Source organism: Orcinus orca, chromosome 4 (genome assembly GCF_937001465.1).
Source record: "Orcinus orca chromosome 4, mOrcOrc1.1, whole genome shotgun sequence".
NCBI lineage: Eukaryota > Metazoa > Chordata > Mammalia > Artiodactyla > Delphinidae > Orcinus > Orcinus orca.
This window is the reverse complement of record NC_064562.1, coordinates 83,045,354-83,514,256: the sequence shown is the minus strand read 5'-3', so window position 1 is coordinate 83,514,256 and position 468,903 is coordinate 83,045,354. Positions and strand designations below refer to the sequence as shown.

At 38.8% G+C, this 468,903-nt stretch overlaps 6 protein-coding genes and 3 long non-coding RNA genes across 39 annotated transcripts; 6 read left to right on the top strand and 3 right to left on the bottom strand.

Annotated features, from left to right (window-relative positions):
* Positions 1-31,619: 31,619 nt before the first annotated feature.
* Positions 31,620-52,914, top strand: LOC117200831 (uncharacterized). Its single transcript, XR_004482545.2, has 3 exons — positions 31,620-32,621; positions 48,111-48,255; positions 48,507-52,914. It is a non-coding gene; the product is annotated as an uncharacterized LOC117200831 (long non-coding RNA).
* A 4,647-nt stretch (positions 52,915-57,561) lies between these two features.
* Positions 57,562-63,153, top strand: SLC10A4 (solute carrier family 10 member 4). The gene is made up of 3 exons (XM_004268288.3): positions 57,562-58,302; positions 59,079-59,289; positions 62,386-63,153. The coding sequence occupies exons 1-3, from the start codon at positions 57,707-57,709 to the stop codon at positions 62,896-62,898; spliced, it is 1,320 nt and encodes a 439-aa protein (XP_004268336.1). The 5' UTR covers positions 57,562-57,706; the 3' UTR covers positions 62,899-63,153.
* A 1,137-nt stretch (positions 63,154-64,290) lies between these two features.
* On the top strand, positions 64,291-79,561 carry ZAR1 (zygote arrest 1). Of its 9 annotated transcripts, XR_007477208.1 has the most exons (8): positions 64,291-65,169; positions 66,849-66,941; positions 67,026-67,100; positions 68,360-68,561; positions 71,084-71,194; positions 75,571-75,652; positions 78,498-78,550; positions 79,428-79,561. XR_007477208.1 is itself a non-coding variant. In XM_004268287.4 (4 exons), the coding sequence occupies exons 1-4, from the start codon at positions 64,315-64,317 to the stop codon at positions 68,501-68,503; spliced, it is 1,167 nt and encodes a 388-aa protein (XP_004268335.1). In that variant the 5' UTR covers positions 64,291-64,314; the 3' UTR covers positions 68,504-69,259. The 9 variants fall into 9 exon arrangements, 2 of the variants coding, with proteins under 2 accessions (XP_004268335.1, XP_033281368.1); XR_007477207.1 differs by having other exon boundaries at positions 71,084-71,149; positions 78,498-79,512; XR_007477206.1 differs by having other exon boundaries at positions 78,498-79,512.
* On the bottom strand, positions 72,207-316,765 carry FRYL (FRY like transcription coactivator). Of its 9 annotated transcripts, none has more exons than XM_033425473.2 (65): positions 316,531-316,727; positions 279,482-279,658; positions 256,449-256,580; positions 208,563-208,762; positions 199,805-199,858; positions 196,597-196,736; positions 195,675-195,771; positions 188,162-188,241; positions 187,702-187,782; positions 184,759-184,927; positions 184,391-184,483; positions 176,807-176,905; positions 175,669-175,770; positions 172,689-172,733; positions 170,130-170,233; positions 169,822-169,930; positions 167,457-167,543; positions 165,059-165,230; positions 164,424-164,556; positions 162,021-162,128; positions 157,651-157,888; positions 156,032-156,217; positions 155,683-155,769; positions 153,933-154,201; positions 150,875-151,070; positions 150,083-150,207; positions 148,389-148,446; positions 145,964-146,055; positions 143,546-143,718; positions 141,635-141,795; positions 140,979-141,089; positions 140,003-140,157; positions 139,594-139,693; positions 138,283-138,451; positions 134,926-135,185; positions 134,415-134,555; positions 131,247-131,415; positions 129,106-129,190; positions 128,464-128,576; positions 127,352-127,502; positions 126,579-126,682; positions 124,783-124,968; positions 123,064-123,265; positions 121,666-121,787; positions 120,629-120,819; positions 119,028-119,122; positions 117,358-117,965; positions 116,951-117,048; positions 113,255-113,425; positions 111,196-111,336; positions 107,683-107,880; positions 104,734-104,895; positions 104,488-104,562; positions 103,969-104,145; positions 99,781-99,984; positions 97,157-97,324; positions 90,591-90,841; positions 87,682-87,889; positions 86,030-86,179; positions 85,259-85,357; positions 79,506-79,574; positions 76,750-76,767; positions 75,827-75,937; positions 74,620-74,810; positions 72,207-74,299 (listed from the first exon to the last, which is right to left on the bottom strand). In XM_033425473.2, exons 4-65 carry the CDS (start codon positions 208,680-208,682, stop codon positions 74,041-74,043), a joined length of 9,090 nt encoding a protein of 3,029 aa, XP_033281364.1. In that variant the 5' UTR covers positions 208,683-208,762; positions 256,449-256,580; positions 279,482-279,658; positions 316,531-316,727; the 3' UTR covers positions 72,207-74,040. The 9 variants fall into 9 exon arrangements, with proteins under 9 accessions (XP_033281364.1, XP_033281360.1, XP_033281362.1 ...); XM_033425469.2 differs by having other exon boundaries at positions 123,064-123,268; positions 316,531-316,726; XM_033425471.2 differs by having other exon boundaries at positions 123,064-123,268; positions 256,449-256,523; positions 316,531-316,726.
* Positions 312,061-314,585, top strand: LOC125964307 (uncharacterized). The gene is made up of 3 exons (XR_007477212.1): positions 312,061-312,586; positions 313,337-313,446; positions 314,465-314,585. It is a non-coding gene; the product is annotated as an uncharacterized LOC125964307 (long non-coding RNA).
* On the top strand, positions 315,383-317,455 carry LOC117200830 (uncharacterized). The gene is made up of 2 exons (XR_004482544.2): positions 315,383-315,715; positions 316,716-317,455. It is a non-coding gene; the product is annotated as an uncharacterized LOC117200830 (long non-coding RNA).
* Positions 317,456-366,386: 48,931 nt separating this feature from the next.
* Positions 366,387-393,111, top strand: OCIAD1 (OCIA domain containing 1). Of its 9 annotated transcripts, none has more exons than XM_033425468.2 (9): positions 366,387-366,439; positions 367,960-368,022; positions 368,444-368,524; positions 372,915-372,968; positions 379,474-379,521; positions 384,476-384,611; positions 385,507-385,682; positions 389,706-389,858; positions 392,590-393,111. In XM_033425468.2, the coding sequence occupies exons 2-9, from the start codon at positions 367,965-367,967 to the stop codon at positions 392,625-392,627; spliced, it is 744 nt and encodes a 247-aa protein (XP_033281359.1). In that variant the 5' UTR covers positions 366,387-366,439; positions 367,960-367,964; the 3' UTR covers positions 392,628-393,111. The 9 variants fall into 9 exon arrangements, with proteins under 9 accessions (XP_033281359.1, XP_004268329.1, XP_033281358.1 ...); XM_004268281.4 differs by lacking the exon at positions 366,387-366,439 and adding an exon at positions 366,479-366,614; XM_033425467.2 differs by lacking the exon at positions 366,387-366,439 and adding an exon at positions 366,692-366,776.
* Positions 393,112-401,284: 8,173 nt separating this feature from the next.
* Positions 401,285-422,428, bottom strand: OCIAD2 (OCIA domain containing 2). 7 transcript variants are annotated; one of them, XM_004268278.4, is made up of 7 exons: positions 422,288-422,428; positions 413,495-413,623; positions 409,371-409,467; positions 407,739-407,792; positions 404,547-404,594; positions 403,280-403,397; positions 401,285-401,637 (listed from the first exon to the last, which is right to left on the bottom strand). In XM_004268278.4, exons 2-7 carry the CDS (start codon positions 413,558-413,560, stop codon positions 401,556-401,558), a joined length of 465 nt encoding a protein of 154 aa, XP_004268326.1. In that variant the 5' UTR covers positions 413,561-413,623; positions 422,288-422,428; the 3' UTR covers positions 401,285-401,555. The 7 variants fall into 7 exon arrangements, with proteins under 7 accessions (XP_004268326.1, XP_033281351.1, XP_033281350.1 ...); XM_033425460.2 differs by lacking the exon at positions 403,280-403,397; XM_033425459.2 differs by lacking the exon at positions 404,547-404,594.
* Positions 422,429-463,405: 40,977 nt separating this feature from the next.
* LOC101289554 (40S ribosomal protein S23-like) lies at positions 463,406-463,865 on the bottom strand. Its single transcript, XM_033425531.2, has one exon. It carries the CDS (start codon positions 463,843-463,845, stop codon positions 463,417-463,419), a length of 429 nt encoding a protein of 142 aa, XP_033281422.1. The 5' UTR covers positions 463,846-463,865; the 3' UTR covers positions 463,406-463,416.
* Positions 463,866-468,903: the final 5,038 nt, after the last annotated feature.

The window sequence follows — 468,903 nt, the reverse complement described above, 5'->3', positions numbered from 1 at the left end:
ATGTGTCCTCAGATAATTGCTTCTTCACTTTATGCCATTTCAGCTTAGGAAAGGTTTCATAGAAATGCTTCTACTTTCAGTAGCAGGAGAAAACTGTATTAAGTGGAAGGGTAAGAAGTCTTATGTTTAAGATGAGAAAATACTTTTCACTTACAATGCTGACATGAGTTTGCTTTTTGAACAGAGGTGTATATTAACTGCCTACTGAAAGCATGACACATTTCTCAATTCCTGATTGTAGATATTCCTTGATTTAAAAAAATATATTGTTTGTATCTTTATAACATCAGTTGGTTTCTGTTATGAAAAATTATTTTAGGAAAGTAGAGAAACAGTAAATTACAAAGAAGAAAAAGCACTAATTCCATAGGTAATCACTCACTTAAATTTAAGGATATTGTCTTTTTTCCCCCTAATGAAATTGGGATTATATTCATGATTGACATTGTAACTTTTTCTTAATTCTGAGGTCACTGAGGACTGCCATCATTTAGATTGGTTCAGCTCGGGGAGAAATAAGTTCCAGAAAGAGTATACAAATATTCCAAAACTTTCCCAAATTTATATTCTCATATTCTTTATATAGTATCTTTTATTGACACTTGAGCTTCCACCCTACCCCACCCCAGTCTACCAAGCCATGAATTGACAGTATTGGTTGAGTACAGCTCCCGTTTCAAAATAAAATACCTCTGAAGAAATAGGCACAACCAAATAAAGAATCAAGATAGTCTAGATTAGAGTTCTCAGACTTTAGAATCACCTGACAGACTGCTAAAATGCAGATTTCTGCACCCTACCCCAAGCATTCCTGTTTAAAAATAGAACGCTGGTCCCAAGAACAAAACTTCTAGGAACAGGATTCCCCAGCACAGGTCAGGTGCCCATTACTGGGCTAATTGACTATGGCAGGTGATTGGGGTTAAGTAAAAACCACGTAGCAAAAACCAGGTAGCTCTTGTGAAAACCATATGGAGAGAATGAGGGAAGACCGTTTTCCCTGAAAGTGGTGCTATCCCCAGTAAGTAGGCCTAGTCTTGAGCAAACAAAACAGTAGGTACTTACACAAATGTCTCAGTGTATATCGTATAGAATGGTTATTTCATGTCAATGGTCATGTTTTCCTGGAGAAAACATTTGTAGTGAGAGGGAAGGTTCCGATAGTATTTTTGAGCCCTTGGCTCAGATTGTTCATGCAGCCTAGTATCATTCCTGTCTTGAATTCCACAAAGCACCTCAGTATCCTTATTATAAGTTCCCGTTAATACAAAGGTTGATTTAAGCTAAGATTCTGGCATCTGCCACCAGAAGGAAGTTAATTTTTTGAACTTTTTAGTGTTTTTTAAATTGATATATAAAATATGTACAGAAAAATGTACAAAACAAATGTTCAGCTGAATGAATTAGTGAGTAACTATAATACATGTGTAACCACCATGTAGGCAAGAATTAGACTATTAAGAGCACCCCAAAAATACTCCCCTAATGCCATCTGCCAATCACTACTTCCTTCCTCCCCTTCAAAGATAGCAGGTATCCTGACTTCCAACATTATAATTTAGTTTTGCCTATTTTTGAACTTTATCTAAATGTAACCAGATACTTTGTAATTTTTTTCTGCCTATCATTTTGATTAAAGGCTAAAAGTGCTGTTTCCGTCAGACTTGGCAGTAAACAACAAAGATAATGTGAGATTCACCTATGTTTCTGATGTCACTGTAGTGTGTTCATTCTCCTTGCCATATTATATGCCATTTTATAAATATATTACAATTTATCCATTCTAATGTTGAAGGACAATTAGGTTGTTTCCAGTTTAGGTCTCTTGAAAATAATGCAGATTTTGACTTCAGGGATAACCAAGATGGAGTAAGCCCTCAAAAGCCCTTCTCTCCCACTTACAACTAAAAATTTTGGACAAAATGCAAAAGACACCTACCTGAGGACACTGAAAAGTAAACAAAAGCAGGTGGATTGGGAGGAGAGTCAAACCTGGAGAAGAGACCCATACAGGGATGAGTTTTCCATTTTTTTCCTCTTTTATCTTAGCCCTGAGCTCAGAGAGGGCACCCAACAGAGCTGTCATAAGGACTCCTCTGGTAGTTTGAACCAGAGGAAATTCTGAGGGAAAACCTATGAAAGGAAAATCCCAAAAAATGAGAAAAAAAAATAGCTCTTGGAAGCTAGGGCATGTTGGGGGCTTTTATTTTTGCTTTTCTTTCATGATTTGTCACTGGTGAGCACCCCAGTTAAGCCCTGGTAGCAAACAGTGCCAACAGTTAAAATTGATGGGAAGCCTGTTTTTCTGACAGAGGAAATGGGAAAAGAACCTCTGCAGTTTGAAGAATGTGAAGATAATCCCCATTTTTCTCTACTCTCTTTGTCCTGAAGTTGTAAACTGAGTTGTGGCAACTGCACAGTAATAGTGATGGAGCTAAAATTCTGAGAGAACCCTTATATCTGGTCAGAGGACAGGGCAGAGGTGCCCTTTGGGGCAAGGGGGGAACTGATGAGAGAGCTGGAGAAAGCGGTCCTTTATGTTTTGATTAGTGCAAGCACCAGGCTTACGCCTGAGCTACACATACTCAGACCCAAAGCAGCACAGCAAAGCCTTTGAGAACTGAACTAATTTAAACCACTGAACATGACACAGCCTAACTGTGTCTGTCATGCACTGAGCAGTGCATGTGTGAGGTAGATCCAACATAGAATAACAAAGCCTTTGTAAACTAAACTGACATTGGAACCACAGCCCACAGAAGATGGAACAGAAGTTGTATTCTGAACCTATCTAGGTTGACTGTTTAAACAAACAAAAATCAACATTGTCCAGAACATTTTAATGGGACCTAGAGTCTAAAGTATAATATTCAAAATGTCTAGCATATAATCTGAAATTACTCAGCCTGTAAAGAACCAAGGAAATGAGATGATTCCTCAAGAAGTACGACAACAAATGTCGACACCAATATGGTCCAGATGTTAGAATTATCAAACTTTAAGGCAGCCATTATAACTATAACATGAGACAAATGAAAACACTCTTGAGATGAATGGAACTATAGAAGTTCTCAACAAAGTAGAAATTTTTTTTTCAAAAAAAGAATTTTAGAACTGAAAAGGTATCTGAAATTTAAAAAATTTGCTAGATGGATCCAATAGCTAACTGAAGATGACAGAAGAGTCAGTGATATTGAAGGGAGATCAATAGAATTTATTAAACCTAGATAACAGAGTAACAAAAGATTGAAAAAATGAGCAGAGCCTCAGGAACCAGAGGACCAATATCAAAAGGCGTAACATTGGTTTCACTGGGGTCTAGTAGTAAACTAGCTCTCCAAAAAAGTCATTTGTAGGGGCTTCCCTGGTGGCGCAGTGGTTGGGAGTCCGCCTGCCGATGCAGGGGACACGGGTTTGTGCCCCGGTCTGGGAGGATCCCGCATGCCGCGGAGCGGCTGGGCCCGTGAGCCAGGGCCCGTGAGCCATGGCTGCTGAGCCTGCGCGTCCGGAGCCTGTGCTTCACAACGGGAGAGGCCACAAAAGTGAGAGGCCCGCGTACCGCAAAAAAAAAAAAAAAAAAAAAGTCATTTGTAATGCTTTCCAATGTCCAGGTAAATATTCCCACCATGGCCATTTTCAAGCTATCAACATGATGTCATTGAACATAGTATTGGGAAGAGTTGTGCAAAATCAGCTTGTGAGTTGGTACAAGCTGGCTCTAGCACAGCAATGTTGGGATCCCAGAAAAGGAGGAGAAAGAGCTAGGTATGGGACAATTATTTGAAGAAGTAATGGATAAAACTTGCCAAATTTGATGAAAGACATAAATTTACAGATTCAGAAATCTCAGCGAACTGAACCTACTTGGGTTGATAACAGGATAAACTGAAAGAAAACCACACCAAGACACATCATAATTAAACTGCTTAACTCAAAAAGGAAAAACTCAAAAGAAATACACACAGACACACATCATAATTAAAGTGCAGACAACCAGAGATAAAGAAAAAAAAATCTTGAAAGCAGCTAGATTAAAACACTTTATGGGGACTTCCCTGGTGGGGCAGTGGTTAAGAATCTGCCTGCCAATGCAAGGGACACAGGTTCGATCCCTGGTCCGGGAAGATCCCACATGCTGCAGAGCAACTAAGCCCATGCACCGCAACTACTGAGCCTGTGCTCTAGAGCCCGTGTGCCACAACTGCTGAGCCCATGCACCGCAACTACCGAAGCCTGTGTGCTTTAGGGCCTGCATGCTGCAACTGGTGAGCCTGCGTGCTGCAACTACTGAAGCCCCTGTGCCTAGAGCCCGTGCTTCACAACAAGAGAAGCCACCACAATGAGAAACCCGCACACCACAATGAAGAGTAGCCCCCGCTCGCCTCAACTAGAGAAAGCCCGCATACAGCAACAGAGACCCAACACAGCGCAAAGAAAAAACCACTTTATGTATCGTGGAACAACTTTTTTTTTTTTTTTTTTTTTTTTTGCCGTACACAGGCCTCTCACCACCGCGGCCTCTCCCGTTGCGGAGCGCAGGCTCCGGATGCGCAGGCTCAGCGACCATGGCTCACGGGCCCAGCCGCTCTGCGGCATGTGGGATCCTCCCGGACCGGGGCACGAACCCACGTCCCCTGCATTGGCAGGTGGACTCCCAACCACTGCACCACCAGGGAAGCCCGTGGAACAACAATTTAAATGATCACAGATTTCTCGTCAGAAACTCTGAAGGCCAGAAAATACTGAAAAAGATCTTTAAAGTGCTGAAAAAAAGAATAATCCACTCAATTTTCTATCCATTGAAAATTTTCTTCAGTAATCAAAGCAAAGTAAAGACATTTTCAGGTGAGGGAAAACTAAGAATTTATTGTCTGCAGACTTAAAGAAAATGATGGCATATGAGGGAAACCTAGAACTGCAAGAATGAAGGAAAACCAGCATAAATGTTAATTATGTGGTTAAAAATAAAAGAAAAATTTCTGAGTTCTTTAAAATATGTATGACTGTTGAAAGCAAAAACTATAACTTTGTCAAAAGAAGTTTTCAGTGCATTTAGCAATAATGCATATGACAACTATAAGAATAGTAAAGAGACCTGTATAGTTGTAAGGCTTCTATATTATACCTGAAATGACAAAATACTAACTCTAAATAGACTGTGAAAGGTCAGGTGTATATATCGTAATCTCTAGAATATGTATATTGCAATTGCAATTAAGAGAGAGAAAATAGATGTTATAATTTAAGTTTACATAACCTAAAAGAAGGCAGGAAAGGTGGAATAGAAGAACAAAAACAGGACAAACAGAAAACATATTAAAATGGAAGACTTAAATCCATCCATACCAATAATTATGTTAACTGTAAATAATTTAAGCACACCAAATTAGATTGTCAGATTGCATAAAAAGACTCAGCTATATGCTTCATAACGATATGTTTTATATAAATATGAACGTGTAGGTTAAAAATACAAAGATGAAGAATGACGTACCATGCAAACATCAATCAAAAGAAAGCTAGAGTGACTCCATTTGTCGAAGTAGACTTCTGAACAGGGAAGATTAGCCAGGAATAAAAAAGGGAAATTACATAATGATAAAAGGTCAATTCACCAAGAAGCTGTAACAGTCCTAAAAATGTACGCACCTAAAAATCTTCAAATTCATGAGGCAAAAACTGATGGAGCTGAAAGAGGAAATAGACAATATTAGGATTTGGAAGACTTGAACAACACTATCAAGCAACTTGGTTGAATTGACATTTAAAGAATACTCAATCCAATAACAGCATAATACATATTTTTTTAAGTACAAATGGAATAGTAACCAAAATATATGCTGGATTATAGAAAACAAAAAGAACAACTTTTTAACACATTTTATTCTCTGAATAAAACAGAAATAGGGGCTTCCCTGGTGGCGCAGTGGTTAAGAATCCGCCTGCCAATGCAGGGGACATGGGTTCAAGCCCTGGTCCGGGAAGATCCCACATGCCACGGAGCAACTAAGCCCGTGAACACCACAACTACTGAGCCTGCACGCCAGAGCCTGCGAGCCACAACTCCTGAAGCCTGGCGCCTAGAGCCTGTGCTCTGCAACAAGAGAAGCCACTGCAATGAGAAGCCCACACACCACAACGAAGAGTAAGCCCCTGCTCACAACAACTAGAGAAAGCCCGTGTACAGAATCAAAGACCCAATGCAGCCAAAAATAAATAAGTGATAATAAAATAAAATTTACAAATAAAAAACAAATAGATTACAGTAAGATTGATAACTGGAAAATACAACTTTCTGGAAATTTTATATAAAACATATATTTAAATAACCACACATCAAAGACAAAGTCACAAGAGAAATTAGGAAATATTTTGAGTTGAATGAAAATGAAGGTACAAAACATTGATATTTGGGGAAAGCAGCTAAAGTAACTTGAAGGAAATTTACAGTATTAAATGCTTATATTAAGTAAAAATGTGGTTGGCAGAATAATAGCTCGCCAACGATATTCACATCCTAATCCCTAGAACCTATGAGTGTGTTAGATTTCATGGCAAAGGAGCATTGAGTTGTAGATGGAATTCAGGTTAATCTGCTGACTTTGAGATGGGGAGACTGTCCAGGTGTGTTCAGTGCAAGCAGTGTTGTTCCTCAACAATTGAGGAAATCAGTGGAGTCAAAGTACTGCTGCTATGAACTTCCTTGTACATGTGCATGCATTTCTACTAGATATATGTATATAAGTGGAATTTCTGGATAAAATGATGTGCAGCTGTTTTCCACAGTGGTGTGCCAGCTCCCATTCCTACCTGCAGTGCTCCACATCTTTGCCAATGTTTGGTATTGACAGTCTGTAGTCATTCAGAGTGTGTTGTGATATCTTTGTGGGTTAAATTTTCATTTCTTTGGTAATTTATGTGGTTGAGTACTTTTCCATATGATCATTGAACATTTAGATATCCTCTTGTGAAGTTGGTTCAAATAGCTTGCCTGATTTTCTGAGTTTTCTTTCTCTTACTGATTAGTAGGAGTTCTATATCCTGGATAAGTACATTTAGATAGTTTTCAGTAAAGTTTTTCATGATTCTTTTTAATGAATATATAATCAGAAGTGATGTCCCTTTCATTTCCTGTATTGATATTTGGGGATTCTTGCATTCTCCCTGTCCTTCTCCCACCTCTCCTTCCTTATCAGTTTCACCAAGAGTTTCTCAATTTTTTAATTGCAGCAATTAATTTGATGTATCCCAGGACCCAGTCCTTGGTCAACTTCTCTCTCTGTACTCACTCAATGGTTCATAGCTTAGAAATCATCTATTATATGTCTGGAATTCAGACCCATCTCCTGCACTCCAGATTTACACACCCATCTGCTGATTCAGTATCTTCACTTGGATATCCAACAGAAGTCTCAGGGTGTACATATGCAAAACAAGCTTCTGATCTTGCAAACCTTCTGCATCCATCTTGGCTGATGGCAACAGGCTGAAAACTTTGGAGTCATTCTTGATAACTCCTCTGTCTCTCTGTCTCTGTCTGTCTCTCTCACACACACACACACGATATAAGTTTCACAGGAGCAGAGATCGTTGATTTGTTTATCATTGTACCTCAAGTGCCTAGAACAGTGCCTAGCACATTGTAGGCACTTAAATATTGAATGAAAGCATTGTTGGTGAGAATCTCTTGAGAGTGCAATTTGTAACACTTAACAAAATTTACAATGTAGATTAAAATGTAGATCCAGTGATTTCCAAGAATTTATATTACACCTGTATGTGTGCTTGTATAGATGTGAATATAGAACATTTATTATAGTGTTATTTGTGGCAAAGGCTGAACTTAAATGACAATCAGTAGGACACTGGATAAATTATGATACATTATTCACTGAAGTATCATGTAGCCATAAGGAAGATCAAGATACAATAATTCTATATAATGCTGTGGAATGATACCAAAGATACAGTGTTAAAAGTGAAAACAAAGTGCCAAACAGTGCCATTTGTGGAGTAAAAAGATTTGTGTGTGATATTTGCTTAACAGCGACTGTCTCTAGAGGAAAGCAAAAGAAACTGGTGACTGACCTGTGGAGAGGGGAACTGGGGACTAGATTAATAGTAGTAAAAATACTTATTTTACCAGCATACTTTTTTGTACTTTTGAATTCTTTACCATGTGCATATGTACACCTACTGGTTTTTCAAAAAGTAAGAGAAATGTAGCTCTCCTTCTAACTTCCCCACCCCTCCTAAAAAAACTAAAATTTTGACTTTAGTTTAACGAGTAGAATTTGGTTTGTGGGAGATGCTCTTCTTTGTCTTAGCCTTCTTATTTATGTCATCTTAAGTTTATATATTTGGGCCACAAAAGGCATTTTCATAAATTTTACTTTAATGTTATGCTTTGGGCTTTATCCAGAATTTTATGAAGAACAGCCACAAAAGCTGCTTCTCTCTGTCGTAAAATTATCAGGAGCATTGCTCATTATATGGCTTAACATCCCCTATATGAGGGCCCATGTGAGAACTTTAGTCTAGAATGCAGTACCTGGAAAATCATAGTCTCTCTTGAGGAACTGAGTGTGCCCCCCCCCCTTGATTACAAGACCTTTGTGCTTTGTCATGTTTGCAGTTTTCTCCCTGTTGCCAGAAAGAGTAGATGTATAAATGATGCTTAATTGTAGTAACTGAATTTATTTATTTATAGCCTACCTTGGTCCAAAAAAATATAAGGTGGTTTACATAAATACAAGAAGAAGTTTTGTTTTGTTTTGTTTTTTGTTTTTTTGCGGTACGTGGGCCTCTCACTGCCATGGCCTCTCCTGTCGCGGAGCACAGGCTCCGGACGCGCAGGCCCAACGGCCACGGCTCACGGGCCCAGCCGCTCCACGGCACGCGGGATCCTCCCAGACAGGGGCACGAACCCACGTCCCCTGCACCGGCAGGTGGACCCCCAACCACCGCACCACCAGGGAAGCCCAAGAAGAAGTTTTTATTAGAAAGGAAAATATCATGAAGCTGAAGAAAATAGGAGAAACCTCATGTGGCATATTTGCTTCCTTTTCCTTTTCAGAGCACTGATTGTATTTTTATTTTATAATACAACTATTCTCTTAGAAGTAAGGTGAACATAAGTGAAGAATCCGTATTTATATTTTTAACCTAAATGTTAAAATTTTCCACCTATTTTCATTCTTCAGCAAGCCAGGAAGTCTTCTGTAGATTTAACTTATTCTGCACAGCCCTAAGCTGTGGACTGAGAAATTATGAAATTATATTCATATAATTATATAATATAATTACATGAAGTTATACTATTGGTTTATAGTAAATAAAGGAGACTCTGACTACTAAATAAGTGTAAGCAAAATCTGTTAAGTCCCTTACAAAAAGTTTTGCTATAGGAGTTTCTTTGTCTTGATTCCTTTAAAATAACATGAAAGTTTTAGTTAGAAAACTTGATTTTCTATGGTAGACATCCTTCTTTTAATATACACTTTTAGAAAGTTGCAGGGGAGAGGGAAAGTTATATTTGACAATTGGTAACTTGGCCAGCAGCTACTTAGAGTGTTTACACTTCATCTTTTAGATAAAAGGAAATACCTATAGGTTATTCCCATGTAGATGATACCAAACCAGGCAGACTTACAAATAACTAGAAAGAGTTCTTTTTAACACTGTCTCTTTTATTTATCTATTTTTTAAATTTAGATATAATTGGCATATAGCATTATATTCATTTTAGGTGTACAACATAATGATTTGTTATTTGTATATATTGCAAAATGACCACCACAATAACTCTAGTTAATATCCATCACTATACCTAGTTACAAAATTTTTTTTTCTTGTGAAGAAAACTTTTAAGATCTACTCTCTTAGCAACTTTCAAATAGACAATACAGCATTATTAACTGTAGTCCCCATGTTGTACATTATATCCCTATGACTTATTTATTTTATAGCTGGGAGTTTCCACTTTTTAACCCCTTTCAGCCACTTCACCCACTTCCCACACCCCCTCCCAATTCCCCTCCCCATTCCCCTCCCCACCTCTGGTAACCAGCAGTCTGTTCTCTATCCATGAACTCGGTTGTTTGTACTTTGGATTTGTTTTGTTTTGTTTTAAATTCTATATATAAGTGAGATCATACAATATTTGTTTTTCTCTGGCTGACTTATTTCACTTAGCGTAATGCCCTCAAGGTCCATCCATGCTATTTCAAGTGGAAAGATTGCCTCCCTTTTTTATGGCTGAATAATATTCCAGAGTGAGTGTGTGTGTGTGTGTGTGTGTGTGTGTGTGTGTGTGTGTGCCATATTTTCTTTATCCATTTATCTGTTGATGGACACTTAGGTAGCTTTCATAGCTTGGCTATTGTAAATAATGCTGCAGTGAACATGGGGGTGCATATATCTTTTCAAGTTAGTGTTTTTGTTTCCTTCAGATAAATACCCAGAAGTGGAATTGCTGGATCATATGGTAATTCTACTTTTAATTTTTTGAGGAACCTCTATACTGTTTTCCATAGTGGCTGCACCAATTTATATTCCCATTAACAATGCAAAGTTTCCCTCCACATCCTTGCCAACGCTTATTATTTCTAGTCTTTTTGATAATAGCCATTCTAACAGGTGGGAAGTGATAGGTCATTGTGTATCTGATTTGCATTTCCGTATTGATCAGTGATTTTGAGCATCTTTTCATGTGCCTATTGCCTATCTTTAGGAAAATGTCTATTCAGATCCTCTGTCTTTGGAAAAATGTCTTTCAGATCTGCTGCCCATTTTTTAATAGAATTGTTTGGTTTTTTTGCTATTGAGTTTTACGAGTTCTTTATATATTTTGGATATTAACCCCTTATCATATATGATTTGCAAATATTTTCTCCCATTTGGTAGGTTAACTTTTCATTTTGTTGATGGTTTCCTTTGCTGTGCAGAAGCTTTTTGGTTTGATGTAGTCTCACTTGTTTATTTTTGCTTCTGTTGCCTTTGCTTTTGGTGTCAAATCCAAAAAATTCATCACTAAGAGTGATGTCAAGGAACTTGTGGCCTATGTGTTCTTTCTTTCTTTTTTTAAAAATTTTATTTATTTATTTGGCTGCATCGGGTCTTAGTTGTGGCATGTGGGATCTTTTGTTGCAGTGTGCGGGCTTCTCTCTAGTTGTGGCACAGCCTCCAGAGCATGCGGGCTCAGTAGTTGCGGCGCACAGGCTCTCTAGTTGTGGCACACGGGCTCCAGAGTGCGAGGGCTCAGTAGTTGTGATGCATGGGCTTAGTTGCCCTGTGGCATGTGGGATCTTAGTTCCCCAACCGGGGATTGAACCTGTGTCCCCTGCACTGGAAGGCAAATTCTTAACCACTAGACCACCAGGGAAGTCCCCTATGTTTTCTTATTATAGGAGTGTTAATTGTTTCAGGTCATGTTCAAATCTTTGACCCATTTTGAGTTAATTTTTATATATGGTGTAAGATAGTGGTCCAGTTTCATTCTTTTGCATGTGACTGTCCAGTTTTTCCAACACCATTTATTGAAGAGACTGTCCTTTCCCCACTGTATATTTTTGGCTCCTTTGTTATAAATTAATTGACCATATATGTGTGGGTTTTTTTCAGGGCTTTCTATTCTGTTCCATTGATTTATGTGCCTGTTTTTGATGCCCATACTATACTCTTTTGATTACTATGGTTTTGTAATATAGTTTGAAACCAGGGAGTATGATGCCTCCAGTTTTTTTCTTCTTTCTCAAGATTGCTGTGGGTACTTGGGGTCTTTTATGGTTCCATACGAATTTTAGGATTGTTCTATTTATGTGAAAAATGCCATTGGAATTTTGATAGGAATTGCATTGAATCTGCAGATTGCTTTTGGTAGTATGGACATTTTAACAATATCAATTCTTCCAAGCCATGAGCATGGAGTATCTTTCCATTTATTTGTGTCTTCTTCAACTTTTTTCATCAATGTTGATGATGTGATGTGATGCTGATTATGATGTGAATATTGCTTAATGATTTAAGCTCATCAGTAAAATCAATGACTATATTCTGTGTTTGGTAGATTTGTTTCTTCTCTGGCTACCAGTTGTCAGTCCTACTGCCAGAAAGCCAGTGTTGAAGCCACCCTTACAAAGATGCTGTCTTTCTTCCTGTGGACCCAAATCACATCATCCTAATTATTAGAATTACATATAAGAATAGCCAGTAAGTTCTAAGTCCTTGACTATGTCTATTTCTGCATGGATGCCAAGTTTCTGTTTCTCTTTCTTTGGGACAGTTATTTCACAAGTCTCCCTTGACATGCTTTTTGATTTTTCACTATGTTCAAATGTTTGAATAGCCAGAAATCTGATACCCAGTCATTGGGGGTGGGGAAGGGGAAAAGTGCTGCTAACTGTAATGCTCATCAAGACTAGGGAAGTAGACAGCACAGGAGTTGAATGACTTACCTTTTATATTCATTAATCCTGATTCTATTATATTATAATGAATATAAAAAATGTAAGCCCACAGAAAACTGCTCTTTCAGTCCTTGATTACCTATTAGGAGGCGTGATACTGGGCGCCACAGAGGATACCTGCCCGCCAACCCTGCTCGCTTTTACATGAACCCCCGACCAGGTCTGCAGCTCCCTCTCTCTTCAAGGACATTTTGTTGTTGAGGTTGTTTGACATTTTTGTTAGTAGTTGACTGTGCCTTCTCTTTCTGTGGGTGATATTTAAACTATGATGTTTATTATTTCCAAAAAAAACTTTTTTAGGACGATTTGTTCTGTATTAGTACTAAGTTGGAAAGTCAAGGTGCTGTTTTCTATTCTAAACACTAGGGGGAGATCTTGTTTTCTCTTGGAGTGGTGGTTTTTTGTTTTTTGTTTTTTGTTTTCTTTTCCACTCCCTCTCCACCAGCCCTACCCCCACCCCCCCAAAAAAAAACTCTTGGAGCGTTTTAAATACCAACTCGCAGTCAGCTAGCTCTGAATTCAGTTTATTTTCAGTACAAGTGTATGTGTGCGATTTTCATCTGTATAAAAATAAAATGAAGATACATGATGACTAAATGCAATGTGTTATCTTGGGTGAGATCCTGGAAGAGAAAAGGACATAATGCAAAAACTAAGGAAATCTGAATAAAGTATTGACTTTAGTTATTAATAATGTATCAATATTGGTTCATTAATTGTGACAAATATACCGTACTAATGTAAGATGTTAACAATAGAAGAAAATGGGCATAAGGTATGTGGGAACTTAGTATTTTTATAACTGTTCTGTAAGTCTAAACTGTTCCAAAATAAGTTTATTTTTAAAATACATTTTAAAAAGTGAGACAAGAACCTAATTTCCCTTCTTTTTCTTTTTGGAACCATGGAAAATATTTTAAAAACAATATATTTGCAGAACAAGTTGAATATGGGAAAGAGGGACTTTGTTAAATGAGCCATAAATATATGAAGATGTAATTAAATGGGATTAGATACATTTAAAGAAACCTAACGAAAGTCTGCTAAGTTTTCTTGAGGAGCTATCAGAGGGTTCCTCTCTGATATGTGTTGTTACATGGCAATCATCTAACAAGAATTCCTGTCAACCCTAGTCAGAGCTCTCTCATATTCTCTAAGTTTCTACTTCTCATAGGAAATCATACATTTCTCTTCTCTCTCTCAAACTCCAAACCTGTGTCCCTGGACTCACGGCTCCTTGCCCTCCCTCCGGCCTTCTCCTTATTCCCTCCCCAAGGACCCATTTGTTCCTCTGTTGAGATGGTGCACTTCTTATATAAAGTTTCAGATTCCTTTCCTGTGGTGGGAGGGCTTGGGGGTCTGTGGCGGTCAGTAGTGTCTTTCAGCATTCTCGTCCTTCTCTTCCACCTGGACATAAGGTAGAGTTGCCTGTCCCTGCCTGTTCCTTGCTTTAGCCAATGGAACATGAGCAGAAATGACATGTTATTTTTGGACAGAAGTCTTTCAGAGCTGGTATGTAACTCCCACTTTGCTTTCCCCTACCACAGAAAACACTGTCATTCCAGGTGATGGAGACTCCCTCCACTTGCATGCTTAAGTGTGGACCCCCAGCCAACCCGCGGGACATACAGCATGAGAAAGAAAAATATCTTTGTGGTTATAAGTCATTGAGATGTCAGGGTTGTTAAGAAACACAACCTAGCTCATCCTGTCCATCCACCAGCCCTCCCAACAAAACATAGTGTAATCTTCCTAGTTTTGCATGTGAAGAAACAGAAGACTGGGAGATTAATATTACTCAGCTACGAAGGAGTAAAGCCAGGATTTAAACCCCAGAGGTATGGCTCCAGCGTCTGTGCCCTTAGTAACCATCCCACAGAGACTCTCTGAGAAAAAATACAGGAATACATCAGAGAGTCCATCTTCCATTTACTTCCCCTGAACAGCGCCATCCTGCTGCTCCTGTCTGCCCAGGTTGCTTCCTCTGCCTCCTGCATTGCTATTGCCCTGAGACTAGCCTGTGAGAACCTTTTCCTGTATCTGTGGCTTTTCTTTCTTAGTTTACTCTCTTGTTTTCTGAAGCTTTCTAAGGGGCTCATAGGAAAGGATACATGGGAGGTTAACTTTTGGAGGCCTTGAATTTTTAAAAATATTTTTTTCTTCCCTCATTGTGATGGTTAATTTTATATGTCAGCTTGGTTGGGCCACAGTGCCCAGATATGTGTCCAACAGGTTTTTGGATGTTTCTCTGAGAGTGTATTTGGATGAGATTAATGTTTACGTAGGTAGATGTTCTGTCAGTCTCTGCCTGTTGATAGTGATGCTGTCAGCTAGGGATGCCTTGAGGCACTTGCCTGGTCCGTACTACTTGTGGTGAGGCCCCCACTGACATTTCCTTGACTGGAGCCAGTGTTGTGGCTGGACTGGCCCTTGTGATTCTTACTATGATCAGAAGACACACCTAAGCAAACACCATGAGGGAACTTTGAAGAACAAAATGTATTACAGGTCCTGAAGGGTACATGGCACACCCAATGGCCACACACTGAGGTCAAAGGTAGAAAAAGAGGGAGGGGGGCGCAGACCTGGGGTTCTGCCTTAATTGGGGTCTGAGGGTGAGGTGCCTAGGGTTCGCTTTTTATTGGCGAATTTAAAATGTAAGAGTAGCAATTAGGGCCCAGGAAGGGAAAAGTGGAACCATTCAAGTGGTCAGTCATCTAGGTTACCCAAGGGTTTCTGAAAAGGGAACTTCATAGGTAGGGTGGCCTGGGTTCTTATCTAGTTGTTTGACTAGTAGCTGTGTCATAGAGCTGGCAACATGCTTATTCGGCATGGAGGTCTTTGAAATGGATGTCTTGGTAATCAAAGCTTAATGTCAGGCAATACATTACAATAAAAAAAAAAGCTTAATGTCAGACACACTACAGTGGGCTTGGAGTAAAGCAGAATGCACTCCATAACATGGTGAGCCTAATCTAATCAGTTGAAGGGCTGAATGACACCAAAGACTGATCTCCTGAGCAAGAGGGAATTCTGCCAGCAGATGGCTTTCTGACTTGAATTGGCTCTTCCCTGGTCCCCAGCCTTCAGGTGCACCCTAAAGATTTTGGACTTGCCAGAATCCATAATCAGATGGGCCAATTCCTTAAAATAAATCTTTTTATATGTAAATACACAAACTGTTGTCTCTGTTTCTCTGAAGAAGCTGACTAATACACTCATACATAATTGCTAGTTTGAAAGACATATTAATCTCCCTGGAAAATAACAATTCTTCAGAATGTTGACATTCTGTGGTCTTCAAATTTTACAGTTGGTACTAAAAGTCTTATTGTCATTCTAGTCCAGTTTCTTTGAATGTATGTGAAAAAAAATCTCTGAAAAAAAATACTTTCTTTGTTCCAAGTCTTTTGGTATTTTATGATCTTCTTCTTGGTCAGTCTTAAAATTTTATTGTTCTGGGCCCTTGGTGGGTCTTTTTAACCTGGAGATTCATGTTCTTCAGTTCTGAGAAGTTTTCTTCTTTTCTTATGAATATACTTCACTGAACTAGAAGCTTGATGAAGGCAGGGACCATATATATCTTGCTCATTATTCATCTTACGGTGCCTCGTGTAATGTAGTACCTGGAGCCCAATAGCTATTTGAATGAGTGGATGAAGGAATGAATGAATGCAGGAGAAGAACATGTATGCTTTGGGAAGAGCAGATTGTGCTGAGTTTTAGACCTGTAAAGCTTGAGGTGTAAGAGCCTGGAGCCTCAGAAAGATACCAGGGCTATAAATGTTAATTGGAGAGTTAACTGCATATATTTGGTAACTGAAGCCCTGGTCTTGAAATGATCCCCTGGAAAAGTGTATGGAGAAAGCTAAGAAAAGAAGGTGGGTAGTAGAAGACTATAAAGTAAATGATTCCTTTGAATAAAGAAATAATTTTGGGGACTTCCCTGGTGGTCCAGTTGTTAGGACTCCGCTTCCAATGCTGGGGGTGTGGGTTCGATCCCTGGTCGGGGAGCTGGGATTCCACATGCCCCACGGCCAAAGAACCAAAACATGAAACAGAAGCAGTATTGTAATAAATTCAATAAAGACTTTAAAAAAAAAAAGTCAACATCAAAAAATGTCTTTAAAAAAAGAAAAAGAAAGAATTTTGTTCCCCAAATCTTCCAAACAGAAGTAAAACTTGAAGATGTTCCCTTGTCCTATAGTTTTCTGTACCTCCCAGCAGAACTTTGCATATTCTTTGAGAAGCATGATACTAGAGCACACTAATTCGTAGGATCTGCCATCAGAACTCACCTCTATTTATATCCATAGTTGAAGTAAGCAGAGAAAAGGAGACCTACATGGGCAGGAAACAGAAATGGCAGAGAGGAAAAGCTGTTGGTAGACAAGATAAGTTGCCAGAAGAGAGGTACAGGGGAACAGTTCTAGCCCACCAAGCCCTTGGTCTCCTCTAGGCTATTCAGACTCTCATTCCCAAGCCTTCTGCGCCTGAAAACACTGCTGCTAAACACTCCTCCGACCCCCAGATAACTCCCATTGCTCCACCCCTGCCAAAAGCAAATAGCTCCTGCAGACCCAGCTCTGTTCTCTTAACCACACCACACCATGCTTTCCACCAAGTCTTATTCCTTCTCTAAGAAGGTTCAAGCCTCTTTCTTGTTAAGCCTAGCTTCAAGTGAAACCAATCTCCCCAGTTCCAGGTGAAGTTAGCTACCTTCTCTAATCACTGGATATTGAGGGTCCCCTCTAACTGCCTGTATCACCAGCAAGATCACCTGCCAGGAACTGACTCTCAGTCCAGGTTCTATCTCTGTCTCACCCTCCATATGTCTCTGCAAGCTCCACACTCTCAGAAAGAAGCTCTCAGGGAAACCATCCCACCCGACCCTGCATAGTACCTTCCTGCTAGAACGTGCCTGTAGATGAGCTCACAATTGAATTTGTTTATTTTAATGGTTGGGGTTTGGGTACCTGGAAGCCAGTTTTAGAAAAGGTATTACCTGTTGGATGAAATGATGATGAAGTACAGATCTAGCATGCAGTTCTAAGATTCTTCACTCCCAGGCTAGCTGACTGGGGTGTTAAAAGGAAGTCGAAAGTTAGTTTGTGTGTTGTAACGTCCTATACAAACAATAATTCAGTTTCCATCATGATGGACTAGATAATCATTTTCTCTAAAATGAAAAATGTTGGATAAAATATATTTAAAAACAATAAAGAATTGAAAAAAGAGTGGGACCTGCCATGCTAAATTTTGGGGGAAAGCCTGAACCTAAAAGTCAAGGGAAAGTATCTGAGCACCGAAACCTCTTTGTGCTCAGGTGTCTCCTAATGCTGAACACTCAGTCTTCAGTTCCCCGGTCTCATGTGGCAAAGGAGACAGTCAATGTTCAGGGTCCACCCAAGAAGAGGAAACTAAGAGGGGACATTACCTACATCATAGGGACCCAAAAAGGCTACTGTGATATTGTCATTTATAATAAAAACATATATTCTGTCTTTGTCCCCATTTCCAGCAAAGAGATCCTAAAACCCTTGGAATTTCCTAAGCGAAGAGAGCAACATAGGTGTCTTTTGTTATGTTAATGAGGTGACATTTGGATCCACCTAAGTATGAGGACTGGTTGCCAGGAGAACAAACTATAAACAGAGGGTTGGAACTTTCAGTCCCTCCCCCCCACCCCCCGATTTCTGGGGATGAAAGAGGGGTTATAGATGGAATCATTCACCAATACCAATAATTTAATCAATCATGCCTACATAATGAAGCCTCTATAAAAATCCAAAAGGATGTGGTTTGGAGAGCTTCCAAGTTAGTGAACATGTGGAGAATTGGAGAGAGTGGCACATTTAGAGAGGGCATGGAAGCTCTGAGCCCTTTGCCCATACCTTGCCCTATGCATCTCTTCATCTGGCTGTTGATTCATACCCTTTATAATAAACCAATTATCTAGTGAGTAAACTGGTTTCCTGAATTCTGAGAGCCACTCTAGTAAATTAGTCAAACCCAAGGAGGGGGTCATGGGAACCTTTGGTTTACCCCCCATTATTCAGAAGCACAGATAACAACCTTGACTTGTGTTTGACATCTAACATGGGGACAGTCTTGTGGGAATAAACCCTTAACCCATGGGATGTGATGCTATCTCTAGGTAGCTGGTGTCAGTATTGAGTTGAATTGTAGGACACTAAGCTGGTGTCAGAGAGCTGCTTGGTATGGCGGGGTGCAGGGGTGTGTGAAGGGGAGCCCCACACATTGTAATTGGAGGCAGAATATTAGTTACATAATTAAAGAAATGGTAAATCAGAACAAAGCTCCCACCTCCCTGAAGTAACAGAAAGGAAAAAAACAAGCAAGCAAACAAAAACAAAAAGTAACAAGGAAAGAGTCCCTAAGAAGTTATAGTGGACTTCCCTGGTGGTGCAGTGGTTAAGAATCCACCTGCCAATGCAGGGGACATGGGTTCGATCCCTGGTCTGGGAAGATCCCACATGCCGCGGAGCAACTAAGCCCGTGTGCCACAACTACTGACCCTGCACTGTAGAGTCCATAAGCCACAACTACTGAGCCCACGTACCAGAACTACTGAAGCCCATGTGCCTAGAGCCCGTGCTCCGCGACAAGAGAAGCCACCACAATGAGAAGCCCGAGCACTGCAACAAAGAGTAGCCCCCCGCTCACCGCAACTAGAGAAAAGCCCATGCACAGCAATGAAGACCTAATACAGCCAAAAATAAATAAATAAATTTATTTTTAAAAAAAGTTATAGACTGGTCCTTAAAAGAATTGTATCCTGCATAAGCATAGCCTGGGTGAACCAGAGAATCTCAAGGTGAGATGGTCCACGTCTGGGGTGCCTGTGCACTTGGCAGAAAACCTCTATGAAATAAGGTTCATTTAGCCTAGAAACCAGAGAACCCACCAAGTTTTTCTTAAAGGTGATGATCAGCAAGCAAACATACACAAGAAAGCAAGGTAACATGAATGAAAACCAGTAGAAAAACGTGACAGCAGAAACAGACTCAACTAAATCTAAGATGTCAGAATTATCAGGCACAAATTATATAAATGACAAGCTTGAAAATATCTGAAGGAAATCATTAAAAGTGACAGCAGATCTGGGAAATGAAATTCTAGAAATGAATGCTACAGCAATCCAAATGAAAACTCAAAGACATGTTTGGTAACAGAAGAATTCATGAGCTGAAAGATGGATCAAAATAGATTACTCAGGGGACTTCCCTGGTGGCACAGTGGTTAAGAATCCACCTGCCAATGCAGGGGACATGGGTTTGAGCCCTGGTCTGGGAAGATCCCACATGCCGTGGAGCAACTAAGCCCATGTGCCACAACTACTGAGCCTGAGCTCTAGAGCCCGTGAGCCACAACTCCTGAGCCCATGTGCCACAACTCCTGAAGCCCATGTACCTAGAGCCCATGCTCCTCAACAAGAGAAGCCACCACAATGAGAAGCCCACGCACTTCAACAAAGAGTAGCCCCCACTCACCACAACTAGAGAAAGCCCGCACACAGCAACGAAGACCCAACGCAGCCAAAAAAAAAAAAAAAGATTACTCAGAATGTGTAACAAATGAAAGGATGAAAAATACTGTGGAGAAGTAAGAGACATGAAAGACAGGGTGGGAAATTCTTACCTGTTTGTGATTGGAATCCCAGAAGGAGACAGAGACTGGGAAGAGGCAATATCTGAAGAGATAATATATAGCAGAGCATTTTTCAGAAAGATACCAATCCACAGATTCCAGAGACTCAGAATATCTTTTTATTTTTGCCGCTTGGGATTTTCACACTGAAATACATCATAATTGTAAAAGAAGCCAGAGGGTGAAGGAAAGAGAGTATATCTTCAAAGCAATAGCAGTTAAACTGACAACTGAGTTCTTGACAGAAAAAATGAAAGCCAGAAAAAATGCCATAATGTCTCAAAGAAAATTAGCTGAAAGAAAATAACTGCTGCATTAGAGTTCAAGCAGAGAAGCAGAACGAGCAGGAGATACATATGAAGGCACTTGTTGCAAGGGATCTGCTTACACAATTGTGGGGCCTGTCTAGGTAAGTCTGAAATCTGTATGGCAGGCCCTCAGAAGCGTGGACCAGAACTCATTGAAACAGGCTGAAACAGCAGTCCATTGGCAGAATTTCTTCTTCAATCTGGGAAGCCTCAGCTCTGTTTTTAAGGCCTTTCCATTATTGAATCAGGCCCACTCAGATTATCTAGGATAATCTTCCTAACTTAAAGTCAACTGATTCTGGACTTTACACATCTACAAAACACCTTCAGAGCAACCCCCCTTTTTTAAAAAATTAATTTTTATTGGAGTGTAGTTGCTTTACAATGTTGTGTTAGTTTCTACTGTACAGCAAACTGAATCAGCTTTTTATATATATATATAATACCCCTATATCCCCTCTTTTTCGGATTTCCTTCCCATTTAGGTCACCACAGAGCATTGAGTAGAGTTCCCTGAGGTATACAGTAGGTTTTCATTAGTTAGCTATTTTATATATAGTATCAACAGTGTACATATGTCAATCCCAATCTCCCAATTAATCCCACCCTCCCTTCCCCCCTTGGTGTCCATACATTTGTTCTCTACATCTGTGTCCCTATTTCTGCTTTGTAAATAAGAACATATATACCAGTATTTTTTAGGTTCCACATATATGTGTTAATATGCGATATTTGTTTTTCTCTTTCTGTCTGACTTCACTCTGTATGACAGTTTCTATGTCCATCCACGTCTCTACAAATGACCCAGTTTTGTTCCTTTTTATGGCTGAGTAATATTCCATTGTATATATGTACCACATCTTTTTTATCCATTCCTCTGTTGATGGACATTTAGGTTACTTCCATGTCCTGGCTATTGTAAATAGTGCTGCAATGAACACTGGGGGTCACGTGTCTGTTTGAATTATGGTTTTCTCTGGGTATATGCCCTGGAGTGAGATTACTGGGTCATATGGTAGTTATATTGTTAGCCTTAAGGAATTTCCATACTGTTTCCCATAGTGGCTGTATCAATTTACATTCCCACCAACAGTTCAAGAGGGTTCCCTTTTCTCCACACCCTCTCCAGCATTTATTGTTTGTAGATTTTTTGATGATGGCCATTCTGACTGGTGTGAGGTGATACTTCACTGCAGTTTTGATTTTCATTTCTCTAATAATTAATGATGTTGAGCATCTTTTCATGTGTTTGTTGGCCATCTGTATATCTCCTTTGGAGTAATGTCTATTTAGGTCTTCTGTCCATTTTTTGATTGGGTTGTTTTTTTGATATTGAGCTGCATGAGCTGTTTGTATATTTTGGAGATTAATCCTTTGTCAGTTGCTTCGTTTGCAAATATTTTCTCCCATTCTGAGGGTTGTCTTTTCGTCTTGTCTATGGTTTCATTTGCTGTGCAAAAGCTTTTAATTTTAATTAGGTCCTATTTGTTAGTTTTGTTTTTTTTTTTTCATCCTATTTGTTAGTTTTGTTTTTATTTTCATTAGTAGGAGGTGGGTCAACAAATATCTTGCAGTGATTTATATCAAAGAGTGTTCTGCCTATGTTTTCCTCTAAGAGTCTTATAGTGGAATGAGAGCCAAACAAAGATGTTTTTAGATAAACAAAATCAGAATTCATCACCTGCATTCTATCACCAAAGGAAACACTAAAGGATGTATTTCAGGCAAAAGGAAAATGATCCTGGATAGAAGGTGTGAGTTACAATAAGAAAACCAGGGACTTCCCTGGTGGCGCAGTGGTTAAGAATCCACCTGCCAATTTAAGAGACATGGGTTTGAGCCCTGGTCTGGGAAGATCCCATATGCCATGGAGCAACTAAGCCCATGTGCCACAACTACTGAGCCTGTGCTCTAGAGCCCGTAAGCCACGACTACTGAGCCCACATGCTGCAACTACTGAAGCCCACGTGCCTACAGCCCATGCTCCACAACAAGAGAAGCCACCACAATGAAGAGTAGCCCCTGCTCGCTACAACTAGAGAAAGCCCACGCACAGCAACAAGGACCCAACGCAGCAAAAAAATAAATTAATTAATTGATTAATTTTTTAAAAAAAGAGATCCAAAGAGTAAAATAACTAAATAAAGTAACAAAAGAAAAGAAACAGAGTATATTGTTCTAAACTATTGGGGAGTAGGGATTTGAATGATAAAAAAGTTCATTCAAAAGAAGCCAAGAAAAGCATGCTGGCCTCTGCCGCTGCAGGCTCGCCCTGCACTCCGTACCCCTCCCTCCCCCAGGCCTGAGTGAACCAGAGCCCCTGAAGCAGCTGCTCCTTTAACCCCGTCCTGTCTGAGTGAAGAACAGATGCCCTCAGGCAACCTACACGCAGAGGCAGGGCCAAATCAAAAGCTGAATCCCAGGAGCTGTGAGAAAAAAGAAGAGAAAGAGAAATCTCTCCCAGCAGCCTCAGGAGCAGTGGATTAAATCTCCACAGTCAACGTGAATCTGTGGAATACCTGAATAGACAACGAATCATCCCAAATTGAGGAGGCGGACTTTGGGAGCAATGATATATATATATTTTTTCCCCTTTTTCTCTTTTTGTGAGTGGTATGCGTATGCTTCTGTGTGCAATTTTGTCTGTATAGCTTTGCTTTTACCATTTGCCCTAGGGTTCTGTCTGACCTTTTTTTTTTTTTTAATATAGTTTTCAATGCTTGTTATCATTGGTGAATTTGTTTTTGGTTTGGTTGTTCTTTCTTTTTTTAAATTACTTAAAATAAATTTTTTAATACTTATTTTTTGATTTTTATAACTCTTTTTAAAATTTAATTTAATTTAATTTAATTTTATCTTTTTCTTTCTTTTTTTCTCCCTTTTATTCTAAGCCGTGTAGATGACAGGCTCTTGGTGTTCCAGCCAGGTGTCAGGGCTGTGCCTCTGAGGTGGGAGAGCCAAGTTCAGGACATTGGTTCACCAGAGACCTCCCAGCTCCACGTAATATCAAATGGCAAAAATCTCCCAGAGATCTCCATCTCAATGCCATGACCCAGCTCCACTCAACGACCAGCAAGCTACAGTGCTGGACACCCTATGCCAAACAACTAGCAAGACAGGGACACAACCCCACCTATTAGTAGAGAGGCTGCCTAAAATCATAATAAGGTCACAGACACCCCAAAACACACCACCAGACGTGGACCTGCCCACCAGAAGGACAAGATCCAGCCTCATCCACCAGAACACTGGCACCATTCCCCTCCACCAGGAAGCCTACACAACCCACTGAACCAACCTTACTCACTGGGGACAGACACAAGAAACAATGGGAACTACGAACCTACAGCCTGTGAAAAGGAGACCCTGAACACAGTAAGTTAAGCAAAATGAGAAGACAAAGAAACACACAGCAGATGAAGGAGCAAGGTAAAAACCCACCAGACCTCACAAATGAATAGGCAGTCTACCTGAAAAAGAATTCAGAATAATGATAGTAAAGATGATCCAAAATCTTGGAAATAGAATGGAGATAATACAAGAAACGTTTAACAAGGACCTAGAAGAACTAAAGAGCAAACAAACAATCATGAACAACACAATAAATGAAATTAAAAATTCTATAGAAGGGATCAATAGCAGAATAACTGAGGCAGAAGAACGGAGAAGTGACCTGGAAAATAAAATAGTGGAAATAACTACTGCAGAGCAGAATAAAGGAAAAAGAATGAAAAGAATTGAGGACAGTCTCAGAGACCTCTGGGACAATATTAAACGCACCAACATTCAACTTATAGGGGTCCCAGAAGAAGAAGAGAAAAAGAAAGGGACTGAGAGAATATTTGAAGAGATTATAGCTGAAAACTTCCCTAATATGGGAAAGGAAGTAGTTAATCAAGTGCAGGAAGGACAGAGAGTACCATACAGGATAAATCCAAGGAGAAACATGCCACGACACATATTAATCAAACTATCAAAAATTAAATACACAGAAAAAATATTAAAAGCAAGGGAAAAACAACAAATAACACATAAGGGAATCCCCATAAGGTTCACAGCTGATCTTTCAGCAGAAAGTCTGCAAACCAGAAGGGATTGGCAGGACACATTTAAAGTGATGACAGGGAAAAACCTACAACCAAGATTACTCTACCCAGCAAGGATCTCATTCAGATTTGATGGAGAAATTAAAATCTTTACAGACAAGCAAAAGCTAAGAGAATTCAGCACCACCAAACCAGCTTTACAGCAAATCCTAAAGGAACTTCTCTAGGCTGGAAACACAAGAGAAGGAAAAGACCTACAATAACAAACCCAAAACAATTAAGAAAATGGGAATACGAACATACATATCGATAATTACCTTAAATGTAAATGAATTAAATGCTCCAACCAAAAGACATAGACTGGCTGAATGGATACAAAAACAAGACCCATATATATGCTGTCTACAAGAGACCCACTTCATACCTAAGAACATTCAGACTGAAAGTGAGGGGATGGAACAAGATATTCCATGCAAATGGAAATCAAAAGAAAGCTGGAGTAGCAATTCTCATATCAGACAACATAGACTTTAAAACAAAGACTATTACAAGAGACAAAGAAGGACAATACATAATGATCAAGGGATCAATCCAAGAAGAAGATATAACAATTGTAAATATTTATGCAGCCAACATAGGAGCACCTCAATACATAAGGCAGATGCTAACAGCCATAAAAGGGGAAATAGACAGTAACACAATCATAGCAGGGGACTTTAACACCCCACTTTCTCCAATGAACAGATCATCCAAAATGAAACTAAATAAGGAAACACAAGCTTTAAATAATACATTAAACAAGATGGACTTAATTGATATTTATAGGACATTCCAACCATAAAACAACAGAATACACATTCTTCTCAAGTGCTCATGGAACATTCTCCAGGATGGATCATATCTTGGGTCACAAGTCAAGCCTTGGTAAATTTAAGAAAATTGAAATCATATCAAGTATCTTTTCTGACCACAACGCTATGAGGCTAGATATCAATTATTGGAAAAAATCTGTAAAAAATAGAAACACATGCAGGCTAAAGAATACACTACTTAATAACCAAGGGATCACTGAAGAAATCAAAGAGGAAATCAAAAAATACCTAGAAACAAATGACAATGAAAACACGACGACCCAAAACCTATGGGATGCAGCAAAAGCAGTTCTAAGAGGGAATTTTATAGCAATACAATCCTACCTTAAGAAACAAGAAACATCTCAAATAAACAACCTAACCTTACACCTAAAGCAATTAGAAAAAAAGAACAAAAAAACACCAAAGTTAGCAGACGGAAAGAAATCATAAAGATCAGATCAGAAATAAATAAAAAAGAAACGAAGGAAACGGTAGCAAAGATCAATAAAACTACAAGTTTGTTCTTTGAGAAGATAAACAAAATTGATAAACCATTAGCCAGACTCATCAAGAAAAAAAGGGAGAAGACTCAAATCAATAGAATTAGAAATGAAAAAGAGGAAGTAACAGCTGACACTTCAGAAATACAGAGAATCATGAGAGATTACTACAAGCAACTCTATGCCAATAAAATGGACAACCCAGAAGAAATGGACACATTCTTAGAAAAGCACAACCTTCCAAGACTGAGCCAGGAAGAAATAGAAAATATAAACAGACCAATCACAAGCACTGAAATTGAAAATGTGATTAAAATCTTCCAACAAACAAAAGTCCAGGACCAGATGGCTTCACAGATGAATTCTATCAAACATTTAGAGAAGAACTAACACCTATCCTTCTCAAACTCTTCCAAAATATAGCAGAGGGAGGAACACTCCCAAACTCATTCTACGAGGCCACCATCACCCTGATACCAAAACCAGACAAAGATGTCCAAAAAAAGGAAAACTACAGACCAATATCACTGATGAACTTAGATGCAAAAATCCTCAACAAAATACTAGCAAACAGAATCCAACAGCACATTAAAAGGATCATACACCATGATCAAGTGGGGTTTATCCCAGGAATGCAAGGATTCTTCAATATATGCAAATCAATCAATGTGATACACCATATTAACAAATTGAGGAAGAAAAACCATATGATCATCTCAGTAGATGCAGGAAAAGCTTTTGACAAAATTCAACACCAATTTATGATAAAAAAAAAAAAAAGACCCTCCAGAAAGTAGGCATAGAGGGAACTTACCTCAACATAATAAAGGCCATATATGACATACCCACAGCCAACATCATCCTCAATGGTGAAAAACTGAAACCATTTCTACTAAGATCAGGAACAAGACAAGTTTGCCCACTCTCACCAGTCTTATTCAACATAGTTTTGGAAGTTTTAGCCACAGCAGTCAGAGAAGAAAAAGAAATAAAAGGAATCCAAATCGGAAAAGAGTTAAAGCTGTCACTGTTTACAGATGACATGATACTATAGATAGAGAATCCTAAAGATACTACCAGAAAACTACTAGAGCTAATCAATCAATTTTGTAAAGTAGCAGGATACAAAATTAATGCACAAAAATCTCTTGCATTCCTATACACTAATGATGAAAAATCTGAAAGTGAAATTAAGGAAACACTCCCATTTACCATTACAACAAAAAGAATAAAATACCTAGGCATAAACCTACCTACGGAGACAAAAGACCTGTATGCAGAAAATTATAAGACACTGATGAAAGAAATTAAAGATGATACAAATAGATGGAGAGATATACCATGTTCTTGGATTGGAAGAATCAACATTATGAAAATAACTATACTACCCAAATCAATCTACAGATTCAATGCAATCCCTATCAAACTACCACTGGCATTTTTCACAGAACTAGAACAAAAAATTTCACAATTTGTATGGAAACACAAAAGACCCCGAATAGCCAAAGCAATCTTGAGAACGAAAAATGCAGCTGGAGTAATCAGGTTCCCAGACTTCAGACTATACTACAAAGCTACAGTAATCAAGACAGTATAGTACTGGCACAAAAACAGAAATATAGATCAAGGGAACACGATAGAAAGCCCAGAGATAAACCCATGCACATATGGTCCCCTTATCTTTGATAAGGGAGGCAAGAATATACACTAGAGAAAAGACAGCCTCTTCAATAAGTGGTGCTGGGAAAACTGGACTATATGTAAAAGAATGAAATTAGAACACTCCCTAACACCACAGACAAAAATAAACTCAAAATGGATTAAAGACCTAAATGGAAGGCCAGACACTATAAAACGCTTAGAGGAAAACATAGGCAGAACACTCTATGATATAAATCACAGCAAGATCCTTTTTGACGCACTTCCTAGAGAAATGGAAGTAAAAACAAAAATAAACAAATGGGACCTAATGAAACTTCATAGCTTTTGCACAGCAAAGGAAACCATAAAGAAGACAAAAAGATAACCCTCAGAATGGGAGAAAATATTTGCAAATGAAGCAACTGACAAAGGATTAATCTCCAAAATTTATAAGCAGCTCATGCAGCTCAATATCAAAGAAACAAACAACCCAATCCAAAAATGGGCAGAAGACCTAAATAGACATTTCTCCAAAGAAGATATACAGACTGCCAACAAATACAGGAAAGAATGCTCAACATCATTAATCATTAGAGAAATGCAAATCAAAACTATAATGAGATACCATGTCACACCGGTCAGAATGGCCATCATCAAAAACTCTACAAACAATAAAGGCTGGAGAGGGTGTGGAGAAAAGGGAACCCTCATACACTGTTGGTGGGAATGTAAATTGATACAGCCACTGTGGAGAACAGTATGGAGGTTCCTTAAAGAAGTAAAAAAAGAACTACCATACGACTCAGCAATCCCACTACTGGGCATATACCCTGAGAAAACCATAATTCAGAAAGAGTCATGTACCACAATGTTCATTGCAGCTCTATTTACAATAGTCAGGACTTGGAAGCAACCTAGTGTCTATCAACAGATGAATGGATAAAGAAGATGTGGCACATATATACAATGGAATATTACTCAGCCATAAAAAGAAATGAAATTGAGTTATTTATAGTGAGGTGGGTGGACCTAGAGTCTGTCATACAGAGTGAAGTAAGTCAGAAAGAGGAAAACAAATACCGTATGCTAACACATATATATGGAATCTAAAGGAAAAAAATGGTCATGGAGAACCTAGGGGCAAGATGGGAATAAAGACACAGACCTAGTAGAGAATGGACCTGAGGACACGGGGAGGGGAAAGGGTAAGCTGGGACAAAGTATGAGAGTGCTAGTGTATATATGGATATATATACACTACCAAACGTAAAATAGATAGCTAGTGGGAAGCAGTTGCATAGCACAGGGAGATCAGCTCAGCTTTGTGACCAGCTAGAAGGGTGGGATAGAGAGGGTGGGTGGGAGGGAGATGCAAGAGGGAAGAGATATGGGGATATATGTATATGTATGACTGATTCACTTTGTTATAAAGCAGCAAGAAACACACCATTTTAAAGCAATTATACTCCAATAAAAATAAAAAACAAAACCCAGCACAGCCAAAATAAATAAATTTATTTTTTTTAAAAAATGGAAGGCAAGAAAAGGGAAAAGAAAAATAACAGAACAGATTGGACACAAAATAAGATAGATTTAAATACAAATATACTAATAATCATACTTAGAACAGAAACTGAATACTCCAATAAAAAGGCAAAAGAAATATTGTGACTGGGAAAATAAGTATGTTCTTTGCAAGAGACATATCTTACATACCAAAATATTGAATGGTTGAAGGGAAAGGGGTAGGAAAAAAAGCAATATTAATCAAAAGAATGCTGCAGTAGCTATATTGATATCAGACAAAAACAATAGAAGAGAAAGAATCACTTCATTCTGACTGAAAAAAAATGAATATTTTAAAATGTTAATTTTTTATTATGCATTTAAAAACATAGCTTCAGGGCTTCCCTGGTGGCGCAGTGGTTGAGGGTCCGCCTGCCGATGCAGGGGACACGGGTTCGTGCCCCGGTCCGGGAAGATCCCACATGCCGCGGAGCGGCTAGGCCCATGAGCCATGGCCGCTGAGCCTGCGTGTCCGGAGCCTGTGCTCCGCAACGGGAGAGGCCACAACAGTGAGAGGCCCTCATACTGCAAAAAAAAAAAAAAACAAAACACCATAGCTTAAAAATATGTAAAACAAACTTGGACACATTGCAAGGAGAAATAGACAAATGGTCCATCAGGGTGGGAGATTTTGATCACAGATTCAAAGTTTGTCAAAAGTTTCAAAGAAGAAACAAATGAGCCCTCGTGTTTATATGATTAGAAAATGATGATGACATCCTAGTAATTGTTTTGAAGTCAGGGAATAAAGAGTATATTTCATGAGAGAAATAATTCATATGAGGGAAATAAATTTTGATAATATAGAAAGGAAAATCTGAGAATTTTTAACCTAATTCTCACATAGAGAATTTACATTACATTACTAGAAATAAAAAGTGGCAAGGGAAAACAAAGCACCTGGAATACAGAAAAACGGTGACGTGCTTCTCAAATGTGTTTTGCCCAGATGTGTTTTGGATAAAGATAAGGACCTAAATGTAGTATCAAACAGTGGCAAATGAAGAGTACAGTAATGCTGTCTTAGCATTTACACTAGATGAGGCAAAGCCCAGTAAGGGAATGCACCCTATCTTGAAATTAGAAGCCCTTGGACTTGGGTTCAAGTCCTCTCTTCCTTACCCCCAATCACCACTTATCAGCTCTAACTAGATATGGGGCCTTGGGAAAAGCCCAAATTTTCTGACGGCCCATTTCAGCACTTTAAGGGGTTACTACTTACCCTATTTACCTCCCTCACAAAATTATTGTGATATCAAAGAAAATAACTAACAGGACAGTGACCTGTATAAATATCACAATGGACCTCAATCATTTCTCAAGTCCAAACAACAAAGAGGTGCAGAGGACAAAATGTCACATTATTATCACTAGTATTTTGAAGAACAATGATGTGTATAAGGCATATTTAAAAGTTCCCTGGAGACAGACCAATTGGTGTCCTGGGTAAAATTTGAAGTGGGTGTATACATATCTTCCTACCTACCCTACAATCCCATTTTGTATCTGAGAGCTTACGAACTCTAGAATGTCAGATGGGAGAGCTGGCAGAAGGTGAATGAGAAGACTTGAATGATGGAGAAGTGAAAGGCACAGAAAGTGGGGACAGGCAAACAGAAGGAGAAAGGCAGCCCCGGGGTAAGCATGAGTCAAGATCTGTTTGTGTTCATGCTTGGATCACTCCCATACCAGACCAGGTGACAGTCTGAACCCCCTCTGGGGTATCCTGTTCAACTTCTTCCTAGCCCCAGTGCCACCACCCTGAACAAGCAGAGACAACTGTGCATCTTCTCTTGCTATCTCTCTGGGAAGGGGTTGGATAAGGATAAAACTTCCCATCATCTTGGGGGATGGGATGACTGCGTATCATGTAAGTCTAGGGGATGTTGCCTGAAGCCAGCGGGGAGGAGAGAGATGGGGAGAGGCTCAGTCTGGGGGAGACAAACAGCCTATGTTCTTCTGGCTTCCCAGCAGGGTCTGTACCCTTTTGGTTCTTGATACATAACCTACTCCTTGCAACCAACCATGACAGTGAATAATGATTCTTATATATTGCTTTGCAAAAAGTCCCAGTACAGTTCTCAAGAATTCTACAAGTTCCAAAAAGTAGACAAAAGTAGAGAGAGTCATAGAAAAGCAGCCTTGTGGACTCCAGGAGAAAACAGTACTATGTGTGGCCAGACGCCTTTGTGGCAAAAATGGGGTCTCTGTCCCTCAAAAAAGAGCAAGGGCATCCTCATGGGGATTTTACAGAGACTATGAAGCCAGTCCCCTTGGAAGTTTCAAAGAGTTATAGAGGTTTGAATTGTGAAGGAAGGATAACAAATTTTTAACTTCTGGTCATTTATATTGCTAATAAGGAGTCCTGGAAGGTAATCCAATAAACTTTATCAAACAAATCAAAAGATGATAGGAAATTCCGATGGGACTTGAAAACAGAAACTATGCTTAGTATAGGTTGAGCCATACGAAATTGCTGATATTTGATCATTTATTACCTGCAAAAACAGTAATTGTGTATGGGTCACTTTATTTTTTAAAAATCAGAAAAAAATGCTCATAAATATTTTTTTTTTTGCAGTACGCGGGCCTCTCACTGTTGTGGCCTCTTCCGTTGCAGAGCACAGGCTCCGGACGCACAGGCTCAGCGGCCATGGCTCACGGGCCCAGCCGCTCCGCGGCATGTGGGATCTTCCCGGACTGGGGCACGAACCCGTGTCCCCTGCATCGGCAGGCGGACTCGCAACCACTGCACCACCAGGGAAGCCCGCTCATAAATATTTTTAAGGGATTGTATGAGGTATGTAGTATTTTGAGTGGGGAAGAGAAGACCAAAAACATCAAATAAAAGAGAAAGGAACTTGCCCTGAAGAAAATCCCACATACAGGATGGCATCTCACTTACCTAACAGCAATATATTTTCAGTTAGGTAATTCATAAACAATTTCCCTGAGTTTAGGGTATATAAATGACACAGAGACACGATAATAAAAAGCCAAAAACAGAGTAATGTTCCTTTTTAAAGAATAGTTACAAGAGATCATTTCCAAAGTCAAATGAAATTATTTATCCTTTTCTCATTTGTTTCACGTGACAGAGAGAGGCTAGATATTCACCAAACCCGTTCATCCCTCTCAGATGCACAACTAAACACCTCTCCAGGACCCTTTGCCTCTAGCTGGGTGGAACTGTATGCTGTGCTGGTAAATGTTTTAACACCTGGCTTTCCGGATAGGAAAAGGCTTCATCTGCAGTATTTGCCTATTTCCCTTGTGTAAATCTTCCACAAAGGCCTGTTTCAAGCCAGCAACATGATGTCATTGAATGTGGAATTGGGGAAAAAAGGCACATAAGCAACTTTCGGAAGCTGGGACCAGCTGGTTACAGCACACCATTGAGATTGTGACTAGTTCTTACCAAGATGTGTCACTTAACAGGGAAGGAACTGTGTGCAGGTGACCTTCTTTCTCCACTCTCACTCTCTCAGAACTTGGTGGCCTCATGAGGAAGATGGTTAGAGCTGCAAGATGGAAGGATGCTAAATTCTCAAGTCTCTTCCTTGAAAAGGTAACTTCCTTAAGTCCTCAGGAACATCTGCCCTGGACTTTGCATGAGTGAGAAATAAACTTCTGCTATATTAAACCATTGATATTTTGGGGCTGTTAGTTAAAGCAATTAGCCTATCCTGACTAATATATTGCCTTTAGAGAAACTGCAACAATCCAAAATATTTGATTTTTATCATTTGTATGTCTTACTTCAGCTCAAACTCTGACCAAGCATATAATCATTTAAGTTATATGCCTTATGTGATATTGTGATCTGTCATAAGAATATCCCTGTTTCTGGCACCAAGCTTCTAAAACCCTTGGATTTCTTAAGTAATGAGAGCCAGAAAGGTGTCTTTTGTTATATTAATGGGGTGACTTTGGACCCACTTAAAGTTAGGGGCTAGTTACCAGGAGAACCAACCATGTGATTAGAGGGTTGTAACTTTTAGTCCCATCCCCCCTGGGAGGGGAGGGAGAGACGCTAGAGGTTGTCGAATCAATCACCACTGGCCGATGATTTACTCAGTTATGCCCATGTAATAAAGCCTCCAAAAAAACCCAAAAAGAGAGCGTTTGGAGAACTTCCAGGTTGGTGAACACACGGAGATTCAGGGAGAGTGGCACACCCGGAGGGCATGGAAGCTCTGAGCCCTTTCTCCATACCTCGCCCTATGTATCTCTTCCATCTTGCTGTTCCTGAGTTACATCTTTTCATAATAACCAGTGATCAGGTAAGTAAGATGTTTCTGCGAGTTCTGTGAGCTGCTCTTGCAAAGTAATTGAACCGGACCAGGGGGCTCACTGAAACTACTGATCCACCCATGGGTCAGAAGCCCAGGTGACCACCACTACTACTGATTGGCATCTGAAGTGTGGGATATTCTTGTAGGACTGCGCCCATAACCTGTGGAATCTGATGTTGTCTTCAGGTACATAGTGTCAGAATTAAATTAAATTGTATGACACCCAGGTGGTGTCGGAGAATTGCTTGGTGGTGTGGGAGAGCAGCGGTCCCAGACACGCCCATCACCCTCCTCTCCCCCCACGCCCAGCTGCCCACTGACACTCCCCACCGTTGGAATTGGCAGTCAGAATCGTTACCTTACAACTTCTCATCCTGCTTTTTAAAAATAAACCATTAATTTTAAAATAAACCATTTAAAACAAACCATTTAAAATAAACCATTATCATCATCAGGCATTTATTAAACAGCAAAGTGAATGTTTCCTAATTTTAATGAAAGACTTTAAGGAAAACGTCAATGAGACATTTTACTTTCAAATTTAAAAGCCTGAAAAAGTAAAAGAAAAAAAAAAAAAAGTAAAAGTAACCCAATTATTTAAACCATTAAAAATAGCTTGCTTTCAATTAGCAAATCATGATTCAACTCAGTTATGTAATCACTTTAACCCTTGAAATATAGACAGATGCACCCGGGACTTTATTTTCTCGGTAAACTTCCAACCTGAAGCATAACAATTGTTTAAAAATTGTGTCAGGGTCATATTAATTCATTTAAGACTGGGAGAATTTCTTGGCAGAATTTCTTCTAATGGTGTGGGCGCTAAAATAAGTATCTAGTGAAATTTATGCGGTAATTGACCCCACCTGGCTTTGTAATGCCACTAAGTGCAGCCCGTCACAAGGAGGGAACCGAATGGCTGAGACACTTGTCAGCACAAATTGACTTCATGAATCTTATTTCCTGGAACTGCTTGAATCATCAAACTTTAACTCACCAATCAGACAAGAGGAGGAAAACATCTGGATATCTGAATTTCTCAGTGAGCATTCCCCCTCCCCCATTAAGGCAGCCTTTATTTTGGATGGTGGAAACTCCCAGGAACAAAGTTGATAGTAGGCCTTCCCTCCTGCTGAGGCTGGCTTGGCGTTCAGCTCTGGATGATATCACGGAAGGAAGGATTTCCAGGGCACAAGGCAGCTGGCAATGTTTCTCTGGTGATGTTTTCCTGCTGGACAACCCCTTGGCTTTTTTTTTTTTTTTTGATTGATTTTGGCCGTGCCGGGTCTTGGTTGTGGCACGTGGGATCTTTTAGTTGCAGCATGCGGGCTTCTTAGTTGCTGCATGCATGCGGGATCTAGTTCCCCAAACAGGGATCGAACCCCGGGCCCCCTGTGTTGGGAGCATGGAGTCTTATTACCCGCTGGATCACCAAGGAAGTCCCCCAACCCCTTGGCTTTTAATACTCCAACTTCACAGAGTGCAGCCTCTCAACACGTTTTCAGCTGAAGTTTGTGGAGAAAAAAATTTTATTTATGCCCCTAAATCCAATAGCTTAAACAAAATTATACATAGGTAAAGTCTCAGATTACTTCCCCCAAACAATTGGGAGATGGCAGAATGACTTGAGGATGATTTGAAAAGGGCACCAAGTGTGCAGGTTGGATGTCACTGGATCTCACAAGTCAAGGGTTTGCAACAGTCTTACTCATTGTAAGGTCCAAATAAGTGGTGGTTTAATTATCATACATCCTAATATGGGAGTTTACTTTCATGTAGGTATGTTGGTGTTTTACTGTTTGATTTTAGGAAATTGAGTTCTGAGAACTTTTAGATGGCTGACCACAGTTGGAGCACCTGGCAGGGCAGCAGGGCGGTACATACAGATTGTCATAAAAAATAGTATCAAAGGAAGTGGGATGCCCTGTATTTCCTGCTTCTAAGATCAGATGATCTGCCTCCTGCTCTCAGGAGTAGGTCAAATCACCTAGGAATGAATGAGCTCCTTAGTGGATACAAGCAAAAACCATGGAGGGGAGAACAGGAATTTTTATAGCAATGGTCAAAAAAAGTTAAATATATATAAGACTGTGGCCAGACATTCTGTCTTCAGGTTAAACCAAAAAGGAAAAGAAACATAGAATGGTGGCAGAGATTTTGGTGATGATGGTTTTCAATATGTCTGTTTCTTGCATTCCACTGCTCTGGTAGAGACAGGTTTCCTCTGTATCTGGTGAGTGGCTATCATCCTGGTACCTCCTTTCAACATCCTCCTGGAGATTCCCTTTGCCTCTCTGGTGTGTTGGATCTCCTGTTTTCTGTTTCCCATATCTTCTTTGTCTAGGGTTTGACTTTGACGGACCACACCCTATAGTAACCTCACCAGAAAGGGTGCATGAGAGGTAAGTTTTTTGAAATATTGCCTGTTGAAATTCTCATTATCCTAGCCTGGTAATTTATGAATAGTTTAACTGGGTTGAGAATTTTAGATCAGCAATCCTTTTCCTTCTGAATTATGAAGGCATGACTCTACTGCCTTTAAAAAATTTTTTTTCATTTCTGAAAATTCTCTGCTGCTTTTTCAAAACTGCTATGTCATTCTCACAGTGCCTTGTTTTCTGAAGATATTTTAAGTTTAGTTCTTTAAACTTGGTAAGCATAGTTTAAAGTTCATGACTGATCATTCCAACATTGATTCTCATTCAGGTTCATGTTCTGTTTTCCGGTGTGTTTCCACTGCTTACTGGACATCACCCTAGAAAAATGATTTGTTGTGGTTCTCTGAGTCCTTGATTGGATGTGCCTTCTTGCAGGGCTTTGCATATGTTTCTGCCAGGTGCCTATGGGCACTGTCAGGAAGGACCACATCAAGGTTTGAGAGCTCCTGGCCCAACCAGGTTGGATATATTCTAAATACAATTTCACGTGAGGACCAATCCATGGGTACAACCTCCCTAGGACACCTTCTTTTCCTTTTCCCCCCTTTTTCCTCTGCTGTCCTCCCCCCAGGTCCCTGCGGCTCAGGGGAAGCAGGGCGAGTCTAGTTCAGGTTTGCCATTATTGCTCTGATGTTCTGCTTGCCTCTCTGGCTACAAGCTCTAGTCTGAAAAGTGACCTGAGAGTTCCTAACTGCCTTTTTATATCTTTACTGTTTTTAAAGTGTTTTTATTTTCAGAAATAAATTTTGTCCAGTTTTTCAGCAGGACGATGGCTCAGTTTCCTGGTGTGCCGTTAACTGGAAACAGAAATGCTCCACTGATTTCTTGCTTCCAGTATTACTGTTAAGAAGTCCAAAGCCATTCTGATTCTTGATCCTTTATATATGATCAGTTATTTTTTGTTGTTGCTGTTATTTTTACTTCATCCCTGGAAGCTCATGTTAGTATTGTGAAATTTCATAATGTTGTGCTTTGATGTGTGTCTGTTTTATCCATTGTGCTGAGCTGTCAGTGGGCCCTTTCAGTCTGCAGATCACATCCTTAGATTCTAAGAAATGTCCTTGAATTACTTCACTAAATATTTACTTCACTCAGCTTTCTATGTTCTCCTTCTAGGAATGCCTATTAGATATTTTACCTCATATACTGGCCCTCTGTTATGGATTGATGTGTGTGTCCCCCAAAATTCATAGGTTAAAATCTAATGTGATGGTATTAGGAGGTGGGGTCCTTAGAAGGTAGTTAGGTCATGAGGGTGGAGCCCTCACGAATGGAAATAGTGCCCTTATAAGAAGAGACCAAAGAGCTAACTCACTCTCTTTCTGTCATGTGAAGATGTCAAGAAGTCTGCAACCCTAACCTGACCGGGACCAGGACCAGAACCCGACCATGTTGGTACCCTGATCTCGGACTTCCAGCCTCCAGAACTGTGGGAGATAAATTTCTATTGTTCACAGGCCTCTCAGAGTATGCTACTCTATTATAGCAGCCCAAACTGACAAAGACACTAATTTTTGTAATCTTTTTCTCCTATGTTCTGCCTCTGTCATTTTACTTTACTTTTGTAGAAAAATTCAACATTATGTTCCAACTCTGCTATTGAGTGTTTCATTTCTGCTTTCATATTTTAAAATTTTAAGACCTCTTCTTTTTTCCTTCTAAATGTTCCTTTTTATAGCATCCTGTTCTTATTTTGTGATTGCAATACCCATGTCTGTAAGGATCTTTTTCAAATTTAAAAAGTTTTATTTCCTCTGGTTGGTTTCTTTTTTTTTTTTTTTTTTCCGGTACGCGGGCCTCTCACCGTTGTGGTCCCTCCCGTTGCGGAGCAAAGGCTCCAGACGCGCAGGCTCAGCGGCCATGGCTCACGGGCCTAGCCGCTCCGTGGCATACGGGATCCTCCCGGACCGGGGCACGAACCCGTGTCCCCTGCATCGGCAGGCGGACTCTCAACCACTGCGCCGCCAGGGAAGCCCTGGTTTCTGTTTTTGTATGCTGCTTGTTTGTTTGCTTTCTTGCTTGAGTGGACCTCTATCTTCCACAGTGGAGGTTTTCTTTAGATGTCTAGTAATCTTTGGTTGTCTGCTTGTGCTTAAGAGAGAAAGACTAAAAAGCTGATTGGAAGCTCTGAGCACAGGGTGGGATTTGCCTTCCCTTTAGGGTAACCTGGCTGGGCCATTTTATTAGGGAGACTGCAGGGTCCTTATCTTTTGACTGTAGCTGCCAAGTTCTGGGAACCAAGTGGAGGAAAGAAGACTAGGGTAGTACACATGCTCACCTATTGTTTTTGCTCATTGTATTTGTGCCCTCAACTATGCCTGATGTTCCCCTCTACAGACAGTCTTTTGCCCTCTCCAGAGAGGAAAGCTGTAGTCTAGAGGAGGTTGTCTAGAGACCTAAACCAGGGAATAGATCTGGACATTTAACTCTTCCTCTTCCTCTTACTACTTCTCCTCTTTCTCCTCATCCTACTCTTCCTCATTTTCTTCTTTTCTGAAAAAAACTTTATTGAGATATAATGTACATAGAGAGAAATGCACAGATTTTCAGGGTGGACCTAACTAACTGCTTCTCAAACAGTCCCAATTTTAGCCCATCTTTCATGCCATCTTCGTGAAGTATGTGGTACTGCCCATTCTTGAGCCTTTGGGGATTCTGGGGTGTATATTGAGTTAGTAATGTAATCAAACCCCAGTCTGAGTGAGGGGACTGATTCTGGTTACTACTTCTCTCAGGAGACCTATCTTTTCCTTTTTTTTCCTTTCCCAGCACCGGGACTGAGACAAACAAGTTACATTTTTTCATGCTTTGCCTTTGTTAAGGGGCAGAGAGTTTTCTCTCCTACCTTTGTGAGGAGGGTGTGACCCTTCAGGTTCCTGACTTTATGTGGGTGTCTCACTTCCAGTTCCTGTCTCCTGTGTCCTGTTCCCCAGAAGCCCCCACCCAGCCTTACCCAAGGGCTCTGGGTTCCTAGTTTCAGCAAATGCCTTCAATAAAGCAAGGACTTCAGCACTGGTTCACCATTCTATGTTCCTGATTTTCAAAGGATAGTTATTGTATTTAATTCAACAGTTCTGGTATTTTGTAACTAGAGGGCTTTTTAGGATATTTATTCCACAGTATTGCTGGGAACAATTCATCTTTTTAAATCCTATTCATCTTTACAGGTTCAATTCACAGGTCACTTCTTATGTAAGAGCTTCCTACATTCTCCTGGAGGAGTAGACCTTCCTCTGAGCTTCCATGGACCCTTGTGACACTCCCACTCCAGGGCTGTAACTCACTTGGAAGGTTGCTTTATCTGTGTGCTCACGTATCTGTCTTCACCACCAGTTATGAGCTACTCAGGGAAAACACTTCCAAACGCACCTCTTATCATCTGTGTCTAGCATAGAGCCTGCCACCCGAGGGGTAATTAGTACTCATTGAATTAAAAGAAAAGCAATTAATAATGTGTTAATGCCACAGTTCAGATTCTCATGAGGCTCCAGTCACATTTTTCAGGAGATATTAGACATCCACATATTTAATGCAAACACATATCGGGTGCCTTCATTCTGTCCCTGAAACATGCCAAGCTTGTTCTCATCTCAAGGTCTTTGCGTTACTGTCGTTCTGTTGAGAATGCTCTTCCCCTGGATGTTTACATGGCTACAACCTTCCCCTTATAGAGATCTCAACTTGAATGCCACCCCACCCGCATGTCCAGTCATCGTATCCTGTTTTCTCTTCCTAGTAGTATTTACTAGTGTATGATTCTATGATCAACTAAAATCAACTTATTTATGTGTTTAAAAAATAAACACATAAGTGCAATCTATGCAGTAGCATCCCCAGAGCCTAGAACAATGCCCCAGATAACTTGTTGACTACCTAGCCTAATATGGATGGGTGCAAGAGATTTTAGAAAATGAATAATTGGCCCTAACAGGTTCATTGAAAAGTTTATTTGATCAAAAATGGATCTTCTTGAGGACAGAAATGTCAAATAGAGGCATCTTTTACAGTGTATTGACCTAAGAAATACTTGTGGACAAAATGATGTGGTCTTTTTTATATTTGCTTCAAATTATTCCAGGGAAAAAAAGGATTGACAAAAATCCTGATAATTGCTCCTGGGGACATGAAGGTGCACTGTGCTAGGCTCTCTACTTTTAAGTAATTTTGAAAATTTTCCAAACAGCTTTTGTTTTTGTTTTTGTTTTTGTTTTTGCGGTACGCGGGCCTCTCACTGTTGTGGCCTCTCCCGCTGCGGAGCACAGGCTCCGGAAGCGCAGGCTCAGCGGCCATGGCTCACGGGCCCAGCCACTCCGCGGCATGTGGGATCTTCTCGGACCGGGGCACGAACCCGTGTCCCCTGCATCGGCAGGCGGACTCCCAACCACTGCGCCACCAGGGAAGCCCTCCAAACAATTTTTAAATGAAAAAGTAAAATGAATTTAGCAAAGGGGGAAGAAAAGATCTTCTTTTGGACCACTTTTGAGATTTTTCTGTGGCTATGGTGGACAACTAGTAATATCTGCTTCTTTCTAGGCTAAAGTCATCTAAGTTATACTCTGTAATTCTGGGAACCTCACTGGTCATTTAATCATGTGTTAGAGCAGATTTAACCTTGTTTCCTAAGTACAATTCTGACTTTGCCTGTAGCTTGTACCAGCTTTGGTCCCTCTAGTCATGGAGTTAGGTTGGATCCTTCGAGGTGGGACTTTGGTTCAGCCTACCCACTTCTTCTAAAGGATGCACACCTTCCCACCTGCTTATCCCTACACCTCTACCGAAGTAGTGTGTGTGCTAGGTAAGAAGGAGGATGAGACTGTAGATGAGGGAGAACACCTTGAGGGAGAAAAACAAGGTAGCACATGGCACCAGGGGGTGAGAAGAGAGGGTAGGCCTGAGAAAGGGGAAAAAAGGCAAAGTGGAAAGGCCTCAGAAATAACTTGGACCGACTTTGATATTCAGTCCAGGGTCAGCTTTGCCCAGAATTGGTCTGAAAAGATGCAGTTCCTAACTTATCTTCATGAGAAACCTTGCGTGAAAGTGGGGAAGGGGGGGAAGGAGGCTGGAGAGGACACTTTTTGTCCTGGGACATGAGCTTTTTACCAGACAAGGAACACAGGGAAGCAGAGCATAGATTCCTCCTTCAATTCTAAGAACGTTGTAATCTCTGTGGCCCAGTGACCACACCGCCTTTCACCTTTCACCTACTCCAGGAAGCCAGGTCATGGTATAAGCCAAGCTCTACCCTGCGTGCTAAATAAATGTTATTTGGAAGTGGTCTGATCAAGTCTGGCCACACATGCATGTAGCTTCCAGCAGTGATCCTTCAGCTTTGGTGTGCAAAGGGATTTGTTAAAAATGCCGGCCAGTCCTCCCTCAGAGGTTCCGATTCATTAGATTGGATGTGGGGTCCAGGTGTCCACATCTTAACCCAGCACCACCAGTGATTCTGGCAAAGGGGATTCGTGGATCACTCTTTTATAAAATTGGCTTTTAGAAAATAATAGTAATAGTTACCGGTTACTAAATGTTCGCTATGAGCTAGGCATTGTGCTAATAGCTTATGTGTATTGTCTTTCTTAATCCTCGCAACAGCTCACCAGCTAGTCTGGTACCATCATTAGATGAGGATTTAGACTCAGAGGTGAGCTGTAATTTGTAAGTGGTGAATCCTGGACTTAAGTCCAACATCTCTGATTTCAAAGCCCCTGCTCTTTCATTGGACTGGGAATTCTCTGTAGATTCCCTGATACTTTGCTACTCAAATTATGGTCCTTGGAGGACATATCTCCTAGGAACTTGTTGGAAATGGAGGATCTCAGGTCCCGCCCCAGACCCTGGGAATCAGAATCTGTACTTTAACAAGATCTCCAGGTGATGTCTCTACACAAAAGTTTGAGAAGTGCTATTCTCATTTATTTTATTTATTCATTTGTACCCCATCTCATGCCAAAATAAATTAGAGGCATGGTTTCCTATTACATAGATCATGGAAAGACCTTATATCTAGGCAATGTGATTCATATTGGTTTATGAGGTTTAATTCATCCATTCAACTAGATTTGGCTGAACCAGTTTTATTATTCTCACCCAGACTATTACAATTATCTCCTATTAGATTTATCTGCCTCCAGTCTCTCCCATCATTTATCCATTTTTGCAAACAAGTTTTTTTTCATAGCAGTGGAATATCTTATTGAAACAAAATGTTGCTGAAAGACCTACAATAATAAGATAAAGGTGCAGCTGCTTTAGTTGAATTGTGTTTTGTGTGTGTGTTGGGGGGTGGGAGGGGGGGTTCAGGCTCTGTCTTCTAACCTGCCGCCCCCACCCGCAGTTCCCTCAGCGGTTCTTCCTACCTTTGCGCTCTTTGCTGGTCTTTGATAGCCTCCGTTGGGCCCTATCTCATCCTTTTACATTTGTCTGTGAGTTGCAGAGATCTCAGCTAACTCACCTTCGTACTCTCAGGGCCTGGAAAGCAGTGGGACAACAAGTTACATATTTCTTCCTTTCTTTTTTTTTTCTTTACTTGAAGTATAGTTGATTTACAATGTTGTGTTAGTTTCAGGTGCACAGCAAAGTGATTCGGATATATATTCTTTTTCATATTGTTTTCCATTATGGTTTATTACAGGATATTGAATATAGTTCCCTGTGCTATACAGTAGGTCCTTGTTGGATGTCTATTTTATATATAGTAGTGTGTATATTTTAATCCCAAACTCCTAATATATCCCTCCCTCCCCCACTTTCCCCTTTGGTAACCATACATTTGTTTTCTATGTCTGTGAGTCTATTTCCATTTTGTAAATAAGTTCACTTGTATCATTTTTTTTAGATTCCACATATAAGTGATATAATATGACATTTGTCTTTCTCTGTCTGACTTGCTTCACTTAGTATGATAATCTCTATGTCCATTCATGTTGCCGCAAATGGCATTATTTCATTTTTTATAGCTGAGTAATATTCCATTGTATCAACATATATGTCATATCTTCTTTATCCATTCATCTGTCGATGGACACTTAGGTTGCTTCCATGTCTTGGCAATTGTAAATAGTGCTGCTATGAACATTGGGGTATTTCTTCCTTTTTAAATGGAGCAAACCAAAGAAAGCTACCTTGTATTTTAGATCCCATTTTCTTTCCATTGTTCAAGGTGACACTTAGACATACTCCTCTGAGTAAAAATAAAATAGAACATGCTCCTCAGGGCTCTAACTTACCATAAAGATTTTTCAAGTTCTAGTTTTTCTTTATGAACAAGAATTATTTATGTTGATTCCCTAAAGAAGCAGCACCAATTTATCATCCCAAGCATTTTCCATATGCGTGAGCTGCACATCAGAAATTTCTGTCTTTGTGCTAAACCTAGCAGTACACAGAGCCAGGCTTTTTAAACAGTAATTCATCAGTTTGCAAATAGGAAGTGACAAGAGGCAATTGATCTGTTTCAATTTGTTCTGGCAGGGGATAGCTTTTATTTCTTTGCCCCGTGGCCCCTTTTGATTTAGTATATGTATTTTCTAGAAAATTCTTGTCTTTTTTTTTTTTCAATTCAATGGGGAGCAAATTTTAGACTTTTAAATCACAGATGTAGACCTCTCAGTCTCAACCTCTACTTTCCTACTATAACTAAATATAGAAATTAGGCAATACCAATGTCTCCCTCCCCTGCCTGGCTCCATCTCAGCATTCTGCGCAACCTTGTTTATTCTCTGTTTTCCCCTCCCCCCCAGAGATTTTAATTTTGTTAAAACATTTTTACTACAGCTGTGACTCAAGCGCTCAGCTAGCTGCAGAAACACAACGTCATTTAATATTCCAGCCCACAGCCCAGACAGTTTCACATCAGGTCATCTGGAGCAGAGCTGTTGTGACAGCTTTATGACAATGATTGGCAACACCCTGCTGCGGAAATCAGACAGCCTGGAAACCCACTAGTGTGCTCTGCGCGTATTTCCATTTTCACACCAGACTGCAGATCACAGCCAATTTAACCAAAGTGAGTGTGGTCACAAGATGACGGTATTACAGTAAAGCCACACTCTTGATTCCCCCTGTCTTGGTTGGATAAGGCACATCCGTTCATTAACCCACAGCCCATTCATTCAGCTCTATTCAAAGTGGGCCTCTTTCAAGATGGGAACCACACAAAGGCATTGCTCAGGACACAAAACAGCACTAGCTTAGCTCCCGATGCTACAGACCTGTGTCTACTGGAGAAAGTAGACTTCAAAAACACATTACGGGTGGGGGCGGCCATGATGGTAACCTGGGGAACCAAAGAAGATGTTACCCTACTCACAGGCAGACGAAAGTCACGTTACAGGGCCTCACAGAGGAAGTGAGGTTTGAAGTGAATTTTGAGGGATGAACTGGCTATTACCAGATGAAGAAAACGAGTAGATGTATTTCTGGCTACGGAAACGCATGCATAAAGGTGAGAGACTGATGACGGCAGTGCTGCTAACTGAGGTCAAGAAGAGAGGACTGGGCTGGAGAGAATGAATTCTGCTTTATGCCATGTTTGCAGTATCTGTGATGGGTCTGGGGCTCAGAAGAGAGTTGGGGCTAGAAGTAGAGATTTGAGAGTCAGTCTCTACAGTTCAGGGCTAAAGGCAGGTGAATGAATGAAGTCATCTAAGAATGTGAGGAGTGAGAGGAAAAAACAGCCCCTGACTGAATCCTAGGAACAGCAACATTTAAGGAGGTGACAAGGGACACACAAGAGAGGCTGAAGAAGAATATAGACGGAGTACAAAAATAGAAGTGTGTGGTGGAGAGAAGGCACTGTTTTTACAGAAACTGTCTCCCTCACTTTTTTTATTTTATTTTATAAATTTATTTATTTATTTTTGGCTGCATTGGGTCTTCGTTGCTGCGCACGGGCTTTCTCTAGTTGCAGCAAGCGGGGGCTACTCTTCGTTGCAGTGCGTGGGCTTCTCATTGCGGTGGCTTCTCGTTGCAGAGCACGGGCTCTAGGTGCACAGGCTTCAGTAGCTGTGCAACACAGGCTCAGTAGTTGTGGCGCACGGGCTTAGTTGCTCCGCGGCATGTGGGAACTTCCTGTACCCAGGGCTCGAGCTCGTGTCCCCTGCATCGGCAGGCAGATTTTTAACCACTGCACCACTAGAGAAGCCCATCTCTCCCTCACTTTTACATCCCTAGTACCAGATGTTCACCCAGATATCCGCTAAATGAATGATTTTACATATTATCCAGCTTAATCCTATCTAAAAATGAGAAAAGTAAAGCTGAAAGTTATGTAATTAAGATATTCTCTCTCTTGTTTTCATTTTTGCTATGATGTGTCTAGGTATGGATTTATTTCTATTTACCCTTTTCAGGACTCATTATGCTTCTTGAGTCTGGAATCATGTCTTTTTTCAAGTCTAGAAAATCTTTAACTATTACATTTTGAAATATTACTTCTTCTGCCCCCATCTCCAGCCTCCACAAGTCCTTCTGGAATGCCCATTAGATGTACATGGAGGTTTTCCATTACTCTGTTGTGGACTTATCTGTGCCTTTAAAAGGATGTTTGTTATCTTTTATGCAGAGTATCTGGGTGTTTTTTGTAAAAGAAAGATTTTCAGCTAGCCGAATCAATCATATCATCAGAAAGTGGAGGTAGGTGCGACAATTGCTATAAGTCTGACTGCTAATTTACCTCTGTTCCCAGTTCTCTGTCTTAGACTTCAGACCCAAAGTCCATTTGCGTATTAGACTCCAACTGGATGATCCAAACATTCCTATACCCAACGTATTTAAAACCCGAGTCTCAAACTTGCTATTGAATACTTTCCCTGTGTTCTGTAGCTCAGTTAATGTTATTACCATCCACCCAGTCTTCCAAATTAAAACCTAATTTTGCTTTAAGTCATCTCTCTCCTTCACCACAATTGTATCTTTTCTCAATTTCCATGCTTATTTTCCAGGATAAGCTGCCATTATTTTCCATTGGCATTATCATAATAGCCTCCTAGCTTGACTCTCTCACTGTTCTTTATGCCTGTTCCTGTTCATTTACCCTAAGCTTCTGGAATTGTCTTTCTGAGTCTTGAATCTGGATATGTCATTTCCCTGCATAGAAAACTTAGCTGACTTACTGCTGTCCACAGAATAAAGTTCAAGATCTTTACATGGCAATAAAGGACTTAGATACTTTACTACCCACCTTTCCACATCTTGTTTCCTGTCCTTGCCACTTTGTATACAATCTCTGTTCCTCTGAGGAAGTAATGTACCCATGACTTTGTTCAAGCTCTTCTTCTCTGGAATGTCCTTCCCTTCCTTCACAGATTGAAAGTCTAAGCACTCGTTGGTTAATGAGGCTTAGACTCCACAGCCAGAGTTTATCAGCACCATCTCTGTTTGAACTTGAATATATACAGTTCGGAACAATATGCTTTGCATTACAGTTAGCTGTATACATAGATGGAGCAGCAAGGTCCTTGAGAATATGAAATAGATCATATATCCACCTCTATCATCCTACTGTCTCAAAAATTGTTGGGAGGGGCTTCCCTGGTGGTGCAGTGGTTGAGAGTCCGCCTGCCGATGCAGGGGACACAGGTTCGTGCCCCGGTCCGGGAAGATCCCACATGCGGCGGAGCGGCTGGGCCCGTGAGCCACGGCCGCCGAGCCTGTGCGTCCGGAGCCTGTGCTCCGCAACGGGAGAGTCCACAACAGTGAGAGGCCCACATACCACAAAAAAAAAAATTGGTGGGAGATTAATACACAGTTGTTGAATTGAGTTGTTATAATATTACAGGGGCTTCCCTGGTGGCGCAATGGTTAAGAATCCACCTGCCAATGCAGGGGACACGGGTTCAATCCCTGGTCTGGGAAGATCCCACATGCCGCAGAACAACTAAGCCCATACACCACAACTACTGAGCCTGTGCTCTAGAGCCTGTGAGCCACAACTACTGAGCCTGTGAGCCACAACTACTGAGCCCACGTGCCACAACTACTGAGGCCTGCACACATAGAGCCCTGCTCTGCAACAAGAGAAGCCACCACAATGAGAAGCCCATGCACTGCAAGGAAGAGTAGCCCCCACTCACCACAACTAGAGAAAGCCCATGTGCAGCAACAAAGACCCAACACAGCCAAAAATAAATGAATAATTTTTAAAAATACAATATTACAGGGCTTCCCTGGTGGCGCAGTGGTTGAGAGTCCGCCTGCCGATGCAGGGGGCACGGGTTCGTGCCCCGGTCCGGGAGGATCCCACGTGCCGCGGAGCGGCTGGGCCCGTGAGCCATGGCCGCTGAGCCTGCGCGTCCGGAGCCTGTGCTCCACAACGGGAGAGGCCACAGCAGTGAGAGGCCCGCGTACCGCAAAAAAAAAAAAAAATACAATATTACAAATTTGTAATTTGTAAATTTGAAATTTTCAGAATCCATGTCTACTAATTATAGACAATTCTAAAGGGTCTAGAGTAATAGAAGAACGCATATGCATATATATATATATATATATATATATATATATACATACACACACACACATATATACACATATGTGTCATATATATTCCAAAATATCAGATTTTTTGAAAAGTCACTTATATTTGATCAGTTAGGAGAGAGTCAAAACAAGTACAATAAAAATACTAGTACCAATTTTTAATCCCCTCATCTCCAGCCCCATACGTCCCCTCAGCATGAGTTTGCAGAAGCGGTGTGGGGGAAGCAGTGACCTTATCTACTCTCCCCCAATCAGTATTCTAGACAAAGTAGGGCAATGGATAGTAACGGCATACTGGAAAGCAGCATCCAGGGGTACTAATTCTCAGATCTATTGGATGGCAAGACTGATTCAATATTGAGAGTAAGAAAAGAACGTATGAAATATAAAATTATTAACAGACCTCAGTCTTTTCTTAGGAAAGAGAAACCAGCATTCACTGTTATTCCACCAGCACATATCACTACTTACCAAGGTTAAATGAGTAAGAGGTTGTTTTCATGATTTGCTTCTTGTGTAAGGGGCAAGATGCTTTAAATTATTCCAAGAGAAATCCAGCTTTAAAGAATGTTTCAAAATAACACTTTCTAAATTCAAAAATGTTAATTTTTTATGGAGTGCTGGAAAAAATTTTTTTAAACCAAATTCAAACTAATTAGTGGTGTCTGATTTTAATAAAACTTAAATTTCACTTTTGCTATTTATTGTGTTGTCTGGTTAACAAGAGGTAATTTTTCCATTGGGAGCTTTTAAAAATATCACTGGAGTTTTTCATGTTTAGATCAAATAAATTCTCAGTTTAATATCCTGCTAGAGCTCTGTAAGATACTGTTTATTTCTTTTCAGTTTATCAGATGACAAATGCCTCCTGATACAAGCCTTTATGCCATACAAAGACTGCTATGTGAAGTCCCCAGGAAAGTCTTCTATGTATCAAAAACACGTTGAAATATTAGAACTTCAAGAAAGCAACAGACTTCTCACCTTTCAGGTTAGTTGACAGTGATAGGAAAGTTAAAGAATAGGTGAAAACAAGGATGGGACTGGTTAAAGAATGGAAGATTAGCAGAGAAAAGAAAAAGAAAACAGTCTAAACAATCTTCTCCTGTAAAGCAAACCCCTATTATTAAATCACTGAGGAGGTGAGTAGAATACTGAGGGCCCCTCTGGTACAGACTTTGAGATAACATGCAAAGGAGGAGGACCTGGATTAAATCAAATCTCAATTGATGCCTTCTGTAGGGACTAGGAAGTGTGCATTGAATCATGTGATTGGAGAGCAGAGCAGATGAGATAGTATTTTTACAAAGATGACTATTGGATGAGATCTGACGTGTTACCAGAGCCAGCAGGATGGGCTGGAAAAAGTCATGGGAGGCCACAAGGAATCAAAGCCTCAAACAATGTAGCAGAAGGAAGACGGATCAGCTCACATAACCAGGAAGGTGAGGAGTGTTGTTGGGAAGGACCAGAACAGGGACCCGGTGCTGCCTGCGTTTTCTCTCTTCACCTCTCATCTGCTTTATTTAGGATTTTATTTTTGGCTTTATTCTCCCAAGCTGGGTGGTTTACAAAATGGAGCCATGGTTAGTATCAGTTTCTGGGTTCACAACTTCCCAACTTCTTAACATGTGAAGAAAGGGCTTTCCCCTGTGACTTTCATTAAAAAAAAAAAAAAAAATCATAGGGAAGGACCCTAATTGACCTGAGTTGGATCAATTTCCACCTTCTGGACCAGTCACTAAAGTTAAGAGGTTGGTTCCTGGAGTCACATCATATACACACTTTAACATTTACAAATTCAAGTCTGAGAGTTAAATGGGGGGAAAATAAGAGAGAGGGGGTGGTTGTGTGTGGGTGACTCTGCCGGCCACTGAGTACAGTGGATGTGAGCCTGGAGAAGAGAATCTGCTGTGCCCGAGGTCCCAGTGCTTGTCATGGCCTGAGAACCTGGAGCAAAGGCCCAGAGGGTCATTTCATATAACCTGACCCTGAAATGCAAGCCAGCTACTTCATCTGGTAGTCAGCTGAAGAAACAGCCATCTGTTCCAAAACTGGGGGGACATGTCACTGCAGCCTTCATGAAAAAAAAGTATACTGTTATGGGTGTTTAAAGGATTTTCAAGGACAATTTTACCTGTAGTGAATTTCTCCTCACAAGCTGACATTAAAACCTACCCCCTGGGCTTCCCTGGTGGCTCAGTGGTTGAGAGTCCGCCTGCCGATGCGGGGGACAGGGGTTCGTGCCCTGGTCCAGGAAGATCCCACATGCCGTGGAACAGCTGGGCCCGTGAGCCATGGCCACTGAGCCTGCGCGTCCGGAGCCTGTGCTCCGCAATGGGAGAGGCCACAACAGTGAGAGGCCCGCGTACCGCAAACAAACAAACAAAACCTCAAAAAACATAAAACCTACCCCCTGCCTAGGATTGCTCCAAACTCTATTAAGATGCATCTGGGGGCCCATCCCTCAACCAATCCCTGACAACTCAGAGGTGGGGTCCTTTAGGAAGGCAGTGGTTTCCATTTGGACTTTATGACAAGAGCTGTTGGACGTGCAATTCCCCCGCAAAGGAGGGTCTACCTTCCAGGAGAAGAGGGGAGAAGCACTGGGGAGCAAAACAATTGGGATCCACTACACTGGAGTGACTATGTGGCATAAGGGTTGAGTGTCTACAAACACCTTCCTCCACTTTGACATCTTGGAGTCCACCTCCCTCCTCTGGTCCTCACGGGGGCCTCCTCATGGCTTCCTGGCCCTCTTTAGAGCCACTCTGTTAGCGTCTAATTAATATGCACTTCATTCCCAGACTACTGCCTGCTATAGTGTTTGTGTATGTCAATGGCTTCCTCCCGCTCTATGAGGCTGGAATTCAGCTACAGAACATGTTTAATTGGAAACTGCAGTGCTTCTCTCCACCTGGAACCAGGCCAAGTTCCTCAGCGGAGGAGGAGGGGCCTCGCTGTCTCCTCTTCATCAATCCCCACGCAGCACCCCTAGCCTGAGTCTAGCACCTCCCCTTTGTTCCCTGTGATTTGGAGGTTGCTTCCTAACCATGTGGAGCTCTTAGCCCCCAGAGGCCACTGCTCCGTTTCAGTTTTCTAATCATCCTCTTTCTCCAGGTAAGGTTGCCTGATGAAATATTTGGGACATCTTTATACCAAAAACTTTATTGTTTATCTGATATTCAAATGTCACTGGGCAGCCTATATTTTTATTTGCTACATCTGGCAACTCTATCAGTAAGGCTTCCATAAATATGACCTCTGCCTGCCTGGTGCACCAGGCCACCCAGACATTCCTCAGCAGGTTTCAACGTGCCTACACGCACCAGGAGTGACAATCCAGGCTTAAAATATTCAGATTTTCATGCTGGTTACATAAATGTAATACGGGTATCCCCCACTTTTCCAAAGTTCACTTTACACCACTTCACTTTTACGAAAGCCCTACCTATCAGTAGTACTTGTTTTCGCTAACCAAAAGAAATCCAAAGAGGATTTTCACTCTCAGGAGAAGAGAAAAGCGAAAATAGCGTGGGTTTTGCAGCAGCCATTATAGAGGCAGTGCGTGCCCCAAGCAGCGAGAGTGGCCCCGCCAGCTCCTTCCCGGGGAATGACACTCAGCATCTCAGCATCAGGCCGCCAGAGCTTTGAACTGTGTCAGCATCAGTGCTTTCTCTCCATTGACTTCGTACAACCGTTAGCAAGATGTGTCCTAAGGTAAGTGCTTCTTTGCTTTATGCCATTTTGGTTTATCAAAGGTTTCATAGGAAGCTCTGCTTTGGGAGAGTGGGGAAACCTTTAATGCAGGCCAGCATTTTAAGTGTGGAATGCATTTTGGACACAGAAGATAGTCCCTGGTTATATCTGTCATTAGCTAGTTATGAAGTATGATTAACACTGCTAGAAATGGACATTTATCTGTAAAATAGGCTTAATTATATAAATCAGGCGTAATCACCCGGCCATGTTGCTTTTAGGTACAAACAAGCTGAGGGAATATTCCTATCAACTCTCCCATTTGACAGCTTCTATTAAAAGAAAATCTTCCCGCTTCCTTTCAATAAAAGTGGCCAAATGTTATTGCAATTCAAGTTGCTTCAAGGAATTTAGAAAACCTACGTGTTTTATTACTTAAAACACAATAAAAAAAAAAAACACAATAAATTACTATATACTCAATCTACTTGTTTGACAATTTCAGTTTCTTTGAGAGGGTAGTGCTGAGAGTAGAGATAAAGCAAGTATAAGAATGCAAAAATCATCCATCATCCAATATATTTTGAATACATTGGCCCAATCTTTTTGAATGCAAATATATAAATATTTTTAAAGAAATTGGGGCCAAACTGTACGTACATTCTGTTATATAATTTACTTTCTTCCTATCAGATTTTTAAGCTTTTTAATAGTGTATACTCTTCTATTATATGAATAAAGCATAATATACTCAACCAATTGCATATTGCTGAATATTTAGGTTTTTCTAACTTTTTTTCTGTTACCACAGTCTTATTTTAGCTTCCTGCATAGATTGTCTGCAATTCAGATGATTTCTCTAAGTCAGCAGAGTGAGCACCTAATGTTTCTGCCTGCCCAAAATCCATTTTTCCTCTGTCTGTTAACAGCACCCAATATTCTGTTGGGGAATCCCTGGCCCAAATCTGAGTTCATGTGTCTTGAGTGGGAATGAGACTACCCCCAAGTTCAAGGGAGAGCATTCCATCTTGTGGCTATAACAACTTTTTCAAGGATAGGCACAGTTCCCCCGCATGGGTCAAATTTATCCCAGGACTTTTTTTTTTTTTTTTTTTTTTTGCAGTACGCAGGCCTCTCACTGTTGTGGCCTCTCCCGTTGCGGAGCACAGGCTCCGGACATGCAGGCTCAGCGGCCATGGCTCACGGGCCCAGCCACTCCGCGGCATGTGGGATCTTCCCGGACCGGGGCACGAACCCGTGTCCCCTGCATCGGCAGGCGGACTCTCAACCACTGCGCCACCAGGGAAGCCCTATCCCAGGACTTTTATGAAAATTATTGGGAAGTAAGCATTCTCATTCCATGGTTGGTTCTGAGCTGGTGGATATTTCTGGATTTGTCCAGCCCCCTAGGGAGAAAGGGAACATAAAAATGAAGATGACAGTGGAAAGCAGAGCTGAGAAATGGACAGAGACCCAGTCCTCACTATAACCTGGGAGCCAGCCACACCAGGAGATTTTTTCATTCTTGTGAGTCACTAAATTCCCTTTTTGGCTTAAACCAATTTGAGTCAGTGTTTCTGGCACCTTACTTGAAATAATCCTAATTTTAAAAAAAATGTCCATCAGAACTGTATTATCAAATTGCTTTCCCCAGAAGTTGTACTGAACCCCTACCGTCAAAGCTGTGCTTCTATTGCATTTCCACCATTAAATGTTGTTGCTTTGAGACACTATTTGACTTTTTTTGAAGTTTCATAGTTTATGTTTATTTAAATACTAGCAAGGTAAAACTTTTCCTATTTAATAAATAGAATGTAATTTGTCTATTGTAAATTGTATCTTTTGCCTATTTTTCTCTATCAGCCTATGGCCTATGGATTGATTACATGATTTGCCCTTTGATACTTGTGGAATGTATTTTTCCTCTAGATTTAAGCTTTAAAAAATAACGTTTACATTTTTCTGATTATAAAATATATTTACAGAGGAATTTGGAAAACACAGTAAAACACAAAGAAGAAAATAAAAATCACTTTTAATACTACCACTCAGATATAATATACACTGGAGAAATTCCCTCTAAGTTTACATATATTTAATATACTTACTAGAATATAAGTGTATGTTAATATGTGTTTATAGCTTTTTAAATTGCTTTATCACTTAAGATTATGTCAACAAGGAATTCCTCCCTTGTCATTAAATATTCCTCAAAATGGGTCTTGGACCCTCTGAGAAAAGTCATGAACTCACATTTCAGGAAAAAAATGTACGTATATAGAGAAGTTGATACATTATTTCAGGAGGGTCACATATTCATCCTGGACCAGATTAGGAACTCTGGTTGTAAACACGATTCTTAGCATCTGCATAGCAGTCTTTTGTATTAGTACATTTGTATTTATTAATTTTTTTAATCGAAGTATAGTTGATTTACAATGTTTCAGGTGTACAGCAAAGTGATTCAGTTATATCTATATCTATATATCCATATATCTTCTTTTTCACATTCTTTTCCATTATAGTTTATTTCAAGATATTGAATACAGTTCCCTGTGCTATACAGTAGGTCCTTGTTGTTTACCTATTTTATATATAGTAGTGTATGCCTGTTAATCCCAAATTCCTAATTTATCCCTCCTCCACCCATTTCCCTTTGGCAACCATAAGTTTGTTTTCTATGTCTGTGACTCTATTTCTGTTTTGTAAATAAATTCATTTGTATCATTTTTTAAGATTCCACATATAAGTGATACCATATAATATTTGTCTTTTTCCGTCTGACTTACTTCACTTAGTATGATAACCTCTAGGTCTATCCATGTTGCTGCAAATGACATTATTTCATTCTTTTTAATGGCTGAGTAATATTCCATTGTATATATGGACCACATCTTCTTTATCCATTCATCTGTCGATGGACATTTAGGTTGCTTCCATATCTTGGCTACTGTAAATAGTGCTGCAGAGAACACTGGAGTACCTGTATCTTTTTGAATTAGAGTTTTCATGTTTTCCAGATATATGCCCAGGAATGGGATTGCCGGATCATATGGTAACTTTATTTAAGGTTATTTCTATTTAACCACATCATATTCGGTTTAGGAGGACAGACTTTGGGATCCAAAAACTTGGGTTCAAAGCCTAGCTCTATCCCTACTCGGGGTGACTTGGCAAATTTCTTTCTCTCTCTCCTTTTTTTTTTTTTTTGACTTGGCAAATTTCTAACCTCATTAAGCCTGTTATGAAGATTGAGAGATGATCCATGATTAAAAGCTTAGTAGATTGTCTGTATGTAAGCATTCAATGTAGCTCTCTTTTTTTTTTAATTCCCTGATTGTTTTCTTGGATAAACACCTAGAAATAGAATTGCTGGATCAAAGGAGATGCACATTTTTAGGACTACTGTTGTTTTCTTGGATAAACACCTAGAAATAGAATTGCTGGATCAAAGGAGATGCACATTTTTAGGACTACTCTCATCTACACCAAGTTTTCTTCTAGAAAGTATACACCGCTAGCAGGATGAGAGGGTATGCAGTTGATAGTATCCTTGCCACCATAACATGATATAATTTATGTCAGTTTTTTCTGACAGTGGAAAAATGGCATCTATAGGGTTGGCCAAAAAGTTCGTTCGGGGCTTTCCATAACATCTTACAGAAAACCCGAACAAACTTTTTGGCCAATCCAATAGTTGCTTCAATTTAATTTCTTTGGTCTTTCCTTTTTGTGATCTTGTGTGTCTACTCATATCATTTGCCTTTTTCCCTATTGTATTGCTTGTTCTTGTTAATTTGTAAAACTGTTTTATAAATTAATGATACTAGCTCTTGGTTTTACATACGTTGCAAATATTTTTCTCATTTTATAATTTGCTTTTAGTTTTTTAAATGCTCTTCTGACAACACCAAAGGTAAAAATTCTTATATAGCCGTATCTACTGAGCTTCCCATTATGATTTCTTCTGTTACTTTTTTGCTTGGGAAGATTTTCCCTGTCCAAAGATGAGATAAATACTAGCTAATATTTTTCTCCAGCATTTTGTTCCATCATTATTATTTCTTTAATCCATCTGGAATTAATTTTGGTGTACGCTGTGTAAGAAGGCTCTAAATTTATTTTCCCCCAAATGGCATATTTTCCATCTATGTTGTCATCTCTCCCTTCTATGTATTTTCTCCCTTCTGGGTGGGCCAGACTCTCCTTGGTGGCAGCAAGAGTAAAGGTAAGGCAATTGAGAAAGAGAAGTGACCCATGCCAGCTTGCCAAAATCACCTCATCTGGAGAACTAGCTCTGTTTTCTAATCCTGGGCTTTTCTCCTAAGTAGTGAAGGAGATCAGAAGGAAGAGGGGAGGCAAGAACATCTGCTTTATTTACAACAATCACACCAGGTGTGCAGGCCCCAAGAAGTCCTCAAGGCTGCAGGTTGAGCATGATCCTGCTGATTTACAACCCAAGCCCAATACTTTCTGATTTTTGCTCTTCACCCACTGCACAAATCACCTCCCGTATCCCTCCCCAAACCCCAAGAGGAGCTAGTTGGATGAGTTGGCCTGCCTCTAACTATGGCTTACTTAATTTGATTGTGGATTTTAATATCATTAACACAAGGAGGGGGCAAATTGGAGTGGTGTCTGCAGAGTTGGGCTTCAGCTCATGCTCTGCCATTTGTGTTCTTGGCTTATCTCATCCTGTGGTTCAAAGAATGTAAAGGTTCCACAGTCCTCCTCCTTATCTTGTCTGTCCACATGTCTCCCCTGGATATACTCACTTAACCAAAGTATTTGGGTAGCATGTTTCTTTGTTTATCTGCACATAAGCCTAAATGAAAACTTGGAATATTTTTGGTCACATCCCACTTCCTTCAAAGCTCTACAGATATTAATGCATTGTTTTCTTGGGTTTATTGTTTTGGGGAAGTATGAGGGTATATTATTTTCTTAAATGCTTGCAGAAGCACTGCCCTCATGGAATGTATGGTCTGATGGCGAAGAAAGAAATTACTCATTTGTGATTGAGTGCAGTATTCTGTGAATTTAATCATATTTTTCATATTCTCTGTCATTTTCCTGAGATTTGGGGAGGAGAGAAGATAAACACATGAGCTCAGTCCACCATTGGGAAATGGAAGTCACCCAGTCTCCTCTGGTGTCAGAAAAGGGGGTAGGGACAAGTTTCCAGGAGGAAGGATTCACTCTAGGATCTAGGCTCCACACAGACTAACCATGGGCTAAGACTTCACCCTAGAAATTCCCACTGTTGGCTTTCACAGATCAACTGGCTATCACTTTTTTTTTTTTTTTTTTTTTTGCGGTATGCGGGCCTCTCACTGCTGTGGCCTCTCCCGTCGCGGAGCACAGGCTCCGGACGCACAGGCTCAGCGTCCATGGCTCATGGGCCTAGCCGCTCCGCGGCATGTGGGATCTTCCCGGACCGGGGCACGAACCCATGTCCCCTGCATCGGCAGGCGGACTCTCAACCACTGCGCCACCAGGGAAGCCCAATAATTGGCTATCACTTTATGGTCACAGCCTTCTCCAATGGCTCTGCCTCCTTGGTATGAAGAGAAGTCCCTTTCCTTTGTAGATGCATCTAGAGACTCCCATAAAGTTGTTGAGTCAACATTTCCAAGAACTCTGCATTTGATTTGTTTGGGGATAAAGCTGTCTGAAGCAGGGAATCTCACAACTTTATTTCTCTTCAGTCCTTTAATCCTAAGGCCAGGGCTGTACTCAAAACACTTCATAAATCTATGGCCACTGAAGTAGCCTCTCCCCATCTGCCAATAACTTCCCAAATACACATTTTTCACGGAGACTGTACTTAGCAGAGCTCTTCAATGCACGCTTTAATACCATATTCGCGGTGCACACTGAGCCAGCTGCTTCCGGGTTTGGCTGATGAGGCTGAGATTTCCCTGTGCCTTGGATTCCTGGTGTGGAAAAATCGAGCTAACAGTATCTCTCCCACGGCTCTGCTGTCAGAAAATCAAATGAAATAATGCACACACACATGCACAAGACCTGGCTCAAACCCCACCAATATTATTACTTTTTACTTTAAGTTGGAACACAAAAATCTTATTTAAAAATTGTAAGTTAAAACCAGATATTGTGTCTTACTACCAGAGGGCAGCTCCTATTAAGTCAGGCACCCCTCGGGATGCTAGCGGTTGCAAGCTCTTTGAACAGTGTGTATGATGTATGTGCGTCCATAGACAAACTCCTGTCTCTCTCTCTCTCTCTCTCTCTCTCTCTCTCTCTCTCTGTATGTCTGGCTTTCCAGATTTCATTATCAAAGAGGCACAGCCCATCAGAGAACTTGGTCAGCAGCCAGGCACAGTTTTTTCTTCTTCTTGTCCTTTGTCAGGTCTTTGTTCCGCCCCTGGCTACACTCTAACAGAACCACTTACTGGTGATTAAAAGGAGGGGACTCGGCGGCGGGGGCGGCGCCTGCGGGCGCGGGGGCCCAGCGATTGGGTTCACCCTCTGGGGCTGCGCTTTCTTAAGTGCCAGCCAGCGGCCTTCGGCCGACCCCCAGCCGAGCACCGACCCGTTGCCCCGGACGTCAGCCGCGCGTAGCACAGCCTTGCCACCGGCTCCCGTTTGGCGGGTGCGGACGGGCGGACAGACAGACGGACGGCGGTGGCGACCGAAGGCGCAGAGTCGCGCGCGGCGGGAGGGCAGAGAAATCCGCAGGGCGGGCAGGAGCCAGACTCGCAGCCTCCCGCCGAAGCGCCATGGACGGCACCGGCAACGCCACCCTACTCTTCGGCCCGTCCTCGCTGCAGCCGGACAACTACACCTTGTCGCCCAACGCCAGCAGCCTGAGCCCCCGCTCAGACGCCCCCCTGGCGCCCGCCTCCAGCGCCGGCCCCAGCCCCGGGCTCAGTGTCGCGCCGGGGCCCGGCGTCAGTTTCAGCCCCGGCCCCACTCCGACCCTGACGCCGACGGCCGGCTGCTTCGCGGGTGGCGCCGCCGGCCCGAGCCCTACCCTGTTCGCTCAGCCCGAGGCCGCCCACGAGCCCCCGTTCTGGGACACGCCGCTGAACCACGGGCTGAACGTGTTTGTGGGCGCCGCCCTATGCATCACCATGCTGGGCCTGGGCTGCACGGTGGACATGAACCACTTCGGGGCGCACGTCCGTCGGCCGGTGGGCGCGCTGCTGGCCGCGGTCTGCCAGTTCGGCTTCTTGCCGCTGCTGGCCTTCCTGTTGGCGCTCACCTTCTCCTTGGACGGGTCGGCCGCCGTGGCGGTGCTCCTATGTGGCTGCTGTCCCGGCGGGAATCTCTCCAACCTGATGTCCCTGCTGGTTGACGGCGACATGAACCTCAGGTACGGAGCTGCTGTCCGGTAGGCATCTCTCTTCTCCCAGTCAACCGCGTGTACAGCCATGCGTTCAAGACCAAGGAGGGAGGAAGGAGAGGTGGTTAGAATGAGGCGCGGAAGAGGGGAGAAGAAACTGGAGATGATGGGGATGCCTGGGCTTTGGAAGTCCAGGCAAACATGAAGAGGTAGGGTTGGAGGGGAGAAGATCTAGACGGGGACAGAGGTGCTCTGAGGGTCTTGGGGTCTCATCCACAACTGCCTCCCCACCCTCCCTGAGTGTTGGGCTGTCAGTGCAGGTTTGCAGGCCCCGGAAGACAAAGGAAACTGGGAAGTCTGAAACCAGGACTCACGGGAAATGTAAAAGCAAAATAGGACTATTGGCTCCAGTAAAGAAAGTAATCTCATATATAAGACAATATAATTGAGGTTAATCCAACAAGTAGTATTCAGCAGCTTTACCATGCCTCATAGGGTGCTTTGGAGGATTAAAAAGAAAACAAAAATGTTCCTGGCTCTCACAGTCATCCAGACTGTAACCAGCTCAACAGGCTGTATAAAGCAGAGGGCAGCAGCCCTGAGATTTTTCTTCTCCTGCCTGGAGTTCACGTTTCAGTTGGGCTTAGCCATGCTGCTCTCTTGGTGCTCCCCTGGGATGAAGCAGGTTCTTCCCTGACTTCAAGCTGGGGGACTTGCAGTCTCCCCCGTTCTCTTCTACCCAATGTTCAAGCAAGGTTCTTTGGCTCAAAACCCATTCCAACTTCTGTCCATTCCCTTTTCTGCAGCATCATCATGACCATCTCTTCCACGCTCCTGGCCCTGGTCTTGATGCCCCTGTGCCTGTGGATCTACAGCCGGGCTTGGATCAACACTCCTCTGGTGCAGTTACTGCCCATAGGGACAGTGATCCTGACTCTCTGCAGCACTCTCATCCCTATTGGTTTGGGCGTCTTCATTCGCTACAAATACAACCGGGTGGCTGACTACATTGTGAAGGTAAGGTCACTCTTCACTTTGCATACTTTACACACGTAGAGAGTCCTTGGTCTCTGACCCATGGCTGAAACAGTGAGAAGTTTGGGAAAGAGAAGTAAGGAAGAAAAGGACTGGGTAGCCCTTGCATGGATAAACTTAAAAAAAAAAAAAGAAAAGTTTATGCCACAAATATAACTTCTGTTCCATCTTTTGGAACTTCAAAAATAATAGCTTTAATTAAGACACCGGGTTAATTAAAAACAGCATAAGAGAACTATCAGTATTCATAGGAGGAAACAGACCATGGGAGGAAAAGATGACAGTGCAATTAAATGGCAACATGTTTTCCACTAAGAAGTCATGTATTACTAAAAATCAAAGCAGGTAAAATAAAATTAATAGGATTTGTGCAGTACTTTTGAAATGCATTACAGTACTCTACTTTTTAAAAGTGGAACTCTAATTCTGAGAAACTCTGTAGAAGTTTCCTTTAAAATGTTTTATTAATTTTCCAAAAGTAAGTTTACACTAATAAGACAAAAAGTAATTTAAAAGTTACATCGTAAAAAAATTACATCATAGAATATAATAGAATACACAAAACATTGGCTTTAAAGCACAAAATAAAATTAGGTCCTGGGTAAATAATGCAGAATATATTCACATTACTAAATTTGTGTTTCTTTTCCCTTCCCCATTGCAATATTTCATTTTTAAAGGTAGTGGAAGAATGGGATTTCTATTATTTTGTGCAATATTTCCAAAATTGCTTTATTTTAAAAAATTGATGCTTTTTGTAGCAGTAGAGATTTTGTAATAGTTGATTGGAGAAAAAATTTAAATATTTCTAAATTAAACTTTCTTTGAAAACTCAAAAGTAGTAGTAAATAAGAATAAATCATGAACAGGATTCTCATTTTAGGAAGTTAATCAAATAAAATACATAACGAATTAGTCTAATTAGTGTAAAATGTACATGCAAATTCCTTCAGACAATGAAGAGAAAAAGGATCACTCTAATGTTTCAATTATGTAGATTTAAGAAGACAATTTTTTGTGTTTTACTTATACCAAAGTAATCTGATTATACAGAGGGGCTAACTTTTATTAATATGAAAAATAGAGGGCTCTTTTCAGTACATATATCCAGCCTTGAGTAAAAAAATTATGCTCTATTGTAAGCGTATATATACTCTGAATGTAATAAATATATATGTACATGTAAATATACATATTTGTTATATGTTATACATAACATATCTATAGATCATTTTGAGATCACTAAGAACTTACTAAGCTTGATCATTAAGGTAATACTATTAATGTGATGGCATTTACTATAAAACCTTGGGAATTCTAAGAGAAAGTCAAATAACCTATTTCCACGCTAAAAACAGGTAAACATATTTAAATAACAGACAATTCAATAGGATAGTGTAACTTTGAGTTTAAGCTGAACCTATTCCATAGCCAGCACACTCATTAAGATCCACTTCATAATATTTTTATACTTTTGCAAACACTTTAAAATGAGCATTCAGTGTCAGTGTTCACCCAAATGATTTTAAATGGTTCAAAGGAAATGTTAGAGCCAATATTTTCACAACGAAGAATCAGATTTCCTCTCAAAGCTATTGATGTAGACACACTCTGAAACTTAATATAAGTTTTGATTTATAAAAGTTTGGTTTCTGCTAATTGTACATTTGTAACATGAGTATCTTATATAATAATTACTTCAGCACCATTTAGGGTAGACTTTTTGACCAGCCCAGTTAAATTTTGAATAATCTTTTAAAGAATATAAAGTATATGCCAATCCCATAGACTCCAAAGGGGTATCCTCCCAGATGTCTAGGGAACCAGAAGCAACACTTAAACTGTTCTGGATCTGTAGTCCCCCTCACAGACACCCACCCAATCCCCTCCCCCATTAAAAAAGAAAGCTACCGATCTGAAGGAGAACTAGGAGAAGGATTTTTAGGTTTCCACCTTACCATTTACAAGCCTGTCTTATTTGCATGAGTGAAATGTACCAGTCAGACATCAAGATGACACACTGTTTTATACAGTCAATCGTTTTTATCTAAAATCCTTCTATTAGATATAATAATTCCTAAGCGTCATTAGAGACTTACATGTGGGAGTTTTCTCATGAACAGGTGAAAAAGCAGGGAGTTGCAGGATTACAAAGAATTCCTCACATCTTATGTTTACATTTTTTTCTTTTCTCTTACCTAATCTAAGAGTTGTAATTGTTTGGGTACTGCTAACAATTCTCTGAGCTATAAAGTATTTTGAAGGTTAAAAATATCAGACACTCAGTTTCATAAATCAATAGGCTTTTATGTCCTGTGTAAAACCAGAACTAATTTCTTATGGAAAACACTGGGTCCTGTTCAGGGAAAGCAATGTCCATCTGTCCACTCTATTCATCAGACCATACCTGGTGTCTTGGACTCAATTCTAACTGCTCTGTTTTTAAGAGGCACATTCACAAATTAAACAAATGCTCAGAACAGTCAGGACTCCAAAACAGTTATGGAATGGAGGCTGAAAGCCTGGGACAGTCTGCCCCCAGAGAAGAGTAGCCTTCCCCTCATAACTGGTTTTTAAACTTCTGGAGGCTGTTTTGCAGGAGTAGCCGTCTGTCTGTGCTGCTCCTGAGGGCCTATCCAAGACAATGGCTGGCAGTTATAGAAGGCAAATGGTCACTAGACATAAAGACAGGTTGCCAAACAATTAGAGCTGTCTGACACAGCCTGGATGCCTCCTGAAGAGGTGATCTACCCATCTTCAGAAATACTCTGTCAGAGACTTTTTTTTTTTTTTTGCGGTACGCGGGCCTCTCACTGTTGTGGCCTCTCCCGCTCCGCGGCATGTGGGATCTTCCCCGATCGGGGCACGAACCCGTGTTCCCTGCATCGGCAGGCGGACTCTCAACCACTGCGCCACCAGGGAAGCCCTGTCAGAGACTTTTAATGGCGAAGATCTCCATTCTGTGTGGGAGGTCAGACTAGATGACTCTCCTCTTCCAAGAGCCCAGGATCCCCTTGCCTGAATCCCTCTTCAACTATCTTATTTTTGATGGCTTGTTTATCCCTGTTCTTTTACTAGGTTTCCCTGTGGTCTCTGCTAATGACGCTGGTGGTCCTTTTCATAATGACCTGCACTATGTTAGGACCCAAACTGCTGGCAAGTATTCCTGCAGCTGTTTATGTGGTAGCGATTTTTATGCCGTTGGCAGGCTACGCCTCAGGCTATGGCTTAGCTGCTGTCTTCCATCTTCCACCCAACTGCAAGAGGACTGTGTGCCTGGAAACAGGGAGCCAGAACGTGCAGCTCTGTACCGCCATTCTAAAACTGGCCTTTCCACCGCAAAACATAGGAAGTATGTACATGTTTCCCTTACTTTATGCCCTTTTCCAGTCTGCAGAAGCAGGGATTTTTGTTTTAATATATAAAATGTATGGGAGTGGAATATTGTACAAGCAAGATCCTCTAGATGAGGATGAAGATACAGATATTTCTTATAAGAAACTAAAAGAAGAGGAAATGGCAGACACTTCCTATGGCACAGTGAAAGCAGATAATTTAATTATGATGGAAACCACTCAGACTTCGCTCTAAATATGGAGATACACAAGAGAGTTTATCTTGCTGAAATATTACTTCATGTTTATGGTCTGTGGTAGTGTCTATGGTTTACATAAAGAACAACAACTGGTTCACATTATTATACATGTAACAGTTTTGATCTGCCCACCATAAGGTTGCATTGGTATATTAACCAAGCGTTTTTGTAAATTACAAATCAATGTCGTAATATAACTTGCACCTGGGATTGCTAGGGTACCGCCTGAACAAATGTGCTTTTTTGGTTTTTCATTGTTACCGACTTCTATGATCGTTTCAAATATGTTAACTCTTAGAAAACAGGGTCTTGGAAATGTAGAATTTTGACGCACTATCTTATATGAGTAAAAACACGCTATATTTGTAAAGCATAATTGAGTTTAATGTAATTGTTGTTAAAAAAAAGTGTGCTTGCTCAGCTTATAAATACTTGACATTGTTAAAATTTGACCTGTATTCAGAAGAATCCCCAAACAGGTCTATTAAACAATGAAATATAGTATTTTATTGTCCAACCTGTATCAAATCAGAGAAAAATTACATTAACGTATTTGATTACGCGACCTGGTATCTATTTGTAACGAGCGGCCAACATGTTTCTAGTGGACAAGGCATTTGCATTCAGCTGGGGACTGATTTGGTCTTCTGCATTTGTGTAAACACACCCTAAATCAGTTTCTCTTTTGGAAAGTTTATTTGGTTAGGAAAATCCGTAGAGCGACTGTCGACCGCAGAGAAGAGCAACAGTTATCAGACCCTCGTGGTACTCAACAGCACAACCTGGTCACCGTTTGAAGTGGGGGGTTGGGGGCGCGGCGGGGGTGGAGTACGTTCTCCACAGGGAGAAAACGATTAGCCTAGTCGCAGATGCCCTGGAATGCTTTCCCTATGCACTTACTGAAAGGGTTCAAGGCGTAGATTTCTCAGGGCAGCCCTGAGATGATGAAATAACCTACAATCTGAGATCGTAGGTATCAGACCCAAAGCACTTCCCCCAAATCTTCGCATTTTTGCTCACTAGCCAGAGGCAATTAGCCTCGCCTCAGCTTCCCGGGCGGCGCCGACGATCACCCAGGGCTGGGGACCACCTGGCTCAGCGAATCGCCGTGATGGTTCTCCTGCTGGTATCCTCTTCACCTGGAGCTAGTTCACTTACAGACCAGTTCTGCTTCGCAAAGAAAGCCTTCTTTGCAGATCATCTCAGGGTATTTGTGCCAACCTCCGGGTGTGGAAAGTTCCCACACCGAGAAAGTCTGGCAGGGGCCCCTCCGGCGGGGACACCAGCGGGTGGCGGGGAGGGTGCGGGGGGCCGAGCAGCGCGGCCAGCGGGGGTGGGGCCCGCGCCCGGCTGCCCCCGGGAGGTCGCTTATTTAGGACGCAGGGGCGGGCAGGAGCGGCAGGGGTGCGCTGATGGCTGCTCTGGGGGACGAGGTGCTGGACGCATACATGTACCCGGCGTGCGCCCTCTACTCGTACCCGTACCCCTACCCCTACCCGGCCGCCGCCAAGGGCAAGGGAGCGGCGGGCGGGGGAGGCTGGCGGCACCGGGACGGCGGCTACCCTCCAGTTTCCTCCTCCTCTGACGGCGCGGCCTCGTCGTCTTTCCCGGGCTACGGGCAGCTAGCGGCTGCCGAGTACTTCCACAGCTACCAGCGGGCGCAGCTCATGGCCCTCCTGTCGCAGGTGGGCCCCGGCCTCGCCCCGCGGCCCGGCCGCGCCAGCATTCGGGACGTGGCTGTGCAGGTGAACCCGCGCCGCGACGTCTCCGTGCAGTGCTCGCTGGGGCGGCGTACGCTGCTGCGCAGGGCCCGCGAGCCCGGCCCTGAGCCCGAGGGCGCGGCGGGCGCGGGCGGCAGCTGCCCGGCCTCCCCGGAGCTGGCCCGCCGGGGCCCCGAGCAGGGCAGCCCGCCGAGCGGCGCCCCGCGGCCCGTGCGCTTCCCGCGCACCGTGGCGGTGTACTCGCCCGTGGCTTCCCGCCGCCTTTCCACCCTCCTGGAAGGGGCCGAGACTGCGGCGGCCGAGCAGAGGCCCGGGGCGCCGGACGGAGAGCGAGGGCCTCCAGCTGCGAGGCCCCGAGGCCCCGAGGAGGGAGAGGGGTCGGCGAGGAAGGATCCCCAACGGCCGCAGTCCGAGGAGGACGAGGCCCAGGCCGGCGTACCGGCGAGCAGGGAGCAGCCCCCGCCGGTGGCCGGCGCCCCGGACGCCGCGGGCGAGAGGTGGTCGCCGCGGAGCCCCCAGCCGGGCAAGGAGCGCCTGCGCTTCCAGGTGAGTCCCGAGTCGGCCAGGGAACCGGCGGGGGAGCCCCAGGGCTGTGCGCCCTCCTGGCTCGCGTCCCCGTCCCCGCCCCGCGGCTGCTCGCGACAAGTGGAGGCGCGCGCTCCCTTAGGCGCGGGCACTTCTGTGTGCCTTTCGGCAGCTGCTGAAGTCGTCTTTCTCCGGCAGAATTCAATCCAGTGTAGCTTGCGTGTTGCTGCGATGGTAAAACACCGGTTGCACAGGGGTGGCCGAGGAAACGCCCTTTTAACATTCTTTTTCCGAGCGTATTTGCTGTATAAAGCTGTGACCACGGGAGTGTAGTCCTGTGTTGATCCTGCACTGGGTGATCTAGGATGGGTCTCGGAACATCAGAAGGTGAACTTAACTGGCAAAGGGAGTTGATTGTCAAGGATCCCACTCACATTTTCTCATTCAGTGTGTTAGAAACCGTTAACAATTGACTTCTGGGGTCCTAGTCAGGATCTTCTCTTGCCCTTAAGACGCACCCCTCTTCAGAAATCTAACTACTGCTGGAGCATCTGTGCTGTGCTGCATTGCTGCCTGAGAGGAGCAGGCTTGGAAGGCCAGTTGGTACTTGCCTGAAACTGGAAGGGCTGGAGCACACTGAGGGGTTGTAACCCAGGGGAGTGGAAAGGCTGGAGAGGTATTAAGAGGCCCGGAAGAGTCCTTTTGGGGTCTCTTCCAGGCTCCCCAGGGCTGTTTAGTGGGGGAGGGGGAACACAGAGTGAATCAAGTTTGTGCACAAGCTGTGCGTGATCTTAAGTCTTTACCTTCCTGGGCTTCAGTTTGCTCACCTGTGAAATTGCTCAGTGTCCTCCAAAGTTCCTTCCAATTCTAAAGGCCTAACTCCAAAAACTTGTTTATAACTTGTTTCTCACTGAGAAGAAGAACTTAAGAATAAGGTAATACTACTTTTGTTCATATTATGTGTGAATTATGGCTTATCCGTATTTTAGATTCCCAGCACCACTCTGGTGGAAACTTAATTAGCAGCATAGAGAATTTTTTTTTTTTTTTTTTTGCGGTACGCGGGCCTCTCACTGTTGTGGCCTCTCCCGTTGCGGAGCACAGGCTTCGGACGCGCAGGCTCAGCGGCCATGGCTCACGGGCCCAGCGGCTCCGCGGCATGTCTTCCCGGACCGGGGCACGAACCCGTGTCCCCTGCATCGGCAGGCGGACTCTCAACCACTGCGCCAGCAGGGAAGCCCATAGAGAACTTTTTTCAAGGTGTTCACCCAAGATCACTTTGGGATGCAGAGTCTAGTTTCTTTTCTTGAGTTTAACCACTTCATTCACGTGTGTTCTAAGATCAGACCTATTCTACAGAGAGAAGCCCTCCCCAAAGAATCCCAAAGTTCAGGAACTCTATGTGTTTGGCTTTCCCCTTGCCTGCCTGAGGGAAAACACCTGCTTAGTAATCTGTTAATTTGCTTTATGAACCAAGATAATCTGGTACGTAAATTCCGGTGGGCCCTTGCTTTTCTACTTGATTAAGCCATTAGCTTTCGTAATGATTACGTCGTGGAGACGGACTTGAACCTGATTCTACTTTCCTCCAAGATATGGAGTGGAGTTGCCAGTTTTAAGTGTCAGATCCTTTCCAAGCTTCTGAGATGAAGGCTAATTCAGATGTCATGTTGGTTAAACTCTGCTCTCCTTTTGCTCAGTTCTTAGAACAGAAATATGGCTACTATCACTGCAAGGACTGCAACATCCGATGGGAAAGTGCCTACGTGTGGTGTGTACAGGGCACTAACAAGGTAAGAAAGGCCCTGTAACTGGCATCATCCTGACAAAAGGTTCAGGAGGGTTTTGCTCTAAGTTTTTCCTCTTTCCCGTCACAGGTTTACTACAAGCAGTTTTGCAGAACATGTCAGAAGTCTTATAACCCTTACCGAGTGGAGGATATCACCTGTCAAGTAAATTGAATGTTTGTATTTTGTGTTTGAACTGGGTAGTGATTAGAAGATTTGGAGGTAGTTTCTTGAATGTATTTCCTAAAAGAGCCTAGATTCCCAGTGACCTGAGGTTTTGATTTCTTTCTGGAAGGAGTTGTAGAAATAATACTTAACTGGGAAACAAGGCCTTGGTGTTAGGTTTTCTCCTGCTCTTGCAAACCTCGGTCATGTGAACGTCTCTAGAAGCTGTTGCCTCACTTGCAGTGTGGAAGAATGTTTGCTTTGCCTGAGACTCAGCTGAATGTAGGAGAAAGTAAACCTAGAAAACAGATTATCTTTCTACTATTATGAAGTAGTAAAGGTTGACGGCTTTACCCAAATGCGTTTTATGAAGCACATACGCAAGTTAAAGTACTTAGTAAAAGCACGGGTTTTTTACAGTTTCCATTTTGCCTGTGAGTTCAGGAAGGGATTTGTTTTAAAGTCAACCTAAGCTGCTTTAGCTTTAACCCTAAGCTTTATGGGGTTAACTGGTAACACGTTGCTTGTTACTGTTAACTGAGCACTGCACTGTGATAAAGGGCTCTGATCATCGAAGAGGGAGAAGTGACTACACTTGCCTGTTAATCACACAGCTAGTGGAGCTTGACTTGCCAGTAGAGGCACAGCCTAATCAACACACTTGGCTCCAGGTGGATGCCGGAAGCATGAACACCGCAGGTTGGGTGGAGAGAAATTAAGTGTGGAAAACGTAGATCTTGGGAGAGTAGGGTAGATTCTCAAGTAGGAGAGAGGAGTTTGACAATGAAAGCGAACTTTCTAAGCACTCTGCTCTTGGCCCGGCAGTTGCTGCTCTGCCTTCTGCCTCAGCTTGCGGTCCTTCGGAGCAGGGAGAAGGGCTGAGGTCAGCCACTGGTGCCGGGCCTGCTAGTGGTTCCTGGCCTCACACCTTCGATGTTGTTAAACTCCTCTCTCCTGCTCGCTTGTTCTCCACCCTCCAAGGGCAGGGACAGATTTCCTTTTAAGCTGTTTTAAAAGAAACTTCACACAATTCAGCATTGAATCCTGTGCAACCTGGGAGCAGGACTGCATGATAAAATGCTCTACTCCTCCCATCCTTCTCCTTGCTAGGAAGGGATGTAGACAGAACAAGATTAGCACAGGACTTTGCTGAGCGTGCATTCAGTTAGTATTTGAATGGACTAGAAAAATAACTTTGAAGTTCCAGGACATCACCAAGCGTTTATGTTCTGTATGTACTTCTCACTTTTTTTTTTCAGAATTGTAAACAGACTAGATGCTCCTGCCCAGTAAAAGTTCGCCACGTGGACCCCAAAAGGCCCCACCGTCAAGATCTGTGTGGGAGATGCAAAGGCAAACGCTTATCCTGTGACAGCACTTTCAGTTTCAAATATATCATTTAATTGAATGTGAAAAACCAAAACACTGGTCCCGCCGAACGTGTGCTAGTGGAGCAGACAAGTGAGCTTTTTTCCGTGCCCCTCTTCCTCCTCTCTGCCGCTCCCTCAAAGTACTTCGTGAAAGGCTGTATTTGACAAAGCTTGTCAAATAAAAGCATTGCAAAACAATTGATACACTGCGTAAAATCCTTAAGATTTAGGAGAGCCTGTCTTAACAGTCTGGGCCTTTTACTTTAATATCTGTCCATTGCTTACAGAGCAACCGGGCTCTGAACTAGGTTAGTCACTTGAGAGAAAAGTGTAGAGGGACTCACACGTGAGGTTTACTACTTGTAGGTCTGTAGGGCTGATGCCTATAAGAAATTAATTGAATAAAAAGCCATCTATTAAAATGAGCATCCTTCTGGGGCAGGTGGAGGCTAGAGCCAGGCCTTGATGTTTGAGGGGACTCTGATGTTTGGGGATGGGTAACGCAGAGTCAGAACCCAGAATGGATGGCCTACAGCTGATCTCGGTTTAGTCGGTGCTGAGGGAGAAAGGCTGTGAGCGCTGGTGACTTGCTAATCACGATGTCACCGGTACGGATGGGAACAGGGTGGTTAAGGGCAGCTTTAAGATGTTAAGTAACTTCAAGTGGACTTCAGCTGGTAATTTGTTAACTTAAAAAAAAAAAAGCCCTCCTAAATGTATTTAAAGATTCAGTTAGAGGCAGCTTTATTTAACCTTTGTCATTATGCGCTTGCAGTTCTGTAAGTGGAAACGGTGTTTGGCGCCACCTAACACAGGGATTCTCATCCTAACCTGGTTACCAAGCTTTCTACCCGATTACCAAGAAAACACTGAGACCCGGCACCAGCGCTCTCCCGGTGCAGGGATGGGGGTGGGGGATGATGTGAGGGATTTTAATGAAATCAGAGTTGAGAGCTGTTGATTTCTTGGTTACAGAAACCACATAATTGGAACCAGGTGCTAATTAGGCCTCCTTCCAGTTTTCTAAGCATCCCATTTTTAAGTTAACCCTTACTACCTCATAGGCCATATATAGTAAGTCTGTTAAGTTAACCCTTACTACCTCATAGGCCATATATAGTAAGTCTGTTAACATCTTGGATGCTTGAATGTAGACAAATATGGAGAATGAAAGAAACGAAAATGAGTTTGAAGTCTCTAGAACCCTTTATAGCAAGAGGGAAGGCCTCTAACCATATGGCTTGGGAAGGTGTTTGTAAAAAGGCAGATTCTTAGGTCCCTGTCTCTACTGAATCACTACATGGAGGTGAAGCATTGAATAAGCGCCCCAGGTATTGCTTATGGAATTGAAGTGTGAAAACTACAATTGAGTCAGCCTTGCACTTACCGTAGGAAAACATGGCTGTGGGCTCTGCCCTCATAAAACTTCCAGTGTAGCGGGTAGATGGCCATTAATTTCCTGTATAAAACTTCTGCCATGTGCCATGTAAGACCTACTTGGTGCCCGGTAGGAGAAAAAAAAAGGACCTGACTTGGGGAGGTCAGGGAAGCCTTGCCTAAAAAATGACACGACAGCTGAGCTAAAGTTTGGATGAGTTGAATTAGACAAAGAGGGGAAGAAAGAACTTTTCCAGACTAAGCTAATGTGTGCAAAGGCCCAGTGGTAGAGAAAGCCAGGAGGCCACAGGGGCAGGGATGGGGATGATGGCAGGTGCAACTGATAGGCTCAGGCTGGGAGGACTCTTTGGACCTTGCTCAGGAGGACTGTTTTTCATATGTCATCAGTAAGAATCCACTGAAAGGTTTATAAAGCTGTGGTGGGGCATGGTGACAGATTCACCTTTTAAAAAAAATAATCACTCTGGCAGTATGGTGGATGCCTGTAAACCTGTCAGGAGTCTTGCAAAGATCAGATACAATGGTGGTGGGACCAAAGAGAAATGAAGGGTGAGAACTCTAGGTGTGGGGGAAGGTGATGTGTTTTGTGCTGACACTATTAACTCCTGATGTGGTTGAGGGGTATGTACAGGGATAGGAAACCGATCTGACTCACGTGACGTGCAAGGGGTACATAATATTCACTCTAAGCATTTGCTGAATGAATGAGGAACAACAGAAGTATACCTTCAATGAGTCCTAGGACAAATTCAGTGGTTATTAATACAGCTATTAAAATGGCTATTAATCATTCTTTAAGCTTAATATTGTTTGCCATTAATTTTCCTAATAGAGCAGCTAACCCTATTTTACAGCTGAGGAAAGCAAGGATCAAAATATGTGTCACTTAGAGTTAGTGGCCATTCAGACATTGAACAAAGTGGTATAAAAACCCATGATTCATAAGAGTTATGGTGATTACATTCTACCAGTAAGGCACTGTCAAACTGTATGTATAATTGGAAATTTATAAAATTGATTTTTCTTTGAGAGATTGAGAGGCTAGAAGGAAATATCCCAGAATACTGTTCTCTCTGGGTGTCAAGAGAAGTGATTCTAGTTTTGTTCATATTTCTTACGTTTGCTAAAGTGACAGTGGATTACTTTGAAAATTTAAAACTAAGAAAGAATGCCATAAAGTACAATTATTATCACATTGATCCTTATTTCCTCTAGTGTAGGTTATGCTGGTGGATGAGCAGTTCTCATAGACCAAAAGGAGGTACACTCACTCTGGCTTTGGTGAGTCTGTTCCAAGAAAATGTCTGACGATTTCCTAAATTTAAGGTAGATCTTATATCACTAAAAGTAGAAAATATTTTCTAAATTGTGTAAAAATCCTTTGGATTTTTCTTCTTTGGAGAAACTGCCAGATATTTGGTTTTTTGTTTTTAATATTTATTTATTTGGCTGCACCGGGTCTTAGTTGCGGCACTCGGGATCTTTTTAGTTGTGGCATGCGAACTCTTAGTTGCGCGTGTGGGATCTAGTTCCCTGACCAGGGATCAAACCCGGGCCGTCTGCATTGGGAGCGCGAGTCTTAGTCACTGGACCACCAGGGACGTACCCAGATCTCTTATCTTGTGATTTTACAAACTTACTGTTTAAAAATGATAAATTTAGTGGGCAAAGGAAAAAGTTTGTATGAGCAAAGACTGGGCTCTGATTGGAACTAAATAAGGTGTTTAATAAATTAAGCATTTGATATATTTTGTTAATAAGTGCAAACTTTGGACCCAGAGGACAAGGAGCAAAAAATTATAGGTTTTAAGGAAATCTGATTTGCAAAAGGACAATCCTAATGACTTTATATCTGCATCTTGCTTTCTGCATGTGTATTAATCTTTATTACATTATTAATAGGCTTAGTTACATATAAATAGAAGGAAATTTCAACTGTTTGGAAGGTTTGGTTTGGGTAATTAGTCAATTGAACTGAATCTGTTCTCCCCCCGCCCCCTTTTTTTTTTTTTTGCGGTATTTTTTTTTTTTGCGGTACGCGGGCCTCTCACTGTTGTGGCCTCTCCCGTTGCGGAGCACAGACTCCGGACGCGCAGGCCCAGCGGCCATGGCTCACGGGCGCAGCCGCTCCGCGGCATGTGGGATCCTCCCGGGCCGGGGCACGAACCCGTGTCCCCTGCATCGGCAGGTGGACTCCCAACCACTGCGCCACCAGGGAAGCCCTGTTCTCCCCTTTTGAAGGAAAATTATTTTTAAGAATAATGAAGGCAACGTTTGAAAAGTTCCTTAATTATGCACACTCTAATCATTCATCCTTTCTTAAAATACAACACAAACCAACAGCTACAATGCTTTTTTATTTTAACAAAAAGGATATAAGGAGGGTGAGAAAAATAGGGGATGGTAAGATAGGCTGTAAAGTGTGGTGTGTCTCCAGACACCCACCCCTCTCTTCCTGCCCCGCACCCGGAAGTTATTAAATAATTTAAAGGACACCATTTACAGTACCAGAACACCATCAAAATAATTGTTTTTATCAGGGTCAAAAAATACAGTGATTATGAATGTGCTGTGACCAGTTACAGAATTTTACAGGTAACATAACTCTAGTCAGCAGTCCAGCGGCGTGCACAGGGCCCTCAGTTAATGCACTTGAGCATAATTACATTTCTGGCAGGGGTCTGCACCACCAAGAAAAGGCAAAGCCAAGCATTTCATTTCTACATTCTAAACTCTGGAATCCCAGAGCCCAGTTTAAAAGAAAAGTCACAGTGGATAAGAGATGCATATAAAAAATACAAGGTGTTCCTTTCAAATCAGAGGAATTGTGGGACTACATTCATTTCTTTTACAAAATGCTATTTAAAAAAAGGACAGAGAATCCAGTTCATGTTATGCTACAGGCTTGGACAGTGAATAAGTATATTGCATGTTTTGGTAGTCAGTCTTCAGGCTTCCTTTCATCTTCCCCCATAGCCCCAGGTTCCTTTAGGGTGAAACATGTGAGTCCTGAATAAACATATAAAAATGCATTTGCATCTCTCTTCTTGAATTCTGCAGACTTGAGGGCCTGCAAGTCATATATTTTACCATCAATGACCACAATTTTTTCTTTAGCTTTGTACACCTCTTCTTGTATAACAGTGCATTGCACAAATGTACAAGAAAATACTGGTTTTAATCTATACAGTTTCTATAATAATTATGGAGTAAAATAAGTTAACTTTTCTAATGAGAAGAGCTGACGGGCAGCATACATCTTTATTTTACATTTTAAAGTCTCTGCAGGCATCTACTTTGGTTAGTTATCAACAATCGTAACATAAGCACTGATCAGAGAACTGAGCAGCATTCCAATAACGTTAACAGATATATTATTTCTTTTTGAAATACTGGGAAAGCCCAGTTTTAAAATATTATTAAAATGTTCTAACATTTACACACTATGAAGAGTTAGAGCTAATAAAATAAAATTTTTTCAAAAATAATCTTGCAGTGCTCTTTTAGGCATGCTCTGAGACGTTATCACCAAACATCCATACCTTGAAAATATGACTATCAATCACATATTCACACATCTCAGCTCGCACACACACACAATTCCTTATACAGACCAAAAAACAAAACACCCACGCCCTTATCCCGCATGTTGGGGGAAAAAAAAAAATCAATGGTTTTTGCAAAGAAGTCTTTCTGTGTATATCCATCCGACTGGATGTTCTTCATGTAGATGATTAACTATCAGTTGTTGATTATGCTTGTGACTACTAGAAATCCAAGCATCTCTGCAGGTCTTCAGCTAAAATGAACCAGCCTCGATTTCAGCCTCATTTCACCTGCTTTCCAATGTCTCAGTATTAGAGGCCATTATTGCAGACATTCTTAGAATTCTTTTCTTTCTCCAGAAAGTAATATATTTGTATGCATCACTTTTAGCCCTTTTCTTTTCACTTAGGTAAAGTAATTAAAAAAATTCTTTCTTCATACAGTTATTGTGGGAGGTATTGGCAGCTGTTAAACCATTCGTTTTTTTCCCCTTCAGATCTGATTCTGACGTACTTACTTTTTTACCCTGGTAAAGTTTGACAGTGAACTGCAAGGGTCCATAGAAGGTGCTCGTTAATATTCTTAATCGCCTTCAGTTTAGTCTCTTCCTAAATGCCTGAAGTTTCTCAGAATCCAGTGCTCACCAAATTTCCAATTGGTTTGGCCTGTGCTAGGAGTTGGTATGATTGCACCATGCGTAGAGACTCTCTTATTTCTAGATTAAGTTCCATCAGTTTGTAGTTGGCTTCTGACATGTCCAGGTCAGAGCCTATGACTGCAAAGCTTCCCGTCTGGCCCAGGGTCTGGTGATGGAAATAGATGTGTAACAGTGTCTGGACAGGGTCATCTTCACAACTGCCAAAGATATCGTTGGGCCACAGAGATCTGAAAACACACAGTATTTTTAAGTCCTGAGACTCAAAGTAATTATTAAAGATAACGTTTAAGTTAATACCTATAAAAATAATTTCCTTTTGAATCACTGAGGATCTGTTTTAATATTTGAGCAATCATTACTGTGAAAGTATCACAGAATGAACAAAATCTAAAATTGGTGTCATTTCATTGGTAACTGTACAAAATAAGGTCATGTTTTCCTTTCACAAAGACATAATATTGAAACATCAAACTGAAAACCAAACCCAATCTTTATCAACTTCCAGTTAGGTATAAAGGCATCTCCTATAAATTCCTTCACAATTTACCTGAAAGCTTTGACTTGTGCTACAGCTGATATAAATTCCTTATTTTTCAAAGTTTCAATTAAAGTATGAATGGCAGTTTCTATAGTAGTTTGTGCAGCTTTGGAAATGTCAATTTCTTCATTTTCTGAGGCGGACTCGGCTTCTTTGAGGATACTTTCCAACTGGGCAAGTTCCTCTGACATGTTGAAGACCTAAAAGAAATAAATATACCTTAAAAGGATCAATTTGTATGTTCAGTAACAACAAGAGCATTTACTTGGCTGTGAAGATACATCTAATGGTGGCAGTATTTTCTCTTAAAGATTATTTTCAACGGTTAAACTTAGTCCTTATGGGCAGTTAATATTTCGAGTTCTTTATTCAGTTGGAATAAATAATTTCAGCTGCCAAATAGTAGTCTTTACTCTTGATAAAACAGTTTGTCTTAAGTGTAGTAACTGTTACATTGTAATAAGTTAAAATAATTGGTTGCAACCAATGTTTATATTGGTTTTACCATGTGATATATACATCGTCTTGGATAGTAAAAATACATTTATGTTATTTTTTTTTTTGCTAACAGTAGGCCTGGAATTATGGGATGATCATGAAAAAAATTTTGACAGTAATGAGACGTCTTTATATTTTAAAGGGTTACTTACCCAGGGTATTTTATATAAACCAGTACATGTTTATTTTTTAAAATAAATTTAACCACTTTAGATTAGAAAGCGAAGTGATTTCCTCGGTGATAGTTTTGGTACCAGTGGTTGACAAGGGGGAAGAAGACTCAAGTCCCTACTTTTGAATCTATTCATGACACGATTTCTAACATTCGCAGTGCTCGACATGTTTATTCTTGTGTGCATTACTTAAACTATAGAAGTACTATGTGGACAAGACGTTAGAGGCTTTCATAATACAATTTTGTCTTTATTGAATTGACGTGCTTTACTTCATTTTTGATTACAGATGATCTGTTGCTGCTACTGCGATCTTTAAGGTCTGGGATCTTTTAAGATCGCTGGATATCTGCTGTCAGATTTATGAACAGGTCCTGAAATAGTACATCATTTCAAAAACCAATAATGCTTAACTGGGGTGTGGGGGGGGGGAAAGATTCACTATAAGCGACTTTTCACTTCATTGCTCCTGCAAGGAAATATGTATGTATGTATTTTAATTTCCTAGAATCAGTTACTAGTGCCTAGTACAACTGAATATTTACCTCTGCTTCATTTTTAATTGTGTTTACTTGATTGATAAGTTTACAGTAGGCTTGGAACAGAAGCAGCAATTGAAAATGCAATTTGTATAACCTTCGGCAGAGCTCCAGTTCCTAGAAATAAATAACACTGTGTTAAATTTAGGTGTTATTTTCCATATTTGACTAGACAACATATTTCAAATAAAAATTTATAAGTAAATAATTGTTAAAATTTGTTCTGAGCTTAATTTTTCTGCAGTAAGCAAGTTAATATGGTATGAAGTTGATGAAAGACAGATGAAAGATGCTCTGAAGACTGGGATTAAAATAAAAATTTAAAGATTATTGGTTACATAATTCATTTTTAGTGTGAAGCACATTTTCACATTAGACAAACAGAATTTTTCAGCAGGCAATAAATAGAATGCTTTAAAAAGAATTCACTAGAACTTAAAACTTTAACTTCATAACGAGAAGAATTTACAAGTGCATATACTCTTGCCACACTGAGATGTACATCTCACTGCGTTTATCAACAAGTGCTTGATAAAGCAAAAAGTAAAACTCTGGATAACCTCTCACCTAAAAAGTAAGAATAGTTTGTCTTTAAAATGAGTTCCTTTTTTTTTAAGAAAGCAAATTTGTAATCTCACTGAAACAAGACAATGAAATTAACAAATGCACTTGGATTCTTAAAATTAAGAAATATAAAAGGAGACATGTTAGAGATGTGTAAAAAGGCAGCGCTAGTTGTACAGATTAATTATAACACCTCATTGTCTTTGTAGGACTGAAACATTTCATGGATTAGGGCTATGCAAAACTGAAGCACACACTACTCTTAAAGCAGTCCATGACAAAACATTGCTAGGTCACAAATGGCAAATGAAAACCAGTTTGTCTGACATGGATAAGTAGTCTATAAATTAAGACAGGTCACTTACTGCTAGAATTTCCATTTGCTAAGCAAGAAGGTGATCGGGTCACAAAAAATACAAAGGAAGAAAAAGACCAAGAATTAGTGTAACAAATCATTTTAACTAGGGTCACAGATGTCCCAGGCAAACTGAAGAACATTTAAAATTACACCCAAAAGAAAAATTTATGATGCTATTTCCAGAATAAAACTTTTTAGACATTTACTGTAACAATCCAGGGTGTTTTTCACTCTTTGCCAAATAACAGCTAAATTACATTTAGGCTATAGTTTATTTCTTGTGCAAAAGCTACAAGGAATAAAACTAGTGGGATATTGGGAAAGTTGGCTACTGAAAGTGGTCTTCTATCTGGGTTTTTATATAGCCTTTCCAAAAAAAAAAAAAAAGCCAAATAAATTTCCGTTAGTAAAGTGGAAAACTTCGGATTAGAAAATATGAAATGATTTGCTCTTCTCGGAAAAGAACTGGTTTATAATTTTATGTAATATGTATTTGCCCATGAGAAGATTCTCTCTGGCGTGGCTCATTCTGGGTTGCCTACCCTTTGCTGTCTAAGTCCTAAGTTGCCATAATTAGTGCTGAATCGGAAGGTAAAATATTGAGAGCAGTTGTGTGTTTTAAATTGCACTGCAAATGTAATTTAGTAAACCTCAGAAGTTCAACCCAACTAGGTTTGAATCAAACGAGATAACGTAAAATACACCGTGAAACATCCAGGTTCTGGAATATTTAAAAATTATTACATTAAAATATCTACAGCAACTTAGACCTAGTCTCATTAATGGAGAAGAATGACTTCTAATTAAAACAGCAATCGCCAGAATGTAAATACTGCCTCTAAAAGTCCTTCTTGAAATCTGCTTTTCTAAATAGTTTCCTCTGAAGCACTGTTTATATAACATTTATTCCTATCAATTTAGAAGGGATTTGCTAAGCAAAGGTGAACTTCAGCTCCGTACTGCTTACCATAAATTATGTAGATGGTCATCCTGTGAATGTTAGTTGAGCACAATCCAATGTCAAACATATTAGCATATCTAAATTTCTGAGGTTTTACTTCATACAGTTTTATATGGAAACTAACAACAATTTGAGCTTTTAAATATTTTTTTTTCACTTCCATTAGCATAAATAAAAACTGACTCTACACACGTATTATCCAGAGCATCTACTTTGGGGTGTAATGGAAAAGAAAATCACTGATAAAGTTTATGATCACAACTGTAGGAAATAACACAGACGTAATTAATTTCATAGCCCTGAATTACTAGAAATCACGCTAAATATGTTAACACTGTACATTTAAAAATACTGCTTTTTAGTGTACTGAAATTTGCATATACAGTCTTAATTTACTTTTAATATGTATTAATTGCTTATTATGCAAAGGCTATACTGGTATACAGCAAAAGACAATACATAATGTGCAAAAAGGGACCCCTGCTCTCAAGGAGCTGAACGTGAGAGGGGACCTAAGATATCGGTGGAAGTCTTCAATGAACAGAGTTTTCAGTTTTCACTTAGTAGAAAACCTCAAGCTATATTAATTGACACAGACTCCTGGAGATGGAACTCATTTTCTTCAAGGTAGAAGGGGTATAAGACATCACTTAGTCTAACCACCTAATTTATATATGAGAAAAGCAGTTTGTTACTTGCTTAAGCCATAGTGGCAAAGACAGAATTAGAACCAAAGGATCTAATTCTAGTCTGGGGTTAATTTCTTATCTTGCCTCGTTTCTTTCTTTACACAGATTATTTGACAATTTCTTTATGACAGAGCAGGATTTGGAGTCAGCCTTCCAAGGTTTGAATCTTAATCTATTTACTTACTGATTCTAGATAAATTAGCTTCTCTGAGCCTCAATTTTAATTTGCATATACTTTTCCTCATTTATTTTAGAATATTTATTAATTGCTTATTATGTATCCTCATCTGTGTAATGGGGCTAATTACAACATCCACTAGACAGAGCCGTAAGGACTGAGATAATGAATGTGAAATGCTCAGCACAGTGCCTGGCAAATAGTTTACATTTATTGAGAGTATACTGGTATTTTCTCAACATTTCAGTTTTGTAAAGCTTCACATTTTTATTACAATAGTACAATAACTTACAGTGACTAGAAATCTGTAACAATCTGATGTTGTAAAAGGTTAGAATTCTCATGTCAAATGTAAAGGGTGTTAACTGATTAATACATGTTCCCCATATGAAGTTATACTTCTATTAGAATGATTTGTAGGTCTTAATTTTATCCTCCTTTAATGTATGTGTTGTGCACTTTTCTCTAAGCAAATATATTACTATTATTTTCACTGAATTTTATACTAGCAAAACCCATAATTTATCCAATCAGAACTTCAGCTTCGGAAGGGCTAGTATGAATGTATATAACATTACTCAGGTTTGATATCCTGACCAGACTATTTATCTGTAGAGTACTAATGCAGAATGAAAAAATGTTTAGAGAGGCAGATGCAACTAAAAGTCAACTTGGACTGTCCAGATATTCATCGAGCTTATCTATGGAATGTTATTAAGCTTCAGTCATAAGCTGGCCGTTCATTTTTATTAAAGTGAATTTTTCATTACTAAGCCAATATTCCATTGAACCTAACTTTTACGAAGATTGTTCTGATAACAAAAATGAAAAATGTTACAAATATTCTTTATTTCTAGGAATATCAAGGACATTTGAGCATACGTATTATTTTACCTGATACAGAAATATAGCAAAACTAAGAATAAGAAACTTACTTGTGCATCTGTGTTTATCCTATACATGTCTTCTTTGGCACCAAATGTCCTCTTACAATTGTCTAACCACTGAAAAAATAAACAACAGTAAATTTTAATACAGTAATTAATTGCACAAGGCATAATGAAATTGGTACTGTAATGGCCTGCTCATATAAAACAACAATCTTGGACTTCCCTGATGGTGCAATGGTTAAGAATCCGCCTGCCAATGCAGGGGACACCGGTTCGAGCCCTGGTCTGGGAAGATCCCACATGCCGCAAAGCAACTAAGCCTGTGCGCCACAACTACTGAGCCTGCGCTCTAGAGCCCGCGAGCCACAACTACTGAGCCCACGTGCCACAACTACTGTAGCCCGTGCGCCTAGACCCCGTGCTCCGCAACAAGAGAAGCCACCGCAATGAGAAGCCTGCTGGCCGCAACTAGAGAAGAGCCTATGTGCAGCAACAAAGACCCAAAACAGCCAAAAATACTAAATAAATAAATTAATTAATTAAAAAAATAAATAAAACAACAGTCTTAAAAAGTGAACTTGAATTCCTAGGACTGGTTGTAGACATAGACTTTCATCTCCATTTGAGCCGAATCATTTGTATGCAACAAACCCAAGCAGAGGATACTGTGTATGTGGCTACATGCACACGCTGGGGACGGTTTACTAATGGAAACACAATCAGCTGTCTTCTATTCCAGGGCCTTGTGGCGCTCCATTTCAGTAAAGAATATTCATTTTGTAGATTTTATGGGAAATCTTCACAACCTATACCTGACCTTTGTCTAATGTAAGATGGGGAAATGAAAGATGGGCTTCCTGTCCTGTCAATTTAATAAAGGCAACTTAGAAAGAATTAACCAGGTCCGTTTGCTTATCAGAAGTGTAATTCTCAGAAGACTTGTGTCACTTTTAATTAGTGAAACAGAAACTAAAATACATTTTAAATCTTGTTTTTGTTTCTTTTTCTTCCTTTTTGGACAGCAATAAATGACAAACATATTATCTCCAATGAATACTGAATACAGAAGCCAAATGTGGATTTTCCTTTTCCAGGGGCTGGTCCTAAAGATGGATATTTATTTAAGGTACCTTTTCCTCGGTCAGATGAAAAGAAAATAATAGCACTACGGGTTAGTGGGGAAAAAACACTGGAGTCATAGAATTTCCAAGCTAAAGTGAAAGCTTAGAGCCTTCAAGTTGAGCTCCTGGGTTTCGACGGTTTGATATTATTAATATTACCAGTTCTTTTGACTTCCTAGTTCTTTTTGTGTGATAGATTAAATATAATAAAACTAATATATATATATGAAGTCATTAGGACTTTGAGAAAAACTACTAGCTACATTTTTACTCTTTGAAAATATTTCAGTAGTAGACATTTGAAATTCTCAGTTGTAGCTGTTAATGGTCTACATGCAAAGAATGAAAATTAGATGTCTCGGTTGTTTCAAAACAATCTCTTTGACCTTATGTCCCTTTTATCCTGGTTCCTCAGCCTGCATGGGCCCTCAGGCTCTTTACTTGACAGCCTCTGAGAAGAAAAACATGTTAGGCTTTCCTAGTAAGATACAGCTGCTGGTGGTCACTGTCAAAAGCTATCTAGCAGATTTCTTTATATGAGCAAAATTCAGTTGACATCTATCATGGAATCTGTACCTTAATCTTTATTCACTCAAAATGTTAAAATGCCTATACACTTCATCCTCATCACAAGTCCGGCCCAGTTTGTCCAAGTATACTGAAACATTTGAAAAAAATACTTTCAATTGCTTATTTAATGGCTTGTTCTTACTAGATATAATTTTTTATACTGTATGCCTATGATATGGCATTTGGGGGGCACTATTCAAAGTAATTATTTCTGATTTTTATTCCGTTACAAGAAAAGCCCCAACCCTATTGTCCCGTGGCTACACACTGGCCTGCAAAAGTACAGGTCCACACCTTCCCAGTCAGTGTATACAAGATACAGTAGACGGTTTGTGTACAGAATACCCTCCAACCCACATGTAACAGTCTTCCTGTCATGATGGATTTTTTTTTTTTTTTCCCCATGATGGATTTTTTTTACTCAAGGCTCAAATAAAGGTTAAAATTTAACTGGAGAGGTTTGGCTTCTGGGTATGATGGGGTAGCTTGTATAAGGCCAGTCCTCCAAGAACAACTATGGAAGCTGAATACCACCAGCCAGGAGGATTTAGGGAGTCAGAGAAAAGTACTGAAGGGAGCTGTACATTGACTCCAGCATTACCTTAGTGGACTTGCTCATTGATGTCCATGGGCTCAGAAGCGGAACAAAAAGTAGTGGCTTATAGTTCACTGGGCTGGGAAAACAGGGCTATCACAGGTAGTGAGGTACTGAGGGCCAAGATCCTGGAGAAAAGATAACTGCAGAGAAGGGAGTGACCAATCTGTGTGCAGTTTGCTCTTGGGGCACTTGTTCCTATATTTGTCATGTGCAGGAGGAGAGGCTAAGAAAGCAAGTAATAGCATCTGGGAGGATGAAAAGGTAAGCCGAGACTTTCTGGTCTCGTGGTGCTGGGGAGATGAGGTAAAAATTGTTCGATCCCTGCCAAGAGAGCAGGGTCCTGATGAATTCCCCAGGCGTTCACCTGTGATCCTCAGAAGACTCAAGGAATAATAAAAGAATGTATAGCTAAAAAACTATTAGAGGGGGAAAACTGAATAATGAAAAATCGTTGATAGAAAAGAAGTTAAGAAAGGAAGGAAAAAGTAACAGAATAGATGGGATAAGAAATGGTGAGATGGTAGCTTAGGAAGGAATCAAATTCATTTTTCTCTTCCATACAAATATTTTAATGGATTCGGCACAATTTACTGAACATTCTTTTCCTACTGCATTGCCACAGAGCCTTTGCTGTAAATCGTAGGATTATATATGTGTGGGTCTGTTATGTTCTATTGGTCTATTTGTCTGATTTTATGCCAGCACTACACTCTTTGGAGATTTTTAATAGGTCTTACTGGATGTAGGTCTCACTCTGTTGTTTAGCCCTTGTTGTTGCTCCTTTTGGACAAGATTTGGAAGACGTTTTCTGTCGAGGGCAGACAGTAAATATTTTAGGTGTTGCAAACCATAGATTTTCTGTTGCAACTATTCTGTGTCGCAGTGCAAAAGAGCCATAGACAATAGGTAAACAAATGGGATGGCTATGTTCCCAAAAAGTTTATTTACAAAAACAGGCAGGGAGCCAGATATGACCTGAGGGCTATAGTTTCCTGACCTGTGTTCACGACTGTAATCAGCCTGTCAATTTCCATTAATGTACTGTCTGAAATTTGGAATGAGATTGCATTCAATCTATAGATCATTTTGGGGAAAAATGACTTCACACTGAATCATAAACATGGTATAGCCTTCCATTTATTCGGGAGGCCTTTAATTTCTCTCAGTAATAACTGAAATTTTCTGTGTGGAGGTTTAGCACATCTTTAAATAGACTTAATTTGTAGGTATTCGATGTTCTCCTGTTGTAAGTGGTTATCTATTGCTGTATAACCAACCACCCCTAAAACTTAATGGCTTCTTAAAACAACAAAATAAATCTTTGGGTTCGCTGGGAGTTTTTCCTGGTCTTGCCTAGGGTCACTCATGAGTCTACAGTCATCTGATGGCTTGACTGGGGCTGAAAGTTCCAAGCTGGCCTTCCTCAAGTGTCTGGTATGCTGGCAGTCAGCTGGATGCCTCCACTCTCCTCCACATGGCCTCTCATCCTCCTGGAGGCTGGAGGTCAAATAGTTTTCCAGAGTTTGTTCCAATTTACACTCTGACAGGCATGATGGCAAAGGCAGAAGCTGCAAAAGACCTCTTAAGTGCTAGTCTCAGAGGTTGCACAGCATCACTTCTTAATTTGATTGGTCAGAGCAAGTCACAAGGCCATCCAGACTTAAGAGGTGGGAAAACAGATTCCATCCCTTTGATGGGAGGAACAACAGCAAAGTCATATTGCAAAGAAGCGTGGACACAGAGGAGCATGATTTATTGGGACTATTATCACAGCAATCAACCTCCTAGGACAGACAGAGATTCTGAAAACACAGAAGCACTAACCATAATGGAAAAGATGGATTAACTTGGACCTAAGTAAAATGAAAAACTTCTGTCGATCAAAAAATGCTATTGAGATAGTGGAAATGCTAGCCACAGAGGGGGAAAAAATTTGTAATTCATACATCCAGTAAAAGGCTTGTGTTTCGAATGAAGAACTCCTACAAATCAATAAGAAAACCACAAATAACCCATTTACAAAATTGGGCAAGATACTTTAGGCACAATTCACAAAACAGCTAAATGAAGAAGAAAAGGTGCTCAAACAGTCATCCGACAGATGCAAAATAATATCATGAAATACTACCTCACATCCACCAAAAATGACAAAATGTTAAAAGTTGGCAATACCAAGTGGTGGCAAAGGGATTAGGGCATGGTAACTCCTGTACACACTTCTGATAGGATTGTAAATTGATGTAACCTCTCTTAGAAAACTGCTTGGCAGAATCTACTACTAAAGTTGAACAGATGTATACCCTGTGACCCAGCAATTCCACTCCTAGATAGATATCCAACAGGTATGTGAACATATATACATAAAAGACATGTATAAGAAGTTACACAGCAACATTATTTGTAACATGGCCAGATCTTGCCCGATACTTTCCTGCTACTGAAAACTCTCCTCTTCTCCAATCTGTCATTACTATCTCAGTCCAGATATAAGATCACTACCCCCTTAATAAGTATTTTCTTATACCATATTCTTTTCCTGAGATAATCCCCCAATCTAAAATTAACGTCTGTCAAGGACTAAGGTTGCATCTCTATTCCATGAAGTTTTCCAATCAGCCAAAAGGGACCTCTCCTTGGAAATCATACATTTGGTTTGCATCCGTTCTCTGTTAGACCTGTATGATTTGCCAGTACTTTTATTTATAGCTATAATTTAAACATTTGTTCCTAATTATTCATGCACAGTATCTGTGCTTTATGTTCCTATCTAGAGTATTTAGGGAATAAGAAACAGGTTTAACACTTCATTTTTCACAGGCCTTTACATGTGATAGATATTTAGTACTTATTAATGAAAGACTCATCTCCTATTCTAGGGGAAAAAATGCCTACTGTATGCAGTTTTTTTGTTTTTTTTTTTTTTTTTTTTTTACTGTATGCAGTTTGTGTGAAAAGGAGAAACTTTTTTTCCTTTAAGTTTTTCTGCCCCTGCCAATTGAAAATATACTGGATTTACTCTCAGGGAAGAGAACGACTGTGTTTTGCAGTGCCACACTGGAGTTAAACATTTCTTTGCAGGTAACATCTATAATACACTGTGTGCTTCTTTCTCCCTTTGCTTGCCCACGTACACATACACATCACAGGAAAAAGAGGACCACTTTGTCACAGGTTGCAGATTTTTCTGGACCACAACATCACTGTGCCTTTCTCAGGGAAATACTGCCTTTACATCCCAGCTTGCAATGTTGACAGCAGCTATTATAGTCTCAACACAGAAGCATTTTATAAAGCTCATTTTCCATTGTGCTCTTAGGCTCTTAGAGGGCCAATTTCTAAAAGCTAAAGATAGGAATTTACTGGACAGAGAGCTCCAAGGCCCCAACATTCTCAGTATAACCCTGAGGCAAGTGTTAACAGGTTCTGTTTTCCATCTCAGTATTATGCCAGGTTAGCGCTTCCAGTGTCACAAGCGACTACTTTATTTTACATGGTAAAAACAGACTGACCTGCTCAGCTGCTTCTCGTTTGGCATTGTACGTATCCAGGTGCTCTTGCAATTCCAAAACACTGAACTTGAGTGTTTCTAGCAAATCACAGGACATCAGCTGTCAAATCAGAAACACATTGATCCAGGTCACCGTTTCTGATCACAATCCTGAGACCAAAAACGTTGGTTTTCAGGCCAGCTTAAGCCGGCCTCCCTAACTGTACGCTGTCCCATACTAAGGACTGACCTTTCACTGAAACAGAGGAGAAGTGCAGTGCAATGTCAGAAGGATAAGCATGCCTTCAACTGCCTTCAAAAATGGGCTCAGGCAAAAATGGCATGTCAGTCCAGGATACACCTTAAAGGTAACACCCTTGAAGCTTTTTTAAACCTTAATTCTTTAAAAACCTTAATACATAATCTACAGGCGTGCTTGGACACAAGTGGGGAAGACCAGGGAGTTCTGGGTTCTTCATGGGGGAGGTCTAGCCCTCTCCTACCCACTTTTACTCAGGAATCAGGAAAAGTACACATCTCTAGAGCATGATTTTTCAGCTTCCCCATCTAGGACTCTGTGGAGGGTGAGGGCAGGGAGAGGCCAGAATCAGAAATAGTCACAAGCCACTGCATATAATACACGGGAATTATATTCTGCTAGATATTTATCATCAAGTTGAAAAATATGAATCTTCAGACTTCAAAATTCTGAATTACCTTAAAAAAAAGACCATTTACTGAACGATGCCATTTCAATTCAGTTTTTATAATAAGCCCTCATGTTAAAACTTACTGTTTCAGCATCCACAAAGACTGTCGGGCATTCTGAACACATCATCATCACTTCCAGTGAACTTTTAAATTTGGTACCAATGCGTTGCAGACTCTCACCAAGAAAGCTGACTGCCTCATTAGTTATGTCTCCAAACTTTCTTTGAATTGACTATGGAGAAAACATAAGAAAAATGTTAGTATTTCATATGAAAGCCTTTTTTCATGTTTAAGTAAAAAAGCATAATTTATAATTAGAGCAACCTTTTATTTTAAAACTATTATTGTAGTGCTGTATAGAACTCTTAAAACTGATCTGTAAGTTTTTAGGCACTTTAGGAAACATGGTAATTTCTAAAAATGATCAAAACAGTATTTACAGAACAGTATTCCTGAAAAAAGAAACTATTGATACAGGCTATTCATCTCCCCATTCCTGAGGTTTTTTTCATTAGGAAAGACAGAAGGAATACATGCTATATACATTGTTGGAAATAAAGTCCTCACATGTGTGAGGAATTAGCTCTTCTAAAGTTAAGTTCTACCTGAAAGAAACTTTCAGTAAAAGTAGTGTACTATCCTTGGCTATGAGCTGCCTTCTGACTTTAAGTCATCAAAATGCATCAAGGATAATATCTTCTCAAAACTCAAGAATATTCAATCACATAAAACAATCAGTGCCTGACCCATAGTGAGCACTCAATGAATTAGTGTCATCAACAGTGTAATTACTATACAAATACTTAACGTGTACCTACATGTATATGTGTAGCACCATTAGCTGTCATTATGATTAATTAGAAAAAAAAAAGCGTAAGCCACAGTCTTGGGCATCAAGAAATTTATATCTCTGGCATGAAAAGAATATAAATAGAAACCCGAGTAGCAATGCAAAACTACAGAATTAAATAAATAAATGCTCCAGGTAATAAGCACTAAAGAACTTCCAGGAGGGAGAGACCGAAGGTTGGGGTGGTTGGTTGGGAAAACCTCAGAGAGAATGTGTACTGAGCTGGGTTTTCTAAGATGGGCAAAGTTGCTGAGGTAGGGAGGAAAGGTGGCAGGTAGTTTGGAGAATAATGACTTAAATGGTGGCATTTCTCTCTGCCTTGGTTTCCCTAGCTACAGAATGCTAAAAACACATCTACGTTACATAGGTCTATTGTAAGAATTACTTAATGTAGGACATTTAGCCTAGCACCTAGCATGTACTGAATGCTCAATAAATGTCAGCTCATATTATTTTTAGGGCTGGAAACAAGCCTGGCTAAAATTTTTAAGGTCCCCACACTGTGATGAAAGTGCCAATGAATTTAACACTTTATGATAAGTTGTCTTGTGATACTGACGTAAGCTCCTTGAAGGCAGGAACCATGCTTTATATTTCTTTGGTGTCCCTGGAAGTGCCTAGCATACTGCAGAAAACTTATCAGATGTTGTTCTGAAGTTTTACTCTAATTGCCTTAGAGGCGATATCGGTACTAGTCATTGTATAATGTCCCAGCAGTGCTACAGTGTCAAAGTGTAAATTTAAATATCACTATCTTAGGAAAATAAAAATTTTTAAAGGGAATCAGTGGGAATATTAAAATTTGAGATACTGATTTTAGCCAAAACCCCATAACTTTATCAGGTAACTATAATATGAATTCAGAAACCCTAAACCTCACTGACCTGAAACAGCCTAGAAAACACGTGAAAAGTAAACACTGCACAGGACCCATCGGTGTCAGACAGCATCTGATTGACGTGACAGCGCCAGGCTTCTTCTTCATCATCGTACGCTACTGGCTGAAAAGCAGCTATGATGGCAGAAAGAAATGGTGATGGCAGAGGTGATGTCTGTGCTTCTGGAAAACCATCTTGCTCTTCTTCATCTTGACTGTTAACACAGATATCATCATCATAATATTATCGCAAAAGAATACACTCAATTACTTAAGATAGTTTGTCATCTAACATGGATTATTTTTTACTCGTATATACACATTGATTTAGAAAATGTGCAACCACCTAAACTTTGTGAGGAAGCACAAACAAGCAGATTTTCTTATTCATCCTGTTCTTTCTAGCATCTTGTTCTTTCTTAGCATCTTTGGAATCAGAAATCTAATTTCACATGACCAGCTTACAACAGCTCAAGTCCTAGCATAGGCCAGGGCTATGGAATAATTTCTGTAACTTCTATGAATAATACAGATTAGAATGCTTTCATTTTAAATGGTCAATTTTGGAGGCTTTTTATTTGAACAGGCCCAGATTGACAATGATAATATTTTTAAAGTTTTGTCATGTACTTTTATGTCAAGGGCTATATATTAGGTGCTTTATACAGATTGTTTTCATTCAATCTTCACAGCAACTCAAGGACAATTAAGTACTATTATTATCTTGACTTTTTACCCGTGAGGAAACAAAAAGTTCAGCGAAGTTAAATGATGTGCCTAGGCTACTGGGTAGGAAATGACAGAGCCAGAATTTGAAGCCAGGACTTCAAATGGGACCAAACCCAGTGTTAAAGCCATGACATATACTATATGCCTAGCAGTATGGCAGTAACAGCTCTGACTCAAAGAAACATAAGGCCTGGCCATTTTCTTTGAGAAATTTATAATCCCCACAGTCAGATAATACATACAAAAATGAGACAATGGGAAAAGATGGAGATGTATTTGGGTTGGGCATCCTATAAGGAAATGTGTGACTCTGGGTCTTAATATTGCGTATTTCACATTACAGGGTAGCTCCACAAGGCTTTATAGAAATTACGGAGCAATTCCTATGGAAGAGAGGGATCTGAGAAGACTGGGGGGGAAAAGATCAAAATGAAGCAGACATTTGAAGTGAAAAATTATATCTCAAAAAGTTTAATTTTTAAAATGTCACTGTGGTGATTGATTTGAACAAAATGTATCCTCTAAGCTTGAGTACATATACCCCTATATTTAGTAAGGATGTTTAATTCTATTTCAACTTCAGTCCTTGGCCAAAGTCAGCACTTTGGCTGCAGCCTTTTAGAAAGGTAGACAGCTGAGTATCTACCCCTGCTTCATTTCTGGTGTCCCTTAACTTGTGTATGATCAATGAGTGAGTGATTGCATAGGCTACTGTCACATCCAAGTCAGTAATATGAACAAGGTGTGTCACCAAGATTTGTCGTTAACATCTGAATGTACACTTTCAAGTGTAGGTAGGCATTCCAGATACGCTGAGAGTGAAAAATCTCATGTGCTACATAAGTTAAAACTCAATTATCACTTGAAGTACTGATATAAATGAAAAGCTTTTTTTTTTTTTTTTTTTTGCGGTACATGGGCCTCTCAGTTGTGGTCTCTCCCGTTGCGGAGCACAGGCTCCGGACGTGCAGGCCCAGCGGCCATGGCTCACGGGCCCAGCCACTCTGCGGCATGTGGGATCTTCCTGGACCAGGGCATGAACCCGTGTCCCCTGCATCGGCAGGTGGACTCTCAACCACTGCGCCACCAGGGAAGCCCAAATGAAAAGCTTTTATTGTAGGAGTAAAGCTCTGATATACTTGATTACTTATAAAAATAATTATCAGGGAGCTTCAAACTGTTGAATAGGGAAATAAATACACTGATAGAGAGTGCATTAAATTAGATGTGCTTATAAAGAACATTATTTTGAGCCACAAATATTTATAAAATTAATTTAAAAAGCAAAATAGTAGATGTAGATTATATCGTAAGTCTCATCATTATAGAACTGTTTGGTATTTAAGTTACATAACAGCCACCAAACTTTCTTTTAAGAACTTTATGTAATAATTGATTATTCAATTTTGTCAGCTCATGAGTGAAAAAAAGTCCTATTTGAGAATTCAACTATCACTTTGTGATAATTTTGAAGCTATGGTGCATAAACATTTAAAAGGAGCACTCTTAACATCTGACAGTAGTAAGAAATGGTCACTTTTGCCCATTATATAAGTCAAGCTTTAAAAATATGACTGTTGGGGCTTCCCTGGTGGCGCAGTGGTTGAAGGTCTGCCTGCCAATGCAGGGGACACGGGTTCGTGCTCCGGTCCGGGAGGATCCCACGTGCCACGGAGCGGCTGGGCCCATGAGCCGTGGCCGCTGGGCCTGCACGTCCGAAGCCTGTGCTCCGCAGCGGGAGAAGCCACAGCAGTGAGAGGCCCGCGTACCGCCAAAAAAAAAAAAAAAAAAGACTGTTGATAATAAAACTATAAAATAATTTTTGGAACCTATTTCAGATTTGTTCTGGTGTCACAGAGTTCATGCCATGATTTTGATACTTGGTTCTGGCCATGGCCCAATATTGATTTTAACACTCGGCCATTTGGCATTTTGCCAAAATAGGTACTTGGTGTACTGCTAAATGCAGAATGCTATTCACTATGTTCTGAGAATGGCCTACTTGTTTTTCTTTAAGTGAATGTCAATAATAGAAAATAAACCCATCGTAAAAATGAGGTAACTCATTTTACCTTGGAAACACACACAGGAATGAAAGTCCGCTTACTAGAACAGAGGGTCATATTTGGGAGGGGATAGGAGAGAAAATATCACCTCATTATCGTGTCTGTGATACTGTATTCTCACCTAGACAGCCCAGAGAAATCCGCTTCCTCTTCTTCACATCGTTCATCCAGTTCTTTCAGAGCTAAGGTGACATCTTCTTCACAGACTGACCCGGGGTAGCTCTCCGGAGCCGAAGGCTCTGGCATGTCAGTTTCCTCTAAATCAAGAATCCCTTGACACACGAGAGAATCCTGCTGTTCTTGAATAATATACGACCCTTCATCTTCAAAGGCTGTAAGAACTTGTTCCTCCTTTAATACTGAGCTCGTATCCTGTAAAACAATTATGTTTTTTATGGCCTTGAAAAACATTAAAGAGAATTTTACCAACACAGAATAAATGACTATTGCCACCGACCTACATCTATTTTACTAGGCAGTCTTCATTTACACAGTTTAAGTTTTGGAATTTTTGGACTCTGATCATATAAAATTGATTTTTAAAAATATTTCCAGCTTTAAAATATTTTGAAATTAAAATGTATCACCTATTGCCACTTAGAAACATCATGGAGATCTTTTTTCTCCTACTAGGATTTAGGTGTTTACTTAGAAATATATCCTTATATATATAACACCTTCTCTCATACATATTCTAATTCCACATAAGTATAACTTTGTATTATTACTATCAATTCTCTCTTATTTGAAATGTCATTTCTTTCATTATGCTTGAACCTTATATCCAGTGAATCGTGGATATAAGAAGGGGAGGTAATTCAAAATGGTTAACCCACTGGTCCTATGGGGCTACCGTGAATCAAGAACAGGTCCTGACCAATCAGGAGGCTGCTGAACGAAAACAGGGAGGGCCACCTGACTGGTTTAAGTGAGCCGAACACCAGAGATGTAAGATTTGCTTTCAGGTGATAAGACCACAGTAACTCATTTAGGTTTGAGTTCTGAGGCTGCTTCATCAATGAGTTAGAGTTCAGAGAACACTGGGAAATTTCAGACTGTTGTACTTTTGAGAATTAAATGAACTATAAACATTTGTCAGTGGGGGAAATGATAATGGAAATGTGTGTTATAAAGTATACAGTGTGGACTTCCCTGGTGGTACAGTGGTTTAGAATCCACCTGCAGATGCAGGGGACATGGGTTTGAGCCCTGGTCGGGGAACTAAGATCCCACATGCCACGGGGCAACTAAGCCCGTGCGCCACAAGTACTGAGCCTGCGAGCCACAATTACTGAAGCCCACACGCCTGGAGCCCGTGCTCCGCAACAAGAGAAGCCACCGCGATGGGAAGCCCACGCACTGCAACGAAGAGTAGCCCCCGCTTGCCACAACTGGAGAAAGCCTGTGCGCAGCAACAAAGACCCAACGCAGCCAAAAATAAATTAATTAATTAAAAATAAAAAATTTTAAAAATAAAGTATACAGTGGTATTTCCTTCCTATCCATTGTAACATTACTGAAATGATGTTGCCATGTGCCTGGCGTGGAGTAAAAGTTCAACAGGTACTGGCTGAATAAATGAACTACCACTACTGAAAAAGAAAAATACTTCCGGGGTGTATATCATGTCATATCAGCACCATATCAGCACATTAGTTCAATCAGTTTGAAAGTAAGCACTAAAATAGTCTCACAGCTTTAGGAATAAAGATGAACTTCTTTCGGTACTTAGACCTAAGGTTACTACTTAGTTCTACAGTAGTTCCTTATCTCTTTTTCATGGATAAAAATAGAATTTTCCTTCCAAATTATGAAAAGTAAGTGAAATCCAGAGCCCCTGACCTCAGACCTCATCCGTAAAATTCATGTATAAAATGAAGGATTTTGACCAGCTTCTGGGCTGGGTGCTCTGGGATAAATTAATAACTACAATTAGTGTGCAAACTAATAATGGGGTTAGGCTAATGTACAAATGACGATAATATACGGTAGAGTATGGTACATGCAAGGTAAATATAAGTGATATACAGAGGACTACTGGTACTCAAAGGGAAAGATCACATCTGGTTGAGGCAATGAAGACTAGTCTCTTTGGAGGAAACGACATACGGTGGGCTTTGACAAAGATGGGGTAGGAGTAATGCTATGGACCAAAAGTTTCTGTCCCCTCAAAATTCCTATGTTGAAACCCTAACTCCCAATGGGATGGTATTAGAGGTAGGGGCCTTTGGGAGGTGATTAGGTCATGAGGGTAGAACCCTCATGAATGGGATTAGGACCCTTAAAAGAGGACAGAGAGCTGGCTTGTTCTTTTCCCACCATGTGAGAACACAACAAGAAGAGCTCCCAGGAAGAGAGCCCTCACCAGACAACGAATGGCTGGCACCTTGATCCTGGACTTCCTGGCCTCCAGAACTGTGAGAAATACATTTTATTGTTGATGAGCACCCCTGGTGACAGTATTTTGTTATAGCAGCCCAAGCTAAGATAGACGGTGTCTCAGGGGAAAGGACTTAGAAGATATCGAAGGCACAGAAGAAACATGGCAGGAAAACACAAAGTGTACTAAGGGAACACTGGTCTGGAGGTAATTATGCAGGGAAAGCACAAACTCTTTGAGTCTTCACAGGATAGTACTTTATAAATAATATAGTATAATCATTCCTTCATTGCTCCAATAGCTTATATTCAGTACACTCTATTTAAGGTTTCCATCTGAATTTTTTTCTTAAAGATCTGGCCATTAAAGGGGTAAGCATTAGTTATTTGGAAAGATATTTTTCCTTCTACGTATCATGTTGAAATAACCCACCAAACTTCTTAGTTTAATGCCGTCACTTTTCATTAGTGTACACCTGTAATTTGTTGTCATTTGTTCTTGAATAATAATTTGAAAATCGATGTTTTACCTAAAATTATTATTATATAGTATATGCTGAAATTTTCTAATAACACCTAGAATGCATGAAGAGAGTGCTTTTTGGTTAATGGAATGAATTCCACTATTATACACAGATGGTGAGAATCAAATTTTCTTGAACTTTACCTTATTACACAATGTCTGTCTGTCTGTCTGTCTCTCTCTCTCTCTCACACACACACACACACACACATGCACACTTCCATTCCAAGTTTCATTTCCTATAAGGAATAATTTCTGTCACACATGAATTGGTATCTAAACTATTATAGATACTAGAAGAAATCCCTCTGTGGAGGTTTCTCTGATAAACACAAGGACATAATCCCCTCTAGCGTAATTTGTATATATTATAGAGAAGGGAAGGACACACTGGGCTCTAAATTTTCTGTCTTGAGGTGGAATGCTTTAGCCTATTACGTTTCTTCTTCCCGATATTAACATAATTTAAGGGGAAAATTCAAACATTTCTAGGATTTTTTCTTTAGTTCATAAAATGTTTCATCTACTATAATTAACTGTATTCCTCTTCTTGAGAAACTGCTTTATAGCAATATGCATAGCATATGTAACTCATATATAACTCTATATAATAGAGTTCTGGTTTTATTTCAATATATTAGTGCTTTCATACTTTTTTTTTTGTGGTACGTGGGCCTCTCACTGTTGTGGCCTCTCCCGTTGTGGAGCACAGGCTCCGGACGCACAGGCTCAGCGGCCATGGCTCACGGGCCTAGCTGCTCCGCGGCATGTGGGATCTTCCTGGACCGGGGCACAAAACCGCGTCCCCTGCATCGGCAGGCGGACTCTCAACCACTGCGCCACCAGGGAAGCCCTTTCCTACGTTTTTTAAAGGCACAATTTTGGGTCATTTAACACTGTTTGGCACACCAGGGAAAAACAAGTTAGGTCATCATATCCAGCAGATACAAACTTGAATCATTCTCTTGTGGACAGCCATTCTTTTGGGGATTAATTTTAATGTCAATAGAATTATTTCTAAAAGAAATAGTATGATTCAAAAATATCTCCTTCATTCTCATCTGCCAGTGTCACGAAGTTTACAGTGATACTGAACTGTACTACTGTAAAAGGGAAAAAAACCTAGTAAATTAAAGTGTTTTTCCTTCATTTAAAAAAAAGTATCCTCCTCAGGAACTTTATAGTACCTCGGAAGTAGGCCCATTAGATATTGTCGGATGAATGAATGTCTCATCTGAAATAACACAATTTCCAATATGTGTGGAAATATATATGAATTTCTGATTCATTTCCAATAAATATGAATGATTTACAGGAGGTAGTTTACTCACTAACTATGATTACAGCTATTTTAATTACCAAAAATAAAAGACTTCCCTGTTTGTTAACTACACAAAATTAAAGCACATGACCACTTAACCATACTGCTTTTGTTAAAAAGGTATTTCTAGGATCAGCCTGCTGTCTTCCATTGTTTCTAATGAGAATGTCTGTTGACCAGTAACATGCTATGAGGCACACCAGACACAGTAGATTAGATTAACTAGTAGCTAATGCTCATGTAGCAAGCCTTCCAACGCTGAAAGGAACACAGTCTACTTAAAGCGCAGCTCTGCACCCTGTCGGCTCCCCCCGTAGACACTTTCCTGCCCACGCATTCTGTCGCTTCGGGACCCCCGATCTCCTGCTGATAGTCTCGTTTGTCTCCTCATCTCAGCCCCCTCCAATCCTCCCTCCACAGCTCGGTCAGAGACTTTACTAAAACACTGATCGGACTTTAACCTTCCTTGATGACAGACTGCAAGCTCCATGTGGCAGGTAGAGGTACTGGAACCGACTTTCCCTTCGCCCCAGGAAAAGCCAAGATTGAAGAGAATAAACACAATCAGATCATGTCCTCCTGCTGAAAACCCTGCGACGGTTGCCTGCTGCGTGGCCTCTAAGCTTGCCCTCGAGAGCGCCCGGCCCCTCCTCGGGGAGTTCCTCCCCGACTCCACTCCCTCAGGTACACGTGCTCCAGCCCCAAGGGCCGGCTTGTCAGCTCATCAGGGCCTTCTCCACTCCCGTTTCCTGGGCCCTGAACATTCTTTCTCCACACCTTCAAGGGCTGGCTCCTCGTTACTTGTTTCTCCTCAAATGCCGCCCTATCTAACTCTCTCCCTTACCAAGTCCACATTACAGTCAGATTTTCTTAGTATGAAGAGTAAGATGATCACTTTCAGATATATCATTTATGTTTTATCTGTTTTACCTGTTTATTTTGTCTCTCCTACTAGAATTAAGCTCCATAAACCAGGAGCCTTGGCCTGTTTCACATGGTGCTATATGCCCAGGGCCTAGGACAGCGCCCAGCACACGGCAGGGGCTCAATAAATAAATATTGCTGAAATGTCTGACTGCCTGTGTGCCCCGTATTCCCAAGTCGGTATCTGGTACGGGGCTCGTCACATAACAGGCATCTCTGGGAAGAATGAAAATTCATGACTTCCTATCATCTCAAGGTAAAGTGTGTCTTTAGCACGGCCTGTGGGACCCAGCATGTCTTAGACTCGTCCATCTCTCCTCCTGCTGCTGCCTGCACATACCATGTTATTTCACATGGCCGTGTCTTTCTGCATGATGCCCCTCTGCCTGCAAAGTCTCAACTGCCACGAAGCCCATCCTCTGCCACCATCACCCTTAATGCACAGCTGATCGGTTGTCCTTTGAGTTTTCACAAAGCTTTGAGCATGTCTATTACTGAGTTTCTCATATTGGCATGTAGTGCCATTTTTTTAAACCATCTCTGTCTCCCTTAATAGACAGTGGACACTCTGAGGACAGGGTAATGTCTTATTCATCTTTCTAGCACCTAATGGAATGCCCAGCATCTAGTAAATCTCAATAAATATTTGTTGAATTGAATTACCTAAACTTCAGCCGTACTAATGTGAGCATTTAAAAAACTCCCCAAATGCCTTCATTTCAGAATGTATCTGCTTACTGTAAAGATCTACAATACACTGTCAGTGTAATAAGAACATGAGATTTCAACTGACTCAGATAATAAGATCTAACAACTAGATTGGTCTAGATCTAATAACTACATTAATTTGGTTAACACTGAAAAAAATATAGTATTTTCCTAATACCAAGGCATAACAGCATATATGAGAGAGCTATAGCAATTACAGTTTAAAAAATATCTGTAATAATCTTAAAAAAAAAGAAACAAAAAAACTAAGAAAACTAATACTTACTTATTTTTGGTCAGTCATTAGCTTGGAATCTGGCTTACTTCTCACAGACCTTTCCAAAAAACATAATGCTAGTAGTTCCAAAATCTTTCTAAAAGGTTTCATTTTAACCAACTGCTAACACAGCTGGCCTGAGGTTTTCATCCCAATTATAGCACCAATCACAAAAACCCAAATACAAAGCAAAAAGAGAAGAAAAAATAAAAGCGGTCCTTCAAAGAAGGCACAGCGCCACAGAAGATGCTCCCGTCCCCAGAGAAGCGCCTGTACATTAACCTAATCACATTCTGCAGCACAAAATGCTCATTAAAAACACTCAGGGTTATTTTTAACCTGTAGGTCATTTCCTTAATCTATCAATGTTTTTTTGTGTTTTTTTTCAATCATCAGATCTGACTATATCACTTAACCAACAGGTTAGAAATACTGGTAACAAATCAAATTAATTAGCGTATCAGATGAAAACTCTTTCAAAAGAAAAGCAAAGGGCATAACGGATTGCTAAAAAGAGCCCAGATTGGCCATGCACCAGCCCCCGTGTCTCCCCACCTCAGGCAGCTGGCTGTTAGCATTATCTAGAGAAGCTTCCAAACTTGGGGTCTCATCTCTGATTTGCAGCACTTCTTCTGTTGAGATGCTGCCCGTGGAATCTTGAGACTGAAGAAGTAAATCAGGATGGTCTGGCATGGTTTCATCTGCAGCAGAATCATTGTTTAACTAAAAAGAGAGATAGTAAGATAAGGAATTCATTTATGAGTCAGTGACGGTCACAAAGGCCACAAGAAACATTCTATGCTGTAAGACATTCTGGGGCCATAGTTATAAAGAGCTTCTTTGACTTCCTAAAATTACTTTTTCCCCTCATTTCAGTCTATGCCAGAATTGGTGCTGTGAACGCAAGCAACTAACCCGTCAGCAGAAATGACGTATCCGTTAACAAGGGTTAAATTTTGCTAAATAAAAACTACCAAAGTGAAAGAGCTCCTTGTGACTGTGTTAATCTTGACCTAAAATTCTTATTTTTACAGTGACGTCTCGTGCTTGCAGTTGGTCTAAGGACTCGTGAAGGGGGCACTTTCACCTCCCCCGTGGCTTTGGCACCAAACGCTCAGTGGATTCTCAAGCAGCAGCATTAACTGGGAAGCAGGCACGTAAGTCTGAACTGGCCATTCACTTATTTAAGCAAAAATCAATACCACAAAACTTCAGTAAGACATAAAGAATTAGGACAATAAAGTTGTAATGGCAGGCCAGCCTCAGTGGTTTATGTTCTAAGAAAATATTACAATTTTTCCTCTTTTAAGCAGGGTTATACATTTTTTTTAAGGAATTATTTTTTAGGTGTGAAATGGTACTGTGATTATGATTTTATTTTATTTTTTGAATTTTTTTAAAAGTATACATTTTATTTAATATTTAGATACACTTTTTTCTCTTTTAAAAAATTTAATTTTTTTTAATACAGCAGGTTCTTATTGGTTATCCATTTTATACATATTAGTGTATACATGTCAATCCCAATCTCCCAATTCATCACACCACCACCCCCCTCCTGCCACTTTCCCCCCCTTGGTGTCCATATGTTTGTTCTCTACATCTGTGTCTCAATTTCTGCCCATGCAGGGTTATACGTTTTTAACGGCCAATATTTAACATAAGAAAAATCAAGTTCATGATTCAGAATAGATAAAGGCAAAAACTAATTTTTTTTTCCCTGTGAGGAGGAATCAGCTTCAAATTCTTTGTTAATTTCACTACCACTATGACTAGGGTCGGCCTTCTAAGGAGACAGTCAGTTCTGCCCTGAGGCTCTCATGGGAGCTAACCTTTGTTAAGCACTTACTATATGTCCTCCCCATGAAATTCCTACGAGGCAGGTACTGCAGGTACTACTGGGAGAGGGTAGGTAACGACCACAATTACACAGCAGGTTGGTGGCACGATGCCAGCCTCTGAGCCTCTAGTCTGGCTCCAGGGAGAGCCTGGGCCTTCTTCATTGAGTCGCTGCTACCAGCAACTCACTGTTCCTTTAAATGCGCACAGTCCCTGGAGGAGACTGTCCCTTAGGTAGCATGCAGACCACCTGGCTCAAATGCACTTACTAGCTGTGTGTCCTGGGACAAGTCACTTAATCTACAGAACTGCTGTAACCATACGTAGCTTGTGTGGTTGTGGGGAGAGTTATAGTGACTAATCCACATAAAACACCTTGCCCAGGGCCTGATGAATCTCAAACACTCAGCGAGTGGTAACTACTGCTACTGTTATCAGCAACACCTTATCACTTAATACGTGATAGGAAGTTAGTGGAAAGACATATTGGGGTAACGGTGAGATGCCACAACAGGAGGGGTGACAGGAAGCCAACCACAAGCTGACAACTGTACATGCTCACTGTCTAAAGCCAACTCAGCCTGGCCTTTCAACAGCACTGCCAGTGCTTTACCAGCAGACCGAGTGTGATGCAAATAGGCCCAATTAAAGAGAGGCACGGAAAGGGCCCTCATGTAAGAGCGCTGTAACCGTAGCTGCCGCCTGGTCTGCACTAGCTGACTCCTCATCGCGTGGGCCACGGTGGCTAATCCACACCCCTTCTCTCCCCTCGTCCTGCCACCTTCAAGTTCCAAGCCAGCTACCACTTCGTGCTCGTGGCTCCCATTTCTGAACGGACAGACTACTCCTGCAGCCTTCATTTTCTCATCTCTCTCTGTCTCTCTCTGAATATCTGCCATCTGGCCCTTGGAATACAAGTCAGAACCTCCATATAACAGACTTGATCTTGCAAAGAGAGCAAAGCTGTGCTCCATCTTTCCACGCTGACGAGGAAAGAAAAGCAGGTGGAGAATTAAGCGGTGCCGGTGCTCACACCGATACCAAAACATGTATCATTCGAGGCGAGGGCCTCTACAAGTGCCCAGCACGACTCACTGTTACTAGGAGAGAAGCAATAGCACATACGTCTCAGCGGCTAAGCGGCACACAGTATCAAATGTGTGTTAGTTCTGTCATGAATAATGGAACACTGCACTGCAGCTACAATTTTGTATTTTCATTTCAGTGTGTGCATTTCACCCGCACTGAAATGAAAATCACAATATAGAGAAACAGTAACTACTAAGCTGGAAGTTAGGAGAAAGGAGGCCAGCTGTCACTGTACGAAAAGGTCAGCGTACCATCTGCGTGCGTGAGAGTATCTGGCTTGCTGTGAGTGCTGCTTCTTCTTCTGAGGACTCGTCCGTATCCTCCTGGTTTGTCAGGTTCAGGCTGGGGGTGCTGCTGGAACACTGGTACTCCTGGAGCGATGGTGTGTCCCCTTTGTCGATACTGTCCAGTGAGCGCCTGCGGACTCCCCAGTTGAAATTGTCCATGCTTTCACCCTGGAAAAGCAAGACATCGTTTCTAAGACCTCAAATACATGCTTATAAATATAGGAAAGGTAATACAGCGGGAAAACATACACCAAGATGAGAAATACTTAATGCATCATCATAAGCAGAGTTTCAATCAGCCCTTCAATTTCTTGAAACTTTTAAAACATCATTCAATATTTATAATATTTAAAGGGATCAAAATATTTGGTCAATGACCTGTTTTAACTAAAGAATTCTCTTGACTTTCTATCTTATATTACTGGGGACCAACTAAATCTACTACCTAGGCCATTTCTATTCTAATACACAAACACAGATGAGACCACAAGGAAGACAAATACATCACAGATGACAACAAATAAACAATCCACAACACCAGGCTGCAACTTACCTGCAGCTCCTGGTTAGCAAAAAGGAAAACACACAGAATTAGAAAGAACGAAGACAAACATGTAAATATACACTACACTTTTGGGGAAAACTCTTTGTGATTTCTCAAACCCAAAGACTGATTCAAGCTCTGGATTAAGCTTTGTGCAGGAAGCCAACATGTGATTCAAACTACTTTTTTATGCAAAATATATTGTGAAAAAGTCAGAGACAGACACTTAAAACAACATTTCTATGATACACTTTGGCAACACAAACTTTAGGAAAACCTTCAAAATTTACATAGATTTAATGCTGGATACAATGTAAAACTGACTTAAAATACCCACATTCAGTTGACAACATACAGGTTCACGATTATTTTAGACTGTAGCATGGTTCTGGCTACACCCAATGGTCATTTTTTGCTACAAAGTAGTTTAAAATCAAGATCATATTTATCAAAACATAACCTTTGCCAATCTCAACAGGTCGACAGGAAATAAAACAAATTTCAATTTCGCCCCACTTACGGATTTATATAAGTTAACGTTTCTGTTATTCCAAGCTGATCCTCCTTTTGTAAGGATATAACTCTTACGCTCCTCTTTCTTAAGCCCTGATGACAAATTACAGTGTGTTGGCTAGCAAAATATGACTTCTGTGTATTCCTTTACTCAAGAGGGATTGTCCAGAATAGAGGTTTTCAGATTTTTTTTTTTTTTAAATAAAGCAGAGGAATACGCATGTCAAATGAAATTTACGACGGAAATCAACTGTGCAAAACTGATGAACAAAACCAGGGCTGCTCCGGTTGAAAAAGGGTGGCCAGGAGTCCTCGGATCTTTCCCTATTTCTCAGGTATCCCACACGCCCTAAGGCTCTGCAGGTCAGAGTTTGAAAGCCACCTTCCTAGAACATATCATTTCAAATATTGTGATGTAGCAGAACACATAATAATGGCAACAGCCCTTGATATGTATCTGGTGAATGAATGAATACACACTGTGGGCTTTCAAGGTTGGGGGATATTTTAGAAGTTTCATTAGCAGTCAAGTTTGTTTTGTAGCAAAGTACTTCCTTTTACCATGTTCGAAGAAAGACTATCTTTAGGTTTTAGAAAAGCTCTATCATTTGATTTGGCCTAATTATGAGGCATAAATTAGCACCACCCTCCCCAAATTACTGTGACTTGAATGAAAGATAGAACTACAATAAGCATCTTTAATTCCTTCTAAGGTTCTATTCAAAAGTCATATTCATTACTATGGACATTTTAGAGTACTGGATGAACCTGAAAGTATTTGCATTGTTCTTTAAAAAAAAAGGCAAACAAAAAGAAAGAACCTGACCATTACAAAAATGTCAAGAGCCAGCCTTTAGAGATTCTAAATTCTGCGCTGAAAAAAGCAAGTAACTACAGAAGAATTTATAAGTGGCTCATGCCCGTGAGGTAGGGCAGCAGGTCTCTTGAACCCACCACACTTCCTTGCCTGATTGTGCAAGTCTGTCCAATTTCCTACAACATGTTTTTCAAACTGTGGGAGCGACATCAATTTTAGAGGCTGGTGACCTGCTCTTTTTTTTAAAAAAAAAAAAACAAATGAAAGGAATAGAAAATATCACTGTGCATAGCATAGAGTAAGGATGCATATTCTTGAAATTTTTATTTTAAAGGTACGTCCATACAGATACACTTGGATGTGATATAAAATGTACTAGAAATGGCCACAGCTCAAAAAAAAAAAAGTTTAAAAGCCACTGCCCTGTAAGACGTTGAATAATACTTGTTCTTGGGCTCCTGTGAACCTGTCCAGTGGTGTCTTTGGGAATATGGCGAACTAGGACATAGGAGCCTGTGCCGCCCCTCAGCCAGGGTAAGGGCGTCTGCTGATCTCTGAGGCACCATGGTCATACCCTCATATCTGCAGGGGTGGGGGGCCTGGGGGGCCGAAGCACACAGGAGGACCTCCCTAAACTGGCTTCCTATCAACAGCTAATGGTGTGACGTGGCAGAAACCATTACATTTTATTCCTCCACCTCACCTATATGAGCCAAAGGAAACATCCCTTCAAGAGGGTTGATGAATGCATGCAAGTTATATGAGTGATTTTAATGTCTTTGGACAGAGATATATCAGTGACACGGTACGGATACTTGACAGTAAGGCATTTGGGGCTCTTGAAGACAGACATTTATAACAATTTTAGAATGAACATTTTTGTGATCTGTTTGATGTAAACTTTTCAGATTTAGGAGACTGTTGTTTAGGGGACTGACATCAGCTACAGGAATAGGCCCTGAACTGCCTAACATAACCAGGGCAGTGGGCAATCCTGTTCTCTTTGCCACAATGATTGGTTTAGAAATTGGCAAATGTCCCAACTTGGGCCAATGAGATGTGACAAGAAGCGTGCTAAAAGCATTCGGAGAGTAACTTCTTTACTTTCATGAGAGCATTTCTGGAAGTGACCCCTGCTTCCTTAACACTGCTGTGTGTGGACATAACCAAGGTCGTCTGAGGTGAAGCTGACTTGCAGAGAAGGGGAGAGCCTACAGAATTGCAGAGAAACAGCCGGAAACCTCACTGAGCCTTACCTAAAATAAGCTCTAACCCTGGGCTGGCTCAGCTCTGGGAGCGTGAATCTGCTTTCTGAGTTGGAGTTTCCATTTAGGAAGCATCTAAACCGACACAACTATCAACTTTCTCTAAACGGAGTCAATATCAAGGACAAAGTCCTTGGTATTGATTGAAATGAGGCATTTGAGAGAGCTGGCTCCAACCTAAAGAAGAAAGTGATGATCAATGTCATAGGCAGAATCTCAGCCACAGGAAAGTGTTCCAGAAGGGAGCCAAAGGCGCCTTAATCGTCAATTTAGTTTCAGGGCCACCCTCTTTAGAGTTGTCTGATAATTTTTTAAAAAATAACTAATTTTATTTTTATTTTTTGCGGTACGTGGGTCTCTCACCGTTGTGGCCTCTCCCATTGCGGAGCACAGGCTCCGGACGCGCAGGCCCAGAGGCCACGGCTCACGGGCCCAGCCGCTCCGCGGCATGTGGGATCTTCCCGGACCGGGACACGAACCCGTGTCCCCTGCATCGGCAGGCGGACTCTGAACCACTGCGTCACCAGGGAAGCCCTTATTTTATTTTTTAAATTTAATTTTTTTGGTCACGCTGCTCGGCATTCAGGATCTTGGTTCCCCAACCAGAGATCGAACCCGTGCCCTCTGCAGTGGAATCCTAACCGCTGGACTGCCAGGGAATTCCCCATGTCTGATATATTTAAATGTAATTTTTACTATTCTGCTGCACATTAATTTGTATAATTCATGCAAACATTTAAGTCTAAGCGCACCCTCATTAAAAAAAATACTTTCGAAGAAATCCATTTTTACTCTATATTTTTAAATATAAAGATGAAAAATTAGACGTTCCTTTTATTTCAGACTAATTCTGCTACGCTAACTGTACTAATCATGTTTAGTTCCCAGTTTAGATTTTTACCTTTTGACTTTACACTGCCCTTAATCAGGAAAGATCCTGTGGCTAAATCCTTCATTTTCATGCAGTTGTTAACTATTCTATAAATATTATAAAAGAAAGCCCATATCCTTACCTCTGCATCTTCCAACTCAACATCTAAAAAGTCAAAATCCTTAAAAACGCCAAACTGTTGTTCACTGCTGTTATCTTCCACAGCTACTTCTTCCTCTTGAATCATGTCCTCTGTTGCAGAAATGAGGCTAGTCTGTTGGTCCCCGACTTCCAAATCCTCATTAGAAGAAAATACAACCTGACCCCCAGCCAAAAACAAAGCAAAACAAAACAGAACAGAAAAAGGCCATCCATCAGCTTTGTCACTCTGAATATGGGACATCAGTGCCCTAAGAGCCATTGCAGGCCTCATCTGTCAATGAGCTCAGAGCTTCAATTTGGTCTAATGCCTAACTGGGTGTATGCTTAATTAGCATAGCGGCCAAGTGTCAGAGAGGCAAGTAATAGTTTTTTCATTCTAAGTCAACACTGTAAGTAAGGTTAAGTTAGAAAAGGCAAGCAAGGAGACACAATAATTTCCGTTTCTTCATGGACTAACGTGATTGTTAAAACCTTTACACAGGTTTTCATGATTACTCACTGATGGATTCTTCGGAAGACCAGACTCTGGACCACAGAGAGAAAGCACATTCATTAGCTTTTCTCTTGTTCTTCGCTAAGGAGAAAGAAAATGCAAACGTTACGATTCCTGATAAACTAAGACAAATTCTCAAGTTCTCATACATAGAATGAAATGGATTCTTCTATTCTATGAACTTTTTTTAAATCTTTTTTTAAAATTTTATTTTTTATACAGCAGGTTCTTATTCTATGAACTTTTATGTACCTGTGATAACTGTGGCCTCTTCCAACTAACAGGCACCAAGGCATTAGAATTAGAACCAGAAGAAGTTGAGGAAGTGCTTCTCGTCACAGCAATCACTTTCGGCTTCCCGTTTCTTCCAGTTGCGCTATGCTGATCACCATATTTATTTCCAATAATTGGTGTCTACACAGAAATAAAACGCCAGTGTTTGACTCAAATAATTCAACATAAATGGGTTAATAGCGTATCTATAATGACATTTTTTATAAACAGCCAAAAAAAACAGCATAAGGAGAAAGATTACTTAGCGTAAGGCAGAGACTACAAAAATCAAAGGTAATGATGATATCTTTTTTTTTTTTTTAAATCATAAGATTTCACTTTATTGGGAACCAGTCTCTGAGGAGATTATTGGAGAACTTATTCCTACTTTAAATACAGATCTGCTTTCTTTAAAAACGACCATCTTCACCTTTCCCCCCCATGATTATAAAATAGGTCCTCTTTGAAAGCTCAGAAAATATGAAAATGATTAAAAAAAATCACCTGTCAGCTCACCACTCAGACTTAATGTCTATTAATATTTTGGTGTTTTTTTGATCATGTTGTGTGCTTCAATAAGGTGCTTTGGCAAATATTCAAGATAAGTAACAACTTCAAAGAGAAAGCTATCTACATATGTCTTACTGCAAATCTGATATGTAACATTTCCAAAATTTATTTCCGTAAAATTCCATGATGAGTCCAAACGCTGGATGATCCAAAACATGTGTATTTACTTGGCTTTGTGAAGTGTCTCAAATTTGCATTTGAATATAATTTTAAGCTCACTTGCATGTCACCCAAGTCCCCTTATGATCTGGTTCCTGCTTATCTCCCCAACTTCAGCCTCCACCACTCCCTCCTGAACTTCACACTCCAGCAGAGCTGAGCTTGCTCCCCAAGCATATGGTGCCTTTGTGGACCTATGTGTTGGCACATGTCACCTCCTTTGCGTAGAACATGCGCCAAGCAAACCCCTAATCACTTTGAACATTGCCTCCAGACTTCCAAGGAGGCCTATGCTGATACCACCACCACCTCTGCGTAATTGTACTTGGACATTTACCAGGTGATGGTGATTGTTTCTGTGCCTCTCTCCCCCTGCTATACGGGAGTCCCTGGACTGAGTGTGACTCATCACTGCTCCTCTAGTATATCTCCAGTGCCCACACAGAGCAGGTACTTGGGAATTTTTTGAGGAAACAAATTGAAATTAACTATGTGATATAGATAAAATGTTCTGAGGATTCGTACCACCGTTTTCAACAAAATAACTGTGACACCATCAGTTTCTGACTCAGAAGAACAGCAAAGCCCAGTTTCTCTATCATATTCCCATTCTATGTATTCCATGTTAGAAATTCTCAGGTGATAGAAACCAAAACATTGGCAGTAAACATACTTTCTATCTTAAAAAAATAACCAATAAGCTCTGGATAAATTCTAAGACCAAGACTAAACTGCAAAAATATTTTTTAATCTATATAATCCTTATCAATTAAAACATGAGTAGATCTTCAGCTGTTATCTTTCTCAACTCCCCCCACCCCCCAATACTTGATCAATAACTTCTCTCTTGAAAAATTCCTGCCTTGGCTTGTGAAAGACCATTTCGATGGTACCAAAGCCAACAAGAGTGGGCTGAGTTTCTGGAGGAGAAAACCCAAAACTGATGCTCTCCGCAAGGGTCAAAAAATCTTTGCATGCGATTTGTATCGATATTAATATGTAACATAGTCAGGATTCAGGTTCCCTCCGGACTGGGGGGCCCTGCCTCAGTCTAGCCCTAACATGTAGGGCTTCTCAAATCTCAGTTTATTTTAGCCTCATTTTTCCTTCCATGATTTCAACCATCCACCTATATGACACTGAAAACCCTTAAACTTTTTCCTTCCGCCCAAGTTTTCCTCTAAAACTTCAGATCTCTTCAGGTAATCAGCACCTCCGTCAGTATGTTTTTTGGTCTCTTCAGAGCCAGGATACCCGAGACTGAGCTCATCACGCCCTCCTTCCCTGCTAATACCTGTTCTCCCTGCATTTCCATCCCCTTTGAAAGGTACCAACACTCACCAAGTTGTTCCAGCAAATGTCCTTGTCTGTTCCTTACTTAGCACCTCCTCTCCTTCCCATCAAACCCCATCAATTACTTCCTCAGACTTTTGAAAACCATCCCTTCCCTCTTTGTTTCCTCTGCAGTTGCCTAGGGACACAGTCCAACATTATCTTTTACCCAAATTACTGTAAGAGATTCCTTAAAAATTTCCACCCCGCTCCTCCCTGGTCCATTTTCTATCCTGTTGCCAGAGTGATCTTCCTAAAATGCAAATCCTAATATTTCCTATTCCAGCTAAAAATCCTTTAAGAGCGCCTACTGCTTCAAGAGAAAACCATCTCGTCAGACAAGATGCCAGTGACCTCGCGGCTCCCTATGCCTTCAGCTTCCTCTCTCATCCTACTCTATACCTCCATCCTCTGTACTCCGTGCTCAGGGTAGGCCACAGTAACTGGATGGAAGTTTCCAGAGCGCTGCGCTTTCTCACACTTACAAGCCTTCATTCACACATGCTGCTTTTTCTTGGATTACTCCCCCCTCCCCAGACTTCCATATATACCTGTCTAGGGTTACTTATCTCTCAACACGCAGCTCAGATCAGGTTAGATGTACATGCTATATATTCCTATAGAACTTCGAACCTACTTCCAGCCAAAGCACTTATCACAATGTTTATTTGCCTATCTCCCCAAAAGGCTATAGGCCTTCTCCCCTGAGAGCAGTCTTCTCCCCACTCCCACCCCATTTTCATGACACCTGTCACAGCATCTACTGCTGAGTATGAGCTCAATCAATACTTGTTGAATGACAGAATGAATAAATGAAGAAACGAAAATTTCTAATAGAGCACCTTTATCAATCTCTGAGCATCTTACCTCAGATATATCAAAATGAAAATCTAAGGTCTTCCCAGGCAACTCCTTAGAGACGTTATTAAAAATTTTAGTGAAGGATATTTCAGGAGAACCTGTATCTCCTCCGTAGGTCCTGGGGATATCGTTGGGCACGACAAGGCTTGCCGAGCGAGACACCACCAGTTTTAAGATGTTAAGGGCTTCCTTCCAATAAGGACTCTGGTTTCAAAAAACAATAGACAAATACATATTTAACTAAGAACAAAAACTTAGTGTACACTGTAGACAATGAAAATCTTATTTCTACAAAAACTCCTTGTAAATTATTCATTTTTACTTTGAGGTACCTAACAGAGGGTCTGAGTTACAAAAGGAAAGAAAATAAGTTATTATTTGTACCGTTAAATTTATGAGATATTATACATATAATAATGCTACCAGCTCAGAATATTTTGCATTTTTCCCAATAAGTGCTTTATAAATATTACGGGTTGAGAAAGTCTAATACAGTAATCTGGCAGTTGGGGTAAACAAAGGGGTTGTATATATATGTGAACTTTCTAGATGAATGAAGTATATGGCTTTAAGACTCTAAAACTTTAAATGTTTTAAGTCTTGGAGCTAAACAATTTTTGATGCATACTTTTTAGACATAAAAATATTAAAATACTAAATAAATTTTAGATTTTTCTTAATGACCCAAGCCCCGAATAATAAGCATAAGTGCTGTGCTAAAACGATGCTCTCAGTGATTCCTGAGCTGTATAGGGTGAACTTTTCCCCCTGTATATGGTGCCTATGTTTTCGAGTTATTCTTCTGCTTTTAGTCTTGTATATTTCTGCCAATATAATTTAGGAATGATTTATGTGACAGACGTATATGTGGAGAGGAATTAATGTCTAATTTAAAATTTAGAACTTTTCTTTTTACTGCCTACTGAAAATCATATAAAAATGACTTTTTTTCTTTCTTGTGGTACCAAAATCAAACTTCAACCTTGTATTATACATATTGTTTCACAGTTGGCAGTTCTGAGAGAGGGAAAATACTACTTAAAAAAGGAAGTGAAAAATCTTTGGCAGAAATGAATTATCCAATTTAGCTAATAACATCTTGATACGAAGACATCTAAAGCATAAAATATTACTAGTAATTAAAAATGTCCACATGAGGCTTCCTTGGTGGCGCAGTGGTTAAGAATTCGCCTGCCAATGCAGGGGACACAGGTTCATGCCCTGGCCCAGGAAGATCCCACATGCCGCGGAACAACTAAGCCCGTGACTACTGAGCCTGCGCTCTAGAGCCCGTGAGCCACACTACTGAGCCTGTGCACCACAACCACTGAAGCCCGCGAGCCACAACTACTGAGCCCACGTGCCACAACTACTGAAGCCTGCGCACCTAGAGCCTGTGCTCCACAACAAGTAAAGCCACCGCCATGAGAAGCACACGCACTGCAACGAAGAGTAGCTCCCGCTCGCTGCAACTAGAGAAAGCCCACGCACAGTAACGAAGACCCAACGCAGCCAAAAATAAATAAATAAATTAAAAAAAAATGTTCACATGACACTGTGACATTTTAAGCACATCATCGTAGAAAACAGTTTATCTTTAACAAAGTTAGACTATGTAAAAATCATCATCATTTTTTTCTTATGGAAATAATTAGGAGCTCTGGGCATTGCAAAATGCTAAAATCTCTTCAGAGATATTTCCATAAATTATATTGGTACTTGTGTTCTAAATGTAAAAGATTATCATTTACATATATATTTGAATATACATATATACATATATTTGAATATACATATATTTGAATAAAGCAGAAGTCACTAACTGGGATGACCTGTCAGCTAAATATAACCTTGGTTTACCCAACATTTAAAAATAAATTTAAGGACTTCCCTGGTGGCACAGTGGTTAAGAATCCGCCTGCCAGTGCAGGGGACATGGGTTCGAGCCCCGGTCCAGGAAGATTCCACATGCCGCAGAGCAACTAAGCCTGTGTGCCACAACTACTGAGCCTGCGCTCTAGAGCCCGCGAGCCACAACTACCAAAGCCCATGCACCTAGAGCCCGTGCTCCGCAACAAAAGAAGCCACTGCAATGAGAAGCCTGTGCACTGCAACGAAGAGTAGCCCCCTCTTGCTGCAACTAGAGAAAGCCCACGCGCAGCAAAGACCCAACGTAGCCAAAACATAAATAAATTAAAAATAAAATAAAATAAATTAATTAAAAAATAAAAAGAAATTTGAAAAGAAATTTGAGACATTTTAAAATTAGGCAATTTTAAAGAAAAACCCAGATTTTGAGCTTCTCTTTATAAATTAGAAAAGAAAAATTAGAAGTTCTGGCCACAGTGGACCTGGACTCCAACACGGCAACCATTCTTAGTCGTGCTGTTCCTTTTAGATGAGGAATGTGCAGTTCACTTAGTCATAAATCTATGCCCTCTTATGGTTACTTGCTGGCCCAGTGGGCATATAAGCTTGTGGTTCTGAACCAAAGAAATGTATCTATGTTTCATAAATTAGTAATTCAATGTGCTATGTATTTCTGCGGGTGATCCAGCAAATATCTGATGAGTTAACTTCTTTAAGCCTTAAGGAAAAAAAAGAGAAAAGTGCTTTAGGAAAAAAATATATAATTGTTGAATGGTGAAGCCTTGCTCCTTAAGAGATAAAAATAGAGAAGATACACAGGGTTACCAAAGAAACCTATGTTTTTTTTTTTAATATTTGCAATCACTGATTTTCAAGGGAATCTAAAAAATAACCCAGATCACCCAATAAAAATACTGAAAAACATTTTGATACAGTTGTGTTACTTTCAGATATGGACCAGAACACAAACTCATTGCAGCTGAGTATTTCCATTTGTAAATTTTGCTTTAGTGAATACAAGTATCACTGGAGTAGAAACACAAAGTATTAATCTGTTAAGGCTCTCAAAGAGGTTGCTCTGTTTGGTCAGTTGTATCCACAATACTGCTCTGGTTGTCAAGGCCTTTCTTACGGATAGTTCTAAAGTGAAATTCAGTACAGACCAAGTTAACTTGTCGCCATTTACAGTTAAACCAAGTCTGATTTTCTACTTTCTAAGTATCTGGCACTTTTTACCAGACACAGAAAGCAACTCTAAAATACAGACTCTTCAAAGAGTTCTTCTGTTTCTAAAAGTAATATCTGTTCATTATGTAGGACTTGGTTAAAAACAGAAAGGTACAAAGTACACTGTCCAGAGACAGTGACTGCTGCCATTTGTGTACATTCCTTCCAGTGATTCCTGAAATGTACATTCGAGGACATAATCATTAAAAATAAAAATCAGGAATCATGCCAATCCTACCGTTCAGATTCTGCTTGACATCACTCACATTGAGAACATTTTCTCGTGTTGTAACTATTCCTGAAAACATGATTTATGAACTAACCACTTCCCCTATCTTAGACACTTAAGGTGTTTCCAATTTTTTATGATTATAAGTTGTTTCGAGATGAACACTTCTATACATGAGATCTGGGGTCACTCACCTGTACATATTTTCCAATAATCTTTATGATCTCCAGATTAAACTGCTTCACTGGGGCAGCGGAGAGGTCAATATGACTCAAAAGACTATAGATGATCTGTAGTAATGATTGCTGCATACTGGACAGTCCTTTTTCTAACAACTGAAAGTAATATTAAAAAGTACACTTTAATCAGGTTAAAGAAAATTCCACAGGATTTACATGAGTGATGTTGAAAACCATAACAGATTTAACCTAAGAGTTCATGGTTAGAGTTATCAGAAATCCAGAGAATAATGAAGGTAAAAGGTAATGTCTATTATTATTACTTGTCCTTGCTGCAGAAAGGAGAATTAGACAGATTACTTGTCATCTTAATCTCAGTGCTTTCTTTTATATCCTTAACTAATTTAGTTAAGCACCATTTATTTTAGGTTAAGAGAAAAACCGCTACACCACCGTCACCAAATAACTAACTACCCGCAAGCCATTCACACCAGCCACTTACTACCTATGTGATCTTGGATAAGTTTCTTATTTCTCTGAGCCTTGATTTTTAAAAATAAAACTGGTAACACTTGCCTCATAGGGTTTGTAGGACAATTAAATTATATATGTGTAGTTCTAAATATGTGTAATTAATTTCAGTACTGTTGTTAGTAATAATTTGAGAGTTATTAATAATCATAAAACAAGGATAACTTACACTAGTAAGAGTAACATTGGAGACAAAGCATTCTCTCTGTAGACTGGAACTACACGGCCCACATGTGGTACCCAGCAGGCCAGTGCCAGACCTTAGAACCCCATGATGGGTCTTCAGGGAGCGCTAGTGTTGCTTTAGTGTTGAACTTTATGGTGGCGCAAAAGTGAAAGCTAGACGAAGGCACTTAAATTCAAAGCCAGTTAAGGAGGTCTGGCTTTATGTTGGCTCTTGTCCTACAGGTGTAGGTATACGATAACCTAGCGATGCGCATTCATTCAGGTTAGGAAGCTCTCAGGCAGAGGGCTCACGCTGTTGGCTCACCTAAATATAAAGTCGATGGGAGTAAACCCACCCAAACCAACACCTTAAAACTCCACACCAGTCCTGAGCACTTTATGATGCTCACCATCAGTGACTTAGCTAAGTTAAACAGTGCTATGAGCAATACTTAAAATGTTTATTGAGTTACAAGTAATTTAAGTTTGTACAGTGTGTTAGGTTTAGCTGCCAGAGGTCAACTTTCTGAAAAGGTACGTATCACTGACAAACATTTTTAGTGACTAGGAATTTCTTCCTTTTGAGGGTCTCCTCGTGGCTCTCTACTCAATAACTTACTTTTCTAGGCACGAAGTTAGTTCTTCAACAAATAAATACAGTCGACCCTTGAATAACAGGTTTGAACTGCATGGGTCCACTTATATGTAGGTTTTTTCCAGCAGTAAATACTACAGCACTACAGGACTCACAGTTGGTTGAATCATGTATGTGGAGGGCTGACTGTAAGTTACATGTGGATCTGACCGTGTGGAGGCTTGGCACCCTTAACTCCTGAGTTGTTCAAGGTGAACTGTATTGACTTTTCATGCTGTTCTATCACCAGATTTAAAAATTCTATTTACTCCCCCCCAAATCTTATTTTACATTAGGAAGGAAATATAGTTTTAATCAAAATTAAAACTTGCCCAGCAGAAATGACTTTGCATGCTGTATTACTATTCTAGAAAGGATCTCAAAGCCAAGAGCTGGTTTTGTAGAAACAAAAAGATAACCATTCCCTAGGATCAAGACCAGGAAAAAACCCATTTGCCTTTTGAAATAAAGGTGAGGTTTATATCATTATGAGCTTTATGTCACTTAAGGACAGTAAACGAGGAAATAAACACTGAAAATGAAAAAAAAAAACCTTTATAAAAACTTCCTCCTTACCTGAAAGATATTACCTATATTTTTCGTCAAAAAAAGATGTTACCTATATTCACTCTCAAAGAAAATTTGAAGATTAATTAGCATCAGTGCTGCTTCTAGAAATAAAATCTATTTGAAAATTTTGCCACAGAGCAGTTGAAAAATCCTTTTTTGGGGGACTGAATTTACCTCTGCAAGATAAGTCACAAGACTAAATGTAGTATCTGAGAAGGAGTCATGCAGGTATCTACACACTACGTTGATCCAGTTAGAACAGTCTCTGGAATACGTGTGCGTACTGTACAGACTCATCATGTGAGCCAGATTGACAAGCGTTGGGCATTTTTCTTCTGCACAAACCTAAAAAAGCAAGCAAAAATTTCATTCACTTAAAGACAGTTAAGTTTGATTTTATACTAAATGTATTTACTTAATGCATCAATTTAGATATATATGTTGAAGAGTTAATGCATTTTATTTCAATATGGTAGAGAAGTTAAACAGAAGAGGAAAAAGCACAAGGCATTCTTAAGAGAATGCCTTAGATCATACGGAGAGGATTAATATGTCAAGCACTTCCGTGGGTGTTAAGTAGTATGGCTTTTTTTCAGTCTGATGTAAAATGTCTTTGGTAAAAACCCAAATGTTTTTGTAAACCCTGTGTGTCATTTCATAAAAAGAGTTTTGTTTTGTAAAATCTATACACGGTTCAGTGCACAAATAACTAAACAGGCAGGCTCAACGTGGGAATCCTCAGAGAGGTTCGGAGCTGCTAAGCCAAAGAAGAAATGCTTTAGTCTCAAGCTGTCCAGGGTATCTCACTAGGGCAGTCAACTGCAGAAGCCTCAACCTGTGTGATACAGTCAAAGGGCTTCATTGGAGGACTGATAAAACGTTTGAGTCCTGCATCTCCAGTGAATGGCAATCTCCAGTGTGGACGTCAAGCTACTCTTCAGGAAATCACCTAAAGCTCTTAAGGTCCTTGGCCAATCATTTACAGGCTACTACAAAGTGTACTGACTTCCTAGACTTTGCGTGATACGGTACTACAGAATCTGAATCAACAAATGTAGGCCCAAGATATGAAAGCATGCAAGAGTATGCAGAGACTAATACAGTACCTTGGAAGTTATTTTATAAAATCATTAAAAGCAGCTGTTTTCATGCCATTAGCCTTTTACTCATAAAACAGACACCAGGAAGAAAAAAGAAAAGTTGTTTGATATTTCTGATTTGTATTTCAAAATATAATAATTTATCACACTATTTTTTTAAAAACCACATAACTTTATAGTTTCAAAATTTGTTATCCTTCAGCAAAAATTTTTATAGTTTAAATTCTAATCTTATCCTGAAGGATAAGGTATTCCTATAGAATTCTTATATTCTTAAAGAATATTTTTTTAAAGAATGATTTTTTAAGAACCTATTTTTTGAAACAGAAGAAAGTTCTTCAGAATAATAGGCTGTGTAATTTTATAGTAAAGCAAATGGCTTAGATTTAATTTTGGAACTTTGGAATTACCAGGTTAAAATACGAGCCAAAAAAGAGTATGTTTTATAACGAACTTTTTTAGCATACTATTTTTGCCATAATGAATAGCTAAAAAGGACAATATTTGTCCTAAGTGTTGCCTCATTTTGAAATTCTGTGCTCTCCAAGGGCACAAACAGTAGAAAGAGTGATATTTGCATAATGAGGAAGCACATAATGGCAGAAAATTATTCTCAACAGTTTAAGTGAGAGAACAATTAAGGAATCAATTTAGTTCACATCCTGCAGGTTGCTGAAAGGCCACAGAGGGAACCTTTGTGTGCTGCTCAACAGGAAGAAAACAGACTTAATAGCAGTTTATGACTATCAGCAAGCCACATATTTGATTTCTTAAAAACATAAAAGATATTTGGGACTTTCCTGTGCTTTGCCTCGGTCAGGACAGCAGAGGCTTGGAGCTCAAGGGCCTTCTATGGCCTTCCAGTCACGCTGTGCTTCTCACCTGACCTAACACTCAGCAAATTACTCAGCACTTCCGCCGCCAATCTCAAATGCTTCTACTTCCCCTATCAAGGGATTTATGCTTTTTACTTTCTTAAAATCCCCAAATAAGCCAATATACATTCTTTCCTTATATTTTCTTTCTTACCCCTCATGTAGAAAAAAATAAAATCTTTGTTTACATTTTCCTAATGGTGTGTTATTAGAATATTAAAATGAAAGTCATTTTAATAAATTATTTAAAAAATCACTTTTAGACCTCATTAATGCAAATACATGTTGTTGGGTTTTTTAGTACAAACCATCATATTCAAAACTAAGATATGTCTCCATGAACTATAATAATGGCTCTTCTTTTTAAATACATGCTGTTAAAATGGTTAAGAATTTCTCCATATCTATTTAGAAATTTAAATAAGGATGGATTCAACAGCAAATTTTATTAAATATTTTCTTGTCACTTATTAAACATTTTCTATCCAGATAATGAAAATGTTCTTACTCTTATTACTGTGTATGTGATTAATTGGGTTGGTAGTCTTTTTTCACTCCATTGGCACCCAGAGATAAATTTGCACTTAACAGTATTGAAATGGGGGCCATAGAGAGATGGGTGTTTTATTTGGTTTTCTAGAAGCTTGCTCCTTCCACTTACTGCTGTGCTACTTGCTAACTGAATCTCAGGTTTGAAAAAAACTGCTTATATAAAATGCTCTTCCAGAGAAATTTACTTGCTTGTTCCCTTCTGTTGCAGACTTCTCTGATTTTTCTCCCAGTGCTTTAGCCAGGTTATCTTACTTATATTACTATTGAGTCACCCCCTCCAGTTCACCTGATTTCCTGTTGTATGTATATTACTTGTAAATTCCTATAACTCCTTCTTGTAACTGTTTGTATTTTCAGCCTGAAAAGTCTTTTTTCCAAGACTCAATGTGACAAAAAAAAATAAATATATAAAATAAAATTAGTTAAGAATTAAGTTTAAGCCGAAGGTAAGGTATTTGTGATCTCTTTATTGTTCTTAAGAGGACGTTACTAAATAGATAAAATGTCAACATCATATGCTTTTACAATTAAGACTAAGACCTATAAAACTTTTAAACAAATGTTCACAAACGATTTAAAAATAGCTACATATGTGTTTAAGAAATATATGATGGGAGGGAAAGAGTCAAATAAGGAAGAGAAAAGAATGAAGGGAGCAGAGAGAGAAGATAAAGAGAATGTTAGAAGGAAAAAGGCAAACATAAAGGGAGAGAGAACTTTCAGAATCAAAAAATACATTATGCCCTCTTCTTCCGCAGGGCCTTTGCACATGCAATTTCTCCTGCCTGGAAAATTTCTACCTTCAGCCCTGCTCTTGTTTCTCATCCTGGGACCTTATTTGCCCTTCAAGTCCACTTAGATATGACTTCCCCCAGGCAGACTTTTGCTTTATGTGTCCCTAGAATATTTTGTTCTCCCATTGCAAAGTCACCAGACTCTACGGTGATTGTCTACTTACTTGACTGCACTGCCATCCTAAGGCCCATAGGGCTAAGGATTCTATTTACTATGATTATCATTGTATTTCCAGCACCTGATCCAGTGCTCAGTACATATCTGGGGGGCAAATGAATGAATGACTTGGAAACTGACAGAGGATAAAGTAGGGAAACAGAGCAGAAAAAGATTCAGACTCAGAGGAGAGCTACTCTAAACAAATAATTTTATTCACTGTCATTTGAGCAGCTAACATATCATTACTATATTACTCCTTCATATGCATAAAAGAATAAAAATTTAGATAGGAAGTGACAGTAAAAGGATTTTCAAGAGACTTCCCCCCTTAAGATAAACTCCAGAGAAAATTCCCTAAAGTGTTATCTTCCAGCATCACATTTGCTTACCTTTGCTATTCGACTAGCTGTTTCTTTGCAAAACTGAGTTGGGCTGTCAAAATGCTGGATTAAGTGAGGCAATAAGCAAAGGATGTTAAGAGGAAAGCCTATCAAAAAAAAAAAAAAGCAAACAATAACCAATTTTATTGCACATTATTTTAAAAATTAAAGGATGTTTTTTTTCATGGTTCACAAAAACCATTTTCTTTTTATTTCCTGGAGTACTTGATCTTCTAAAAAAAAAAAAATTTTTTTTTTTTTTGCTTTTACCAAAGAATTTAAGCTATCTCACATATTAAGAAAACCATAACTGTTTGTGGAAAAGCAGAAATTAGTAGATTTCAAAACCAACAATTAGTTAACATTTCACTATATTAAAGAAAAGCGAAGAGTTGGTGCAATTCAAGTCACATCACCTGACAACTGGGAAGGATCCACCAACGTGTGTTTGGAGACAGCAATGAGTTTACTCAGGAGGTGCACTGTCATTTCCTGTGTGGATACTGAGGTAAAACCCTTAAGGAAGAGCTGCTGAAGGCCTGGGAAATTATTCCACTTCAGTTTGCTTTGTACGGTTTCAATCTTCTCTCGACTCTCTGATTTTTCCAAAGGCAGGTGGATCAGCAGTTTGTTGAGAAGTCTGAGAGCCAGGAGGTATTCATATTCATAATCTGATTCTAATAAAGATGCTGCTATCCAAAAAATGGTGGCCATCAAGCTGGCAGGCTCAGTAGTGGGCTGCACATCATACACGGCTTTCTCTCTCAGGGAGGAAAGGCTTCGAGTCCTCGCTAAGCTACTGCTGTGGTTGAGCCGTCCATCCATTATATCCAGTGTATTACTCCGCCGCCGGTCACCTCTTCGGTCACCAATTAAACTTAACCTCAAAGAGTTACTTCTTGCATTACTGCTATATCCCAAATAACTGCTACTATTAATGGGACTTGTGCTTAGATTGAGTTGTCCAGTGCTTTTCCTGTTAGCTGCATACTTGTTTCCCATTATAGGATCATGGTATGAGGTTCTTTAAAAAAAAAAGAAAGAAAGAAAAAGAAAAGATGAATCCATGCACAATCGCTTCTTTTGCTACATTAACTGTACTCTTGAAAACACTGCAAAATGGTAACTGTTACCAGGAAAAATCATTTTTAAGTATATCTGACTTTGCTTAACCCAATTTCAGTTCTTTCCTCCCTATTAAAATGTACAACAGTATCTTTTCCACTGTGGCTACTTTGGGTTGGATGAGGTTTGATTTGAAGCGAAAATTCTGCCATAGTTATTGCTGATAACTTTCAGCTCTGGGATTTAGTACATATTACGTCCAAAGCAGGCCTCGTTTGTCTCACCCCCAGACTCAAAGGTCCTGATGTCCCTATTTCTGTCAATTCACATTCTTTCCAAAAGAACCAAGCTCAAAAATTTAGTTTTTATTTCTCCTTCTCCCTCACATCTAATTATCATTGATTAAAAAATAATTACAGAATACTTTCTACGTGTACCAGCAGTATGCAAAATGCTAGGAACATTAAAGTCCATGGAAATGGATAAATTAGAGCCTGTTAGTTGCTGTTATGAAAATATTAAGAAAATACTGTGAGATCCCAAAGGATGGAATGCTTAGCATTCCCCTGGGGCAGTTAGAAATACTTAGCTAGGAGGTGATATTAAGACGGGACTTGAAGGATAAACCAATTTGGGATTTGCAAGGAAGACAAAGTTCGAAGAGAGGCTGGTCCAGGGAGAAGCAACAGTATGTGGAAGGTGTGAGTCCCGAGGAGCCTGGCCTGCTGGGGTGACAAGAGGATGTTGAGTGTGGCAGTAATACAGCCTGTCACTGAGGCTGAAGCAGAGTAGCACAGCAGAAAGGTCTCTGACTAGGGTGTCAGAGGAACGGCACTGCCGCATACTAGCCCCGTGAGCTTTCACACGTCTCACTGTCTGAGGCTCATTTTCCCACCGGCAATCCATCTGAATTTAAGGGTAGTACTCTCACTGCCGATATTAGAACAATATAGTATTACACATATTTAGCATTGAAGGTCTAAATACAAGTCTGCCGGTTGCCTAGTTTTTCAGTTCTTACTGAGAAAGGGCAGAAAGAAGATCGTAATGCTTCATGGTTTCAGCCAAAGTATCAATTGCAGATTCCAACGTGAGAAGAAGCTCAATCACAAATCCCTAGAAAAAAAGGCAGATCTTAATTAACCATACTCTGGAAAGAAGAAACTGCAATGCACTTCCTGATGAGATTTCAAAATAGAACAAACTCCACATTAATATTACAAAATAAACTCTTGAGCAACGTGATCTTGCTGATGGATGAGAATGCATCAAACTAATGGTATAAACTGATTATACTGGCAACAGGATGCACCCAAAATTACCTGGGTCAGAAATCTAGGAGCCATCCTTGTTTCTTTCTCTCACATCTAAATTGAATCCATCAGCACCTTGAAAATATTACTTTAAAAATAAATCCTAAATCTGACTTCCGTTTCTATACCTCCATAGCTCCCCTTAATCCAAACTATCATCATTTTGGCCTGGACTCTTACAAAGAGCCTCTTAACTGACCTCTCTTGCCTTCCTAAGGATTCCACCTAGCCTACAGAGTGAGTGTTTAAAAAAAGCAAGTCATATCCATCACCTTCCTTTTAAAACCAATGGGCGGTTTCCCATCGGTCCAGAGTAAACTCCCACCTCCCACCAGAACCTCCTTGGCCTCGCATGATCTGGACCTGCTTACCTCATCAATCTCCTGCCTCTGGAGGTCCCCAACCAGTACGTTCTAGCCACATTGGTTTGCTTGATGTTCTTTATTTTGTTTTATTTTAATTTTTGGCTGAGCCATGAGGCTTGCGGGATGTTAGTTCCCTGACCAGGGATTGAGCCCTGGGCCCCAGCAGTGAAAGCGCCGAGTCAGTCCTAACCACTGGGCCGCCAGGGAATTCCCCTGATGTTCCTTTAAAAAGCCGATTGCTTCTGCCTCAGGCCCTTTGCACTTGTTAGTCCTGTTTCCCTCTGCCCTCTTCCCCAGATTATCACAGGGCTCACTTCATTTAAACATGTGTTCAAAACTCTTCTTCTCAGATGATCATAAATAAATAAATAAATAAATAAAAAATCCTCTCCCCCATCATTCTTTAACCTGTTACTCTACCTTATTACTTTCACAGCATTCATCACTAAGTAAACTTGTATTATACTTTATTGGTGGATTAAAGGCTTGTTTCCCCAATGAAATGTGAGCTCCAGAATGCCAGGAACTTTGTCTTGTTCATTACTGTATCCTCGGTGTCTAAAACAGTGTTAATAAAGTCATGAGTCTGTACAGACCTATGTAAGCTCTCTATTGCAGTATTTCACTTAATTTATCTTAACAAATGAAATTCAGTGTTCTAGTTTACATCTAACTTTAAATTCCTCTTATACCTTGCGGTCATCTCAGAATAACATCCAGGTGTGTGTGATAAAGCTGTTTCTGATAGGCACTATTTAATTCAATTAGTGTGTTATTAAACATTAATTACACAACTTTGTTTCTTAATTCTTTGCTTGTTAGCATCCGACATCAGTAATTCTGTACAACCATTATCTTGCTCTACCTGCCATGATTTACATTTGGCAATAAGTCCTTGACAATGAGGAGTGCTCGATACTTGCTGAAAGAATTGAATGAACTACCTGTGCATCTTCTCCTGGATCCCCTACAGTTTCTACAAGTCTGGAGAGAACATCAGAAAGTGTAGTTGCCGAAAGAGGCTGCTTAAGGGCCCTGAAAATCTGAAAGGATCTCCCAGCATAGTGTCGAGAAGAACAAGAAAGTGCTGTCTGCAGAGCAACCTCGCTAAGATGATGTTCCAAATGAATTCCTTCTGTGAAAGCAAAGGAAACAAGTAAGTGCTTGTTTTTCAGGATATATATAGGGGTTAGGATCAGAGGCTAATAACCATGTTAAACCCAGTGCCAGCACAATACCTGGCAAACTGGGTGGACACTAATATTTCATAAGTCAATGCTTTTTCTTTTCATTAAATTCCATCTGCACTTTAGATGACTCTTCATTCTAATCTCCAGGGAAGTAATCCCTGAGAACAGGGTTTCTCAGCCCCAGCATTACTGACATTTTGGCTAGATAATTCTTTGTTGTGACGGCTATCCTGTGTAGTGTGTGTCTGTGTAGCAGAATCCCTAGCCTCTACCCAAGTGGACACCAGTACTAACCACTTGCCCAGCGCCCCCTAATTGTGACACAAATGTCTCCAGACATTGCAAAATGTCCTGAGAAGCAAAATCACCCCTAGCTAAGAACCACTGTTTTAGATACATTTTACTATAATTTTCAGAATGTGTTAAATTTTAGATCGAAGCCCAAACCAGTATAAAAAAATAATTTGAGTTTGTCATCTCTACCTATGTTCCTTCAATATAATTGTTTCATAATAAACAATTATATTGTAATTTTATTATGCCGTCTTACACCAAACTAAGAACCCCACAGCGTCAAAGTAGCATTCTTATTTTTAAGTAGTAACAGTTTTTCTTCAACCAGAACAAATCTGTTATCACTAGTAAGTAAAAAAGAAAACCTGTCTGAAACTTTTGAAAATTTAGACATGTCAACTTGTCAACTTTTTGCTAAACATTATCATAAGTTTTGAGATCACACTAAAAGACCACCTTGAAAGTAAATACTATCTGAAATGATTATTAAAAGATACCTGAGCTTGACTGCTTAAAAACAGAAACCACATGTTTCAAAAATGTAGTTAACTGCTCAGCACTCTTTATGCTAGGATTCTTGGCAGAAACATCCTCATGGTTCCAAAGGGGCCCTCTTTTTCTGAAAACAGAGAACAGACATGATTCCCTTGGTTTTTAAACTTAATTAAGGTTTAACTCATACTCACCTAAAATGTGCTTTTGCAGTTAGAAAGGATAGTAGTTGAATAAATCAAGCAGCATGTCACACAGCCTACTGCTACTATTTATGTACTTGGATATGTAATGATCTAGAGCAAGTACAGGAAGATCCAAGTTACGTATAATTTCAAAGTCTTCCATTGTTACAGTCAAATTCTCTCAGAGGTAGCAGGAAAAGATGGCAAATTTTGCCAAGTGAGAAGAGTACTGGTTACTGCTTAGGTATTACAGGTCAAAACAGTCTCGTTTGTAGAGGCTAGACTGTATTTGGATTGTAATGCAAATAAAATAATTTGTAAGTTAAAACTACTTGTCGATTCTTTCTTTAAAATATCTTTGCATTCACCAGCTTGGTTAGTAAGGGTTAGGCCCCTTATTGCCATAGGCCCAAAGTGTCCTGGAAAAAAGATGTGGTCATGCTGCCTCTAGTCCGTAACACCTCTAATTCATCACATACTTTGCTATGAGACTGATTTTCTCAACATTTTTTTTTTTTTGCGCATACGCAGGCCTCTCACTGTTGTGGCCTCTCCCGCCGCGGAGCACAGGCTCCGGATGCGCAGGCTCAGCGGCCATGGCTCACTGGCCCAGCCACTCCACGGCATGTCAACATATTTATTTAATTGGGTCCTTCACCCTCCCCATCCAGCTCAAAGATTTTTGATAATGTCTCCTTTCTTAAAAGATCTATAACCTCTGGCCAGGGCTTCATGGCCCTCCAGCTTGTCTAGAAATTCCTCCACACTACACTCAGGCTGGATTACTCACCAGTTCCAAAAATACTTTGTTTTCTCACACGTCTGTGATTTTGCTCTTGCTGTGGTATACTGGCCCCTTTCTCCCCACCTACGTTTCTTCTTTATTTATAGTGCTTTTGCAAAGAGTAGGCCATAAATAAATATTTGAAGATTGAATGTTAATGTAGCTAATGGAGGCAGAAATATATATTCAGATAATGTATCCTCTTTGGGTACCTGGTATCTACTCATGACTAAGGCCCTCCTTAGGTATAACAGTGTGAGCAAAAGAAGAAAGTCTCTGGTTGCATCAAATTTTCTAAATATTGCACAATACAAACCTGCCTATTCCAAATCAATGACCCTTTGGAAAACAAAATAGGGTTCGCTGAAGCTGACAAATGAAACCATGACTTAACGCAGCTATGCGTCAGGAATGGCAGGAGCTGCAAACGTTACCTTGAGGTAATGAATTCCATGAGGGTTTTGACTTTTCCATCCTGCTCTACTGAGATGTCGACCTCGCTGAGGACGGTGGTGTGCAGATGTGAAATGGCAGCGCTGTTATTTCCTAAGCTGATACTAGAGGAGGTAGAACTTGAGCTGAGCCCTGAGTCGGTCATGGGGGAGGGCTGGTAATCAGGTATAAAATCGCTAACACCTGCTGAAAGAGACGCGGGGCGTGAATGCCCAGATGGAAGCAATCTCCCACAACCCTCAAAGAAGTGAGCCTCACAAGCACCAAATTACACTGAGTGAGTTTTTGAGCAAACGTTGTTTTCGGAGCCTCTCAGTCAAACTTAAGGATTTGGACTTGCTATGCAGTCCTGTGCTGCCATCTGCTGGACAAAGTTGAAACTGGCAGTTTCCTAATATTTTGGCATATTTCCTCAACATAGCTTGCCATTCACACTTCTATATATAATGAGAACTGACTTTTAATTTCTTATGTTAAGGAGTCTATGCTTTCTGCTTCACTTTACTTAAACAAGGACAATTGTAAAGTCTATTTGTTATATTGATATTATGTCAATTATTAAATAATTCTAAAGGTCATTACTAATACCCACATTTACAAAATAGCAAAAGGAGCCTTAAAACCAAACACCAAACTAAGAAATTTTGAATAGAAATGCTTTAACATAAAAAAAGGCAGTAAACTTTATTCCATTCACCTTTTAATCATGGTTTAAAAAGGCGAATAAGTTTACTAATAGATGTTTTCTCACTAACTACAGGTTTTTAAGTAAATAACAGGGCTTTAAGTAAGCAACTTTAAAACGTTATTAACCCTGTATGTGGCATTATATGATTAGGAAAAAAAAGTAATTTTATTTCAATTTTTAAAAACCAATTATTTTCTAGATCATCTATTATAAACCTGATGATACTGATGAATGAAATAAATAAGTTAGGGCTATTAGGGAAAAAGAAAATATAACTTGAAAAGTAAAACAAATTCACATCAACAGTGAAATAAATTTTACATTAAAGTCTCATTAATTTGGACCTCACTACTTCAAAATACATAATTTGGAACTTACTAGACTTCAAGATGTACAACATTTTAAGTGCAATCAGTATAAATGAGTGAATAAAAATTTTAAATGTCTTCCTTTGTCAATTTTTCAGATCTTGAGAGTAGGGGGAATCTAATACAAGTTCACCATCTTTGTCATAACCAGTGCTCAACAAATTAAGCCACTCTTTCATTGTACCTTTAACTTACATGTGGAGAGTTTAACATTTTTATGACAAAGACCCTTAAAGGTAAGAGAGATTCAAATACTCCAAGTTTAATTCCTTCTTCTATGAATTAATAATGTCAATGGTACTTAAAATAATAAAACTACATTAAAAAATATTCTCTAGTATCTCAACTTCAGTTGATGTTCTCTAATGCAGGATCCCAAATTAACGAAGTACGGTTCCAGTTTCAAACTGTACTTTTTTTTTTTTTTGCGGTACGCGGGCCTCTCACTGTTGTGGCCTCTCCTGTTGCGGAACGCAGGCTCTGGACGTGCAGGCTCAGTGGCCACGGCTCACGGGCCCAGCCGCTCCGCGGCATGTGGGATCTTCCCGGACCGGGGCACGAACCCGTGTCCCCTGCATCGGCAGGCAGACTCCCAACCACTGCGCCACCAGGGGAGCCCCAAACTGTACTTTTAAAGCAAATACCTGTGAAAGTATAATCTAAGTGTGCAATTTGTTTGACTGTAAGCACCCTGGGCTCATTAAACTCCTTGTTCCTGAGAAGGACAGAAGCAACAGTTCGGATGTTACTGTTGGATCCCATTACTATTAACAAGTGCAGAAGCAGGCGTTTACAATGTTCATACACCTCAGGGTGGCAGTGGTCAAACCCTAAAGAGAACAGTAGAAAATCATCATCAGTAAAGAGAAATAGTGAGTATTCTTGCTATCAAACTCATATTTTAAAAAGAAAAGCAGAAATTATATACAATATTTTGTGAGAGATGACATAGTACATCAATCAAGTTCTTTATTGGCCTACAGTGTGTATACCCTTTTACAATAGCCTATTGTCCTACTGGACTAGGGAGAATCAAGACAAATTTCCAGTGTGTTTTATGTCTAAAATTTCGCAATCTCTTAGAAACTAATACTCTGTTACATAACACTAGATGTAAAAGAACTTTTAAAGGCAAGCATTTTTTGTGCCTAGAACACAACAGAAAGTCAGGAGATGTTTGCTTACTGAAAGAAGAAAGCAGTGCCTATATAATACGTGTACATATCAGGAAAATTTAGGAGATGGCTATTTTGACTTGCTTCAGGAGAGCAATCCTACAAGCATGAAAAGTGTTGCTGATGTGATGGATCCCACATGTTTGTTACAGAGGGCACAGTGGAGTTTTAGCTGTAATAATCAGACTGTCCACAATCTAATTCTTTTGGGAAACACTTAGTACCCATCTCCATTTTCCATTTACTCTGAAAGTTCCCAGTCCCAGAGGTAAATTAATTTTACTCCTGCTACAGAGTTTTTCCTGCTGGAGGGCATACCTGTATGCCCTGTATGATAGGAATGGGTATAATAGACTTGTTTGTGGTTAAAGGAGAGGCTAGGAATAACTCTGCTCTAGACCACAAGAATCACGGTAAAAAGTGTCATGGAAATAACATACAGAAAATAGAGAAATAGGAAGAAACTTTCTTGAAACTATATCTCCTTTCCCACTGTGGAGAACAATATGGAGGGTCCTCAAAAAACTAAAAATAGAGCAACCATATATGATCTAGCAAGCCCACTCCTGAGCACATACCCAGAGAAAACAAAAACACTAGAAAAGATACATGCACCCCAATGTTCACAGCAGCATTATTTACCATAGCCACGACATGGAAGCAACCTAAGTGTCTATCAACAGATGAATGGATAAAGACAATGTGGTCTATGTACCCAATGGACTACTACTCAGCCATAAAAAAGAATGAAATAATGCCATTTGCAGCAACATGGATAGACCTGGAAGGTATTATGCTCAGTGAAATGTCAGACAGAAAAAGACAAATACTGTATGTTATCACTTATAAGTGAAATCTAAAATATAAAACAAACTAGTGAATACAGCAAGACAGAAGCCAACTAACTGATATAAAGAAGAAACTAGTTGGTTACCAGTGAGGAGAGGGAAGCGGGGGGGGGGGGGCAAGGTAGGGGTGGGGAATTAAGAGATACAAACTACTGTGTATAAAATAAATAAGGTACAAAGGTATATGGCACAGCACAAGGAATGTAGCTGACATTTTATAATAACTATAAATGGAGTAGAATCTATAAAATTTTTTGAATCATTATTTGTACACCTGAAACTAATATTGTAAATCAACTCTACCTCAACTAAAAAATAAATAAAATACAACCTGTAAAAAGCAAACGAACATACTATACTGACTTTCAATTATCACAAAAATATAAAATGAAGGAATTAGTGCCGAATATGTATTACCTATAAAGACTGCATGAAGAAGAAGATGGAGGTAGCTTCCCCATTCCACCTTCACACTATGATCGATAATGAGATCCGTCAAAAGGATGACGGCTATGTTACACCTATGACAAACAAGAGCATTATTCATGTGTCACTAGAGTAAACCTAGAGAAAATCTTATGCAAATTACTTGAAGATTTTAATATTGTCTTTTATGGAAAAAATACAATTTCTCAAGAAAAAAAGAAGAAAAGAAATACAGCTGAAGAAACTGTTACATGATAGTTTTAGAAAAAACCTATCTGGCTAAGGGCTCCTTGAAGTCAAGGCCCATATTTTCTTCATCTTCAACCCTAAGGCCTAGCACACTGCTTGCCACATAGTAGGTGTTCAGTACATGTTTGGTACAATAATACATTTCGAAAGAATGCGGTAACTGTTCTATTGTGATTTTTGCTAAATAGAAATCAGCTTAACTCAATTCAAAATAATACTGCCTACTACCGGAAAATAATATTTTTCAGATGTAGTAACTGGGTCCCAGAAAGGTCAAGTAACTATGCCAGACACCCAGAAAAGCAGCAGCAGCAGAATTAGATTTAGTAATACTAATTGTAAACAGTGAGAAGTGTGAGTTTTTAGATTTCTTAAAATCTAAACGCACGGATCGAATTTGTTGCAGTATCAAAAGAAAGAAGGTTTCTCATGTTTTGTGTTGTCAGCGTAAAGAAAGCTGGAAGTGTTAAACAGTGGTTTGGCTCATATGAAATAGGAATGACACTGTGGTCCACCTGTGAAGAGGTAATCCAGGTGATGACGTTTCAGGCAAGTAATCCACCAGTGGTGACCAGCAGCCTCCAGCTGGTGGGAAGGGTAGTGGCTCTCCTTGATTATGCTCCATCACTTTCAGTCGCCAATTAGAATAAAGTGGCATTGAATCACCTATCAAAATAAAATGATCTCATTGTCTACACCATCTACTTTCCGCCAATATAAGCAAACTCTAGTAAAACACCAACTATTTATAGCACTGGAAAGTGATAAAAAGAATTTCCCACTATTTGGACATATGTTTGCTAGGTAGACATGGGTACAAATCTTATCAGATTAAGCAAATCAGAGAGAGAAAAGAGATATCAATTCAGGTTCCATCCTTTAAATCAAAGCAAAACTACACGAACACTTCATCATGATTCCACAATTGATGTCCAAGCTATGAGACCGCATTATGGGTAAAGCTGCCTTGTAACAAGGGCCTTCTGGTAAGTTACTCAGTTCTAAATTTCCTGAGATAGGGCCAGTACAAACCCATCTTCAAAGGAAATCTGCTCTACCACAGTGGGGCTGCAGGGTGCAGTAAGAAAGGCCATCAGGAAATGTGAGTTCTGTGTGACATGGGTAAGTCACTTAACCTCTCTGGGCCTCAGTTCCATCGTGTGCAAAATGAGGAGATTGGACCAGATCATCTTCAGGGTCCCTTCCAGTCTGAAGGCTTGTGCTTCTATTCTACCCTACCTTAGTGTTATAATGAGACTCGGACACATTATTCATTTTGCAATTGCAAGGGAGAACGTTTTAGTAAAACGTGAATCCCACGCAAGTTCAAATCTGTTCAAAAAAGCAGCCTGTTGGTCAATGTCTGTTCTATGATGCTTCTTGAGAACGAATTCTTATGTTCCTTTTGATTTATCTACAGGGAACCTGTGCTTTTGAAACATATTTCCCCCACTTACGTTGCTTCTTAAAATCAAGACATTTCACATTATGTTGGAACACCATTAGTGGCAGTTAAATACCCTTCTTAAAAACAACTTCTGGGAAGAATATATTTATTAACATTAATATAATGATAGTACACCTTGCCATCGCAGTTATTAAAAAAAAAACATTTGGAATGTATTACTTTTTTCTTCTTCATAAGATCCTCCAGAGCTGCTACTGTATCGAGATTCTAGTCTGTGATGTTGACGATTTAAATGACTGTTTAGTCCACTGTAGATGTCTAGGTGCACATAGCTATGGGAATGATCACTGAGTTAGTCACAGTTCATGGTAAAGTGGTATTTGTACTTTATGTTTCACTTTCTTTGCTTAAAAAAGAACACAGTACACAAAATACTAAAGTTTACTATGACATATATATTAATTTCCACATTACAATTCAAAAGCTTAAGCTTTCAAGTCAATTATTTCTACCTGAAGATTTTTCTTAAATTGTTGTGATAATAATGTGCTGATGAAACCTATTCCATATAAAACAGGCAGAGTAAATATCCATTTAGAAAAGTTTAAAAATGTAGCCACACAAAAAGTGACTGACCATACTCTACCTATTCATCCATTAGTGCATATTAAAAAATCTAGCAGGCCAGCATCTTTAATGTTAAAATAGTCAATGAGGAAAATTTCCAATATGGAAATATATTTCCTCACTAGAATTTTAACACAATGAAATATACATTCCAATGCAGAAATTATCATTTATGCTGATGATAATCTGTATACGTCAAACTGACAGGCTGATGAAGAACAGAGAAGTACTTACCTCTCTTCAATATTCTCTTTTATGGGCTTATTATCGGGATTGCCGTCCATGGGAGCTACCATTGTATTGCTACTAGAAGTAGTTCCTGTAATCATAAACAAAACAGTTATCTATGAATTTAAAACCTAGGATAGCTCAATAAGAACAAAAGATTTCAAATTATAGATGTCAAAACTCCACTAAAATGAGAAGGTGATTTTTAAAAAGGAATGTACTCTTAACAACCAAGAGGGTAAGGAGACAACAGCAACAAAATTATGGATACTGGAAAACAAATGGACAGGAAGTAATCAAGTGTTAAGAAGGCTGAATCCAGAGCTGTTAGTGGAGGAAACAAGAAGCTTCCGTATCTATACTGCTGAACCTCCAAAAGGTCAGGAATTAGTGGCTTCAAGTACCTCTGGAAGTAGGGGTTGAAGGAGGTGCTAAAAATGGCAAGAATGGGGCTCCCCTGGTGGTGCAGTGGTTGAGAGTCCGCCTGCCGATGCAGAGGACATGGGTTCATGCCCCGGTCTGGGAAGATCCCACATGCCGCGGAGCGGCTGGGCCCGTGAGCCATGGCCTCTCAGCCTGCGCGTCCGGAGCCTGTGCTCCGCAACGGGAGAGGCCACAACAGTGAGAGGTCCGCGTACCGCAAAAAAAAAAAAAAAAAAAAGGCAAGAATGGTTGAAAATCTCTTTCATAAGTAGCTGGTTCCCAAGATCTACCCCTCTGCCTCCTGTAACTGGGTAGCTCTCTCTCCTCACTTCCAGAAGTCTCTTCTGATGTGAGTAAATCAGAGGATTTCTGGACTAGGGCACACCATATACAGGTGAAGGAGGAAGTACTTTACTGAGGATACGAAGACTAAGTGAAAACATACATACATACATAAATTTGCCATTGGATCCCCCAGCAACCTTCTTACACCACTGGGCTACCAGAAGGCTTGAAGACTGTGCAAGTGTGTGTATGTATGGACTATATGTATTGGTACACACACACACACACACACACACACACACACACACACACACACACACACACACACACACACACACACACACACCCCTACACCTTCTACTCTAGGCAGTGGACTAGAAGAGTTTTCTCTGGGGAATCTGATTACTGCAAGAGAAAAGACCTATGTATATTTCTATCGACGAAATCGTCATACAACAAAGGACAAAATAAGTTCCATATATACCTACAGAACATCCAATCAACTTTTTAATATGCCTGTTAAGTGAACTGTTTATGAAAAGACAGATCCAGAATTGGTAGGCTTTTGAGGAAAGCTTTTACTAAGACAAACCAAAACAAAAACACAGCAATATAAAGAAAATAGGAACTTTCACTGGTAGAAAATTTTATCAAATATACAGAAGATAGTCCAACCATGAAACATGAATAGGACGCTCCTAAAAAAATTCTAATTAAAAAAAACCTCTCTTTGGAATTAAAAACATTCTAGCAGATATGAAAAATTCAATAGAAGCATTATTAGAAACCTCTTGGAAAGTGTAACAAAAAGATGGAAATAGATGACAAAAATAAATTATATAGTATGAGAGATTTCTAGTTATACAATGTTATTAACATCAAAAAACATTTAATATAAACTGAATGGCAAAGAAATTCATAGAAATTTAACCTACAATAGTCCAGATATTATATTTTCAATGAAAGTTATTCCCACAGCAATGTAGTTTCTTCAACTCGAAATATTACAATAACTATAAGTATATGGGTATACATAAAAGTATATACACTCATGTGATTGGATACTATGTATAATATATGCCCAAATAGTTATAATATGAAATTACAGAGTAATTTTCAATAAGTGAGCATTTTCTATATTTACATACTAATTATAGTCATTTTAAAAAAGCATTTGTTGTATAGAGATATATAAATGTATATTCCAGTTCTAAATAAGTATGTAAGTATGTTTCCCTTTATCACATTACGAATCCTTACACTGTCAAACTTCTTTACTCATATGAGGATTTACAAAGTTTTGTCCGGTTAATTAGATATAGGATTCATGTTTGCTTGTTTTCTTTATGATGATATTTAAAGCAAACACTTGCTAAAATGAACAATTATGGAAAGCTTCTCTTCTTATACAAAGTAGTCAGTTTTAAATGACTTCTCACCTGAGGTGACAGAAGGGATTTTATAGCTGGAAGTGATGCGGTAATATGGGGGATTATCCATGTGAGTGACGCCTGAACTGACAGGGTCGGTCAGCTGTAGTTCACTCACCAGTTCTTCTAGCAACTGCATTGTTTTGTCTCTACCTAAATATACAATAACTTTCTTCACCTGTCACAAAAGAAATTGTTCGGAAAAGAAAAAGCACAATTTTTATCTCACAAACTTGTGTTGAGACAAATTTTATCAGAGTAAGTTCAACTTTAAGTTGTAGATGAATAAGCACAATCTTAATTTGAATAGACACTGATTAGCAATCAGATATTAATCAGCTTTATAAGTACTGTTCTAACTTCCCTCTAACCCTCAACATTATATCTAATTAGGATGACCTAAGTGTATTGTTTAATGGTGTCCATAAAGTTATCTACTTCCTTTACCTTTCTGGGGTTTTCTTAGAAAAGCAAAAGATAACTTGCCTTTCTTTAAATCAGTTTCTCTTTCAATGGAAACTTTCAATTAATATCATCCTAAGATTTTCCTCATATTTTTATTCAGCCAGCCTTCAAACCCAGGATTCATCATTTATTCTGCCTTCCCCGTTCTCTATATTCAACCAGCAGTATAGAGTGTTGACTAAGAGTGAGAATCTAGAACTAAACTAGAACTCCAACGACACAGTCTGGATTGGAGTGTAGATGTAACTTTTACTAGCTAGGCGATCTGGAAAGTTCCCCTCAGTTTTCTCTTCTGCAGTTAGGGACAATGTCACCTACTTCATAGGGTTGTTAGGATTAAGTAAATTAAAATTTATAAAGCACTTTAAAAAGCCCTAGTACACAGTACGAGTTAAATAATTGAAAAAAACTTTTCAGTAGTATGCTTTATAGGTATATTTTAGTAATATGTATTATTGAAATGGGCTGATCAGTTAGTAAGCGATCTCTCTTTTTTGTCTCTACTTTAATCCTTACTACTCAAAATGAGGTCCTCGCAGAAGATGCAGTGTCATCTGAGCTTGCTAGAAATACAGAATCTCAGGCCTCACCCTCACCTCCAGACTCAGAACCAGAACAAGATCCCCAGACGACTCACGTGCATACAGACATGTGAGAAGCTCTGTCTTATTAGATGACCCCCAGACAAATCTTACAACATGCTTTATCACATCATACCAAAAATCTGATAACAGCTCCCTAATGATAACTGACCGTCCTCCACACGGCTCTTGAGCTCTCCGAGCTGTTCTAACTATTTGCTAATTCTCTGTTCCCAAGTCCAGTCTCCTCTGACCCAGGAAACGTCAAGTACGTTTCTTCCTCTGTGCCTTTGCTCTGACCCAGGTCATCTGAGTTGACACTCCTGACTCTAATCCTGTCAGGTCTTCAAGCCCCATCCCCGCTCCAGCTTCACTGCCTGTCCAAGAAGCTTTCACTGACTTTTCACCAACAGCTCGGGGTTGGAATTCCAGCTCCACGAAGACAGAGCTAAATGGCTGTGCGGCTTTGAGGAAATTACTCTTCTTTCTACCTTATTTTATTCATCTGTAAAACTGCAGTAATCTTAGCAAGGCCATAGATTTCTTCCGGAAATTAAGTAATGGAGATGAAGTGCTTATACCGTGCCTGGCCTCTAAGTAGTGCTTAAGAAATGACAATTAAGAAATTATTATTATTGTCATTAAAAGTAGCTCTTTTAAAATTTCTGGCAAATGGCTATGCCCTGAACTTCATCTTGGCTTCTTAGAATTATAGCTTCATGCCTGTTTCTAGTGCCAACCCCGACTCACTCATTCATTCGTCTGATTAAGGGGAAGATTCTGTGTGTCAGGCACTAGTCCAGGCTCTGGCAAGAAGGCAATGAACTAAGCAGACCAAAATTCCTGCTCTTAAGGAGCTGACAATCCACTGGACTGATTGAGGCAAAAGTTACGAGCCAAAGAGGTAAAATATATAACAAGTTTGATGATAAGTGCTAGGAAAATCAATGAAACAGGGAAAGGAAAAGAAGAGCGTATGGGTGGGGGGCAGGGCATTTGCAGTTTTAGACAAGATGACCAGCAAAAGTATCAAGTGAGAACTGACATTTGAGGAAACGCCTGAAGGAGGTGCAGCAGTGAGCAATGTGGCTGTCTGGGAGAGAGAGGAAAGTAAGTACCAAGGTCCCCGGGCGGGATGCCTGGTGTGAAAGCAGGACAGCAAGCGAGCGGAGTCAGCGTGGCTCAAGGGCAGGGGGCCTGAGGGAGAGTATTAGGACGTGAGGTCAAGAGGTAATGTGTGATGGTGTTGTTTGGTACCAAACACCCACCTTTCTCTAAGTGCTTCTCACTGAAGGTTAATCTTGTGACGTGCCTTCAGAACAGTGCTTTCAGGATTCAAGTTAACTGGTTCGTTTAAAGTAGGATCCGTAAGAACTTTCAGAGCAACATTCTGCAGAGCTAGTCTTCTGTGGACATACTTTAAGGAGATGCTACCATGTCACTGATAGCTATATCTACATATACACGTGTGTGTTTGCGTGCATGTGTGTATATTCAGTTTAACCTTCATGTTTGATAGTTTCACGCTGTTCTCTGAACCTGAGCAGATTTAAGTATTGCTTTCCCTCTAGAAGGCAAAGACACATTCTTCACTGTATATCTCTTATCATGCTTTTCCTTGCTTCTAGAAGCCTTACGGCACGATTCCATAGGCACTGAGCTCTCACTTCCCATCCTGCTCCAATATCCCAATGCCAGCTCCTGATAGGAAAAACGACTAACATCTCTCCACTTCCATTTCACTTTCTCTCCAGTATCGTCTCTAATCCTCCCAGACAGTGGTGATTCCAAAGTTATCCACTCTCAGGACTCTGCAATTTTCCTTTGTAGCCCTTACCATGACTGCACTTTATTACTGATTTATTCATTAAATAAATTAGGTATAGGTTCAAAGAATAAAATCTGTAGCATCCATCAGAACCTAGAAGAACACCTAGCCTGTAGTAAAGCCAGATGATACCTGTTAAATGAATCAATGGATAAATCCACGTGCTATTTCCTGATTTTCCTCATCTTGGCCCCTGCTTTGCCTCTGCTGGTCTACTGCTGCCCAGACTCTGACATCACAAGACACTGGGTAAATATATATATTAAAAAAATAAATAAAAAGTAAATGAACTTGAACACATACGTAAGGCAAGAGGCTTGGTTCACTATTCACTCCACAAATGCTGATCAAAAAGTGCAAAATTATTTTCAGGTTTTTTGGCCAGCCATCTGCGAGTGTGGTCCACACATTCTCCACCTCCGACCAGGCCAGCTCATCACCATACTAGAGGCAGAAAACACAGCACACACTTTAGTAACGGCTGTCTTTTCAATATCAAACTTGCCATGTCATGAAATAATAGAAAATAACGCTTTTACAGACAGCTTTAATCTTTTCCACACTTTAGAGGAACCATCATTTCTTTCAACAAATCTGAACCCAAGTATCATTAAGCACATATGATTTTAGCTCCCCCCAACCAAAAAGAAGACATTTTATATCTAATGAGAAGTTTTTTAAAGAAAGGAACTTACTGATAACACATACTTGTTTGGTTACCACAGGATTATCTAATCTCTTTGTCTGTTTCTAACCTGTTTACTCCTAACTTGGTAATTCTGTCCAGCAACTGCAAATACAAAAACCACGTTACCTTTGCTGTCATGTACATCAGATTATTCAAAACCATGGCAGTGGCTTGTGGGGATCCCCAGCCTTCTCCTCGTAACCAGCGCCGGCTGGTCACCATAAGTTCTCGGTCTTTTAAGGAATCATCTTCATCTTCATCATGTCGCCTTGCTGTGGGCAACGGTTTTAAATCCACCAACTCGATGTTGTTCATCCACGGTAACAGGTAGTGCAGCATTACTTGCCTCCCAGAAGGGTGAGCTGTCTGAATTCTCTGGCTTATCTCTGTAATTAAGAACAAGTCAAAGAGGGAACGACTGATGTAATTGTGGTTTCCTTTGACTTATAATGAATTTAAATTTAATTTTTAAATTTAACTTTTTAATTCTTAAAAAACAGCAAGCCAGATTTTATTCATTACATTTAAGAATTATGAGCACTGTTTCTCCTTTTAATGAATTTGCCATTGATGACATCATAAAGAAAAGATAGCCGCTAACATATATCACACACTTAGCTTTTTTTTTTTTTTTTTTTTTTTGCGGTACGCGGGCCTCTCACTGTTGTGGCCTCTCCCGTTGCGGAGCACAGGCTCCAGACACGCAGGCTCAGCGGCCATGGCTCACGGGCCCAGCCGCTCCGCGGCACGTGGGATCCTCCCGGACCAGGGCACGAACCCGTGTCCCCTGCATCGGCAGGCGGACTCTCAACCACTGCGCCACCAGGGAAGCCCGCACACTTAGCTTTTATATAAAATATCTCTGGCGGTTAAGAAAAACAAATGTCTGCACACTATTGGTGAGACTGTAAAATGGTGCAACTGCTATGAAAACAGCATAAGAGCTCCTCAAAAAATTAAAAACAGAACTATCATGTGAGCTAGTAATTCCATTTCTGAGTATGTATCCAAAAGAATTGCAAGCAGGGTCTTGAAGAGATATTTGCACAACCACGTTCATAGCAGCACTATTTACAGTGGCCAAGAAGTGGAAGCACTCCAAATGTCCATTGATAAATGGATAAACAAAATGTGGTATATACATATAATAGAACACTCTGCAGCTTTAAAAAGGAAAGAAATCCTGTTATGTGGTACAATATGGATGAATGCTTGAGGACATTATGCTAAGTAAAATAAGCTAGTCATAAAGCCACAAATGCTGTGTGATTCTACTTATGTGATGCATCTAACATAGTCAAATTCACAGAAATAGAAAGCAGAATGGTGGTTACCAGGAGCTGGGGGAAGTTCAGGAAAAGGGTGGTTACTGTTTACTAGGTATAAAGTTTCAGTTCTGCAGGATGAAAAATTTCTGGAGATCTGTTTCATAACAATGTAAATATATTTAACACTACTGAACTGTACAGTTAAAATGATTAATATGGTAAATTTTACTATGTATGCTTTTTACCAAATAAATAAATAAATGTAATTATAAGATAAAAGACAATCTTTATACATGGATTAATTTAAGGTGACCCATGAAAAATCTCACCTATTTCGGTTTTATCTAGGGGAGACGCCTATGATGTGCTTATTGCTTTAACATTCATCTCAGTTAATGCTCATGACAAACCTGTGTGGTGGACAGTCCAAGTAACTTGCCCAAGGTCAATGATCAAGTGGCAGAGGATTCAAATACAAGGTTGATTCCAAAGCCTGTGAGTTTTTATATGCTATTTAATTTCCATAAATCACTTTAAGTACAAACCTTCTTTCTCCTCAAGTCCCGTTTTGCCCACTAGGTCTTATACCTATTTACTCATCAGAAGGAATAAATATGGAAGCACAGTGATTTGGAACTTGGCTCTGGAATCACACACACCTGGGTTTGAATCCCAGCTCTGCCACATACCTACAGGTTGACCTAGGGCCAACCTGTCAACCTCTGATCCTCAATTGATTATTCTGTAAGAAGGTAACAAAAGCAGCTGCATCATGGAGTTATTGTGCACATTCAACATAGTACCAGTGAACTGCTCAGTCCAGTGCCTTGCACATATTTATGCTCAATTCTAACTTTTTACAAGAAGCCCTTCTGTTATGGTCAATGTTATTGCCATGAGTATGAAATATTAGACCTGGAGCTCTGAAAGTAGCTGAATGAAGAGATCCTGGCCAGGGGGTTGTAAGTGCATAGAGCAGCCGAGGCCATGGCAACACCCACTGCCATCCTGACCAATTTCATGAACTCTGAGACCCAGAGGACTCCTCTGTTTTCTGTGCTGGAGCCTCCAGAAGCAGCCCAGCAGCAGCAAAATTAGTGTTGACAGTGGTTACTACTTTGCGTTGATGACCATCCATGTCGATCTTGAAAGGGCTATCAGGACTGTGGGAGCCGGGAAAAAGGAAGGGGCTAGACTGCTGCCATTTATCAGTGCAAACCAAACACGTGAGCTGCTTTAAAAACTGAATGTTAGGAGAACTGAAGTTGTTTTTTCCCCACTCAGGTCAGTTAGGGATGGGAATCAAACTATCTCCACCACTAAAATAGGTACTGTGGAAAGATGTGCAAAGAAGGCCAAGGCTTCTATGCCTTGAGCCCAAATGAAGGAAAGGATCCACTTAAGAACCCTGTTATTCCCTGCACGCCAATTTTGGTGCATTTCTAGTACTTGGATTAGAACAAGATCTTGTTACAGATGAAGAGCAGAAAAACTAGCTGAGTGTCTTTTGTAAATATTATAATTAAAACTTTTCAGTTAAAGGATAAAGCACTATGGGGGCATCTGCAATAGTGTGCTCACTGGCCAGAGGTTAAGCTGGATGAACCCCCAAATTATCTTAAGTCTAAATCCTGGGAGGCCCAGATATACAGGACATCTTGCCTGACACAGCCCAGATGTTTTCAAAACTCCTGCCAAGAGTATCTGTTGGCCCACAAGGAAAGGAAACTGGATCAGAATGCAATGTGGGTTCCTAGCAATAGTTTTGCTTAAGTCAGTGCAGGACCTTTCCCTAAGATTAGAGCTTTTACTTATAGAAAGAAACTTGTATCTCTATCCCTGTCTATTTTTATTATTAAACACAGACCAATACACAAGATAAACTGCATACCAGAAGATTCAGGAAGTTCTATGTCTACTAAAGAAATACTTTTCAATTGCCTGTGAAGCCCCCTTCTACCTTTTTTTTTTTAAAGCTGGGTTGAGGTGGAGAACGGAGGCCAAAGTTAGAATCCCTGCAGAGATTTTTAATAAGCAATCTCAATATCATGGTAGGTAAGTGTTAAGAGTTCATACGAAAGAAGAAAAATGATCTTATGTAAAGACATGTTTGGTTTTGATTCAACCTCAAATTTCATATATCTAAATTTCCTAAAAGTAGTTTTTCTCAAAATGGTTGCTAAAGAAAAACTATTAACCAGTGCAATGATCATACCTGAGAATATGGCGAGAGTTAGCTCAGGATACGCCCTTGCTAATTCTTCGGACAACTGATAATATGAAACAGAATACAGATGCGGCAGAGGAGACAGCTGGCTGAGTACTCCGTCTGTTCTCTGAACCTCCAATTTGTGAGCATAGCGAAACATCTTCGGTTCCAGGATCTACAAGAATGTACACTCCATTAATTTAAGATTTTATGGGTCCTCTAAATTTCAGCTATAATGAAAAATATAAAATCTTCTCCCAAGAAATATTCCAGTTTAAAAGTTATATATGTTGTAAAGTTTTTCAGGTGCTAATTTCTAATTCCAAGAAATGTTTGCAAAAGATCTGTAACTCTTTACAAGCCTTTACATTCCCTTTGTTGAATGCCAGTAGCATAGTTTGAAAATAACTTCAGCAACTTCATATACAATTACTTAAAGAAGATTTACCACTTTTCCAATTCAAAACTATGACTGTATAAAAACATGTATACTTGAAAAAAAATTCTTCAAACCTATCTTGTTTAATAACAGATTAAATATGGAATGTAAGCTAAAAATTCTTTTGACATTACACTATACAAAGAGCTACACTACTCAACTTTCTTCTTAATTAATAAAAACATTAGGGTATAATTCCTAAGATGGTCCCTACCAGCCTCAATACCACTTCAAACCCTTTGGAAAAATGTGCATCTCCTTGAATCCCATTCTTAACCCTTGGTTAAGAGGGAAGAACCACACCCCATTATCAATGGATATAATCATATATCCACACTTGATAAGTTAATTTTCTAGGTTATTTTCCTCAGTCTAATAAAGAAATATTATAAAAGGTTATCATAAAAGAGCTAGTTACTTTTCACTTGATTTTCAAAAAAAATTTGATTCGCATTATTCTTATCTGCTGAACAGAAATAGTTAAATGCACACATAGGCCTTAACCACTCAGTTTTTATAAGTACTCACACACACACAGACACAGACACAGACACAGACACAGACACAGACACACACACACACACACACACACACACACACAGAGGCACACACAGGTGAGCGGAAGGGGGGCTGCAGGAAGGGGAAGGGTATCATACATAATCCCCTACAGGACACTTCTGAGTAGTTTGCATGATTTATAGACTTAAATGACCCATATTATTTTACTCTTCTATTTCTAATGGTAATCAGGAATTAACACCATACCCCACTATTAAAAATAAAGCTGAATGTTAGCATACTTTCAAGGCAAGAACAGATTATTATGCTTCATTAAATCCCGAGCAAAAATATATTTTAATTAACGTTTGTTTACAAACCTGTAAAAGTTGCATAGCAACTTCATAGATACTTCGAGAAGAATCAGCGGCTTTAAACAGTATCAGATTGAGGAGCATCACCGTGTCACACTGATAATCCCTAGGGACAAATTGTACATGTTAGGTAAAATAACGTTTAGAGGCTTTCACACCAGTTAATAAACATGATATAAAGGGAAGGCTACAGGCATGCAGCTGCTAAGCCTATGAGATGACTGCGTGTTTTTTTTGTTTTTAAGGCAATTAGGTACAACAGATGCATGGGGATCATTATCCGTATTTGGTTAAATTTTGTTAGCACTTAAGGAAAGAAAGTACTGGTTCATTATTATTTCTGAGTTCAAAAGGACAGGTTTTCTTTTTTAAGGAAAGCTAAATAAAATATGAAAGACAGTAGTATCTAGAGTACCTGTTCTGGAATACATTAGCTATGGCTTTAAAGCAGCCAGCTGCCACTCTCTTGGAACCAGTGTAACAGCGATCCACAGCCCAGTACATCAGGTTGCTCTGATCCGGGTTCAGCTCCAGCAGTAATGTAACTGCTTCACAGCCCAACTGATGAACCTAAGTAAAGGTCACAAAATTGCCCAGAACAGAGAAAGGGATATATTATTCGTCTACTCCTCTATATTTTAATTAAAATAATATAGTGCATATATTCACTGTATTGAATCACGAAACTCAAGCCTCCTTTTGTTCAACTCTTTCTCATTTTATTCAGCCAGCAGAAAAACCAACGTGGAAAAATTATGCTTGGTCTCCTGCTTTTTATATAAGACTCTTAGAAGTACAATTCTCTTCTCCAGCAGAGCCCCGGAGGTGGTTGATGAATATGAACAGTGATTAAGTGCTTTCAGGAAAGTGATTTATTAACCTCTCCAGTTATTTTTATCAAGCTTTATTCTTGTTTTTGATAACCCAGTAGAAAAATTATTCTGAGGGGAAAATGTTAAGTCCTATTTTAAACTGTGAAGTCTGTGTGTGTACAGAATGAGAGTAAGGAAGTCAAGAAAGAATGATTAATTGGAGAGTGGTCAAAAAAAATTCAACTAAACATAGCAAACAACGTATTTTTCCATGGAGCTCAATGTATTCCGCAATTAATATTCTTTTATTGACTCAGAACTCTATTGTGATATATATACAACACACTACTGTATTAATCCTATAATATAAAAGGGAAATTAAAATTATTCAAATGAGTACTAAATAAGAATTACAAATCTCGTATTTATGGTATCCTATTTAATTTTACATAATATATTTTTTTGCCTGTAATTCTAACCTAGCTTATGTTAAAAAGATATGTTCAGTGGGTCATACAATAACTCTAAATACTGCAATGACAATTGATTATAGAATTTTAAGGGAACTGTCATAAGTACCTTTTTGTCCAGAGAGTCCAAAATGTTATCCAACCATTTGTACAAATATCCATCTGATGAAAGTCCTACATTATCTGCAACAGGGCCACAACATAGTACAGCAGACATAGCCTTCAAACAATAATATTAGAATTACATTTAAAACATTTAAGAGGTTAAATGGTGGTTGCTTAATGAGAAGAGGCAGGATATTTTACTCATGCTTATGTAGCCACAATATCGTTAATTTTTTTCTTTATAAAGAAAAGCAAAATAGTAACTTTTGAAATGAAGAAATTTACTATGAGTAGTATGAAAATATCGTGATACCAGATAAGACATGGAGTTTGAACAGTATTTGAGGAGAAGAGAAAAAAAAAAAAAGACCAAGAGTAAGTACTTAAGTAGGAAAAAAATAGTTATTCCTTTGAGGCAATCCTCAGTTCTTTAAGAGAATGGCTCCCAATTTTGGTAGATTCTGGAACTTTTCTGCATTGTATTTTGTACATTTAAATAAACCTACAGTATAAATGTTTGAATACAGCAGGCAAATGTATATTCTCTCAGGTACTCTGAAGAAATCCCTATCCGTTTTATAACACCAGGCACTGAGAGACAAAAAAATTTAACTCCACTCTTAACATAAGAAAAAAGAAATCAGATTTCTAGGTAAATACCTTTAGTGCACAGTACTGATGTCTGTTAATTTGCATATTTCTATCACTGTATCTGTCCAAGGGCGTAAACATGATGCTAAAAGGACCTGCCCAGTGACTGAACAGCATAAACAGACTGTGACGAAGGCTCTGTTGAGGAAAAATACTTCTTCTCTGGTGTACTGTAAATAAAAAATAGGTAGAAAAAATTATTTCCATTTCTTTTTTCCTTAATACGCATGTCAACTCCATTACTGAATATATATTATAAAAAAAGAAAGCAAAAGCTTTCATTTTAACCTACCGCAAACCTCCAGAGTAACAAATTATTTATATATATGCAAATAACAGGAACAAAGTTGCAGTGCATGTCATCATGTAGTGCAGTGTTATGTGAGATGCAGCGTTATATGAAATATGGCATCTTGGCAAGCAGAATTTCACGGCAGTCACAATGCTGCCTGAAGGCTGGCACAGAGCTGAGAGTCGGGACCCTGCTTCTCCGTGGGCTGTTGCTGGCTACATGGTAACCTTGCCGAAACATTAACATAACATACTTCTGGATCTTGGTTCATTGGTAAGAGAGGGCTTTGGACCATATAAGCTCTTTTCAGCTATAAAAGGATCATTACATGGAATCTTGATATACATAACTGACAACAGGGGAGCTGATCTACTTGTAGTAAAGTGTGAGGCCTGGAGTCCAAACCCATTCTGCTGCCCTTTGCTGCTGGTTTAGATGATTTCCAAGGATTCTTTCCACTTTAAAAATCTATTCTACAAGTTCTCTGCATCAGTTCTTGTTGAAGAAACTCAATAGTACCGTAATGAACCAATGTGGAAGTTGCAGACAAGTGTTGAGTAATGGACTAAATTACATCTTTACATCAGTGAGCTGAATTCAGATCAAAAAATTTAGAGGAGGGCTTCCCTGGTGGCGCAGTGGTTGAGAGTCCGCCTGCCGATGTAGGGGACACGGGTTCGTGCCCCGGTCCGGGAGGATCCCACATGCCGCGGAGCGGCTGGACCCGTGAGCCATGGCCGCTGAGCCTGCGCGTCCGGAGCCTGTGCTCCGCAACGGGAGAGGCCACAACAGTGAGAGGCCCGCGTACCGCAAAAAAAAAAAAAAAAAAAAAAAAAAAAATTTAGAGGAAAGAAAGGCTCTTTTCCTCTATATAGCATCATTTGCCCCTACAGTTCAAAATAGGTTTTCTGCACTTGAAATTAATGTATCTAAAGAAGTGCTTACAGGACCCTCCTATAAAATACAACCATTATCTTACTTTAAAAGTCAACTATTTGCATATACTTTTTAAGGTAACAAAGTAACTTTAATTCTTTCATAGAAAGAAAAAGAAACATTTGTATTTACATTTTATATCAAAAGCTATAACCACATTTTTACACTTGTAAAGTATTTATGACTTTTTAAAATGCAATTGCATATAGTAATCTTCCTGCTGCCTCAACCAGTACCTGGCACGTAGTATGTGTTCAATAATAGGCACACATCTGTTAAACGAATCATGAGTCACACTGTATCCTTATTATACTCTACTTCTGTGCCTATACCCTTCTCCCATTAGTCAAATGTATCTTGTTAATTCTATTCTCAAATACCACTTGGAGCATTATGCTCTTCGCTCATTGTGTCTGGAACAAGTTTGTCCAAAGAGTTTATTCTACTGATTTCTTCAAATTTTTGTTAGTGTCTTGACTGTCGTTGAAAACCTATGTTGGGTTGCTTTTTGATTTCTAGTCATTGATACTAATTCAAAGGTAAAACAAATTCTTGCTATCCGTGTTACCCTGACATATTTTTCATATGTTCACAAGTTGCTTGTCAACATAGATTACAAAACCTCAGTGGGAGAAAATAATACGATGGTCTCTTAATATTCATTAGTGGTTTGAGGAGCTAAAAAATCGTACCTGGAACATTCTGAATGATATTCGCCACTAAGGCACTAAAATGGCATCGTATATCCTTCAGGGTGTCAGAGTCTTTTTCATTTTCTGCTTCCAGGAGTTGTCTAGTTAAATCTACATATTCCAATAAAGTGTTGTTGAGGAAATGTGTTTCACTATCAAGGCCACCGCTTGCACTGAAAATATTAAAGGAAATACATGGTAAAGAAAATGTGATTTTAAATTATAATTTAAGTCAAAATAAATTCCTAATGATCAAAATCAGAATTATATTAAAATTTGCATAGTCGTAGCACTGTGCAACTTATAAAAAAATTGAATGAACAAGATTTTGGCTTACTGAAATATAAAAATACATGGTGCTTCATAATCAAGGAACTGCAAATGTAATTTACATTATTCAATTCCATACCCAACTTCAATCACCTATTGGAGGGCTAAATGTTATTTTCTCTCCATCAAAATATATTGCTTTTTAAAATAAAGAAATACGGAGACACATGGGGTAGGGAGGATCAGTTTAGAAGGTAGAGAGAGGAAAGACTAATTCTATATGTTCGCATAGTTGCCCCGCATTTTCATATTATACCTTTAGCATAATCAATCAAATATCCATTAGGTACTTATTCTCAGCAAGATTCTGGCATAGGTATTACCGGGGATACAAAAATTTAAGAGAATTCAAGTAAGAGAGCTGGTTTTCAAATCTTCTCTTTAGACTTTGGGAGTTGCCCCAAGAATCTCTACAGTAAGATTCTCTTTGAGGCCAAGGTCCCGGGCCTGAAGCCTACTGGCTGCAAAGGGATCGTTTGGTTAGAGTCACAAGTCCTGGATTCCAGTCTTATTCCATCAGTTTTTAAGCACGTGACCAGTAGCTACTTCAGAGCATTTTAGTAATTTGCTTAACTTCTCCTTGTTATATTTGAAAAATACCTCTAAAATGTATGACTTTAAATATGCTTTTCATAGCTGCGAATAGTTTTTTATAAATATCTTACAGCCATGAAAATAAGAGAAAGAAGCAACAATGGTACTAGAGCATATTAAAACTATCAGTCTACAACAATAAAAATATGTTGAATGTATTCACTCTGAAATTTTTTCCTTTATTCCTTAAACGAATGTTTTTTAAACTCTGGGTCATGACTTCTTAGTGGCTGGGAAACCAATTTAGTAGACGATAACCTGGCCCAGAATAAACTCTGAGTACCTACTATGAATCAGGCACATAGGATCGATTGGGTGAACAAATTAAAGATCCCTGCTGTCTTGCCATTCAAAATTCATCTTTTCTTCCTTAAGCAAGAATATAAAAAGTCCATAATGGTCCATAATGGATAACTTTATATTGACTTCTCTTGGGGAGAAAAAAAAAAAGACAAATCCAAAAACAAAACATGCAACTGTGTTACTAACATTACATTAAAAGCAATCAAGGAAAAAAGGATTCAGATGTGTATTAGGTTAATTTTTTGCATCAAGTTCAGTGTCAAATTCACTTTGGCTAACTTCCACTGTTTTATTTTTGTGGAGGACAAAAAAAAACAGTGATGTTTCTCTTTTCTTATTTTGATTTACTATCATAGTAAATCAATGGTTTAAATTCTCTTTGATTAAAGCTATATTTTGAAAGCACTTGTCAAAAGCATTCAATGCTAAATATGAAAGGTGTTAGGCACACTGAGAAAAAATGATCAGGACAAATGGTAAAGTAACAATAAATACAACACTTGTTTGATTATTACTACTTTTTTCTTCAGGATCTTTTTTCAGTTATCCTTTTTGGAAATGGTCAGATTCCTTTTTTTTCCCTCCTTCAATGGTCAGGCAACACCATTACCTTCCTAAGGAAATAGTTATTTCTCAACATAAAGCTGATGGAATTTTCCTCAAGGGGATGGTCTTAGTATCAACAATAAGCTCAGGTTTTATGTTTTTTATTTGTAAAGGGTGGAAACAAGAATTATGGTTTTGGATTTCATAATTTTTCTCAGCACAATAGATTAATAGTTGATTGAAATAAATTTGCAAACCTTAAAATGTTTAGCCTTTAAATATATGATTTTTACAACTCCAGAAGAAATAGATCTTAAGAACAAGGTAAGACATAGTTAGATCGGACACCAAAAGAAAAAAAAAAAAGGCTACTGTCCACTTGCCTAGATTACTAGATCCTCCAAAATATTAAAATCATAAGAACATTACACCCAATTTTTGCCTGAAGCAGTATGTACCAGTGGTAGAACTTGAATACATTTTTTAGCCATGGGTTAATGTACCAGATGCATCTTTGGTAAATAATGTTTATAGTGGTACAGATTTTTTGTTGTTGCAAAGGTGCTTTTCTGTATTTCCTCAGAGAAAAAAATATTACGGTCCCTAGTTTTAAAAAAGTTTAAAAAATCAAAATCCAATACTAACCTGTGACTAATGACACCGGCATCTGCCAGCAGTTCAAATATTCGTACCAGTTGTACTCGTAAAATATCTCGACGCCTGCGTCGTTTCATGTTCTATTCCAAAGATAACAAAGATGTTAATTAAAAATCCTTCAAGGACGTTGACAGAAAAGTTGCTGGTGTAACTTGGAAAGAATAATGTGAATGTCTTAGAGCTTGGGGGCTCATTATTTTGCTTGTGCAAGGTAGATTTTGGGCACTCTGGTGGCTATTGCATCAAAAAGGTATGTGTGGATAGTTTGAAATTAACGAGCCAAATAAAATCAAATGACATTTTACACAGTAGTAACACTTACGAGGGGAGAAAATAAAATTCTACACTTTACAGTTACTTTTAGGTCAGATTTGCTAATCTGACAACTTTAGAGGAACTGAAACAGTTAGTAAACTGTTCCCTTTGGATGGTAAAGAATCCCTAAGATACTCCCAAATAATATGACAGAAGGGCAGGGAAAATATCACACAGGGGACTGAGAAACCCCACAGATTTTGCTCATGCCATGGTTTTTCACTTAACAATTAATTCTGACACACAAAAATACAAACAAAAACAAATGTCTTTGATCATCATGGCACGAATTAATATGTTTGTCTTAGTAGGGCCAAAGTACTAACGCCTAGGGTAATAGCTGTAACATCTTAACTTGATTCTGCTTCTAACAGAAACTCATATAATGGTAAGATATAATTCATCTCCTATAGCACTTTCTTCTATAGCTCATTATGTCATTTATGATATAATTTTCATAATACAGAGCAATTAAAAATTAGTCATTCACTTTCATGTCCACAATCCAGTTTTCTACCTTCCAAAAGCAGGCCAATTTGTGGCTAACCAATTCATTAAATTTACTGTTTCTTTTAGCTCTTATGAAGTCTGCTGCAATTCATATTGAATGAAATGGTTTTTTAACCATCTTTGAGGATTTTTGCAAAGTTTTAGTCGACCTGTTTTCACTTTGTGTCCATAGAAAGATTGTGAATCTAATGCTCTCAAAATATATCATACATTCAAGGCACATCACTGTGCACATCTATTCACCTGCTAAGATGACTTTTTGCCCTGAAATTTGTAAGTACAAATATTGCTACTTAATTTTATTTCCAATTCCACTTCGCTCTAATAAATCATTTTGCACTGTAACCAACACGATCAATCTGAAACAAAAATTAATCAATTACAAAATGGAGATACTATCACTACTCTACAGGGCTGAATTACAATCGAGGAGTGAAGACTTACAGATGCTGTTTTAAGTTCCCTATAAAAAGTAGCTATTGTCACCATCTCCCTCTCCTGCTAAAATTCCTCAGAGGATCTCCAACATTAATAGCAGTGACTCTCATTCAATGTTCTACATCAGACTCATATAAGGTGCTTTAAAAAATAGATTTCTGAGTTCTGTTCCAGGGATTCTCATTGAATAGGCCCAGGAATCTATAATTTTTAGCAAGCTCTCCCAGCGAATTCTCAGATTCCACTGCCATATGGGGCACTGCCACTGGTCTACTGGATAAAGCTGAAACCAAGAGCCTTTCATAAGATAGTTCCTTTTTTGCTTTCCAGCCTAACATTCAGTCACTTTCCCCATGACATAATTACAAAGAAAAATCTGCAATGTCCAAAATTTTAAAATAAAGTTTGCAAATGCTGTTCCTCTACCTAGAATGTCTTTCCCTTGCTTGTCCACTGGGGACTATGCTTCAAAAATTCACCTCACATGTCATGCTTCACCTATAAAGCATTCTCTTACACCACAGGCAGAATCAGAGGCTTTCTTCTCTGTAGCTCATGTAACTCTTTATCTATGACTTTATTTGAGTGCAGAATAATTGTTATAATTATGGATTACATATCATCTGTCCCAAAAGACACGTGGCTTCTGAAAGTTGCTCTGAACCTGATGTGTAGATTTGGGGATCTAGACCTGGGCCTGGCAAAACACAGCCCTCAGGCCAGATCTGACCCACTGCTGCCAGTAACTATAAACAGAGTTTTATTGGACTACAGAACAACACCCACTTGTTTAGTTGTCTAGGCAGCAAAACTGAGTAGCTGCAACAGAGACAGGATGGCCTGCAAAGATGGAAATACTATCTGGTCGTTTACAGAGAAGGTTAGCGGGCTCCAATCCAGACTCTGACCATCCTAACTTCAGGTAGAGCAATTATATATCTGTATTACAGAATGGGTTTCTGAGTAGGACCTCCTGTTGGGGGGGGGGGGGGAAGAGTTCTACACATTTTTAAAATGTTGAAAACTGCACTAGACTTATTTACTTATTTACTTCTGAACTTCTAACTTTTGTTATATTGTATAGAATAGAGAAGCCAATTTTAAGCGTTTGCCAAATAAATATTTAATGCTAGAAAACTACACAGCTTACCTCTGGCCTTCGTTCAAGCGCTTCTTTAATTATGGGATGTAATTCCTCTATCAGTTCCCTAGAAGAAAAATGATATACATTCATTTAATTAATAGCTAAATATATAATCTGACATGTAGAAATATGTAAATATTAATATAATGATGTAAACTAATAAGTGTTAACCCTAATCCTACTGTTTTAAACACAATTTTTATTGTATTTTTGTTTGTTTGTTTTGGTTTGGTTTTGGCCACACCGTGCAACTTGTGGGATCTTAGCTCCCCGATCCGGGATCAAACCCAGGCCCTAAGCAGTGAAAGCGTGGAGTCCTAACCACTGGACCCCCAGGGAATTCCCTGTTTTGTTTTGTTTTGATTGTGAAATAACATGCACTCTGTAGAACATTTGGAAAACAGAAAAAATGGTATAGGCCACCTATTCTAATTTGTAGAGATAAATACAATCTGTTCAATCATTTTCAACCCACATACATTTTACATAGTTGAAACTCCAACATATATAAAATAGTATCCCTTTTTCTTTAATTAACACTAGCAATAACCACTTTCACATGCCATTAATTAATTCATAATGCTCTAGTACTGATAATTTTCCTAACCATTTTCAGTTATTACTGTTTCATTAAATTTTATCTAACTTTTTAAATAAATACTGTCCAGTGAACATCTTTGTACATTAATCTTTGATTTCATTTCTGATTATCTCCGTAGGATTAATCCTTACAAAGGAGATTAATGGGTCAAAGGGTATGAACTTCATGAAAATAATCTTTTTGTTGTTTTGCTTATATTCTGATTTTAAATTGCAAATGTACTCGTTGTAGAAAATTGGGAAAATACAAAAAAATAAGAAGAAAATAAAATCCATCCACGATTTCATCATCTATAGAAACTGCTGCAGACATTTAAAGTATCTGCCTCAGAATTGTTTCTATTTATGGGGATTTGTTTTTTAAGAAATTGAGATCATTTTTGTATCCCACTTTTTCTATTAGCACGATCGTGTGTTTACTTGTCATAAGATTATCTTCCAACACTTCATTTATAATGAATGCTATCCCCACACCTACAGACATATTACAATTTATTAACCTATTCTCTGTTGTACATGTTATCTTGGAGACAAAACATCAAACATCACCCCATATCAATGGAGGACAACCTCAAAAGAATAAAGTCAGGGTCCATCAGGCAATAACAAAACAGAAACTCAGGCAAAAATGAAGAATTTGCTTTATGACTATCAAAAACACCAAGAATAATATAAAATATGTACATAAATACTTCTTTTAAGAATAGTCATTCTCTTGAACAAGAAGGGGAAAAAAACTACAGTTTTAAGCAACAGATCAAGATTACAAACTAACAGAATCACTGTGTAAATAAATCAGGTAGGAAAATATTACAACTTTACACGGCATTTTATAATTTCTAGAACGTATTTATGTATAATATATATTTGATTTCCATAACCATTCTTTGAAGAAAATATGGTGTTATTTACTCAATCAAAATGAGGAAATAAAGGCTCAGATAAAGTAAATAACCTGTTAAATGTTAAATGGCTAATTAGCTGGTAAAAGTCAGGACGGATATGCAACTATCCTGATAATAAGTACTCTACCTCACCTTCTCTCCAAGGAGCCACATTTGCTATTTTAGGGCGTAGAGAAAACATGCAAAGATAATTACCTAAAAGCTCCTGGGTTGGTCCTGCCAAGACCTAGAACAAGGGATTCTGTGATTTCCATGCTCTCAGAGCGCATCATTGGAACTATGTGCTTAAACAAAGATGAAGGGGATGGGATGCCAATAATCTGGAAAAAAAATATTATATTTATCGCAGCCACTAATGATAGTACATCCAACTAAATAATTTGACATTTCAACAGTATTTGGTCAAGGACAATGGATAGGTGACATTTTAGAATGAAAGTCGTTTCAAAATTCACTTGTGGTGTACATAATCTAAAAAAGTTAAATGATTTATCCAATGGCTCGCTACAAGTTCGTTAATGGAAGTGGGGTTTGCAGGTCTCTTAATTCCTTACAGACACTCATCATCATATAATAGGCTGTTTATCCATCAGCCTATTTCTCTCGATCTGTAAAAATGAGTAAAAAAATTACTTCTAAAAGAGTCATCAGTGTTAAAGTTAGACACCCAGGTGTTAAGTTTTGTCAATTTCCTCCAACTACCTGATAATATTTTGTGTCATATCATGAAGACTATGTCACTATTCTTATCAAGTTATTTGTACCCCTACGTAATCCAGGGAAATTCTAAAAGAAAAACTTTACGCATTATTGATTCCAACTAAGAACCCATAAAAATAGTAATAGGATTTCTTGAACTATTTTCAGTATTAGTCCAAGTAACTAATGCACTTTTCAACCAAGTTATTTTATTGTCCTGAAAAAGAAATTTTAAAACATTATTTTTATGCTTCCATTTGGATTCAGTGGCAGGTGCAGAAAACTTACTTTCGAATCAATGCTGTAGCCACTATCAGGGGTGGACGCCAGCGTCTCAGGAGGAGAGCACCTCACGGAACCCGCAGATGTTGAAGATGCCGTGGAAGTCGCCGCACTGCAGCAAAGAAGCAGGTAGTTTCTCCACAGGCCCATGTATGAGTCACTGCTCGTGGTAGTATTTACTTTCTTAGCATTGATGGGGCTACTGAAAAAAAGAAGAAGAAAAACAGGAAGACATAAATAATACATGTTTTGAAAAGTTTTTTTTTTAAACTAAAGCTAAATTTCTATCAATTTAGGGGAGATGGTTAGCATACAGTTTTTATTACTACCACTGAATCTTGGCGGAATAAGATATAATGAATAAAATATTAGATTGAAAAACAAAAACATTATAGGATCATTTTAACCTAATCTATTATTTCTGTGAGTACAGTTAATATTTTATCAGGTCACATTTTGTAACTTGTTATACATGCTCCACGTAGGGAAAAAAGTGAAAACAAAATGAAAATCACCTTTAATCCTATGCCAAAATAAGCACTGTAAGTCTTCTACATATCTTCAACTCATATACATTAAAATAAAGGCACAAATACATCCCTTTCATTTAATAAAAATTGAATATTGTTTCATTTGTTTTGTACATGCTTTTTTATACTTAACATATATATTTAAACATCTTCCATGTAAATTAATATACTTCCATGACATCATTTTTGATGACCATATATCATAGAGATTATCATGATTGATACAGCCACACTTTCACTGTCAGATATTTTAGCTAATAGTAATTTTTCCCTATTATACACAACACTATACATTTGGATATATGCTTAATTATAATAAATGTTTTATTATTTTCTTGAGTAAATTCCTGAAAATGGAATTGCAGAGTCAAAGAATATCTACATTTTTTTAAACATCTTTATTGGAGTATAACTGCTTTACAATGGTATGTTAGTTTCTGCTTTATAACAAAGTGAATCAGTTATACATATACTTATATCCCCATATCTCTTCCCTCTTGCATCTCCCTCCCTCCCACCCTCCTTATCCCACCCCTCCAGGTGGTCACAAAGCACCGAGCTGATCTCTCTGTGCTATGCAGCTGCTTCCTACGAGCTATCGGTTTTACATTTGGTAGTGTATATATGTCCATGCCACTCTCTCACTTTGTCCCAGCTTACCCTTCCCCCTCCCCTAGAATATCTACATTTTTAAGGCTTCTATCAAATTTCTGTTTTGAGAGATTAGACCAATAAGATATTCTGGAACAATTCCATAAATCTTTCCAAATACCAAAAATTCTGTTGGGATTAAGGACTGAGAGCAAAACAAAGACAGGGAAAATACTAAGTTTTATTCCTCACCTTCAATAGATTTATAATCTATTGATAAATAATACATATCGTTTCACTGATTCGTCGTTTCTCAGTATTTTAAAAATGTTCAGAGCACTGTGACAGCAGTAAAAGAAACAAAAACAGAAACCTGCTAAAAAAATGAAAATCACTGCCATCATGTGTGCTAGGGGAGATATATAATAGAGAAATAAAACAATGTCAGATGGCACTAAGTCTGATGAGGAAAAATAGAGCAGAAAGGGGATATAGGGAATGGTGGTAGGAGAGGCGCTTATAATTTAAAATATGGTAATTAAAGGAGACTAAATAAGTTCATAAATGTTACACAAGGTGGCATGTGTCAATCTTCTTTAAAAAACCAGCATCCAATACACAATACCTGAGAATCTACATAGATATATAATTAACATGTATGTGTGTATATATATATATATATATATAAAAACAGTAAAAACAAAAACAAAAAATATATATGTGTGTGTATATATATATGTTTTTATATATATATGTATATATAGATACACACAAATGCAAAAGAAGAAATAATTACTCTGGGTTGGAGATATAAGAGAAGGCTTTAAAAATAAGGTGGAATTTGCGATGCGTCAGATATGGGCAGGGCATAAAGAAAACAAAAGGCATTCTAGGTTCATGTGAACAAAAACTCACGGAATAGACACTGCAGACCACATTCAGTGAACTCTGAGAGGTTTATTTTGGCTCTAACATAAAGTACATGGATAGCACTGATAGAAAGTAAGGGAGAAAGTACAGACTGGAGGAGCCAGGTTTGTGCAGGCTTTTTTTTTTTTTTTTGCGATACGCGGGCCTCTCACTGCTGTGGCCTCTCCCGTTGCGGAGCACAGGCTCCGGACGCGCAGGCTCAGCTGCCATGACTCACGGGCCCAGCCGCTCCGGGGCATGTGGGATCTTCCCAGACCAGGGCACGAACCTGTGTCCCCTACATCGGCAGGCGGACTCTCAACCACTGCGCCACCAGGGAAGCCCTGTGCAGGCTTTAATATGAGCTGAAGGTGTTAAGTTTATCCAGGTGTTGGGTTTATATGGTCAAGTTATATGACAGGAGGACTCATGCCGTGCAATTTGATCAATGGCATACTGGATAAGGTGAAATCAGGAACCCAAACTCAAATAAATTCTCTTTAAAATTTAAGACCAAGACTAACCTGCAGTTATAAAGCCCTGGTCAACTCTCCATCACATCACCAGTTACTCCAACTCTTTACCATTATCCTCAGAACTAAAACCAATGTCATTATCACGAGTCCCTAACAGTGGACGGCCTTCCTTACAATGTTGTCAGGAAAAGTAAGGTCACTGAACTCGGTTTCCCTTCACTTCTCACCCTTTATCTACAAACTTATCTATACTCGCATCCATATTCATCTTTGGATGATTTCCTCATTAATTCTTTCATTCACTGGACACAAACTACGTACCAAGCAGTGTGTTATTAAGTAAATGAATGATTACAAATTGGTGAGACCAAATTATACGAAAAGAATGAAAGGATAATGAGACTGGATCCTTTACAACTTTCATCTCCCTTCTTCACATACCAGTATGTTATGGCATGTTATTTATGGGATTTCCAATTTGTAGAACTTTTCAAGTGCATACCTTATGAAGGCTGACAGTCTATACATTTTAAAACTTGCACTAGAAAAACAACTTACTTTATATCAACTTGTGGGGATAACAACTGAAGTCTTGTGTATGCAAACATCCAAGCATAGCTCACAGCTGTGGGGCAGTGTTTTGGAAGGTTTTCTTGCTTTAAAAAACTGGAGAGACTTATAATCCATGGATCTTGGCCTTGGGTCACATGTGCAAATATCCATATGTGCGATGGACTAATCACATCAAACTGGTGGCTAATAGGAGAAGAGTTCCATTCTGCTAATGTCTGTAAATCTATTGAGCTAGGGCAATACAGCAAAGTAGTCTATGCAGAGAAAAAAAAAACAAAACCAATCGATTATTGTATATTTCAACAACTTTCAAAGTTTTGCCATATAAATTGCTTTTAACTATAAGTGGCCTATTGCTAGTTTCTAGAACAGAGGTTCTTAAACAGGGGTAATATGAGCAGAGAATTCCTGAAACTGCATATAAGCTGTTTTGTGCACATGTGTACATGCAATTTTCTGGAGAGAGATTCCATAGTTTGTGTTAGTCTCAAAAAAGATCCATAAACCAAAAAGTTTAAGAACCACTACTTATGTAATTCATGTATGAATATGCAGCTTTCACGGGCATACTGAAGCTGCTAGAGAACTCAAAAATGAACCATGAACTTTCATGCTGATGTGCCCTATATATGCATAAGCGGAACAGACGGGGAAATGGGCTCCTCTCCAGAGGTACATATTCTCAAATATTTGCTCAATAATATTCAAAGCCCTTATACTGAAGAGATAAAGACTTACCTTAAGAGCAAATTACTTATGATTCAAGCAATAACAATGACAACAAAACAACAACAAAAACCGGAGTCTTAAACTGAACAGAGGCCCAATTCACTCGATCATTCAACAGATATTCATAAGTACCCGCTCCGAGTCAGGCACTGTTTTAGGCACTAGAGACAGCCGTCCATTTCTCAATTCATGGTTAATAATCTAAAACAGAATGCTTTAAATTGCACATATTTATAACCATCTCTTAGGTTTATAAAATTTATTAATATCTCTCTTGGTTACATATAACTCGTGAGGTATGAGAGCCAAGTGTTATGTGGAAAGCACAGAAACCTCTTGTCTAGGTATTCCAAAATGGGAAGAAAATAATTTCAAGTAGTAAAGTGTGATGGTTATTCTTATATCAGTTTTGAAATCTTGATATATGACCTCTTCTTCCCCCAAGCCAAACTAAGAAAGTTGGCATCAGCTTTCTTATGTATGTGTTGACAAAGTGTTTTTCTTCATCTTAATGAGTCAAATTACCTATGACTCAGGCATAGAATACTTTATATTTACTCTATGCACTTAAATTTACGTGGCAAAGCAAACAAATACAGTTACTGAAGGTGCAGAGCGCAATTTTTTGCTTCGAATTTCAACAAAAATTTTCTCCATAGCCTTTTAACCAGCATATATAGGTCAAGAATATTATATACCGTAATAAATAGCAAACAATAGTCGACAGCAGCTTCAGATTTAAGAGAAATTTTTTAGATTGGAATGGTTGGAATTTTACAAAGATGAAATATTTTTATTTCTGTGGGAAGAGTACTGACCATAGCATAAACTAGTGCCACTTTGTGTGTGTGTATGCCACTTTTTTAAAAGTATTTTTTATTTTTAAAGCCCTTTACCATTTGCAAAAATACTTTCTAATGCATGACATTTGTAAAAGAAACTCATGTATGTACGTATGTCTTAAGTTCCAACACACGACTGAATAGCACAAAATCATTAAAGTTACCTGATCGGCCCCAGTGAGATGGATGAAGCTCTCAAGAATGGATGGGCTCAGCCTGTCCATCACATCTATGGCTAATTCATCATCACCCTATAAAAAAGACATCACATGTCTAAAAAAGTTTAGGAATGTTTCAGAAAAGCCGTCAAACCTAGGTAAACATTAAAACTCACTTTAGCCCTGTTTGTTACAAATGGAATCGAGGGCAGGTGGGTGAGCTTAGACCCTGTCAAAAAGATCTTGTTATAAAGTAAATTATCCCTGTCGGTAAAAACAGAAATGGAATAAGGATGGACAAAAGGAGTTTTTAAGTACTTTCATTAGGTAGCTGGATGAGATGTCTAAATCTTACCTTAGGTATTTCCAAAAGTGCAAATAAAGCCCGTATTTCTCTAAGGACACTGACAGCTAATCTCCTAGTGGCAGGTCGACTGCTACAGAGAGTGACAAGTGCAAACCCTTCGACCACATGGAATACATTGGAACACGGGCTCCTTTCCAGAGGAGGGGGATGAGAAGCTCCATTAACCATACCATGCTTGAAAAATAAACAGAAGTTAAAAAATATATGTATGTATAGACATTCTAGTAAAACAATTACTAAAGAGTAAAGCAAATCATAAAAATGATGGCTATAGGTCTGACTCAGCTCAAGAAATTTAAATAACATTTAATTTATAAAAATGTCATAGTCACATAGTGAAAAAAGCATTTAATTGGCAGTCTGAACAGGAATTCTGTACCTAAGTTCTATCACTCTCTGGCTACTTTGTAAATGCCTTAGAGCTGACACTTAAAGTCACTACTGGCCTAACATTTCTATATGGAAAATGAGGGGACTGGATGGTATCCTTTGTACTCAAAGTGTGGACCAGCAACGTGGCATCACCTAGGAGCTCGTTAAAAAGAGAGATTCTCAGGCCCCTGTGATTTGTAGGCTCTTTAAAGGTTGAGAAGCTGGGTTGGCTTAGATGATCCAGCTCTAATATTCCAGGATTCTATGACTTAACACATTATCACAAATCAATAATTTGAGCAACCTTTATGGTTAAGAAGCACACATGCTGTAATGTGAAATGGGGACTGGTGCCTTTGATAAAACAATCAAATAACTCAGCTGAAAGGCTACCAAAATTTTTTATTATATCAGCTTTAAATATATTGGAAACAACCTAAATGTGAGCTAGAATTGCCTCTAATTTCTATGTTCATTTAAAAATAATTATTACCGGGACTTCCCTGGTGGCTCAGTGATTAAGAATCCATCTGCCAATGCAGGGGACACGCGTTTGAGCCCTGGCCCAGGAAGATCTCACATGCCACAGAGCAACAAAGCCCATTCGCCACAACTACTGAGCCTGCACTCTAGAGCCTGCGAGCCACAACTACTGGGCCCACATGCCACAACCACTGAGCCCATGCGCCACAACTACTGAAGCCCACGTGCCCTAGAGCCTGCAAGCCACAACTATTGAGCCCACGTGCCACAACTACTGAAGCCCATGTGCCCTAGAGCCCGTGAGCCATAAGGACTGAGCCTGTGTGCCACAACTACTGAAGCCCACACACCTAGAGCCCGTGCTCCTCAACATGAGAAGCCATCACAATGAGAAGCCCATGCACCGCAACGAAGAGTAGCCCCCGCTCGCCGCAACTAGAGAGAAAAGCCCACGTGCAGCAACGAAGACCCAATGTGGCCAATAAATAAATAAAATTTTAAATAAATAAATAAAAATAAAAACTAAAAATAATTATTACCAAAGAAAGAAAGTTGGAAAGGTTGGACACGCAAATGTTATGTATTTAATAGATAAACTATAGGAAAGTTCTGCTTAAGGGATTACAAACACTTTGAAAGGAAGTAAAACTAATAAAACTTTTAGTTTTTGAGAAAGTCAATATGTTTTAACATCATCATTGGTCATCTACCACTGACCACATACAAAGAGACACTACAAAAGAGTTTGGTACCTGTGAGTCCTGGTTTTTGTTATGCATTTGGGTTGCTTGTTTCCACTGATTTATTAATTGCACCAACATCTTTACGGCATTATCAAGAAGCGTGGGATGGACATCAGTCACTTCACGAACAATAAAATAAACAAATCCTGAAAGAACATCCTCCCGCCAATCTGGAAAATCAAGCATTAGTGCCTGCAGAGTATTGAAAGCCAGAGCACGTAGTTCTTCATCCATATGAACTGTGAGCCTACCAAGAACAAAATTCCATTAGCAAACCTCAAAAACCTTCCAAAGAGTTTTATCATCTAAAATGTAAAACTAAGAATTTAAAAAATATATCCTTTCAACTGGTTCATAAGAAGTAAGAAGATAGGAACCAATGTTCACTTTTTGTGCTATATTCATCCTTATGCTAACCTATATTCATTTATTTAAATTCACACGTCAATCTACTAATATTAGTTGGTACTTGTACTATAATTCAGAATAATAAGAATGATCATAATTCAAATGCTGTACTTTAGAAAACACAGACTGACAAATCAGAATTACATAAAAAAATTCTTTAATCCTTAAAATGCCATATGTTATCCTATAATCAATCAAAAATTACGTCCAATCATATAATACCTTAGCGCTAGCTCATATTTATTTAGTCCTTTACTGGAAAGGACATGATTTATCTCTATCATTCCTTTCATGCTGCTGAGGTTACAGTTAAACATAAGATGGCTGATTGTGAAGAAAGAAATACAACAAATCAAGATGGAATCAGTTTAACAGAAATAATTCTTGACAGTGAGAATGAGAATAAATTTAGGGGTAACTTCATAAATGGGGTATGCCTAGAAAGAAAATGAAAAAAAAAAAAAGTGTCAAACGAACCCATAAGGTCTTCAAGAGTTTAAGTCTAAATAAATTATAGGAGAGGCTATATATAATTACCTTTTAAAGATATCAATACAATATGAGGACATGAATTAATATTAGTTAAAGGATTTTAATGGAACTTAAAGAAGAGAATGATAAACAAGAAAATCATAAAACATGGCTGCAGCAGTGAAGCTACCAATATATAATGCTATATGAATATGAGTTTCCGTTTGGGGCTATAGAGTATTATTTTCAGGATTGACCATCAAGACACATGCATCAGAGTTAGAAACAGCCTGAATGAATAAAGAAAAGCAGGTGTATTAAAAAGTATGCCACAGTTACATGCTTGGGCAGCTGGAAAGATGGAGTTATCCTCCATGACAGAGGTAGAGAGCTGCGTGATTTATGTGAGAGGAGATACCACAGTCTTCACCCTGCTGAGCTCAGTTCTGGTCTTCACTAAGCCAACATTCAACTGACCATGAGACTGAGGAGAAAATGTATTACAGCTACAGAGACCTAGGAGTGAGCCACAAAGCAGCAGCAGTTAGAGCAGCGCACTGTAAGTACCACATGGGGTCAGATCAAGGGTCTCTAGCCCAGTGTTCTGTCTCTGACAGTGGCACCAAAGGCAATACTGTGGGCTAGGGGAGTGCCTGACTCTGTGCTGCTGGCTCTAAAGGTCATTTTAACATCCCTTAAATCCACAAATTTACACCTATCTGTGTGACTCAGGGTATAGCCATGAAGAGAATGGTGCCTGAATAATTTAAGGCAGGAGAACAAATTGACCTTCCCTAGAGACAGCAGACAGGTATGCAAATTTACAGTGTATCTTTGCTTTGTTTGTTTGCTTACTTTATTTCTAAGTAAATAAGATTTAGACATCACAATTCCAAATGATAGGAGTTGGGGACAAAGTAAGCAGACCCTAGAATCTTTCTTTCTGCCAAAATAAACTAACTGGTAAGTGAATACCACAGGGGAAAGAAGCAAAGTATTATAAATAGCAAAGCAAACTGTCAATCACTGTCGAGATATTTGCTCCTCTACAAGGCTCCTCTATCCCTGCCCCTTGGAGATGCAATTTCATTTTGGTGGGGGATATGGACTGCCGTCCACAAAGATGTAGGTGAGTTAAACTGAGGCGGGAGGAGTAAGAGTGGAATTGGATGAGAGTTGTTTACTGCTTTCCCAAGGAATAGCATTATAAATAATTAAAACTTATTTTCCCTCCCTAACACTGACAAGAACTTCATAACTCTGCAATCTAATTTACAGCAAGAATTAAGAGACAAGAGTGGGAAGGGATGAATTTATCTCATGGTGCAAAGTTTCAAAGTAACCCCTTTCTGGGCTTCCCTGGTGGCGCAGTGGTTGAGAGTCCGCCTGCCGATGCGGGGGACATGGGTTCGTGCCCTGGTCCAGGAAGATCTCACATGCCGTGAAGCGGCTGGGCCCGTGGGCCATGGTCGCTGGGCCTGTGCGTCTGGAGCCTGTGCTCCGCAACGGGAGAGGCCACAACAGTGAGAGGCCCGCGTACGGCAAAAAAAAAAAAGTAACCCCTTTCTTCTCCTCGTAATCCTAAGAGACCAATACCATTCAAGGCCTGAGTGCAACCCGCAACCGCAACCGCTGAGGATAGGTGTGTGAAATGCTAGGTGTTTTCAAGGAGGTAGACAAGGTTGCTGGAGTGGTCTATTAACTGTTTATTCATTGTGAATTTAACTTAAGACTTAGTGATAAGTGCCCAGCGAGCAGTAAACATCTTTCAATGTGATCAGGTATCACTGCCCTGATAGTCTTTGCACTTGGTTTTCCCTTTAGGCTGGGGCCAGCAAACTATGGCTCAAGGGCCAAATCCAGCCAGGAGCCTTCACAGGTGGCTGCTTCTGCACTACAGTGGCAAAGATGAGTAACTGTGACAGACGCCACGTGACTTGCAAATCTTAAAATATTTACTATCTGGTCCTTTAAGAAAAAAAGTTTGCTGACCCCTTATCTAAAGAGAATTCCTAACTATGTCAACAAAGGGGTTTTTCAAAAGGCCATCACCTCAACTTAGACTTACTTTTGGGAGCTGGTATTTAAGTTTGGATGTCATGTTATTTACTCATTTACAGAGCCTAGTAGAAGAAAGAGATAAAAACTTGAATGCTATGGCCTCTGCAGTAAGAGGAAAAAGTGAAAATGAGACCTGGTTATCACCCTAGGTGCTAAAGAAATGACTGTAGGAGTTAACACACTAATTGCCCAGTGGGGCCATCATACACTGATAATGCCCGTATGTTAAAAGACAACATGGTATACAAGTCCTAAGAAACAGTACTAGATGGAAAGGCAAGGAATTTAAAAATAGGATTTGTAGGGGAATCCAGAAGAACCTTAACAGTTAAAAAATGAGTGAGGACTGCTGGTGGGAATGTATATTGATACAGCCACTATGGAGAACAGTATGGAGGTTCCTTAAAAAACTAAAAATAGAACTACCATACGACCCAGCAATCCCACTACTGGGCATATACCCAGAGAAAACCGTAATTCAAAAAGACACATGCACCCCAATGTTCATTGCAGCACTATTTCCAATAGCCAGGACATGGAAGCAACCTAAGTGTCCATCAACAGATGAATGGATAAAGAAGATGTTTCAATGGAATATTCTCAATGGAATATTACTCAGCCATAAAAAGAAACGAAATTGAGTTATTTGTAGTGAGGTGGATGGACCTAGAGTCTGTCATACAGAGTGAAGTAAGTCAGAAAGAGAAAAATAAATACCGTATGCTAATACATGTATATGGAATCTAAAAAAAAAAAAAGGTTCTGAAGAACCTAGGGGCAGGACAGGAATAAAGACACAGACGTAGAGAATGGACCTGAGGACACGGGGAGGGGGAAGGGTAAGCTGGGACGAAGTGAGAGAGTGGCATGGACATATAGACACTACCAAACGTAAAATAGATAGCTAGTGGGAAGCAGCCTCATAGCACAGGGAGATCAGCTCGGTGCTTTGTGACCACCTAGAGGGGTGGGATAGGGAAGGTGGGAGGGAGACGCAAGAGGGAGGGGATATGGGGATATATGTATACGTATAGCTGATTCACTTTGTTATACAGCAGAAACTAACAAAACATTGTAATTATACTCTAATAAAGATGTTAAAAAAAAGAAGATACTTTTAGGATTTCACATTTAGGATATCAGGTCATTCGTTGCTCTCATTCCCTGGGGAAAGAAAGGCTTTGACCTCTCTGCCATGAAATTAAAGTCATTAAATACATCTTAAGATTAAATTTCATCAACAACAACAACAAATGAATGAGGAGAAAGTGTTAACAAAACGTAAAAGACAAAATGGGAGTTTAGAAAGTTATCAAATAAAGGATTAAAAATGTCTTTATCACTACTTTTTTAGTGATAATAGTAACAGGGGTGCATTAGAAATTTAAAGAGATTTAAAGAGATAAAAGGTAACCTCACAAACAGTAATTCTCATTTACCTTGCTAACAATTCAATGAGGTCAGTTCTGCTCATACCGTCAGGAATCAACCTTGGAATAGCAGCAATACAAGTTCTAAACAAATCAATTTTGGGTTTTCTTTCCCCCCTGAAAAACAGATCACAAGAGGACTTAATAAGAAGAATCTTACATACACCAGACAATGACAGCAAACTTGGAAAAATTATTACAGAAAATGAGCCCACCTCCAAAAGTTTAATGTATTTATTATAAAAAGAGCATATACAAATCCAGTAAATAATTATCAGTTTATAAATGCAGAAAAGAATATATGGATAATTCAGGAAAAAAACATAGGTAGCCAGCAAAAAAGGTTTTCAGTAATTAAAAACAAGTATAACAACTATTATGTTTAAATAGTAAGTATTATTTAAGTAAATTATTTATATTATAATTGTTTCAAATAGAATTAAATACATAATATTTAACCTTTGATAATATTTAATTATTAAAATAATAAAATTGACATTAAGTAACCAAATATTAGTTATTTGGGGGGTCTATAAAATCAACAAAATGTTTTCTTTCTCTTAATATCATATACTAACAAGGGTTTTAGAAAACAGACATTCTCATATACTACTGTTGTTGTTTTTTCTTGTCTTTTTATTTTACTTCAGAACGTACACACACACACACACACACACACATATTTAAAATTTTTATGTAATACAATATGTGAAGTTTTGAAAATCCTGGTTCCTCCAGAGGCTTGATACAATTTAATTCTTCTGTATTTTCCCCTAGTTATTCAATGATTTTATTTATTTTAAATATCTAACCTTTTAGATACTGGTTTTTATTTTGGTCTACATTTCAAGGGGAAGCTGTTAATTTATTTTACCCAAATTGTCCTTCAATTGGCCCAATAAAATAATTCTTATATAGACAAGAATTTGGATGTTTTAAGAGTTTTTGGCTCAGTATCCATTATCATGGCAATGGACCTACTACTTACTTTTAGTGATTTTATATACAGTGAGTTTTCTCAGCTTGGTTCCAACACGCATGAATTTCAGTTACCACAATTTAGTTAAATAATACCAGTCTCCAACAATGTGGTTCAATTTTCCGTTACCATCAACTATAAGTAATTGCGTAGCCAAGCTTCCCTGTTAGCTCCTCAGTGCACAAATCAGGACGTAAGAAACAGATGTGATCATAACCAGTGATTTAATCACATTAACTTTTTCAAAGTCTGTCGTGACTGGTCACTGCACATCTGTTATTCGGTTCACACATACATGGCAAATTATGTAGTTGTGTTGATTCCTTGCCTCCAGGGGTAAACTCAGGTGGCATTTGACAACAATGGATAATCAAAAGAGGAAACTGGCCAACAAAGATTAAAGTACAGCGAAGAAAAGAACAGTGAATACTGGAAGTGAAATATTGGGTTGGCCAAAAAGCTTGTTTGGGTTTTTCTGTAACATCTTACGGAAAAACCCAAACGAACTTTTTGGTCAACCCAATATCAATCAAACATTAATGGAGTTACAGAAGAACTAGCTGACCGGGGAATGCTGACACTGCCGTCATTGAAGACGCTACATACACAGCCAGAGGAACTCAGTGAGGGCAAATTTACAGGCAGAAATGAGGAAAGTGTGACAAAAAGGATGAAGACTTCCCAGAGAAAGTAATGCAGGAAAAAAACCTTCACATTAGAGAAACTCTCAGAGATATTAACATTTTCTAGTATATAGTAACTATGCATTAATTGGGAGAGCCAATATCCAATTTGGTTATCTAAGATGTACAATGCAGATATTAACATCTTAAAAAAAGTCCACTTACAAAGAATATGTAGATATTTCCTAGCAAGTAAAAGAAGTTATTGCCATAAAATATATCTTCCTGAGGAGGAAGTCCCTAACAATAAGGGAAAAAAACATGGGTTGACAAGCAGTGCTGGCAGTGGGATGGGGGTGAGATGAGGTACAGTTTCTCACACAAAAAGCCACTCATACATTATTCCCCTCTGTACCCTCAGTTCCCAGGAGATTTTCAGGTTTTCTTTTTTTGTTGAACAAGGCTCTGGAAATAAGAGCATTTGTTTGACTTAATAAACCAACCATGTCCACACACATCTGCGGTCACTAGCATTTATCTCTCACTCACAGAATAAGTATAAGGCCTCAACACTGACAACAAACTGGACGGATCCAGGATGACTTTTGCTATCTGTACTGGTTTGACAGCACTTTAAAGAGTAAAACTGAGCCTGTGGGAGGAATCGCTGTATTAAAAACTGCCGCAGATGGCAACAGGGGCGAAATCCAGAAGAGAAAGGAAGGAAACAAGGAAGGAAACAAGCAAGAATCGACCCACTTTACTTGTGAAAACTGAAATAGCAATGAAGAGAAATAATTGACTACATACGTAATCATATCTTCAGGCTCCTTATTAGACATCTGCACGCTAGTCATACACATTGGTCTCCCAACTTCTTTGTCCAAATGTCTGAGAATGCTGTCTAACGCTTTTCTCACTTGAGGGTAGTAAACAGACATTCCTGGGGGGGTGGGGGGGAACTTCACAGTTATAAAATGTCAAAAATTAGATAAAGAATAGTTACAGTTATTTTCTGTAAAAAAAATAAAAGCCCATCACAACCTTTAAATTACATTAGCTTATTTTTGTTACAAAGGAAGGAGTTCTGACTTTGACATACTATTCTCCCTGATAATTTGCTTCAGTATATTGGAGAAAATGTGAAAAATTATGCACACAACTGAAATTAATTTGAAGGAAGGACAAAATGCGGTGAATAGTATCATGTGAGAAAATATTTAACAAGACTTTTAACATAACAACTTATGGATATTATAAAAAAAGTATTCATTTTTGAATCACTCTGTACACTGGAATAACTAGGCAAATATATACTTTCATAGGCAAATATATACACGTATGTATACATTTACACAGGCAATAATATACATTTTAGATTTGATTATAACCTTTCACAAAAGAATATTAAACTGTATTATTTACTTATTCCAGTTAACACTAACCTATGACTTTTGCCTCTTCATCTGTCAAGGTTTTATTGAGAAAAATTTTCTTTACACGCAGAGTGTTTCCTGAGGGAAGAATAACTCCTGTTGTTGGCATTGGCGGCTCACCATCTTTCTGCTGCAAACTGTCCGCTATTACAAGGAAGACTCTGAGGCCTATGTTCATTCTCTTCAGAGAAAAAAGTTTCAAAATAAAGAAGTCAGAGTGTCAGAAAATTCCTTTTTTTTCATGCTAAAAATATCTCATCAAATAACACTGGGGGATGGGAGGAAGGAGGACAGAAGAAACACAAACCTTTCTGTCCCACATTTTTAACTAGCCCAGGCACTGCAGTTTGCTTTAATACCAAATTCCCAAGTGCCACCCATTCACTTATGAGGTCAACTGGCTCTCTTATTTTCTAGCTTATTTCAAACCTCTTCCATCCCTTCCTCAACTCTCCTACACCCTGATACCATACTCTCCCCTCTATAAGCAGATGATCTGTCACCCACTTCACAGTCAGAAAAAAAACATCAACCTTCCTCAATCTCTCACTACAAAAGACACTGATCTACTTATATCTGCACCTCTTCTTCCTCTACTTTGCTCCTGTTACAGTTGAGGAGTGCTGGTATTCCTAGTTATTAGAATCCCATCTGCTCTTGCATTATCAGGAAATTACACTATCAATTATCCCTTCTCTTTCTTGCATCTTCAACATTTCCCTTTTAACTGAATATTCTGACTCCTGTTAACTATACTCAACTATCTTAATGCAGTGAGTTCTCCCCATAATACTTCCCTCTCACTCATCAGTGACAATACTGTTCAAACCAGTGGACATTTTTCCTGCATCCTATTTGACTTTTCAGCAGCATGGGACACTGTCAAATATTCCTCATTCCCTGAAACCCTCCCTTCCTTGGATACATCTGTGCCACTGCTGACTGTGTCATCTCTGTCCACATTCCAAATTTACCCTCCTTTATCTGAATATTAAATGTTAGACTGCTTCAAGGCAAGTTCCTAGGCTGCCTTTTCCTATCATTATGTATTCTCTCCCAAAGTAATTTCATGTATTTACATGGCTTCAATTACCACCCATACCAGAGTACCTGCTAATTTTAAGCCTTATTTCTCCTCAGAACTGGGACCCTCAGACCAATGTGACACTTCTACTTGGATGTCAGAAAGATGCCTCAGATTTGCCATGTTCAAACCAAATGCCCTCTTCCCCGCCAAACTCAGTATCTTCTCAGTGTTTCTCTTCTCAGTAAATGATCTTCTCTCTATCCACACCACACCATCTCAGCCCAAGCTGTCATTAGTTATGACCTACACCAGTGGTCTCTAAAATGGGTATATGCATCCCAGTGGGTGTTCACTGGATGGTTCACTGGAATACAGGGAGAAAATAAAACTTTCATTTATATATTTTTTATCTAAATAAGATCAAGGTTTTAAGATTTACCCCTCTTTACATATGACATAATACTGGTGATATTAGTCTAATATCAGATGGTCATTTCACATAGTCATAGAAGACATCTTGAAGGGAGTGGGAAAATTCCACAATGTACTGTGGTTCACAGAGGTGTCCTCACTTATTCATTCTTTCAGTGTATTGCAATTTGCTTGATTTGATTAAGTGGATTAATAGATAATTTTATCTGGCTTTAACTAAACTAGCTCACACAAGCTTAAAAAGATTCCTGAAAAGAAAATACAGATTGAAGAAAATCCTAATAAAATAAGCCTGTAGAAAAACAACAACAACAAAACGGCACAATTGACATTTTTTCTACTCTTAGTATGAACGTTTCAGTGAGGAAAAAAATTAATTTCAGAAATAAACTTGTTCAATGAAGAGAATATTTTTGAAAACAGATGATCAAGAAAACGTCTTTCATTATGTGATTTTTGTTGCTGAGAACCAGGTTAAGCATGTCATCTACAAAGTCTTTTCTGCTCACTTTAAAAATTTGGAAATAATTATTAACCTATCTTAAAAATCCTACAAATAAAAAGCTTCAATAACTTTCGAGCTCATTTGTTAACTACATAAATATATATCTTAGGATTTGATTATGAGGAGGACCAGCACAATAATTTAAAAGAAATAAGAGAAAATATAACACTTATTTTGTCTTTTTACATTCTCCAGTGTCATTAAATTCCAATAAGCAATTACTTCAAAAAATATTCTTAAACAATCTGAAAATTTTTTATCTAAAGGATGAGCAGGAGTTTACGAGGGAATAACAAGGCCAAAGAAGTAGGAAATAACATTTATCTTAATTTGTCTTTAACTAGAGATTTGAGCCTAAGAGTTCTGATTCCAGAAATTGTGCTTAAAAAAAATTTTTTTTTAATTGTATAGGATAGTAAATTACTACATTATAATTCTTTTACCTCTGGATTAATGGTGAAAGTTTTGGTAGATTTTCCAACACTGAGAAGATCAAATATTATTTCTTTCATTGCAAAATCCAAACGTTCCTAGAGGAAAAAAAAAACAATCAATAAATCCTTATAACTTTCTACTGCTATGGGCATACCTTGGAGATAATGTGGGTTTTGTTCCAGACCGCAATAAAGCAAAATCAGAATAAAGCAGGTCACACAAATTTTCTGGTTTCCCAGTGCATATAAAAGTTATGTTTACCCTATACTGTAGTCTATTAACTGTACAATAGCATTATGCCTAAGAAAACAATGTACAACCTTAACTAAACAATACTTTATTGCTTAAAAAACACTAACCATCATCTAACAACACAGAGTCGCCACAAACCTTCAGTTTGTAAAAAAAAAAAAAAAAAAAAAAAAGGCAATATCTGCAAAGCACAATAAAGCAAAGTGCAATAAAACAAGGGTCTGCCTGTATAAGTTAAGTATCATGTTAAGAATTATACAAATAATGGCAACAATACAGGTCTGTACCCACAAGAAGTTCCTGAATCTAGCTGGACAAAAGATAAATGTATATGAATTAATGTTAAAAGTATATGATTACAGATACATGATTTAATTATCAAATGATTGGTTTAATAGCCAAACCAGCAGGATAGAAGTTTTAAACACGCATTTGCCAAACTCATATTCAAGACCTAAGTGAAGGAATTCCCAAAATAATGATAAAAGGAAGTCCCATGACGATAGCAATGAGGCAGGCCTGGAGAGCAGGGGGTTCATACTGGGACAGAAAGAACAGGGCTCCGGGAAGGGTAATCTCCAAGGAAAGAAAAGTTAACTAAGAGTAACTGATGTTTGAGAGGAGCTCTATAGTTCTGGAGGAGTGTTGGTGTGAGGTGATTAAGCAAAGGTAGTGGGTATGACCCTCGGGGAAGGGATGCAACCAAATAGCAAAAGTTTTCTCAACAACAGATCTAAGGCACAATCTGCTTTCATTCATCTTATTGACACATTTATTCTTATCTAATTATCATTAATTCTGTGCTCCCGTAAATAGAAATGTATTCGTTTTATTTAAATATTCTTTATTTCTTTATTGTCAAAAATAATTACATTATGGGTCATCTTCGTTGTCATAGTTTTAGTTCAAAGAGAACTCAATGAACATTCTGGAACCAAAGTGTTTTTCCCAAATTGAGGAGGTAACCCTACTTATGCTTCTCCGGGGCTGATGTCCCAAAAGAGAATGTGACCAGAGCCATGGATTTGCTTACTCAGCCCCCATTTAATCCTCTTCAAATAAACCTTCCTTTACTGCAAAGGCTAGAAAGCTAAAATGATATTTCCCAGGATGCCTCTGGACAACAGGCTTCAGGATGTGACTGAGACCCCGTCAAGTGATATACTCACGGGAACCCCTGGGAACTGGGGTACGGGAGGAGGTGGGGGAGGACAGGGAGAAAGGAATCTATTTTACTGGTGGGGACTGTGGTGGAGACATGATTCTTAAGCACTTGGGGCACTTCCTAATTTGGCAGGTTTTTGACTGTGGCAGAGGCAGCAGCTTCCTTGGTAGCCCGATAGTGTAGTTTCCTCTGGATTTCCATTTCGGCTAGAATCTGTTTCTTCAGTCCTATGAGTGATTCTGTGAACGACCTCTATTCCTTAAAAGACCCCTTTGGATTCAACAAGCTACCACGGACTCTAGTGTCTCTACCTGAGAACATAGATTAATGCAGGTTATGAAAACAATGTTCCAAAATCTTTCAAGACACTCAGGAACTAATTAGTAAATAGATAAGAGGAGGATTATGAGACATTTTCTTGACTCTTCCTAAATTAAGTGTCTCCTCTGAGTCTCCTTTCCAAGTGTGTAGATCAATCATCTAAATGTATTTTGCACACACACAAAAATCATTAGCATCATTTATTTTTTACTTTTTAAAGCATACTTTTATATTTCACTCTTCAGTATTAAAAAATGTTTTGTTATCATGCTTTTAGATGTGTAACAAATTCTATGACTCTAAGTACTCTTTTTTTTTTAACATCTTTATTGGAGTATAATTGCTTTACAATGGTGTGTTAGTTTCTGCTGTATAACAAAGTGAATCAGTTATACATATACATATGTTCCCATATCTCTTCCCTCTTGCGTCTCCCTCCCTCCCTCCCACCCTCCCTATCCCACCCCTCTAGGTGGTCACAAAGCACCGAGCTGATCTCCCTGTGCTATGCGGCTGCTTCCCACTAGCTATCTACTTTACGTTTGGTAGTGTATATATGCCCATGCCACTCTCTCACTTTGTCCCCTACTCTTACAATTTGCATGTATATAGGTATTATGAGGTGAGGCACTCACCTGAGCAATGAACTGAATAATCTTCACAAATATATTGAGAGGTGTATCACGAGGAACCACACTACGTGACCCTTTTGGGAAAAGTGCTGACACTATGCTCATAAGACGACTGTAGGGAAAAAAGATTTAGTCATAATGAGAGAATGAAATCAACAAAACATTAGCAAAATATCCTTCGCATCCTTCATAATATGTCAAGATAATTCATATTCCTCCTCAAGGTATTTGTAATGTTAACTAAAATTCATCAGTGTGGCATTTTTTACCAAGATGTTACTTTAAATATGCTTTAAAACAAAGGCACTCACCTTTGAGTTACAGTGTTGCTTTCACATTTTATTCTAATTACATAGACCCACAACAATCTATACAAAGATTCCAGTGCAACTCGAGACATTTTAGGATCTTTATTCTGTTTAGAAGCAAAAGAGAATAAAAATAAGCTTATTTATCAAAGTACTTGCAATAATTTAAGATCAATTATATTCTCTGTCAACAACTAAAAGCCCTCTCCATTCCCTTCTTTATTCAATCTAAAACAGGTTTAAATATGTAAGTATATATTTAGTATACAGTAAGTACAGAGAGCTCAAAAGCAACCATAAATAAGGAAATTGAGCCATCCCTTATATTCTCAAAACAAAATACTACTAGTATCTCTAAGAACTCTGAAATTATACACACTTCAACTTACCTGATGGTAAATGGGACACAAAACAATACTGAAATAATGATAAATGGATTGCTCATCTTTGCTGTAATTCATTGCAGCTCATACACAGTTAAAATTTAGAACACCAAATGTTGTTATAGATATTTGCGCTTATGGAATAATGCAAAATATTATTGAGTGATTATACTTAAAAGAAGGAATATAGAATGGTGGGTTAAGAGCATAGACTCTGAAATTAGGAATGACTGGCCAAACCCCATCCTTGGATCAGTTGGTGAAACAGTTTCCTCAGCTCTAAAATGGAGATAACACGGTACCTACCTCACAGATTAAGGGAGTTATTATGTGAAAAGCACTTGGAACACTGCCTGACACGTTAAATGCTCAGTAAGTGTCAGGTGTTTACCTTTAATTTTTTAATTTAGAATTAGAACATTCTTATTTAAAATCAGAAAAGTATCCATTTCAATCGCAATTTGATCAGCAAACCTTTTCTTCATACTAGCTATTATAAAAAGTGAAGTTCTTAAATGACAAGAGACATGTAATGAGATTTAATTGTAAATTTTGAAAATTAGCTAATAATCACCTTTGGTAGGAGAAACTCTTTATGCATCTGTTAATTAGTTGTAGGATGCATTTAGTCCTATAAATTAGCATTTATTTAATCTGGTTTGAGAGATTTCTTATTGTTAAACAATTATTTTATATATAACAATGGACAAAAGGGAGTTTTTAAATACTAAGTAATTTACTATTCTATGTTTTCTCAGACCACAGAATAACTGACATCTACTATGTATGATTAAAAGCAATGCAACGAGATTACCACTGGACATGTTTTTAAAAAAGACAACCACTAGAAAATACAATTTTGCACATCTATGTATATGAAAATTTGATATAATTCAGAATGGAGTATCAACTATTCAGCTGGTCAGTCTCAAAGTCAGTCTCTCCTTCTACTGACAAATCCACGATTCCAAATTTCAAATACATTCCCCAAGTAGTTTTCTATTAATTTGTTACTAATGTAACTAAAGTAACATATAAAGTTACACACAATATATCTTACTAATATAACAACCAAGCTTTTTGTAGTACTTTCTTTTCTAGCACTTAAATGCAAGGTCTCAAGTGTCAAAATATGAGTTCAATTAGTTTTATGTACACTCCAAATAATACCTTCACATAGTTAAATTATCCTTTCAAAATATGAATACTACAAATTAACATATAATAAATTATATAATAGAAATATTTAAGTCCAATTCCACATAAAAATTCTTCTCATATAAACTGTTAATAAAATATTTGGATTATCTTATCTTATGTGCTGAGGTATCTGGCATGAAATAAAATTTGATTTTCCAACTTTCCAAGATGGACTACTATGTTTTACAAAGCAGATTTATTTTATAAGGAACAATTCCAGAAAAGATAAAAAGTGATAAAAATTATATAATTGTTTATTCGGTATCTGCAATGCTGTTATATATCTCTGAATAATGAAAACATCCTAAATTGATCTGATCCTTAAACAAAGATACATAATTCCCTAGTTACAATTTTGGTCTAATTTGAATAATCAGATTACATTAATAAAATCCAGTAATATTAACGTATAATACAATTTTTTAAAATTCTTTTTTCTTTTTTTTTAACAGCAGGTTCTTATTACTTATCTATTTTAAATAATACAGTTTTGATGTCAGGCAAATATGCTCTTGGCAGCAATCATTTTAATGTTTCTTCCTTTTTTTCCTACTGTGAATAACAACAACAAAAGATTTGTTTAAAACTCAAACCAGTAGGACTGTAGTTTTAAAGTGTTGCATCAAAATCATATTCAAAATCTGAGTTACTGTCTCCTGAATTTCATTGGAAAATGTTATAAAAAGCATAATTTATAACAGCTAATTTTAATTAAACAGAATATTTTAAAACTGAAGATTATGGTTAAAAATCAACATTCGGTATCACTTCTCTCTCTTAAATTCATCTTCTTGGGACCACATTAATATTAAACTTTCGGTAGAATGTTCCCGCTGTGTGCTGCTCTTCTTTTACAATACGAGAAGCAGGCTTAAATAAATACGTTGGACATGCAACGCAGCCATAGGTAAAGGGGGAAAAAAGCCACACTTAAAGGAGATAAAGCAATATTTTACTTTGTAACATCAACACGACTCACCTGGAGTGTTTCTATTTGTTTTCTGATACTGTTGTTAGATGGCATCTAAATAAAGCAATGTGAGACAGCAAACATAAACATGAGATGCAGCACATGCATGTTAGATGAAAATAAGCACAAAACAAGACAGCTCTTCACCAAGGTCTCTATTTAGAAGAAATTTGAAATGTCCAAGACAGTGGCTAGAATCACTGAAGAAAAAAAAATTCTATAATTTGGGCATCATGGGATACATCTACAACACTCAAACTGAGAGAAAATAGATAAAATTTTAACTATCTAATTTTTCCTGTAAAAGCACTGCATTTGATTTCAAATAAGTTTCAATTTTTAAAAGAAAATAAGCATACACTGTAGAAAAAAAATCTAAATTATTTTTACATGGCATCTACTCTTACTCCTCTCTCTCTCTCTCTCTCTCTCAATTATTCTTTAGAAACTTTAAAATCATTTTTCACATAATGACCTTATTTGACATAAAGATAGGGGAATGGGAAACTACCAAATTATGTTTGGGACAAAAACAGCAGGTTTAACACTTTCGGTGAAAATAAACTGATGTTCTCTCATGCTATTTATGGACCTACAGACTAATGCCCATTTTTCATGGTCACCAACTTCAGAAACTAGTATGGTAATTTTTAAAAAATTGTGCGGTATCTTAAAGTGCCTTGAAAATGTATCATATTTATTCTTATGACTCTAGGGAATAATGCCTTTTTACTATCCCAGAATTATAACCCAAAATATTTTTTAAAATACTCAGTAAAGCAACATTCCTTATAGTACATTAAAAGGTAACATGGTAGACCAGAAAGAGCAAATTTTATTGAACTGGATGGATTAGATGCAAATCCTATCTCTATCACTTTTTTGGCTCCCTAAACTTGGGTTGCTTATTTATCTTCTTTCGGCCTCAGTTATAGTAAGAATTAAATGAGATAGTGTACTTAGAGAATCTAGCCTATAATAAATACTAATAAAAATCTATTTTAAGGAGTAGTAGGTCTAATAAACGGAAAAGTGTTACAGATTTTTTTGAACTCAAGAGATTACTTGAATCTCAAAACAAAATCAATTTAGGTAAGACCTTTATCTTGGACCAATTTTTCCTGTATACAAAACAAATAAATTATACCTGTCACAAGAGATAATTAGCATAGTTTTTCCCTGAATGCTCGACTCCTTACCTCAACTATGTAGCATAGCCACAGTATCTAAAACTTAACAAGCAGGAACCAAGTCATAAAATTTCTGCTGAATAGAGCCTTAATGTAAGTTAAAGGTTAATGGTCAAGACAACTATATTCCAAATATTCATGCTAAGTGGCTCTTATCTCCTTTAGCCTGGCAGATTGACACAGCCATTAATGAAAATGGACAATATGCCAGAAATATTTAACAGGAGGTAAGGGTTCAAAGAAAAGAGCATTTTAAATGAAAGCCTTAAGCCAAAAAAAAAAAAAAAAGTTAAAGTACTGCGAAAGAACTGCAAATATGTTAGGTGCAAACGTATATGTATAAAAACATTCCAACAAGCAACAGAAAAGTATGAATTGTCATGAAACAAAGCAAACTTCCAGAAACACTTAAACGCGTGTCTTAAAGTATGTTATTAAAAGTTTGAAGAATCATACTACCCAGAAAATGATCATTTCCCTTTCAGTACCTAAATCTGTATGAATTATCAAAATAAGGACAGAAACAATATAATGTACTTAAATAAAACTTATTTTCTGGTTTCATGACATAAAGAATTTAACCAGCTTGATTGGCCCTGGGAATTTTCATAAACAGAGCAAAGCGAATGTATCAATTCTCACCCAAATATGAATAACATCAGTGTATGTATATCTAGGAGAAAAATAGCCAAAAATATTTTTCAAAGACATATTTTAGTACACCTTACTAAGAAATCAAAGTATTTTTCAAAATGATATGTAAAATCATTTTAAAAAAAAAGATATATAGGATAACGTTGTCCAGTGAATCAATCCTGAAGTGAGGAAAAAAAGCCAGTCCTATTTCTCACAATATCACGATGAGCTGTAGGGTCAGAGACAACTCATTTAATCTCTCTGTGCCTTGGTTTCATTGTCTTCCAAGTTTAAGTTTTTCAGTCTTAATCCTAACTTAGAGGAATAACAGAAAATGAAATGCCATGTCTGCATGTTTCTAGAACATGTAAGCAAATATTCAAATATATTCATTTATGTATCAAAATGGTATTCAAATCAAGCATTCACATGACATGCAGATGAGGAATATTCCCACGTTCTGTGTCAGATATTAACTGTGGTCCTATCCACAGAAGAAAAGAAGATCCTGTTAGGTTCTGCCAGCAGAGCATCCTGGGCAGATAATGATCCTTCTATCTCACAGTTTTGTTTTCAATCCTAAGAGACTGGACATAGATGTGCCAAACAGTGTTAATAACAATTAATTACCCCTTGATTCAAGTCAGAATCATTGCAGGAGCTTTCCCGTCTATGTGGATCCAGTACCATACTTTCAGATTTGGCTGGGCATAGTTAACACTAAATGTGCTTTTACTGATATTTTATTATCGAGGCTTTTTTCATATTATTCAGACTTGAGCCAACATTACTCAATTTTCTCAAGAGAAAACGCAAAATAAGCATCTGGAGAGTTTTATAAGATTAACTAATACTCCGAAATTCCAAAGGAATTTATTTATTAACAAATATTGCTAGATCCAAGATAATATAAACAATCATTACAAATGTATAATTTTGCATTCATTAAGACCAACTAAATCTTTAATCAACCGTTTATTCATGTCTATAACATGATTCCCTATAGAAGGAATGAAGTACGTATAAGAAAAGGAATATGTTAAAGTATCACTATTCAAATGAACTATAGTACTAAAAGTTTTATTATATACTGTTCAATGTATATGCATAAGTGAATACACTACAGTCAGTATTTACAGGTCAGAAATGAGATTAAGTCTTACCTTTAAATGTGACAAACAGTTCTGTAGGAAAATATGCCAGTTATTTAAAAAAAACTGTTTTTGACTGACACATAAAAGGCAGGTAATTAATGGATATAGAGCCTATAGGAGACAGAAGAAAGAGAATAACATTTTTATGAAAAAGCACTGGACTTGTAAATTATATTTCATTCATTCTCATAAACAAAAAAAATTCTATTAGCAGTTTTCCCATCTGTAATTTAAAAAATACGATCTCAGGGAGTAATCTAACAAAGAATGATAAAGGGCAGATTTTCTATAAGGACAATTTCCTGATCTATCACATCTCCCCAAGTGAGAAATATGCTATTATTTCTCCCTAGACCCATTCCTCCTCTAACCAGTAAAGTGGCCCTGGGATCAGAGGACAGACCGGCATTAATGTTGCAGTTTTCTATTCATCAGGTGTGTGACTTCAGGGAAGATATGTTAAAGTGCTCGAAGCCTCACTTTCCTAACATGTAAAGTGGAGAATGCTAATCACACACATGCTATAGGGTTGTGAGGCTTAAAGTAAGACAAAGAATGTAAAGCACTTGGCTCAATGCCTGGCACAACCAGTGTTTATTATATTATTATACCTCTATCTTAAACAGTCAAGTATTTGTCCAATTCTCCACTTTCTCCAAGCTGCATGCAAATTTACAGAAAAACCCCTCAAAGTTACCGAAGTGGATGGTGAAATGGAAAAAAAATGCTTTAAATCTCTGAATAGAAAAGATGTAATTAGACAGACAATAGCTCCTAAATAATCAAATGCTTCAGAATATAATTTATTATAATGTAAAATAAAGGAATTTATGGTTTAATATGAGACTACACTTAACTTTTCCTTTATTCTAATACATAATTTATAGCATCTGTCAAGACAGGTAAATACCTAGAATGAAGTCTGAATAACCTATCAAATACAGAGCTAGTAAAATTAAGAATAGAAAGTTTTGAAAACAGCAGGAGAAAATAGGTAAAATTTGTCCTTGTGTTACACTTTGCATATTTTACAATTTCAATTTTTACAATTCTCTTAAAACTCTACTAAAAAAAACCAACTAAATTCATAAATCAATTACTAAAACTCCTAATTAAACATATGAAGGTTTGAAATGTTTCTCAATACCAATGAATGCTTCTTTCTGGAACTCAGTTCAAAAGTAGTCTGATAAAGCATCTCCACAAAATTTTTCAAGCAGGGAACATTCACTTCATTTTTAACAGCCTAGGTAAAAAGATAATACAAAAACACAAAGAAAATGGTTACAAGTGTTAGATCAAACTATACAAGGATTACAATAAGTTTCTGTAAGGTTTGAAATTAGTCAATAATTCACTGAGTATCTGATGAAGTCCCATAATACACCAAATGATCAAATGTTGAGTAAGATAAACCAGGTCCCAGCCCTGGGTGAAGAAGCAGATGAATGTGTGGTATAACAGGAGCTCTAAGAGGAAATTCTCTGTCCTCTTGGAGCACTCAGAAGAGACCCCAATGGAAAAACTCCAGAAGGAAGTAACATCGAAGCTGAATTCGGCATTACTTTACCTAAAATAATGCAATAGCCTCCCATTTAACCTCTCTGGTCTTATCTCCCACTACTCTGGCCCCCTGCACTAGGATCCAACCACACTAGCTTCTTTGTTGCTCCTAGAACACATCAAACATGCTCTTGCTTCAGGATGTCTGCACTGGTTCCTTCTGCCTAAGAAGCTCTTCCCCCAAATATAGCATGTCTTACTCCCTCATTCCTTTGGTTTTTGCTCAATCGTCACCATCTCTTTCAAGGTGGTGATCTTTCCTAATTACTCTATTTAAAATTTCAACTCCCTGCCCACTTCAAGAATTTTTAGGCCCCTACCCTGCTCTACATTTCTGCACAGTACTTACCACCACATCTGGCATATACTCTTGATACATAATTTTACATACTTGTTTGAGTTTTCTGCACTAGACATAAGCTCGGTAAGAGCAGGGAGTCTTTCCTACCTTGATCATTGTTGTATTCCCTGTGGACGGAGGAGGCCCTGACACACAGAAAGCACTCAATATATATAATGAATAAATAAGTAGAATCTAACCAGGAAAGGAGGCTGGAGGTTATTTGAGAGGCAAGAATGTTCCAGACAGAAGGAGTTCTATGTGAAGAGGCTGGTGTTATGGACTGAATTGTCCCAAAATTCATATACTGAAGTCGTAACCCCACATACCTCATAATGTGACCTTATATGAAAATAGGTCATTGCAGGTATAATTAGTTACGTTAGAATGAGGTCATATTGAAGTTGGGGCGGGGGCTACTCCAACATGACTGTGTCCTTAAAAAAGGGGGCGGGGGATGAATAGGGAGACTGGGATTGACATATACACACTATTGATACTAGGTATAAAATAGATAACTAATGAGAACCTACTGTACAGCTCAGGGAACTCTACTCAATGCTCCGTGGTGACCTAAATGGGAAGGAAATCAAAAAAAGAGGGGATATATGTATATGTATAGCTGTATTGCTGTACAGTAGAAACTAATGCAACATTGTAAAGCAACTACACTCCAATAAAAATTAATTTTAAAAAGGTGGGGGGGGAGAATTTGGACAAAGACATGCACACGAGGATAACACCATGTGAAGATGATGGCAGAGATCAGGGTGATACATCTATAAGACAAGGAAGGTCAAAGATTTTCAGTAAACTACCGGAAGTTAGGCAAGAGGCATGGAACAGATCTTCCTCACAGCACTCAGAAAAAGATCAACCTGGCAACACCTTGCTCTTAGACATCTAGGCTCCATAAATGTGAGACAATAAATTTTTGTTGTTTAAGCCACCTAGTTTGTGGTACTTTGTAAGGGCAGCCCTAGTAAACAAATAAAATACAAAAGCAAACATGGCATAAAAGAAGAATTAGGCAACCCAGTAATAATGGACCACAGTCAAGGGTCTTTCTTCCCACAATCTGCTCCTTTTGATAAGTTACCTTAGAAACTACAACATAATCTCAGATATCTGGCAAAAACAGATTTTTCAGACAAGGGGGAAGCACAAATGACAATTTGGGATGGATACGCAGCGTTTCAAACCATTTCTAGGAAAAGAAATTGAAGTCCATGCACTAATGATGTACTTCATTAAGTACATAGCTACTTCATAGCTAAGCTGATGTGGTTTTATAAATGATCATGTTTTCTTTTTGGCAAAATGAACCTATTTTCACGGTTAAAACTGAGGTGAGAGTGGGGGTGGGGTATTTGACTCAAACTACTTACAAACTTATAGTTCATGACTTCTGTTTGTACTCATTTAAAAAATCTTCAAGTATTTAACTATAAGTAAATATTCAAAACTGGTAAAAAAAAAAATCATGCCAATCTCTACAACTGCTATGTCATTAATATTTTAAATTCTTAATTTTTCTTACAATTCCCTGTCCATCTTTTCTGAACATGTTCTAAAGATAGGACCTGAATACCATAAACCATTCCATATGAACACACTGATCACAAGTCAATTAATTCAGTATTTAAAAATAAAAGTCAAAACAGTTACATTTGATTCTCAGTATGAAAATAAATTTCTTCATTTTAAAATATTTTAAATAGAATAAAACCTGAATAAAGTGAATTTTACTAACTTCCATTTCTAGCCAAGGTGGTGTAAAGGGGGCTAGACTTATTTTACCATCTGAAACAACCAAAAAGGAACAAAATATATGAAATGATACGCAAAACATTATACATCAGTCAACAAAAGAAAGTGACCCCTGAGGAATGGAAAATAGATGAGGTGAGCCCTTTGATGGCCCCAGCTTACTGCTGTGTGAGAATTTTCAGGGAAGAAATTAAAGTGTACCATTGTGTATGGTTTTTACACTACACATGAACAGTATAATATCACTTGAGGTAGACAATGATAAGTTAAAGATGTATACCATAAACAATTAAATGACAAAACAATGAGATATAGCTAATAAGCCAACAAAGGAGATAAAAGAATCACAAAAATATTCAATTAATCCAAAAAAATAGTAGAAAAAGGAAACAAAGAACAGATGGGAAAATTAAAAACATAATCAGAAGATGACAGATTTAAAATAACTGTATCACTAATCATATCAAATGTATGTGGTGCCCAATTAAAAGGCAGAGATTGTCAGACTGGATAAAAAAGCAAGAACCAACCATATCCTGCCTACAAAAAAAAAAAAAAATATATATATATATATATATGTATATATTTTAATATAAAAACACAAGTAGATTAAAAGGAAAAAATGGAAAAAGATATACTATCCTTATACAATCAAAAGGAAGCAGGAGTGGCTATATTAATATCAGATAAAGTAGATTCCAGAGCAAAGAATATTATCAGAGATAAGGAAGGTTATTTCACAATGATAATGGTGTTAATTAAAGAGGATATACAATCCTAAACATACATGTGCTTCATGATAGAGCTTATACATACAGCAAGCAAAAACTGACAGAACTGCAAAGAGAAACAGTTGGTCAGATTTCAATACTCCTCTCTCAGTAGTTGACAGAACAAGTAGAGAGGAAATCAGCAGAGTTGAAAAACACTATTAACCAATTTGCCCTAATTGATATTCATAGAACACTCTATCCAACAGCAGTATACATAGTCTTTTCAAGTGCACATGGAACGTTCATCAAAATAAATGATATTCTGGCCCAAAAAACAAATTTCAATGCATCTAATGGGATTCAAGCATACCAAATATGTTCTGCAACCACAAATTAAAAATGAGTAACCTGAAGATCTCTGGAAAATCCCCAAATGTTTAGACATTAAATAAAATGCTTCTAAATAACCTGTGGATTTCAAAAAGGACAGCAGAAAGTATTCTGAGCTTTATGAAAATGAAAACACAAGATATCAGAATTTGTGGGCTGCCACTGCAGAACTACTTAGAGGGAAATATATGCATTAAGTGCTTATATTAGAAAAGAGAAAAGGTCTTGACGACCTCAGCTTCCACCTTAAGAAACTAGCAGGGAAAAAAAGAGCAAATTTAGAGTAAGTAGAAGAAAAATAATAAAAATCCAAGTAGAAATGAGTTAAATAGAAAACTGAAAAATAGAGAACATCAATAAAGTCAAAAGCTGGTTCTCTGAGAAGATCAATATAATCAATAAACTTCTAGCCAGACAGATCAGGAAAAAAGGAGAAAAGTCACAATCTACCAATATTTGGAATGGAAGAGGTCACTACAGATCCTATAGCTATTTAAAGAAACTAAAGGAATATTATGTCTAACTTTACAATAAATTGGATAATTCAAACAAAATGGGCAAACTCCTTAGAAAGACATGAAAGCGTACTCAAGAAGAAACAGTCTGAGCAGCCCTATGTATTTTGAAGAAAATTATCTGGTAGTTAAAAAGCTTGCCACGAGAAAAATCCCAGGCCAGGTGGCTTTATTGGTGAATTCTACCCAACTCCAAAGGAAGATGTAGAGCCAATTCTGCACAAACTTCTTCAACATTAACTTGTTACTAAAAACAAAGACATTGCAAGAAAACCACAGACCAACAGCCCGCATGAACATAGATAAGTGCAAAAATTCTCAAAAGAAAAAAACCTAGCAAATAAAATCTAACAATATATTAAAAAAATCTTATCATGATCAAGAGGAGTTTAACCCCAGGAATATATGGCTGATGCAACATTTGAAAAATCAATCAACGTAGTTCACCATATTAATGAACAAAAAAGAATATATGATTACTTCAGTAGACAGAGAAAAAAAAAAGCATTTAACAAAATCCAACATTCATTCCTGAAAAAAACTCTTAACAAACTAGGAATGGAAGTAAATTTCCTCAATATGATAAAAGGCATCTATGACAAATCTACAGGTAACATCATACTTATTGGTAAAAGATTGATGACTTTAGCCCTAAGATGTGAATGGAGTCTGTTCTCATCACTTCTATTTATCCTTGTACTGAGAGTCCTAGCCAGTGCAATAAGGCAAAAATAAAATATGCCCACTGGGGCTTCCCTGGTGGCACAGTGGTTAAGAATCCATCTGCCAATGCAGGGGACACAGGTTCGAGCCCTGGTCCAGGAAGATCCCACATGCCGTGGAGCAACTAAGCCCGTGCGCCACAACTACGGAGCCTGCGCCGTAGAGCCTGCAAGCCACAACTACTGAGCCCACGCGCCACAACTACTGAAGCCTATGCGCCTAGAGCCCATGCTCTGTGATGAGAAGCCACCGCAATGAGAAGCCCGTGCACTGCAATGAAGAGTAGCCCCTGCTCACCGCAACTAGAGAAAGCCAGTGCGCAGCAACGAAGACCCAACGCAGCCAAAAAAAAAAACAAAATGTACATTGAAAAGTATTTTGAGCACCTGGAAAATGAAATTTTAAAACAATGCCATTTAGAGTAGCATAAAAATATGAAATGCCTAGGGCTAAATTTAACAAAATATACTCAAGACCTGTACACTGAAAACTACCAAACACTGTTGACAGAAAATAAAGACCTAAGTAAAAGGAGAGAAACTATGTTCATGAATTGCAAGAATCCATATTAAGATGTCTGTCCTCCCAATTTATTGACTAATTTAATCCAATCCCAATCAAATCCCACTAGATTTTTTTTAATGGACCAGGTGATTCTAAAATTTATATGTAAATGCAGTAGACCTAGAAGAGCCAAAATTTTTTTGAAAAATATAAAGTTGGAAGATGTATATATACTACCTGCCTTCTAACTTACTACAGTAATTAACATACTATACCATTGTTGTACGAATATACACACAGATCATTGGAACAGAATAGAGTCAGAAAAAGACCCACACAAATAGAGTCAATTGAATTTTCTGACAAAGGAACTAATGTACTTAGAAAGAGTTGTAAACAAACAAGTGAAACAGTACAGGAACAACTGGATGCTATTTGCAAAAACAAAAAGAATTAAACAAAACAAAACAAAATTTCAATCCATACCTCATACCATATACAAAATTAACTCAAAATAGATCACTGACCTAAAAGTAAATCCCGAAACTGAAATATAGAAAACTTTTGTTACCCTGGGTTAGGCAAAGACTTCATAGGTACAATACCAAAAGCACAACTTATAAAAGAATAAATCAGATATGCGAGCCACAACTACTGAAGGCCACATGCCTAGAGCCCGTGCTCTGCAACAAGAGAAGCCACTGCAATGAGAAGCCCGCGCACCGCGACGAAGAGTAGCCCCCACTCACCGCAACTAGAGAAAAGCCCGCATGCAGCAACGAAGACCCAATGCAGCCAAAAATAAATAAATTTATATAAAAATAAAACCTTGAAACAACCCAAATGTCCAAAAACAGATAAACACATAACCAAACTGTGGTATATCCATACAATGAAATACTAGTCAACAATGTATAAACCGCTGATATATTCTGTAACATAGTTGGAACTCAAAATAATTGTGCGGAGTGAAAGAAGCCAGAAAAAAGAGTCTGTACTGTACGATTCCATTAATATAAAATTCTAGGGCTTCCCCGGTGGCGCAGTGGTTGAGAGTGCGCCTGCCGATTCAGGGGACACGGGTTCGTGCCCCGGTCCGGGAGGATCCCATGTGCCGCAGAGCGGCTGGGCCCGTGAGCCATGGCCCCTGAGCCTGCGCGTCCAGAGCCTGTGCTCCGCAACGGGAGAGGCCACAGCAGTGAGAGGCCCACGTACCACAAAAAAAAAAAAAAAATTCTAGAAAACCCAAAACTAAGTAGAGGAATAGAAAGATCAATGGTTACCTGAGAACAATGAGGAGTGGGTGGGGGGGGGGATTAAAAAGGAACATGAGGAAACTTCGGAAGTATGATAGGTACGTACATTATCTTGACTGTGGTGAAGGTTTTACAGGCATATACATATGTCTAATTGTACACTTTAAATATGTGTAATTTAAGTCAATTTTACCTCCATAAGTGTTTTTAAATGAAATTATACGTATATATATAAAGAATATCATTTATACAGCAGTACGTAGTATACTGAAAGTGAGTGGCATAACACATACCACAAAAAACCCAGGAAACAAAAAAATCTAGCATGTCCAAGTATTCTAAAATCCCCAAATCCTATTTATACCATGCTATGTTACTAGTAACTACAGAATTATTTTTGAATAACACAATGAATTTAGACCTAGAAAAGCTTCTATAAATCCGCTTCCCTAGAAGTTACTGGAACCATATTTATAGCAGCCATATTTTCTAAATAATTTAGAATACATATTTTGACAGGTATGATGAATGTCATGGCAACTATAGAAATTAACTTTTAAAACTGAGACAATCCTGTAAACTCTAGGATACATGTCACAGTACTTTTAAATTCTTCAGAGGCATTAAAATGGCTGCCATTTTGTAAGGAGCAAACGCCATTAAATGCAGTGTGTTACACTGAGCTACTTGAGATAATCATTACTTCTAGGTTGCAAATACTCTGCCTTCCTAACAGTCTCTAAATCTTAAGGGCCTGGGCTTGTTCTTTTGATTAAAAGACTGATTGATGCTCTTCTGCTATGTGTCTAATAATGATTTACCCCATACTCCCACTACATTCAAAGTTTCCGCTTTATTGTCTATGAGGATACCAGAAAGTAAGAATATCACATGTGGTAACTTCTTCAACAAAAGAAGTACTTTTAAAATGCAATATAAAATTAAAAATATACTTACAGCAGCTACAGGGATAAGAATCTCCACAAATAAACCAGCAAGTGCATGTTTTATATCTTTATCCTTTACTTCTAAGAAATACTGAGCACATTCCTTGAGAGGGAAAAAGGTATATTAGTTTTAAAAAGGAGGAAGATTATAGAAATGTTAATATCACAATAATTTTGTAAATACTCTGCAATTTTACCAGAAAGCTAAGTTCAAATCATGTTCAAATTTAAAAAGAAAATTAATTCACACTTCTGACAATTTAACGCTTGGAGTAAGGAATTAGTAACGTCACTAATCATATTTATTTTGTTTCTTTTAAATAGTCATGAAAAGCAAAAACAACCACTGTTAGGCTAATTCTAATTACTGCAGATCACCTGCATGAACTGAAATGATGCTTCAAAATCTTCTACAGGATACATTTTCACTCGGAAAAATTTCATTCCCATTATTAAGCTGATGACGCTTTGTACCACATGTGGACTTTGTTCCTTTTGTCGCAGTTCTTTTAACTCTGTCACAAACTTCTTCCTCACAGCCTGAAACCTTTAATGTACACGGATACACAATTTGATATGAATTGAAAACACTCATTTCCCACATGATATTTAAGGTTGAAATCAAGAAGTATTTTACCTAAACACCATCTCCTTTCTCTGCCCTCATCAAAATTACCCAGAAAAACATACAGATAACAAAAATATTTCTTATTCTAGATTTACTGTTCATTTATTTTTTCAAATAAAAAATGCCTTAAGGAGAAATTCTTATTAGAATTTCTTATTCCTATAATACCATCAATACAGCATCATTACCATTTAATAGTTCGTAATCATCATAAAAATAAGATCTAATAACCCACCCATAAAACATCCACATGTAAATCAGACAGTGTCTCTAAATTCTAAGACTCATTTTGATAAAGTCTGCAATTTAAGTTACATGGAGAGCAGACTGGAGACTACATATTTGTTCAAAGAGATAAACCAATCACTTGTAGACTACTAAGTATCTCTTAAAATTATTATCTCCTTACACTGTAGAAAAACTGAAGATGATGAGTGGGAGAGCACTGGTCGCACAATGGGAATCAGCTGAAGAAATCAAAATGCTTTTGAAATGCTGAGCAACATCCTGGATTCAAATGACTACAACAGTTAAGGCTACTAAGGTTTTCTTTGCTTACAATGGAAAAAGATATCTGATAGTTTGTTAATCGATAATACTTCACTTTCCCCCTCTATGAAACAAAGGTTTTATTGCTGATGTTACTTGGGGAAACCAGTTCTCAAAAGTTATAATGACAAATGAAGCATACTTCCCAATGGGCACTGAGTACAAATTAATATTAATTAAACATGGATATTAATTACATGTTAATGAAATATGGATCCATGATAGGAAGTATAACTTCTCCATTTCCATTTCAGTCTTGTAAAATACAACACCATTTTCCATGAAAGTGTTCTTTTGCGTTTTATAAAGAAAATATAAAGTGGATAAAAATCTTCCCATTGCAATATTATTAGAATCCAAGGATTTTTCCTATTAAGTTTTTCATAATAATTATTAGTCACTATAATCAAAGGAAATGCATTGACAAGATTCTAAAACACCCCCAGCCCTTTCTTTCTCCCCACCCCTTTCCCACCTCACCACCTTTCCTCTCAAATGTTGGTGCCATCAGCCCAGCCTAATGTGGGTCCATCCATGTTTTTTCCCATGCGCGTTGTATGTATGGGTGGAAAACACCTCAATATTGCTCTGAGTGGCATTTCTCTTACAACTAGACCAGTGAGGCTGAGCGTCATTTCATCAATTTACCATTGGCCATTTAGATTTACTATCCTTCCCATCCTAGATTTAACTTAGCTATGATGTAGGGTTCTTCTGGACCCAACTTGCTCATGTGTTATTTAGCACTTCTAACCTATATCCTGACAGAAAATCATTTTCAATAAAAATTACAATATGAACTACTGTGCCATGAAAAGAAATACATTATTGCTCATGTTTTTGCAGCTACATTCCTGAAACAGGGATTCCTTGTTGATTAAATATGAACACAATATTAAAATACTATTGTCTACGTCTAAGTCATTTCAAATACTCCAACTACGTTCTAAGTTCTATACAGCATTGGGTATACAAGGGTCCCTGGTAAACTACAAAGGATAAAACATAAATAATACTAAATTAAAGGATAGTAACTACCAAATAATAAAATATATTACTTCATATTAAAATCTAAACTACTAAACATTAACAATAATTGTGTTTGCTTTCTTAGAACTGAAAAAGGTTGCTATAGGATGATTTCAGGGCCAAAGACTGACTCTTTAAATAGCGCCCAAGAAAATCTAAAATGATACTTTTTTCCTTACAAATTTCCCAGTAGCATCAAAGGAAATTCAAAATCTTCCATAGTCTTTACAGCAAGCACGCAATACTAAAGACAAACATCTTTTTTACCGTTTACGATAATGATGGTTCAATACAACTCAATGCATGTAACTCCTAATGAATAACACCCTCTTTATGGAGTACTCTAGTATCTTTATCTTTCCTTTTTGGTATGTCTTCCACCTATTCAAAACTCTGTTCAGTATTAAAATAAATAAGATGGTTAGAAGGAAGACACTGCATTGCTATCTCAGAAATAAAAGCATTCAAGTAGAAACTATTAAAAGTAATTATTAGCTTCGACAAGAGTTCTATAAGAAAGATTTATAAAAACACTTCTCATAGAACTGTGAAAAATAGGGAATAAGGTAATGACCTGACTATTCTTGGCAATTTCTTACTTCCTCAATTCAAGTTTTATGGAAAACCCCAAAAATGAAGACAAGTTATGGAACTGAGGTATGGGCGTCACTTAAAATTCCTCTAAAGCAGGGGTCCCCAACCCCCAGGCCATGGACCAAGAGCTGTCCACGGCCTGTTGGGAACCGGGCCACGCAGCAGGAGGTGAGCGGAGGGCAAGTGAGCGAAGCTTCATCTGCCGCTCCCCATCGCTCACATAACTGCTTGAACCATCCCCCCCATCACTTGCATTACCGCCTGAACCATCATCTGCCGCCATCCCCCACCTCCCTCACCGTGGAAAAATTCTCTTCCTCGAAACAAGTCCCTGGTGCCAAAAATGTTGGGGACCCCTGCTCTAAGGAACAGAGCAGCAAAATAATAAAAGGTGAAACAGACTTCACAATAACTCTATGAAAAAAAAAAAAGATCTAAAACTGTCAGTGTCTATTCTATTAGTTAGCAATGAGAATTCTAAAAAGCAAAACAAATCAAAATCAGTGATTTATAAAACTTACTTTGATTGGGCAAGAACGCCTATCACTTCTGCATATAAATCTGCAATAATATGCACATTCCCAGTGTTGGTTCCTGAATATCTAAAATAGCAAAAGAACAAACATATTATTTCATGAAATTTTTCTACAAACTCTCTTTCTTAATAACTCTGAAAATTCCTTATCAGGGTGTTGTATAAATTTTCTCTGAAGATTCATTTATAGGATGATAAAAACCACATGAATTTTCTTCTCTCTCTAGATTTCAATTTGCCAGGAAATTTAGCCTGATTCTTATAAATTCAATCAATGGTTTTAAGAATCATTTTTATAAAATCTTTCCCATAAGCATCTCCTGTGGACTAAAAAATACAGGAAGATAATTGCTTTGAACTTCAGAAAACAAATGATTTATGAGAGTTCAAATTAACAGTCTAAATCTGGACCGCAGATAAAAGCAACAGTCCCGTATTTTACTTACCCTTCCTTATGTTTAAAGTGCTTAAAAGCTAAGTTTAGAACTTCATGAACTAAGGGATCAGGCACAGGATGAACAGGAATCTAGAAAAAAAAAAAAATCAAGTGTGTGCTAAACAGGTTACAGGTCTTTTATGAGTATTCTCATCATTTCAAATAACCAAATCAATAATCAATTTTAGTTTTCATGATATGACCTACTATTAATCTGTCAATCTTCCCCTTTTCTAAGAATGCTATTATTTTTCTCTAAGAACTTAGTTGAACATCTACTTTAACAAGCTCTAAATTCATGAACATTAAGCTTTATAATTGCTAATCTTTAAACTATAGACTATGCAAATGAAAAAATAGTCATTGTTGTTACTACAACTGTCACTGTCCAAAAGTTAAAAACACACTCATGGGTGACTCTCTGCAACACCTATAGGAAAGTAAACTTTGATTCAGCCAGGCTTCATATAGTCTGATTTTCTATCATAATAGTATCCAAAAGGGACTCCAACTTTCCCAACAATTTAAAATTATTTATGGTTTTATTAGAAATTTGTTATTTAAGTATGTTTGTTTTGTTTAGTTCTTTAAAAATTACATGCCAGTTCCTAATATGGACAACACATCAAAACATTTAAACCAGAAAGTAAAATCCCTGCCCCTTCCCCCATATATAACCACTACTGGTATATATCTACTTCCAGGCTTTTTCTACACACACTCACCCACACAGCTTATTTTGTACTTAATGGACTGATGCGTCTTTCCCCATCACTACTTAGCTCCTTCTTACATTATTTAGCAGCCATGTAATACTCAGTATATATATATATATATATATATATATATATATATAAAATAATTTATTTAATGAGCTCCCTATTAATGAACATTTCATTCCAGATTTTCAGTATTCAATATATATAATGTTATACAACAAACATCTTGTGCATTTAACATTATTTACTTGTACAGTTCCATGGGAAAGCATCCAAAAGGAAGAACTGATGGGTCAAAGATTATCCAAGACGTCATTGATACAGATTCTAGTTCTTTATATGTGTGGGTCTGTTTGTGAGCTCTCTATTCTATCAAGTTATACGCGTCTATATTAAAATCATGCTGTCTTAATTATTAGGGCTTACTAATAAGTTCTCATGTCTGGCACCACAAGTCCTCCCTTACTTTTCTTCAGAGATAGCTTGGCTATTGTTCTTCCCTATTCAATTTACAGCCATCTTTTCACGTTCCAAAAAAACTGTTATAGGTGAACTATAATCAAATCATTATATAACATATAAAAACATTTTCTTCATTAGACCAAAAGGTCTTTCTACACTTTTTATCATTCTAATGAAGAAAAGCCAAGCTTCTCTTTTCACTAGTTATGAAACCTGGAGGAAGTTTCTACCTCTTTACCGGTAAAAAATGTAGGTAATAGATTAGAACCCCATAATTACCAGCCCTGAGAGAATGCAAAACTGGGTACATTACAATTGGAGATTCTTGGTCTCTCACCTTTTCCACCCTTCTCTAAAAGGGACTAGGACAAAATTCTTACTTCCTAGGAATGTAGGGCAGATGACGGAACTAGAATATAGGATGCAGATATTGAGGACAAGGCCTGGTAGGGAACCCAGAGCCCATTAGAAAGTGGGGAGGCAGATGTATTTTCCTAGCTTCATCTTCCCTGGATTGGGCCAAACAAAATAGGCCCCAAGGTAAGAAAAAGGTTACTGAAGTCACTGCTGTTGTCCCGTAAGTCCCAGTAAGCCCTATGATTATCCCATTGATGGTTAAAACAAAGTAGATATCTACCACTAGGTGATACCAAACTTTAGTCGGGAATATGCTGTATCTGGATCCAGCAGCCCGACTTCCAGAACTTACTCCAGAATTCACAGCGCTAATCACGCAGGCTGGCCCCAGACACCTCAGTGACCTTGCAATAATGTGACACTGCATTTTACGTGACTTAATTTTTTGGGCCCCATTTACTGTGCTGCGTTGTGGTTTTACCATACTGACTTCTATACAGGGATGTTTGGTGTGCTCTAGGCCAGAGATATGAAACACAAGTTAACTTACACCTATACTTTCTCCTAAGTAGTCTTTATTTGCTCCAGTTATGCCAGAAGTCTAACAATGACAGCTAGGGACACTACTTAGCTATGTTGTGTGCTCTTTATTACTACCTTAATAATATTAGTTATTAGTAATGCCACCACCAACACTTTTCACGTGTCTGTGTGCCGGGTATTACTTAGGCATTTTATATACATTATTTATAACACTTATAGCAGCCTTACACAGTAGTATTTGTCCCCTGTTTTACAGATGAGGGGACTGAAGTTTAGAAGTCAGTGCATACTTCTCTAGAAAATACTGTGTGCCCAGTTTCTGATATATGAAAATGCATTTAATAAACGGAACAAATGAGGAAAGAAAACTTTCAGTTTTATCATATTATAGCTAGAAAAGAGACAGAGAAACAGAAGAGAATAAATATATCTCATCTTTAATTTTTGGAAGAAAAAAAGCACAACCTCTAAAAATTTTATTTTAAGAATGAACACTATCAAGATGCTCAGATGTTCTTGAAATTCCTACTTCTCCCCTTATTTACAATAATCAAAAAAATTCCCAAGCTGAACCTCCAAAAAAGGGGGGCTGGGGTGGGAAAGAATCCCAGTTCAGTTTATAGAGAAAACGTTCTACTTTCATGGAGTAGTATTTCCATCTAGAGCATCAAGAATTTTTTAGATCTTGCCATTTGCATGATTTTGGAAGCAGATCTAATTCTATTTGAACATTCAAGAAGGATATATCTAGTAGACTCTAAAGAATACCCAAGTTTTATTCCAAAGCTATTCCCACTACCACTTCCCCAAATCTAATGCTTTTAGCACATCATGAAAGTAGAAAACCACAAAACCAGGTTAAGACATGGACAACGGGGAGTCAGCAAGGTGCGCTCATTATGTAAATGACCAGCCCTCAGTGCAAAGGACAGTGAATAAACTCATGACTCAGCAAAATCACAAATAACCCCATAACCTTCAGGGCTGCTCACCAACATCTAAAGTGCTAATGTTGTGTGATGAACTGGAAGATTGGGATTGACATGTATACACTGATGTGTATAAAATGGATGACTAATAAGAACCTGCTGTATAAAAAAATAAATAAAATTCAAAAATTAAAAAAAAATAAAATAAAATAAAGAAAGAAAATGCTAATGTCAAACCTGAAAATACTAAGGATCTACTCCTCCTTCTGATACTTCACAATAAGCACCCATAAAACTAAGCCAAGAGCCTGAAGTGGCTTATAAGCCTGGTTTCCCAATCTTGTTTGTTTCAACGAATAAATGCATGGCTAAAATTCAATATAAAAAGAAAACTGCTTAAAGATACTAAATGCTATAGTGCTTTTACCATGGATTCTAAAGCCTCTGGTACTAATATGCTAATATTTGTAGTTGGCCATGACCCCCAAATTATTCTTCTGACTTTCTTGAAAAAATAAAATTAGTCCTTTATCATCTTGAATTAATTTTGTTCCCATGGTGAATCACACTCATGTCATCACATTTATATAAACTCAATCCTTTGTCTAATTTGTTATGATTTAAAATTTAATTTTATAAGATGATGGCCATTTCACCTAATTTTGTAACACTGATTTTTACCAATAAGAATAATTTTATTTACAAAGAGAACTAGGGGCTTCCCTGGTGGCACAGTGGTTAAGAATCTGCCTGCCAATGCAGGGGACACGGGTTCAAGCCCTCCTCCAGGAAGATCCCACATGCCGCGGAGCAACTAAGCCCATGAGCCACAACTACTGAGCCTGCACTCTACAGCCCGCAAGCCACAACTACTGAGCCCACATGCCACAACTACTGGAGCCTGCACACCTAGAGCCCGTGCTCTGCAACAAGCCACCGCAATGAGAAGCCTGCGCACCGCAATGAAGAGCAGCCCCCGCTCACCACAACTAGAGAAAGCCCATGCGCAGCAACAAAGACCCAACACAGCCAAAAATAAAATAAATCTATTAAAGAAATAAAATAAAATAAAAAGTAAAGAGAGAACTAGCTTTATAATCTTCAGCAAGTCACTGCAACTAAGAACATTGATGTATAAGATGAAAACAACAGATAGCATTTATTGGACACTTTCCATGTCCCTGGCATTATCGTATTTAATTCTCACCACTCTTTTATAGAGAAGGAAAGAATTAGTGGGTAATAACTTGCCCAAGTTACACGGCAAGTAAATGACACAGCTGGAATAAAAACACTTGCCGTGGTTATCTCCCAGTTTATTGTAATGACCAGCTGGTACAAGGGATAGAGAGTTCTTCGTGCATTTTGAAGAGATCTAAATATGTGATGATGACACATAATAACGTCGGATAAAGACATGACAAATTATTCAAGAAACAATTTATAATATATGAGGTCAAGAACTAACCCACAAGTAATATATACTCCTCCTTAAGATTGATCCAACCATGTATCGATATTTCAATACTCCTGGGGCTGTCCATCTCATCAAAATAAAACTAAATCACATTTTAATACATGTATATTATCTGGGACAAAAGTAAAAGTCCTATTAAATTCAACATACGCTACATTGATTACTCTCTGGAGCTATTAAACCCTACACGATTACTCTCTGGAGCTATTAAACCCTACACCATTTTTTTTTTTTTTTTTTTTTTTTTGCGGTACGCGGGCCTCTCACTGTTGTGGCCTCTCCCGTTGCGGAGCACAGGCTCCGGACGCGCAGGCCCAGCGGCCATGGCTCACGGGCCCAGCCGCTCTGCAGCATGTGGGTTGCTCCCGGACCGGGGCACGAACCCGTGTCCCCTGCATCGGCAGGCGGACTCTCAACCACTGCGCCACCAGGGAAGACCCCCTACACCATTTTGATACGGGAGAAAATTGGGTTCGTTTGTCATGATATTTCAGAACGTTCTATTGATTTTTACTTCATTTTCTATAGTTTAATTAGATTTGAAGAAGCTAAAAAGACTTGCTTTTTATTAGGAAAGAGAAAACCTACATGGGATTTTTTTTTTAAGTTATTGTTGAATTTGTTACAATATTGCTTCTGTTTTATGTTTTGGTTTTTTGGCCCCAAGGCATGTGGGATCTTAGCTCCCCTACCAGGGATCAAACCCACACCCCCTGCATTGGAAGAAGTCGTCTTAACCACTGGAGTGCCAGGGAAGTCCCTGGACTATTTTTTTTTTAAAGGAAGAGGACGAAAAGGAGGATGAAGACAAGGACAATGGGGCGGGGGAAGGACAAGAGAGGAGGAAGAGGAAAAAGAAAAACCTCCAAGGGGTTGTCTGTGCACTGAAGTTCTGAAGTCAACGCAATTAAGAGCAACTTTTAGGGCTTCCCTGGTGGCGCAGTGGTTAAAAATCTGCCTGCCATTGCAGGGGACACACGGGTTCAAGCCCTGGTCCGGGAAGATCCCACATGCCGCGGAGCAACTAGGCCCGTGAGCCACAACTACTGAGCCTGCGCGTCTGGAGCCTGTGCTCCGCAACAAGAGAGGCCGCAATAGTGAGAGGCCTGTGCACCGCGATGAAGAGTGGCCCCCGCTTGCCACAACTAGAGAAAGCCCTCGCACAGAAACGAAGACCCAACACAGCCAAAAATAAATAAATAAATTTAAAAAAAAGCAAAGAGCAACTTTTAGATGAGAAGAGAGACACTGCTAAGTAGAAGAAAATCATGGGAAACAAAGGAGAAAAGGCACAATAGAGCCTCTGTCAGTGCACAGAGTTTGCAATTTCTTTTGCAGGAAGAAGAAATACCTCTATGATTTAACTAAGTAAAGAAGTGCAAATGCTAATTACCAAACCACTCACAAGACCTACATTTAGCACACAAGAAATGCTAGGGATCAACCACAATGAGGCCTCGTCCAAGTCCGTTCATGGTACAGTGTTTCTGGTCCTCAGCTCCTCCGATATCCTTACTGACCTCAGCCTTAGCATCTTAGGATCCCAGCTAAACTAAGAGATCACAGAAGGCAAATCTGGCTTTCAGAAAGCACAACTTTCAGAGGAAAGTTCTTTTCCACCTCTACTAAAAAAAACCTTTATGGAAGGTACAAATTAAATCGTTTTTATCTTTGATTAACGCATTTATCTATGTCACGTATTCAAAATTATTTTTAAACAAAACAAAGCCAAAAAAGTTATTTTTATTTTCAGATTTCGGATATTCAGTGTCTTTTCACATATATTGTAAAAACAAAGGCAAAGTATAAATGAAAGTATAAATAATTCAAACATTTTTATATTAGCTATGTTAAAAAAGACTATCAAATCAATTAACTTTTATATCTTAACATTTGCTGTTTCCTGCTGTATTATATATTCTACTCCATTTTATACAACAGAAACAAAACTCCCTGCCCGAACACATCATGTGCTGTGCAAAATATGATTTTTTTTCTTTTAGGTAGCCTGACTTTTTTTCAAAACACTACAGTGTGCATGACTGGAAATATATGGAACATTTTTGAATGATGTATGTAACTTTTTAAAGACTACAAACTACAAAAACAGTTTCATATCAGTACAGGTATTTTCTTTTTAATATGCATTTATTTATTTATTTTGGCTGTACCAGGTCTTAGCTGCGGTAGGCGGGATCTTTTAGTTGCGGCATGCAGGCTCTTAGTTGTGGCAATGGGAACTCCCAGTTGCAGCATGCATACGAGATCTAGTTCCCCAACCAGGGATTGAACCCGGGCCCCCTGCACTGGGAGCGTGGGGTCCCACCCACTGGACCACCAGGGAAGTCCCTCAAATCAGTACAGGTATTTATACATATACTTGTACTGACTGTGAATAGTAAAAATATATAACATGATATCTGACACTATTTACCTATTTATATCTTTACTACCTATGCCATTCAGATGTTGAGCTCAGGAGAGCAGTACCTAGAACAATGCCACCCAACAGTAGGCATTCTAATATTCACTGAATGAATAAACATAAACAATTCATTATCCTGAGGTCTTCTCACTTGTCTGAAAACCATTTGCACTTGACAACTCAGTCTTACTCAAGTCAAATCACCCCCATTCCTCAACTATCACTGCACAATTATTACATGTTGAAATGCAGGCTTGAGGGCTACACAGAGAATTTCTGTGAAAGTGGAGGCAAAAAGGGATTGGAGTAGGTGAATGACAGGTGGACTACAGCTGCTGCTAAAAGCCCAGATTTTACATACTTTTTATTCAGCTCCATTTTGCTAACATGATTTCATGTCTTGGATGGTAAACGAGGGTAGAAAAATGGGGAGTGATAGGTACAGGACACGGAACCCTCAGGCAATTGACAGAAGTATAATTAAATTATAGGAATTTTGTTTCCGTGAGCCAGAAGTTTAGATATAACATCCTAAATAAGGTAACTGAAACATGAAGGCAAAATTAGCAAAAAATAAGAAATACAGACTTTGCAGAAACAAAAGAGCTTACCTGCTTTAGAACTTCAACTAAAACTAAACAAAAAATGAAATCTACTGCTAAGTCTCTTCTTTCAAGAAGATAATCTCTTTCACGTTGCTGTTCATCCCTGAAACAAGAATCCCAAATTAGGATTGCATTAAAACTATAAGTTCTCAAATAGCTCTTGGTTAGTACTTCATGTTATTTACTGAGTTCCTAGTACATATGGTGTCCCACAGTAATCGTTACAAGTTTTTATAATAACCCAGCGTATGTATTACATGTTCTTATGTTCTCTTTTTGTACATTAGGAACTTATATGCACATCTCACTATTACATCTGTCAGAAATTAAACCTAATCTAAAAGAATTAGTAAGAGGAAGAAAAACACGGAAATACAGTGCCAGGTCATTTTTTCACAAATCTAAGTTGAAAAATCACAAGTGGCATCTACTGAGGTACAATTCTAAACCATGGGCCATCACCTGAACACAAATAGACGTTTTACTTAAAGCCATGATCTCCCTGGGAAATTTGAAGAAGGAGAAGACAAGTTCGAGGATTTAACACCAAGAAGAGTCTCGTGGTATAAGAATTTAGGGTTTTGGCAGTCTTCCTGTATCGCAACAACTGTTTCCCTTCACAAACCACGTGAACAGGACTTCCTCTGAATATTTTCTTAACTCCTTCCATGACTGTTAAGGCTCCTCACTGAACTACAGAAAGTCAGTTTTGCATGACTAGTCCCAGTGATGACTCCTGTAGGGCAGCACCTACTTTAACAGATATCTTTCCTCGATTTACAGTTTAAGTATGGACTATCTTTTCCCCTTGTTACCACTTCATAACAAAAGTAACCAAACAATAACAATCGTCAGTTGGTAACACTACTACCCGCTTCATTGGAAGTGTTTTGAGCCCAGGTCGAACAGTAGAAAATGAGCCACTTACCCCTTAGATTTTGTGCTAGACCGAGGCCTATACTCATAAGACTCATCTTCAGCTCCATTCTGGCGTCTGTACCAGTCAAACAAGGTGCGAAGTAAGGAAGGGAGACAGTGCTCTGCTACTGAGCTCATAGAGCTTATCAACTGAAAATACAAGACGTTACCAGAAGTAAAATACAACATCAAAGTGCCATGCTCCTCAGGCTACTAGCAATCACTTAGAAAGGAGTAACATTTCTAGAATAAAAATACACTAAACGCAGTAACTCCAAAGCAATAAATGTGTTTTAAAATAAAAGGGAAAAAAATAAATACATAAAATGCCACTTACATTTAAATATTAAAAAAAAATAAGATAAAATAAGGGCTAGGGGTTTAGCCAAGTAATAAAGTAAAGTGAGCTAAGTTTCACCGGCTATTAACATTTATCCAAATCCATTCAGTTTAGCTCAGAGACTTTCCACCTTTTTCCTGCCTCCATATGCTACTCACATGTGTAAAAACTTGACCATCAGTAACATCCCTGATTACACACATGACACCTCTGGGTGAACTGTATAACACAGAACATGAAACAACCACACCTACTTCCTCCCCCACCACCACCCCCATCCCCCGGGGCCAGTTCCTCTCTGCTCATGTGAGTGAAATGTTCTAAAATGTTGCCACTAGAAGGGATGAAGAGATGCAGAAACAGAGAAGACTACACCATGTTAGAACTGGGGGAAAAGCTCCACTTTATTCTGTGCTGCTATGACACCGAACAGAGAATTATAATTACACAATTAATTTGTGATACAAATAAACATATTACAAATGTGTTATATACATGTTTTTAAAGCTTAGAATATATAAATGAACAGCAGAAAGATAAATGAAGTGGGATGGACACCTGCAACTCAATTTGAGGCATCCCTTAAACTATCTGAATTGTAGATGAGTTATCAGATTCATTTCATGAATGAACCCAACTTGCCTGTTGTGGTGGTAAGAGGTACACCAGCTACCATTAGTCAACCCTAAGGTCACTCTTCATCTTGAGGATCCAGAGAAAAAACATTCTCTCTTCATAAGAGACTCTGTATCTGATTCAACCCATTGCTCGTAAAATTAGTATTTTAAAATTAGCATACAGTAAAACATGCTTCACTTTGTTTTGCTTAACTAAAAAACTACGGGTTGCAGCAATACTCAAGGTCTCGTTCAGTTCCACGACTGTAGGAAGTATCAGTTAATGAAGATAAATTGATAGCTCTAGGAATTAAACATTTATTTTTCCTAATATTTTATATTTCTCATATAAAAAAGAATGAAACAGTTTGATTATGTATGATATTTTTTCTCTTTTTCATGATCTCTGCCTTCCTTTAATCATGCTTTTATTTATAAATTACCATAACGTGACAGGTGAATAGTTTCTAATATAGGGAATTAAAGTAAAAACAAGATTCTAATTTTATTTAACCACTTTTGAAAATTTATATTTCATTAACAATGAACAATACCACTCAAAGGAAATCCCTTTTAATACCTAAAGAAGGAATAACAAAACACCATCTGCTACTGTAAATACATATTAAAGCAGTTTACCCCACTCACAGCTTTTTATTGTGGAAAAAAATCAAGGTATGGAGCATGATAATATATAGTTTTATTAAGCATTTACATAAAAAAAGAAATGGAAGTTTTCCTTAAAATGTTGTTTAATAAGATTTCATATTTAAAAAAAAGATTTCATATTGATTGTTCATTCATCATTAGTAAAGTGGATTCAAGATGTGAATAATCTAAATACCTTTAAAATAATATATTAACAATACATTAATAATTAATAACTAGTAGCAATTAGTACCTTTTGTAATGGCATTAAGATTTGAAAAGGGTTATATGAGGTGATCTTATTATTACTGTAACAGAGAACTAGCCTTCTTATTTATGGTTTCTTCTTAGACCAGTGGCTATTTACTAAGTGTGTGCTTCAGAATCACCTAGGGAGCTGTTGCAAAATACAGGTGCCAGAGCACTGCTCTTGGTGATTCGGAGTCAGCAGAACTGGAATGGGATCCAGAAACACAGCATTTTGGGAAGCCTCCACCAAGCAATCCTAACCAGTCATCTTCATCTAATCAAGCAGACTAATATGAACATTAACTTCGATTTCCTAGATACATAATTATAAGAAGGGTAGCTCGGGAATACTAGATGGCAACAGAAAGCTGATCTGGGTTATTGGGTTTTGCAAACAATCAATCAACATATAATGAAATAAGTCTTGAGCAAACATAATTATGACAAAAATAACACTTGATCTAACATTCAAAATCAGCAAGAGGAAAGAACTGACATTAGAGGATTACCACTAAATTTGAGATATTGGTATTATATAAAAAGGTTTTTGGTTTCGCAGGGTTTTTTTGGAGGGGGAGGGTTGGCCATTGTATATCTTCCTTTTTAAGCTTCTTTGGCTTTTTGACACAGACAGTCCACTTGGCCTTTGCACAAGCACAGATACAAGTAGTTAATGCCTCTTAGGGCAACCCTCAACTGCTGGAGATAGGGGCTGCAGATAAATGCTCCAGCCCTCCAGTCTTCAGAAAGACAAAAATGGGTGACATTCGGTATGATTCTCAGAATGGAATGAACCCCCAGTGCCCAGAGCAGTGATCTCTATCAGTTCTTCCTCTTCCTGCCTCAATCTCTCAAGTCTCCTCCTTGGAATCTCTTCCCAGAACCAAGTCCTTGTCTCTGGCTCTGCCTTCAAAATGGGGTGGAAAGGGAGAGAACCAGGCTGGATGTTTCAGTATAAAGGTTCTGATACCCCCAACAGGAAAAAATAAATGTTAAAAGGTCAAATATTATTATGTAAAAATTGTATACAAGGAAAGATTGAGGGATATGACTGGAAATCTTTTAAGAAGTTTTCAAAGGGCATATAGTAAAGAGGGTACCAATGAAAAGCAAAGTTTTAAAATGCTTAATGAACAGAAATCAATAAAGTTCACAGCTCATTCTATGAAGTTCACAGTTCATAACTCATTCTATTTGTTCTGTTAAAAAACAGACTACCAGTTCCAGACTGAATCTAGTGTATAAAAACATACAGGACCACTAAACAAAATAAATAAATCTCTTAATATTGGATGTATTTGGATCAGACTGTGCGGATAAACATTTTCCTTTGAGGAAAAAATATTCCCCCTACATTGGCATACCTGGTCAAACTGAAGATCTTCACCCCTCTGAAGAGATCTAGATAATGGCTTCTCCTACAATTGAAAAAAAAAAAGTATATATGCAAAATATTAGAAATCTTACCGATAATAAACAGTTGAGATTCGTGAGATGGTTTTGTTTTTGTTTTATTTGTAATTAGATTGTTTCAAGGAAAGGTTCTAATCTGCTAATACAAACAAAATTTAATATTACTAGTTTAACTTAGAATAGCATACCTAGCATGACCCCTTCTGTCAGCCTTTCTACCTACTTGCCTTGCTGCTTACCCCACATATAGTTACCTAACTTACTGAACATAAGAGATGTCTCAAATTATGTTCACATATATTATGACTGATTCTTCTGTTGAGATTTTTTAGGATGATTTTCTAAACTTTCTACTTTATGCTTTTTTTATTGAATTTTTATTCAACAAATGTATTTATTGAAATATATATCATAGGAAAACAAATGCCATTTTTCCATGAAAAAAACTGGAATTTAGAAATATGTATATTCTGAAGCTTATCTATCCAAGAGCCCCAATTTCCTTCTCTCATTTATTGCTATAACTTCATGAAAATAAACTCACAAATGGATCTGCCACTGAAATTTAAAAATTCCTAATCTAACTATCAGAGAAGCACATTTCTAACTAATTTAATTGGGGTCAGTAAAATACCTGAATTCCACAGCGCTTGACTTTCTTAACAGGGAAAGGTTTTTGGCATGTCCTTGGCACTTGAGCCCTTATATGCTAAGCACACTTTGGTAATTATCTTGCAGACAAGCCGTCAATTTCTAAAACCAAGTATTATACACTACAAACATGTAACATGATGAGGATCCCATCCAATAATATATAGGCCCAATTAACTACCTCTAAAATTTAAGTAAAACAGTAAGTCTCATAGCAAGTCCAATAGAACATTGGCTGGGTTTTTTTTTGGTTTTGTTTTTTTAGAACGTTGTTTTTAAAAGTATGTAAAAGTTTGAAAATTACTGAGCTATCCTAATGTGAATTGTGTATTTAAAACCTGGGCTGGGAGTGGTGTAGGAGAGATAATAAGCTGTTTCTTACCAACTTATTTGACTAATTTGATCCCCCTCACTTGATCCCTCTTTTCACTGTAATATTAAATTTAAAGGTCTTCAGTAATATTTTGAGGAGTGTTGATCTAAGTAGTTTATTACTCACATAGGGTGTTTATACAATAAAGTATGGCCAAGCAGACTAAAAGAGAGCAATAACCTTCTCAGAAACACAGTTTTCTTATACCTCACACTTTTCAATTCTCAACAAACTCATGCTTTCTCAAAGATTTCTGAAGATCTGACATCCTCACAGAGCTTTCCCTAAACCAAAAAGTGAGGATGAGTTATTTTTTCCATAATAAGAACTCAGAAATGATGTTTGAATGCAAAAGAACACTCATGTTACCATCAGTACAAAAATATGAAGTAAGTGTACCACACTAAATGCTGTATAAATTACTAATCAAGGACTCTGTATTAACCTCTCAGTTTGATTACAGTATGGTTGAGGATGGCCTAATCGTTGTCAAGCAGATGTACTTTCAATGTGAGATTTTGAAAGGATAACTATTTAAAACATGTTTATAGTACATGCAACCCATTGCCACACAACTAAAAAGAATGCAAATTATTCTCTATATTCACATATAGACGAATGCAAAAACTTATGTACCAGAATGTTTACTGTAGTATTTTTTTTCACAGTAGCCTCAAGTTGGGGTAAGTCCCAAACAGCTTATCCATAGAGACTGGTAAAAAAAAAAATTTACAGTACTTTCTTTTATTGAAATAATATTCAACATTAGAGAGAAAGAGACAAATATATATGGGCTTATAACAGAATAATCTCTGATTTACTTTGTTAAAATAAAAATAGGGACAGAAAAAATATACATATAAAAACTCCCATTTGTGTTTTTTTTAAAAAATAAAAGATGGAGGGTGCTACAGAGATTGATAAATAATAGACATGAAAAATGGTATACTAAAAACTATGGACAGTGATGATCTTGATCCAGAATGGAAGGAAGGGTCATTATTTTTATTACATAACCTTTAAAACTATTTCCACTTTTTATAATGTTATTATTTCATAAGAATATAATAGATCAATAATGAATCTAAGGTGCACAATCCTTTACACTCTAATTTGACCCTTTAATATCTACGTATAGAGGACCAACAGCAACATGTAGCTTCCAGGGAAAGCAAAAGAATTTACTGAAAAGATTTTCGCAGCATAACAGTGATACTGAAATATTTCAATAATTTGCAGCTAAAGATGGCAATCTCTCCTAAACAATCGCTGTCCTTGAACAGCTAAAAGTCTAATGACAGAGCAAAGAAAATATATATTACCTTAGACAGACTTTATAGGATAGGAAGTTGCAATGGAGGTGAAGGTTTTAGAATGACCACTGAGAAGATGACATTTAAGTCACAATCAGAGGGAAGTGAGTAAGCTTGCCATGCAGAGTGAAGGAAAGATAATCCAGTCAGTACCTTGGAACTCCCCAAAGGCTCAGGAACTGGAGAATTTCAGTACTATGAAAGTGTGGGTGAAGGTGAAGTTAAAAATAAGAGGACTGGTTGAACGATAGTTTAGGAAACATTTAGACCCTCCCTCCCATTCCCTTCACCCACTCTACTTAGCAGGTTGGCTGTCCCTCCAACCTACTCACAGAGGAACCGCCCTTCTTACGAAAGGGCAAAACAGAGATGTCGACCGGGGGATACTACAGTTGGAGACAACGTACCACACTGAAGACAGGGAGCTTAAGTAAAAAGGTATATACTAAATATCAAAACGCCCAGTTGTCTTCTGTCTCTACATCCCCAGAATGCTAGCAGCCAAGTCTAAACCCTCCCATTTGGGCTACTGAAGGACTCCTCCAAGGGACTCTAGCTTCCAACAAAAGATCTGACATTGATGGTTCAGATGATTACACACTAAAGACCACAGTCAAAAAGGTCCCTCCATGTACACAGAGCTTCCAATCAGCTGTTTAGTGCCTCAATCATAATAAATAACATATAATATGTTATAATAAGCATGTGAGGAGAAGTGGAAACGAACAGAAAAATGCAGTTTGGAGGAAATAAGAGATCAGAAACTCTTTAAAATACATATTTAATATTATCAAAAAAACAGTGGACAGTGCAGAGTTGTAAAAATGCTGGGCCTAAACCAAGTACATACAGTCTAAATCAGCAGGTGATTGGTTAAAGCCCTTTTTCCTCTCTTCTTTTCTGGTCACTGGCAATCTAAAACAGTAACAGATAAGCTTGGATGTGTCTGGATCATTACCCAGGATTGAGCTACCTCCTTTTAGGAAGAAAGAAACCTAAGGTATTTGATTGCATAGTTTGCAAGCTGCAATTTTATTCAATGGTTGCCCTTCCTTGTTTTTTGTTTTTTGTTTTTGCGATACACGGGCCTCTCACTGTTGCGGCCTCTCCCGTTTGGGAGCACAGCCTCCGGACGCACAGGCTCAGCGGCCATGGCTCACGGGCCCAGCCGCTCCGTGGCATGTGGGATCTTCCCGGACCGGGGCAGGAACCCGTGTCCCCTGCATCGGCAGGTGGACTCTCAACCACTGTGCCACCAGGGAAGCCCTGCCCTTCCTTCTTGAGTCTTCCTTCTAAGATAAAAATGAAATTGTGGCTAAAGTCAAGCTCAGCTAATCTTCGAATCTTTTGCCTTCCTTAACCTTTTATTGTGGCTTCTAATATGAGAATGAAAAGGCCAGTTCTCTCATTTTAGTGATTGATTAAATTCTTTTAGCAAAAGCCATTCACATTTGTGCTTCTAAGTTTTCATGTAACCTACTGTCCATCTGACCATGAGACATGCTAGCCTCCTTTTATGTATCAACTCGTGGATGCTGTTTTCTTTAAAGAGACCCCATGACAGTTTCATTCAAGAACGCAAGAGAGTCATCTTGAATGGCTGTTTATTACTGGAAAGGGTACAAAATAAATTTCAAAATAAATGAGATCACAATAAACGCATTTGAAGCTATAATAAAAACCTTGTGATAATGTTAGATTAAATGTATTTTCATTATCTAATCTTGAGGCTGGGTAAACGATACACCATCTACTCAGACTTGGACATAAATGAAACAAAGCTGGCAGAGATCTGATTCAGACAAGAAGAAATTACGCTGGTATATAGGAGTGAGGCGGGTAAAATCCGTAAAATATGATGGGTATTTTCTCAGCCAGTGTTTGTCCCTGGCTGCTGTCGTCTACAACACTGGGGGTTTTCCTGGTGTGTCAGGAGGAGTAAGCGGGGATGCCTCTTCTCTCTTAAGTGTGATGATGGGGTAGAAACACCTATTTTCTAATGGAATCCTCACCACTACTCACCATAACTTAATAATCTCATTTTCAACTACACAGCAGATGTTTCTGAAATTAACTGGTAAATGAATGAATAAAATATAGTCAACATCAGACTATTCTGAAAGAACTATCAGAAGCTCTGGCTAACACAATGATACTATGCTTTGTTAGAAGAAAAAGGGCACAGGCCACAGCAATGTTCTTAAGGCTACATTCAATTTAAAATACAAACTTTTACTAAGCACCTACCACCAAGGGCAGTGCTGCAGGTACAGAGGAAAAAGAGACCTGGTTCCTGATATCAAGTAGCTCACATCAGAAAAGATAAACATGTAAGCAATTAACCATAATATGACAATGTCAGAATCGAGGAGTATGAACAAAGTATTATGGTAAAACAAATATTCATTTAGTTTGGGGAAGGATCACTATGTTAGAGGGAAGATGTGGGAAGTTGGAAGAATGAGTAGAGGTTTAAAAACAGAGGAATTAAAAGCATTTTAAGACTTCCCTGGTGGCGCAGTGGTTAAGAATCCGCCTGCCAATGCAGGAGACACGGGTTCGAGCCATGGTCCGGGAAGATCCCACATGCCGCGGAGCAACTAAGCCCACGTGCCACGACTACTGAGCCTGTGCTCTAGAGCCCACGGGCCACAACTACTGAAGCCCGCGCACCTACAGCCCGTGCTCCGCAACAAGAGAAGCCACTGCAATGAGAAGCCCGCGCACCACAAAGAAGAGTAGCCCCCGCTCACCACACTAGAGAAAGCCCACGTGCAAAAACGAAGACCCAACGCAGCCAATAATAAATAAATAAACGACATAAAAATAAAATGACACTTAGAACAAAAAAGCATTTTAGATTGAGAGAAAAATAAAAAATACATCAGAACAACAGAATATATAGAGGATACTTTTTTTTTTTTTTTTTTTGCGGTACGCGGGCCTCCCACTGTTGTGGCCTCTCTCGTTGCAGAGCACAGGCTCCGGACGTGCAGGCTCAGCGGCCATGGCTCACGGGCCCAGCCGCTCCGCGGCATGCGGGATCTTCCCGGACCAGGGCACGAACCCGCGTCCCCTGCATCGGCAGGCGGACTCTCAACCACTGCGCCACCAGGGAAGCCCTAGAGGATACTTTTAAGTGTCACAGCACACATCAGAATAGGAGAATCATGAGACATTACACAAACTGTAACTAGACTGTGAAGAGGCTGAAATGACTCACCAAGAACTTTAATTTAATCCATAGCAATGAAAAGGAAGCAAGATTTCTAAAGCAGAAAGGCAATAATATTTGTATTTTAGATGAGGAAAAGTCTGGTGAGAACAAGGAAAATGGGAAGGAAGTGGACCACTTCTTGACTGCGTAGAAGGCTAATGCAATGGCCTAATATGACAGAACTTGGCCCTCAGCTAGGACAGTAACAATGGCATTGGGAGAAAAAGGAAGGAGAAAGATGGAAAATCACCATATTATAGACTCATTCAAATTAGGAAGTTTCACTCGTATTTTAACTGTTTTACTCTGAAGACTTTCACATTTCAAAATTAAAATTCCTTTAAGAATATAAAATATTTTAGAGCTCTTAGGACCATAGCACATGGTGCTGTTTAAAAATATTTTATAAAATAGGTAAGTTTTAAATATGTGCTGTGTAAGTTGCAAATTGCTGAAGCCAGCTGATTGCTGAGGGTTCATTATACTATAATCTCTACTTTTATCTAAGTTTAAAAATTTTAATAAACATTTTTTCAGGCTTATTGAGATATAAGTAATAAATAAAAGTGTAATATATTTAAAGTATACAATGCGATATATACATATATACTGTGAAAGGATTCCCACCTTCAAGTTAATTAAAACATCTATCACCTCACATATTCACTTTTTCCTTTCTTTCTTTCTTTTTGGTTTTTTTTTTTTGGTGAGAACACTTAAGTTCTACTTTCTTGGCAAATTTCAGTTATACAATATAGTATTATCAACCACAGTCACCACGCTCCATAAACTTTTTCTAATGTATTTTTTAAAAAGTGGTTCCCTTTCTGACTGTACGTTATTTAAGTAGGTTAGTGTAGCGATCTATCATGTAATTCATAGACCATGGATGAAGAAAATAACATTTTATAGAGTAACTACATTTCTAATCAAGTCTTATAATCATTAATTCATATCTATAGACTCTTGTAATCCTAATTTCTAAAACAAAATTTTATATTTTATACATGCTGTAAAATATATATACATTGGTATAAAAACATTAATTTGATATGCAGAAAGTAATCGTGGAATGACTTAAATTGAATATAGTGAGATGCACAGCTTTAAAATATACATTTTGGTTAATGACCTTTTACCTATTATTATTTATTAAACCTCAAATACATTATTTCATAGGTGCTTTCTTCAGAGTAGTTTCCTCTATTTAATGATCAGAAAGAAACTCGAGGCATGCATGTACCCACACACATACCATCATATTATGAGCAATGCTAAGTCCTACTTCACTAAGAAAATTAAGAACCTATGATACTTCCTCAACTTCCCTTCTTTCTTAGGTCATCATTATTCTCTTTTCCGTTCCTTTCCTCCCTTCCTTCTGAGGAAGGACAGCAGATTGAGTTAAGCCTAACTCTTCACTCTGCTGTTTATTGGCTTTGGGCTTCAGACGAGTAACAAACCCTCTGAGTCTCAAAGTGGCAGTGAAGACCTATCGCTAATCCAGTTGTGTAAGGAATAAATAAATTTTAGCTATTACATCCTCTACCTCCATCTTCATTATCATCACCGTACTTCTAACCTACCAGCGTGATCTTGATACATCCCATATCCATTCCCTTCAAACCCAAAGAGTTGCTTCCTAAAGTTATATCATCCTGCTAAAACTGTTCTCAGGCTGTTTAATTTCCAAGTCCAATACGCTCTTCCTCAGTGTTCACTGTGTTCTGCCTCTCTATATTATTTGAAAATAATAATGCTATTCTATACTCTCTTCCCTTGATATTATCATGTGCTCTTTTAGCTTTATCACCCTCATGTAGATGATGCCAAAATCTATATTTCTTGTGAGTTCCCAAAAGGAATCTCCAGCTACCAATCAAATAGTTCCACATGGTTTAGATCGCTAGTAGCTCAAGCTTAACATACACAAAGGAAAAATTATCTTAATCACCTTTACTACCCCAATAATATGCCTGTTTTCTTTACCTGAGTAAATACACTACCATCTTTTCTAACACTTCAAAAAATCTTTAACCCTTCACTCTCACTCAAAACACCTACTCCTAATTATGTGTCAAGTTCTACTGATTCTGCTTGTGTTGTTTATCTCACTTTTTTCTGCAACCACTTCTCCACTGTTAATGCCCTAGTTCCCTAGCTCTTTTCATTCCAGCCTGAATTATATACAATAACTAAACAGTCTTTGCCTTTCATCTGTTCTCCCTCTTACTGCCCAACCACCGTATTATCTATCATAATAGCCACCACAATTCGTTAGAATCCAACCCAGACATTTGTTTTTGGTCTTTTTCTTCCTTCGTCACCATAAGCTCGACTCACACAGAGCTCCTCACATTCTTTAAGTATCCTCGTGTACTGTAAGTTCAAAGCTGTTTACATGTTCATTATAAGTCTGGCTACTGTCACATCATTAACTCACAGAATGTTTTAGGTTTTCTCTTATGTTTTATCTGTCTCAACAATTCCCATTGGTGAAATCCATTTTTGTTCTTTGGTGACCTGCAGTAACTTATCAAAGTGGGTTCTAGAGTCATTACAGCTTTTTAGATCATCACTTTACTACTGGCCTACCCCTTAATTTTTTTTGAAGACTTTATTTTTGAGAGCAGTTTTAGGTTCACAGCGAAACTGAGTGAAAGGATAGACTTCCCATATTCCCCTGTGCCCTTACACGCATAGCCCCCGCCATTATCAACATTCCACGCCAGAGGGGTGCATTTGTTATAACAGATGAACCTACACTGACACAGCCTAATCATCCAAAGTCTACAGATTGCACTACAGTTCACAACGGGTGTTGCATATTCTATGGGTTTGGACAAATGTATAATGACATGTATCCACCATTATAATATCATACAGAATATATTCATTGTCCTAAAAATCCTCTGTGTCTGCCTATTCATCCCACCCCTACCCCTGCCCAACCCCTGGCAACCACTGATCTTTTACTGTCTCCACAGCTTTGCCTTTTCTAGAATGTCATACAGTTGGAATTATACAGTACGTACCCTTTTCAGATTGGCTTCCTTTAATATTTTTTCAAGTATATTATTTTCTTTGGAAAATTTGTAATATAATGGTTAATGCAAGTCAAGAAAATATTGGATTTATAGGTCAGCTCTACTCACCAAGGGTTCAGCCATTACAACTTCAATTTTCTTTTCAGCTTGAACAGCAAATTCTGCAAAGAGGCTCTTGATGACATATTCACCAGGCTTGACATCTGGGTCAATCGTAATGCTTGACATGATGATATTCTTTTTCCCCAAAGTGGAATGAAAGTTGGAAGAAGTGCAGTACTTATTCACTTTGCTGACTTGTGCTGAAGCTAAAAATAAAAGAAACAAAAGAACTCTACTTTAATAATCAACTCAATTAGGCCAACCATAACCACCCTATTTAATATGTATCCTCCCCCTAAATCCCATCCAGATCTCCCAATCTGTATTACCAGACTCTATTTTTGTCTATTACACTTGTCACCTTCTAACATACTGCCCAACGTAACTATAATTTAGTTATATATTACGTTTACTATGTACTCTTTTTCTCCCTACCCTACCGTTGTAAATGCTATTAGAACAAAGATCCTCTTCTGTCTTTTCTGTTCACTGATGAATCCCAGGAGCCTAGAACAGTGCCTGGTATATATACTAGGTATACAATAAATATGTATTGAATGAACAAATGAATTCTAAACAAAGTTATGTGCAATGAAGGAAATAAAACATGACTCATAGGACTTTTCTTTGAATCATTCAAAGGAGAGATAGGGATGATATCAACTGTGCCTGGCAAACAGGGCTTCGCATCAAGTGTGGCACAAAGAGAGCACACACCACTGCTTGCCGTTTATCTTCACCTGTTCTGTTCCTTTGACTACCTGGGCAGTCTACCTGGCTTTTATCTACAGTTTATCCAGTCACCTCGATCTTCCAGGCTGTTGTATATTATAGACCCTCCCATTCTTTAACCTCAGCTTGTGACATCCCTTTGGCCTGGAATATTCACAGAGAACCTCCAAGAATGTGCTCCTCTCCCTCAGGCTGATCTCTAGATACTACCCTTTCAATATGCTGTCCTATAAATAACTCCCTCCTTGAAACAGGAAGCAGAACACAGTTTTTCAAAGACTGAATTTCTGCTTACGTGTATGTGTGTATATAACCACAGGACAATAAATTTAATCTAAATAAACACACTCCCAACTTATAAGGAATTGTTCCGTCAACTTAAAAAAAAAAAAGAAAACCCTACTCTACCAAACATAGTATGTGTCAAGATATCTAAAGGTAACTGTGATAACACCCAAAGAAAATTCTAGAAAGCAATATAAAGTCAGGTTATGGCAGTCACTTCAGAAAAAATAATTTGCAAATTTAAGAAAAATAAATATTTTTGAAAGACTGAACTTCCGGGAGTTCCCTGGCAGTCCGGTGGTTAGGACTCCACACTTTCACAGCTGAGGGCCCGGGTTCAATCCCTGGTCGGGGAGCTAAGACCCCACAAGCTGTGCGGTGTAGCCAGGGGGAAAAAAAAAGACTGAACTTCCAAATACCAAAGAATGGCTTACTTTCATGTCCTATTCATTATCTTCATTTACTTACTTATTTTTTATAGAACAGAATATTTTCCTCCAAGGTTAAGATTAGAAGTTAGTCATACATGATGCTTAAATATTTAAAATAATAATCTAAAGAATGTTATAAACTGTTAATATTGCATCTAAAATAAATATCTTTGTATCACATAAAATTAAAATATAATATGTAATGTATTCTAGAACTAAAATTATATAATAACAATTCAAAACAAAAATTCACAGTCCTTTGAACACAGTGCACACTATTTATTTTAAACAATGACTTGTTTGTTTACTCTGTTTCATGATCCAACACTGTGTATTATAAAGGAGAGAATGTGTTAACAAACGTCATTGTGGGGAAAGGAGATCTTAAATTTTAAAAATTTATTCTGAGTCATTAAGAATATTCTATATTTTATATCCACACATGTTGAATAACTCTTGGGAATCATAAAATAGTGAAAAAGCCTACCCAGATAGTTTCTAGAATTTTAATTTACATTTTAGAAATAAAAATGAGGATGAAACACTTTTAAGATTTTGACTTATGGCAGCAGATACAAAATATATATTTTAATTAAGATTCATAAGATCATAAGAGAGTTACAAAGTTTCTTTGGCTTTAACTTTACAATAAACGTTTTAAACAAGAAGCTATGACAGACTTTGGCACTTGAATTCTAGACTCTGATGAAGTATAATCTTAATAACATTGTAACCTTTAAAGTCTCCTCAAAAAGAAAAAACTTTAGTTAAAATGACCTCTCAAAAACTCACCCTTACTGTCTTCTACTTCCTAAAAAATCATAAACATAAATTAAGCATAAACAAATATTCCTACATATCATAATTGCATATTTTAAGAAATTTGCCAATACAGCCAAAAGTTTTAGGGAAACCAGTATTTATCTTCCAGATAAAGGTTTATCTTCCAAAGACCTGCATTATCTTCCAAAATAAAAATACTTCAATTTTTTAAAAAATCAAATTTTAACGAAAATTACTTATTAAGAGTTAATCACTTTTACCTCCATCCACAAAGCTCTAATGAAATCAGTTAAAAAAGACCCACACCCCCAAACTGAAAACTGGACAAAGGACATGAAGAAACAAGCTACAAAAGATATAACAGAAGAAGCCAGTAACCATGAAAATAATATTTAACCTCACTAATATTTTAAAAATAAATAAAAATTAAATAATACTTTTCATTTATCAAAGTGGTTTCCCCAAATTGTGTATTTCATTATAATGTTCAGCTTTGGTGAAGATATGTGATTTTTTCTCATATTCTGCTAAGAGTTAAGAAAAAGGGATGGTCACTCTAAGCAGGGTAAGAATGCTAGTTTACACATAACTAGATTAACCTGATGTCACCAGACTGCTTGAGTTAAATATTTTATGAGGTTAAACAATCCTATTTCTCTACATGCTATTAAAATTTTTTGAAAATTTTATATAAGCCTATGGGAGAATAAAGACATAAATGTTAGAGTGTTAACTCTAAACACAATTCAGGCATTGAATTACAAGTTGTAAAAACCCAATGTCAGATTAAACATCCTTGGAATATAAATCTATAAAACTCTGATAATAATAAGAATAAAGTAAGACCTGAATAATTAACATATAAAATTAAGATAAAATATAAAAATTAACCTAGCATGTATACTCTTTCTCTTAGATAAGGTGCAAATAAAACATAAATACAGTATTTTTAGACAGCTAACTCTCTATATAGCACTGTTCTTAGCATGTTTCATTTAAAAATTACCTTTTTCATGCTCATAAGACTCCTATACCTTTATAAGATAAACTGAACTTCAATGAAGGAGAACAGACAAGGGAGAAGAGACACAAAAACCCTAAGCTGATACATGTTTGGTTTCATTACTTTACAGCAGCGGTTCTCAGTGTTTTCTAGCTCTATTATATTCTTATGCACAACACTAAACAGTAACATCCCCCAAAATGCACAGTGACTCAGTGACTGAGGTGTTTTAGATAAGGATGAGTAGGGGAGGGTGGATGTAGTTTTAAAAAGACCCCAGTGGAGTCTATGAAAGCTGCCTGCAGTACCCTCACCCCCAAAAACAGGTCTTTAGGGATAAAAAATTACTACTTTGTGGTCATAATCTTATATATACATGCATATTACACACATATTTACGAAGAGATTTATATAATACAGAAAAGTAACAAAATACCACACAATTGCTTACTTATTATAATTATTTACTTATATTGGTTAGTAGTAAACATGTTGATGACAACCTAAGAAAGAAAAGGTATAAGGTAAATGGCCTTTGAACAAGACCAAAAGTCAAAAATATCTCTTATTTTAAAAGGCAAAAGCAAAATTCTTAGTTTAAAAAGCAAGCCTATCCCAGCAAGTTATTTTGTGGCTATCAACAAACCGATTCTGAAGTTTATATAAAGAGGCAAATGACCCAGGATAGCCAACACAATATTGAAGAACAAGAAAGTTGGAGGACTGACACTACCCGACTTCAGAACTTACTTTAATGCTACAGTAAACAAGATAGTATGGTGCTAGTGAAAGAATACATAAATAGATCAGTGGAATAGAATAGAGAGCCCAGGAACAGACTCACAAAGACAGAGTCAAGTGAAACTAATCTTTGACAAAGAAGCAAAGGCTATCAATGGAAAAAGACTTTTCAACAAATGGTGTTGGAATGACTGGACATCCACATGCCCCCACCCCAAAAATCTAGACACAGAACCTACATCTTTTACAAAAACTAACTCGAAATGGATCATAGGTCATAGATCGAAATGTAAAATGCAAAACTATAAAATTCCCAGACTATAAGAAGGAGAAAATCTAACAGTTCTTGGGTTTAGCTATGACTTTATTAGATACAACACTAAAAGCACAACCCATGAAAGAAAAATTGATAAACTGAGCTGTATTAAAATTACTAACTTCAGCTCTGCAAAAGATACTGTTAAGAGAATGAAAAGACACAGACTGGGAGAAAACCTTTGCAAAACACATATCCGGTAAACTGTTATCCAAACTATATAACAATTCTTAAAATGCACTTAGAAGATAAACAATCCAATTAAAAAATGGGCAAAACATCTGAATAGACCCCTCACCAAAGAAGACATACAGATGACAAGTAAGCATATGAAAAGATGCTCCACATCATACGTCTTCAGAGAAATGCAAGTTAAGACAACAATGAGATACCACTGTGGATGGAAAATGTCATCTGCCATATCAGTAAACAAAGGGTGCTGCCAACGTCAAGCCATTAGCCACTGCAGCCCCCCCAACATGCACTCTGAGGATGGAGAAAAACAGGATACTGGCCCTAGACAGTTAAGGTGCATATCAAAGGAATGATTTCAATGAGCCCAGACTCTTGCATCTTTCTATGTGCTAATGAATTTAGCACACAGGAAAGTGCTAAATTCACTAACATGAGATGTCTGGGTTTTTTAAATTAACAGTAATCTTTTGATGTTCCAACGACCTGGTTTTTTGTTGCAAAAATTCCTATGTATCCTAGCTCCTCCTTTACCTCTCAGGAGCAGTCCCTCAGAGCTATCTTAGAGGCTGCGTCCTAGGCCGAAGTCCTCAGCACACACAATTCTCAACTTTTAGGTTGTGCTTTTTTTTTTTTTTTTTTTCAGTTAACACCACTACACAACTATTACAATGATCAAAATCTATAACACTGACAAAAACAAATGCTGGTGAGGATGTGGAACAACAGGAACTCTCAGTCACCACTGGTGAAAATGTAAAAGGGAAGGCAGTTTGAAGGTTTCTTACAAAACTAAATATATTCTTACCACACAACACAGCAACTGTGCTCTTTGGTATTTCCCCAAAGGAGTTGAAAACATATACACACAAAAACCTGCACACGGATGTTTTTAGCAGCTTTATTCATAATTGCCAAAACTTAGAACCAATCAAGATGTCCTTCAGTAGGTGAATGGATAAACGAACTGTGGTACATCGGACAATGTAGTATTATTCAGTGCTAAAACGAAATGAATTATATAGCCATGAAAAGACTTGGAGGAAACTTAAATGCATGTTACTAAGTAAAATAAGCCAATCTGAAAAGGCTACATATTGTGTGATTCCAACTATTTGACATTCCAGAAAAGGCAAAACTATGAAGACAATAAAAAGATGAGTGACTGCCAGGGGTTGGAGGGAGGGAAGGATACATAGGTGGAACACAGAGGTTTTTTAGGGGCACAGTACTATTCTGTATGACGCTGTAATGATGGATGCATGCCATTATACATTTGTCAAGACCCATAGAATGCACCACACCAAGACTGATATTGTAAACTATGGACTTTGGGTGATTATGATATGTCTATGTAGGTTCATCAATTGTAACAAATGTATCACATTAACGTAAAATATCAATAGTAGGGGAAATGGGCAGGGCTGGGAGGGGTGGGTAGCAAAAGCGGGTACATGGGAACTCTCTGTACTTTCTGTTCAAATTTCTGTAAACTTGAAACTGCTCTTCACAAAAAAAAAAAGTCTAATATTTTTTTAAAAAAGAAAGAAAAGCCTACTCTATTCCTGTCAGCCAGAACCAAAGGTGCCTGAGAAGAGTCACAATAAACAGCAGACCAGGCCAAAGCTTAAAACAATAATGTACTTGGACCAAGAGAAGAAACAGTTTACTAAGTCAATTACAATAAAATGTCAAAAACACAAATCAGGTTATATGGTAGACAAATTGAACGCAGAAACAAAGATAGCAAAATCAGATTAGGGAATGAAAGAAAACTTCAACTTCTGGGGAGGCCAGGTGGATTGGTGTATCTTTCAACCAACCATCCAAAGCAAAACTGTACATTTGAAAGCAACTGTTTCTGAAGAGAAGAAAAGAAATGTGCACGCTGTACATATTGAGAGGTACAATAAGAAAGCATTGTTTGATGGGTTCAGCGCACAAACACAATTTGCTATATAAGGCAAGGTATACCTCAAAATTCCTTCATGAATGAAGGAATCTCAAACCGGACACCATTCACTTCTTATGGAAACAAAACATTATTTAATATTTATTAAGATATTTTGCATATTATCTTATTTTATGCTAACAAACCAAATCTTATTTCAAGCGATAAGCTGGTAAACGCCTCTTTTTTAAAAAAAAAAAATTGTGTCCTGATTTGCAGCATTTGCTAATTTCCATCATGGAAATACTCCCATCATGGCTGATTTCAAGCCGCCGATAATTTAACAACCAGATGGTAAAATTCCTGGCAGGAACCAGGTGCAAAACACCACATCAAGTTACTGTTCATGTATGACAAGGAAACTGACTTCTAATTAAAGTCGATTGTCCCATCTGAATGGAATGTGAACTTAGGTTCTCAGTTTAAGAACTTTCAGATCAGTGGCTTTATTTCCTCCACAACTGCCAGATTTTGATATATCATTTTTTCTTCCTTAAACGTCTATATTATTAACATACTCTTTGCTTAGAATAACTATTTGCCAAATCAAGTACTTCTGTTGCTCTTCAAATTCATTTATATAAAATGGGCTAAAAAGAAAAAGCGTCCCCACTTTGATCAGATATATATTTACCTTTATTTTCTTTTAACTCTCTTTTAGTTATATTCACTCCATTTAAATCTGTCTTGGGGTGTTATACGACAAAAATTTAAAAATTCTTCCTCAACATTTAATCAGTTCTTCTCAGTACCTTTACTAAAATTTTGTCACTGATTTTATTATCATAAACTAAATTCATACTCAAATATGCTTCCTATTCGCTCATTAACAATCAGTTTTTGTATCAGTACCATTCTTTTAATCATTGTAACTTTTCATAATAGTGTTTATCATCTGTTGGCACAAATACTCCTGGTGTACTCATTATCTTCAGGAATTTCTCACCTATTGTCACTTATACTTCCAAGCTTATGCATACTTTCACAAAATAATTAGAAGAAAATTGACATCTTAATTAAGACGTCTTATCTAGAACCTGGCATACCCTCACTAATTTGTCTTCTTTCATGTACCCAAAGGAAAATGTATACTTTCCTTCATAGGGGAATCTCTTTAATTCTTATTAATTGTCTTCCTAAATACTTTAAGTGTCTATTCTATGTGAATGAAATCATTTTCCTCACTACTCAGTCCAACTTTTTTTGCTTCTGGATGAATTTCAATGGATAGAAAAATTAAGACTTTTGCTTGTTCTTTGGACAGCTGTTCCTAAAATGTTTATTTATCCTAGGCTAAACTATTCCCATTGAAAACAATTTCTAAACATAGAAGTCCTATGACATCTTTGGCACATTACCAATGTTTTTTACTTGTAATCTACTACAGAAATATCGCTTATTATAAAGCTGAAGAAAAATGACCTATCATCTAAATAATCCATTATTCACTCAGCCAGAGTCTCCCTGAGGTTATTATTTTCCTGTAGTCTTTTGAACCTTCAGAAGCTCGCCTAAGAAACTCTTCTAAAAATTTAGAAATAATGTGGTATTTTTAAAATATGCATGGACCTAGGAGTCAGAAGACAAGAGCCCTGGACTTGGCTACTGAATATCATTATAATCTTGGTCAAAACATTTAACCTCTCTAAGCTCTGCTTCCCCACCAGAAAATGAACGAGTTGAGTTATCTCTCAACTGTGGGTATGGTATCAGAAGCAACAAAAAAGTTGTTTTCATTTATATTCTCCACTCTTCTGCCCATAAAAATATTCACTGCCAGTGAAAAACCTATTGTGGCAAAATCTTCTCCTCTGGCCAGACATGAACCAGGGCCTCACCACAGGATAGCCCTAAAGTGAAAATATGAACACCAGAATCCTGCAGCAAACATACCCAGTTGTTTCATCCAGCAAACATACCTAGACCCAGGGCTTGGCAGAGGTAAATAACTGCATATGGTTGTGCAGCCATTTTTCTTAGACTTCCAAGAAGACGAGCAGAATCTAAATAGGTGGGCTGAGTCCTCTATATCCCTGAGGCTGATATGACTTAAACAAACCAAGAACAAAGGGGCTTCCTCTTAATATCTTAATTGATAGCTAACTAAGGCTCACAGAGACTGAGCCTGCTTTCCCTTCCATCACTCTTGGGATTATACTTTAAAATAGTACTGTAGCTGTATGGCTCACACACTTAATTAGCTGACAAAGAAATACAACTGCACACCTACTGGTATCCAGCAGCCAGAGACAAAGGAAACAAATAAAATATTTACCATTCACCAGCAGCAAATATTATTATAGGTTTCAAAACACCAAATCTATTTCAATTAAAACAAATTAAACAAAGATGCTGATTCTTGCTTTATTATTCAACACCATCCTGAAGGTTATGGGATGATATAAGTAAATGCAATAATACAAGAAAATGAAATCATTGTTATAAATATTGAAAAAGAAGACATGAAGTTTCTTTATTAACTAGCAATTATGTAGGAATGAAAATCGATAAAAACCTATTCACAAATATAAATAGGTAGGGATACATTTAATAAAAAAGCATAGGATTTATATAAAAGAAAATTCAAGAACTTCTTAAAGAACATAAAAAGAAGACATGAACAAAGGTAAGGACATACTTATAGATAAAAGCATTTGTTATTATGTGTCAATTCTCACAAAATTAATATATTAATTAGTACAATTCCAATTAAGATTTCAGTACTATTTTGTTTAGGTTGTATTGGATAAAATTATCTTAGAATATACTAGGAGGAATAAATACCTAAGAACAGCTAAAAAAATTATTTAAAAAGAATATAAACACTAGTCTCTAAATCAGAAGATAATATAACTATAATCAGAACAGATTATAACTATAATCAAAACATATATCAAAATATAACATAAAATGTTGAACATCACTAATCACCAGGGAAATGCAAATCAAAATCACACTGAGATACCATCTTACACCTGTCAGAATGGCTATCATCAAAAAGACCACAAATAACAAATGTTGGCAAGGATGTGGAGAAAAGGGAACCCTTGTACACTGTTGGTGGGAATGTAAATTGGTGCAGCCACTGTGGAAAACAATATGGAGGTTTCTCAAAAATCTAAAAATAGAACTACCATATGACCAAGCAATTCCACTCCTGGGTATATATCTGAAAAAAGCAAAAACACTAATTCAAAAAGATACGTGCACCCCAATGTTCACAGCAGCATTGATAACAATTGCCAAAACATGGAAGCAACCTAAGTGTCCATCAACAGATGAACAGATAAAGAAGATATGGTATATATATATATATACATGTATGTATGTAAGTATTTGTATACGGAATACTACTCACCCATAAAAAACAATGAAATTTTGCCATTTGCAACAACATGGATGGACCTGGAGGACGTTATGCTAGGAAAAGTAAATCAGACAGAGAAAGACAAATACTGTATGATATTACTTATATGTGGAATCTAAAATACAACTAACTAGTGAAAATAACAAAAAAAAAGCAGACTCACAGATATAGAGAGCAAACTAGTGGCTACCAGTGTGAAGAGGGAAGGGGAGAGGGGCAATATAGTGATAGGGGATTAAGAGGTACAAACTATTACATATAAATAAGCTACAAAAATACAATGTACAACACAGGGAATATAGCCAATATTTTGTGACTATAGAGTACAACCTTTAAAAATTGTGAATCACTATATTGTACACCTGTAACTTATGTAATATTGTACATCAAATATACTTCAATTAATAAAAACTTAGTAAAATGGGTAAATATATATATATATATAATGACTATATCAGAACACAATGTAAAAGTAATCAACTTAGAGAATATTAAGTACAGATAAATAGATTAATATAAAAGATTAGAGAACCTCCCAAAAATCTCAGAGTAAGAATTCAACATAGGCAAAATTAGAGGGGAGGGAATGATTTATTTAGTAATAATGTTGGACTATATTCCTACTCATCTGCAGAAAAATAAACATAATATATTCAAAAACCAAATTCCAGATGGATATGAAGTAAAAATGTTTTAAAGTCTTAGAAAAAAAAATTCAAAGTCAACATGTATAATCCAGGAGAGAGGAGACTTTTAGCCAAGATAGAACACCCAAAATTATTAAAAAATAAAAAAAAGAGAGAAAGAAAAAGATGAATGTACTCAACCAAATAAAATTTTTAAATATTTATAAGGCAAATGATACCATAAACAAGAAAGGACAAAGTCGGGGAAAAAACAGAACGCAGATGACAGAAAATATAAAATATTCAAAGAGCTCTTACAAATTTATAAAAAAAGACAACACAACAGAGAAAAAACTAGCAAAAGACATAATTAGACAGTTCACATAAGAACCAATCTAAGAAGACAACAAACATATGAAAAAATATTCAAACTTTGTAATGCCCAGAAAATGAAAATCACACTAGCAGTGAGCTTTCATTTTATACACAAATGTTAAATTTGTGCCAAATATTAAAAAGAATAATTGGATCTACTGCTGGCAAGGTATAGGGAAATTAACACTTAGCACACTGCTGATGGAAATGTCATGTCCACCTAACTACAATCCAGTAGGGTGGACAAAAGGATGAGTATTCTGGCCCCTAGAGCAGAGCATGACACATATAAATTTCTTAGATCTTTAGGCTCTTCCACGCAACTTCCTGATTACAATTTAGCTTTTATGACCTACCTCACAGGAGAGCAAAGAATGGTCTGCCAGCTCCAGCATTAACGTTCATTCACTTGGCGTATTTCTCACTGTAAATTAGTAAATTGGCAAACGTAAAAGCTTGTCTCTGTCAAGACTGTTTATAACAATTCTGCCCTCTGGAAAAGATTTCATATCCACTCGCAGCATTCTGGCTAAGTCAAGTTTTCTGACCTGATGCTGGTCCTTGCCAGCCTTCTCTGGCAACTCCGTAAATCAGAATCAAAATCTTTGGAGGGAGGCCCAGGCATCTGTATGTTTTTGAAAACCCCCTAAGGTGGCTCTACTGTGCAGCCAGGGTGAAAACCACTGCCTTCCACTATTCTTCTAAAGCAGAACAGTTGGCTCTATACAATGATTTTACTTAAACCTAATTCTGATGATAAACTTTGAAAAACACCATAAACAAGGAAACCTACTTATATAATACCACAGAGAGAGTTAAATGAATGCATGTCAGGGACAAAGCTCTAGGAAGCAAAGTGAAGGATCGTTCATAAGATAATTCAAAAACCTAACTTTAAAAACTATAGGCCAATATCACTGATGAACATAGATGCAAAAATCCTCAACAAAATACTAGCAAACAATCCAACAGCACATTAAAAGGATCATACACCATGATCAAGTGGGGTTTATTCCAGGAATGCAAGGATTCTTCAACATATGCAAATCAATCAATGTGATACACCATACTAATAACTTGAAGGAGAAAAACCATATGATCACCTCAATAGATGCAGAGAAAGCTTTTGACAAAATTCAAAACCCATTTATGATAAAAACCCTGCAGAAAGTAGGCATAGAGGGAACTTTCCTCAACATAATAAAGGCCATATATGACAAACCCACAGCCAACATCGTCCTCAAATGGTGAAAAACTGAAACCATTTCCAGTAAGATCAGGAACAAGACAAGGCTTCCCACTCTCACCACTCTTATTCAACATACTTTTGGAAGTTTTAGCCACAGCAATCAGAGAAGAAAAGGAAATAAAAGGAATCCAAATCGGAAAAGAAGAAGTAAAGCTGTCACTGTTTACAGATGACATGATACTATATATAGAGGATCCTAAAGATGCTACCAGAAAACTACTAGAGCTAATCAGTGAATTTGGTAAAGTAGGAGGATACAAAATTAATGCACAGAAATCTCTGGCATTCCTATACACTAATGATGAAAAATCTGAAAGTGAAATCAAGAAAACACTCCCATTTACCATTGCAACAAAAAGAATAAAATATCTAGGAATAAACTTACCTAAGGAGACAAAAGATCTGTATGCAGAAAATTATAAGACACTGATGAAAGAAATTATAGATGATACAAATAGATGGAGAGATATACCATGTTCTTGGATTGGAAGAATCAACATTGTGAAAATGACTCTACTACCCAAAGCAATCTACAGATTCAATGCAATCCCTATCAAACTACCACTGGCATTTTTCACAGAACTAGAACAAAAAATTTCACAATTTGTATGGAAACACAAAAGACCCCGAATAGCCAAAGCAATCTTGAGAACAAAAAAAGGAGCTGGAGGAATCAGGCTCCCTGACTTCAGACTATACTACAAAGCTACAGTAATCAAGACAGTATGGTACCAGCACAAAAACAGAAATATAGATCAATGGAACAGGATAGAAAGCCCAGAGATAAACCCACGCACATATGGTCACCTTATCTTTGATAAAGGAGGCAGGAATGTACAGTGGAGAAAGGACAGCCTCTTCAATAAGTGGTGCTGGGAAAACTGGACAGGTACATGTAAAAGTATGAGATTAGATCACTCCCTAACACCATACACAAAAATAAGCTCAAAATGGATTAAAGACCTAAATGTAAGGCTAGAAACTATCAAGCTCTTAGAGGAAAACATAGGCAGAACACTCTATGACATAAATCACAGCAAGATCCTTTTTGACCCACCTCCCAGAGAAATAGAAATAAAAACAAAAATAAACAAATGGGACCTAATGAAACTTCAAAGCTTTTGCACAGCAAAGGAAACCATAAACAAGACCAAAAGACAACCCTCAGAATGGGAGAAAATATTTGCAAATGAAGCAACTGACAAAGGATTAATCTCCAAAATTTACAAGCAGCTCATGCAGCTCAATAACAAAAAAACAAACAACCCAATCCAAAAATGTGCAGAAGACCTAAATAGACATTTCTCTAAAGATATACCGACTGCCAACAAACACATGAAAGAATGCTCAACATCATTCATCATTAGAGAAATGCAAATCAAAACTACAATGAGATATCATCTCACACCAGTCAGAATGGCCATCATCAAAAAATCTAGAAACAATAAACGCTGGAGAGGGTGTGGAGAAAAGGGAACACTCTTGCACTGCTGGTGGGAATGTAAATTGATACAGCCACTGTGGAGAACAGTATGGAGGTTCCTTAAAAAACTACAAATAGAACTACCATATGACTCAGCAATCCCACTACTGGGCATATACCCCGAGAAAACCATAATTCAAAAGGAGTCATGTACCAAAATGTTCATTGCAGTTCTATTTACAATAGCCAACAGATGGAGACAACTTAAGTGTCCATCATCAGATGAATGGATAAAGAATATGTGGCACATATATACAATGGAATATTACTCAGCCATAAAAAGAAACGAAATTGAGCTATTTGTAATGAGGTGGATGGACCTAGAGTCTGTCATACAGAGTGAAGTAAGTCAGAAAGAGAAAGACAAATACCATATGCTAACACATATATATGGAATTTAAGGAAAAAAATGTCATGAAGAACCTAGGGGTAAGACAGGAATAAAGACACAGACCTACTAGAGAATGGACTTGAGGATATGGGGAGGGGGAAGGGTAAGCTGTGACAAAGTGAGAGAGTGGCATTACATATATACACTACCAAACGTAAAATAGATAGCTAGTGGGAAGCAGTCGCATAGCACAGGGATATCAGCTCGGTGCTTTGTGACCACATAGAGGGTTGGGATAGGGAGGGTGGGAGGGAGGGAGACGCAAGAGGGAAGAAATATGGGAACATATGTATATGTATAACTGATTCACTTTGTTATAAAGCAGAAAGTAACACACCACTGTAAAGCAATTATACTCCAATAAAGATGTAAAATAAATAAATAAAGTTATAGTAAAAATTAAAAAAAAAAAAAGTCATACAGAGGACTTCCCTGGTGGCACAGTGGTTAAGAATCTTCCTGCCAATGCAGGGGACATGGGTTCAAGCCCTGGCCCAGGAAGATCCCACGCGCCACAGCTACTGAGCCTGCGCTCTAGAGCCCGCAAGCCGCAACTACTGAAGCCCGCGCACCTAGCGCCCGTGCTCTGCAAGAGAAGCCACAACAATGAGAAGCCCACGCACTGCAATGAAGACTCAACACAATCAAAAATAAAAACAAATAAATAAATAAAACTTTTTTAAAAAGTCATACATAGTTCTTCCAGTTCATACTAGAAATCTTGATGAATTGATTTCTCTCTCAGCGTTTCAGCCACTTCACTTTACTCACTGTCCGTGACCCAAACCACATATCTTGGTGCCCAATGAATCCTCTGCCTTTCATTAGCTGTGATTTCAAAGGGAAAAGTTTCAATGATCTAAACTTCATTGATTCCTCCCTGTGCCCTATATTCCATATCTAGTCTACCCATCAAATCCCATCACTACTAAAAGTAATCCCCCCAGCCTTTTTCTGCATAGCTAAATTTTAAGTTTAGGTCCTAATAACAGTCTATGTAAACTCCTGAAAAGTCTTCCTTCACAGTTATCCCTGCCTCTTAGCAGATGAAATATCGACTTCACATAGCAGCCGAAGGGACTACTTTATACTTGAACCATTACTAGGCTCTTATATGTCAAACCATGGTAATCCAGTGCCTCTGCACTCTGCATAGAAATGCACTACTAATTACCTTCAGGAATATTACTAAAGCCATTTTGTTGGAACATTATTTTCTTTTCTTCCATAGTCTCCCTACGATAAAAATGGCTCATTCATATACTGCTCCAAAATTTTACATGAATTTTCTTCAACTTTTTTTTTTCAAAACAATTTTTTAAGAGCAGCTTTAGGCTCACAGCTAAATTGAGAGGAAGGTACAGAGATTTCCCATAAACCTCCTGCTCCCACACATGCATCCTTCCCCCATTATCAACATCTCCTTGTACATCTGCTACAGTTCATGAATCTATATCGGCACATCATCACCCAAAATCCATAGTTTATATTAGGGTTCACTCTTTGTGTTGTACATTCCATAGGTCTGAACAAATGTATCAATCACTGTAGTATCATACAGAGCAGTTCCATTGTCCTAAAAATCCTCTGTGCGCCACCTACTCATCCCTCCCTCTCCCCAGCCCCTGGCAATCACTCCTCATTTTACCGTCTCCATAATTTTGCCTTTTCCAGAATGTCATATAGTTGGAAACATACACTATGTAGCCTTTTAGACTGGCTTCTTTCACTTAATAATATGCAATTTTGCTTTCTCCATGTCTTTTCATGGCTTGATAGCTCATTTCATTTTACCACTGGATAATATTCCATAGTCTGGATGTACCACAGTTTATTCATTTACCTACTCAAGGACATCTTGGTTGCTGAGTTGTGGCAATTATGAATAAAGCTGCTATCAACATCAGTGAAGCTTATTTTAAACAAAAAAGAGCCATTAAATGCATATAATGTAAATCTGTTGTTATTATGTTACATTGTTACTATATTGCATGTTAATGGACATTAATTTATTCTTCAATTTTTATGAATGCCTTTGCGAGCTACTTTCTGCATCACATGGATCAATATATACAACTGAAAAATATAACTTCTAAAACATTTCATATGATTTTCTACTATGAACTACCATCACATTTATAATTCATCATCTTCTAGGAGAAACAGGTCTGACAATTCAAAATTTGGTTTCTATAGCCTTCCCCATTCAAAGAGATTTCTCTTTTTGTAAAAACCCTTAAGATTCACCTGGTTGAAAACAAAATCCCATGTGACTGGCTCTGCTCTCAGGCCATCATGGCGTCTCCCAGTGGGAAGGGAGTCAGGGCACCGGAGGCTCCTGGCTGCGGGCCCCAGCCGCTCACCCGGGACCTGGTAGACCCCATGGACAACGAGGAGGGGCTGTACATGGCGGTCGAGCGGTGTCCACTGTGCAATACCACCCGCCAGCAGCTGACCTGCACCAAGTGCATCCAGAGAGGTGATTTAGTCTACTCCGATCGCCATGACCGTGAACGGTTTATAGACAACAAGGAAAGGTTAAGCCAACTTAAGAGCAAGCAAGAAGAATTTCAAAAAGAAGTGTTAGGGACTTCCCTGGTGGCACAGTGGTTAGGACTCTGCTCTCCCAATGCAGGGGCCTGGGTTCAACCCCTGGTCAGGGAACTAGATACTACAAGCATGCCTCAACTAAGAGTTCACATGACACAACTAAGGAGCCAGTGAGCCGCAACTAAGACCCAGTGCAACCAAATAAACAAATAAATATTAAAAAAAAAGAAGAAGTGTTAAAGCCTATGGAAGGAAAATGGATAACAGATCAGCTGGGGACGCAGGTTCAATCCCTGGTCAGGGAGCTATGATCCCACATGCCGAGGGGCAACAAAGCCCGCGTTCCACAACTAGAGAGAAGCCTGCACACCGCGAAAGATCCCGCATGTCGCAAGGGAGATCCCATGTGCTGCAGCTAAGACACAGCCAAATTAATTAATTAAAATATATATATATATGCATTTAAAAAAAGAATTACTTAAAAAAATAAAATAAATACTCATCAAAAAAAAAACCCTTAAAATTTCACTCACTTCAGCAAAATTTTTTAAAATAGCATGCATAATAAAAACCAACTAGTGGACCCAAAGTAAAATTTTCAGAAATAACAGGCACTGTTCTGTAACATCCTGCATTAATAGATTAGGAGGAGGAATAATTAAGAGAACACTGCCCATTCCACCCTGCAAAATGTTAAGCAACTATGACTTTTCAATGTGATAATGAGATTGTAAATATGGTTACCTCCAGAAAAGAAGTCTAAGGGCTTGGCCAGTAGTGAAACTGTCTAAAACTCAATGATTTGGGGTATAAACACTATAACAGGCCAGATACCTGTCAGATGTTATACTTAAAATATTCAGCAATCAGGACAGAGGGAGAGTCAAAACAGCTTCTGGCTGTAAATACCAGTACAGCCATAAGGATGCATTATAGCTGAATATCAGCAACACTGAAGGTAATGAAAACTCTAGTAATGGAGGCAGAATGTGGTATCTAAAGAGTCTGAGAACAGGTAAAAAGCACCAGGTGATCCAAGAAATAACAAGAGATATGGCAGTTAGACAGATTCATAATGCAAAGTCTAAGAACAGGATATATATGGCCATGCACCTAGGGAGGTGGGTTTAATCATTAAAAAGGTATGTCAGCAGAACTTGATTCTCATCCAGTTTTACTTTTGTTTTCGGATGAGAACTTCATTCTCTTGAAGGGCAAAGCAGGGTCTCATATTTGGAAGAAATGGAAAACCAAAGACTTTGACAAGGCAAGGCTCAGGAAGGAAGAAGTACCATTAATAGAGGTGGAGCCTTTGACACAAGAATGGGTAGCAGCCCAGACATTGGAACTGATGAATAAAACCAAGCCAAAACTCATAGTGAGGCTAGGCTGATGCTGAGCTGTCTAGACTAGCGAGCTAGGGCTCTCCCAAACCAACGTCCCATCTTAGCATAGGACTGGACCCAGGATCTGATGTAAGACTGAGTCTACACATGACTACAACAGAAGGTACAAACAGGAAAAGGTTGTGACATCAGGATTTATGGAATAGTGGGTCTGAAACTTACCATACATATTACACTGACCTTTTTGAATACTCTCAGACACCTAGGAATACTATGACCATCTGTGTCGCAGTTTCCTGATTTCAAATTTCCTATCTAATTATTAGATTATGTACCAAATTTAAAACAAATCATGAAACCAAATACTTAATGAGTTAGATAATCAGCTGCACTTCTCACAACACAAAATGTTTAGACTTGAAGATAAAATCTGTCTTTTGTCAAATGAAGTAAACCTAGCTTAAGGAGTCAGAACATTTAAAATAAAATTGGAGAAAGCAGGCTCATGATTCCTAAACTCAATGATATCTGCAGCTCGGAACTCCAAACTCAGGGACCATCACAGACTTCAACTGTTCCCTTAACAGCACACTGAGTTGGCTGCCTTGTCTAGGCTTCATTTTTTAAAGCAGACAGATTTTTCTGAGGGATGAGAGGGTATCTGGAAACTAAGCAGTAGGTGATTCTTTTTCACTGTGACCAATGGATACATCTCTGAAGTTAATGCCAATGAGAACATAAATTACCCTACCAAATTCATTTTATAAAAGCCTAGTTAAAAATCTCCTTTACCTCCCATATCTACCCCAAGACCTATTGTTCCTAGTCTTAAATAGTCCCCATATCCATAATTGAGTTAGTATTTTGTAAAGCATTTAAAAGAGCACCCACCCACCCATGTGGTAGGCATTACATACGTGTTCGCTAAAGAAATAACATTTGTTCTGCCTTCATCTCACATCTGGTCTACTGTAATAGCAACCTAATGCATCTCCCTATACATGCTGCACCCCTCTCTCTTCCCCCTTTTCTGTCCCCATCCCATGAAAAATGGAAGTCTGATGAAATCATCCCAACCACTGTCACAAAAGCCATCAATGACTTCCCATGTGTTTTACGTTTAAGACCAAAATCTACAAGACAGTCTTCAAGATTCCACGTGGTCTGGCCCCTGCCAACCTCATTCCCATTACTGGCCCCATACCTCTCTGCTCCAGCCAAACTGGTCATATTTCCTCCCACCCCCCAGCACATCATACCTCTTCTGCCCACCCACACGTTCCCCGAAATTGTTAACTATTTCTTCCTTCACATTTTGCTAAAGTCTCACTAGATCAGGGAAATCTTTAAATTGAAATATGAAGGATTAAAAGAAGTTAGGTGGATAAAAAGTCTAAGTCTGTGCATGTGTATTTGATTTATTTGGGGGGGTTTTCTTTGTGCACTTTAACTTATCTGAGCCCTCTTTTACTCTACTATAAAAATGGCAATTTATCAACTGATGAATGGATAAACAAAATGTGGTATATTCATACAATGGAATATTACTCAGCCACGAAAAGTAATGAAGTCCCAATATATGCTACAAATGGAATAACCTTGGAAATGTGGTAAGTGAAAGAAGACAGTCACAAAAGAACACCTATAGTATGATTCCACATATATGAAATGTCCAGAAGAGGCAGATCCACAGAAACAGAAGTGAGATTATAGGCATGAGGTTTCCTTTTGGTGTGATAAAAATATTCAACAATTAGAAAGTGGTGATCATTGTACAACTCTGAATACACTAAAAACTACTGAATCACACACTTTAAAAGGATGAATTTTATGGTGTGTGAATTATATCACAATAAAGCTGTTATTTTTTTAAAAGCAGCAATAATAATAGTTTCCCTCAGATTTTCAGGATAACACGAGATTTAATAAAAGTATGTGTAGGGCTTCCCTGGTGGCGCAGTGGTTGAGAGTCTGCCTGCCCATGCAGCGGACACAGGTTCGTGCCCCGGTCCGGGAAGATCCCACATGCCGCGGAGCATCTAGGCCTGTGAGCCATGGCCGCTGAGCCTGCGCGCCCGGAGCCTGTGCTCCGCAGCGGGAGAGGCCACAACAGTGAGAGGCCCGCGCACCGCAAAAAAAAAAAAAAAGTATGTGTATATGTGATTGTACACACACACACACACACACACACACACACACACGCACATTTACAATATGTACTTAACACAATACCAGACCCATAAGTACTTCAAAAAATAGTACGTATTATTTTAAGCAAATAACACAGATTTTAACTGAAATTAGATGATTGCATAATTGTGCTTTTAGGATTTGGCTTTTACTATTTTTGCAATCCAGGAAAAACATCTGAGCATTAAAAACTCTGTTTATGAATTTTTTTCACTGTGCAAAAACTCAAGTAAATTATGCAAATTTAATTTCTTAACACACTATATCTTATTCACATTTTAATTTCTAAAACTGTGGTTAAAATAAGTCAATTTATTTCTTCTGTCTGTGACAAAAACTGAATTCTTTGAAACACTAGCTCTCATAAAATCGCGTATGCAAAATAAATTCTATAAATTAATATATTTATGAAAGGTAAGTATATTGATAATAAATGCATCTGTGACCTTAAAGCATTGCAGATAAATGACTAGATAGATCTCCGTACTGAATCTTGCCTTGTCTTATCAATTTTAGGGAACTAAGCCAATCTTTAAAATGATAACGTCTTCACTACACAGCTGGTTTAACAGAATGTTCCTGATTCAGTTTTTAAAAGAAGTAATGCCTAAGACTGTTGGTACAAAGACAAAATCCTGAATTTAGGCCATATGAATGTCACTTCATTGTTGTTACTGAAAGAAATAAGCTCAACTACAATCAAACTTCAGCAGCACTGTATCAACATTCTGCTGGCTAAGCAGGCCTTGAAACCAGAGGGCCTCTAGCAATTAATATAAAATGTAGCATTGAACATTAATACAAATCATGGCAAACATATCTTATAAACATGAAACATTATCACATTTAACGATAAAGAAATATAATATACACTGCTATTAAGTTGTTTTCAATAACAAAAATCAGATTTTTGTCTCTTTTTCCTTTTTTCTTTGGATAGGGGCAATATTTGAAATATATAACTTATTTAATGGAAAAATTACTTTCCATTTCTGTTTTCTCCCTAAAAGCTATTAATAAATCAAGTTTTTCTCAGTTTTTCCCAATTCACAATTCACTAAGTCGAATATCGTAAAATGTTATTATTATTATTTTTTTAATCACTGAGGTATCCTTTTATGCATTCCTGCTTCAGGAACTGTTCCCCTGAGAAACATCAGTAATATAATAATAATTACATAGTCTAAGAGGGCTCGTATATTTATCCTCCTGCCTTCTTTCCTATTATTAATCCATTCCAACAAAAATGACTGCAGCCCTAAGCTTTATCTTAGTTGCCTGCACATTTACCAGAAGCCAACTAAGCATTAAGTATACAAAGAAGAACAAAACCACAATCAACCTATGCCCTCTAGGAGCTTATACTCAAGTAGCAGAGGAAGACATGAATAGCGTGCCAAGTGTAATGATATGGTAATGTTAAAGTGAAGAACAGACCTGGGGAAGCATTTAGTATCTGGCTGACTCAAGAAAGGGAGGGTCTTCAAACATGAATAAGAATTCACTGTGAAGCAGACAAAGAGGTGAAGGGTAAGAGGTGAATTCTACGCAAAGGCAGCTGCAAATATGAAGGCATAGCATGCTCCAGGAATTGGATGAGTATGGCAAGAGAGGAGACTGACAAGGTGAGCAGGGGCTAGATGACGAAAAGCTTCATCACACAGGGGACAGGAAGACTGTGAAGTAAGGAGGGGAGAGACTCTAGGAGCAGGCATTTAGCAGGAACCCTTGGCAGCAATGGGAAAGACGCAGAGAGGACAAAAAAGAAGCAATGGCAATAACCCAGGTGATACTGAAGGCAGGGGGCTGAACTAAGGCAGGTTAAGTGGCTGTGAAGCAGAAGGCAGGAGAGACTAAGGACGCTTTAGAAGGTAGAATGACAAGTCTTGGTGAATGAGGCCTGAGACAGGGATGTTCACTCACCCCTGGTTTCTGGCTCAAGGGAGAATGTGGATGGCTGTACTGCCTACCACCACGGGGAGCATCCTATCATTCAAAACTAAACTCCAATGAACTCCTTTCCTGCTAAGTAAGTCTTCTCCATCCCCTGTGGTTCAATATGATTCCTTCCATCCCTGTACTCCCTCTGCCTGTTGTGTATACCAGAAATTTGGTAAGTCACAACGCATACTCCACTTAACTGCCTTATTGTGAACTTTTCATGTATATTCCCCTCTCTCTGAGTAAACTAGAAGTTCCTTATGATCAAACATCACACCTATTTGTTACAGAACAGTATATGTTCAATAAACGTTGGCTGATTCAAGTGTTGGTATCATGAAAACATCCCTAGGAAGAGACAGACAACCAGTCCTTTTCTAGGGTCTTAAAAGTATTCTAGGGCTTCCCTGGTGGTGCAGTGGTTGAGAGTCCGCCTGCCGATGCAGGGGACACGGGTTCATGCCCTGGTCTGGGAAGATCCCACATGCCGCGGAGCGGCTAGGCCCGTGAGCCATGGCCACTGAACCTGTGCGTCCGGAGCCTGTGCTCTGCAACGGGAGAGGCCACAACAGTGAGAGGCCGGCGTACCGCAAAAAAAAAAAAAAAAAAAAAGTATTCTGTCTCTCTTTTTAAATACAATAAGGCTAGGTGATGGGAAAAAAAAAAAAAAAAAAAGACATCCAGAGATGCTGGTGAAATAAAAACATTCTCCCACTTTCCAGGACTAGGGCAGACATGGTTAGGGCCTTACTGAACAGTGAGACTTGTCACTTCTTTTCAATATTAACCAACTGCTTTATAACTATAAAAACATCTTCAAGAGGTTTATACTATGAATGCCCAAGGGTGATGGGATACCCACAAACTGAATCATTATTTCACTAACAGCTAACAACAAAGGCTTTACAAACATCGGTTTGGGGTTCACTCTTGGATGCAGGGAACATGATTACATGAGATTTGGCTGTGGCTGGTTACAGGGTTCAGGCAATGACATGTAGAAATGTTTAAATGGTCACAAAACAAAGTAACCACAGAGTTCACAAGCATCTAAACAAACTAAGTTTTTACAGGACAAGCTGCTGTGATATAAGCTAATACACTGTTCCTCTATAAGAACCCATTTATAGCTTCATTCTCACTATAAAACCGTCTTTCTATTTTTAAAAAAGTACATGGTGAGGATGGGGGAAGGAGGGAGAAGAAGACGGAAAGGGAAAAAAAATGATTAGAAACCAGAGTCTAGTTTATTTTAGTAAAAATATATTCTATAGTATCCTTTTAAGTAGTAAAAATATTTAATTTAAATTAGTCAGTGATTATAATTCTCCCACTATTTTAACTATGTATATTCACTTAGAAACTTTCCTCATACGAAGATAATTTTCTGCCATCTGGCACAACAATATCTCCATATGGAAGCATTACTTACAAATCAAAAATAAAAAAACAGAGATTGTAAATGCAGTATACTTGGCATAATACAAATCTCCTCAAATTATATTCTATAAAGTTTTAAGAGGTTCCCCCCCATATCAACATTTGCTCTTTTATATTATTTGATTACAAAACAAAACTACATCAAATATTTTGGTTAGAGAGTTAGCAGGAAAAAGTTAAATTTAGTCTCTCATATTTTATTCATTAGTTTGCTCAGGCAGCGGCAACACAGTTGGGAGCAAGAACAACTGGGTTCTAATTCCAGTTCTTTGCCACCATATGACCTTGGAAAAGTCACAGTTTTTCTATACTTCAATTTTCTGTGGGCAAAACAGACATTATAGCAGAATCTTTGCTTGCTTACTTCATTAGTCTGGTATCATTTTATTAAGGTAATTTTCACAGAAAAAAGAAAGAAAAGAATAGAAAAATTATGGTGAGAAATAATTTCCAGAAGTGTTTTGAGAGCTTCAGAGAAAAGTGTCATTGGAAATCACTGGGAAGACTGAACAAAATCAGTGGTTCTGCCAAATCCACATATTAGGAAAGGAGTTAATAAAACAAGAGCTCAATGATATTAGTTGTAATGACTTAACTGTGAACTCTGAAATACAAGTACATCATCCTGAATGCTCTTTGTCAGAAAATTCACTACATATGAAAATTATTCAATGTAACTTCAATTATAGGACTAGGGGAAAATTACGATCATTATATTACACTATCTGATGCCTTAAGATAGCTGATGTTGCTTCAAACATTTTGTGCTAACAGAACTATGGAAGAGTACTGGTATTCGATAACCCTGCAGACAGAGATCAGAGTCTATTTGTCATTTTCCCCCTTTTTGACCAGTGGAGAGAAACTTTGCCAGAATGACACAAATTAACAAGAAAAGCCAAGGCTGGTCAAAGAATATTTAACTACCCATACTACGACTGTCCAGTGTGTGCATACCTAGGTTTTTCTATCTATCTTACTGATTACTATTCAAGAAAGTATTCTTCATGTTATTTTCAACAGCTTTAATTCTATTTGAATTGGGCTAAGGAATTAGCATGCAAGGAATGGCAATGATCATACCTCAGCATTTCTCCTGTTTAGGCAAATATACTTACAGCTGCTGCTCCAGGACTTTAACAAGGACTTTATGCTAATTTCAAAATACACAGAATCCTGTAGACTCAACAGTGTGTCCCAACTGGCTGCAACAGCATTAGTAGCAGCAGCAATGGATTTGTTGATCTCTCTCCGAGCTGCTGTCCCTTCTGCTCTCACAGGCAGCGGAGTTTTGGCCCACAGTGCCTCGGCTTCATTACCATGCAGTCTCGCAGTGACGCACAACTATAGTGGAAACGCTGCTGAATGCAGATGAACTATCCAGCTGAATAAAAGCTTACAAGTTCATCACGAGTGCCCTGAAGGACACCCTCACCTTTCCTGCTGTAGATATACACGTGGCCGCAATCATCGGCTCTGTTTATGTCCCTGTTATCAGTTTTGACGCTGCTTTCAGTGTAGTCACTACTGCTAGTAAACAGACAAGGGTAGAGCTCTGCCCTTGGATGCCAACTTTTCTCATTAGCTGAGAGCCTTCGAAATAAGAAATGAATTTGGATCTAGCATAAGATCTTTAAGGCTCTTCCTGTAATAGCTGACCCCCTCCCCCACCAAAAAAACATCAGTGGTATTTATCCCACTCCAACCAGTGTTCTCTGGGTGATTTTAGTAGTAAATTCTCTCCACTCCTCTACACGCCCAGGCAGTAAGCGGTGACTTTCTCAGCGTGCTTATGATGATGCAGAGTCCACTGCCTCACTTAACCCACCGGAGAGAACGCTGGCTAATGGAATCAAAGGATGATGTAATGAACACCGTGGCTGAGCTTCCATCAGCCTCTAAAACTGCTCAGCTCAGGACAAAGTTTCCTCTGCTACAGGCAACTTATTCAAAAGCGAGAACTCTACTTAGATAATGGGATTATTTTAAAACATAGGGTCTTCTATTCTTAACATAGCACGTAATTCCCCTGAAAATCTTATAGTCAGATATCAATGAATAGCGAGAAATCCTCTGGCCAAATAAAATGCACGTTTTAAAAACTTTATCCTATAAAAGATATTTTAAAATGGAAAACTGACACAATTGAAAGCCTGACTGCTCTTCAAAAAGTAGAAAAATTCTAAAATCAAACCTGACAAATAATATTTTATGTTAATATCTGAAGAAAAATGTCTTGACCTCACAATTAGTTTACTGTGACTTTGAAGGTCAGTGGGGGGGGGGGTGTTTTTCCATATGTGGCAATACATTTGTATTGATCCACCTATATTTTTTATCCTTTAAATACCACAAGAAATAAGTAAATTCAGTGATCAAAGCCATAACTGAATAGGCTAATCATAGCCAAATGGCTAGGTGCTGTGTTAAAAGCTAAAAGAATATCCTTCTATGCACAAGTATCATACACCAATGGATAAAGATAATCATGTTCATTAAGACACATTCAGTGGTAATAGTAGTATTGAGAGTGTCATTTAAAGCTTGTATTTTTCTTCAGAGTAGTCCAGGAACTCTGGAATAAGTCTGTGGCCATTCCTACCCCTAAACAGGTCCAAAATCTAAATTTAAACCAGGGCCACAAAGGCTAACCAGGCAGGACTCCAATACCACAATACTGTTGTTTGGCCACATCTTGATCAGAGACATCTCAGGATCAGGTAAGAGCAAGGTTTCCTCTGGCCTAATGGAACACAAATGCCTCATGGAGTTGCATGAATAAAGGGTATTCCACAGTCCAAAAACACTGCCTACTACATCCGTTCTTGTACATTAACGACATATGTCAACAAACAAAAGGCTCTCGGTTATACACAAACCAGTTCAGTTTCTCTTTTTAGTTAAATTATTCCCCCGAAGTGATTTGACAATACAATCCTCTTTTCATCAAACAGCTGTTAACAGATTCAGGGAATAAACTGATCTAGACCCAAAGACACTACACCAGTAAATGCCAAGACTCAGAACCGAACCACGTCACCAAGCAGACAAGTTAGAAGGCACACACAGATAGTTTACCATAGTTTTTCTACCCCTACTGAGCTAATAAGACTTTCAGTCTCACACAAATCTTGAAAACTACTTAATACTATCTGACTATAATGTCCCACCAAAGTAACCAAGGTTCATTCTTAGTAAACCTTTATAAACTATAACAAGCAAAACCAACTGTCATACAGAATGTCAGAGTAGGGTACTTTTTTTAAGGGATGGGGGTTAAATAATAGGTGATTTTCTCACAACCTTAAAAAAGGATTTTCTTCTGCTGAAGTTTTGTGTACATGGATCTAAAAGAATAAATCAGAACCTGAAGTTTCTCTTATACCTAATGAGTCTGTTACTATGTATATACAGCCAAAGCAAATCAATAGTTTCTTGGAGACATAGATGCATAAAAATTAATTTCAGGGCTTATCTTGGAAGTTCCATTTACACTAGGACTTCCTTGTAGACAGAGGGTGAGTGAAAATTGTGTTTTCTACTTATACGGAGAATAATTCAACAGGCCCATGTGGGCAGAGTCTGGGTTCTGAGCTTTATCCTGAAATGTAAAAAATAAAACAAATAGCATTATTATTCCAACTCTTAATCACAACTAACAAACATTAATGGATTAAGTATCTCCTTTCTAAGCCTTGCCAAACATTCATCACCCAAATCGCTGAAGTAGTAACTAGGAGAACTATATACGCACCCAACAATTCTTTTAGAAGACTGGGTCAGAGTCCCACTGTATTCCAAATGCTTTCTCAATCCCTCAACTACTAAGCAAATTTTTAAATTACACAAATAATAAGCAAATTTTTAAATTACACAAATAATAATACTCCTATCATTCTTCAAGTGATCTCTCTATGCTTAACCTAGCAATTAATCGCAGAAACAAACACATAGCCTAAAGCTCTTGCAAGCTTGACAAAAAGCCAGTCAAAATGTCAGTCAGTCTTCTACTTTATTCTTTCTATAAATTCAGAATTCTCCAAGTTGCATCATTCATATATACTTTTTTGTCTCATCACCATAAAAAGATAGCAGCACAAATCATTTCTCGATGGCATATCCTGGGCAAAGCAGAAAAATCTACTTTGTATAATTTCCTTCAACAACTCCTCCTCCACCTTTCAGACTGTAATACTGAAGAATGCTTTCAAAACGATAAGATTTAGAACATTTTAAAGAAATACACAGTTTCAATATTATGAGCCTTTGCTGAGGTCCTCCTGGCATGGGCCAGATACTGTGAAGCACTGGGTACAAAAGATGACCGTGCCAGTCCTCTTGCCCCCAGGGAATTAGAAAGTAGGTGTCCTTCTTTCTTTTAATCAACTTCCATTTATTTCTATGCCCTTTTCACTGGCATTTTAAGGATTCATGGAATTGGTTACTTGCTTTACATTTCTAAGTAGAGGATCGATAGAGGTACATCCTAGTAAACCAAGAGAACGTGTACCAGGAAAACTTCTCAGTAAATCCTACAAAAATATTGCCATTTAGATATGTTCTAAATGGATCCAAACAAAATGCTCTTTAATAAAAAAATGAAGTTTGGATTTAACTGACTATATCATACAATATAATCTAATAGAATTTAATGTTCCACCAACCCAAAAGGAAATAAAAGTCTTCAATTATTAACATTCTTAGGAAGAGTACAAATATAAAGGATCATTCCTTATATTAACACCTTTTAAAATATCTAGAAATTATTAAACTGGTATCCAAACAACCATATTATGGAAAAAATAGAAACTTGGCAAATTTTTCTACATAAAATATCAAATATCCTATCACTCCTAGAGCCTTTCACAGTCCCCACATATTTCAGCCTCTTCAGAAAGTCCTCATCTCTTCTGGAGTTTAGAAAAGAGATTGGAAAGCTCTAGGTATGGAAGGAAAGATGCTCTCAGGTCAGTTAGGTATTAACACCACATACGAAATGCAAAAAAGAAAAAACAGAAAAGGCTGTAAAAATCACTTCCTATTCTGTTCTGTTGTATTAAATAATACAACAAAAAATTAACAATAATCATCTATAATTGTAACAGTAGTTAACATTTACTTTTTTTTTTTTTTGTACAATCACATATACACATACTTTTTTTTTTTTTTTTTTTTTTTGCGGTACGCGGGCCTCTCACTGTTGTGGTCTCTCCCGTTGCGGAGCACAGGCTCCGGACGCGCAGGCTCCGCGGCCATGGCTCACGGGCCCAGCCGCTCCGCAGCATGTGGGATCCTCCCAGACCGGGGCACGAACCCGTGTCCCCTGCATCGGCAGGCGGATTCTCAACCACTGTGCCACCAGGGAAGCCCCAACATTTACTTTTTAGTGCACTTAATTCTACTTTCTTCTTTCTCTATTTCCCAAATTTTCTACCATGAATTTGATTTAACATTTTAAAACTTCATTACAAAAAGAAAGCAGAGCTCCTTGGAGAAATGACTGATTCTAGGGCTAGAGCATGGAACACACAAGATAAGCCTGGAACATCTTGTAGGGCCAGAAAGTGAGAAAGGGCTCAAAACACAAAATAATGTGGGTACGTCAAAGGGATATGGGAGCCAAGTGATAGAGCTGCCAACAGCCAAAGCTAACACTCTGAGCAACAAAATAAACAATGTAGTTTTGGAATACAACCCAAAGTATAAGATAAATAGCCACTGAGTCTATACTTATATAAACAAATGATTAAATAAAAGAGAAGAGACAACTCTCACACTATACAAAAGAGTTAACCTAGCAGGCTTGACTGATAGTCTTTGAAAGGCCTGCTTACAATATTGGCCCTTGGCTAGCATCCAAGAACTTAAATTTTAAGAGGGGCCCACCATTCCCATGATAAGAGTGGCTCACCATGACTAAATTGCTAGTACAAACAATATAGCTTATGCTGAACAACTGCTTTCCCTTCAGGGAGTCTAAAACTGGGTATGTGCCATGTCATCAGCCCCAATAAAAATCCTGGGATCTGAGTCTCTAATAAGCTTCCTTTCTATGAGGAGAAAATAGAAGATCTAAAAATAGACTCAAACAGAACTTTGAGAGATAAAACACCTAAAACAATAAATTTAATGGGTGGGACCAAGAAAAGATTAGATTCTGTGGAAGAAAAGACCAGTGAACTTGGAGAAATGGAAATAGTAACTCTCCAAAGTGAAGTCCAGATGATAAAACAAAGGGAAAAAAATGCACAAAGCCTCAGAGACCTTTGGAACAACATCAGATAGTCTAATCTATGTTGGAATATGCCAAGGCATACCATACGCAAACTGCTGAAAACCAACAACAAAGAGAAAAATCTCAAAAGCAGTTGAAGAAAATGATAAATGATAAGTTACATACAGAGGAACAAAGATAAAAATGAACACAGATGTTTCATCTTCGTTGCTGCGCGTGGGCTTTCTCTAGGTGAGCGGGGGCTACTCTTCATTGCGGTGTGCAGGATTCTCATTGCGGTGGCTTCTCTTGTGGAGCACGGGCTCTAGGCACACATGCTTCAGTAGTTGTGGCACGCAGGCTCAGTAGTTGTGGCACACAGGCTCAGTAGCTGTGGCTCACGGGCTGTAGAGCGCAGGCTCAGTAGTTCTGGTCCACGGGCTTCGTTGCTCCATGGCATGTGGGATCCTCCCCGACCAGGGCTCAAACCTGGGTCCCCTGCATTGGCAGGCAGATTCTTATCTACCGCACCACCAGGGAAGTCCCAGGAAGAGACCTTTTATTTCTCGTTTTAAATTTTCTTTATGTTAACTGACTGCTTAAAGCAAAAGTGCTTAACAACGTACTATCAGGTTTATAATGCGTGTAGAAATAAAACATTTGACTACAATAGCAGAAAGGATGGAGAGGAGAAACAGAAGTATAAAGTTTCAAGTCCCTACGTTCTACATAAAATATTATGCTATTATTTGAAAGTAGACTGTAAGCTGAAATTCATTTTGTAAACCCCAGAGCAACTAATTTTTAAAAGAGAGAGATCATAAGCCAATAGTAGAATAAATTAGAATACTAAAAAATATACAACTAATCCGAAAGAAGGCAAAGGAGGAAGGGAAAACAGACAGGACAATTAGGAAACAACCGCAAGATAGATTTAAACCCAACCAAGTCACTGATTAAATATAAACGGTCCAAACACGGCGTGGAAGCATCATGTCAGGTACAAAGAGGATAATTGAGTGAATAAAACAAAGCTTTGTGCCCTTGGGAAGGTTAGGATACAATGGTGGTGATAAAGAGTGTGTGGTATGTGTGGGTGTGTGTCCCCACATCCATCCATCCAAATAGAAACTAAGCAGTTGTGATTTAGTGCTGTGAAGGCAATAAAGGGGGTATAGTGACAGAGAAAACCAGAGGAGGCCCTGCTGAGTTAGGGTGATCAGGGATGGCCACTCTGAGGGAACAATATCAAATCTGAAATCTGTGTAGCAGTGGATCTTCTTCTGAAGAATGAAACTTTATGCTTAATCCCCAAAAGAAAAACAGACTGAAATCAAAGTAACCCTGGCTGACCAGGGTTAGAGCACCAGAGTCCTACCCACTTGCCTGAGGAGATTCTCAAAGAATCCTTGAAATACCCATAGGGCCCCAAGAAATATTTAGGTCAGTAATTGGATGCTATAGAAGAGTTCTGAGCAGGAACAAGGTCAGACAGACCAACCTGATTGGTGAAGTGGAGAATGGACTTTAGGAGAACACAATGAAAGTCGATGGGCTATCTAAATTGCTGAGGTGAGAGATAAGGACTAAAAAGATAAATAGTATACATACTTAGAATACAACAGAAAAGGGCAAAAAAGATGGGAATAGGAAGACAGATTCCATTTTTTCCTAATAGATACTTCTTGATGTATCTGGTGACTGACAGTATAGGAAAAAAAAAAAGCGGTAAAGCTGAAACACTCAAAAGTGAGCCCTAGGCTTAGGTGACTGTGTGGACAGTGGTATTAACCATGGACTAGCCAGGTGTGGGTCACATCAAGAAGGGCTTGGACAACATAAATCTAAAGTACAAAGGGATGTCAGAACTAGAGATAAGAGGAGGACAGAGACAGAAGAGAAGCAGACAGACAGCCAATCCCACAAGCTCTCCAACTTCTTCTCCATTTATGAGGGGGGTAAACAGAATTCACTATTTTCAAATACATGCTGGCCAACAATAACCACAAATTCACGGATTCAGCTGAAATGAAGAAAAATAAAAAACAAAAGAAGAGACAATAATTCAAACATGGCACTATAAAAGAGCAAATGAAATAAACAAGTGAGTAATGAAGGGACACAAGGATCAGAATTCCATCTAGATTTCTGGAGAGAAAGGTTTCAGGTCACGACCAAATGAACTGCTTATTTTAGAAGTATAAAACAAGGTTCTGAATTAATGGTCATAGCTATAAAAGGGTCTCAAAAAGTAAGTTTTAGACAAATGTCACAGATGGGATTAATGCATCAGTATATTCACAAATTAGCAGCATAAAACCAATAAAGCATTTTAACTAAGCTCAATAACTTGGGGAGTGGCTACCTATACAGCAATTATATTACTTGTGAATGACGTAAAGTACAATTACTGTTACCTTCTTGACACAAGGTATTTATTAATAGCCTAACTTATTCCTAGCTTTTGGTTTAAGTTCTTTTTTATATATTTCATATGTAAAACAAAAAAATTTCTTCCTCTGCTTAAAATGAAGTAGTCCAGACCCTGTAATCATACTTTCTCCTCTGTCCTCACAAACCATACCAATTTGCTATATTTGGCCCAATGCTAAGATATTATTATTTCTTGAATGAAAAAAATCAATTTCTGAATATACTTAAAATTGATTCTTGAGATCTTAAGAACTCTAGACATCAGAAGTTAAATTTAATTGCCTGAAATAATTTTTGAAGATACTGGTGAAAAAAATCCAGCTACAAATTTTCTATTCAAAAGGCTAGCTATTGGATTTGTAGTTTTACAACATGCACAATGTATATTCACTGCCCCAAAAGAAACTAGAATTGTTAATACTAAGATACTTTCATTGTCAACACACGGTATACAGATATACTGAGAAGAAAAGAGTATATGCATTACAACTGGTCAATCCTACTGGGAAAGAATAGGTAAAATTCTATGAACCATGAATAAGGGAGAACATAAAATGTACTGTCCAAAGCAGGACTTCTTTGAGCGTGAAAATAGGCATGAACTATTAACAACATATCAGAACAGAGATGTAAACCATTAACTGTCCAAGGTCAGTGGAGACCAATGGTCACTTTATCCATGAAGCGCCATCACAAAGGCTCACGACTTCCGGCCAACACTTCCCTTTCTGAATTTTTCCTACCTTGTCAGTAGCACAATAAGCTTTCAGTCAACTAGAAATTTTTATTATTAGAGCCCCCTTTTATATCACTCAGTTTTAAAACAAAGGGGTGAGTTGGCAAGGCTGTAATAAAGTATAAGAGGAACAGTCTAAATCAGTAAAGGAAAGGAAGTGTCAAACTGCAGAGGCACTCAAATGTAAAGACAAAAATTACACTTAGGAAGTAGAGTACCAGCAGTGTTAGGAAGAAAAGATGAAGGGATTGTCCAGTGTAATTAAATGGGCAAGCCCAAAACACAGGAAAATGTTTATGCATCGTCAAGCTTAATCATAATGTACTATATTAAACCTAATTTGGAAGAATTTACCTTTGTAATCTTAACATTCTTTAAAGCCCTATCCTAAACCTTATAAATCAGAACCCACTTGTTTATAAGATCCCCTAGGTCATTCTTAAGCACAGTAAAGCTTAAGAAGTGCTACTTTAAATTATATTAATACAAAAACATCAGTATCTTGCTCATGTCATTTTTAGCACACACCTATACTTATTTAAAAATAGAGATTAAGAAAATTCAGGACCTCCCTGGTGGCGCAGTGGTTAAGAATCCACCTGCCAGTGCAGGGGACAAGGGTTCAGCCCTGGTCCAGGAAGATCCCACATGCCGTGGAGCAACTGACCCCATGCGCCACAACTATCGAGCTTGCGCTCTAAAGCCTGCGAGCCACAACTACTGAGCCCGTGTGCTACAACTACTGAACCCGCGAGCCACAACTACTGAAGCCCATGCACCTAGAGCCCATGCTTCACAACAAACAAAAGCCACCACAATGAGAAGCCCGTGCACCGTAACGAAGAGTAGTCCCCGCTTGCCGCAACTAGAGAAAGCCCATGTGCAGCAATGAAGACCCAACACGGCCAATAATTAATTAATTAATTAAAATAATAAAAGATATATTCATTAAAAAAGAAAGGGAATTCAGAACCCTGAGAAATAATAAAGATAAATTTTCTGCATTCCTTACAAAGAACTTTTTAGAGTTTTTTTTAAAGTTTCTCTATCATGTAGACTAGAAATATATGCCACCTTATACTTCTTCTTGAGAACAGTATAAGAGATTGTCAGATGCCTTACCTAACCTTAAACAAATCACTCTCTAGAAACAGAAAAATCTATCAAAAGTCTAAGTAAAGGGGTTTCCCTGGTAGCGCAGTGGTTAAGAATCCACCTGCCAATGCCGGGAACACGGGTTCAGGCCCTGGTCCGGGAGGATCCCACATGCTGCGGAGCAACTAAGCCCATGCGCCACAACTACTGAGCCTGCACTCTAGAGCCTGCAAGCCACAACTACTGAGCCCACGTGCCACAACTACTGAAGCCCGCGCACCTAGAGCCCGTGCTCCACAACAAGAGAAGTCACTGCAATGAGAAGCCCACGCACCGCAACAAAGAGTAGCCCCTGCTCGCCGCAACTAGAGAAAGCCCTCACACAGCAACGAAGACCCAATGCAGCCAAAAAAAAAAAAAGTCTAAGTAAAAGTAGAATTTAAAATTTAGGTAAGGTGATAATAATTTACATCTGTAATATCTAAAATTATTTTGGATTATTGTTTACCAGTTTAAATGAATAAATCAATGATGGAATGTTCACTTGCTGATACAGCATTTAGGAAAACATAATTCTCAAAGGCAGACTGATCCTCATTTTGATCGCCATCTTTCTATAAAGAATCATTGTCTTTCTAAAAAAAAAAACCTACAATGAATTACCTTTAGAGCTTATTTATTCTATTAAAAAATGACTAGGCTTAATAAATTTTATGATTAAAGTAAGGCAAAGTGTGTATTGTATCCACACATGTGGCAGGATAGGGTGATAAAGATGGGTGAAAGGTACCAGTGTTACCTAGTGGACAATGAGTTCCATTATGGAGAGGTCCATAAAACAAAATGAGTGGTAAAAAGCAACCATTTCAGAACTCCACAGCAGGATATTAAAGGCATACAGGAAATGTGTTAAGCCAACAATTGTTATCTTTAAAGAATAAACCATCTGGCCTTCCACAAACAGAGAATTGCATAATTTTTTTAACTGGAGAGTCTTTAAAGATCACGTAACATAACCCCTTAAATTTTATATAAGATAGATAACTGAAGCCCAGGGAGAATAAGTGAGAGAGTCGGATCCCAAATCAAATTAATAAATATTTATTGAACACCTACTATGGATAAAACACTACTCCAAGAGTTACAGAAAATAAGTATAACAGTGAACCGCTTCTTCAAAGTTTCCATTCTCTATTTCCCAGGTGAATTACCTGCATGTAGCTCTCTGATGTTAGCAATATCCTTTTCCATATTCTGGCTTAGGGTTGGAACGTTTAGGCCCCCAGGCCAAATCTGGTTCATCACCTGATTTGTAAATAAAGCTGTACTGAAACACAGCCACACACAGGCATTCACATTTCATCTAGGCTCCTTTTGCTCCACAAAGACAGAGCTGAGCAGTTGTGACAGAGACTCACGGCCTACAAATCCTGAAATATTTACTATCTGACCCTTTCCAGAAAAAACTTGTATTCTAGATCATCTTTTGCTTGATTTGAAGGATTTTTTTTTTCTTTTTTCATTTTCAAACTAATGGGAGGCTGCTTTTGCCTCAGGAACCCCTGCCCACTGAGCGATGTGCTAGATGGTTTTGAAGGAAGAAGTCAGTGGGCTAAATATGGCAACTGACAGCAGCTCTTCAGAACAAGTGAAAACTTGCTCTGGGACATAAAGGACAAGAACCAGAGGACAGAAGACGCTAACCGTCAACAAACATTTAATAACTGCTTCCTAAGTGCCTGCCACGGGGCTGAGCTCTGGGGCTACCCACATAAATAAGACCAACTCAGTTCTCAAAGAACTCAGTATCTGGAAAAAGAAACAATACTTTTATATTAAATGGAATAATAGAAGCTAGTGGACAATTACAGAGAATAATTAATTGAGGTTGGGGGCGAGGGAAACTAGTCAACCCCAAGGACAGTCACACAGAGACTTCTATTCCCCCTGCAGAGTTCCAGTTTCAAGAAGTAACCAGGATTGGAAGCTTATAACTACGTATGGTTGCCTCAACCCAAAGGCCACTACTTATAGGTGGGTGGAGTTAACCCTTGGGCTGTATGTTGCTTCCTGAATTCCTATTATAGCACACTTTATATTTATTTAACCTTCCTAGTATATTCTTTTAGTTACATTTAAAATTTACATTCAGCTTTAGTCATCTTAACCTATTTTACTGTGCATTTTCACTTCTTTGTTATTTTTTTAGAATCTTTGGATATAGATATTATTTTTTATCATTTTATTCATCTTTTTACACATTCTTTCAGTATTTTTGCCTAATATTTATTTATATTTTTCTTATACCCTTTTGTTTCAACTATTTTATCTTATTCATAGTACCTCCTTCCTTTTGCTTCTCTAAGTGAAAATAAACAGGGGTGATGATCAAAATAGTCAGCCACCAGGAAGGTATGGTAACTGAACAATTTAACAAGCCCAGCCTCAGAGTGGAGGTGGGTCCTGGAGTCCCTGGTATGCCTAGGTCTCACCCTTTTGTTGATGAAACCCAGGGTGATCAAAGAGGGTCCTGGGGTAGGGCAGGAGGGCTGAAGCAGCAGGAGCACTTGGGGAAGGGATGTAGGAATAGCTAAGTATCAACTGATACGAGAAATTGTAATATTTTAACAACCAATATCACCATACTAGATAAACATCAATTCTGTGATTAGGAAATGGGAGAGTAAGTGGTATAGAGAGGAGACTATTCCAGGCCTCTTAAAATGGAGACAGATGCATTTTTATTTCGATTAACCTTCTTAAAAGTCCTTTCTAAAAGCCAAAGAAGTAAAGACCCTGACCCTAACTCTAGTCACACTTAACTGCCCCAATTTTTAAAAATATACATCTATTAACCTTGAGGACAGAGTCCAAAATGACCCTTCTTAAGAAACGTTAGGCTGGGATTTCCTAGTAGCGCAGTGGTTAAGAATCCGCCTGCCAGCTCAGGGGACATGGGTTCGAGCCCTGATCCAGGAAGATCCCACATGCCATGGAGCAACTAAGCCTGTGCGCCGCAACTACGGAGCCTGTGCTCTGAAGCCTGCGAGCCACAACTACTGAAGCCCACGTGCCACATCTACTGAAGCCTGCGCGCCTACAGCCTGTGCTCCACAACGAGAGAAGCCACCGCAATGAGAAGCCCACACACTGCAAGGAAGAGTAGCCCCCACTAGCCGCAAGTAGAGAAAGCCTGTGCGCAGCAACTAAGACCCAACACAGACAAAAATAAAATTTTTTTTTAAAAGTGTTAGGCTAACTTTAAAAACAGAGAAGAGAACCTACTGAAGTAATACTGTTACACTAACTTCTAAAAACCTTTGTATCTGAATCACAAGATCTTTTGGCAGTAGCTATTTGGAAGAGCACCCATTATAGACAAAGAAGGAAAGCACAGGAGAAGGTGTTGCAACTCAAGTTCCCACGAACTGTCATGTAGCTATAAATCACATGCTAAAATGGTTCGGAATTATGCACAACGAAAAGACCTAGATCCAAATTCCTAGAATGTTTTCTACGATGGAATGCTCCAAAGATAAATCCTAGTTAAATTTGATTCATCTATCTCCAAGTCAAAAATTCAAAAGTTTTTTTAAACAGTAATAGCCACTATGTATTGAATCATGTATCAATTTTGTTACCATTTTTGGTAATCTTGAAAACAATGCTACAAAGAAAATATCATTCAAAGTGATAGGTGAGGTCAACTGGCCTAGAGAGATTAAGTAGCCTGTTCAAAGACACGTAGCCAGTCACCAGTGGAGCTCAACTCAGTCTGGATCAAAGCCCCACTCCATGCCATTCTCAATACTTACTTCACTGCCTCTCTCCCATCACACCTGTAGGTCTTTTCCAATCTCTCTTCTATCATGAGAATTCTCACAGACTCAGAAAAGGCATGAATATAACCACCCATAACGCTTCTCCTGCAATCGCCAATGAAAACTACCTGAAAAATACTCCAAAGGCCCTCTTAAGTAAGGGATCCTACTTGATTTCAGGACACTATGAAAGCCCAACACTTCCAAATCTCATTTATGTAAACAAGAAGAATTCGTGAACTCCTTCACACACTTACACAGTGAGAACAAGGTATCATTTGGGTCAAGCCAGAAATTCCATAGCAGACTGATTATAATTTGGAGCTCAAGTTCTTCCATGACACTGTCCTGCCCAAGAATCTTTTAATGACATTTGAATTCCAAAGGATTCTCTATCTCCTTCGGGCTGTTATCACTTACAAGCATTTGAAGTGGCAAAAGAAAACCTCAGAGCCCAGTCTTTGATGAACACTTAAAACACTCTTTACTCATCTCATTCCCTTCTAAAAAGAAACTGGCCTGCCATGCTATTCCTCTACCCAACATAGGGTGCATCAAACAAAAGCAAGCTATTCAGGAGATACAAAATATAACCACTGAGAGCAACGGTTCGACAAAAATAAAACTAAAAAGATCACTTATTAAAGAAACCCAGTTAGTAATAGTTAGCATCCCCCATTCTTCACTAGTCAAATATAAATAGCAGCCTTTACAACTCAACCAAAAGACATTTGGAATTTTATATAACAAGTGCTACGTTTTGGTCTGTTCCTGCTAATAAGCTGTGCTGAACACCTCAAGAGAGGTATACCAGTATACTATTTAATGTTTATATCCCATGGAGTCATTAACACTTTATAATGAAATGAAAATGTTATATACATATATATATATATATATATATATTTTTTTTTTTTTTTTTTCAGTACGCAGGCCTCTCACTGTTGTGGCCTCTCCCGTTGCGGAGCACAGGCTCCGGACGCGCAGGCTCAGCGGCCATGGCTCACGGGCCCAGCCGCTCCGCGGCATGTGGGATCTTCCCACATGTGGGATCTTCCCACAAACTCGTGTCCCCTGCATCGGCAGGCGTACTCTCAACCACTGCACCACCAGGGAAGCCCTGAAAATGTTATCCTAATGTGAGTCTCAACCGTTTTTGTAAAAGTCATGTGAAACAGCTATTTACTTAATCAGCTTACATAACCAGAGTGTTACAGAAATAATTATCAACTGTTCGTTAAAGCGTAACACAGGATCTGAAACAGATGCAGGCATATTGGAATTAAAGTGTTTTCCTATTGAAATATAGCTCTTAATTAAAATGAAAGCACCAAAAAAAAGTATGTGTTCTTTGGTGGAACAATTAAACTTGATAGATACACGAGTCTTTTAAAAATAATTTAAACATATTCAAAAACATCAAACACTGCAGTGAGGTGGAGTAGAAGGACAAAATGCCTGACTTTAAAACAATGGCATGGGCTTCCCTGGTGGCGCAGTGGTTATGAATCCACCTGCCAATGCAGGAGACACTGGTTTGAGCCCTGGTCTGGGAAGATCTCACATGCCACAGAGCAACAAAGCCCGTGTGCCACAACCACTGAGCCTGTGCTCTAGAGCCTGTGAGCCACAACTACTGAGGCTACACGCCACAACTACTGAAGCCTGCGTGCCTAGAGCCCGTGCTCTGCAACAAGAGAAGCCATCATAATGAGAAGCCTGCGCACCGCAATGAAGAGTCGCCCCCACAACTAGAGAAAGCCCACGCACAGCAAAGAAGACCCAACACAGCCAATAAATAAATAAATAAATTCATTTTAAAAACCAATACACTTTCTGTGGGGATGACAAATATCAGTATTAGGAAATCCAATTATCCAAAGATAAATAAATAAAAACAGGCATGACTATACTGATGAGTAGCCAAAAACCCTCAAATAATTTGGTTAAGCCTCTCTGAACTTTTAAAACTTTTAACAACCTATCTCACAGGGCTTTCGTGATGACTTAGGTAACATCTGCTCATTCAACCAATATTTATTGAGAAACTATTATGTTCCAAACCCTGGAACACATCAGTAGACAAAGCAAAGTCCATGTTCAACTTACATTCTGAGAGGGGAAAAGGGACAGGTATGCACTAAATGGGTAGACAAATTAGACCATTTAAGTTATTTGTAAATCAAAACAAGAAAACAATGCCCACAATACATAAGGTGATCAAATAATTTTGACATATATTTAGTTCTGTTCAATGTCTCATTATCTCTATTCTTGGTGAATTATAAAAATCAATTATAATATATTTACACTCACTTATTCTTGACTCCAAACAGAATGAACAACAACAAAATTAAGGTTGATTCCATCAGAATAAAAATAACCCAGTCCTGGAGATACAAGGACTCTGCAGCTGTCACAACAGAAGCCCGTGGAAACACACTGCTTGATTCGTAGGATCTGACGCATAACTATGCCTAACATTCATTCTCCTTCAATGGTGAGATAGCCCTGAAGTATATTCTGAATCTGTGAAGGGCATTTTCTCCCCACCAACTCTTACGCCTGAAGATAAATATTAGTAGAACTGGCACAAATAATATCTATCAGTGAAATCAGTCTCTGATCACATAATTAGGACTCTACACACAAAAAATTGGATTTTTAAGTATCTTATGAATATGATTACATAACATGAACATTTTGATTCTTTTTTTTATTAAGGAAGTAAAAGGACAGCAAATAAATGATTTACTTCTTTAACAAAATTGCAACATTACACAACTATATAGAGTCCCTTTATGATAAATTATAACTGTTAACTAATCATTTAATCAAAAAGCTCCATTAAAGTAGGAGTCAGGGGGGTGGGGGGGAAATCAATAGGTCTACTAAAGGTTTTAACTTAAATATAAAAATTCCATGTTTATTCCCTAGACTTTTGATGTAGTGCCAAGTCCCTGTCTCTTAAGGTGAATTTGCTGATTACTCTGTTGTCTTTCTCGCCTAAAATACAGCCCATGTACATCACCTATGATACCTAGTTTCAATTTCTTCAAAGTGGAGTAGGAAGTTGAAGGTTTGTGAGGGCAAAATCCTTCCAATCTTGTATACTTCTCTGGCCTAAATGTAATTTAAAAGGAAACTTTTCGAGGAATTCACTTTTATAGAGTATGAGCAAAGTATTCAACTTTTTTACACCGAAACGACTTTCTTTTCAGCCTCATACTTTACTGAATTATGTGATACCTAATTAAAATACATGATCACAATTACAAGTATAACTGGCATAAACAAGTTTGGTTTAAAACGCAACCAACTCTTGGTAAGCCCACACCTGAATCTGTTAGTAGCAGAAGCGGTGGCAGGGGATTTGAACAGTGTGCAGTGTACTACAGGCATTTGTTAATATATTTTACAGAGAAATAGAGGATTTCTGGTAAATCCAGTCTGTTGTTTGCGAATTTCTATCAAACTTTTAAAACATTAGGTTACTTAATATTTAGAGAAAGTTAAAAAATGAAAAACTTTATTAAAAGTGAAGAAAAATGTTCTTCAAAATATCAACCCCTGGGCTTCCCTGGTGGCGCAGTGGTTGAGAGTCCGCCTGCCTCTGCAGGGGACACGGGTTCGTGCCCCGGTCCGGTAAGATCCCACATGCCGCGGAGCAGCTGGGCCCGTGAGCCATGGCCGCTGAGCCTGCGCATCTGGAGCCTGTGCTCCGCAACGGGAGAGGCCACAACAGTGAGAGGCCCGCGTATGGGGGGGGGGGGGGGGAATCAACCCCTGCAAATACCTCAAAATTCTACGCATATTTTTGTTAAAGAAACCATAAGCATCTATAAATATTTCTGGAGTTAAAAGTAGCAAGGTAAATTTCTATATACTGCAAACTTATCCTCTCACAAAAGTACAATTATCAATCCATATTACAATTTTGTCTAAATTCCTTAGAAATAATTTTTTGTAATTTTGAATTAACAATTAAAGAAGTTGGAAACAACTGATCCAAATACAAAGCTATGAGATTACATACCAGTTTTTCTCTAAAAGAATACTTCCTTCTTTGCACTACTGATATGAAATCTCTTCATACTCTTGATCTCTCCTTTCATTAAATGAGCAAACTGTAACGCCCTTTAGAAGAACTGTACCCAGTTCTTTGCATGACTTCTGGATAAACTACTGCATTATCTCTATCCCAGAACCACCAGCAAACAGGAGGTAAATTCATTCATGCTGAGTTGCAAGTAATCAGTGTGTAGACTGGTGTGAATCATGTGGGTTTTATTCTTACATACAATATAAATTTAGTATCAAATTTTGAGATTCAGGAAAAGGACTTTATCAGTAAACTGAAATTTCAGAAACCAAATCTTTTTACAGATATTGCCAAAGAAGTCCCTTAATTTTAATAGTCATTCCCTAAAGTTGAATTTTATTTTTGAAGAGAAAAATGGGGCAAGAGTTATTCCACAAAGGACCTGTGGCCTCTGAAATTTCAAACAGATTCTTCAGTTGTTTCAGTTCCATGATTTTGCTTTATTTTGACTGACTGGTAAAAAGATATATAGCATAGAAAGCCCTTAATCATTAAATTGAGTGCTGTTTGAAAATTAATGTAAATTACAAAATCTCATTATTATACTTTATAACATATACGCTATGTTCAAAAATGTGTAAGACAGTCTTTAAAAAAAAAAGGAGCCATATTAAACTAATGGGCATAGGATATTACATTTAAACACCAGGTCCCTTATATATGCTGTGGTACAGTGAAGAAAGCAACTAAATGATTCAAGACTGAAAGCTAAAGAGTAAATTTTTAATAACATAAATAACTGCACATATTAATACATTCATATTCTTCACTTATGCATATCTATACTGTTGAACACAAAACTAAGTACTGAATGATTTACAGATTTTAATTGAAATTAAGAGGCACTAACCCATCAGTAGTCTCACCTCCACTTTATCCATCCAAATGAGTGAAGAGTATAAAAAAAAAGACTTCTAAAACCAGTATATTCTAGAAATGAATATTTCTTTTTAAAACTTAAAAGCTCCTTCTCCTTTCTTTTACATAATATTTTTAAAACAGAAATTTTAGTTTCTCCTAAGTATGACCCTATTTTTTTTTTTTTTTTTTTTTTTGCGGTACGCAGGCCTCTCATGGTTGTGGCCTCTCCCGTTGCGGAGCACAGGCTCCGGACATGCAGGCTCAGCGGCCATGGCTCACGGGCCTAGCCGCTCCATGGCATGTGGGATCTTCCCGGACCGGGTCACGAACCCGTGTCCCCTGCATCGGCAGGTGGACTCTCAACCACTGAGCCACCAGGGAAGCCCTGACCCTATTTTTTAAACTGACAAGAAACAGTGTTAAGGAGAGTACAAAGAAATAGAGATACTGCCCTGGGGAGCTTAAATTGAGAAAATTCTGAAAAGTAACTTGGCATTGTCTATCAAAATTTTAAATGTACATAGAAATTTATACTAAGAAGCAATCATACAAAGGCATAAAGTAATACAATAAATGAATAAATAAAATAAATGGATATTTATTACATAATTACTTTTAATAATTAAAAATTAAAGTCACTCAGTGTTCATCAATAAGGACTGATTGAATAAATTATGTCATACAATGGCGTGCATTATAAAGAGACAGAAAGACGGTTATGATGTATTAAATGAAAAAGCAAGTATCAGAACAGTTTAGGTAGTAAGTCTCATTTTTAAATTCTATAAGTAAAAATATATATGTGCATATTAAATATGCATAAAAAACAGCTATAAGAATATATATTAAACTTGCAGAGGATTTACAGAAAATCTTTCTATTAAATATTACATTAATTGATATGAGCAGTTATATATTCCCTATAATAAAAATTCATAATCATACAGAACATTTTAACATTTTTAAGTGTTTTAGTCCAAATTTTAAAGCAGGCATTTTTTTCATCATCTTCCTAAAGGATTTTCCCTTTTTTTCCCCCAACATTTTCTAGTTACCATATGCAAACCTGATTTTTCTCCTGACACATGAGTATCATCCTCTCAAACTTTAAAAGGCATTATATTCAACTTTGCAGAATTATATGAAATAAAGGTAGTGACACAAAATAATCATTATTATATTCAAAGATTTTTTTTTAATATTTCATCCCAAATATTCTTTATCTTTAGAACAAAAGAATGGGACTTTTTTTAAAGTGATTTCTGTAGTGATAGATAAAACTCAGTATCTTGTTTTTCACGTATATACCCTACCGATTGTAAAATACCTTTTTTCAATAAGTATAATCCTTCATCATAAAAATATTTTCCAAGATCACTAAACTGTTAACTTTACTAATGCCTTTATCTTGATCTATAGCAATCAATATTTCTCCATCTAAACTCAAAGCAAAATTTTGATACTAAAAAAATTTAGGCCCACTATATATTTACTCTATTTTTAAATTCTTTTTAGTATTTAAACTTGATTTTCAAAATAAAGATTTATGCTCACTAGAATTCATACTTGTAAAAATTTTACTTTTCTAAAATAAGTTTTTATTAAAGGATTGAAAATACATTTTTACTTTACCTAGTTGCTGATGTTGGTGTTTGTCATAATTACTGTGACCACTCTCCTCATCTACAGTCTTCTCTGATGAAGGCAAACTAAGAGGTTTCAACTTCAGCAATCTTGGAGGACTTCCCTGAAAACTCTCTCTAGTGTCCAAAACCACATCTCCCGAACGAATGGGAGAAACAACTCTCTTCAAAAAGTCCATTTTAAGGTTCTTCTACATTACTGGGCCCACGAGCACACAGAAGGGTGCTTGTACCAACTTCCTTGATGAGAAGGTAAGGTCCACTCTTTGTGTTAAAGAGCAAAGAAACGTCATGTGAACTTAGGTGGGTCGACTGCCAGCTGTTTTGAAGCTGATTTTTAGGACATTTGCTGTTCATACTGATAAGAAGTCAAACAGCTACCGACTGTGAAACTGCACTTCATATATACATGTACATGTACAATGGGTGTTAACAGCAATACTGGGACTATAAAGTGTTTAGCATCCATCTAGTTTAACATTTAGACTTTGAAAACCTACACTGTGATAACGTTAAGACAAATTTACTTTGGTCTGAGGTGTGTCTTACTTTTAAATATGCTGAACAACTTAAATGTGAAACAGTAACTTGTTTTCAAAAGATAATTCTTATCATTCTGAAAATTCACTAATAGACCGCAGGAACATCAAGTTTTACAGGAGGTGAAAAGGAGTAATTTAAAACTATACTGTATTATGAACATCTCAATATACTTTTAAACACACACACAAAAACCTCTTCATTATAATCAATCATAAGTATCAACAGTAGCAAAGGAAACCTTGGCATGAATTACTAAAAAAAAATTAATAATTTAAAATGTATGAATCTAAGAAAATAAAGTTGAACAGTTTAAAGTATAAATATTTAATAAATAAACCCAGTAATCAACCTTACACAATTTATTTCCAAATAACTGAGCATTCTACTAAATATTTTAAAATAGCAAAAGTAGCTGATCCTACTGCCTTACTACAATCCAGAAGCATGACAAAATGTGCCAGTAAAAGGTGCCTACATAAGACTTTGTGAACTTAATGTCTTTTCTCCCTTCCTTTGCCTGTCCTCTGGTGGGGTTACGAAGTGACACGAAAGAAATGGGAAAAAAAAAAAATGGGAACAGATAAGACGTAAACATCCCTAAACTAATCAAATTGATAACTTTGAAGGATACACATTTTAATAATAAAAAAAATGTGATTCACTTAGTGAAACACAAACACAATCTCATTCTTCCAACACTCAATATGAAGAAAATGCTCTACATATATTAAAAGATGAAGCATAAAATTGTCTACACAGATATCAGGGAAAATTGTTATAATATAAAAACAAGGAAATTTCTGGTCTGAATTGTCAAGTTTTTAATCCTTATTCTTCTGCCACATTAATAACGAAGTCAATTATTCTCTATTTCATTCATTTAAAAGATGTTAAGTAAAAGTCCTCTACGCATAAAGCATTAATATAGTATTAAGGTTCAGAGAAAATTTAGAGGATTTATTAATGCAAATTCTGTCTCACGGAATCCTACAGTAAAAAGGGGAAAAAAAAAAACACAACAAGAAGTCAAGTAAAGGACTCAAATTTCTTGCCCTAAAGCAGGACTGTACCAACTAGAAAAAAACACTGACTTTAAAAAAGTCCTTCTCAAAAAAATAAAATTAAATTAAAAAGTCCTTCTCAGAAGTAGATTCTCTCTTAACCCTGAAGCACAAGAGGATTAAAAATTCATATCTGATCAGCCTATTCCCTGAACACAGAGAAAACAAACTGGTTAGAACCATAATCCATATCCCTTAATAGCCTAGGAGTTATCACTGTATCTTACAGGGTTTTTGTTTTGTCCATCTTACCTCATTCATTCTTTTTTTTTTTTTTTAATTTATTTGGCTGCATTGGGTCTTAGTTGCAGCACGTGGGATCTTTGTTGCAGCATGCAGGATCTTTCGTTATGGTGTGCAGGCTCTTCTTTGTGGCGCAGGGGCTTCTCTCTAGTTGTGGCATGAGGGTCCAGTAGTTGCGGCGCACGGGCTTAGCTGCCCCACAGCATGTGGGATCTGAGTTCCCCAAACCAGGGGTCGAACCCACATCCCCTGCACTGGAAGGCGGATTCTTAACCACTGGACCACCAGGGAAGTCCCTCGTTCATTCATATTTTTTTAACTGAAGGATAACTGACTTACAATATTATGCTAGTTTCAGGTTTACAACATAGGGATTCGATATTTTTATAATTATGAAAAGATCACCGTAAGTCTAGTTACCACCTGTCACCATACAAAGTCGTTACAATATTACTGACTATATTCCCTATGCTGTACGTTACATCTCCATGACATTTATTTTATAACTGGAAATGTGTACCTCTTAATCTCCTTCACCTATCTCACCCATATCGCCAACACCCTCCCCTCTGGCAAGCCCCTGTTTGTTCTCTGTATCTGTGACTCTGTTTCTGTTGTATGTGTGTTCCTTTGTTTTGTTTTTGAGATTCCACATATAAATGAAATCACATGGTATTTGTCTTCTCTGCCTGAGTTACTTCACTTAGCATAATACCCTCTAGATCCATGTTGTTCTTTTGTTTGTTTCCTCTTTACTGATACAGTCTCACATTCTTTAAAACAGATGTCCCCAACCCCAGGGCTGCACAGCAGGAAGTGAGCAGCAGGCGAGCGAGTAAAGCTTCACCTGCCGCTCCCCATCATTCCCCATCACTCGCGTTACCACCTGAACCATCCCCACCCCCCATCTGTGGAAAAACTGTCTTCCACGAAACCGGTCCCTGGTGCCAAAAAGGTTGGGGACTGCTGCTTTAAAACTTATACGTGTGGTTTTCCTCAGGTCCCATTGTAGGTCTTCCTTATCTGTGGAGCCCAGGAACACAGTGGTACGCAACACATGCTGATTATGGAGGACAAGTTACCTTCATGTTTGTTCATGATGTACAAGACAACCATGTGTGTCACTGTTAACCTCACTGCTCTAAACCACACTTTCAACTGGAAAAAGGAAGGGCAAGGATTAGGTGTTATAGGAGGAACCACAAGATTTTTCTCAGATTTCCTTCATTCAACAAATATTTGCCGAGCAGCTTCTTTAATGGCCTGTGCCCAATGCAAAGGCATTAAGGATATGTCTCCATCCCCAAGAAGCTTAACTCTTACAACTACAAGACTCCCTGTCTCAGTTGGCTAAGGCTTTGTTGAGCCTACATTATACTTCACTTTCCTCTGCCCAATAACCTCCCCTCTTTATAGGTTCTTGATCCCTAATAAACATCCCGGAAGCCAAACTCCCTTCCAGCATCAGTTTTTGGAGGACCCACCCTGAGACATACAGCAAGAGGGAAAGCATGGCACTCCAGTATCTGTTACTAGCTGAATCTATGACAGGGAAATACCATAAAGCCTTGTTTGCATGTTGATAGTTCTAAGATCTTTGGTTGATTATCACAACCTTGAACTCTTGGTATAAGAATTACAGGACTGAGAAATTATAATAAAGGCTAGTCACTCAAAGACAGCATTTAAAAATCTTTTTAGACCTCATGGTCACTATTTAGCCTTTAGAATATTTATTATAATCTTACCGTAGAATTCAAGACAGTAATTTCTTGGTGGTAAGTTGGATCATCTAATCCTGGCTGTGGGACTCTTGAGCAGTTCTGAGAATTAAGCATTTAGGTGTTAATCATCCAAGATTCAAATAAACGGCTTCAGCTCTGAAGAAAAACATGAGATTGACACATTAGATACGTTTATAAAAAGTACATCTGTCTGTGACTCATATCTACCCTTACTTCTGAATGTATTATATTGCAGTGTCACGTGGTGCTACAGTTATCCCTCTTTCAATTAATGTTGCATTACACTTTTTTCTAAGATTTTATTATAAAAAATTTCAAACTAATGCAAAATTATTAAGACTAGTATAATGAACCCACCGTTGTTAACTCACAGCAAGTCATGTTGCATTTATATTTTCACACCCCCGCCCAACTCCTATCCCACCACTCTGCATCATTCTGAGGCATTATACTATACCCCTTCATCTGTAGATAATTCTGTATGTCTCTCTCTAAGACAAAGATTTGCTTTTTAAACATAAGGCAGTACCATTATAATATCTACAATAAATTCAAAATAATTTCTTTACAACATCAACTACCAATCAGTGCTCAAATTTCCCCAACTTTCTCATAAGTGTTTTTTTAAACAGTTTGTTCTAATCCAGACCTAAAAAAAATCCATACAGGCAATTATTACTGTCTCTCCTAAATCCCTTTTAATCTATAGTTTTTTTCCTTTCTTCTCTTTGCAGTGACAAGCCATGATGCTTTTACTAGGCTATGATTGAATGAATACATTAATACCTTAACTGTTCAATAATACATTAAATCCATTTTCATTTTATTCACTAAATTAATCAGATTTGCAAAATAGTTCATATACCCACTAGGCCTAATATTTATCCCATCTACAGACAGTGTTTAGGATTTAGGATGTATATTTTTCAAAGTCCTATTATAATAACTCTGAGCGGGTCATGGACTGTGAACTACTATACCTTATATGTAATAATTTGATGGCTACTAAGAATGAAACCAATGACCATAGGGAGTTACGCTTTTACCACATATAAGGCCTCACATGTAATCATGCACATTCCACGTGTTTTTTTTTTGTTTGTTTTGTTTTTTTTTGCGGTACACGGGCCTCTCACTGTTGTGGCCTCTCCCGTTGCGGAGCACAGGCTCCAGACGCGCAGGCTCAGCGGCCATGGCTCACGGGCCCAGCCACTCCGCGGCATGTGGGATCTTCCCAGACGGGGGCACGAACCCACGTCCCCTGCATCAGCAGGCGGACTCTCAACCACTGCGCCACTAGGGAAGCCCACATTCCACGTTTTTATTACCATGAAAGGTCTGTGCATTTTTCAACAGTTAAATAGGACACATTTTTAATTTGTCATTGAAACTCTAATCAACCTCATTTTAAATCACATCTGGTTTCCTACTATTTTTTCTGTTTAATGAATTTAATCCCCAACCCAACAGAAAGAACTACTTGCTGAAATATTAATTTTGTACTTAAAACTTCTTAATCTGAAATTCCTTTAGCCAATTTAGAAAAAAATATAATGATATTTCATTTATTCATTGGTATAATCAACTAAATCATGACTAAAACCAAATCTTTGAAGCCCCAAAACTGGTAAATATGAACAAAATAGTAATTTAGATGCACTTGTTCATAATCAGATATCATTCAGACTTATGGAATTTTTGACTGCCCCACCAAATATTTCTGAATCTATTAACAAGAAGATATCTACAATTCTACCATAACTTTTTATCCTTTATTTTATATAAGGTTATATAACCTTATATAAGGTTAATGGAATTATTTCTCCCTCAAAGCAAATAAAGTTTATGTGACAAATAGCATACCATTTCTTGTACATAGTAAGCAGAGTACAGTCATGTGCTGGTGTGTATTTAATGAAATTTAAACTATTTTTCACTTTGTCTTCTAGGACAAATCACAAAACCAAGTACTCCTGGAGGACAAAGCTGTTTTAGGAATACTGCAAAAATTGCATCTAGGATTGATTTGTACTACCATGTCTACATCTTTCGTTTTGCTTCATTTTTGAATATCCTTCTGCTCAGACACAGCAAGGGCTAATGCCATGCTTTTTATATGTGTTTTCTCTTCTTATAACCACACTGTCAGAGCACTGTTATTTTAAGACTTCCCAATGTTTGCCTAGAATTTTCAATACCTCTCTAGTACAGATACAGCCTTCCTATTTTCCACTTTCACTTTTGATAAAATAAACAAACTTTTGTCTTTAGTTACCCTGGAAAATATTTGGTTTATACTTCCCTGGCTTTCTTTATAGGTTATAATCATTTTTAGCAGGGATGGGTTTTTGTTTTCATTTTGTTTGGGTGTGGTTTGGGTTGTTGGTTTTGGGGTTGTTTTTTTTTTCATTTTTTCATATCAATTGCACTTTCACCTTGTCTCCATATACATCATCTAACGTGGAACTCATTTTTATTTTTCATTTCACTTGATTAATTTGGAGAATATTTTATCTACAAGAAGAGTAACTTTTATTACCATTTTTATACTACTGCTTTTGAGATGGTCAAGGTCAGAGAGGTTAGGTAACTGTGGTCACGGTATACACATGACCAAGCCTGTTGTTTCTTATTTTAAAAGAAAAAAGTCATATAAACAAGAGTGACTTGAGGAGGTCAGTTGGTGTTTGACAACACTGAAGATAAGACTGTAAATAGTCAAACAGCACAAGCTTTAAAGGACCAAGGCTTTAAACCTTCAGCAAGACTAATGATCTAGAAGCTTCCATGTGTAATAAAGAAAGAGAACAGTGGCCCAGCTCTGGGGCTTGGGAGGATTCTCAGATCAAATGACGTCCTTCAAGGACAACCCTGCTTCGCTTCAGTCTAGAAAGTAAAAGAGAAAGTTGAATGGGTGCTCAGGTAACACATTAACCTCATTTCCTTTCTGAAAAGAATTACGAGGGTAATAAAGAACAGAAATGCCACAAATCTAATGTATCCTAATTGTAGTAAGACGTGACATAAAAGTCTCTGATATACATTGATACAGAAAATGATAATCTCAAGCAAATAGAGTAGAAATTAAGAATAAATGAATCTCAGTGATGTTCATTATAAGTACTCTCAATACTTACAGACTTGGAATACTTCATAATTTGAAAAGGAAAACAGGAAGTTATGGTGCCTAGCACAAGGTAGATTTGAGTTCAACATAATAAAAAGAAAAACTTATTATATAATTCATTTTAAAAAGCTGCTTCATAAAGAAATAGAGTTCCTACTCACTGAGTTTTTAGGCAAAGATTGTTAGAAATGCTATAGAAAGGGTTACACCACTGGGTCAAAAGATTAAGCTAAATTACTTCAGAGATTCCAACTTGAAACTCTAAATTTCACTTCAAAATATACTTTGTACTTATACTTGAATAATGGAATGTGTGGTGACCTAAAGATTCAATCATATTTCAACTAAAGAAAGAAACCACATTGCAAGATACGAAATCTATAAGGGAAAATTCCTGCCATTCTATTGAAATTATTCTGGGAATACTGGAAGGCCTCTTATAATGATGCAATGATTTTTGAATACATTGGAATAATCATAGCTCCTATTTGTAATAGCAAAATAAGTGTAGAAAATGTAAAATGCAATGACTTTTCAAATCTGAAGATAATGGAAAATGTGAAAAATCTATTCACAAAGACTCAAATGCAGGCAGCAAATAATTACTCAAATTATCTTTTCTGTCTGGCTGGCAAAAGTCATTAAGATAAAGAATTTACAGTCATCCCTTTAATTAAGAAAATTAATGATTTATAAATTAACACTGGTTCCATCACACTTCAAGTTTTAGAAATTCACTTTTTCTCTTATTTTAGAAATGTTATAATTTTTACAATTTTTAAAACAAACCTGCATTTTAATCTTTTGTCATTCTTTTAACCTTCTACCAAATTTCAATTTTAAGAAGTATGGAAACTTATGATGCTGACTAATGCAATCACAGATTACACTACATCACCTGCTAAAACTGCCGTATAATGGCACTGAGCTAGAATAATTGGGCTTCACTGCAAAAATCTAAATCTCTTGCTGATAAAGCAATGTTCTCTGCAGGTAAATTTTTCAACATTTTGTTGATTTTACATTTTTAGCCACAATAGCAGTTACTGCCATACCACTTGGTTTAATGAAAACAATTAGGAGAATTTTCCATTCTCAAATTTAAGGGGAAGTTTTTCTATAACAATTTCATTCACTGAATCAAATGAAAACAGTGCCAAAGTACATTTTCTAATAGACTGATGAATGAATATGTATTGTTTAGAACAATTTCCTGTTACATTTCTACAGCATTACATTTCTATAGTATTTCTAACCCATTCTACAGCATTTCTGTTGGCACAGAAAAAAAACAGGAATTCGACCACAAAATTATACAAATGCCCTACCTACTCATCTAGACTTAAACAAAAAGAAAAATTTCGGACAAATATAGAAACAGCCAAGACATCAACCTCACTAAACCTGGCATTTTCTTCCATCCGTAATTTTTAAAAATCCATTACTGTAATTAGGACACACATAAATTTACAAAAATCATACCTTTAACAAATATTTATTGAGCAGAACTATGTGCCAAGAACCAGGGACAGAGGAGTGAACAGAACAGACAAAAGTCCCTAGCCTCACGGAGCTTACCTTCTAGTAGGAGCTTGAATTTTGAATTTGAATTTTTTTGAAGTCATTCTTTTGAGAATCTGAAAAAAGTTTTGGAGGCCTCTCCTTCCAAAATGCACATATACCTAATTTTGCAGGGTTATGAACCTTTATAATCCAATCATTAATGATGGATTAAAAACCCCTGATAAAAATCCTCCTTAGGCTTATTTTCTATGTCTACCATTTATAGTTGATAGTTTCATAATTTTACTATTCATAGTATAAAGAAGTAGTACAGTCATCCCTCAGTATCCAGAGGGTATTGGTTCCAGGACTCTTTGTGGAAACCAAAATCATCAGATGCTCAAGTTCCTTATATAAAAGTGTGTAGTGGGCTTCCCTGGTGGCGCAGTGGTTGAGAGTCCGCCTGCCGATGCAGGGGACATGGGTTCGTGCCCCGGTCTGGGAAGATCCCACATGCCGCGGAGCGGCTGGGCCCGTGAGCCATGGCCGCTGAGGCTGCGCGTCCGGAGCCTGTGCTCCGCAATCGGAGAGGCCACAACAGCGAGAGGCCCGCGTACCGCAAAAAAAAAAAAAAAAAAAAAAAAGTGTGTAGTATTTTGCATATAACCCACTCAAATCCTCCCATATGCTTTAAATCCTCTCTAGATTACTTACAATACCTAATACAATGTAAACACTATGTAAATAGTTGTAAATACAATGTTAATGCTGTGGGAAGCAGCAAATTCAAGTTTTGTTTTTTGGAACTTTCTGGAATTTTTTTTCTAAATATTTTTGATCCAAGGTTAGTTGAATCTGTGGATGTGGAAGACTCAGATACAGAGGACTGACTGTACTTTTTTTTTCTCCATTAAAATACTTAAGGTATTCAAATTTCAATAAAATGTTTTCTATTTATTCCATTTGTCCCTCTCACAAATTCACAGACTGTCAGAGTACCCTCTATCAATCTTGGCTTTTCCAGAAAAAAACTGATCCTAACCTCTTTGGTAGCTTCATAGGTAAATTTTCTGATTTCATTAATTATTCTCTGGACCTTCTTAAGTTAAAATCCCCCTCCCTCTGCTCAGATCTTCAGCTAAAGTCTCTGTAGAAGTCACCACAGTCACTGGAAGAAGATATACGCTCAAGAGAAACCACAATGGGCTTCCCTGGTGGCGCAGTGGTTGGGCGTCCGCTTGCTGATGCAGGGGACACGGGTTCGTGCCCCGGTCCGGGAGAATCCCATATGCCGCGGAGCGGCTGGGCCCGTGAGCCATGGCCGCTGAGCCTGCGCGTCCGGAGCCTGTGCCCCGCAACGGGAGAGGCCACAACAGTGAGAGGCCCGCGTACCGCAAAAAAAAAAAGAGAAACCACAATAAAACCTTATTTAACCCTAACAGAAACCATCAATTACCGCCAAATTTTTGTTCTTGCTTTTCACAAAAAGAGAGTGAATCCCTAGAAAAAAGCTTTCTTATTTAAAAATACAACATCTAAAACACTTTTAGGGTTATTACTGTCTCTAATCAATGTCTTATGCCTTTTATACCTATAAGTTTTAAAATTATACATTGGAAATTCCTCTACCTAATTATGATCCTGAGGTCCTAAAAGAGCAAACATTAAAGAAAATTCATGAAAATTTGATATGTGTATTTTACACGTTATATAAAACAATTTACAGTAAAAAGGTTTCAAGGCTAATTCAAATTTTAAGTTAATAAGAAAAATGAGTAAGTAGCTGTGAAAGGTCACAGAGCAAGTAAAGGGCCACAGTTTAATCTTCAAAGTTTGTCTTTTCTCTTTTTCTCTGTGTTTATAGTCTCCAGCAAGCTTAGAGAAGCCTCACTTTTGTAAGAGCAACTATGAAAGCACAAATTCCCACTGATGTTTAGATGACCTATTTCTCTCAAATTTATAGTGCCAAAACAATTTCTCTAAGTTTAAGGAAGAATGATCATTTGTTACCTGCAGTCTCATAACTTGTATCAAAAGCCTTTAAAAATGTTTATGCTCTTTGACCCAATAATTCCACTTCTAAATGCTTTTTCTAGGAAGATAATCAGAAATGCACATAGAGATTTATTCACAAAGATACCATTGTACCATTATTCTTATGAACAAAATACTGGAGGGGAGGGGCAGAACAAAAACAAAGGACCAGTTGAAAAAAAATCATGGTATATTCACTAGATGAAATGTTACCCATCAATTAAAAATCATATTTTTTAACTAATATGCCATAATATTAACCACATATCTTTAAGTAATACGTAGAAAAACAAAACAGTATCTACAGTATCTTCCTAATTATTGGAGATAAAACTACATTTAGAAGCAAACAATAAACTTAGAAGGATAGACTCAAATTGTCAAGGTATTCAATCTCTCTATGTCCATTTCCTCATCTGCAAAATAAGGATTACAAAACCTCTCAGGGCTATCATGAGAATTCACTTTTAGATGAAAAGTGCTTAAATAGTGTTTGACACACAGTAAGTACTCAAATGTTTATTATTATTTATTAACTCATATAACATACGCTGATAGACAAAATCTGCAACATTTCTAAGAAAAAAGAAATGAAGAAATGAAAAATTACTCATAATTCTAACATCAAGAGATAGACACTATTAATTCATGTAAATATCTGGGTTAATTTCTTTCAGGTCTTTTAATACGCATTCAACATTTTATACAATTGGTATCATGTTTTACCATTTCTACTGGTTACAAAATATTGTAAAATTTTATAAATATACTATGTGCATTGCATCCTTCCACTGGTATTGAACATTAGGTTCAATTCTTCACTCTATAAATAATATTGCAGTGAATATCTTGATTGGCAGTCTTTGTACACACCTTTGATTTTTCCCTCAAGAAAGAGTCTAGAAACAGAATTTCTATCTCAAATGGTATGAAATACACTTCGCCTTACTCCTAGTGACCTGTATAGAATGTAGGCACATACTAAGTATTCAGAACTGCCAGTTTCTCCACTTTCTCCATGGATACTTAAAAGCTATTAATTGGCTTTTTCATTGTAACTTTTCCATTGTGTTTTGATACAACTGCTTATCAGGTATTTCTCTTTTTCCATTTATTCTATTTAAAGGAGCTCACTTTTCCTTTATATCACTCTAACATCCCAAACACAATTTGAATGTTCATAACTTCAGTACATTCCTCAAAAAGATTAAGATTCTACTTTGTATGTCTAGAAATAGAAGTCCTTGTCTTTCAGAAATACATCCTGAAATATTTACAGATGATGTGTTATGACAGAGGAACTGCATCAAAATAAGTGAGAATTGGGGAATGGGAATGGGTACAGTTAACAAAGAGTTGATCACGGTTGAAGCTGAGGAACAGGCACATGAACATTCATTCCACTATCCTCTCTGTTTAAATATTTATCATTAAATATTTAAATATTAAATTTAAATGTTAAATGTAATATTTCTCTAAAGATATAGTATAAATATCTATAAGCATGTTTATATGTTTATATTTCTATATAAATATTTAAATATTAAACAAATGTTAAATATTAAATATCTTTAGTCAGGGGAAATTGTTTTAAAATAAATCTTTAAGAGATAAAATTATTAAAATCTACAGAACAATTATGGTTAAACTTCTATCATAATAATTCAATGATTATTAAAAAAAATAACAAGACCAAAAATATTTAAGCCAAATTCAAAAGTGAAGTAAACAACTACAGTATTTAGAATCTCTCAATTACACTTGCCAGTAATTCCCACAGATTAAAAACATACTACAATGCCTTTTTCCAAACCATGGCTTCAGCATACCATGCTGATTCTCCAAAACAATATTAGTATTTATACTGTGCATTACAAGAATACAATTATGCCTCTGTATGTGCCCACATGAACATTTGATAAGTAGTTTTATTATGTACTAGTATTAAATAATCCAAATTCTCTTGGTGCTTAAATCACATCTTGGTACCAAGTTAGGCACATCATAAACAATTCTTACAGTTAGATCCACCAAAGTGTTTATTTGTACCCAGAGGCATGCAAGCAAGACCAATGTAATGAAAACACCACCTTGCTGCACATCTTTATGTACTGGGGGAAAATATCACCTCTGTATATTTCTAACTGGTTAGAAAACACTACCTTGGAGTCAGGTCACGATGACAAGAGAGCATAGCAAAAAGAATAATATATTTGGGCTGTTCCCCAGGTTTAAAGCAAGGGTGAAATAGACTAGGGACATGTTTTCTAAACTCTTTTCACTGCAGTAAAGAAAAAAAATGCATTTTACATAAATGAACATGTAATACATTTTATATAACAACCCAATATATATACACCCATATGATACATTTGAAATAATATATAATACACTGTGATAGTCTCCCACCTATTTTTAAAAAGTGTTATAGTTAGAGCTTCCCTGGTGGCGCAGTGGTTGAGAGTCCGCCTGCCGATGCAGGGGACATGGGTTCATGCCCCGGTCCGGGAAGATCCCACATGCCGCGGAGCAGCTGAGCCCGTGAGCCACGGCCACTGAACCTGTGCGTCCGGAGCCTGTGCTCCGCAACGGGAGAGGCCGCAACAGTGAGAGGCGCACGTACCGCCAAAAAAAAAAAAAAAAAGCTACATGGAAAAGGACTTGAATTGTTCCTTGAAAGAAATAAAGGAAATCGAGAATTTGCATTGGCAGAAGAGAAAGAAATAAGAATGGAAATACAGGATACACGGTGGAATTAGCCCCTCTAGAGGTTTTTCATTGAAGAATTAGAGAGGTCCAATATAATTGGACCAGTTAATGTTGAGGAGTCTCCACAAGCCACAGGGAGACGTGCACTTAACACAGACTGAAGATCCACCCTGAGCTCCCAGAATCTGCACTAAGTGACACTAACACAGACACGACCACCACCAACCAGGAGCTTACAGACAAGCTGGAAGAGAGACACATGGGACAACCCTTTTTAGATGCTTTGAGAGAAGTTACCTAAATATGTGCAAGCTACAACTGGGTACAAGGGAGACAGTCATCAATTTACGTGGCGGGTGGGACAGGAAAGACACTGCCAATGAAGCGGTGCTCATAGCCTCCGTTGCCAGGAAGTAACTGGAGCCACAATCTACAATGACAGGAATGGCTTTTTGCCTCTCTTTGAGGAGCTGGCTAGCTGTTGATAGAAGAGCCATTTAAGTGACATATTAAGGCTTAATAAACATGACTATTTCACCACAGGCCCCCAAGCCATGACTTCCCATTGTGACAGGCTCCAAAGTTGGGTGCTATCACACACCCTCTGAATTGCCCAGCCATGCCCGGCTTTATCACCCGAAAGGTTATCCTGGGATTGCTTCCTCCCTGTGTTTATGAAAGAAAGTACTGTGTCGGATGAGGTTTACACTGATTGACAAATTCGTCTCATTCTAGATATTTATTAAGGATAATAAGCAATTTATTTGGATCAACATCCTCTGTACAGAAAGTAACACATTTCAAAGTTAGTAACAAAACAACATTCCAAATCAGTTTGGTCACTATGGATGACCATATAGAACATGCCACAAAGCTTAATCTTTCACATTCCAGTACATCCAGTAACTCTAAAAGGACTTGCACACAAAAGTCAAAAAGCTCCACCCCACCAATAGGCTTTATTCTTCACAGTGGTTAAGTCAGTCTAAACAAATTACAAATATGGGAGGGTAGAATTCAGAATTGGTTCACTGCACCCTAAGAAATGGTGCCCTAGAAATCCAAATTAATTAAGTGACCAATAATAATAAAAATAACCACCACTAATTACTGAGGGTCTACTACGTGTGAAAAACTAGGTTAGGTGCTTTACATACGTTACTTCATTTTAACCCAAACAAACCCATAATTTCTGTAAATGTGCAGCTTTGGAAACTGACAAGACTAGTAAATAAACTGAGAAATACTGCACATCTGGATCCTTTTATATTTTAAAAGAATAAGCTGTTATACGGAGTTATATGAGATAAAGTTCTCAAATTAAAATGCAATTATGATTTCAATGTTTTTATATTGATTCTGAACCTCAGAACAAAAGCAAGAGAACTTTCAAAAAAGGATAATTAAGCATAATTAACACATAATTTATCTTAAATATTTCATGAAGAAAGAATAAATTTGCCGTATCAAAAGTAAAAAATAGGAGGAAAGGGAGAAATCATATTATGGCTAACAAATCATAGAGATGCTTATTTAAAACTAAATTCAATCATCTTCTGCTAACGTCTCACTATTAATTTAAAAGTCCAGGAACAATTTTTTTTTTTTTTTTGTGGTACGCGGGCCTCTCACTGTTGTGGCCTCTCCCGTTGCAGAGCACAGGCTCCGGACGCGCAGGCTCAGCGGCCATGGCTCACAGGCCCAGCCGCTCCGCAGCACGTGGGATCCTCCCGGCCCGGGACACGAACCCGTGTCCCCTGCATCGGCAGGCGGACTCTCAACCACTGCGCCAACAGGGAAGCCCCAGGAACAATTTTATAAAGGAAAGTGATATTTCTCTGTCTCAGCCAGAATTCTTAAAATAATCTTTAATCTAAAATATATGTTTCCGGGCAGTCCTGGTGGTCCGGTGGTTAAGACTCCACACTTCTACTGCAGTGTGTGCGGGTTCAATCTCTGGTCGGGGAACTAAGGCGGCCAAAAAATTAAAAAATAAAAATAAAATATATGTGTCCCTAAGATGGATGCTCACAGGTACAAAATTCTGTGTCAGCAATTTCTACATTACAGGGAGAACCTGACCAAGTATGCAAGTTGCTGTGTCTGTGGTTTAACTGCAACTTCCCTCCACGTAAATCATCCTTTTTCTCCTGGGTCCCTGCATGCCTCTTTTCCTTTATTCCTGCTCTATGTTGAGAAAATTTTTGGTCCCTGGCTCAATTTAGTGGATTCAGGGTCATTGGAATTATGCTTTTTGAATGTTGACTCTGGACCAACTTCCCAAAAAACTTTAGCGTTTCTAGAAACGTTAACACCAGGTACAGTACAATAAATGAAAATAGACATAATTCTACTACCTTTACTAGCCCAACTTGATAGATATATCAAGCTACGTAGTGAAGGACACAAACACTGAATAGACATAAACCTTAAGGAGTTGGCGGTGTGGTGTGACTCATCCAGCTCTACAGCCACCCCTAAACTGTCCTAGAAGGAGACTGTTCTAGAAAGTTCCAGTATGGTACAAATGGAGTTATTATAAAACAACAAAAGCTTACCTTTTAATATATCAGGCTTCTGAATTAATGTTGTGATTATATTTGAAGCTGTAATATTCATGCAGGATTTAAAATGGAGAGTGCAAAGTGAGGAACTGAGTCATTTCTCCCACCTCATCAGGTTTTTTTCACCCTCACTTACTTAGTTACATAAATCCTATGTTGAATGCAATATTTCACTTACAACAATTTTATCTTTCAAGCCTTCCATAAACCTGTCAAACCATGAGCTGCTTGAAACATTTTTTGTTTTACAGATACTTAGTTTTAAAAATAAAATCCTTCATCACTCTAAACTTGAAGATCACAGTACCAAATGATAATTTGATTCTTACCTATAAGCACCTGCCCTAGTTAATATTTCACAGTGATTTTTAAAAATTCATATTCCAGAAACTAAGACTTAATGTCCTAATTTAATCTGAAGCAAGCTCATTTAAAATTTCTATTAAGATATTTTTACCTTAAAATAATACAACCAAAATACTTCTCATTAGTTAACATTGCTGAAACACCCAAAATTTGAAATGTGACTTCAGGAAATTTAATTTAAAAATAGCTTTAAAAGGTTTAGCTTCTACTGCATTTCCAATGACAAAATTAAATCCCATTTAGTATGGAGGCAAAATGATTATATAATCTCCCAACCCTTTTATTGCATCAATAGGTATTAGAAATCAAAAACAGTCATTTAATTCAAGAGGTGATCCAAAGAGACTTAAAAGTTAGATTAATATCTGAAAACTACATGTAAGACAAATCTGTATAAACCCCATTTCCCTTATAAGTTCAGAGAAATGACCTCATATGAGAAGGCAACACAATGTATGTAGCACAGTTACGCAATACAAAGCTGTATTAACTTAGACAAAGTGACTTAACCTCATTTATAGGAAGAAAAGGAGAGAGGGAAGAAGGGAGGGAATAAGAGAGGAAGAGAAGAAAACCTGTTAGAATTTTAAAAGATGGAACACATAAAATCATTTTGCAAGTGTGTAGGTAGTAATGATAGGACCCTTCTCTTCACAAACGAAACATACTGGCTTGGTCCCGATATACAAACAAAACCACATATGAGAATCAAGTATATTAAACTTAGTCAACATGCAGACCACTACTTTTAACCTAGCGAGGTACCCGGTCAGAAGTTGTCTAACTGGACAACTAGTCAGCAGGATACCTCAGGTAAAAGCAGAGGTACATTTAGATATGCTACATGGTCATGGCTTTATTGACCCCTCCCCACCAGCATGGAAATTGAGTATTAATCCTCTATATACCCCCAGTAAGTCAGAAGAACTCTCTGATATTGCCATATAAACATATTTTTGCCAAACTAATATAGAGAGTTTAAGTATTATCTGATATCCACTGAACTGTAAAGACTGTTTCAAAAGGCAAGTCAGATTTTACTATTTCTAAATGAGGTCACTCCCTGAAGGTTCAATACAAGATATTTATAAACTTGTACTTGAGACTTACCTCTTTTTTAAGAGATTTCAGTGAGGGATCTAAGCACATGGAATGATCCCTAATCTCCTACAATTCAACACATATCTGCTGAGTTCTTTTCTGTTAAGCAAATGAAATATACACAATTCTTTGCACTCCAAATAAATACAGGAGTGTTTCTAATACAACACAGGCTGTGATGAATCTTAGAACTGACATATCAACAAATGTTAAAAGTCAACCTGACTGAGGAGATTTAAGGATTAGGGGAACAGTTAGGATCTGAACGGAGACTTTAGGGGAAAGAAAAAAAAAAAAAGAGAGAGAAGGGGAAATAGGGTTCAAGAGGCAGAGATGTCATGACAGAAGATGAAGATGAGTTTAAAAAAAGAGGTAGAGGGCTTCCCTGGTGGCGCAGTGGTTGGGAGTCCGCCTGCCGATGCAGGGGACACGGGTTCGTGCCCCGGTCCGGGAAGATCCCACATGCTGCGGAGCGGCTGGGCCCGTGAGCCATGGCTGCTGAGCCTGCGCGTCCGGAGCCTGTGCTCCGCAACGGGAGAGGCCACAACAGTGAGAGGCCCGCGTACCGCAAAAAAAAAAAAAAAAAAAAAGAGGTAAAATAATATCAGTCTTGGCTGCCTAAAGAAAAGTAGTCTCAGAGGAGCAGACCTTGAAGCTTAAAGAATACGAGAAAGGCTTCAATTTCAGGTGGGCTTTCATTTTTCTGCAATGAGGGAATGTGTTAAGGTTCAGAGACTACAGAGAAACAAAACCAATAGGATAATATAGATACATAAGAGGATATTTATTATGGGAATTGGCTCCCACAATTACAGAGGCTGAGAAGTCCTACGATCTGCCACCTGCAAGCTGGAGACCCGGGAAAGCCAGGGATAAAATTCAGTCTGAGTCTGAAGGCCTGAGACACAGAGGAGCTGATGGTGTAACTCTCAGTCTGAAGCCAAAGGGGTTTGGGGTCGGGGGGTGAGGGTGATATGCTGCCGGTGTAAGTCCCAGAGTCCAAAAGCCCAAGAACCAGGAACTCAAATGTCTGAGGACAGGAGAAGATGGAAGCCGCAGCTCAAGGAGACAGAATTCACCCTTCCTCTGCCTTTTGGTTCTACTTGCGTCCCCAGTGATTGGATGACGCCCACCCACACTGGTGAGGGAGGATTTTCTTTAGTTGACTGATTCAAATGCTCATCTCTTCTGGAAGCACACTCACAGACACACCAGAAATACTGTTTTACCAGCTCTCCGGGCATCCTTCAGCCCAGTCAAGTGGACACATAACAGTAACAGTCACAGGGAGCCACCAAGAGTTTTCGAGAAAGAAAGTGATATGAACAGACCTGGGATTTCTAAAAGTTTGCTTCTGAACCAGACTGGCTGGCGAACAGAGACTAAAACAGCGTGGGACCAATTTGTAAAAACCCATCAGAGTAGTCAGGAGGTGACTTTCTGAACGAGGGCAGGGGATATAAAAATATGGGAAGAAAGAACAAAGCACCAGAGTAGAACTGAAAGAATGTCACTAAGAGAATGAATGCGACACTTCTACTTTTCACGGTTACCACCACAGCCTCCTCACCAACCTCTACACACACATCCCCTCCACCCCTAGAGCCAGAGTGATCATTTTACAAAGTAAATCAGATCACATCTCATGGCCCTCTACCCCTTTTCTCCCTACATGCCAGCCAAACTGGTCTGATCATTTCCTAGAAGTTCAACTTCTTTTCTGCCTCAGGAAACTTCCACATGCTGTTTCCTGTATCTGGAATCCCAATTTTTTTCACCAGGTGAACCCTAACAAACCTTCAAATCTCAGTTTAAATGTCACTTTCTCTAAAAGGCTACCCCCCTAACCTCTCCAATCTAATCACGTGTCCCAGCCCATAAATTCTCTCTTGAAATACTTACCACCCATTGAGACATGGGTTTGTGTGTATATTTGTTTACTACCTATTCCCCCATCAGACTGTTCCCTGAGAGCTAGGATTGTGACTATCTGTTACCTAGTACCTAGTCCAGTACCTGGCACTTGGTAGGTGCTCAACAAATACTTGCTGAATTAATAATAAATAAACCATAAAAGATCACTCCAAGTTCCCAAGTAGGAAAATGGTAACGCCATACCTGACAAAGGAAACACAGGAATATCAGGTTTGTGGATAAAGTTGAATCCTATCTGGGACATGTTGAGTTTGAAGAAATGGTGGGATAGGTTTGAGCTGCAGAAGTGGAGTCATCAAATACTGAATAATGATTTAGCCAGAAGAAAAAATGTAACACTAATGGAAAAAGGATGAGAAGCAAAACAAAGCAAACTAGAAGCAGATTAGAGACTACCTCTATTTAACTGGCAGGAAGAAGAAAGCAAATGGACAAAATGTTGATATTCCTAATATGTAAAGAGCTTATAAAATAGAAAACACCAACAAACCTAGAGAAAAAGAGCTAAAGAAATGGACAGTTAAAAAACAAAGAAATGCAAATGCCTCTTAACCATGTAAAAAGATACTCAGCCTAATATGTCCAAGATAAACACGGTATGTTATGTCTAAAAAAATCCATAGTTGATTTAAGTGGTTCTGAAATGTCTATGAATAAAACTTTAAAGTTAAAAAAAGATATTCAATCTCACTCATAATGAGAGATGAAAATTAACACTACAATGAGGACAAAACCCCCAAAATTCTAACAATATATTCTGTTGATACACAAAGAGGCACTCTCGTACATTACTGATGGGAACACAAAGAGATATAATTCTTATCAGGATAAATCTGGCAATATCTATAAAACTGTGTACTCATTTACCCTTTGACCCTGCAATTCCACATCTAGGAATCTGTCCCAAATGTACAATGGCAAAAATATAAACACATATATATGAATTACAAAGTTATCCATTGCAGTACTGTTTACAAAAAATTAGAAACAATCCAAATGCCCATCATTTGGGAACTGGTTAAATAGCTCTGTTTTTTCATTCATGCAATGAGATATTATGTAGCTATAAAAAGGAATTAGCAATTTACTACTAAGGAGTGATCTCCAGAATATGTTAAGTGAAAAAAGAAAGCATATAATATTTTATCACTTGTCTAAGGAGGAATATGAATACATAGCCTACTTATATTAAACTTGGTTTTAGAATATAATTACTTAGAAAGAGAAAGAAAATGGTAGAGAAAACAGAGATAGAAGTTAGACTCCTTTGAATAAACCTTGTTTTGTGGATTTGACTTTGGAAACATGAAACTATTATACATGATTATAAAACAAAATTACATTTTAGAACAGTCATTAAATATCAAAAATAAAATAAGTTAACTTAGGGACTTCTCTCGTGGCACAGTGGTTAAGAATCCGCCTGCCAACGCAGGGGACACGGGTTTGAGCCCTGGTCTGGGAAGATCCCACATGCCGCGGAGCAACTAAAACTGTGTGCCACAACTACTGAGCCTGCGCTCTAGAGCCTGCGAGCCACAACTATTGAGCCCGCGTGCCACAACTACTGAAGCCCACATGCCTAGAGCCCGTGCTCCACAACAAGAGAAGCCATTGCAATGAGAAGCCCACGTACCGCAATGAAGAGTAGCTCCCACTTGCCACAACTAGAGATAAGCCTGCGCACAGCAACGAAGACCCAACGTAACCAAAAATAAATAAATAAAATATAAATAAATTTATTTAAAAAAATTAAATAAGTTAACTTAAATGTATACCCTGTTGGTGGCAGAACTATACAGAACAATTATTAAGACTAACTTAAACAGTGTGGTGGCAGCCTCTAGGAGGGACCCAATGATCCCCACATCCTGGTATCACACTGTTATATAACTAACTTCTCTTTAGTATAAATTGGATTTGGAGACTTGCTTCTAAGAAAAGAATGCAGTAGAACACCAATATTCATAGAAGTGTTATTCACAATAGCCAAAAGGAGGAAACAAATGTCCATCAAAGGATGAATGGGTAAACAAAATGTGGTATATACATGCAATGGAATATTATTCAGCCTTAAAAAGGAAGGAAATTTTGACACATGCTGTCATGTGGATGAACCTTGAAGACATTATGCTGAGTGAAAAGAGCATGTCACAAAAGGACAAATACTGTATGATTCTACTCATGAAGTACCTAGAGTAGTCTAATTCATAAAAACAGAAAGTAGAATAGTGGTTACCAGGGGATGTGGAAGGGAAGACTGGGGAGTTAGTGTTTAATGGGTAGAGTTTCAGTTTGGAAAAAGTTCCGGAGATGGATGGTGGTGATGACTGCACAACAATGTCAGTGTACTTAATGCCAATGTACTTAATGCAATGTACGTAACTATACACTTTAAAATGATTAAAACTGTCATTTTATGTTATGTATATTTTACCACAATAACTTAAAAAATAAATAAAAGAATGCAGCATACGTGTTGGGCTGTCACTCTAAGAACAGGTTACTAAAAACGCCATGGGTTCCATCTTGGATACCCTTTCCTCCCTTGCTCCAAGCTAACAACCAGCGCCATGTTGTTAGCTGCCCCATGGAGAGGCCTGAGGGACTGGTCTCCAGCCAATGGCCAGAAAGGACCTGAGACCTACCAATGATCACGTGAGTGCATTTGAAAGCACCCCAAAAAGGCTCCTCTGTGGCTCCTCCAACTGAGCCCTGGGATATACACAGCCCTAGCTAACACCCTGATTGCAGCTTTATGAGAGACCTTGAGCTAGAGGCACTCAGTTAAGCTGCCCCCACAGAAACTGACCCACGGCAACTGTGAGATAATAACGTTTGCTGTGTTAAGTCACTAAGTTTTGGGGTGATTTGTTACACAGCAACAGATAATGTTTCATACAACAACATGGATTGAGAAAAGAAGGCAGACAGAGACAAAATGCTGGTACTGCTATTCTGAGACTGTTGTGTGTATTATGGGGGTACTATAAATAAGTAATTATGAAATATTCTAATTGTATTATTCTTAGTATCACTGAGAACTAGAATTTTCAGTTGAAAGATACAGATGTAAAATAAAAAGATTAACTAAAAATCTTATAGTATTGAAACTGAATTGGAAGTATCAGTATGAATTCATGAGGTACTCTATCATAAAAAAAAAATTTTTCCCTAGTTCTGACTACCAAAAAAGGCCTAGAAACAATGGTCAGCCCACTAGGAATGAGAATCTCTAGAGCTCAAACTGTGGTCTTGAAATTCCATTCCCCAATGAAGGAATCAGGGCTCCTTGGAGAAACTACTGACACCACGTGTGGGGAGGAAATGTACATGATGAGCCTGGAACTCCTTGTCATATCAGATAATCAAGAAGCTATCGAAAACTACTAGAGTCATGTCAAAATAACTCAGTAAGCAAATTTAAAAGGTTCCCACTGGCCAAAGATTAAATAATTTGAGCATCAATAAGGGTAATTACCATAATGAATTTTTTAAAAATCCAATATGTTTAAATCTAAGAGTCTATAATGAATGCGGAGAAGGGGAGACCCTAATTAGTCACTGTTGGAGAAAGCTAATATACCCAATTCATTATTTTGAAATTCATAAGCCAAGGGAAACTGTCAAGCTTCTGTCTCACATTTCCTATACAAACTGTACTACCACATAACAAACAGTACACATGGAATAGCTTCTCTTTATAGAACATTTCACCTAATAAATGAAAAGTAAAGTTACAATATTAAAATTTTCCAAACCCTAATGATTTAATAGGCCTCAAGCAGGGAGCCCATCACCTGTTTTTGTAAATAAAGTTTTATTGGAACACAGCCATGCCCATTCATTTACATTTTGTCTATGGCGGCTTTCTCATTACAACAGCAGAGTTTAGTAGTTGCAGCAGAGGAGACCAGATGGCTCACAAGGCCTAAAATATACATTATCTGCCTCCTTACAGAGAAAGTTTGCCAACCCCTAATCTACAGCATGGAGGCAAAATGGCAACTAATCAGCAGAAAAAGAGAGACAACTAGGCATTGTGTGCACCAGAGAGACACTTGCCCAAAGACAAAGACTTGCCAAAAGAATCTGAACTTGAGTCTGAGCAAGTCTCTAGATCCAACGACCAATTAACAGGAAGTACAAAGGTCAGATGTGTATGCTTAATCACTTCACAGGAGTGTAATCAGAAACATCCACATCTACAAGATAAAGACCCAATTTGTTCAACAAATAAATTTTAGAAACAAAAAGGGAGGGGAGGTTGAAACTTTAAGAGAAAAACCAACCAACTGCAATGGAGGAAGGGCTTATCTAGACCCTGATCCAATCAAGTCAACTGCTTTTAAAATGTGTGAGGGGAATTCCCTGGGGATCCAATGGTTAGGACTCCATGCCTCCACTGCAGGGGGCATGGGTTAGATCCCTGGTCAGGGAACTAAGATCCTGCATGCCATGTGGAGTGGCAAGCAAATAAATAAGTAAATAAAATGTGTGAGAGAATTAGAATTAACATTGATTGGATATTTGGTTATATTGGAATTGTTGTTTTTTTAAGATTAATAATGGTATCATGGTTATATTTTTTAAAGGGTCTTATACATAAGGATATGTACTGAAATACAAATAAATTTTATGATATCTAGGATTTTCTTTAAAATAGTACAGGAATGGGAGGGAAGTCAGTGAGGGATTGAAAATTTGGCCATGACATGATAATTACTGAACCTGAGTCATGAATACAAGGGGATTCATTACACTAGTCTGTTTACTTTTATGTCTTAAATTTCCCGTAATAAAAATTATAATAAGGTACATAATTTCTTCTTTAGACACAGAAAAATTCTGAAGTGAAAAGAAGAACAGGTCAGGAAGTATGCTAGACAGCCCCAAAAAGACACCTTGACTGTGACAAGGTGTGGGGTCTTCTGAAGGAAGGGTAAGAAGCCAACCTTGAAAAGAACCAGTTTAGAGATCAAGTAAATGACTGCCTAGTAGATCCAAACTTACTTATGTGACCTTTTCTAACTGTATCAAGCAGCTGGAACTAGGAAATATATACATGGCAAATTAACTTAGGTTTGAGATTTGGACAGGTTCCTCACAAAGTTAAAAAGGCAACAGAACATAAGATGCTGCTGCAAATATGATCATGGGGTTTGGGTAAGTAGAAAGCAAATGAAGCTAGGAGACAGCTAACTTAACTACAAAAACAAAATGCCAAGAAACTACACGTCATAATAAAGACAAAGAAGAGATTCAAAAAGTGTGGCACGATAGAGGGTTATGATCATGAGAGGAGACTCCAAGACCACAGAAATTTAACTAAGTGATGATGAGATCTAAGGCAAGAAGTGACGGGGTGTAAAACCTGGGGACTCCAGTCTTGGTGAACTAATAATGCTGGTTTACTAGCAGGCTTCAGCTACCTGCCAAAAAATCGTACCCTTCTCCCAAGCTCATTTTAGAAGGTATCTGTATTTTTTTAAAGGGTCCCAGGATTAGAATCACTGGTGTAAGACGTAGTGATCCTGGAAAATACTAAGATGAAAACAATGGATGCTAGACAGGTCAAGGAAACATGATGAGAGCCACTAATAAGATATGAGAAACAGAAAGGGAACAAATGAAGAGTCAAATGAAGGAAAATTCCAGAGGTCAAGAGAAGAGAAGGATAAGAATGTGGAGGAAAAAAAATAAAAGATATGACCTTCAAAAGAAAATGACTGAGGGATTTCCCTGGTAGCACAGTGGTTAAGACTCCGCCTGCCAATACAGGGGACGTGGGTTCATGCCCTGGTCCGGGAAGATCCCACATGCCGTGGAGCAACTAATCCTCTGTGCCACAACTACTGAGCCTGCCTTCTAGAGCCCGCGAGCCACAACTACTGAGCCCATGTGCCACAACTACTGAAGCCCGTGCGCCTAGAGCCCGTGCTCCACAACGAGAGAAGCCACTGCAATGAGAAGCCTGCACATTGCGACGAAGAGTAGCTCCCACTCTCTGCAACTACAGAAAGCCTGGGCACAGCAACGAAGACCCAGTGCAGCCAAAAATAAATAAATAATTTAAAAATATATTTCCAAAAAAAAAGAAAAGAAAATGCTTGATAGTGGGGACCTTATTCTAACCCCACAATTCAAAAAAACAAACATCTATCAATTTGTTCGTAACAAAGTGTTAGGTGTATGAAAGCAGCAAAAAACCTTATAAACCATTTAGTTAATTCACTCATTTCATACATGAGAAAACAAGGGCTACTAAGACTAATAACTTACACTCAAGAACACTGTGCAATTAATGGTTAGAGTTACAGCTAAAACGTACCCCATTCTTCACTCAACCTCCCTGCCTTGCAACCTCATCTAATGCCATGGTTTCTATTTGATGACTTACCTCTTCACAATGCCAAATGTCATTGTGTATTTTTATCCATAAACAGCAGGCATTTGGTAACTATCTGCTGGCTGACACTCAAAATGAATGATCGATATTTTACAACAATAATTTTATTTTAAAGGTTTCCCACTTCAGCAATTTGTTCTGCTCAATTTTACTCCTCTGCATCCCCCCCAAAAAAATGTGTTTTGAGTAAATCTCAGAGATGTTCAAAAAACATATTGGCTAACTAGCACTTATGCTTCCAAAAATTCTTAGAATATGAAAAGGGACACACAGTGCCATGCTATAAAAAGAACAGCTGGCATTACACACCTCTCTCATCAACTCCCTAAATGTGCACATAATTTACAATTGCTAGGAAGAGGATGTTCTTGACCCAATGGACTCAAGATACCTAAGTAGGTAGGAAAAGAGAGCAACAGGAAAAACTACCTCAGCCTTATAATAAGAGAATATACAGACCTAAAGCTGGAATCTGTGGCTCTGGCAAAATGAAAACAGAACCAATAACAAATCATAAAATACTAACATTTACAACTCACTTAACGTGCAGTTTCTAGTTCAGCACTGAAATTACTCTATTTTCACAGCTTTTTTATTTCTTAAATCCAAAATTTTATCATTCCATAAAACAGTTTTCTTCCCAAATCAAACTACTTTTAGTAAGCCCAGTTTTATAAGCTCACTTGTAATAACCACTAAAAGTGGTAATCACCCATAGCAGTAAATATATACATAAATTTAAATCATTATTTAAAAAACACTTGGAGTTAAAATCTCTAATTATGAAATAAATATAAACTATAATCTTGTGACATCAAAAACTGCCACTTGTATATGAAAATGAAATTATTTGTAAAATATCAATATATAATACAGAGCATGTAAAGTACATATACATAAAGGTGTTTACCTATTTTTATATTTATTCCTAGCAATTGTAAATCATGTGCACATTTATGGAGTTGATGAGAGAGGTATGTAATGCCAGCTCTTCTTTTTATAGCATGGCACTGTGTGTCCCTTTACATATTCTAAGATTTTTTGGAAGCATAGGTGCTAGTTAGCCAGTATGTTTTTTGAACATCTCTGAGATTTACTCAAAACACATTTTGGGGGGTGCAGAGGAGTAAAACTGAGCAGAACAAGTTGCTGAAGTGGGAAACTTTTAGAATAAAATATTTTTATTCCATACCAAAAGAGAATGCAGCATAAAAAGGGGGAAGGCAATCCAAACAAAAATTGTTTTACAAATTTCTATTATTCTTTTTTAAAAGTACGTATCACTTACCACTTAGAAAGGGTTGTTGAGGCACAGAGTTTGTAGAAAAGACACCAAATTTGGAAAAGATCCATCTAGAAGCTTTTTTCAATCTGGAGCTTGTACTTTATAGGCACGCAAGTGGGCACACTGGTGCAAAGCAGTAGTGATTCACCATGTACAAAGCAGAATGTGGAATGTTAAAGGCTGAAAGACAAAAAAAAGAGAGAGAAAAGAAATATGGTTGGTTATTAGTAACAGCCATGTTTAAAACAAAAGCTGTAACATTTTAACGGTTTTCGTATAACATATATCATTATTGAAGTTAGTTTTTATTACTTGAGAATTTGGCCAAGAAGAACTTACTTATAAAAAAATGTCAACTGTATAGTGAAAGCATCTATCTGGAGAGAAAAAACAAGAAAATGAGAATTTGTTTTTTGTTTGTTTGGGTTTTTTTGGCCTCGAAGCATGGCTTGTGGAATCTTATTTCCCCAACCAGGGATCGAACCCTGGCCATGGTAGTGAAAGCACCAAGTCTTAACAACTGAACCGCCAGGGAATTCCCAGAATTTGTCTTTAAAGGTTCTAATTTAAATTTTTTTCACCACCTATAATATCTTTCTCAAGTATATTACAAATTTCCTCACCATCTAAACATAATTACCTGTTTCTTGATGACACAAGGGTCATCATCCTGAGTTCTTCTATAGTACTTGAGGATACATATATTATGGGATTTGAGGTAATGACCCTAGGACTATTGTTTTTCAAAAGGTACACCGAGGAACTCCAAGAAATGAGCACTCTCCATTGCTGGTGGAAGTGTCATTATCTACAAAACCAAGAATGCATTTATTTTTTGACCCAACAACTCTCCTTCTGGGACATTCTCCTACAGATATAATTACACATTCACAAAATAAAGTGTGCAGCAAGATTATTGTGGGATTATTTGTAAAAGTGAAACATATTGAAAACAACTTAAGAGGACTGGTAAAATCACCTATGATACATCCATTAGAAGGAATACGGTGCAGCTGTAAAAATAAATAAGGAAGCACTCTGTGTACTTCTATACAAACATCACCAGAATATGCTAAATAAGCAAGTACAGAAAAGGTATATGTATATATACTTTGTTATATTCTGTGTTTGTATAAAGGGGAGGGAAAGACGGAAGTAAGAATATCTATTCTTATTTGTTAATTTTTATTAAAAAGCACTGTAAAGATACAGAAGAAATTGGTATAAAAAAGCAGGGTTATAGTAAGGAAACAGGGATGGAAGTTAGGCCTTTTCAAAGTGTCATTTTGACTTTGAAACATGTAAATGTTCAAACAATATAAAATTTAAAACAAGTTCCCCAAATAAGCTTAATTTTACTTTTTTTTTTTTTGCTTAATTTTACTCTTTCATCCCTTTTTTTATAAACACATGAGCTGTTATATGATCAGTGTAACAAGGCTACTTTCCTGGAAAGTTGAATGGTAGATTATTTCCTTGTCCTTCAGAGAAACCCTTTTCTTTCCTACTGGTAGCATTCTACATATATTCAGTACCTACTATCTTCCAGCAATACATACATCAGTGAACAAACTCAAAAAAATCCCTGCTCAAGTGATCTTAAAACTCAATTGTTACCCATTTACTCATTGCTAGTGAAGGTACAGTAAGAAAGGAATACATATACATTGCTAGAGGAAATATAAATTCTGAAAAGCAATTTGTCAATATGTAACAAGAATCTTTAATACGTGCATAGCTATTGATTGACCCAGTAACTTCATTCCTGAGAACTCAAAATGAAGACCGAATTTTACATATAATTTTTTTTACATTATTTATAAAGAAAAATTGTAAGAAATATAAATGTCTGAAATAGGGTAATGGTTGGCTAAGTTATGGTTTATTCAGCAGATAGAATATTATGCTGCAGTTAACCTAGAAGTAATTTCTAGTTAACATGTTAGATTAACCACAAAAATTTATTCCCACTCCACCTCCAGGCTCCTCTGAAATAATTGTAAAATTTGAAAAATTAATAAAAAATAACACAAAAGCCAAAGAGAACAAAAGAGACATTCTCTGATAGGATAAAATTAAAATACAACTTCAAAAAACATGGGGAAATGCTGTTAAACAACAAAAAAGGCAGGACTCAAAATCATATATACTTTTAGCCATATTTTAAAAATTACTTTAAAACATGGAGAAAAAAGCCACTCAATATTATTTCTAAATAGTGATTTAAAAATAAATGATTTTTTCTTTTATCCTTTTCTATATTTTCCAAAATATCTACAAAGGGCATTTATTACTATTATAGTCAGAAAAATAAAATCACTTTAAAAACATATACATACCCACTAGGATGGCTATAATCAAAAAGACAGATAATAACAAGTGTTGGCAAGTGTATGGCTGGAACCCTCTCTCACACTGCTGGTAGGAATATAAAATGGTACAGCCACTTTGGAAAACAGTCTGGCAGTTCCTCAAAAGTTAAACACGACCAACCATTCTCTCCCAGGTATATAGCAAAAGAAATGAAAAAATAACATCCATGTAAAAATATGTGTACAATAGCATTATTTGTGATAACCACTACACTACAGAAACCATCATAATAGCATTATTTGTAACAGCCAAAAGGCAGAAACAATACAAATGTCATCAACTGATGAATGGATAAATAAAATGTGGTATGTCCATCCAATGGATTCTGCCATAAAAAATATTGATACATGCTACAACACAGATGAACCTGAAACACATTATGCTAAGTGAAAGAAGCCAGTCACAAAAGGCTACATATTACATTATTCCATTTATATGAATAGACAAATCCATACAGTATAGAGAGAAAATAGATTAGTGGTTGACTCCGAACAGCGGGGGAGGAGATGGGGAGCTAATGGATACGAGATTTCTTTTGGGGATGATGAAAATATTCTAAAATCAATTGTGGTGATGGTTGCACAATTCTGTCAATATAAAAAACCTCAAATTGTATACTATAAATTGGTGACTTGCATGGTATGTGAATTATATCTCAATAAATCTACTGTATTAAAAAAATATATATAGTCTATAACTTCACCACTAACCAGTATTTCACATATTATTCCTTATCACCTTGCAACACTACATAATAGGACAAACGTTAGATTCAAGATAAAACCAGACTCTTGCCAATCCTAAAACCATGGACAAACCATAACTCCCAAGTTTCAATTTCCTTTTGGGGGGAAATGGGGAGTCCTCTCTGGTACACCATCTCATTTTTCTCCCAACAATTGAGTCGCATGCCTACCAAGAGCAAATTATCTTATATTTGTTCCAAAATCTTTTTATGCCTGTTGTATTTACTATAATTATATAATTTAGTTAAATATTATATCAAAAACATGAGTGCAAAAGGAAAATGCTTTGTCTCTGAAAATTAAGCTGTACGATTTGAAAAAGGCAAGTTACTTTAAAAATATCCTAAAGAAAAGGTCTCAGCTGTACATCAAAAGATTGATGATGTACGAGCATTTATACACTTATCAACTATAAAATATTTAAGGCATATATCCTTCCTATTATTCTTCATTTCAAACAAATTTTTTATTTAACCATTCTAACTACTGGTGATTGTACAATCAATATTGTATAAGAGAGATTCTACTCCATGTAAATTATTCGTATAAAAGACTAACAGAAGTATACTACTATTATTCTATCTCACACTCTAAAGACTGATGGTTGACCCTACTGAGTTGTCTTTTAGTGAGGCTGAAATTTTTCTATCCTTCAAGTTCCCAGGCCCACCATAGCCCTGTACTCTCTACTGTATACCCTCATCTCTTAAACTGAAAGAAGATGCCCAATGTAAACTCTTCAAGTTCAGTTCAAGGCTGCTAAAGTCCCTCTTCCTGTCCTCTTGGACCCTCCAAATCCTCCCTTTTCAAAGCCAAACTTACATCTGACCTGTACATTCAGATGACCATTAAGGAAGAAAAAAATCTTACTTACGCTCATGCACCATAGACTTCTCTTTATTTCCTCTTACTACACATTTGGGCCTCTACTTTCTCAACTCATCAAGTCAGTCATTTACACTCTGACCCCAACTGCTGCAATACTAAAATACTCTTCCATCAAAAAAATTCTAAGTGGTCTCTGACCTCCCCTCTCTCACTACTCTGATGCATCTCAGATATTGCTGCCAAGTGCATATTACAAATGCAAAACTCTGATCACAAAACTCCCTGCGCCTTGGTAATTCAGTGACAGTCCCAATGCCTATAGAATAAAGTACAGAAATTCCTTAGCCTCAGAGTCAAGGTCCTAATGGAAGAGAATAAACAGTCAGCCCATTTCCCTAATGTTCTCTAGACTAGTCAGGCTGAACTCTGCTCTATGCAGACATGTCCCATTCCTTCCTACGCCCAGATCTTTCTTCCATGTGGAATGCCCTCCCTTTGTTTCTATGCATTAAATTCCTCTAAAATCATTTTTAAAGTAGAAAATCACTTTTTAAATCAGAGCCTTGGGTTTCTCAACTGTAAGACTTTTTATAAGGATTATAAAATGTTAGAAGTATTATAAGTATTATTAAGCATAAACTTAGAACAATAGCCAGCAGATAGCACTCAACAAACGTTGTTACTGTTGTTCATTCAACATAATGAGGACTCAACAAATATTTTTTAAATTGACATGCGAGACAAAGCAAAACAAAACAAAAAAGTCTTTTCTATACTATACTATACTCTTTGCTCTCAAAGCAACAGTTTAAGATCTGACACCTCTGGAAGTTAAGATGATGAAAACTTCTGATAATCAATAGTGTTCAGTTTCTGGGAATCTCACACAGATTTATGATATAAGAACAGCAAACCCACTATTTCAGATTTAGTCAAGAACAACTTGATTTATAATCACTTCACGATATATTATGCCACACACCCTAAACTTATACAGTGCTGCATGTCAATTATATCTTATTAAAATGGGAAGAGAAAAACAACTTAATTCACTAACATCTACCAAAAATAAGGAGGGCAAGCCTTACCAAAATAGAGTAGTTTTATGATTCACTTTTTTTTAAAACTGTGTAAAATACACATAACATATAATTTACCATCTTAACCATTTTTAAGTGTACAGCTCAGTGGCACTAAGTACATTCACATAGTTGCACAAACACCACCACCATCCGTCTCCAGAACTCTTTTCATCTTGCAAAACTGAAACTCTGCACTTACTAGACAATAACTCCTCTTCCGCCCCCTCCTCCCAGGCGCTGGCAACAAGCATTATGCCTTCTGTTTCTATGAGTTTGACTACTCTAGGTACCTTATTTAAGTGGAATCATACAGTATTTGTCCTTTCGTGACTGGCTTATTTCACTAAACATGAGGCCCCTTCAAGGTTTGTTTGTGTTATTTACTTTTTCAGCAAGAACTTCAAAACTACACGAAGGACATGGTTTAAACATACTCTAGTTTAAACTCATGGTTTTAACGCACACCGTATTATATGGCAGTAAACTGCAGACTTGGATGACTCAAATTACAGAAAGAAAGGGAAAGTAGAATAACATGTACCCAATTACCTGGTATGATACCAGGTATCAAACCAGGTGCATTTTCACACAAAATTAAGACCACACAACTCTAAAGAGGTAGGTTATTATTATTCCCAGTTGGTAAATGAGAAAAAGGAGATTCAGAGGACCTCCCATGCCACTGCCCTATTTCCATTTTGTTTTCATCATAGAATTTATCACTATCTGACATTCATACATATGTACATACATTTATTTCCTTATGTGCAAATTATATGTAGGCAAAAAAAAAAGTTGAGAATCACATTTATGCAACAAAGTTGTATCTATAATACAACATGGCTTGGAATCTGAACATTTTATAATCTCTAGCTTTCTGAGATGCTTGTCCATAGGTACACTTTTTTTTTTTTTTTCATAGGTACACTTCTTAGATACTCAGAAGTTGGGAGACTTTACTACTGCCAAAGATATATATACTTTTCTTTTTTTTTTTGAAGCAGGTATGGGAGGTAGGGGGCACTAGAGGACAGAAGTAGGGGATAAAATTCCAACTGAAAAGTCCAAGGGTTCAAGAAGGCCAGTCTCCAGTAAACCAAAATCTATTATTACAACATCCTCATCTTCTATGAATTTTGTTGTTTTAAATCAAACTTCACCTGAGGAATTTTCTACCAAGCATGAATTTTTAATGGGAGGGGAGATACTAGTTTGTGATGGATGTTCTACTTACCCCTTGAATATATTCTCACTATAATATTAGCTATATTTACAGTACTGTGGATTTCCTTCTTCTGCTTCAGAGTGAAAAATATTCCCACCACACTGTATTGCTACATTTTCTCCCTTAAAATTAGTTAAAACTTTTTATTACATTTCAAGAAATTAAGAACTAGATACCTATCTTTTAAATTTGTTAAACTATATTTTTTCATAATTTAAATGACAACTATCTCCACCATTAGAAGAATTTTAAATGTTCTGAAGAGAAATCAAAAAATGTTAAGGGCTCCCACTAAGTAAATTCCCATTTGTAACAAAAGTCTACATTTCCAATTAGCTTACTGTTTTCATATAATAATTTCTTTTGATCACAGTATGAAAAATGTTACTCACAAAAGGAGTACTGTAGTCACAAAATAATTTTATCTTTACTGATATAACAAGAAGTCAGTGGTTTCCTTTTTGTGGTAAACAATGGGCCTTGGGAAACACATTCCCTGTTAAATGTCTTTCACATTTTTTTAAATACACAATTGGTTCAACTTCCTAATAATCACCATTTACCAGAAATGTGAAAGATAAAAATCTATCAAGATACACAATAAGACTAAGCAAGCCAAAAAGAGGAAAACAAAAGAAAATCACAAAGGCTCCCTGAAGAGGGTGGGGTAGAGAAAACTTCCAACCTAACCTCAACCACCTCTTACTAAAAAAAAAAGGAGAACATCAACGTCAAGGTGACAAAAATCTCACATCTTTTTTCTCCATTCCTAAGGGATCATGTCCATTAGCATACAAATACACCGTAATGATCACTCACCTTAAAGAGAATAAAAGGGTGGAGCCCTCCTCCCTCCTCCACCGCAAAAGCCCTGTCTTGACTGCCCTGTTTCTCTACTCCCCTTTACAATAAAAGTCCTCCAGACAACTGTCTCTATTCAGTATTTCACTAGCTCCCCTTCTTCATCTCATTCTCTCCTCTCTTCTACCCCCAGGGCCGCTGGCCAGTATCACTGATGACCTCCACACCTCATGAAATCCAAAGGTCAATAATCAGTCCTCATCTTAGTTGACTCCACGGCAGCATTCCTCTCCTGCCTTTTTGAAACACTTTCTTCACTTGGATGGCAAGATGCCACACTCTCCTGGTTTTCTTCCTTTTCCTCAAGAGCTGCTTTTCCTCTGCCTCTTCTCCAACTCAACATGTTGGAGAGCCCAGGGCCAGTCCTTGTCCCTTTTCTCCACTGACATTTACCTCTGGACCTTATCCAGGCTAAAGGCCTTAAATTCGAATCCGGAATTTGTTAGCATATAGATGGTATCTCTAGCCCAGACCTCTCTCTACTGAGCACTAACCTTGCAAATTCAAATACCTGTCTGCACATCTAACGAGATGTCAAACACAACTCTTAATACAGCCCCTTAAATCTCTGCCTACTCCCAGCACTTCACTTCAGTAAATAACACCACAATTCTTCTAGATGCTCAGGCCAGAAATCTGGCAGTCACTTTTATTCCTTTCTTTACCTCACACCCTCGTATCTAATCCATCAGCAAGTCTGTCAACCCGGCTTTCAAAATACTGTATACCTTAAATCTGGCCACTTCTCTCCCATCCACTGCTTACCACCTAGTCAGAGCCGTCATCATCTGTGGCCCAAACAATTCATGTCGCCTCTTAGCTGCTGCTGCTGCATCTACTCACCCCTTAATTCTACACAGTCACCAGAGTGATCTTTTTAGAATATAAATTTATTCACTTGCGTCCAAAAATCCTCCACTGGTTTCCCATCAAATGCAGAAAAATATCCCATGGTCTCCCTAACATTTCCTTTCCTCTATTCTAGCTACACCAGCTTTCCTGCTACTCTTCAAGTTGAAGAAGCTTATTCCCACAACAAGGCCTATGCACTTGCTAACTCCTCTGCCTGGAAAGGTCTTTCCCTTGAGTATGACTTGCCCCCTCCCTTCCTTCCTTTGCTCCCAGATGACTGCAAATGCTCCCACGAAGAGGCCTTCCCCACCATGCTAATCTGAAATAACCAAAACCTATCACACTCTAGACAAACTTAGTTTTTCATCATAGAGTTTATCATCCAATATTTGTTTAATCTTTGCCTACATGACTAAAAACAAGCTCCAGAAGGGCAGAGACGGTCTTGTTTACATTTATAATCCCTAGCACCATCTCCTAGCTCACAGGTACACAATAAGCATTTGTTGATTAAATAAATGATGTCAAAGGTAATACATGATATGCACTATAAAAAAATAAACCAATATATAGTTTCAAACATTTTATTAAACAAAATGAATATTAACTGCTTCATAAGGTTCCATTTTACAGCCTTTAGAGGAGATAAGAGTAGCACAGAATGACAGAGGAAGAGGTAAACTTCTTGTCTTCAGTACATAAATCCAATATATTTGCATACCCTACCTTATATACATTTTGAGATGTAACCTAATGTTTCCAGAAAATAACAGGTTTTAAACTGTTTCTTTTCTTCTTGTTAAAGACCTGAATCAACCTGCATCCAAACAATTAGCTTAAAAGGAGGAACAATACTTACAGGATAACCTAGGAATACATATTTAACAAGGTCAGCTGCCTGTTCAAATAGCCCCTGAGATAACTTAATCAACACAAAAGGGAAAACTCTAGCAACATTAGAAATTAAAAAGGGGTATCACCCCACCCCTGAAATTCTAAGCTCCCACAAAGGTATTCTAAGGTAAGAACAATGGGAAAGGAGAAGTAATCTGCCCTGACATCAACCATTATTGCTGTGCTCGAGAGAGCGGGCTTACCGAGGCGCACCCCAGAAGACAATGCTCAATCCCCCCCTCCATCAAATTCACTGGGCTAAATACTAACTGCAACTTTCAACAGACTCTGACTATCCTTTAAGAGCAGGATAAGACAGAATAAAATCTCATGCCAGGCTGTGACGGAGCCTGTACTATATATCAACACAGAATAGCATGTATACAAAAAAAAAAAAATCACCAGTGTTAAAAGAACTGGAAATACAAGATTCATCAAAATGTTCTGAATTCCAAGGATAATGATCTTGGCAGAATTCTAAACAAAGGTGTGAGACGTGAAACCATTTCCTTTTCTAAGATATTCACTCTCTTAGGGGGATACAGTGGTAGTCAGGCTTACCAAAGGAATGTCTACAACCAGGCTTAGGGACTTGAGGAGACTCCGCTCAAAAAACAACAAATCAACCAGTAAAAAATGATAATAATAATAAAGATATAGAGGATATTAACAATATTACTCACTTTCCCTCTCCTTCTAGGCTTTCCTTCTCTCTCCTGAAGTCAGGCATGGTCATGTGATTTGTGTTGGCCAATGAAATGTGAGTAGAATTGATATATAAACTTCCAATGGAAGCATTTAACTGTTGGCACTGGGCTCTGTACCTCTTTCCCACTGTCTCTGTAATTATGGAGGCAGGTGTTGATATGGAAGTGCATTGCCAAACCTGTAGGCAGAACACAACTTGCCTAAAAGGCATGAACTTGACATGAGTAAGAAATAAATTTTTGCATTTTAAGCACTAACAATTTGAGGATTGTTTTCACTGCAGCATAAACTAACTTGATTATTTTAAAATTCCAATAAAATTAATTAAAATTCGGCAAATCCAGAAAATCAGACAAGGGGAAATATGTTTCAGAGATAGAAAAACATACAAACATGAGAGCATAATGAGAAATGGTTTATAACCATAGAAACAGAAGATTTTAATGGAATATTCCTTCAAAAACCAATACTTTCACCTTAATTTAAAAAATTTTAAGAATAGTAGGCTAGCTCTGGAAGGATGCACAAGAGGCTGGTAATACTGGTTGCCTCCAGGAAAGGAAACTGTATGGTAATAGAAAAAGTGAGGAGAGACTTCCGGTTTTCATTTCTGCACGAAAAGACACTTAGAAGTCACCACTCCGTCTTAAAAAAGTAAAAAGATAAACATATTGAAAAAGCAACAGCTCTTTTAAGATTCATAAGAGGAGTGAGGTCATAGGGCATACCACTACTCCCAAAACTGGAGACAGGCAGGTGCAGAGAATCACAACTTACGGGAACAGAAACCCATGAGCAGAAGCTTCCATGGGAACCAGTGGCAGGGTAAAAAAAACCTGAACTTTAACTGACAAACTGCTAGAGGCTCAGTGTGGACAACTCTGAGAGTTAAAAACTCCAAGAGGGGGCTTCCCTGGTGGCGTAGTGGTTGAGAGTCCGCCTGCCGATGCAGGGGACACGGGTTCGTGCCCCGGTCCGGGAAGATCCCACATGCCACGGAGTGGCTGGGCCCGTGAGCCATGGCGGCTGAGCCTGCGTGTCCCGAGCCTGTGCCCCGCAACGGGAGAGGCCACAACAGTGAGAGGCCCGCGTACCACCAAAAACAAAAAAACTCCAAGGGGACCAATAATAGGTCCTTGTGAGTTTTATCTCCAATAGCTCCACCTGGTTCTCATAATGAATATCAAAGAAAAATCCCCTCAAGTTTCTGGCAGGGGGAGGGGAAAAATATTTTGAAATACTCCAAAGCATTCTGTTCTTCTTAACAAAGTCTGCCCTCAGGAGAAATTAAGAAACTCTTTAACCAGAGCCTAACTGAGCTAGGAGAAGGGAAATACCCAACCCCAGCTCCCTCTGGCCACCCTGTACCACCTAAGGTAGGGAAGAAAACTGAGAAGCACTTGTGAAATCCACAGTCTGGAGGCAAAGGCTGACCCAACACACACCTCACCACCACATTATTGAGAGCCTACTTAAATCAGTCTCTTACACTTGATACTGTAAGTCCATGTCCAACTACCAAGAAAATATTACAAGCCATGCTAAAAGGAAAAAACAAAACAAAAACAGTTTGAAGAGACAGGGCAAGCATCATAACCAAACTCAGATATGGCAGGATGTTGGAGTTACCAGACTGGGAATTCAAAACAACCATGATTAATATGGTATCTAATGGATAAAGTAGAAAGAAAGCATGCAAGAAAAGATGGGCAATGTAAGCAGAGAGAAGGAAATTCTAAGAGTCAAAAAGAAACAGTAGTGATCCAAAACACTGTAACTGAAATAAAGAGAGCCATTGATGGGCTAAAGAAAGAATATCTGAGCTTGAGGCTATATCAATAGAAACCTGAAAAGAAAGAGAACACTGAAGGGCAAAAAAGAAAAAAGACTGAAAAAAAAAATAGAATATCCAAGAACTGTGGGACAACAACAAAAGATCTAACATACATGTAATAAGAATAGGAGAAGAAAGAAAGAAACAGAATAATTGAAACAATAATGACTGAGAATTTCCCCAAACTAATATCAGATACCAAAACCACACATCCAGGAAGGTCGGAAAAGAACAAGCAGGATAAATGCCAAACAAACAAACAAAAACACATACCCAGGATATCCTGTTCAAAATCAAAGATAAATTAAAAAATCCTGAAAGAGGCCAGAGGAGGAAAAAAAACTAAATCTTACCTGTAGAGAAACAAAGATAAGAATTACACCCACCTCATGCAAGCAAGAAGAGAGAGGAGTGAAATACTTCAAATGTTGATAGAAACAAACAAACCGAGAATTCTGTACCCTGCAAAGTTATCCTTCCAAAGTGAAAGAGAATAAAGACTTTCTCAAACAAAAGTTGAGAGAATTTGTTGCCAATAGACCTACCTTGCAAAATATGTTAAAAAAAAGTTCCTTAGAGAGAAGAAAAATGATATAGGTCAGAAAATCAGATCTACATAAAGAAAGGAAGAGCATCGAAGAAAGAATAAGAATGTAAAATACAAACTTCTACAATTTTTAGTCTTAATTGATCTAATAGACAACAATTTGCTCAAAATAATAATAGCAACAATGAATTCAATTATGTATGCCTATAAATGAAATGAAGGACAGCACTGATAGAAGGGAAGGGAGGGAAGAATTAGAATTATTTTACTATAAGGCACTCACTCTACTCATGAAACAGTATAGTATTATTTGAAAGTGGTCTTGAATTAGTTGTAAATATATATTGGAAACTATAGGACAATGACTAAAAACAGTTTAAAAAGTAGTATAATTGATATGCTAACAAAGGAGACAAAACAGAATTAGATGAAATACTCAAAACCATAAAAGGCAGAAAAAGACTAGAAGGAAATAAAAAAGAAAAGAAAAGAAACAAAGAACAAGGGCAACAAACAAAACAAATATGATAGAAATTAATCCAATTGTATCAATAATCACTTTGAACATCACTGGTCTAAATGAATCAATTAAAAGACAGAGATTGTCAAAGTGGATCAAAAACCAAGACCCACCAGAAACCCACTTTAAATAAACAGACACAAAGATTAAAAGTAAATGGATGGAAAAAGATATACCATGCTAACACTAATAAAAGGAAAGACAGAGTAGCCATTCTCATTTCATACAGAGCAGACTTAAAAGGAAAGAAATTTATGAGGGATAAAGAGGGGAATTAGAGGGCTTCCCTGGTGGCGCAGTGGTTGAGAGTCCGCCTGCCAATGCAGGGGACACAGGTTCGTGCCCCGGTCCGGGAAGATCCCACATGCCGTGGAGCTGCTGGGCCCGTGAGCCATGGCCGCTGAGCCTGGGCATCTGGAGCCTGTGCTCCGCAACGGGAGAGGCCACAACAGCGAGAGGCCCGTGTACCGAAAAAAAAAAAAGGTGGGGGGGGGGGCATTAGAGAATGATAAAGAGGTCAGTTCTCCAAGAAGACATAACAATCCTCAACATGTATCTACCGAACAAGAGAACAAAGTACGTGAAGCAAAAACGGCTAGAAATAAATACAAGGAGAAATAGATGAACCCACTATTATAGTTGGGGACTTCAACACCCCTCTATAAGAAATGGACTGGTATAGCAGTCAGAAAACCAATAAGGACATAGTTGAACTCAACAACACCATCAACCAACTGGTTATAATTGACCTCTATAGACTACTTCAGCAACAGCAGAATACACATTCTTTTCAAGCTCACATAGAACATTCACCAAACAAATTTAAAAGAACAGAAATCACACAGCATCTACTCTCAGACCACAATGAAATTAAGCTCAAAATCAATGACAGAAAGATAGAAAAATCTCGAAACACATGGATTAAACAACATTTCTAAATAACACAGGGGTCAAAGAAGAAATCTCAAGAAAAAATTTTTAAATATTTTGACTGAATGAAAATGAAAACAAAATTTGTGGGATACAGCAAAAAAAAATAAAAATCCTTAGAGGAGAATTTATAGCACTGAATGCATATATTAGAAAAGGAGATCTGAAAATCAATAAACTAAGCCTCCATTTTTAAAAACTAGAAAGAGCAACTAAATGCAAAGTAAAGAGAAGAAAAGCAATAATAACAATTAGGGCAGAAATCAATGAAACGAAAAACATGAAATTAATAGAGAAAAATCAATGAAACCAAAAGTTGGTTCTTTGAAAAAAAAATCAGTAAAATCCATAAACCTCTAGCCAGGCTAACTAAGGAAAAAAAGAGAAAAGACACAAATTACTAATATCAGATATAAAAAACAGACATCACTACACATCCCATGAATATTTAAAAGAAGAAATACTATGAACAAATCTATGTCCACCAATTTGATAACCTAGATGAAATGGACCAATTCTTTGAAAGACACGCAAAGAAAACTTCAAAAACTCACACAAGAAACAGGCAATCTAACTACGCCTGTATCTATTAAAGAAATTGAATCAGTAACTAATAACATTCCAAAATAGAAAGCACCAGGCCCTTTACAAAAATTAAAAGGTATCATAAACCTAAATTTAAAATGCAAAACTATAAAACTCTTAATAGATAACATTAGTACAAACACAGATGACCTTGAGTATGGCAATGATGTTTTAGATATAACACCATAAGCACAATCCATGACAGAACTAATAAGGATATTGATAAGCTGGACTTCATTCAAATTAAAAACTTCTGCTCTGCAAAAGACAGTATCAAGAGAATAAGAAGACAAGCTACAGACTGGGAGAAAATATTGATATTTGCAAAACACACGTCTAATAAAGGGTTGTTTAAAAAAAACCATACAAAGAACTCTTAAAACTCAACAAAAAGAAAAGAACCGGATTTAAAAATGGACCAACTCCTGGGCTTCCCTGGTGGCACAGTGGTTAAGAATCCTCCTGCCAATGCAGGGGACACAGGTCCTAGCCCTGGCCCAGGAAGATCCCACATGCCGTAGAGCAACTAAGCCCGTGTGCCACAACTACTGAGCCTGCGCTCTAGAGCCCACAAGCTACAACTACTGAAGCCCACGTGCCTAGAGCCTGTGCTCCACAACAAGAGAAGCCACTGCAATGAGAAGCCTGCGCACCACAACGAAGAGTAGCCCCCGCTCACTGCAACTAAAGAAAAGCCCACATGCAGCAATGAAGACCCAACGCAACCAAAAATAAATAAAATAAATTTTAAAAATTAAAAAATAAATAAAATAAAAATTATCCAACTCCCAACAGTGCACCCTAAGGGGACTCAGGATGGGAAAGAACAGGATACTGGCCCTAGACAGCTAAGGTACATATCAAAGGAATGATTTCAATGAGCCCAGACTCTAGCATCTTCCCATACAGAGAAAAGTGCTAAGTCACAGGTATAGAAAGCAAACTTATGGTTACCAGGGGGGAAAGTGGGGGTGTGTCGGAGGGGGGGAATAGATTGGGAGATTGGGATTGACATCTACACACTACCACATATAAAATAGATAACTAATAAGGACCCACTGCATAGCACAGGGAACTCTTCTCAATACTCTGTAATGACCTATATGGAAAAAGAATCTAAAAAAGAGTGGATATATGTATATGTATAACTGACACACTTTGCTGTACAGCAGAAACTAATACAACATTGTAAATCAACTGTTCTCTAATAAAAGTTTTTTAAAAATTTTTTTAAAAATGGGCCAAAGACCTTAACAGACATCTCACCAGAAAAGATATTCAGATAGCAAATAAGCATAGAAAAGATGTTCCACAGCATATATCATCAGGGTAATGCAAATTTAAACAACAGTGAGATACCACTGCACACCTATTAGAATGGCCAATTCCAGAACAATGACGATACCAACTGCTGGAGAGGATGCAGAGGAACAAGAACTCTGATACACTGCTGGTAAAAATGCAAAGCGACACAGTCACTTTGGAAAACAGTTGGCAGTTTCTTACAAAACTAAACATACTTTTTACCTTACGACTCAGCAGCTGGTGCTTTTTGGTATTCACCCAAGTTGAAACCATGTCCATGCAAAAACCTGCACATGGATGTTTACAGCAGCTTTATTCATAATTGGCAACCAAGATGTCCTCCTGTAGATGAATGGATAAACTGTGGTACATCCAAACAGTGGAATATTATTCAGCACTAAAAAGAAATGAACTATCAAGCCATGAGAGGACATGAAGAAATGTTAAATGCATAATGCTAAAGTGAAGGAAGCCAATCTGAAAAAGCTACATATTGTACATACTGACATTCTGGAAAAGACAAAACTATGGTGACAGTAAAAAAAAAAAAAAAAAAAAAAAATCAGTGGTTGCCGGGGAGGGGTGGGAGGATGATTAGGCAGAGCACAGAGAATTTTTAGGGCAGGGAAAATACTCTGTGTGATACTATAATGGTGGATATATGTCATTACACATGTGTCCAAACCCTACAATGTACAATACCAAAAGTGAGCCATAATGTAAACTATGGACTTTAGGTGATTGTGATGTGTCAGTGTAGACTCATCAGTGATACCAAATACACCACCCTGATGGGGGATGTTGTTAATATGAGAAGCTATGCATGAATGGGAGAAGGGCTCTATGGGAAATCTCTGTACTTTCCTCTCAATTTGGCTGTGAACCTAAAACTGCTCTCTGAAAAAAAGTCTTTATAAAGTCTACAGGGACTTCCCTGGTGGTGCAGTGATTAAGAATCCGCCTGCCGATACAGGGGACACGGGCTCGAGCCCTGGTCCGGGAAGATCCCACGTGCAGTGGAGCAACTAAGCCCATGCGCCACAACTACTGAGCCTGCGCTCTAGAGCCCACGAGCCACAACTACTGAAGCCCGCGAACCTAAAGCCTGTGCTCCACAATAAGAGAAGCCACCGCAATGAGAAGCCCGTGCACCGCAACAAAGAGTAGCCCCCGCTCGCCACAACTAGAAAAAGCCTGTGCGCAGCAACAAAGACCCAATGCAGCCATAAATAAATAAATTTATAAAAAGTAAAAAAATAAAGTCTATTAAAAAGGCTTTTTTTTTAATTAAAAAAAGAAAACCTTGTCTTATGTGATCTGACTCTAATTACAATTATTTCTACAAATCTTAAAAATTACGTTTTCTGCTTTGGTTGACATTAAAACAAAAATAGTTTGAAAATTTTAAAATGACATATGTATTGCTATATCAAAGACAATGCCACAATTTTGACTTATTATAAACCAGTCTTCCCATTAAAATTAACTTTTGAAAATAAAAAGCTCAATTTTTTAAGCAAATATTTGGATTTTATTCTTGGGTGTGGCATATAATTTTACACAAAAACAAAATCTCGACTTTATAGAAATCTTTGCAGAGACTGGTTTTATATGGCCTGTGATGGAAATCAATTTACAATACAATAAGTTGTATAAAATTTTTGAAGCGTGTGTTTATAGGCATTTTTCATGTAAGAGGTCCATAGCTTTCATTAGATTCTCAAAGGGGGCCATCATTCAGACAAGATTGAGAATGGCAAGTTTTTAGGTATCAGTTAAACCAAGACATTCACCCACTAATTAACACTGAGGCTTCTACTATGATTAATCATGAAACCCTCTCTGACCTCCATCCTGTATATCTGTTCCCCCTTCCAAGAACATAAAAGGAAAATAATTTATTGTCACCCAGGTATTTAGGGAAGTACTAGGGAACACCGTAAGAGTTCATTAGTATATGAAAGAGGACGATCGGAAGTCAATTAAATCACCCCAATAATCATTTTTTTAAAGGATACATTCACATATGGTTAATGGGATCCTGCAAAATAATTGGGCTACACGCATCAAGACATTAAAATGGCCATAACCTCTACGTTAATAAAGGGGAATTTACCAAAAAGATATAATCTAAAATCAGGCTTAAAAAAATATATGCAGAAAGATGCTTAACTGCATACAGTTAAGAACACAGGCTCCAGAGCCAGCTTGCAAGGACTCACTTATGAGCTAAGCAGCATGAAGCAAGTCTCTTAACCTCTGTTTCCACGCTTATTTTTAAAAGGGATAATAAAAGTACCTATTTCAAGAGGGTTTCATGAAGAGTAAATGAATATATGTCAAATGCTCAGCGTACAATAAGCCCTCTGTAATTGTGTGCGCACTTAAACCTACTAAGCTTCAACCATGTGTCAGGCACTGTCCTAGGCAGTTGAGATACAGCAATGAACAAAAGAGAAGAATCCTGCCCTTCTTAGAGCTTACATGCTAACAAGGGAAGACAATAGACAACAGAAATAATAAGTAAATTATGAGGCATAAAAAGATGAGAGAAGCTATGGGGGGAAGAAAGGAAAAAGAAAAAGTAGAGAAGAATCACAGACTGGCAAGTGCCAGAGGTGGCAGGCGTTGCAATTTTTAAATAGTCAGAGTACATCTCATTAAAAAGGTGACATTTAAACAAAGATCTGAAAACTCAGCCAGGTAGCTATCAGGAGTAAGCACATTCCAGCCACGGGAAGAGCAATCACAAAGGCCCTAAGGCGGGAACATGGCTGGTACATTAGAGCAAGAACAAGGATGATTAGAGCAGATGAGTAAGGGAAAGAGTAATAGGAAAAAAGGATTAGAGAGGTAACGAGGGACCAACTCAGGTAAGGCCTGTAGGCAGCTGTGCTCTGGGGAGCCACTGCACGGTTTGCAGAAGAGTAACGTGACTGTCATACATTTAGAAGGATTGCTCTGGCTACTGTGCTGAGAACAGAGTACAGTGGAGAAGCACTGATGCCACTACGAGGCTATTTGTGACTGAAGTGTTAGCAAAACCCTTGTCTTTGAGCCTGAGAAATTGCTCTTGGATTCTGTTCATCTTCTAGCTCTGTTCCCCTGGAAACCATACAGGCAGAATGTCAGCTGTGTTACCAGGCAACGTTGCTTATGGTAAAAATGACTATTGGTAAGTTGCTTCTGACCGAGAGAAACAATAAATACCTGGTGAGTGGCTGTAACTGTGGGCTTCCCTTACTATGGTGACTCCTATAATTCGGCACATACCTTGTAGGGATCCTGGAAGCTATGCTCATGGGTAGTTACGCAAGATAATGGCTCTTGTGGAACATGGGGCTCCTAAGCAAAGTTAGTTACATATCCATCATGTGAGCCTCATCACTCTTACTTAAGCTTCACTTGGAAGAGGGGAGAGGCACAGAGAATGGTTCCGGCTGTTCTCTTTGTAGACAGCTACAAGGACTCCTACCAAAGAGAGTATCTGATTCTTCTCTGCTGGTAAGCTGTGTTTCCTGTCCCATATCCTCTTAAGAAAATCTGATGTCAAATGTGGCCTATGGCAATCCAAACATCTGTCTTGTTGAACCCTAAGAAAATTCCCTGGGTAGCCACTGCTCTGTTGTGGTAATCCAGGCAAGAAATGTCAGTGACTTGGACCAGGATGGTAGTGGTGTCAATAGGAAACAGTAGTAAGATTGCAAATATAATTTGAAGGGGGAGCTTTTAGGATCTTCTAATGAATAGGATGTGGGATGTCCATATTCTATGTGCATACAGTAAAGTTAGGGATAACGGCAAGATTTTTTGGCCTGAGAAACTGGAAAGATGGAGCAAAAAACTGGGGTTGGGGAGCACTGGAGATCAGGAATTCAATTTTAAACAATTTTTGAGTTGAGGGTCATTCATCATCTTGCTTTCTTCTCAATGACCCAAAATCGCTGCAGCAGCTCCATGTATCATAAGCCCACGTGACCACATCCAAAAGAAGGGGTGTGCCTTCATAAATTGAAGGAAACCAGACTCCCAGAGGACTTCCTTTAAATGTCACCATGCCTGAACCAATCACTGGCAAGGAGGATGAAACTAACACTATTGACTTTAGGCTGCTTTACAAACTGCCCCCTTTGGGTTGGGGAGGAGCCCGTGAAGCAGGTGAACCCTAAATACCTGAACAAAACTAGTCTTAAGAAAGAGAATGACTAACAGGTGCAGTGTCTGTCAAAGGTATTGTCAAGGGCTTTGAATGAACCATCCACACTGATGTTAACATCACCCAGAATAAAAGAAGGTCAGTAATAAAGTACAGGTATAAAATAAAACAGGGAGCCAGGTAATGAATAATGAATGAATAAAAAACAAGTGACCTACCCTCTGTTCCATGAAAGAGACACCTGGACAAATCCTGTGACATTTCATAGGCAAAAATTATTCTAAATGATTTGAGGAAAAAAACAATTAAGAATCTGACTAAAATCAAACTCTCAATTGTAGAAGACAAGCAATGTCTCGAAAACTTCCAGAATTAAGTAATTTTGACCTAGATTTTTACATCCAAATGATCAATCAAGCGAAAAGGCAGAATAAAGACAGTTTCAGACATGTAAGAACATTACTTGAGGGCGTTCTTTAGCAAGCAAGAATGAAAACCAGTAAAGTGGATGTGAGAACACAGGAAACAGCGGAAATGATCCAGTGAAATGAAAAAGAAATCCCAGAATGGCAGGTGTACAGCAGGACTAAACTATAATTCATCCTGTTAATACAGAAAATTAGTGAACTCCATGAAAGGAAGAAAGGAATGGATTCTGTTCCAAAGACAGAATAACTAAGAAGCTGGTTTCACGACAGGAATGCATGTGTTTCTTTTCTTAACAGAAAAAAAAAAAAAAAAAGATATGCAACAGAAAGCTCCAGCAGAATGCTGTCTACCTACAGCTTTTCCTTCCTTATTCCTTGCTAAAGGAATCTAATCTTTTTTCTTTTCTTTTCTTTTCTTCTTTCTTCTTTTTTCTAAGGTAACAGGGGAGAAGCACAGGATTAGGGAAGGCAGACTCTTGCCCAGACCAATGGGATAAATCACTACAGGTCTAAACAAGCCCTGGAAATCCCATTCTCCTTTGCCAGCAGCTGGCCTGAGCAAGAGGTGAACGAGCAACTCAGTTTAAGCCAATGAGACTTACAGGAAAGTCATCTGGGGAGCTTCTTGAAAGACTTTTCTCCAAGATAAAAAGAGAGATCTGATGGTAGGAAGGAAGATTTGCCATAAAGAGCATTACTGGGCAACTGGTGAATTTGAACATGGACTGTATATTAGATAATAGTACTGTGTTGTGGTAGACATGGAAATCTACCACTCACATTCAAAAGACTCACTACCAGGAGTGAGGAGTGTGGTTAAGCTGTTAGTTTCATCAGAGTTAGCTTCAGCCTTCAAGAGAGGGTCTCAATAGTCTCTGGACAGCTCCCAGCCCATAAATGAAAAACGCAAGTCACAGGCCAAGCAATTTCTACCCAACATGGAACTCCCCTAATGGACAGTCTTAACTCCAGAGGCACTCCTTGTGCTGGCACACGGGGTGTCATCACAATCTGACAGCTCCACCTGCCCAATCCTACTTCCTTCTTTCACTTTTGTAAATACAATCCTAATTCTGGCTCAGCATCTGCTCCCCAGAGATCCCAACCTGTGACAATTACATTTCCTGAATTTAATCATTGTTCCATGATCACACCTTTCCTTATGTGATATGTGATGAAGTATTTAAGGGTAAAGAATCATGATCTCTGCAACTTTCTCTCAAAAGATTCACCAAAATAAGGATAACTGGATCTAGATTTATAGAAGCAAAAAGATAAAGGAAAAAGCAAATATAGCAAAATGTTTGTAACTGATGAATCCAGGTGAAAGTTAGACAGTTCATATTACTATTCTCACAACTTTTTTATGTTTTAAAATTTTTCAAAAATATATTTTAAAAGGGGGAAGATCCAAAAAAAAAAAAAAGCAGCACTCATCCTATCCCCTTCCTCCTGCCTTTTAGTAAGTGAAAAAAAGATGCTTGGAGTTACAGCAGCCACTGGCAATAAGAGAAAGGTCAGAACCACCAGATATGTCACCTGTGGGTGGATATTCTGTAAAATGCTGCCAAAAACAACCAAAATGATACATCAGGAAAAAAAAAAAGCTATTCAAGGAAGTAATGGTTCAAGTGTGGAAACATATACATATGACATGATTTTGAGCAATTGATAGATTATAGGGAAAGAGAATCCATTCGTCTTTGATACTAGGAACATCATCCTTCTATTGGCATGGGATCATGACACTGGTGTGGAGAGAAGGAAATGTAACCATAAACTCACTACTCCATTCTGCAATTAGTATTTGCATGGTAATTAAAAGATGTATGACCGATACAAAAACAAAGCACCAAAGATTTCATTAAGGTTACAGAATAGAATGTAAATGTTTACAACCTTGTAAGGATAAAAGGTACAGCTGATAGAAGTTGAGAGATAGAATGGGGGAGGGCAAAAGGAAAAGCAGTGAAAGAGTAGGATTTCAATTTTTAATTCCCATAAGACTAGAAATCGCTAAACATATTCCACTTGACGCATTTTTTAACAGTTTTTATTGATAATTCACTTAGCATAAAATTCAATTTACTCATTTTTAATTAGGATATTTGCCTTTTTATTATTGAGTTGTTAAGAGTTCTTTATACATCCTAGATACAAGACTTGCAAATATTTTCTCCCATTTTGTGGGTTGTCTTCTCACTTTATTGATGGCATCCTTTGAGGCACAAATGTTTTTAATTTTGATGAAGTCCAATTTACCTATCTTTTGTTGCTTGTGCTTTTAGTGTCATATCCAAGAAGGCTTTGCCTAACCCAGGTCACTAAGATTTATTCATATTTTCTTGGAAGAATGTTATAATTTTAGCTGTTATTTAGATCTGTGATCCACTTTTAGTTAATTTTTGTGCGTGGTGCGAGGAAAGGGTTCAAATTCATTTTGCAGGGGGATCTCCAGATGCCTCAACACTGCTGAAAAAGCTGTTCTTTCCCTATTGAATTCCCTTGGTACCTTTGTCAAATTTTTTTAAAAATTGATCGATTGGGCTTCCCTGGTGGCGCAGTGGTTGGGAGTCCGCCTGCCGATGCAGGGGACGCGGGTTCGTGCCCCGGTTCGGTAGGATCCCGCGTGCCGCGGAGCGGCTGGGCCCGTGAGCCGAGCCTGCGCGTCCGGAGCCTTGTGCTCCGCAGCGGGGGAGGCCACAGCAGTGAGAGGCCCGCGTACCGCAAAAAAAAAAAAATTGATTGATCATAGGGTTTATTTCTGGACTCTCAATACTATCCAACTGATTTATATGTACTGACACTTTTTTTAAATTAAGCTAAAATCCACATGATATAAAATTAACTTTTAAGTGTACAAATCAATGGCATTTAGTATATTCACAATGTTTTGCAATCAACACCTCTACCTAGTTCCAAAACATTTTCATCACCCCCAAAGGAAACCCATACGCATCAAGCAGTCACTCCCCATTCCCCATGCCCCTGGCAGCCACCGAACTGATGTATGTCTCTACGGATTTACCTGTCCTAGATATTTCGTATCAGTGGACTCATACAATATGTGATCATTTGTGTCCAGCTTCATTCACTAATCATAACGTTTGAGGTTCATGCACTTTGAAGCATTTATAAGTACTTCATTTTTATGGTTGAATAATATTCCATTGTACACATACACCACATTTTGGTTATCCATTCATCAGTTGATTACATTTGGGTTGTTTCTACCTTTTAGCTAAAGTAAACTGCTATGTAAGCACTGCCATGAACATTCATTACAAATATCTCTTTGAATACCTGTTTTCAATTCTTTTGGGTAAGTACGCAGGAACAGAACATGTGGGTCATATCATAATTTTCGGTTTAACTGTTTGTGGTCAAACTGTTTTCCACAGTAGCTGTACCATCATAAACTCCTACCAACAATGTACAAGTGTTCCGATTTCTCCACATCCTCGTCAACACTTGTTATTTTCTGTTTTCTAACTCGTCAAATGTCACATCCAGAACTCAACACAGTACTCCAGGTATAATCTGGACAGTACAGAATAAAGTAAGACTGATACCTTTCCTCTTCTGAACCTCCTCCCCCAGTAGTCCAGATGACGATTCTATGAAGCCTTTCTTATAGTTGCAGTACATTTTATATCTATATTGAGTTTATCAGAGTAATTAAAATACCTAAGTTGTTTGTACTCAACCACATTTCCCTCACCCCTATAATTATGCAGCTGTTTTCTGAACTCATATACAGGACTTCACATCAAGCTCCATTAAGTGATCATATTAGCCTTAGCCCACCATTTCAGTCAGAAATATTATTTTCAAAAGTCAACCCTAAAAAATTCATTTCATCCAAAAATTTGATAAGCATGGTATCGATGTTTTCATTCACATCATTACAAAAATATGGACAGTGATTTTCAGCATGTCACTAGAAATTTTTTCTAGCTGTCATCAATTCATTATTAATTTTTAGAGGTGCTACTCAACCAGTCACATTTCTACCTAATTTTATGGCCATCCAGCCCACAGCCTCCCCCTGTCAACAGAGAGAAATCTTATGTTTGGCTGAAATCCAGTTATACTGTACCTTCTCCATTCTCTTGACCCACAGTCCAATAATCCTATCTAAAGAGTAAGGTTAGTCTAACATAATTATCTTTAGCAAGCCCATGTAATACCTTTCCTTCAAAAATATAATCATGGTCAATGTTTTTAGCACTTATAACACGATGAACTCAGATTAGATCATACTAGGTTTCCAATCATATTTTGAGATTTAAACATTAAAATACAATGAAAAAACAATATGTATCACTCAAGGCAGTATGTATCACTCAGGCAACACAGGGAATACAGATTATCTCAGGTGTTATACTTCACATTATCAAGACAAATGTCATCAATTTACTGTAGTTTGCATTTACACGTTTTTAAAATTCTACAAGAGTCTCTCCTCCACCATAAAAAGTTCAATAGGAAAAATATATTTCTCCCATGTGTTCACAAAAAATAATAAAATAATAAAAATAATAATTAAACTAGTAAACTTTAAGTTTTGTTTCTAATAACATAGATTATTTTGTTGGAACCAATTTCCCCAATACCTTTAAGAGCATATTCCTAGCTCAAAAATCTCTTTTACAAAGCCTTCAGAGATTGTTCCAGTCTAAAACAGCTGCTCTCTCCTTTGCTCTTTCATGATACCTACTACTATCCCTACCACTCACTTTGGCACTCAGTCATCTGATGCTTGGTAGTTATTGTTGTTAACTGTTTGATTATCTACAATAGGGTCTTGCCACATTCTTTTCTAACTTCATCACGACCAGCATAGAAAAGGTAAGCACTCGAATCCTTTTATTAATTTATATTGCATATACTATAAACCTATAAAGAATTAAAGTGAAATTGATAAATCTGAAGACAGTTTAGGATCTCCTGGTTCTTCTCTTTCTGAAAAGGGAAAACCAGGTACAGAGAAAGAGCTGTTGAAATAGACGAGGGTAAAATTCGCAGGCTGTTAAGAATGTTTACTCCTAAAATGTATTAAGCACTGTATCAGTTTGCTATTGTTGCAATTACAAATTATCATAAATTTAGTGGTAACGAATATATGTCTTACAGTTCCGGAAGTCAGAAGTCCAAAACAGGTCTCACGGGGATAAAATCAAAGTGTCAGTAGAGCTGCATTCCTGTCTGGAAGCTCTAAGGAGAATCCATTTTCTTGCCTTTACTGGTTTATAGAAGCTGCCCACATTCCTTGGCTCACAGCCGCCTTCCATCTTCAGTGCCAGCAACGCCCGGTCAATTCCTTCCCATGATGCCATCTCTCTAGTTCTGACTCTGCTGCCTCCTGCTTCTTCTTTTAAAGGCCCTTTTGATTACATTAGGCCCACCTGTTTCTAAAGCCCTCATAACTCTATTTGTGTGTGTCTGCGGGGCGGGGAGGGGGTAAAGGGAAATGTACAAAAAGTAAGGCTTTTCTTGCCCCTACATCAACTAAAACCATCTCTCCTTTCATCACTTTATATTAGGGATCTCTGTGCATGATTTTGTTTAAACAAAAGGTTTTTAAATCTCTACAAACCATGCTACATTCCACTTAGGCTTTGGCATATGAAGAGAGGTCATTAGTTAAGAAACAAAACTAAAACTATGTGAAAACGTGACATATCGGATGTGAAAATCCAACACATTTATGTGTCTCTGAATTATCTCTTACCTATTTTAAATGAATTACAGAGTTTAAGTTTGTAGATTCCTTCCCCATTTGTACAATTTTAGGCTCTAGAGTTGAACATATAAATTATTTTTATAACTATTTCAAGCATTCAAATAAATCCCCCAAGATGTAATATACTGGATTGCAGATATCAACAGTTTACTATGTCTTGACATGTATAACACATTATTTTTCAGGAAACCATCAGCCATATGGGAACATATCTTCTTTAAAAAAAAAACAAACTATTCGGGTGATATAATTGACTTCCAGGTGTCTCTTCTCATCTAATAATGACCTCTTATGATGTTCCTTGGCCCCTCCCTAAACACTTGGGTAACAATAATTTTCTTTTTATGTCCTGAAAAAAGTCTACAGATACAGGATGGAGATCAGGGAAGGGATCTGTGACTGACGGCAGAAACCTTGGTGTTAAATGTTTGGCAAATGTCTTGATTGAACTTATACCTTTAGAGCAGCCGTTTTTAATCTTTCCTGGGTCATGGCCTCTGTTTTGAGAATCTGATGAACCTACAGACTTCTCACTAGAAAAACGCACTTGAACACATACTCAAAATTTTTACTATAACTTATTTTATTGTATTTTAAATTGACTGCCATTACAGACCATATAAAACCAGTCTTTGCAAAGATATCTGTATGTCTCAATTTTTGGTTTTATGCCAAAATTTGTTACACCCAGGAATAAAATTCAAAGTATGCAATAAAACAAAGCAAACTTTAATTATTTTCAACAAATAGAAACCAAAGTACTGCTGGCTGCTGGCTGGAGTGCCTCTGATACCAAAGCACAGTTCTAGGAGAAAATCTACTTCTTTCACAGAATTCTCCAGGGAGAGCTGGGGAAAGCACAGGTGTAAGAGAGAAAGCTCAGGTCCAGACAGTAAGAGAATAATGTTGACTGAATTTAATGAGTGTTCCCCAAAACAGTAACATTTTATACTTGTATATATTTATTTAAAAAAAGGAAAAATATGGTTTCAAAAATTGTGAGACATTAAGAATAAAATTTAAATATTTGGGGAAAATATCATACCAGACCTGCTATGTTCCTACTACTTAGTCATGCAAAATGTATTAAGTTCAAAGTAGAGTAAATGCAAGCCTCAAAAGAAGGGCTCTCAAGCCAATAAGGTAAAAAGAAAATACTAGAAGATAGTACATATATGTTATCTTAAATTTGAAATTTGAGGTTTACTAACATTCAATGTGTCAGACTGACACCAGCACCTGCTCTTGGTCCTACATCAGGCTGCTTCCATCTTATGGCATTTACGTGAACTATGCTGGACACCACAGATTGGCGCACTTGACCTCCCGCCTACCGATAAGCAATTAGAAAGGAGCCTTTTTAGTTAGCTGGGGGGCAAGCACAGCTGTGGAAATATGAGATTTCTCTATAACGTAATTCCAGAGTCCATCCCCCAGCTTCTTGGGTGACGAGAAGTGGGGCGGCAGGAACACCAGCAGCAGAGGTGTCTTGATCTGACTTCCTAATGCAAGGTTGCAAGTTGGGGTCTGTCCTGCAGTTTTCAGAGTATCTAGAGGCAAATGCAGCAGTGGCAGAGGTGGCACGAGGTCTGGATTCCAGCACCACTCCCAAGGTGGCCTCTGAGCTGCCCTGGTGAGTTACCTCTGGATTGACCCCCTAAAACCTGTTAGGCCCTTCTGACAATTCTGTAAGCACCTAATACCTTGTATGAAATCTCTTCTAGCTTAAGATACTCAAGGGTTTCTGTTTGTGACGCTGACTACACCCACAGTACTGCAGTAGATAAAAGTCTCCTAAGGGAGAGGTAGCAGTTTCACACCCTGGAGGGGTTGTTTGTGATGTCCTCACCTGTTCACTTTCAGCAGATCACAACATGCTGCAGCCCGCATGGGCCCAAGTAAGTAGATCTGCAGATCTCAGGAGAATTACGATATCACTCATGGATGGATTTTTAAGATTTTTGCAAAGAAAGTCAGATTAAACATAATACTAATAAACAAAATACAAGCAAGCAACAAGAAAATGGGAGAGCTGACAACTGCCTGTTACCAATACCAGTGCTTTACCAAAAGCTGTAAGGTAAAAATGTGATTATCTTGTAAAACATAATCTGTAAAACTTTTTAGAAGAAAACACAGGGAAAAAAAGTCTTTGAGACCTAGGACTAGGTGAACAGTCCATAGACATGACACCAAAAGAACAATCATAAAAGAAAAAACAATGATTAAATGCACTACATGAAAATTTAAAACTTTCTTGCCTCTGTAAAAAATTCCTGTTAAGAGGATGAAAAGACAAGCTGTAGATGGGAAGAAAATTTGTGCCAATCACATATCTAACAAAAGACATATCTAGAATATATAAAGAACTCTCAAAACGCAACAATGAAAACCCAGTTTGCTCATTAGGGAAACAATTTGCCCACTAGGGAAAGGCAAATTGAAACTACAATGAGCTATCACTACACAACTATTAAAATGACTAAAATTTTTTAAAAACAGTGAACAAAACCAAATTCTGCCAAGCATGTAGAGAAGCTGGCTCTTTCATACATTGCTGTTGGGAATATATAGCCAGTCTGGAAGATAGTCTGGCCATTTCTTGTAAAACTAAACATACACTTACAATACAACCCAGCAATTACACTCTTGGGCACTTATACCAGAGAAATGAAAACTTATGTTCACACAAAAACCTATATACAAATGTGCATAGTAGCTTTATTTGTAACAGCCAAAAGCTGGAAACAACTCCTATGCTCTTCAACAGGTGACGAGTTAGCATACTGTGTACTGTTGTACATCCATACACTGAACCCTACTCAGCACTAAAAAGAAATGAACTACTGATACATACAACAGCTCGGATGGTTCTCTAGGGCATTGGGTTGGGTGAACAAAGTCCATCTCAAAAGGTTACATACAGTATGATTCCATTTATGTAACATTCTCAAAATGACACAATTATAGAGATGGGGAACAAATTACAGGTTGCCAGTAAATAGGGGTGCAGAGGGTGGGGAGGGTGGGGAAGGAGGAGACCTTGAGCTGCGTGAGGGAGTTCTTGGCAGTGATGGAACAGTACTGTATCTTGATTGTGGTGGTGGTTAAATGAATCCAGACATGAAATGTTATCAAATTGCATAGAACTATACACACACATACACATGAATGAATGCATTAAAAAGCATGAAATCTGAATATGGCTACTTAACTGTACTGTACCAATGTTAGTTCCCTGGTTTAATGTTGTTATAAATATGTTGTGTTATATAAGATATTACAACTGAGGGACACTGAATGAAGGTTACACAGGACTCCTTGTACTATTTTTGCAACTTGCCATGAATTTATAATTATTTCAAAATAAAAAGTTTTTTTAAGTGAAGACATTCAATCATACTTATTTTTAAAATTACTAAGATTTTAGGTGGAATCAAAAACATGGAAATAATACATTTTAAATTGTTCTAAAATATTTTTCATCTTTATCTCATTATTTTTGTTAATGTCTTTTTATGTGCATAATATTATAGTACATAGTTTACAACAAACATACACATATTGGGAATGCAGATACATTTTTTTATGCTGCTGGAGTGTGACATAAAACTTTTGCAGACCTCTGTTACAGAGGCTACAATAATCTAAGACTCTATCTTTTACATTTTTTACTTGGGCAAGCATATGCCAGAACAGGAAAAACATGGGATTGAGAATCAAAAAGAACTCAATTTTTATCCATAGTTTAAACAAGTCACAATCTCATCCTCGTCTACAAAATGGAGGAGTCATATTAGATCATTCCCAAGAACAGTCCAGCTCTTAAATATTATGACTCCATGAGTTCTACAACAGGAAAAAGTGAAATAACCATAAAGAAATGTATGACTAAAACTCTAGCCAGTATTCACTGAAACTATACTATGGATTCAGTATTGCCAGGAATATTAAATACAATACACAGCCTAAGTTACCATCAACATAAACACAGAAAAGTGCATCTACAAAGACAATTTTACCTCAAAGAAAATAGATTAGCAAAAGATCCTGTTTAAATATAAATATCAAGATAACAGGCACATGTGGCTATTTTATATGCAACCTCACAGTTCTTTTAAAGCCTCTAATTTCTGCTCATGGTATTGTATTAGGTTCTCAATTGCAGCAAACAATATACCAATGCATACAGGTATCCTGGTAGTCAAGCTGTGGGTTGGGTTCTCACACGAAGTAGACTATCAAGACGTCCAGAAAAGAATTATTTTCCATCCACTTAATTATTCTCCATCCACTTGAGTTAGACTTAATAAGACAGAATTTTAAGAGATCCATTATTCAGGGGAAGTTAAATATACCACCCTGTTATACCACCTTTTACTTCTAAGCAGTAAAAACCAACACAACAAGGTCCTAGCACTAAAGCTCCATGCACAGGAAGTTCTTCAGTTTCTCACCCAGAACCTTCTATCATTTTTATCCACCATTCAACAAGTGGTTATGGGTTCTAGTCTCATATCACACGGAAAATACCAAATCAGAAAGGTGAGTAAACTACTACAGGTGAGTGTAATGAGAGCAAACAAAGAGATACAGTTAACAATAAAGTAATAAGCAAATCTACTCCCCAAAACCAAACATGCTTTTAGAAAGGAATGGTTTCACCAACAAATGAACAAAATATGGTGGTATGTACATTGCTGACTGAGGAGACTAATGGCTGGAGATTCTGCAAATACACTGTGATGAGTTCACTGACACCCAAGACACATGAATGGAACCACCAAAGTAATATTTTTTTTACTAGTATTTATAGACAGCACTATCCATCTTAAATTTTTTTAATGGAGAAGAAAACTGAAAATCACATTTAAATTATCTTTCCAGCATTCTTTAGTATTGAACTAAATTACATCACATCTGAATGTTACCATGAAATATAGACACACCCAAAAAAAAGAAAAAAAAAACACACACAAAAGAGGACAAAACAAAACAAGGAGTTCTGAGAAGTTGAAATATGTTGAAATTCATTCAGGCAACAAGGCGTATCTGTGAATGTTTTACAGCCTAAAAAAGTGAAGCTGCACTGCAGTAAATGAACAAACTAATATCCCCTTCTTCAATTCCCAGATGCCCTTTAAAAAACACTACCACCACCACTTCAACCTCTCTGAAGTATGGTTGTTCTAAAATAGAAATGTATCTCACAACTGCTGTCACCCAACAGCAACATTCAGTTGGTAAAAACTTTATGTTGACATTTCCTAAAAGTTCAAGAATGCAGTGGCATCAAAGTGTCTTAGGTTTGATCAAAAATGGTCATTCAAAATAATCTTAAAAAAAAAAATGATCAGAAGCCTGTAAAACTACAATCAATGGAGATACAGAAAATTCTCAAAACTAAATTGCATCCTTTTACTTTAGAAGATAGTACATATAAAGAACTTACTACTTAGTGAGCACTCAATAATTGTAGCTGCTATTTTTACTATGAGACAGAAAATAAGGACTAGAGAGCTGATGAAAATATGATCATAGTGGTCAGGCAACCGATATACACTTATTAAGTGCCTACAAGGTCTCAGCACTGTGCAGGGGCAATACAAGTTCATCACAATCAACTTACGCAGTACTATCTCTGATCAAATAAATGACAAGTTGCGCAATATATTCTGAACCAATAAGGTAAACATCAAGTTACATTCAGCAACGATTAGAACTTACCAAGTACTTTCAACTTCTTTCGAAGTACCGTCCTTTATTTAAGTCCAGTATACAGAACTTGAGACAAATTACTTACTTGTAGAGAGTCACCAAATGGTTAAATAAACATAAAAGTGTCACCAAAATGAGTCTTTTTCTTTCTTTCTTTCAAAATGAGTCATGATTTTTATAGGGGGAAAAAAATCTCTTTTCCCATTTCTCTCCAGGATTAGGTAGAATAAGGATTTAGATTAATTCCCTCTTAAAGAAAATCTTTCTAAACTTCGAGGGTCATGAAAAGACCCTCTCTACTCCTAGGATTTATGCGCATTAGAGGGACGGATTTACACAGGAATGCACATTTATTAAAATGTTATCTTTCATTTATATGAAATGTCCAGAATAGCAAATGTATAGAGATGGAATGTAGATTAGCAGTTGCCTAGGGCTGAGGAGGGAGGTAAGGAAGGTGATGGGGTGATGAAAAAGTTCTAAAACTGGTTGTGAGAGGTGTACAACTCCGGAATATACTAAAAACCATTGACTTGTACACTTTAAATAGGTGAATTGTATGGCATGTAAAATTATATCTCAATTAAGCTGTCATTTAAAAATTTTAACTCTTCTCAAAACTCGACAAATCACACTTGCTGCATTATGGTCAAACTCCATAGGATGTATCCTTGGTCAGATATTCTTCCTAGCCTGGTTGACTCCATCACTGACAATTCTACAAGGCCCCTTTCTCAACAATCTGATTCTTTCCCCACCAATACAAAGATCGAGCAACAGAACAGGCTTGCAGGGAAAGGAGGTAGTCCATTTTGTAAAAGTTAGAAATACTTCATACTATATTTTAATACAAGTGATTTTTCAAAACAATTATTTTCATAACATAAAAAATCCTGATAAAGCTATCTATTTATTATAGCATTTTGAGTTTAAAAGAATGTGTTACTACTACTCTTATCAGTAAACTGTGAATTACCTACTAGGATACAGATACAGTGTCATAATGGTGGTCTATGAAATGGACGATCCTTGTAGGATATAAGGAAAGACACATCAACATCTGCAGAATTTCTGAAATATTCTGCCTCACAGGAATAGCAGTGCTTGAAATTAAAAAAAAAAAAATTCTACAGCTCACAGATTTACTTTAACGGGCTCCAGGACCCCAACCCACCTCCTGTGGAATACCAGGGTTGTTTGTTAGGATACTTTGAAAGAAGCTATACAGAACAACAAACAAGGGTGAATAACAAATCACCTAGAAGTACACGTCATGTACGCTACCTTTCATCCACATGTACCACTCTGTCTATTTAAGAATCCTACTCAGAGGAGCTCATAGCTTGGGGTCCAGACAGACTTCATCATCCTATTCTCAGTGCCTACATGGTGCACAAATTAGGTGTAGTTTTCAATAAAAACTTGCTGAATAAACGGAGATTTCTCACCTGATTAGCCCTGGCTGCTTGCAGCTGGGTTTTCTATTTAGGAACCTTTGGAAAACTTTTTCCCACCTGGGCTGGCTTAAAGAAGCACCCAGAACAACAGAATCTTATCACCTCCTTCATCAGCCTAAATTGTAGCTCTCTTTTTATAATGAGCAACATAAGGGTAGAGTAAAACCTCTGCGTGTGAACTGATGAGAAACAAATATCTTCCTACATTCCTCCAGGGGCTACTGTGAGCAGTGCCAGTTGGCAGTCTCGGAGCAATTTTTAATGCTCTCTAGAGACGAGAAGAATCAAGAAATGAGAAGAGATTAGGCTTACGGTCTGTACTCCAAAAACATTTTAGCCTAAAGGTACTTAAAGTGTTCAGGGACACAGGTTTTGACCATTTTTGAAATGATTATGATTCTAATAGTCTATAAATCATAGACTATGTTTTGAACACAAAAATACTGGTGGGAGCCTTGTTTCTCAAGAACAGGTGAAATAACCATAATAACTGAGCCTGGAGAAATTAATAATTATTTATTTTATTATATAAAATAAAAAATAAATAAGTGTATAAAAATTGATTACCCTTCTCCATTCCCAGTAAACATAACTTACTCAAGTATGATAGTTTAAGGCACTCCTATCTGAAGGTAATAAAAAAAAAAGAAGGGGAAAAAAAACCTGGAATTAAAAGTCAAACCATTACCAATAGTTATAATGTGATAGGGGCAATGTTAGAGGGGATATTTAGTTTCTAAATTATACATTTCCTTCATAACAATATTTTACAATGAGCATGTGAAACTGGTGATAAGGAAAAAATTGGTTTTTCCTTTAAACACTCACATACTCTTTCCCCAAACAAAACAATATGAACTTTTTTACTGCTTGTGGTTTTACAGACTCTACTGGGGTAATAATAACAAACCTGCTCAAGTACTTTAGGCAACAGTAAAAGGGATGGGGGGGTGGGCGGGAAGGCTCCAACTTTTGTTAATGGTTTTTACCAAAATCCACAAGCTAATGAATAAATACACACATAACTATACTGTAAGTCAGAGCATGGCTTGTGCTGTAAAAGGACTTTACAGGAGCAAGAGAAAAGAGCCATCACTTCAGATCAGGAGAACAGGAGAGCTTGCAGACAAGGTGACATTTGAGCTGGGTTATATAGATGATCCCTCTGATGAGGTAACAATAGGTGAAATTCAGAGTACATGCTCTGCCCCCCCCAATATTTTATAGATTAAAAATAGTTCAAGTAGTGAACATACACCCCAAACATACTTTATTTTTTTAATTTTTAAAAAATATATTATAAAATTTGCTACATAAAGCAATGAAAACTTTCCCATATCACCTAAGTTTCTTCTATCATTCCACTATTCCTTTACCATTTTGGCATGAATCCTGTGTCACTGTTAGTTTGCACCTGTTACTGCAATGGGATACACATTATCTTTTCCCTATGGATGATAATTTTGCATCTTCCCATTAAACTCCATACCTTTGAGAGCAATGACTGTCATCCATTTCTGCTTTACCTTTCCATAAAACTCCTCAAATAAATGGGTACTCAACAGATGTTGACAGATTAAACCTAATTCTAATAATTGGGACAAGAAACAATCACAATCACAAAAGATGTCCGTGGAACAGATATTATAAACAAATCACAGTTTTGTACACAGAACAAAAAGCACCTAGATTAATATATCTTCCCTCAAACACTAAACCAATTGCTATTCTTTGGTGTAACTTGCTCAGAAAGGTGTTTATTTTTAAAAATAAATATATAAGCCTCTCAAGCAGCCTCTATAGAACATTATCGTTTTCTGTCACAAAGACCTAAGTCAACACATTAATTGGGCACTAGAAAAGTACTAGGTGACACAGTGAATCTGCACAGAAATAGAGGACAGTCCTAGTTCCCAGGGATCTCAATGGACAGTTCACAATTCAAGAAATTCCCTGGCAATGTGTATATTTAGGACAATGTGTTTAAAACAATGTGAAAAGCACACAGGAAAAATATGTTTTCCAGGAAACATAGCCTAGATAGTTCAAAGATAATTCTTTCTGAGTGTTTTCTTTATATGCGATCTTTTAAAAGTTCAGGAATTCTCTCCTCTATTGTTTAAATAAGCTGGTAAGTAAACAAAAATAGAAATTTGGAAGCTTGTTTTAATCTTCTACTTTCTATTATAAGATGGAAAAGACGATTATGCCAGCAGGCCTGCCTGACATACTTATCAAAGAAGAGGATCAAAGAGAAGAGGAGGAAGGAGGATATTAGGTGTAACAACGCCAGATACCATCAAGATTACTACGAAAGATCATGTGTTTGTGTGTCTACACTTCCTAAATTCTATAGGAAGAGCCAAGTATCTCTCAAATATTATTACCTGAAATTGGCTTTTAGATTCCCAAGTATAGCTTCTCTGTTGTTATTGCTGAGCCTGTGAACTTATGTTATAATGCTGCACACCACTCATATAATCAATGAACACTTTGGAAAGTTGTTAGTATTGCTTTAAAAAAAAACCCGCTGGGCCAGAGGTTCCAACAAAATTCACTTTTCTAGAGAAGTTATTTTACAAAATAACTCAGAATGTAAGAAAAGACAGGATGGAATGCTATCTTTGATAATGAGTAGCCAAAAAAAGACTACAGAATAACACACACACCGCAGCCTTGTTTATAGGGTTGTAACTTGCACATGCAAGTACTCTACAAAGTACTGCACAAGAAGAAACTGTCAAAAATGAATGTTCATGAGAACATTCCTTTTCTAAATAAGGTCTCTAACAAGGAGGTACTGTTTCTAAATATAATTTTTTTAGCAAGTATTGACAGGTATAGAATAGCAGCAGTGCTCAAGATGGAAAAAAACTTCTTATATTTGTTTTATCAATAGTACAAGTTACTGTTACTAATTATAATGCCTATGGGTTCAGTAGCAGAAATTTACGGAGATTATCTAATGGGCAGAACAGTTACAAAACTAACTTTACTTTTATCAAAAGTTTATTTTTTCCTAATCCTATAGACCCTAGCAACCTGGAGTTTTTTGTTCTGTTTCGTTTTGCAATTTTTTTTCCTTCCAAAAGAAGCTCCGCCAGTAAAGTCGAGGTAATACTTTCCACAGTTCAAAGGTTAAGGCGCATTCGGTTCTACATAGAGCTCTAGCTCGTCATCAGCACCGCTCCCTTTTTTTTTTTTCTTTTCAAATTATCTTGACCTGAGAGAGGTTAATGCTCCCTTACAATGCAAATCCACGAGATAAGCGATTTTAGGTGCCGAGAAATGAAACTGGGATGAGAGGAAAACACCGACAGCGATCAAGAACCATTTCGCCGTAGAAATAAGCCTCTCCAGAACGCAAGAAACTAAGGTTTTGTCCAAAGAACCTGCCGCCCGGAAGCCACAACTTCCAGCAATTGGCAAAGAAAAGTTACAAGTAAGAGCTCAGCGCCCAGGGAGTCTGCGCCGGTGCGGAGACTGAGACCTGCAAGGACACTCACTGGCCCCCACAGCCCGCAAGCGCTGGCTGCGGTGTCGGTGGGGCCGATTCCGGCTCGGGTAGGCTCGGGGTCTGGGGGTGCGCGGAAGGCGCGGAGCGGCGCGGGCACGGCGCCCGCGTCCGCACCCCTCCCCACTACCGCGAGCAGTGGGCGGAGAGAGGAGAGCAAAGGAAAAGCAGGACAATGCTGGGCCGGGCTGGCGACTCCGCGCGCTCAGCGGGTCCCCAGCGTCCTCCTCGCCTGGGGCCGCCAACTGCCGAACTAAGTTTGCTCCTCAGCCCTGCCTTCCTAGCCGGGGCAGTGAAGCAGTGACCGCCGACCTCCCTCCGCCTCGCCGCGGCCGCCGCCACCTTCCTCCCCGCGGGGCGGCTCCCGCGAGTCCACGAGGACGCGGCGCGCGCGAGCGGAATGGGGCGCGCGAGAGAGAGGGGGCGCGCGAGGAAGCAGCGCGCGCGCGGGGAGCCGGGCGCGCGGCGCTCCCCGAGGACCCGCTGCCGCTCCGGCGGGTTTTCGGTTGAGGCGGGGGCTGCGCCGCGGCTAAGTGTCCGTTATGAGTCTTGGCCCGGGCGGCACAGCTTGCCAGCCATTCTGGCCCGCCTCCCCCTCCACTCCCATCAGAAAGGCAGCGAGCGAGGGCCGGCGACCTCGTCTCCCGCCAGGGCTGTGGCCGCCAGTCGGCGGGCATCCCGGCGCCTACCCCTGGGGTGGAAGAGAAAGTGAAATGAAGCGCCTTTCCCCAGGCAACACCTACCCGTCCCCAGTCCAAGTGCAGCTGCCTCACTCCTCAGGCGCCGCCGGTCCCCGCCCTCGGGCCCCAGGCTCCGTTCTCTTGACAATGGCGCGTCCCCTTTAAGGAATAATCCGATCGGAACCGATCTGTGGTTAAACCTCCCTCCGACTCTGATTTTAACCGGATTTCTCTCTCTCTCCCCCCAGAGCCCGACGGCCGCCCGGCGGTGCTGCGAGCTCTTCCCACCTCTTCCCCGCCCCGCCCACTCCCTAGCTTTCCTGATTGGCGAGAAACACTACTACAGGAACAGCAGTTGTCGCATCGCACTCGCCAGTCCAGCCGCCGCTCAGAGTTACCCCCACCTTCACCCCGCCCCCTTTCCTGGGTTGGTCCTACCTCTAATCACTCTCCGTCTTCTACTCTATCGTTGCTTTGGAGAACTGGCAGTCAAGGCTCACCCTCCCGCCTCCGGAAAGCGAACTTTATTTTTATTGGTAAAAGGACATCTTCCTGTGCACCTGATTGGGCAAGGAAGGAGTTAGTCTGCACGCCCCTTACCCATTATCGCTCTCTCTCTTTACGGGTTTGAGAAACGGCCGCAAAGTCCTCCCCCCTATTTTGCCTTGTTCTAAGCGCCTTTCCCTTTAAATATTGGTAGGGGTGGTGGACAAACTCACAGCCTGTGTTGGAGAAAGACGGAAAGGGAGAAGAGAAAATTTCAAAATCTTCTCCAGATGAGTAATATATCGGGAACTGGAGCTGGGATACTGCGGAATCTCATCCTTCGGTCTACTGAATGGAGTGGTTAGAATGAGAATACCTGAAATTCTAGTACTAACTTCTGAGATGCACTCAACAAATTTTCACTCACCGTCCACTCTACTCCTACTGTCGATCCCACTGGCATTTCGCTACTCCAGAGAGCTTTAATAAAAGTATCTGTAAACCTAGAGGTGTCCTTGTTTGTCCCGCATTCATTTAAAAAACCCTTTAAATCGCTTCCATTAAAAGTTCCGTTTAATTTACGTCCTCTGTTGTTATCTCGGGGTTTGTCACGAGAGCTAAATTACTCTTCTGAAAAGATTGAATAGATGCCCACCCACCATGCCAGCCTGCAAAGCTGAAGTCCGTCCCCCTTGCTAGAACTGTGCCGGGGGGAGCCCATGTTGAGCCCAAGCGGGCACCAGAAGTCTATTTCTTGAGAGAATGGGGCAGTCTGGCACCGGAAGCTTAACCCTGCCGCGAAACCTCACGCATGAAAGAGGAGGAATTCTGCTGCAGCCTGGTGTGGTCTGTGTTAGGAGTTCCCCAGTTTCCCATGGGAACTGCAAGAACCAAAAGTGTCGTACCTACTAAAATTGGGTACTCAAGTCCTTTGGTACCCATCTGTGAATGTTAGGGGTAAATGGTTAAATGTTCTGCCCCTCTTTGCCAATGAACTTCAAGAGACTTTGGACCTCAGGATGTTTAGTGCATTTGCAGTGAGAGCCCAGTGGAAACCAATGATGCCAAGATAGTGACAGGGCTCAGCAGTACCCTGGAAGGGATTTATACCAGAAAAGGGGGAATAAACATCGATAGTCGATAGGACTTTTCCGTGAGTTCAGGGGAAAAATCTCCTGGGTATACCCATAAATATGGAAGAGTGAGAAAAGGGAAACGTTGTAGGTGGTTTAGGTGTTTCTAGTAGGAGATAAGGAAATATCTGGCTTATATTTATATGGCCTTCAAGGTATTTTTTTAAAATCAAGATCTAGGCAATGTTTTCAAGTTCTTTGTAAATCACTTGCTTTATGAGGCCAAGATTATTTTGTTACACTAGCACATTGGGCTCATAACTCCAGAAGGCTGTCTACAGTAACCTCTAGATTCTCTTTGTCACACCTAACCAACCACGTTGAGATCATCACCTTACAAATATAATTTATATTATTTTTTCTCTATTTCATACTTGCCCACAATAGGATTACCTATTACTTTTTAGCCCATACACCCAGACTCCTGGTACTAATACTGCTATTGGTATTTCACACTGAAGAAGAATTTAGGAAATCTGCAAGCATGGATATGCAGGTCATTCTTAAGAATGTTCAGTATTATTGAACACAGCTGCAGTTCTAACCCTGGAGAAATTGACAATTTGCACTTTTCCCTTCAGAAGGACTTTATGTCTCCTACCTTTGTTTTCCATCTCTAAGCCAGATCCCCATTCTTTAAAAAGAAATATTCCCCCAATGTGCCAGTTTGACTAAAGCTTTTCAACATCCTTGTATATAGATCTTTGTTAAACTCTTTTAAAGGTGAAATTTCACACGTTATGATCACTTATTCGTCCTTTGTTTATATATAAAGGTAAACCATATCAAAGAACTACCAGTTAAGCCAGTAATTCAGTTTTCCTCAGAAAAAAAAATGTTGCCATGTATATTGCAAATTCTTTTCAGTTCACCATAGGTTTATATAGTAACTATTATGTGTTGAGTAAACAATAGGGGGGAAATTGATGAATATGACTCTCCAAATTCTACCCATAACTGACACAATTTTACCCCTCACTCAGCATGTAGGTGGATACCATCTATTAATCAGTGATTTTCCATAGTAAAATTAAGAAAAAATCCAGTCAGTAAAAACTGTCAACCAAAATCTTTCCCCAGACCTTTATTAGCATTAACAAGAATGAGACAAATTAAGACAAAATACATTCACAGTAATTTGTTTTATAAAGAAAACTTCAAAAAATATCTCCTGGGTCTCTCAAGAGGAGGAAGTCCTACACCTTCTATATTTCAATGTGTTCCTTTATAAAATGAGAACTGATATTCATTGAGAAGATCACTGAAAGATCTTCAGTTATCAGTAAAAGGTTCAATTATGTTCAGTATATTCTACTTAGGCAGGAAAAAAAAAGATAATATATTTTTAAAAGATTTCCAATTCTCTCCTACTTAAAACCCTTCGAAGATTCTCCAAGCACATATTGAATATAGTCCAAGCACCTAAGCCAAACATACAAATCACTTTATAATCTGACTCCAGGCTACCCCTCAGACACTTGAAATGGCTGCTCTTTAGATATTGACACTTGAAATGGCTTCATTTGACACTTGAAATGGCTGCTCTTTAGATATCAATGATTCTGCTCTTTCAAGCCTCAGTGCTTTGGGGCACGTGGGTCCCTTTGTGTAGAATAGCTTTCCCCTCCATGCTCACCTGGAGGATGCTTCCATCTGTCCATCCAAACCCAAAAGAAGCTTTACTTTTTTTGTGAAGCTTTCTCTGATTGCACCCCCTTCCCTGATTTAATTATTTTTCTACTATATATATATATAATTCTGATTAGGATGATGCCTGACATAACTGAAAGCTTTCAGTAAATGCATGTCAAATTGACTGAGCAAGGATGAGACAAAAAGGTTAACCTACAATGTGAAAATCTAATTAACCAGAACACTATTCTAGGAATATTCTAATTATTTAATATTTTACTGTAAATCTATCTCATCAATTAGTCTAGATTACTGGTTCCCAGGCTTTTTTATTTCACGGACCAGTAAAATTTGCAAGGAATTTTTGGGAACTGATATAGGTTTAACAACTTTTATTTTGCGAAGCAAAGGTATAAAAATAAATATAAATAAATCGCTATCTATTCTCCCCATTATTTCATAAAATAAGAATATTTTAAAACCCAAAATTGGGGGTTTCCCTGGTGGCGCAGTGGTTGAGAGTCCGCCTGCCGATGCAGGGGACACGGGTTCGTGCCCCGGTCCGGGAAGATCCCACATGCTGCGGAGCGGCTGGGCCCGTGAGCCATGGCCGCTGAGCCTGCGTCCGGAGCCTGTGCTCCGCAACGGGAGAGGCCACAACAGTGAGAGGCCCGCGTACCGCAAAAAAAAAAAAAACAAACACCAAAATTGGGAAGGTTGTTTCATAAAACAAGAATATCTGAAAACCAAAAATCGGTTGGGATGGTTATAACTTCAGAATGAAAGTCCTCTGAATAAATTTGACATTATAAAGAACTTATACAGGGGACTTCCCTGGTGGCGCAGTGGATAAGACTCCCAATGCAGGGGGCCCAGGTTCGATCCCTGGTCAGGGAACTAGATCCCACATGCATGTCACAACTAACAGTTCCCATGCCACAACTAAGGAGCCCAAGTGCCGCACCTAAGACCCGATGCAACCAAATAAATAAATAAAAGAATTTGTACAAACCTCCAGTTGGGTCCAGAATACTCACTGCATTTCACAGTACTTGATCTGATGCTCTTTTTCATCTATTTTAAAAGATGGCTTAGAAATGAAAATATTCCTAAGATATTTTTCCCTCTATAATGTTTATGGAGGGGAGGAGAAACTATGTGACTTTTTGTTAATTTTCACTCTACCCATGAGTAAATGTTAGAGCATCATCACTAATTGACTTGGTAGCTTCCTGCCAGGATATTTGTAGAGAAACTCTCATTGTTACTGGAGGCCCTTGCAAAATGCTTCCTGAATTCCTTTTTGCATCTACCATATCTTACAGAGTTTCCCTCCTTTCCTTTTGGGAAACTTACCACCCTTTAAGAACCATTGTTTAGTCCTTAGAAAGTTCCCCCTTTTTTGTCAACGAGTCAAACAATAAAAATTCAAGTGCTCTTTTAAAAATTTTTTTACCCATATATTTTCTGAGCTCCCAAAAATTTAGGTTAAGTGCCCAATAACCATCAATGAATATCATAGTATCTATCCTGCGTCACAGTTATTGTAATGCTAATATGAGCCTACTGCAGCACATGGAGAAATGTTTGTGTTAGGGTAATTCAAATATATATTTAAATATATTTATTTATTTATATATAAAAGTGCTTTTTTAAATCGTGCAACCCAATCAGATATAAATTCTTTATGATGGGATGGCTCATAATGGCTAAGCAACTTGTAGAAGAAATCTGATGCCACGGTAAAGATCTAGAAATACCATCTTCTAAACTGGGTCAAATAATTCATTTGTTGTTTCACGGAATATATGATAATGTATATTAGATCATCTTCCATTTATAAAATATTATATTTATTTTGCATTCAAATTCTATACCTATTTTAGATCATTTAAGAGCTTCATAATTGTGACACTTTTATCAATAAGATTTTAACTTTATCCAAAATATTTTACTGCTGGTATGTTAGTATTCTGTCATTTTCTTTCCTTTTATCATTACAAGGGGACTTCCATTCTAAATAGATTCATTGTGTGAAAATATGAATTTAAAGAAGAGATAAATCGAGGATTAAATACTGACTTTATAAGTGAATTATTCTGAGAGAATTTTTAGAATATTATTCAAATGAGATCTATTTCCACTCACAAAAAACTTCTCAGAAGTAAAAGGCATGATATAAAGAAAGACACCTAGGAATTCCCTGGCGGTCCAGTGGTTAGGACTCCTTGCTTTCACTTCCAGGGCCCAGGTTCCATCCCTGGTCAGGGAACTGAGATCCCAAAAGCTGCCTGGTGCGGCAAAAAAACCCACACTATTTTATTTATTTATTTATTTATTCACTACAATCCTCTTTGTCTACTCTAAAATATCTTTGTCTACTCTACAATATTGTCTACTCACTAAAAATATCTTTAAATTCAGCAGCCAAGAGCATAAACAGTGGTTACTTTTCAGATTAGATTTTTAAATTAAATTATTTAAAGGAATGAACAGTTCATCTGTCCCTGTTGGGACGGTTATCCAGTACTATGGTGAAATCACTTCGAAACTATTTTAAAACCTTGTTAGATTTTAATGTGTATTTTGAAGTGTTGCTCTGGTAAGTATGAATTTGTAACTAGAAAGGGATATAGTCCATTTATAAGAAAACAGAAAACATTTTTTAATCCATTCCCTGTTTATGAGTTGAAGGAAAGTTGAAGGGAAAATGTAGGCACTCTATTTAAACTCGTTACCACCCATCAACTCATTATCTCATTTGGGAAAGGAATTCATGAATTATCTGAAAAACCGGGAAATCTGATTGGGGGGGGAAATAGTTATGCCATCATACCACTGGCAAAGGAGTTTACCATATGACTGACCGCCTTTGGGGGCTTCTGTCTGTTGATAGAAAAGCAGAAAAACAAAGGACAAAGGAAAGTCTCCTTAATTAATCCTTCCAACTAAGCAAAATAAATAGATCACTTGTTTCAGCAACAGAAGCAAACTGTTAACAATTGAAAAAAGCCACCTGCAGGTGCTTTTGAACACAAAGTGCCCCAGAGCCCAGAATTACTATTGTTTAAAAGGGTCAGCTAAGTTTTTCCGTAAAGGGCCAGATAATAAATATTTTTGGCTTTGCGGCCCTATGGGCTCTGTCACAACTACTCAACTCTTGCTGTAGCGCAAAAGTGGCCATAGAGAATGCATAAACAAGTATGCAGAGCTATGTTTCAATAAAACTTTATTTATGGACACTGAAGTGGAATTTAATTTTCATGTGTCAAGATATATCATTCTTCTTTTTATTTTGTCCTAATTATTTAGAAGAATAAAAACCATTCTTGGCTTGCAATCCATGTAAAAAGAGGTAAAGGGGGACTTCCCTCGTGGCACAGTCGTTAGGAATCCACCTACCAATGCAGGGGACATGGGTTCAAGCCCTGGTCCGGGAAGATCCCACATGCTGCGGAGCAACTAAGCCCATGTGCCACAACTACTGAGCCCATGTGCCACAACTACTGAAGCCCACGTGCCTAGAGCCTGTGCTCCACAACAAGAGAAGCCACCGCAATGAGACGCCTGCACACAGCACCGAACAGTAGCCCCTGCTCACTGCAACTACAGAAAGCCTGTGCACAGCAACGAAGACCTAACGCAGCCAAAAATAAATAAACAAATTTATTAAAAAAAAAAAAAAAAGAGGTAGTGGGCCAGATCTGTTTATGGGCAATAGTGCTGACTGCTGGTCTAATATAACCTTAATTCATTAAAAAATATATTTTTTGGTTGAGTACCTAATATGTGTTCAGTACTATGCTGGACCTGGGGACTATAATGGCTAACAAGATGGACAATGTCCCTGTCCTCATGGAGCTTATGATATAATAACCATACAAATATATAGTTAGAAACTGTAATTAGTGGCTATGAAGGAAGGGTACAGGGTGCTCTAAACTATGACCTGTAATCTAGACTAGGAGGTCAGAGGAGGTTCACTTTTGACAAGGACTGGGAAATGAGTATGAATTGACATGGTGAAGTGGGAGTGGGGAGAAGGGAAATATTTCAGGCAGAAGGCACACCATGTAGGCCACCTTAATGGCACTCAAAAATCTATGTGCCTAGAAAATACAAAGTGAAAGGAAGAGAGGCAGGGAGCTAAATTGACGAAATAGTTTTTAAAAGAAAAAGCAGGGCTTCCCTGGTTGCGCAGTGGTTGAGAATCTGCCTGCTAATGCAGGGGACACGGGTTCGAGCCCTGGCCTGGGAAGATCCCACATGCCGCGGAGCAACTAGGCCCGTGAGCCACAACTACTGAGCCTGCGCATCTGCAGCCTGTGCTCCGCAACGAGAGGCCACGATAGTGAGAGGCCCGCGCACCGTGATGAAGAGTGGCCCCTGCTTGCCACAACTAGAGAAAGCCCTTGCACAGAAACGAAGACCCAACACAGCCAAAATAAAAATAAATAAATTAGAAGAAGGCTCAACATTTAAAAAAAAAAAAAAGAAAAGAAAAAGCATTCAGGGCCTAGTAGGTCTTTATTCAAAGTCCTAGAAAACCTTGAAGGCTTTACGTCAAAACCATGACATGGTCAGATTTGCAGTTTTGAAAGATCACTCTTTATAGTGTGGAGAATAATTAATGAGGGAAAGCCATGGTGACTACAATAGTCAAAGGCTTCTAGACCCTAGACTCTAGGCCCTAGAGTCAAACACGACTATTTTACCTAGTAAAATAGTAATAGCCAGTATGTACTTTTTTTTTTTGACAGTTCAGCTAACATTTATTTATTTATTTTCATATTGTAAGTCCATAAGCTTTATTTTATTTTTTTAACATCTTTATTGGAATACAATTGCTCTACAACGGTGTGCCAGCCTCTGCTGTACAACAAAGTGAATCAGCCACACACACACATACATCCCCATATCTCCTCCCTCCCGCCTCTCTGCCCTGCTCTCCCTACCCCACCCCCCAGGTGGTCACAAAGCACCGAGCTGATCTCCCAGTGTTATGTGGCTGCTTCCCACTAGCTACAGTATGTTCTTAATATTTTAATGTACATAAGTCCCCTACATACGAACCTTTAAGTTGCGAACTTTCAAAGATGCGAACGTGTGTCCACATGTCCAATCACATAAGTTAGTTCACGTGTCTGGCGTACATTGTCATGTGCATGCATCCTGTAGCATATCTTTATTTCAAACTAGATCTGCAAGAGGACGACTTCATTGAACTCCTTGCTGTGCAACACGAGGGGCTTACTAATGAAGACTTGATGGAAGTGGAGGCCCAGAGAAAGGACGGAGACAAGAGGAAGAAGTAACTGAAGCAACACAGAGATTCACGACGCAGGAAATGGCAAGGGGATTTTCTTTATTTGAGGAGGCACTGTTAGTTTTTGAGGCACAGGACCCGAACATAGAACGGTACACGAAGGTTGCAGCAGCTGTTCAGAATGCAATCCAGTGCTACTGTGTCATCTATGACGAGAAAAAAAGAGCTACTACCCAGACATCGCGGGATTGTTTTTTCAAGAGGGTAGATAGAATGAATCCAGCAAGGGACCGTCACCTGTGCCATCAACGTCAGGCGTGAGTGAAATTGCAGCTCGTCCTCCATCACCTACTGCTGATGATCCTTCAGCTGTACCATCTCCCACCTCCTCTCCCTCCTCCAGTCAGTAACTCTTCTTGCCTGTTCACTCGATGCCAGCCCCTGTATGCCAAGTATTGTACTGTACTACTGTACTTTTCAAGGTACTGTACTGTAAGATTTAAAATGTTTTCTTCATTTTTTAAAAAATTTTTTGTCGCGCTGCCTGGCATTTGGGATCTCGTTCCTCAAACAGGGATCGAACCCACTCCCCCTGAATTGGAAGTGTGGGTTCTTAACCACTGGACTGCCAGGGAAGTCCCCCGTTCTCTTTATTTTTTGTGTTTGTTTATTCTTTATGTATTATTTGTATGAAAAATATTATAAACCTATTACAGTACAGTACTATATAGCCAGTTGTGTTAGTTGGGTACCTAGGCTAACCGTGTTGGACTTATGAAAAAATTGGGCTTACAAAGTCACCCTCAGAACGTAACTCGTTTGTATGTAGGGGACTTACTGTATTAAAAGATTGAATTTCATAACAACCCCATAAGTAGGCACTATTATCTTCCCTTTATGGAAGACGAGACTTAACTATGGGCTGCCTATCAATTTCTTCCCTTGCTGCAGCCCAGTTGAGTTTACAATTCGTGGGAAGGAACTGTAGGAGAGATGTAAGAGTGAGGAGGAAAGAGGGGCAGAAAGAAATGAATAAGTGTGTTCTACGGGACCATAGCCTTGGCTCAGACCCTAGCCTCTTTCCCAAGAGGTAGTACTGTGTTGTACTGGGAATGAGCCCCAAATTCAGCAAGGTGACTGCCTTGGGTACCTTGTGAGAGTACTCATTGCTACAGAAATATACCCAATGCAATGTTTGGTACGTACTTACACTAAAAAAAAAACCTCCCTGTTTATCTAAAATTCAAATCTAACTGGGCATCCTGTATTTTATCTCCCAAACCTATACTAAGGAAGCAAATACATTCCCTCCCATAAAACCAAGATGTCAGCTGGAGACATCTGGCTCCTATAGACTTAGAAAATCAGCCTGAATACCTTTTCTTCATCCAAAAGCCTTCCCAAGGACACTGTGAATTACCAGGGCAGGGGTAAGGGATGGAGGATTTTGTTACCACTTTTGCCTCCAGGCTCATTCTTCCACCTGGAAGACTCACTTTTGAGCTCTTCCACTATCAAGAAAACCAAGGGAGTATGGAAACATTGTGAGAGTGGTAGATTTCACAGGAGAGCTGGGAGTTGAAGGGAGCAGTCCCATCAGGCACAGCCTTGCAAACAGTTCAAAGTAGTGTTTTATTATACTCGCTTGTTTAGGCTCCTTTCAGCCACCTACCACCAGTGGTTTTTCATAGCCCTCTGCCATGATCCCTGGGTCATATTCACCCTCTTAACCAGCCGCTTTCCTTCCCCTATCTTCTCGACATTCTCTCAGTAGCCAAGAATTTCTCTCCTCCTATCGAGCAAATTCCCAAACAAAGCAGTCTTGACTCCACTCTAAAGCTTTTGTCACCAGCTGATGACCAAGACCACAGGATCTCACTTACTGAGGCATTCTTCCAAAACAAAGACAGTTTGAAATTCTCCCTAAGAAGAATTCTCTTGCCAGCATTTAAGACAATAATCACTTTTTCTTAAGTTTTTGCAATATCATTTTTTGCCAGCATTCAGGAAAAAGAAGGATATTTATTTTGGTTGCATCCAGTGGGGCCCACTTTTACCAATTACATCATCGTCTTCTTGGGAAAGTTCAACTGCTTTTCACTCTTGTAATTTAGTACATCAAAAGTTCAGGAAAAACCTAATGGACAGCACTTTGGATTCCATAACGGATTCCAGAAAAAAGCTTTTTTTTCCCCCTCTGTTCTGCCTTTAAATCTGATTCAAAATTAAAGCTGATTGCTTTTTCCAAGGTAAAGAGAGAAGGTTTTGGTACACATACCACAATTTGCTATAGCTGGAAGCATTGCCTGATTTAAAAAAAAAAAAAGAATGAAATGTGCTATCAGGTAAACTCTCAGGAAAGAGTGAGGGGAAAAGAGGAGGCAGAAAGATATGAAAAATGTGGGTTCTGTGGAACCATAGCCTCGGTTCAGGCCCTATTCCATTATCTTTTCAAAGGTTTATCTTCTAAATTTAACTTTACTTCCCTATTTTCCAGGTGGTTCCTAGATACTGCAAAAACCACATAAAGATACACAGATATAGTAATCCTGCTAACCAATTGAAATAATGATAAAAATACAAAGGTTGATGAATACATAGTCCTATGAGGTCATCTATAGCAAAATGAAACAGGGAATTTGGTCAATCATGCTGATACATTTAAAAATAGCTTTGCCACAATTATCTTCATATTTAGTCATCTATTGACTAGTGTCTGTTTTTTTGTTTGAAGTATCCAAATAAAAGTATTCATGTTTTACTACTTTTCTGTAAGTATTAATTTGGCCTGAATGTTAGTGTATTAACAACTGACATAGAATATATTAATTATTAATTATGTAAAGGACAAGCAGATTAGTAATATAGTAGCAACACTGGTAATATGATAACAGAGAAGCAGAGGCTCAAATTCAAGCAGCAAAACAATATGTAATTGATTTGTCACTTTTTCAGGATGTTTACCACAACAGAAAGTGCTTATCTTCTACATATAATAAGAGTACTAACATAGCAAATATTTTTACAAATCTACTGAAAAAAAATAAAATCTTATTTCAGTAAATTACTCTTTTAACACAGAAAAAGTCCATAATAACCAAACAATATTCTAAATTGTCCTTCAAAGAGACATCTTACCTTTAGGGAATTATGATGTTTCACTCAATGAAGCAATGTAAATCTTATATGTGTGGGTATTTTCCCTTCAAGAAAATCCTCAACTTTCCATGGGCCAGCACTTTAGCAGGTCACATTTTCCATAAGACAAGTTTTACAAACCATATGTAGATATCTGATGGCTGTTGTGAAATCTCACTCCACACAATTTACTATTTTGTGTTTTGTTTTGTTTTGTTTTTTCGGTACGCGGGCCTCTCACTGTTATGGCCTCTCCCGTTGCGGAGCACAGGCTCCGACAAGCAGGCTCAGTGGCCATGGCTCATGGGCCCAGCTGCTCCTCGGCATGCGGGATCCTCCTGGACCAGGGCACGAACCCGTGTCCCCTGCATCGGCAGGCGGACTCTCAACCACTGCGCCACCAGGGAAGCCCCAATTTAGTATTTTGAATCTATTTATAGAAGTCCTGTTATGTGAACATTTTTAGTCTGTACGATGTCAGCCTGGTAATTTTCATGCAAGTAAGAAAACAGTTTGTTCTGGACTCCAAATGGTACTGACATCAAAAGTGTCCTTCACACTGGAGAAATTGTGACTGAAGAATTTTCAGCAAAAGCAGTAAAAATGGTGGCAATAGCAAGTCTGAAGTGGCAGTGCTAATGGGAGAGCTCTTCCCCCCGTCGGCATAATGGAGTCAGCAGTCATTGTTGAGTGAAGGCCGGAAAGAAAGCACCTGGCCTTCAAGTTCATTCCTTTCCTGACATGGAGATTCTGCCAACCTCAGAGAATCCAGGCTGTTGTTTCTAATGGCAATCCCATTAGAGACCCCAATGTATTTGTCTAGCACCATCTCCCACTATCCTCTAATCTTTGATCAAATTGGTTTATATGCGATTCCCCAGATTCCTTCCTTGCCCTTGCGTACATCACAGAGAAAGGTCTCAGAAAAGCAGGGTCCAAGAAGGTTAACAGAGAAATCAAGAGACGAGTATTTAATCATGAAGGCATTGAGAACAACTGAGCTAGAGAAGCCTGGCTGCAGCCCCTGTGAACTGCCCTAAGAAACCTGCAAATGAATCTGAATAGGGTGAAAATGAGACAGCCAACAGAGTGGTTAGGACCTCTCAGCTTATTCAATACCCATGAACAGACAAGTCAAGTGGGCCACAAACTATTGTCAGTGTTTGGAGACGGCACTGAAGTGTCCTTAAGGAATCTGGAGATGAGGGGAGTCTAAAGGTCCTCTTGAAATTCATTGGAAAACCAACAAATCATGAATCAGAGAGGAGAAATCCAAAGTCACCGTAAAGAGAATGGCTCCCAACCCTACCAGACTTGTCTGAAAAGGATAAAATATGCCATCATATCTAAAAAAGACAAGAGTCCATCAGAATGGGGATGGTTATCCATAAAGGCAGAGAAATAGGAGAGTCACAGAAAACTGAGGCCACCTTCATCCAAGCCCTTATGGAGGGTGGACGCCATGACTGAAGGAATCAATTTGTCAATCCCAGTGGCAGGAACACTATTATTATGGGTGCTCTACGTGGGTTTTTTTTTTTGTCCGTGCCGTGTGGCATGCAGAACTTCCTCAACCAGGGACAGCCCCCTCCCCGCAACCATTAGAAGTGCGGAGTATTAACCACTGGAACACCAGGGAAGCCTCTACATGTCTTAACCTACTGACATCTTAAAAATACAACACAGTGCTTTACTGGTCAAGGCCCTTTTGTTGCAAATGGCAGAAACAACCCTAACTAGCTTAAGCAAGAAGAGGAGCTTTATGACAGAACACAGGGATGTCTCCATAAAAGGCAAAGCCACTGAACCTCTGAAGGACTGGGAACAGGGAGCCGGCAGGCACTGCCCCAGGCTCTGTCTCTGCTGTCTATGGCCCTAGTTTCTTCTTTTCTTGGCAAGTCTGCTTTATTCCCTTCTCCCTTTCTCTGCAGGCCAGCCTCAACTAGCTCTGGCAGCACATGGATAGGTAGCCTCCGGTCCCAAGTTTACATTACCTCATTCAAGAAAATAGACCAGACTGGATAGAATCTCTGGGTCTGAACTGCAAGTTCCTGAGAGAAAGAATTGGATTAGCCACACCTAAATGAGGAGTCCCCCTCATTCATTTCCCTATGGACAGTGGTACAAGATCATCCTGTAAAACATAGACATGAGAGGCCCACATTTATGGAAGGAGGGAGGGAGGGAAGGTGGTTATTCTTAGAGGAAGTGAGCCAGTGTGACCTGTGAAGATATCACAAAAGACATCTTCTGCAGGTATGAACCATTATTATCCCCATTTTTAAAATGAGGAAATTAAGGCATTCAGAGCTTAAGTAACTTGCGCAAGGTCACAGAGCTTGTCACTGGAAGACTCAGGATCTGAAGTCAAGTCTGTCTGAGTCTTAATCATTACGTTGTAATGTGTCTCCAATCCCTGTTCAGCAAGTAACCTTCTTATTGACATAACTTATGAGGGTCTACCTGCAGGGATGTATGATTATACAGACTTCACATGTTCCAATTCTTTTTTTTCTCTTTTTCTTAAATTTATTTTATTTTTGGCTGCACTGGGTCTTCGTTGCTTCATGTGGGCTTTCTCTAGTTGCGGCAAGCAACTACCGTTCCTTGCGGTGTGCGGGCTTCTCATTGTGGTGGCTTCTCTTGTTGTGGAGTATGGGCTCTAGGCATGCAGACTTCAGTAGTCGTGGCATGTGGGCTCAGTAGTTGTGGCTCGTGGGCTCTAGAGCGCAGGCTCAGTAGCTGTAGCACATGGGCTTAGTTGCTCCACGGCATCTGGGATCTTCCTGGACCAGGGCTCAAACCAGTGTCCACTGCATTGGCAGGAGGATTCTTAACCACTGTGCCACCAGGGAAGTCCCATATATTCCAATTCTTATGATGATTATAGTTCTCATTGTAAACTAAAAATTGCTTTTATGGTTCTTACATCATTACGATGAGTTTAGGTAATGTACGCCCAGTCCTAAGAAATGGGTGGATTCTTTGAATGTTAACAACATCAGTTTTTAGAGCCTGTAAGGCTAAGGCTGAGCCCCCAGCTATCATGGCCGTGATGGTTGTAAATCCCACCATTTAGGTAATTCAGGCTTCTAGGAAATTTCTTAAGGAACCAATGCTGGTCTTTCTGTCATGACAATCCTTTTTTCATTTTAATTAATTTTTATTGGAGTATAGCTGCTTTACAATGTTGTGTTAGTTTCTACTGTACAGCAAAGTAAATCAGCTATACGTATACATATAGTCCCTCTTTTTTGAATTTTCCTTCCTATTTAGGTCACCACAAAGCACTGAGTTCCCCAAGCTATACAGTGGGTTCTCATTAGACAATCCTTTTCTTACCACATGAAACATTTTTCTTTAACATCTTTATTAGAGTATAATTTCTTTACAATGGTGTGTTAGTTTCTACTGTATAACAAAATGAATCAGCTATACATATACATATATCCCCATATCCTGTCGCTCTTGTGTCTCCCTCCCACACTCTCTATCCCACCCCTCTAGGTGGACACAAAGCACAGAGCTGATCTCCCTTTGCTATGCGGCTGCTTCCCACTAGCTATCTATTTTACATTTGGTAGTGTGTATGTGTCCATGTCACTCTCTCACTTCGTCCCAGCTTACCCTTCCCCTTCCCTGTGTCCATTCTCTATGTCTGTGTATTATATTCCTGTCCTGCCCTTAGGTTCTTCAGAACCTTTTTTTTTTTAATTCCATATGTATGTGTTACCATACGGAATTTGTTTTTCTCTTTCTGACTTACTTCACTCTGTATGACAGTCTCTAGGTCCATCCACCTCACTACAAATAACTCAATTTCGTTTCTTTTTATGGCTAAGTAATATTCCATTGTATATATGTGCCACATCTTCTTTATCCATTCATCTGTTGATGGACACTCAAGTCGCTTCCATATCCTGGCTATTGTAGAGCTGCAATGAATATTATGGTACATGACTCTTTTTGAATTACGGTTTTCCCAGGGTATATACCCAGTAGTGGGATTGCTGGGTCATATGGTAGTTCTATTTTTAGTTTTTTGAGGAACTTCCATACTGTTCTCCATAGTGGCTGTATCAATTTACATTCCCACCAACAGAGCAAGAGGGTTCTCTTTCCTCCACACCCTCTCTAGCATTTATTGTTTGTAGATTTTTTGATGATGGCCATTCTGACCGGTGTGAGGTGATACCTCATTGTGGTTTTGATTTGCATTTCTCTAATGATTAGTGATGTTAAGCATCCTTTCATGTGTTTGTTGGCAATCTGTATATCTTCACTGGAGAAATGTCTATTTAGGTCTTCTGCCCATTTTTCGATTGGGCTGTTTGTGTTTTTGATATTGAGTTGCATGAACTGCTTGTGTATTTTGGAGATTGATCCTTTGTCAGTTGCTTCACTAGCAAATATTTTCTCCCATTCTGAGGATTGTCTTTTCATCTTGTGCATGGTTTCCTTTGCTGTGCAAAAGATTTTAAGTTTCATTAGGTCCCAATTGTTTATTTTTGTTTTAATTTCCATTTCTCTAGGAGGTAGGTCAAAAAGGATCTTGCTGCGATTTATGTCATGGAGTGTTCTGCCTATGTTTTCCTCTAAGTTTTATAGTGTCTGGCCTTATATTTAGGTCTTTAATCCATTATGAGTATATTTTTGTGTATGGTGTTAGGGAGTATTCTAATTTCATTCTTTTACATGTAGCTGTCCAGTTTTCCCAGTACCACTTACTGAAGAGGCTGTCTTTTTTCCATTGTATATTCTTGCCTCCTTTATCAAAGATAAGGTAACCATATGTGCGTGGGTTTACCTCTGGGCTTTCTATTCTATTCCATTGATCTATATTTCTGTTTTTGTACCAGTATAATACTGTCTTGATTACTGTAGCTTTGTAGTATAGTCTGAAGTCAGGGAGCCTGATTCTTCCAGCTCAGTTTTTCTTTCTCAAGTTTCCTTTGGCTATTAAGGGTCTTTTGTGTTTCCATAAAAATTGTGAAATTTTTTGTTCTAGTTCTGTGAAAAATGCCATTGGTAGTTTGATAGGGATTGCAATGAATCTGTAGATTACTTTGGGTAGTATAGTCATTTTCACAATGTTGATTCTTCCAATACAAGAACATGGTATATCTCTTCATCTGTTCGTATCATATTTAATTTCTTTCATCAGTGTCTTATAGTTTTCTGCATACAGGTTTTTTATCTCTGTAGGTAGGTTTATTACTAGGTATTTTATTCTTTTTGTTGCAGTGGTAAATGGGAGTGTTTCCTCAACTTCTCTTTCAGATTTTTCATCATTAGTGTATAGGAATGCAAGAGATTTCTGTGCATTAATTTTGTATCCTGCAACTTTACCAAATTCATTGATTAGCTCTAGTAGTTTTCTGGTAGCATCTTTAGGATTCTCTATGTATAGTATCAAGTCATCTGCAAACAGTGACAACTTTACTTCTTCTTTTCCGATTTGGATTCCTTTTATTTCTTCTTCTTCTCTGATTGCTGTGGCTAAAACTTCCAAAACTATGTTGAATAATAGTGGTGAGAGTGGGCAACCTTGTCTTGTTCCTGATCTTAGTGGAAATGGTTTCAGTTTTTCACCATTGAGAATGATGTTGGCTGTGGGTTTGTCATATATGGCCTTTATTATGTTGAGGTAAGTTCCCTCTATGGCTTTCTGGAGGGTTTTTATCATAAATGGGTGTTGAATTTTGTCAAAAGCTTTTTCTGCATCTATTGAGATGATCATATGGTTTTTCTCCTTCAATTTGTTAATATGGTGTATCACGTTGATTGATTTGCGTATATCGAAGAATCGCCGCATTCCTGGGATAAACCCCACTTGATCATGGTGTATGATCCTTTTAATGTGCTGTTGGATTCTGTTTGCTAGTATTTCTTTGAGGATTTTTGCATCTATGTTCATCAGTGATAATGGCCTATAGTTTTCTTTTTTTGTGGCATTGTTGCCTGGTTTTGGTAACAGGGTGATGGTGGCCTCGTACAATGAGTTTGGGAGTGGTCCTCTCTCTGCTATATTTTGGAAAAGTTTGAGAAGGATCGGTGTTAGCTCTTCTCTAAATGTTCAATAGAATTCACCTGTGAAGCCATCTGGTCCTGGGCTTTTTTTGTTGGAATATTTTTAATAACAGTTTCAATTTCAGTGTTTGTGATTGGTCTGTTTATATTTTCTATTTCTTCCTGGTTCAGTCTCGGAAGGTTGTGCTTTTCTAAGAATTTGTCCATTTCTTCCAGGTTGTCCATTTTATTGGCATATAGTTGCTTGTAGTAATCTCTCATGATCCTTTGTATTTCTGCAGTGTCAGTTGTTACTTCTCCTTTTGCATTTCTATATCTATTGATTTGAGTCTTCTCCGTTTTTTTCTTGATGAGTCTGGCTAATGGTTTATCAATTTTGTTTATCTTCTCAAAGAAGCAGCTTGTAGTTTTATTGATCTTTGCTCTTGTTTCCTTCATTTCTTTTTCATTTATTTCTGATCAGATCTTTATGATTTCTTTCCTCTGCTAACTTTGGAGTTTTCTTCTTTTTCTTTCTCTAATTGCTTTAGGTGTAAGGTTAGGCTGTTTATTTGAGATGTTTCTTGTTCCTTGAGGTAGGACTGTATTGCTATAAACTTCCCTCTTAGAACTGCTCTTGCTGCATCCCATAGGTTTTGGGTTGTTGTGTTTTCATTGTCATTTGTTTCTAGGTATTTTTTGATTTCCTGTTTGATTTCTTCAGTGATCTCTTTGTTATTTAGTAGTGTATTGTTTAGCTTCCATGTGTTTGTATTTTTTACAGATTTTTTTTCCTGTAATTGATATCTAGTCTCATAGCACTGTGGTCGGAAAAGGTACTTCATATGATTTCAATTTTCTTAAATATACCAAGGCTTGATTTGTAACCCAAGATATGATCTATACTGGAGAATGTTGCATGAGCACTTGAGAAGAAAGTGTATTCTGTTGTTTTTGGATGGAATGTCCTATAAATATCAATTAAGTCCATCTTGTTTAATGTATCATTTAATGTTTGTGTTTCCTTATTTATTTTTATTTTGGTTGGTCTGTCCATTGGTGAAAGTGGGGTGTTAAAGTCCCAATGATTGTGTTACTGTCGATTTCCCCTTTTATGGCTGTTAGCATTTGCCTTATGTATTGAGGTGCTCCTATGTTGGGTGCATAAATATTAACAATTGTTATATCTTCTTCTTGGATTGATCCCTTGATCATTATGTAGTGTCCTTCTTTGTCTCTTGTAATAGTCTTTATTTTAAAGTCTATTTTGTCTGATATAAGAATTGCTACTCCAGCTTTCTTTTGATTTCCATTTGCATGGAATATCTTTTTCCATTCCCTCACTTTCAATCTGTATGTTTCCCTAGGGTGAAGTGGGTCTCTTGTATACAGCATATATATGGGTCTTGTTTTTGTATCGATTCAGCCAGTCTGTGTCTTTTGGTTGGAGCATTTAATCCATTTACATTTAAGGTAGTTATTGATGTGTATGTTCCTCTTACTATTTTCTTAATTGTTTTGGGTTTGTTATTTTAAGTCTTTTCCTTCTCTTGTGTTTCCTGCCTAGAGAAGTTCCTTTAGCATTTGTTGTAGAGCTGGTTTGGTGGTGCTGAATTCTCTTAGCTTTTGCTTGTCTGTAAAGGTTTTAATTTCTCCATTGAATATGAATGAGATCTTTGCTGGGTAGAGTAATCTTGGTTGTAGGTTTTTCCCTTTCATCACTTTAAATATGTCCTGCCACTCCCTTCTGGCTTGCAGAGTTTCTGCTGAAAGACCAGCTGTTAACTTTATGGGGATTCTCTTGTGTGTTGTTGCTTTTCCCTTGCTGCTTTTAATATTTTTTCTTTGTATTTAATTTTTGATAGTTTGATTAATATGTGTCTTGGCATGTTTCTCCTTGTATTTTTCCTGTATGGGACTCTCTGCACTTCCTGGACTTGATTGACTATTTCCTTACCCATATCAGGGAAGTTTTCAAAAATAATCTCTTCAAATATTTTCTCAGTCCCTTTTTTTCCCTCTTCTTCTTCTGAGGCCCCTATAATTCAAATGTTGGTGCGTTTCATGTTGTCCCAGAGGTCTCTGAGACTGTCCTCAATTCTTTTCATTCTTTTTTCTTTATTCTGCTCTGTGGTAATTATTTCCACTATTTTATCTTCCAGGTCACTTATCCATTCTTCTGCCTCAGTTATTCTGCTATTGATTCCTTCTAGAGAATTTTTAATTTATTTATTGTGCTGTTCATCATTGTTTGTTTCCTCTTTAGTTCTTCTAGGTCCTTGTTAAATGTTTCTTGTATTTTCTCCATTCTATTTCCAGGATTTTGGATCATCTTTACTATCATTACACTGAATTCTTTTTCAGGTAGAATGCCTATTTCCTCTTCATTTGTTTGTTCTGGTGGGTTTTTACCTTGCTCCTTCATCTGCTGTGTATTTCTCTGTCTTGCTTAACTTACTGTGTTTGTTGTCTCTGTTTCGCAGGCTGCATGTTCGTAGTTCCCATTGCTTTTGGTGTCTGTTCCCAGTGGGTACAGCTGGTTCAGTGCATTGTGTAGGCTTCCTGGTGGAGGGGACTGGTGCCTGTGTTCTGGTGGATGAGGCTGGATCTTGTCTTTCTTGTGGGCAGGACCGCGTCTGGTGGTGTGTTTTGGGGTGTCTGTGAACTTATTATGATTTTAAGCAGCCTCTCTGCTAATGCGTAGGGTTGTGTTCCTGTCTTGCTAATTGTTTAGCATAGGGTGTCCAGCACTGTAGCATGCTGGTCATTGAGTGGAGCTGGGTCTTAGCACTGAGATGGAGATCTCTAGGAGAGCTTTTGCCATTTGATATTACATGGGGCCAGGAGGTGTCTGGTTGTCCAATGTCCTTAACTCGGTTCTCCCACCTCAGAGGCTCAAGCCTGACACCTGGCCAGAGCACCAAGACCCTGTCAGCCACACGGCTTTTGAGAAGTCTGAGGTCTTCTGCCAGCGTTCAGTAGGTGTTCTACAGGAGTTGTTCCACATGTAGATGTATTTCTGATGTATTTGTGGGGAAGAAGGTCATGTCCATGTCTTACTCTTCTGCCATCTTGAAGCCACTCCAAATATGAGGGAATTTAGAAAGGAGTCCAGGATGACCCTCAGATCAATGGCATGATGGGTGAGTGCCAGATACTTACTCAGAAGGGGAACACAGGGAAAGGAACAGGTTTGGGGAAAGAAATAAGAGTTGGAGTTGGAGATACCAAGTAGCCGTCCAAGTCATACAAGGGGAGTTATCAAGTAGAAGCTGGGACATGAGTCTGGGCTCAGGGTTAGGACTGGAGAGATAAATTGGGAGGCTTCAGTGTATAGATGGTATTTAAGGCCATGGGACTAAAGCATCTAGAAAATGAGCATCAATAAGCATAAATAAATAAAGGCCAATGACTGAGCCCTGATGTGCTCCAACATTTAACAGTCTTGGAAGCAGTGGTCAATGAAGCAGGAGAGGCAGGAAAGAGATCTGATGTGGAAGCCAAGTGAAGAAATGTTTAAGGATGGAATGATCACCAATTCAAATGCCACTAAGAGGTCAAGGAAGATGGCAACTGAGACATGACTGCTGGATTTGGCAAGATGGAGGTTATTATTTGATCTTGACAAGAGTAAATGCCAGAAATGGAGTGAGTTGAGTTGACAATATGAGGTGACAATGTGGAGACATTAATAATAATCCGTTCGTAATGGACTATTTCAATAAAAGGGAGTAGGAAAATATGATATTAGTTGAGAGGGACAAAGACACTAGGGAGAATTTATATCCTGCTTGTATGTTGATGGGAATGATCAAGAAGAGAAGGAAAAATTGTGTATGCAAGAGAGGGAGGGGTTATTGCTGGATTGAAATTGTTGATGGGTCAGAAGCACAGGATTAGGTGTAGGTGTATATGTGGAAATGCTGGCTTCAAATGGGAGCACTGATGGTTATGCAGGATAACAGAAGGGAAGGCAAAGTACTTAGGTATAGATGCTCGCAGGCTGACAGATTTAGTGAAGAAAAAACTGAGGTGGTTTTCTTCCAATTTCTTCTATTTTCTCAGTCAAATCAGAAGAGTGGTCATTATCTAAGACTGAGAGGTGGGGTGGGGTGATGTTTGATGTTTGAAGGTAGAGGGAAAGCTGTGAAATAATTACCTAGGAGAGTGGAAATGACCAGGGAAATGTAGCAAGACTGTTGAGCAGGGTAAGGCTGACTTGAAATTTAAACTTTAAAAATTTTTTTGAAGTAAGAGCAGTCAACATGGTTGCACACTCTTCTTGAGCCCCATGTTTAACTGCTCAGTGCTGATGTGAAGTAGATAAAGAATTCTGTTTAATATAGGGTTGGGTTTTTCTAGTGAGTAAGATGGAAGGTGAGAGGGGCGTGGCAGTTGTGGTGTACGCAATGGAGTGATTTGTTACAGTAAGCCACAAAAAAGGAAAAGACAGTTACACAAGAGGAAAAATAGACAGTAAAGAAGTGGTAGGTCACTAGCTGGCTGCTCCAAAAGGGTTGATTGAGGATAGTTGTGATGGTAGAGATAGAAAGTTAAGAGATGATTGATCAGAAGAGTATGGAACGCTGGAAATCAAGATTTTGAGAAGTAATACAGTGATGCGGTAAGAAGTTCTCCAAGGCATGTGACCATGATAGTGTTTTGCTGAAATGTAGTGAAGGAAAATAATATTGGAAGTGAGAAGATTAAGGAACTCAGAGGCTAGGGTGTTTACATGGATAATTTTTGTGAATGCCAAAGTTACCCAGCAGAGGAGTGTAGAGTAGTGGTGGAGAGAAGACTGAAGACCAGAATCTAAAATCTTTACTGAATAAGGAAAAGTTAGCAAGAGGCTGGTAGACAGCTCAATAAAGAGAGATAGTGGTCTGATAGCTTGTACTTCAAAGAAACTGAGTTTGTTGTTGTTTAAGGAGAAAGAACAATAAAAATACCTAAAAGTAGCATTGAGAATCAAGGACATCACCTCTAGCTCCTCTGTAAGTGGGGTGTAGGAGACAACTCAGCTACCACTTGAGAGAGCTGAAGTGGATATAATGTCTTCAAAGCCAAATTTCAGTTAAAGAAAGAGGTATTATAAATTCCAAGGCACACAGTGGAAGGGTAGGTCTGGTTGGGGAGGAGAGAGTGACTGATTCAGATCAGGGGATGTATTAAACTCTATGAATGATAAGCAATGACCCAGGAGCTTAAAATTCTGTTTGGCCTGCTGAAATATATAAGGCATTTGAGCTTAATTCTGATGGTAACTTAAGAGAAGGTGGGTATCAATCTTCACTGTAGCCTGTGCTTTGGGCCTGATTTCTTGGCAGTTTGTAGGAGAGAGACTGGTGGTATCATGATCATTGCGAAGTGGCAGCCTTGCAGGATGTGTGGCCTTCCCTTCAATCCTGCTGAAGGTAGTATGACAGTAGGGAGAGGACTGATTTTGCCAAGGTCAAATGAATTCTCATGGCCTTGCTTGAATCCTCTGAGTCTTTCAAAAGATATATTCTATAAAGCCACCAAGAACACATTCCCTTAGAAAATTCCTTCCTTCAGTGCCCAAAGGCATATGGTTTGGCTCCCAGGCACATCAATCAATGGCTTAATCAGCTCTACTGTAGCCTGCTTATCTATGAATCCTCCAGTAATGAGATGAAAAAGCATCCATCTAGGAATGGCATTGGCCTTTCCTAGATTACACCAATGAAAATTGATGAGACGGAATGGCTCTGTCCCAAAGGACTTAAATCAAGTCACTAAGAAAAAAAGCGTCGGGACTTCCCTGGTGGTGCAGTGGTTAAGAATTTGCCTGCCAATGCAGGAGACACGGGTTCAAGCCCTGGTCCGGAAAGATCCCACATGCCACGGAGCAACTAAGCCCGTGTGCCACAACTAAACTACTGAGCCTGCGCTCTAGAGCCCGCAAGCCACAACTACCTAGCCCGCGTGTGCTGCAACTACTGAAGCCTGTGCACCTACAGCCTGTGCTCTGCAACAAGAGAAGCCACTGCAATGAGAAGTCCACGCACCACAAGGAAGAGTAGCCCCCGCTCGCCGCAACTAGAGAAAGCCTACTCGCAGCAATGAAGACCAACGCAGCCAAAAATAAATAAATAAATAAAATTTTTAAAATGGTTCATAACTGACGTTCATTAAACTCCTTAAATTCCATGATTAAAAAATTAGCATATATGAAATTAATAACTATTTAAAGTATGTAATTTTCTTTTTGACAGTTATAATCTTACTTCCCAGCATACTTCAAACATATTGACATTCACCTTTTGTCTGGATATAGTTTAAAAATACAAAGCAGCTTAGTGCTACAGAAATTAGCAACACTTTTGGAAAAATAAAATAAAAGAGAAAACAAAACCTACAGGTGTTTATACAACAATGAACTATTCTAGGAGGACTTGAGTTCAAAGAATTGAAACTCACATCTCAACAAGCTAAACACTATTAAAAGAGCCTGAGTAATAACCTAAACACCCATACCCCTACACCTCTTAACATAAATTCATGACACAGAATGATGTTTGAAACAATAGGTGTTTTGTTTTAAAATTTCAAGTCCAAGGTGTTAATGCTTACTACTGGAGTCTGGAATGCCCAGATGGTTGGGCTTGACAACTGATTCAACATGCCTGAATCTTGTTGGGACGCAACACAAGGTGCAGATGGTCAGAGCAGAAAGTCAAATTTAGAATACACTGTTGTTACAATGATTTCGAGTAGGTCTTAATGAAAGCTAAATTTAAAAGTATAGGGGGGAGAGAGATGAAAAACAAGATTTGATTAAAAGGACCTGAACTGGAAAGTTTCCATAAAAGTTTAAAACAGATAACTCTTGTATGCCTAAACATTTCCATTTTTACGACTTCACCTGTATATATTGTACAGTCACTACTTCCCTTGAGAAATGCTTCTTCTCCAGATTTTTTCCCCCTCAAGTCCTTTCCCAAAGCTGCTGCCAAAATCAACTTCCTCTGTTGCCATTCTGACAATGTTACTCCCTTCCTAAAATTCCCTTTAATGGCCTTTGCTGGTCTTTGTATGAGTGGCAGGCTTCTTGCCCTGCCCTTAGGACAAACACCCTATTTCTGCCCAGATTAATTTAAAGCTCCTACCTATTTTTACAAATACATGTGTCATTTTCTTCTCCATATAGAAACACCATATAGATTACCTTTCAGTGTCTCAACTTATGTTCATTAATGTTTAGATTGTAAATATTTTATTCAGTTTTGCTCAATAAGAGTTCCTCATTTTACCTCAACCTTCCCCTTCACCTCTACTCCAACACAAATACATACACACTAAAAATCTCTAGAGCTATTTGCCTTATTCAAATTTCTCCGGAAATTCAATTATTTTTGTAAGAACTACACAAGAAATCATCCACACTGAAAAGTTTTGTCCAATAAAAACTAAACAACAGCAAAAACAAAATACTCTTAGCAGATGAAAATAATTTTGTGGAATTTCCCTAAGAGGCAAAAAGATGTTTCAGAATGAATCACAGGAAAAAATATCTAATATTTTTATCATGGGCAACTTCTAGGAAAAGATTCTCCAGATTCTGAAACAGCACCAATGCTATGTCCTTTTTTCTTCGTCGTCCTTATTTTTTTTTTTAACCTAAAAGAGCTGAATTCAAGTCCCAGCTCTGTTATTTGCAAATTTTGTTATTTTTGTCATTTAATCTCTTTGAGCCTCAATTTCTTGTTTGTAAAGTGGAAATAACAATACCTATATGAGCTTTTCTGAGGATTCAATACTATTTGTAAAAGTTCTTTATAAAGTAAAAAGTACTACACAAATACAAGGTATTATTATTACTTCCTTCAAATGTTCCCTTTTGACTGAGAACTTTCCCAGGATTTCCCCTTTCCCATACATTTTTATCTGGAGACAAATCTGGTAGTGTAGTTATAAACTTACCTCCTAAATGGGAAACCATGCTAAATCTTTCAGAGATGTTGAATATTGTCGTCAATAATTTCTTCTATCATTATTGGATTTTACAGGAAACGAGAGACACTAATGTCATTTTTTATTATTATTTTTAAAATATAGAAAGTATATAAAAGAGGGACTTCCTTAGTGGCACAGTGGTTAAAAATCCGCCTGCCAGTACAGGGGACACGGGTTCCATCCCTGGTCCAGGAAGATCTCACATGCTGTGGAGCAGCTAAGCCCTTGCACCAAAACTACTGAGCCTGCACTCTAGAGCCCATGAGCCACAACTACTGAGCCCGAGTGCCACAACTACTGAAACCCACGTGCCCTAGAGCCCATGCTCCTCAACAAGAGAAGCCACCGCCCTGAGAAGCTCACACACCGCAAAGAGTGGCCCCCACTCGCAGCAACTAGAGGAAGTCCGTGTGCAGCAACAAAGAGCCAAAGCAGCCAAAAATAAATTAATTAATCTTTAAAAAAGTATATAAAAGAATATAAAATTTATCAGTAACCTCACCACTCAAAAACAACTATTAAAATTTTGATTTTTTTTTATCTTTTCCTAATGCATATGTATAACCTTATGGAGTGTGTGTGTATGCCAGAGGCTTTATATGAATTGTCTAATTTATTCTTCACAACAACTTTGTGAGGCAGGTACTATGAGCCTCTTCTACCTTTCACAGAGGAAAAATCAGTTCAGAGAGATTAACTTGCTGAAAGTTACATAAATAGGTGGCTGCCTGATGCTGAAGTCTCTACTGTGAAGCACTCCATTATTTTTTACAACTCTGCAATCCTACGGTGCGTGCCACTTGTAAAATAGTGGCCATTTTACTGTATTATTATAGACTAATTAGAAACATGATTTTTAATAATCTTTGTTGTTTGAATGAGCCATGATTTACTTAATTAGTCCCCTATCGTGGGATACTTATTTCCAATTTCTCACAAAACATTCTCTTTTTTTAAATGATATTCACATGTAAGCTTAATATCTAAAACTTTTTTAAAATAAGGAAATATATCATAAAGAAAATCAGGACTTCCCTGTTGTCCAGTGGCTAAGACTCCACGCTCCCAATGCAGGGGGCCTGGGTTCGATCCCTGGTCAGGGAACAAGATCCCACATGCTGCAACTAACAGTTCGCATGCCGCAACTAAAACATTCCACTTGCTGCAACTAAGACCCGATGCAGCCAAATAAATAAATAAAATATTTTTAAAAAAGAAAGTAAAAGTCCTCTGTGCACTCTTCTCCAAAGAGAAATTCTACCTCTACCTCTCTTTTTGAGATAATTGCTCCTAACAGTTTTGTATATATTTTTGCAGGATTGTTTTTATTTTAATTTTATTTAACTTTTTGACCAAAAAACAAACAAAAAAAATTGGAATCATCCTATATGTGTTTTGCCCCTTGCTTTTTTTTTTTTTTTTGCCGTACGCGGGCCTCTCACCGCTGCGGCCCCTCCCGTTGCAGAGCACAGGATCCGGACGCGCAGGCCCAGCAGCCATGGCTCACTGGCCCAGCCGCTCCGCGACATGTGGAATCCTCCCTGACCAGGGCACGAACCCGCGTCCCCTGCATCAGCAGGCGGACTCTCAACCACTGTGCCACCAGGGAAGCCCTGCCCCTTGCTTTTTTGTCTTTGAAGAATTTCATGGACATCTTTCCATGTCGGTCCATGTATTTATCAGGACTCTTTCTGCAGCAAGAATTAGACACCAATTCAAACCAAACTAGATTAAAAAGGGATTTCTTTTTTGCATATGTATTTGCAAAGTCCAGAGGTAGATCTATACCTCATGTGCAGCTGGGTCTAAATCCTCTAAAGACAGCAACAAGAAACCTCTCTCTTCCACTCTGGTCTCTGCCTTCCTCTGCAATGGTTCCTTCCCAGGCAGGCACCAGCAGCTTAGCAAGACTGGTTGAAGGAGTGTGTCTCTTTCCCAATACTTTCCCAGAATGGACAATCATCAGCCCAGTTTGTGTCATGGGTCCATAGCTAGAATTGAGGGGTAGAATCAACCTCAGCTTCATCACACTAACTGAAAATGAGCAACACTTGGTTTCACAGAGAAAATCAGGGGCCTGCTACCAAAAGGAGGAACAGAGGAGGCTGGGCAGGTGCTTGCTATAGTATATATAGATCTGTCTCACAGTGGGTGATGGTTTATTTTTCAGCTTGGCAATTGGATCACAATTTGTTCCATAACTAATCTATTGATGAGCAGTTCAGCTATTCTCATCAAATATTTTACACTTACATTGTCTGATTTTTTAAAAAAGTTTTAAGTGTCTTTAGCACTCAACTGATTTCATATTTGTTACACAATACATCACAGCCTTCTTATTAATTTGGCAATACTTCACATGGAAATAAACACACCATGTGTTATGGATTGATTTCTGCACCCTCCAAAATATGTGGAAGTTCTAAGCCCCAGTACCTCAGAATGTGACCTTATTTGGAAATAGTGTCTTTACAGAGGTAATCAAGTTAACATGAGGTCATTAGGGTTGACCTCAACCCAGTAAAGGGGAAATTGGGGGGTAAAAGACAGTAGTTTGAGGAAGTAGTTTGAGGAGTAGAATGGGAAGCAAGACACTGGAAATGTGGAAGGTAGACAGCTTTTTCCAGGAATACACATAATCATCCACTTGCAAGACAACCCTGATATCAAACTATAATTTTACACAACAGGGACTTGGTGGATTTAAAATTTGTTCATAAAACCTTGGATACTCCTCCCTTAAAAAGGTAGAGTTCAGTTTCCCCTCGCCTTGGGTGTAGACTAGACTTAGTGCTTCTTTACTAGACTTATTTGCTTCTAACAAATACATATGGAGGAAGTAGTGGTGATGACTTCATATACTAGATCATGAAAGGCATTGCAGCTTCCTCCTCTTTCTTGGAATACTTGCTCTGCAGGATGAACTGCCTGATCACCAGGATACTCAAGTAGCCCTATGGAGAGGAACTGAGGTCCTTGCCAGCAACCCTGAGAGTGAGCTGTCTTGGAAATGGAGACCCAGCCCCAAGTGAAGCCTTCAGATGACTGTAAACCCAGACTACATCTTGACCAAAGCCTTATGAGAGACCCTGGGCCAGAACCACACAGCAAACCTGCCCCCAAATTCCTGAACCACAAAAGTTGAGACAATAAATGTATATTGTTTTAAGCTGCTAAACTTAAGAATAATTTGTTACACAATAATGGTTAGCTAATACATGCACTATACAGACAGGAACAATTTGAATCCTTTTATGGCTAATACTCTGACTTATTTCAGATAGATCTGAAAAAAGACATATAAGAGTTATCAGAAATCTCCCTTTCTCTCTTATTCAAATTTGTCTGTATATCCATGCATGTTCAGTTTGCAGTTATTTAGAAGAAATTATATCATTTAAATTTAAGTGGTGAGCAATTTTTTTATTACATGGGTATGTGGATATATGCATTTTATGCTGGTTTTATAAATTAATGATCTCTAGAAAAGACAATGTCCCTGTCCTCTAAAATTAGAACCATGCACATTTTATTCATTCACAGTTTCATGTTTGGCTTTAGCATTTGTCATTTTAAATTTGGGAAAACATTTGAAAGAAAGTAATCAATTTTTATTGCTTTCATTTAGAACATTTTCTTTGTCAACTTGGGGAATGGACTTTTTTACTTTGTTGGATTTCAACCTTTCCCTAAACTGCCTTTATAATTTTCTTTATCTTTACTTAGAAAGACTCTACTTTTTCATTAGATTTAGAGTATGTTTTAAAAAATCATTTCAAATTATGGCTTTTTTTTTATTATACCACAGATACACAGAATTAGATCGATTTGACTAATTTCACTCTTTGGTAGATGGCCCAGTATCATCATCACTCCCTCCACTCCACCCCACCCCACCCCCATTTTTAAAATTAATTTCAGTCACTTTTAATGTTCCATCCCCACCCCCAGTTTCTTCCATGTCCAGATCCCACACCCAAAGATTTAAATCTTTGCATGTGGGACCTGGGCCTCATTACTTTTACAAATCTGACTAGATGATTCTAATATGCAACCAAGTTGAGAACCAGTGGTGTGGTGGACCCTTATATTCAAAGGCGATCTTAAGATCAGCAGCATTGGCTTCACCTGAGAGTTTGTTACACATGCAGAATCTCAGTTCCCACCTCAGACTCAATTCAGTCAGAATCTGCTTTTTAAATAAATCTCCAGGTGATTTGTAAGCACTTAAAAAAATTTTTTTAATTGGAGTATAGTTGATTTACAATGTTGTGTTAGTTTCTGCTGTACAGCAAAGTCAGGTATGCATACAAATATATCCACTTTTTTAAAGATTCTATTCCCATATAGGTCATTACAGAGTATCGAATAGAGTTCCCTGTGCTATTCAGTAGGTTCTTATTAATTATCTATTATATATATAGTAGTGTGTATATGTCAATCCCAATATCCCAATTTATCCCACCCCACCCCTCCCATAACCACAAGTTTGTTTTCTACATCTGTGACTAAACTTCTGTTTTGTAAATAGGTTCATTTGTACCATCTCTTTAAATTCCACATATATGTGATATCATATATTTGTCTTTCTCTGTCTGACTTACTTCACTCAGTATGACAATCTCTAGGTCCATCCCTGTTGCTACAAATGACATTATTTCATTCTTTTTTATGGCTGAGTAATATTCCATTGTGTGTGTGTGTGTGTGTGTGTGTGTGTGTGTGTGTGTGTGTGTGTGTGTGTGTGTATACCATGTCTTATTTATCCATTCCTCAGTCAATGGACCTTTAGGTTGCTTCCACGTCCTGCCTACTGTAAATAGTGCTGCAATGAACATTGGGGTGCATGTACCCTTTTGAATTATGGTTTTCTCTGGATATATGCCCAGCAGTGGGATTGCTGGATCATATGGTAGATCTATTTTTAGTTTTTTAAGGACTCTCCTCACTGTTCTCCATAGCGGCTGTACCAATTTACATTCCCACCAACAGTGTAGGAGGGTTCCCTTTTCTCCACACCCTCTCCAGCATTTATTGTTTGTAGATTTGTTAATGATGGCTATTTTAACCAGTGTGAGATGATAACTCATTGTAGTTTTGATTTGCATTTCTCTAATAATTAGTAATGTTGAGCATCTTTTCATGTGCCTCTTGGCCATCTGTATGTCTTCTTTGGAGAAATGTCTATTTAGATCTTCTGTGCATTTTTTTGACTGAGTTGTTTTTTTTTTGATATTGAGCTGCATGAGCTGTTTGTATATTTTATAGATTAATCCCTTGTAGGTCGCTTCATTTGCAAATATTTTCTACCATTCTGTGGGTTCGTAAGCACTTTAAAATTTGACAGGCACTGATTTACAGCATTGGCTAGATTCAAATCCTGCCTCTATCATTTACTAGTTATGTGATCTTGAATAACTTATTCAACTTCCCTGTGCCTCAAATCCCTCACTGTAAAGCAAGGATAATAATAGTACCTACAACCTACAGGGTTGTTTTGAGGATTTCATATGATATTGCACTAGCGTGTTTAGAACAGTGCCTGACTCATAGTAAGTGCACAAAAAATGTTAGCTATTATTAGTAGTAATTACCTCTTCTTGCCTCTTCTTTCAAGTAATATTACTACTTCTTGGACTCTTTTATCCATCATTTAAATCACTGGCTCCTAGTTGCTTCTTTGGCATGCTGCAGGCTAGCCCCAGCAGAATCAACTGGGAGCTTTAAAAAATCTATAGATCCCCCTGTCTCATCTCTGAAGATTCTGATTTGGTAGTTTTGGGGAGGGGCTCCAGAAAATCTGTATTTTTAAATCCTCCCGAGGTGATCTGATGTTCAAAGTCCTGAGACTGGGAATCACTACTTTACATGCTGGTGTTGCCCAGCATTCATCTCACTCATCCACTGCTATAACATCAACCCCACTGATGACCTGATGACTCTAGCCCAGATTTTTTTCTGAGCTCCAGACCGATATATCTAACTGCCCACTACAACCTTCCACTTGGGTATCCTGTAGACATTGTAAAATCAGTATTTCCAAAACTCATCCCTCCATCAAAATTTCTCCCTCCAGTACTATTCTCTATGTCAGTCAGTGGCTCCAGCATCCAACACTGTGCCCAAAGCCAGAAACCTGGGAGTCACTCTTGTCCTCTTCCTCTTTAACTGTCCTACTTCCTTCGTAACAATGTCCTTTTGATCATACAGTCTTATTATTCCTGAATTCTGTTCTGCTGTTTTGTTAGCACTTCAACCTTATTAGTTCAGGCTTTCATCTTTTCTTTTTTCGATTAAAACAGCTTTAATTGGGCTTCCCTGGTGGCGCAGTGGTTGAGAATCTGCCTGCTAATGCTGGGGACATGGGTTTGAGCCCTGGTCTGGGAAGATCCTACATGCCGCGGAGCAACTAGGCCCATGAGCCACAACTACTGACCCTGCGCGTCTGGAGCCTGTGCTCTGCAACAAGAGAGGCCATGATAGTGAGAGGCCCGCGCACCGCAATGAAGAGTGGCCCCCGCTTGCCACAACTAGAGAAAGCCCTTGCACAGAAACGAAGACCCAACACAGCAAAAATAAATAAATAAACTCCTACCCCCAACATAAAAAAAACAAACGAACAGCTTTAATTAATGTAGCTGCTCTCCTTGCCTTCAATTTAATGTTACCTACACAGCTGATAGTGGTTTTTCTGAAATTCAAATCTGATCTTATTTTCATTCCCATGTACCAAATCCATCTATGTCTTCCCTATTGCCTTCAAGAAAAAATGGAAAATCCTTTCTATGACATATGAGGCCCTGCATGGTATGGTCTCTGTCCATTACTCTTCTTAACACTTTCTCTCTACTACTTCTTCTCTAGCTATAACTAATATCATTATTTTTTGGATGCCCAAAGCACCCCACTCTCTCACCTGTTGGTGCATATGCTGCACTCTCCTCCTTGAGCACCCATTCCCTTTTCCTTCCTTCAGCTAACTCATTTGTCTCTCAAAATTACCTCTTCCAAAAACCTTGCCCTACTATGTTTCCCTATGATGCCCTAGGATCCCCTTAATTACAGTAGTAATTTTATTGCATTATAAACTGCACACTTAAGTAGTTAAGCATATGGATTCCAGAGTCAGAGTGTAAAGACCTGAATCCTGGTATCATTGGTTACAGCTCTATGACACTGACCTACTTAATTTCTGTGCTTCAGTCCCCTCATTTGTAAAACTATTATTTTAATAGTAGTCATCTCTTACTTTGTTTTGAGATTTAAATGATGTGACATGGAAAATTCTTAGAACAGTGCCTGGTACAAAGTAAGTGCTTGACAAATATCAACCATTATTATTATCGCTACTGATGAACTTAGCTTTTTAGCAGCAGAGGCTATGTTTGTGTTTGATCTTGTTTTTTTTAACGTTTGTGCTCTTTATCCAGTCCCTGGCATATCGTATATACTCATTAATGACTATAAATCTTTTATTCATTCTGTCTTTTAACAAATATTAGTTGAGCACCTAAATAAGTAACAGGCCCTTTTCTAGGCATGAGGGATACATCAGTGAAAAAATTAAAATCTTACCCACATAGTGCTTACCTAGAAACAGAAAAGGCATAAGTAAAACATAGGTCAGGTGGCAGTAAGTGCCATGAGAGGGGAAAAAAAGTCAGGGAGTAGGAGAGGGAATGGGAAATGCTAGTGACGGGCAAGGGTTGAGGATGGGAGAGAAGAAAAAGTGCTGCAATTTTTAAACAGGATGATCAAGAAAGGCTCATTGAGAAGATGACAGCTCAGCAAAGATCTGAAGTAGATGAGAGGTTGATATCCTAGGGCAGTCAGATACCCCACCCAGAGAAGGGAACAATTACATTGGTCCCAAGATGGGTGCCTGCTTGGCCTGTTTGAGAAAATGCAAGAGCAGTGTTGCTGTATTGTAGTTAGAAGGGGAAGAGCAGTAGAACATGAGGTCAGTGGGAGTTCCCTGATTGCCTAGTGGTTAGGATTCTGGGCTGTCGCTGCCATGGCCCGGGTTCAATCCCTGTTCAGGGAATTGAGATCCCACAAGCCACATGGTGTGGCGAAAAAAAAAAAGAAAATGAGGTCAGAAAGGAGGCAGAGAGAGATTGCAGGGTCTTGTGAGCCATCATAAGGATTTTGTCATTTCCTGGAGAAAGCCAGGAAGCAATTGGAGGGTTCTAAGAAGAGGAGTGAATATCTGACCTGGATTTTAACAAGATCAGTGTGATTTATATGTTAAGAGTAAACTGAGGCAAGGTAGAGAGAGCAGTTAGTGGACTTGAGCAATTATTTGGGCAAGAGATGATGATGATGTGGACCAGGGTAGTGGTCGTGGGTCTAGTGAGAAGGATTCAGATTATGGAGATGTGACTTGAAGATACAGCCAATAGGATTTACCAAGTGAGTGTATGTAGGGTGTGAGACAAAAAGGGAGTCAAGGACAGGATGCCTCCGAGGATTTTAGCCCAATAAATTAGAAAGAGGAATTGCCTTTAAGTGAGATGGAGAAAATTAAATAAGAGGTTAATTTTTTTCTGTTGTGGAGCTGGAAATCAGAAATTTGGTCTGGGATATGCAAAGTTTTAGATGTCTATTAAACATATATGTATAGACAGATATATGAGTCTGGAGTTCCAGAGAGAGGGGTCTGTACTGGAAAACTTAAATTTGGGAGTTATCAGAGAACAGATGTTATTTAAACTTCAGAATGTATGAGATTACCAAGAAAGTGACCACAGAGATGTCCAAAGTCTGAATCCAAGTGTACCCAAAATTTAGAAGTCAGAGAGATGAGGAGGAACTAGCAAAAGATACTGAGAAAGAATGACCAGTAAGATTTAAAAAAAGAATGGAAAAGTGGGACATTTGGAATCAAGTGAAGAAAATGTTTAAATAAGGAGTGATCAACTGTGTCAAATGCTTCTCTCAGAATAGGTCAAGTAATACAAGAATTGAGAATTGAAAAATCAGTTTAGTAACATGGAGGTCATGGGGACTTTTACAAGGGCATTTACAGTGGAAGAGTAAGGGAAAAAACATGCTTGAAGTAGGTCCAAGAGGACTGGGAGAAGAGGAAATGGAGAGGGGAAGTATAGAAAATTCTTTCAAGGAGTTTTGCCATAAAAGAGCAAAAGAAAAGAATAGGAAGTGAGCTCAAGAGAAATTTGGGGGGGGGTGTTGTTAAAGGTGTGAGAATTATAGATTGTGTATTAGCTGATGGGAATTTTCCAACAGTGAAAGGAAATCAGTGATGTGGGAGAGAGTGAATAGAACTGCTGAAGGGATGACCTTGAGTGGATTGGAGAGGATGGGATCTACCTTACAAGTGTAGGGCGGGTCTTGGATAGGAACACAGGCAGAAGATCCACAGTAACAGGAGGAAAGACAGACTATATGGGCACAGATGCAGGTAGGCTGGCAGATGTTGTGATGGGAGCCTCTGGCTTCTCATTGCATCTCTTAAAGTTCCTTTCAAGAAATACCAGAACGCATATTCTATTACATACATAAATGACTTTTCATTTAACAATTTTAAAAAGAGCCTAAAAAATAAATAAATAATAAAAAAGAGCCTAGTATGAATGATACTGCTGATACAAACATGGAGGGGTAAAGTCCCTTTTCTTGCAAGAATTAGTCTTGTGAGTCAAACAGGTAAACAAATAATTGTGGTGGTGTAAGTGTTATCAAAAAGGAATTTGAAAATGCTACAGGAACTAAGACTGAGAAAATCATTGAACAAAATTTTCAGAGTATATAAGCATGCAGCCATGACTAATTTCCTATGGTTTAATATTCTGGGCCAGTAAACTTGCAAAATTCTGTGTTTTAACATCATAAGAATGTGAAAGTTCTCATTTCCTGCATAGATGAATAAGTAAATACTTACATTTTTGGTCTATTTAAAGTTGAAATAGGGAAACTGTCCTGAAGCTGGTAATACTTTAGATTTCTAGACCTCAAACTTGCTTCCATATCAGAAACACCTTGACTCTTGAGTCAAAGTTTTAAAAGCATTTTTTTTTCAAGTAATACTTTTTCTTAAAAGAAACTCATGAACCATTATTTAAATATTTACAGTTGGCTTGAATATTAAACATTTTGTGGGAGTTAAAATATATATTTTTTCAACTTTAAAAGAAGTTTAAGGTTCACTCTCTTAGGAGTTATTATTATAAAATGAATTATTCACTTTGTGGTTCTAATTTCATAAAAAAATAACTTCAAAACTGAGATTGCCATATAGAAGCCAGCTGCAAAAATTCTAAGTCAGCTACATGCAGCTGCACTCTGGTTCCCCTAATTCATCTAACAGCTTTGAGTGGGTTCTATAAGTGACATTAGAAAAGTCACAGCAGATGTGCAAGATGGCTTCTGAAATCTAAGTAGGACAGATGATTCTCTAGTTGATTGATAGCATGAGGAGCACTACAGCAAGGGTCACCCCCTGTGGAGGACTGCCCCTCCCAAGCCCCTCCCCTGCTTCTGCCTACAAATGAAAGGGTCATAACAAAAAGAAAAGCAGGGATGGCTATTCAGAAAGTCTTTGTTTATAAATATTCATTGTAATGAAAAGATTCTCAGTAAAAGAAAGAATCACCTAGATGTGGAAAAAATTCTTCTTCTCTAACCTTTCACAAAGAGTTGACTCTGCATAGTTACAACAAAGTAGATTCAGGACTTCCCTGGTGGCGCAGTGGTTAAGAATCTGCCTGCCACTGCAGGGGACATGGGTTCAAGCCCTGGTCCAGGAAGATCCCACATGCCGTGGAGCAACTAAGCCCGTGCGCCACAACTACTGAGCCTGCGCTCTAGAGCCCGTGAGCCACAACTACTGAGCCTGTGTGTCACAACTACTGAAGCCCGTGTGCCTAGAGCCCGTGCTCTGCAACAAGAGAAGCCACCTTAATAAGAAGCCCGCACACCACGACGAAGAGTAGCCCCCACCTGCCGCAACTAGAGAAGGCCCATGCACAGCAACGAAGACCCAACACAACCAAAAAAACCCACAAAAGGTAGATTCATATTTGAACACAACACTCATGATACTGGAGGTAAAGATGAAAGAATAAAGAAATGATATAATTGGAATTTATAAGCTACCAAACAGCATTGGTTAGCACTAGACTACTTCACCATTGGAAGCCCCATATTGCCCTTAAAAATAAATTTCTTGGGCTTCCCTGGTGGCGCAGTGGTTAAGAATCCCCCTGCTAATTCAGGGGACACAGGTTTGAGCCCTGGTCCGGGAAGATCCCACATGCTGCAGGGCAACCAAGCCCGTGTGCCACAACTACTGAGCCTGCGCTCTAGAGCCCGTGAGACACAACTACTGAGCCCACGTGCTGCAACTACTGAAGCCCACGCACCTAGAGCCTGTGCTCCACAACAAGAGAAGCCATCGCAATGAGAAGCCTGAGCACCGCAACGAAGAGTAGCCCCCACTCGCCACAACTAGAGAAAACCTGCACACAACAATGAAGACCCAACGCAGCAAAAAATAAATAAATTAAAAAATAATAAACTTATTTTACTTAGAAATTTGGACAATTATTTGTGACTATTAGTCAGAAATTAATACATCACGTATATACTTAGCCCTCTCTGTCTCTTTTTTTTTTTTTAAGTTCCTTTCCAGTACTTCAACTCTTCAAGGAAAGCAAAAAGAAATTCATATTCATTGCATGTAAACTAAATGTTGGGCCCTGTACTAGGGGCTTTCTTACAATTTTATATGATTTAGGATCTCAGCAATATTAACTGACTCTTTCTTCTTAGGTTCATGTTAATACAGAAACATTGGCCCCTGATTTTATTGATGCTTCTCTTCATCTCTTCTGCTGTTAGAGGGCAACCAAACACAAAATATGCCCCAGGAAAATATGGCCAAGCCTAAGTTCATATGCATGGTAGGATTCCAAGATTTCTGCCTTCCACCCAGCTCCTGAAGAAATGTATACAGTAGCAGATGCAAGATTTCTCCATAGAAGAGACTGAGGAATGGTGATGTGTTTGCAAGGAAGAACCGGGGATAAGTCTTGAAACTTCATTTGCCTAAAACTATGCTTATTTGGAGCAAGCTGCCGAATCTGCCAGTGAATTCACATCCCCCTGGAAGCCTGCTTTTTGGAGAGTCTTCAAGAAGTGCTTGATTAGAGTCTGAAAACTATAGTGGACCCTATATGTGGATAAATTTAGACTTTACTCCTGAGGCTCAGGAAGTAAACTGGGTTTTGACCATAAAGACAACAACCTCCCAAGTACCTGTTTCCATTCTCAAACAATTCTAGAAACAATGAATAGCTGACTAAGTGACACAGAAATATGAATAAGTGTCTGGAAGACAGAATAATGGAAACCACCCAATCAGTACAGCATACAAAAAGACAAATTAAAAACAAAAGAAAGCAACATGTGAGATCTATGGTATAATATAAAGTGTGCCGACCTATACATAATAGGGGTTCCAGAAAAAGAAGAGAGAGAAAAGGGGAGCAAAAATGTATTTGAAGAAATTACGGATGAAAATTTCCCAAACTTAAAGAAGGAAACAGATATCCAGTTACAGGATGCATAGAAGGTCCCAAATAAGATGAACCCAAACAGACCCACACCAAGACATACCATAATTAAATGACAAAAGTTAAAGAGAGGACTCTTAAAAAAAAAAAAAAAAGAGAGAGGACTCTAGAGTCAGCAAGAGAAAAACAAAGAGTTAGTTACAAGGCAACCCCCATAAGGATATTGGCTGATTCCTCTGCAGAAACTTCACAGGCCAGAGGGAGTGGCATGATACATTCAAAGTCCTAAAAGGGGAAAACCTGCAACCTAAGATGTTTTACCCAGAAAGATTATCACTGAGAATAAAAGGAGAGAGAAAGAATTTCTCAGACAAGCAAAAACTAAAATAATTCAGCAGTACTAACCCTACCCTAAAAGAAGTATTGAAGGGTCTTCTCTAAATGGAAAATAAGTAAGAATCCATTGGAAAGGGAAAACCACAATAGGAAAGGCAAATATAAAAAAGGATTGAAGATCACTTAAATTAGCCAGTACCTAGACTAAAAACCAAAAAAAATATTTGTAAAGGCGATTATAACTAAAATTAACAGCAAAAGGATAAGCATGAAGATGTAAAATAGGTAAGCAAAATCACAAGATGGGGGAGAGGAGTATAAAAATTTAGATCTTTTAGAATGTGTTTGAACTTGTATGACTATCAGTTTAAAGCAAGTAGATATAGTAATGCATCAGTATACTTGAACTCCATGGTAATCACAAATCAAAAACATACAACAGATTTACAAAAAACAAAGAATCTCAAGCATACTACAAAAGAAAATCATCAAACCACAAAAGGAAAAACAAAAAGAAGAGATGAACAAATAACTACAAAAACAACTGGAAAGCAAGGTTTAAATGGCAGTGAGTACATACCTATCAATAATTACTTTAAGTGTCAATGAAATATATGCTCTGATAAAAAAAAAGAGTGGCAGATTGGATAAAAGAAAAACAATCTACAATATACTGCCTATAAGAGATCACTTCAGGGTGAAAGACACAAACATATTGAAAGTGAGAGGATGGAAAAAGATATTTCATGCAAATGGAAATGAAAAGAAAGTGAGGGTAGCAGTACTCATATCAGACAAAATAGACTTTAAAACAAAGGCCATAAAGAAAGACAAAGAAGGATATTATATAATGATAAAGGGATCAATACAAGATGAGGGTATTATACTCATTAACATATAAGCACCCAATATAGGAACACTTAAATATATAAATCAAATACTAACAGATATAAAGAGAGAAGTTGACAGGAATACAATAATAGTAGGAGACTTTAACACCCCACTGACATCAATGGACAGATCATGCAGACAGAAAACCAATAAGGCAACAGAGGTCCTAAATGACACAATAGATCAGTTGAACTTAATTGATATCTATAGGACACTACATCCAAATACACATTCTTTTCAAGAGCACATGGAACATTCTCTAGGATAGAAAACATACTAGGTCATAAAACAAGCCTCAAAAAATTTAAGAGGATCCTCCCTTATCTTTAGTGGGGCAGACTGGATGAGGTTCACTGGCATTTCTTTGCTGAAAAAGCCCAGCCAGCAGCTCATCTCAGAGATGAGGAAAGGGGAGCCCCACACTTTTGAACAGGCATAGGGTTTTCCCATGTCACCTAAGTTCCTACAAAGGAAGCAAAAAGTTTCCTTTGTTGGGCTATACCCTTTCTGCTGAAGATATCAGACAAAACTGTGTGGCTGACAGGGTCTTAGAGCTCTGGCCTGGTGTCAGGCCTGAGTCTCTGAGATGGGAGACCCACGTTCAGACCCACGTTCAGGACATTAGACTACCAGAGACCTCCCGGCCCCATGTAATATCTATCAATCATTAAGAGCTCTCCCAGAGATCTCTGTCTCAATGCTAAGACCCAGCTCCACTCAACGACCAGCAAGCTACAGTGCTGGACACTCCATGCCAAACAACTAGCAAGACAGGAACACAACCTCACCCATTAGCAGAGAGGCTGCCTAAAATCATACTAAGTTCACAGACACCCCAAAACACAACACCGAATACGGCCCTGCCCACCAGAAAGACAAGATCCAGCCCCACCCACCAGAATACAGGCACCAGTCCCCTCTACCAGGAAGCCCACACAAGCCCCTGAACCAACCTTACCCACTGGGGGCAGACACCAAAAACAATGGGAACTACGAACCTGCAGCCTGCGAAACAGAGACAACAAACACAGTAAGTTAAGCAAAATGAGAAGTCAGAGAAACACACAGCAGATGAAGGAGCAAGGTAAAAACCCACCAGACCAAACAAATGAAAAGGAAATAGGCATTCCACCTGAAAAAGAATTCAGAGTAATGATAGTAAAGATGATCCAAAATCCTGGAAATAGAATGGAGAAAATACAAGAAACGTTTAACAAGGAACTAGAAGAACTAAAGAGCAAACAAACAATGATGAACAGCACAATAAATGAAATTAAAAATTCTCTAGAAGATATCAATAGCAGAATAACTGAGGCAGAAGAACTGATAAGTGACCTGGAAGATGAAATAGTGGAAATAACTACCACAGAGCAGAATAAAGAAAAAAGAATTGAGGACAGTCTCAGAGACCTCTGGGACAACATTAAATGAAACAACATTCAAATTATAGGGGTTCCAGAAGAAGAAGAGAAAAAGAAAGGGACTGAGAAAATATTTGAAGAGATTATAGTTGAAAACTTCCCTAATATGGGAAAGGAAGTAGTCAATCAAGTCCCAGAAGCACAGAGAGCCCCATACAGGATAAATCCAAGGAGAAACACACCAAGACACAGATTAATCAAACTATCAAAAATTAAATAGAAGAAAAAATATTAAAAGCAGCAAGGGAAAAACAACAAATAACACACAAGGGAATCCCCACAAGGTTAACAGATGATCTTTCAGCAGAAACTCTACAAGCCAGAAGGGAGTGGCAGGACATATTTAAAGTGATGATGGAGAAAAACCTACAACCAAGATTACTCTATCCAGCAAGGATCTCATTCAGATTTGATGGAGAAATTAAAACCTTTACAGACAAGCAAAAGCTGAGAGAGTTCAGCACCACCAAACCAGCATTACAACAAATGCTAAAGGAACTTCTCTAGGCAGGAAACACAAGAGAAGGAAAAGACTTACAATAACAAACCCGAAGCAATTAAGAAAATGCTAATAGGAACATACATATCGATAATTACCTTAAATGAAAATGGATTAAATGCTCCAACCAAAAGACACAGACTGGCTGAATGGATACAAAAACAAGACCCATATATATGCTGTCTACAAGAGACCCACTTCAGACCTAGGGACACACACAGACTGAAAGTGAGGGAATGGAAAAAGATATTCCATGCAAACGGAAATCAAAAGAAAGCTGGAGGGGCAATTCTCATAGCAGACAAAATAGACTTTAAAATAAAGACTATTACAAGAGACAAAGAAGGACACTACATAATGATCAAGGGATCAATCCAAGAAGAAGATATAACAATTGTTAATATTTATGCACCCAACATAGGAGCACCTCAATACATAAGGCAAATGCTAACAGCCATAAAAGGGGAAATTAACAGTAACACAATAATAGTAGGGGACTTCAACATCCCACTTTCACCAATGGACAGATCAACCAAAATAAAAATAAATAAGGAAACACAAGCTTTAAATGACACATTAAACAAGATGGACTTAATTGATATTTATAGGACATTCCATCCAAAAACAGAATACACTTTCTTCTCAAGTGCTACCTCACACCAGTCAGAATGGCCATCATGAAAAAATCTACAAACAATAAATGCTAGAGAGGGTGTGGAGAAAAGGAGGGAACCTCTTGCACTGTTGGTGGGAATGTAAATGGATACAGCCACTATGGGGAACAGTATGAAGGTTCCTTAAAAAACTAAAAATAGAACTACCATATGACCCAGCAATCCCACTACTGGGCATATACCCTGAGAAAACCATAATTCAAAAAGAGTCATGGGCTTCCCTGGTGGCGCAGTGGTTGAGAGTCCGCCTGCCGATGCAGGGGACACAGGTTCATGCCCCAGTCCGGGAAGATCCCACATGCCTTGGAGCGGCTAGGCCCGTGAGCCATGGCCTCTGAGCCTGTGCGTCCAGAGCCTGTGCTCCGCAGTGGGAGAGGCCACAGCAGGGAGAGGCCCGTGTACCAAAAAAAAAAAAAAGAAAGAGTCATGTACCACAATGTTTATTGCAGCACTATTTACAATAGCCAGGACATGGAAGCAACCTAAGTGTCCATCAGCAGATGAATGGATAAAGAAGATATGACACATATATACAATGGAATACTACTCAGCCATAAAAAGAAACGAAAATGAGTTATTTGTAGTGAGGTGGATGGACCTAGAGTCTGTCATACAGAGTGAAGTAAGTCAGAAAGAGAAAAACAAATACCATATGCTAACACATATATATGGAATCTAAAAAAAAATAAAAATGGTTCTGATGAACATAGGGGCAGGACAGGAATAAAGACACAGATGTAGAGAATGGACTTGAGGACACGGGGAGGGTGAAGTGTAAGATGGGACGAAGTGAGGGAGTTGCATGGACATATATACACTACCAAACGTAAAATAGATAGCTGGTGGGAAGCAGCCACATAGCACAGGGAGATCAGCTCGGTGTGTTGTGACCACCTAGAGGGGTGGGATAGGGAGGGTGGGAGGGAGATGCAAGAGGGAGGGATATGGGAATATATGTATACGTATAGCTGATTCACTTTGTTATACAGGAGAAACCAACACAACATTGTAAAGCAAGTATACTCCAATTAAGATGTTAAAAAAAAATTTAAGAGGGTAGAAATTATTTCAAGCATCTTTTCTGACCATAACTGTATGAAACTAGAAATGAACCATAGAAAGAAAAATGGGAAAATAACAAACACGTGGAGACTAAACAACATGCTACTAAAAAACCAAGAGCTCAATGATGAAATCAAAGAAAAAAGTCAGAGAATACCTTGAGACAAACAAAAATGAAAACACAACCTTACAAAATCTATGGGATGCAGCAAATGCAATTCTAATAGGAAAGTTCATAGCGATACAGGCCTTCCTTGGAAACAAGAAAAATCTCAAATAAAAAACCTAACCCACAACCTAAAAGAATTAGAAAAAGAACAAACAAAGGTGAAAGTCAGCAGAAGGAAGGGAATAATAAAGAACAGAGGGGAAAAAAATAAATGGAAGATCAAAAATAAAAATAATAATAATAGGAAAGCTCAATAAAACCAAGAGCTGGTTCCTTGAAAAGATAAACAAAATCAACAAACCTCTAGCCAGGCTCACCAGGAAGGAAAGAGAGAGGACCCAAATAAACAAAATAAGAGATGAAAGAGGAGAAATAACAACTGATAACACAGAAATACCTAAATAAATAAATAAATAAGAAAAAAGAAAAAAGAAAATACTGTGAACAGTTATATGTCAGCAAATTGGAGAACTTAGAAGAAATGGATATCTTTCTGAAAACATACAGTCTGCCAAAACTGAGTAAATAGGAAACAAATAATTTGAACAGACCAATCACGAGAAGTGAAATAGAATCTGTAATAAAACAAAAACAAAAAGAAAGAGAAACAAACAAACAAAAAACTCCCTGCAAACAAAAGTCCAGGACTGGATGGCTTCATTGGGTAATTCTACCAAACATACAAAGAACAACTTATACCTATCCTTCTCAAACTATTCCAAAAAATTGAAAAGGAGGGAACACTCCCAAATTCATTCTATGAAGCCACCATCACCCAGATACAAAAACCAGACAAAGACACTACAAAAAAAAGGAAATTATAGCCAATATCTCTGATGAATAGATGTAAAACTCCTCAACAAAATATCAGCAAACTGAATCCAACAATACATAAAAAGGACCATACACCAAGATCCAGTCTGATTCATCCCAGGATCACAAGGATGATTCAACATATGTAAATCAATCAATGTGATATACCACATTAACAAAAGGGAAGACAAAAACCACATGATCATCTCAATACATACAGAAAAGGCATTTGACAGCATTTAACATCCACTCATGATACAAACTCTCACCAAACTGGGTATAAAGGGACAACATAATAAAAGCCATTTACAACAATCCCACAGGCAACATAATACTCACTGGTGAAAAGCTAAAAGCCTTCCTGCTAAATTCAGAAACAAGACAAGGATGTCCACTCTCACCACTTCTATTCAACATAGTATTGGAAATCCTAGCCACAGCAGTCAGACAAGAAAAAGAAATAAAAGGTATCCAAATTGGAAGAGAAGAGGTAAAACTGGCATTATTTGCAGATAACATGATACTCTATATGAAGAACCCTAAGGTTCCACAGAAAAACTACTAGAACTAATAAATAAATTCAGCAAGGCAGCAGGATACAAGATTAACATACATAAATCTGTTGCATTTCTTTATACTAACAATGAAATATCAGAAAGTTTTTAAAAATCCCATTTAAATTGTATTTAAAAAATAATAAAATACCTAGGAATAAACTTAACCAAGGAGGTGAAAGACCTATACACTGAAAGATATAAAACACTGATAAAGAAACTTAAAGATGATTCAAAACAAAATTGAAAGATATCCCATGCACTTGTATTGGAAGAATTAATATTGTCAAAATGGCCATATAACCCAAACTAATCTACAGATTTCATGCAATCCCTATCAAAATATCCATGACATTTTTCACAGAACTAGAACAAATAATCTTAAAATTCATATGGAACCTCAAAAGATTCAGAATTGCCAAAACAATCCTAAGGAAAAAGAACAAAGCTGGAGGCATAACCTGTCCAGACTTCAGACTGTACTACAAAGTTAGAGTAATCAAGACAGCATGGTATTGGCACAAAAACAGACATATAGATCAATGGAAAAGGATAGAGAACTCAGAAATAAACCCACACACCAATTAATCTACAACAAAGGAGGAAAGACTATACAATAGAGAAAAGACAGTCTCTTCAACAAGTGGTGCTGGGAAAGCTGGACAACTACATGAAAATCAATCAAATTAGAACACTCTCTCATACCATACACAAAAATAAACTTGAAAAAAAAAAAAAAATAAAAAAATAAAAAAATAAACTTGAGGGTTTCCCTCATGGTGCAGTGGTTAAGAATCCGCCTGCCAATGCAGGGGACACGGGTTCAAGCCCTGGTCTGGAAAGATCCCACATGCCGCAGAGCAACTAAGCCTATGTGCTACAACTACTGAGCCTATGCTGTAGAGCCCGTGAGCCACAACTACTGAAGCCTGCGTGCCTAGAGCCCGTGCTCTACAACAAGAGAAGCCACCTCAACGAGAAGCCCATGCACCGCAATGAAGAGTAGCCCCCGCTCGCCGCAACTAGAGAAAGCCCTTGCAGAGCAACGAAGATCCGATGCAGCCAAAATAAAAAAATAAATAAGTGAATAAATAAATAAATAAACAAACAAACAAAATAAACTCAAAATGGTTTAAAGACCTAAATATAAGACAGGAAACCATGTAAGTCCTAGAAGAGAACATAGGCAAAACATTCTCGGACATAAATTATAGCAATATTTTCTTAGTCTCCTAAGGCAAAAGAAATAAAAGCAAAAATAAACAAATGGGACCTAATCAAACTTACAAGCTTTTGCACAGTAAAGAAAATCATCAACAAAATGAAAAGACAAACTACGGACTGGGAGAAAATATTTGCAAACAATGCGACTGACAAGGGATTAACGTCCAAAATATACAAACAGCCCATACAACTCAATATCAAAAAAGCAAATAACCCAATCAAAAAATGGGCAGAAGGCCTAAATAGACATCTCTCCAAAGACACACAGATGGCCAACAGGCACATAAAAAGATGCTCAACATTGCTAATTATTAGAGAAATGCAAATCAAAACCACATTGAGGTATCATACCAGTCAGAATGGGTATCATCAAAAAGTCTACAAACAGCAAATGCTGGAGAGGGTATGGAGAAAAGGGAACCCTCCTACACTATTGGTGGGAATTTAAATTGGTGCAGCCACTATGGAGAACAGTGTGGAGATTCCTTAAAAAACTAAAAATAGATCTACTATATGATCCAGCAATCCTGCCATTGGGTACATATCCAGAAAAGATGAAAACTCTAATTCAAAAAGCTACATGAGGGCTTCCCTGGTGGCGCAGTGGTTGGGAGTCCGCCTGCCGATGCAGGGGACACGGGTTCGTGCCCCGGTCCGGGAAGATCCCACATGCCGCGGAGCGGCTGGGCCCGTGAGCCATGGCCGCTGAGCCTGCGCGTCCGGAGCCTGTGCTCCGCAGCGGGAGAGGCCACAGCAGTGAAAGGCCCGTGTACCGCAAAAAAAAAAAAAAACACACACACACACAAAAACAAACAAACAAAAAGCTACATGCACCCCGACGTTCATGGCAACACTATTTACAATAACCAAGACATCGAAACAACCCAAGTGCCCATTAACAGACGACTGGCTTAAGAAAATGTGGTATATATACATACAATGGAATATTACCCAGACATAAAAAATAAAATAGTGTCATTTGCAGCAACATGTATGGACCTAGAGAATATTAGACTTAGTGAAGTAAGTCAGAGAGAGAAAGACAAATATTATATAGTATCACTTATATGTGGAATCTAAAAAATACTACAAATAAATCTGTATATTAAACAAACTCACAGACATAGAAAACAAGCTTATGGTTACTAAAGGCTAAACAGAAGGGGGAGGGATAAATTAGGAGTATGGGATTAACAGATACAAACTACTGTACATAAAATAGATAAACAAGGATTTATTGTATAGCACAGGGCACTATATTCAGTATCTTGTAATAACCTATTGTGGATAAAAAATGTTGCCTGCCATATCAACAAACAAAGGATGCTGCGGCCATCAAGCCATCAGCCACTACCACAGCCCACCACCATGAGCCTGAAGGAACTCAGGATGGAGACAAAAGGGCTGCCCAATGCCAGCCACCCCCAACAGTGAACACTGACAGGACACAGGATGGGAAAGAATAGGATACTGACCCTAGATAACTAAGGTGCATATCAAAGGAATGATTTCAATGACTCTTGCATCTTCCCATACATAGAAAAGCACTAAATTCATTAACCTGAGATGTCTGGTGTTCTTTAATTAACAGTAACTTTTGGTGTTCCAACTACCTGGTTTTTGTTGCAAAAACTCCTATATATGCTGGCTCCTCCCTTACCCCTTTGGAGCAGTCCCTCAGAGTTACCTGAGAGGCTGCCTCCTGGGCTTGATGTCCTCAGGAACTCTGCTGAATAAAATATAATTCTCAACTTTGAGGTTGTGCATGTTTTTCAGTCAACGCCATAATGGAAAATAATCTGAAAATACATATATCATCTATATGAATATGTGAATCACTTTGCTGTACACCTGAAACTGATGCAATATTGTAAATCAACTATACTTCAATTTAAAAAAAAAGTCAAAGGTGAACCAACTTCCAGTAAGGCTTTGGATCTTACCCAATTTATGTTTGAATTCTTTGATTGCCGCATTGCCCAAATTACCAATGGACTCAATAACCTCTAACTGCCAGAAAATTCCAGTTTACCTTGAAATGTTTAGAATCTTATTTTTTCCCCACAGAGAGTACCATACAGTTTCTTCAAAAGAAATCCAATTTTTCAGTTAACTTGATTGCTGAGAAATATGTGGGCAACAGAAAATATACTCATCAATTTCTACCATGTGCCAAGTGTTAGGCCTGGCTTAGTAAGTATAAAGAATATGATAAAATTGGATTCTGTACCCTTACAATCTAGTCAGAAAGCAAAGAGGATATTTTGCTTCAGCATAAAGCTCACTATGTCTTCTAATTTTCCTATTTTTGTTTCTTCTTTTATAAAAAATGTACTCAAATTCATTTAAGAAACATTTATTGATTTCATACTATGTGCCAATCATTTTGATGCCAGACAGGCTCCTACTGTTATGGATCTTTCATTTTAGTGAGTGGGGAGAAAGAGAAAAAGAGAAAGAGAGAGAGAGAGATTAGACAAATAATTGTTTTAGAGCATAAATTCTATGAAAATAATAAATGGAGTAACATGGAGAGTGACTGGGGAGCTATTTTAATTGGGTGATCAGGGAAGGCCTCGGATGTGGTGACACCTGGTGCAACGACAGACAAGAAATCATGTGACCATTTGGAGGAACAGTGTTATAGAAGCAGGAACAGCCATTGCAAAGGCCCTGAGCCCAGAACCAGCTTACCATGTCCCAGGAGCAAAATGAATATTAATTATTAATATTGATGATCTTATTTGGGATTATAATGATTTATAAGCCAAGGTCTCCGTCTGAAAGGAGCTCTGTAATAGAGACAGAAGTAAGCACAAAGATCAAAATACAGTGGCAGAACAACATTGCCTTGATAGAAGTATGTACAAAGTAAAGAGGTAGTAAGAAGGAGGAGTAATTAATTCTTAGGGTGTGTTTCAGGGAAGGCTTCACAAAGTAGGTAATGGAAAAACAGGATTCGAAATATCAATAGCATTGACAAGGCAGGAAGGATGGTTATGCCAGGAGCAACAGCACACAGGGAACTGTGAGTACAAAGGGCTGCAGGCTGCGTTTCTACAGTGAACACTAAAATAGAAGAAAGTGAGGCTCAAGAGGACAGAGGCCAAGCCATGAAAGGGCCTGATATTCTGTGCATGATGGGAGCTATCAAAAGGCGCTAAGGAAGCAACCACAGGATTGGATTTGTGTTTCAGATCCATCACCATAGGCTGTCTCTCTGAAATATGTCTGTGGGAGAATAAATTTGAGGCAGTGAAAAAGATGCAATGAGGCTGGTGACAGTGGGGCTCAGTAAGAGGTAAAGATATCGGAGAGGTTTTTCGGAGTTAATCAAACAAATGGATAGGGCCGACTGTTCACTGTTGAATGACCAATAACTTTCAGTGTCTGGCTCACAGCAGGCACTCAACAAGTATTTGTAGAATGAATGAATGGTGGCTGAGTGCGACAGCACGGTCTGACCAACAGAAGCCCGCAGCCCCGCACTCAAATACAAACACTTGCATTAATAGAGAACATTGAGCGCTAAAGCCTAGTTTAGGTGTGTTGCTTTAATCCTAACAAACCTATGAGGTAGGTCGTATTTCCATTTTCCAGATGAGAAAAACCTGAGGCTCAGAGAGAGCGATAACGTACCATGCCTGAGGTTTCTAGAACTAGGAAGAAGCTAGGCTCAAAAGTCAGCCAGCCAGCCAAGTGCGCATGTTTAATAATTACTCGCTACTACTTAGCCTAGAGACTCAAATAAATGAACTACGTAAAGCCTAAAAGCAGAGAAAGCTAAGAAAAGTCGCTCTCAACAAGCGGTTAAAGGGGGCTGCCAGCCGGTCACTGGAAGATCAAGGCAGCCTGTCCCAACTGCCTAAAGCCAAGTCTCCCCGGTGCAGGAAGGGTATGGGGGGCGGGGACGGGGGCGGGGGGACTCGGGTCCGCAGTGGGCGAACGCGTAGCCGCAGTGCAGCTCGTGAGCGCCGCCGGGAGGGGGGGAGGGTGGAGGAACAAACCGAAGAGGACGGCGAAGATTAACGCAGCTCTACGCAGATATTCCGAAGCTGTTCGCCTTTAGACTCCGCAAGGAGGTCTTGACGTCATTTCCTTCCGTAGGTCGCCAGTGCTTCCGGGTCGCGGTCATTTTGAGCCCGTATCTGGGTGAGTTCTAGGCGGTCGCGTTGTTGACCGCTCCCCACCCCCAACTCCGCTGCGGTCCTGCGCGTTTCCTGCACCCCCTTCCCTCCCCACATCGACCCCTCTCGGGTCCCCTCTGGGCCTTCGGCCCCTGGTCGTCCGGGCTCGCCGCGCTGTGGCCCGCCGCTGTCGTCGGGAGGTGGGTGAGGTGACGCAGAAAGCCCCGTTCCGCCCCCCACCTACCCACTCACCACCTCTGCGCGGGCAGCCGCTCTCCTGCACCTTCCGCCATTTTCCCTCCTGCTAGGGTGGGCCGATCGCGATCCTTTGGGTCTCGGGCTCCTGGCTGCCTGTGACCAGGGTTGGTGAGGGAGCGTGTCTAGGGGGTGTGGATGGGAGAAATTCATGGTGACGGATGTGCGTAGGTGTTGCAGGTGGGAGACGCGGTGGGCGGGGGATGGGGTGCAGGAATCGACGGTCTCTTAATGCGGTTTTTTTCTTTGGGATTAGGAGATTAAAATGATGTTGTGTGAAGGGGTCTTGTCAACCCTAGCAGTCTCTCTGTTGGGAGAAGTAAGAGGTTTCCATTGTTTTCTTTTACGTTTGTTCTAGGGTATAAGTAGTTTATTAAGCAGTCTCCATCCATCCATGAATTCATTTGCCCTTTCTGATCTTGTTTCTTAGCGAAGGGATTGGCATGTAGGCCCTCAGTGATGAGTTATTGAGTAAGTGAATTGTGGAAGGGCCGCAGTTGCTATTCTCATCGCGTATGACGTTTCCTGTTTTCATTTACATTGTTTTTAAGATGGGAGTAAACACGATCCTGTGTGAACATTCTGTAAAATGCGTAGCTATCTAATCTATTGGTCTCTTAAGGTCGGACGCATGGGTTAAAAATAATGATAAATAAAGTGTATGTTCTTGAAATGCTATGCATTTTTTATATCTTGTATATTTTTCTAGGTGTCTGTTTGGGGAGGGAGGAAAGTTTAGAGGCTACAGAATGTGCTGTTAGCTTCCCACCACAGGGAGAACGATATGACGTCTTTGTTATTTCATTTTTTTGTAGTACTGCTTTGTAGAGGGGGTTTCCTGATGATAATTGCATTTTTAAAAATGGAAGCCCAGAAAAGACTTGGGATTTTTCTTCCTCTTTTTGGAGAATTATCCTAATCATTGGGCGTATATTTCTGAGAGAATCCAAATATAGGATAATGTGAAATAAACCAGCCTCCAGAAGAAATATGTGTCTTTTTAAAAAATTGGTAACCTTTTATCTTAACTTGATATAATCAGTTGATAAATACTTACAAGACATCTTTTCTTTTTCAGTTACAGGACCTAGTGACTAGTTCTAAAATAGTTAATAGGTTTGTGACTTTTTTATTTAGGCAGCTTTTTAAGTACTTCAGATGTAGAAGTACTTAGTAAATATTTGTTGATTGGTTGCCACGTAGACTAGTAATTTTACGATGCTATACCTTGATTTACTTTGGCCAATCTCAGTCGTTTCTAATACTTAACAAGAAATGTTTTCCATGCAGGAAAGATGAATGGAAGGGCTGATTTTGGAGAGCCGAATGCAGAAGTTCCAAGACCAATTCCCCGTAACTATCAATTAAGTATTTACAATTAGAAGCACTTTTTATGTAGAGACATTTTCACTGCCTTGAATAACAGTAGACACGGGGCTGGCTTCAGGGGTGTGTGGCCTGTGCAGTTATACAGGGACCCATTAATGATCTACTGTGGCATCTTTAAATTCTTAATAATTTGAACAGAGGGTCCCAAATTTTGATTTTGCACTGGACCCAGCCCATTTTGTAGGCAGTCCTGACTACATAGCCAGTAGAACAGTAGCACTAATTTTATGTTTGAAGTCAAAATTTGTTAAAAGTTTACAAGCCACTTATTCCATTTCTTCATTAAAAAAAAATGGTATACTTTGTTAATGTTTAGACTATGGTATTTTTAGACTTAGTTTTTCCATGGGTGTTTTAATGTTTGCCAATTTTCCTTGGTGAAAAGACATAGGGGCTGATTACATTCCAACAGAGGAAGAAAGAAGAGTCTTTGCAGAATGCAGTGATGAAAGCTTCTGGTTCAGATGTAAGTTAAATTTTCTAATCAACAAAATTTGACCTTTAGTACCTGAAATTATAATGATTTCACATAGAAAAAATAGGCAGACTTTTGGCATTAGTGTGATTATTGGTAAAAGGGTTTGATTAAGGAAATAGAGTTGAACACGTTTTATTTCTTTGTTTAAAATTTTTAAATTGAATTGTAGTTGATACATGATAATATGTTAGTTTCAAGTGTACTATGTAGTGGTTTGACATTTGCATATATCATGAAATGATCAGAATTGTGTGCATCTTAAAGTAATAATTTCTAGAACTGTTTCCAAGACCCTGAAGTATTTTTGTTGGTAATAGTAATAGCATTTACTGAGTGTACATGGGTTATATAAAAATAACCCAATAAGGTTGATTACTATTACCCTTACTTTACAGATGAAGAAATTGAGGTTTAGAGATGTTAAAGGAGTTATCTAGTGTTCCACAGCTGGTAAGCAGTGGTGTCTGGACTTGAAGCCAGGTCTGTCTGAAACAGGCTTATGATTTTAACTCTTAAACTTTTAACCATTATACGATAAAAACTGGTTAGTTTCTGTTTTATCGTTGTGAAATGGTATTACACTACCAGCTCTTGATTTCTAACTAGAGACCATATACATGACGATTTTATTTTTTAAATACAAAGAATGTTGAAAGCAACACAAAACATAATTTTCCTTTTGAATAGAACCCTGTTGTTGCTTCATGAGGTCACTGCAGTCCTTTCAGGTAAGAAGGTAATTCTAACAAAAAAGCAGGATGGAGGGGGTGACAAGGATCAGTCACCTGGTATTTATGCATACAGTGTGTAAGGTACTGTGCTTGGAAGTCTTCGTCCTAAAGTAGTTTTATGATGTAGTTGAGACAAAGCTAACTCATGAAACACTGAGAAAGATTAAGTGCATAACAGCAATAGGAATTTTAAAAAGAGATCAATTAATTGGAATTGATTTAGCTTAAAAAAAGCCTTTGTTAAACAAATGAGACTTAACTAATAGGACTTCAGGCAAATGAAGAATGGTGGAGGAGCATTTAGATGAAAGGGATAGTTAGCAAAGGCAGAGTCTACAATAACTTGATCTGTACTAGAGCCTTGAGGCTGAACGGATTGGAGCAGAGCTGTTTTGTCGGGGGTAGAAAATAAACATAATAGCAAGGAGTTAAAAGTTTGATTCATTATATATTGTAGGTTCTTAGGCCAAGGGGATGATATGTAAATTTTTAAAGGAACATTAGTTAGCAGTGTGCAGAATGGGTTAGAAGGATGAAAAGGAGTACAACTAGTTGTATCTGCCCAAACATAAAGATAATGAAAGAATCTACATAAAAGGCTTAGTTTAATGTGTATTGTATGTAACAGTAGTTCTCCACCTCTGGAGTTGCTGAGAAGGTGTATGAATTCATATTTGTTTCATGCATCTTTTATTTTGTGAATATTTCATACATGTGTGCTACTGGTTTCCGAATGAGACAGTGTAGTGACTTATAAGGGCATAGACTCTGAGGCCTGACTCTCTGGATTCAAATTATAGCTCCATCACATATTAGCTGTGAGATTTTGGAGAAGTTCTTGATGTCTGTATGCCTCAGTTTCCTTATCTGTTAAATGGGGATAATATTAACCTATCTCATGGGATTAATTAATTCAATTTAACTTATTATAAGTGTTAAGCTATTAAATGGATGTTAGTGCTTTTGTGATTAATGGAGTAAAAGTTTCAATTGAAAACAATTATGAGTTTAGAGAAGCGTTTTGCTAGTGTAAGAGAAGAGTTAAAGGAATTTTAGGGGTCCTTGTGTTGGATAGGAGTGGGGCCATGGTCATAATATAAAGTAGCATTTGGTCAGCAGTGTTATTGATTTGCCTAAAGAAACATTATTTAATAGACTCTGGAATGGGAGTCATTGTACAGTGGAAAAGGCCACTGACTTGGGAGTTAGAAGACTTGGATTTTGATCTAAGCTCTACCACAAACTAACCATCTGTGTTGCTTTGAGCAAGTGACTTGTTTTTTCTGGATATCAGTTTACTCTGATTAGGATGAAGACTAGATAATCTCTGAAGTCTCTTTGAATTTTACCATTCTCTTTTTCTGTGACAATATATGAGTTGGAAAGAGACCTTAGTTCTAATCCATTACCCTTTATAACATGAAGTTAAGAGATTTATGCAAAGACATAGTGGTGAATGGCAGAACTAGTACTTGAATCTCCTTAACCAGACTATTACTCTTTGCATTATGCCATCTTGACCTAAGAAGCGAAATGGGGAAAATATTGTCCATTGTAGAGATGGCCAACGAACTCATTGCCTTTTACCTTTATATGATTCTTCAGTTCTTCATGTTGCAGTCCTTGAACCAGGCTGAAGGAGAAAAATGATTGCAAATTGTACTGATGCTATAATTTTAAAAGATTATCCTTTGAAAAACCTTAATTAATAGTATATGAAGGCATTTTAACCAACTAACATTAGATCATTCTTCTAGCAAAGGTAAAATCTGTTAGTATGTAATAGAGCAAGGATTTAAACCTTAGGGTTTCTGCAAATTGTGTCTGATGGCAAAGCTAATGCCCTGTTCTCGAGTTATGGATTTTAATCGTGAATATTAATGATTCAGATGCTTAATGATTTTGGTTCTTAAATTGCCCATGTACAGTCTAGACCGGGGATGAGCAAACTACGGCCCAAGGGCCAAATCTGTTTGTGTATGGCTACGAGCTAAGAATGGTTTTTACATTTTTAAACATTGAAAAAAATCAAAAAAAGATTTCATTACATGTGAAATTCCTATTTTTGCATCCATAAGTAAAGTTTTATTGGAACACAGCTGTGTTCATTTGTTTATGGATTGTCTCAGTGCTTTTGCTTTAAAATGAGTAGTTGGGACAGAGACTGTGTGGCCGACAAAACCTAAAATATTTACCACGTGGCTCTTTACAGAGCATTTCCCAACCCCTAGTCTGAAACTGCACTCTCCAGTGTGGCAGCCACATGTAGCTATTTCAGTTTAATACAATTTACAACAGAAGGGATACAAAGGAAAATCAGCAAAGGGAAAGGAGTGTGGGTGAAATCCAGAGGAGACCAGGCACAAGCTTCTAAGAGTCCTCTCCCAGTGGTGTCATACAGAAAGAACGTGCTAAATTTCTCCAGTTGCATGTTGTAGTAACACATGTGAGGTGTTACCTACCAAGGATTCTCATTAGAGACTCGGCACCCCCGGTTTTTATCGGGGTCTCGCCACATGGGCACCCTCGGCCTAGCAGGTAACAAAATTCCAGACTTCCAGAAGGAAAGGAAGTGTTCAGTATGAACTGTACTTGTACAAGCAGTTTGGGCAGAGTGAGCCACTTATCATTCAGGTAAAGATTTATATCACTTTACCAGTTAAGCTCCCAAATATAAGCTAAGGACCAACCTTGAAAGCAGGCCTTTGTAAGGAAAGCAGTTTTAGAGCTGTTACGTTAAATCTTTCCTGCACACTACCTGACTGGAAAACACAGATATAGACTGCACTCATCGTCAAAGAAAATTCTGTTGGGCACTGTGGGTGTAGAAGACTGATTTCTTAAATTATGAGCCCCTTTGAGATTATGATGAGAGCTTTGGATTTTTCACTCTGGGTTAATATGCATATGTATGTCATATTTTCATTTAGTTTCACAGATTTCACTGGTTTAGGAGAAAGAGCATTAGTATTTAAAATATATGCTTTCTAATTCTTGCCCCAATCACCATATGATTTTGGGCAAATAATATGTCTTGTGTATCGGTTCACTCAGTGTAATAAAACTTGAGATCTAGTATCAGACATAATTCTTTGGAATCTGGAATCTGTCATTGAAGTGGCTGTGTGGCCTTGAGCAAATTACTTAACATCTCTAAGCTTCAGTTTCCTTATCTGTAATAATAGTAATAATAATAATACCCATTTTATAGAGATGTGGTAAAAATTAATGATAATGTACCAAAAGCACTTAGCATGGTACATGGAATTGAGCAGTTTGTAATATGCCTCTTGCTTCCCTCATCATTAATTCTTTCCCCTGTTAACTCCGGAAGTAACTTTTGGTCACTATTTCTATGTTGTTTTAATTGATGGTATTAGTGAATGGCTTTTTTAGATCCTAAATCTGGGTGGCTCTTAAATTATACTGTTTAATAATTTGTCATATTTTCTTAAATTTAAAATACGTTTTATATTTCCCTGAGTATATACAGTACAGCTTTGAAAAGTGGAGAAATCTCTTAAAGATCTTAATTTTGCAGCATAACTTCGTAACTGGTTTTACTGATTTACATTTATCTATCCTAATGAACCCAGACAAAATCTTTTCCTTTTGTTGGTGTTGACAAATTTTTTTTCCCCTTATAGCTGTACCTTTGGCTGCAACAAGTATGTTGATTACTCAAGGATTGATTAGTAAAGGTAAATATTTTAAACTTTGATTTTGTTTAGCACTTTGGATACCATCGTGTTTTTATGTGTTATTTTCCTGATCTTTAGATAAAGGACATATGGTAATGTATCATATTAAAAATTATCACTAAAAAATTACTACAACATCAGAAGAGTTGTCTCCATGAACCCAGACTCACATATCAAATTTGAGGATTTGATGTCCATTAACTGTAGCACTGTAGCAACATTAACACTATAAGCAAGAAAGTAACTAAAAGCCAGTGGTAGTTTACAGGAAGGCAGAGAGACAAACCTGGTCTAGGTAGACCATCCATACAACTTATCACCTAGGAGCTTATAAGAAATGCAGATTCATGGGCCCCATCTCCGACCTATTGAATCAGAGTCTTTGAGTTAGAGCTCCAGCTGATTCTTGTGTACCAGTTTAAAGACTAGGAGTTCCGTAGCTCCCTCAACCAGCTTTGTCTTATAATAATGGGGGGAGTGAGGGTCCGTCCTTGTCCAAAATTCTGTTGGTTTAAATAGTGAAGTTGAGTTTGGGTATTAAATGTATCAGTCTCTACATCTTTAAATTTAGTAGTGTAAGCAGTAGAAATATTCATTACATTTATTTTGTAATAAATAAGTTACAAATTTATGGGAATTAGAAGGTATTCCAGAAGAGGATGGTTACCTTAGGATGGCCTTTATATATTCTAGAAAACTGTTCTTTAAATTAACTAGCTTCTCCTAAAATGTTACTAAGATAGGAAGTTTTAGCCTTTTCATATTAGCAGTATGAAGTACTTAGAGAGTAGTATTGACACAACTAGTAGTTTTGGAGGGAAATGGAAGGATTTTTTGAAGTAAAATTTTGTTTTTATTTGGAGAATTCCCAAAGAACCTCATTACAATGTGCTACCATGACAGGAATTTTAAAAAGGCAAACAAATCAAGATATATACTCTTACTTGTAATATACTCTTATTTGTCTTTTAGGACTAGCTTGTTTTATAGACTAGAATTGTTTCTATAGTGTGAAACAGACATTCTATTACTTTTTTTAAAAAAAAAAGTTCTTTTCTTTTAAAAAAAGATTACTTTTTTTTTTAAATTTTTTTGACTGCGTCGGGTCTTCGTTGCTGCATGTGGCTTTCTCTAGCTGCGGCGAGCGGGGGCTACTCTTTGTTGTGGTGCAGGGGCATCTCGTTGCTGTGGCTTCTTTTGTTGCAGAACATGGACTCTAGACGCGCGGGCTCAGTAGTTGTGGCACGTGGGCTTCAGTAGTTGTGGCTCACGGGCTCTAGAGCGTGGGCTCAGTAATTGTGGCACACGGGCTTAGTTGCTCCACAGCATGTGGGATCTTCCCGGACCAGGGCTCGAACCTGTGTCCCCTGCATTGGCAGGCGGATTCTTAACCACTGTGCCACCAGGGGAGTCCCTAGTCACATTACTTTTAAGGAAAAACTTAGGACTGGAGAAATTATAGTGTCTTATTGTACTGCCCATTTTATTTATCCTAGACTTGTCAGTCATTAATGATTGGAGCTAGACCTGGGGGCGGGGGTGGATTATACAAAAGAAATTAAGAGCTGCTAGTGGTTCATGTGAGGAAACAATATGAATACAATGTTGAAGCAAATGGAGAATATAATTTAAATATTTAATAAGCTTCTAAGTTTTGCGGTAGGGACTCCAAGAGCTGTAGGTTTTCAAAGATCTCTGCAGAGGTACTGTAATGAAGGAAAATTTCTTGAAAGAAGTGGGTTTTGAAGATGGGCAGGATTTAGATTAAAAGAGATGGAAGAATATCTCAGGAAGGAGGGACCTGGTTATCAGAAGAATAAGCATGACTATTTGGGTGGGCAGTCAGGAGACTGACATGGCTAGAGTGGCAAAGTCACGCAGGGAGGAATGAAAACGTATAGCTAAGGTAGAACCAGGAGAAATGGTAATTTTGAAAAGGTTACAAAGAAGAGAAAATTTTGGAACTTTGGGGATTACATAGAGTAGGAGACTTTGGACAGCTTGAAGGTAAGGCAGAAGCAGTAAAAATTGGAAGGGTCAGATTGTACCTACTCACTTAGATCTTATATCTTCAACAATAAAATCATACCATTGCTGGGTTTTTTCCCTAGCTTGGGAATGCCTTGCTCCTACATGTAGCTAGTTATACACATAACCAATCCAGAGAAATTCCCTTTTTCTAGTTACACACACATCTTTTTTTTTTTTTTTTTTGAGTACATCTTTATTGGAGTATAACTGCTTCACATGAATCCTCCTGAAAATATCAGGACCTAGTACTGAGGTGACAGATTATTTTGTCAACAGCCAAAATCCTCTTGGACTCCTAGTCACCATCTGGTGATTATTTGACTTGACATCCGTGGTGATCTGTGCCTCTGATTTCATTTGCAAAAGTCATGCCATGAACAACAACAGTGATAAACATCTTTCTCTAAATTGTTCATAGTGACTGAGCCTGGAGCCTTTCAGTGGAATTTATAATCCATTTTTTGGAAGGGATAAATTGTTGAAAATGACTTAACCTGATGTGTGGAATAACATTTTCTATACAGCGTGTCACATGTTACCTTTATATTTTTGTCAGGGTTGTTTTGTTGTTGGGGTGTTGATACTTTGAGTAAACAACACAGAAAAGAATATTGAGTCATATGTCACTCAATTAACTATCTCCCAGAATTAAGGGCTTTCAGTATTGTTGAAACTGTACTGGGTTCTTGTCTTTTGGGGGGTGAGGTGTTTTAATTAAGTCAATCTCAAAAAAAAAAAAAAATTGAGAGAGACTTTAGAAAAGGAGTTCAGAATCCACCAAAACAATTTGCATTTAATCAAAACGCCTAACATTTTGTGTATGATTTTATCCACAGGGTCATACTCTACATAGTCTTAGCTATTCCCACTCTACTCATTCCTTTTCTGTCAAAACATTTAAACATGCTCAGGTCATTTCTAACTTGACAACATAAAAAAGAAAAATTTTCTTTTATATCCCTTTACAGTTGCTCCTGCATTTGAAGCCAGACTTCATGAATGAGCACTTCACTTTTTAAAAAAAAATTATTTATTTTATTTATTTATTTTTGGCTGTGTTGGGTTTTCGTTGCTGCGTGCGGGCTTTCTCTAGTTGCGGCGAGCGGGGGCTACTCTTGTTGCGGTGCGCGGGCTTCTCATTGCAGTGGCTTCTCGTTGCAGAGCACGGGCTCTAGGGCTTGCGGGCTCTAGAGCGCAGGCTCAGTGTGACACATGGCCTTAGTTGCTCCGAGGCATGTGGGATCTTCCCGGACTAGAGATTGAACCCACGTCCCCTGCATTGGCAGGCAGATTCTTAACCACTGTGCCACCAGGGAAGTCCTGAGCACTTCACTTTTTATTCTTTCAGCCCACTGCAGTCTGTGTCATAGATTGTGCATACAGTCTGACATGTACTAAAACTCTTAACCAGTACAACCTCTTTGTTGCTTAAATTCAATGGATAGTTTTTGTTCTTGACCATTATACAACTTTAACCAATCCTTAAAATGTTCTCTTCCCATGGCTTCCATTACAGCACATTCTTCTGGTTTTTCTCCTGTCTCAGGCAACTTCTCCATTTTTTTCATATGTTTTTTGAGTGTCTGATAAGCACTATACACTGTTTTTGGTATATAGCACTAAAAGACAAAAACCCACGACCTCTTGGTACTTACATTGTAGTCTGGGTTTTCTTCCTTCACTTGTGTTGTTCTTCAGAGTTTTAGTTTGCCTTTGAGTTTTTAGTCTATTTAGTATCCAGCAATAATATGGGCTTTGGTGACCATTTATTGCTCTAAATCCCCATCATTATCTCTAACCTAGATAATCTGCTCCAGAATCATATTCTGCATATCTCCACATGGATGGCCCTCCTACAGGCTCCTCAGATTGAACTCAAGTTCAATCCCAAACTGAATTCACTTCTCCATAAATTAATTCCTCCATTTTCCCTATGTCTGAATGGCAATACTCTCCATCCAGGAAACTGAGACATTATTTTTCATTTCTATCCTTTACCTGCTTTGTCCAACGAATGTCCATTCGCTAGTATAGCTCTTAAATATTTCTGTAAACTGTCTCCATCTGCACTCCCGTTGTAGTTAATGCAACCATTTGTTGCCAAGAGTATTACATTAGCTTCAATAAATGTATTTGCCTCCATTCTTGCTACTTCCCTTTAGAATATGGGCTGTCTCTGGCACCTGACAGGGCATAGTGCACCTAGTAGACACTCAAATACAGGAATACCTCATTTTATTGAGCTTCACAGATACTGTTTTTTTAACAAATTGAAGGTTTGTGACAACTTTCATTGAGCAAGTCTTACTGACACTATTTTTCCAAGAGCATCTGTTCACTTCTGTGTCTCTGTGTCACATTTTGGTAATTCTTGCAACATTTCAAACTTTTTCATTATATTTGTCATGGTGATCTGTAATCAGTGACCTTTGATGTTACTATTGCAAAAAGATTACAGCTTGTTGAAGGCTTAGATGATGGTTAGCGTTTATAAACACAAAGTATTTTTTAATTAAGGTATGTACATTGTTTTAGAGACAGTGCTATTGCACATTAAATAGTATAGTGTAAACATAAATTTTATATGCACTGGGAAACCCAAAAATTTATGTGATTGCTGTATTGTAATATTTGCTTTATTACAGTGGTTCTGGGACTCAACCTGCAATATCTTCGACTTATGTCTGTATTTGAGTGGATGGATAACAACCATCACACCATATTCTTTTTGTCTTCATTCACTCTCTAGACTGTAAACTCTGAGGGTAAAGAGAGTGTCTTGTTTACTGTTATATTCCTGCTTCCTAGGGTGTAGTGCCTGTGTGTTGTAAGTGGTCTGTAGCTATTTGGTGACAGAATAAAGGAACGACTTTTTTGTATAAATGTAGATATTGTTACCATCCTCCCTTTTCTTCTCATCATCTCCGTTCATTTATACAATGAAGGAACTGAGGCTAACAGCATAAATCTGTTGTCTATTTTTATATAAAATTAAATCATAAAATTATATATACATGATGACAATCTTTTGTGTACCTTCTTTCAACATGGTGAGATTCATCCAGTAGTATGCTAAAACTGGCTTGTACCAGCTCCAGAGAGCTGATTATTAAAATTTCAGGAACTTGGCAAGCCAATTTTTAAACCATTGCTAGCTTGAAATTGGTCATGGGGCAGGGATTTCATCACAGAAATCGACTAACATTACAAATCAGGGCCTTTTATTTGGAGAGCTGGTTTACCAGCACATCACTGGATTCATCCACATTGTTGCATGTAGTTGTAAATTATATATTCTCATTGCATATAGTTTTCTGCTGTGTGAATATGTCACAGCAGTTTATCCATCCTTTTGTATGTTGATTGATAGTGTAGTTTCTAGTTTTGATAACATATTTCCCTCATACAGATATGTGGTTGACCCAGCACTATATTTTGAAGACCAATTTTTGTTCACTGCAGTGCAGTGTTACCTCTGTCATAAATCAAGTGACTGTGTGTGTGGGTCTGTTTCTAGACTCTTCTGATTTTGATTAGTTTATCTGTTCTTGTACTTATAACACACTGCCTTAATTACTATAGTTTTATCATAGATACTGGTATCTGGTGGTAGTCAGTTCTCCGTTATGTTCTTCAATATTGCCTTGGTTTTTCTTGACCCTTTGTGTTTCCACATGAATTTTATAATAAGCTTTTCAATTTGGGGAAACACTTTCTTTGATTTTAATTGGGATTGTATTGAATTTATAGGTGAGTTTGTGGAGAATTACCATCTTTACAATATTTAATCTTTCAGTTCATGAACATGGTGTGTTTCTCCATTTACTTAGCTTTCATTTCTCTCAGTAAATTTTGTAGTTTTCAAGATCTTTCATGTTTTTCATTAGATTTGTTCCTGGGGCTTTGATATTTTTTGGTGCTATAATAAATTGTAGTTTTTAAAATATTGGGGGTTTTGTTTGTTCCCGGTATATAGCGGATTTTTTCATTTTTGTTTTTATTTTATTTTGTATATTGACCTTGTATCAAGTGATCTTGCTAAATTCACCTATTCTAATAGATTAGTCTTTTGATTTCTTCATATTTCTCTTGATGTTGAATTCTCTTTTAAATAGCTTCAGACTTCTTTGGTGTTATGGAAAGAGCTAATGTTATCAGATGTTTGAAGATCATCTGCACTGATCTTTCCTTGTATCTTTGTGGGTCGCTCAAAGCTTCTGAGCAATAGATACATCTTACTTTATACTGCACTGCTAAACTTATTGCTACTTTTGTCTCACATTATGAAAGACCAGATAATGACTAGCAGAAGTAGTTTCTTTGTATTTTTTACCATAATTTCTGTGCCATTCTCTTATATACTCTTAGCATAAACTTGGCATAAAGCTTTTCTTTTACCTCAGTAAAAGATAAAACATCTTAATTATGTAAATGGAACAGTGTTACTCAGTAATATTTACTGTTTTATCTTTAGGAATCCTTTCAAGTCATCCCAAATATGGTTCCATCCCTAAACTTATATGTAAGTATGAACAATACTAGTTCTCTTAGCTTTTCTACCTAAGTAAAATAACTAGCTTTTATCAAATGTTTTGTGTTACTAATAACAGTTATTTGGTTATTTGTTTTGACAAATCATTTTTTTTTGATATCAAGTATTCTTTTATTTGTAATGTATTTTTTTTTTTACATCTTTATTGGAGTATAACAAATCATTTTGTTTAAGCTTTTCATCAAATGGACTACTTGGGCATTTTATTGTTAGCATTAAAAATCATGAGCTACTTGAAAGAGGCTTTTTTTCTCTTTTTATAATGCAATAGAACTATTTTAAATTATTTTGTTAAATAATTATATTTTTATTATATTAAAGATATAATAATTTAAATTATATAATTAAAGATATAAAATTTGAAAGTAAGTTCTCTTGGTCTGTGAGGAAAGAAAGTTGTCCAGCTATTCTGATTAATCAAAATAAAGTGTATTTTAAAATAAAGCATAATTTTTAAAAACCTCTTTAATTTACAATCAGTAAATAAACATAACTTACATTTATAAGCATAGCTTCTTTACATTTTATAATATGGTTGATAGAAAGATACTAAATTGCCCTGAAAAAGAGTACCTGAGAGTCAACGAATCATCCCAAATTAAGGAGCCCTGTGGATGAAAGGCTCTTGGTGCTGCAGCCAGGAGTCAGTGCTGTGCCTCTGAGGTGGGAGAGCCAACTTCAGGACACTGGTCCACAAGAGGCCTCCCAGCTGCACATAATATCAAACAGCAAAAATCTCCGAGAGATCTCCATCTCAACGCCAGCACCCAGCTTCACTCAACGACCAGCAAGCTACAGTGCTGGACATCCTATGCCAAACAACTAGCAAGACAGGAACACAACCCCACCCATTAGCAGAGAGGCTGCCCAAAATCATAATAAGTCTACAGACACCCCAAAACACACCACCAGACGTGGACCTGCCCACCAGAAAGACAAGATCCAGCCTCATCCACCAGAACACAGGCACTAGTACCCTCCACCAGGAAGCCGACACAACCCACTGAACCAACCTTAGCCACTGGGGACAGACACAAAAAACAACAGGAACTACGAACCTTCAGCCTGCAAAAAAGGAGACCACAAACACAGTAAGATAAGCAAAATGAAAAGACAGAAAAACACACAGCAGATGAAGGAGCAAGATAAAAACCCACCAGACCTAACAAATGAAGAGGAAATAGGCAGTCTACCGGAAAAAGAATTCAGAATAATGATAGTAAGGTTGATCCAAAATCTTGGAGATAGAATGGACAATAGAATGGACAAAATGCAAGAATCAGTTAACAAGGACCTAGAAGAACTAAAGATGAAACAAGCAACGATGAACAACACAATAAATGAAATTAAAAGTACTCTAGATGGGATCAATAGCAGAATAACTGAGGCAGAAGAACGGATAAGTGACCTGGAAGATAAAATAGTGGAAATAACTACTGCAGAGCAGAATAAAGAAAAAAGAATGAAAAGAACTGAGGACAGTCTTAGAGACCTCTGGGACAACATTAAACGCACCAACATTCGAATTATAGGGGTTCCAGAAGAAGAAGAGAAAAAGAAAGGGACTGAGAAAATATTTGAAGAGATTATAGTTGAAAACTTCCCTAATATGGGAAAGGAAATAGTTAATCAAGTCCAGGAAGCACAGAGAGTCCCATACAGGATAAATCCAAGGAGAAATACGCCAAGACACATATTAATCAAACTGTCAAAAATTAAATACAAAGAAAACATATTAAAAGCAGCAAGGGAAAAACAACAAATAACACACAAGGGAATCCCCATAAGGTTAACAGCTGATCTTTCAGCAGAAACTCTGCAAGCCAGAAGGGAGTGGCAGGACATATTGAAAGTGTTGAAGGAGAAAAACCTGCAACCAAGATTACTCTACCCAGCAAGGATCTCATTCAGATTTGATGGAGAAATTAAAACCTTTACAGACAAGCAAAAGCTGAGAGAGTTCAGCACCACCAAACCAGCTCTACAACAACTGCTAAAGGAACTTCTCTAGGCAAGAAACACAAAAGAAGGAAAAGACCTACAATAACAAACCCCAAACAATTAAGAAAATGGGAATGGGAACACACATATCGAAAATTACCTTAAATGTAAATGGACTAAATGCTCCCACTAAAAGACACAGATTGGCTGAATGGATACAAAAACAAGACCCATATATTTGCTGTCTACAAGAGACCCACTTCAGACCTAGAGACACATACAGACTGAAAGTAAGGGGATGGAAAAAGGTATTTCATGCAAATGGAAACCAAAAGAAAGCTGGAGTAGCAATTCTCATATAAGTTATATATATATATATATATATATATATATATGTAGTTTGCTTGAGTGCAGTGTTTTTTGTTTTCTGTACTGAATTCATTAGCATGGGTCGGTATAAAATTTAGCATAGGTCAATATGTAATTTGTAAACTAATAAGGTCTTAAAAGTGAGGAATTAAGTCTTTTAAATTTAATTATTTATTGTAAAGAGCAGAATAGCATACATAAACAGGTGCCTAAGGAAAACTTGTATTCTAATATGGAACTCTCATGAACACCTTTTTTTTTTCTTCTAACGGTATGATAGTAGGCCATTTGATTATTTTTATGGCTTTAACTTTACAACAATGAAATATTCGTAAATTTTAAAAAGTATTTTTCTTTATTTGATGCGGGTGGGATACTGGAGAAATGAAAGGTCAAACATCTATTGAGGAATCCATACTTGTCTATATATTGTGTACTTTTATTTCAAGAACTGATTTAAAATTCCTAAAAGGATGCTATAATAAGTTATTATGCCATTTTACAGACTGAATTAAGTGAATTTCAGGGAGGTATGAAACTTGCCTAAGGCTATCCAGCTACCAAGCGGTAGAAGTGAGAATTAAATCCAGGTATACCTATAAAAAAAAATAAAAAATAAAAAAAAAAAAAAAAAAAGAAGGCGAGGGCAGCACCAGGGTATGGGGTTGTTAGTTTTATAGGGGTGAGTAATTTCATACGCTGATGAGTGGGAGGAGTATTCCAGCTATTTTGGGGAAGGGGTGGTGATTTCTAGGAATTGAGCCACCGCCCACTTTTTGACCTTTATGGTCATCCTTGGAACTGTCGTGGCACCTGTGGGTGTGTCGCTTAGCTTGCTGATGTGTTACAATGAGTGTATACTGAGGCTCAAGGTCTAGTGGAAGTAGACTCGTCCGCCATCTTGGACCTATTTTGTTCTAATCAGTTTATGTTGTGTCCTAGGGCTATGTAATTCTTTTAAAGGTTGTGCCCTGCCCCCTTTCCTCCTGTTTCATATTGAATATATAATATTTACCAGAAAAAAAAAAAAAAAAAAAAAAAGAAATGTCAGTAGAAACGTCTAAGACTGAAATACAAAGAGAAAAAAAAGAATGAAAAAAACAGAACAGAATATCCAAGAACTATGGGATAATTACAAAATGTGTAATAAATGCACAGGACAAATATTAGGAGAGAAGAGAAAGAAAGGAGCAGAAGAAATATTTAATGTAATAATGACTGCAAATGTTCTCAAACTAATGGAAGACACCAAACCACAGATCCAGGAATCTCAGAGAACACCAAGCAGGATAGATACAAAAAAAAAAAAAAAAAACCTATTCCTAGGCATATCATACTCAAACTGCAGAAAATCAAAGACAAAGGAAAAATCGTGAAAGTAGCCAGAGGAACAAAAATCCTGACCTGTAGAGGACCAAGGATAAGAACTACATCAGACTTCTCTTCAGAAACTATACAAGCAAGAAGGAAGTGTAATGAAATATTTAAAGTATCAAAAGAAGAATCCCAGGAACTGAGAATTCTGTATCTAGAGAAATTACACTTCAAAATTGAAAGAGAAATAATGCTTTCTGAGATAAAAGTTGAGAGAATTTGTCACCAGTAGACCTGCCTTGCAAGAAATGTTTAAAGTTCTTCAGAAAGAAGGAAAAGGATATAGGTCAGAAACTTGGATCTTCATTAAGGAAGAACATTAGAGAAGGAATAAATGAAAGTAAAATAAAATATATTATTTTTCTTATTAAAAAAAAAAAAAAAAAAAAAGAGTACCTGAGGCTTTCTATGAATCTTTCCAGGGTAGTCTCTATTAAATAAAGATGCAACAATAGCCATATTTAGGTACACTTCATAATATATTATTTTAAGGCATTTGTTGCACCTGATTTAAAAAATAATCTTATGAAATTAGCTGGGCAAATGGTGTGATTCCCATTTTATAAGGAATGAAATGGCCTAAATCCTTGTGACCAGGCTAAAACTGTATTGTTTTGATTCTTCATTCCATTATACTGTTATCACATTTTTCCTATCTGTATTAATAAAGTAATTAGTAAAGTAGAATTTATCTTACAGCAGCTTTATTTTAACTTATTTTATTTTGTGAAAGTGAATTATATCTACCGAATCTTTTTGTGAACTCTGAATGTGATTTAATATGGTACTTTTACCATTATTTCAGGAAATCCCAGTTTTTCCACACCAAAGACATATTTAGAACCATATATTTTTTTAAATTTTTATTTATTTATTTATTTATTTTTGGCTGTGTTGGGTCTTCATTTCTGTGCGAGGGCTTTCTCTAGTTGCGGCAAGTGGGGGCCACTCTTCATTGTGGTGCGCGGGCCTCTCACTATCATGGCCTCTCTTGTTGCGGAGCATAGGCTCCAGACGCGCAGGCTCAGTAGTTGTGGTGCACGGGCCTAGTTGCTCTATGGCATGTGGGATCCTCCCAGACCAGGGCTCGAACCCGTGGCCCCTGCATTGGCAGGCAGATTGTCAACCACTGCACAACCAGGGAAGCCCAAGAACCACATTTTTTAAAATGTTCTTTTAGAAAAGGTTTTTGTCTAAAGAGGCATATTGAGTTACACTTTTTGTTTATTTTTACTAAAAGTTGCTTGCATCATGGGATACTTTGCTGGAAAGCTTTCCTATGTGAAAACTTGCCAAGAGAAGTTCAAGAATCTTGAGAATTCCCCTCTTGGAGAGGCTTTACGATCAGGACAGACACGACGATCTTCACCAACTGGGTAGGCCATTCAGATCTTATTAAAGGTTTTTCATTTTAGATAAAAAATTATAACTAGATATTGCCGTAATTGAGGGCATGAAACATGGCCTAACTGAAGGAACATTTGAAACTTGTCATTTTGCTGCAAGCTAAAGCTAATTTTGTTTTCAAAAGTAGAACAAGATTTGTTTACTTTTGTTTTAAGTATAGAGTTGCATTCTACTGCGAGTTCATGTCCCAGAATGAGAGATTTTAATTTGTCAAACACGTTTGGTTACTATATTTGACTTTTTTTTTTTGAATTCCCAAATATTATCAATCCCATCTCTTAACAGATTTCAGCTTTGTAATCCTTGTTGTTTACAATTGTAGGGAAATTGTGTAAGTATAGATAAATGAATCTGTCTGTCTTGATAGGTAGGTAAATAAATAATAAGGTGGTTAAGTAGATTTGGTAGATTGTCCTATCATAAATGGCAAGCAGCATAAGTCCCATGAAAGCTAGTATTACTTACATCTACTTCAGCAAAATAGTGTTTATATGGACTGCTACCTGTGGAAGTAACTTCCCAATTAATGTGGGAAATGGACATATTTTCTGATCTGAAGTACCTTTTCTTTCCAAGAACTTTAAACACATTACAATGATGTCTAAAGCCTAATAATTAGAAAATTGGATATATATTTTCTCTTCTCTATAGTAAGAGTGACAATTTTTAAGTTGTTTAAGTGGATCAGAAGATATTTTTAATGTTTTTGTGGCAGAAACAGACTTTATTTTACTGTTTTAAATAACTATGTTAAAATTATATGATTCCTTTAGAAAAGACTAGTTCTCATACCTTAACACACTTCTTTAAATAAGGTATAGACAATAACTCGTGTTTTTTATACAGTATGATTTTCTTTTACAGGTACTATTCTCAGAAGCCAAAATATGACTCAAACGTGAGTGGTCATTCATCTTTTGTGACATCCCCAGAAGCAGACAACATAGAAAAAGAGGTGCTTCCTCGTTATGAGCCAATTCCATTCAGTGCTTCTATGAATGAATCTACTCCCACTGGTATTACTGATCATATTGCCCAAGGTAGAAACTTCTCTTGAAATGAATTTCAGCATTTTATGGTCCAACGTATGTATAAACTTTATTTGATGACCTTTTCTGCTGGATATCACCTATATGTTCCACCATCAGCCTAAACTCAGCATGTTTGTTTGCTCTGTTGTTCATTTGAATTCATTCTCCCTTCATTCAACATTTTTTGAGGTCTAATAGGTATCAGGCACTCTGCTAGGTATGGAAATAAAGATGAATAAGACCTAGTTCTTGGCCCTGAGAAACTCTTTGTCTGCTAGAACATATAGAAATATAAGAATAAATTATTAATATGTTCCATTAATTGAAAATACTAACCGTGTTTAGTGAAATAGCAAAGAAGAAATGATAAACTGTGCCACAGAGAGGCTTTAAAAATGTTACACTTGGTAGTGTGGTCTTAAAGGCCACTTTAGCTTCTTTGTAATATGAGAAAAATAATAATTACCTGCTTTACAGAACTGTTGTCAAGTGAGAAAATACATGTGAAAGTGCTTTGTGAAGTTTGTGTAAATACTAGTTTTGAAGATCACATAATGTTAAGTGAAACCTTTGGATTAAGGCCTGGATATGAATTACTGACATTTGCTAGCTATTGTAACTCTAGGCAAGTAACTTGTAATTTGTGATCCCTGCCGTTTCTTGATCTCTTGAATGGAGATGATAATACCCTTAAAGAACTTTGGGAGTGAGATGAAATACAGAAATCAGAAGTAATGCCTGGAAAGTAGTAGGCTCTCAACAAATGTTTGCTAGCTTGCTTGCTTTCTTGCTTCCTTCCTTGCTTGCTTTCTTCAGTCTAATTTGCAGTGAAAGATGAATTAAAAACAGAAAATACAAATTTACAGTTCCTTACCTAAAATCCTAAAATCCAAAATGCTTTTTAAAAAATCAGGTTTTTAAATAATTAAATTAGTGATAAAAATCTGACCTGAACTCATTTTAAGCCCTGACCTAAACTGATATAACTCTATTGATAATGTTTATTTATCTTAGTACAAATTTTTTCTAGATTTTGTTGTAGAAATACTGTGTTTGTTTATTCATTGCTACTTCAGTGGACATTAAGTAATAAGGGATATATATGGTAATGTTTTTCTAAAATCTGAGAAACTCTGAATTTTGAAGTATTTCTGACTCTGAGGGTTTGGAGAAGGGATTGTCGACCTCAGAGTATTTGAAAAACGTGTGCTTTGAAATAAGTACAATCAGCCAGTAACTATGGGGAATAAACAAGGTTAAAGGAACATTTGGGTCTTCGTTTCTTTTGTTGAAGACAGGAGAGATATGATTCTATATGTAGGTTAAAAGGAGGGAGGGGATATAGTGGAAAGAGAGGCATTGGTTATAGGTCAAATAAGGTTCCAAATGATGTGGAAAGTGTTCTAGGTAGGTCAGGGTATAAAGTAGCCATTAGCTATAAGAGGCTGTTTAATTAAAATCAAATCAAATTGAAAATTCATCAGTTCCTCAGTTGCTTTGGCAGCATTTCAATTGCTCAGTAGCCGTATGTGCTAATGGCTACTGTGTTGGACTGTGCAGATATAGATATAGAATATTCTCATCATTATAGAAAATTGTATTGGACAGTGCTGCTTTTAGAGCAAGAGTCCAGGTTGGTGAGGGGGGTATTAAGAGGAGAGAATGGAAGTTAAGATAATTAAAGAGATTCTTAAGTGGATGAAAGTTGTTGATAGTCTCTTAATCCTCAACTAACTTTTTTTTTTTCCTGAATGGTTGGAAACAAAGACATCTGATTAGTCAGAAAGGGAAGGAGGTAGGCAGCTTAGGAAGAATGGTTAAAGACATTATTTTATCTCCAGAGTCAGCTGTCCTTGTCCCTCACTGCATCTCCCGTTTCCCCAGTCTCCCAAGTTCAAATCCATTCTACTTCTATTCTAGCCACGCACCAACTCTTTCCTTGCTGTGTCTTGCATCCTTCCTTGCATTTGCATTAGAAAATTTCATTCCACATTACATAATTTCTTTGCCAAATGAAAACAGACAAAAAGGCCTTTGGTATCTGCCCACAGACTACAGCAAGACCCAAATTCTAATATATTTTAAGTCCTCCACTGCAGCCATCCATCCATCCATGCCCTGCTACTCTGACCCCCCTTGTTTAACTCAAGATTGCCACTCTTAGTTCCCCACATGGGCCCACAGTGGCCTCCTTGGCTTTGCCCCAGCTGCAGTCCTCCCTTAACCAGGACATCCTCGTTTTTTGTTTGTCCTGTTTGTCCTCTGCTTTCTCTTACCAGGAATTGAAAGAGTTATTAATCTTTCAAAGCAGAAAGCATTCTTTCATAGTTGCTATGAGACTTACTGTAGGTAGTGTGTTACAGTTAGATTTAAATCAACACTTTTTTACATTTTCCTGTTCCTTCCAGCTCTTTACAGTAAATCATGCTCCCTACACAATGCAAGATATTTTCATTTGGCTTTTATAAGTGGAAAAAATTCTCCCTAATCTTCTATCTAATTTATGTTTTCATTATTTGTCACAGAATTTCATAACAATGAAATATTTTTCTTTTTGGTAAGGAAAAGTATTAGACCTGGAAGGAACTTTAGTGATAGATCATCTAGTTCAAACTTCCATATTTCACAATTGAGAAAACCAAGACTCAAAGAAGTTTAGTGATTTGCCCAAGGACATTCATTAAATGTCGGCAGAGTGGAAATGAGAACCTAGAATTCCTCACTACTAATCTAGTATATACTGTTCCCTTCAGAATTTAAAAAATATCATTTATGGTGAAGGGAAATGAGTTAAATAATTACTTAATTACTAATGAAATGCAAAGTGCTTTTAAACCCGGTATACAGTTTTAATACTTTTCTTTTTTAGCAAGAAAAATATGGTTTTCAACCATGCTATATAATATTAGAACTAATTAGAAATTTAAATCCTCTCTGCTTTGTATCAGTGCAAGTATATTTTGTAGTAAAAGATTGTAGTTGAATGCATTCAGTGTATAGTTATGTTGCTTTGAAAATTGTGATTATTCACTGGGATCTTACCATTGAGTTGCACAATAGTACCACTTACAAAAAGTTCATATGGTTATATTATTAAAATTATAGGCACAATTTCTGTCTCATTAAAAACCTCTGAAAAATATTACTTTTGGAGTGGTCTGTTAGATTTTGTAAGTTAAGTAGTTCACTGAATGTTATGTTAGCATTAGTTAATTTCTTTAAAAATGTTTATATGGCCTTCCTTGCTGTCTATTTTATAAACTATGTTCAATATTTGGTCCTGTCAACCAGTATTAAGAATTACCATTTCCTTATTTTTATATCAGTGTTTAGCTCTTTGATAATACATAATCATATTTTGATTTTCTTTGGGAGAAAGAAAGAATAAATGCTGGTTCTCCAGGTAAAAGTTGCCACTTTTTTCTGCCTCAGTATTGCATCCATTAGACCTGAATATGAAAATGATGTATACTCTGATTAAAGGCTATGTAATATTTTCAATAGCTATTTTCAAGTGTTTTTATTTAAATATAAAGAGGGTAAGGTAAATATCTTTTTAATAACTGGAGTTGTTTGCATATATGGACTCTGGATACAGGAACATTTAACTATGGAAATATTACTAAATAAAATCTATACTATGTCAAGTTTGTTCAGTTGTCACTAGTAGAAAGTATTTCTCTTTACTTATATAAGCTGTATGAATAACTTCCCAGTTTAGAACACTGGCATTTTAATGAGTGAATTGTGCTGGTTTATATTATATCCATTCTTATTCTGGCCATGGTTAGTTTTAAATTTTTTTTTATATTTTAAATTTTAGAAATAACAGCTTCAAAGTATAAGAGGAAATAGATTTCAGTTTTATAATTACCTTGGGGAAAATACAGTACCTTTGGAATGCTGGTAATAATTTGATCCTTTGTTTTACTTTATTTTTTTTGTAAGTAAGGAGCATATTTGTAAAATTTAGCTGCTTTTGGATTTATTCACATCCTTTTATCACCATTTATTAACTGTTTGTTGTTTTAGGACCTGATCCCAACATTGAAGAAAGTCCTAAAAGAAAAAATATAACATATGAGGAATTAAGGAATAAGAACAGAGAGTCATATGAAGTTACTTTAACACATAAGACTGACCCCTCAGTCAGGCCTATGCAGGAAAGAATGCCAAAAAAAGAAGGTATGATAGTCTAGTCTGAATCACTTTACGCTTTAGGATTGGAAACTGCAGCATTAGTTAAAAACTTTAATTATACTAACGTGTGATTTAATGCCTCAAGCAATTAACCAAAATAACTTTTTTTTTTTTTAGAGAATAGCTACTTACCAGTTATTAGGTCTTCCTTTTTTCAAGTGTTCCAAAGGCCATTTTGTGTTAGAAAATAATGAAGTCCAAATAGTAGTATAACTTAAGACGGTAAGACTAGTTTTGTAATACAGTGTAGAAATTATACAAACATTTGACTATTTTCCCTTACGAGAAGCCACCCTGGGAACTGATATCATTTTTCAAATGATGCATCTATTGCATAAAACCAGACTTGGTGACCTAGTGGCTGTAATGCCACTTGTGGCAGAACCACAGAGTCCTGATTGAGTAATAAAATGATTTTCTTATATCTGTGAAGTCAAGATAGAGTTATATGGCTTACAAACCAGCTTTTAGGGCATTTTCAAAAAATGAGTTTGACTTTTTTTAACAGTACTTTTACTCTATAATTAATTAATATATACAGATTTTTTAAATGACAGTTTCTTTTAAGTCCTTTTTGAACAGCTGTGCATTACCCAAAGTAAATTTTCTGATACCAAAAATTTACCGCTAACAGAAGAGGTCATTTTGAATAGGGGTTTGAAGCTATTTCAATATAGAATTTTATGATGTCTTTCTTGAGGAATTTTAGAAGATGTGTCATTGTTTAAAGATTTTCTATTTACTACTTTAAAAATCAAAGGAGGGAATAGGTCCCTGGTACCTTCTTGAGAGTATGCCACAGAGGATGCAAAAATAAATAAAAATCCTTAGTATTTTTTATTATGATCATTCCTTTAGAGCCAGTTTTATTTCTAATTGTTAGTAGTTGTTTCATTTAGAAATCTGTTTTGTAACAGTGATCCACCTCTGTCATGTTATTGTTGTTTTTTACACCTTTAAAATAGATTTGTAATCAATAATATTTGTTAATGTTTGTCATAAAAAATTTAATGTAGGGCTTCCCTGGTGGCGCAGTGGTTGAGAGTCCGCCTGCCGATGCAGGGGACCTGGGTTCGTGCCCCAGTCCGCCTGCCGATGCAGGGGACATGGGTTCGTGCCCCAGTCCGGAAGATCCCACATGCCGCGGAGCGGCTGGGCCCGTGGGCCATGGCCGCTGGGCCCGCGCGTCCAGAGCTTGTGCGCCGCAGTGGGAGAGGCCACAACAGTGAGAGGCCCGCGTACCGCCAAAAAAAAAAAAAATTAATGTAAACCTTATGCATTCAGTGGTCATTACTCTGTAATATGTAAAGACTTACCAGTACTCTGTTCTGCTAATTAATTTGAGGATTTAGACTGTAAGCTCCATGAGGGCAGGCAGTTAGTTTTCTCATTTTTGTAACCATTTCTATTGTATGTCAAGACTAAGAAAAGGGAATATTGTAGATGTGTGGCATTCATTGAATTCGGACATTTGTGGTTTTCGCTGTGAACAGTCTTAAAGTTCTGTTATGTGACACAGTAAAGTGAAAGAATTTTTTTCTTTGTAAAAAGAAAGTTGATTTTTTTTTGGCACTTTATATAATTTAAAGAAAAAACAGTTATGAAACACTTTGTGATTTTCTAGGATGTTCTGTTTTAGAATCTAGACAGAAATTTGACAGTACAATGTAGATTCACTATGTCAGAAAGTGTCACTTAAAAGTTTTCAGTTTATGTGGATTATATTTATTGGTATTTACCTAATTAGAAATTATGGCAGAAATTTTAAATACCTAAGCACATTTTCAATTAGCTGTCAGAGCAGTGATGTCACTACACATCATGTAGCTTCATGAGAATTCTGCCAGAAGCTCTGCCTTATACACATGAGGGAAGGAAAGCAAGGGGAAAAGGCAGAATATGAGGGGAAAGTTTATATAACATCTTGGTATAATAACGAAATACTTTTGACTTCATAGACTTACTAAAAGAGTCTTGGGGAAGGGGTCCCTAGTTATATTTTGATAACTGCTTCTTTACATTGTTATGAATACTTCTGAAGAGGTATAATTCACAGGTGAAGGCTATGTAGAAAAGAGGCTAAAAGTAAAAGAGTAGAAAAGACAGAAAAACATGTTTGAAAATATAATTTCTTATAAAATGCAAGAATATTGGAGAGCATTTCCTTCTTGTACTGGTATTTCAGCTCCTGGGAGAGATTAAATTAATCAAATCTGACCATTTCTATTACTATATTTTTGTGAAGAACAACATTCAGATGTTTATCATTGTTGTTACTTTTCATTTGCTGGTAACTTTTTTGTATGTGCTATAATGTATACCACACTCACTTAGGCGGTAAAGTTTTAAAGGCACCCAGGCTTTGGACCTAAACATAACTGTGTCCAAACTTCGGTTCTACCTGTTTGATTAAGCTTGTACCTTGGGCAAGTTACTAATCTGTTTTCCTTAGAATGGGGATTGTGTTTTCTTTATAAGGTTGTTATGCAGATCTAATACTTATGTAAAGGTCTTGATACAGTGCATTAGAATTTATGTCTAACCTCCAGTTCACAAAAGTCTAGTCAGCCCCCTTTTATAATTACAGTTTGACTCTCATGTGCATTTTTTCAAATCAGAGGGAAACATAACTTTAAATCATAATAATAGCAAACATAAAATAGTGCCTTTTATTATTACTATTTGGAATCATCAATTATTTGTGCTTTTTTCCTAGTCAAAGTAAACAAATATGGAGATACTTGGGATGAGTGAAAAATTGCATCATTGGACCTACTGAAGGAGTTTCAATATCCAGCTTCATCTAGGTGGTCCTGAACATCTGCATGCTTTGAGCTTAGCAGCAGTCTTCATAAACACATTTAAAACTAGAACCTGGGTTTTTGTGGTTTGGCTTATGAAGATGATGTCTTAAAAACTTACATTTTAGTGTTCATATTGTGTGAATGTATTCATTTGGGGGAACTCTTTGAATGATGGTAGTATACCATGATTGTACACAGTTTGTGAAATTGTATTAACAGGGCAAGGATGCTCTGTTATAAAACTATCCAGAGAGTGTAATGCTCTAGAATCACTGTATCTGGAAATAAATGAAATCTGCATGTTGAATGGGGGGGGGGGGGGGCGAGCAAACATAATTTTAAGTGTTAAACTTTACATCAGAAATTATTAAAAAGCCTTACTCCAGTGTTTGCTGTATTCTCTTTATGGTAAATAAAATATAAAGGAACATGCATCTTCATTGATTTTATGGTTTTATTGTTTGCAGTCTTATTTAAGTACAGTTATAAGTAAATGGTGTTTTGTAGGGATAGGAAATAGTCATCTGAATATTTAATGATGATATGATGAATGTGACTCAGGTAAAGCAGAATACAGGGAATAGCTCAATGCCTTAAAAAAGCAATGTTTGAAAAATTTGCAAATTCCAGGGGAATAAAAATTTGGTATACTTTCTTCATTATTAACCTAATATTTCTGGTTCAGGTGAATGGAAAATGAAATTGTGGTCTCATCTAAATTATACTTACTCGTATTACATTTCTACCAGAAACATAGTGTTTCAGTTAGTTACTGCTGCAAATCATCCCCAAACTTTGTGGCCTAAAACAACAATCATTTATTTTCTCCGTTTTTCTATGCATCAGGAATTAAGGAAGGATTCAGCTGAGTGATTTCACGCTGGGTCTCTTAGGTTTGCAGTCAGATGTTGGATGGAGTGGAAACAGCAGGGAGCTAGGCTGGGGCTGGCCAGGGCTTTTAGTTTCAGAACCTCGTTGTGTCTCTCCTTGGGTGAGTGTGGGCTCCGTGCTCAGGGCCATTAGACTGTTTACATGACCACTTAGGGCTCTAGTGTGAGTCCAGCAAGCATGTCAAAAGCTGTTGCCTGTTGTTTATGACCTTCCCTCAGAAGTCACGTGGTATCATTTTTTCATAAGCCTGCCAGAGGGTGGGAGCGTAAACTCCCCACCTAGTCACATTTTTAAAAGAACACATGGGATGGAAGATGCTGAGCTATCATTTCAGTCGCCCATTTGACCACAGTAATTCATACCATTCCCACATGAAAAATAAACTCATACTTTTCCCAGGTCCTCCATTATGACAGCTGAAAGTCTAGGAGCTCATCATCTAATCAGGTCCAGGTATAGATGAGGTACTTGGGTAAAGATCCTTTCGTACCATTCCTCTCAGTCTGAAGACTTATGAACTTAGAAATAATCTTCCCTCTTTGCCCCAAATTCCTATTAGGAATAACATCGCTTCTCTAGACTTTCCCATTTTAAAAGGAGGGTGGGGAGAATGAGAGGCATACACCAGTCAGTTGTCTATTAACAGTTAAGTTTATTAACTTGTTGCTTTGACTAGGATTTAGGCATAACCCCCGGGGTTTATTCTCCATGGCTCTTTGTCCTGTCCTGAGTCATTCTTTCCCACAAATCACATGTTTGCCACTGAGTAGTGTTTTCAGCCTGCCTCCTGCCCATAGGAATTAGAGATCCCAAGGTCTCTTTCTACTATCCCTATCCAAGCTGACAGAAGTTTTTAAACCTATGGAGTTGTTACGTCCATTCAATTACACAAAAGCCCTCCATAAATCTATTGGAAACAGTCCCTTCTGTGTTGGACTCCCTGTGAGGCTAATGAACAACATCCCTAAGATTCCTGAAAGCCTTGGGCAGGGTCTACAAAGTCAGGCCTTCAAGACTTGTAAAGGCCATTTGCGTCTGAAATGTCCTGAGGCACTGTCATCTTTCTCAGGTCTGAAACAAATCTTAGGGCCCGGCTCTGGATTTGATATTTGCCTGAAAGCCATTTCTGAATATGAGAACCCTTTCCTGGCTTAAAAGACTTCTGAGGCTTTATATTTTCTCCAAATCACATTTGAGAATGGAGTAATTTGTTCCTTATGGTATGTTTCTCCTCTCTCATTTTACTTTAGACAGCTAGAAAAAGCCAGGTGGTACCCTCAGCACTGCCCAGAAATCATAGCTGGATCAAGTTTATAAGGTACATTTTTTATTTTCCATTTTACCACAGGTGACAGTTTTGCTGAACTCTACTGCACAATCAAGGTCTCTTTTAGCTTCCAATGATGTTTTCCTTTCTTTCCTCTAATCCCTCCTTGACAGCCTCTTTGGAAGCTCTTCGGGCTTCTTTAACACCCTCATCCAGGCCTTTCAGGTTTTCACTAACAACCTTCTCAGGGTCCTGCCAGTATCCATCTGCCACTTGTTCCCCAAACCAATGCCACATGTTTTAGGTTTTTGTTAGGGCAACTCCCCACTTCCAGCCACCCAGTTTCTATATTAGAGTTTGATAGAAAAGTAGAGTTGCTCTGAATGATAAAGAGCAAGGGATTTATTAGAAGATTTTAGTCAACTGTGGAACTGATGGATCAGTCCGCAGGCTATTGCCTCTGCAACTAGTATCAGGCATGTAATGGTCATGATAAAGACCTAAGTGGAAACAGAGGTCTCTTTAGGCCTAAATTTGGAACTGGCACACCGTTTCTGCCTCATTTTGCCTAAAGCAAGTCATATGGACAAGCCCAAGGCCAAGAGATAGGTAAGTGTGCCCCACTCACAGTAGGAAAGAAATGCAAAATTACACAACAAAAACCATGCATATAAGGAGAAGTAAAGAATTGGGCCAGTAATACAATCTACAAGGGCAACAAGTAACAAATGCTGCCCCTAAATTCTAAAGGCATTTAGCTTGTATCTATCTCACACAGACATTGCATTACATTACATTGTATTATATCTATTTATTTACATATCTTACCTCCAGCACTTACCTCTTTGAAAGCAGGGACTATCTTATGTATGTATGTATGTATGTATCCCTATTTCTTCTAACACGTTGCCTTGCATATTGTAGGTCCTGAAAAATATTTGTGGAATTATTGAATGAAGCCATTTCTGGGCTTCCAAATCATAAGGTCTTTGGTGACAGCCCTGATTCTCAAAACCTTGTTCAGGGAGCTTCCTTTTTGATATGTTTCCCCACCATCGTTAACTTCTACCTCCCAGGTCCCTCCTCTTTTGTCACCTTCCCATTTCCACCCTCATTCTTGCCCCACCCACATCTAGAGATGAGAGAATCTCTCTAATAAACCAAACGACTAAGGTTTATATTTTGTCATAAATTCTTCAAGACAGTCCTTCAGGCAACAGAGATTGTTTGCACACTTAACCATGAACACGATACATTAAGAAACCAAAGGGCTAAACAATAGTTTTCAGTGCAGGTGACACAATACTCAACTGTTGAATCACAAATCTTGGACTGAAAAGTACAGATAGTTGGGCCTGAAAATAGCATCAAGAAATCGAAAAGTGGTAAGTGTATAATGAGTTGTACTAAAGTTCAGAACAACCAGATGCATAAGCATGAAAGAGGGGGAACTGACTTAAGGTAGGTCATGTGAAAAAGCCTAGCAGGGGCCAAAAGTGTGACACAATTGCACACATTTGGACTACAGCAGTAGTAGTCATCATAGCTAATACCCATTTGTTACCAAATTAGGTTGTATGGACTGCACTTGGGCCCTAGCCCAGCCCAGGCCCCTGCCTCAGTGGGGAAGGTTCTTTTTCTGTTGGGGTTCATGCAGCCAAAAATGAGGTCGAAGCTGAGATCAAAGCTTTATTCAATGGCCAGAGAATAGAGAACTTGGGAACTTATGTGATAAATCAACTTCTTACCCAGGGGACGATTGAGGTAAGATTTTAAGGGCAAGGTTAATGAGGGGAGGCATATGCAGTGCTTTTCTGGAAATAGGCAGGGTCTTCCTGGAACTGGGGCGCCACCTCTTTTCTACCCCTGTGTGGTCCTTTGGCATCTGTGTCAGAAGCAGTTGGAACCATCATGGCGTGGACAGGCGGAGATCTTACTCAGCCTGATTGGTTGTGAGGTAATCGGGAGTCCACATCATCAACCTTCTGCTTCCAACCCATCTGGGGTCTACGTGCTTGTGGTCAGCATGCAGTTAACTCCTTCCACCTGGTGGGGTCTTAGTATCTGCAAAACAGCTCAAAGGACGTGGCTCAGAATACTGTCTACAGCCCTTGAGGAGGAACTAAAGGTCCTTGACTTTAATGGTACAACTATTATTTTGTCTTGCTTGACCGTTTTCCTTTGTTTCTGCATTTTCTCACTTCTCTGATTATTCTTTGTAACTCAGGGAAGGCCTAGGAGGCTAAAGTTTTTCTACAAACAAGAGGCAGGTGGAGGACATGAAGAAGTCTTTCCTGGGAAGGCCCCATAGAGTCCTGCTCGGTTACACATTGAACGGTTACTCTGAGCCACGCACTGTTCTAAGCACTTTATAGGTATTAGCTCGTTTACTTCTCATGCACAACCTGTCAGGTAAGTCTATTTCCATTTTATGGATGAGGAAATTGAGGCCCAGGGCAGATAAATAACTGACTGAATGTCAGGTGGCCAGTAAGTAGTGGAGCCTGAATTTGAGCACAGGGCTGGACACAGAACTACTCTTGTTTTCAGTTCAGCTGCCTGAAACAATAAGCCTGTTTAATCCTGCTCTCTGAACTGGTCAATCCATTTCTGGGGTGTTGCTGTGTGTGAGGACACCCCAAACCAAAGGGTGTCCCAAGACCAGGATGTGATAGGGCTGGAAACTCACTCCAGTGGTTGAAAAAACTGGGGCTCTTTAGCCAGAATTCTGAAAGAAACATGCCTTGCAATATTTAAAAGCTATTATGTGAAAGAAGACTAAGAATTCTGTTTTGTAGTTACAGGGAAATTACAGGTTTAGGTTGACAGACATTTACAAAGTGCCTATATCTGGCCATGAACGCTCCTGGGGCTGAAGATTGAGAGATAAGTTTAAAAAAAAAAAGATATACTTCCTGTCCTGGAGGAGCTCCCAGTCCAGATGGGGAGGGAGGGAACCCTGGGCTCCCCCAGACCTTTCTGAAGAGGTTAGCTTCTGGGCAGTGTACTGGGTTGCACGTGAAGCAGCAGGGGGCCTTCCCCTGGAAGTACACATGTAGGTCCCGAAACTCACCTGCCCAGACAACAAAGGCGATTTCCACAGTAAGGCGATTTCCACAGAGGTTGGGTTGGCTCTCATGCCACAAACTGGTGATGAGAATATAAGCTCCAGGGAGATGGAATTTTGTTGGTTGTGTTCACTGTTACATTCCCAGGACCTAGGACAGGGCCTGGCACAGAGTGGGCACTCAATTGTTGAACATTTAAACCAGGACATTTCACACAAAAACCTGCACTTGTTTGTTTTGAAAAATTGGAAGATTTGACAACAGTGGGCCCACGTATTGGTGTGTGTGGAAGTGAGGAATACACTGGCATTTAATATGCCACTGGTGCGGCTTCACTCAGTTACACTGTCTGGTCCTGGACTTTGTAGCCTCTGGGTTAATCACTGAAATCTCTACCAACTTTAAATGTCTATGAAATCAAATTCTGTAGTTGAAATTTGGGTGCAGAGTTCCACAGTGGAAAATTTTTCTGTTGATTAACAAATTGCATTATTTGAATATCAAGAAAATTACCTACAATGCCATTTTCATTACTTAATCAAGTCATTCAATATAAATATTATTACTGTCATAATTTTAACAGAAAATAGAAAAATTATTCTGACAGTATGGGAAGAGAATGTCTTTGCTTAAATGAGGATTTTAAAAATATATTAGCATAGTAAGAGGGAAGAGATATGGGAACATATGTATAACTGATTCATTTTGTTATAAAGCAGAAACTAACACACCATTGTAAAGCAATTATACTCCAATAAAGATGTAAAAAAATATATATATATTAGCATCATATACATTACATCATTATATATAGTTACACATAGATAATATATAATATATATTGGAAATTCTGATCTATTTTGGTAAATGAATCAGACATAAAAGGATTTTGCTACTATTTTTTTAAATTGTGAACTGTGTATTTCATGCAGAATATAGTGTAACTCCAGCAATAACTTTTGAACTCCAGGATCACAGAGAAGCAAAATTTAGAAACAAATGGTCACCTTAGCTAACAGTGGGGGGAACGTTTGAGCAATGTCTCAGAATTTAAAATATCTTGACAGAATCCTTTCTAGTCATCCGTTCATATGGAACCCAAGACAGAAACACACTTCTGGCATCACTGGAGTGTCACATGGAATTAAAATAAACCACTTCGATGTTGTTTTCTGGTTGGATAAGGCTCATCCTTACTCTTATTAGTGCCATTCTCCACTGTTAAGAACATTTTACAATGTTGTCTAGGTAAAGTACAAATGCAGGACAAGGTTTATTTTAGATATCGAGTTTGTCTCTTCTTATAGGTACATCCAGGGATAAAGTAGCCAAATGTTACACTTTAAATTCCATTAACCAAATGTAAAATAATAGAATATTTTCCATTTTCTTCATTCTTGAACATCAGTCCAACAAGGAATAAGGAGTTTTGCCAGTGAAGTTGGTTAGACATCCAACGTTTACCATGTAGTCTCATCAGTTCTTTCTTTCATGCAAGTTTATCTACAATTTTTTCTTGTTCTTTGCCAAGGTTTTTTTTTTTATCATGGAAGTACTGCTTTTATAAACTTATGACCACCTTGGGGATGGGTGCTGGTAACTGCTAAATGCTAACAGACAAATAGATGCTGCTCCTTTAACATGTCTTCCTGGAAAAACAGACATTCTCCCTCAGATACCTGCTTCCTAATATATACAACAGACAATGCAGCAAAATAGTCAAGACTTCTTGGGTGACCTTCCAGGTTTTTTTCCTTGACTGATTTTCTTTCGCACTACGATCACTGCGATAAACTGCTTTAATAAAAACTTATCCACTTAGGAAAATCAGAGAGCCCAAACCATAAACCCAATTGGAGTCAGAATGACTATGAAGATGTCAGCAGTTAAAAACAATGTTCCCTTTTAACAATAATAGATTCATCTTTCCCCACTACCCCAAGAAGGGTTTTAAACACTGACTTGCTGTGCTTATCAATGTGAAAATGTTCTGATCCCTGGGAAATCATCTTCTGGAACGCAGGAAATAAAAGTGCCCAATTCTGAATGTCTGCAATAGCTGAGATAACACAGAGTCACCAATTGCTAGTCGTTGGAGCCAGAAGTTAAACTGCATCCAAGATGCTAGGATATTGGCTCTGCGTTCTGATTTACAGAAATAGAACTTTATCGACGGAAAAACACCAGGATAGGTAACATAAAAAGAGACTTGGTCAAAATTACTCCATTTCATACACATAATGTTCATGTAAAACTAAAAACTTCCAAATATTTTTGATACAGAAAATAAAATATATATCAAGCATTAACTTTCAACGAGGTTTCCCTTTTTACCTCCTTGGTACAGGTTTCAAGATGTAAGTAAAATGCAAACGAGTACACACACACCCCGAGTATATAAATGGTGACACATATATAAAGTATTTTCCTGAGAAAATGCAAAGATGCAAGAGAAGTTTTCATGTAGGGCTCAGACAATCTGTCATAAAGACAAAAGGTCCCCAGTGGAAGAGTTTGTTTTCATGCAAAAAACCTGGCAGGAGAAGAGGAATGCAACTCTTGGGGTTGGATTGGCAGCCTCTGAGCTCCCTTAAAGCCCTGAAGTTTATCATTCTCTGAATTAATTCTTCCAGTGAGTCCTCCCAGAATTACGTAAACTGTTCCTGAGGGACATTTTGGGAAGTTGTGTTTATTCTTTCAGGCCACCAGCAGAATATAAAAGAACGCAGTTCTTGAGAGCTGACCATGAGCATATATCCATTAGCTAAGCAAGGAACCTAAAACAATGGGCTTTTCTAAAACTTCACCATACCGAGGAGACATAAAGTCACCGAGGTCATCAAAAGGACAGTTGAGGGGGCTTCCCTGGCAGCGCAGTGGTTGAGAATCTGCCTGCTAATGCAGGGGACACGGGTTCGAGCCCTGGTCTGGGAAGATCCCACATGCCGCAGAGCGGCTGGGCCCGTGAGCCACAACTACTGAGCCTGCGTGTCTGGAGCCTGTGCTCCACAAAAAGAGAGGCCGCGATAGTGAGAAGCCCGCGCACCGCGATGAAAAGTGCCCCCCCGCCGCCGCTTGCCACAACTAGAGAAAGCCCTCGCACAGAAATGAAGACCCAACACAGCCAAAAAAAAAAAAAGGACAGTTGATTCATATTGTGACTCTTTAAAATGAAACATTTTTCATTAAAAAATCTTGGCCCCTACATTTTAGAAAGCACTTCCCATAGTCACAGTCTTTCTTGCCCTGTATTTCTACCTCCACACATACACACTGGGGGGCATGATTCTCAAGCTCCTCAACATTCATTCCTATCCTCCATCAGGGATCTTAAAACCCTGAACAAAAGCAGAGTGAAAGAATGGATGGGGTGGATCAGAGAAGACTCTAAATTCTTTTATTTAGCTGTAAGCAAGTAAGAGTGCAACAGAATTTCTTTTGGTGTATGAATGCTCCCAACATGTTCTTAAACAACAGAAAAACATGGAATGCTCAATTCAATGGAGAATCAACCGGCGAAAGCATTTCAATAGAGTGAGAGAATCACAATGTTTCTGTTCTACTATAAGTAAATTATTTTAAAGTACATTTGACATTTTAAAGGTGTACAAATTCAGATGTTTTTGGAAACTTGAAAACCCACAGACAGAGTTTAGGAAGTCGAAGGCTGTGAACTTCCCTCCTTATTTAATCCATGCTTTGTTTTGCATTCCTCACAGGTAAGCAGGCAGTGCCTAAAATAGAAGCAAAAATGTTGGTTTGTACTTTGACACTGGAAGCTCTAGTCTGAACACAATATTATTTAGAGATGTTTTTTAAAGTTTTAATTGATGTACAGCTAATTTACAATGTTGTGTTAGTTTCTGGAGTACAGCGAAGTGATTCAGTTATATGTATACATACGTTTATATATATTCTTTTTCATATTCTTTTCCATTATGATTTATTACAGGATATTGAATATAGTTCCCTGTGCTATACAGTAAGACCTTGTTGTTTATCTATTTTATATATAGTAGTGTGTATCTGTGAATCCCAAACTCCCAATTTATCCCCGCCCCCTTTCCCCTTTGGTTACCATAAATTTGTTTTCTATGTCTGTAAGTCTGTTTCTGTTTTGTAAATAAATTCATTTGTATCATATTTTAGATTATTTAGAGGTATTTTCTATGCTAAAGTTCTCAAGCCTAATATTTTTCAGGAATTATCAGAGCTGTTTCTTGGTTTCAGACTCCCCGAATTTCTTCCACAAAAAGGCCATTAATGATTTTCCTGTCCAATGTTGTTTTCACCATGTTGTGCTGCATCTCAAACAGAATCCACTGTGACAAGTAAGGGCTCTTTAGAGAAATGTGTCCCCAACGCTAGTCTTATAATAATACCATGGTAGAAATAGCTATTATTTACTGAGCTCTCACTGAGTGTCATGAACAATCATTTCCATTCCTTACACCATTCCATGAAAAAAATTCTGATCACCGTATTATACAAATGAGAAAACTGAAGATTTGAGAGTTTAAGAAACTTGTCCAAGGTCACGCAGCTTAGTAAGTTAGCAGTTAGAACCCCCTTTGATCCCAGTGACTCTTAACAGCAGAGGTAATGCCACTTACTCCACAGTCCTACTGCTTGTATCCCCTAATGAGAATCATGATTTATATTAATATAGTAAAGGCTCTGAGAAGTCCTGCAGTCAAGAGCCCTGGTTAAATTTGCGTAACCCCGTGACGGTAGAAGCTGTGTCTGCTGATCAAGGCATTCTTTAGAGACTTGTACAATGCTTTGAACATAGTAGGTACTTACTAAATGTTTGGTGAGCAAATGAAATAGGTAACCCAGATAAATCATAATTATTATTGAAGTTGAATAGCAACAACTCAAACTTTGAGTTTTTTTCAACATATGAATGTTAAAAACTACTTTAATATTGTAAATGGTGAATGATCTTTCATTTACTTTTTAATAATTATCTTTATCATAATCCCTTAATCAAACAGAGTACAGGGCTTCCCTGGCGGTGCAGTGGTTAAGAATCCACCTGCCAATGCAGGGGACACAGGTTCAAGCCCTAGTCCGGGAAGATCCCACATGCCGCAGAGCAACTAAGCCCGTGCGCCACGACTACTGAGCCCATGTGCCACAAGTACTGAGCCTGTGCTCTAGAGCCCACGAGCCACAACTACTGAGCTCGTGTGCCTACAGCCCGTGCTCCGCAACAAGAGAAGCTACCGCAATGAGAAGCCCGCACACTGCAACGAAGAGTAGCCCCCACTCGCTGCAACTAGAGAAAGCCTGTGTGCAGCAACGAAGACCCAACGCAGCCAAAAATAAATAAATATATTTATTTAAAAAACCCCAAAAAAGCAGAGTACAAACCTGTTATGCCCTGGACCAAAACCAGCCCCACGCAGCTGACCTTCAAAGGAATGGAATTTACTCTGGCATACTCTTATGTATGATGCCTTTCCAAGGCCAAATCCCAAGATACCAGCAACTGTAAGAGCAGGTTAGGAAAGATAAATAATTTAAAGGTTTGGAATCTCCTCCATTAATGGTCTTCTCGAACTTTATTAACAGCAATAATTCTTATATCAAAAGTACCCTGATGAATCAATGAACAAAATCTCTGGGAATGAAGTTCCCTATTAAAGAGCAGTATTGGGAACTGGAGACTTTTGATCTCCTCAGTTTTGAACTGGAGATAGAAGGGCTGGGATAGAGCAAGCAAGGGTGATGCCCAGACAGGGGCAGCCAGAGGGAGGCCCAACTGGCAGACAAATCTCTGAAGCCATGGGGAGGGAGAGATGGGACTTGGGTTGTGGCTCTAGGTAGCCTCCAAATCACTGGGTAGGAGAGCCCCTTAATTTTCTTTATGGATCAGAGTATGGGGAGCTGCAGTCCATCTTGCGCGTCAGGGAGGAAGGTCACGAGGCAGAACCATGGAAGACATTTTCAACCTGCTATTCTTGCTGGGAATGAGGTTTCAGATCGTAAACCGGAATACGTCCTCTGTGTACATAAAAGGTCTATGGATAACCAGTATAAGAAGGTGAAACCCTACGTTTATGGTAAACGTACTATTAGAAAGCCCTGATTTAAAAAAACTATTCATTTGTTATGTCCGTTATAGAAAATATTTGGAAAAGACTGGCCAAAAGAAGAAAATTAAAATCTCTCATGGAGCTATCATTCAGACTCTGCTGTTGATGTCCTCTTGTTATCCTGCCAGGCCCTCCTAGTTCATGCTTTAGAGGACTAAGGTGAAGTCCCTACTGCTCAGCTTCCCATCAGAAAGTATCAAACGAACTAAAAACTGCAAGGTGGCAAAAAATGGAGACTGGTTTTTCAGAGAGTCAATATAGGCAATTTGGTTAACCTGGACATTCCTATCTCCAGTTGCTATAAACACCTTTTTAAAAAATGAAACATTTTTTTGGCCTCTCCCATTGCAGAGCACAGGCTCTGGAGGCACAGGCTCAGCGGCCATGGCTCACGGGCCCAGCCGCTCCGCGCCATGTGGGATCCTCCCGGACCGGACCGGTGCACGAACGCGTGTCCCCTGCATCGGCAGGCGGACTCTCAACCACTGTGCCACCAGGGAAGCTAAAAAAATGAAACTTTTTTTTTTCCTTTTATGACTTACGTGCAACTTTAGGCAATGATCCAAATCTTGGATTAGCTGCTAAATAACCTAAGAAGTAATGTATAAATGCATTATTATTTCATTTTATAACTTATTTAAATTTATAAAGTATAAGAAGTTTTCAGGGTTTAAGATATACACAGATTCTTAATCTAAAGAGATGATCTTAAAAGAGATAATTCAAATCTTGATTGAATTTCACTCCCAAATAGTAGTCATTTTTGGCAAGTAACAAGTAATGGCTTTAATGTATAGAAAAAGAACGTGAAACAGACAATTCATGATGTATTTAAAGATATCAAGGCAAGGTGGAGATAACAACTTAGTTCTAAGCAATTAGTCATTGCCCCCTCCCCTTTTAAAGTAACTCAACACAGAGTTTCAATTTAGAGATTCAGAGTATATATAATCACAATTTTATTTATTTATTTTTGTTTGTTGTTTTTAAGATTTTTTTAAATTAATTTTTATTGGACTATAGTTGCTTATAATCACAATTTTAAAATGAAAGCATTTCCACCTATGGTGGGCAGAATAATGGATGTTCCTACAGATGTTCCCATCCCAATCCCTAGAAACTGTTAATATATTACCTTACACAACAAAACGGAATTAGGGTGGAAAATGGAATTAAGGTGGCTAATCGGATGACTTTAAAATAGAGAGATTATCCTGGATTATTTGGGTGGGCCCAACGTAATCACGATGACCCCTGAATGTGGAAAAAGGATTCAGAGACAGAACCAGACAGATGGCAGTATGGGAACTTGGCTCCACGCTGCTGGCTCTGCAGACAGAGGAAGGGACCATGTGCCAAGGAATGTGGGTGGGTTCCAGAAGCTAGAAAGGGAAAGGAAGCCCTAGAGCCCCCAGAAAGGAATGCAGCCCTGCTGACACTTTGATTTCAGCTCAGAAAGACCCATTTTGGACTTCCGACCTTCAAGACTGCAAGCTAATAAATTTGTATTATTTTCAGCCACTATGTTTGTGGAAATTTGTAGAAAAGTAATACACAACCTGGAAAAATATATTTGTACAGGGCTTCCCTGGTGATGCAGTGGTTAAGAATCCGCCTGCCAATGCAGGGGACACGGGTTCGAGCCCTGGTCCAGGAAGATCCCACATGCTGCGGAGCAACTAGGACTGTGTACCACAGTTACTGAGCCTGCGCTCTAGAGCCCGTGAACCACAACTACTGAGCCCGTGTGCCACAACTACTGAGCCTGCGTGCCTAGAGCCCGTGCTCTGCAACAAGAGAAGCCACCACAATGAGAAGCCCGTGCACAGCAGCGAAGAGCAGCCCCTGCTCTCTGCAGCTAGAGAAAGCCCGCACACAGCAACCAAGACCCAATGCAGCCAAAAACAAATATTTTTTAAAAAGAGAAAATAAAATAAAATAATTTTAAAAATATATTTTTGTACAGATGTAAGAGATGGTAGATTTTGAGCAAGTAGTTTAATATTCATAAAACATAATCCCTATACATAGATGTCATGGCCATATTTGTTTTTCTGTGTCAAAAATGTTCTGAAAAAGGCTTATCACTGACTAATATATTTCCACAAAAAGACCATCTTCAAGTTATAAAAATGAAATCATATTTAATAAATCAACTTTAAAGACAACAATAATACTGACCAAAATGAGATTCTTCTAGATATATGACATGTGGTCTTTCAGACCCCAAAAGAGCTAAACATCTTCCCTCATGTTTGCTGGGTACAAGCACTCTCTAAAATCCTAGTAATCAGCAGTGTTCAGTATAATGGGCTTCCACAGGGTCAGGTGCCTTCTTGCTGTCTGGGGACTAAGCAATGCTTATAGGTTCTCTGGCTGGATAGAGTCGGGGAGAAAGAAGAGAGCAAGGAACAAGGAATAGAGGGGAACAATGGACAGTGCTAAGAGGCACGGAGAGGTTATGTGGGTGACGCAGGGCGGCCGTCAGTCCTCATGATCTGCTGTACACGGGTGCCCCTCCTGAGGCAGATGCAGCCTCTCTCCAGGACAAATGGCTTGGTGTTCAGAGCTTGGGTGAATTTCAGCCCCATTTACTTCTTCCCTGGAGCACCCTTGTGCAGGGAAGTATCTGTCTAACCATATACCAAGGCCCTAGGAGACACAGGAACTCTGGTACAGAGACAGGCACTGCAATAGTTTCCTGGGGCTGCCGTAACAAATTACTACAAACTCAGTGGTTTAAAACAACACAGATTTGGGACTTCCCTGGCAGACCAGTAGTTAAGACTCTACGCTTCCACTACAGGGGGCACGGGTTTGATCCCTGGTCAGGGAACTAAGACCTCATGTAGCGCGGCCAAAAAACCCCCCAAAAAACCCACACAAATTTAATACGTTACAGTTCTGGAGGTCAGCAGCTCAAAATGGGTCTCACTGGGTGTTTTAGTCCATTCGAGCTGCTATAACAAAATACCACAGATTGGGTGGCTTATAAAACAGCAGACATTTATTTCTCACTGTTCCGGATGCTGGAAGTCCAAGATCAGAATGCTGGCATGGTCGACTTCTCATTGTATCCTCACGTGGTGGAAGGGGCAGGGCCCTCTGTGGGGTCTCTTTTGTAAAAGCACTAACCGCCTTCATGAGCTCTCCACCCTCACGCCCTAATCACCTGCAAAGGCCCCACCTCCTAATAGCATCACCTTGGGCTTTAGAATTCCAATCTGTGAATTTGGGGTGGGCGGGGGAATACAAATATTCAGACCATAGTACAGGGCTACGTCAAGGCATCAACAGAGCTGCAAGCCCTTCTGAAGGCTCTAAGGTTTCTTCCTTTCCAGCTTCTGGAGGCCACTCATTGCTTGACTCATGGCCCCTTCCTCCATCTTCAAACTCAGGAATGTTGAGCTGAGTCTTTCTCATGCTGCCATCTCTCTGGTTCTGTCTTCTGATCCACTCTCACTTTCAAGGACCCTTCTGATTATATTGGGCCCATCTGGATTAATGACCTTAATTCCAACTGCAAATTTAATTTCTCTTTGTCACGGTCACTCATTCCGGGAAATAGGACATCTATGGGAGGGAGAGCTGGGGACATAGGCTAGAAACAGGCAAAAGCCCGCATAAATAAATTCTTCACCAAAAAATAAATGCCAAGTACCAAAACCCGCCAGGAGGACCCCAGAAAACTGGATTCTCTTAAGTTAAACTATGTACCAAATACTGAATCTTACCATGGTGGACCAGTCCTTGGGTGACAAGCATGCTTACAAGAGAAAAAGGCAGAGCTGTAAAACAGAAACGCCCTTCAATATTGGTATTTTAAAACTTGGCCCCTCACGTAGAAAAATGAGGGAGAATTACTCTGAGTGTTTTCTCTTCCTGCTTTGGCAGTGAGATTTTAGTCATTTTTTATTTTACTAATTTGACAAATATTAAGCACCGCATGGAGAATTTTCTTGGGGTCTGCCCCAGGCACTCAACCTAATGCACAGGATTAATGTGACAAAACCTAGATCCCCTGCCACTCCGTCTCTGAGACCCACCATGCACCGGATTCGGATCACTACATACAACACAGGCATCTTCATGTGTGTGCGCTGAGCTGGGGAATTTGGGAGTTTCCATTCGCTATATATTTTGAAATTTTCAATCCTGCATGAAAGTTAAAAAAAGAGGACGATAAACTGCACACCCTATCTACTATAGTTCCCTGCTTTTCTCTTTTATGACATTTTGTCACACAATTTGGATACGTTTATTTTCTGAAGATTACTACATTCGAGGTAAACATGGGCTATGTTTAGAGATGATTTTTATCTCTAAACAGGCAAGTCAGTCCAGAAAAGGAAGTCTCTAGTTCTGTCAAAATGTGTCAAATGACTTCTTCCCAAAGCACAGAGAAGTGATAAAAAAAATCGGTTGCTATTTGATTTGTCCTGGTTGCTAGCTCTTCCTAGTAACCAAGACAAATCAGATAGCAACCAATTTTCCCACTCAGAGCTATCTACCTGATGGTAGGCAAATGGGTCATACTGAAATGTTAAACTACTAGGGCTTAAATAAATTACTCGCTCATAAGTTGTCAGAAAATTTCTAGCAGCACAATCAATAAGAAGTAATGAACAGTGAACATCAACTTCTAAGGAGTGTTACTTCCAAAAACAACTGATACTGGATTTGAATGATTTAAGAAATCAAAATGAGTATTTCAAAGTAAAATTATCCCTATGCCAGCAATATTGGGACTATATCTATAGGCTCTATTATGACATTTTCAAGTGACAAGTCACGAATTTTTAAAATTAAACGGGACTTTAATGCACAGCCTCAGTTCACACCCTTGTCTCATATAAAGCAGGCCCAGAAAGAGGAAGAGACTTGGCAGAAAAGGTTACTTCAAGACATTGTAAGGGAAGTATTAACAGAATGCTGCCACTCTTCATTCATTCCACGAATATTTAATAGGTACTTTTTATATGTGAAGCAGTGTGCTTGGCTCTGGGAGGGACCAATGAACCTGAACTTGATGAAGGTTAGAGTCCAGTGGAATTGTGGAAAGTCTACTCTTTCAAGAAATTCTAAATAACACTCTTGGTACACATTCTCGGTCACATGAAAGAAAGTGTTAGGTGTGCATCACTTTTTGCTAAGGGGGGTAAACAGCTCCTAAATCAGATATTATCCCTGACCTTAAAAGGGTCTCAACATGGACTTAAATTCCAAGCAGCCTCAGGTATCAGTGTCTTCAGGGAATTATGCAAAGTCCCTGCTCAAAAATAAATCAATACCATAATTCTAATACGTATTAGGCAGTTTATTGCAGCAAAACCAGTGTTAACAAAGATTAAGAGGGATGCAATTACCTCTCTTCCAGAAACTTTCTTCTTGACATTCCCGGATAATCTTTGAAATCTCTGATTTGTGGATGTGCAGTTTTGATTTTGGACAAAACAACAGACTCTGCAAGGAAAGGTACGTGATGACTTGACTGAAATCATCAAAAGAGCATCTGCTCTGTCTTCCCTAGAGGAGGGCAAGGAGGTCTCTTCACTCTGGTCACACAGTGTGCGTTCTTTCCCGCTGCCAGCACTGTGCAATGGCCAGTTTCAGCCAGTGCTTTCCAGCTGTGAACGATGGATGGACTTAACCAAGAAAAGAATCACAGGTGGAGAAGCAGAGTGATTCAGTGACTAGTGAGCATGAAGCAGATATCTGGTCAGAATGCATTACTGCTGAGGTCACATTTTCTTTCTTACTTCCAGTCTCTGTCTCTGCAGTCCCTGTCCCTGCAATGACACTCACTCCCTTTGCCTACCTGGTCTTCTTAAGACCCAGTTCAAGATCTCCTCCTGGGTGAAGAGAGAGACTTCCCCTACAGCATAATATTTACACATCTGGGATCTCACTCAGAGCAGTATTACAAGTTATCTATTTATAGATCTGTATTCCAATTTACCTATTTATACTTCTATAAGCATTTTTAGACCGTGAGAAACTATAGTCTAAAAAGCATCAGCAGACTGCTTTTTATTTTTCTACATACTTTACTTTTTATCTTAACAGTTTTTTTTAAACACATTTATAAATGGTCTGCACATAATATCTGGGGGAACTATTGATATGGTTGACATTATTTTTATTAGTTCTACAGTACTTTTTTTTATCATGTTGATGTGCTACGATCTGGACTAACTCCCATCTTTTATTATACTCCCCTTTTGTAGGTATGTATGTGGTTATTCACTTACTCTCACCCACATTCTCCATCCTCGTTCTCTGCCCATCACCGCCATTCTGGGTGTTTAATGTGGATCTTTTGTTTGTATATATGCTTGCAAAATGTTCATTGTTTTGGGTGCCTGCAGTTTTTAATGCAAATGGCATTGTTTTATACATTTAGTTTTATTATTAAAAATGTTTTCAACTCAGTTCTACACTTTTAAGATCTATCCATGTTGCTATATTTATCTAGTCCACTGTTTCTAACTGCGGCATGATTCTCCAGGACGCTTCTGAGTCCCCATCTCCAAATGTCCCCTTACAGACCCACATGAGAACACTTTTCAGATATGTATCTAGAAGTAAAATACAGGGCATGCATATCCCAGTTGAACAAAGTCCTGCGAGAGTGCTCTCCCCAATGGCTACACCAGCATCCACTCCCATCAGCAGCGTGTGAACATTCCTCTATATGCCTAAGAACCGCATAAGAGCGAGTTAAGCTGGATTCCAAGCAGGTTAGAGTAAAGAAAGGATGTTGTAACACTTGGCATTATCCAGTTTTCTAAAATTTAGCAGTCTAATAGGTATAAAGCAATATTTTATTGTCTGATAACTAATGTGTTTGAGCATCTCTATGTAGTCTTCAGCCAGACTGTCCTTCTCTGTTGAGGCAATCCCTGCAACTAGACCTCTGTTGTAATCTTTTCTTGTTCAGTGACTCATTAACTTTTTATTGTGGTAAAATACACATAACATAATAGTTACCATTTTATACATTTTTTCATCCTCTCATACACTTTATTTTTTTTTCACTTTATATTGGAACATAGTTGTTTTACAATGTTGTGTTTAACCATTTTAAAGTATACAATTCACGGCATTCAGTGTATCTACAATGTGTGCAGCCGTCACTGCTATCTAGTTCCAGAGCTTCTTCATCACCCCAAAAGGAAATTCCATACCAGTAAGGAGTCTGTCCTCATTCCCTCCTCTCTCCAACTGCCTAGCAACCACTAATCTGCCTTCTGGATTTGCCTATTCTGGGTATTTGGTACAAACAATATCATACAGCATGTGACCTTTTGTGGCTGGCTTCTTTTCCTTTGCATAATGTTTTCAAGATTCACCCACGTGGTAACATGTATCTGTATTTCATTTCTTTTTATGGCTCAATAATATTCTTTGTATGAATATAACACATTTTGTTTCTCCATTCATCCACTGATGGACATTTGGATTGTTTCCACCATTGGCTATTGTGAATAATGCTGCTATGAACATTCCTGCACAAGTTTTTGTTTTCAGCTCTGCTGGGCCATACTGCAACTCTACGTTTAACTTTTTGAGTTTTGCACAGGAGCTGCACCATTTTCTAATCCCACCAACAATGTAGGAGATTTCCAATTTTTCCACATCCTTGTCAACATTTGTTATTTTCTGTTTTGTTTCTTTTTTTTGGCTCCGCCATCCGGCTTACAGGATCTTAGTTCCCTGACCAGGGACTGAACCCACGTGTTTTGTTTCTTTTTTTTAAATTAGCACTTTAAATGTTTTTAATATAAATTATTCAATTTATTTAAACTAAATAAACTAAATTCTTTCTGTTTTTGACTGTGGTCATGCTAGTGATTGTGAAATGGTGGTTTTGATTTGTATTTCCTTAATGACTAATGACATTGAGCATCTTTTCATCTGAATATTGGCTATTTATATATCTTCTTCGGAGAAACACCTATTCAAGCCCTTTGCTCATTTTTCAATTGGGCTGTCTTTTTGTTATTGAGTTGTAAGAGCTTTTTATATACTCTGGATACTAGACCCTTTTCAGATATATGATTTGTAAATAAATTTTCCCATTCTGTGGGTGGTTCATTTGTTTCTTAGAAACAAATTTTATTTAATTTTTTCCTTAAGTCACACTGCTATTTCTCTGTTTGTGAATTACTTATGTAGGTCCTCTGCCATTCATCTCTTGGAGTTTTAGTGTTTTTCTTGTTGAGGTGCAGTTCCATGGCTTTTGAAGTTCACCTTGCTGATTTTGCAAATGTTCTTTTTTGACTCTTTGTTTGTAGTAGATGTCAATGTGAATGGTGATCACTATTCCCTGAGCACTCGCACACAGGCCAGGCACTGTGCCAAGCACTTTACGTGCATGATGGTGACATGCAAGGATCCTGTGGCACCTGTGCCTTCAGAGCTCTACAAACAGCCCAAGCAGGCAACCTCCCTCTTCTTCCTCTACAACTCCCCATAGCACAGCACACGTTAGTGGTGGTCAGGGTGAGTCACAGTGACCAGGGAAGAATCTGGTCACCACTTACGTTAGCTCAGCAAGCACTCTTCCTCATCCCAGTGCAAATACTTCTTCTTGGTTCTGTCTGTGGCTGCGGCAGAAATAAGCAACACCTCCCTCCCTCTCCTCCCGCTAAACACACACACATACACACATCCATGGGCAGGGACCCCAACTATCGCAACTGCTGTGAGTCCTGCAGTCAAGACTGAAGCTGCTGCAGTGTCCCCAGGGAGCTCTGGTGATCCTTTTCGGTAGAACCATAAATGTTTTATGGATCTCCATTTCACAAAGGCAACTTGGGTGTCTAAATTCCTTATGATGTGATATCATTTGTCTATTTGCCTCTCCTAAACTTTGCTCCTTAAATATCATCTCCTCCATAACCCATTTTTAGCTTGAAAAGGTTGACTCCAGAGAACATGAACTCTACTATCCCATCACAATACTTTCTCTTTTCTTCACTTATGTGTCCCCGAAACAAACAGTATTCATTCTCAAGAAGTTGAAAAACTGTGTCCCTGTTAACATTGGGGTTCTCAATCTGATGCCTAATTTAGTAGTTAAGGACTCTGCCATCCCAAACAGGAACACCTGTCAGCAGCATAGCCTTAGTATGATTAGCCTTGATAACAGAAATGAAAAAACATGCATCCTGTAGCATTCTGTGAGATTCAATTAAGAGTTTTGTTCTGGTAAAGGAAACCTCTTCAGTCACTGACAACCTATGGAAGAGTTAGTTAAGCTGAATTCTACACAGGGAAGAGTAAAGAAAGGATTTTGTAAATAATTGAAAAGGCTCCTTTTCAAGGCAGCCAAAAACACACTTTCCTTCCCCATTCTATTTTCCCTGAACCCATCCTACAAAGCGCCAGACAGAAAAAACTAAGATGACTGATCAAGGATGAGGTTTAAGGGAAGTCCTATATGATGTTCCTTTTTAGATGGCAGACTTTCAAATTAGAAATATACCTGCTTGCTTGGTGGTGGCAAATGGGGACCTTTATCTTGGTGTTCATGCGTAGACACTGAAGCCATGATGACTTTGTCTTTGCTTCTCTTCTAGTTGAGTGGACTCAGCTTCCTCATTTGACCCGATGTCTAAGGAAAGTAGAAGAGGGTCACCATGCCATGACTGAACATTTATGTCAACCGTAAAAACACCCTTAGGATCAACTCCCATCTTTGGCGACCATATTTTCATTTTGTCATTCACCTTCATCTCCAGCCACCTGCAAACTCACTTTCTAACGCTCCTCCTCTACCAACACACACACATTAACTGACTAATGGTGACAGATCAGAGGAAGAGTGGAGTGAGATGTCACCTGAGGCACAGTGAAATGTTTTATGAACTATAAACTGTCATCAAAAAATTTCAATTCATTACAAGGTCATTAGCTACACAAATATTTACTGTCTATTATGTGCCAGGCCAAGGGATACAAAGGATAAGACAAAATCAGTGCTAAAGGAACGCACAGGGGAAGACAGACAAGTCAGCAGTTACACAACATGCAAAGGGCTTCCCTAGAGGCATGCACACGGTGCTAAGGAAGAAAGGCTTGTTCTCTCTGGTCAGGTCTGAAGACACCAAAGACCAAGATTCTTGAGCTTTCAAGGGGGTCTGTGGGGCTACTGGAACGTCATGCCGGGCTCTGCTACCACAGGCTCACCCTGCATTCCGTACCCCCTCCCTCCCCCCCAGCCTGAGTGAGCCAGAGCCCCCGAATCAGCTGTTACTTTAACCCCATCCTGTCTGAGCCAAGAACAGATGCCCTCAGGCGACCTGCATGCAGAGGCGGGGCCAAATCCAAAGCTGAACGCTGGGGAGCTGTGAGAACAAAGAAGAGAAAGGGAAATCTCTCCCAGCAGCCTCAGGAGCAGTGGATTAAATCTCCACAATCAACTTGATGTACCCTGCATCTCTGGAATACCTGAATAGACAATGAATCATCCTAAATTGAGGAGGCGGACTTTGGGGGCAACTGTAGACTTGGGGTTTCCTTTTTGCATCTAATTTGTCTCTGATTTTATGTTTATCTTAGTTTAGTATTTAGAGTTCATTATCACTGGAAGATTTGTTTATTGATTTCGCTGCTCTCTCTTTTTTTAATGTATATATTTTTTCCTTTTTCTCTTTTTGTGTGTATGTGTATGCTTCTTTGTGTGATTTTGTCTGTATAGATTTGCTTTTACCATTTGTCCTAGGGTTCTGTCTGTCCGTTTTTTTGTTTGTTGTTGTTGTTTTTATAGTATACACTTGTTATTGTTGGTGGATTTGCACTTTGGTTTGGTTGCTCTCTTCTTTCTTCTTTTTAATCACTTTTTAATTTTTAATAATTTTCTTTATTTTTTATTTTAATAACATTATTTTATTCTTTCTTTCTTTCTTTCTCTCTTTCAATCTTTCTTTCTTTCTCCCTTTTCTTCTGAGCCATGTGGCTGACCGGTGCTCTGGCCAGGTGTCAGGCCTGTGCCTCTGAGGTGGGAGAGCTGAGTTCGGGACATTGGTCCACCAGAGACCTCCAGGCTGCACATAATATCAAATGGTGAAAGCTCTCCGAGAGATCTCCATCTCAACGCTGAGCCAGCTCCACTCAACAACCAGCAAACTACAGTGCTGGACGCCCTATGCCAAACAACTAGCAAGACAGGAACATAACCCCACCCATTAGAAGAGTCGCTGCCTAAAATCATAATAAGGCCACAGACACCCCAAAACACACCACCAGACATGGTCTGGCCCACCAGAAAGACAAGATCCAGCCTCATCCACCAGAACACAGGCACGAGACCCCTCCACCAGGAAGCCTACACAACCCACTGAACCAAATTTACCCACTGCGGGCAGACACCAAAAACAACGGGAACTACGAACCTGCAGCCTGCAAAACAGAGACCCCAAACACAGTAAGTTAAGCAAAATGAGAAGTCAGAGAAACACACAGCAGATGAAGGAGCAAGGTAAAAACCCACGAGGACAAACAAATGAAGAGGAAATAGGCATTCTACCTGAAAAAGAATTCAGTGTAGTGATAGTAAAGATGATCCAAAATCTTGGAAATAGAATGGAGAAAATATAAGAAACATTTAACAAGGACCCAGAAGAACTAAAGAGCAACCAAACAATGATGAACAACACGATAAATGAAATTAAAAATTCTCTAGAAGGAATCAATAGCAGAATAACTGAGGCAGAAAACGGATAGTGAGCTGGAAGATGAAATAGTGGAAATAACTACTGCAGAGCAGAATAACAAAAAAAGAATGAAATGAATTGAGGACAGTCTCAGAGACCTCTGGGACACCATTAAATGCAACAACATTCGAATTATAGGGGTCCCAGAAAAAGAAGAGAAAAAGAAAGGGACTGAGAAATTCTTGAAGAGGTTATAGTTGAAAACTTCCCAAAATAGTCAATCAAGTCCAGGAAGCACAGAGAGTCCCATACAGGATACATCCAAGGAGAAACATGCCAAGACACAGATTAATCAAACTATCAAAAATTAAATACAAAGAAAAAATATTAAAAGCAGCAAGGGAAAAACAACAAATAACATACAAGGGAATCCCCATAAAGTTAACAGCTGGTGTTTCAGCAGAAACTCTACAAGCCAGAAGGGAGTGGCAGGACATATTTAAAGTGATGAAAGGGAAAAACCTACAGCCAAGATTACTCTACCCAGCAAAGATCTCATTCAGATTCAATGGAGAAATTAAAACCCTTACAGACAAGCAAAAGCTAAGAGAATTCAGCACCACCAAACCAGCTCTACAACAAATGCTAAAGGAACTTCTCTAGGCAGGAAACACAAGACAAGTAAAAGACCTACAGTAACAAACCCAAAACAATTAAGAAAATGCTAATAGGAACATACATATTGATAACTACCTTAAATGTAAATGAATTAAATGCTCCAACCAAAAGACATAGACTGGTTGAATGGATACAAAAACAAGAGCCATATTTATGGTGTCTATGAGAGACCCACTTCAGACCTAGGGACACATACAGACTGAAAGTGAGGGGATGGAAAAAGATATTCCATGCAAATGGAAATCAAAAGAAAGCTGAGTAGCAATCCTCATATCAGACAAAATAGACTTTAAAATAAAGACTATTACAGAAACAAAGAAGGACAATACATAATGATCAAGGGATTAATCCAAGAAGAAGATATAACAACTGTAAATATTTATGCACCCCACATAGGAGCACCTCAATATATAAGGCAAATGCTAACAGCCATAAAAGGGGAAATTGAGAGTAACACAATCATAGTTGGGGACTTTAACACCCCACTCTCACCAATGGACAGATCATCCAAAATGAAAATAAATAAGGAAACACAAGCTTTAAATGATACATTAAACAAGATGGACTTAATTGATATTTATAGGACATTCCATCCAAACACAACAGAATACACTTTCTTCTCAATGCTCATGGAACATTCTCCAGGATAAATCATATCTTGGGTCACAAATCAAGCCTTGGTAAATATAAGAAAACTGAAATCATATGAAGTACCTTTTCCGACCACAAGGCTATGAGACTAGATATCAATTACAGGAAAAAATCTGTAAAAAAATACAAACACATGGAGGCTGAACAATACACTACTTAATAAACAAGAGATCACTGAAGAAATCAAAAAGGAAATAAAAAAAACACCTAGAAACAAACGACAATGAAAACATGATGATCCAAAACCTATGGGATGCAGCAAGAGCAGTTCTAAGAGGGAAGTTTATAGCAATACAATCCTACCTCAAGGAACAAGAAACATCTCAAATAAACAACCTAACCTTACACCTAAAGCAATTAGAGAAAGAAGAACAAAAAACCCCCAAAGTTAACAGAAGGAAAGAAATCATAAAGATCAGATCAGAAATAAATGAAAAGGAAATGAAGGAAACAAGAGCAAAGATCAATAAAACTACAAGATGGTTCTTTGAGAAGATAAACAAAATTGATAAACCATTAGCCAGACTCATCAAGAAAAAAAGGGAGAAGACTCAAATCAATAGATATAGAAATGAAAAAGGAGAAGTAACAACTGACACTGCAGAAATACAAAGGATCATGAGAGATTACTACAAGCAACTCTATGCCAATAAAATAGACAACCCGGAAGAAATGGACACAGTCTTAGAAAAGCACAACCTTCCGAGACTGAACCAGGAAGAAATAGAAAATATGAACAGACCAATCACAAGCACTGAAACTGAGATTTTGATTAAAAATCTTCCAACAAACAAAAGCCCAGGACCAGATGGCTTCACAGGTGAATTCTATCGAACATTTAGAGAAGAGCTAACACCGATCCTTCTCAAACTCTTCCAAAATATAGCAGAGGGAGGAACACTCCCAAACTCATTCTATGAGGTCACCATCACCCTGATACCAAAACCAGACAAAGAGGTCGCAAAGAAAGAAAACTACAGGCCAATATCACTGATGAATATAGATGCGAAAATCCTCAAAGAAATACTAGCAAACAGAATCCAACAGCACATTAAAAGGATCATACACCATGATCAAGTGGGGTTTATTCCAGGAATGCAAGGATTCTTCAATATATGCAAATCAATCAATGTGATACACCATATAACAAACTGAAGGAGAAAAACCATATGATCATCTCAATAGATGCAGAAAAAGCTTTTGACAAAATTCAACACCTATTTATGATTACAAAAAAAACAAACCAGAAAATAGGCATGGAGGGAAATTACCTCAACATAATAAAGGCCATATATGACAAACCCACAGCCAACATCGTTCTCAATGGTGAAAAACTGAAATCATTTCCACTAAGATCAGGAAGAAGGCAAGTTTGCCCACTCTCACCACTATTATTTAACACAGTTTTGGAAGTTTTAGCCACAGCAATCAGAGAAGAAAAAGAAATAAAAGGAATCCAAATTGGAAAAGAAGAAGTAAAGCTGTCACTGTTTGCCAATGACATGATAGTATACATAGAGAATCCTAAAGATGCTACCAGAAAACTTCTAGAGCTAATCAATGAATCTGGTAAAGTACAGGATACAAAATTAATGCACAGAAATCTCTTGCATTCCTATACACTAATGATGAAAAATCTGAAAGAGAAATTAAGGAAACACTCCCATTTACCACTGCAACAAAAAGAATAAAATACCTAGGAATAAACCTACCTAAGGAGACAAAAGACCTGTATGCAGAAAACTATAAGACACTGATGAAAGAAATTAAATATGATACGAACAGATGAAGAGATATACCATGTTCTTGGATTGGAAGAATCAACATTGTGAAAATGACTATACTACCTAAAGCAATCTACAGATTCAATGCAATCCCTATCAAACTACCAATGGCATTTTTCACAGAACTAGAACAAAAAATTTCACAATTTGTACGGAAACACAAAAGACCCCCGAATAGCCAAAGCAATCTTGAGAAAGAAAAACGGAGCTGGAGAAATCAGCCTCCTGGACTTCAGACTATACTACAAAGCTACAGTAATCAAGACAGTATGGTACTAGCACAAAAACAGAAATATATATCAATGGAACAGGATAGAAAGCCCAGAGATAAACCCACGCACATATGGTCACCTTATCTTTGATAAAGGAGGCAAGAGTATACAAAGGAGAAAAGACAGCCTCTTCAATAAGTGGTGCTGGGATAACTGGACAGCTACATGCAAAAGAATAAAATTAGAACACTCCCTAACACCATACACAAAAGTGAACTCAGAATGGATTAAAGACCTAAATGTAAGGCCAGACACTATAAAACTTAGAGGAAAACATAGGCAGAACACTCCATGACATAAGTCACAGCAAGATCCTTTTTGACCCACCTCCTAGAGAAATGGAAATAAAAACAAAAATAAACAAATGGGACCTAATGGAACTTAAAAGCTTTTTCACAGCAAAGGAAACCATAAACAAGATGAAAAGACAACCCACAGAATGGGAGAAAATATTTGCAAACGAAGCAACTGACAAAGGATTAAATTTCAAAATACACAAACAGCTCATGCAGCTGGGTATCAAAAAGACAACCCAATCCAAAAATGGGCAGAAGACCTAAATAGACATTTCTCCAAAGAAGATATACAGATTGCCAACAAACACATGAAAGAATGCTCAACATCACTAATCACTAGAGAAATGCAAATCAAAAGTACAATGAGGTATCACCTCACACCAGTCAGAATGGCCATCATCAAAACATCTACAAACAATAAATGGTGGAGAGGATGTGGAGAAAAGTGAACCCTCTTGCACTGTTGGTGGGAATGTAAATTGATACAGCCACTATGGAGAACAGTAAGAAGGTTCCTTAAAAAACTAAAAATAGAACTACCATACGACCCAGCAATCCCACTACTGGGCATATACCCTGAGAAAACCATAATTCAAAAAGAGTCATGTACCACAATATTCATTGCAGCTCTCTTCACGATAGCCAGGACATGGAAGCAACCTGAGTGTCCATCGACAGATGAATGGATAAAGAAGATGTGGCACATATATACAATGGAATATTACTCAGCCATAAAAAGAAACAAAATTGAGTTATTTGTAGTGAGGTGGATGGATATAGTTTGTCATACAGAGTGAAGTAAGTCAGAAAGAGAAAAACAAATACCGTATGCTAACACATGTATATGGACTCTGAAAAAAAAAAAAAGGTTCTGAAGAACCTAGGGTCAGGACAGGAATAAAGATGCAGAGGTAGAGAATGGCTTGAGGACACAGGGAGCGGGAAGGGTAAGCTGGGATGGGTAGGCGGGAAGGGTAAGTGAGAGAATGGCACGGACATATATACACTACCAAATGTAAAATAGATAGCTAGTGGGAAGCAGCCACATAGCACAGGGAGGTCAGCTCAGTGCTTTGTGACCAGGTAGAAGGGTGGGATAGGGAGGGTGGGAGGGAGGGAGATGCAGGAGGGAAGAGATATGGGGATATACGTATATGTATAGCTGATTCACTTTGCTATAACGTGGAAACTAACACACCATTGTAAAGCAATTATACTCCAATAAAGATGCTAAAAAAAAAAAAAAAGAGGGCAGGAAGACCAATTTGGAAGGTGCTATAGTATCCCAGGCAAGGATGTGAAGAGACCTGAACCAAGACCCTTGTGGGAAGGCTAGAGATGATAAATTTGTATCTGGAAATATTGGATTTGGGTGCCTTGTGGGCATACATTGCAATCAGCCAGTAGGGATTAGAATATTTGAGGATTTGGGTCTGGAGTTAACAGATTAGGGGTAGGCTAGAAAGATCAATTTGGGAGTTGCCATCATTGAGATGATAGGTAAAGTAGGAAACATCAGTAAAATTGTCTAAAACGAGTACTGGAGAATGTGAACGCTGAGGCCAAGGGAATACCAACAAGAGGAAAAAAAAAAAAAAAACAACAAGCCAAGGAGATGACTGAGAAAGAATAGCTGATACAAAGGAGAGGGAGTTTCTGAAGGAGGATTGTGAATCATTGGTGTCACATGGCTGAGAAAAGTGATTTCGCAACAATGGGCATAGTCCAGGTGGACCACGCGCTACCGCACCACCTGCCCCGCCAATGGCCAATGCACTCTGCAGATCCGCACTCCATGACAACCACTGATTTCCATGCAAAATGAACCTCTCATCATACACAATTCTGTTTCCTACTAAGCTGCCAGAAATACAAGCCAAGGGGACCTGTACTTGTACCAAGTTTCACTTTCAGCACCTAATGTTACTGTAGAGGCAGCGTGATGCCCTAGGGTAGAAAGACCTGCTTTCAGATCCTGACTCTACTCTTTGCTAGCCCTTGCTTTGGGGCAGGTGACTTAAAGTGCCTGTGCCTCAGCTTTCTCACCTGCTAAGTGCAGGTGATGGACCTTGATGGGCTGTTGCAAAGAAGAGGGATGAGGTCCATAAGCATTAGCTCAGCACAAGCACACAGTGAGTGTGTGAGCAGTAAAGGGCAGCTGTCAGAGCCCTGGGCGCTCTATTTCTTGAGGACCTCCAGGAAGTGTTTGCTGACCTAAGGCCAAATTAGATTATCTTTGCTTAGTTAGGCCATTCCCTCAAATCTGGAAGCAAAGATACCACAACACAGCTTTGGTGGTCAAGTCCCCTCACACCCAATTAGTCACTGGTCCACATCTAAGCAGGCCTTCTCAGGGTCTCGCCTTCCGGTGCAGCCCTCACCCCATGCCCAGGTCTGGTTTGGGGTCCCTCTGCTTCCTCCGTTGTTGGCGGCGGCAGGAGTGCTGACAGGTGGGCAGTGGGAGGGAGGCGTTCAGCAGGATGGGGGTGGGGGCGTGTGATCGGACCCACAGGCACAGGGGGGTCACTGCACTTTCTGGTAGGGGAGCGCCGGCGGGGTTTTTTTTGTTGGGGGGGGGGGGCCGGGATCAGCCTGCAGGAATCCGCCGCCATCCCAGGGTCGCGGCTGGAGCCCGGGCCAGCGAGGAGCGGTTGGAAGGGGCGATGCTAGGCCAAGTACCTCCGTCTTGAGGACCCCAGAAGTAATGCGGACAGAGGAGGCCATCCCCTCTCGCCATCCCTTCCGCTGTCACCGCCCCGCCCCCCCCCCCCCCCAGGCGGGCTCATACGCGGGGCTGAGGATCGCCTCGGAGGCCGCGTCTCAGGCGCCCGCCCAGCAGAGCTCGCCTCCCCGCGCGGCCGCCGCTGTAGCCCGGATGCTCCCGCCTCCCCGGCGCCCGCGCCCGTCCCTGGCGACCACCCCGGGGCCCGTGGTCCCCTTACCGCGCTCGCTCCCAGGACCTCGCCTGTGCTCGGTGAGCTTCCCTCTGCCTCTTTCTTCCTTTTGCTCCGGCCCCAGCGGCGCACCGCCCCTCGCTTCCTCACGTGAGTCACTCAGCAAGTGCACCCCATCCCCCATCCTGCTGTCTCTGATGGTGGCCTCACACCTATGCCCAAGTGCCCAAGCTGAAACCCGGCTGTTGCTAGAATCTCCCACCTCACCTCCAGGTCTTGTCCTGACACCTGGTAGATTCTTTTGCCTTTCAAATAACTCCTTTCTTCCCAACAAAAACAGCGACAGCTATTTATTGAACACCCTCCCTGGGCCAGGAGGCTACATCCTGCAGCCTGTTTTTTCTTTTTTTGAGGTGTAATTGACATATAACATTATATTCGATATTTGTATACATAACAATTCGATATTTGTATACATTGCAAAATGATCACACAATATGTCTAGTTCACATCTTTCACTATATGTAGTTATCAAAAAAAGTCAGCCCCCCAGCCTTGGGATGAGGACTTTCTCGTTTTTATTTTCGGTATGCAGGCCTCTCACTGTTGGCGGCTTCTCCCGTTGCGGAGCACAGGCCCCGGACGCGCAGGCTCAGCGGCCATGGCTCACAGGCCCAGCCGCTCCGCGGCATGTGGAATCTTCCCGGACCGGGGCACGAACCCGTGTCCCCTGCATCGGCAGGCAGACTCTCAACCACTGTGCCATCAGGGAAGCCCAGGGTGAGCACTTTTAAAATCTACTTTCTTAGCAACTTTCAAATATGAAATATAGTATTAGTAACTATAGTTGCCGTGCTGTGCATTACATCCCTGTGACTTAACTTATTTTATAATTGGAATTTTGCCCCTTTGACCCCCTTCACCCATTTTGCCCATCCTTATGCAATCCTTCCTACAGCTCTTCAGGGTGAGTGCTGTTACCTGCATTTTATGGACTAGGCAACTGGGTTGTGCAAGACCACACTGGGAGCTTGGAGTCAAAGCGTGGTCAACATGGCTCCCAAGCGTTCTCTTTCCGTTGTTCCTTGTCCATGTCCTCCCCGTTCCTGCCACTCCCAACCTCTACACATAGGGGGAGCTGCTGGGTGCTTTTACTACCTGTATCACTCACCCCAACCTCAGCTGCGATTGCTCCCTGACATGCCACTGGGACTCCTGGAGTGTGCTGAGTTGGAAGAGAGAAGTGTGGATCACTGGAAGGCCCTCATCATTTCTCATCTTTTCTTCCTGGCCTAATTTTGGTCTCTACTCCTCCGGCCTCAGCCCCCTTGCTGGCCCCTCTGCCATCCACCTTGTCTTCCTTCTGTTCCTTGAGTTCACCCAGCTCTTCCCACCTGAGGCCTGGCATGGAGCCTCCCCCTGTCTGGACTCCTTTCCCCATCAGTCTTGTCCTGGCTTTTTCCTACTTATCCTTCTCTGACTCTTCCTCAGGAGGACCTTCCCCAGCCCCAACCCAGCCTAAAGTGGGTCTTCCTTCTCCTCGTTCATAGCTCTTATCATGAGTTGTTGTTATATACCTCTTAGTGTGCTTATTCCTTTAAAACCTGTTCCGCCTGCCTCAATGTCATTTTCATGAAGTACAGAAAAAGACGGTGTCTGTTTTGCCCACCATTGTATACTTAGCATCTCATATTTGGAGGGGCCCAGTAAAGAGCTGCTGAAAGAACGAATGAATCAGTGAGCCTGGGTCCAAAGGCTGCCTGTCGAGATACTGTTGTTTTGGGCAGAATCTGTGTTTTTTATTGAAATACAGTTCATTTACAATGTCGCGAGCAGAGCCTTTCTTAGGCAGTGCTTCAGCTGCCTCAGGATCATGATCACAAAGTTGATGGTCGCTGGCTAATGCTATGAAAAATGTGGCTGATTTAGAAAGTGCCAAAACGTTCGTGGCTGGCTGCAGCTTGAAAAATTTCCATAGCCCCACACTATCCTCAGGAAAGATCCCAATTCATCAGCAGGGCCCCGCAGGGTTCAGCTCCTGCCTGTCTCTTCAGCACATCGATCTTTGGCCCTCTAGCCCTACAGAGTGACTGAAGTTTTCCCTTCTCATGCTTTTGCATGTGCTAGAGCTTCAGCTTCTCCACCCCTCTCTCACTCATTCTTTTTTTTTTTTTTGATGGAAGTATAGTTGAGGTACAATATTATATCTTACAGGTGTACAAAATAGTGATTCACAATTTTTAAAGTTTATACTCCATTGATAGTTATTATAAAATATTGGCTATATTCCCTGTGTTGTACAATGTATACTTGTAGCTTATTTTATACATAATAGTTTGTACCTCTTAATCCCCTCCCCCCTTCCCTCTCCCCACTGGTAGCAACTAGTTTGTTCTCTATATCTGTGAATCTGTTTCTTTTTTGGTTACATTCACTAGTGTGTCGTATTGTTTAGATTCCACAAATAAGTGAGATCACACAGTATTTGTCTCTCTCTGTCTGACTTATTTCACTTAGCATAATGTCCTCCAAGTCCATCCAGGTTGCAAATGGCAGAATTTTATTCTTTTTTATGGCTGAGTAGTATTCCATTGTATATGTACTACATCTTCTTTACCCATTCATATTGATGGTTGCTTAAGTTGCTTCCGTATCTTGGCAATTGTAAACAGTGCTGCTATGAACATTGGGGTACGTGTATCTTTTCAAATTAGTGTTTTGGGTTTTTTTGGATATAAACCCAGGAGTGGAATTGCTGGGTCCTATGGTAGTTCTATTTTTAGTTTTTTGAGAAACCTCCATACTGTTTCTTACAGTGGCTGCACCACTTTACATTCCCACCAACAGTGTATGAGGGTTTCCTTTTCTCCACATCCTCGCCAACATTTGCTATTTGTGTTCTTTTTGATGACAGCCATTCTGACAGGTGTGAGGTGATATCTCATTGTGGTTTTTAATTTGCATTTCTCTGATGATTAACGATGCTGAGCACCTTTTCAAGTGCCTGTTGCCCATCTGCATGTCCTGTTTGGAAAAATGTCTATTCGGGTCTTCTGCCCATTTTTTTTTTTTTTTTGCGGTACGCGGGCCTCTCACTGTTGTGGCCTCTCCCATTGCGGAGCACAGGCTCCGGACGCGCAGGCTCAGTGGCCATGGCTCACGGGCCCAGCCGCTCCGCGGCATGTGGGATCTTCCCGGACCGGGGCATGAACCCGTGTACCCTGCATCGGCAGGCAGACTCTCAACCACTGCACCACCAGGGAAGCCCTTCTGCCCATTTTTAAATCAGGTTATTTGTTTTTCTGACGTTGAGTTGTATGACCTGTTTATATATGTTGCATATTAACCCCTTATCAGTCATATCATTTGCAAATATTTTCTCCCATTCAGTAGGTTGTCTTTTTGCTTTGTTGAGGGTGTTACTCATTCTTAAAGACTGGGCCTAGGGATCACTTCCTCTCGGCAGCTTGGCCAGACTCAAGTTTGCTTTCCCACCTCCTGGGCTCCCATGGCACTTTGCAGTGGATACCTATTATGCATATGTATGTGTGCGTATGTATGTATCTGTTATGCATATATATGTATAAAAGCTTAACATTTATAACGAACATGTATTAAACACTATGTGCCAGGTACTCTTCTGGTCTCTCTTCACCTTTTAACTTCATCCCCACAGCAGTCCCATGAGGGAGATGCTAGTAACTTAGTCAGGAAGTGACAGGACCAGAATTTGAACCCAGGCTCTAGAGCCATGCGTTTCAGAACTGTCCCTGAGCTGCCATCATGCTGTGTTACAAGCACTGATGTCATTCATGGTCACCCGTCTTGACTGTGAGCTCCTTGAGGACAGGGACTGATCTTGCCCAGTAACTAGAACATTGTATGACCTCAAGAGTGAATAATTGAATGTAACGAGGCACAGAATAAAAAATGAATTATACCTGGTGCTTTATTTCAAGGGACTCACAGTCACTCTCTTTTTTTTTTATAAGTTTATTTATTTTTGGCTGTGTTGGGTCTTCATTGCTGCACGTGGGCTTTCTCTAGTCGCGGCGAGCGGGGGCTACTCTTCGTTGTAATGTGCGGGCTTCTCATTGCAGTGGCTTATCTTTGTTGCGGAGCACAGGCTTTAGCGCGTAGGCTTCAGTAGATGTAGCACACGGGCTCAGTAGTTGTGGCTCGTGGGCTCTAGAGCGCAGGCTCAGTAGTTGTGGTGCACCGGCTTAGTTGCTCTGCAGCATGTGGGATCTTCCTGGATCAGGGCTCAAACCCATGCCCCCTGCATTGGCAGGCAGATGCTTAGCCACTGTGCCACCAGGGAAGTCCAAGACTCACAGTCTCTTTTTCTCCTTTTTTCCCTCCTTCCTTCCCCAAATGATTGCAGGGCCTTTTAAACAACCTGGGAAATAGGTATTATTATTCCAACTTTACAAGTAAGAAAAATGAGGCCCAGAGAAGTTAAGTATCATGGCCAAGGTCGTAGCTGGGAACAGGCACAGTCAGGATTCAGACCTTAGTGGCCTGGCTCCAGACTCATGCTCTTAACTTCTATAATATGTATGTCTCCAGTAGCTTCAGTGGGCAGAAAAGACACATAAACGGATGCAAAAGAAGAGACAAGTAGAGAAGCTTAGGCAGCAAGGGAGGGAGAGGGACCCAGACAAACAGTTTGGAGCAGCCGGCAGTGTGGCTGGCTGAAGAGCAGGCCGTAGTAGGGAGAGCAGGGCAGGGGATGCATTAAAAACAAAACGCTGTGGGAATCTCAATCAGCACCACAGGGGCTCTGGGCTCCCTCGCAGCCACCTGTTCCCTGCTGGGTGAAAGGGGCTCTGACCTGGTGTGTGTGTGGGCATCTTGGGTGACCTCGGGGTGGCCAGAGCAGCCCTCACCCTCCAGCTCTCCACTTGCCAGCCGCCTAGTTCTATGAATCACAAGATCTCGTGAGTCACTCATTCCCTCTCTGAGGAATAAATAATGTCAAGTCTCGCAAAAGCCGAGCAGTCGGGTTTACAGGAGGCGTCACGCAAAGACTGAGCCTGGGTCCTGCTTTCCTCTGGGAACTGGCGCCGCTGTCAGGAGAAGCGTGTTGCCAGGCTCTCAGCTTGAGCTTTTGGGCCATCGACCAAGAGCCCTGGCTGCTTTGGCTGCGTCTAGATTTGATGCTGAGACTGCCAGACTCAGCAAGAGGCAAAGTCAGCCCCAAGGATCATAATTTTGGCCCAAATAGGGAAAATCTGAAATATGAAGATGAGTGTACATCAATTTGGTTGTGTCTCCAGTGTTCCTGAGACAGGCCTCTCCTTTATTTCTCTCATGAATGCCCATGAGAGACATCCTGAAAGTTAATTTAGTACTTTCATATTCCGGAGCTGCTTCCCATAGCCTGTAACATGCAAAGCCCTTTGAAGGCAAAACCCAGAAGGCTCCTGGTGTAGCAGAGAGAATATGTGAGCAGGCAGTGGCCAGTAATATCTCGGGGCAAGTATTTTGACCTCACTCCAAGGGTGCGTTGTCATCTTTGTGAACTGGTGTCTGATCCAAGCCTCTCCCTAGAAGAGCCTCCCCACCTGGCTAGAGTCGGGGTAGGAGAAAAGCAATTTGATTTTATGGTGAAAAAATACTCACAACAGGGTGTAAATACAAGAATAGATTTTGCTCCTTGCAGGGCATAATTCTGTTTAAAAAAAAAATAGACTTTCCTTTTTAGAGCAGTTTTAGGTTCACAGCAAAATGGAGAGGAAGGTACAGAGATTTCCCATATCGCCCCGCCCCTGCTCATGCACAGCTTCCCTGTTCTCAACCTCTCCCAGCAGAATGGTGCATTGGCTATAACTGATGAACCCATGTTGACACATCATTATCATCCCAGAGTTCATTACAGTTCACTCTTGGTGTTGTAGAGCCTAGGAATTTAGGGCATGGACTCTGGAGCCAGATTGTCTGAGTTCCAGTGATAGCCCCACTGTACGTCTATAGTCTATAGTTATATAAATAATGGCTTGGAACAGTGCCTGGTACATAAGTGGGGCATGCAGTTTAAGTGTTGATATCCTCCAGAAAAACCCTCCTTAGCCTCTGGTACAGGGATCTCTCCTGTGTGCTATATTTTAATGACCTCTTTATTTGAGATACCTGGAGGCAGGGACTGTCTTTCTCACCTTCATGTCTGTGGCTAAAAATCCACCTCGAGAGATTAATTTCTGTTTCATACTCATTCAGCAGCCTGAACAAATAGCAGGACTGCCCCATTGTGAGAAACTCCTCGAGGGTGGCCTTACCTCCAGGATCGTTGATGTCTTTTGAATCAGAGGTATAAAGGGGGAGATCATAAATAAAGCACGAGGGCTTCCCTGGTGGTGCAGTGGTTGAGAGTCCGCCTGCCGATGCAGGGGACACGGGTTCGTGCCCCGGTCGGTCCGAGAAGATCCCACATGCCGCGGAGCGGCTGGGCCCGTAAGCCATGGCCGCTGAGCCTGCGCGTCCGGAGCCTGTGCTCCGCAACGGGAGAGGCCACAACAGTGAGAGGCCTGCGTAGCGCAATAAAAATAAAAATAAATAAATAAATAAAGCATGAAACAGGGATCCGGAACATCACTCCTCCATAGAATTTTGTTGCAGGAAAAAAGCCCCAGCTGGGGGAGGAAGAAGTAGACTGATCCTAGAGGGAAGATCTTGAGCTTTTTGAGAGACTGGAGAGGGAACAGGGGTGTGCAGGACCTGGAGTGGCAGAGACCAGCACTTCTCTCCCTCCCGTAGCTCTGGTCTGTGGAAGGACCTCAAAAGAGCTCCAGTGTGCCCTGAGAAATGAGGTTCACTAAACATTTAGTTTACCTGCCTTCAAAAGTTCTGGTGTTGGGTTGGGACCACCACTTTCAAGGGACCATGTGGATTTTGACATTGAACATCTCGACAGTGGCCAGAGGGGATCAGAGGGCCTTCTAAAATGCTCTGGACTGTGCCGGAGCCCCAGAACCTCTCTCTTGACTCTAGGAGAACGGTTACCTCCCCACTCTGCCCCCATCAAATTCACGAGATTGAATTTTCCTGAGTGGATAGACTCTGAACAAATGCATCTATTTGGAGACACAAGAACATGGCTCTTTTTGAACCCTAGTGAAATGAGCTAAAATTCACTATAATGAATGAATGTGTCCTGTAATGTGTCTATGGTTCTGGCCAAAGTAGGCCTGAGAATATTTGGTGAGTGGATCAATGCAGGAAGCATCTTGAAATGGATCCAGTCTATTTTAATAATACTATGGAAACAGCCCTTTTTGTTTACCTACCTTGAATAAAGGTTTTCCAGGGCAATTTCCTGAGCATTTAAAGCACATTCAAATGAGTTGTCTTTGAACAAAGATTCAAAAGACTTTCGTGACTGCAAGTTAGCAACAAGTTGAGTTTACAACTCACCAGTCTTACATTGTTTGTTGCCCAGGAAACTAACCTGGCTGCTTTACATTTTGACCCAGGAAAGATTGGAGTCAGAATTTGTATCACAAAGCCCCACCTAATATGATAAAGCTTGTTAGGCAAAAAACAAAAATCCTATTTTGTATATTGGCCTCCATTTCACAAAGCTGCCTTGTACCTACAATTTCTAGTCTTTGTTCAGAATGAAAGTTGTTTAGGCTCTTGTACTCTCGGTTACTTGTAGTCATTCATCCAGGAATTACTCAAATGGATTAAGTCTAGAGATAATCCAAAACATGTTCCTTCAGTCCTTAGTGCCTTCTCATTCCCCTCTTCAGTCTTCAGAGACTTCCTTTCTAGGTTCCTCTAACAGCCTACAGACTTGATTTATTTTCTTGCCCTTCTAAGTATCAGAAGAGTATCTAAAAGACAGAAAATAAATGGAAAAGTAGGAACAGGCTAAACACTACGAAAAAGCATTCAGGCAAATCTTGAAAGGTGAGACATTCCAGTGGACAACTGTCTTGGGCTCTCAGCAAATCAACACCATAAAAACAGAGGCTGGGGACTTCCCTGGTGGTCCAGTGGTTAAGACTCTGCGTTCCCAGTGCAGGGGACCTGGGTTTGATCCCTGGTCAGGAAACTGGATCCGGCATGCCACAACTTAAAAAAAAAAAAAAACTAGAGGATGTTATAGAGGAAAAGAAATTTAAAGGACACAACCACCAGTGCAACATGTGGTCCTAGAATAGGCCTTAGTTTGAACAGTTTTTGTTTGTTTGTTTGTTTTAGTTTGAACAGTTTTGAACAGCTACGGAATCAATTGAGGGAACAATTATGGAAATTGGAATATGGCTTGGGTCATAAATGATATTAAAACTCATTAAGATGATTAATATTGTGGCTTGTTGGGCATAATAAATATTTATTTTAGTTACATAGGATGTCCTTATATTTGTGAGTTGTATACTGAAGAATTTAGGGGTGAAATGTCATGAAGTCCAGCATAAAAAGGAATAATGTGAGTATAAAAGAATAAAATCTGGAAGAACTGAATTATATCTCACATTAGATCCTCCTTACTTGACCCAATTAACTTGAAAGTCTGCTTTACTACATGAGTACAGATACGGTACATGTGTACCTAGGTAGGGAAAGTGCATGGAATCTGGGGTATGTTTTGCCATTTAGTAACTGTGTAATCTTGGGTGCTTCGCTCTGTGCCTGTTTCCCCAGCTGTAATATAGGTATAGTATTAGTGAACCTACTGTATAGGGTAATTATGAGGTTAAATGAGTTAATATACATAAGCTCATTAAAACAGTTCCTGGCACAAAGTAATTGCTAAATAAGTGTTAGCCCTTATTATTCTTGTTATTGTTTTTGTTTTAAGGAGTTTTAAGGAGCATGATCCTAGAAGATGCTGGGTTGGCAAAAACTGATATAATCAGCACAGCTTCTTGGATTTTCTGGTATGTTATTAGTAGCCGTGGGAGTCCCATATTCCTAGGGACCCATCTTTGAGTTCTTCCTTACAGTACATTGAAATGTTCCAACCAGTGTTTTAGGGGCTGGGGAACAGTGGTGAGGCCTAAAAACATTTTTTCTCGTTGGTTATAATGGGGCTTCCGGGTTAGTATCGTATTAAAACTCCAAAGGTTTTTTGCACAGCAAAGGAAACCATAAACAAGACAAAAAGACAACCCTCAGAATGGGAGAAAATATTTGCAAGTGAATTAACTGACAAAGGACTAATCTCCAAAATACACAAACAGCTCATGCAGCTCAATAGCAAAAAAAACAAACAACCCAATCCAAAAATGGGCAGAAGACCTAAATAGACTTTTCTCCAAAGAAGATAAACAGATTGCCAGCAAACACATGAAAGAATGCTCAACATCACGAATCATTAGAGAAATGCAAATCAAAGCTACAATGAGGTATCACCTCACACCAGTCAGAATGGCCATCATCAAAAAATCTACAAACAATAAAGGCTGGAGAGGGTGTGGAGAAAAGGGAACCCTCTTGCACTGTTGGTGGGCATGTAAATTGATACAGCCACTATGGAGAACAGTATGGAGGTTCCTTAAAAAACTAAAAATAGAATTACCATATGACCCCACAATCTCACTACTGGGCATATACCTAGAGAAAACCATAATTCAAAAAGACACATTCACCCCAACGTTCATTGCAGCCCTATTTACAGTAGCCAGGACATGGAAGCAACCTAAATGCCCATAAACAGAGGAATGGATAAAGAAGATGTGGTACATATATACAATGGAATATTACTCAGCCATAAAAAGGAATGAAATTGGGTCATTTGTAGAGACATGGATGGACCTGGAGACTGTCATACAGAGTGAAGTAAGTCAGAAAGAGACAAATACCGTATGCTAACACATATATGTGGAATCTGAAAAAAATTGGTATAGATGATCTTATTTACAAAGCAGAAATAGAGACAAAGACGTAGAGAACAAACGTATGGATACCAAGGGGGGAAGGGGTGGGGTGGGATGAATTGGGAGATTAGGATTGACATATATACACTACTGTTACTATGTGTAAAATAGATAACTAATGAGAACCTACTGTATAGCACAGGGAACTCTACTCCATGCTCCGTGGTGACCTAAAAGAGAAGGAAATCCAAAAAAGAGGGGATATATGTATACATATAGCTGATTCACTTTGCTGTACAGTATAAGCTAACACAATATTGTAAAGCAAATATACTCCAATAAAAAAAATTGTTCTGATTCTTTAATTAAAAAAACCCAAAGTTTTAAGTGTAATTAAATAATAGGTAAGTGAAGCTACTACTAGACCTGGAGTCTTCTAATAGGAATATTTAACTTCTTTATTAGGAATGTTAGAACTAGAATTCATCTTTTCCATAAAAAAATTAGTGAAAACAAAATGTGATGATTAATTTTATGTGTCAACTTGACTAGCTGTGGATGCCCAAACTAAACATTTCTGAGTGTGATCCACGACACTTCTGGATGAGATTAGCATTTGAATCAGTGGATTCAGTAAATTGTCCTCCCCAGTGTGGGTGGGCATCATCCAATCTGTTGAGGGCCTGAACAGAACAAAAAGGGGGAGGAGGGAGTAATTTGCTTTGTTTTTCCCTGACTCACTGACTGAGCTGGGACTCATCTTTCTCTCTGGCCCTTGGCTTGAAATTTACACCATTAGCTCCTCTGCTTCTCAGGCCCTTGATCCAGCTTTCCTGTGTCTCCAGACTGCCTGTGGCAGATCCTGGGTCTTCTCTACTTTGATAATCACATGAGCCAATTCCTCATAATCTCTTTAGATAGATAGATAGATAGATAGATAGGAAGGTAGATACATAGATTTCTCCAGAGAAATAGAACCAGTAGGAGATTATCTATCTATCTACCATATCTAATCTATCATCTATCAGTGTATCTATCTATATGTATCTATACCTGACTATCACACAATATAAGATGCCTTTATAAATATATCCCTTCAAGCAAATCTGACACATGATAATTTAGGATCCTAGGATCTGTTGATCCTTGTCATTAACAGAATAGAAAGACAGTAACTATAATTTGGTAACTATATTTTCAGGTTTTCAGTTTAGGTAAATGCTGTCCCTCAATAAACACTCTAAATGGCTTTAGTTTTCAGTGTTTCATGTCAGTTTTGATCTTTAGTATAGCTTAATAACTTCTTTTCTGTATCTTTCTTCTAATATAAACACAGAGAGCTTTTGAACTTTAGACACTGGGTTGTGTCACAACAGCACATTTGTCTTAGATTCTAGAGTAAACTGAAATCTCAAGATTAAATGAGCATGTATCAGAGAAAATTCTAAATGGCTAGGTTAAAGTTTACAGTTATGAAAAATTAGGGAAATCATTCATCTTGTAAGGTCTGCACTATCAAACTGACAGTCTCAGAAGTGACAACAATGTTATGATGTTACCACATCATAATTTCATAAAAGCAAAACTTTATTTAAATATACATATAAATAATTTTTAAATGACCTCACGTTGAATGACAAATACTTTGTTAAGGTACTTTACATGAGAAGTCTCACGTAAAGAGACTTCTCACAACACTCAGGGTTCTTTCATGCCTCTGTCTCCCTTGAGGTAGCTGATATGCTGACAGGTTAAAAACTGGCCCAAGATCACATTGGCAGCAGTGATAAAGGCAGGATTGAAATTTAGAATCAATGACTTATTCTTCATCCAACCAATATTTATTGAGTGCTTACGTCACGCCCAGTTCTCGTTTCTGGGGATACTGAGGCGAATAAAACATCAAAATCCCTGCTGTGAGAATTGGGAACACAGTTGAGTCTAGCAGTTAGAATTGACAACTACTTCTTCCAAGGTTAGGTAGCATTCTAGCCTGGTTTTTATAAGTTTAGCCCTATAAGATAATTTGTTTTTGCTGATGGAAAAGGTCCCAAAACTCACCTTAAGTCTACAAAGAGTGGAAGTCTGGAATAAAGCTAAACTCTTCCAGAAAAACAAACAAACAAAAACCAAAATAAAAAAACTCTCCTTGAAGTAGCTACTTCCTTAAAATATAAACCAACTAACTAACACACACATGCACACACAAGTTCCTCTATATCTTTGCAAATCATCCTCCATGCTGGACAAACTTTATGAGCCTGGGGAAATACCCTTTACAATGCATGATTGCCTGGCCGGTGGACAATTTTTCTCTGTTACAGATATCTGGTTGCAACAATTTTCATGTGATCCAACAAAAAAAGACACCACAGTGCACTTCCATAATACAGTGACCTGAATTTGCTGGGAGAGACTGTAGTCCATCAGGTAAGGCTTTTACCCCCTTAGCAGCCAGATTGCCTCTGTGCTGCAAAATATAACAACCTCTGCAGTAGCCTGACCTACTTGCGGAGCCCAAAGTGCATAGAGAAGCACCTGTCTCTCCGAACATCACGGCCCATATGCACATCTAACCCATAGCTCATGGTTCAAGGTTGCTGCTTGTTATGTTACACTGGCAAGTAGTCTCAATAAGAAATTTTAAAACAGTGACATTTCCCCATAGATAGTTTCTGTACCCATCTAAACTTTCTATAATTTAAAATACAGCACAAGCTTTTCATATGGAAAAGCATTGGGATAGACAAATAATTGGATGCCTTCAGCAGTAATCATGAATATATCAAATTTTAAAATCATCATTATTACTATACTATATACTTATAATGATTAATACATTCTTTATTTCTATTTTCACACACTATGATTTATGATTTTTATATTTGAGTCCTGTTTTACAGCCTTAATATATATTAATATACATATTATAATACATATTATATTAAAGGAAGAATCTTGAAATAACATTTCCCTCTCCTCCAGGTCTCTGAGATAGCACTCATTTCTTTTACCATTTGTTGAGAAAAAGCTTATATGATTCATAGTAATGTTGGACTTTTAAACAACAATGTCCAGGAGGTTTGAGCTGTGCATAAATAATTTAAAACAGACATCATTAGAATACTGGAGTTTATATTCATATTAAAAACCTACCTAGTTCTCTTGAATTTTATGGAAGTAAAACGCGAAGTCTTCCTGAACAGTCTTAGGTAAACACAGCACCATGGACAGGGATAGATGGGAAATTTCAGTGCGGGGTGTCACGAAAGGAACAGTGAGAGTTGATGAGGCCCTCACCTTACATCATTTAGTGAAACTGATTGCTGTCTTCTCCTTGAACAGCTCATCTTCTTATTGCCACCTCATAATCTTGACTGTGAAATAGACTTGTATATTATGTTTTTGTGTCTTATTATTGGTGGAGGTTTTCTCTTTCCTCTCCTTCTTGGCACTAGGGACAATTTGATGACAAGCTGAAACACAGGCCATTGGATAAAGGCTTTGGACTGAGAAGAAAGAGAACAGGGGGTCCGAGTTCTGGCTCTGAATGACTTGCATACATTTTTGTAATAGGACAAAATATCCCACATTCTGGACCTCAGTTTCATTATCTGTAAAAAGGAGCGCAGTAGACCGGATGATCTTTGAAGTTTTACTTTTGGCTGCAAAATTCTATGATTTAAATCTGGTTTTAGCTATGGTAACTATGAAGCAAAATGATAGCTGTAAGAGGCTAATGATTACATATTCTGTAACACCAAATTGATAAAGCAAAAATATAATTGAAATTCCTTCAAGAGTCATCCAGTTGCTCATGGGGCAGTACCGTGGCAAGTATTATATTATTCCCCACTTTTAATATTTCCTTTCATTGAAGGGACATCCATCATGCAACACTCCTGGCATCTCTCTGCACTATCACTCACTCTTCTTGGGGAGATACAGTGATTTGTCTAGATACAGCAGGTGAGTTTAGAAGGAGAATCAGGACAGGGTCGCTAGCCCTTCCCCTGGAATCCCCTTGGGAGCTGGTGTCCCTGCAGAGAATGTGTGTCCTGCTCTGTTCCTTCATGCTATCAGTTAATAGGGCCAAGGCCCTACCTGGGGAGCTCTGTAGTCACCGTGGGTAAATTTGTCTAGTTCTGGGGTCTAGCGTTAGGAAAACATTTGGTTCTTAAGTCCAAGCCACATTCTGCAATATCTGCTCTCTTAGTAGCAAACACGATATTTTGATTTCCTTGTGTCTTATTTTTGGGGTCTATTTCTAAAGTAGTTCGGAACTTGGATGACATGCTATTTTGGGGGTTCCCTGAAGTCTCAATGAGCAGCACGAGATTGTAATCACGGATGACTTTGGCCATGAACTTTCCACTTAGATGCATGCAGGTCTTCTCCCAGCCTTGAATGTCTCTGGTAAGGTCTCAACATCATCACTGCGAATTCTGGCCTTTGGTATGCCAGAGATCATCTCAGCCAACAATTACACAGCTGCATGGCACCCACGGTTCTAAAATGGAAGCCAAATATTTAAACAATCACCATGTGCCTTAAATATATTGCATCCAACTTATTACAGAGCTGAATCAGGATGGGAAGGACAAAGCATTTATTACATGATGTGGCTGTTGGCTGAAATTTGAGTAATTGATCTACCCTTATTACAATTTGTTTCCCCCCTGAATCCAGAAAGAAGAACAGCTTGAAGTCACAGAAAGTATGTAGTTTAATAAATATTTGAGGGCCTGGTATAATGCCTGGACTTCTTTAGGTACTAGGGGATACAGCAGTGGACTGAATGCACAAAAATTCATATCCTCAAGCAACTTGTATTTTAGTGGGAGGAGACACAATAACCAAAGTAAACAAGCAAATAAAGGAAATAATTAAATAATGTAAATAGATGCAGTATAGTGGTACAGTGTCTGGAGTCAAACAGCCTGGGGTCAGGGCTCTATCACTTATAAGCCATATGACCTTAACCTCTATGTACCTCAGTTTCCTCATCTGTAAAATGGGGTTAATAAAACTTTGGAAGGTTTATCATGAACCAATGCCCAGGGTTCTAAGAACTGCAAGAGGGCCATGTAACTGAAGAGGAGAATGCAATAGAGAGGGGTCGTGGATTGGGACTCCTTAGAAAAAGAGCCTAAGACAGGAATTTAGGTGCCTATGGTTTATCGAGGATGTGCTCGCAGGAAAAAGGGAGAGAGAAAACCAGAAGAGAGCAGATGAAGGAGTTAAGCGAGGATGAGGTCTCAGCTGGTGCAGACTGGCCCATGGGGCGCTCTGGAGCATGAAGTGCACTGCAGAGTGTGTCCCCCACTTGAGACCAGCGGGCCGGCCTTTTGTACCCAGAAATCAGTGAGTCATTGGCAGTGGGCTGCCAGGGGAGATAGTTCTCAGTCCCTTCGTGCTGCTATTACAAGAACCACAGACTGTGTAGCTTATAAACAACAAAAATTTATTTGTCACAGTTGTGGAGGCTGGAAGTCTGAGATCAAAATACCAGCATGGGGCTTCCCTGGTGGCACAGTGGTTGAGAGTCTGCCTGCCGATGCAGGGGACACGGGTTTGTGCCCCGGTCCGGGAAGATCCCACGTGCCGCGGAGCAGCTGGGCCCGTGAGCCATGGCCGCTGAGCCTGCGCGTCCGGAGCCTGTGCTCCGCAACGGGAGAGGCCACAACAGTAAGAGGCCCGCATAACGCAAAACAAAACAAAACAAAAGAAAATACCAGCATGATGGGGTGAGGGCCCTCTTCTGGGTTGTAGATTTCTCCTTGTATTGTCATGGGGTGAAAGGGGCTAGGGAGCTCTGTGGGGTTTCTTTTATAAGGGCACTAATCCCATTCATGTGGGCTCCAACCTTTTGACCTAATCACTTCTCAAAGGACCCACCATTGCCTTGTGGGTTAGGATCTCAGCATATGAAGTTTGGGAGGAGGGGTGGACACAAATATTCAGACCATAGCACTAGGCTAAAATCAAGGTGTCAGCAGAGCTGCATTCCTTTCTGGAGGCTCTAGGCAAATGCTGAGAAGAAAAGCTGCAGGGGGCACCTAGCTGCCTCACCTCCACATCCTCAGTGATTCAGGTCTGGCTCCAAACCAGCACGTCCCACACACAAAGCAACAGCCTTGTGGGGAGCCAGCCCCACATCCTCAGAGGCAGCATAAGGTAGCCACAAGAGAAGTGTGCTATTTAAGAATCAGGAATGAAGCAGCAACCATCTGAAGGTTGGTAGAGGTGGTTAGGGGCAGTCACTGAGGTGCTGGTGGGTTCCGCTTTGCTCTTGGTTTTCCCACTCCAAGTCCAGCTCTTCTTCCCAAATGCTGGCCCTACTGACCAGCAGTGATCCCAGACCTGCCAGGAAATGTTTTGCTGTGACCTAACAGAGGTAGAAGCCACAAAGGGCCGACAGCCTTCCAGACACCTCTCTACCAGTCTCTCCCGCCATTGATTTCCATTTAGCATCCAACTTGTCCACCTGCACCAGGTACTTTTCTCTGGTACTTTTTGGACCCGTTCTTCCTCAGATCCTCCCAAAATTGTGTAAGGTCTAACTCCATAATCAATAACCTACCCCATAATACTCATAGTGGTCTTACTTCTCTGATTGAACTTCACTGGTACAGGAGGGAAACATAATTAACTTCGTCTTATTACATTTTCAGGGATATTGTATCATTCCTTATAAATTGCCACACCAGACACCTTTCTAGCTGGCTGTCCTTGAATATAATGAATGCATATCAGTATAATCAATGTGACACTGTATATCATGTCCCCAAATATCTGATAGGGTAGGCACGAAAGAACTCTTTTCAGGAGAATCTTAAACGATATAGAGATCTTTGTCAGTGAGACAAACAGAAACTGGGGGCTAGAGAGACAGCAGAAAAATAAATGATCTGCCCTTGTATCTTGCAGAAAACTGAAAATCTTCTCCCATCCCCAGGGCTGTTACCTCCTGGTTTCTTCTCCTCATTCTTGGCTTGAGTCTTTCTCCTTCATCACACAGCAAGATGCTGAAGAGAGGCCAGAACGACTTCATTCAGTCATGAAATTGCTAAATTTACTCATTCATAATCTCATGGTGTAATGGGAAGCGAGTCCGCCTGAGGCTCAGAAGATCTGGTTTCTGGTCCTAATTGCCAAGAACCCTCTGTGGAATTAGGGGAAAGGCATCCAGCCACTCTGGGCTTCAGTATCTTTGTAACGTGTTTTATAATAGCTAATTGAATGGATTATGGACCTTCTGCTACATACCTAAATTCATGGCTCTTGTAAAAGTCTTTCTAGAAACCTGCATTTTAGTTATTTATATTAGAGTTCACAAAGTATGGAGCATGCCTCCCAGAAGTGGTATAATAATAACTACACGAATTGACACGGTGCCCTCACTTGATCCCAAGGTCAGATGGTCTTGTGTCATGGTGGGATCACACACATGGAGCCACCCTGAGGAAAGAGTGGCCTTTCCAGAACACAGAGGAGTTGGTGGAGGTTTTCTTACTCTTTTATTTGCTTTCGGCACAGTATGACATATTTATGTATGCCCAGGTGTATTATCACAACTGTTTTTAGATAATATTCACTAGTTTTAGTTCAATTAACTCTCATAAAATAGACACATGACTTAAAAAGATTTCCTGCAAAGGAACCATGGACTGAAGTGTCAACAAGAACATGAACAAATGAACAACGAGCAAACAAACAACAAAAATGACAAAGCAGACACTTTTACTCCTAAAACGAACTCCTTCCTATTCACATGAAAAGGTAAAAATGAGGATCAAATCAGATCTGAAGAAAACTCTAACAAAAATATTCAAAATGATCAAGAAGATGGTTTAAAATTTGAATTTACAATCTATTGATTCATGTCTACTATCATTAATGAGGAACCTCTACGTAAGGGCTTGTAGTGTCTTGAAATATTAACTAATGTAGTAGAATGCCATATGATTAGCAAGGCATTTAAAAATAGTAGTCATTTCATCTTGATATCATCTTTTTATTTTCTTTTTTGTACATTTATTACAATGCTCGTAACACCTGGGCAGGTATACCTATTGGAAGCATATACTAAAAATGTTTTACTGATTAGAGGGATGTGACAGTGGAAAGCTGCAGACCACTGATTTGGACTGAAACTGACATGTCCACCTGTCCATCCGACTTATAAAGAAGAGGCGTGGTGGGGGGCAGCCTTGATTCTGCACTTCAGCATGGTAAGATGCTTACCACTCTACTTTTTATGACCTATGACATAATTACAGGAGTTAAGGTAAGGATTATACTTTAGGTATTCACACGAATGTTTTCATTTTAATTGTTAGGACCCCACCTTCCCACCCCTAACTTCTAGGAAGAACAGGACTAGGTTTAATAATCTGTCAATGAGTTGCTCATTTTCTCTCTTAACTATCACCTGGTTCAACATCTAGGTAAATTAACATCGCTACCCTGTTAGCTTTTGGGAACAAAGGGAATCTGTGAAGAGTTTTCAGATTCAGGAAAGAATCTTGGTAGGGTGTTGAATGTGTGCAATATTTATTTTTAGGTCTAGTTTACGGATCTAAAGTTACTTTTGCTCAGGAACAACAACCAAACCCCCCCCCCTCGGTTGCTCATAGATTGTTTATGGTACACTATTTTAAAAGTGTACTTTATGCAGAAAATAGTAATATTTAATACTTGAAGTTATTTAAAAATTTTTCAAAATATAGACAGGCGACAGAAAAGAAACGGTATAAATGCAGACTAAATTGTGCATCAGTAACACCCCCCTGAATCTTAGCGACTCAATGCCATAAAGGTTTATTTTTCACTCCTATTGCGTGTCTAATGCAGCTTGGCAGGTGGGGCTCTGCTCGCTGAAATGTCTCAGGGACTGTGGTAGACAGAACAAGGGCCCCCAAAGATGTCCATGCCCTAAAACCTAGACTGTGTAAATATATTACCTTACATAGCAAAAGGTGCTTTGCTGATGTGATTAAGTTAAGGATTTTGAGATGGGGAGATGATCTTGGATTATCCAGGCGGGTCTAATGTAATCACAAGGGTCCTTTTAACAGGGAGGCAGGCAGTAGTAGGAGATGTGACCAGGGAAGGAGGAGCTTGGAGTGATGTGAGGGAGGGTCACAAGCCAAAGAGTGCAGGCAGTCTTAGACATTTTTTAAAAGGCAAGGAAATCGATTCTCCCCTGAAGCCTCCAGAACGAACCAGCCCTGTCGACACCCTAACTTTAGCCCAGTGAGACTGATTTTGGACACTGACCTCCATAATTATAAGATGATAAATTTGTTTTAAGGCACTTAATATGTGGTAATTCGTTATAGAAGCAACAGGAACCTAATACCCAGACCAATATTCAATTTTGACAAATGCTTTCATGGTCCCTAAAGCAGAAAACAGAAAAGTGGTACATTACGTGCCTGCTCGTAAAGCTTCAGCTAGAAGCAACGCGTATTGCTTCTGCTGAGATTTCATTGGCTAATGCAAGTCACATGGTCACACCGTCTCCAAGGAGGTGGGGTGGGCACAAACAGGAAGAGCAGAACGGGAGAGAATAGGACTTAAGACAGTGAAAGTGTGACTCATCCCAGGAAAACTGATGCACACAATCAGGATTAAAAAAAAACCAACAGTTCAAAATTTCTCAGTAATAGATTTGGAGTAGGCACTGGTGAGTGAGGCAGTGGCTACCAAGACTTCACCTGAATCCCAACAGTGGGAACATTCAACCTCTCCTGGGTTCCACGTAGCTACAAGAGACGGCCCAGGGATTTCCCTGGTGGTACAGCGGTTAAGAATCCGCCTGCCAATGCAAGGGACATGGGTTCAATCCCTGGTCCAGGAAGATCCCACATGCCGCCGAGCAACTAAGCCCGTGCACCACAATTACTGAGCCTGTGCTCTAGAGCCTGTGAGCCACAACTACTGAGCCCACATGCCACAACTGCGGAAGACTGGGTGCCCTAGAGCCTGTGCTCTGCAACAAGAGAAGCGACTGCAATGAGAAGCCTGTGCACCGCAGAGAAGAGTAGCCCCTGCTCACCGCAACTAGAGAAAGCCTGCACACAGCAACGAAGACAAAAATATAAATAAATAAAGGAAGGAAGGAAGGAAGGAAGGAAGGAAGCAATGTTATTAAAAAAAAAAAGAGAGAGGGAGACAGCCCAGCCTTGACAAGAGAAGATGGGTCTCTGAGGATTGGTGTCAGTGGACTTGAACTGCTTCAGACCAGTTGGAGTTCCCAGGTCCCTCGGTAGCTGGTTTTTGGCTGGGTTTGGCCAGTGGGAAGCACTGGTAGGAAATTGGTTGGTGGGAGGAGCCAGGGTGTTTCTCCCTCTGCTTTTCTCCTTGGGTGAACACAGGGACTGTATCTCTTCTTATCTGCTTCTACTGGATCAGCCCGTTTTCAAGTTCCAACTTCTGCAATGAACCTAAGCCATGGGTTCTGGTAACTCTACCTCCTCCTTTTGTCCCTCCAGCCTAGGGATGGGTATAAACTTTATGTTTTTGCTAATCTGTGAGTTACATAATTTTTTTAAACCAAGCCTCTTACATCATCTGTGTAACCAATTCCCTACATTAAAATTCCAGTTTGTTTCTGGTTTCCTGGTTGGACCCTGGTTGAAACACTGAGTAACCCAGAATCTGACAAGCACCCTACCCACATGGGCAACTCTGGATAAGGGAATGTCCTTGTGGTCCTAAGCAGTAGGTGAGGAAAAACTAGTGAAAATAACAGGATTCAAGGCAGAGTAGGTACATCGCATGCAATATATAGACTGTATAATTCTTTGTGGTCAGGGCTGTCTTGTGCATTGTGGGATATGTAGCAATATTTGAGACATACTTATATTAATTCGATTTGAACTAGGTGTCCTGCATTTTCATTTGCTCAATCTGGCAACCTTAATAGAGAATGAGCTCACATGGAGAGCTGGCTTCAGTGTTGGGCTTTGCAGGAATAAATACGGGGGCAGGCAGAATCAGTTTTGGAAAAAAATCAGGCACTGGAATCAGACCTTGATTGAAGTCTTTGTTATAGGCAACAGTTACTGTGACTGAGGCAATCATGAAATATGGATTAGTCCAATCAGAGGACCCAAGAGAGTGAAGGTTCAGAAAGATGCCAGTGCGTGTGTGTGTGTGTGTGTGTGTGTGTGTAAATGAATTACAGAAACTTACCTGAAATAATGGCCCAAATTCAGCAGTTGCTAGTGCAATGTTCTCAATTATTTGGGAGTCTAGAAAGATATATAGATGGTAGACTAACGTGTTTTTTGAGGATAGTGATGGAAGACAACAGTATCTTGCAAAGACCAAACATCCAAAGCTGGTGAGCTGTCGAAACCAGTGGTTCTCAGCTGGAGGCAATTTTGTCCCCCAGAGAATACTTGACAATGCCTGAACACAGTTTCGATTGCCACAGATGAAGACAGGTGCTTCTGGTATCTAGTGTGTGGAGGCCAGCTAACCACCTACACTGCAGAGGAAAGCTCTTAAACTCCCAAACAGCTCCCAACATCCCCCCCAGAGAATCATCCAGTCCAAAAGGTCTATAGAGCCGCCGTTGAGAAACCCTGGTATAAATACATATGGAAAGTCAGTAGTCAGCACACATTCCATAAAAGCATATACAAAATGTGCCATCCTAAGAGTGAAACCAGATAATCACGCTGAAATTCCATGAGGACAGATTCCAAACTGAAATAGAAGCAGCTGACACCACACAGGCCCCTCATTTGTCATCCCATATCTGGGATTTAGCCACCTCTGCCCAGAGACAATAAATCGTCACTATGTGTGGTGTGTGCATGGCATTGCTATCCTGTGTATATTTAATCCGTTTCCCTAAATACAGTGCTATTGTTTCTTCAGGGTGATTTATTTTTGCACGATACAGGAGATGGATGTATGCCTGACAATGTGGTTCAAGTTCAAGGAGTTCACTGGCGGACGTTGTGAGCTAAACCAGGGCAAGAAGACATAGCTGAAAACCAGTGGAGTTCTCAGTTCTTGGGAAAGGTAACCAAGAGTGTTTATTGAAGCTCTGTCAGTTCTAGGGGATGTAAAAGCAATCCAGCTGGCTTAAAAAGCAAAAGAGAAAAAAAAGCAAAAGAGGATAAACTGTCATATAACTGGACTGTTCCTGGGGTATCTCATAGGACCAGAGGAGGAGCTGCATGCACCAGTGCCTGTTCCCAGGACTGGGCACCACTGGAATCATCTGATTCTCTCCATCCATTTCTCCATCTCTGACCTCATTTTGCTAACACGCTTTCTCCACAGGGTCCTGGTAGAGAAGATGGCTACTGGCAACCTAAATGTCACATCTTCCCAACTTAAAACTTCTCTTTCCCGCTATCTATATGTCAGACTCAGAAAAGGTATCTGGCCGTACTTGGGTCATTGCCCATGCTCCTGGATCACTCGTTATGTCCAGGGAAATGGATACTAAGATTGGCCAAGTCTGTGTTATGGGTCCACCCCTGTCATTGGAGTGAAGTTACACTTCCACAGAGTAGAGGTGTTTGGTCCAGGGTAGTGTCTCCAAGGTAACCTGCACAGCCAGGGATGAAAGCCCTCACAATCCAGCACCTTCCAGCAGTCGGGTACCAGCTAATACAGTCAAGAAGTGTCAGGACTAGAAGAAGAAACATAGTAATGTGGTCCCAGGACAGTGATTCTAATTACCTCCGCTACTGACAAACACAGGTCTGTCTGCAAGGGTCAAATTCTATTTTTCACTCTGGAGTTTCAAATTATCTATAAATGTATCTCCTCTAGTGGTTGAACTGCCAATAGGTTGTACATGCCTTACCAAATGCTGACTCGTAGGACTGTCTGTCGGACCACCATCCCAGGTTAATAAGAATAAAGAATGTGGCGCTTTTCTAGAGCGGTGCTCTTTGGATAAAAATTCTGGGAAAAGCACTTTGAGAACTGACTGTATTTCTAAAGATTTCTTAATAATGATCATTTCTCCCAGCATGAGCAGGAATAGAGATCTGTGTTTCAGAATAAATGGATTTTGTGTCCTAGCAACCTGGAATTTAAAACTTTTTATTAGTCTTCCCCTGCAGTTGGCACATGAAAGGGGAAAAACACAAACATCATTAAAGAGAGAGTTTATGTATGAAGTGTGAGATATAAGAGCTCTTAATTTTCTCTTGCAGCTGAGTAAATCTTTGGAGTCTTGGCTGAATTACAGGAAATGAAATGTACAATTAAATTGTGGCTTGACAAGTTTATTTACCCAAGGGGGGTCTTAATTATTGTTGATTTTTTTTGCTGTTTTAATTAACTTAATAATAAAGTTGGTATACTATATTTATGTAATTATGTTGAATTTATGAAATTTATTTCTCCTTTTATCGCCCTACTTCAAAAGGAAAAAGCAAATATACAAAGAAATGCATACGATGAGCTTAGTTATTTAACTGGGCAAGAGTCAACAGGGATATTAATTTATAGGAATTATCTGGAATTCTTCATTGCCTTACTTGCAACTGGGATTGATTTTCCTCTTAAGGAAAAATTTCCCTTTTTTCTTCTGAACCAAAGACTTATGATGATTAAATGAGATAACATATACTCAGTATTGGCATAGAACAAGTTTTCAATAAATGTTTCTCTTTTCAGCTCCTTCCAATAACTAGTCATCAGGCCTGATGATTTAGCAGAACAAGTAGTTCTCAAATTGCAGAGCATATTTGGATCATCCCAGAAACTTGTGAAATATTCCACCCCCTGGTGCCCACTTTGGAACCACAGGATCTGAATTTCCAGATCTATGTCCAGCAAGCTCTGATGAACATCAACTATCAGAACCGCCGATCATAAGCTTTGCTTACATCAGAGCCTGCAACAACTTCTCGGTTTGTTTCTTTGGCTCCCAAGAACTGAATGAATTCTGTATCCATTTTAAAGAGAAGTTTGGAGCTAGAAAGGAACTTAGAGAGTATTTATTCCAGTTCTTTCTGTTGCAGTTGGAACTGAATCCCAGAGAGGCTAAGTAACTTGCCCCATGGGGACACCCAGTCAATTGCTGTGCATGGTGTGTTTTGCCCCTGGGCCCCGTCCCACACCAGAGCTGACTTTGAGCATTAAGTTCTCCTTGGCTTCATGTAGTGGAGACATTGACTTTGGGATCAAAGTTACCTACTTGTGCCGCTAATACATAGATGACTCCAGCCTGAATACGTTACACACATCCTATGTTTCATACTTCGTACAAAAATAGCTTCCCAGGGCTTCTCTGGTGGCGCAGTGGTTGAGAGTCTGCCTGCCGAGGCAGGGGACGCGGGTTCGTGCACCGGTGTGGGAAGATCCCACATGCCGCGGAGCGGCTAGGCCCGTGAGCCATGGCCGCTGAGCCTGCGTGTCCAGAGCCTGTGCTCCGCAACGGAAGAGGCCACAACAGTGAGAGGCCCGCGTACCGCAAAAAAAAAAAAAAAAAAAAGCTTCCCAGTTCTAATGGCTGGCTGTTTCTCACTTTTATTACCTGATATAATTACCCCTTGCCCAGTCTTCCGCCTGGTGATGTGATTCATGACTGTTATTAGCAGGAGGCCTGAATGCACTTTGAGAGGAGCATTACGAGCAAACATCATCGATCAAACACTGCATAATCCCATTTGATTATTTTAGTGTCTCAGGAGCGTGAGAGATTTAGGTAGATAACTTTGGAAAGGATTGTTTCCTTTTTACAGCTTCAAGTCAAGTTGGCTTTGGGGAGTATAAGGTCCCATTTTTCAAGTTTAGGGGCAGAAGTTTTAAGTGCCCACCCATCTATTTTAGAACTGCATGATACGAACATTGGACGAAAGACCACCATATATGATTTATGGTGATGTTTTTGAAGTTCAAGTCCTAAACGTGAATGAGAAACTCAAAATTAGGTGTAATTAGTATCTCTTTCAGTTATCTGAATTGATCTATCCTACCTGTAACTCAAATTATTATTACTGGAAATTAGTACCTCTCAGGCTACGCCTTACTGATTTCTGAGCCATTCCTAGGGTGTACTTCATGTCTTCCCATCTGCTTCTGCCGCTGTGGCCTCGTCTGTGGCTGACCTTAAGGGGATTCTTCCCTGTTGGCCAAGGCAGTCTTCCACTGCTAACTGATGCTATTCCCACCACTATGCATGGCTGGAGGGGCATGGCCTACACTTCTGTCTCTTCATTCCCTATACCTCTGTTTTAAGGATAGTTTCCTGAAGATTTGATAGTAATGAAAGGGAGGTACAATACCTGCAGAGAAAGACCAGATCAGCACTCAGCTTCTCTAAAAATCTAAGCCCCACTTAACCCCAGGTCTCTCTTTACCAGGCTGGGACAGCTCACTTCCTACTGGAAAGTTCTAAATGCTTCAGGGTTTGTGCCAACTGTCTCCCATCCCTAGAAAGAAAAGGGAGTTTCTTCCTCACTTCTGTCTGTGGTCTACTTGCCTTAGACAATGAATCTATTGCCAAAAGATTGAGCATTAGAAATGCTCTTTCCCTCATGGGCAACGATGATACAGGAGAGAACGGCGTGGCTCTCATGCCCCAACAGCACAGTCATACCATGGCCTGATGTTAGTACATTTCCCAGAAGCTGGGTTATTCAGTCCCCAAACCGTGTATGAAATATCAAGAACCCAACCAGGTTGAGCTGTTTCAAGCTCCATTTAGATAATTCCATCTCTTTATCAACGCTTCATAAACGGGCATGCCTAGGGGTCCAGTCTTCCCTGAAGTCATGTTGTTAGAGAAATATTCCTCAATGCAGTACTTTTCTTTTTTTTTCCTTAATGCTGTACTTTTCTGAGTGTGGGTATTAATGTGCTTACTGTGAAAATCACACCCCAGGGACCCCTCCACAGCGGGGCTGATATTTGCGCGCCCTCACGTCCCTCGTGTGCAACCCTCCTAAAGCTGCAGGACTGGCTGGACAGGGAAGCCCAGTGGGGGAGGCTCTAGGAGTCAGCCTGCTGGGACACAGGGCACAGCAGAAAAGGGCAGAGGACAGATCTGAGGGGCACGTGGAGAATAATCAGCACAGTGCCTGCAGTTAGAGTATTCAGGGAGAATCTGATTCCCTGCTGGAGACTTTAGAACGTCATAACTCAACAAGACCTAGGGTTTTCCTGAAGATTGGGTTCAAAACTCTAACCTGGCTGTGTCTCTGTGTGTGCATGTCTGTGTGTGTGCCTGTGTGTGTATGTGTGTACAGAATCTGTGTGTGTATGTGTGTGGGTATGTGTCTCTCTGTGTGTATGTATGTCTTTGTGTGTATTTGTTTGTGTCTGTGTGTGTATGTCTATATGTGTCTCTGTGTATCTGTGTGTGTATGTCGTGTGTGTGTGTGTGTGTGTGTGTGTGTGTGTGTGTGTGTTTCCCTGAAAGCAGGGTCTTGGGCTGGGACAGAGAAGAAAGGAATTTCTGGGGTGGAGGACCCAGAACTCACACTGTGATGATTCTGAGTCTGAGAGGCAGTGGATACCCAACCCTGGCCTGTCCAGGCATCTTGGGGCTAACTGGCATCCGGGAAAGCGGTCTTGGGAATCTGAATGACTGTGATTTTGATTAGGCAAGGCGGGCTTTGACATGGCATAGTAGCAGCACCCTTTTTTTTTTTTTTTTTTTTTGCAGTACGTGGGCCTCTCACTGCTGTGGCCTCTCCCGTTGCGGAGCACAGGCCCCGGACGCCAGGCTCAGCGGCCATGGCTCACGGGCCTAGCCGTTCCGCGGCATGTGGGATCTTCCCAGACCGGGGCACGAACCCGCGTCCCCTGCATCGGCGGGCGGACTCTCAACCACTGCGCCACCAGGGAAGCCCTCACAGTCTCTTTAATACCCCCTGTTGGCAGAACCCAGTAGGGGAGCAAGCAGGCAGAAGGAAAAGACTGTGTGCAGAGTCCAACCACAGCATCACAGAGCAGGTTGTGAAAGGGTGGGTTTGGAGCTAAGAAGCAGTACCTTAATAACCAGCACAGGTGATTTCCAATACGGCCAGGGAAGTCTGATCTCATTTGAAGGATTCAAGACAGTGGCTGGAGATGGGAATGGTGGGAGAGGGCTGACTTATTATCAACTCCCCCTTTGCCCTAAGAAAAGATCCAAGGTCTAAGGAGCCTGAAAGGGACAGCTTTCTGACAATAGAAACCCTGGGTTGGAGAGAGAGGGATGAGAGCGGTAGGTGGCTGGCTAGAGACTACCTGCCAGGGCATGTTCCGATATGTCCCAAAATGAAGCGAGGAAGGGGTGGGTCTTTGGAGAGCATATGAGTGATGCTCTCCATCAGAGCCAGGCTGGTGGACTTAGCTCCCGCTTCTCCAGTGAGGGTACTTGTCCCCCTGGAGGGACATAGCAGAATGCCAGGAAGTGTATAAAACTATAGGATGAGCATGGTGTATCTTCTAGGAATGTCACCTTTTCTGGAAGGTTTTAGGGAAAATATTTGAAGAAATCTAGGGGTTTGAAAGTAGTAATGGTGTTCTTGAGCTATTTGGATATTACAAAAGTCATAGTGGAAACTATAACCATAATAAATCTGTACAACATTCCATACATCATCTTTTGGGGATGGAATTATGTTAACTCCTTCAGGTGACACTGGCTGACATACAGGTCTACATGCGGAGGCCCCTGAAAATATTTTCATATTAAAAATGTATTGTGGAATGGGGTGCAAATTTTACTTTTAACACTAATATATAAGATGTCGAAGCAAATGTGTGTTTACAATAGACAACATCAACTGCCACCCATCCTTCCAGAGTCCTTGAAAAAGTTTGGGGACTTCTAGTCATTATGATCTGTCACCTGAATTTTTTAATGCTCAAGGAGAGGGTCTCTATTTTTTTTTTTTTTTTTTTTTTGGCTAGAAAAGACTTTTTCTTTTCTATTTGAAATTACAAACATTTATTTTATTTTATTTTTAAAATAAATTTATTTATTATTTATTTATTTATGGCTGCGTTTGGTCTTCGTTGCTGCACGTGGGCTTTCTCTAGTTGCGGCGAGTGGGGGCTACTCTTCGTCGCGGTGTGCGGGCTTCTCGTTGCGGTGGCTTCTCTTGTTGACGAGCTCGGGCTCTAGGCACATGGGCTTCAGTAGTTGTGGCGCACGGGCTTAGTTGCTTCGCGGCAGGTGGGATCTTCCCGGACCAGGGCTCGAATCCGTGTCCCTTGCTTTAGAAGGTGGATTCTTAACCACTGTGCCACCAGGGAAGCACCTGAAATTACAAACATTTAAATTATAAAAATTAAAACTTAGTTTTCTTAAGCCTTTATATTAAATTTAGAAATCTCGTTAGACTTTTTAATAAACCTACTAAAATAAGAAGAGTCATCTTTGTTCTCAGATTAATGGTAGATTAACTCAATTTGAACAGATTAAATCCCCCGCACATTGGTCACACTTATAAACTTAATTAAATTCCCTTAAATATTTTAAATTGCATCTGTACATTTAATATATTTAATTTTCTTAAGTGTTTCAAGTGCCCAACACGGCAAATTTATGACCCAAAAAGCAAAACCTTTCCAAGTACTTAGATAACTCTCATGTATTAAGTAAATTAAATTTATAAATAGAGTTATCTTTTTGTTCTCTTAAATATTACAATGCTGGTTAAATATTTCTTCAAGGTTTCTTTTGTTTTTCAACTTAAAATTAGAAGTCAAAAACAATGATACCTTTCAAACTGAGTTCACAGGATAAACCACCAGATTTTCTAATCTGCCATGTTCTCTAGCCCTTTAAATAACCTTGATTATTACAAAACTGATTCCAAAGGTGAATATAAAATTATGAGTTATATGGCTTTGATTTGCTTCTTCATCTCTATTCAATTCTAATCTTTTCCAGTGTTGAAAGGCATTTTCCCAAATACAGGAAAACAATTGTACCATCTTGGGTGGGTCCATATGACAGGATTAACCATTCCTGACTATGACATGGTTGGGATTTTGATCAGGGTACAGACCTTTGGGCTCCATGTATCACAAATGTTGGATCATTTTTGAAGATGGAGGTTTGAAACCCTATCTTGGGTTACATTTAATAAATTTATTTTCTGGCTATTTCTATTCTATACTCTATTTTTAAAATTGAGATATAATTTGCATATAACATTGTGTAAGTTTAAGGTATACAAAGTGTTGATTTGATACACTTACATATTGCAATGTGATTACCACTGGTAGCACTGGCTAACCTCTCTACCGTGTCACAGCATTACCATTTCTTTTTTGTTGTGGGAATAATTAAGATCTATATCCTGTCATTTTCTCCTCTTGTCTGATATATTAGTGCCTTCTCTTGTCTGGGTCTGGTCACCACTTAAAGACATTTTCATTTCTTATCTTCTGGTTCTCCCAGCATTATTCTGCTGTGGTGGCAAGATAGCAGGTGTGGGTACATGTGGGAGAAGGCCTTCCATCTCACCCTCTGGATACAACCACAGGTGCAAAAAACACTTAGTGTGAATGAACAAATGCATTTATAGGAGGAGCCAGGAGAAGCAAGAGTCAGCATCCCTCTCCCACTCTCACTTTCCTTTCTGCCGTTGTCACTGAAGGGATGTAAAATTTGTGCTAACCAGACAGGGGGCAGAAGAGAGTAAGGGGCTTGGGCTCTAAAAATGCCTCTTGATGTACACCTCCGAAGGAGTTAGGAACTTGGTGTGTGGCTTCAAACAGACTTGGATTTGAATCTTGCCTCCACAATTGAAGAAAAGCACGGAAAAGTTATCTGACCTCTCCGATCCTATTTTCGCAACTTTGAAGTCCCCAACTCATGGCATGATGGTTATAATCATTTGAAATTGTGTACTTAAAGCAGACAGCATTGTGCCCAGCACACAGTTCACTATAATTGCCAACTTATCGATTCATTTTTCCATCTCCATCTTGTTCAGTGTGCTGTCTCCGGCACTTAGCATAGAGCCTGGCGCCAGCACTTATTGGATGGATGACTTCCTATCCATGACAATATTTGGGCCAGCTGCTAGAACTGTCAGTGTTGGATGCTACTTGTACCCGAGTGGCTTGCTTGGGCCATGCAGGGAGCATCGGGGTTATGTGAATGCTATGGTGATTGTTTTGTGTGATGTGTGTTTATGCTGTTGGATATCAGGGTAAAGCCACAGTCATGTACACAGAGTGAGGTCAGACCTGAAGGATAAGAGAGTTCATTGTGTCATCAACTAGGTAAAAGGCCTCTATTGCAGAATTGGGTGGGAAAAGCATAGGTGAGTAAGAGAACGGTGATCTTTCTTTCTCTTGGACTTGACCACAGAGGTGTCAAGATGACTGGGAAGAGATTGTGACAAAGTCTTTACATGACACCCTTCATATATGGCCACTTTCTGAGTCTTAGCCCTATCTTATTCTAATTGCCATCCGAGATAGCTACACTCTGACTCCAAAAGGCTGGGATTTCTTCTTTCTCCTGGCTCTTAACCGGTTACCAGGGATTCTCAATTTCATCACTATAGACGTTTTGGCCCAGATAATTCTTTGCCGCAAGGGGCTGTCCTGAGCATTGTAGGAGGGTTAGTAGGTACTGTGGCAGGGAGCAATGGAATGCTCTACTCATGAGATGCCAATAGCATCTCTACAATTGTGACAATAAAAAATGTCTGCAGACATTGCTGGATGTCCCCTAGGGAAGCCCGTTTGCAAACCACTGAACAAGACTGTTTCTTATGTTTTTTGTATTTACTTCCCTCATATGCCCTTTGGCACTTTGTAAAGTCTTCTTGAAAATTCTATCCTAACTGTGCTAAGGAGTAAGGAAACATATTTTGCATAAGCATAAACCAGGTCCTTAAAGGGGCAGACCGCGACAGCTACTGAGGTTGATGGTGGCAGTAAGAACCAAAGCAAAAGAATCTTAAGGGGAATTAATTGAAATTCAGTTTCCCATCTGGAACTTCTCTTTAAAGTGTTCGACACTAAGAAGGATGGTGGATTTGCTTATGTTGATTTTGGAATTTTTTCCACTCTGAGGCAGGTGCACATTTAAGAAGTTCTGAATAAATGTCATGTCCCTTTATGGAGGCCTAATTAGAGCTGGGTTTCATAGTTTTTAACTGGGAAGGGAAAATACAAAGGGTAAAAGTTTAACGTGGCTGAAAGCCCAAGAAATAAATTTGCAAAGTGCTTTATGGCCTTTCCAGCTATATCAGAAATTAAGAGAGAATGACGGTGCCGTTTCCTGGTAGCCAAACATCTGGAAATGTTTTTCCCTTGTTTTCATGGGCACCATGGTTGACTCACAAGGGACTCTCCCTCTTGGCATCTTTTACATGGAGTGCTAGTTGCAACTTGTTGGCAGAGAAGATTGATGGATCCTTCAATTCCCTACACTTTCCTTGTCTTTTGAAACATTCCATCCAGGCCCCGAAATGCAATCCAGTGGAACAACACAGTGGGGTGGCCTGCTAATCAGGTGTAAAGTTTTGGAAGACATTCCAATACAGGTATCTCTGGGCAAATGACAAGTCAATAAATGCATGTCCTAGGGCTAATTTGCATTTTTTAAAACCTGAGATATTGTTGAATAGGTAGGGGACAGTTTGCATATTAAGTTGAGTTCAAGAGACATTATTAAATGATGCAAGGGATTGGGCTGGACATCGGACTAGACATGGGACAGGGGAGGGGAGTTTGGTCAGGCAGGATCGCTTTTGGAAACATCCTCAGGTTGTAAGGGAGTGAAGTCAGGCATGAAAATAACTGTGATACACTTTAATATCCTGTAGAGGCAAAAGGCTATGGGAGGGAGGAGGGGGGAGAGGCTACTTGTGATCCAGAAGGATGTGGGATGACCTCATGGAGGAGAAAGCATTTGAGCTCTGTAGGATTTTGACAGATGGAGTTAGATGGCTGTGGAAGGGCTCTGTAGCTGCAAGGAATGGAAGAGTACAAGCAAAGGAACGGAAATGTGAAAGAGCAGGACGTGTTCTGGGGCTCATGTATGGCTGGGTACTGCTGGGGATACACAGGATGATTTTAGGTGGGCTGTGCAGGACTGGCACTCAAGTAGTAAGAACCAACAGAGCATTGCTGCTCATTCATTGTCCCTTAAATGTTTCATATATAATCCCTAGGTACATGGGTACATTTTAAAATGTTAATCATTATATTCAACTGTGAATTCAAGAACTGCTGTATAATATAAATTTTTCTCTTAAAATACATTTATTTAGGAAGAAAAAGTGAGTTAATTTAAAGAGAAAATTAAATAATAGAATAGGTGGATAAGCAAATCCTGAAGATGGCATGTGAATGACTGAAGTTTGGGAAACACTAGACCAGAGGCACAAGAGATCAGAGGCAGAGGACTGGTCAATAGCCATTGGATTGACCGTCTTTGCAGTCAGCTAGATCATGACCAGTATTTGTGACCTGTGGCATAACAAGTGTGTAGTACTGAGCCCATCCAACATTTACATTTTTAACCTTTAACCTTTTTACTTTACTGTGCATGAAAAGCTCTATTCAACTTAAAGGGATTTCTAAAAAATCATATACAAAAGCTTGCTAAGCCTGTAATTCTACTTCTGTAAATATTTTGAGCATTTCCTTCTAGACTTCTCTCCACTTACCCATGCATATATTTGATAAAGTTGGGATCATACTTTGTAAACTGTTTTGTATCTTCTTTGGCCATCTATGATAGTTTCATGAGCATTATCCCACGTTACTCTATATTCCCTCAAAAAAGATTTTTTCCATTTGGAGGAATGTACCATGATTTAATCATTCCTAATGTTAGACTTTTAGGTTGTACCCAGTTGTTTGGACAGATAACAAAGTTGTTAGAAACAGTCTCTTTATGGCCATCGTCAAAAAAATGTACAAATAGGGGCTTCCCTGGTGGCGCAGTGGTTAAGAATCTGCCTGCCAATGCAGGGGACACGGGTTCGAGCCCTGGTCTGGGAGGATTCCCGCATGCCTTGGAGCACCTAAGCCCATGCGCCACAGCCACTGAAGCCCGCGTGCCCAGAGCCCGTGCTCCACAACAAGAGAAGCCACCACAATGAGAGGCCACCGCAATGAGAGGCTCGTGCACCACAGTGAGGGGTGGCCCCTGCTCACCGCAACTAGAGAGAGCCCGCGCAGCAACAAAGATCCAACGCAGCCAAAAATAAATAAATTTATTAAAAAAAAAGTACAAATAATAAGTGCTGGCGAGGGTGTGGAGAAAAGGGAACCCTCCTACACTGCTGGTGGGAATGTAAATTCATAAAGCCACTGTGACGAACAGTATGGAGGTTTCTCAAAAAACTGAAAATAGAGATACCATATGATCCTGCAGTCCCACTCCTGGGCATATATCTGGAAAAGACAAAAGTTCTAATTTAAAAAGATACATGCACCCCAGTGTTCACAGCAGTACTATTTACAATAGCCATGACATGGAAACAAACTAAGTGTCCATCAACAGATGAATGAATAAAGATGATGTGGTATATATATATATATATATATATATATCACTCAGCCATAAAAAAGAATGAAATCTTGTCATTTGCAGCAACATGGATGGACCTAGAGATTATCATACTAAGTGTAGTAAGTCAGATAAAGAAAGACAAATATTATATGATATCACTTATATATGGAATCTAAAAAAATGATACAAATGAACTTATTCACAAAACAGAAACAGGCTCAAAGACATAGAAAACAAAATTATGGTTAACAAAGGGGAAAAGGCAGAGGAGGGATAAGTTGAGAATATGGGATTAACAGATGCATATTACTATATATAAAATAGATAAACAACAGGACCTACTGTCTAGCACAGGGAGCTATATTCAATATCTTGTAATAAAATATAATGGAAAAGAATCCCAAAAAAGAATATAGATATATACATATATATGTATAACTGAATCATTTTGCTGTACACCTGAAACTAACACAATATGGGAAATCAACTATACTTCAATAAAAAAGAAATAGCCTCTCCTTCTTAAAATGTACAATTAGAGTTTTTTTTAGTATAGTCACAAAATAGTCCAACCATCAGCATTCATTCCACAACATTTACATCACCCCAGAAAAAGACCCCATAACCCATTAGTGGTCACTCCCATTTCCTCCCTCCCCCACACCAGCCCCTGGCAATCACAAATCTACATTCTGTCTCTATAGATTTACCTGTTCTGGACTCTTCATATAAATAGAATCATATAATACGTGGCCTTTTATGACCAGCTTCTTTCACTTAGTATAATGTTTTCAAGGTTCATCCGCACTGTAGCATATATTAAGAAAGCCTTAAAAATCCACTGATCTTCCTTATTTAAAACACAACAAAACTTCTAGTTAGCTTCTAACAGAAAGGTGTCTCCTCTCCTCTGCCCTCCTCTCCTTTTCTTTCCCTACTCCTCTTTCTCTCATTTATATTCCCTCTCTCTCTCTCTCTCTCTCTCTCTGTCTTATGAAAAATAATTGTCTGCCTGCTCTGGGTTCTGATTTTAGCACATCTTAACTATGATGTCCTTCACCTCTTTCCCCTTTTCTGCTCCAGTCTCCATTTCTTCCAGGCTAATTTAAAGAAACAAGAAGGAACAACCTCTTTTTTTAGCTTTCTCATCTGTATCTGCTGACTGATCATAAGGAAACTTACCTTATTCTGGGAATGATGGTAGAGGACTTCCTTTCCGGACAATGTTGTATGAAGAGCAGGCAAGCACTATTTTGCAGCATTTTCTTAACCTAGAACACGCATTTACTCAGTGCATGGCACCATAGGGGATACTCTGCGGCCTATGAAGGTGGGAAAACCAAAGACCTGCTTTAGGTAGCTTGTATTCTAAGAAGGGATCTAAGACGTTCTTGATAATTCTGCTTCATAGTCATCCACTGGACTACACTCCTTCATGGGTTGGACCCACGTTCTGGTTCCAGAACACCTGCAGTGCTTTGCACAAAGCAGCCCTTATTTTTGTTAGGATGTCTTAAAAGAGATACACATAAAGTGCTGAGAAAGGTCAGGTGAGGTAGGGGTTAATTCTGGCTGGAGAGACCTAAGTAGGCTTCATGGAGAAAATGGTTTCTGTGGAAGGCAGTGAAGGAGAAGTAGGAGTCAGGCCTGTAGAGCTGGAAAGAGAATTCTAGGAAAAGAGGAAATGTGCAGAGGTGAAGTGGTGTGAGGCATGCAAAGGGAACCATGAGTCAAGTTAATGAGGAGTTAAGTTTGAAATAAACAAGAAGGGGGCGTCCCTGGTGGCACAGTAGTTGAGAGTCCGCCTGCCGATGCAGGGGACACGGGTTCGTGCCCTGGTCCGGGAAGATCCCATATGCCTCGGAGCAGCTGGGCCCGTGAGCCATCGCCGCTGAGCCTGCGCGTCCGGAGTCTGTCCTCCGCAACGGGAGAGGCCACAGCAGTGAGAGGCCCGCGTACCGCAAAAAAAAAAAAAAAAAAAAAAGAAGGAAGTTCAGAAGCTCACATCAGATGTCTCAAACTTCCAAGTAAGGAAAAAAGCAAGAATGTCTTCAAAACATGAAAGGAATGGGGGTGGAATTTGGGTCCAAAGGAGTGTGGAAAAGGGTCTGGTTGTAGGATGTGGGTTGGAAACTCAAATAGACACAAGACATGAGATCTTGAGGTGTTTGTGGGTCATACGTATGGAGATATCTATGAATATTGAACCATCTAGATTATAATTCAACCAGTATCTTAAATATATTGGTGCACATATTTTACATTTTAATAATTTACTTTCTATTAAAAATTAAAGTATAGCATACATTCATTTATTCATCATCTAGCAACAAATGTTACTAAACACTGTTTTAGACTCTGGGGACATAGCAGTGAACAAGATAGACAAGATTCCTGCCTTTTTGAACATTTACATTCTAGTGGGGAGTGGGGAGACAGCAAAAACAAAACAAAGCAAGTAACAGAAAGGTGTATAATAATAACAGAGACAAGCATAGTTAAACATCATTAATTCAAAACGATTTATTCAAAATAATACACAAACATTAAAAGGCTGTTTCCTAGCTAACTAATACCATTTCTTAATATAAATATTAGAAAATCCAAACATGGTTCATTTACGTGTATTTTCTCAAACACTTCATATGTCAAATTCACAGGGTTTTATTGTACCAAAGCAAAACAGTTATTCAGCACACTATGAAAGGCAATTTGAAAATGTCTGGGACGTTTCAACACAGGGTATATCTGTAATTAATATCCAGAAAATCATGCTAAGAGTTATAACATCTTGGTAACAATAGATAACACTAATTTTTTCCTCTTGAATGTATTTATATACATATTTAGATGCATAAGATGCAAAGATACATAAGATAGCATTCCTACTTTCAAAGAGCTCCTAGTCTGGAGGAGGAAAGAATCCATTAGAAAGCTAACAAAATACACTGTAAATAACTGGTCCAAGTCCCAAAGGAGGCAAGCCGGGCCTTCCCTTGAACCTTCACTAACGTCACAACCTGGCCTTGAAGGATTTGGGGAGGGGGTGGGAAAGGTCTGCTTAGGTAGAAAGAACTGCATTAACAAAGGTGAGGAAGAAGCAGGTGTAGAGAAAAGGAACTAATATTTATTGAGTTCTCAGCTCAACCTTAGGTACATAGTAGACACTCTCTAAATGTTTGTTCAGTGCCCAGGCATCTTTGTTGAAAAAGGATCATTAGAGCCATTTTGGAGATAAAGACACTGAGCCTCAGAGAGATGAGATCATATTTCTAAAGTCACATAGCTAGAAGTTGGGAGATTTACTTATTGACCCCCAGGCTGTCTGCCTAGCAAACTTCTGTTCTTTGCCCTGTCCAGATGGGTGGCTAAAGTCTAGGGTGTGTAATGAGGGAGCAGAGTGGGCATTGTAGCCTGAGGGGAACTTAGACACACAAGTTGGGACTGGACTGCAGCCATCCCTAAATGACATTCTAAGGAACATATGCTGTTCCTAGTGGGAAGCCACCAAAGATCTTAAGGTACGAGAATAATGTCATCAGTCTTTATTTTAGGAACAAAGTAAGTGTGATAGAGTGGAAGTTAGGGGGTGGGAATGGGGACAGTGGCTATGAAAGTAGACTGATAGACAAGTTAAGAAACGCTGTTGTACAGAGCTGATGAGGATGAGTAGATCTGAGACTGAACAGGGGCTGTGGAAATGGAGACCCAGGGGAAAGAGGCCTGGAAACATGTCACCACTATTCACTGACCAGACGGATCTGAGGGACGGGAAGGGATGCACGATGGTGCTGGGATATCTAGTTTCGGTTTGGATGATGTCATTAACTAAAACAGGGTAAATAAGAAAAGGAATGCAGTTGGTGGGCAGAAGATAATATTTTGGACATTTTGAGTAGAGCCATCCAACGAAAGATGTATAATGGACGGCAGGAAATATGAGATGAGCACAAAGGAGACTGGCTGGAACAAGAAAGTGTTGGAAACCACTGGTCTCTAAGAGACAGGGCCAGATGATGGGAGGGCCAAGGAGAGGTGTAGAAGGAGAAGAGAAGAGAGGAGAGGGGCAAGGCAGAGGAGGGGAAGTCAGCAATGGAGGCTAAGGAAGGAAGGCAGAGAGGTACCAGGAGACCCAGAGAAGGCTTATGGAGGCCAAGGGAAGAGTCTGGGGGGAGGTGGAGTTGGCTGATTGAAGGTTTTCAGTGACCTCACTGAGATCAGCTGCCAGAGAACGGATGGGGCAGAAGCCAGGGTGAGGAGTGAAGAGTGAGTGAATGATTAGGAAAAGACAGTACAGTCGATTCTTTCAGAGTTTCACAGCAATGAGACGAGAGACTGTATAACTTGAGGGGAGTACAGAGTAGAGAGAAATCTTAGTGTGGTCCTGTGGGAAGTTTGTGAAGTGGCATCTGCCTTCGTCAGTCACCAGAGGAGAAAAGTGAGTGAAGCACAGTTCTCTCTCTTCCACTCGTGGGCAATGCAGCTTTCCTAACATGGAGCGGAGAATCCGACTTAGTAGCAGCATCCTTTCTACCACTTTTAAAAGACCGGAGTATTGCAACATTGCTGTTCTTGGGGTATGTCCTACTGATCGCTTTATAATGATGTTCTCTTCGGGAGGGAGAAAGATAGGACTGGACTTGTAGCAAAAGGCTGTAGCAGGTGGCCAAGTGCCTCAATTCTGAGCCAGGCCGCTGAGACTCGAAGCCCACCTCTGTCACTTGCTGTGCAACCTTAGTCAGTGATTTAACCTCTCTGTGGCCCAGTTTCCTCATCTGAAAACAAGAGTAGTAATAGTGCTACAATAGTGACGGATTGTTGTGAGCATTACCCGAGTTAATAAGACAATATGGAGAACTTGGTATAATGCCTGGCATAGAGTCAGCCCCATGGAGGTATTAGCTGTTATTGTGAATAGTTACGCCAAGGATCTTGGGCATCAGTGTTGGAAAGGCCCCTGGGGTTTAACTAACCATGACCTTTCCACCTGCCACCAGCCCATGTTACTGCTATGATCGCTTTGTCTGTTCTTCACCAACATGATATTCTTTTAATTTTGCATGAAACAGACCTGCAAATTAATATTTGCTTTTTCAAGATTAGAAGAGGCAGTTCTTAAGTAGAAAAACAATGGACTCTCCTGCAAGTTAATAAGGAAGAAGACACTCTTTAGGAGAAACTCATTTTGGTGTAGTAAAATTCTGAAGCACAGTGCTCATAACAGTATCACCAAATAAATAATTATAATACTGGGGATGGAGGGATGTCTACATGCAATTAATTATCTGGCTCTTTTGATTTATTTTAACTGTATAGGGAAGCTATGTTTATGCTTCACATCTTTCTTAAAACATTTGTCCTCTAAAATATTCCAAAGCACCAAAGTAAAACCTCTGGCCCCAGGCAGTATGCAAAAATAACCTTTTATTTTGTTGTTAGCTTTGATGGCAATGCAGTCTATTATTTGGAATTGCTCTATTTCACTGTCCCCTGCTGGTCAAGGCCCAGGACAACCCACAGCTCCATGACCACACTGGTCAGCTTCTGATTTTGTGCTCCCCAAAGGCTGCAGAAAGATAGCCCAATTTCTTCTAATTAAGAAAATACATTGCTATTTTAACTTACATCCTGGCCAAGTCCTGGTTTTGTGCGACCTGTAACTTATTCAGTTTGGGGGACTCTCTTTAAGATGAAAGAATAAAAAATTAGAAACACAAAATCAGATATGGAAGAGAATATCTGTTTTTCAATGAGAAAAGAAATAACAGGTTACAAATTTCAAAATGCTGACAACTACTACAAACACCACATAATCCAGAAAACTAAAATATGTTTCATTAACTAGCTCTCTCACACACCTCCCTAACAATCTTTTTCCCTGCATTAAAAAATTCTTTGTCTCTTAGTAAAAAAAAAACGATTTTGTAATATTTTCTATGGTGGGAATAGAAAGATAATTCAGATTTTCCTTGACCATGGTTCATCAAATTTTTTTACTGTTGATAGTTGAGAAGAATTTCTCTCAACTTCACAATCCATTTGTAGTGTTGTATGCATTTTAGGCTGGTGGTCAAATTTGGGGAAATTTCTATGATCCATGTATGAGATTTCAGGACATTTTCTAACTTTCTTGTATAATATGTAATCTTGAATACTCTTTGAAACTGATAGCACTTATTAACCAGTTTATCTCTATGTCCCCCTTGTAGTGGTATGATTTCTGTTATTTTTTTTTTTTTAGATGGCAGCACTTCATGTCAAATTGGCATGATATCTAAATATTGTTCCAGTTAAAGGTATTTTCGCTTCCCTCCCTTAATGGGATCATCAAACAATTCAAAAACCAATTTATTACTTCTATTTGAAATTCGTCTCTTCCTCTTGATGAATTAATGCTTTGGGTATGATCTGAAATTTTTTGGTCACCATTTGCTTTTCAATGTCAGTCTAATTTCTCTTGGTTTCATTCTTCATAGTAATCACTTTTGTTTCATATTCCACTAATTTTTTAATCCGAATTTTCTTTCAAAATGGTAACTATGTGAGGTGATGGGTGTGTTAGCTAACTTTATTGTGATAATCATTTCACAGTAGATATGTATATTACATCACCATGTCGTACACCTTAAATTTATACAACTTGGTCAATTGTACCTCAATAACGTTGGAAAAAAATGTTTTCTTTCAGTTCTTTAATAAAATAAATGACAAATCAAATGATGTTTGTCGCTTCTCATTTGTTTTACTGAAACTTTGCAAAACAACTTTCAAAACTGCAGCTGATACATTCCCCACCCTCCCCAATTTCTCCTCAGCAGGAACCATAACTGCCTGCAGTCACTCTAATGCCTTCGATATGAGGGAAATGTGATAGACAAGAAGTTGGAGTGGAAAGGGACAGCTATCTAAAGCAACTGTGGTTAAAACATCTTACTTTTGAAAATTTTGTGTAAATGGATGATCACGTGAGCACAGTGCTGGGGCCCCTTGCAGGGGTCCTTAGCTCCATGGGGACTCTTCCACATCTCACTGTAATCCCTTCTGTTTCCAGGAGGTGCCAGAGTTTGGGGACAACTCTGTATTACTTATTGATTCCTTTCTGCTGTTCCTGTCCATGTAGAAAAGTGTTTTAATTTAGATCAGGTTGATGGAAAGTCAGTCTAAAAGAGAGAAAATTCAGAATTAGGAAATATTTTTAAATGTACATTAAAAAAAGTAGATCCACAATTATATTTGATGATTTCACCTCTCTCAGTAATTGATAGAGCAAGTAGACAGTCAGTAAGGATATAGTAAACTGGAACAACATTGTGAATAAACTTGTCCTAATTGATATTTATAGAATACCGCATACTTGAAAGTGTACATTTTAAGGCATGAACTAGAAATCAAGAGACTGGTCTAGTTTTGTCCGTGCAATAACTTGACCTTGGGTATGTCACTTACTCATTTGTAAAATGAGAGAACTGGGGTAACTGCCTAACTAAATAACTGGATCCCTTTGGTTTCTAAGATCCCTTTTAATTCTAAAACTCCATGAACTTGATATACATATGGAACAGACACTAGGCTGATTGCATGAAGAAGGCAAATCAGACCTTTTTTTTTTTTTTTGCTGTACGCGGGCCTCTCACTGTTGTGGCCTCTCCCGTTGTGGAGCACAGGCTCCGGACACACAGGCTCAGCGGCCATGGCTCACGGGCCCAGCCGCTCCGCAGCATGTGGGATCTTCCTGGGCTGGGGCATGAACCCACGTCCCCTGCATTGGCAGGCAGACTCTCAACCACTGCGCCACCAGGGAAGCCCCAGACCTTTTTTGTTATTTTATTTATTACTTTTTGGCATATGAAAATTTATTACTATTGTGCTTTCACCATCAAAATTTATGAGCTTGGTCTTTCCTTCTTGCCTTTGTATAGGGCCAAAAGAGAGATGTCGGCTACTTTGACAACCTTAAAGTGGACTCTAGGAATGTCAACAACAGCATGACCTTTGCGACCAAATCCAGCAACTGAAACGTCATCATTTTCCTCGATAAAATTCAAGCAACCATCATTGGGTACAAAGGCTGTGATTTTTTTTGCCATTCTTGATGAGCTGAACCATGACTTCCTGATGGTAGAAATTGGCTGTTTGGCTTCAACCATTACGTTTTCAAGTGCAATTCCCTTGGCGTGAGAAGCGCCTCCAAAAGGGTTGGGCTTCAGGGCTGTGTCAAAATGGGCTTTCTTGTACTGTTTATCATGCCACTCCTGGTCTTTTCGGTGGCTACAGAGCTTCCTGACAGTACAGAAACCGCGACACTTGACCATCCTGCCGGCACCAAGGGTCTGAGTGAAAGAGATGCAGCACAGGAAGGAGCCACAAGCCACCTCGAGCCCAGACCTTTTTTTTTTTTTTTTTTGCGGTACGCGGGCCTCTCACTGTTGTGGCCTCTCCCGTTGCGGAGCACAGGCTCTGGACGCGCAGGCTCGGCGGCCATGGCTCACGGGCCCAGCCGCTCCGCGGCACGTGGGATCCTCCCGGACCGGGGCACGAAGCCGTGTCCCCTGCATCGGCAGGCGGACTATCAACCACTGCACCACCAGGGAAGCCCGAGCCCAGACCTTTTTAAAAAAAAAAAAAAAGAACTTGCAATAATTACTTGTAATTAGTGTGATTATTTCTTGTGTGCTGTTAGGCTTGAAAACTTTGGTTTTAATAAATGGGCTAAGCGTTTGCTCTCTCTATATTATTATATATATTATATATTATTAATTGGCTTAGAATCCCACATTCTTCTGTTATAGTATACAATTTACTTACAGCCCAGTTCTATAGTGATTACCACTGATTTAATATTGTCAAATTAATATTTATGTATATATTTCTAGGCAGATCATCATTCGGTCGTTAGACTTTTTATTGTTGAAAATGTGCCACCTTCTAGGGAAAAAGTAGTTTTAAAAATAATTTAAATAAAAAATAAAAGTCTTGTTGCTATAATCTGCTTTGTATTCTCAAATTTTATTGTCTCTTGGAAAGATCGATGCTATTTCCATCTGACCAGCCAGTTTGCAAGTCTGAAAACAGGTATTGAGGCCCAAAGTATTGGGTCCCAGATTCATTCTCTCCCAGGAGGCCCTGGGCTCCTTATGAGAATTCCTTCCATCCCTCCCTGGCAACCTACTTTACATCCTAGAGACCTCCAGGAGGAACAGTGCCAGAATTCCTTCTGATACACCCTCTGCCCTCCTCCAATGTCTCCTGGACAATGCATCTATCTCATAAGTAAGAGGGACTGATCAACTGATCTTTTCCAGGACAGACGTTACGCTGCAGTTTCCACCACTGGACACAGGACCAGCTGGAACGAACATCTTTGCTCAGTGGGCCTCTTGTTTCAAGTTGGCCTTAGCAAGGTCCCCATCACATAGACCACCCAGTGCACACATGGTTAGTAATGCCACGTATGGCACAGACGTCTTGGCCTCTAGGGACACGTTTTAAGATAACACACCTGTCCTCTCATGCCACCTTACTCCAATTACCCCCCAGGAGATGCTGGTGGTTTGGGAAGGAGTTGTTGGCATACAACCCTCAGGTCCTCCTCCTTTTCTCTCTGGGATCGCTGCAGAAAGCACGTGTCATGTTCTGCAACTGACCACCCAGTAAAAACTCAGCCTGGTGGGGTGAGGCCTGTGGTTTTCTAGGCCTGCCTGTGGCTGACTCCCTCAGATCTTACACTATGTGCCAAGACACGGGAACTAAGCTAATCAAGACACGGTTCCTTCCCAGGACATCTAGCAACTATGAAGATGTAAAAATTAATACAAACTTGCGTATTGTATTACACACCCAAATTAATACAAAAATTAATACACACCCAAAACTGGGCGATCCCAACACTTTCCCAATTTATCTACCCGCATAAATTATTCCACCTTTGGAGAGTCATCCCACAGGAATACTCCTGACTTAATTGCATATAATGGAGTGGGTAGTACTGCAGAATGTTTTCTGTTTGCCTATTGGAATGGGAGAGAATAGACAGGGAGGTGAGGAAAGAGGAGGAGGGAGCAAACTGGAAACATTTCAAGCAGACTCCGGTGCTGAACTCGTTTTAACTTGCCAGGACACTGTAGAGTACATCATCACACATGCCTCGTCCTGTTTGTGTTAAGTCAGTAAGGTTCACTTGAGCGTGTCCTAAGTGGCAGGTACATTTCACATTCTTTGTCCTTGGTTTCAAGGTGCCTTCATTAGGCCGCGCTGGTATGTTTGGGGAAACTTCTGTTTTAGACCAAATGATTACTCCCTGAACCCTAAATACAACTGCACTTTTCCTGACTTTGTTCCTTTTCTAGATGTCACTGCATTTACCTGGAATGGCCTTCCCCCAATTCCTGCCCTTTGTAATCTTCTGCATCCTCCCAAGCCCACCTGCCTTGGTCACCTTAGCAGATGTGAGCTTTTGCTCTGTGTAAGAAAGAACCATCCTTTGCTCTTTCTGAATCTGTTTCCTTAGTGAGCTCCCTGCAGAATTTTATTTTTTTCTCCAGTTTTCTCTAGTGGGGACCCTGAATTGGTTTCTCACAGTTCTGTCATGGCTGGAGTCTAACATATAATGACTTCACAGACACAGAAGCAATTTCTCATACTTCTCAAAAAAGACACACGTATGGATATCTACTTGATTCATTTGTTCATGTGTCTTGTTTCAGTTCAGATTATATACTTTTGGAGGGATGTATGTTTTGTATCTTCTAAGATACTTATTTAACAACCGATGTTTAGTTAATGGCAGAAGAGAAGGAACACATTCCCCCTGAATTCTGGAAGACATAAATCAAAGAAGTCTACCATGAGCCCCCAAAGCTTTATCCTAAAACTTTGTATGCATTTTACAATCCTGTCTGTAACATACCCCTGTTTGTTTTAACATGAAAATGTTATGAACTGCTTATACTAGGTAAACTTAATGCTTTGAAAAGATCTGCCATGTTGAATTTCTGAGCCACCGCCGCTCACCCCTGCTGTGTATTCCAGTTAAAAAAGCATGGCGGCTAGAAGTTAAATCAATGTTTACGGGATGAATAAACGAATAAAAAAATCTGATAACACTAATGGAAATTTTGTATTTAGGCAACTCCTTCCAGAGATTTACATATTGGGTCACAGTCTTCCAAGGGAGTTAACTCACCAGCAGTAGGATGATCTGTGTTTCTTTCAAGTCTGGCCAGCTAGTGCACAGATGCAATCATTCCTTACTATAACTAGCTTCACTTTACAGGTGGGAAAGTGGAGGCTTAGGCAGATAAACAAGCACCACAGTAGCCATGAGTAAATAGACCATAACACCCCTGTCTCTCAGGGCACCCAGGCCAACTCCCGCCTGCAGGGGCCCCAAGCGCCCCCAGTTCAGGCCTTCACGTAGCACTTTTCATGCTGGGTTGAGATTACTTGAGCACTTCAGACTCCACCCGTGGGCCAAGAGCTCCTCCTTGCTGGGACTATGTCTTGATCATCTCTGCGCACTCAGCTTCCCACACGGAGGGCTCCTAGGAAGTGTGAGAATGAATAAATAAAAATATATACATCCAAAAACTGTTGAATGATCCTTGATTTTTCAGGCCTGTCTTCTAAGTAGGCCCTTGTGTTTTTAACTTGTGCTAAGAGTACAAGTCTAAATGAAAAAGAACCTAATGCTTACATTAGAACACGAACTCAATGTTTCTCAAGACTTTCTTATTCTATTTTTACTGTATTGAAAAATGTTCACTCAAGCATATCTTCTTTACTCTGGATTGATTCCCTTTCAACTCTTTGGGAAACCCTAGTGGACCAGGCCACAACGATTGTTTTTGTCTCTGAGAACAGGCACTCCCTGCTCTGCTGCTGCAGGAACACAGCTTGGTTGTCTTCTGTGGGGATGACATGAATAGTCTTGGTCACCACTCTTACAGGACCCTGAGTTAAATTGGCTTCAGATAGATCTAAGGAAAATTCCTTGTTCACTATTTTATAGGTACAGATGGCAAATCTACAACTTGTAATGTGTTTTTTTGTTTTTTTTGTGTGGTATGTGGGCCTCTCACTGTTGTGGCCTCTCCCGTTGCGGAGCATAGGCTCCGGACGCGCAGGCTCAGCGGCCATGGCTCACAGGCCCAGCCGCTCCGCGGCATGTGGGATCTTCCCAGACCGGGGCACGAACCTGTGTCCCCTGCATCGGCAGGCGGACTCTCAAACACTGCGCCACCAGGGAAGCCCTATCTGACTTTTTTGATTATAGCCATCTTAGTGAGTGTGAAGTAGTATCTCATTGTGGTTTTGATTTGTATTTCCCTAATGAAATGATATTGAATATATTTCCCTGAATATACTTTGCTTATTAGCTACTTGTAGATGTTCTTTGGAAAAAGGCCTATCAAATCCTTTGTTCATCTTTAAAGTGAGTATTACTGAGTTGTAATTTTATTTTATTTATTTTTTAAAATAATTTTTATTTATTAATTTTTGGCTGCATTGGGTCTTTGTTGCCGTGCACGGGCTTTCTCTAGTTGTGGTGAGTGGGGGCTACTCTTTGTTGAGGTGCGCAGGCTTCTCATTGCGGTGGCCTCTCTTGTTGAGGAGCACAGGCTCTAGGCGTGTGGGCTTCAGTAGTTGTGGCTCACAGGCTCTAGAGCACAGGCTCAGTAGTTGTGGTGCACAGGCTTTGTTGCTCCACGGCATGTGGGATCTTCTTGGACCAGGCCTCGAACACGTGTCCCCTGCATTGGCAGGCAGATTCTTAACCACTGTGCCACCAGGGAAGTCCCTGAGTTGTAATTTTTAAAAATATATATTCCAGATACCAGTTCCTTACCAGATGTATAATTATAAAATATTTTCTCCCATCCTGTGCATTGTCTTTTCACTTTCTTGGACTGTGTCCTTTGAAGCACAAAAGCTTTTAGTTTTGATGAAGTCCAATTTATTTATTACTTCTTTTGTCATTTGTGCTTTTGCTGTTGTATCTAAAAATCCATAGTCTAACTAAAGATCATGAAGAGTTACTCCTATGTTTTAAGATTTTTATACTTTCATCTCTTACATTTAAGTCTTTGATCCATTTTGAGTTAATTTTTGTATATGGTGTGAGATTTGGGGGGGGTGTCCGATTTACCCTTTTTCCTGTGGAATTTCAATTGTTCTAAATCCATTTGTTGAGAAGACCACCCCTTCCCTCATGTAATTGTTTTGGCAAGCTTGTTGAAAATCATTTGCGCCTAAATGAGAGGGTTTATTCCAGGACTCTCAATTCTATTCAATTGATCTCTATCTGGTGACAATGAGTACTAGTAAGTAATTAAGCGATTTGGAACTCTTTGCTCAAAACTGCTCTTGTTTTA

Bases quoted from the DNA above. Each gene is read 5' to 3' on its own strand.
- OCIAD1 (XM_012532473.3), top strand. The intron at 368,525-372,914 runs GTAAGTTAAATT...TTCCCCTTATAG, and splicing joins TGAAAGCTTCTGGTTCAGAT to CTGTACCTTTGGCTGCAACA. The intron at 379,522-384,475 runs GTAAGTATGAAC...TTTTACTAAAAG, and splicing joins TTCCATCCCTAAACTTATAT to TTGCTTGCATCATGGGATAC.
- OCIAD2 (XM_004268278.4), bottom strand. From the start codon at position 413,560: ATGGCTTCAGTGTCTACGCATGAACACCAAGATAAAGGTCCCCATTTG. The intron at 404,595-407,738 runs GTAAGATTCAGT...ATTACTTCTTAG, and splicing joins CCAAGGACTGGTCCACCATG to GTTATTTAGCAGCTAATCCA. The intron at 403,398-404,546 runs GTAAGTCATAAA...CTGCTCTTACAG, and splicing joins ATCATTGCCTAAAGTTGCAC to TTGCTGGTATCTTGGGATTT.
- SLC10A4 (XM_004268288.3), top strand. From the start codon at position 57,707: ATGGACGGCACCGGCAACGCCACCCTACTCTTCGGCCCGTCCTCGCTG. The intron at 58,303-59,078 runs GTACGGAGCTGC...CCTTTTCTGCAG, and splicing joins GACGGCGACATGAACCTCAG to CATCATCATGACCATCTCTT. The intron at 59,290-62,385 runs GTAAGGTCACTC...TTCTTTTACTAG, and splicing joins TGGCTGACTACATTGTGAAG to GTTTCCCTGTGGTCTCTGCT.
- ZAR1 (XM_004268287.4), top strand. From the start codon at position 64,315: ATGGCTGCTCTGGGGGACGAGGTGCTGGACGCATACATGTACCCGGCG. The intron at 65,170-66,848 runs GTGAGTCCCGAG...CCTTTTGCTCAG, and splicing joins AGGAGCGCCTGCGCTTCCAG to TTCTTAGAACAGAAATATGG. The intron at 67,101-68,359 runs GTAAATTGAATG...TTTTTTTTTCAG, and splicing joins TGGAGGATATCACCTGTCAA to AATTGTAAACAGACTAGATG.
- FRYL (XM_033425469.2), bottom strand. From the start codon at position 208,682: ATGTCAAGCATTACGATTGACCCAGATGTCAAGCCTGGTGAATATGTC. The intron at 170,234-172,688 runs GTGAGTCGTGTT...GCTTCTAAACAG, and splicing joins AACAAATAGAAACACTCCAG to AATAAAGATCCTAAAATGTC. The intron at 148,447-150,082 runs GTAATTATCTTT...TTTTTCTTCTAG, and splicing joins ACCAACCCAGGAGCTTTTAG to GGAACTGATAGAGGAATTAC.
- LOC101289554 (XM_033425531.2), bottom strand. From the start codon at position 463,845: ATGGTCAAGTGTCGCGGTTTCTGTACTGTCAGGAAGCTCTGTAGCCAC.